This window comes from Calliopsis andreniformis, chromosome 5, assembly GCF_051401765.1.
Source record: "Calliopsis andreniformis isolate RMS-2024a chromosome 5, iyCalAndr_principal, whole genome shotgun sequence".
NCBI classification, from domain to species: domain Eukaryota; kingdom Metazoa; phylum Arthropoda; class Insecta; order Hymenoptera; family Andrenidae; genus Calliopsis; species Calliopsis andreniformis.
This window is the reverse complement of record NC_135066.1, coordinates 23,942,658-24,482,565: the sequence shown is the minus strand read 5'-3', so window position 1 is coordinate 24,482,565 and position 539,908 is coordinate 23,942,658. Positions and strand designations below refer to the sequence as shown.

At 35.7% G+C, this 539,908-nt stretch overlaps 7 protein-coding genes, 2 long non-coding RNA genes and 2 pseudogenes across 31 annotated transcripts; 7 read left to right on the top strand and 4 right to left on the bottom strand.

Moving 5' to 3' along the window:
• The first annotated feature begins 29,546 nt into the window (after positions 1–29,546).
• On the top strand, positions 29,547–33,878 carry LOC143179686 (uncharacterized). The gene has a single exon (XM_076378999.1). The coding sequence runs from the start codon at positions 29,547–29,549 to the stop codon at positions 30,534–30,536; it is 990 nt and encodes a 329-aa protein (XP_076235114.1). The 3' UTR covers positions 30,537–33,878.
• On the top strand, positions 31,054–35,170 carry LOC143179685 (uncharacterized). The gene is made up of 3 exons (XM_076378998.1): positions 31,054–31,104; positions 34,549–34,938; positions 35,036–35,170. Exons 1-2 carry the CDS (start codon positions 31,054–31,056, stop codon positions 34,807–34,809), a joined length of 312 nt encoding a protein of 103 aa, XP_076235113.1. The 3' UTR covers positions 34,810–34,938; positions 35,036–35,170.
• A 1,847-nt stretch (positions 35,171–37,017) lies between these two features.
• LOC143179589 (uncharacterized) lies at positions 37,018–58,831 on the top strand. 21 transcript variants are annotated; one of them, XM_076378895.1, is made up of 14 exons: positions 39,203–39,796; positions 39,903–40,125; positions 40,215–40,433; positions 41,292–41,478; positions 41,587–41,729; positions 41,822–41,855; positions 41,950–42,079; positions 42,157–42,196; positions 42,301–42,403; positions 42,489–42,655; positions 47,416–47,832; positions 57,693–57,908; positions 58,119–58,318; positions 58,413–58,831. In XM_076378895.1, exons 11-13 carry the CDS (start codon positions 47,634–47,636, stop codon positions 58,142–58,144), a joined length of 441 nt encoding a protein of 146 aa, XP_076235010.1. In that variant the 5' UTR covers positions 39,203–39,796; positions 39,903–40,125; positions 40,215–40,433; positions 41,292–41,478; positions 41,587–41,729; positions 41,822–41,855; positions 41,950–42,079; positions 42,157–42,196; positions 42,301–42,403; positions 42,489–42,655; positions 47,416–47,633; the 3' UTR covers positions 58,145–58,318; positions 58,413–58,831. The 21 variants fall into 21 exon arrangements, with proteins under 21 accessions (XP_076235002.1, XP_076235001.1, XP_076235013.1 ...); XM_076378884.1 differs by adding an exon at positions 40,569–40,721 and having other exon boundaries at positions 41,822–42,079; XM_076378887.1 differs by lacking the exon at positions 39,203–39,796 and adding an exon at positions 37,018–37,227 and having other exon boundaries at positions 40,007–40,125; positions 41,822–42,079.
• Positions 38,607–39,133, bottom strand: LOC143179684 (histone-lysine N-methyltransferase SETMAR-like). Its single transcript, XM_076378997.1, has 2 exons — positions 38,879–39,133; positions 38,607–38,831 (listed from the first exon to the last, which is right to left on the bottom strand). The coding sequence occupies exons 1-2, from the start codon at positions 39,131–39,133 to the stop codon at positions 38,607–38,609; spliced, it is 480 nt and encodes a 159-aa protein (XP_076235112.1).
• Positions 58,832–63,948: 5,117 nt separating the features above from the next.
• LOC143179181 (uncharacterized) lies at positions 63,949–64,726 on the top strand. Of its 2 annotated transcripts, XR_013001908.1 has the most exons (3): positions 63,949–64,077; positions 64,175–64,479; positions 64,541–64,726. It is a non-coding gene; the product is annotated as an uncharacterized LOC143179181 (long non-coding RNA). The 2 variants fall into 2 exon arrangements; XR_013001909.1 differs by having other exon boundaries at positions 63,981–64,479.
• Positions 64,727–65,744: 1,018 nt separating this feature from the next.
• On the top strand, positions 65,745–67,743 carry LOC143179683 (uncharacterized; annotated as a pseudogene).
• A 4,465-nt stretch (positions 67,744–72,208) lies between these two features.
• On the top strand, positions 72,209–78,511 carry LOC143179588 (uncharacterized). Of its 2 annotated transcripts, XM_076378882.1 has the most exons (8): positions 72,209–72,464; positions 72,542–72,608; positions 74,999–75,201; positions 75,266–75,463; positions 77,527–77,610; positions 77,679–77,953; positions 78,048–78,207; positions 78,297–78,511. In XM_076378882.1, the coding sequence occupies exons 3-8, from the start codon at positions 75,000–75,002 to the stop codon at positions 78,407–78,409; spliced, it is 1,032 nt and encodes a 343-aa protein (XP_076234997.1). In that variant the 5' UTR covers positions 72,209–72,464; positions 72,542–72,608; position 74,999; the 3' UTR covers positions 78,410–78,511. The 2 variants fall into 2 exon arrangements, with proteins under 2 accessions (XP_076234997.1, XP_076234998.1); XM_076378883.1 differs by lacking the exon at positions 77,527–77,610.
• Positions 78,512–116,101: 37,590 nt separating this feature from the next.
• On the bottom strand, positions 116,102–117,013 carry LOC143179682 (uncharacterized). Its single transcript, XM_076378995.1, has one exon. The coding sequence runs from the start codon at positions 117,011–117,013 to the stop codon at positions 116,102–116,104; it is 912 nt and encodes a 303-aa protein (XP_076235110.1).
• Positions 117,014–169,046: 52,033 nt separating this feature from the next.
• Irsp53 (Insulin receptor substrate 53 kDa) lies at positions 169,047–539,167 on the top strand. Its single transcript, XM_076377827.1, has 14 exons — positions 169,047–169,209; positions 230,031–230,226; positions 323,000–323,075; positions 384,831–384,923; positions 489,515–489,576; positions 518,422–518,493; positions 518,567–518,770; positions 519,373–519,564; positions 520,149–520,383; positions 523,553–523,750; positions 529,195–529,297; positions 534,491–534,761; positions 535,461–535,639; positions 536,576–539,167. The coding sequence occupies exons 2-14, from the start codon at positions 230,182–230,184 to the stop codon at positions 538,725–538,727; spliced, it is 3,882 nt and encodes a 1,293-aa protein (XP_076233942.1). The 5' UTR covers positions 169,047–169,209; positions 230,031–230,181; the 3' UTR covers positions 538,728–539,167.
• LOC143179680 (uncharacterized) lies at positions 200,748–203,237 on the bottom strand (annotated as a pseudogene).
• On the bottom strand, positions 435,838–437,196 carry LOC143179727 (uncharacterized). The gene is made up of 3 exons (XR_013002000.1): positions 437,052–437,196; positions 435,946–435,978; positions 435,838–435,869 (listed from the first exon to the last, which is right to left on the bottom strand). It is a non-coding gene; the product is annotated as an uncharacterized LOC143179727 (long non-coding RNA).
• Positions 539,168–539,908: the final 741 nt, after the last annotated feature.

Sequence of the window (539,908 nt, the reverse complement as noted above, 5' to 3'; positions counted from 1 at the left end):
AAGGGCTCGATTCAAGGCTCCTTCCGTTGACCTTTGACTTTGCCTGGAAGTCACCATGTAAGGGCCGGATAGGCATTTCCGTTGCACCCAATTAATAGATTTTCTTCGAAATTAATATCTTTCAATTTTCTCGGAAACTCTGCGATGCAACCGAGTCCCCACCATTTTTCCCATGGATTTTTGAGTATAAAAAGGCTAAGAAACTTGGTCTAGCGGGCTCACTCGTAATCCGGTTTTGAAGTTAGTACGTGGCTTAGACTGGAAAGCAAGATCGAGCATTAGTTCTCCTTCAAGCAAAAATCTTTGAGTACAGTACGTAAAACCTCACTGTAACGTAGTCTTAACGACGCGTCCCCCGCATACCTCTATGCGTAATCGAGAGAGAGAGGACTTAGTTCCGCGACACGTAAAATCATAAACACTTGTATTCCTTTGAGTCAACTCAAACGTGTAATTATATACAGTTTTATAAGGTTTGTTAAATCGGATTTAGTTCAATCAAAACCTCTCCTAAATCCAATAAGAAGCGAACGCGTAAACGATCCCACAAATAATATATCTTTACCGCTCGAGATACATATTGTAAATTTAAAAGTTACGAGGTTATATTAACATCTTCGCAATCCTTGCGAAGGTCCTTTTCCTAACCTACAAGTGGCTCCCGGTGTTGGCAGTTGCGCACTAGTTCGTCCACGTCCCATGGCTCCTGGCGAGTGCAAAGTTACTCGCTGGTTCGTCCACAGTCTTTATTCCATCCTAGTGGCTCCCGATACTTGCCAAGTTGAGTGTCGGTTCGTACACGAAAACCTACCCAAATCCTAAGGTGGCTCCCGGTGTTGGCAGTTGCGCACTGGTTCGTCCACATCCGTGAGGTGGCTCCCAACGAGTGCAAAGTTACCCGTTGGTTCGTCCACGAAAAAATAACAATATTCCGAAAACCCTGACCCTCGGTCAGACCATCTAGCCCTCGGCTCGTAACAAATCCTTCAATTGCTGAAGACTCCTGGCCGAAGTGATCACTGAGCACAGGTTACTTTTTCTTGTAGTGTGGATTTATGAGTGTACCGATCCATTACACTGTGTACAATTATTACTATTTTAAGGGGGCAGACTCTTCCGGGGCCTACTGAATCGATCGAAGCGCTGTTGCAAAGAAACGGGTTGTAGTGAAAACGTACAGGGTGTCCCAGAATAAGTGTAGGTCCCGAGAAGGGGTGATTCTTGGAGTAATTCTAAGCAACTTTTTCCTTAGTGAAAATTTCCTCCGGGCTTTCGTTAACGAGTTATAAACGAAAAACATCAACCAATCAGAGAGTGCCTATAGCGGACGGACGGTCGTCCAGTGATAGGGCACAAGCTACGCGTAGCGTTCACTACTTTTGCTCAAACTCAAGATCTTTACGTTATTGTCCAATTTCTCTTAATCTATTACATGGAAAATTATGAAAAAAATTAGGAACACGTTAGCTATCGCGACACACATAGAATTTTTTCAGATTTTTAAATTGATTATCCAAGTTGAAAAAAATAAAATTCGAGGAAAGAGAATTTAAAAATGCCGATGTAGTACTGTAGCAAAACCGGATTTATGATCATATTAATTAAGTACATAAATATCATTAATACCATTGAGTAACACTTTTTCCGCACTTTTTAACTTGGTATGCCATAGTACAAAAATGGAAAGCAATAATTTCGTAGCTACTACGGATTGTACATTATTTTACTGTGTATCGATATACTGAAAATTGTACAAAAATATTTAATATTTTAAGGAATAAACGAAAATTGGACGTATGAGTTGCTGTAATCGGTAAAAACTACGGAAACACCAGTTTCTATTTTTTAATTATGACGGACTAAAGCAAAAAATGTTTAAATAAATTGAAGTTAATAATATGACTCCCCCATTCGAAAGTAAAAGTAAAATTTACCCATTCGGAGAGAAATTCACCTGCTATTTGAACACTTGCTCCACTGAGTCACTGTGCCGATCCCGGTTGGGGGATGATGTCCGGTAGCGTACAGCACAGGGTCTGCTGATCGCAGGTATACTACACCACAGGAAGTCACCTTGCGTTTGTGGCACTTCGCGATCACTAACACTGATCACTTAACCAAACGAGCACTTGACATTTTAACGATCGACAATGGCGGAACGTACCGAATTAAAAACCCCACGGTCGTGGATTATTTTGAAACGTTTTGCGGCACGATGTTCGCAGTGCCGTGGCATTCCATAAATAAAAACAAGATGTTACACATTTCGGTGACAAAATTGCGATCGATACTGACGATTTTTTCCGAAGTCTCTTTCCTCGTGTCCTCGCATCCCTCCAGCGCGACTTCTTGATCTACATATAGCTTCGTCGAAATACTCGAATTTAATTTGTTAGTTGACACCAACGAGGTTGTTTTCTTCCAAGGTTACTTTTTTTAGTGCAGGTGGTAGTCTCTTCTTCGGGTCGAAAAAGTCGCAAGCAAATTCGTGGGGAAAAGCAAAGGCATATCGGATTAGTGTAGGAGACCGTAACGAGTGACTGAAGTCCGCAAGGGTTGCGTCGCGCTTAGCGTTAAAGTCCTTTCGATACATTCCGACGGATGAAATATGGAATTGCCCGATCTTAAAAATCGAGTTCGGGAAACCTTTTGCCCTTAAACATTTGGTCAACGAATGTCTGGCAGAGACGAACTCGTTGCTGCACCGAGGGATAAACACATCAATTGTATTCTTATCCTGTTACGTCCCTGCTTTGCGGAGCGCACGCGCGCAGCACGGCAGGGGAAAGTACAGTGAATATTTAAATTTTTAAATATAATTTTGTTTGGGTTCGGAGACACTCTAGTCCCATACGGGCCCCATTCACAGGATTACTTAAAGAAAGTGGTAACAAAATAAGAGCTTGAGATTAATTTTAACTGGAAAAGATATAATGTGTAATTGCCAATTCTCAATGATTACAACAAAGTTATTCAATGAATATAAACATATAAAAGAGAAAATTTATAAAATACGACATACGCGTACACACACACAATCGACCGAGTTGTTACAAAATTTTTATTATAAAGGAGTAACGGAAAAGTACTCACCAAATTTTATTTGGTCAATTTACTTTATAATTTTGCTTTTGGTATTTGGCTTTAACTGTGTTATTTCCTGTTGGGAGAAGAAGTACACACACACTGTTATTAGCACTACAGTTACGTATGATTATAATTATAATAATAAGAAAATTAAAATTGAATATATATATATATATATATATATATATATATATAATATGGAAAAAGAAATAAAGAAAAAGAAAAACGAAGTTAAAGAGAATACTAATTAGGATAACTAATTTTCGAGAGGCTGAGTCCTTTTTGTTAATAACAAAAACTATGTCTCAAACCACCCCACGGACTCACGACACGCACCTCGCGATTGTACGTCGACAAGTGACGCAGCTTCACGCTCCCGGAGGAGACCAAAGTGGGCCTCGTCCGAAATTGTTTATTCTGCGCCCCGTATCTTAACGAATTAGGTCGCGAGTTCGATACATGGTGAGCCGTGATTCGTCAATCTGTTGCATCGAGAGCATGTGAAGAGTGTGTGTATGCTCCTTCCTTTCTTCTTTCTATATTCTACTATACTCTTTTTTTTTTTTTTAAAGGGTTTTATAATGAATTTTGAATTTGGAGTAAAAGAGAATTTTCCAGACGATGCGTGACGCTAATGAAAAGGAAAGGCATTCGTAAAATTAGTACCAATATCCACTATGGTCAGGGAAAGCCCACAATGCTATGCAATACCACAGTGTTCTAGTACCATATAGTTCTATTAAGTAATGCCCATCCTTACATTGAAACGCATTCAATCAACTCACTCAATCGCATACACGTACATAGGTGCAACTAAACAAATTGAAGGCTGACTAGCGCGCAACGGTAACAGTGTCTTATAGTTATAAAAATTATTTAACGTGGGAAAGGAATGTTCTAGAGCGGCAAGCGAGCGCTATCACCCTCACAGGATGTTTACGGTCCTTATACGCAACCTGATCTATTGCGCGTTAAGAATCGGAGCATAGGACCACGCTGATTCCAAGGAAGGAATGTCTAATTTCAACAGCTGTTCGGCGTCACCAATGCGATAATGAATAAACATAGATCGTTTATTCTCTTAATGAGGGAGTTCCCAGTACACCATAGCGTAATTCATACCATAAGCGTATTCGGAACGTAACAATCCCTTTAACTACACTCATTGTCAGTAAAAAAATCAAGGGATCACCCCTACGAAGCCGAAAAATAGACATAACTGTGGCAAAAATGGTCGAATTGATAATATCAAAAAGTCGTTTGAAAACGTGAAATCTCTACTTTTGCGTACTGTTTTCAGATTTTAGTTTTGTTGTTTTGTGACAAAGTTATAACGATATAAACGGCAGTTTAAACTTTTTTTCAAATTTCGACCAACTTTCTAATACTCCATGGGGCGCAAAAAATTTTTTAGACACATTGCATTTATACCAGTCGAAAGCGATTTCTTTCCCGTGTAAAATAAGTGTTTGCTGAATGTTGTATGATTTTTTTCAATAAAGTTATTCAACTTTAAAGCAGAAACCGTCTCTTTGACTTTAATTGCTGCTCAAAGGCGATAGAATCATCGTAGAACGTAGATAAAAGAAAACAGTAAAAAGTTTGAACTTTCCTCCTGAGGATGTATTGTTTACATTAGCAATTTAATTAACATTTCGGTGCACTAGATCTTTTCGAAAATATGGTTAAAAATGCTACAATTTCCATTTTTTCTTTAGCTCGTTGTATCTCGACAACGGCTGATCGCAGCATCAAGCTCATTTTAAAGTAGAGGGTTTGCCGATTCGCGATTGAGCCCTGAATGAACCTGCTGTGACCATTTTTTCCTTATAGAAGTAGAGGAGGTAGAGGTGATCCCTTAATTCTTTTGTTGAGCGTATTACTTTTTATCATGCTGCACATGTGGAGACCCTACATTTATTCTTGTATTATTAGTAGATAAATTCTCCAATTTATTATTTCTGTTTACCCTGCTACCTTTCAAAATATTTTCATGAAACAAAATCGAAAAAATAAACCGATATTCGTTGAAATATTCCGAAGGAAAAAAATATGAATCAAATTTTCTTATAGGAAGGATAGGAAAATGATACGGAAAAATAACTTATCTTATATTTTGTATTAGACGGCAAAACCAGATAAACGGTTTGCTATTGTATTGAATTTAATTTCCAAGTGGTTTATAAAGGAGATTATAATTTTATATGTACCTAAATACATTTACGTGCATGTAAAAGGTCCGTCAAATTTTTAATACACAGTTAAGCCTCCCCTATAGGCCGAAAAGGTTTACGAAAATTGGGGAACAGAGAAACAACCATCGGCTGATCACTGTATGTGTACCGTAATAAAATTCATATCGGTCGCAGGACTCTGATATTGAAGTAACTAAAGAATGAGAATACAATTGCCGTATTTTCCCCTCATCGACGAGTTTGTCTGTATGTGCAAGACATCCGTTGACCAAACGTTTAATGTTCAGAAGCTTTCCTTAACTTGAGTTTCAATAACGTGTAATTCCATATGTCAACGGTAAGCGCGACGCAACCCTTGCGGCTTTCAGTCTCGGATACGGATGGTTCCTTCGAACTTGCAGGACAATATCTGCGATCATAAACGGCCACATCTGCGAGACACTCGTTACTGTCTCTTACATTAATCCGATATGCCTTTGTTTTCTCCCATGAATTTGTTTGCCACTTTTTACCGAAATTCGGGTATCAATCGTAATTTTGCCGCGGAACTGTGTAACATCTTGTTTTTATTTATGAAATACTACGGTATTGCAGACGTCGCGTCGCAGAACGTTTCAAAATAATCGGTTGTCGGCCATTAAGAGTTCAAGTGCTCGTTTGGTGAAGTAATCAGTGTTAGTGACGGCAAAGTGTTATAAAGGCAAGGTGGCTTCTTGTGGTGTTGTATACTTGCGATTAGCAGGACTTGTGATGTGCGCTACCTGTGCATCATCCCCCAACGACCGGAATCGGCACAGTGACCCAGTGGAGCAAGTGTTCAAAGCAGCAGGTGAATTCCTCTCCAAATGGGTGAGTTTTATCGCTACTAATTACATGCCTATTTACTCACCATACAATAAAGGGTACAATCGAATTTGGGAGTTATATTATTAACCTCAATTTATGTAAACATTTTTTGTTTTGGTCCATCATGGTTCAAAAAATAAAAACCGATGTTTCCGAACTTTTTACCGAATACAGCAACTAATACTTCCAATTTTCGTTCATTTCTTAGGAAATAATTAGATTTGTATAATTTCCAATGTTTTGGTATTCAGTAAAATAATGTACAATCTGTTGGAACTACGAAAATATTGCTTTTTATTTTTTTTACTATGGCATTACTTTATTAAATCGGCATTTTTAAATTGTTTTTTTTCATTTTTTGTATTTTACAACTTGGATAATTAATTTAAAAATCTGAAAAAATTCCATAATATGTGGCGCGATAGCTAACGTGTCCCTGATTTTTTTCGTAATTTTTCATCTAATAGTTTAAGAGAAATTGGATAATAACGTAGAGATTTTGAGTTCCTTGTACAAGATTCGAGCATAGTGAAAGCAAACACAACGCGTAGCTTGTGCACCGCCACTGATCGACCGAGCACTTGCTATCCGCACTCTCTGATTGGTCGATGTTTTTTGTTAATAATTCGTTAACAAAGCTTCAGGGAACATTTTTGCGAAGGAAACGGTAGTTTAGAATCACCCCAGAAATCTGCCCTTAACGGCTCCACCACCTTGTGTGGGACACCCTCTATATCCGTACACAAAAACTCTAGATTGTAAACACATACATTTACCATAAAGAAGGATAAAAACAAAAGTAATACTTCATATGAACATGGTAAATTTCAAAGCAAGTATCAGTACATACATTTTACATTCATATTTTGTATTACTCCCTTTTTATGTTTTGCGCAGAAAGCGCATTTTTTTCTTGTCAAATTGCCTGCTTGACTTAAAATTTTTGATGGAAAATGCCTGTCCGTTAGACCAGCAATACTCAAGTATCTCCGAGGCGAGCGCGAGCGGCTATCAATGCTCGAAAACCCTCGCGAGCAGTTTCAAGGCTGACTTCAGTAACAGAGTAGAAAGCCATCGAAATTATTCTAAGACCGTTGCTCAAGAAGTGGGAGAGCCGCTCGCGAGAATTTTCGAACATTACTGGCCGTTTGCAAGCATTTTTTCTAACAAGGGAACTACCCGAAGTGATAATCTCCGATTTTGATGCAACTTTGTAGGTTGGTAGAGAAACCAAAAATATTCGGCACGTATTTTTTTATTTCGGCTATATTCGATGTTAAAGGGGTGAAAACAGCGCCCAAAGTCGGGGGTGGAAAACATATTTGATCTCCTATCTCGAAAACTATTAGCTATAGAAAAAAAGCGTAAATTGGGCGATTACGTATTTTTTAGCAACGAATCCATTTGCATAAATAGTTTTTCAAAATACCTATTTGTTTAAACAATATATTGAAAAATGTCATATTTTTGTTAATTTTTCAGGTAAAATGTTAATCGATTTTCTCGCAAATTTATGTGTAGATACTATATATCAAAATGCAAGATACGGATATTTTGGAATTTTGAATTTTTGCCTTATAAACAAAATAATTACATTCACAGTTTATCCGTGTTTTCTGTGGAAACGAGCCCTGAAACGAATTATTCCGGGAAAATTACATATTTGTATGATGTTTTCACCATTATGTAGTAATATATGTTGTAAATATTTCATTAAAACGTTAGAAACCAATGCACAGCTGATGATGATCGACGCGAGCGCGGCGAAAAACTGTTGGCTGAAGCAAAAATTATAAACTTATTTGCACTGCTGTTTACGTTAGCTTGAAAGGTTCCTATTATTTCTTGAATTGTTCAGATTTCTATCGCCGCTGAACTAATCAGGGGGGCGGAGCAAGTAACTGTCATAAAAAGGATAGAAGGCTTGAAGCGTCAGTTATCTGTAACAGGCTCAAAACCTTAAACCTACAAGTATGAGAGCAATTGGACCATAATCAAAGGCTAAATTTGTTTGGGCCTAATATCGTTTACGTTTGCAAAAATCTCTGAGGAGGACTGATTTCATTTTGGGATTTCTCAGTATGACCGATGTTATTTCCTAGCTTGTTTATTTCTCATTTATGAAGGTGGAATGCCCAAATTACTCACTACGCCCTCCCTACTTCAACCATTTTTGACGTATAAAAGTATACACTATGAATCCCTTTTTCACATTTCCTTGTTGGACTTCTTTTAATGAACTATTTACAACATATATTACTACATAATGGTGAAAACATCATGCAAATATATAATTTTCCTGGAATAATTCGTTTCAGGGCTCGTTTCCACAGAAAACACGGATAAACTGCGAATGTAATTATTTTGTTTATAAGGCAAAAATTCAAAATTCCAAAATATCCGTATCTTGCATTTTGATATATAGGATCTACACATAAATTTGCGAGAAAATCGATTAACATTTTACCTGAAAAATTAACAAAAATATGACATTTTTCAATATATTGTTTAAACAAATAGGTATTTTGAAAAACTATTTATGCAAATGGATTCGTTGCTAAAAAAATACGTAATCACCCAATTTACACTTTTTTTCTATAGCTAATAGTTTTCGAGATAGGAGATCAAATATGTTTTCCACCCCTGACTTTGGGGGCTGTTTTCACCCCTTTAACATCGAATATAGCCGATATAAAAAAATATGTGTCGCATATTTTTGGCTTCTCTACCAACCTACAAAGTTGTATCAAAATCAGAGATTATCACTTCGGGTAGTTCCCTTGTAAGTATTACAGCATTAAAGGAAAGAGTAATTGTCAACATTTCTTTTTTCGGGTGGAAATCGTTATATCTTTGTTTCTTACCAGTGATATTTTAGACATTTTCTTGATGAATTAATTGTGCTTAAAACTTCATCGATACGATCTACAGAACTCATCTTGTTATACTCGATAACATATTCTAGTTCTATTTTAGGCAATTGTGTGGGGTAACTTCTTCGTCCAGTTTCTACCATTTTAACTTCATATGCACTAAAAAATATCTACACATCTTTTCTGTCTCGCGATCTCAATGCCAATAAACTATTTGTACATTGGTACTCAAATTCTCCTTTCTTTAAGTTTTTCTCCATACGGAGAATCCCTCTTCGATCCTTCTGGCTGCATTTTTTGATAGTTTAAAGTGCCAATAGGCCATTCCGGTCGTTACGAAACCAGCCACGAGTGTTTCTTTGCTTTATTTACGTAACAAATATAGTCCTGGGTAAAAAAAAAATAGAATTCACCAATGGAAGAAAGTTGAATTTTCATGAGTTTCTTTCTATTAAAATTTTTCACGCACATAGAAAAAAATATCTGATTGGGCTGAAATTTTTTATACGTTTTATAGGGTCGAGTAGGTAACTTTTCCGCATTATTAGAATTTGATCATGGAAAAAATTTTTTTTCGCTCCACCCTAGTACACAGTATGCGTTTAGTGTTCGTGAAAATAGGACATATTTCAAAGTGTTCGTTAATTTAGCTACATCATCATAAAGCTCGAAGAAAGGTTCAGTTATATTGACAATAAAATTGTCAAGACAACAGGAAGTATAAAAATGTTGTGCAAAGAGAGAACTTTGTGTGGCAACAGTTTGAAAAGATAAATCAAGAAAAATCTATACACCCATTGCAAATTTACAGCAAAATATATAATAACAAACGGATTACTGGAATTCTTAAAATCTGAACACCAAAATGAAAAATTTGAATATTTTCGGGAAATCTGGAAATCATCGGGAATCTCGGACATCTTCGAGAATCCCGAATCTTTTTGAGAATCTCCGACATTTTCGGGAATCCCGAAATCTTTGGGATCCTGACCCGTCCCGAGTATCCCGTACACCCATGATATTTATGTAGTAGACTGTATAAATGAGAACAACGTCTACCAATTATCAGCTATCAGAGTATAACCCTTTCCAAGATATAGACGTACATGTTTCATGACAACATTTGGCAATCCAACGCGTGTATGGTTGCGAAGAATATACATATTACTTCCAGTTTACATTATAAAATCTAATACATAGTTCATTGTACAAACAGAAAGTACAAATAATTTGATACCAAATTTGCTTCTTTTGGAAGGGATTAATTATTTAAAGTAACATTGGTCTTTGAATAATAGATGAGTCTGTCAGCGTACAAATCTTCGCATGCAGAATACTTGTGAGAAAGAGATCTTGAGTGAATTAATTACTAGTCGTATTTTTGTTATTGGGTCGATATTTCTTACATTATTATTCCTATTAAAATGTAGCATTTGCAATAATATCATATACGAGGCGCGGCAATTAAATAACAAGACTGGTGTGAGAAATGTGATTTATTGCAAATAAAGTTACATTTAACTTTTATACCCTCCCCTATCTATACACCGCTGCATACGTGTCTTCCATTGTTGAAAACAATGCTGTAACTTATCAGTTGTGAGCCTCTTCAACAACTCTGCCGTTTTTGTTTTTACGTCTTCAACAGACTGAAAATGTATTCCCTTCAATGCACTTTTGGCTTTTGGAAACAGGTAGAAGTCACACGGTGCTACATCTGACGAATACGGCGGATGATCAAGCACAGGAATGTGCTTGTTCACTAGAAACTGCCTCACAGATAGGGCAGTGTGGACTGGTGCGTTGTCCTGGTGCAGAATCGATGAGTTGTTTTTCCACAAATCCGGTCTTTTCTTCCTTAATCTTTCCCTCAGCTTGATTAGGACTTCTTTGTAGTATTTCTGATTAACGCTTTGACCGAAAAAGACGATCAGCATTGCCTTCAGTTTTCATTCTTGGCGACCCGAGGATCTTCCAGTGTATTGATTGACGCTTTGTTTCTGGATCATACTGGAACATCCAAGTTTTATCACATGTAATGACTTTTCTGAGCAAGCTTGGTTGTTCTGTGAGTCGTTCCATGATGTAAAAACAACTGTTCATCCGATTGTCTTTTTGTTCCTGAGTGAGGTTTTTTGGGACCATTTTTGCACAAACTTTTGTCATGTTTAATTCATCATGCAAAGTATGTCTTACTGTGTCTTTGTTAGTGTTTACCATATCGACAATCATTCGAATGCTCAAATGTCGGTCTTTCCGCACAATTTCATTAATTTTCTGAACATTTCCTTCAGTTTTTACAGTCACAGATCGACCGGGACGTTCATCATCTTCGACCACTTCCCGACCTTCAGAAAATCGTTTGTGCCATTCAAAAACTCGCGCACGTTACATTACATTATCATCGTACACCTCCTCTAAGAATTGCAAATATTCTGTTGGTGATCTTTTTAATTTCACAAGGAATTACAAATTAATTTGCTGCTCAACTTTTACGTCAACCATGATCGCGGCATTGCAACGTAACAGTGACTCCTATAATTCACGTTAGAAAAGAAACAAAAGCAGACAGAGAGACAAAACTACGAATTGTTAGTCCGGAAGTATCAAATTCAATGACCTATTAATGACAACATCACCCGATGCTGTTGTCTGTTAAAAAGTAAGCACTTTCGTTATTTAATTGCCGCACCTCGTACTTATCTCTTGCCATTAATTTCCGAAAAATGTTTGTTATCATTTCATCAGTCGACTAATATTCACTCAGTGTCAGTTTCTTCATCTGCGGCATTAACATTATGATGATTACAAATCTACACGTCTCACGTGCGAATGTGTCTGTCCAAGAATTTATGTGCAAATACATTTTCTATGCAGTATTTTACTCCACAAATTTGAAATAATTGTCCGCTTCTTCTATAATCTGTGAAACCAACTCTTCTAAAAAAGTTGAAATGCGTCTAAAGGTATGGATTCGACAGTTCAATTTCCTTTCACATCGTAATTTTGATTGTCAAATACATGCTTTATGGGGTTGAAATTGCTCTTGGAGCACAACTTTGAAAGTATTTCACCCAAATGGAAATTCTCTACATTCGGATTAGGGTCTAAATTATCCTTGTCCGTAGATGAACTAGCAGCCATTGTACATTTCTACTTTACTACCTAACTATCTCGTTATTGATGCTGTTCTCCATATCTTCGGAATCAGATGATAATAAAACACATCGGTGCTTTCTTTGTACTTCATCGTTACAATCCTCACGCAAACCATATATTTCATCTGATGCCTCTTATAATAAATTCTTCAAAAATACTGGACATTGTTAAGATACCACAATAATAAATAATGAAATGGAAATTACTATCTGTCACACACTTGAATGAATCCGGAAGAAGTGCGCAGAACGTGATGAGGCACGCCTCATCTCATACATATTTCGTCTCTAGTGTAGTATTGTCTGCCGTAGTCATGCACATGGTTGTTAGCTTGCTCCTTCGACTATGTATTATGATAAAGTGAAAAAGCTCGCCAAAAAAAGTTTAGCTCAATTTATTAGCCTACATGTGGAAAAATTGTCACCTATAAGTGTAATCATGTGTATGAAATTTGAACTTCCTACGACATAATCTTTGGCTGCACAATTTACCATAGAAATCTCTATAAAATTTTAAGATTTATGAATTTTTCATGCAGCTCTTAGCTTCCTGTCTCTCTGAAGATAACCCAGAACTCACCACGTGGAGATGGTTGCATATTGAGTTCCACTACCCTCCCACCCTTTGTCTTTAAATATTTAGATTAATTGTCTCATAGAATTTTGCGATATTGATTTTTGGTTTCAAATATGGGTAAATCAATTCTAGATGCTGTCCTTGATCTTATAAATCCGTCACGTGCGTCGTTGCCACATACAGCTGCTGATGCTTCAGTAACTAATTTAACATAGCGCTCTGCTGCTTGCGAATGGCACGGATATCTTAAAATATGAATTTCATCGGGAACGTCCAAAATCATCAGATTCAGTTCATTATCGGAAATAGATGCCGTAAGTGGTGGCTCAGTAAGTGTAACTGAATTCCAGTCAATTAAATCCATATAGTTTTCTGCCTTGAAATTTAACATAGGAATCTTGAATTCTCGAACATTTTTATCGACTTTAGTCATTTTTCTACATTTTAAAACCTTTTGATGTGTTTTCAGTTGTCGACCAACATTGACAGTAGAATGTTTTCTGGATGACCAAAATACGCATTTCTCTGTAATGTTCGATCTACTACTATGTTTTTTAGCTCTTCCGGCAGAAATCGAGATTTCTTTATTATGTTCAAAAAGTGCTGACTGCCAAACCACGCGCATGCGTATACTCTATTAACATACTCTGTTAAAACTTTCAAGTTCTCTAATGGATATTTTGTTGAAACATATAATCGCAAAATTCTATTTGCTGTCGTTAACCACCTGGAATGGCTCATTTTTCCTAGATCCCTTCGTGCCAAGCTCACTGAAATATTTCCGTTTGAAATTTCAACACACATTTCGTAGAGATACCGTTGATCTGTACTAAGTTCATCATCGGTAACCTCAGGCAAAATTATTTCTATTTTTTGACTCTAGCTTTTTCCCATTTTTTCCAGAAAATCCTTTTGAACCAGTAGTTTTTTCGTCAAAATATTGTAGTATATAGTATATATTGTAGGCATAATGGTAATTCATTTGTATGTAATAAACAAACAAACCATTGCAAAGGACGTCCAATAGAAAGCTCAAGTTGTCTTATGATACTATTTTTAGAACCTGTATTCACCACTATTCCGTCAAAACCATGTGCATGTAACTTAGAAATATCAACATTTTTCTCTAAAAAAGATAATATACTTGTTTCAATGTTATGAGAACTGCCAGATATAGGAGTGACATGGCCAATATATTTTTATCCAGGTTCTGAAAATAGAACAATATGCTCTTCTGTTATTGTCTTTTCGACCGTCAAAGTATATCGTATATTCCGATGTAGAGTATTTTTCCTCATTTTTCCTTTTCAAGTCATTGCGGGCTTTTATTCTTTCCTTTCTGATTTTGCTACGATCGACTACTTTAGAAGAATCGTCCTTGATAATTATTCCCATATCTTTAGAAGCTACATTTATAAGAATTGATGCCGATCTATCGGACACACTAGTTCTGTCACAAATCTGTGCTACATTTGGAAGTTTAGTTCTCATTTGCGAAGTTGAAGGATAATCTTGATTTATAATTATTTTTCGTTTCACGTTGTTTATATTCATATTCAGAAACAGTATCTTCGTCTTCATTTTCATTACAAGAATTTGAAGAATCCAAAATGTGTCCCATAACAGAAGAAGAAAGTCTATTAATTGTATTTTTCTCACTATCTTGCAATTGACCATTTTTACTTCTTTCTGCTGCCTTTTCTTTCTGGTGCAGTTCCTTTTCAAGAATTCTGCTTGCTTTAATATCAACATATCCAATTACCATTCTTCGAAATGTTCTTTGATCCGTTAAAAAAACTCTTTCAGCTACAGGTACTTTAATTTTACAATTACAGATTAGAAAGTCCTTGCAATTGCAAAATGAAACATTGAACAGATTTTCTGCTGATTCTGCAAAGGACACAATATTTTTCGAAAAATTTAGTTCACCTTCTCTTCTTCAAGGCTTCTTAATATTACGATATTTTTATGGTATTCTCTTATCTTATGTCTTATTTGTTGGTCCGATACAATAGGAATTGAACTTTTTTCCCATAAGTATTTGAGATTTTTTATTAATTGGGAACACACATCAGCCAAAGCAGGTTCCTGTTTGTTTTCTCTTAATAGTTCTTGTCGTATGTATAAGTAATATCTTATAACATCCACATATGTTGGTAGCATATTATCTTTAAAGGTATCAGGTGCACCAAACACTGGGCATAAGTCTTCTGATTGAGTTCGAGGCATTCTGGAATGCTCTAAGTAATACGTGATAACTAGAGTGATAACTAGAAATACACCGAACGTGAACAAAAGTAACATAAAATAAAATATGGGAATCACGTAACGCAAGCTAAATGAAATACGTTCTAATAATAGAAAGACAACCAACTGGAAAAAAGAAAACAGTCGATACTGACGTTAGCAAGAAAAAAAGCATCAGCCAGAGTCGGAGGAGCATGTGAACATTGCACGCGCGTGCGCATTATACACTTAAAGGCCAAATTCCCTCGATTGTCAAGATCATTGAATTATTCATTCAGTATTATACATTTCTGTGACAGCTTATTCGCAATCATTTGTGGTTTCAAATCAGAGTTATTATATTTTATAAATCCGTTTTTGCCAGATTTGTGACAAATTAGGCGAAATACTTGAAATTTAAAGTTATTTTGGCAGTCAAAGATATAATTTGATTTAACTGAGATTTTGTATTATAAATAGGTATTGTATTAGGCAACTTTTCCACATATAGGCGTTTCAAATTTGTGATTTTAATTTTTTCACTCCACCCTACTATGTACACTTATAGACATGGCTTCAGATAACTTCTTTTAGGCAAAGGTAAAATTATCTACGTGACGTTACACACGGGCAAGATGTACATATAAGTTATGCTAGTATGACATATCTACAATTTCGAAAGAGTGGGACACCGATGTTCCAAACATGTTAAGCTGTTTTACTATTCGACATTAATGAGAATATGAGAATGTTTAACTCTCAGACAACATATTGAACTGATTAAATATGAAATATGCATATTTTGAGAATTATAATTTCGCATGGTTCCCACCCTTATTAATAATTATTTTAAAACTAGATTCACACGTATGTTACGTGACACTTGGGCAGTTATCTTTGCTTATCTGAGCTCGTGGATTTTTTATGCACGCATTATATCCATGCCGTGTCTAGTAGTATACATAGTCTACGCCTGGACTCTACAAGTACAGATGAGTGGGTGACATTACTCACCTCTACGCGAGGAATTAGCAATCATGGTCACGCATACTAACTGGAGTAAATGACAAAGAAAGTGGGCAAGATATGTCGAAAACAAGTGAGATAGTGTGAACAGAGTCATGCGACGCGTAACTCATTGGCGTAGATATATATTTAGATATATAAATATTAACGCATTTGCCTTATAAGGAAAAACACGTAATAATGAACTGAAGATGGCAGTGGCTATACGTGATGCAGCCAGTCGTACCACTCAAATGACCAGAGTTCGAATTTCGCGTCTATTTCATTCCGTTTTTCATTCCACAAATACCCACGTATTTATCAAATATGTGTTGTTTATTATATCTAAGTTCTAGTAATATTGATCAGAAAAACTGCATGCATATTTGTATTGCGACGTGATCGTCCCGCGAAGCCGTATTCAGGTTAGAACGAGCGTGCAGGATCTGGCCACTACGCATCCTATGCCTTGATTTTTACCGCGAGTGCCAGGTATCTTGCAATACCAGCGTGGAACACGTCTTCCGTTTTCCGAATCGCGATCTTGGGTTCTTACGGCGAGAACGCTAGTTAAAACACGGTTTTCTGGTAGAATGTAAAATGTATTTTAGCGAAAAACGTACAAGCTTTTAGCGAGGTGTTTACATGCGATCGCCCGCGACACGTGGTCGCAGGGATGTACCAGTTTCTCGTTAAAGCGAACGCGCTACAATGGTTTACGAGCGGGCGACGAGGCTGAAACGCACGTTTCAGCATGCGTAAGATACCCGTCCGTGTGGCTGCGGTTACGATGACTCGAAACCAGCAGGCCGAAAATATTTCCGCACGTAACAACCGTTCGCTTTTACGTCGGAGACTCGCCGTTCGTTTGAGCCCGCAAGCTCAGGTGAACCCTTTCGCGAAGGCTTTCTTCCTACCACACGACGTATACAACCACCAGAAGTCGGCTCTCTCGTAATTTCACGTTCGAACCTGGATATTCCGAGTCAACCGGGAGAATAATGAGGAAAGACTTACCATCTGCGACCTAGTCGGCGTCCCGTACAAGAAGAAGGCCGAGATCGCTGCATATGGCAGGATGCTTCCCCACCGTGTCCCAATTGGCTCGTTCGTATCGCGCGACCTCGCGAGCAATAATTATTGAGGCAGTTAGAATAAACATAGGTGATTGGCAGGCACCCATTGAGTCCCCCTGGAACTCTTGCGGCGATGATCCGAGGCGCAATATTAGACGCTTTACTTTCGGGGCTCGCTGCCATCGTCTCCCACGAGATGGCTTCCGTAGCAGCGTCCTTACGCTTCTCCGTGGAGGACTTCTTCCCGGAACGCGGAGCGAGATGGCCAATCTCGCGCGCGTCGGCTGGTTCCCATTCTTCAGTGCATCCTTGTGCATCCGTGGTACAGCCCTTCCATCGTGCGTCCTCCTTGAGTCAGCTCGTTGGGTCATGACAGCCTCCCAGTTTAGGCATCGCTTCACTCGCCGAGCGGAGTGATCCTGAAGCGGCTGGTACTCTGGTCGCTTTCCGATTCCGAAGATCCGCTGCAAGAGACCGCTCTGATGGCTTCGATGTTGTTTAGTCCCTGTCTCCTACCAATGCTCTCATCTCGGCCACCGATATAACCGAGGTAGCTTGGGCGTAAAATAGATATTAGTAACGTGTTAGACTTTCGATAGTGCTCACTAAAGGCCCCTCTTGCTCTAGGAATGATTCGGCTTTTTAACTGACACTGGTACCACATCACAGTATGTATACGCGCCGATATGACGTAAATGAATGAAGAATGTATGTACTCGCGCTTTGATGATACTCACCTGGAAAATGCGTGCAATTTTCGAAGATTCTACTTACTATGTAAAATGCATATACATATATGCATATGCATATACAAATGTATATGACATGTCAAGCCTAAAGGTGAACGTTTATAAGTACCAAAGATTGGAATTAGCGGAACGAATGTTGAGCCCTTCTCGCTCCTGTGCCGTCCTGAATGCGTTCAAGTGTATCGCGGACAGTACGTACACCACAAATATAATTGATGATATGCTACTACACAATCATTGGCGGACGAAATGGCCGTTTCGGAGGAAATCAATACTTAAATAGCCAATATAAATGTTAAACATTGATGAGGTGTGTAAGATAACAGTAATTGTGAAGTGCACACGTGTAAACATAGTCCACATCCATAGCGTTTCGCTGGAGACACATGTGCATCTATACATAGTTGACACTGAAAATCTTCTCCAGGCGTAGGGTAGGGCGGGGCTTAAAGGTTCAATTTGACTATTTCGACTTATACTGTGAAAACCGAGCCTACTATATCAAAATATACAATACTAATCAAACAAACAGTTACCTGACCATGTTTAACTCAATTTTTGGTTGAATTATCATAATAGAAATATGTCATTTTACAATTTTTTTAGACCTTGTCGTCTGTCTCTCTTTGCCCCATAGTAGGGGTAAAAAGAGACAGCCAGGAGGCAAAAAGGTCCAGTATTTAATTTTAATTTTAAAAAGGTTTTATGAAATAATAACAATATTTGATTTAATGAAATTCAGAAGTTTATTTTTATTCCAAAAACAAAAAGTCAAAAGTACTGTAATTATCACTATTCGACAAATTTTAACTTTTTTTCAAATTTGTAAACGTAAATAAACATTTCTTATAGATTTCGACGTGCTGATTACGAATCTGCAAACCGTTTTTTTCCAGAACGTACAGTTTTTGAAAAAATTATTTTTGAAAAAAATGACAAATTCTCAACTTTGGGATTTTTTTGTGCTTTTACCGTAGTAGTTATTTAGTTGCTTTTTGCACGAAATGATTCTGCGGACTCTCCTGAATAAAATAGTATAAATCGTTATTAGATTATAAACATCGAAATAGGTTTAAATAACAATTAAAGTGGAAAGGATACCCAAAACGCACCCATTTTTGCTGATATTTTTCACTTTATTTCAAAAAGTAAGGGTCTAGGAGAAAATTTGACTATACCACGCGATAGAGCAAACCTTTCTACTAAGGAAAGTATCAGGCGAATGTCCAAAATTATTTTTGTTTTCAATATAGGAATAAAATAGTTTGGCGAAACGCGCGGCGGCGACAGTGGTACTCAATGACGCCGGCGCGCGTGGAGGACGCCTCGCCTGTCGCCTTTCGTTCAGCGGTCCCTATATGCGCACGGCACTCGTATCTTCTGGCAATATTGTACTTAATTGACGTATTTATATAAAAAATATTATTTAATTATTTATAAATTATTTTTTCACAAATGCAGAAACAGTGAAAATTAATATACGTTACCTAAAAGCAGTTTCTTCCCGACTGACGTTTGTTTAATTCTTCTGATTCTCTTTGTAACTGCCAACAGTAATCTGCCAGTATTGCAGTACTATTTTTGCCGGTATAAGGTTTTTCAAGCACACTAATGTCCTGATGAAATCGATCATCGTGCTCGTCACTTACATCTCCAAGATTTTCAGGAAGGACGTCCATATGCGAGTGTAGGAAATGCATTTTTAGAGATATATTACATCCCAATTCTCTGCCAGCCTGGAGTAATTCTTCGACAATTTTTTCATAATCTGGTGATCGATATGAGTCAAGAAAGTTTTTACAGGTATTTTTGTACGCTGTCCACACTTTTTTTTCTGCAGGTAACATTTTTTTAGTAAATTCTTCATCTAGCATTAATGTTCGAATTTGTGGCCCTATAAAAATGCCTTCTTTTATTTTTGGTTCGGACAAAGCTGTGAATTTCAGTTTTAAATATTTGAACGCTGTTCCGTTTTTGTCCATACCTTTTACAAAATTTTTCATAATTCCCAGATTAATATAAAGCGGCGGCAAATAAATATTCTTTTTGTTGACTAAATTAATATTCTGTACATTTTTTTTTCCGGGACGGAAACTTTTTCTTGTTGGCCATTTTCTAACGACATAGTGGTCTGACCTTGCTCGACTATCCCAATCACACAAGAAACAGCAGTATTTTGTGTACCCACTTTGTAAGCCCATTAATATGCCTATAACTTTTAAATCTCCACATATATGCCAATTATACTTTTTGTAATTAATTTTATGTAGAACTGTTTTAAAAGTATCATACGTTTCTTTTATTTTCGCACCATATGCAATTGGTACAGAAGGATATAAATTGCCATTGTGCAATAATACTGCCTTTAAAGTTGTTTTTGAAGAATCTATGAAGAGTCTCCATTCTTTAGGTTGTTGTACGTAACCTAGTTTGGCATATACAATTTCGACATGAGGACAGTCACATATATTGTCGTGTGTAAGAAAACATTCTTTAAAATCTTCGTTCTTTTTTCGGAAGTGAGTAATGGACGTTTCTGATGTGAGAAGATTCCATTGCTGCAATCTGGAGGCTAAAAGCTCTGCTTTACTTTTTGGTAGATTTAAATCACGTACCAAGTCATTTAAATCCGTTTGATTAATTAAATGAATACGACGGTTAACCATTAAAAGTTCATGATCGGCTTCATCAGCCGTGTTTTCACCAGAATTCGAAGATGAAATGGCAGTTGTGGCTTCTGGAAGTGTTGAAGGTGCGTTATCTTCTGCAGACATTGGTCGTATAGCCGATGATACAGTCGGATATGAAATTCTTCCTCTGTTTTTAAAAGTGTGTCCACGTATGTCTGTGAGACAGAAATAACAATCTGTGGCATGGTCTGTTGGTTCCATCCAAACCATCGGTGTATCAAAAGGCATGGTTTATTTCCCCTTTTTTTTATAGGCTAATAGTGCTGTAGCGCATCTGGAGCAGCTTGCTTGAGATGCCCATTCTTTATCTTGATCACCAAATTTGCAATTAAAATATTTTTCGTAAGCTTCTTTGATGGAGTTCGTAATAGTTCTTCGCGAGTTCTTAAAAATTACTTCGCCACACACATAACAAAAGTTATCTGCTATGTTTACACACGCACGAGACATTGTCACTATGCCTAATTGCACTTAAGTTAATACTACCACTAAATTATAAAATACCTAACACTACAAATGTTCGGAATAAAATCTACACACCCCAAATCCTAATTGTATAATAATAATAATAATAAAAATAATAATAATAATAATAATAATAATAATAATAATAATAAAACACTATACAATTTACAAGACACACGTATTCCGATATAACTTCGTGGTGACACTCCGGCAGGGGCTATTTTCATACTACGGAAAAATGCTAAGCGAAGGTAGGTAAAGGTCGTTCAGGACTATATATCTTATAGATGCTTGGTAATAACGCTAAATTGTCCAGATATCTAATATAAATAGTTAAAAATCTTTATGACATTGTTAGTTTAAGAAACCATACACATCTAAAAATATTAAAGCCAGTCCAATCTTTGTAAACGTCGTAAGAAAGTAATACACTTTCATATTCTCTTTTCGCTGTAGTAAAAAGTAGATTTAGATACGTACATTAATTGTCAATGTTTTTGTATTTGTGAGACAATAATTTATAAATAATTAAATAATACATTTATATAAATACGTCAATTAATTATAATATTGCCAGAGAATAAGAGTGCCGTGCGCGTATAGGAACCACTGAACGGCAGACGGTAGGCGAGGCGTCCTCCGCGCGCGACGCCGTCATTGAGTACCACTGTCGCCGCCGCGCGTTTCGTCAAACTATTTTATTTCTATATTGAAAACAAAAATAATTTTGGACATTCGCTTGATGTTTTTCTTAGTAAAAAGGTTTGCTCTATCGCGTGGTATAGTCAAATGTTCTCCTAGACCCTTACTTTTTAAAATAAAGTGAAAAATATCAGCAAAAATGGGTGCGTTTTGGGTGTCCTTTCCACTTTAATTGTTATTTAAACCTATTTCGATGTTTATAATCTAATAACTATTTATATTATTTTATTCAGGAGAGTCCGCAGAATCATTTCGTGCAAAAAGCAACTAAATAACTACTACGGTAAAAGCACAAAAAAATCCCAAAGTTGAGAATTTGTCATTTTTTTCAAAAATAATTTGTTCAAAAACTGTACGTTCTGGAAAAAAACGGTTTGCATATTCGTAATCAGCACGTCGACTATAAGAAACGGAAATCTATAAGAAATGTTTATTTCCGCTTACAAAATTAGACCCGTGTTAAACAGTGTTATTAACAAAAAAAATCTTTTTCATATTTCAAAAAGCAACAGATATTTTTTTAAACGTAACACAAAAATAAAATTCTTCTTTCATTATAACTACAGTATAGTATAACATGTACATAAGTAACATTTTTTGGTATCTCTATTTTATCTTAATCAGACTCATCGTTTCCTGAATCACAATTATTACAAACAAAGTAAATGCAACCTCTGTTTAAAATATATTTTTCATGGGCCCATTTTTTGCAAAAATAGCATTGAATCCAACCTTCACCTGGAACACTGTGACTGTACTTCTCGCAGCAAATCAAACAGAAGTATTCATCATCAGAACTGGTTAACTAATCACTGGTAACCTCTTGTAAAATAGCTTTTTTTTACTTGCTTAACTTTTTCATTTGCTTTGCTTTTCTCGTTTACACTTTTAGCCTTTTTCTTATTCGCGATTTCTTGGTCTTTACGTAGATTTTCTTTTTCGGGTGTATCCGTTAAAATAGTAGTTTTACGGCGTTTTCTATTAATAGTTGACTTTCGTGGTCCGGCTTTAGGTAGCGGTCGTACGATTTCGGGCAAAAAACTCCCTGTGGATCAATTAATGTTGATATCTGTGCATCATACGATGTTAATGACTGTGAGTCCAACGACGTTGGAGGCTGTGGATTAGACAACACTGTTGGCAAAGGAGTAGACGATGTCGATGGCTGGGGCTTATTACTGTCAGTTTCCATGGGGCGATCCGTTACGTAACTAGGTGCAAAATCAGCGTCGTTAAATTTATCTTGGTTGAAGGGAAATATGCCCGTTTTTTCAAATCCACTCATTATGTTACTCGGTGTCAAAGCTAAAGGTAAAGAAGTGCGGACGATTCCAGGGATATCATATATAGTCATTGTTTTTCCAGCATTATTCTGCATCCATGCATCTTGAGCTGAAGACAGATATCTTTTAAAAGGTCCATATACCGACACGTCAAGTGGCTGTAATTTGTGGGAACAATGTGGTGGGAAAGAGAGTATCACCACTCCATTTTCTTTAGCCAGATCTAGTGTTGGTACAGATAAGTGTGAAGAATGGTTGTCTAAAACCAACAGAACAGGTGATTCTTTACTAGGCCTAACGTGCTTGATAAAATGCTGCACAAATATGAGAAACTCGTCATTAGTAATCCAACCGCTAGAATTTCCAGCACCAATGCAATCAGTAGGACCATCCCGAATGAAATGGTCTTGAAACTTTTTGCGAGGGAACATGAACATAAGTGGAATTGACGAACTTGTAGCTGAAACCGCTACTAATGGGGTTACATTGGTTCCACGTTCACCTGATGTTACTGAACCAACATTTCGCTTTCCTTTAGCAGCAACTATTTTTGATGGTTTGGTGACAGTCGATACGCCAGTTTCATCGGCATTCCATATGGAAGAAGCTGTAAATTTAACTCGGTCCATAACTTCTGCTAATTTCGTATAAAACTCTTGCACATTAGATTTGTTGAACGCCGTAGCTCTGCTGAGACTTGTTGCTTCAGGTTTTCTAATGGAGAGACTTGTATTTCGTTTAAGAAAAGCAGACATCTAATCTCTACCAGCCATTTTGTTGGTATGACATTTTTCCGGTACACTTATTTCATATTTAATGGCACAGTCATGAGCCATGCGACGAACTTCTTTAGGACCTATACCGTGGAAAATTTGTGCACGTTTAAGCAAATATTCTGTGAAACTGGCTTCTTATTCTTTATTAAATATCTGCCTTGGAGTACTATAGCCAAATCTCAAGTTGACAGGATCATTCTTCATTCTTTTAATAAATCTTGACAATGAAGTTTTACTTAATTCAAAGTCACGACATACCTGCCTCAATGATTTATTTTCATTGATAACTAAATCTGCTGCACGTTGCATCAACTCTACAGATTTAGTTCCACGATCAGATTTTCTTTTATAGTTGCGTATACTAACACAAAAAAAGTTTTTAATAACCAATATATTAATAATGGGGTGAAAACTTTTTTCACTCCAACTACGTGTAAGTGTTTTTACAAGTTATAAAAAAAATTACCGTTCAAACTAACTAAAAACTAATAATAAATCGTGAAAAACAAATACATCACGTATACAAATAAACTATGTTTAGGCATGGTAACCGAAATAACACTGCTCGAAACTAAAAAGAATAATAATGAAAAAATTTACTTACGTTAAAATTTTGAGACGCGGTCTTGTATCTCCTGCTAGCGGCGTCGCTTGACTGCCAGCGATGCCTCATTAGGCCTCCCGCACCCCCTTCTCTCCCCTCGTATAGTTAGAAAGAACGATACGTCACTAGTTTTTCAGATTATTTATGGTGGACTTTTATACCCGTGGACTTTTAAGCCCTGTCCTACCCTATACAGAGTGTAACAAAAATGTCGCAGTTCCTTAAAAGGGGTGATTCAGGGGGTGATTTGAAACAATTTTTTCCTTAGCGAAAATGTAAGATGAGGCTTCGTTAACGAGTTATTAACGAAAAACACCGCCCAATGAGAGCGCGAGTTTGCCGCCCGAGCGACCGCGGTAGCGTTGGATACGCGCGCTAGATGCTACGGTTGTACTCCGAACAAGAAAGTCGTCATACATCGAAGAAAATAGCATAAGTATGAAAACTGAAAGCGACATAATAAATAATACCGAGTCCTTTTTTTGTTTATCACTTGAAGTGAATAATTACTTAAAATCAAGGAAAACTACGTGCAACGTAAGAATACGAATATGTAAATCTCTTATTCGCATAACATACAAACGAAAAAGCAATACAACAAAAAATAAAGGAAGAGGAGAACAAACTTCACCTGTAGTTTCTAAACCTATGTCACTGGGTCACTGTACCGATCCTGGTTATCGACCGTCGAAATGGTTTATGCTAGGGCACGCGTTTAGGTAATTTATGGCTTTATTGCTTTGGTTTCGAAGGAGACATGATCTCGGAGTGTCCGAACAAGGAAGGTCTGAGGTGCTTAAACTACGTGGGGGGTACAAGGAGCTTCTTTGAAAAAATTCTACCCTACCATAAACCATTTCGACGGTCAGTGACCAGGATCGGTACAGTGACTCAGTGACACAGATTTACAAACTACAGATGAATTGCATTTAATTCATTAATGATTATTATTTTTTAAATCTAACGCAGACTACTTTCAACGTTTCTATCTTCAACGTTAATTCTCCAATTCTCCGTTCATTTCTTTTGTTGCATTGCTTTTTCGTTTATACGTTATGCAAATATTTTCATACTAATGCTATTTCCGTCGACACATGCCGACTTCTTGTTCGGAGTACAACCGTGGCGCCCAGCGCGTACCCAACGCTATCACGGTCGCTCGGGCGGCAAACGTGTGCTCTCATTGGCCGGTGTTTCTCGTTAATAACTGGTTAACGAAGCCTCATCTTACATCTTTGCTAAGGAAAAAGTTGCTTCAAATCACCCCTTGAATCACCCCTTTTAAGGAACTGCGACATTCTTGTTACACTCTGTATAGATTAGGGGAGACACCTCCGATTTCAATGACCTTGGAATATGTTGTCAAGGTCATCATTCTGAACAACTTTTCCCTATACATATACCCGGCGGTCTCTTTTAGTTTTCGAGATATTCGCAAAGAAAGTTTTCAATATTGAAAAGAGTGATCGAAATGGGTCTGGGTTAGATTCGTTAGCGAGAGCTTCTGTTTAGCTTTCTCGTTGAAACCTATATTGTTAATATTTCTTATGATGTCGAAAGAACTCGAGGAAAGACGGTTCATTATTATCAGTTTCGAAAAAATCGTTATAACGTAAAGTGGTGCATTAATTATTGTAAAAATCGATGAAGCCAAATTTGGACGTCAAAAGTATAGTCGTGCACGACTTATTACGGGACAATGGATTTTCGGTGGTATAGCCCGTGACACAAAAAAGATATTTGTAGTACCAATTCTGTCCCGTAGAGCAGATGTATTACTGCCTCTTATATTAAAAAAGATTGATCCTGGCACAATAATTCATAGTGATTGTTGGAAAGCATATGAACAAATTGATAAAAATATATATCAACATTTTGTAGTGAATCGTTCAAAAAATTTCGTTGATCCAATCACAGGTATCCATACCCAGAATATTGAAAGACTATGGAGAAATATTCGTGGCAATATTCCTAGATATAGTCGTAGAGGATATCATTTCAACTACTATCTGGCAGAATTTGTATTTAAAAGAACATTCGATTTTGACGAACGACTGAATGCTTTTTTTCAAGTAATGGCACATACATAGAAAATAACTGTAGATATAAATAAATAAACAAGTAGGAATGTGTCTATTATTTTGGGGAGTGGCTGCCGCACCTCCCCAAACCCTTCCCCGCTAATGAACCTAACCCGGACCAACTGCGATCACATTTTTTAATATTGAAAACATTTTTGCGAATATCTCGAAAACTAAAAGAGACCGCCGAGTATATGTATAGGGAAAAGTTGTTCAGAATGATGACATTGACAATATATTCCAAGGTTATTGAAATCGCATGTGGCTCCCCTAATCTGTATATTTATCTTTTTAAGTACCGAGTACGAATTGAAAAATTTGAAAATATCACTAAATATCGTTAAAGTCAAATATCATTAAATAACATTAAAGACTACAGCGTGTTCAAATTTCCACAAAATTCGAAATGGTAATCCGAAAAGTGTCCGATTACCTGTAGAATGACCCAATATTGATTGTCGGGAAAATGAAAAAGATTGTTTAGAAATAGAACAATTGAGTTAGCCAAGTGTCAACTTGGGAATGAATTGAGGGAGAAATATATTGTGTTACGAATTTTCTCATTTTAGCCTAAAATGGTTTAGGTTACCTTTGTACACTGAGTGAACTTAGACTTAATGGGATATTATAAGGTGTTGGGGGTATGTTTTATATTGTTTCCTTCCGATCTGTGGAATCTCCCAGCATGGTACACATCAACATGATCAACAGCTTCTCCGCGGGGCTCCTCGGTTGACACTAATTTTGGCGGAGTTTTACTCTTTTCAAGGTCATTAGAAACCTAAAAAGTTCACCCGTCATATACACTGCTTCCTGACCGTCACAACGTGTTTATAGAAACATTAGATGAGCGGCATCCACCGACTCACGCATATCCTGCTGCGAATGTGCACGTAAAGGTAGAATTCAAAATAGTAGCAGCAACAGTTTTTCCTCAATAACTCGAAATCTAAAGCCGACCGCCAATTTTCTCACAGAAAAAAACTGTTAAAAATATCGTCCTTTATAGCATACTTAAAAATCGTCCAAATCGGTGAGGGTGTAACACTTTGATAGGTTCACCTGAATTTGTAATATGGGTGATGATGGTGCGTGTGCTGCTCTTGCACCCAAATAATAATAACACAATTTAGAGTATAAGTCGTTTATTTTTATATTTACTTCCCAGTTCTGAGTACATTGACTGAATGTCCTGCTTGGTCTAGGTGCTAGGTATAAATGTACTTCCTTCCCCACTTCTGCCGAACCCCACTAACTCTCCTCGGATAGCGCGCGCTCCAACAATACGCATGCGCAGAAAATTGAATCAAGTTGATATGCTGCGAAGGACTGGGTACGCGGAAGAATACGTTTTCACGACAAAGATTTCGCCGATTAACATTTGCGAAATTTTATGGCGATGTTTCTGCTAAAAAAGTGACACTGATTTAACGTGACTTTAATGGTTGCAATTAAACGAAATGATATTTTTAGAAAATAATGAAAATTGTGAATATAATTTATTTTTTAATCTATGCCGTCAAAATGACATATTACGAAAAACATAAGTTCCTTTGCCGACTTAATCCCACGGACATTGAACAGAGCCAGTATAGCACTAAATAAGCCGTATAATATGCATCTTTAAATACGTATAACTTTTGATACTATGAATTCTTAAAGTTAAAATTGATATTTTTTAATTCTACTTGAGAAATACTATCGATAAATACGAAAAGAGATTATCAGTTTTTTGGCCTCCTATGATGAAGTTTAACCCCTGCTTGTTTATGTTAATTGGAATTACAATCAGAATTTAATTTAGCAAATAAATTACACATATTTTTTATTATATTTCACTATATTAAGTCTTGGCCGGCGAACTCGACGTCAAAATGACTCGGCGTACGCCGTTAGTGCACACGAGTTCGCCTTCCGAGGGTTAAACATGAATGAATGCCAAACCTCTTTTCGCGTAAGAATGTGGACTGGATTTTTGACTACTACACTACAATTTAACAGTGTATCCGACGCGAAAACCAGGAACAGTCAGATCAACTCCTCCACCGAGGTCTTCTTCCAGTGGGTTTGGAGGAAGAATTAGCGGTAACGCTGGATCAAGGAATACTATCGGCGATGGTTCTATTTTTTCTAGGTTGTTTGGAAATGACATTCATGGATCACGTGTTGTAACTACACCTAAGAGCCTTAGTCACCTAAGTAATGGAAATTATTATAATACTCATACTTCTGTTGATAATCAAGGAAACAGAATCTGGAGATTTTCTGGCTAATCAGTAAAAAATTACTTACAAAATGTTGTATCTTACATGTAAACTTTGGGCTTAGAGTTTGTTTTGTAAATCGGAAACTACAGTTATCATAAAATACGACAAACTGTATTGTTCTTTCGTAAACAGATATAATATTGAATATGGTAGAATTGATGGTTTCTATTTTATAATGTTGTTCGAAAGTAGTGTCAATAGATGCATTGACATCATTCATAAATGATAACTGTGGATTCTTCCTTTTTAGTGCCATATTACTGTTGTATGTCGTACTTATATAATTATACACATATCTTATAGATCCCTAAAGTACTCAAGAAGTAGTTAAAATATATAATCACATGTAGTAAATAAAGAAGTGGAATATACTATATAGCATCAACATTTTCACCGTATTTCTGATTCTTTGCTACATTCAGACGAAATACTCATTTCATAAAACAACATTTATGTTACAAGTTATTAAGTAAATAAGCCAAAATATATTACTAATAGTGGATACTGAATGTGTAGAGTCACTTTGAAGCAATGGACATTTAACAATTAATTATTAACGAAAACGGCACATTGTCGAATGGCACTGACATTAGCAGATATAGAAATAAAAACATGAAGTTGCATGACTAACTTGCTATACAGCCTGCCTGTCAAGATACAAGGAAGGTAATGACTATAATATTTAAACAAAATTCCATAATATCTGTAACACTAACAATGTTAATACATAAAAGACAAATGATGAAAATTAACTTGAGTACAGCATGGCATGGGGATATGCTTAGAAAGAAATTTTCTAAATGATTAGGAAGTAGATAACGAATTGTTCACAGAATTCAACAACGGAGATAACAGAATAATCACAAGACGACAAAGCAATAATGGAATGGCCTCCTCGGCATCCGATTCACAATCGACTAAGTCCGGATATCCATTTGGAAGTGAATATCCTAGTGCTGATGCTACCAAAAGTTCTTATCCACCCTCAAGGAATCCATCAGACAACTCATCGGGTTATGTATCCAATTTGGGTTACCCTTCCAGAAGTAGTTTGTTTAATTATTCATCCAGGTCTGGTTCCTATCCATCTGAATATTCCTCAAGAAGCTCTGGGTACCCATCGGAGTCTAGAAGCCCCTCTAGCTCTTCTAGTTATCTATCAGAAGTTGGAAGTTCATCTAGAAACAACTTCGGATATCCATCGAGGACTAGTTCTGGGTATCCATCAGCATCTGGATATTCTTCGGGAAGTTCGAGTTACCCAACACAGCCAAAATATTTTCTACGAAATTCTTCTGGATATCCGTCACAATCTGGTTACCCACTGAACAGTAATTCTGGTTACTCGGGACATCCTGAAAGATATCCTCATGGACACTCTCAAGAATATCCACAAGGACATTCACAAGGATATCCACGTGGATATCCACAAGGAAATTCACAAGGATATCCACAAGGAAATTCACAAGGATATCCACAAGGAAATTCACAAGGATATCCACAAGGATATCCACAAGGAAATTCACAAGGATATCCACAAGGGAATTCACAAGGATATCCACAAGGAAATTCACAAGGATATCCACAAGGATATCCACAAGGAAATTCACAAGGATATCCACAAGGATATTCACAAGGATATCCACAAGGAAATTCACAAGGATATTCACAAGGAAATTCACAAGGATATCCGCAAGGAAATTCACAAGGATATCCACAGGGAGGATACCAGGGAGGATATCAGGGAGGTTACAGTGTTAAATCTTCATCAACTAGAAAACCAAATTTCAGTGATCAGTTAACCAACATAGCTAAAGATCTTGCGGGAAGAATTCTGACTCAAACGATCATAGATAGAGTCAGTGGAAGACATTAACCGGATATGCAATTACAGTATTCTCTCGATAGCAGGCTTCTGGAGCCACGCGTTAGTGATACCGAATCTGTCTCTACTCCTATCGGGGGAACCCGTTCAATCGGGTAGGATTTTGGTGTTGATTTGCCTGTGCTAGTGTATCCGGGTTCTGTATAGATGAGACAATACTAATGTACCATTGAAATTTAATTTTTAATTTTTAGTTTTTTATCAATGAAACTTTCACAATGAAACTTTAATTGGTAGTTAATTGGTACTTTCACAAATTAATTTTTGATTAAAATGGTACCAAACACGATATAATACGAGAGCATTTTCGGAACACACGGAATGAATTTATCAATGTGAGTAGAATACATAAGGAAATCAAAAGCGCAAAAACGTTTCCGCCTACACGTTATGGGTTTTATAAACCGATTTATCGAAGCGACGCTGTTACTTAAAGGTTCATTAGCTCAGATGTTACAGCAAGTGAAAATGAAACCAAGCATCACATAATTTGGACCATTTGTAAATTATGAAGAGCGATATGTACGTAATGAAAGAAATATCAACATTTGTTGAACCGGTAAATATAATTCAAATCGTATCGTGTTTAATATCATTTTAATCAGAAAATTCACCCCACTATAACGGTGATATTTTTATTAACAAAAAATCAAAAATAAAAAAGTTTATACTTTCTAATGACGTTACATTAGTGTTGTCTCTCTCTTTCAATCACTATTCTTTTCTGCATGAACACCAAACCGCCGACCCTTATTCCGAAGTAATCTGACGCCGAAATTCGTAGTACCTCCTCGATAGTGAGATAGGACCAGTTCCAAAGGTAGTACAACTATCGCGAGAATATTGTCTTACGATCAGTTAAACAAGTTGAGGATGATTCAGCGTTCAACATAAGATATTTATCTAATTAAATATTGCTTTCTTATAGTGTAACTCTTTATAGATGCATGTTCTTTTACCGTATAATCCTAAAATCGGTAAGTATTTAGAATTTTTCTATTCTCACCAATTTTCATGATTTTGAAATATGTTATAGAGCATAAAATTTTGTACAATTTTTTTCTATACATATAATCACCACTCGGTGATTATTTTCGAAATATTCGCAAAATATTATTGCAACTATTACATTGAATTCTGCATTTACATACACATTCGTTGCAATGTACAATTCAGCATAGGACTACTAATTGTCTATTGTTTCTCTAAATACATCGCGGTAGATGGTAACCAATATTTATAACTGGTAAACTCATCGAGAAAGTACCTCGTGAATTCAAACAGGATGCTTACAAGATGGCAATATGCGTTTAATCTATCGTTGGATAAAATGTAGGAACGTTATGTTTGGATTAAGTTTTATTGGGGTGGGAATACAAGAGAGTACCGGATCCTGAACAACTTTTTTATATATAATCACAGCTGGATCTTAGTTTTCGAATTATACGGAAAAGTATGTTTGGTAGTATATACCGTATTTCTAATGTTTAGGATAGATTTGACTGCATAATCATGCAAATAATAGATTGCAATGGATGTACAGGACTATATTTTGGTATACGTTATCATTGCGGAAGTTCGTTGATCCAATCACAGGTGTCCATACCAGAATATTGAAAGACTATGGAGAAATATTCGTGGCAATATTCCTAGGTATGGTCGTAGAGGATATCATTATATCATTTCAACCACTATCTGGCAGAATTTGTATTTAAAAGAACATTCGATTTTGACGAACAACTGGATGCTTTTTTCAAGTAATGGCAGATACATATAAAATAAATGAAGATATAAAGGAATAAACAAGTAGGAACGTGGCTATTATTTATACATTTTTGCAAACCCCTCCCCGCTAATGAACCTAACCCGGACCAACTCCGATCACATTTTTTAATATTGAAAACATTTTTGCGAATATCTCGATAACTAAGAGACCGCCGGGTATATGTATAAGGAAAAGTTGTTCAGAATGATGACCTTGACAACATATTCCAAGGTCATTGAAATCGGATGTGGCTCCCCTAATCTGTATATTTACCCATTTTTTGAATAAACTCTACAATTTCGATATTTAATTAGAAAAATTTTGATAATGAATAGAGGTGTATTTACCAAATTGTCTCATTTTTCAAATTGTGTCACTTTTGGAATACATGTGGAGTATTTGAATTAGTTATTAAAAACTGCAGTCGAGGAGAGTGAAATATTATATGGTATGTAATAAAGCGGCATATAGTATAAATACATAACTAAATTTGTTGAAACCATGTATTAGGAAACACCGTAATTTTTGTAGAACATTGTTTTTTTACAGTCTTTTCTGTTTCGTTTTTTTATGTAAGATACATTGTAACATGTAAACATTACCTTTTCGGTCATGTATCAGTTATTTGTTGCATTCTACACCATTCATCGTGCTATGAATTACTTTTTGTTCTATTACAATTTGTGCAAAATCATCATAATTATTACATAAATTCACAAATTCATGAATTTCATTATCAATGCATCTTTAGTTCTGTAATGGTCCTAGAGAAATGGAACGGTATTATTTTATTTGGTTCATACGTTTATCTGCCAAAGGATCGTAGATTGCTAAAGTCTGCTTTCTACGGTGCGCGTGATTCGGGGAAGTTTGGAATGACTTGCGCATAATATGGCTCAGTTTGTACTGAAGACATTTATAAAGAAGGTAGATATAATAAAAACGAATCGCAAACAATGTCGAATAGTGGAGACAAAGCCCTTTTTTTCGAATGACACAGACTTGGCGGTCTGTTTGTATCTATCAGTTAAAGATCAAAAACTCTGCATTATATTTCATCGATGTTATATGTATTGGCTGACGATCACAAGATGTTTTCATGGTAACAATAGATAAGCGGTGGCCCTATGATATTGCTGACGGTGCGACGGACTCGTACGTATAGACAGAATTCAATGTGATAATAGCAGCAGTTTTTTACAAATATCTAGAGAGTTGAAGCCGAATGACGGATGTATGTATAGGAAAAAATTATTCAAAATTTTGTGGTGTATTACATATTTCAAAACCACCGAAATCGGTGAGGATAGACAACTTCTAAATAATTACCGTACAGCTTTAACTGTTACATTAATCAAAACTAATTTTTAATTGGCGAAACGATCATTTGTGATACTATATTATTATTTGTTACTGTGAACACCACACAAAACGCAATTTATGATTCAATTCATTCAATAGTTTTGTATATCTCGATATAATTACAAAATGATATCAGTTGTAGTTAGGGAATTTTGTAATTCCATCAGGTTTTAAATTTTGAGTAATACAGGTTTCTGGTATGCGTATCATTTATTGAACATTATTTATTGACCATATTCGGACTATATGACATATTGAAGTGAGATACTTATTAAAATTACATACATACTCTTTTTAATTTTTCCGTAATGAATAAAAATTGAAATAAGTAATAACATAAGTAACTTGTTTGTAATTGAAACAAATATACCTGTAAATATTGTAAACATATATACATCGAACCATTTTATTAAGTAAGATAATAACTTTGTTTTAGCTTATTTTTATTTCAATTGGCTTGATTTTTTATAACATTTCATTTCCAATCACGAAAATCAATTTTACGAGTATCATCATACATAAATACTATCAGGTTACTTATTTTCTCGATGGGGTGGAAAACTTTTCCTGCGTCGAATTGCCGTGAGTTCGAGGCAGGGAGGCCTAATAAACTTCGCCGTATCCGCCCTGCAAGTCACTCGCCAAACGACATTCAACTGTATGGGCACCAGGCACTTTCGTGCCAAATACTGTGAAATTCGACAATTATACGCAACCCTTGCAGTACAGGTATGGCGGAACACCTCGGTTAGCTCGGAGAGGAAGAGGAAAAGTCGTGGACCAAACGCACGGAATCTAGCCTTCACGGCAAGGCGATGACGAAACGTCGAGTATCTTACATAGGTGTTTATTGTACAATTGATCTGGACTGTGCAGACCTCACGGCAACGGAAGATCTTACAGGTGTTCGGTAATAACAGAAAACGGACACGCATCCTAAGAAAATCAGCACACACGGACTCGCCCGTGTGTTACAGAGTTTGTGAAAGGGAAAAGGGGAAAGAATCCATCAATAAGGTTTTCATCCAGGTCTTACCAACAGATGGTAAACAGGCAATTCTAGTAGCTGAATTGTTGATAAGGTTAAAATCAATGCTCATCCAAACTGTTTTACCGACGAAAAGAATTGATCGATAAAAATGCAAATGTGGGAGTGGGAAGGTAAATGTGATTCAGTACATGAAATTAGCTATGGAGAAAAGTAGTGGAGAAAAAGAAGACAAAATAATGATCAGTGTTGTCAAATTTTAACATTTTGCATACTTGGTATGTATAAATATTCACATCTTTTTCAAATTGTGGGAGAACTTATATGATGAGGATGAAATGCTTTTAATAATCTTTTTTATTTTTAATCTTACAGAAGAAGCTGTATCCCCCAATTACAGGCTACATAAATTTAAATTATCGAAGAGCTGTTAGTAGATATCGATGGAGATGGCAGCAGGATTTAATTTTCCTTTTGTTGTGGATTGAGGGGGAAGATACAGACGTTTGGGGGCTAAGAAGATTATTCGGAATGGATTTTAGGATGAGTTGCAATGACACAAAACCGTTAAAAAGGTGATCATATAATATATTTTAATCCCTCCAATGTCATGAACCAGCTAAGACTGAACTCGCGCTCAAACGTGTCGCCCCGGAAAATCACGCTCTCCAGTTAATATATACAAAACACAGACTCCTCGGAGCCTCGCCCGATCAACCATCGACATATCATGTTACGTATATTCGTTAACGCTTACAGGATCATTATTATATCGATTGGGGAGAAGAAGAAGAATGATAGTGCGTGTAAAATTATTCAATTTTTTCAATAAAAGGGTTTAAAATATGTGTATTACAAAACATTTTGTTTAAACAAATGGCGCTGAAACTGAGACAGCACGACTTCTCGGGGTGTAGCTTCGTCAAAATACTCGAATTTGATTTGCTAGCTGACACCAATAAGGTTGGATCTTCCTCGGTTACTTTTTTTAGTAGAGGTGGTAGTTTCTCCTTCGAGTCGAAAAAGTCACAAGCAAATTCATGGGGAAAAGCAAAGGCATATCGGATTAGCGTAGGAGACCGTAACGAGTGTCTTGCAGATGTGGCCGTTTATGATCACAGGTATTGCCTTGCCTAGTTCGAAGGATCCATCCGTACCCGAGACCGAAGGCCGCGAGGGTCACGTCGCGCTTACCATGGAAGTCCTTTCGATGCATTCGGACGGCTGACATATGGAATTGCCTGTTGTTAAAAACCGAGTTGGGGAAACTCTTTTGCCCTTAAACATTTGGTCAACGAATGTCTGGCAGAGACTAATTCGATGTTGCATCGGAGGTTAAATACATCAATTGTATTCGAATCCCTTTAACAATTTCGATGTCTGCGTCTTGCGACCGAGGCTTGCTTTTTATCACGCTGCACATGTAGTGACCGTACATTTTATTCCTATTGTTTGCCCTGTTATCTTCCAAAATATTTTTATGAAACAAAATTGAAAAAATAAACAGATATTCGTTGAAATATTCCGAAGGAAAAAAAGTATTGCCATTGTATTGAATTTAACTTCCAAGTGGTTTATAAAGGACGTCCTGATTTTACATGTACCTAAATGCATTTACGTGCATGTAAAAGATCCGTTAAATCTTTAATACATGGGTAAGCCTCCCCTATAGGTCGAAAAGGTTTACGAAAACTGGGGAAGAGAGAAACAAACATCGGATGATCACTGTATGTGTGTGCCGTAATAAAATATATGCCGGTTATAGGACTCTGATATTGAAGTAACTAAAGAATGAGAATACAATTGCCGTATTTTCTTCTCATCGACGAGGTTGTCTGTCTATGCGAGACATCCGTTGACCAAATGTTTAACGTTCAGAAGCTTTCCCCAACTGGCGCTTTAACAACGGGCAATTCAATATTTCATCCGTCCAAATGCATCGAAAGGACTTCCATGGTAAACGTGACGCGACCCTTGCGGTCTTCAGTCTCGGGTACCGATGGCTCCTTCGAACTTGCAGGACAATACCTGTGATCATAAACGGCCACATCTGCGAGACACTCGTTATGCCCTTCGTTTTTCCCCATGAATTTGCTTGCGACTTTTTCGACCCGAAGAAGAGACTACCACCTCCACTAAAAAAAGTAACCCAGGAAGATCCAACCTCGTTGGTGTCAACTAACAAATCAAATTCGAGTATTTCGACGAAGCTACACCCCGAGAAGTCGCGCTGGAGGGATGCGAAAGCACGAGGAAAGAGCCTTCGGAAAAAATCGCCAGTATCGATCGTCATTTCGTCGCCGAACTGTGTAACATCTTGGTTTTATTTACGAAATGCCGCAGAACGTTTCAAAATAGTCGATTGTCGGTCATTAAAAGGTCAAGTGCTTGTTTAGTGAAGTGATCAGTGTTAGTGGCCGCGAAATGTTATAAATGCAAAGTGTCTTCTTTTGGTCTTGGATACCTGCGATCAGCGCTACCTGGGCATCATACCCCAATGATCGGGATCGGCACAACGACCTAATGGAGCAAGTGTTCAAGCAGCAAGTGAATTCTTCTTCGAATGGGTGAGTTTTACAGTGAGTTTTCATTGTTTTGATACACAGTAAAATAACGTACAATTCGTAGGATCTACGAAAACATTGCTTTTTATTTTTTTTTTACTATAGCATTACTTTACTAAATCGGCATTTTGAAACTCTTCTTCCTCGTTTTTTATGTTTTACAACTTTGTTAATTATTTTAAAAATCTGAAAAAATTCCAAAATATTTGTCGCGGTAGCTAACATGTTGCAGCATTTTTTGTTATAGTTTTTCCACCAATAGTTTTAACATAATTGGTCAATATCCTTCTTGTCTCTCGTTTTTTATGTTTTACAATTTTGTCAATTAATTTAAAAATCTAAGAAAATTCCACAACATTTGTCGCGATAGCTAAGATGTTCCTAATTTTTTGTCCAATAGTTTATGAGAAATCAACACTAACATTGTCTATTTTTTTCTACAACTTGGCTAATAATTTAAAAATCTGAAAAAATTCCACAATATGTATCGCGATAGTTGGCGTGTTCCTAATTTTTTTCATAATTTTTCATGCAATAGTTTAGGCGAAATTGAGCATTGACGTAAACATTTTGAGTTTCTTGTACAAGCCTCGAGCACGGTGAGTAGCAGACGCTCCGGGTAGCTTGTGACCTGTCGCTGGTCGGCCGAGCGCTCGCTATTCGTGCTCTCTGATTGGTCGGGGTTTTTCGTTAATAACTTGTTAACAATGCTTCGGAGGACATTTTTGCAAAGGAAAATGTTGTTTAGAATCACCCCAGGAATCTCCCATTTCCGGCTCCCACACTTAGTTTGAGACACCCCGTATATGTCTTGTTTTTGCCTAATGCACCTCTTTTCTACATTAATTACTCCACCAGTATATAACCTTCTTCATTAGATTCAAAATTATTAGGTCATTATAACACATCGATCAATAAGTCCCGGAACTAACTACTAAAACAACATGTTTTTGGCAATATTCTTCTTTATTCATTAACATAGTCTCCTTCAAGTGCGATACATTCATTCCAACGCGTTTCTTATTTTTGTCTGCCAGCCTTGTAGAACGATTTATCTTTGGCCTCTAAATAGGTGTTAGTTTCGGCAATTACTTCTTCGTTGGAAGCAAATCTCTTTCCCTGAAGCATATTTTTGAGGTCTGCGAACAGTCAATAGTCACTAGGGGCCAAATCTGAAGAATACGGTGGTTGCGGAAGCAATTCGAAATCCAATTCGTGCACTTTAGCCATCGTAACCAACGACTAGTGATACGGTGCATTGTCTTGGTGAATGAGCACTTTTTTCTTCTTCATATGCAGTCGTTTTTTTGCAATTTCTGCTTTTAAACGCTCCAATAACTCTATGTAATATACGTTATTGATGCTGTTCTCCACTCAGCTGACTACCATTTTGATTCCGGCGTATAGTGGTGGATCGACGTTTCATCCATTATCACACATCGACGCAAAAACTCCTTTTTGTTTCTTGTAAACAGTGCCAAACAGCGTTCTGAACCATCGATGCGTTGTTGTTTTTGCTCCATTGTGAGGAAACGCGGCACCCATTTGGAAGAAAGCTTCTTCATACCCAAATGCTGATGCAAAATAGTTATGATGCAAAATAAACACTACCAAATCATAACTTCAGGATGTCAACTATCTCACACAACTTCACTTTGCGATTGTCCACCACGATTTTGAGGGTTGTTTTAATGTTTTCTGGAGTACCAGCCTCATTTGTACGACCAGAGCGTTCAGCATCATTTGTGTCTGTACGACCATGCTTAAAATCAGCATACCACCGACAAATGATTGTTTTCGACGGAGCAGAGCCTGGATAATATTTTTCAAGCCATTGCTGAGCTTGAACGGTATTTTTCCCCATTAAAAAGCAATGTTTTATCAACACACGAAACTCAGTTTTATCCATTGTTTGGAAAATTACAAAAGTAGCGTCATTTAAACCACTCTAGTTTGACAACAAATGGTCGGAATGTCATGAAATCTTGACACGTATCGTTTGAAGGTTGGAACTAACTAAAGATGGTATGGATATGTAGCGATTCTTTTATATTAAAAACTACAATATTTATGAAATAAATGTATATATTAAATTTCTCACAAAATACACGACTGTTCCTCACAATCTCAAAACCAATTCTCTTTTCTCGTTACTATAAACAAATTAAACAGTTGAATTAACAAACAAATAAACATAACGCGCGTAAATTGAATTTTTGATGACGTTCGCTTCCTGTTTCCGCTTATTCTTTTATGAGGTAGGCTCCACAGTACTCCCCTCCTAGTAACCTACGCAAATGAGAGTTTCTTCTTCCCAGGGTATGTTTTCGTTGCATACCGCGAGGATGAAGGTTGATGATCATTTTCTGCTGTAGGTATTTCAACGACTTCTGTGGGAATTTCTTCAAAATAAGCCGGTTTAAGCCTTTCAGTGGAAACTGTAACTAAATTATCATTACATTTAACGGTATAAACTAAATCTGAATTCCTATTTATAACTTCAAAAGGTCCTTCATAAGGTGCGTCTAAAGATCCTCTTGTAGCATCAACTCGTACAAATACGTGAGAACAGGTATTTAATCCGTTAAATCTGAAAGGTTTTCTTTTAGAATGATGTGAGGTAGGAACAGGTCGGACTTCTTGCATATATTCCTTGAATTTGTTTATGAATATTTCAGATGGAGGATGGAAATCAGAATCGTAGAAGAAATCACCAGGAATTCTTAATGATTTTCCATAAACAAGTTCTGCTGTTGAAATCCTTAAATCCTCTTTGATGCAGGTCCGTAAACCTAATAAAACGGTTGGAAGAACGTCCGTCCATTTAGTATTTGCATGACAAATTATGGCGTTTTTAAGAGATCTGTGCCAGCGTTCAATTAAACCATTGGCAGCAGGATGGTAAGCCGTAGTCCGAATTCTATTTGCTCCAATAAGTTTACACAAGCTTTGGAAAAGTTGTGATTCAAATTGACTTCCTCGATCTGTAGAAATTGTGGCTGGAGAACCAAATCTGCATATCCAATTATTAAAAAATGCAGTAGCTACAGTGTCAGCAGAAATGTCAATGATTGGAATAGCTTCTGGCCATCGAGTAAATCTATCGATGATAGTTAAACAATATTTAAAACCATGGGAAATAGGAAGAGGTCCAACAATATCCATGTGAATATGTTCGAAACGAGAGTTTGGAACTGGAAATTGTGTTGGTACGTTTTTCACATGTCTATGAATTTTACTTCTTTGACATGGAAGACAGGAACGTGTCCAATCTTTTATGTTTTTCCTCATAAGTGGCCAAACAAATCTTTGTGAGATTAATTTTAATGTAACTCTTCCACTAGGATGTGAAAGATTATGTACTTGTGTATAAATCTGTTTCCGTAAAGAGATGGGTACGTAAGGTCTAATGTCTTCTCCGGATGTGTCACAATACAATAGAGAATCCGAATTATCTACGCGTAGACCGCAAAGCTTCAGTGAAGAGTTTGTTGCTTGTAAGATATTTTGTAACTCCTGATCCTTCTGTTGTTCCTTTAGTAATTCATCAATAGTAACAACAGTAGGCATATTTATTGATTCTACTCGCGAAAGAGTATCAGCAATAATATTAGATTGACCGGCAATATGAAGAATGTTCGTGGAAAATTGGCATATGTAATCGAGTTGTCTTACTTGCCGTGGAGAAGCTTTTGAAGACTTTTGAGAAAAAGCAAAAGTTAAAGGTCTGTGGTCAGTGCGTATCGTCAATTGTCGACCTTCTATTTGATGTTTAAAAAATTTAATGCTGCTGTAAATAGCTAGTAATTCTCTGTCATAGGTGCTATAATTTTTCTGAGTGTCATTTAATTTTTTAGAGAAAAATGCTAAAGGAAGCCAATTACCTTCATGGAATTGTTGAAGAACGGCACCAATGGCGATATCCGATGCATCTGTACGAATTTCTAAAGGAACATCAGCAATAGGATGAGCCAATAAAGTAGCGTCGGCTAACTGATTTTTGCAATAGTTAAAGGCTTGGAGTAACTCAGGCGTCCAGGAAATTAATCTTTTGTCCTTTCTTTTAGCATTACCCAGCAGAGCGTTGAGTGGAGCTTGAGCAGTCGCAGCATTCTTGATGAATCTCCTGTAAAAGTTGATCATTCCGAGAAAACGACGGAGTTCAGAAATATTCTTCGGAGTGGGGAAAGTTTTAATGGCTTCAACTTTGTCAGGAAGAGGTTTAAGTCCCTGTTCAGATACTGTATATCCGAGGTAAGTGACTTTCGATTCGCCGAAAACGCATTTTGCAATATTTATGCTTATACCAAAATCTTTAAGCCTTTGAAAAACTTTTCTTAGATGAATTTTGTGTTCGACAAGGTCTTTCGAAGCGATGAGGATGTCGTCAATATAACAGTAGCAAAAATCCAGTCCACGTAGAACTGTGTCCATGAATCTTTGGAATGATTGTGCGGCATTACAGAGACCAAAAGTCATGACTTTGAATTCGAAAAGGCCAAAAGGTGTGATGACTGCAGTTTTTGGTTGATCTTCTGTGGCAATTGGGATCTGATAATATGCGCGTGTAAGATCTAACGTTGTAAAAATTTTACAGTCGTGTAGTCGGTGTGTGAAATCGTGGAGATGAGGTATGGGGTATTTGTCCGGGATGGTAGCTTTGTTTAACCTTCTATAGTCACCACATGTACGCCAATCTCCCGTCTTCTTCTTAACCATGTGCAGTGGACTCGCCCAAGAACTGGAAGAGGGAACGCAGATGCCTTCTTTCATCATCTTTTCAAATTCCTTCTTCGCGATTTGTAACTTCTCTGGTGTGAGTCTGCGAGCTGGTTCATAAATTGGAGGTCCAGTAGTAAGAATGTGATGTGTAACATGATGTTTACATCCACGTTTTCCTAAAGGTTTCGTAATGTCAATAAATTCTTTCAGGAGAGATGAAAATTTTCCGGCTTCGTTAACTGTCGATAAGGTAACGTAAGATTTGGATGTGGTGTAAGCTGGGGAACTTAAAAATGTGATCCCATCCAGTAACCTTTTCCGTTTCAAATCAACAAGAAGATTATAATGTTTTAGGAAATCAGCTCCTAAAATAGCCTTGGAAGTATCTGCGATTATGAATTCCCATGTGAATTCTCGGTGTAGACCGAAATCGATGGATAGAAGTTTATGACCGAAAGTATTTATGACTGTACCATTTGCGGCATATAATTTTAAGTCGTCTTGTTTACGCGTTCCTTTAAAACCCTTTACTGGAATTACAGAAATATCAGCTCCGGTATCAACTAGAAAACGTGTTTTCGTTTTCCTATCTACAATAATGAGGCGATTCTTTGAATAGTCATCCGGAACTGCCTCTGATACCGATGACTTTACTAGTTTTCCGTATGCGTCGATGCTGCCTGATTTGGAGCTTGTCTCCAAGAACAAGGTGGGGTGCATTTCCTTGCTTTCTCGGCGAAATTTTGGTGATAAAAACAGTATTTACTATTTCGGGAATTAGATCTAGCTCTGTGTCTAAATCGATTTTGTTTCTGTTTTGAACGACGTGTGTAAATATTTTCCGCTAATGCTTCTATCATTGTTTTGAGCTCTTTGTAACGGACATCGGATAACGAAGGTGTGCCCGTATTTGTCGAAGAAGAAATTGCCGAGATATGTGATTTTGACATTTCATATATCTTATCCGCTTGTAAGGCTAGTTTCTGCAAGTCAGAAACTTCACTGATGGCTAATATACTTCGAATATTGTCTGGTAATCTTTCTAAGAATAACGAACGTAGTATTGAATCGTTACATTGGCCGTTTGATAAATTTCTTAATTTTTGTAGGAAATTAGAGGGTTTTTCCTCAGAAATTTCTAAACCATGCATTAATTTTCGTAATTTGGATTCATTGGTCTCTTCGAAAGCGTTAATGATTCTACTTTTTATCGTTTGGTATTTATTCTGTTGAGGTGGATCGATAAGGATGTCTGACACCATTGGAAGGATGCTCTGGTCTAAATGTACGACCACGTACCTGTACTTCGAGTCATCACTGGAAATGCGTGCAATGCTTAACGCTGCCTCGACTTGAGCGAACCAAAGTCCTGGACTTTCTTTCCAAAACGGGGGAAGTCTGACGGAACTGGTTGCGTTGATTGCACCGGAATTTTGTTGCTGACCGCTTTCTTGAGTTCCCGGATCATTTTGAGCTTGATCCTGTATTGGATCTTCCGTTCTCGAGTTAGATGGTGAAAATTCCGGCTGCCGTAATGGACAACGATCAAGAGGCATTTTCTTGTTAAATTTGTAAAAATTATTTAATTATCTATTTGTATCCGATCACGTCGTCGGTCACCAATTAAATATTGTAGCGATTCTTTTATATTAAAAACTACAATATTTATGAAATAAATGTATATATTAAATTTCTCACAAAATACACGACTGTTCCTCACAATCTCAAAACCAATTCTCTTTTCTCGTTACTATAAACAAATTAAACAGTTGAATTAACAAACAAATAAACATAACGCGCGTAAATTGAATTTTTGATGACGTTCGCTTCCTGTTTCCGCTTATTCTTTTATGAGGTAGGCTCCACAGATAAGTAATTAGAGGTGTCATCTGTTGGTTAGACCTAGGACTTATTGATCGAAGTGTTAATTACCTTCAGCTATTAGTTTTATATATTTTTGTCATTACACTTATTGTAGTATTTTAAGATACACAAGCGCATTTTCATACCTTTTTCTAATATTTTATATTCACCGTTAATTTAAGCTATTATTGTAAATATTACAATAGGATACTAAGACCCAACTTACTGCGCATGCACGTGCTCCAATTTTCGGGTATAGAAACAGGTGCTCCGTCCGCATATCTCAAAGAGAACAGATTTTGACATCAAGAACAACGCTGTCACTATCTCGGAGGCAGCTGATACACTCCCAGTGGTTATTAGAGACCGTTCCGTTCGAGACAAGGTTCCGGCGGTTATAGTGACAGAACTCCATACAAACTAGAAGTAGCTTAAAGATACTTAACGTGTGTAATTGATAATCTTTCTTGTTCTGGAGAGATCCGGAAATGATTCCTGCGTTATCTTCATAAGTACGGCAACGACTCTGACTCTGTCAGATCATGATCGATGTTCGACATAACCTTTCCAAATCTTGCGCTTCCTATATTACCGACACCGGTAGAACACGTCGCGCTATTCACACATTGTACACACTCGCGCATATAATTATAACCTTAGTACTTATTATACAATTATTATTATAAGTTAGCAGTGTTAATTAATTACTCTTATATATTAATTCATTTGACCATTCCGTAGAATGAACCGTTCAATAAGCGTTTGGGTTAAGAATCGCTTAAAAAAATTATATCGATACTCGATGTTTAGTTACGTCACGCAGTACTATGCTCAAGTTTAGTTTAATTATATCAATTATACCGTTTGTTTTTTCTTAATGTTCAATTAGTTAATTAATAAGTTTTGAATAGATTGTTAACGTTAAACAGATCCAAGTCTTAGATTTCTCACTCTTTTACCGCACGCCACACAAACTCCCACTATTTTCAATTTGTGAAGTAGCCGCTCTCCTCTCGAAACCTGTTTCTTTCTTTTCGCCTAGTGCATTGCGACATTAGACTAGTTTAGTAATTTTGTTTTAACAACATCAAACGTACTTCTGAATTAATTATTCTATTTACGTTCAATGTGTCGTGGAGAAACTCATGATTTATCGTATATAGTAAAAGTCGATTTTTCGTCGAAAGGGTAAACTTGAGGACCTTTGCTGATTAAACATTTCTTATTCCTCTCTGTAAATACTATGAGCGCTTAAAGTATTGAATCTTTTTCTTAACATTCTATGCGTTGCTCTTTATATGACGTATCACCGGTGCATGTCACAATGTCGAACCTCTCCTGGGGCAGGAACGATTTTTAGTGCGCATAATCATCAGTACTATTCCGAACTAACATCTATTGTACATGCCGATTACGAATCGTTTTTGCCTGGAAAAACCCAGTCCCTCTTCGCAATTAGTAGCTAATCCGTGCAGCAGTAGAATAACGAGAGGCACGCTTCTGCACTGGTATCGAAAGATACAGGGTGTCCCAAACAAAGTGTGGGAGTCGTTAAGGGGTGATTCCTGAGGTGATTATAACCAATTTTTTTCTTTGCAAAAATGTCCTCTGAAGCTTTGTTAACGAGTTATTAACGAAAAACTTCGATCAGTCAGAGAGCGCGGACAGTGAGCACTCAGCCGACTACTGACTGTGCACAACCTACGCGTAGCGTTTGCTCTCGCCGTACTCGAGCTTTGTACAAGTAATTTAAGATCTCTACGTTATTGCACAATTTCTCTTAAAGTATTGGATGAAACAATATGAAAAAAATCAGAGACACGTTAACTATTGCGACACAAATTACAGAATTTTTTCAGATTTTTAAATTAATTATCCAATTTGTAAAAAATAAAAAACAAGAGAAAAAATTGAAAACTGTCGATTTTGTACTGTGGCAATACCGGAATAATAATCATACTAATTCAGCAGATAAATATCACTAATACTGTTGTTCTCAATATTTTTCACCCTTTTCAATTTCATACACCGCAGTAAAAGAATAAAAAGCAATGTTTCCGTAGTTTCTACGGATTCTACACTATTATTATGCGCATTAAAACGTTGGAAATCGTGTCAAAATGTTTGTTTCCTAAGACATGTAAAACTAACCCGTAAATGCCATTTGTTGCAAACTGTAACCCGTAAAAGCTACGTAACTAGCGATTGTTATTTCTTTAACTATGGCGCACTAAACTAAAAAATGGCGAAGAAAATCTAGATAAGAGAATAAGTAGACATGCAATTGTTACCGTTAGAACTTTCCCATTCGAAGAAGAATTCGCCTGCTGCTTGAACACTTGCTCCACTCGGTTACGTTGCAAATCCCGGTCGTTAACGGATAAAGCAGTGGTAACGTAGGACCTGCCGCTCACAGATTTACGGCGCCACAGAAATACACCTTACGTTTATAACACTTCAGGGTCATCAATACTGATACTGATCATTTCATTCAAGGAGTACTTGACCTCCTAACCACTGACAACCGCGGAACGTACCGAATTAAAAACCCTATGGTTGTGGATTATTTTGGAATGAGATTGTTCCTGCGTTTCAAAACAACGTTGCCCTGAAATGTGACGGTTGGTTCGGATACTTTTCGCGGTACATGAGTTCCGACGCTTCCGCGTTGCCTCGGCACTCCACGGCAGAAAGAAAGGAAACGTTGTGTACCCCCCGGCGTCGGAAATCATGATCGATACTGACGATTTTTTCCGAAGTCTCTTTCCTCCTGCCCTTGCATCGTTGTAGATGTGACTTCTTAAGGGTGGCACTTCGTCAAAATACTCAAATTCGATTTTTCAGTTGGTATGACCGAGGGAGAGTCTTTATCAGTCAGAATTTTTTCGTGGAAGTGGTAGTTTCTTCTTCAGGTTGAAAAAGTTACAGACAGATTCATTGGGAAAAGCAAAGGCATATCCGATTTGTGTAGGAGACGGTAACGAGTGTCTCGCACATGTAGCTGCTTAGGGTAGTGTCGTCATCACTTCTACAGACATTTCTTTGCATTCGAATAGCGGAAATATGGAAGTTTTCATCATAAAAATACGAATTAGGGAAAGTTTTTCAACGTTAAACATTTTGTTAACGGATGTCTCGCACAGACAAACTCGTCGATGAGGGAAAATACATCAATTGTATTCTCATTCTTTAGTTACTGCAATGTCAGAGTCCTGTCTGCATTTTATTACGGTACACACGTAGTGACCATCTGATGTCCGTTTAAACCATCACACGAATTTCGTTACGTTTTTGATCCTTTGCACTCGGTTGTCCCTTTTAAGCGGACAAAATGTATGGAAAATAAAAACCTCCGAGTGCAAATGGTTAAATATTTTAATGTAATAAATTTGAAAAAATAGGTATCTATTAGTTGTAATATTTGGTCGTAATCGAAAATTTGACATATTAGTTGCTGCTGTGATGTTGCGCACAGCGCCGTCCCCGTTTTGGCGAATTACGCGAAGTTAGTGAAAACAAGGACCGTATGGCCACCTTGCGGAACGTATGCCGAGACACGCTTCCTGGAGGAAAATATCGTGAATTTGGAATCGCCGCTAATTTCAGGTGCCTCCGGTGCCGAGCGCGCACGGTGTTTCAGGGCCGTAGAGAAAAACTGAGGGACCCTAAGGCCGTCCCTGTCTCCTGGCCGTGCAGTTTCCAGATTCAGGCGCCGTATCTACACCGGATGGTACAGGGGCCCTTCACCCTCGAAGTTAAGGGACTTGCCGCCTCCGTAGAGGGCCAGAGAATCGAAGGAAAATCTGCCCACAGCGAGTTGAGGGATGGTTGCGCGATGCTGCCCTTCTACAATGGCTCAAAAGGAAGGCGAGGATCGAGGCGAGCCCGCAGTACGTTTCTCAGGCGGCAGGAGCCACAGGAAGTCCTGGGCAAGTCTTCGCAATGCGATTGAATACGGATCGTCACCGGAGAGGAGCGGTCTGCGCGCGGGGCCCCGCTCCTCGCATACGCGCTTGAACCATGGTGAGTACGGCGAGGGACTGTCGCGCTCGTGTTGTGGAGGGACGTGCCACGAATCAGGGGGGTCGTATGCGTGCGTGCCGAGCGTCATCACTCGTTGTTAATACTTGACTGACGACGCCAGCGACTAGCGAAATTAGGGTAAGCTGTATAGATTTCCTTGATCTAATTACACTGTCCAACAAATTCAAACTTTTTTTCGGATCTGTAATATCCAGTAGGTGATCCTTGTAGAATTCCCCATCCTAAATACGAATCCGAAAGTGGAATTGCTCTATCACCCTCAGTTTTCGAAAAACACGCATTTTTGTGAAATAGCACAATTTTGGGTAAAAATGAGATATTACATAAAATCTAGGAATGCTAGAAAGTTCGGACTGGTCTTAAAAACTAGAAGAGAGTTTCCTAAACAGACTAGTGTAGGTAGATTTAATTTTCCTTATTTCAAGTGATTGTAAATAGCCATCAAAGTTCAAAAAAAAGTCATCGCGCGCACTTTCTTCGCTGTATTTTCGTAATTTTACAGAAAATTCGGCGTCTAATACGAATTTACTACACAGCATCAGATTCTATGGACATTTCCGAAGAGAAAACCGTCCATTAAACGTGTCGAAACAGAATTAGATTCGAACAAATCGAGAAAATATCAATCGGTAACGAGTGCACGATGCTTCGTCTCGGCAGTGCCGTAGCTACGCGGAATCCGAATCGATAGTATCGTCCAATTGGGCCCCCATTTTTTGTATGTATGATCTTTCAATTCTTTCACATATCTTTGCATACGAATCACTGAATTGGAAAGCACCTTTCCCATCATCATACTTATTCTTAGTTATAAACAATTTCAATATTTATTACCCGAATACGAATTTTTTGTTAAAATGGAACTGTTAAAGGCTGTTGCATTCGTGCATAAATTTCAAGATTTTTCTACGGTAGAAAGTAAATATGTAAAATAAGGAATTACCTGATTCATCGTCCATACTAACAAACTTAAAAGTGCTTTCTTGCTGACTGTCGTTTATGTTGTGTGTCCTTGTTTTCCTTTATAAGGGTCCAACAGTAGTCTGCCAGCATTGCAGATATGTCTTTTCCTTGATATCTTTTCTCTATTCTGGATATATCTTGATGAAAACGTTCACCATGTTCATCGCTGACATCACCGAGGTTTGGGGGGAAAAAGTCCAGATGTGAACGTAAAAAGTGAATTTTGAGGGACATGTTGCAGCCAAGGTCTTTACATGCGTTGAGTAGTTCATTTACTATGGAAACATAATTTTTGGACTTATGCTTTCCCAGGAAATTCTGAGTGGTTTTTATAAAACACAGCCATACTTTTTTTCTAAGTTGTTTAATTGTTTTGGAAAGTGGCTATCTGCCATCAATTCTTTAATTTGGGGGCCGACAAATATACCTTCTTTTATTTTGGCTTCAGACATCGATGGAAATTTTGTCTTTAAATATGCAAATCCCGATCCGGATTTATCCATTGCCTTTACAAAGTTTTTCATGATGCCAAGCTGTATATGTAATGGTGGCAAATACACTTTTTGAGGATCAATGAGGTTTTTGTATTTAATATTTTTGTGTCCGGGGATTAAGTGTTGGCGTGGTGTCCATTCTTTTTTTATGTAATGTTGATTCCTTGCTCTGCTATCCCATTCGCAAAGGAAGCAACAATATTTCGTGTATCCTGCTTGGAGCCCAAGTAATATTGCGATTACCTTTAGGTCACCGCAAACATTCCAATTATGTTTTTGGTATTGTAGCTTCTCTAAAATGATTTTTAGAGAATCATAACACTCCTTCATTTGTGTCGTGTACGCAACTGGTATAGATGGATATACATTCCCGATGTGTAACAACACAGCTTTCAAACTAAGTTTTGACGAATCCACAAATAGTCGCCATTCCATCGGATTATGTTCAAAACCCAAAGCTTTCATTAATGCGTCCACATCTATGCACACACAGAGGTCTTGAAACATGCAAAAATATTGTTGTAATTTGTATTGTCGTGTTCTGAAATATGTAATTTTTGTTTCACGTTGTAGTAAATTCCACTCTTGCAATCGAGATCCTAATAATTCAGCTTGATCTTTTGATAACTGTAAATCTTGTACAAGATCATTAAGGTCGGTTTGGGAAATAAGATGCGGCTGTTTCGATGTCGAGGGAATTTCCGTATCATAATTTTGGTTTTCATCACATTCGATTTTTTCAAGTGTAATGTCTTGGTATGTACTCGGTACATTTGACGGTTGTTGTGAATAGGTATAAGTGCGTTATTTTTGTTGCGGACAGGTAAGAGTGTGTGGAGTGTGATTGACTCACTCGCATCGTGGTACGGATTATGTTTAGATCAAAGTGGACTAAAAGAGACTCGCCAAGGAACACCGTTTCCAAATTATCCGAGAAGCTCTGAATGGAGTGAATGCTTCCGCGTCCAATGTGGGTGCGTTGACGTGATCAAAACATTGTAAGATGATTAAATCTGACGAATGTGTAAGATTAAGGGTGAAATTGTATGAGGATGAGAGTATACGCGGCTAGGAAGGTCCCAAAAAGAGAGCCATAGCGCGCGGGGGGGGGGGGGGGGGGGGGGGGAGTGAAAATTGATGTCCCGACATGTATGCATCTGCGGATGCATTGGCTTCAAACGCGCGGGTTTACCCTAAAAAATGCGCGAATTCTCGCTGACAAAAACACTCGACTACGCAGCAGCGTTTAGTCGTGGTTCAAGCCGAGCGTGCAAAGGTAGACGTGAAAACGTCGACCTTAGGCCGCCATAAACCTCAAGAGGGAGGCCATCTCTCTGAGTGTGAAGGTTAAAAAGCGTGCACGGTGAAATCAAAAATGGTCAATCCGGGGCCGCCAGGCTACAGAAAGAGTCACGAGAATCGCTAATGGGGTTAACAGAAAATATTTATGTTTAATGACAAGTTTGGGTCACGACGGGTCGACCGCTCTGGCTCTCCGGTTACCTGCGAAACAATGGCGCTAAGGAGATATAAACTGTGCGGATCAGTATGAAAGAATCAATCGATCAGCAATAAGCCCTGTGTGTGGACAAATAAAGAGAAGAGAGGCAATTCCTTTCCTGTACAACGGTGGTATTGGTACCGGTAGTTCGTTTGAATGTGAAATAGGGCGAATTGCGGAGGGTACATTTGGGTACTCGATGCTTTTCTTTCCCTTTCTGTTGCAGCCGGAGATTTTGCACAAACAAAAATAACAGTCTGTGGTATGGTTACTTGGTTCTCTCCATACCATCGGAACTGCAAATGGCATCACTTTCCGATTTCCTCTCAACCAAGCTAAGAGGGTCAAAGCACAACGCTGGCAACACACATGAGGAGCCCAATACTGTTCTTGATCCCCAAGTTTGCACCCAAAATATTGTTCATAAGCAAACTGTATTGGTGGAGTTATACTTCGACGCTGTGATTTCAAAACCACTTCCCCGCAAACGTAACAAAAAGAGTCTGGCTGATTCACGCAGTTACGCGACATTATGGTACACGACACAAAATACAATAGTACAATATATACAGACACTTAACACTAATGTAATATATGTCTATAGAATAGAAGGAATATTGAAGCACACACAAAACTATATATAACTATAACATAAACACACACTTAACACTAATACATATGTCAATACAGTAAAAAAATTCAAGTTCACTACAAAATTCTATATAATTCACAGCACACGGTTATGTGATGCAACGAGTTTTGTATACTGCTTAGCACTACCGACTGAAACAGTTTCTGAAGCAAGACTGAGCTCTACTTAAAACAACGAAAAGCGAACCATAGCATTTTAAGAGATGTTTATTTTTCCTCTGATTGTATCAAACGATTGAGAGAAACATCGAGCGATGTTTAGATTTCATAAGGGTGCGCGTGGCAAGAACTGCTTCTTCTCCGTCTTCACGAAATCTCAGAACCTCGATTAAGTGAACTAGATTTTCCATGATTTTTGTTATTTAGGATTTTGAATATTCGATATACTACCGATGAAACTACAGAAGAACCCCGTTCAAACTTCGATCTCTTATTTAGTATTAGTTCATCAAAAATAAGTTTCACTTTAATGTCATTAGTTCATCTAAAACCAGAGTTAATTTGAATAAAATAAAAAGTCTACTGTATTACTTTTCTATTTGAAACTGCATTTCATAAGTGTCCAACAATGGATTTATTAAAAAAAGACGATTAAATGAACAACTATATAACTGACGATTCAATAGACTTTACATTGCTTTCAAATCCCGTTTAATAAGTGCATTGGATATTGAATTTTTTAAAATTAACAACAAATTCAGTGATGGGAAAGGTGCTTTCCAATTCAGTGATTCGTATGCAAAGATATGGGAAAGAATTGAAAGATCATACATACAAAAAATGGGGGCCCAATTGGACGATACTATCGGTTCGGATTCCGCGTAGCTACGGCACTGCCGAGACGAGGCAGACGAGCGATGGCCGCGTGGCGGCGAAGCATCGTGCACGCGTTACCGATTGATATTTTCTCGATTTGTTCGAATCTAATTCTGTTTCGACACGTTTAATGGACAGTTTTCTCTTCGGAAATGTCCATAGAATCTGATGCTGTGTAGTAAATTCGTACTAGACGCCGAATTTTCTGTAAAATTACGAAAATACAGCGAAGAAAGTGCGCGCGATGGCTTTTTTTTGAACTTTGATGGCTATTTACAATCACTTGAAATAAGGAAAATTAAATCTACCTACACTAGTCTGTTTAGGAAACTCTCTTCTAGTTTTTAAGACCAGTCCGAACTTTCTAGCATTCCTAGATTTTATGTAATATCTCATTTTTACCCAAAATTGTGCTATTTCACAAAAATGCGTGTTTTTCGAAAACTGAGGGTGATAGAGCAATTCCACTTTCGGATTCGTATTTAGGATGGGGAACTCTACAAGGATCATCCACTGGATATTACAGATCAAAAATCGTGTTGGACAGTGTTACCGGGCACGGAGTGCCGTTGATGCTAGGTGCGGTTCGGGTTTCCTCCAAGGCGTCTCGGATCTCGCGGTATTGTATATTTTGTCTAATGTATCGCTTATTCCGGTGTCACTACGCTGACACGACTTTTGTAACGGGTGAGTCAGCGCGTGCCGAGATTGTTAGAACGCGTGTTTGTTACTATGACCGACTACCTGTGTATTTTTCCGTTACCGTGCCGTTTGCACGATCCAGTCTTTTGTACAATAAACACTTGTGGAAGACACTCGCCGTTTCATCTTTGCTGGCGCCCCATAAAAATTCACGGTGTGAGGAGTGTGTGGAAGGAGTTGGCCGGATCGTCGGCTGTGGACATGGCTCACACTAGGCTATCACGTCGCAGTACATCTTTGATCGTACCACCGACCAGATAATGATAGACCTAACATTCAATGGGGTTTTGTGTCTCAGGTCAAACTGCCTTACCGATGCATAGTTTGTAGACTGAATTAGGCGACCTCTACTCACGAATAACGTTTACGTGGAGAACTATTTCAACCTGTGGTGAAATATCGAATAGTGTGTGTGCTTACATACGTGTGACTTCTCAGAATAGAGTCGAATTTGACAGTTCATTCAATATAGAAAAGGAGCTTTGCCCACCCACGCTTTAGCTCACATACTATGTGTTACGAATTAAAACATTGTAAAAAAATGTTATTTTGCATAGTTATACATATAGTCATGTCGTTACTTTTGTCTCTTCATGATATATAAATATAAACATATATATGAAAATATAATATGTTCTTTTACATAAAAATAATAAACTAACTAATTAAGAAGACCATGAAAAACAAATTCCAACTTAAATAATTAAATATGCTAGCGTTAAGGTATTTTGAGAGAGAGTTTGGGACGGTTAGCCGAACGAGAATGTGTCTTTGAGGGATTTATGATAGGGTAATAGGGTCTTAGTCTGCCTGTGGCTGATTGAAGGTGCATGAGATTAAACAGTCCCGTTGGCGCCTGATGGCTGATGGCTACGTTTGGCCTTCCAGTTATTGGGTGTTGTGTGACTGTTTCAAAGAAGAGCGAGTGTTTAAGGAAGGCAAGCGGTCCGACACCGTATTGCTAAAGAATGGGAATATTGTTCCTAAAGGATCTGACCACGGAGTGGGGAAGGCTATGCCTTTCGGTAACAGGACTGTGATGAACCCCACAGCACTTACCCCAACCATTGTCTAAGGAACAGATTTCTTATTCTTCGTATTTTTCTGACAAATAAATTTCAATACAATTTCTTACAAATTTATCCAAACAAATTGAATCAGAGAACCATATCTAAATTTTAAAATTGTTTATTATTATAAACAATAATTTAACGGATTTTTTCCAGTTCCATTTAAAAGATCAGAGCGTTATTTATAGCAAGTCATCTTGCGAAATAATAATTGAAACGTTACGAGTATTAAGAAAGTTAAATATATTCTTATAGATATCCTCCAGAAGAATATAGAAAAAAATATAGAATCTCGTTTCAAAAATATCAGTGACCTTGAAATCTCGTAAAAAGAATGACTGGGAAAAATTCTTTCCATTGTTAAATTACATTGTGTAATAATAAACAGGACAAGTATGTAGGTGCTCTCATTTAGCTTGTTTATATACTATAATTATTATGTTTATTTATTATTACTATTTACTTTGAAATACTTTGAAACTTTGAAACTTTACTACTTTATACTTTGAAACTTTACAAAGATTGCAAGTTAAAGTAAGTTATTATACAACTATTACAACATATAACAAATATTGTTTCTTAGTACCATGATTTTTTTTAGTTATATACATTAATATATATACATTAAGAAGTTTTTATAGTTTAATAGTTCAAATCGTTAGAAAATTGTACTGTTTAATAGCTTAATACATTACAAAATGTTAAACTTTAATATCTCAATGGCTGATACGTAGAGTATAGTTATTATTTATGTAAGTAGTATGTCTTATTTTCTAAATATTGCAACTTGATTTATATTCTTCATATTTTCTATATTTTGGCAGAAATGAATGAAATTCGCAATATAGTTATTAACTATTACTCTTACATAAACATTCAAAACTTGCGGGCTTAATATAACCTGCCTACTCTATTTTAATTGTAATTCCGAAAATTCGTAGCGTTACAATCTACTTTGAGACTTCGCCGGTAATATTGGCGGTGACACTAAAATGATAATGGGGTGCTAGCACCCCAAAAATCAGGGACAGAAAAATACATAGGATGTTAGGTCTATTATTACCTAGTCGGTGATCGTACAGCCAGCTCACTGCATTCTGGTCGCACCGATACTTACGCACATAGAAGAGTTTACCGTCACCGCGGAATTCGGCAGTCTGTGCCATCTGGCGACATTTAAAATAACTACTCTCAATATCCTGTGTCATTCTCTGGCGGTAAGTACTATGGGACGACATAAGCTGTGCGCCCACGAGCGCACAAACTACGTGCGTAGCTATGCGCGTCAGTAGCAGTATATTGTAGCATATGGAGGTCCGCACACGAGGTAAGTTGTAACACGCGTTAGCTTTTTCTCGGCGCATGTATGCTAGATACGCGCGTTGAAACTCGTCGCCGACCCGAGGCGGACCTCCCGTGATCCTTGTGTTCAAGCATTCGAGCCAAGGGTTAGGTGCAGCCGCTCAACGGCGTGGTTTATGGCATCAATAAAATTTTCAATATCTCTTAATACGCATTGTATTGTTATGAAAGTAGAGCTAATCATCTCCCATTTAAAATAGTACCAAATTTCATGTAAATCGGCTTGTTTTCAACGGAGTAGTATCGTGTAGTGTATATGAAATTAGGGGAGAGCGGGCGAATGGGTTTGACTCATTTAGGATTTCCTCATATTTGTGTCTTCCAGTCTAATATCTTCCTCTATGCAAGTCAGGAGTTCGTCAAATGATTTCATTGACATGCAGAAATAATTGAACCACTTCTCGGGGTCTGCACGCAATTTTGGCAAAGGGGTGAAATAATGCCCATGTTGCTGCCGCTCACGATTTATCGAGTGTAGCCCGGGTCTAACAATCGTTTTTCTCGCTTTTCTTGCAAATACAAAAAGCTGTCGCTGAAATCCATTCTTTTCGCACTTTTTTCACCAACTTACGCTGCAGTCCCAAACGGCGGGTAGGTGTGCAGGTACGATCATAAAAATTAACATCTGTCGCAACGGACGACGTCAATTTTAACGCACGCTTCATTAGGCGGCTATGTCAAAAGGTGACTTTGCAAATTTTTTAGTTATTGCTACGGCGTCTGTAAAATTGGCACCTCCACGTGAGAATTTTCATAAGAAACAAATCATATTCGTTTGTTCATGATTCATCAACATTTGTCCACCCAAAATTATTGTTTGTCCACCCACAAAAAAAAAAAAAATTACGGAGGAATCAGAAACATGAGATGTTAGTACCCCTTGAACGTTTTTCATTATTTTCCAAATGAAATATGATTGTCCATGAATTTTTTACATTTGTTCAACAGAAATTTTCAAATTCGAAATTCAGAGTTTAACATTAACACCCATCAACAGTCTCCAAAATCTAAAGTCGGATTTTCTAAATATTTTTATAACATTTTTCTGTAGAAAGGAAAAACGAAAAAGCGAAACCAATTAATGCAGGTCAGTTACGGATAATTGCATCATACTTAAATATTAACGAAAAATGTTAATGACTGTTAATGCCAAATTTTATAATTTAGTCATCACTTTTTTGAGGGGACAGACAAACGAGAATTTTCAGTGGATCAATGTCGATAAATCACGGACAATCATATTCCATTTGAAAAAAAAAAAAAAAAAAAAAATGAATAACGTTTATGGAGGTGCTTACGTCTCAAGTTCTTGATTTCTGCATAACTTTTTTCTCCATAACTTTGGGATGGACAAACGGAACCTTTTATTGGACAAATGTAGACAAATCGTGGACAAACGAATGTGACTTGTCTTCTATAAAAATTCTCGCGTGGCAAATGCAAAACGTGGGTCGCCCTGCCATATGCGAATGCGCGTATTCTGGCATAAATGCATCGAGGAAAATTCAACGCAAGCGTCAAGATTCTGCAACGTCCGTAGAAACTAACACACGTACCTCGTGTGCGGACTCCCATATACTCCAATGTATTTCAAAAACGCACGTGGCACCGGTCGCAACGCTCGACTTCTACGCGCATCGCCTAACCCTCGTGGGCGGCCAGCGAAGGCCCTACGTCTGTCGAAATTGACGCGCGTAGCTGCGCACGTATTTTGTGCGCTCGTGGGCGCCTAGCCATAATCATGCCAAAATCCGGCTGCGTTAACAGACAAATACTTTTGTCGCAATAATATAAACATGCTACGTTCATCATTTATAAAAGGTTTTCCTTTGATACATTTCTCATTTTTGTATCGAACTAAATTTGTCAATTTATGTGCTAATATAAAAAATAAGAAATTTCAAAATCGTTTATTAATACAGTAAAAAATTAAATATTGCTCATATGCGAGTAAAGTCAGACGACACGGAAAACATGAATTACAAATTGTAATCATAAAGTAGTCTAATATAAGGTATATTTTGGTAAATGTATTCTTCGGAGTTTTCTCCAATTCAGCCACTTTTTTCGCATATGAGCGATGTCTAATATTTGCTACATAACTGAAATCATAGGTTGTTTCAGTAATATTGTTATTGTTATTTCATCCCACTTAAGAAAATGATTTATTCTGTCAACATCGTTCTTTTCTAAAATACTATAAAAAGCAATGAAGGTTACATTGATAGCCATAACCTGGACATACCTAGTAACATGGTACGATTGCAATGAATTTTTCAGTTTCATGTTCTGAAAATCTATCCCTGTCAACAACTTCCGTAAAAGCAGTAGCCAGGGAATTGTCGGCACCTACAATTTCCATCGACAGACTCTCCACGGAAGATTTTAAATTTTTTATTCCAAAACTTTCAATTAATGCAATAGAAGCCGGACTGGCATCAGTAAGGATTGCTGGATTTCGAGACAAAGCGTCAGCGTTGGAATTTTGTTTTCCAGGTTTGTACATAACGTTATAATCATATTCGTTCAATTTTATTCTCCATCTCATAAGTTTAGACGTTGGATCTTTCACACTGTGTAATCAAACTAGCGATCGATAATCTGTTATTAACGTAAAATGATGACCATACAAATAAGGTCTGAAATGTTCCACAGCGAAAAGAATAGCTAACAATTCTTTCTCTATAGTTGCATATTTTATTTCAGAGTCATTCAGAGTCCTCGACGCATAAGCTATAGGAAGGTCTTGTCCAACCGTTCCCTGACTTAACACTGCTCCTAAAGCATAATCAGAAGCGCCAGTTGTAACCAAGAACGTTTGTTCGAAATCTGGATACTAAAGTAATGATTCTGTATATATAATTTCTGTACTCCAAACGAAGGGAACATCTTTTTTTAACAATTGTGTAAGCGGTTTAGAAATTTTTGCCATATTAGGAATAAAACGCCTATAATAACCAACGAGACCTAAAAATTGCTTAATATGTTTCTTGTTTCCAGAAACAGGAAAGTTCCTTACAGCACTGGTTTTTTGAAGATCAGGTCTAACTCCTTTCGAAGAAATTACATGTCCAAGGTATATTACTTCTTTTTTAAGAAATTTACATTTTTCAGGCTGAAGAGTTTGTAATCTGGCCAACAAATTTTTAACTTACGACTATGTTCTTTCAAGGAATCAGCATATAACACTATATCGTCCATATAAATAAATAACTCTACTCCTTGTAATCCCGATAACACTAAGTGCATACACCTCTGAAAAGTCACAGGAGCATTTTTAAGTCTAAAAGGCATCCTATTAAACTCATAGTGGCTATTAAGTGTTGAAAATGCAGTTTTAGCTTTTGATTCTGAATCTATAGAAATTTGGTGAAAGCCTGATGCTAAACCTAATATACTGAAGTATTTGGCTGCTCCAAGTTGATCTAAAATATCCGTTATATTCGGCAAAGGATAAGCGTCACTAATTGTCTTTTCATTCAACTGTCTGTAATCAATACTTCCAGAATACTAACTTTCTCATCTTCATTAAGCTCCTGCAGTCAAGAATTCTACATAATTGGATAATTCTAGAAGTATCTGCTTGTGAACGTTCTACATCAGGATCTTCTGTACGAGCTGACCGCGATGAGGGTAACTTTTCATTAAATTCCTCTAATTCGACCGGTGGTATAGTAAGTGTAACATTGTCAGGTGTAGTGTTTATAGCAAAAATTTTGGCAAAACCGTTTTGTTGAGTAGCAATTACTTCACCTACACAAACTTCTGTGTTTGAACTAAACCTTCTTATATAACCTGTCTTAGTTCGTGAACCTTTTATTGGAATAGTTATTGTTTAAAAAGCGGTTATATAACGGGCATTTGGCTCGTCCGCGAGATTCGTGATCTATTGGTATACTCGGATCTAGTATACAACGGAATCGGAGATTCCGTTGTATATTTGCTGTCCTAGCAGCAAAACACGGTCAGTTGTCGTATGACTCGTTTTATCGTTAAAATTGAAGTTCAAACAAAGTAAGCATTGTCGAGCAACGGTTTTGAACTCCAGGCCCGATGTCGAGTGGGAACATCGGAGCCTGAAGGAGAGAGAGAGTACATCGTATTACAATAGAAAGAAACAAAAGATAATTGGTGAGCGCCGCGTAGTGGTAAAATTTAGCACGTCTTCCGCTTCGCGGAGACACGCGCGGCTCTCGCCCCAGTCGTCTTACGACAACCAAGCTTGCAACAGTCAGTGCGACCGTTCGTCAAGCGTATCTCAGCTAGCCAGTCTTCAGATTTCAGGTAGTTTGGTTGCCAGACACTTGAAATCTCACTAGCTTTCAACAGTTGAAACATTGTCTCCTGCAACCAGGAATCTGCTCTGCTCGATTCATACGTATAATACGTACGACAGAGCACCTAGTTCGTCCAAGGGGACAACTTAGCGAGATTTGCGCTCTTGGAATCGGGCCCTGCCCTGATTCTCTGAGTTTCGTCTTCGTCTAGGAGCAACAAAGGCCGCTGCCTGTTGGATCTCTGAGAGACGGGTTACAACGGAGAGAGATAACGTACGTACCCATCACCTCTGCGTTACTCGCGCTCTGCCACCCCGTTTAGCAGCAACCCCCGTGTGACGAATAGAAGCACATGGTGAGGTGAACGGAGTCGCGGAGCCTCTGGCCGTCCTCAGCCTCCAGGACTAGCAATCGCTAGTTATAGCGTGTTCCCCCGCTCGCGAATCCCCAAGTTATCGGGATTCGTACGAAACGAGCCTTTCTATAAGGTGCAAGGTGAAGAGAAGAGGTCCCCCCTCCTCTCCAGCCACTCGCTCATCGACTTCTTCTTCGCACCAGAAGAAGAGTCTATAATACAGTCCACTGCATTACCTTCGTGTTACAGGCAAGGTATTGCTATCCCCTCCACATAGGCTCGTAATCGAAGCCTGGGGTCGGGAATCTTCGGTACAGCTTGATTTACACTCTCGCTTACCGCCGCGGTTCCGCCGCTATTTCTCTTTTTCAGACGCCAACGTCGCTGAAGAGTTTGAGCCGGCGTCGCTACCACACCAAGGGCCCTCCGATCCACCGCCGACCACAGGAGCCGCCGAGGACCGGAACAGGCCCCAGTCCCCCATAGACACACCAAACTCTAATGAAGGTCGTTACTAAGTCCTTTTAAGGGCCGACTTAAAATTGAATTTGTGTACCCGTTTCTTTCTTATACCCTCATTCTCACCTTATCCGGACCTCCGTTAGATCACTTATTTTAAGCGACTCTAACAGTTATCAAGGTTCTTGTACGAGGTGATAAAGTTACAGATGAACGGAGTGTAAAGTCCCTATTCCCAAATTGAAGGCGATTTGCCTTCTTGTCTTTAAACATCAATATAGCTTCATGTTTTTCCAAAAATAATATGCCTAAAATTCTAGCTTCTCTGATTGGAAAATCATCATCAACAATTTGAAATTTCACATCAATTTTATAAATATTAATTATTATTTCACCGCAGGTACGAACAACTCCTGAATCTATACCAGAAAAATCATAAATTATATTTGTATTTATAATCACACTGGAAATTACATTTTCTTTCTTAATTACATTTAATTGTGAACCTGTGTCAATTAAGAAATTAATCGCTTTATCATTGAAACAATCATGTTTCAATTAAACAACTGGTAAATGGCCAACTTCTTTTATATTTAATTTTAAGCAAATTTGTTTTATTTGGCTCTCGGGATTAATGGATCGCTCCGCAGAGTGCCCCCCTGCGAAGCTTCTTTCGAGTTTAAATTTTGTCTCTCTTCAAAGCTGGTATTGCTATTTTGAACAAAGCGATCTTTTTGATATCATTTTTTATAACAATATGATTCTTTATGGCCTATTTTTTTACAGAATCTACATCTAACTCCGTCATAATTTGTGATCTTTTCACTATAATTTCTTTCATTTTTACCTAAAGGGCACTCGCGACGTAAAAGACCCGATTTCCCACATTCAAAACCTTTCCGTTCATCCGTATTTACTTTAAGAATTTTGTGTTCTTCTATCCGTTAATTCTAACTGACATGCTAGATTTATCGCCGTTTCAAGATCTTTAATTAGTTCTTTTACTAAGAAAAGTTGTAAGACTTGATTTCGAAGCCCATGAATAGATTCTCTTACTGCTATTCGATTTAATAAGGCCATGGTTCCTATTATTTGTTCAGAATCGAATTTTTCTTTTACAACTTCTATTCTTTGATTTAATAAATGACTGACACCATAAAGCTCTATTGCTTCATTTACATCCTGTCGTAATCCTTTTACTCCATCAATAATTAGGTCTATATTGAAAGATTGTTCAAAAACTCTCTTTAAAAAACTAATTAGTTCGCTTAAATTAGTCGGTTCACGTCTGGCTGCTATTATTTGATCCGCATTTCCTACAATTTTATTTCGTATTATGACTAACAAATTAGTACGATCTGCTGGTTTTACTCGTGAATTTGCTACTTGAGATAATTTAATAAACTTGAATAGAGAGTTTGAATTTCCGTCAAAACTTGGTACTAATTCAGCAGCTAATTTTAAAGGAAGGTAAGAAATTTTTTCTGATGATTTCTAATTTGAATTTTCACAATTAGGATTCTTAACGTCAGAAATATTATAACAGGTTGTGTCCTTATTTAAACTGGGCATATTAGACTCCCACATATTAGTAGCTTGCATAGAGTTATGTTTAGTTAATCGCGGCGTTACAACTAGACTTTCTACTGATCCTATTTAATTTGAATCTATAGATCCATTTCCGATATCTGGACTTGGACTCGACTCTATGGTTTGATTTTGGTTTTCCACATCCTTGACACTAAAGTCCTGAATCATACATGAATTTAATTTTCACTTCTCAAGTCTTCTGAAAATTTCGGTCTTATGTAACAATTTACGCGACAGTTTAAAGACAAATATTTATATTTAATTTTGTGACTTAAGATTTTGTTCTTCCAAATTTTTAGAATGTTGCAACTTGATTCCGCTTGGACCTCAGATTTTCGCTCAGTTAGACTCCAGACTCTCGGCTCCGCAGACTTCAGATTCTCGACTCTGTAGACTTCAGATTTTCGGCTCCGCAAGATCTTGACCCTCAGGATTCGGCTTCACTGAATCCAGGATTCGGATCATCTGCTTCCGGATTGTACCATGTGATTTCGTGGATAGCTTGCACGGCTACTTCAATCACTCTTCCCCGACATTCGTCCGTAGCCCACAGGAAAACCGTGCCAAAAACCCGTGGAAGAGAAATTCGTCCGAGATTGAGTAAATGAAATCAATAATTTCCACCAAAAATTTTAACGGATCTCACCGCTGTCACTAAATTTGTTGCGTGATTATTTAGTAAATTGTTCTATTAATTTAAAACTGAATGAAACTTATTGGATCGGAAGAGAGAATCTGTTATTTAATTATACGTCTTGTCAGTTTAAGTTACAATTCTGGAATGAATTGATCTTCTTTTCAATCGTTGCTAACAACTAATATTCCTCTTGTTTTTCTACTGGGTGAAATTTAAACCCAAATGTACAATCATTTAAAATACAACATTATGATTTACATTCATAACTTATAATAATCGATTCATTTAAATCTCCTTCCAAACTATCTTCGTGATGGCGCAGCTTGAGACTTCTATCTAAGTTCACATAATTTAGAGATACAAGAACGCGACAACATTCATGATAAAGTAATGATAATAATATATACAGGGTGTAACAAAAATGTCGCAGTTCCTTAAAAGGGGTGATTCAGGGGGTGATTTGAAACAACTTTTTCCTTAGCGAAAATGTAAGATGAGGCTTCGTTAACGAGTTATTAATGAAAAACACCGGCCAATGAGAGCGCGAGTTTGCCGTCCGAGCGACTGCGGTAGCGTTGGGTACGCGCTGGGCGCTACGGTTGTACTCCGAACAAGAAAGTCGTTCGTTATATATATATATATATATATATATATATATATATATATAAGTAATATATATATATATAAATATAAATATATATATAAATATATATATAAATATATATATATATAAATATATAAATATATATATATATATATATATATATATATATATATATATATATATTACTTATATTTACATTTACGTTTACGTTTACGTTTTACGTTTACGTCTTACGTTTACACCTTACATTTGCGTTTACGTTTCCGTTTTACGTTTACGTTTACGTTTACGTTTACGTTTTACGTTTACGTTTACGTTGATATTTATATTTATATATAAAACTGTCAAATGCGACTCTATTCTGAGAAGTCACACGTACATAAGCATACACACTATTCGATATTTCACCACAGGTTGGAGTAGTTCTCCAAGTGAACGTTATTCATGAGTAGAGGTCGCCTAATTCAGTCCGCAAATTGTGCATCGTTAAGGCAGTTTGACCTGAGACACAAAATTCCATTGAATGATAGGTCTATTATTATCTGGTCGGTGGCAATATCTCGCTGCCTAGCGTAAGGTAGAGCAGTTGACTATATTACCAGTCGGCTGGGGAGCGTACAGAAGCAAGGTGGACTCTTCTCTGCACTGGATGCATTTTATAGCGGATTGCCTCGAACGAAGCATAGTCATAGCTGTGGTTCATGAGCATAGAATAACAATCGCACGGAATTAATTAACTTAAGGTGAGATTCCCGATTCCAAAAGTACAATAATTCGCCAAAATGTCACTCTTATTGCGAGCTACTTCGACTGCCGCACGTACAATACAGTACTTTCTAGATATAGGCTCGCCAGATCTCCCGGCATAAACGCTCGTCGCTATCCCCACCACCGGGGGAATAGAACACCCCTTGGAATTAATGAAGCATGAAATGTGACACGATTCGGCTCGCGCGATGCTGCTTTGTAAACAGTCGAAGACTGGTATTTGGAAGATTAAAGAGATATTTAATAACCAGGGCTAAAAATGAAAAGTTAAAGTTATTAATTGCTGGTTTTATTTTTATGAAAATATTTGTATTGTATTGCTGTGATTTTTCCGATGAAAATATGACAAAGCACGACAGGATTCGAATAATTTTCAAGTAAGTATTTTAACAAGTTTCATTTTATTTCATTATTGATTCTAATAAAACACAAAAGTAGTTTTCTGGTCATGCAAGTAACTACTATATCAATAAACCAATGCTAAACGTACCCGGATCGGGATTCAAGCCACGAGTCTATGTCATCAGAAAGAGTGAAAGCGAATAAGAAAGAAAGAATAAAGCCGATGCTAAATGCACGCGATTCGAGACCCGAGTAACGAGCTTATGCTATGAGAAAAAGTGAGAGGAAATGAGAAAGAAAGAATAAACCAATGCTAAAAGCATGCGGTCTGAGGCCCGAGCAACGAGCTTGTGCTGTAAGAAATAATAAAAGCAAATGCGAAAGAAAGAATAAACCAATACTAAACATACGCGGTCCGAGGCCGGGCTCGATCTTATACTATAGGAAAAAGTGAACGAGTCAAAGGGAATGAAGAGGTACCTAAGAGGTTAGGTTAAGAGCCTAAGAGGTTAATGAACATAAGTATACCATGTGAGTTGCACACTATAAAAAGACCGTTTTTTGTAGAGCATAAAGCAGAGACTAAAAATTATATAGAAGGAACATTAACAAAATACAGTCTTCCAGATAGCTCATCCACAGTGACACCCTTAGTACAAATACAAATGTACTCTTAAGCAGGCCCTACGATGACACATACTCTTGGTCTCACGTGAAAAAAAGAAAATGTTAAAACGATACATTACTGCAATTATTGAGACAAATAATTCCACAAACCTGTTGGATGATATGTAAAATTTAATTAAACGAGTCTTTGCTAGGAAGTAATAACTTCCTTATATTTATCTCTATTTATTGAACATCTCCTAATATTCTATTTTTATTAAGTTTTATTGATTGACCGTTATCACATTATGATTTATTAATTACTTTTTCGGTTAGCTGCCGCTCATCTGATTATAGAAGGTTGCCAACTATTTTTTCTAGTAATACTAAAATATAAATAATATAATTTTCATTTCTATAGAAGATCTCGAAAGTCTTGGAAACTCTTCTACATCGATTATATCTTGATTCTAAAGTAAATACAAATTATTAAATTTTTCCTCGAATGAATGATTCCCTTCCAAATTCACGTTCATTTATTCGCATTTTTATTGCGATATAGATGAACTCGTTTCACTCGAATTCATCGAAATCGATATAAACAAAATTTTTGGTAGAAACAAAATCAGTAAAAACAAAAACATTTTAAAAACATTTCAAGAAAAACATCTTAAGTGCAACAAGTAAAGAAATCATGAGTCTGGAAGGCAGTTGTACATTTTGGGTAGAATTTATTGCACTATATAAGGATTTTAAGTGTTTGTGAGATGAAAAATCTAAAGCATACATGGACAAAAATGCTGTAATGGAAGTATTAATTGAAAAGTGTAAGGAAATAAATCCTTTAGCAAATAAGGATTTCGTGACAAAAAAAAATTCATAATATGCGGTGCAGCTTCTGAAGAGAGCTGAAGAAAATTAAAGGGTCCAAATCTACAAGAACTTCGGCTGATTGTGTTTACGTACCAACTCTCTGATACTTTGAATTGCTAAGCTTTATTTCAGATGTGAAACGCCGAGAAGAGGTATAGACAATGTCGCATCTAATTAGGATGATATGTCAGAAATTTTATGCAATATGAATAGAGAAGAGGTGAATAGATATTTCTTAATATTTTTCAAATAAGTTATACATTATACTATGTAACTACATTATATTATTTTTCCATCATTCTCAGTTTCTCAGCAAAGCAAATTTGCTGATATGCACAATTCATCATTCTTTCTTGAAAATCCACTGTTCCTATATCATTGAAATAATTTTTAAAATTTTCTCGAGCTTCTCGTAAAGCTAGAGTCGAAGTACATGGTGTTTGCTGTGTGGGTACTTGAATAAGTAGAGATTTTTACTAAACTCACGTACCAATTTATTCGAGTGTGAGCACGTACAAAGTTTCTCGTGAAGCGAACGGTTGTCAAGCAAGTCAGTCAATGGCCTAGTCGCCACGTTTCGCAGGCTATTTATTCGCCCTTAGTCCATGGACTCCAAAACTTCTCCACGCGCAGGAAACACTTTTCAGGTAACCAGCGGAAAAACCCTCGTTGACTTCGTCCAAGTCTGGCTACCAGATGTGGGGTACGAAATATTGGGGAAAACCCGCTTTACCTGCCTAATAGCTACGCCAAAATACTGCAGGGAGTAGCAACGGCAAAGCCGCTACAGCTGCAAAGATATTAACTCTCCTGTAGCTCTCTAATGACCTGGTATTATTTCTCCACAATTTGTGTTCTCTCTATCCGCATTTATTATGGGAGCCATATACCTATTTGGTGCGTGTCGCCTTAAAAAATTATGTAGGGTACAACATGCTAATATTATTGCATCTACATGCTTTACATCAATGCCTATTACAGAGTGAAAAATTCTAAATACGGATGTCATTATTCTGAAAGCATTCTCTACAATTCTCCATGGCTCTGCTTAATCTGTAATTAAAGATTTTTCCTTCTCGTGTCAAATTTTTGTCGGGATACGGCTTCATTAAGTTCTCCATTAATGGAAAAGCTTGATCTCCCACAAGTGGATACGGTAATTGTAAATTTGTTCCTTCAGGCATTGTTGGGTTAGGAATATTCAACTTCTTCCCTATTAATTTTTTATAAAACGCAGTCTCTTACAAAACTCCTCCATCGGAAATTCTTTTATTCGTACCCCTATAGACCATTACAAATTCATAATTGGCATTAACAATAGCTAACATAACAACACTAAATGTACCCTTATAATTATAAAAGCAGGAACCGCTATTGGCTGGTTTTACAATTTGTACATGTTTGCCGTTGATTGCTCCGAGGCAATTATTAAATTGCCGAAGAGTTTGAAAATCATTTGCAATTGATTGCCATTTTTCCTCTGTGTCTGGAAACTGAAAAGAAAAATAATTTTTATTTTTTTTAGAATCAGGATAATATTGAAGTAGAAGATTTTTCAAATCTTTCCGAGTCATCTAGTACTACATCTACAATTTGTTCAAGAGTATCAGAAAAAAGAAAACCAGGGCACAATCAAAACGAGATAGATTAATAAAACTTGCTTGCCAAACACTATCGGGAAATAAGAAAGACGATCCATTTACTGTTACCAGAAAAAAATAGCTTGCGATCTCAAGCAATTAGATCAGCGACAGCGAATAATACTCAAAAAAATAATTAATGACGTCATATATTACAGGAAAATAGGAAAACTTAATTGAATGATTAAACGAACTTACCTGTAAGTGAAGTTCTATTATAATTGTGTTTCTCGCCTCTTCCTCGAGATCACTTGTAGTAGCCCTTTCCACGTAGACTAGTGCCACATGTTTAAAGTTGCAGGTTTTTTGTTTTCCTAGCCTACTCCACCCATGAGAACATCCCGCTTCCACGTAATTTCTTCACAGTTGTGCCATAATTAATGGGTTCATGTATTATGAATATGAGACTAGGGTGGAATTGATTTCTTCGGAAGAGGCGCTGCATACAATTATGATAGAATTTCACTTACAGGTAAGTTTGTTTAATCATTCAATTGTATTTCGCGCCTCTTCCTCAAGATCACTTGTTGATGTTTAAAGAGTTTATGGCACCTTTCAATTATTTTTGTCTTTTTAATATAGAGTTTGCAAATACAACATTATCATTTATTAAGTTAAGATTGTAAACACTTTTTAACACAATTTATTTAAAACAGAAATAGAATCACTTAAACAAACACTGTACACTAGGTGGTACACAAATCACTATATCTATGGGTTCTAGTCGGAATAGAATATCGTTAGTCTTTCTCTTTTCCCGGTAAAAAGAAACGTCTGCGACGCGACAAGGATGCTCCCGTGGAAGTTGGGGATAGGTCGTGGAAGGAAAATCGCATAAGAGCCGTCTCTACGTCTGCTTGAACGAGGTTTGGGGTGCCGAAACCTAGAGGTGCCGTGCGTTCGGACGTCTTCCTCTAGGGGGATTGGTTTCTTCCTATGTTTTAGTTGACCGGAGTGCCGTGCTCTACGTCTGCTCCGTTAAGACTCTGTTTTTGCCTTAATCGCCGCCTTTTATACTTATTTTCGCACCTAGCGTCAACCAATGAGGGTGCAGCGCGCTACCTTTGTACGCGAGCGGATCCTTTTTACCTGCATTGTCCCATCGTCGTGTCGCATCGCCGCGCGACTTTACGCTAATTCACTCATTACACGCTAATTCACTTATTACACGCTAATTCGCTATTTACACGATAATACTGTCTCGTTACAAGATTATAACAGTTTGCAAACATTTTTGATTTTTCTGTCCAATCTGCAGTCTTTCTTATCAAATCAATGTTGATTCCGCTTCTATTTGCCGCCGACGTAGCTGCATGGCGTGTACTATACGCTGTAAAGACGTTTGTATTTATGCCGCTCTTTTCCAGAATATTCTTAATCCATCGACTAAGAGATTGATACGAAACGAAAGTCCTGTCGCAATTGATGCTTACCTCAGCAAAATCTACAGAGGTTACCATCTATAATTTTTATTAATTTTGGACTACGGTATTCCTTAAGTAATGTATACTAACGAGGTCGCAGTTTCTAATCTTCTTGCTATCTATTTCCTATCTTATTCTAACGCGACTTATACTAAGTCAGTCGCCGGCTCACATTTGACACCTTCCCAGGTTATTGCACTGCTGAGGTTGTCAAAATACCAGGTTACCGGGGCATTCGAGTTCAGCCCGTTTTTGTTTCGAAATGATTTACCCGAAATATAACACGAATTTTTGATTGAAGCTATAGCTTCTTCAATTGAATCTATAGGTATTTCTCTCATTTTAAACGCTTGTTTGATGATATTCCTGCCACCAGGGAAAGTTGACGCCATAATGGATGAGGTTCTTTATTTGTGGAACGCAATAAATTAAAGTTCGGACTTAAAACGATCGGTTTTGATTCGAACATGGCCATACATAAGAGCAACCACACTTGTGATGGCCAGTAAGGTATGACAATTATTCCTCTAGCATTTTCCGATCTAATTTTCCTAGAAACGTTTAAAATTATCGCAAACGGCGGGAATGCATAAAAGAACCAAGGTAACCATTCTATAGTAAATGCATTTACTGCGATTGATTCCGGATCTTTTCGCCATGATACATATTTGTAGCATCTTGTATTGGAACGACTAGCAAATAAATCACCCAGATAGCACACGACATCTTAAAGACGCCTATTTTATGTCTATTTTAGATCTGAACGTCTTACGACCTAATTTGGACGTTTTCAAGACGTCTCATTGTGGTCGCCTCAAAGACATCTGGAATTTATGTCATAAAAACCTGTTAAAGATGTTGTAGCGGCTAGCTGTATACGAAGAAATGTTTTCTTGTCGTACAAATGTTCAGAAAGTTTTATGACGCCCGCGCCAGAGAAGCTATTTTTGAGTAAGCTGTCTGCATCGGTTTTAGCCGTTTGGGTCGAACAATTAAGTGTTCTTTAGGAATTTTCTACGACAGCCTCAATAGCGTTCGTAAGTGTCATAAATCTTGGGTCTCGGACGAACCAAAGCCTGGATTGCCGAGGGCCTGCGAAGCATCACGTGGTGACACGTAACTTCCAGGGCCTGACGGGTTGTTTAGGTTTGACCCTGATGAGACCCTGCTGTATCACCAATATTTACGTTAGGAAATTGGCCTTCGACAGTTCGCCCCACTCTGATGAAGCGCGCCAAGGGCACAAAGAGTGGGCGGATTGTCAGAGGACATTTTCATTGGTTAAGAAATGATTTGTCTTGACCAATGAAAATTAGCGGAACAGCTCCTCCAAGGAACCGAGTCTAGAAGGAAGACGAATGTAGAGTTGAAATACACAGAGTCTCGCACCACCAAGAGTAAAAAGTCAACTCGCAAATAAAGCCTGGAATCGTCACGCATAGTGAAAATAGTATTATTTCACTTAACAACCATTCCGTCAATGTAAATTTCAGACATTTGTAAGACGTAAATTTTAGACGTTTTAAAGACGTAAATTTCAGACGTCTTGAAGACGTTTATTCTAGACATCTGTAAGACATCTGAAATTTGCATATTAAAGACGAAGTAAACGTCGTACATATATTGGAAATTTATATCAAAATAAATGTTGGAATGACACCTGAAACTTAACATATTTTAAATAGGTTCTACAGGTTATTAAAACGCATTCTCAGAACATAAAATAAACAAACGCGTCTTCATAATTTCCTAAGTTTTTGTAATTCCCATTATTTAGTTGCTACACATAAAGATTTTGATCTCAAAAGTATGTAATATTATAATTATATAATAATACAATTTAATCGCAAAAGATCACATGCATATAGTGTTCTTTTATACAAAATAAGATAAAAAGGAACAGATTTTTATTTTCAAGCAAAATCATTTATTAATACTGTACCTGATTGATATTAGTACTGTACCTGCTTCTAATGTGACATCAACAAAGGAAATACTGTTGAATCTGAATCAAGTTGCTTTCCCGAAAAATATAAAAACTAAAGAATGTCATTGCAACAAACAAGCCTTCATTATGTGTTCCTGGTGTTGATCGTTTTTATGTACGATAATTATCATTTTGCATCGTATATAATGTCATCATAATAATATTAATGACGTAAAAGAAAGAAAAAAGAAAGAAAAGAATTTATTCATCGACCGAGATTCCATCTCGGACCCACCCGATTACAAGCCGCGCACCGTGTCATGTACCTATTCTATATTACACGAATCGATGCCTACATTACAATAGATAGAGATGGTATATGTATCTTTAATTTAATTATATCGTTAAAACTATCGAGTATCTAAGACTAATATTTTACACATATCATTAGGTAAATGTATTCTACGAAAATCAACCAACATCTACCAAATCTACCAAAATCAACCTACGAAAAATCGTTAAAATCGAAGAAATTTATCCTTCCCTTTGAAGAAATTTGTCCTTCCCTTTTAGAAAATATTTCTTGTAAATCTATGTCAGTAGTATCATACAGAGTGTATCACGTAATTCTGTCCCCACATTTTTTCAGGTATTTTCAACAATATTACAAAAAATATTAATCGGCTTCAAGTCAAAAATATATAAAATTTTCCAAAAGTTTTTTGTTCGGTAAAAGATCAATATTGCTTTCGGCAATATTTTATATCGCAACTTGTAACCGATTAAAAATGTAAAATATATCCTAAGCGTAACCAGCAGACGTGATCAGCACGCGCAGCTGCTGGACTACCAGTAGGCTGCCAGCGACGACGCGCCCGCCACAGCAGTGGGACTCGACGCAGCGTCAACTTTCGGCAATTTTCACAGGGCCAATTTTAGAATGTCCATCTTTTTGAAAGTTTGTCCATCAAGGGGAAGGATCAAACTATATTCTCCTTTTTTTTCAGATTTTTAAAATCGCGCATCATCTTAAAAACCTGCATTTGTTTAAAATAATTGCAAAAAAGATGATTAAAAAACAAGTTTTTTTAAATGAAATAATTTTTTTTACAAACTTCAATGTTTTCTCTATAAGCACCGTAAAGCTCATCTCCATCCGCTTACTAGTTCAATAGCTATAATTTTTTAAAGAAAAAGGTAGCACTTAACTTCAAACAGCTGTAAAATCGACAATTTTCAAAATTTTGAAAAATCCTTTAGGGTACGTTTAAATATCGTTAAAGACTACAACATATTCAAATTTGAGCAAATTACAAGAACTTGCTCCGAAACGTGCCCGATTTCACGTGGAATGACCCGTATACCTACTCAAAACATTTATTTTTTTAGATTATCAGAAATATTTACAAAATCGTGAAGACAATTACGTGGTACGCCCTTCAAAATTTAATGCATATTATATATTATGTGAGATATTAGTAGATCTTATTGCAAATAAATTTTTTGCTGTAATACAAATTTTTCGATGTGAAAATGTGCAATTACATTAGGTAAGTTTTTACTTTATATTTATTTCTGTTTATTTAAATATGTCTTTCATATTAGTGGTAAATTTCCTTTATTTTAGCGTGTTGTGAAAATCCCCAAAGATATTAGTTGTTGTTGGTGGTGGTACTATACTAAGCTACATTTGTGTAAGTTTCTATTTTATAATTTTATTGTTATTTGATATTTTTGTTGTATAATTTTATTTTATTATCAAAGTTTTTATTTCCTTTTAATTTAAGAATGGCAAAAAGAAAACGAAATATGCAGAAATATTATATGCGTGGTAAAAGATCTTTGCTTACATCGTACAAATCTTTGCATCAGGAAGCTTCCACATCATGTAATACAGGATCTTCAAATATCATTCAATTAAATGTTTCCTCAGAAAATTCTTATTCTGGTCTAAATAATAGTAATGAAAGTAGCTTTGCTTCTTTAGATTTGATACATAATACTGAAAATGATTCTGCAGAAACTCAAGAGACTGAAGAAAATGCCAATATGCTAAATCGAAATACAGGTCCCGTGGAGGAATTAGATGAAAGTTTTCATGCTTTGCTAATACAATTGTCTTTAAAACACAATATTTCGCATTGTGCAATTAATGATTTGCTGAATTTGTTAAAAAAGCCTATTCCGAATAACTTACCTTCAGATGCAAGGACTCTTTTAAGAACATGTAGATCAGTAGAAACGAAACGTGTAGACCCAGGAAATTATTATCATTTCGGCTTAAAAAATAGTGTTCTAAAGCTAACTAAATTTATAGATATTGGTTCTATTAATGATAACACCATTCAAGTTAATCTTAATATCGATGGTTTACCATTATGCAAAAGCTCAAAGAGTCAAGTATACCCAATTTTATGTAGCATTACGGGACACAATAAAAGAGTTAACATGATTGGTATATATCATGGTCATGAGAAACCCAAAAATGTCAATGAATTTTTAAATAATTTTGTGCATGAGACTATAGATGTTATTAATAATGGGATTTTAATTAATGAGCAATTATATCGTATACAGATTAAAGCGTTTGCATGTGATGCCCCGGCCAAATCGTTCATTAAATGCGTAAAAGGACATACAGGGTATCATTCGTATACTAAGTGTTATTCGGAAGGAGATTTTATACACAATAAAATGTGCTTTCCCGATGTAGAGAATATCCGTTTAAGATCTGATACTGATTTTAGATTAAAAATTGAAGAAGAGCATCATACTGAATTTTCAATCCTAGAAAATATCCCAGGAATCGATATGATCGACTCCTTCCCCCTTGACTATATGCACCTCATTTGCTTGGGTGTGGTAAAGAAATTACTTTGTCTATGGTGTATTGGTAAACCTTCAACAAAAATATCAAATTCAAAATTGTCAAATATATCCAATTCACTAATTCATTTGGCAAAAAGTATTCCGGTAGAATTTAATAGGAAACCTAGAGTCTTGGATGAAGTAAAAAGATGGAAAGCTACAGAATTTCGGCAATTTCTATTTTATACGGGTCCAATAGTCCTGATAAAAAATATAAGTAATGATAGATACTTAAATTTTTTATCGTTACATGCAGGATTGATTATTTTGTCAAATGCCAGGTATTTTAATTGTATTGATTATACATCTGAATTGTTAAAATATTTTGTAGTAACTTTTAGAATGCTATATGGTTTGGAAAACATATCTCACAATGTGCATAATTTGTTACATATAACTCAAGATGTTAAAAATCACGGGCCACTGGATAATTTTAGTGCTTTCCCTTTTGAAAATTTTTTACAGAATATTTTAAGATCTATTAGAAAAAGTGATAAACATTTGGAACAAATTGTAAAACGATATATAGAGACATCCACTTTTCTTGAAAAAAAACCTGACACTATGAAATATCCTTCTTTTAGAAAAGAACATTCCGAAGGTCCATTAACAGAGCATATTACAGCGTTAAAACAATTTAAAGTTGTTGATTTTAATAATTTTATTCTAAAAGTTACTGATCCTGATAACTGTTACTGTCCCAGTGATGGTACTATTATTGTTGTGAAAAATTTAATATTGTCAGATGATGATTATAAAATACTTGGCAGAAAATTTTTAGTCTTAAAGGATTTTTATGAGAAACCTTGCAAATCCTCAAAATTAAGTATCTTTTTAGTAGAACCGTCTAATTTAGGGCCTTTAGAAATTTTTAATATTAAGTACATCGCCTATAAATGTGTAAAATTAGAAATTGCCGAAAAACTTGTTATCTTTCCACTGATGCATTCTGCTTATTGCTAAGTTCAAACGCTTATTTTTATTAATCGCTTCTTCCATAATATAAATAGTATAAATTGTAAATGCCAATCACCATTGACAAGAATTTTTTGTTCTATTCATAAATTTAACGTGTTTTCATACAGTAATTACTATTACTATTTATCTACAATTCAATATTAACTTACCACGCATATAATGACTGTATTATTCTGGTATGCCAAACATACATTTAGTAGCACAAATAAACACATTCTAAATATTTCTAAAATTAAAGAATGGAGAGAGAAATGTGGACCATTGTTGAATTTGTGGACGATGGTAGTGTCGAAGCAGTACCATCAACATGGATACAGAACGATGTATGTCATTGGCCACCTTTACCACAAAATCGGCTGATAAATGCCATCAAAAAGTGTGAACCATTACAATTATCCTGGCCAAGACATAAAATTAAAGTTTTCAGAAATGACACTTTCAGTAAGTTAACATTATTATTCAAAACAAATATACAATTAATGTAATTACTATTTAATACTTGTAGATGATTATTTCAAAGCCAGATTGAAAGCTAAAACTGCTGAAGAGACAAGCGATTTGCAGTCTGAAAACGATAATTTGCTAAAAACAGGGAAGCAGAAAGAAAAGTGGGTATCATCAGTATCAGTATCATCGGATAGTGATGAAACAGTTATTGGCAGTTTACCATTACCTCCAACAATTAAAAAAAAGAAAACAATAAGTATGTACACAACAGTTTATAAACATTATTAGAACACTTACAGTACATAATGTTTATTCAACTCAAACAAGGCTTGTAAACAACACCTAAATCTTTTTCTTATAACACTGTTCGACAAATTTGGACTTTTTTTTGAGTTTGTAAATATGAATCTGCAAACCTTTTGTGGTAATATTTATTATATTATAAAGATAAACGTATAAAATTATACATAGTATAACTTTTATGATACAATCACACGACGTCACGCGGTAAACTTAAATCCTACACCTTCTTTACAGAACGTACAGTTTTTGAAAAAATCAATTTCTTAAAAAATGACAATTTTTCAACTTTGGAAGTATTTTGTATTTTTACCGTAATAGTTATTTAGTTGCTCTTGACACGAAATAATCCTGTTTGAATAATATACAGGGTGTAACAAAAATGTCGCAGTTCCTTAAAAGGGGTGATTCAGGAGGTGATTTGAAACAACTTTTTCCTTAACGAAAATGTAAGATGAGGCTTCGTTAACGAGTTATTAATGAAACCCACCGGCCAATGAGAGCACGAGTTTGCCGTCCGAGCGACTGCGGTAGCGTTGGGTACGCGCTGGGCGCTACGGTTGTACTCCGAACAAGAAAGTCGGCATGCGTCGAAGGAAATAGCATTTATATGAAAATATTTGCATAACGTATAAACGAAAAAGCAATGCAACAAAAGAAATGGACGGAGACTTGGAGAATTAACGTTGAAGATAGAAACGTTGAAAGTAGTCTGCGTTAGATTTAAAAAATAATAATCATTAATGAATTAAATGCAATTCATCTGTAGTTTGTAAATCTGTGTCACTGGGTCACTGTACCGATACTGGTCAGCGACCGTTGAAATGGTTTATGGTAGGGTAGAATTTTTCCAAAGAAGCTCCTTGTACCCTCCACGTAGTTTAAGCACCTCAGACCTTCCTTATTCGAACACTCCGAGATCATGTCTCCTTCGAAACCAAAGCAATAAAGCCATAAATTACCTAAACGCGTGCCCTAGCATAAACCATTTCGGCGGTCGATGACCAGGATCGGTACAGTGAACCAGTGACACAGGTTTACAAACTACAGGTGAAGTTTGTCCTCTTCTTCCTTTATTTTTCGTTGTATTGCTTTTTCGTTTATACGTTATGCGAATAAGAAATTTACATATTCGTGTTTTTACGTTGCACGTAGTTTTCCTCGATTTTAAGTAATTATTCACTTCAAGTGATACACAAAAAAAGGACTCGGTATTATTTATTATGTCGCTTTCAGTTTTCATACTAATGCTATTTTCTTCGATGTATGACGACTTTCTTGTTTGGAGTACAACCGTAGCATGTAGCGCGCGTACCCAACGCTACCGCGGTCGCTCGGGCGGCAAACTCGCGCTCTCATTGGCCGGTGTTTTTCGTTAATAACTCGTTAACGAAGCCTCATCTTACATTTTCGCTAAGGAAAAAGTTGTTTCAAATCACCCCCTGAATCACCCCTTTTAAGGAACTGCGACATTTTTGTTACACCCTGTATATATATTATTTCGTATAGAAACTATTTCGTTCCTATATTGAAAACAAAAATAATTTTGTGAATTCGCCTCCTGATATGCTTTCCGTAGTAGAAAGCTTGCTCTACCGCGTGGTATAGGCAGATTTTTCTCTAAATCCTCGTTTTTTTAAATAAAGTGAAAAACATCAACAAAACTGGGTGCATTGTGGCTGTCCTTTTTACGTTCATCATTATTTAAACATATTTCGATGTTTATAATCTAATAACTACTATATCCTTTTTTTCGAGAGAGTCCACAGAATTATTTTGTGTCAAGAGCAACTAAATAAGTATTACGGTAAAAACACAAAATATTTCCAAAGTCCAAAATTTGTCATTTTTTTCAAAAACTATACGTTCTGGAAAAAAATCTGTTTGTCGATTCGTATTCAGCATGTCAAAATGTATGAGAAATGTTCATTCAAGTTTAAAAAATTAGATACTTGTTGAACAGTGTAATTAAATCATTCAATTGTTTATTATAATTAGAAAAAATATTCCGTTTTTTAGCTATTGCTGAGTGCCCTATTCAGGGTGCAAGTTTCAATCATGAAATTACTAATAATAACAGCTCCACCCAACCTTGTGTCATTGGTAAATTCATTTATTTGACTAATTAAATACTAATTCATATAGAAAATATAACGCCTTAAAATTTATAGGAAATGGAGAAACAAATAATTGCCAAAATTATGCTGGCAAGAATTCAAATTATAAGGTTCTTCTTGAGCAGAACCATTTAATACGGGGATTGCTAACGGATGTACTGCATGAAATTGGAGAAATAAAAAATATGTTGAAAGAAACAGGAAATAAATCTCAGGATAAACCTACCTTTTTTACAAAATATTCTGAGTTAGGATTTCCCTTAAACACAAAAGAGGCTCTTTTACGTTTGGAAATTATTTTAAATGATGTAGCTGATTTTGAAGATGCAGTATGAACATATATAAAATTAAATTTAATTTGTGTTTCAGTGACTAATCTATTTTCATTCTGTTAGCAGAATATAAGTCATTTTTTAATTTTAGGTGCAAGAATTAGCAAAAATAGGGGGAAACAATAATTATGAATTTGTGAAGCGGGTATTCAACTGTTTAATGACAAACGACCTTGCATTGGAATACAGCTGGTTGGGAAGGAAAGGCAAGAAAGAGTTTCATAGTCTAAAAACATCAAATCTCATGTTATGTAATTATCACCCTTAGAATATATTCTTATTAATGTTATAATTTTTATAGAGTTCATTCTAAAATATTCTATCGAAATTTGTATTTAAGGTGCTGCAGAAAAAGCAAATGTGGCACGAAACAGACGCCAAACCGAGGTGTCGATTCAAACATGGCTACGAAGAGTTTCGGACAGGAGAGCAACAGTATCAAAGAAGTTCTAATGTTCATGTTATTACAATAACGTGTATTGTAATAATGTTTGTAATAATATAATATTGTATTGTTATGTTGCATATGTATAATACTTTAAATAAACATTTTAATTCTGATTAAAAGTTTTGATTTACCTTTATTAATTGAACTTTTTATTTTTATTAATATGATTTATTTTTTCTTAAAACAAACGTCTGGAAAACGTCTTTAATAGTGTCTTAAAGATGTCTTGAAAACGTCTTATAAATATCTTAAAATCGTCTGAATAATGTCTTTATAATATCTTATAAAATGTCTAAAACATGCCCTGAAAATGTTTGAAAGGTGCCTATAAGATGTCTTGAAAGTGTCTTAAAGACGTACATAAGATATGTTAAAGACATTTGGAAGACGTACGGTTTTGTAACATACGACATTCGGAGGATGTTTCTAAGACATTTATAGGACATCACCGACGTCTATACGATGTCATCAATATAGGGAACGGACGTCTTTAAGACGTCCATTAGACATCTTTGTGCTATCTGGGCAATTTCCCAAATAGCACAGAGACATCTTAAAAACGTCTTAAAAACATCCAGTAAAGTCCTAAAAATGTCCAAAAGACGTCTCTGAGACGTCCGATGTTACAAATCAGTATGTCTTTAAGACGTCTTAAGAAACATTTAGAAGACGTTTTAAGGACGTTCAAATTACGTATATAAGACGTTCAGATAAAAATTAGACGTTTCTAAGACGTCCAAAAGCGTAAGTCTTTAGGACGTCCATGTAGTGTGTCCTTAAGACGGTTTGTAGACCTAAACTTTGCAAGTCTTTGAGATGTACGCTCTTGGATGTTTTTAAGACGTCTGAATTATGTCGTAAAACGTTCAGGCATAAAATGAACATAAAATAGACGTCTTCAAGACGTCGCGTGTTATCTAGGTTCAGGAAATTCCAAATACTTTATATATTTTATGAAAGGCGTTGTCAGACAATTCGAATTCTGTTTCGGGTTCCAGTCTTCTTGATTCGATATCCGCAATTACGTTTTCTCTGGAACGTACATAAATTTAAAAGATATTAAATCTTTTTTTGTTTCTTTCTAAATTTTCATTTGTGCTTCAAAATTATTATCACTCTGTAATGCCAAAAAATTATCTCTCTCTACGTTTTTTAAATACACCCAGCCATATCTTAAGGCTTGACAACTAGCTCCTAGTGTGCCTATAAGCGAAGCTAATTCGCGAATTTTGTACTCTTCTTTATTAATGAATGTATCTGTGTATTCTAATAAAGAATTTTCTTTATCTTGGGGGAGGCGTATTGTCATTCTCTCTGAGTCTAATGTAAATCCAAGCAATTTACAAACCTTAACCGGCTTTACTTGGTTTTTGTTAACATTTACAATAAAGCCTAAGTATTGCAGCAGCCAATAAGTTTCATTTACAAATTTTACACAATTGACATATCTCCTATTAACCAAATATCGTCTAAATAAAGTTATGCCCTGTTTTTTTTTGTTACGTCCTAACTAGACGGGCGGTCGTCTCGAATGGCGGAGATCAACCTTTGGGGTTCTTGCTCTTTTAAAGTGCTAAAGCACACCTTAATTAAACCTTCTCTTACATGCAATGGAAGGAGAGAGACGAAAGAATGTCACCGTCGCTAGTGTAGCCGGTCGCTGGTCACTCGAGGTCGCTTCGTGCCGCGATTCCTTTATTTCACGCACTTCTCTACTTCGTACTTCGCGGAGTTTCTTTACGCGGTATAAGGAGGCGGATACGAACTTTGCGGAATTACTAGCTGTTTCCTTCGACTCTGTACGCGATATCCCGTTATTACGCGATATGCCCTCATTGTTACAGTATTACAGCTCTCGCGTCGCGACGATGGTCAGAAATTCGCTCTAATCCCGAATTAACTAACCCTGGCTGAAAGACCAACTAACTGATTGACTCGCCTCCTCTTTATAATATTCCTTTTGGGTCATTATTCGTAATACCCAAAAGGAAAACGTTTACGCGTTGTTTTGTTGAATCAGCTCGGCGGTGTCGGTTATAATCGCTCGCATAACAATGTTATGAAATGCATCAGCATTTCGCGCTTATTGACAGCGAAATAGGAGACCAGGTGAAGGCCGTATAACTGGTCTCATTATTTTTGTGAAAGTGTAAGGTGCTGTATTTAAACCAAAGGGGAGACAGTTAAATTCAAACAGTTTTCCTTGGAAATTAAACCTTAGGAATTTCTTACTAGACTCAGCTATTGGTATCAGATAGTATTCTTCTTTCAAGTCTAAAGTGGCCATAAAACAGTTTTGAAACATTAGATCCCTAGTTGTTCTTAGATCTTCCAGTTTAAAGTGATTAGTCTTTATGAATTTATTTAATTGTTTGAGGTTCAAAATTAATCGACTGGCACTGTCTGGGTTTGAGATAAGGATAATCCCTGAAATAAATTGATTTACCGAAGGTTTGCACCTTCTAACTACTCCCTTTAAAAGCAACAGATTTAGACACTCTGAAACTTGTTCCAGTTCCCTACTGAACCATGAACAAACGAAATTTTATATCCTAAAATCCATTACAGAACTACATTATTGTTTGTAATTTTTTGCCAGTTGTTGAAAAAATATTTTAGTCTCCCTGCTGATTGACTATTTTTAAATTAAAAATATTGAAATATTTTTAGCGTCTCCTCGCTGTCCTTTTCCCTTGCCTCTGAACTCGTGCTCGGTTGTGATATGCCATCGTCCTATAACTGAAGCGTTTCTTGTGCCCGCCCGTCGTTCTGAGTTGAGTTCTCGATGTTGCAGGACCGATTGGGCCCTTCCTATTTTTTGGAAAACTTGATGAGGGGTTTAAGGGCTGTTTTAAATCTTTACTGGAACGTTCTAACGACTTTGTAGTTTTAATGTGACCTTCTAATTCTTGTCCCAAAAGATACTCATTTATGGTAGTTGCATTTAGAGCTTCTCTTATGCTTATATTTATGTTTGGTAGAATTAGTGATTTTCTCGTTTGGGATTCCTCGCGCTGAAGATCTACTAGTAGTCTACCAACATCACATAGTGTTTCTAGTAATGGTCGATTGTCTGACCCTTCTGAATTTAATAACCCTGAATTATTTTTCGCAATAATTGCGGTGATATCGCACAAGAGAATTTCAGATCTTCATAATTTTGACTTATAACTAAATATCTAAGTGTAGCTACTAAACGTTCTTCTGCAGATACAGCTTCTCGCATTACTCTATTCTTTTTCTTTTTTCAATGAAAGGTCGAACTAAATTTAAAATAATATTAAATTCTTCTTCATCCATACGAATGTAATTTATGAAGTCTTTTGATCGCAATTCTTTTAATAAATATATATACGAAAACATTTTTTTGCATTAGCCAATTTTTGACCACTTTTTTTTTTACGGGCAACTTCTTTTTCGGTACACATAGCTAATGCCATAATCAGCGCAGCACGTTTATTCGCAGACAAATTTTCTAACGCCATTTCACGTTGCAAATTGTATGAGTACTGAATGTGATTAGGTTTCATGAGACCCAGAGACTGTCCTGCCGTCTCATGTGAGACCCTAAGACCTATACTGCGTTCACTGAGAGAACGCAGTCGTTTCACGCAGATGGCTTCCATTGCCCCGACTGACTTTTCCACTGAGATTGGTGAAGGATTCAAGAGCCTAAAAGGACACGCCTTGCTTCTTTCTACTCTGTATACCTAGTGTCCAAATGAAACAAATGTTTCTATCTATTAAGAAACAATATTTATTGAGATATCAATGTATAAGAATCCACAGCTTATTTGATTATAAAGAAACAGCAACGGTGGAACTGTTTCCTGGATTTCCTACAAAATGTTCGATGCGACCAGGTAGTTTATGACACGGGAAATCTAGGGTCGTTTATGGTATTGCAACGCAGTAAGAATTCTGACTAGTACCAGTACGTTTTCGGTCGACAGAGACGATATTCAAGAAGATTTTTATTTGCTAACAGAGCCGCATTAATACTTTCGGAGAAAACTAAAATCTAAAAGAATATCGTTTGCTTGCTCAAAATTTCTTTCACACCGTTTATGCGCTAACACTTGAAGAAGTGACTTTCTTTAGAAATGGTAGGACCTCCAAGGGCCCAACAAGGGGTTCATGGGTAGGGATGTGCTCGGGAGTGACAGAGCCAATAACTAATGAGCGTAGGCGTGAACTGCGCAAAGGGTACGAAAACTCGTCAACCGACAACTGCGTTCTCCCAATGAACGAAGTATAGAGTAAGCCTCCCGAGACCTTGTCTCGAGGCATGTCACGATATATCTTACCATGCGAGCGCCGCCGTATCAATTATACAGTACTGGCAGAATGGAGTTCATACGCATGCGCATCTTACGCGGAGTCATGAGACGTGCATGAGTGCTAGTGAAAAGGCCTAGCCGAATAAGGAGGTCAAAAGTGCCCGCAAACCAAATTAGATTTGGGATGGGCCATTCGATAGCTTATCACAAAAAAACTAGTTCGTGCCAATTTTCAACCCTGTATCTCAAACTGGGGGGGGGGGGGGGGGGGGGTAGTGATGGGGGTAACTTTTGAATTTTCTGCATTATTTCCATGTTGGTTTAACATGTATAATATCTACTTTACTAATTTGCAATATAAAGATCGCACATAAATTTGTATATTTAGAAAGCAGGGGTTGCGGTCAAATTATTTCTTTTTATTTTCAGGAGCAAAGAAATTAGTACTTATATGTTTATTTAAGAAATAATTGCTTTATAGATATTTCAAAACACGTGGTGAAGTTAAACCAAATACTTATTTTTATGTTAATTACACTATTCGACAAATTTTGACTTTTTTTTCAATTTTGTAAGCGTGAATAAACATTTCTTATAAATGTCGACGTGCTGATTACGAATCTGCAAACCATTTTTTCCCAGAACGTAGAGTTTTTGAAAAAATCAATTTTCAAAAAAATGACAAATTTTCAACTCTGGGATTTTTTTCTGCTTTTACCGTAGTAATTATTTAGTTGCTCTTTGCACGAAATGATTCTGTGGACTCTCCTGAACTAAATAATATAAATAGTTATTAGATTATAAACATAGAAATAGTTTTAAATAACAATTAAATTGAAAAGGACACCCAAAACGCACCCATTTTTGCTGATATTTTTCACTTTATTTTAAAAAGTAAGGGTCTAGGAGAAAATTTGACTATACCACGCGATAGAGCAAACCTTTCTACTAAGGAAAGCATCAGGCGAATGTCCAAAATTATTTTTTTTTTCAATGTAGAAATAAAATAGTTTGGCGAAACGTGCGGCGGCGACAGTGGTACTCAATGACAGCGGCGCGCGTGTAACGTGCCTCTTCGCTCTCAGATAGCACATTATTGATTGAATACCTTGTGCTTCGAATGACATCTTCCCACCGAACTATTGGACACTTTCCCACATGAAGCGTGCATCGGATGACATCTCACCTGAACAATAGAATACCTTTGCACACGTTCCTACATAGACACCTTTGCACACGGTCTTACTGAAAACACAATCCCGTTAGTATAAATATCTCTCGAAGTCGCCCTCCTGAGTTAGTGATTGTTTAACTCTCAATATATTGAGAATATAAGCTCTTGTTAATAAATCAAAGTTATTCATATTCCGGTGTTACGATTATTACGGCCTCCAATCACTCTCTTCAAAAAGACTTTTCCACTAAAACTTTCCGCATCGTGTTTAACGTGACATTTTGGCGATCCTGCCAGAATACCTCAACTGTTCGTCTGGAAAACCAACGACCACTCTAATCTACGGATAGTGCTACTTGGGACTACGGTCATCCAGGACGACAACAAGGCTCTACGGACCAAGGTAAAAACTGGCTTTTTATAAATATTGTACACGGAAGAATAGCTTTGAATCTAACTCCTCTAACGAAATGACTCAACCAACACCAAATAACGAAACTACTATGCTTCGGCAAGTGCTCAATCGTATGCAGCAACTCGAAGAGGCTATGCGTAACCAATTCATAGTTGTTAATAACGAAAATAAGAAGCGCGCCGATGAAATTCAACAATTAAGCAAAACTTTACAACTAACTATGCTGACAGAAACTGGATCTAGTAGACGCTCAGACCTCACTGTACGCAGTGTTAGAGTAGAAGACTGTGACGAAGAAGAAGACTCAGTATTCTTACACACTGCACGAGAAGGCAGTCAAAAACCTTCTATTAAACGACAACAAGGAATCATTTTACGAAAAACGACTGAAAACGAACTAAAAGCCAACGAAGCCATTGAACTAGTCGAAATCTTACGTGGAAAAGACGATGTCGGTGTCGAAGATTTCATCAAAGACGTAAAATTTGCCCGAAGTCAATGCTATCAAAAAGCATTACTCCTCAAACTCATCACGAACAGTGCCAAACGAAACATTCGCTTCCTAAATATCGAAACTTACGTAGATCATTACGATGCATTACGACAAAACATCTCATTACCAAGCACAGTATCGAACTGCCGTGGAAGACTCCGCAACACAAAACAAGGTAACACTGAAAGCGTACAGTCATATAACCTACGTTTCAGACAATAACTTAACGAACTAACATACGCGTTGCAAAATAAACACACTAAACCAATTAGCAGACGCATAGCAATAGAAGAAGAAATGGAAGATGCAGTCAAAATTTATACGTTTAACCTACAGGATGATATAGGACAATACGTAATTCCTAACCAACCTCTTACGTTACTCAAAGCACAAAATCTAGCTTCCGAAATGGAGATGCATCTACGCGAACGACAAGCGAGACGATCAACGACACGAACTGTCACCCAACAACAACAGCCTCGTCACATTACAACTACGCCGCGATACGCCGCGCTCCGATCACAGTCAATGCCAATCGAACAAAAATTCGAAAAGATGGAGATTCATCCGCTCAGTGAACGCGCTTTACTTAAGTGTACCAAATGTGGACGACTTGGCCACACCAGTGACAAGTGCTACGCTCGAAATTTTCCGTTGGCCAGCCAACGTAATCTTCCACCACCGCAACGAGTAAACCAAACCACGGTCAACACAGACGAGACCGACTGGAACGTAATCATGGAAACGGAAGAACGAGAAAAGACATCAGAATCAACTGCACCACTCGAAGAAACTTACTCACCATCGGATTACAAGAACCAAGCACTGGAACCATCCGACGAATGCTCGTGGATACCGGAGCAGGAATAAATTTAATCAAAGAAACACAGGTTAATTCTGCTAAAATTAAGTACGACAAATCAATATCTTTTTATATGGGAAATAACAAACATACGACGGACAGAGTCACTATGATAAAAATACTTAACAAAGACAATACCTTCCACATAGTTCCTGATAACTTCCCTCTCATTGAAGACGGACTAATAGGACTTCCATTACTCCAAAATTATCAATACCAAATTACAAACGACAAAATCATACTTGATAACCATCCAATATATTTCCAGAAACCAACACACCAGCCAATTAACCCTGGCGAAACAGAAATCCATACAGTATATTTACAAGGCAAACCGACACCAGTATGCTTCTTCAACAATGGTAAGCGTATCCATCATACTTCTAACGAAATTTATACCGACAAAAAACCAATTGATCAACTCTCGAAATTCAAGCAAATAGAACAGATCATATCGAAAGTGCTTTACGAGAACCTATAGAAAAAATTCTTGTCTCCTACCTAGACGTGTTCAACTTAGAAACTGACATACTCCCTTGCAGTAGACTAACACAGCATATCATAACTCTCAAATCCGAAAAACCAGTTAATGTCAAAAGTTATAGACCTCCCGAATGTCATAAGAAAGAAATAGAACGCTAAGTAAACGACATGCTTCAGAAAAACATTATAGAAAAATCGGACAGTCCATATAATGCACCTGTCTGGGTCGTGCCAAAGAAATTAGACGCTTCCGGTAAACAGAAATGGAGAATTGTAATAGATTTTAGAAAATTGAATGAACTAACAGACCAAGACGCATATCCTCTACCCAACGTCGATGAAATTCTCGATCAACTCGGAAACGCAAAATTCTTTTCTGCACTCGATCTATCTTCAGGCTTTCATCAGATCCCCATGCACCCTGACTCAAAGAAATACACTGCATTTAGTACACCTCAAGGACACTTTCATTATAACAGAATGCCATTTGGACTTAAAAACGCTCCCGCGACATTCCAACGAATGATGGACACAGCGCTTAGAGGTCTAGTCAACAAACATTGTTTCGTATACTTAGACGACATCATAATATTCGGTTCCACTATTCAAGAACACAATCAAAATTTAGCGATCGTACTTCAACGACTTAGAGAATTAGGACTTAAAATACAGCCAGATAAGTGTGAATTTCTCAAACCAAAACTTGAATACCTCGGAAACCTAGTTACCGCAGAAGGAATCAAACCCAATCCTAAAAAGTTAGACGCTGTTAGAAATTTCAAAACACCAAAGACCCCTTCGCAAATAAAATCATTTCTCGGACTAGCAGGCTACTACCGGAAATTCGTAAAGAACTTCAGCAAAATCGCGAAACCCTTGACAGAACTTACAAAGAAAGACATACCGTTCCATTGGACAGACGCTCAACAAAACAGTTTCGATACACTAAAACAAAAATTATGTGAAGCCCCTGTACTCAAATATCCTGACTTTAAGAAAACTTTCACTCTAACTACAGACGCAAGTAAGGAAGGCATAGGCGCGATACTTTCACAAGAAGGACACCCCTGCTGTTACATTTCACGAACGCTCAATGCACCCGAAAAGAATTATAGCACTATGGAAAAAGAACTCCTCGCAATAGTATTGGCAATTAAAAGACTTAGACAATATCTCCTCGGACGTAAATTCATTATCCAGACTGACCATCAAGCTCTTAAATGGTTAAAAGATTGTAAAGACCCTTCATCTAGGCTCATGAAATAGAGACTTAGATTAGAAGAATACGAATACGAAATCGCATACAAGAAAGGTAAAGAAAACAAAGCCGCAGACGCACTCTCGCGAATATTCCCTATTAACACTCTAGAGCCAGATGAACTTCTAAATTCATATTACGAATGGAAAGAAAACCCCACATCTCGAGTTCCCGCGATAATCAAACCCAATAAACATAATTTCGCTCAACTAACCAAACAGTATCTCGGAACATTTGATGAAAGAGCATGGCTATACAAGCTTAATCAAATCATATCACAAAATCCCGATGACGCCAAACTTGGTATAAACGACGACAATATTACGACTCGCGAAATTCTTCACCTACAACTCATGCTACAATTCTTAGCTCAAATCACACCTAATAAACAGATCACCTTTGCAAAAGAAAAACCACTAGAACTAACTCGCGAACAGAGAGACCAAACCTTAAGAGAAAATCATAACGACATTGTAAGACACTTAGGTATTCAACGAACTTACAAACGCATACAAGAAAAATACTCTTGGCCCCATATGCTAAAAGACATTGAAAGTTATATTGAAAAATGTGAAACTTGTCAAGCCGAAAAATTAGTACGAATCCGACCTAAAGAATTACCAACCATCCCAGATACTCCAACAAATCCCAATGATAAAATTGCTATGGACATATTCGGACCACTAACCAAAACCAAGAAAGGCAACCAATTCATCCTTTCCATACAAGATCAACTAACCAAATACCTTGTACTCATTCCTTTGAAAGATCAGCAAGCTCATTCGATAATCGATCAACTTCTAGAACACTATATCTATATCTTCTCCGCACCCCGAACTATTCTAACTGATCAAGGTGCCAATTTCGTTAGTAAGCTTATGGAAACGTTCGAACAAGCATTTAGAATCAAACACATCAAAACCACCAGCTTCCACCCTCAATCCAACGGATCCCTTGAACGAACACATGCTACAATCAACGACCTCTTGAAAACCTGCACTAAAGACAGACACAACGAATGGGGCGAAAATCTAAAACTCGTTTGCATTGGATATAATACTTCAGTACACGAAACGACTGGACATACTCCTTTTGAACTGACTTTTGAGGGACAAGCTATCATGCCTTCCACAATTTCAACTACTCCTAATATCACATACGACCAACTATTCAAACTCTGGAAAGAACGACATGACGCATATATTAGAGATGCACAAAGAATAGTCAAACAAAATAAAGAACGCTACGCCCGCGATCAGAAACGTAAAATTATCAAATTACAAACCGTATTTAACAAAAACGACTTAGTCTGGGTACACAACAATCACAAGAAACACAAACTAGATCATGAATGGTTAGGTCCTTACCAAATCCTAGAATCTCGACCTCCCACATATACCCTAAATATAAAAGATGAACCAACAAAAATACATGGTAACCGATTAAAACCATATATTTCAGGACAACAATCATCTTCATCATAACCATCTACTTCACAACTTGTATAAAAGTAATACCACTCAACAATAATAACATCTTTATAGAGAATATAGAAACAGACTACTTGTACTCTGAAGAAATCCAGATCACTATTGGATTCGATATGGACGATCTATATAAAACGCTCAGTCAACTGAAGGTACACTCTAAAATGATTACTGAACACTGTACTACACCTTGCTTATTCGAGCGCGGCCGCATAGCGCGTAGCCTACTCTACCGCGGGCGCTCCACCGGCATACTCGCGCTCTGATTGGTCAGGGTTTTCTATTAATATCTCGTTAACGAAGCCTCGAAGAACATTTTCGCTAAGGAAAAACTTGTTTCAAATCAGCCCCCGAATCACCCCTTTTAAGGAACTCCAACATTTTTGGGACACCCTGTATACATATGTAAACACAACCAACCCGTACACAGTAGATTAGGCATTCACGACTGTACCACTGAACTTATTAACCATGATAACCAAATTAAGATTTGTCAATTTGTAGTATTCAAAATCGACGAACTAACTTTTATATCACTTACACAAGAAAACTATTATATTGTAATACCTCACAAATCTATAATAATACACACACTATGCGACAAAGAATCAGGTCAACAAATTACCATTGACAAACCTAATCTCATATACTCTGAGAACCCGTGCAGTTTAGTTTACAATTCAAATTTTATGAAAATTGGCGGAACAGCGAAATCTGTAACGTACGATATTCGAATTAAGAGTATTCCACTTTCAAACGAAACAGACCTCAGTGTATTGTTAACCAAATTGGAAACCGCTCCCAAAATAATTAACAACGTTAATGGTTTTAAAACTACATTAAATAATATTGATCAGCAAATAGATAAATTACAATTCGAACATCGTATGACTTCGCTAAAGAACTATGGATTAACAGTACTCCAACTTGCAGGATACTTAGCGTTAGTGATAGGACTATTATATACTTTATACAAGATAGGCGTTTTCGAATATATCAAAAATTGTTTTCCATCTACACTTTGTATTAACATACTCTGCTGTAAAAACACCACCGAACAACACATAGACATTCCGGCACCTCAACCATCAACACCCAACAGGTACAAAGATCTTCTGGTAAGTCTTCCACCACTAGAAGACAATGTAACTATCATCCCTAAAAGGAAGGTCGTACGTTTCGAGAGACCAAAACGAATCTAAGGAGGGGGGAATGTAACGTGCCTCTTCGCTCTCAGATAGCACATTATTGATTGAATACCTTGTGCTTCGAATGACATCTTCCCACCGAACTATTGGACACTTTCCCACATGAAGCGTGCATCGGATGACATCTCACCTGAACAATAGAATACCTTTGCACACGTTCCTACATAGACACCTTTGCACACGGTCTTACTGAAAACACAATCCCCTTAGTATAAATATCTCTCGAAGTCGCCCTCCTGAGTTAGTGATTGTTTAACTCTCAATATATTGAGAATATAAGCTCTTGTTAATAAATCAAAGTTATTCATATTCCGGTGTTACGATTATTACGGCCTCCAATCACTCTCTTCAAAAAGACTTTTCCACTAAAACTTTCCGCATCGTGTTTTACGTGACACGCGCAGAGGACGCCTCGCCTACCGCCTGCCGTTCAGCGGTCCCTATACGCATTGACGTCATTGAGTACCACTGTCTCCGGCGCGCGTTTCGCCGAACTATTTTATTTCTATATTGAAAACAAAAATAATTTTGGACATTCGCTTGATGCTTTCCTTAGTAGAAGGGTTTGCTCTATCAGGTGGTATACTCAAATTTTCTCCTAGACCCTTACTTTTTGAAATAAAGTGAAAAATACCAGCAAAAATGGGTGTGTTTTGGGTGTCCTTTTCACTTTAATTGTTATTTAAACCTATTTCGATGTTTATAATCTAATAACTATTTATATTATTTTATTCGGGAGAGTTCACAGAATCATTTCGTGCAAAGAGCAACTAAATAACTACTACGATAAAAGCAGAAAAAAATCCCAAATTTGAAAATTTGTAATTTTTTTCAAAATTGATTTTTTCAAAAACTGTACGTTCTGGGGTAAAACGGTTTGCAGATTCGTAATCAGCACGTCGAAATCTATAAGAGATGTTTATTCACGCTTACAAAATCAGACCTGTATTGAACAGTGTTATTGTGGCTTTGAAACGAGCCGTTTTTTAACAATCAATATCATTTGTTTATGTTCAGGGATATGTATCCCACTGTAAGTGAAACATTCTCTTATGGAACACTGAATAGAAATACATGCGCTTCCGCTATTTCATATCGCCTTCTTGTCGTGTAGTTCTCTTGTAAGGTAAATTGTAACACCTCATGCAGGACGTCTTTGGCAACTCCATTTATGTAACAGAAATGTACAATGATCATTCTGTTGTAATCATTGAGATTTCTGTTCCAAAATGTTTGCCGAATAAAAAAAGGCCATTCACTTGCAATTCCAATTAAATCTTGAAGCAATAGCCAAGGGTTATTCATCTGAGTCACCGAATATTCTGCCATTGCGGTAAATTATTTTGCTAGATTTTTAGCAGAAGCAGATATGCGCGTTCCATAACTATGCAGAACTCGCGCATGTGCATGGGCTCCATTCTGTCAGTACTGTATATCTGATAATAATAATGGCGGCGCCCGCACCGTAATATAAGCTTTTATATCTCAAAAGCGAGAAGCGAGCGGCAGTTTTTCTAAACAATTACCTGTGTCGCTTGCCGGGAACTTTAACAGTTGAATCTTAACGTTTCAAGAGTGAGAGAGTAAGGGTCACATCTGCCTTCTCTCTCGACTTTTCGTAACTGTCAGAAGTGCCAAACTCACGTACACGTGACTGGTATAGTAATATATGTAGTGAAGAGGAAAGTTTTCTAAGTCACGTTTCTAATTTGGAACCATAGAGAGACTCTATCTCGCCTTTATTAGACAGCTGCGTGTCTGTAGGTAATACTATTACTATAACGTAAACTGTAATAGCAGATACCGCCCCGGTTTAAATCAGTTTACAAAGTCATTGATTGTGACGAGGAGATCCCTACAGTATTGTTTACAATAAATGCAGCAGGAAACTTAACACCACCTATGATTTTGTGTTAGTGTAAATGTATGCTAACTTGTATAACTAAAAACATTCCTTCTGGTTGAAGTGTTGGTACAACAGAACGAGGATGGATGATCGCCGAATCATTATATGAATACATTCCAAATGTTTCTCATCCTTGGTTTCAGACCAATAATATTCAGCGGCATGTCATTTTATTTCTCAACGGATATTCGTCATATCTTCCTCTATCATTAAGCATTTTCTGCCATACAAATAAGATTGAACTCATCGTATTGTACCATATAGATCGATTCGCACATATCTCTTGCCGTCCAGTCCGTCCCGTTGGAAAAAATATATTTCCCTTGTTTTCAAATGGAACGGTTCATACTCAACGTTCAGCAGAAATATTGTTGCCTTGGTCTTAAATGGAGCACTTGGTACGTTCTGTTCCGTACCCGTACAGAAAGGCTAAATATCGTTAGCAACGGTACTTTTGCTTTTTGCCGTAGACCGATAGAAGACCTCTTGAAATCGGGTGAAGCAGACCCTTTCTTATTATATAATACTTATGTATATTTCACATTAGATCGTTATAAAAGTTTTACTACTAGTGTTCAAAAAGCGATTATATAACGGGCATTTGGCTCGTCCCCGAGATTCGTGGTCTGTTGGTATACGTGACCGACTGAAGGTCGCCTTCGGTTGGAAATTCCGTTGTCCTAACAGCAAAACACGGTCAATTGTCATATGACTCGGTTTTATCGTTAAAATGAAGTTCAAACAAGGTGAGCATTGTCGAGCAACGGTTTTGAACTCCAGGCCCGATGTCGAGTGGCGACATCAGAGCCTGAAGGGGAGAGAGAGTCAATCGTATCACATTAGAACGATACAGAAGATAATTGGCGAGCGCCGCGTAGCGGCAAAATTAGCGTGTTTCGCGTTTTGCCGAGACACACGTGGCTCTCGCAGCAGTCGTCTTTCGGCAGTGAGTCTTGCGCCAGTCCTTTAGACAGGTCGTCAAGCCATTATCAGCATAACCAGTTATACGATTTTAAGCAGTTTGGTAGCCAGACACTTGAAATCCTACTTGCTTCATAGCTGAACCGTTGTCTCCTGCGACTGGGGAGTTGCTCTAGTTCGTCAAAAGGTGACAATTCAGCGAGATTTGCGCCCTTGGAATCAGGGTCTACCCTGATTCTCTGAGTTTCGTCTTCGTCAATGACCATCAAAGGCCGCTGCCTGGTTGATCCCTGAGCGACGGGCTACAACAGAGAGAGTTAACGTACGTGCCTATCACCTCTGCGTTACTCGCACTCTGCCACCCCGTTTAGAAGCAACCCCCGTGTGTCGAATAGAAGCACACGGTGAGGTGAACAGAGTCGTGGAGTCTCTGGCCGTTCTCAGCCACCAGGACTAGCAATTGCTGGCTATAGCGTGTCCCCCCGCTCGCGAATCCCCACTTTCATCGGGATTCGTACGAAGCGAGCCTTCCTATGAGGTGCAAAAGCGAAGAGAAGAGGCCCTCTCCTCTCTATCCACTCGCTCATCAACAACTTCTTCGCTAGAGAAAAAGAGTTGATAATACAGTCCACTCCATTACCTTGTGTTACGGCAAGGCATTGCTCTCCCCTCCACACAGACTCGTGATCGAAGCCTGGAGTCGGGAAGAATAGGTACAGCGTGATCGCCATATTCTCGCTTACCGGTGCGGTTCCACCGCATTTCTTTTTTTCAGACGCCAACGTTGCTGACAAGGTGGCATCCGACGTCCAGACCACCGCGGACCCCCGCTCCACCGCCAGCCACAGAACTCCGCCATGGACCACGGAGTCCCCGCCCTGCCGTACACGTCACACCTCGAAATCGTTAAATAAAGGTCGTACAAAAGCCTTTATCAAGGCCAACTCAAATTTAATCGAGTGTACTTATTTTCTTGCAATACCCTCAATCTCACTTTATCCGGAACCTAGTTAGATCCCTTACTATAAGCAATTCTAACAACTAGTGTAACAACCGATGACGAATACGATAGCATTAAATTCTGAAAATTAATCGTATCATTAATTCTTTTCAATAATAGCAATATCTTCAATATACTCAGTAAAATAATTAAGGGATCACCTCTACGAAGCCAAAAAATGTGGCCAAGTTCAAATAGACATAACTTTGGCAAAAATGTTGGAACTGATAATATCAAACAGTCGTTTCAAAGCGCGAAATCTCTACTTTTGCGTACTGTTTTCATATTTTAGCTTTGTTGTTTTTTTGGTAAAGTTATAGTGATATAAACGGCAGTTTAAACTTTTTGTCAAATTTCGACCAACTTTCTAATACTCCATGGGGCGTAACAAATTTTTTAGGCACATTGCATTTGTACCAGTCGAAAGCAACTTCTTTTCCGTGTAAAATAAGTGCTTGCTGAATGTTGTACGATTTTTTTTAATAAAGTTATTCAACTTTAAAGCAGAAACCGTCTCTTTGACTTTAATTGCTGCTCAAAGGCGATAGAATCATCGTAGAACGTAGATAAAAACAGCAGTAGAAAGTTTGAACTTACGTCTTGAAGATGCATTGTTTACTTTAGCAATTTAATTAATATTTCGGTACTCTTGATCTTTTCGAAAATATGCTTAAAAATGCTACAATTTCCATTTTTTCTTTAACTCGTTGTATTTTAACAACGGCTGATCGCAGCATCATGATCTTAATTCTTTTGCTGAGTGTAGCATTAAAATAAAATAAGTACAGATTTGCATAATTAGCAGTAACCCTAATCTCAAGGCTGTCCTATCCTCGGTTCCCTAATTGAGACGATCGCGCCAGTGACGTGCTACACGCATGCGCATAAGCTGTACGACTCTTCCGCTTCCACGCATGCGTACATTAGAACCTTATGCAAGCGACATCCTATTGCGTGCTTCTTAGCATGTACTGACAGCACGATAATAACAGGACAACATAATAACTGTACAAGCTCTACCACACGTATGCGCCAGACATCGGAACCTATCAGCGGCAAATATCGTGTGACGGTTCCCGAGCAATCATGCATAACACAACAATTCCCCTCCGATGAAAGGAGTTACTGGTTCCGAAGGAGAAATGCAATTCCTGAGTATGAATGCGGCATCGCTAATAGCAGCAGTAGTGTGGGGCTTGCACCCACTAAAACTCCACGGCGGCCATAGTCGGCGCATGAGAGGGACTCCGGGAACTCTGGCGAATACTTCTGGAGCCTGCCGCGCCACCTTCGCCGCAAACTGCGCGGCGGAGTGTCTGCTTGGGTGGGGAGCTTGTCGTCCCCACTGGGCCACGGACAACGCGTGCTACGCGCCCAGCGCCCGCGACCCCTTCTTTTTCCCTTTTTCGGACTGGCGCCGCCGAGGGGGCCACACCCTCGACGACGCCCCTTCTGGGCCTTTCGAACGGAGGCCACCGGGTCCCCAACCCGATGACCCCAGGCCCTGGCGGCCCCGCGCACGACCGGCGGGCTCAATGGCCGAGCCCGCGGCCGGGAGTCTTAGCGCGGGTACCGCCAGTTTCTGCCGAGCGGATTATGTTCCCGCCCGGCCGAGGGACGGGCGAGCAGTTCAGGGGCGACCAGCCCGACCTGTGACTGAAGCGGCACGAATCCGCCGCCCCGCAGCTCGCTGCGCCCCTCTCCTTTCTGCGCGGGCGGGGTCCGCCACCTTCCGTCCGCGCTCGTCCGCCTCCTTCTGGGATATAATATCCTCGCAGAAGGAGGCGAACGTCTGCCAGGCGCCGCGATCGCTGGCGAGGGAGGGAGAGGTCGAAACCAATCTCCCTCCGAACGCCCCATCTTTGAGCCGCAAAGGAGGGGCACTCCTCCAGTACGTGATGCACGGAGTTTAGCTCCGCGCCGCACTGGTGGCACCCGGTCGTCGCTTCAGCACCAATCTTCTCCAGGTACTTCCCGAAAAATGTATGTCCGAATAGCACCTGGGTCATCCGGTAGGTGAGCCCGCCATGCTCACGGTCCAGCCAGCTATCGAAGCTGGACAGGACCACTCCTACCGCCCGCTGACGGTCGGCGCCGCTCCGCAGGAGCTGACGCCGCTATATTTCGGGGACGGATCTTCGGGACTGACGCCTCATTTCAGACTCGACCGCCATGTCTGGCGGGGCGACCGAGCCAGGCGGAGGGCTTGCAGATGCCGATATACATCGGCGCTTGCCTCCGCCTGGATATCGCAGGAGACGACACCCGCCAGGACCGCCGCCGTTACGTGGGATAGGGTGCGGTAGCCACGGACGACTCGGCCATAAGCCTCTGCACGCGGCGCAACATGCTCCGCGCTCTGTGGCTGACTACCGGTCCGCGGGCCCAAACGGGGCACCTGTATAGGGCCATGGCCCCCACCACTCCCACATATAGGCGGCGTACCTTCTGTTTCGGTCCCACGAGGTTGGGCAAAGGTCGACCAACCATGGTCCACACGGCCACAACCCGGGGGACAAGGCGGTCGAAGTGTCCTTCGAAGCGGCAGCGGCTATCGATGTCCAGGCCGAGGTACTTGAACCTTCCTCCGGCCTGGAAGCAGGCATCACCCACCCAGACCCGAGCCTGGGGGACACGCCGCGACAGAGGCAACCCTTGACACCAGACTGCCTCCGTGTTTTGCGGCGAGATCGGAAGCCCCAAGGCTCGGATTCTGGCGACGACCAGGGTCACGGCCATCTCGGTCAGACGGACAGTCCTCGTCCATTCCCTCCCCACCACTACTCTCGCTCCGGTGAGGAGGGGTTCACGCAGCACGGAGTTGTACCCCATGTCCGAAAGGAATGGTTGTGATACAGAATCCTGAGGCACGCCGCGGCTGAGCACCCTCCGCTGGGTGCCATCCCGGCCCGGGAATTCGATTTCCCTGTCCCGCAGGTAATCCGACACCACAGCTTGTAGGTAGGTATGATCTATCTATCATTAGATAGATGTCTAAACTTATCGCCAACGCAACCCCGCCCTGGGAGACAGCCGTGTCTGTGAGGGATTTGACGCGATCGATCGCATCTACCGTCGATCTTCTCCCACGGAAGCCGAACTGGCAGTCGGCTATGCTGGGACCGTCACGGGACACTGCCTCTTCGAATCGGTGGGCGAGCACTCGCTCCAACAACTTGCCGACTTCATCGAGGAGGCATATGGGCCGGTACGCGGAGGGCAAATCCGCGAGCTTACCATGCTTCGGGATAAGGACCATGCGTCCTCGCTTCCAAAGAAGCGGGACCCGCGCCGACCGCATGCAGCCATTAAATAGGCTTAGCAGTCGGGGCCTGAGGACGCGCAGAGCCTTCTTTAAGGCTCGTCCGGGCACTTCGTCCGGGCCGGGGGCGGTGTTGGACACCCCCAAGCGACGAACGGCGGCAACAAGCTCCTCGTGGCTGACCCCCATATCGGCGGACCAGGTGGTCGGGTCCGCAGGCTCCGGCAGCCGCGGCTCCTCCGAATCTACCGGAAAGAGTGTGTGCATGACACGCCGAAGAATAGGGGGGTCGAGACTCGCCGTGATCGGGGGCGCCGCAGGGCGTAATCACCCTAAGACGATCCTGTACAGTCGCCCCCAAGGGTCACGGTCTAGCGAGTTTAGGAGCTCGCGCCACGCCTCGGACTTAGCCTTCGTGATGGCCGCATGGAGGGCTACCGTTGCCTGCTGGTAACCCTCAGATAGGGTTTCTTCCCTCGCAGCGTCGCGGTTGGCACGTCGACGGGCCCTGGTGTAGCGGCGTCGGGTGGCCACCCTTGCGTCGCGCAGTGCGGCGATTTCGCCCAACCACCAGTACACGGCTCGCTTGCGAGGCTTTCCGGTCAGGGGCATGGCGGCGTCGCAGACCGCCGCCAGAGACTCACGGAACCATTCTGCCTCGCTGTCGACGTCCGCGACGGACCCAGCCGGCGGCCCCGGCCAGGCCATCGTGAGGGAGGCGGCCATCAGCGCGTCCTCGTCCATCTTCTTGGCGGCCCATCTGCGGGGTGGCTGAACACCCCTAGGACGACGGGCTGGGTGGGGGTCTTGCTGTTCTGCGGAGACGTGCATCAGCACGTAGAGGTGGTCGCTAAGCGATTCCACCTCCTCCGCGACCCTCCACCCGATTACACAACGCGCGGCACAGGGCGTCGCCCACGAAAGATCGACGATAGATTCGTCCTGCCACCGCACGTATGTGCTTGCGGAGCCCCGATTTAGTAGCAGAAGCACCACGCCCGTCGCCCATTCCAGCACTGTTTCGCCGCTCGCGTTAGTCCCGGGACAACCCCACGCCGTTGACTTGCATTGAAGTCGCCCAGGACCAATGTTCGGACTTCTGGAGAGCGGGACACAGCATCCCTGACCTCGTCCAGGAGCCTTTCGAACGACGCGAGGGCACTGGGCGGGGCGTATACGCCTACCACGACTGTGCGCAAAAGCGCAAAGGGCTTCGGAGCCGTCTGCGATTATCGCGACGGAGCCAAGGTCATCTCCCGCCCAATTGAGGCGGTCGAGCACCCTGTATGGCGACGGCCAACCCCACATCAAGCTTGATCAGCGTCTGTTGCAGTAGGTCCTGTGACGCGGCCGAGTGGTTGAGGTTGGCCTGCAGGATTTTGGCCGTGGGGGTGAATTTTAAGCAGTTTCCATGGCCTCCCCACGGCCGGATCCTCCTTACTTCGTTGTGGGCGTTGGCGCCCGAGTCTTCTCCGCTTTTTGCGGTTACGAATCCCTCGTTGCCGAGGCGGCCGGCCCGGCTTGGCCGGACGCCCCGGTTGAAGGGCGGGAGTTTCTCCCCCGTGGCGGTGGCAGCGCGCAAGCCTTAGCGCCCAGTCTGTGGTTGGTTGGACGGCCCAGGTCAGCGCACAGTTCGGCGGGGCCGAGCATTGCCATGTGCTCGGTGCTACCACATGTGTAGAACCTGGCACGGCGGTCTGTTTCTGTAGGGCTCTTCTAGCCCTCGTGCCCCATTGTTGTGCCATTGATCCTAACCTAACCTTGGCAGCTTTAACTAGCACCTCGACCTATTGTTAATCCTTATCCACCCTAATCTACTACTGTCATTGGTGTAAATCAGAACACTTAAAGTGATCTCAAAACTAAAAGTATATTGTCGGTAAGTAAATCTTATAATTACCAACTCAATTCAGTGTACTGACAGTTAGACCATTGTTTTCTTTCTTTTTACCAAAAGCACTGAATTAATTGTAACCTGAGAAGTAATTGCGTATAGCACAATTTAGATATTAATTGTATTGTGCTTAGTTCCAATAAATTTTGTTATATATGTAGGATTTCTCCTAATATCCGGGATAGAAATGGTGAGGTTGGATATTAATAAGCATCAGTTACTAGAAAAATAATGTAATATAATGATGCATAGATACAACGACGGTTTTCCGTCGCTTGCCATATTCTTTCATACTCTCTCGACGTTCTTTTTTTCGTCTCGGGCGTTTTCGCGTTGCCGCGATGGGCCCCGACGCACGCGTGACGTCACGCTTCGACGTTACGGCTCTCCGGTGTCCCACATATATTTGTTAGAATCGCTTAAAATAAGGAATCTAACTAGGTTCCGAATAAGGTGATAGTGAGGGATTTTAAAGAAAACAAGTACATTCGATCAAGTTTAAGTCGGCCCTGATGAGGGCATATTCTACGACGTTTATTGATGAGTTTTTATGTGTACGTCGGTGCAAGGGGGTCCTCTGGTCCGCGGCAGGCTCCTTGGACTATCGGTATAGCGGTGGCTCCTCGGTGTAGCGGACGACGCCTGTCAACGACGCTGGCGTCTCAAAAAAAGAAATGCTGTGGAACCGCACCGGTAAGCGAGAGTATGGCGATCACGCTATACCTATTCTTCCCGACTCCAGGCTTCGATCACGAGCCTATGTGGAGGGGGGAGCAATGCCTTGCCGTAACACAAGGTAATACAGTGAACTGTAATATCAACTCTTTTTCTCTAGCGAAGAAGTTGTCGATGAGCGACTGGATAGAGAGGAGGGGGCCTCTTCTCTTCGCTTTTGCACCTCATAGGATGGCTCGCTTCGTACGAATCCCGATGAAAGTGGGGATTCGCGACCGGGGGACACGCTATAGCCAGCAATTGCTAGTCCTGGTGGCTGAGGACGGCCAGAGGCTCCACGACTCTGTTCACCTCACCGTGTGCTTCTATTCGACACACGGGGGTTGCTTCTAAACGGGGTGGCAGAGTGCGAGTAACGCAGAGGTGATAGGCACGTACGTTAACTCTCTCTGTTGTAGCCCGTCGCTCACGGATCAACCAGGAAGCGGCCTCTGTTGATCTTTGATGAAGACGAAACTCAGAGAATCAGGGCAGACCCCGATTCCAAGAGCGCAAATCTCGCTGAACTGTCACCTTTTGACAAACTAGGTGCTCTGTCGTACATATAATACGTATTAACTCGAGCAGTGCAACTCCCTAGTCAGGAGACAGATGTTCAACTGTTAAGCAAGTAGAATTCCAAGCGTCTGGCCACCAAACTGCTTGAAATCGTGAGGACTGGCTACGCTGAGGTTGCTTGACGACCTGTTGAACTGACTGGAGCAAGACTGACTGCCGAAAGACGACTGCTGCGATAGCCGCATGTGTCTCCGCAAAACGCAAAACACGCTAATTTTGCAGCTACGCGGCGCTCGCCAATTATCTTTTGTATCGTTCTAATGTGATACGATTTACTCTTTCTCTCCTTCAGGCTCCGATGTCGCCACTCGACATCGGGCCTGGAGTTCAAAACTGTTGCTCGACAATGCTCACCTTGTTTGAGCTTCAATTTTAACGATGAACACGAGTCAGACAACAATTGACCGTGTTTTGCTGTTAGGACAACGGAATCTCCAACTCAAGGCGACCTTCGGTCGGTCACGTATACCAACAGACCACGAATCCCGCGGACGAAACACATGCCCGTCATATAACCATTTTTTAAACAATATTAATAGATCAGAAATCCTAGTCTATGAAATTCATTTCCAACTGCACGTCGTATAAATCCTACTCCCTGTTTCCACACTAGCTGTTTTATTTGTGAACATTTTACATATGGCAGACAGGTTGTTATACTGGATTATTTTTGTTTTCTTGATGAAATGGATACCAAACATGACATAATACGGATTATTTTTAGTAATTGTAATGAGGAACATAGGTGCATAGATCCTTCAATTCCATTCGATACCAATGCGACTCACTGTGAACACTTTTACATAATAAAATTGTGGGCTTTTTCACGCCAACTCAATTACTTTTGCTCTTCAATATTAATAATTTTGATAATATTAAAATACGTTGTAGTGCACCTGTAATTAAGTAAGTAATTTTATTATTTTGTAAATCATTTAATAAATACTAATCCTTAAAATTTTGCAGTTTTCATTAATATTTCTAGGCTATTTACCTTTATCAGGGTGGTTATTTTCCGGATGAATGGGGAAAGCTTTTCCTGTGTCGAACTGCCGTGAATTCGAGGCAGGAAAAGCGCTGCAAGTCGCTCGACAAAGGACAGTCATCTGGATGGGCACCAGGCACTTTCTTGCCAAATACAGTGAAATTCGGCAGCGATATGCGACCCTTGCAGCGCAGGTACGGCGGTAAACCTCGGCTAGCTCGGAGGGAGACAGCAAAAGTCGTGGGCTGGACGCGTGGAGAAACCTAGCCTTCACGGCAAGCCAATAGCGGAACGTCAAGTGTCTTCCACAGGTGTTTATTGTACAATTATTTAGAACATGCAGACGGCACGGTAACGGAAGATTTGACAGGTGGTCGCCAGTAGAGAACCAAGACGCATCCTAAGAAAGTGGGTACGCGCGGACTCGCCTGTTACAAAATTTATGTCGGTCGTAGTGACACCGAAATAAAGCGAGAACAATTGAGACGAATTACACGATACCGCGATTTAGAAGACACCCTGGATTAAACCCGAATCGCGCCTAAGTAACATATATATGGGGTTTCTAGACAGGCTTTCGAGGGGGCTGACGTTACAGGGGGGGACGGGCAGGGGTGACATCACGCTTGATATCGTCACACCTGATGACGTCACGACTGATGACGCCACATCTGCTGATGTCACGCCTTGATGACGTCACGTCTGCAATAGGTTAAAATCAATGCAAAACTGTTTTACCGACAGAAAATTGATCGATAAAAATGCAAAACCGTTTTAACGACGGAAAATTGACCGATAAAAATGTAAATCTGTTTTACCGACTGAAAATTGATCTATAAAAATGCAAAACGGTTTTACCGACGGAAAAGCGACCGATAAAAGTGTAAATCTGTTTTACCGACGGAAAATCGATCGACAAACATGCGAATCTGTTTCGACCGACGGAAAATTGATTGATAAAAATGTAAATATGTGTGTGGGAAGGTATTGTTTTACCAATGAAAAGAATTGATTAATAAAAATGCAAATGGTTACTGGGTGAGGACATCGTCACCATTTTACATTTTGTTTTTATCAATCAATATTATATAAGTTCTTGGGGAATAGAACGGTTGTAAAATCTGGTCTAGGTCTGGGTTAAGTTTGAGTTGTGCTTCATAGTTCAACTTATTGCTTCATAATTAAACTGGATCCAGACCTAGACCAAACCTTACAACCGTTCTTCTTGTCCCCAAGAACTTATATAATATTGATATATTATTGCAATATTTATATTAAAAAATTAAAAATTAAAAATATTATATATTTTTTTTGGAGGGGGTAGAAGAAGAATGATTGTAAGACCTGGTCTAGGACTGGGTTAAGTTTGGGTTGTGCTTCAATTCGTGCTGCGCGGGCCCCTCCCCACCGGAGCGAGCGTTGTCTGTTACGCCGACGACATGCCCCTCGTAGTGGTGGGGAGGGATTGGACGAGAACTGTCCGTCTGGTCGAGATGGCCGTAGCCCTGGTCGTCGCCAGGATCCGGGCCTTGGGGCTTAGGATCCCGCCGCAAAAGACGGAAGTAGTCTGGTTTCACGGGCTGCCTCTGTCGCGGCGTGTCCCCCAGGCTCCGGTCTGGGTGGATGATGCCCGCATCCAGGTCAAGGGAAGGTTTAAGTACCTCGGCCTGGACATTGATAGCCGCTGGCGCTTCGATGGACATTTCGACCGCCTTGTCCCCCGGGTTGTGGCCGTGTGGACCATGGTTGATCGACTTTTGCCCAACCTCGGGGGACCCAGTCAGAAGGTACGCCGCCTATATGTGCGAGTGCTGCGGGCCATGGCCCTCTGTGGGTGTCCCGTTTGGGCCCACGGGCCGGTGGTCAGTCGGAGCGCGCGGCGCATGTTACGCCGCGTGCAGAGGCTTATGGCCATCCAGGTCGTCCGTGGTTACCGCACCCTAGCCCACGAAACGGTGGCGGTCCTGGCGGGTGTCGTCCTCTTCAACATCCAGGCGGAGGGTGGGAGGATGGGAGATCGCAGACCCCGCCCGCGCGGAAAGAAGACGGGCGCGGCGGGCAGCGGGCCGGCGAATTCGTGCCGCCCCAGTCACGGGTGGGGCTGGTCCCCCCTGAACTGTTCGCCCGTCACTCGGCGGGGTGGAACCGTAATCCGCCCGACAGAAACCGGCGGTTCCCGCGCTCACTACGACGGTGGGCTCGCGCGCGGGGCCGCCAGGGCCTCCTCTCAAAAGGCACAAAAGGGACGTCGTCGAGAGTGTGGCCCCCTCGGCGGCGCCAATCCCATAAGGGAAACGAAGGGGTCGCGGGCGCTGGGTGCGTAGCGCGAGGCGTCCGCGGCCCGGTGGAGAGGTCAAACTCCCCACCCAGAAGGCACTCCGTCGCGCTGGTTGTGGCGGAGGTGGCGCGGGGGGCTCCGGAAGTATTCGCAGGAGTTCCTCGAGTCCCCCCTTATGCGCCGATGACGGCCACCGTGGAATTTTAGTGGGTGCAAGCCCCACACTACCCTGGGACTCCCACCCCAGCGGTGTGTGTTAGGCATTTCTCCACGTTAAAAAAAAAAAAAAAAAAGATGGGTTGTGCTTCAATTATGAAGGGGAAGTGCTACAGGGTAATTAAAGTAACCAAGGTATAAAATGAAAAAATATTATTTTATTAAAAAATACAAAAAAATAAAAATAAAAATAAAAAAGAATGAAAGATAAAAAATAAAAAATAAAAAAAATTGTATCGTCCACTTGTTAGTTATCTGAAACATGTAAAGAATATTATATAAGTTTTTAATTTATTAACATATTTAATTATTAAACAATCATTATAATATTCATACTAACCAAATAAATAATCTAGCGATATATCGTTCCATTCTCAAATTTTTTCATTCTGTTTGCGACGGCGATGGCGCTCATCACGACGCCTTATAAACATTAAGTTTATATGCTGTAAGCTAGCGAAAAAATACAGAAAATTAATAAATATGAAATGGAATAAGTATTTTATTAAAATGTATTATTCAGAATGATACTTACGATGTGATATGCCTGGTGCTCTTCGCCGATGTTATGCTGTCGCCGCCGCCGATGTTGCACAGCGTGAAATCTCATAAACCAATGGTTTATGAGTCGAAAAATACAGAAAAAATTAATTGTATAAATTTAGGGTGCACGGACACTTGAGAAAGTGAAAACTATCACGAGCTACTCTTGGGAGTACTCTCAAACAATATCTTTTCAATTACTCTCAATGCAATGTCACTATCTGAAAGTACTCCCGAGAGTAGCTCGTTACAGCTTAATTAAAGTATGATTAAGGTGAAAGTAGTACTTACAATATTCAGCGCCGCCGACTCCAACTTTTTTGCAACACTTTCCATTATTATATACACAAAATATGATTTCATTTATTCTGATCTACGACAATGTTTTAGCAGATCATACGTTATATGTAGCTGTCCCCACTAACTTTGCCCCCACTAGATCATTTTTCTTATCATTCACCTACATGGCAAGATTCTACAGTCTTACAGCGTTAGCTACAAAGACAATGTAGTGATGTGTTATATAATATATGTATATTCAGGAGCCAAGATCATGTTCCTAATCATAACTGCATCTTATTAATACTATATTAAGTAATTGCATCATTATTGGTCTACAAATCAATCATCAGTCGTATCATGTTGAACAATAATCAATCTATATCGACCTATGATTGAAGCGTAACGAACCACAATTGAACCACATTGAACCATGATCAATCCATATCAAACCATAATGGACCTATAATTGAACAATGATCGATCTACATCAAACCATCATTGCGCCACATCGAACCACAATTGAACCATGATTGTACCACATCGAACCTCAATTGAACCATGATTGTACCACATCGAACCTCAATTGAACCATGATTGTACCACATTGAACCTCAATTGAACCATGATTGTACCACATCGAACTACATCAAACCATGATTGAACCGTATACCAAATAGCAATTAAATCACATCATGCAATGATTTATTATGATTAATGTTATACTTCAAATTGTTATTAAATAACAATTGAATTCTATCGAACAGCAATTAAATTATTACATTAAAGTAATTAAATCATTATTACTATTACCTTAAAGCAAATGGGGGAGGGAAAGAAGAACAAACATATGCTTTGATAAAATGAATACATATATATTATGCAATTTCTCTTAAACATTAAAAATTAATAATTGAATAGTTTAAAATACATGTTTTTGTTCTTATTTTATTAGTTCATTTTGCGTATAATATTTCTGAATGGATTGTATTCGATTACACGATCATGTAGAATAAGACAATAAGCTGTAGTATTTGTTGGAATATTTTCACCACAATCAAATTCTATACGCACATCTACAGTACTGTTCTTGATTGAATTATTTTGATACGAACAATCAATCACCACGAGACGCCGAGTTAGCATACGGATTATATGTATGAGTTTCAAGCTTGACGATACGATCGTCGAACATGGGTTGTTCAGCAATATTTAAAACATCCATTTTTTCTTTTTAGTAATTATGTACAATGAATCCTAATGATTTTCAAAATGCAATATTCACTGCACTTAGATTATCTCTTTTTTTCTTTTCAATGTATTTAGGGGAGGCCTTAATGTTGTATGCAGTTTTATTTATAAGGGAAAACGTTCTTTGATGCTGTGTTTCGTTGAATACAAGCATCTCATTTACATGCAATACATGTATTATATAACCTTACAGTAATTTCTTCTCCACGAAAATCAATTAATTATCCAGTCTGATCTATGATGCGTATTGTTAGGTCCGTAATGTTCCGTGCAATGACTGAAAGGTAAATGACTTGAGCAGGCGTTTCTGATATTTTATATCCTGGTGGTACATTTGGGGAGAGTTCATGTATCGTATGTGCGCACTTATCATTGTTGTATGCGCCAGCAGTTATATTGCATTCTACTCGAATAATGTTTACATTCATGATATTAATTGGGCTATCCGATTCATGCCACTGATGTGGTTTCAAAACGCGAGTGGATGAGAATCCTAACAATGAACCAATGTTGTTAGGTTTGGTAAAATTTATTCGATAAGCACACTTTATTTCACTCTTCATGGTATTGTTATTAGCCCGAATTAATAAATTATCATAGACATTGTTATCATCATCATCATCATTACTGTCAGAGTTGATATTCATTTTAGATACATCTGTTTTTACATAATTATTAGAATGAGGAGTAGTCTGCATAATTGCGCGATTTAGATACTTTCTTATTGCATACAACTCATATGATCCATCGGGAATCACTATTGCTTTGTCATGTTAGACCAAGCTCATAAGTATCATCACTCAAATCTATAGGCGGAAAATAGCTTACCGCCAGAATGCTACTCTTACCACTTAATGTAAATGTTATCGACATGTTTCAAGAAACAGCCCAATTCATGCTGAATTACGATTGTAAGGATTCAACATTTAAATTTGCTATCAACCGTTTGTAGAAATTGTAGACACAATTGTCCACAATTTTGTTGATTGTAGTGTTAATAAGGTGTGTAATTGTATTCAATTTTCACGACATCTTTCTGAAGATAGTCTATTAATTCTTTAGGTGGTCGAAGGTTGCCAAAACTATCAAAATATATAGCTCGATGTGCTCTCTTTGCGTAAGCTACCCAATGTGTGCCAGGTCCTTCGGCATTGTCCAAATTTATGATACCACTCCCATTTCAATGTACGCCATTTGATGGTAAAGCATTGCGTATATAAACACCTCTAAAGAATGGAATATACATACATTTGGCGAGTTCCCTTAATTGTGTATCAGTTGTTACGCCTATGGGCATACTTAGCGCCTTTTTGACTTTTTTTTTTTTCTTATTCAGCATGCCTCGTCCACACCTATATGGAGCGAGATAAACTCCTTGCCCTTCCATAGCTCGATTGTAACGTTGCATTTTTTCCAGTTGACGTTGCGTTGCCTTTTTATCATTTATCGCCTTAGCTACCCCCGCTGCCCCACCAACTAATGAGCCCAGAACACCTAACAATGGTAAAATAGGTAAAATACCACCACGTTTTGCAATTGGAAGTATCCGCTTTCTTTTTGTTCCAGTCTTATTTTTACATTTATTTTTTGTTTTCATTCCCATTCCAAGTTTCGTCTTAGTTTTCATAGCAGCCCAAACTGCTGCAGCTGCAGCTGTTTCACTCAGGGTTGAATCTTTTGCAGTGATAGGTTTTTGCGCTTTGCCAGCGAGTATATCGTCAGTTGTATGTCTCTCACCTACATTGTTGCGAATATGCAATATCGTGCTCACGACATGCAGTATCCAAGGGATTGATGCCTGAATCACTTCTTGATAATCGTTTCGAAAGACGAGTTCCTGGACCACAAAATTGATATCCAGGAATATGCAATTCAATGGGAAGAGCGTTTATTGCTCGATTCAAAAACCCACTACCAGCTTTTACTTTTGCCGAAGACATTCACTACAGTTTTTAATCAGTGGTGCTGGACCATCAATATGTGTTTGTTGCCAAGGACGATTGTAGTGTTCCAAATACCGGCGATATTGTTGAATCTCCTTACTAGCTTTTATATATTCCGGAAGCTTGTCCCAGAAATTGTCAATATATGTATCAAACTTGTGCAATAAAATACTCTTTGGTATATATTTCAACTGTTCAGAGGTTAAATCATGAATGTTATCATCTGATATGATGAGAAACATTTGTACTACTGAACAAATTTTAAATTGGTGCATGCATAGATACGAGCGACATGGATGCCTATGTATCAGAATCTTGAAAACATGCGGTTCGTGAGACAACCAATGATTATATGTGTAAAAAATTTCGACAATAGAATTCAAATAATTGGCAAAAACATGGAATGCAGACATGGTAATATGTTACCAAACACTATACGTGGAATTATTTGTGGTCCATCCAATTGTGGGAAGACCAACGTATTAATAAGTTTATTAGAGAGCCATTATGGTGTACGATTTGAGAATGTCTATGTGTATTCAAAGTCCCTGCAGCAGCCGAAGTATCAGTATTTGGAGAATTTATTGGCATCGATAGATGAAATTGGTTATTTTAAATTTTCAAACAATTGCGATGTTATTTCGCCAGAGGAATCGCTTCCAAATTCAATTTTCATTTTTGATGACGTAGCATGTGATAAACAAGATACGATAAGAGAGTATTTTGCAATGGGGAGACATTCAAAGGTAGACTGTTTCTATCTCTGTCAAACGTATGCAAAAATTCCCAAACTTCTTATACGCGATAATGCGAATCTATTGATTTTGTTTAACACTAGAAAGACGGGAGCTTAGTATATACCTATATTGCCTGAAAGCAGTCAAAATGACTGCATTGTGAAAAAATAACTAATGCGCAAACAAATTTGTTTAACAGTAATTTTTAATATATTTTATATCACTTACAGTCATATAACAAGTTATTAATAAGTATTAACAATAAAAAAAATGTATTTTAGTTCGAAAAAAAACTCAGAGATCCTCCTTCCCATCTGAATGACGTTACAGCGCGTTCAAAGGGAACAAAGCGCGTGGCCAGGCCTGGCATAAAGATTCGAATAACAAGTACGAATAACAATAACAATAACAATAACTTTAGTTATTGAACAACTGCAACTTATCAAGAATATGTCGAAATCGACAATTTATCATGAACTTGTATGTTATCATGTTATTCCAATCCAGAGCCGAACTGGTCTTTTCCAAGCAGTCAAAATGACTGCTTTTCGGCAATATAGGTATAACACATATATATTCCGGAAGTGAAGGACGGGGGGGGGGGGGGGGGGGGGGGGGGGGGCAACAACAATGATTAATTAACCCATTTATATGTTGTAGAAAAAGTCACAAAATTATAAGAAGCTGTGTCATTATTTAAATCATTATTTTCTTAATTGAAATTCAAAAGCAGTCAAAATGACTTGCTTAGGCAATCTAGCGTTAAACAGGGTAGTACTAACTTAAAACATGTATATAATGATCATGTAAATACGGACATGTCTTTTGATGATTTTAAAGCATTGTGTCGTAGTTGTTGGCAGCACAAGTATGGCTTTGTTGTGATCGATAAGGATAGCTCGATGTCTAATGGACGTTACAGGAGAGGATTTAATGAATTTGCAATACCATAATACAATCAATTGTTAATTGTCGCGCCGTGTGAGAACAACGTTTCTGTTCAAACAATGATTGATAGTCAAGATATTAAGGACCGTGAGAGAATTGCAAAGGAAATTGTGAACACAAGAGCTGATGAACAGATTGTGAAAAATGTCTCTGCAATGGAAGCTGATGAATCATTATTACCAAGTTCAAATACTAAATTGTGTAAGAGGTGTCAGGATGGTGAATACAATGCGTACAACACGTCATCCGGTGAGGAACTGTCGCTTCACCTCACGTCGGCATGCGTCCGATTCTCATTTGTTCGACACGCACTATCGTAGGTACTACCCCATGAGCGTGGCGCTTACGTTACAATTGGAGGATACATTAACACCTGTACAATTAAAAGTGAATAATATAAAACGGAAACATTCATCTGATAAATCATTCATGACCTCTACGCCAATTCAGTCGAAACGAAAAAATGTTGTACAAACCAAGTCATCGATTTCTTCTATATCAGTGGATCCGGTGGTACAATCGCCGACTATCGATGATGAAGTTTTTGAAACTGCTAATGAATCGATTATAACATCTGCTAGACAGCAGCTACAGACATCCGAAGGTCAAGAAACACTTCATAGCTGTTTTGGCCCATTAGGTATCAAATACATGGGTGCACTTTTAAGTAGTGATAAAAATACGACCATAGATTATGTATATGGTGTACATTTCTAAGATAATGATGCAATGCTTGGTGACAAAAAATTCAATATAGACAAGGACGATAATATATTCAGAGATGGTGTAAAATACATTGGAACACCAGGTTTATATAAATTAATTTTTATGAGAATTCCTGACGATGCAGTGTACACTGATACTGATAAGCAAAAATACAAGAGCATATTGATGGCAACCAATGCACACAAGCGTGATCATAACTCTCAAGGCCCCATAATGGGTAACAAAGGCTACAAATATAAACATATAATTGCTCCCCTACTTGCTCGTACAATTAAGAGCCGAACAGGTACAGGATTTGAACTTGCTACGTCAAATGTCATAACAGCTAACAAGCAGATACCAAATGCTATGACGGTAAACAATAACCAAATAGATTATATACATTGGGATGATCCAATTGAATTAGTAGATCGTTTGCGTTTGTTAGAAGCATCGCGTCAAGCTGGTAACAATGCACACGACAACGAGTTTCTATCGATTATCGAAGAACTTCGCGAAGCATGTCTCATTATAAATTAAACTACAAGCTGATAATTAATTTATTCAGAACGAAATCTCAATCAATAAGTTTGGGGTATCACTTGGAAAGCATAAGACCTCACCAGTACAGTACTATAAATGGAGTGGCATGTTTGGAAGTTATATGCGTGATAACACGCTCTGCATGATGGATCCAATTGTGATGCAAAATACTGCAAAATTCGAAATGTTGCACAGCCAGAGGTCAACACAGATGCAGTCAATAAACAGTACCTGGAAGAATGCATATCAATCTTGAAGGTTTAACAGCAGGAATTTGAGAAAAAGTTGATCACATTTCAAAGCAATGTGATAACAATACAAAATAATATTCAACAAATACAGCAGGAATTTGAACATAGATTGGGCACATTTCAGAACAACTTAATAATACTGCAAAATGATGTTCGATAAGTATTGCAAGTATTGAACCCTCTTTCTCAAGAGGAAGATTGTATAACAAACAACAATAGCAACAGCAATGCACAAATCAATGAAATCTAAGGAAAAGCATAGCCTCGAAAAGCAACAGCTTGTAAAGGAGTTGCATGCGCCAGCTCGAAGAAATTTCTCCCGCAGACGTGTTATCGTACATGGATATGATGATCTGTGGCAAGCTGATATGGTTAAGATGCGTCCACACTCGCGATTCAATGAAGGTCATCATTACATAGTCACAGTTATAGATGCATTAAGCAAATATGCATGGGTTGTACCACTCAAAACTAAAAATGGTTTCGAAGTAGCCAAAGCATACGCAAAAATAATTCAACATCGATGTCCAAAAAATTTACAAATCGATCAAGGACAAGAATTTTAAATACTGATGTACAGAGATTCTTAAAAAAACAATATTAATCACTACTCAACATATTCAGTGATGAAGACTCCCATCGTGGAACGTTTTAATCGTACTTTAAGACATCATATTGTTGTGCCCCGCGTGGTGACTTCGCAGGACGAGGGATGGGATATGGCCTTAGGGTTCGCGAGCGGTTAAAGGATTAGAAACCACCGGGTGATTTCAACAAAACTCCGTTTATTGAGCAGAAGTACTGAACAGTTCGGAAGGTTACAGTGATCGCTTCGACCAGCTCTCAGCCGTGGCTTTTCTCGAACTCCTCGATTTCCGACTCTCTCGAGTTCTGTTCGGCGTTTTTTGGTGAGGTCGCACATTACCATATATGGTTCTGTTAGTAACAATGTTGAGGTGTCGATGCTGAGTTAGCGGAACGTGCTTAGCGGAACGCGTGTCTTTCTAGAGCGTTCTCGGGTGACGCAATTATGTTACTTAGATGGGCGTTGTCTGGCACAACAATATGTGGAAACTGTTTACACTCAATGGAACATATAAATGGATCGATGCATTACCAAGTCTTGTGGCTGAATACAACATGCGAAAACATATAACTATTGGAATGCGACCATGTGATGTTACCCCTACAATTGCTGATAAGCTTTTGAACACAGTATATAGCAATATAAAGATTGCTGCTCCACCGAGATTCAAGGTTGGTGACTCCGTACGCGTCAGCAAATACAAAACCGTTTTCGACAAAGGATATACGCCAAATTGGACTGCTGAAGTGTTCAAGATAATCAAAGTACAGAAATACAGCGCGGTATCAACCCCAATGTGTATTTAGTGGAAAAAGTATAGGGTAAGAAGGACAATAAAGTATATGTTAAATGGTTAGGATTTGATAATTCACACAACTCATGGATACAGAAAAATAATGTATTATAAACATAAAAAAGATGTTTTTACTACTTTGGTGAGGATGTGAATGATAATGGTAGTGACGGAAAGTAATAAACTGGGTGAAATTTGGTGCCGTTTATTCGAGCTGTAACAAGACTAGCGATGCCCGCGTGTCCGCTCGTTACGCCTCTCAAAATCAGACTAACTTTTTTCTTTCATTCACGCACTGACGCATTCTTCACAGTCATTCTCTTCTCTTTCTCATTGATTCGCTTGCACTCTAAACTCTACGCGACACTCGATACACACTTCCAAACATCCCCTCGAACCTTATACACTCCGCTAACATTCAATCGTTCATTCCAAATCTTAATCTAAACATTTGACGGCAACGTGGCGTCGGTCTGTCGCCGCCACAATACTCCCCCGCCAGTGATTGAGAAATCACGACACCAAACTGTAAACATATATCACTATAAATTACAATACCATACATAATACATCTTATACTATACGATAAATACTGGAAATGCTGAAGTATACGTTATTAAAAATATCCGGAAATCTAACTCGTCTTCCGGAGCGTGTGGTTCTAAATTCCTGTTGCGGAACAGGTACTGTCGCGGGTTCCTGCGGTGATGGGATCGTTTCCCTTACAATAGTATCCGCCATTACATACGCTGGCTTTAATCTATCGATCGTCACTGTTACAAATTTGCCCTTAATATCTATGACAAAATTCTTTGGACCTCACGAGACGACTTTAAACGGCCCATCGTATGGTGGTTGTAATATCCTCTTTACGGTATCGTTCCTGACGAAAACCTCGTCGGTGACCGCTAAATCTTTAAATATAAAAATCCGCTCTACCCCATGCTGGAACCCTGCAACTGGTGTAACCCCACGGAAAAGCCGACGCAGTTCCTTAACGAATTCAGCCGCCTCGTGATCGGTCTCGGCTGGTCGTGGCGCTAGAAATTCGCCAGGTAACCGTAGCGTCTCGCCATACACTAGTTCTGCTGCTGTCGACTTAGTATCTTCCCTCCAGGCTGCGCGTATGCCTAGCAATATGGTGGGAAGAACCTTTGTCCACTGGAGCTCTTGGTGGCAACGAATGGCAGCCTTTAACTGGCGGTGAAACCATTCCACCATACCGTTCGCTGCTGGGTGATACGCCGTTGTCCTTAAATGTGATGTACCTGTTAACTCACTTAAATGCCTAAACAGGTAGGACTCAAATTGCCTCCCCTGGTCCGTTGTCACTCGCAAAGGGGTCCCAAAACGCGCGATCCAACCATCGTAAAACGCGCGCGCCACCGTCGGTGCCTCCTGGTCCTTTAGCGGAAAGGCTTCCGGCCACCGCGTGAAGCGGTCAACACAGGTGAGGCAATATCTGTATCCCTCCGATACAGGTAATACTACAATGTCTATATGAATATGTTCAAATCTTCCTGAGGAAGAAAATTGTCCAAGCGGCGAGTGCACATGTTTAGATATTTTCGAACGTTGACACGGTATGCACGCCCGCGCCCAGCGTCTACAGTCTGATTTCATTGACGGCCACACATACCGATCCGACATTAATTTCACCGTTGCATTGATGCCTGGATGCGCAAGTCTATGGACTGTGTCAAAAGCGGCGCGGCGAAATGTTTTCGTAACAAACGGTCTCACCGAACCCGTCGACACATTACAAAAAACCAAACTGCTTGCACCAGGAATCCTAACTTTCTTCAAACGTAGTGTGCTAGATCCATCTTCGCGCAGTACGTTTGGAGTTCCTCGTCTGTCTCCTGCGCCTTCGCCAGCTCTTCATATTTTAGGAGTTCTTCCATCTCGTCAATCCTGGATAAAACATCTGCCACCACGTTGTCCTTACCGGCCACATGTTTGATATCGGTTGAAAATTGTCCAATGAAATCGAGATACCTAAATTGCCTTGGAGAGCATTTCTCTGGTTTCTGTTGGAAGGCGAAAGTGATCGGCTTGTGGTCCGTAAAAATGGTAAATTTACGACCTTCTACCATATGCTTAAAATACCTAATTGCTAAATATATCGCTAAAAGTTCTCTATCATAAGCACCATAGTTCGCTTCCATAGCGGTCAGCTTCTTCGAAAAAAAAACCTAGCAGCTCCCATCCATTGGCCGTGTGTTGCTGTAGAACAGTCCCGACGGAGAAATCCGAAGCATAGCACGTAAGTGCAAGCGGGGCGCCGATCCGTGGATGCGCCAATAGAGTAGCCTGCGCTAGCGTCCGCTTCGACTCTTCAAATGCTGCCGTCGCTTCCGGTGTCCAGGCAATTGGTGCGCGACCCTTCAGATTTTCCCGCAGCAGGTTATTTAGTGGGGCCTGAATCTGTGCAGCCCTAGGTATGAACCGTCTATAAAAGTTCATCATACCTAGGAACTGCCTGAGCTGCTTCGCTGTAGCCGGTTGCGGATAGTCTAAAATTGCCCGCACTTTATTGTCTAGAGGTTGCGTACCGTTTTCATTCACTAAGTAGCCCAGAAACTGCACCTTCTCTTTGCCAAACACGCACTTCCCGGAATTCACAACTACACCGTACCGTTTAAGTCTATCGAATAATGCCTTTAAATGTTCAAGGTGCTCTTCTTCCGATTCTGATGCCATAATAATATCGTCTATGTAAGCATATACGAAGTCCAATCCGCGTATCACCTCATCAATAAATCGTTGGAATGTTTGTGCTACATTACGTAAACCAAAGGGCATCACTGGAAACTCAAACAATCCGAACGGGGTTGTTAAAGCTGTTTTACACACGTCCTCGGGGGCCACGGGTATCTGATTATACGCGCGCACTAAATCAATCGTGGAAAACACTTTCTTTCCCGACAAAGATTGTGCGAAATCTTCGATGTGTCTCACGGGGTATCTATCCGGCAATGTTCGCGCATTAAGTGCCCGATAGTCACCGCACGGTCTCCATTCCCCCGGTTCCTTTTTCGGCACTACGTGCAAAGGTGACGACCAGCTGCTTTCCGACGGTCTGACAATTCCTAACTTGATCATGGTGTCGAACTCCTGTTTTGCAGCCTTCAGTCGATCAGGTGCTAAACGCCGTGGCTTACAGGTGACCGGCTGACCTGGCGTCGTCCTGATGTAATGCATCGTCGAATGCTTCGCCGGTGCCGGAATTCCCTCTGGCTTTGTAATTTCTGGATATTTCTGTAGGACTTTCAGGAACACAGAACCGCCCGCAACCGTTTTTACGCACGGAATCGACTCCGCACTCTGACCTGCCAGCTGCCTCGGTACCGACAGAGACGTCACATTGTCCAACAATCGACGGTTACGTATATCCACTAAAAGTCCGTAGTGGTATAGGAAATCCACCCCGATTATGGGTTTCGATACGTCGGCCACCACGAATCGCCACGTAAACGCCCGACGCAGTCCCAGATCCAACCTTAACGTAACCGCACCATACGTCGATATTACTGATCCATTCGCCGCGTACAGAACATCCCTTAATTTTTGGCGTGGATCATGGGTCATCGATCTCGGATAAACACAAAGGTCGGCTCCTATGTCGACCAAAATTGCGTTTTTGTTTCCTTATCGGACACGAAAAGACGGCGTGGCATCGGGCAAGACCCGTCAGCCGTCATTAACGACCGCCCGACTCGTTTCCCGCCGTGTCATTCCAGTTGCATGGTGGAACACACCTGTGTGCACCAGCTCCCCAACGCCAATGGTAGAAGTACCTTCCTTGCCTCTCTTCTGCACGTCGTCGGGAAACCGAACGCTGACGCGTACGTTGACGAGAGGGTGATCTCTGTCGATAAGTCCTCTCAAATCGTGAAAATCGTCCTTCACTTAACAGTTCTTGCCGCATCGCTGCAATTTCCTGTCGGAACGACACGGCGAGCTGGGCCATTTTTAAATTTAATAAGGCCTCCAAATCCTGCGTCAAATTGTGTTGACCCGTTGCCTTAAGAGCTCCCACCGGTGCAGCTGACTCGGCTATGTGGACTCGTGGACCCGTTGTCTCTGCTATAGCGTCCGCCAAATCTGCCACCTTGTCGAGGTCGACATCCTTCTGGGTTGCCAGAATAATTTGCATATTCGTGGGTAACCTTCCCATCCACAGAGTGCGTAAGACACTGTCAGAAACGGTGGTTCCTGCCAATCCTGGCAAATGCCGAAGAAATTGCGATGGTTTCCTGTCCCCAATCACTTCCGACTCGAGGAGGCGACGAGTCTTCTGTTCCTGTGTCGAACTGAGCCTTCGAATCAACTCTGCCTTTAATTTTTGATAGGGCCCGGCCGTCGGCGGGTTCATAATTATGTCACGCACTTCCGCGGCATATACCGGGCTCAATGCACCCAGGACGTAACCGAATTTTGTGCCTTCCGTGGTCACCCCTGAAGCTTCAAAGCTTCTTTCCACCATAGCGAACCACATTTCCGGGTCTGTAGCGCAAAACTCCGGAATTCGAACTGAAACTCGCGCTACCGTCGCGGACGCCTCCCCGGATGGGCCCGGTATAACTGGCACACTGTCATTATCGACCGACATTGTCTTTCACTAAGTCTCCTTGTATTAAAGTCTAACCGTTAAAAACTACACTTAACTACGAATAACTATAGTGTCTTGGCACTTTCTGCGAATCACCCGCCAAAGTCTATTATGTCCGGTATACCCGATATCGCACTCACGATCACGATCACGTCACACTCCCGTCAAATCACGTCGGGGTCACCAATTTGGTGAGGATGTGAATGATAATGGTAGTGACGGAAAGTAATAAACTGAGTGAAATTTGGTGCCGTTTATTCGAGCTGTAACAAGACTAGCGATGCCCGCGTGTCCGCTCGTTACGCCTCTCAAAATCAGACTAACTTTTTTCTTTCATTCATGCACTGACGCATTCTCCACAGTCATTCTCTTCTCTTTCTCATTGATTCGCTTGCACTCTAAACTCTACGCGACACTCGATACACACTTCCAAACATCCTCTCGAACCTTATATACTCCGCTAACATTCAATCGTTCATTCCAAATCTTAATCTAAACATTCGACGGCAACGTGGCGTCGGTCTGTCGCCGCCACACTACAATGTTAATATAAAAATGTAAATAAATCTATTTTCGTAAAATAATTTCAATCCATTATTGTACAACTTCTACCCTTTACAATGTTATTTTATAATGCTCCCAAGGTAGTGTATCATTTGAATCAGATATAAAAATCGCTTATCATCATATGGACTGAGAGTAATTTTCAATTCTGTTACAGTATACAGGGTGTCCCAGAATAAGTGTAAGTCCCGAGAAGGGGTCATTCCTGGGGTAATTCTAAGTAACTTTCTCCTTAGCCAAAATTTCCTTCCAGCCTTCATCAACCAATTATTAATGAAAAACATAGACCAATCAGAGAGCGCCTATAGCGGACGGACGGCTGTCTGATGACAGGGCACAAGCTACGCGTAGCGTTCACTACTTTCAGAAACTCAAGATATCTATGTTATTGCTCAATTTCTCTTAAACTAATGGATGGAAAATTATGAAAAAAAAATGAGGAATACGTTAGCTATCGCAACACATATCATAGAATTTGTTCATATTTTTAAATTAATTATCCAAGTTGTCAAAAATAAAAAACGAGGAAAAAGAATTTAGAAATGCTGATTTAGTAAAGTAATGCCATAGTAAAAGAAATAAAAAGTAATGCTTTCGTAGTTCCTACGGATTGTACGTTATATTACTGTGTATCAAAACATTGAAAACTGTACAATAATACTTATTTCATAATAGATGAATGAAAATTGGGCGTATTAGTTGCTGTAATCGGTAAAAAGTACGGAAACATTGATTTTTATTCTTTTAACTATGACGGACCAAAGCAAAAAATGTTTAAATAAATTGAGATTACTAATATAACTCTAGTAATATGACTAATTACTATCGGTAAAACTGAACCATTCGGACAGGAATTGATCTACTGCCTGAACACTTCCTCCATTGGGTCGTTGTGCCGATCCCGATCATTGGGGAATGATGGCCAGATAGCACTGATCGCAGGTATCCAAGATCACAAGAAGACACCTTGCATTTACAACACTTCGCGGTCACTAACACTGATCACTTCACTAAACGAGTACTTGACCTTTTAATGACCGACAACCGACTATTTTGAAATGTTCTGCGCCATTTCGTAAATAAAAAAACGTTACACAGTTCGGCGGCGAAATTAAGATCGATACTAGTGATTTTTTCCGAAGTCTCCTTCCTCATGCCCTTGCATCCCTCCAGCACGACTTCTCGGGGTGTAGCTTCGTCAGAATATCCGAACTTCATTTGCTAGTTGAGACCAACAAGGTTACTTTTTGTAGTGGAGGTGGTAGTCTCTCCTTCAAGTCGAAAAAGTCACAAGCAAATTCATGGGGAAAAGCAAAGGCATATCGGATTAGGATAGGAGACCGTAACGAGTGTCTTGCAGATGTGGCCGTTTATGATCACAGGTATTGCCTTGCCTAGTTCGAAGGATCGATCCGTATCCGAGACCGAAGGCCGCGAGGGTCGCGTCGCGCTTACCATGGAAGTCCTTTCGATGCATTCGGACGGATGAAATATGGAATTGCCTGTTGTTAAAAACCGTGTTGGGGAAACTCTTTTGCCCTTAAACATTTGGTAAACGAATGTCTGGCAGAGACTAATTCGTCGCCGCAGCAGGGGTTAAATACATCAATTGTATTCGAATACCTATAACTATTTCAATGGCTGCGTCCTGCGACCGATCTTTGCTTTTTATCACGCTGTACATGTAGAGACCGTACATTTATTCTTATTGTTTGCCCTGCTACCTTACAAAATGTTTTTATGAAACAAAATCGAAGAAAGAAACAGTTATTCGTAGAAATATTTCGAAGGGAAAAGTATGGATCAAATTTTCTTGTGGGAAGGACAGGAAAATGATACGGAAAAGTATATTATCTTATATTTTCTATTTAAATGACAAAACCAGATAAACGGTTTGCCATTGTATTGAATTTAATTTCCAAGTGGTTTATAAAGGAGATCCTGATTTTCCATGTACCTAAATGCATTTACGTGCACGTAAAAGATTCAACAAATCTTTAATACATAGGTAAGCCTCTCCTATAGGTCGAAAAGGTTTACAAAAATTGGGGAAGACAGAAACAAACATCGGATGATCACTGTGTGTGTGTCGTAATAAAATGCATACCGGTTGCAAGACTCTGATATTGAAGTAACTAAAGAATGAGAAAGCAATTGCCGTATTTTCCCCTCATCGATGAGTAACCGAGGTAGATCCAACCTCGTTGGTGTCAACTAATAAATCAAATTCGAGTATTTCGATGAAACTACACCCTGAGAAGTCGCGCTGGAGTGTTGCGAGGGCACCAGGAAAGAGACTTCGGAAAAAATCGTCAGTATGGATTGCAATTTCGCCGCCGAACTGTATAACATCTTGTTTTTATTTACGGAATGCCGCAGAGCGTTTCAAAATAATCGGTTGTTGGTCAATAAAAGGTCAAGCGCTCGTTTAGTGGAGTGATACAGTGTTAGTGACCGCGAAGTGTTGTAAATGATAGGTGGCTCCTTGTGCTGTTGTACCTGCGATCATCGCTACCTGGGCATCATCACCCAATGACCGGGATCGGCATAGTGACCCAATGGAGGAAGTGTTCAGGCAGTAGGTGAATTTCTCTCCGAATTGTTCAGTTTTACCGATAGTAATTACTCATATTACTAGAGTCATATTAGTAATCTCAATTTAATTAAACATTTTTTGCTTTGGTCCGTCATAATTAAAAAAATAAAAATCAATGTTTCCGTACTTTTTACCAATTACAGCAACTAATATGTCCAATTTTCGTTCATGCATTATGAAATAAGTATTCTTGTACAGTTTTCAATGTTTTAATACACAGTAAAATAACGTACAATCCGTAGGAACTACGAAAACATTGTTTTTTATCTTTTTTACTATGGCATTACTTTACTAAATCGGCATTTTTAAATTCTTTCTTCTCGTTTTTTATTTTTTACGGCTTGGATAATTAATTTAAAAATCTGAAAAAATTCTATAATATATGTCTCAATAGTTAACGTGGTCCTAATTTATTTCATAATTTTTCATCAAATAGTTTAGAAGAAATTGAGCATTGACGTAAATATTTTGAGTTTCTTGTACAAGCCTCGAGCACGGTGAATAGCAGATGCTCCGCGTAGCTTGTGCCCTGTCGCTGGTCGGCCGAGCGCTCGCTATTCACGCTCTCTGATTGGTCGGGTTTTTTTCGATAATAACTCGTTAACAAAGCTTCGGAGGACATTTTTGCAAAGGATTTTTGCAAATGTTTAGAATCACCCCAGGAATCTCCCATTTCCTGCTCCCGCACTTAATTTGAGACACATTGTATATCTGATACGTCGGCGCACGCACTATGACGTAAACATTTATATATCAAAAACGAGAAGCGAACGATAATTGTTTCTTCCAGATTCTTAATCTACAGATCAAAATCTACAATGTAACAAAGGTGCAAAAAAATTGGCGAGGAGGCCCTAATCCTAAACAATTACCTTAATTGTTTTCTTTATAAATAAGTACTTTATTTATAAAAATTAATAAATAAGTATAAGTATATAGGAAGAGTTTTAAAAATTTATTCTTAGATTAAATATTTTATTAATTTTTTAAAATAATTTCATTATAAATTCGTAGTATTTCATTTATTCAAACTATGTAATAAATGTTACTATAAAATAGGAAGAATTAAAGGATTTGTTACAAATATAGTAAAACGTAACAAAAGTACTATGTGAATCCCTCGGAAGAAGTTTATGTAAGCTCATATTTGAAAATAATTCATTTCTGAAGAAAGTTTTCAGATAGAAAATTGTAACAATTCGAAAAACAGGGGTTTTAGGTCTTGACTCCCTAAATATGCTATCTATATCATTGACAATATATACTTTATATCTCGTCGGTGGTTGTATATCAATTATTAATAACTGATAATCTAACTCTAGCTAACCTTTAGCGCACCTTGTATTCAATTTCAGATCGATATTATAATTGCAATTCTTACTGTCCACAGTGCTGCATTCTTATTTCATACGCAGCCACTAACGTTGGGCGCGACACAAAAATGATAATGGAGCTCTAGAGCTCCAAAGATGTAAGACAGGAGAAGTATTGCATGTCCAGTCTATCCTGTATACTCGTTTGTGGTGTGTATTATACGGCTCATTTTAATGTCATATTGTCTTTGTTCGTGGGACTTAATTGGTAAAAGAACTCATGTTTTTGCTATTCATAGTGTACCATTTTGACGGTATAGACTAAGGTTTAAATTTTATTTATAATTTTCTTTATTATCTAAAAATATAACTCCATTTAATTACATCCATTAGAGTGACATTAAATCGATGTTATTTTTCTAAGCAGAGATTTGTTAATCCTTTGCATTTTATAGTAAAATTTGCAAAGCCACAGACGAGTATACAGGATATATATGACATATAATGGATGTTCGCGTCTTACGACCTGAATTCTGAAATATCGACTTCTCGAAAAGCCACTGATTTCGAGCGTCTACTGCGATTTTCGAGCGGTGGATGTAGGAAACAAATGTACAACACTGGCACTGATATTCTTACCATACCACCCAATATACAAAGTGTACTACTAAAACTAAACTATCACCTATATTGATCCCTATAACTTCAAGCAATAAACGAAAATGCTATTTACAAAAGATGTATTGTTTTAAAACTCATATACCAGAGTGGCAATATACTTATTCTAAATGAGATGTCTGATTTTGTATGACTACATTCAGTGGAATAAGGTATTTTATATAAAAGTAATAAGGAACATTTATTCTGAAATTCATCGCTTCTGAAATATTTGCTTGTATTTATGCTATGTTAATAAAAATATACTTCGGATAAGTTAATTCATCCCAGCAATGCGTGACAAATACATACATAATAAGTATCTTAGAAGACGTTTTCTTCGCCGAAATTGATTAATTATAACTCTATGAACCTTCCTTGACGTATTAATACAAGTATTTGCGAAACTCGTATATGTATTTTCGAAAAAACGGCGTATTAAAAGCGCCCATGTGTCGGCAGGTGTTTCGCAACATATCTGTTCACTAATTATTCAAGCAAGATAATTTACATTAAAAAAATATTTTCTATGTTAATATTATGGATTTAGTAAATAATTTTCTCCTAAACTGATAAACAGTTTTTTGCTTTCCTTCAAAAACACACTTTTTTTAATTGCAGCACTTAAATTTAATATAAACTTAAGGGGGTAGACCCGGATATGTCAGAAGGCTGACATTACCGACAAAATAAAGCAAAAACAGAGGTTTACGGGAATAGAACTGTTTAGTACGGATTGACTCGAGGAAATGGCTTAAAAATAAAAGTCTTTATTTCGCCCAACGGGTTCGTTAACGCACGATCAACGGTACAAAAAACTTAAACGTTGTAATCAAAACAATGGTTCTGTACGAGGAGTGTTAATAAAACAATTCGTGTGAGTTGAATTGTTCTCGCGAATATTTACTCACTTAATTGAATTACGTGTTTCGCAATCGAGAATCAGTTTAATGTCGCCACCAGTCAAAAGACGCACGACGTCGCAAGAAAAAGGATCCGATACGGCTGAGCGAGCGCGCACAAGAGAGCGATTCCGCGAGCGTTGCCGTCCGTTCGCCGAGCGAGCGACAATAACACCGATCGAGACGTTTCGATTAGCTAATAGTAGTTGGCTAATCCAGAATCGATAATCGATGCCCAAATCACCGCCAGACGGTGCTGACATCTGACTCAGCGATTGGCTAACGGCTAACCGATTCGAGAGCTCACTCGCCATCGAACGTTGCCGGTCGCGTGGTTGCGCAATGGCTCAGTGCGCATCCGCCGCCGACCCACGTAGCCAATCCGCAACAACTTTTGTCCTTATATTAGAAGATTTTAAACTGGGAAAGGACAAATTCGATAGAGGACGGTTAATCTAGAACGTTCTGATCACAATTTAGCCAGATTCTGTTGATACTCAGTAATACGAGTATTCATAGTACAGGAAAAATCGACAATTCACAGCCATAAAATCAAAACATTTTTAGGTAACTTACAAATTGTTTAAAGCGCTTTCGATTGAACATTTCTCTATCGAATGAGTCTTTTCCTAGCTTGTAATCTTCTAATGTAAGGACAAAAAGTGTATTCCTATGTGAACAGTGCATTTTACGAGGTTAGGAATGAACAGAATAAAAAAGTGACAAGTTTAGTTCGGCTGGTGTACATCAGGTGGTGCCTAGTCAGACGGTTTGTAATATCCAGATTTGGCACGCGAGTTATTGAGAACATCCCCCTCCACTACTCATACTACTGCACGAGACGCGTGTATCGATCATGTCCAACAGAAGCCCTACGAAATATCATTCCGAGCGACATTGTGGGGCTTGAACAGTAGGTCAGCTTGGTGGTTCAGGTTGCTTCGAACAGCTTCTGAAAGTAACTTGAAACGCTTAGGTTTAAGGTCCAAGCCAACGGCAAGTGGCACGAGCTACACGCAGTCTTTTTGATACTACAGATATTTTCACTTTCTGGCTCGGAAAGAAATTTTTCGGTGAGACTTCCAAAAATTTTCATGAAATTTTGAGAAATGAATCTAAAGATCAAACGATGACATTCTGGGAATTGTTGGGAACCCAGAGGTTTTGGAATAATACACGTTCAAAACGTTAACAAATATATTTCCAAATGGGTACAACAATTAAACTTAGAAGCTATGTTCGCAATCTGACTTCAGGAGAGTGCTCTGAATACTAGTCTGCCCTGTAGGTTTTCATGGGAGTATATATAACTGTCGGGTATTAGGTGGGGAAGTGATCATTTCAGCCCTTAACACTTAGCTGTAGCGTGAGTAAGCCGATCTTTAGTTTTTGGACTTTCAGTCTTACTCATCTATTTTGTCGTGCTTACCGATCTCCGAAAACACGCTTATCTGAGCAAACTCCGTGCGTCACAGCTAAAGCAGGGATAGTTTCCCAACAGAATATCCCGTGCCAATGCTTAGTTTTGATGAACAATTAAATTGAAACAAGTTTATGTACAAGATGATACAACCGAGAAGGGACGATTCTACATGTTATAATAAATCGAAAATAAAGAATACAAATTTTTTATAGGATACTCAGTTTCTGAGAAAATTGAATGTAAAAATTTTTTCGATATGCGTACAGAAAAATGAGCAATGCCAATGTCATGATAAGTACTAATAATACATTTATTAATCATTGTATTACTTTACATTTACCATTTTCATTACAAACTGTATGGTTAAAACTGCCATGCTTGTTGATACAAATCCTTTGAATCAGAGAATCGCGTGCTGATATTATTAGGGTGCTCTGCTATTTTAATTTTTATAAAGCCTGTATTAATCTAACTGCAGACGAGTTAGAACATTTTCACGTATACTAAGTTTTTCGTATGACTCGATAAACAGCTTAGCATTCGAGAAATTAAAGCATCATAATACGGTAACATCATTCTATAACACTATGATTCGAAGAACAAGGATTTGTATATATCAATAAGTATGACACTCAGTCGCAAACGTACCTTCACAGGAGTCAGACGTGTTTACGTTTCTCGGTAACCAGTTTCGCGAGTGCCTATATAGACATAAATATATCAACACAACTAGAATACAAGTTCAAGCCTATCACCTGTGTTACGCGTTCCTTTTGAGACCCACTAAGGGTTTCTGCACTATCTACAACGTATGAAATGACTTCTGATCAAGAAGTTCATTTCCGTGTTAATATGTCAACGTCTAATCAAAATGTAAGTAATATACACACAACTAGTTACGCCACCATAGCTCAAAAGGACAATTTCCCGACTAAAGAGCAAGCCATAGCGATCGACTCAATTGAAGGGATCCCTCTAAAAGATTACACCCAAGCGGCTGGTAAATTAGTAAACCCAAACAACATACGATTTGTCTCAAGAATTTCTATAAACCGAATATGTCTATACCTGGCAAACAAAGAAATTGTAAATAATTTAACCGTTAACAAATCAACATAACTATTGGTAACACTACACTCGAAATCCGTCCCTTATTAACAAAATTCAAAAGGATTATACTGTCTAATGTCTGCCCTATAATTCCTCATAACGTTTTGGAAAATGAATTTAAGAAACTGAATATAAGATTGGGATCCGAAATAACCTTTCTGAGAGTAGGTATGTCAGAACCTGGCTTCACCCATATACTAAGTTTTCGGCGACAAGTCTACATTCACCCCGAGGATTTAGAGAAAATTTCAGCTTCAATTAAGATAAATTTTGAAGACACTAACTATTGGGTTTATCCTTCATCTGGAGTAATGTCGTACTTCCTCTGTAAACAACAAGGTCACGTAGCTAAAAATTGCCAAGAAACCGATACAAATACATTACCAAATGAAAATCAATCAATAATCAACACGTTATCAAAACAAAACAACATGAATGAAGATTTTCCTGAAATCACACCGTTGCAAAAGACTTTCTATTCTCCACAAATGGTTCCTCTACAAAAACCATCAAAACGTCCTCTATCAGTATCCTCAAACAATTTAACGGTACATAATGACAAAACAGAATATCCCTCGAACAGCGATGAAAACGTCTTAAATAAATTAACTGCAATAGAGACACAGAAGACTGATGAAAAAGCAAAACAAAAAAGAATGAAAACCGCCAAAACTGATCCTGAAGAAGAAGATTTCGTTCTCAAAAAACAGCTCCTACCAATCAAAGAAATTCTGCCTAATCCAGACAACTCTTACCCCCTAAATTATTTACAATTCAAAAGTTTACTAGAAAAAACGAAAGGCAACCCTAACATTTTAGAAATCACATCAGAATATACGACAGATTTTGAGTCCTTAATTGCTATGCTAGAAAACACTCGAAAATTTCTTATCGACAAAAACATCAAAAGAAGATTTACAATATTAAAAAAAAACTAAATAAACAAAACCCCTCCGATAAAGACTCCATTACTCTATCCGAGAATAGTGACGACGATTTTAAAACATTCTAGCGAGTAACGAAACAATTATGAGCTATATCCTGCAATGGAATATCAACGGCTATCGACCTCAAAAAGAAAATCTCCATATTCTAATTAACAAATATAGTCCAGACGTGATATGTCTGCAAGAAACGAATTTCACCAATACTTACTATGCATATTTAAAATGTTATTCCCAAGTCTTTAAGCATAGAGAAAATCCAGACCATGCTAGCGGAGGTATAGCTATCTACACAAAAAAGAATTACAAAACAACCAGAATTATATTAAACGCATCACTGGAATGTGTCACAACCTCTGTTCTCTTTGCTAAAGGACCAATTACCATCTGTAATATATACCTCCCCAACAGTCGCTCTCTGTCCCATTATGAAATAACAAACCTAATCAAACAACTCCCAAAACCTTTCATACTAATGAGTGACTTAAATAGCCTCAGCTACACTTGGGGATCGTATAAATTAGATGACAGAGGAAAAATAATAGAACAAATTATAAGTGATTTAAATCTAATACTACTAAATAACATTCAACCAACGCATTTCAATAATTCCTACAGTAAATTCAGTTCAATTCACCTTTCAATAGCTAGCCCTTCAATAGCTCATACTATAAACTGGATAACTACTCAAGATTTATATGGAAGTGATCACTACCCTATACTTTTACAACATAACCTAAATCCAAACCAAAACAACAGTAAATATAAACCAAAATGGAAATTTAACAAAGGTGATTTCACAAAATATCAAGAAATAATATCCAACAAAATTGATGATCTTAAACCACGATCAGAACAAACAGAAACGAACATTCATGAAAAAGTAGAAGCTCTGACTATCATAATGCTTGATGCTGCTAAAATTTCGATCCCTAGGTCATCAGGTAAACCACAAAAAAAAAGATTGCCATGGTGGAACGAAGAATGCAGCAAAGTAACTAAAACATATAAACATGCCTTCCATAGATATAAACGGCACCCAACCTACGATAATTTATGTGATTTTAAACGCTCCAGAGCTTACTCACGTAAAATACTAAAGCAACAAAAAAAAAATCTTGGGAAAGATACATCTCATCCATGAATTCCTCTACTCCCACCTCCATAGTATGGGATAAGATAAAGGAGATTAACGGAATAGAAAAGTATCCATCCCTCCCCAATATAATACTAACTGCAGAAGGTACTATTGTAATCAAACCTGAAGATATGGCTAAAATATTAGCACGCACATTTGCAAAAGAACTCAAATGATTCCAACTACTAACCAGAATTTCAAACCTACAAAAATAGTTCAGACGTAATCATTGAAAAAATCCTCGAATCCAATACCCAATCAAATGAAGATATTAATTTACCTATTCAACTATCAGAAATCGAAGTAGTTCTCTCAAATACAAACAATTCAAGCCCTAGACCGGATGGAATCTTCAACATTTTCCTCAAGAAACTTCCAAAAAAAGCTTTAAAATATATCACAAACTTGTACAATGATATTCTGATATCCGGACATTTTCCAAACCAATGGAAAGAAGCAACAGTTATCCCAATTCCTAAACCCAACAAAGACCACACTAATCCAGAAAATGACAGACCGATCTCACTCACTTCAACATTATGCAAACTACTAGAAAAAATTATTAACAAGAGAATAACCTGATACTTAAACAGTATAAATTTCTTTTTTCCTTACCAAAGTGGATTTCGTCAACACTGTTGTACACTGGATCACCTGATAAATATTGAAAGTAATATTTGCGATGCTTTTATTACTAATCAACATCTAGTAGCTGTAAACTTAGATTTGGAAAAAGCCTACGATATGGTGTGGCGAGACAGAATTGTTAAAATACTACTGAATGTCGGAATCAATGGAAAAATACTCATATTTATTGCAAATTTCCTACAAGACAGAACAATAAGAGTCAAATTCAAAAATGATCTATCTGACAAATTTACAATACAAAACGGAGTTCCCCAAGGATCGGTGATAAGCGTAACACTCTTCCTAATAGCTATTAATGAACTATTCTACATTATTCCCCGCTCAATTAAAATATATATCTTCGCAGACGATATCACAATTCTAAACAGTGGAAATAAATCAAAACTACCCAAAAACAACTCCAAGAATTGTTAGATAAAATTCAAATATGGACGCAGAAACAGGATTTAAAATCTCCAAAACAAAATCCGAATTCATAGTCTTCTCCAAATCCAAAAATCTAGACAACCAAATCCATTTGTTACTGGGAGTACATAAACTAAAAATTTATATTACAACAAAAATCCTTGGACTAACCTTTGACAATAAATTAACATGGAAACCACAAATTAATAACTTGAAAGCAGAATGCAACCGACAAATGATTATAATTAAATCGATTTCATCGTGCAACTGGGGCGCAGATAAAAAAATAATCATGAACACATACAACAATTTAATCCGTTCTAAACTAGACTATGGAGCTATCGTCTACGACTCAGCTAAGCCCCATACATCTAATATGTTAAACCCAGTCCATTCATCAGGAATGAGATACGCAATAGGAGCATATAGAACGAGTCCTATTATGAGCATCCTTGCAGAAGCAAATGAAGAACCACTATACGTAAGAAGATGAAAACTATGTTTTTCCTATGCAGCAAAGATATCCCTCTCTCCGTACAACTCGGCCTACCATAATGTCTTTTCAAACAGATATACCGAGCTATACAACAAAAGACAAACATTTCCCAAACCGTTTTATTTGCGACTAAACACCTGCCTGAGTGACATAAATACTACCTTTCCGGAAGTAATAACCAGGCAAACATCAAAATACTATCCATGGCAAATTCCACCTATTAGAACAGACATCTCCCTCCATAAATTCGAAAAAAAGTGTACAAATCCCATAATATACCAACAATTGTTCAACAGTATAAAAGATAAATATTCCAACTAAACAAGAATTTTTACAGACGGATCATGTACTAATAAAGGAAAAGGATGCGCTATAACTATCTCAGATAATAAAAGACTATACAGACTACATGACTGCTCTTCTATCTTCTTTTGTGAAGCTTTTGCCATAAAACAAGCCCTGGAAGCAATCAAATCATCTCATAACTCCAAATGTGTCCTATTTACGTAGAAAATCTCAACAACATTAAACCATATTCAGTACAAGATCTAATAATTGAATCCATAATAAATCTAAACTATGAAATTTCCGTTATGAATAAAGAAGTTGTTTATGCATGGATCCCATCACATGTTGGAATAAGCGAAAACGACCACGTAGATGAAGCTGCTAAAGAAGCTACGAAATATCTCTACTATAACCTGCCATGCACCCATAACGACATAAAGAGATACCTACATAAAAAGAACAAGGAATATTGGAACAACAAATGGATCCAATCGAGTCCAGCAAAAATCACCGAAATTAGGAAACATATATTTGAAAACCCTCAACCCCACCTCAAAAGTAGAAGATGTCAAGTAATCCTCACCCGTTTACGTATAGGCCACTGTAGATTGACCCACGAACACCTGATGACAAAAAACCAACCCGAGATATATTCGCACTGTAATATTCCCATCACGGTGAAACACCTTTTGATTGACTGCCCTTCGTACCAATCAAGCCGAGTTAAATTTAATATTCTCGACAACCTAAAACAAGCATTGTGTGACGAACAAAAAGCAAACGACACAATTAATTTCATAACCGATATAAATTTAAGAAATAAAATATGATCGTTATAAACTACAAAAATTCACATTCAGAATTAATTTTAGAATTAAGTAAAGATGAACAAACAATGTATACTTCCCAATTTATGTAATTATAGTAAGATAAGATACAGATAGAATTAAGTAGAAATACGCTAACAATGTAAACTCATACAAATCATAGTGGTCGCTAATAACCTATGATGTTGATGCGACCTAAAATAAATAAATTATAAAAAAAAAAAGTATGACACTTTCAACAATTTATATTGTAGTAGAAATGTAAAACAATACAATTATGTTGTGCCCAGCGTGGTAGCTTCGCAGGACGAGGGACGAGATATGGCCTTTGGGTCCGTGAGCAGTTAAAGGATTAGAATCCACCGAGTGATTTCAACAAAACTCCGTTTATTGAGCAAAGAGCTGAACAGTTCAGGAGGTTACAGTGGTCGCTTCGACCTGTTCTCGGCCGTGGTTTACTTCGAACTCCTCGCTTTCCAAATCTCTCGAGTTCTGTTCGGCGTTTTTTGGTGAGGTTGTACATTACCATATATGGTTCTATTAGCAACAACGTTAACATGTCGATGCTGAATTAGCGGAACGTGCTTAGCGGAATGCATGTCTTTCTAGAGCATTCTCGGCTGACGCAACTATGTTACACGTGTAATAAGTTGAACTTTTTGCTGGTCAAAGTGCACGCTTCACGACCACGTGTCGTTCTTGTCGTAAAACCCATGTCGTGCGTCCGGCTTTTGTTTTCAAGCTTGCCAACCCAGAGACACACACACACCCACACACTATCACCAACTTAAATATAAATTACTGATTCTTACACACTGTTGCGAAAATGTTCGATGTAGGAATATAGAGGGAGGTGGGTGCCCGTGGAGCGCTAAACTGCTCTGCTCGTGTGATTTGTGCGGGTAGCAAAATAATAAACTAAAGAACGTTAAGTTAGAGTTCCAGATCTATTAATAAATCAGAGTGACTGATAATTTTCCATTTACACCCAATGAGAGAAAAAATCTATTTATCGCTCCGAGATTTTTCTGAGTCGAAGAAAACTCTCACGCGAGATCATCCGCCTCCAAAATCCTCCTCTTTGGACCCAAAGGCCCAATCGTGGAAAAGCTCATCCCTCGTCGGTAATGATCCTTCCTACTCTGCACTCCACCCCCGAGTCGCTGGAGGTGGAAGACGCATGCCGTAACGTTTACGCAACGAAGAATCCCACGCAGGAAAAGAGAAAGTGAAAAGGAGCCCGAGTCGAGCGAGCAACCCTTAAGATAATTTATGGCCTTCTTGAAGAGTAAGCTAGCTACGATCGAGCGTCGTGAGAAATAATGAAGTCCTCAAGGACTGTACGTGACTTGGACGAGATTGTCAATTCGTTAAGGTCTGTTAACATAAAGATTTTCTAAAGAAGTGTTTCCTGTCGTTTAAGAATTAGCTTTCTCTTATTCGGCCACCTACATTGAGTGTTTTAAAAACGTTACGTATGAACATACACAGATTATCTTAAAGCGATGTATACGTGATAATATAACGACAAAATACATTTTAATAATACTATTTCCTATTAGGGGAACTTTGAATTTCGCTCTACATTGAACCTCGGTATTTCGATAGCTATAGCTACCTTCAGTCTATAAGATACAATTCATGCGATCGAGAATCGTAACAACACGGATGGGTGTTGTCTGACACAACAATTATCAATAAAAAATAATCAAGAACACATATACTGTAGTATAATGTATAATAATAATATTTATTAAGATTAAGAATTATATTAGGTGACAATACTGTTCACGTTAAAATACAAGTCTTTTCTCTCTCGACGGCACTCTCGACTTTCCTTACAACACTGCCTGCTTTTTCGCCAGGAAAAACCCTTAATGCCCTTTTCTCCCCTCCCACCGCGCTCTTAGCACTATCGGCGACACATCGGACCATCGCGCAGCCGTTGGGTCTGTTTTCTGTTCATCGACACTTTTTCTTTTACGACCCTCTTCCTGTTCTTAAAACTAAGTTCTTTTAAAACTATGATACTACAATACTGTTATAATAGATGTTATTATTATTTTTTTAATAAGAATTTATTTAAAACTACGTGTACAAGCTTTTCTGTCTGAAAACGCACCTATGTGTCTCCCATAACACGTGCCTTCCTTAAGTTTTACAAATACTCTTAGTTTCTCATGTTATACATAGTGTAACGACCCACGGTCTTCCCTCTCACTCTATCTATTACTATCTCCCTCTATCTATTACTATCTCTCTCTATCTATTGCTATCTCTCTCTATCTATCACCATCTGTCTCTATATTTGTATCTTTCTAATACATTATTATTATATTACTGCGTAATCTATTATCCTAACACTAATTAGTATTTTTGTACCTTATCTTTATACCATATATTATAAGTTTCAATTATATGTTAATATAAAAATAACGTATATCGTCCGATTTCATTCACGATTAGAATAAGACCGCCATTAGAAAGTAAGACATTACGCATGCGCGAACTCCGACTAACGAGTATACAGGGTGTTTCTAAATTCGTGGGAAAACTCGGAGATGTAGGTAGAAAACAAGAAAATAAACCGAAAACTTCCTATGCAATATTCTCGAAAACGCTTAGTTTGTTAGTTATACGCGATTTTATATTTCGTAAAATACCGATGTAACAGTAACGCATCCCCTTTAAGGTCAGTGCCCGGGCTTTGACGAGGCCTCGAGTTTTTAAAGATCTAAGCATTTCTGGGCCTAAGTGAGCCTCTAGCGATTCGCAACGCGTGTCGAGAGATACTTCATCGAATGGGAAAGCATACTTTCTAATTGAAAATACTGTAGGATGTTAGACACGTTTAGTTTTAAGCTTATTGTTAGGTATGATAATTTACGACTGGGTCGCGTCGCACGTTAAAGGACTGCAGGCCCGGCGAAGCGAACGGCGCAAGGCATTTTTCCTCGACCAGATGGGGAAATGTCGTTAGGTTTGGAAAACCCACTCAAGAGGCCAAAAAGAACGCAAAGCGTGGGGCAGTTGACCGAAAACCTCGAAAGGAGGAACAACCACGTTGTATTGGGCGAAAGGCCATTTTTGTCGCGTTGTTGGTAGATTACCATTAGGTTATAAGTACGATTGCGGGTGTGTTACATTTCAAATATATTTAATTAACTCTAATTTTGATCGCACTGACATTTGTTTCCTATCATACCATCTAAAAGAATCCCACAATACTATTGATATTTATCTACGATTAAGGGGTTGCTTTGGCATTCTTAGAAAGGCGAAAATTTTGCTTTCTCATAAAGGGATAGCTTGAACCTTTTTAAATAACGTGGAAAAGATTTCGTACTAGAATATTAAAAATGAAATTCTGTTTGAATTCCTTTATATCTTCAGTTATTTTATATGTATCTGCCTTTCTATCGTATAGAATCTATATCTATATAAGTCTCTGCTCTTTTATATGTATTACTTGAAAAAGGCATCCAGTCGTTCGTCAAGATCTAATGTTCTTTTAAATACAAATTCTGCTAAATAGTGGTTGAAATGATATTCTCTACGACCATACCTAGGAGTATTGCCACGAATGTCTCTCCACACTCTTTCAATATTCTGGATATTGACACCTGTGATTGGATCAACGACACTTTTGGAATGATTCACTACAAAATGTTGATATACATTTTTATCAATTTGTTCATATGCTTTCCAACAATCACTATGGATTATTGTTCCAGGAGCAATCTTTTTTAAAGTAAAAGGCAGTAATACTTCTGCTCTACGGGACAGAATTGGTACTACAAATATCTTTTTTGTGTCACGGTCTATACCCCCGAAAATCCATTGTCCCGTAAAGGTCGCTTCCCATTGCTGTAACGAGCTCGTTCGGTCATAAATTGTGCGTGCTCGGCGAATTTTGTTCGAAAAGACGTTTCCACTAGGCGAGCATAGGTCGCCTATACGACGCTTCGAGCCACTCGAAAGGGTCGATTTTTACGAGCGTCCGAGCATGAGAGGCGTTCGGCGCTAGCAGCCACGGCTATATTCCACGCGAGCATCCGAGCATCCGAGCACCCGAGCACGCGAACACAGTGAACAGAGTGAAATTTGTAATTTTCAGCCTCATTTTGTATGCTATTTCTACAGATTACTTGCATATGCGCACTTATTGCGTATCAGTACGAGTTCATACATTAAAAGGAGACAAAAACATGTTAATTATTGTTGAAAGCTGCAATTTCAACAATAATCAGGGTTACCTCAATTTTCTTAATGAAAATTAATATTTTTTTAATACGTCAATCGATACATCTTTGTATTCTCTTTAGAAAAGTATTGGATGTCTTAGTTCGAAAGTTGATTAAATTAGGAGCAATGAGTTTTGTTCCAAATTTCCACAATAGGCGACACACTGTGGGACGGAAGACCCTACCCCTTGTTGACCGCCTGCGGCGGCGACAGCGATCGGGGTGCATGGTCGCTTTGGATATGCCGGGCTCGTTTGATGATTAAACAGATCACGGTGCAGGCTCGCTGGGTACTTCAGACCCTCCTGCTCGTAGAGTTGACACTTTCAAGCGGACCGCGAACGCGCTCGCGGCCCGAACTTACAGCAATGGGAAGCGACCTTAATAAGTCGTCAACGATTATACTTTCGACGTTCAAATTTAGCTTCATCGACTTCTACAATAATTAATGCACGACGTTACGTTACAACGATTTGTTCGAAACTGATAATAATAAACCGTCTTCCCTCGAGTTCTTTCAACATCATAAGAAATATCAACAATATAGGTTTCAGCGAGGAAGGTAAACAGAAGCTCTCGTTAGCGAATCTAACCCAGACCTATTTCGATCACTCTTTTCAATATTGAAAACTTTCTTTGCGAATATCTCGAAAACTAAAAGAGGCCGCCGGGTATATGTATAGGGAAAAGTTGTTCAGAATGATGACCCTGACAACATATTCCAACGTCATTGAAATCGGTGGTAGCTCCCCTAATCTATATATTTACCCTTTTTTATTTTTGTTTTACTTGACTCTCCTCTTTAATGTTCTTTTAAAATGTGTTTATCGTCAGAATTGTTACGTACGGAGAATATTTTCCGTCTACTCTCCAAAATATTCAAGTCTCTGCCTGTTAAGAGAAAACGCCCTAGCACACTGGTTTTTTTCGTTATTTTAATGTAAGCGCGACTCCGAGCAGCTGGGTAGCAACTACGACGCTGTACCAACCGTGAGAAATTTCCTTATATGGAAATTTCTAACGAACCCCCACTCATTTTTCGGCCTATATAAACTCAGAGATTTTAGCCCTAACGGGTTCAGAACAGTACCGTCACGTTGATAGTCAAGTTCGTCAAAGTGGGTTGCTATCCAGTTAGATCGGGCTAAAGTTCCCTTTCGAGTCTACAGTTAACCTCATAGAATCCGCGAGTCGGCATAAATTCTATCTGATAATTCCTACGACCACTCTGTAAGTCCCCGCATCGCCAGTGCGTTAACACCGTGCATTAAAATCGTACACTTTACGCGACAACACTACACCGTACACTTGTACGTAAAGACTGATTTTAGAATATATTTAAGTATTCATTGTAATTTTGCGTAGATTGCTTACAAACCTATAACTACCTTAAGCGATCCCATTCGAAGTTGACAGATCCACCACGATACAGCTTAACCGCTCAAGTTGTATCAATTAATAATTTTAAAAGTTACGAGGCTCACTAACATCTCCTGCGGCTCTCTGATCTTACATCAGTTTCGTCCGCATACCCTTACTTCCAAAGAAACTGCACTCAACCTAGTGGCTCCTCGATTTATTCGAGTTTGTCCACGAAAGCTAACCTATCCTGTAGCTAACCGATTTTTACATCAGTTTCGTCTACTTCCTACAGCCACCTGATACCAGGTTCGTCTGTACATTATCCAACTTCCTTACAGCACCCTGATTTCGCATCAGGCTCGTCTGTTCGAATTCGCCAACCTCCTTAACAGCACCTTAATTTAATTTGAGTTCGTCTGTAAAACTGATCCTAGTGACTCCCTGATTTCGCATCAGGTACGTTCACACAAACTCACTCTCCTGCGGCTCACGGATCACCGATCAGTTTCGTCCGCAAGCACACCTATCCTCAGAGGCTCCCTGATTTCACATCAGGTTCGTCCTCGTCTACAATAATCCCAACGGCTCACTGATCTCGCATCAGTTTCGTCCGTGTACCAACCAATACATCAACCACTATATTCTTTGGAAATATACCTATCATCGACGGTCTCTCGCACTGCTCGCCTCCCATCTCGTAACAGAATATATTCACCTATCTTAATATTGCAAACACAATACAGTATATTTAATAATCAGACCTTTGAACAAGTCTCCACCCTCCCTCGAACAAGCATCCACTGCGGAGCCTGTATAGGACTAGACAAAAACGAATCCACAATAATTAATCTATCATCGAGGGTGAAGTAACTGCTCTACTTCATTGTCGGAAGTACTGTTAACTCGCGTAGCGTTTGAGCAGAAAACATTCTGCCGACCAACGCGACCGCGCTACGCACGTTACAGACAATATACCTATACATAAGTAATTCACTACTTTAGGTATATTATCCTTAATAAAATATTATAAAAGTTTAAACAAATGCAACAAATACTATAGTTACGAACAAACGTAGAATAATAACTAATGAAATTATATTATTTCTTATTAAGGGCTGCTCTGTTGGCTTTTCGAACACAATGATTTCAAAAAGGATTGTACATTTTACAGAACTCATGTAACCAAGCTAAACATGATGTACATTGTATCCAGTCTTCTGTTGATTTAGTATAATAATAGTATTCAGTACACTCTACGCATTTATTAGTGTCTTCATCGAAAATTTCTTCTTTTGAAGTATACGTATTCATTTCGATCTCATTGCTACTTTCAGAAGATGTTCTATTCTTACTTTGTTTTGTCTTTGGTTTAGTATTTTTATACCATTTTTGTGTCTTTGGTTTCTGTTCAGGATGCTTTTTCTTTGTTTTAATATGATCCGGTGATGTAAGTATGACAGCTTTTTGTTTGTTTTTCGAAGTCACAGGTGATAACTTAGGCACTAGATATACTTCTGTTAAAACTTCGGAAGGTGATATCTTCATTCGAGACGTTCCTGGTTGTGGTTCAACAGATGTATGGGAAGTTTCTTCAATCGAATCCATCGCTGAAATTGTTAGTGCAGTATTCGTTGGAGTAACATTCTGTCTGTTACCTGGAACATTTTCTTAGCCATGTTCTATAAAATTTTGCTCATGTAAGGTATCACATAGTGCAAAGAAATAGTCTGGGATGGCATTTGGGTCATATGGATATATTCCTGTTGATTTCAAAGCTGAAATGCTATTAAATATAGAAGCAGCTTTGCTCTAAGCCTTGCCAATCAATTTTGACACATCATAGCGAGTTATCTTTTTATCCTTGTTGTTTACCATCCATGATTTTGCTTCTTAGCCGAAATATGTTTTTAATGGCCTAAAAAAAGTTCTGTCGAGTGGTTGTAGTGCGCGCGTGGTACGGCTAGGGAAGCACAGTAGTATGACATCATCTTGTTCAGCCAATTCTAACAAACGTACGTTATTGCTATGAGAACTATGACCATCTTATACATATATGACCATGTATAATCAAGGCTTTTCCTTAGCCTTTTTTAGGCAAAAATATTTAAGCAGTTATGATGACGATTTCTTGTTCACATAGACGTCAGAACCTGGTGGTAGTAGTCCTTCTATCAGTTAAGGTTTTATGTAGGTACCTTTAAAAATCAAAATTGATGGCAAAAAATTTCCTTCGGCATTACAACAGGATATTATAGTAACATTTTCTCCCTTTTCACAACTAGTCAGGGTCTATACATCTTTAGCTCCTTTTGAGGCCAAAAGTTTGCCTGATTTGTTATTAATTTGGATTCCTGTTTCATCCATATTAAATATATTACCAGGATTATTTAACAAATCATTTCTTCATATATTTTCAAAAGTATATTAAAAAAATCTTAAACGTCATTTCTATTCATACCATGGGCACTGGTAAGCTAGAGTCTTTCAGATTTACGAATACTTAATTCAGGATTACGTCTCAAAAACCCACTTAACCAAACATTACCAGCTGAGATAGAGGTATTACAGAACTAATGTTTCATTTCGAGTTTCTCAGCAAATTGGTAGGCTAATTTTTTAACATCCTTACGATCCAGTGCAAATCCAACTTTTTCTAACTTCCTTATATGGGCAACCAATCTTTTCTCATGTTCTTTGCTAAAAACTGTTGAACAATCTAGAGGAACTTTAGATTTTCCTGTACTAATATGCCTTTTTAGAAATCTTGAAGGTATGTTGAACATTCTAGAAGCTTCGTTAATTCCCATTTGTTTGGTTTTTACTTTTTCCATTGCCTCATTGAGATCTTTTTTAGGCCCTTAATGTAGTCCTTACATATTTTCGCGGAAAAAAATGCGTCATAACGTATAAGCAATATGATTTTGAAGGTGGAATGTATTATTCAATAATGGTTGGGGCGTTTTGCAAGTACTTGTATACAAAACGCCTCGGTCTAAATTTGGCAATAAAGCATTGGCAAGAGGCGTGGGTAACATTGATTTAAAGAGGTTAATTTTTCTAGTTTTGAAACATATACGTTAATTTATCATACAAGCAATAGTGACTTAAAAAGCTAAATTTGTTTAGTACTCACCATAAATTGTTCAGAAGCCAAAAATCAAGAGTTTTGTATATTTTTTGATAAAATTATTAAATTACGCTTGTACCTTACCAATGTCTGTGGGCGACTGAGGCAGGTTCGAACGTGTTGTTTGCAACGGAGTCTCCTTACTTACATGCGCAATACAACAGTGAGGCGTTTTGCCAACCGGGGCGTATTGTATAGTTTTACCCTATTTCGAATTACTACTTGATCACCTTACTTAAACTTATTACGCTCCCTTGCAGTACGATCATAATACGATATTGTTTATCACGCAACGTAGTTGTTACTGTATGTACCTTTGGTTTCAGTAATTGTTTAACAATTGATAATTTAGTGCGTAGTCTTCTTAACATTAGAAATTCTGCTGGTGAAATGCTTAATCCTGTCAGTTTTTTTAAGTATTGCTTTTACTATCCCTACCGCTTTCTCCGCTAGACTATATGACTTTGAATATACAGGACTAGACAATATCAAAGCACCATTCTTTGGCAGACTGGTGAACTTCAAAGCTATTAAAAGGCATGTTATCACATATCATTATCCTAGGTATTCCATACACATTGAAAATGCGTTTTAATATTTTAATAGTTTCTTTTCTCGTTTTACTTTTTGTTTTTATTATTTCTAATTACTTAGAAATAATAGTAATTTCTAATTACTTAGAAAGAATAGTAATCTATTAACGCAATGTAATCTTTTCCAACGTAGTTGAAATATTCTACTGCTATTTTCTCAGACGGAAGTGAAGGAACTGTGTGAGGTATTAATGGTTCTTTTACATTACTCTACTGTATTTCTCATATATACGACAGTTGCATACGTAATTTCTTACATCCTGAACTAATTTAGAATGATAGAATATTTGCTTTAATGCTTTTTTTTTTTTTTAAATACCAAAATGAAGCTTATGGGCTAGTTTTAACATTTCTAGTCCTAATGCCTTAGGAGCTAATAATTTATCATTATTTGAAAATAACATACCATTATAATCTATAACATCATTTCTTAATGCCCAAAATTTATCGGGTATTAACTTACGGCTACATCTACATCGTAACCAAACCATTTAGAGTATAGTTAATTATTTCTTCTAACTCTGTATCATTAGCTGAGACCTTTTAAAATTCCTCAACCCTCGGCTGACTCATTATTACGTAAGTGTTTATTGAATGAACGACTTTATTATTACAATTATCTGTAACATCAGTTTTAGTTGGATAAAATCTGGAAAGTAGATCTGCAATTAGTATTTGACTGCCCGGTAAGTATTCCAAGTTGATTTTATATTTTGCTATCCTAAACTACTCTTTGCAATCTTGCGGTTACTTTGTGCATATTCTTACTTATTATAAAAGCTAATGATTTATGATTTATACACACTTTAACTTAATTCCCCTACACAAACTGATGGAATCTTACAACTGCAAAACAAATTGCTGGACACTCTTTTTCTATTTGTATGTATCTTTGCTTAGTCTCTGTCAAGTTTCTGGATATAAAAGATGCGTGTTGTCCTTCTTGCACGCTCCCAGTCCATACTGAGAACCATCTGCTTGTATCACTATGGATAATTTACATATTATCAAACACTACAATTTTACTTTTAATTTGTTATAATGCTGTAACATGTTCTGGTCGTCAACGCCATTCTACGTTTTTCTTGTTAGTTCTCTAAGACAGCTTATTAATTTAGCCACATTAAGAATAAATTTTGATAAAAAATTAACCATCCCCAAAATTTGTAATAACTCCTTTTTATTAATGGGTTCCTTGAGTTTGACTATTGCTTCTACGTGTGTCTGATCAGATCTTAACTCTTCTTTGTCAAATTCGAATCCTAAGTACTTGAGTTCGCGCATTTTATATTGAAGCTGATTCTTATTAAATTTTACATTGTATTTATTAGCCCTATCCAACACTAACTACATGATTTTGTCATGTTCTTTCTTTTCTCTAACGGCAATAATGAAGTCACCAAAGTAGATACCCACACTGTCAATGTCACCAAATATTGCCGAGTTTAGCCTTTTGTAACGTCCCTAATGCTATGCTACGTTATCCATGGAAGAGCGGCTTTGTAATGGACGAAAAGGTGGGGGTTCATGTGGCGTGCGGTTGAGGATTTGAAATCCAAGGCTTATATCTTTTTTAACAATAATTTATTCAATCAAAAAACTTATTCTAATCCTAACGTTAATACAATGTTGATATCTATTCTAATCTGGTTAAATATTAATAAAATCATAAGAGAATATGAGGTTATATTATATGTGATTATACAGGGTGTCCCAAAACTATGGGACAAGCCGAGACATGCATATTTTTCATGCAAATAGAAATCGAAAAGTCCTGTACCGTTTTGCAATCTAGAGCTTCATCTTCGAGATATCGGTGATTGAAATTCAGGTATTGGACTTCCGGGGCGCGCTGTTCAAATCCCGGTCAGCCGAACGTGTGACCACACACGCGCGAGTTCGAACGCGAGAAGCACGCGTCGGTGAACATACACACGCGTATACTGCTGATGTTACAGATGTTAATGCACTTCCATGGTATGAACTGAACAGTTACTTAACTTTTTCACTAATTGTAAGTCATAATAAATGTTCCAAGAGCAAAGGCAGCTCATTTTGTAAAAACTCCAAGTACGTCCTGGCTGGCTGTAGAAGTGTGAAGAACCGATATCCTGCTGTTTTACCGAAATCGCTGTATCTGGCTGCCGACTGTACACGCGCCTATTGTCCCTCGGCAGTGGACAGGGGTAACATAAGAATCTGGTCACTACGTGTACTAGCCGCCGACGCGCCGGAGTAACGTACAGATTAAAAAAAAATAGCTTATTGTTCAGAACGAAGACGTCTGAACTCTTAAAAGGTGTCCTATTGGGGTGCTTTTCCAAATGAAGCAAGCTGATATTTTCCAGACACTCCTCGAGAAGAAATAACTGCATGTCGTGAGACAAGTGGGTCTTTACCTCGCTCGTACCCTTCTTAGATTCTATGAACCAAGACACTTGGCACCGTCGTAAATTTTCCACACAAACAGCTAATACTTTCTATGCTGTATTTTTACCATTTCTCTGCCTGCTCTTTTCAAGTTTCTCAACCAATCTTCGTTCATTTTCCAGCTTTCTTAAGTGTTAAAGGAACCAATAATGTTCTTTCGAGGTATCCCCTTGACTTGATCTGTTAACATGCGGATTCTAACAGTCAGAATCATTCTTTGAGCGAAACCGAGAGCATCGTAAAAAGATTTCTGAGGACAGACATTATTGGTGTCCAACTAACTATTAGCTTAGTTATTATCTAGTTTTTACCCTTAATTATTGTTTAGACTTTAGTTTAAAGTAGTGCGTGGATTTTAGTGTGTGTCATTGTGTAGGTTTTAGTGCGTTATTTTCTAAGTTGTAGTGTACTAAGATTAGTGTTTTGAACTTACGTCGAATTAAAAACTGGAACGTTAAACAATGTTCTCCAACGAAGAGTACTACGATATGATGCTTGCATTAGGTGAATTATGACCTACAATTAGTGAAAAAGTTAAGTAACTGTTCAGTTCATACCATGGAAATGCATCAACATCTGTAATATCAGCAGTATACGCGTGTATATGTTCACCGACGCGTGCTTCTCGCGTTTGAACTCGCGTGTGTGTGGTCACACGTTCGGCTAACTGGGATTTGAACAGCGCGCCCCGGAAGTCCAATACCTGAATTTCAATCAGCGATATCTCGAAGATGAAGCTCCAGATTGCAAAACGGTACAGGACTTTTCGATTTCTATTTGCATGAAGAATATGCATGTCTCGGCTTGTCCCATAGTTTTGGGACACCCTGTATAAATGTGAGGTTATATTGACCGTGATTATCATCTAATATATAATTATCAATCATTTATTTCAATAACGTAAGGGTTATGCAACTACGCCATTCATCGTTTGAACGAGAGTTAGGTTATGTGACTATGCATTTATATTATTCGCGGTAGAGGATCCTCTATACGAGGCGCAGTGTGTGTTGTGTGTATGTGATAATAGATTCTGTCTCGTATGCCCTGGTCGCTGCCAAAGTTATAGGTGGCCATAAACTCAGAGCGGTCTCAAGTTTTCATGAAACATGTAATTTTTGCTTATTTGCTTAAGCATCTATAAGCCCTTCGTTATCTTTTCTACATCAATCGCTACCCTGGAGAAAAGACTCTTGAGGAGCGGTCTTAGAAATGTGCCCGACTAGGAATGGCTTCTAGCGCTTGTTGGCAGGCGATTCGTCTGCTTCAGGCGAGCACGAACTCTATATTAAAGAAGCATCAACTATTATTTGCTAGAACGGTCGCTACCTCTAAAGGAGCGGCCTCGATCTCACTAAACGAGTATATCAGCTTTCTCCCAGATCTTCGTCTATTCGAAACCTGATGCCAGGGAGAAGCTGCTGCCTTTTTTTTTATTTTTTTTTTTTATTCCTTGTTTCGCTGAGTGGAGGTGTACCGTCCCTGGGAGCTGCTGCGCCCCCTTACCGGAAATTCTTGATAGGTTGTGGCGCTGGGGAAACCTTTCTGAATTTGAGTTGTAGATTGGGATGATGATTAGTGTTTGGGGAAAATTTTCAAAAAACCCCAATTGAAAGAAGGCGACATGCCAGATCAGATCAATAGTTCAGCCATAGCGTGCATTAGCATGCATTGGGGGGAAATCAGTAGGCAGTGCACCGAGTAATGACGAGTGTGAAGAGAGTGAAGAGATAATGAAGGTCATATGGGGAGGGGAAAATATAAAAGAAGTGAAGAGATGATGGTCAGGCTGACGGAGAGGAACAGGGTAGCGAGGGATGAAAGGGGAGGGTCTTGAGGCAAGCATGAGGCTAGTGCCGCCCAAGTGGCGGAAGACTCAGTGTTTAGGAGGCTTTCCAAGTATAAGACGTGCAATGATGAGTTTTAACACTATGACGTCCGGCGACGTCACAGTGGTGAGCTTCACAAAGTATCGCTCGGCGGCCGGCGACACCACAGTGGTGGCCTTCGCAAAGTATCGCTCAGCCGGCCGACGCCAAGCGAAGAAATGTTTAAAAATAGTGCGGCCGGCAAAGTGTTAAGAATGATTTGGGTTTCTTTTCCTGAGAGCTGACACGCAATGCAAAGGATTAAGAGGAAACAGCGCTTTGGCGCGGTACGGGATCTTGTTTTTGTCGAACAATCCGGTGAGTTTCACGAGCGGGTTAGGGTGTTCCGAGACATCGTAATTTGCGGCCATTCTCATAATGTAGTGTAAGATCTTGTCCGAGTTGAGTTCATCATGAAGTGTTTTAGTGGGATAGTCTAGACTTTTGTTGGCTAGTATGTGTAGCAACCTGTTTTCGGTTTGTTGCAGCCTGATTAGTGAGGTCTGGAGTGCAACCATCCAGACGTGAGAACCGTATACAAGGACTGGTCTAATACATGACTTATATAGGATGAATCTTGGACGTTTGGTTAAGCAAGACTGGGAGCTGAGCATGCGGTGGAGAGCTTCAGCCGCAGCTCTGATCTTTGAAATGCGATCACGTACAGCAGGGGACCAGTTCAGCTTGGAGTCGAGGATTACTCCAAGGTATTTGACCTCGTTGGACCAGGGAATGAGGGAGTCGCGGAGCTGTAGTAAGTTGGTTGGGGAGGAGTCGTGTCGTCTCGTGAAGAGAATGGCCTGGGTTTTTTTGGGTTAACAGTGAGTTTCCAGTTGTGAAAGTAGTTTGCAACTAAGTTAAGGTGAGATTGTAGTTTTCGAATAGCTGGGGCTTTGGACTAGGATGACGTAAGGAGGGCAGTGTCATCTGCGTATGGTGCTAATTGGATGTTAGGATTATTTGGAATGTCGTTTATGTACAGGTTGAAAAGGCAAGGACCAAGGATGTAACCTTGTGGTACGCCGACGCCGATGAAAATCGGTGGCGCCTGACGGTTGTTGACTGTGGCTGCGATACGCCTGGTTGTGAGGTAAGATTTGATTAATAGGATGATCTGTGGGTGAAAACCAAATTTAAAGAGTTTGTATAGGAGTGCAGAGTGCCATACACTATCGAACGCCTGAGTTAGATTAAGTACGACCATAGCAGAGAATCGGTTAACATTTATCTCATGCGAGATAATCTGTGAGATTCTGATAAGTTGTTGGGTAGTGGAATGACCCTGTCGAAAGCCAAACTGTGCGTTGATTATATTGTGATCTTTTAGATGTTGGTTTATGTGTGCAAGTATGACCTTTTCAAAGAGCTTAGCTAGGATTGAGAATAGACTTATCGGGCGGTAGCTAGAGGGGTTATTTTTTGGCTTCCCAGGCTTAGGGATTGGGATCACATTGGCCAGTTTCTATGAGTTTGGGAAGTAGTAGTTCAAAGAACATGCTCTAAATATGTAGTATATCTGGGTGATTATCTTTTTGGCTGCTTTCTTTTAGCATAAGGGCAGAGATTTTGTCTGGTCCAGGGGACTTTTTGTTGCGAAGTTGTGTAATGTGATGAGCAATTTGCCTGGGAGAACACTCGTGGATTAGAAATTGCGATGGTTGATACGTGTTGAGTTGTTCAAGGAAGTCATTAACCTCAGAGGTGCATATTGATGGTCGGGTTTGAACGTCATTGTCTATGTTGGCAAAGTGGGACGTAAAGGTAGTAGCTTTAAGATTTTGTAATTTGCCCAGGTGAGGTCAGCCTTTCGGATGCTTAATAGTCGGTTTTTGTATTCATCCATTTTGATTCCTTTGAGTCTGTGCTGGATGGCACTGGATAGGTACTTAGACAGCTCTTTGTAGTAAGGAACACCCGATCTCTGGTAGTATTTCCGGACTCGTCTTCTCCAGGCAATGAGTGATAGGAGCATAGGATTTCTTGTAAGTCGGGATGCTGAGTCAGATTGGACGTGTGACGTGGATTTTTTCAAAGATAAGTGTAAGAATTTTTCTAATGCGTGGATTTCTTTGTCAATTTCAATTGGGTTACCCAGCGAGGAGTTTAGCTGATAGGTTGCAGTGTGTTTGTGGTAGATTCCCCAGTCAATCACGGGAGTGGAGTTTGGGGATCTGAGTGGTTCAGAAGAAGGAGAGAGAAGTACTAATTGATGCTGAGTGTCCCTATCATCTATGATGGAGCAGTTGGAGTCAGAATTAGATTGAATGAGGAATAGGTCTAGAGTGGAGGGACGTTCGGGTGGGGGAGGGTGAAAGATGTAGGAAGGCGGGTTATATATACGGTAGGTATTAGCTAAGGAGTGGTTATAGAGAGCTCTTCCGGATGTGTTTGATCTGTAATTGTTCCAGGAGGAGTGCTTTGCATTGAAATCGCTCCTTATTATGTATGGTGGGGGGGGGGGGGGGGGGGGGGGGGGGGGTCTAATGAGGCTGTTGAAAGTCTCACAGGAAAACGAGGGATTTGGAGGTGGAGGAGCGTAAACCGCAGGCAGTGTGATTGCTCGTGAGGACAAGCGAATCGCCACTATTTCTACGCCGTTTATGGGTGGAACTGTGACTTGATTGTACCTGAGAGAGCGGTGGCAGATTATGGCTACTCCGCCCCCAGATTGTCCATTAGATTTGTCACGTCTGATGATGTCATAGCCAGGAATGGCTAAGAGAGTGTGAGGAATGAGCGAGTTTCTGCAAGGAGGCAGATGTGAGCATTATGTTTGTTTAGGAAGAGACTGAGTTCTCCTATTTTGTTGGATATGAAACCGGGGTTCCACAACAGGATGTTGGGTAGTTCGATCATGTTGAAGGTTAAGGTTGATCAAGAAGGATAAGAGATTGAATTAGCGCTTGGAATTGATCCGCTTTTGTCCTGCAGCGTTTCAGCTTTTCAAGAAGAGATTTGGCAGCGTTTAGGAGTTGGTCCAGATCGTAAAGTTGGCCAATCTGCGAGAAAATGTCTTGGATTTCATTGAACTTGTTGAGCTCTTTAAGCTCAGATTCGAAGGTCCGAGAGTTGGGTTGTGGAGTAGCAGAGGGATGGGAGGGAGACCTCCCATCTTCCTCCCGTCTTCAGGGGACCCCGAAGTGCATCTCTGTAGGAGGAGGGTCTGAATGAGTTGTTAGGTGGTGCCTGGAATTTGAGGTTAGGGTTTAGCTTGTCTATGTGTGGTGTTTCAGGCATTACTTGAAGTGTGGAGAGATTTTGGACCTCTTCTTGAGGTACCTGAGGAGGGAGGGGCATTTAGAATAGTTGGCAGTGTGTGGGCCACTGCAATTTGTACATTTAGGAGTTTCGTCTAGGGTTTTACGGCACTCATGAGTGTAATGGGCTTGTTCACATTTGACACAGCGAGGAGCAATGTTGCAGTTGGAAGACGAGAGGCCAAATGCTTGGCATCTGAAGCACTGTGTGTAGGGTTTCTGTGAGAGGTATTTTTCCCAGTAGACTCTGGTGTAGAAAATGTGGTTTATCCTCCTTACGTCTGAGAGTTAGGTACCATAAGGGAGAGTATTTGTGTATGAGCAGAAACTGCGAGAAGACGTAGATGCGCTAGCTTTTTTAGTGAGTGGAATGATGACAGTAAGGAGGAGGCCATGGGAGGATAGTTCACTGATCAGCTCTTGTATGTCCATTAGTGGTAGACCTTTTAGAACTACAGAGAATATTTTTTCATCGTTTGGGGTGTAGGTATGGAATTATTTGTTGCCCTGAATGAGTTTAGATTTCAACTCTTGATGGCATGCGATATTTTCAAATTGGATACGTACTTCGGTAGCACAAAATTTTAGTTTGAAAGTTTTGCCATAAGTTTCAGTGAGGTTTTATGTTAACCTTGGGATGTTCCCATCGAAGTTGTGTATGTAGATGGGCGGTGGTTTAGAAACTCGTAGGGCAGGGTTGTTATCAGGATCCCCTGTGTGGGAGTTAGAATTTTTAATAGAAGGTTCTGGGTGTTTAGTAGATTTGGCAGGATGGTTACCTTTAGGAGTGAGGGAGGGAGAGTTCTCAGGAAAAGATTCAAGAAGCTGAAATCTGTTTTTAGTGGTGACAGAGTGATGCAGCTCAACCTCCATCGGGTCAGTAGGATCTAAGGATGGAGGGAGGGGGAAGGTTTAGGAATGCCGGGATTTTATCTGATCGTAAAGAAGTGTCTGGAGTAGATTTGGGTGTGTGGAGGTTGCTTCTCCCTGCTGGTAGGCTGGGAGATGGGTTACTTGAAAGAGCAAGGTGTTTAACATTAAGTAACGAAGCTGAGTTTGAGCGCACCGGAGGTTTGGTTTTCTTTTTTTGGTTGGTCACCGTCTCAGACGCCATTACAGACGCTATTACAGGAACGATCGTGGCGTTCGCTTCGCCACGTATCGGGGACGAGTTTTTCCAACACTAAGAAGAATTTAGTATATGATTCTGCGTCACTCACCGGAAAGTAATCTGTTAGATTAATGTTTGTTAGTTGAGGGAACAGTATGTGGTCCTCCTTTATGATCGGAGAGGCTGACTGTGTGAAAGAGACTGAAGGTGAGTCATGGCTGATCTCGCGCTGAAGCACTTTGAGGGTCCGTGCTGTAGTTTGGGTTGTAATTTTCGGGGAAATTTCTACAGTTTAGACGTCATCAGGAACGTTTTTAGTGAGAGTATCACGATCATAAGGGGTTTTTCCCTTGTGAGTTCTTGGCTGCCCAGGCGGCATGTGCCGCCTAAGGTATAGCGATCACGTGCACGAGAGAAATGAAGGCGGAGACAGCGGTGCCAAGCGGGAGGAAAAGAATGAAAAGTTGGAATGAACAAGCACTCCGATGAAGGAATTTGGAGAAAGAAATACTATGTACCCTTAATACGCATCTTCACCGACTGGATGACCTGACTCGCACGAAGTCTGAGAAACGAATGAATAATTAATGGAGAAGCTCCTGCTGCTTTCGCAATTCCTTATATACCTGCCAGTCGGAGTTCGCGCATGCCTAATGTCTTAATTCTAATGACGGTCTTATTCTAATCGTAAATGAAAACGCACGACATACGTTATGTTTATATTAAAATATAATTGAAACCTATAGTATATGATATAAAGTACAAAAATATTAATCAGTATTAAAATAATAGAATATGCGGTAATATATAATAATAAGGTATTAGTAGAAAGAGAAGGAAATAAATAGAATGAGATAGAGACAGATGGTAATAGAAAGAGTAAGATGGCGATAGATAGAGAGAGATAGTAATAGATAGAGTGAGAGGGAAGCCGTGGGGCGTTACACTTTAAAACACTTCCAGGGCAGCTGATAGACCAAAAGGTAACCTTTTATATTTATACTTACCAAATAGCGTTATGAATGTGCACAATTCTGCACTCTTTTTTGTTAACTCTACTTGATGAAATCCATCCTTCACATCTAATACTGAATATATTTCCTTACCAGCTAGTTAGCTACAGTGAGTTTGCTGCACAACTCATCAGTCGTAGGTATTGGAAAATTTTCTTGTTTTATTTCTTCTTTCCTTTCTTCCATATTGTTTACATATCTTGTCAAACGCTGGACATTCGTTCGTTTATGCTGCTTTCAACATTTCTTGCATAGATCTGTTGTTGATCTTTTTTTCCCTGGTATCCTTTTGTATTTCCAGGTCCTCCTTGCGTGGTGTTATGCTTAACGCGGTAAATGCGTTAAACCTTATTTGTTTTTTAGATGTCTGTTCTGTATTTGTAATAACATACAATCCATCGAGAAGCTAGTCCTTGTTATTTCATATTATTATAACTTTTTAATAAAACATTTAAGGAGGTATTTTAGTCTAAACCGCAATTTTGTAAATGTTCTTTGGGGTTCTTTTTCTAAACGTATTTTTGTATCGGATTTTTTTCTATAAATACTTTTCGCCTATATTTAAGGAGTATGCACAATTTTTTCATATAAAGATATTTAAAATTATAGGAGATCGGCTACTTTAGTACAACGCCCTCTGTTGAAAGTGCCTTCACGGTTGCCATGATTCCAACCCTTCTGCTTATATAACAAAAATACTGCAAAATATCGGACTTTCAAAATTTTAGTTCGGATGATAAAGACAAATGTATTGAGGATTCCCTCCAAATTTGATGCCAAGCGGACAGTTAGAACTCGCGATCATGACAACCATTTGGAAAAATATAGTTTCGAAAAAATCGCATATAATGTGTATCTAGTACCATAGAACGCTGCGTCGCAAGTTCTGAACAAATGGTCATAACTTCATCAATTTTCCGAACCTGCAATACCCATTGCAGAAATATTTTCGGAGACAAATACTTTCAGAAAATTAAACTCAAAAAAGGTCGATTTTTTAAAGTTTCTAGAATAAAATATCTCCTTAACATTTTTTTCATTTTGCTTATAAAATATACTGGCAATGTTATACGGAAAAAAATTGGTACTCCCTGTATATTTGTATTTATAGTAGTTTCAATATACAGTATTTTAAAAATTATTTTCATGACAAATTATTATATACATATACAAGTTCAAATATTTAAAATATACATATTACTTTTTGTAAAGAAATTAGATAGCTAAACGAAAAATGTGTAAATGTAAATTTCACATAACGCAGATGAAAAAAAAACATACATCAAAGTAGCTTTAATATACCAGTACAATAGTAGTAGAGTACAGTAATGTTCACAGTTAAATAATGTTCTAATTATATGTGAATGACTCTGTGAATTATTGTAAATCAAACCTTAACGTTGGTGTCAAAGCTTAATTCGAATTTAACAGATGAATGAATCCAAATAGAGTAATAAGGTGTTGTTGCTGCTGCTACCATGCTACGAAAAGACACAAAATATTTTACAAACTTTTTTCAATAGCACAAATACATACATTTAATCAAAGAACAGATTATAGAAGTGTACTCTGCAACAAAGAAAAAAACAAATTTGTTATATGTACATATAGCAATCCTTTGTTACAGAGTATAGGTCTTTTTTTAACTAATGCATTATTTGAAAATGGAACACCTTTGTAGGCAGTTTGAAATGAATCATTAAGTTTTAACATTCAATCTATTAGAATTAGGAAGTTTCGCTTCCTGATACATAATAAAATTTATAAAAGATTTTTTTCATTATAAAATATAATATTGCCTCAAAATTCAAGTCTTAATACATTTATTAAAACAAAATGCAGTATGACCGTGTTATCATTATTTAAGTACAAATATTGCCATTCCCGTTATTTCATTAAATTTCACAAACGTAATGCCATTATTTAACTGGCAACGACGATCCTTAACTTCCAGATTCTGTTGGTCGAAGATATTCTTAAGTTTATACGATCACATCGAAATGAGGACTGGAATTCACAGCACTCGTCGGAATATAGTAAAGGCCGGAATGAAGGTCGAATGAACCTTGTAACCGGTTGTCACATTCTCATACCCATGTTTTCCAATTCAATGGAGTCAGTGAACATATTCTAAATTTTTACATTTGTACATTCTTGAACGACGACGAATCTGAAATAAAAGTAGTAGATATACAGTAAATAAAAGTAAAACAAGAAAAAATAGAAATGTATTTCTTGAAATTAACGAAATTAATTACTTCTATTGAAGTTTATCTCAAATGAGAAGGGACGTCGCATAATTGTCAAATGTCGATTTCGATAAAACTTATAAAGTAGAAGTACCGATGCTATAAATGCCAGAAATACGAAAAATGCCATATATATAAAATACCATGAATAAGTATTGGAACACTTTCACATTCTTGTAAATGCATTAAATACATTTTTTTTCATTTATATTAATTTCATATCAAATATTCTCATCGGTATTTGTAAATCGTATACAATAGTCATATGAGAGAAGGTCTGTAATCAAAACTATATTAGAGAATTTTGCCTAAAGTATACATTATGTATTTACAAAAATGTAAAACTGTCCAAATACTTATACACAGTAATATACGGCCGGTTGAAAAGTAATACACACTTATGTGTGCACATATCACGAGAAGGAAAAGAGGCGTTGAAGAAAATCGAAATAAAAACGAAAGAATAACTCACTGATTTCGAAATAGTACACTTGCTTTTTAGCATAATCCCCATTTAAGGATACTTTTTAATAATATATATATATTATTGTTAATATATATTATTGTTAACAAATTTTCGAAGTCATACTTCTTTACAAATGTATAATATCATTATAAAAATTATAATTTTGTTATACCAACGTTTCTCTTATAGAATATTGTATTATTTTCGGACAAATTCGTGTATATAAATATACTTCAGTGACTTATCTTGTAAGTTGTGGTAAATACATATTGACTTTTCTTCAAGATTTATCAATTAATGCTCAGACCTGGTTACGGTATTGAGAATCTGTTTAGTAAAGGTTATTACAAGTTCAGACGAAAGTTACTCCGCAAGTACCACTGAAATGCTGGAATCGAGGACATTCTGTACCAGTATTGACCCACTTTTACTTTATGATTATCGATTGCACTTAAACTTTATTTTCAACAGTTCAAGCAGGTCTTCTTTCAAAAAGATATTTGTATCTATGACACAAAATTCTAGACTCATTTAGACCCAAACAGTTTGATTCTGAACCTTATTCAAAATCTGCAAAATGAAACTTCTCAGAAATTTCTCAGAAATAAAAATATGTTTGGTTGTGAAACACTATTCTGTATTATAACCACACATTTATCCCGCATTTGACTTCACATATCTATCGTAAACAGATTAATAATAATAGTAATAATAATTAACAATAAACAACTCATTAAAAAAATTCGTTTGATTGCTCAAAATTAAATGAAATGATTATCGTCGAAAGAGGTGGAAATTGAGAACCAGAATACATAATAATTGATAATTAGCATAGATCGTTCCTTAAAAAATTAATTTCAGTCATTTTGTTATGCAAATGAGTGCGGACTCTGCAGGGTCACTTCCCTTGTGAATCGGCATGAAAACACTTCGCTAGATACAACGAACTGTCAAGCGAGGCACGTATGTTCCCTAATTACACGCACGGGACGTGTGCGTACACCATTTCGAACAGGTCCGAAGCTCGTACTATCGATTTGCTACGCATTGGATCGCGGCTACAATTTACGTAGTCATTCAACGTAACCCAACACGCTCGTGCGTGTTAATCGTACCTTATTCCAATTCTTCAATTGTCCACACGTAAACGCTTGCAAATTTGTTTAATTCCTCTTCGTCCTTTCAAACTTTTTTGCTCATAACTATAAATTTCTTTTTCAAAAAAGTTTAATAAATGCTATATCACTCATGAATTTACACATTTTGTTCAAAATCGCTTTATATACTGAAGTCCCATTCTTCACTTATCACATTATGATTATTTGTGTTCGAAGCTGGATCGAAAGCAAAAGATATTAACAAATCAATGTTAGAATATTTATTGAAAAAGTATAGTGATTCACTAAGTCATTCACGAAGGTCACTACAAGAACTGAATTATGAAGCAGAAAAACATGAATGAAGGCCACTACAAGAACTGAATTGTAAAGCAGAAAAAAACTGAATCATAATATAAAAAATTTGGAAATGAAGCAAACGAAACAAAAATATACCGAAATTTTTATCTGTTAGTCACTGACTGTATATTTATAAATAGACATTTATAGCATGGGAAATTTTAGTATGCGAAAAAGTACAGTATTCAAAATTATACAAAATACTGAAAGTGACATACAAAAATAATTCATAATGTTTGTAGGGTAAAATAAAGTTTTAATTAGTTGCTACTTGTCTAGTTGTGGTAATGAAAGTAGTAATTTGCAGTTATAGGACTAACAAAGTGTACATTATTAAATGATTCTTTACATTTCAACTTAAAATTTTATTTAAAAAATATTTTGTAATATTCTTTAAAAATTACTTGAAACAGCATCTAGTGGTTTTAAAGTGTTAGATATAGTACCGCTCATACTTTTAAATATTTTCATCTTTCATCACAAACACTGCATGTTGAATTCATATACAACTTCACCAGGGTACAATTGAATAAACTTCCAATTAAATTTTTAAAGTATTATACTCTGCACGACCCGGAATCTAACGCAGGTTTTCCGTAGTTTGGAATTACACTGATTTCTAATTGACGAGCATTCCGTGTTACATCGAATAGAAGAAAGTAAGATTAAACTGAAGAAAGTTGCTGCGTAGAATTGTGGTTTCTAGTGCATTAAGAAACGCTCATTTCACCGTGACTACTTTCTTCTATTTAATTCTAATTAAACACCATGTAGTTCAATTGAACACATTTTTTCGCCGACCGTTGATCATCGAAATTTTGAATGTCTTAAGAGTATTAGAAAATCGATACGCAACGTGAACTAATAACTCTTTGATGTGTATAATCAAACATAGACTATAGACTAAGTAATGGCGTCTCGCCTTTAATTAGAATAATGTAGGAAGTCATTTAATGCAATGAGTTTGTTACATACCGAACTAAATTTTTGTACTGATATGTCTTGCTAATCCCTAGCATTAAGTAATTCGGGTCGCTTCTTTGCTTAATATTTTATATAATATTTTAAGGACGAGATGTGTGAAGCCGGATCAAGATGGAGACGAAGAAAAAACTCATACGTGTATACATATGTGTAATCACACGAATAGCAGGGCTCCAGCGGGCGCGCCTCGCAGCAGATTCGCTTCTAATTGAACGAAACAAAAAAAAAAATGCACTATAAATAATTTTGGAGTAGACCGCTTTTGTACGCCTTCAAAAGCGTGAAACTGCGATACTCAATGCCGAGAAATAGCGAAGTATGTCATAAATCCGCAAAATGAAAATAAATTTTTCAAGGAAAGGACTTTGATTTTCTGCGACAGTTCATAGTTATTATTATTCATTTTTTTTATAGCTTGTATAACTTTCATTATAACAATTTGTGCAAATTCTAAGTTCTTATAATTATTGTATTAGTTTTATTATCATTGAAAAATTTTAAACAAATTTTTTAAATTTCAATTTTTGTTAATCGTGGTAATTTATTTTCCCACAAGTATACCAAGTTAAAAGAGAAAAAAACAGAGAGAAGGAAATAGAGAAGTACCAAAATTTGTAAAATTATATAAACCAAAATTTGAGATTACATTGGTGAGTACGAAATATTTACTTTTCGTTTAAATAAGAAATTTATATTGTACGTTACGTCACCATATCACTGTATTATAATTCCGTTTAAAGGATTGTAGAAACTCACTCTAAACTCAGTCTAGATAGCCGTAAAGTAAGTCTAGGTTTAGACATTTAAAATGGCATAAACAAAACAACAAAATACGTTAAAAATAAAATTTGCTAAATGATAAATATCTAGCGAATGACAACTTTAACGTAACAAATTATGCTAATATCGACTGCGGGATGGAAACCGATAAACAGTCAAGTACTGTATTCTGCCCTGTTATTAACAAAAAACGTAATCCGGCAGACTAATACAACTAATAGAAGCTATGCCCAAACATTACTACCATAAACACAAATACAATCCTACCTTCCAAACCAAAACAATGACTCAAACAATGAAACTTCGAAAATTAAAAAATTACTAATACGATGAAGTAAAAACACGAAACTTATAAAAACATGCTTCATGAATAAACCAAACTACTACAACAACAGACTCAACAAATAAACACTATGCTACAATTACTAGTTAACATGCTAGCAAATAACAAATAAAAATGGCTAACGAACTAAAGATTCCAATATGAAATACAGAATATAACAAAGGATTCAGGAACTAAGATTCTTCCTTCAAACCAATAATATCGACGCAGTTCTTATCTCTGAAACACATCTAACAGACAAACACTACACAAAAATTCTGTATTATACGATTTACGATACTAAACACCCGTCTCGTAAAAGCTATGGCGGATCTGCGGTAGTCATCAAAAACACTACTAAACATTAACTCCATAGCAACTCTAGCCACGCATACTTAGAAGCAACTACGGTAAACTTTGAAACTACTAATGGCTCATTCAAAATATCCACTGTCTATTTTCCTCCTAAATACAAGCTAACAGTAAAACACTACTTCGAATTCTTCAAATCGCTAGGAAACAGATTTCATGTTGGTGGAGACTATAACGCCAAACACGGGCTGAAAACTATACCTCAACGTTCTTTTGACAGGCGAGCCAACTTATTGGCCAGCAGCACGTGATAAAATTCCCGACCTAACAGACTTCACTATAATTAAAGGCCTAAATCAGTCATTCTTCAAAGTCAAATCAAGCGTTGACTTCAGCTCCGACCATACCTTGATTGTTCTAAATTGCACAGGCAAACCCGTGAATATTGCAAAAACACCGTCTCTCTGCAACAGTACCACCGACTGGTTACTCTTTAAACACTATATCGATGAAAACATAGATTGCCATGTAAATTTAAAAAACTCTATTGAAATAAAATCAGCTGTAAACAAATTTACTACTCTCATTCAAGAAGCAGGATAGTACGCTACTGGACATAATATAACCAAATACTACACAAACTGCTATCCGGAATATATTTTACTGAAAATTAAACAAAAATATAAACTAAAATACATCTGGTAGAAGCAGAAAACTCCTTTCAATAAGAAAAAATTAAACTCAATCACCAAAGAAGTTAAACAATTAATACAATATTATTGTAACGACAAATTCCATTTGTACATATCTAGACTCTCACCCTACGAAGACACTAACTACTCATTGTAGAAAGCCACTAAAGATTTAAAAAACCCATACTGCTACTAGTACCTATAAAAAAAAAACTGATGGTATTTAGACAAAAACTGTGATGGTATTTTTCAAATTAATGATACAAACAACTCTCCCTCAAATAAAAGATGTATCCTGAAGATACACAAGACATATTATATACCACAGAAAACTAAAAAGACCTCAGACTTCGATTTAATTAATGGTAAAATAGTAAAGGAACTTCCCTCAAAAGCCATTGGAATGCTAACAATTATATTCAATGTCATAATCAAAATTAAATATTTCCCTATTACATGGAAATTGGTACAAATAATTATGCTACATAAGCCTGAAAGGGATACTCACTTTGCCATATCTTACAGACCAATTTCATTACTTCAAATAATGTCCAAAATACTAGAGATAATAATATTAAATAGGTTACTGGACATCGTCGCACAAAAAAAAATCTTATCCCGCCACATCAATTTGGCTTTCGGAAAAAATACGCTACAATTGCGCAAGTGCAACTCTCATAATATAATCACATTACCTTTAGGTTACGAAAAGGTAATACACCTCCTATCGCACTCCTATCACACTAAACCACTACATCATACCGCAAACCAAAACAGTGAAATATCTTGGACTACATCTAAACTTACCTGAAAACAATACATCACCAGTAAACACTCTAACCTATCATCGGAAAATAAACTACTACTATAAAAAACAATTATAAAGCCTATTTGGACACATGGAACTCAACTTTGAGGTATGGCCATCAAAAGTTACATTACGAAGCTTAAATCATTACAATCAATAATAATTACAACAGTTGTTAATGGTACATTAGACACGATGAAATTCATAAGGACTTAAACATGATACCAGTCTCTGAAGGAATAAAGAGGCTATGTAGAAACTACAAAACCAGATTAGATCATTATTCCAATACTATAGCCAAGGGACTTTACACAACTGACCAACTCAGAAGACTACAAAGAAAACACTCGATTTATCTTCTGTATTAATTATCGGTAAAGTACACACAACTTCCATAACACACAAATAACACAACCGCAACTATGCAATTATTAGCGACGTTTCTACAATAAGACAAACTTCTACATGCTACAGTCACACCATCGATGAATCAATTTACCAAATGTTCACATCTGGCCAAATTGTAAAGACTCGAGGATAATAATAAAAAAAAAGTATGATCCGTTTTCTGTCCATATTTTTTTTTGTTATAATACCCAAAATTTAAGTGCTCAGAATGAGTTATTTCATGGGAAATCGGACACTTTTTGGAATACCACATTGGATTTTGTTCAAATTTGGATATGTTGTTATTTTTAGTGATATTTAAACGTATGTCAAAGGGTTTTAAAAAATTTTGAAAATTGTCGATTTTAAAGATACTCAACACTTTTCTTGTAATTGTTGTAATGTAATTGTACAAAAGATTTTAATTGGACCCGTAGCTCAAATCTAAAATTAAATGACATTATCGCAATATAATGTTGGTACGATTTTTTTATTAAACCTAGTCTCATAAAAATTGGTGCATCTGCTGCTGAGATTTCATAATGCGATTATGAAAAGTGTAACTTTTAATATCATTTTTCAAGATTTTCCTCTCTATACAGTAATGTTGCGGACGAGAGCCGTTTCGTCTACACGGACGAGAGCTGTGGTTTATCCCCACTACCTCGTTTGATATGTGCCGCCGAGAAACCAATTCTTGGAACCATCGCGTTCGAGCTCGACGCCCGAGAACAAGGACGTCATAAAAAACAACGATAGCATTAGGGATTTAAATAGGAAAAATTGAAGTTTCTTATTCGCAAACGGATTTTCACGCAAGTAACACCAATCGATTCCTTGTGCTCTCCCGATTAAAATGATGTCAAACACGACATGATTCCGATTATTTCTAACAAAGATACATAAAACTTGGTTTGTAGAACGAAAGGTCATGCTCATCGCGTTATGTAAACAGACCCGGGCGCGGCTCTTGTCCGTAAGTGGTACAGTAATGTTGCGGACGAGAGCCGCTCTCGGGTCTGGTCGCGACTCTCGTCCGCGACTGGTAGTCGATTCGGCTTCCTTTGCTCTCGGTCGCCGAGATAATTGGTACACGACCGGAGAAGCAAAAAAAAGGGTCTCGCTCGAGCTCGATGCCCGAAATCAATGACGTCAGAAAAGACAAGGATAGCATTAGGGTTTTAATAGGAAAAATTGAAGTTCCTTATTTGCAAATAGATTCTCACGCAAGTAACACCAATCGATTCCTTGTGCTCTCCCGATAAAAATGATATCAAATACGACATGATTCCTATTATTTATAATAAAGATATTTAAATAATATAGGTTGGAACCCTGCGACGGTTACGGAGAATCGTCAAAGTTATTTTTCTATCAGTTCTTTACGAGCTAAAAATGACATAAACAGAATTTATGTATATTATATTTAATCGATGTCGGAAAAAAGATATTAAAAATAAAAAAATAAAAATTTCTAAACATTTAAAACGGAACTTATATACATACTTTTTGTATTACGCTTTCATTTTCTTAATAATTTCAGTCATTAAATAATTAAACACAAAAATATGAGGGAATAATAGGGAGTTAGCCCTACGACGAGAGCCGCGCTCGTCGAATCGACTACCACTCACAGACGAGAGTCGCGCTCGGATCTAGTCGTGCCTTAGAATCGACTACCATTCACGGACGAGAGCAGCGCTCGGGAATAGTCGTGCTTAAAATCGACTACCACTCACGGACGAGAGTCGCGCCCGGGTCTGTTTACAAGCATGACCTTTCGTTCTACAAACCAAGTTTTATGTACCTTTGTTAGAAATAATCGGAATCATGTCGTGTTTGACATCATTTTAATCGGGAGAGCACAAGGAATCGATTGGTGTTACTTGCGTGAAAATCCGTTTGCGAATAAGAAATTTCAATTTTTCCTATTTAAATCCCTAATGCTATCGTTGTTTTTTATGACATCCTTGTCCTCGGGCGTCGAGCTCGAACGCGATGGTTCCAAGAATTGGTTTCTCGGCGGCACGTATCAAACGAGGTAGTGGGGATAAACCGCGGCTTTCGTCCGTGTAGACGAAACGGTTCTCGTCCGCAACATTACTGTAGTCGATTTTAAGCACGACCAGTCCCGAGCGCTGCTCTCGTCCGTGAGTGGTAGTCGATTCGACGAGCGCGGCTCTCGTCGTAGAGCTAACTCCGTATTATTTCCTTATATTTTTGTGTTTAATTATTTAATGACTGAAATTATTAAGAAAATGAAAGCGTAACACAAAAAGTATATAAGTTCAGTTTTAAATGTTTAGAAATTTTTATTTTTTTATTTTCAATATCTTCTTTCCGACATCGATTAAATATAATATACATAAATTCTGTTAGCCAAATCTTCATTTACTGTCATTTTTAGCTCGTAAAGAACTGATAGAAAAGTAACTTTGACGATTCTCCGAAACCGTCGCAGGGTTCCAACCTATATTATTTAAATATCTTTATTATAAATAATAGGAATCATGTCGTATTTGATATCATTTTTATCGGGAGAGCACAAGGAATCGATTGGTGTTACTTGCGTGAGAATCTATTTGCAAATAAGGAACTTCAATTTTTCCTATTAAATCCCTAATGCTATCCTTGTCTTTTTTGACGTCATTGATTTCGGGCATCGAGCTCGAGCATCGACGGTCGAGCGAGACCTTTTTTTTTGCTTCTCCGGTCTTATACCAATTACCTCGGCGACCGAGAGCAAAGGAAGCCGAATCGACTACCAGTCGCGGACGAGAGTCGCGACCAGACACAAGAGCGGCCCTCGTCCGCAACATTACTGTAATACGTCTAATTTTCATTCATTCCTTATGAAATAAGTATTTTTGTACAATTTTTAATGTTTCAATACACAGTAAAATAATGTACAATCCGTAGGAACTACGAAGTCATAGATTTTTATTTTTTACTATGGCGTATCAAGTAGCAAAATGTGAAAAAAGTGTTATACAATATTTATGTATTGATTTAATATTTATGTACTGAATTAACATGATCGTAAAGCCGGTTTTGCCACAATACTACATCACCATTTTTAAATTCTTTTTCCTCATTTTTTATTTTTTACAACTTGGATAATTAATTTAAAAATCTGTAATAATTCCAGAATATGCGTCGCGATAGCTAACGTGTTCCGGATTTGTTTCATAACTTTCTATCGAATAGTTTAAGGGAAATTGGACAATAACGTAGAGATCTTGAGTTTCTTGTACAAGGCTCGAGCACAGCAAGTAGTGAACGCTACGCGTAGCTTGTGCCCTGACACTGGACGGCCGTCCGGGTCATTCCACGCGAAATCGGGCACGTTTCGGAGCAAGTTCTTGTAATTTGCTCAAATTTGAATATGTTGTAGTCTTTAACGATATTTAAACGTGCCCTAAAGGATTTTTCAAAATTTTGAAAATTGTCGATTTTACAGCTGTTTGAAGTTAAGTGCTACCTTTTTTTTAAAAAATTATAGCTATTGAACTAGTAAGCGGATGGAGATGAGCTTTACGGTGCTTATAGAGAAAACATTGAAGTTTGTAAAAAAAATTATTTCATTTAAAAAAACTTGTTTTTTAATCATCTTTTTTGCAATTATTTTAAACAAATGCAGGTTTTTAAGATGATGCGCGATTTTAAAAATCTGAAAAAAAAGGAGAATATAGTTTGATCCTTCCCCTTGATGGACAAACTTTCAAAAAGATGGACATTTTAAAATTGGCCCTGTGAAAATTGCCGAAAGTTGACGCTGCGTCGAGTCGCACTGCTGTGGCGGGCGCGTTGTCGCTAGCAGCCTACTCGACACCAGCGGGCGAACGTGCGTTATTATTTGGAATCAAGGCGACTTCACCCAACATTACTCTACATTATCTCCGAGTATTTGCAAGGTTTAATGCAATCAATAAATATTGGTAACTCAATCTTCGTCTTATTCTTGAAAACATAAATATAATCTCTTAAATCCTAGCTTTCATTTCGAAGATTTTGGTATTAATGCAGAATGGCACTTTTTTGCAACTTCACATGGCAAAAATGAATGTGAACTTGTCAATAAGTATCATTGACAAAGAGTGAGTTACCAATATTTGCCGCCTTGATCGCAAATAACGCACGTTCGTCCGCTGGACACGAGTAGGCTGCCAGCGACGACGCGCCCGCCACAGCAGTGCGACTCGACGCAGCGTCAACTTTCAGCAATTTTCACAGGGCCAATTTTAAAATGTCCATCTTTTTGAAAGTTTGTCCATCAAGGGGAAGGATCAAACTATATTCTCCTTTTTTTTCAGATTTTTAAAATCGCGCATCATCTTAAAAACCTGCATTTATTTAAAATAATTGCAAAAAAGATGATTAAAAACAAGTTTTTTTAAATGAAATAATTTTTTTTACAAACTTCAATGTTTTCTCTATAAGCACCGTAAAGCTCATCTCCATCTGCTTACTAGTTCAATAGCTATAATTTTTTAAAAAAAAGGTAGCACTTAACTTCAAACAGTTGTAAAATCGACAATTTTCAAAATTTTGAAAAATCCTTTAGGGTACGTTTAAATATCGTTAAAGACTACAACATATTCAAATTTGAGCAAATTACAAGAACTTGCTCCGAAACGTGCCCGATTTCGCGTGGAATGACCCGTCCGTCTGCTGTAGGCGCTCTCTGATTGGTCAATGTTTTTCGTTAATAACTCGTCAACAATGCTTCAGAGAACACTTTTGTACAGGTAAAAGTTGTTTACAATTACCTCTAGAATCTCCGCTTTACGGCCCCGCCACCCTGTGTGGGACACCCTGTATATGTCGATGCGCCCAGAATGCAGTGACCTCTGTGTACAATCGTATATGTATACCTGTATGTATATGTAGGTTTTACGGAGAATTGGAATTACATACAGGTGTTGGAAGTTAACAATAAACAATTTAAGCGTATACAATAATACACGTAACAACATCTTCGTAATAATTAGTACAGCTTAATTTTTAGATGTTTCTTGTAGTTCAAATATAGTAAGTTCAAATATATCAGTTACATATGGATTTATAAATAAAAATTGGTTTAAAAAATTATAAAATTTGTGCAAAAGCATGCAATCTAAATATTTAAAAAAATGTTCTTTCCGTTTAGCGTATCGAACCTAGGATCTGTCATTAGAAATTAACTATTATGTGTAGATATTCAACCGCCATCCTTCAAGATACATACTATGAAATTCTAACTGTAACGAGACAGAATTAGGCATATTTTGTTTAAAATAAGAGATAAAACATAACGAATAAATTCAGACAGTGTATTCCCGAGTAACGGATGACATTACAAATTTATTCGTAACTAACGAATAATTTTTCATCAAATAAAACTGTTAAAACAATTCGCCAATAAATTTTTGAACTTTATTTGTTAATAGTTCCGCGGTGTATAACTTTCCAGACTAAGCAGTTTTGGCACATGTAAATATCATTGCAAAATGTTTAATAATTTATTTGAGAAATTACTCGAATAAGTTTTTTTCGAATAAAAAATCATCCGTCATTTTCATACAATTTCATTCTATTAGTAATTCTCATTCGAAGATCCTACGATTAAAAATTTCTTCGAAATGTTAATTCGAATAATGTCCAACTCTGATACAACATGTAGGAGGACGCATGATACATACAACCGGGAAGGAGGTGATTCTATTATCTGTAGCCATATGTAAACCGAAAATAAGGAATACAATTTTTTTATAAAACGATTAGTTTTCGGGAAAATTTAACTTATGTGCGCACTTGATTATTTTTTAATCTATTATTCTATATTATTGATCATTTATTAATAATTGTATTGTTTTACATTTACATTACAGAATAAACAATTGAAAGTGCCATCCTTGTTGTTATACAATACAAATCCTTGTTCACTGATCATAGAATCATGAAATAATGTTACCGTATTATGATGCGTTAATTTCGCAAATGCTAAACTATTTATCCAGTCACACAAAAGAATTAGTATACGCAAACAACGCTTTAAATCTTCTGCAGTTAGAAGAATTAATACAGGCTTTATAGAAATTAAAACAACAGAGCACCGAAATATTAATACATGATTCTCTGATTCAAAGAACAAGGATTTGTATGTATCAACAAGGATGGTAGTTTTAACCATTGATGTTGTAATGAAAATGGTAAATGTAAACCAATACAATTATTAATAAATTTATTATCAGTGCTTATCATAACATTGGCACTATTTATTTTTCTGTACGCATACTAGACAAACCTTTAAATTCAATTTCCTTAGAGACTAAGTATATTATTAAAAAATTGCATTGTTTATTTTCGGTTTATTATTACACGTACAATCGCCCTTTTTCGGTTGTATCATGTTGTAATAAACTTGTTTTAATTTAAGTGTTCATAAAAATAAATAGATATTTTTATGAGATATTCCACAGAATGTCATCATTTGATCTTTAGGCTCATCCATAAAAATTTTATAAAACGTTTTGGGGATCTCGCTAAAAAGTCTCCTTTCGAGTTGAAAAGTGAAAATACCTGTAATACCAAAAAGATTACGTGTGGCTCGTAGCGCTGACTGATGACTTGGACCTAAGCGTTTCAAGTTTCGTTCCGAAACTGTGCGAAGCTGCCCGAACCGCCGAGCTCACCTTCTGTTCGAGCCTTACAATGAGGTCGGAACGATATTTGACAGGACTTCTTATGGGACATGAACGAGACACACAACTCGTACGATAGTATGTGTAGTAGAAGAGAAAATTTTCAATAACTCGCGTGCCAAATCTGGGTATCACGAGCCTCTTGATAAAGCGCCGCCGTGTGTGTACCAGCCGAACTAAAGTTATTACTTTTTTACTGTTTTATCCCTAATCCAGCAAAAAGCTCTGCCGAAACACCATTACATTTTTTGTCCTTATATTAGAAGATTATGAGCTAGGAAGGGGTTCATTTGATAAAAGAAGGTTCACTCGAATGCGCTCTGGTCATGATTTTGCTCAGAACAATCTCTAAATTACCTAAAAATGCTTTGATTTTATAACTGTGAATTTGTTGATTTTTGCTTTACTTTGAACACTTAGATTAGTGAATATCAGCAGAATCTGGCTAAATCTTCACCAGAGCACACTCAATTGAACCTTCTTGTATCAAATGAGCTCTTTGTGAGTTCAAAATCTTCATGTGTAAGGACGAACAGTGTAACGACGTAAACCTCTGTGTTTGCCTAATTTTGTCGGTAATGTCACCGCCCTGACATATCCGGGTCTACACCCTTAAGATGTACGATTAGGTATGTCAGAGCGGTGACATTACCGACCAAACTACGTAAAAACATGGGTTAACGCCCTGTAACTTTTCGTTCTTATGTGAGAATAGTTTGAGCTGGAAATGGGTTCATTCGAGTGAAAAAAATTTCAACGCAGCGCAGTCAACTCATGATTTAACGAAATTTTGCTAATATTTAGTAATACAAGTGCTACAAAGTAGAGCAAGAGTCTACCATTCGCAGCCATGGAATTCAAACATTTTGACCGCTATACATATATGAAGCCCGGAAATAATGAGGTAACATATACTAGTCGAATCTTTAAACTTAGTTTTCCCGAAAACTAAGTACCTTATAAAAAGAATCGTATGGTTTGTTTCCGGTTTAGTTTTATATGGATGTAGAATCATCCTCTTCCCGATTGTATCGCACGCCCTATCACATCGTACATGTTCAAAAATTAGTAACATCCTCAAAACAAGCGGTTGGGTAGCTATGGATCATAGTTTCATTATAAGTAACACGTCCCAGGTTCGATATCCAGTACGGAAAGAACTATTTCTTTTTAATATTTACATTGCATGTAACAGTATTTTGCAAATATTGTAACTGTTTTGTACAAATTTTCATTTATAAATACATATCTAGGGCATAAATACATACATTTGAACGTTTCTCTGCTTTTTTCTGTATATTTTATGGAGGAATTTCCGCTACCTAGGGCCTAGATCAGCTCTATCCAGCGTAGAGGCCCCTCACTCGCCTGCTTTTCCTTCCTATTGTTTTGTTGCTACACCAACACATACGTTATACGTAGTTTTTGAGCTTTCTTATAAGCAGGGACACTAACATATCATGTCGGTCTTCTTAGCGTTGCGTAATTTTTCTGATGATGAAATGAGGAGTGCAAGAGCTAGCAGGGTTCGCGAGCCCTCGCTTGGACAGCTCTGCCATAAATACAGCGACGAAACACGCATAACGTTTCCGTGTGTACATGATCTATTGCAATTGTTTCTTATTTGTTGTGTGAGATTATGTGCATTAGAGGGAGCGGCTGGCTGCGACGTCAGCCACGTTATTTTAATTCTCTGTAAATACATGCACATGATACGTGTACATATGTATATACTCAATACATATGTATTTAACGTAGAAAAAAGTTCAAACATAGATACTAGATATATATTGACAAATGAAAATTTGTATACCAAAATTGCAATATTTGTGAAGTAATATTACATACAATTTAAATATTTAAAAAAAAAAAAAACAGAAGAATCCTTTCTATACTGGGTATCGATCATAGAATCTGAAATTTAGAAAGAAATCGACACCCGCAGCTACCCAAAAGCCTTCATGTAGCCTTCATATATATGTGGAGACATATAATATGGAGTTGTTTTAATTGTTCATAAAAAAATTCATATAGAGATATTCCTCAGAATATTATCGTTTGATCTTAAGACTCATCCCTCAAAATTCTATAATAATCTCTGATAACCGCATCAGTAACGAATTTACATACAAGCACTAAGTGGTTGCCTCGTGATCCATAAGACAGGGGCTTCCCATACAACAATAAGAATATACATCATTTAACCAGAAATTCTATACGTGTAAACGAACAGAATAGTATTAGCAACCACTGCCAAAAACTTTAACCAAATCGAATGAAAGTTTAGGCCATTTTACGAAATTGTTGTTAGCTTTTAACACCTAAAATGTGAATAGTATAGCTACATTATTATCGCGATAAATGTGAAACAGATGTCTTTTCAAATGTTTGATCTAAATATTCTTAATTTTACGTGTATTTAATTGTACATAAAAATAAAAGAACATATATTCTGCATAATTTATTTGTTTTAATGGGGTTCCAGAAATTTGGAATGCTCTCTTTTACAAATTGAAAAAAAAATATTTGAGCAAATGAAAAGATTGTGCTTGGCTCGTGTCGCTTATTGACAACTTGAACAATTGAATTTCAATGTTTTATGAGCGAAAGAGTAAGAATCACATCTGCCTTCTTTCTCAACTTTCTAAAGCGTCGGATTCACATACACATGGCTCGTATAAGAATGTGTGTGTAGTGGAAGAGGAAATTTTCTAAGCCGCGTCCCAAATTCGAAATCATAGAATAGCTTCATTTTTGGTACATAAGAGGCTGGAAATCAGGCTTCCGGGGTTGAGTTTTCGAGTGGCACTAGCACGTTACGCTGTCTCTCGTCATAAGCAAGTTCAGGTTTAAGTCCCTTACGAATCAAATAGAAAAACCATACAGTACGTATTAGTTACTGTTATGCATTATTTTACTCTGAAACCCTCGCATTTCTCGGTTCATCAAAACTGAGAGTGCCTTAGCATCGCAACAATTTCATACAACTACCAATTATAAAAGTCCTATTGTTTGTGTAACAATATAGTTATTAAGTTATAAATGTGAATTACGATTAGTTCATTTAAAAGCCAAGAGTCAAATATAAATCCTCTTATATCAAACCGAAAGCAATATACTCTAGCCGCTCAGAGTGTGTTGTTTGAAATGTAAGTTACGTGCTTTTATTAATAATCTGAGATGTACTTCTCTGTTTAATACATAGGCCTTCCTTAGTGACACCGCCGTGTTTCTGATACGGGCCTATCCACGCTTCCAAACTCCTCAGAGGTACCACCGTGTCTAAGACGCGGGCCTATCTGTTAATAGCATCTACTAGAAAAAACCAATCCACGACAACGCGGTCGAACTCCACTCCCTCTTGGCTCGTAACACACGTAGTTTCAATAATAATCTTTATTGAAATGTATTATACATATGTTATATGTACAGATGTATCAAACAGTATTTATTAGATACATGGTTACAGGAAGTCTGCAAGTCTGCAAGCTTCAACATCACACGGAAATCAGTGATCTGAATAATGAACTTCAGAACGATGAAAACATTTGAGGTTAATATTATAATTTGTATGAATTGTAAAGTTTTGCATTATTTTTAATTTTCAATTTATTTCTTTTACGATAAAAAATTGTATTATTAATAATAAGTACCCAAAAAATCTTAAAAAGGTTAAAAAAACCACGCCAAGTATATTTTAGTCGTTTTCTCAATAATTAATAATTTTGAAACGAAATCTGAAACGCAATTTCGTCTATCTTTATTTTCGTTTTATTTTAGCATGTAGAATCACCTTCTCAAATTTCTGACACTTGTCGTTGAACAGCTTATAAAGCTAGAACTTTTTTTTAATACGTTTGTTTTATAAAAATGGTATAAATATGGTATCTCAAATTTTTTGAGATACCATACAAAAATTATTTTTATTGATTTGATTAACTTCTTTTTATTTCATTTTTCTGATTTTATACAAGTTTATGGTCTATCTTCTAAGGTCACTTCAAGTTGTAATAGCATTTTATCACATGACACAATCACTGTACAGAGTAAAATGTAAAGATGGAGAAAGATAATAAATATAGAATATTAATGTGCAAAAGATTTTAACTGTCTTTATACATGAATTCCATTTCAAAACGAAACATGAAGAATCATTTTTAACTTCAATAGTATAAATAGATTAGGAGATAGAACAGTTGTAAAATTATATTCAAAGAAAGAAAAGATTAAAATATGTGGATCTCACCTGTACCTCAAACATTGTCTTAACAGAACTTTCTGGCTTAAACAAGCTTCATCTGAAAGACAAATTGTTTTACTACCAGGAAAAAGTCAGACAATTTCAATTTTTTCGTTCCACCTTATTGACTATACATCATCACTATCATTTCTCCTGCAAAGCACAATTTCACAACGTGTTCGTGTTGAATCGTTACGATCTTGCACGAAGACTTTCGGCCGCGGTCGGCTGGCTCCCAGCAACTCCACTTCCGAGCAGTGGTTCAGTCGCTACGCGCGCGTCATACTGAATGCGTTGGCTTTTCTCGTGTCCCTCTGCCTCAGTGTCTCATTTGTGCTAAGAGCAACTCGATTCGCTACGTGTGTCGATCCTTGATCGAACATCCCTTGTTCACGTGTTTTCCGTTTGAAGCCTAATAAAAAACGTGCGTTTTTGAATCAGTGCCAGATTGAGTTAACAGAAGTGAATTTCGAATACCTGCGTTTGAATTGGCGGCTGAGGTGAGTACACGCTAAAAGCGCGCGCTCTACTTTTCAAATTTCGCCGCGACTCTGAGCACTAGACAGTAAGTGCATATCAATGATGTGTTGCGTCGCGTCGCAATTCTTACTTCTTCCATGAATATTTGAGTTCATCGTGGTTAGTCTAATACAGTTATTAGTAGGATAATAGGCGATAGATTCATGACAGCATTGCGTGGTAAATTGTCTTTTTTTTATATTTTGGACGGATGAAACACTGTAGATACGCAAACTCACAATTTCTTTCTATTAACGTTTTCAGTTTTTGTGCAGCTGTCGAGTTGTATTATGTATACCCAGTGACAATTTTTTTGATATTCGGGAATTACAGTGACGGCAGACAATACGAAGTATATCTTTTTTTATGTGCGGTTCTAATTCAGAAGAAGGTCATTCGTGGAATTTAAATTTTCTTTTCACTTCGAAAGCTAAATTTGTAGTGAAACTCAAAGGTTATGCATGGAAGGTTTAAAATTGGCACTACTGACTATTAACATTTATATATTTTGATTATTAATTAATACAATAGTAATTATTTATTTTATTCTAAACTGACAAATTAATAATATACTTTTTAAAAGTTTGAGAAAGAAATCTTCCTACCAATTAATTTTAGTATGTTTGCAAAACATAACCAAAAGTTATGTATGAATTTCTGATCTTTCTAGGACTACAATAAGTTACTTGATATTTAATACCTATAGTTCTTGATTATTAAATAGAAGCGTAATTAATGACTGTAGGTTGTCTAATCATTTAAATGAATAACGTACATATTTATTTAATGTTTAGGGGATCTTTCTATTAATCAATTTTAATGTTAATTATTTATATTAATATACTTGTACAATATAAAAAATCAGAAGTCGTTTACAAGGTTGCGATCCTTCATTTCTTGCTTTATTATTTGGAGAATTTATTTCACTGTATTTCAAAGGAAAATTAAAAGCCAGTATTAAACCATCTGTGTTCGATTCAGAACTTTAAGAATAAAACATTAACCTCGAAAAATGTGTTTGCGTAGATACATTCTTCTGCTTTATTCGTTAAAAAGTAGTATCGTTAAAAAGTAATTTTCAGTATAATCTACGAAGAAATAAGAACTAATTACCAGATTATTTTCGTACGTAGTTCATGAATTTCGATCCAATAAAATCTACCACCAATTTTAAATTACAATAGCTCGTAGATTCATCTTCTGCATTTAACCACGTATTCTGGACTTAATAGAAGTACGATTTTTTCGCAATGGAACCACACAGGCCATGAATTATTTGTCATCTCGGAGGGATATAAATTCTGTTTTGGAACTGACGTTTAGTAGCGTTCAATATGCGTTCGGTCAGTGAGTTTTCTCCTTGTGCCAATAATTTGGGGCTACGCGACGTGTCTGAGGGAAAAACTGAACAGCCATTTTCACGAAACCGCTCGAGAATTTTTATCAATCTGTCGCTATATTAGCATTAGTAATTTTTTAAATGACGTGCGTAAAAGCATGAGAAAATTAAATTTAGAGCTATTTTGTACAGGTTAACCTAACGATTACTTATGTTGGTCGACACATAAGTACTGGAGATGTTTCTTCAGTTACGTGTATTTAATATTTAATCCATATTCATTATAATAATTGTATAAATCGTTATATAGCTTTTTACATACATTTTCTCTTGCAATTAGAACCTATAACAATTAATCAATTGCAGATACCTTGGATTTTAAATTCAGTGAATTTTTAATTAAAATTAATTCCAATCTCTACTACCTACATTTAATCGATAAATTTATTGCGTAAACATGTATATACTACTACTTATATTTTCTAAATTCTTTGAAAAATATGAGTGTAGTGTATATAACGGTACCAAGTAATTTTTTATATGTTACTGATATGTTACATAATAAAAATTAGAAGTGTGCGGGTACTTGGAATTTTAGGTTCGGGCAGACTCGAAAAAATAAGACGCAAAATCAGGCTCGGGCAAATAGCCCGATTGTTTCAGATAGACTGATTCTTTCTCTAACTTTCTTGACTCTTTGCTTTGGGCTACCCGAAAATTTAAATGTATCGGGTACCCGTTCGAGTCCGTCCGGCTTTAAAAATGCCTGACGAGACTAATTGAGTACCCGCACTCCCCTAATATAAATGTGATTAAAGAAAAAGAATTGATGAAAAATAAGTCGTCCCAATTTATACAGGATATCTCACGCAATGGAGACAAGTTATGTTTTAAAACTCTTGTAGATAGAAAAAAATGTCATATAACAGAGTCAAATGGTTTAGAATTAAATATGTTCTCATATTAATTGTATGCACTAATGCTGCTTAAAATGCACTTACTTTTTATATCGAACACCATACTTTTCAATGCACTAATTGATGCACTCTTTTCTTCTCTACAAGAAAGTATCAAGAGACTCATGCCTTAAAAGTACTAGTTTAGAAGTTATTGTAATTGAAAAATATTTTAAACTTACCAAAAATAATTTTGATATCGTTGACTTATAACAAATATTTAAATTAACTTTCTTCACACTTCGAACTATGGAGTCGAGACCAAAAGAATTATGGTTACGGTCATGGTCATGTCAGTGAGTCGACCAAAATGACACGTCGTGTCACTCTCGAGGTTATTGAGAGGTTTGAGTGGTTGCGGGTTTCCTTTCAACTGTATGTCCTGACCAGAAGAAGCGGTCAGGATTTTTATTCTAGTCAATCGAAATCTGTAAGCGGTTATAAATGGTCAGAAGTCAGGTCAGAACTCCCTGTTTCAAACACTTTCTCCACTTGTTTTGCACATTATTTAAGACACGAATCAAGACTTCGTCAGTAATTCTCAATGTTTTTTCCAAAATACGTTGCTTAATATCTTCAATATTCTTAACAGAGCGAGAGTAAACTTTATTTTTTAAATATTCCCATAAAGATAAATCTAATGACGTTGTCTGGTGATCGCGGTTGTCACAAAATTGGACCCCATATCTTTTCTTTGAAATAAATATATAGTCTTATCACTCTGAGGTCTCGTTCGTTGCCAACGCGTTACAGTGTTCCCCTACTTTTAGAGGATTTTCCTCCTTAAACACATCGGTTATAAAATTCAATTAGACGTAAGAAGTTCTAATATCAGTTTCAATACTGGGTCATGGAAAGCCCTGCTTTTGAACGTGTACAGCATAACATCATTGTTTTGTAGCTGTGTAAAATACAAGAACACTTGGACAATAAGAAGTAGGTCATCTGGGTTTGTAAAAAAGTATTTGTATTTTTGAATTTAGTTTCAAGTTAACTCTTCTCTGTGATCTGAAGAAGAAACATTATGTACTGTTGCATCTGTTTATATTATTTGTTGACTTTTAAAAGTACAAGCAGCGTTTAATGCTATAATTATTTTTCTCAGCCTGTTTTATAGCAATTCATTACGCGATACTTACATAAGAATTATTAATCTTAGTCATAATTAAAGTTTTGTGTTCATACGTAGCACAGTAACAGTGTGATTATATCACGAATGAAGTTGTCTAAAGTTAAATGATGAATTAAGATCTTAACGAGGAATACGTAGCGTAACAGTATCTTCGTAAATCTCGCGTTTACGAGTATGAAACTTTGGGAAGTTAGATTCACCGCTTTGGAAGTAAATGTTTAGTTTTCATCTTTCTTTGTGTCCGTGGAGAAAACACGTGACACATAAGTTTACCAGGAATGATTGATGATCCAAGATAAAACGAAACAACGCTGTGGATTTTTGCGCGAACTCTTCGTGTTGAATTCACGTGAAAACGTCATAGCGTGCAGACGTGTTTTCTTTTGTTTTACTTCGAACGTTTACACTGCGTGAATATCTGAAATCTATCAGTGAACATAAAGTATAAGTACCATATTCAAAAATATCTAATTGTTCGTTTCTTGGTGATTCTGTGATTCTGTGATTCTGTGACAGCACAAAATGACTTCTCATGCAATCCAAAGTCCAGTCCTATCTACTGTTAACAAAACGTACGCAAAGGTTGCAGCACACAGCTTTAGCCCAAAAAAGGATCAAGCAATTATAATCGAATCAACTGAAGGTAATACCATTGATGATTGCATCGACGGTCTAGAAAAAATAACGGATACCAGCAATATTTTGTTTATATCCAAAATCTCAGGAGGAAGAGTTTGCATATTCCTGTCAAACAAATCACTAGTAGAAAAACTAAGTAACAAAACCGTACAAATAAAAGATCAAGTACTACCTATTAGACCTTTAATGGAAAAAGCAAGAGAGTAGTTATTTCTAATGTTTGTCCAGTGATACCAAATGAAATATTAATAGAAGCTTTACAAAATAAAAGTGTAACTCCACTTTCACAAATCAATTATATTAGAGCTGAATTAAACAAATCAAGCCGTACCTATATTCTTTCGTTTCGAAGACAAATGTATATTAAGGAAGAAGATGAAAATATTCTTCCAGAATCGCTACAGATAAGTTATGACGGCACACAATATTGGGTATATCTGAGTACAAACTCTACGTGCTGTTTCATTTGTAAACAGACTGGGCATTTAGCGAAAGTATGTTCGAAAAGGATCTATGAAATATCGATAATACTTCCTGTAAATCAAAACAATGATGAAAGGCGACCTATAGATGATACTTCGATAATTACTGAAGACTCGCCAAAAGTAAACAATAAAGGGATAAAAAGACATCTTACAATCATTTTCTTCTAACAATTCTCTGACAACTAGAGATGATATAATCGAACAAACAAGCTCACACGTACATAAAACAAATGATGATGAAAATAAAATTTTTAAAAAGCCTAAAGCAAAAAAAACAAAACTTTCAGATGATTCAACTTTATTGGATAATAAGGAAATAGAAGCAATTCTACTACCAGCAAAACACGTATTTGAAAAAGATCCAACTAAACACTGTTTAAAATTATGACCAATTATAAGTCGTTTTTAGAAAAAACTCATGGTCGTTCCGATATAGTAGACACTGCCTTAGAATTCACAAACGACATAGTTGGTTTAATCGAAACAATCGTGGAAACTTATCCACACATAATCGATCGCACCCTAAAAGAAAGATGCTCACGAATTAAAAAGTGACTCATAAAAAGGCACCTTCGTGTAAGGACTTCCACTTTACTGGTTTTAAAACATTTAGAAAGGATCGTCAACCGTGCGGACTAATACGAAATAACTTAGCATTTATAGAGCTAACTAATGTAAAATGTACAGGCGCTTCTGTAGAATTGGCTGGCATCAAAATTACCAATGTAAAACCCGTAATCGATCTTATTATATGTTACAGAACCCCAGGTGTGATCCTTCCAGAATTACAATAGAATGAAATTTTTGAAAGTATTAATTTAAATAACCACACTGTTCTAATGGGTGATTTTAATGCACACCATAACAATTGGAACTGTAGCGAAACCGATACTAATGGTATTAGATTACTAAATAGCTTTAATAGTTCGAATTTATTTCTTCATAATCCTATATCAATCACATACGCTCATAACAATAATCGTAAAATGTCTAATCTCGACTTAATATTTTCATCAGTAAACATAGCTGATAAAATAAATGTTAAAATCAATGATGACACATGGGATTCTGATCATATCATTTCTCTATATTTATCAAAATATATGCAGAAAAAAATATCTACCGTAAAAAAACCTTTAATATAAAATCAATAAGAACTAACTGGGTTGCGGTAAATAACAACTTAGAAGAAAATTACTACAAATTACTGTCATTGGAATATGATCGATTAACAGAGCTAGTGAAAAGCTAGTGAAAAAAACAGCTAGTGAAAAGTATTCTGTCTTTATAGATATAACCAATGCTATAAAGTCACATACACCTAGAAAAAAAATTGTTAATAATAAAATCCATTGCAACCCGGTTCCATGCTGGGATTCTGAGTGAGAAAAAGTCAAAAGAATTAGAAAAGCAGCTTTCAAAAATGGTAATTCACGAAAAACCTCGATGATTTTATAATATATAAAAAGTGTCAAGTTTTAGCTAGAAAAACCTTCAAAAAAGAAGAGAAACAACTTTAAAGAATTCGCAAAAAGCCTTGACTTCAAGGCTAACATAGGATACGTTTGCAACTGCCGTAAAATTTTCAAAAACAAATGGACGAAAATAATTCCGGCCCATGTACCAGAAAATCTTCAAATAGATGAGAATATTAATATAGCATTAGATAGAATTAGTCCCCCTTGGGTCCCCACTAATCCAAATTGGATACCTGTATGCAAAAAAAATGATATTTTAAACTCGCCCTTCAGTTTCACAGAATTTAACTTTGCCCTTAGCAATAGAAATAGGCGATCATCTCCTGGCATCGATGGCATTGATTACATAATTCTAAATAAGCTACCAATTAAATACAAATTAATTCTCGTAGACATATTTAATGAAATTTTCAGTACGAATAGCTACACAACATAATTGAAGAAATCATTTATCTACTTTATTAAGAAATCTGATGGTAAAATGTAGGCCTATTTTTTTATCATTGTGTGTATGCAAATTATTCGAATCTTTAATAAAAAGTAGAATGGAATGGTGGTTGGAGGGCAACAACTGTCTTCCCAAGAGCCAGGCAGGTTTCAGAAGAGGACAATCCACTATTGACAATGTAACTAACCTAACTCTAAATATTGAAGAAGCCTTTACTAGAAAAAAAGATCTTATAGCTGCTTTTCTAGACGCGAGCAATGCATTTGACAATGTAAATTCAGATATCCTTTTACAGAAATTATCAGAGATAAGATACCCAATAAATATAATCAAATTCATAAAATTTATTAGTTACGAAAGATTAATTTTTACTGATATCAAGTCAACCCGCAAGTCAACCCAGAAAAGTTTGCTCTCATGTATAACCTATATGTTTCCAAAATAACAGAAGGCGTGCCTAGAAACATTACGGTTTTGCAATTTGTAGACGATATCGCTCTTTACTGTAAAGGGATTAGGAACGACAGAAATAGAACGCTTTCTTATCTAGACAATCCAAATGTTATAACAGACTCATTAATTAGGGAAGAAAATTCATGCACCATCTTCACAGATGAGAGTAAATCCAAAAGTGCGATGTCAGTTGGTAGTGCTTATCTATGTAAAGATTTAGATATAACAATAACAAGATGTGTAACTAAAGACTCATCCGTCTTTACCGCTGAATGTATAGCCTTAAATGATGCGACAAACATTGCCTTAAGCCATCCTAATCAAACTTTCTATATTTTCACGGACTCCTTGAGTGCTCTAATGTCTCTTAATCAAATCAATCTTAGTATAAAAACCGACCCATATATTCTAGAAATAAGGAAAAATGTGTTTGAATTCTCCAAGCAAACCTTGAATATTTACAAAATTAAATTTTTTTGGATTTCAGCACATATTGGCATTTTTGGCAATGAATAGGTTGATAAGTTAGCGAAATTAATAACTAGCACAATAGCTGTAAATTCTCCTAAAATCTCATACACAGATCTTAAAGAAATAGTAAAATCTACTGCCTTCAAAAATACATATAAATTCATAGAGAATGAAGATCTATACAAAGGTGTTGATTATTTTAAACACTTTCATAATAGGAATCCAACACCATGGCATTATCAAAAGAATCTCAAACGAGAAATAATAGCTATAATAAACAGATGTAGATTCGACCACTATAGCCTTTCATTCTCACTTACCCGAATAGGTATAATTAACAACTCTAGATGTCAATGCGGACATGATATACAGGACATAAACCATGTATTATGGCAATGTTCTATATGCAATAAACAAAGATTACAATTTATAAAATAATTGCAGAAGATGAACTACTCCCTGCCAATGTCGTGTTACACATTGCTCTTTAAGCCTACTGTAAGATTATGTAAAGTTATACACTCGTTCTTCAAAGCATGTAAACTAGACATTTAAGAAAAGAAAACATTGTGACGTACACGCAAGTCAAAGCGAATAGATATTATAAGTATTGGAAAATAATTTGTTCGCGGAAATTAAAATTGCTTAAATAATAAAAAAAGAGACTTCGTGTATCGGGTTAATCGAAAGGAGTTTCTTATCCGGGAACGCAACGGTGGAAATAATTTTTATTGATAATGAAGGTGGGAGATATTAACACTTTTTGCATTTCTGTCTATTGAACTTTGCACATGCCTAAGATAATATAAAAACAAAGTCTGACAAGTGCATGCGGATATCTAGTTTTCTTGAAATTTTGAATTTCGAGATTTACAATATCAGATATATAGTTAAGAATGAAAAAATTCATCAATTTATGATTAGTGTTTTAAAATATGAGGAATTGAGTAATTCCCATTTTTGCGAAAATCGGATAAAATGAATATCGCAGAAAATGTCAACTGAAAAATATTTGTAGTCACAAAGTATATTCGAAATTTCAGTTTCGAGAATAAGTATTTCAAATTAATTATACACAATTAAAAGAATTATATTTGAAAAGAAGAAATAAAATAATGACGATTATTGAGTAATAATAAATAAATTATATTTCTTTGCGCGAGAATACCTACTGAAAGTAAACACGTTTTCACTGCTTTAGCGTAATACGGAAATTGTACAGTTCAATATATCATTATTTCGTACAACATATATTTCCAATTTGTGTATAACTAATTTTGTATTCCATTTCCGTGAAAGTACAATACTGAATTTAAAAACAGCAACTAAATATGGTCGAAATGCAGCTTCTATTTGGATGATCAACAAAATATGTTGAAGTGTAATTTAAGTGACACTATATGCTTTGAGCAAGAGGTTTCACAGTCGAGATCCAAAATTCTAGATTTATTTACCAGGTAAATACCGAAGCACATGTAAAAGTCCTGTCCCATGAGCACCAATGCAACGGACGTTACAACAGACGTATGTAAAACGTATAAAAATTTCTCATTAAATGAGAACTTTAATTGAAGATAGCATAACTTAGTAATTTCAAACTAACCTATATTCTTTTGTTCAATTTTTATTTTAATACTTAAAAAAATAAATTGAAAATTTCTATATTAAATACTTAAAATGTTGAGCATTTCAATATTAAGAAATTTCAAAATTAGAATATTTAAATATTGCTGTATTTAAAAATTTCTATATTTAATTGTAAATAGGAGAAATTGCTTTACTTTGCAGTAAGATGGTCTGTGTTAGTTTTTGTTTCTGTTGGTAATACAGGTCGACTTTCTTTAATGTGTCATTTATGTATTTATGTATTTGGCATAATAATGACATAATAATGACATAATAATCTATTTATATATAATTTGGCATGATAAAGTAAACAGAAGATGATGCAATGGAAAGTTGTAACGAAATCACCGTTTGATGAATGTGACTTATAAGAATATAAAATCATAAATTTATCTATAGATTAGTTATTATTACAGCCTGTATGAGGTAAGATGGTGCACTTATCATTTTATCATTCGTTTTATAGTTTTTGTAGTTTACAGTTATCCACTACAATACCACGAAATTATATTAATATAATATTTGTTGAGTGTGACCCGTAGTGTGTTAAAAAATCAAGCAGACATTAAAGTCCAACGTTCCATGAACTATATCGTCTTGTACGAAATATTGAAAGATGAGCTCATTCATGTACTATGTAGGATTGTAATCGTTAAATCAATAGAACGATTTTACTCCAACATGTGAACAATTTTACCCAACACTCAGATAAGATGGCTACTTTAAAAGTTATACTTATTTTCGTTTAGTATGGCCATCTTACCCCGATCTCCCGTATAAATTAATCAGTAATTTAATTGTAAGTGTAAATCAAAGTTGATAGCATATTTTTATATGCTAGAATATTTGGAATATTGAGAAATGCTTGTATGAATGCAGTTACACATCGTGTCCGTCAAATTATACATTCGTCTATTACAATGTCTGTAGCTTCACCGTTCGTGTGAGCGAGTTTTGAATCTTTAGATGTTGTGTAGCAAACTGTAAGACGTTACGTTAATAACGTAGCTTCAGAGGTAACCCACTGGAGATTGTTTTCTCTATTTAGGAACATCCTCTGAAGGTTTCCTTTATCGCGTATTTTTTGATTATGCAAATAAACCGTCTTACGAATATTACATTTTACTGCAAGTAGCGATGTTTTAACCGATGACGTTTTAACCGTGTATTATCCCATAGCCACCTCTGAAGTGCTTTTAAATTAAAACTGTAGGTACACCTGTGAACTTCTCAGTCAAAGTTGAATACTCGCTCCAGAATCTTATGGATTCTTCTTGTTTTCAAAATATACCATACCAACTTTATTGCTAATTCAACAAAGGAAGCATATTTTAAAACACAGAAAGATATTTTCAACTGAATTTCAGTTAAAGTTTATGAAAACGTTTACTCAAGTGAATCAAAATAAATTTGTTTTTAGTTTTACCAATGATTAACTTTAGAAGCGTTAAATATCAGTAAAAGAATATTATGATCGATAGATTTGTTTTGAAGTTTAATTTCAAATACTGTGGAACTTTTGTTAAAATTCTTTTTTAAAGTACTTTTATCGAAGCATTATTGAAGACAGTTTGAAATTTTCAAAGAAAATGCCGTTTATTTGGGCGAAAGAGGTCAATTTCCTCGAGTTCAGAGAATGATGGAAACTTCACAGAGATGAGGAAACCAGAATGATACTTTAGCGGAATCTTGCCGGCAATTAGAAAGCATTAATTAACAGAAAGAGGAAAGGCAGTCACAACGATCTAATGGTATAACGCAGGGGCTCGTTTTTATTTGAAGCACTATGCTTTTGTCGTTAAAATGAGGGTTATGTTCCGAATGACCGATCAAGAAGCAATGTGAATAGTGTGGATTGTTTCATCTTCATAGCCTATGTATCCTTTTGGAATTCATTGTTGACGTGTGTTAGGATTCAAACTTTCTACCAAGAAAAACAAAATTTATGCGCTTCATTTTAATACCAAGGATAATTTATGTAGATCTCGGATGAGATTATGTTAGGGCAAAAGTCGTTACAGTGCAACAAATGCATATTGCATTTGTATTAAGCTTCGTCTAGAATTGTAAATACAATTGTAGTAATTAATTGTTAAGAGAACTTGACGTCTACAATTCGTACTGCAAATTTATATCTGTTAATATTTTGGATTTTGTTTCTGAAATATTTCATTTCTTGTGCAGGTATTTTTTTATCCCATACGTAATATTAACATACGTAATTTTATGGATGCAACTTTCTGACAAAAAAGATAATCAAAATGTAAATGTAAAGAGTATAAGAAACACGATCAAAATAAATAGAATCATTATGTGTATATTATATTATTCAGTTTAGTATTTAGAGTTTGAAATTACAAATCGATGAACGTATTCAGTCAGAGCGATAGAACTTTAATACGTAATTAATTATCTATTAAAATGATCGATTACTGTTTTCCATGCAACAATACACAATGAGCAGAAGGAAATTGTATTTCACACGAATACATACATTTTCGGGCCCATGCTATTCAAACACCTTTTGTAATTTTCCTTTCTGATTACCTTTCCTTTCTTAGACCTTTCAAGTTTTGAGCCTTGATTTGGCATCCAAAAATCGCGAATTAATTTGATTGATTATATTGTAAATTGCGTTTAAACAACAAAACATGATCTTTCAAAATAACGGACGTTGCATTCCAAACAGCGGGGAAGAATTTCTTTGGTAGTTGCTTTCGTTCTCACCCTGGCGTATTTTATTCTTGCGCGATTGTAACTCTAGAATAGATTCGGGAGTATGTAATTAACATACACTTCTATGTGTAACAAAAATAGAATTTATTGCAACTTAACACTTATTGATAATTACTCCGTACATGTGTACGATACGAATTGTAGCGTTGTCTGAGAATCATTCGCATAGACGATCAGGATTTTTCTGAGGTCTCTAGAACGTCTACACAAAGGGTCATCGTAAAACAACACGTGTTGGTTTTTCCTGAACGTTACAAGGAAAAAGAGAAAGTATCCCTTGCAACGCTCGGGACAACGACGTGTTGCCACGCAAGATCTTGCTAACTAACATCTGGTTAGCATCGCCAGCATTTGCCAGTAGAAACGAAACTAAAACCGTTCGAGTCACCACATAACGTTTTCCTTAATCAGGGTAAATATTCGTTTTCATATGATCTTTTATCGTTTTAAAACTATAATTTTTCCTTTCAAAACATTTTTCTCTACTTCCAATAAACGAATAATAATAGATACTGTTTCACCTTAACTTTCAGTCTACAAGGTGTAAACAATATAAGTGGTAATATTTTAAAGGATGATAATATTTTAGAGGAAATTAAATGGAATACAAAATGTCCTATGACATGTGTCCGATATAAACCAACAATCGGATAATTCTGTAATTTTGCAGATACATTGAGGGCAGAAGTAGATTAAAAAAGTCTGAATATATCTTATTCTGTCTCTCATGGTTTAACTTTTATAACACTTTAAAAATCCAAGATGTTGGCAGGAAGAAGATCTCAGATTTTTAAAACTTCATAAAAGTTAAACCATAAGAGATACAACAGAATGTATTAATGTAATTTAATATTAAAAAATAATAAGGAGGCAAATTAGATATTATCTTATAAGGCATTCTGTGTTCTACTTGAACTCCGCTACCACCCTTTAAAATATTCTACGTACATTGTTTATATCCTGTATATATTTTCACTGATTTGAATATTGAATCGAAGGTTGTATTGCACGTTATGTAATCTACGTATTCGTATCATTTACTTCATCTGTAGAATGAATTGATAATTCTTTATTATGAGTTAGACAACTATTGCTAGTTTAATAGCAATTCCATTATCATAGATTGATTGTAGAACCTAAAGCCTGTATCCTCAAATTCTTTCAATTACTGTTAATCTCGAATCATTGTTTGCATATATATATAATATATATAACTAGTCATTTGGTAACACGTAAAACAGCAATTGAAAAGATTTCATAAAGCGCTAATCGAATGTTCCTCTTTTAAATAGCTATGTATTGACTGGACGTTTTCTGCTGGCACTCAGATCTGTCGTGGATTTATTTTGCAACTTCACGTGTATAAATCAAATCGCGTCTGCAGTTATGCTCGTGTTAGAATAACTTGTTTACAACTAGATATGTATATCGTATCGCTGGAAAATCTGTAGCTGTGTGGAAAAATTTATGTCAACCTAAGCCGATTAAACATTCTGATCGATCGCTGAGAAAACTATCGTTTCGGTTGGTTTCGGTCAAGGCATTGTGAAAGCGCAAAAACAGTCAATTCCTAGAGAGAAATTGAGTAACAGCTTCGGTAAAAATACATAACATCTTTATGATCGGTTTCATGACTTATTTCTAAGAAATATTCAATTCTTCTCATTCAGCCAATCGTTTTTATCCACAAATTCCTTTCACCATGTTACGTACAATACCTTAGTACAAATAGTGACAAATTTTGAAAAGGTATTTCTCTTTAAAGTATTAGTATTTTTCTCGTTTCGCTGCTGCATATTGAAGATATCGTAACGGAAAATAAAAACTGAGGAAAAGACATTCGTTGCTATGTTACTTAATTCAAGTTTTGTGTCATGAAATTTAGATGCCTCATTTAGATAGTGTGTCTTAAATTACTTTCCAAGTGGAAGCATTGCTGAATCACAAAATGATGCGGAACATTCAAGTAGAAGATATGAATAATTCATGTCATAATTGCATTCATATCTGAAATTATCTCAAAGCAGTTTCATTCCTGTTGAGCTGTTCAGCTGGTATAATTGAAATAGCTGTTCGCGCTCTCTGCAGATCGTGCGGACTCAAGATAACGTGTAATCCTAATTAAAAGCTTTTGCGAGACTTTACAGCTCTCGCTACTTACCGCCGGTTTCTTTATTTCATTACGACATAGTGGCAAGGAAATTCATGTGACTGGTGAATGGCACGTAGTGTGAAAACGTGTCGGGACACACGAAAAAGCCATCTTCAAGATAATTGTCAGTATTTTTGTTCATTCTATGACACTGTTTGTATTTATGCATCACAGCGTTTGTTGGAGTCGTTCTTAATTTTTAACTACTATAGTATTATAAATCATAATTAGATCACTGCGACTCGCAGGTATGTAATGACTAATAATTTTTTCTCTTTCGTTTGAAGAATAATGATAATTATGCAGAGATGCCACCTCACCGATTTCAATGATCTTGAAGTCCTATATCTACATGTTACTGTCGCTCAGCTTTACTATCTTAAATACTTGCGAAAAACCTTACTTAAATGTAAATGCGAAATTTTTAGTGAAAGACGAAAAATGGTGCATAATTTGAAATATACGGTTGAGATACGAAAATAAAATATCTACCAAAACATTGCCAATATTGTAGTCCCAACAAATATAACTTTTAATCTTATTTCTGCCGCTACGGTGTATCTCTCATTAAAAATACATATTTTTGACACGAAAATCATGTTTCACCCTATGAAGTCTGCCTTCATTTTTATGACAACAAATCAACTTATAAAAATCATTGTTTATGCTACAGTTAGTAACTTCCTTGATTGAGAAATTCAATCCTTTTCGTAAAGAAATTCAGTTGTTATGAACACAAGGTTACTATAGAAGAAGTAGACACTTAATATTTTATACAAACCAAACTATTATAGGTATAAACGAATAGATATTTTACGTAGTTTTGTAGTTAATGTCTTTACGTTTATATTAACCTGTTATAAATGCTCTCTGTGTGAACCGAGGATGCAAATGTCGATGCGATAGTTCATTTTGACAGGAGTGACGGCCTGGCAGCCCGTGGTACTGCCGGTGGAGAAGAAATTCGTCGCCCCTGACTATCATTACTGTTACAAGAGGATTGTGTTGTCATTATTATAACTGAACTTCCTTACAAAAGGGCCTACCAAGTATTTTTGAGTCCAGTAAGCTACTAACTGTAACATAAACAGTGAGTTTTGTAAGTTCATTTCCTGTCATAAAAATGAAGGCATCCTTCATAAGGTGAAACATGATTTTCGTGTAGCATCTACATCTAAAATATTTTTAATGGGAGGCACACTGTAGCAGCATAAATAACATTAAAAGTGATATTTGTTGGGACTACAATTGGCAATATTGTGGTAGAAGATTAAATTCTTGTGCTTGGCGTTTTCCAATGATTTCAATGGATTTGTTTGCTCTAATATCTCAAATTGGTGTTTTCAAATGATTGATGCTTTAAAAGCACTTAGCGTGCTTTTGTTTATATTTTGAACTTTTTTGGGGGCAATTTCAGGCCTTTTGGAGACATTGAATAAAGGTTTGAATAAAGGAGAAATGCTACACACCTTTTTGAATTAAAGCAATATTATTTAATAAGGTAAGGAATTGTTTAATTTGATTCGTGAACTTTTGTAGTATATTCTTCGATGAGAAAAGCATCCAATATTGCTAATGGGAATTGAAGAGTTGTTACAACGTACACAATTGTCAATAACATTCGTTTTGTAAAAAGCTGCAAAATAAGTACATTTTTTTCCTTATGTGTATATAGATAACAAAAAACTACAAAAAAGTAAAAAAGTTACGCCAAGTACATGAAAAGGTCGGTACTGTGACACAAAAAGATGTGAAATCGAAATGAGCTGCAAGTACATAAAGGTGCTTTTCAGTAATGTGCAAAGGCGACACTATGTAACGTAATGTTATATTCGGTGCTTTCCAAGTATACTTAAGATGACACAACTATGCACAGCTCAAATGCTGTGTTCAAGTTGGCGTGGCCAGGCAAGGCTAAGGTGTCGATGAATAAGAATTATTTAGAAATTGCAAACTAATGAAAGTGTACGCAATGTGTTGAAACTTTATTTAAATTGCTGAGTTAGTTGCACGTCTGTGAAAGGCAAGGTATTGATGTCGATAAATGACCTCAGAAATATTTTAAAATGCAACATAATGAAAATCTATTCATATTGTCAGAGTTTTAAATTCACGAATTATCTGAAAGCCTGCGAGAGGAAGTATGGTACTAATGATCAGAGAATACATTGCCTGGCCACGCTAAGTTGAACACAGCATTTTAGCTGTGCATAGTCGTGTCATCTTAAGTATAGTTGGAAAGCATCGAATCTTACATTACGTTACATAATCTCGCCTTTGCATATTACTGGAAAGCACCTTTATGTACTTGCAGCTCATTTCGATTTCACATCTTTTTGTGACACAGTACTGACCTTTCCATATACCTGGCGTAACTTCTTTACTTTTTTGAAGTTTTTTGTTAGGATCTCACTTCTTTTTACAAAGATAATTTGTATGGGGAATGACCTCAGATAATTTTTAATATTATACTTTATAGAGTAAAATATAAAAAAGTAGAAGAGCTTGCTTTCCTACTCGTAAATCATCAACGGATACCCACGTTGTGCCCTTACCCTTTACCATTCTCGTGTAATGACCATCGGCAATACTTTTACCATGGTGAAAAATCGCTGCCTTAAATTTATAACAGCGATTTCCCATTTATATTTTAGTAGTAGGTATTGCTTTGACATAAAAATTTTCCACTTTTGTTGTTCCACTACTATTGTGATCGAACACGAGTAATTTTGCAATAAGAATTTGCTTGGAAGCAGTTATATTGACTTTCTTCATTATGTTTGTATTTGAACTATCACAATTATTGTAAGGATCTGTCAAATTTATCCATTCTGTGAAATTATGTTTTATTATGTCTTGAAATTCAAATGATTTCTTTAACATCTTGGGCAGTGCAAGGTGTACCACACAATGTATACTGATAGTAGTACTTGTATAATTATATTTGTTGTAATAAACATACATTTCTATCGTAATTTTTCTTCGACTATTTATTTTATCAATATTTGAAATTTCTGTTCCATTATAGAAGAGAAATTTATCAACTAGTTAATTACAAACTGAAAGCAGTTAAAACAATGAAATGATAATGTTTTAAATGATAATTCTGGCTGCAATTTGTTAGAACATATTTCGCACAAGCACGGCACAAATTTTCAAAAACTTGTGCGAATGAAGATTCTTCTCCGTTCTGTAACCTTTTACTACAGATAACCTCCCTGCCGGTGTGTCCGAAATGTCATTCGACACTTGGCAGATTCTCTTTCCAATGACCGCCGAGCCCTGCCGAATGATCCCGAGAGTCGACGAACGAAACATGTGTTACTTCCTTTTGGTTGAATGTATGCGTGTAACGCGTATACGTATTATGTTGATGAAAATTTGCCTGAAAAATAAGAATCATAAGAAGAATCAGAAGAAAAATCATACTATTTTCGACTGATCCATGACATGATATTACGATATTTGTGTCATAGATTGACCGATTTTATTGAATTTGGTCTTATTGGAAAGCTCAGATGCGGTTTACATAAGAAAAATGCTTTTAAATTTAGAAAATATTGCCCGTGTAATGAGATATTAATGAAATAAGTTTCAGGTAAGGTTGGCATTACCAATTCTCAAGTAAAGATACACGGCAGCGACAGTCGACATATATACATGTATACAGGGTGTTCTTCTTCGTGTACTTGGCGTCGAAACGCTATCGCGTCTCTAGATTAAGCATACGAGATAATCGATGATCTAGATAAGCAGGTATGTGTGAAAGTAATACATACGCTGAAACACTGAAAGTATATGACTGGTTGCACATGAAAAAGTGATTATTGTTTCCATGAAAGTAATACATAATAAGTTTAATATCATTGTTCTCTTTAAACCTGCACACAAGTAAAAAAGAAAGCGATTCTTACTTTGTACAGAGACTTGCGCAGAATAAATAATATCATCAGTATCAAAAATTATTGACATTATTGATCGATATTAAAGAAATGTGAATTAAATATTGATGAAATTTTGATTTTTAAAATACAAACATCGAGTACTTGTAATCTACCACGCCAGGCACCCCTCGCATAATGTACGTTTGCGCCTGCGCCTATACGCAACGGACATCCGGACATCCGTGCATACTATGGAGAAGAAAATCTCGAAAAATGATGTTAAAAATTACACTTTCTAGAATCGCATTTAGAGATCTCAGCAACAGATGTATCGATTTTTATGAGACTAGGCTTAATCTAAAGATCGTACCCATGTTATATTGCGATAATACCACTGAATTTTAGATTTGAGCTACATATCCAATTACACGATTAAAGTTTTTCATATGCAAATCGCCAAACATTGTATATGTATGGTAGTGTCACCTACGCCCCGCATGTACTTGGTATTAAAGCATTCCTTGAACGACCGAAGTTAGAATAATAGTAATATCAGCCTTTATTATTATAACCTATGTCATTGTGATATCTGTTGCTCATGGAATGTTTTATATTTCGTTTTTGCATGCCTAGTATGTTTAAAATTATGCACCATTTTTTTGCTTTCTACGTTCGTTTTTTGGTCATCGCTCAGAAACTGAAGCCGTGCTGTAGTTATATGTAGAGGAAAAAAGTTGTCTCAAATATTGAGCTTTAAAACATATTTTAATCCCACCAAAATTGGTAAAGTGACTCCTTCCCTGTATAATTACCAAAATAATTATAACTTTAATGGGTACGTAATTAACCCCTTAACGCGGGAGCATTTTTGTCTAGAAAAGTACTGTGCAAACGGAAATGAAAATTACACCATTCGAAAGCTTGTGTTATCTAAATTAAATGATTCATAAATATTCTACAATCAAAAAAGAATTATATAGGCGAACTTTCCTGAATGGGCCGTTAGTATGATGCATATTACATGTATTTGAAACTGATGTAAGAAAAAATGGGAATCTGTGTGACATTAAGTCGTGACAAGAGGTTGTCGCTAAGGGGTTTACAATTAAAAAATTATTTGGATATGGAGTAAATTTTGTTTCGAAATAAAAAGATACAGTATTTAAGCTCGTTGATTTAGGTAAACACGCTGTATGTTTAGTGAACGTAAGACGGAATAATACTCTCGGCATTTCCTTTCACGAATTAAATATATCGTATGACGCATTGTTCCATTACGCGGAATTCAAATCGAGAAATTGATGAAAAGTTCAGAGTACGCGTTATTGAGGCGTGCATACATACGCATTTCATTTTCGGATTGTATGCAGAAATTTGAGAGGTGTTATTATTGTATTATGCGCTGTGAATAATGTGCATACGTTATTTGGACTGTACGCTTGAAAAAGTGGATTTATGTTCCCTATTTTCAATGGACAAATTTTGTTTCAATGTGTATAGTGCAATTTGTAATACAATTTTATGATCTTGAAGCTTTCATTTACACGCAGTAGCATATGTAAAGGTTATTTGGTTACAGCTGGGAAAAATTTAAAAGGTGACTCCAGACATTAAAATAAGATAAAATGAAGAATAACAAAACTACTTTTAAAACATTATTGTGTTAATTATAAGCGTTTAAAAATTGGTAAAATACACTGGTAGTTCCAAATACCTACAATCAAAAGAACAGTTATTATTATAGCCATTGCTTTTTTTAACACTAGAACTATCGAAGGAGTTACGATTGTTTTCTATACATATTTAATTCTTTACAAATGTTATTCTTGTTCAGTTAAAATACTAAACGGAGAAAATATATGTACAAGTTCTTGTTATTTTCGTAACTTTTTAAAAAACTTGTAATATTGGCCAGGAGTGGGTTGATTTCCGAGATTTCGAATTCAGGTTGAGTCGGGTATTTTTTGAGTTCGGATCAGAACTCCAAACTTTTTGATACTCGGATACCCGAATTTTATGTCGTAGATCGAGTGATTTTTCAATCAGATTTTATTCTTATTCATGTCAGTAAATGCTTACGTATTCTATGTACGTAAAATCAGATTGTGAAAATCCACAAATAAATAAAACAATTTATAATATATTGTGTGAAAATTATTTTATTTTAAATTTCTGTGAAGGAAACAATTGTACAATTTTTTGGGTATTAGTTTGGTTCGCATGACTGTTTCAACGTTGCCAGCATCGGAAAAGAGGAGTTTACTGGATGCTTGTGTAGCAGGAATAGCAAGGTATGTTCTAGATTCTAGCTAATTACTGCCAGTATGTATTGGGAAACTCTTGAAATTACATTTCCACCAATCAGTTATAGATAACGTAAGATTCGAATACCCGAATGTTACAAATTTTCGAATTTCCGATCTGACCTGAGCAGTACTTGACCAGACTTCGGTTTCGGGTATTCGAGTATCACAAACTATCGAGTCCCGAACCTTTCACCGCTTACATTCTTTCTCGCTTACATTGGAACACTCTGTACATATATTGAACGACTTTATAGGAATTTAATGTACTCTAGCATGTTCTATTGAAAATATGTACCCTAAAAAAAACAAGTTTGCTTAATAATATACAGTATGTCCCACGAAATCCTGGACAGTCGATTATTTGCTAACCTATTAAAGATACGAAAAAAGTTTTCATATGAAATTGAATGGCAAGAGGGGGCTGATTTATTGGCCGTAACAATTTTTTTTGTCATTATTGTTTACAGAGATATGAAAGTTAAGTTTGGTTTTTTAAATGGGATTATATATATATTTTTTTGATCAATAGATAGTACGTTTCAAGACGAATTCAGCAAACATTAATGTATACACCTTCTTTCAAATAGTTTTTAAGATATTACGCGTAAAAGTTTACTGATTTTCGGTGGAAGAAACTCTGCGAGACCAGGAAGCACAGTAGGGAGTCTCGACTCTCGACCACACTTAAGATGCTACGGGTTAACACGTTGCGTGCGGGGGTAAAAAAATGGTCGAAAAAGGTTTGTCCGACTGTATGCTAGCGCGCGGCAGCACCGCCGGGTCAATAATTCTCCGGGGAAACGGGCTCAACTCGATAGATCTACCCTGTCGCGCGTCGAATGTGTTAAACCGTGCCTCTTGAAACTAATACGAAGAGACTGTGGTAGGAACGGCAGGCCTAAATCTTCCACCGAAAATCAGTAAACTTTTACGCGTAATATCTTAAAAACTATTTGAAAGAAGGTGTATACATTAATGTTTGCTGAATTCGTCTTGAAACGTACTATCTATTGATCAAAAAAATATATATATAATCCCATTTAAAAAACCAAACTTAACTTTCATATCTCTGTAAACAATAATGATAAAAAAAAATTGTTACGGCCAATAAATCAGCCCCCTCTTGCCATTCAATTTCATATAAAAACTTTTTTCGTATCTTTAATAGGTTAGCAAATATTCGACTGTCCAGGATTTCGTGGGACATACTGTATATTTAAGCACATGCGTGAAAAATTATTTGCAAATTTACAAATAATGAGTCATTTAACTAATAAATGAAACTAGATAAATTGATAAATGTTATAAATACACGCATATGTTTTAGATACTTCGATTGTTATTATTTCAGACCAGAATGGGAATATCATAAACGAAACTCCTAATTGAAACTCATGAAAATTGGAATTCTATTAAAAGCGAAATTTCAGTTAAAATCTAAATTATGAAACGATGCTTGTTATTGAAACCATACTAGTTTCCATTACTTAAACTCAGCTATAAGTATTAGAAATCATAGTTAACTAATTGTTTATAAGTTTTATAGTTGCATATGTACGTAACAATGGAAATAATAACCAAAATTCTGGGCTATTAGAAAATGTAGCATGTAATGCGTATAATCAAATAAATGTTGTTATAACACTATGTACAGTAGAACTTTAAGTATTCGAACTAATTGGGGGAGGGTATTCGAATAATGGAATTTTCGGATAATAGAACACATACTTTCCTGATGTTGCTTTTCATGTATGTATTTTGGAAAAAATATTACAATTATTATTTCTATATAATAATAGCAAACATAAATGATAAATTTAAGCCTGATTTAGTTAATTTATGAGCGCCAAACTTTCTTAGTTATTAAGTTGCAACTTTTCTAATATTTCCATTCAGTTTTGTATTGAAATCAAGAGCCCTTTAACATATAATAGGTCCAGATATTTAAATTATGTATTGTGTACATTTTGTAAACTTTCTAAAGAATGTAGTGTCTAAGGTTTTGTTTTTTGGGTCTTTCAAAGTTTTGCGATTAGTAGAAGCCTGTTGTAGATGATTCTTGATATCATGCTTTCATTTTCTTAATGATCATAGTTGCTGATTTGTTAATACCGTAGTTTTTCGCTAATGTAGTTGCTTTTTTATCAGCTCAAGTTTTTTAATTAGATTGTGTTTTGCTTTTGTAGTTATCTCTACGTATTTTCGTCGCGGTGATATTATGCTTATGCTGTAATCGGTACTAGACTAAATTATTACATACTGATCTCTAAAATAAATTGTGCCGTGTATAAACTGTTTGAAATTTAAACGTTTACATATCAAATGTGTTGGTACAACAGACAATACGGACAACAAAGTATTCGGATTGTCGAGAATTCGGATAATGGGTGTTCGAACTATATTTTCTAGCATATGATTATTTAATTTGATTAGATTTATTAGCAGTTTACTGATTTTAGTCTATAAATAGAATCATCGAAACCATTATAAAATTTGCCATTCGCTTTTAGGCTTCATTTTTAGAACATGAAAATCATTTTTTCAAATGTAAGCAAATTAAGTAAAAAACTTTAAATTAGACATGTCGCATTTATTACACAAATTCAAAGTGAGCAAAATCCTAATTTAATTCCTACTCAATTTTATGTAAATTACACAGTGTTTAAATTCCTGTAAAATTCTTGGCGTTAAATAACTGGCTGTAAATAGCTCTGATCACATTTGTTACTTTTTTGTTCGGGATATATAGTTTACTACAAATGAAAAATTTACAATTTATATAAAAGTCAACTCAAATCAGTGTGTTATTAAACTGGAAAGGAAACTTTCTGGAATTAATAACACGTTTTAGACAATCAGATACTTATTTTATTATTTTTTTTTACATAAAAAAATGTTCAGTATCAAAGGCAAAACCGCATGTCCATTTAATAAGTATACAGTTTATTTTAAAGTAAAGCTTTGGCACAAGTTTCGAATGACCAGTTAAACTTAAGTATTGTATAATTGCGAAAATAACTTGCATTTTTAATGAATTAGAAAGCTAGTGAATGTCGTAAATGTAAATGTAGATACAACTGTATGTACCTTTGACGACGCGACATTGCGAAAACCCATTTTCCTTTGCTTTCTCTTTCTCTAAGATTGAAGCAGACACAATAAATGAATAAACGGGGAACTTTGGACAAAAATCATGTAACTTATTGCTTAACTGTGGACTTTACCTTATCATTTACTTTTTTCCTTGCTTTCTTTTGCAATGTTTTCCGCCGATTTTGCTTTCCTCTTTCACTCCTCCTGATGTTTCCCCCTCAGTGAAAGGACATTCCCAGTGCTTTTTTGCTTCACAGAGTGACTGATAATACACCCTTTAAATGAAACCAAGTTATCGATCTTTGTTCGTGACCAGAGACTGTAGAGACAGGACATTGATTGTAGCGGACAACATTCTTTTGTGCCACATGTCACGAACTTTTGTCCGTAGAGAACTGTTTCCATCTTGTACTTGTACTGCCGAACTTTCAAATTTATTCCAGACAGAAAACTTCGTTTTTATACGTTAATGATTTTTCATCAACGACTTTGTTTTAGAAGTGATCCAATTATCTATGCCTAGTTTATTAATTCTATGTTGGAATTATTTATTTGCATTTGTTCTGTTTGAAAACAAAATTTTTGGCTTGGAAGAGAAAAGGGGGGGGGGGGGGGCTAGGGAGAAAGGGGGAGGGAGACAATCGATACAGAATCGTTTGAATTCGTCATATACAAAGGTATATGTAAAAGGTATACTAGGTATAAGTTTAGTAAATTACAATTTAGAAGGAGTATAATTAAAACACAAGTTGTAGACAATGAATTCTGTATTTGTAGTAGTTATACGCGTCTTTTTAAATTTGAAACGATGGTTTTTTATTTGTCGGGTTATTTTAAGTAAAATACGTAAAAATATTTGTCAAGTAAAGTACAGGTTAGAAGTAATATAATTAATTCCATAAAATATAAGAGCAACAACGGAAGAAGAAATAACAAATAGTTAAAGCAATTACATTTCAGAACATTGTCACTGTTTCTTTATTATTAGACATTAATGCGTATCTATCATTACCTAAAAAGTGAATTGTACATTTATGCAGGTATGATCAGTACGTGAAAGAGTTGAATTAAGTAATATAATAACGGATGTATCTAATCCATGTTCTATTTAGTAAGTACTTTTTATAATTTACAAGACATAAGTGTACAGAGCGCAAAAATATGAATCACTATTAACAAAAATTAATCAATAGTTTAACTATGAGGATTGATTGCACGAAACTTCAACCTAATTAAAGCATTACGTTTTCACACACAGTTAATCAGAATGACGTCATAGATGTAGCAATAGATAACTATTTAAAAATGTCAATGTTTCTAAGTTTTTATTTGCAAGGTGTTGTATCTACAGGTATAAGGCAAAATGACCTAAGTCATATATTTGTGTTTTCGAGATATTGATATTTAAAGTTTTCAAATTCTATACTAATTCTATGTGTGTCTCCTTGAACCCCCATTTTTGAACTTCTTTCTACAAATATAAATTAAGTTGAATTTTTTGAAGATATGACATTGATTGCTTTGCCTTACAGTCACAGATATTATACTGCTAATGCCACTAATTCGTTTTGTTATTTGTCTCTAAAATTCAGAGAGCTACATATGTATGTATAATTCTGTCTCTATTCAATTTTTTCTTAGGTGGCTAAATTAGAGTGGTTAATTATTAGGAGAGTGCGGAATCCCGAAAATGTTTGGAATTCCCTAAAAATTTAAATAATATATGTTATATTCACTATTTTTTTGATATGCTACTTTTATTTTATCCTCTAACTTTTACAATTTATAATCTTATAATAATTTTCTTCCGTTACATGTATAAGCAAACTAGATAAATGAATAGGTAAACTTTGTGAGTTGATGCTTGAAAACGTGTTAAAATTAAGAAGTTCGGAATTAATGACATGCGAAAATGAAAAACTCCCGACATCTCGATGTTCGAAATGAGATATGAAAAATTTTCTTGATACGGCTCGAGACATGATTGTGTCTATCCATTCGAGAATATGTACCGGGATTCTTAAAATTTTTCAGAATTCTCGAAATTGGCAACACTTTCTAGAATATTACTAATACAAATATTTCCGAGTATCAAGATCGGTACATATAATTAGGAAGATGACTTGATATTAAAAAAATTTCTCTCATTTCGTCTGGATTTTATATTTTCGGACTTTCCCTCCTCTCTGAAAATCATGAAAGTATTCAACAAAATGAATATGGAAATGGCTTTCGAATTTTCGAAATCCTCGGAAATATTGAGAAATCTGAAAAATGTCGGAAATCCCAGAAATTTTTGGAAACCTCGGATATTTTCGAGAATCCCGAATATTTTCGAGAATCTTGAAACTTTCTTCGAAATTCTCTAAAATATTCCCTAAACATTGTCGTGAATCCTGAACATCCCAATTCCAGCAAAAAATTTCCGTACCAACCGGGATCATGGGAACCCGTGTTAATTATTCATTTTTCTGCTCTTTTTATATACTGATGTGAACGTGAAAAATTGGTATAATAATCAGGTAGTATTATAATCTATTTACCTAAATGTGGGAAATAATAATCTTAAAATATAGATCGAAAAATTGGACCTCCTTGTATAAACATTTAACTTTTTAGGCTATTCCCAGGTTTTATAAGTTAATTAACAGTATTTCCACTGTGTTAAAAAACATTTTATTTGACAAGACTTTATTATATTTCTTCATTTATGATATACAATTTTTAATTCTCTATACATATACGTACATAGATTTACTACTTCAGGTCTCTATAAAAGTTAATTAGGTAAGCGTATTGCAATCTTCAAAGAATTTTGGCAGAAATTTTGCAAAAATGAGAAAATACTAGGTTGAGATTCATATTATTTTTAAAATCGAAAATTCAATCAGACAGTAGCAATTTTCTATCTCCGACAAGCTGTTTAATTTTCAGTATATGTAATTAACTATATCTGAAAAAAGATACAAACATTAATCGTAAATTTCATCATTTATCGACATACTTTACAGACAAAAACTCCATTCCGATCATTTAGACTTCCGCAAGCACTTTTGCATTCTCGTCGTAATATTCTTAATAGTCGAACAGGTTTTTCACGTATAAGAATCTCTCAGTTATTCAAAAACCGTCCAGTTATCCAAATTTGAAATGTTCTTCGATCAGATCGAGCATCTTGATCGAATATCTTTTATGAATACCTTACGCCCACACAGTGGCCACTGCAGGTGCAGGAATGTCTGTGAACACCTTATACATTTGTGACTTGCTGCCTGCAGGATATCAGAACCGTTTTATAACTGTTACGACAAAAGAGGCAGGACTGCATTCCATCGTCGTCGGCTCGATTTGAATGCGGCCTCACGAACAAATTCCGATAGTTCTCCGTGGGCACACCTTTCATGTTTTTTGCTTAACTTATTCTTTTAATTCGTGAAAAAGTTACTGATCATCCTAATGAATTTGTTTTGTATTTATATACAGGGTGTTTCCCTTAATTAGAAACAGTGAAATATTTCGTGAACAACTAGTATGATAAAAAAATCTACTTATAAAATTTTATAGCATAAAGGAGCACACCATGATTTCAAAACCAAATCATTTTTTTTAAACGGAATCCTACATTTTTTACTTATTACACTACGGCATTTGATGAAATGAATTCAACAAGGTACCATATGTGGTCATTTTTTGTAGTACAGGTCTAAAAACGCATAAATTCTTACGAAATCAGATAAACGCGAATTTTTACTAGAAATGTCATTCAAAACAGTATAAATGGACAAAGTAACATAGGATTTATCTTTTATAATTAAAATAATAACAGAACTTCGACGATTCTTAATGATGTCCACCATCATGCATTTTTTTTATTCTTTTTAAGAATTCCTTTTCAACATTCAGAGTACGTAGTAACGCTAGTATAAGTAGAGTTAAGGAGTTTGATCTTTGTTCACAGTGAATAAATTAATGGGTGTCAACGGGCGATTTGTGTTTATCTGACTCCAAAAGGATTTACGCATTTCTAGATCTGTACTGCGAGAAGTTACCACATATATTGATTTCGTTGAATTTGTTTCAACAAATGGCATCGTGTAATAAATAAAACAATGTAGAGTTCCATTTTTAATAAATGATCTGATTTTGAAATCTTCCCCACTATTCCTTCTACTAAAAAATTGTATAATGTCCCCCTTTATACCAAACAATTTTTTTAAGAACATTTTTTTGTCACACCAGTTGTTCACAAGATCTTTCACCGTTCCCAATTAAAGAAAACACCCTACATATACCTACTATTAATATTTATTACTAGACATCGGATCTTTATACATATGTAGAAAATTTCAATGGACAAGAATAGAATGTACATCATGCGTAAAAATGCATAAAATATTGAAAACAAAGTATGCGTTATAATATTTGAAAGGTGAAATAAATCTTTAGTTTGGGATCTATTTCGTTAGTTATGTTTATGAAGATTGACATATAAATATGCATAAATATCGACAATCTACTTGTATGAAAATTGGGTTTGCAAATATGTAATTTTCTGACTTACCGTACGCAAGAGAAGACACACAGCTGCACGCGACCAGGAATCTGTCCTTAATTCCATGAGTCTGTACGCCTTTCTCACGGAATGTGTTTTATCGGGTTTCTCGCAGAAAGTATCACCTCGCCGTGCGCACTGATACGGAAATCGCTTTTCCTTGCTGGAAAATTTATTGGACGTTCCTCCGTATGTCCTCGATTTTCCTCCAGCCTCCCAAATTGCTACTGCTATTTATTAATGCGATCATTCTTTTTCCGGACAAGCGAAAAGTTTAGCGAAATTCCTTTAGAATGTTTCGTTCCAAGCTGGACTATTTTTTCTGTTCGTTTTATGGAGATCGTTCGTCTAGATTTCTCCTAGATTCGTTCGGAATAATAGATTCAAGTTAAAGGCATTCCTACGAACCGTTCCTGGATTTTAGATTTTAACAGAATTCTTCGTCCAGTGAAAAATAGCTTTTTTCATGAATATCGGTGTTGCACAATTCATATGGAGAAAGTTACGCAAAGTTCGAGGGGTACTTTCCCTCGAATACATTTATAATCAAGTGGCACGGTAGTGCCACGGTAGTGCCAGGTATATGCAGGGCGTAATCAGTAGTACTTTGTACATTGTTTGGAGTTTTGGGTAGGAAAAACTTTAATTATGTATATCATTGAATCCGTAGCTGAAATCTAAAATTCAATGGTATTATAGCCATATAATGTTGATACAATCTTTCGATTTAGTCTACTCTCATCAAAATTGGTGCATCTGTTGATAAAATCTCCTAATGCGAGTGTAACTTTTAACACATTACAGACAGGGTATTTAAATAATTGAAATGCCTTTTCCCAGAGATTTATAGCCTTTTAACCTATCTTCTGCATTGATATATTTGGCGCATGAGAGAAGTGTATAGCGCGTGGAAACAAAACACATGTTGAAAACACAAAATTTCGTTGCCCGACTTTCACAATTACATTGTTTTGACGCAAGTGTGCGTCACCCGTCTGCAATGTGTTAACATCATTTTTCAAGATTTTCTTCTCTATAGTATGTACAGACAGTGATGTGAATTTACATCATTCCAGAGTGGGGGTAAGGTGTAGTGGGGAATTGTGACTAGAGAGGGGAAATCGCTTGTCGTTGTAATGGAAAGATTCGCGCCCCTTGGTAACGTAACGCAATGATACGGCGCTACTTCGTGTTATGTATCAATAAACACGTAACTTTATCCATATAAGACATATTGTAAATATAATGCAAAATAAAATAAAAAGTTAAAATGAATTAAAATATACAGGGTGTCCCAGGTTTTTTCGACCAGAAAATAAAGAAAAGGTAAAGAAAAAAATAAACAATAAATAAAGAAAATATGTCATATAAACATAGTCTCGAAAATATTTTATTAAAAAATTATAAGAAAAATATGAAATAATAACGGACTGATCTTCGTTTAATGTAGAAATGTTAGTGGTGTTTCTCTTGGTAATTATACCTTTTTCTTATCTATGTTTACTTAGGCAAACTATGTTTACTAATTTAAATCGTCTTAGCATGCATAGTAATAGTATTAATATCGCTTAGTAAGTTGTACGATATCGTAGTAGTAACATACCGCGAAGATTTTCGTATCGAGAATATGTTGGAATTCACTTTATTTATGGTTTCACAAATGAAAATTTATTTATCAAAAAATGCAAGGAAACGAAGAAAAAATTCGCAACGTATTACGTTCAATTTTTCATAGATGTCAATACTGTATTTTCAAAAACGGGTCACACATTACAATGGAACTAACGTAGATAAATATTTTCAATCAGACTGTTGTTATTTCGTATTTTTCTTCTGATTTTTTAATATAGCATTTTTTAACCTATGTTTATATGACATTTTTTTCTTATTTTCGCCCACACAATATACTGCCATCGTTTGGCTGGAAAACCTGCGACATGCTGTATAACTGCTTGTTTTATTCTTCATGATGATGTGTACACTGCTGTGTCATCTGCGTAAAGGGCTATACTTGTTTCGTCGTGTTTGAGGATGTCGTTGATGTAAATGTTGAGTAATGTCGGGCCTAGAATAGAGCCTTGGGCTACTCCAAAAATTAATATTTTGTTTTCGGATTTGGCGCTTTCTATTCTAGAGTTCGGTTCTGACCATCAAGCGAGTCAGTCGTGTCGAGCCAATCGAACGTGTTTGTAAGCTCAGCAATAAGTTGAATGGTATAATCTGGATATTATTCCACAAGATACTATGTATATAATATTATGTTCCGATTAAAGGTGCCCCCTGCTAATCAAGGGGCTTCATCTGAGTTTGAGACTAACAAGTTTATAAACATAAGTACTTCTAACTGCAGAAATCCTCAGTCAAATAAATCAACATTGACAGAAGTAATAGCATCAAATAAACTTCTAATGTATATAGCTGTAACGTAAAACATTGTATTTTCTATTAAAGATCAGGTGATCATCATGGACCTAATGGATGGCGTTTCTATTAAGGAATACCTGCTGGCAATAGTTAAAATTCCTTTAGTTTTAGTTTCCCCGGTGAATATTAGATTTGCTTCAAAAATTTTCAACAGCAGAATTCGTATATACCTCGCTAACCAACAACTTGTAGAAAAACTCATGGACAATAACGTAAATATCAAAATTGGCTTTCACCTTCTCTAAATTCGTCCGCTGATATCTAAGGCAAAACTAAGATTTATCAGAGCTGGTATGAGTGAACCAGAGTTTGCACACATATTAAGTTTTCATCGTCAAATCTTCATAGAACCAAGCGACATGGTCAACTTGCCCGGTAATATACAAATAGAATATTACGGCGTATTTCACTGGTTTTACATGCCAGCAGACAACTCGAAGTGCTTTATCTGCAAAAAAGATGATCATCTAGCTAAAAAATGCCCAAACACTTATACTAACATACAAATCCCACTTTTGTAGGAGTCGTCGAATCATTAAATAAAAGGCATGTTACACGAAGAGGATATTGAAATGAATAGGAGTTACCAAATTGCTGAAACTATCAGCAATAAGCAAAGTAAAAATTTCAAAAGATCCTTATCAAGTACTGAGTCTTGTACTACCGTTCCAAAGCCTTCACGCAATGGTAACTATTCATCTGATGATTCTGACACTAAAATAAACAATGAACGAGCTTTGCAAAGAGAAGAAGAAAAAAGGGACAAAGAACCTACGAATGGACTCAACCAGTAGTAACCAAGAAGCTGGTGTAGAGACGGTAACTGCTCTAGTCAAAGATATTATCAGACTTGATATAAATTTAATTTGTGGCATACCTGGGTGGGTGAGTAATGTCCTTATTGCCAGTCACCTTTATCACAGGGTAAACTATCCCTAGTCGTTAAAATGCACATTTAAGACTTGAAACCTGCAAGAACATTCTTAAAATCTTTAAGAAATCTTGGATTATATGGTAATAAATTATTACAGGATAACAAATTACTGGTTCTATTACCTCCGACTGTTACTAAGGGATTCACCACCCCTAATTAGTGAACTCAATTTGTCTTACTAAGAACCGATCAAACTCAAGTAAAGATTTTTTCTTGAAAATTAAATTTCAAATGATACCGATTGTTAGATGCAATCTTGCTTATTGAGAAAATAATCTGCAAGAACATAGTTATATAACTGTAAACAATAAACACTAATAAGTTTTCTATTATATGTTTTATTCTGAATTGTTTGCAGGATGTACATATACAATTCACGAAATGATTCATTTTAAGTGTATACTGGAAATCTCATGGTTCATATTTGTCACAGAAGTGATATTCATGATTAAAATGTTTAAAACAAACTGCTTTTTTACACCAGGAACATCTAATTATCAGTGTATTGTCACACTTCATTTGCGTATTCTGTTCGAAAGCGAAATCTACAGGATTCTCAAAATTTCCTAATTTGTTTTCTATGTATCCACTTTTATACCAAACACACTGCAATAGATTTTTATATCTTGGTGAAGACAACTGATTGTGTACAAGTGATTGTAGTTTAATAATATTGTTTCTTAAATGAAGATTAATGTCGTAGTCATGTAACAGTACATTGTCAGAGAACGGGCTAACATAATCCTTCCACACCCTAAATCTGTAAACATCTAAAGGCTAGATTTATCCAGTGATGCCTTTTGGAATTGTCTTAATTATTATTTCTTTGCCGACTGATTTTGCATCATATATGTCTTGTTCACAGTGTCCACTCCAAGAGTCTAATAACAAAACAATTGTTCCAGTTTTAGGAAAAAATGCCTCTTCCAATCAGACTTTGAAATGAGCTGCAATATTAAAATAACATCCGCAATAACTATGTATATATTAATTATCAATAAAAGATATCTTAATTAAAATAATTTCAAAATACTTTATTACCTGAAGTGAGTTTCCCAGATTTTGATGCAGTCACGTACATGTTGATCGGCTTAAAAAATGTTTTCTGAACTGCTGATCCAAATTGTGCGTTTACTTCCTGTAAGACCATAAAGAGCGGCGACAACAAACTTCCATCAGCAGTTACTATTGGTTGTATTGTATAACTATGTGACGTTGAAAATATAGATTATACGATACATTCTACTTCTTTTACGACTTCCAGTTGTAAGGTTTGTCTAGAATGTACTTCTAATTGAAATCCACTCTGGTTTGACCTGTATACATTTTTTGATCCATTTGTGTGATCAGAACCTTTACCAGTAGCGGATTAACGCATAGGCAGTATATACGACCATCTAGGACCCCGTAAGGACAGAGACCCCCAGATGATAATAACGACGTATATTATTAAACTTAACAGAATAGTGTTATTAGCTTATGAGACAATTCTTATTTGGCGCTCTAATTCGGATTATTATGCATCTAATATGTTAAAGGTTTTGGCGAGCGTTGATACACTATATCTAATACAATTTTTGCAATTTTGTTATTTTTACCAATTTTATTGTAATATTTGACGGGAGATCAGACCTGTAAACTATAACGAGCCGCTTGGCAGAGCGGTATATAAACATTTTGGGAATTAAAATGTGTAGATTCATCGATATACTACTTTGACGAGCTACTTGGACAAACGGCTTGCTGATATAAGATAATGTATGGGGCCTTTTAGAACGATAATACAATGTTACATTTTAAAGGGCCTCCGTCATCGCGAATGTGACGCAGGAACGTTTAATTCGTGATTTGTCTTGAAGGAGAACACGAAACAGTAATTGTCAATACAGTATTCTCTCGATAAGTGTAAAAAAACTCAATGCGATAAATGTGAAAGTTTCATCCCCGCATCTAAGATAATTAACTATGAAACCAGTGAAGCGATTAATGCGGCAGCAGTGGTGACACAAAGGTTCGATTATTGAACAGTGTAAATAGGGTCCGGGATCGAACATCTGTGGGAGACAGTGCTATTGCAACGGCAAAATATTTTTTATTTTAACATATTCCTCATATTTGTCTGATTCGGATTTTATTTACTTATAAAATCATAACTTATTATCTTTTACTGTGAGCAGGAGAGCTGTGAGAGAGCAAACATATCAAGGGTATCCGTACGATATCGAGAAGAGCGTATATACCGTCAGTAACATATAGAGTCAATCTACAATCTATTGTACGATCTCAAACAGCTACTTTTTGTACCATTATATGGTGATCCGAAATTAATTACACATTCAATGAAAATAGTAATAAGAATCAGAAATTATTGACTGTGTCAAAATGGATGATAAGGTCTAAAGAATCAAGAAAAGTATTGGACAATGCGATTCAAAGTGCGCGGTCAAACATTGCGTGCAGGGGCCTTGCGGCCGGTGTTTTGTTATTCCTACGTTCCTTCCGGTGTAGTTTTCTCGTCCGAGTCACATGACTCTTATTACCGCCGAAACCTCCCACAATCTCAATAAGAACCACTGTGGATATATATAGTTATTCTATCACGTTCTCATACGTATAAATACTATAAACAACTTCAATAAAAGGCATAGACTTCTGTTTTTGAAGAATCTGTGGCGACGCTTTCGAAGTGCCTAGAGAAAGTTTTGAGTTAACTGTGACGTCGAGTTGGCCCTTTAGGTCCTTGAGTATGCCATGCAATAAAGCGTTGCTGACCCCCAGTTTTTCTCTGTGGAAAATTAAAGGTCTCCATATGTACATAGCAAGTAAAAAGTTTTTGGCAAAACGCTAACAATAATAAGTGCTCTTGTGAAACAACGTGTCGAGTCGTTCTTGTAATGTCATTGTTTCCGTAAAGGCTACACACTTTTCTGAATGAACACTATTTTATTGTGTATACATAGAAACACATTGTTTTCCACGTATATCATCTCACATCTGATTATGACATGTGGAAGCTATACGTGAAACGAATGGTTTCCTAGAATTATATATATAACATAAGTAAATATAACCCAAATTATGTCGTGTTTGGTATTATTTTAATAAGAAGAAACAAGAACAAGTAAAAACTTTTTGCTCGTGCATTAGTATTGTCTCACCAATAATCAATCTTTAATCTTCGTCAAACTACCTCGACTCTTGGTCCCTCTTTTTCCGTGACTAACTGTCTCTTTCTACATTTGGCAAATTATAAATAATGTAATACCTATGCGATAAATGTGACTATTGTGCCTATCGCTATGCCGAACAACCTAATATTTGCATGATACGAGAAAAGGATTATATTACATTATATTTTCATTGATATGTATAATAGTGCGTTTAGCTACAGTGCTTTAATTTAATATTTTGCACGCAAAACTTTTGGTGGAGTAATCTGCAGCATTAAGCCAACAATGATTTACTTTCGTTTCACAAAAGTTTAGTTTTCCATCGCAACAGTAAGTAAATATTAATACAGTACGATTATATAATACTCATTACAAAATTGTAAATATACATGTGTTGATTCTTTTGTAACGGATCGTGAGTCGTACATAAAACGTTCACGGATAGAGCGGCTTACCCGCGAACTAGGGGGTAGGATTCGTGTGGCGTGCGGTTAAGAAATGAGTTTCATAGACTATGATTTCTTTTGAAATATAACAAGAAACTATTTATTAACTAAATGTTCTACAATAATAGGTTTCTTAAATTTATTCTTATAATGGTACTACCTTTAGTCCATTGCGTGGTAGATTCTTATCACTATGCAATGAATGCTTATCGCTAGATTTGAATAGAAATAAAATACTAATTAATCTTAATTTGAGCAGATGGCGGTGATAGAATGCGTCAAGGAAAGACTAAGGAGCTGGTTGAAGCTGTCTCAGTCGGTAATGGAGAAGCTAATCGAAACTGCTTCAATTCAGAGGATCAAGGAGCTAGATAAAGCTGCTTTAGTGAGGTTCGGAGTTTTGGGGAGGACTAGGATTTTTAACACTTATTATTTTAACACTGATTAAATTTTAGCACTTAGTAATTTCGAAGAAGACTCCCCGCTGGGGCTGGCGCTGCCCTACTTATACAGGGAAATTGCCTCCCTCTTTTGGGCCCAATGACTGACCTCGGTGTAGGGGTAGCGTCGTGTTGCGCTTGCGCGTGTAGGAGTCGTCGCAGGATATGCGTCCTCTATTGGTTCCGGGTTTTCAGCGCATGCGTCTGGTGGTGTTTGCGCCGGCGTACAGAGAGCGTTGTTTGTTGATTGGTTTGTACTGTCATCATTCGGTCGTCATCCTGTCGTCAGCGTGTGTTCCATCGCATGCCATAGGATGTCGCCCTGATGACGTACCGATCCTGTACGCACGCGCGCCGCGTGTCACTGGCGCGAGGATTCGATTGAGGATTCGATTGAGGATTCGATTGAGGATTCGAGGTTAGGGTTTTTCTTCCACTGCCACTGTTCGAATTTTGATTATCGCTTATTATTTATTAATTACTAAGGGGAAATGTCTTGCGACACCGGACTTCCTCACAAATGAGGTCGCGACTGGTTGTTACACTTTTAATCTTAGTATTCTAATAGTATATGTTTATAAATAAAAGTATCTTCAGAAGAAACTTTCAATGTCTTAGTTATGAAGCGAATATACGTGTCTGGAGCTAAAGAATGAAGAAGACGAAAAGAAAGAGAACAAATGTCACACAGACAAAAAGATTATTTGAAAACATTTCTAACTACACTCCATAATAAAATAGAAGATATGAATACAGAGAAGGAAAAAAATAAACAACAAAATCCATCGGGTAATATGCATCGGAAAGAATTTGCTGAACGAGATGAAGAAGAAACAAAACAATATGCAAAAAATGAAAAAAAATTGACAAAAAAACCCTGAAATTATAGAATGTACCGAAAATCAGTATTAGTAAGAACAGTGACGAAAATAAATCCTGAGATTATCCTAAAGATATTGCTTTATAGCCATTAAAGATGTCGGGGAAAATGATAGATTATTATTTAATTAATAAACCGTGTAATATCGGAGATGTAACGTCCTGAAAGGTCGAGTGCAAGAATAGAAATAAGACCTATTACAGAAATATTTTTAACATTCAGTTTTATTGTGTCAAAGCTCTAACGGTATCAAAAAATATTGCGAATGGTTAATTTAGTCTGAGACTAGTAAATGCGATTACTGTTGTTTGCAAACTCTGTATAAATTCTAATACAAAATTTATAATCGGTTACAATGACTGAAAAAATTTTAGTCGCTTATTGAAAGAACATTTTTCATCAATGTTAACATTAAAGAAAAGATTAGCAATAATCGGACGCGTTCATTCACAGTTAATTCAACAAATTGACGCTGAAGCAAGATATTGGCAGGAAGTTTTAAAAAAAATTGTGGCTGCAGTAAAATTATTAGCTAGTTTGGATTTGACATTTTGGGGACACTGAGAAAACGTTGATTCACCTAGAAAAGGAAATTTTATAACATGTATATAATATATAACTCAATTTGATCCATTTCTTAAAAATTATTTAGAGAAATACAGCAATGTGAGATGTGGTAAAGTTAATTATTTATTTAATACGACATGTGATAAATTTATTAATTTAATGGGAACTGTAGTGAAAGAGCAATTAATTTTAGAGGTGCGAGCCGCTCTATAATATTCATTAATTCTTGAGTCCACACCAGACGTAATTCATACTGATCAGCTGACATTTATATTAAGATATGTAAACAGGCAGGAAGATATTAAAGAAAGATATTTGGAAAAAATGATTTTAATACAAATTAATGATTTGTAATTAGATATTAAAAACTGCCGCGACCAAACTTACGACAATGCAGCTAATATGCAGTTAAGTACGCTTAATTTAATTGGAAATTGTGCTGCAGAGGCTTGTTCAGCAGCTGTATATTATTTAGTTTTCTTCAAAATATTTATATATTTTATTCTACATTTACGCGTCGATGAAATTTATTTATTCATAATTTTAATGATCCAAAATCGAAACATCTAAAGAGAATTAGTGATACTAGATGGTCAACAAGAGCTGATGGAGTTTCTGCTTTCTGACTGAATTATAAAAATATTAAAAGCACTTTTTGTCAAATTAGTGAAAATATGAATGAGAAACTTGTTGGATGTTTAGCAGGTTTGGCTTCCAAAAGATAAGTATTTATTAAGAAAAAAATAGAGAAGAAAATAGTGTACAAGAGTACGGTCCATTCAGTGACCTAACGTTTCGAGTGTTCATACTGAACTGCTTGCACGGAGCGTAAAATACAATACTCCCTGTACGGAGGGAAGAAATTCACTCTTACCGTTTTTGGGAAAAACCCAGCAAGGTAACGGTAAACGACAGCAGTGACTCGGGATGCTAAACTGACCGTTTTTTATGTTGCATTGTCAGGCCGATGCTTCGCCGAACGTACATCAAGGCTATACCTTCTCAGGTAGTTGGAAAAATAAAATTACATCTAAAACTGTAGATTCAAAATACACTGAGTCGATTTATGAAAAATCTAACAAAACTAACTGCTAAATTAGAAACAAAGAAACTGTCTACTTACATATGGATGAATACGAAGTTGTATTATTAACTGTCCTATGGGATAGGCTTTTACAAAGAAGCAACAATACAAGTCATTCACTACAGCAAATTCGAGCAAATTTTCTGGAAGACATAAACCTTTGAAATTCTTTGTCTGAGTTCATACTGAACGTCAGGAGTGATATTGAGAGCGTACAGCAGGAAGCGAAATTGTTAACGGATAATATAAATGATAAAGAAACGAAAAACACAATTCGACGAATTAATTATAGAAAAAACGTGGCACAGTGTAATTTGCAATAAACTTATAACAGAAATTTGCATTAGAAGTAATACATATAGGAGTGTATTAAATAAGTTATCAGTTATTCTTCAATCATAATATGACGAATGACGAAATAAATGAATGTATATTGTAATTATAAAATCAATATAAAAATGATATTGGTGTTTGTTATTTTAACGATGAAGTTCATCAGTTTGTAGAATATATCAAAGGAGAAAATACTACGTGTCCATTCAAAATGTATAAAACAATAATTGATGGTTTATAATCAACATTACCCAACGTGGAAACGATTTTAAAAATTTGTCTAACTTTACCAACATACAATGCCTCTGGACAACGATCCTTTACTGTTTTTAAACGGATAAAAAATTATTTAAGAAATAGTATTGGACAGAAAAATTTGCAAAATTTATCGATAATGTTTATTGAAAATGATATTATGGAAAACATAAATTTTGAAAACAACATTGATAAATTTGCTGCATGTAAAAGCAGAAAAGTGCCGTTGTAAAGACCGACTATAAAATAAATTTAGTGTTTACCTTGTTAGTAACCCAAGTTTCTCAAATAAGAGTTATTTCTATTTTGTTGTCCTCTAGGAATGCTTGTAATTTTTGTATTTTGTGTACTATGCCTGTAGCAGTCCATGTGATTATACATGTTGGAATAGTTATGAATGCTGACCAAGTACTCTTGATACTGCTGTTACATACTTGCTGCACTGTGGTTTTGCAGATTCTTAATTCATCTTTTAGTTGGATAATTATGTTTAATATATGTTCAAGGTTGTGCATTGCATTGGTTTCTTGAAAGAATGTTTCCAATGACTTTATTGTGTCAAGGTTTGTGTCGTTCTGGTGTTTTCTTACTGTTTGAGCACATGTAGGGTTATGTGGGTTTGGGTTATTGGTTGTTTGGTAGTTCCTTTGTACTGTCCTGCTGAGTGTGAGAGAGTTATTTCCTATCTGTTGAGTTGTTTGTTGTAGTATTAGGATTTGTGTTTTGTTTCTTTTAGTTAGGTAGTTTAGTACGAAGCGGCACTGGAAGTAATTTGCTAGATGGTCTTCCTGACAGATGTAGAATTTAGCCGTTTGGAGATTTCTGACAGTCTTTGGAGTTATGATTTACTACACATTTCATGCAGATGGGTGACTTGTTACAATTACTGGTGTGTGTCTAAACGCTTATAATTTATACTTTCTTTGGGATTAATATTTTTGCACAGTAAATTCTGATGTAGAAAATATGGCTTATTTTTCTGACTTGCTGGAATGAGGTTCCTGGTATAAAGTTTATCTTGTATACTGGGTTTAGGGATTGTGGGGTTTTCTGTATTTCATCGCAGCTAATGGGATCTAGCCAATAAACTTCGCCCTATTGGACCTGCAAGCCGCTCCACACAAGAGCTTTCGGCTGAATGGGCGCCAGATACTTTTCGTACTAATTAAACAATACGTTTGGAAAATCTACAGCAAGTTGCAGTTGTGTGATCGCAAATGGAAAGGTTAGAATCCACGGCAAGGCAAGGACGACACGCCACGTATCCTCCACAGAAGTTTATTACAAAGTTAGTTGACCGTACGGCACGGTACGGCAATGGAAGATCTAAATGCGGTTACTCAGCCAGTTACAGGTGGTCAGCAACGATGTTCCCGCATGCGTCCATGACAATCGGCACACGTGGTTGACTGATCCGTTCGCGATACAATTCAATACGTTTCAGAGATTTGAGGCTTTCACGGCCCGGCATCATATATTTCTCATTGCTGAAGGTTTCGGGTGTGAGCTGTGTCCTGTAGAAAGAGATTTTCCAACTATTCGCGAGCATTGCAGCTGGCTTCTTCAGGGGGTCGAAAAACACACTGAAACTGAAGTGTCCAATGGTATTGTTTTTAATTGCACAGCTGGACAATCGTGAATATCTTTGAATTATTCAATTTTTTGAAAGTTATATAACGTTTATATAACAATTTCAACGGATCAATTTGCCTTCTGTGCAGTTCGGATATATTACTGTATAAAAATTTAATATTAAAATATTAAAAAAATATTAAAAATGTATTTTTTACTGTGTGGGTCAATATAATTAAAGCTTCAAATAATTCAATTAGCCTTTTATTACTGTAAAATTAACAAACTAATGTTTACACTTTTTATATTTCTATCTGAAACAATAAATTATAAGAATGTGTGATTACGTTGGACGCGGTCACCGGGAAATGGGGAAGGAGATGCCGACTCAGTCGGATGCCGGGTTCAACAGGCGAATGAGAGAAGCCTAGGGCATAGTGACAAACAAGTTTAGAGGTTCGTGAAAGACGTAACGCGAGGTAGAGGCCGGACAGCTCTATCCGGAATATGGAACACGAGGCAGAAGCTGCTGCTCCTACTGGGTGGTTTCGATCAGATGGGAGCCGCTACTCCTTGATTACGGCGATGAGGCAGATGCCCTTCAGTCGGCGGATGTCGGAACCGTTATTCCGTGGTTTGTGTAGTTCGTAGAGGAGGATCGCCAGGATTGGTCGGTAATGGCATTGCAAAAGTCCGCGACGGTTACACCACCCATTTGGCCTTGGCTGAGGAGCCCATCGCCCGTCGCCCGTAACCCCCCGAAATATTCCACGTGGATAATCACGGAGGCTCAGGAATGATCAACGTGGAGATTACTGTCCCGTTTGGACCAGCAGTTGAATGAGTATTCTCCATCACTGAACAGTGAACAACACTTCAACGAGCTCCGTAGTGGAAAATCGGAGATTTTACAAAATGAGAGGCCCAACTTACAACGCTTGTTTTTCTTATTGCTCATTATCTCGTTTACTAACAGCGACGGGCACACTTTTCTTTCTGGCCCTCTCGCGGTGGGTTATATAGACGCGCTGTTGCGAGTTGTCTTGCAAGAACACGGGTTTCGCGGTGGTCGTCTCGCGACCGTGGTGATGACTAACCGCGTTCGTTGCAGTGCGCAAGTGGGGAGTTTGCGGCCTCCTTATATCTTATAAATGAAATTCTATCATTTTTAAAGTATATTTTTTAGTCTGTATCAGCAAACTACTTCCAATTGCATGTTTATTTTACATATTCTGAAACTTAAATTTTTTAAAGAGGAAGTATTTATATACACTTGTACCAAATAAGTAAGGAAAATTATATTTATTCATAAAAACTTAGCTAAAAATATTACAAACCTACTGATTTTACAACAGTTAAGTTACAAAATTAAAGTAAAACTTAAGTTAAAATAGAATATCGTTATGTCACTTTATACTTCAAATAAGTGACCCCGCCAGCTGCAGATTTAAACACTGACGACGCCTTAACGAGGTTTCCGGAACTAAGTTTCTAGCAAATCGATATAAGTTTATTAAAAATTCCCTGCATCCTCTAAATCTAGTTCTGACAGAATCAATGGAACTGTGTGTACTTAGTTTACGCGAAAATTAAAAATTTAAAGATCCGTCTAGTACATCTGTACCTTATTTCCGGGCTTTATATATGTATGGCGATCATTGTTTTCGGTTCATTCTTACATTCTTCAAAATTTTGAAAAATATTTTGGGGTACGTTTAAATATCGTTAAAGACTACAACATATTCAAATTTGAGTAATCTACAAAAACTTAGTCCAAAACATGCCCGATTTCGCGTGGAATGACTCATCACAACCTGTATATAGATTAGTTTTAATTGTTAACACGTTAGGTGCAGGAGTTTTAGCATAAGTAAAATTTCCGAAAAAGTTTTGTCTGGCCGTGTACTAACGCTTCGAGCGGCGCAATTACTTGATACGGCGGTCCTTCGACCCAAACCGGAGCCAGGGGGGGGGGGGGCTATCCAGCGGCAATGAGCTGCAGCCGTAAATTTCAACGAATTTTCATAGAGTTAGTTGTAAAATGTTTGTAGTTTTGAAAATCTGTTCATAAAGAAGACAAATAGGACTATAATCTCATTTTTTTCAAATTTTTAAGTATGTGCCCACTACAAAAAACCGCATTTATTTAAAATAATTACAAAACAAATAGTTAAAATCAGTTATTTTTTAATTAAATAACTTTTGTTTACTACTTCAGTGTCTTCACTATAAGCAAGCACAAGCTTGAGTCTCATGCATTTATTAGTTCAGAAGTTATGAATCTTTTAAAAACAGTTTGCACTCTATTTCAAGCAACTGTAAAATTCAGAGTTTTTTAAATCTTGAAAAACCCCTTACGATATGTTTAAATATTGCTAAAGACTGCAACATATTACAATGTAAACAAGATTCGCGATGGTATTTCGAAAAGTGTACGATTTGACGAGCTGACTAAAGTGACATTATTACAATCTATTTATGTCGATAGATCCTAGTTTCAAAACATGCATGGTTTGGTTTTTTATGGTTTTTCTTCTATAATATTTTCGCGACAATATTGTCATTTGGGTCCTCCAGCGGTCATCTGTAATTATTTGCACCTGAAATGTCCCTACTATTACATAGACTCGTTGACTGTGGAGCAAGTACCGACTACTGTAAATGTTAACAATATAACTTTATATTGACTATAACTACTGCTTCAATTGCTCTACTTAATAGCGAAGTTATATATAGAATTACGATTTCAAAAAATTTTAATGAAAAATTTGAACTTTGTCTTACGTAACAACACAGAGACGGGTCATTCCACGCGAAATCGGGCACGTTTCGGAGCAAGTTCTTGTAATTTGCTCAAATTTGAATATGTTGTAGTCTTTAACGATATTTAAACGTACCCTAAAGGATTTTTCAAAATTTTGAAAATTGTCGATTTTACAGCTGTTTGAAGTTAAGTGCTACCTTTTTTTTAAAAAATTATAGCTATTGAACTAGTAAGCGGATGGAGATGAGCTTTACGGTGCTTATAGAGAAAACATTGAAGTTTGTAAAAAAAATTATTTCGTTTAAAAAAACTTGTTTTTTAATCATCTTTTTTGCAATTATTTTAAATAAATGCAGGTTTTTAAGATGATGCGCGATTTTAAAAATCTGAAAAAAAAGGAGAATATAGTTTGATCCTTCCCCTTGATGGACAAACTTTCAAAAAGATGGACATTTTAAAATTGGCCCTGTGAAAATTGCCGAAAGTTGACGCTGCGTCGAGTCGCACTGCTGTGGCGGGCGTGTCATCGCTGGCAGCCTACTCGACTCCAGCGGGCGAACGTGCGTTATTATTTAGAATCAAGTCGACTTCACCCAACATTACTCTACATTATCTCCGAGCATTTGCAAGGTTTAATGCAATCAATAAATATTGGTAACTCAATCTTCGTCTTATTCTTGAAAACATAAATATAATCTCTTAAATCCTAGCTTTCATTTCGAAGATTTTGGTATTAATGCAGAATGGCACTTTTTTGCAACTTCACATGGCAAAAATGAATGTGAACTTGTCAATAAGAATCATTGACAAAGAGTGAGTTACCAATATTTGCCGCCTTGATCGCAAATAATAACGCACGTTCGTCCGCTGGACACGAGTAGGCTGCCAGCGACGACGCGCCCGCCACAGCAGTGCGACTCGACGCAGCGTCAACTTTCGGCAATTTTCACAGGGCCAATTTTAAAATGTCCATCTTTTTGAAAGTTTGTCCATCAAGGGGAAGGATCAAACTATATTCTCCTTTTTTTTCAGATTTTTAAAATCGCGCATCATCTTAAAAACCTGCATTTGTTTAAAATAATTGCAAAAAAGATGATTAAAAAACAAGTTTTTTTAAACGAAATAATTTTTTTTACAAACTTCAATGTTTTCTCTATAAGCACCGTAAAGCTCATCTCCATCCGCTTACTAGTTCAATAGCTATAATTTTTTAAAAAAAAGGTAGCACTTAATTTCAAACAGCTGTAAAATCGACAATTTTCAAAATTTTGAAAAATCCTTTAGGGTACGTTTAAATATCGTTAAAGACTACAATATATTCAAATTTGAGCAAATTACAAGAACTTGCTCCGAAACGTGCCCGATTTCGCGTGGAATGACCCAGACATTACATATATGTTTATATTTATGTTTAGAAATTAATATTAGAAAGTAAATGTACTGTTTGAGTATCAGAAACGCGACTGACTTAAGTAAAAAGTAAGGAATAAGTCATAATGCAAAAGAGCAGGAATGTTACTATTCGTCTTATATCCGTTCCACAAAATGAATTTCTAATATACATATATAAGAATGATTCGAATATTGCAACAAACAAACGAGTGATTTTTGTCTGTTATCTTATAATAATTAACGATGATAACAATGGGGATGATAGTTTTGCATTTGTCCATATTATTGTTGTCAGTCGTCAGTGCAATATACCTGTCATGCATGGTTGTTTACGCACTACTGCCACGTGCAATACTTACCTTCATCTGCCTTTACCTAAAGTTTGGGTTGGCAATTTTTGTATTTTATAAGTAGCATTTTATAACTACCTAGTTCTTGTGCTCGTAAGTTTTCCAGAGTTATTAATTGTTTTTGTGAATTAATATTTACTTACTTATAATAGAGATTGTTTATAATTGGCTCTGCTTGTGAATAGTAGGGGCTGTCCGTCATGGGGTCATAGTCAGTGGGACTGACAGTTACTGGGTGGCACGACGATTTTTCAATTGACAATAATAAGGACTTTGTACGTTTTTATACATTTTCAATTAATTCATTATTAATACATTAAATTTAATATATATACAAATTTTCTTTTATTAAAGAGATACTAAGTAATATTATGCGTCAAACTGTAATGATTTATGCGTTAAACAACTCCTAAAATGATTAAATAGAATTACGCGGTAAGCTTGACGTGGCAGTAATTGGGATATCTATCCTAGGCCTTTAGTCCACGCTGACCGAAGACTCAAACTTTAGTCTCCCGCTGTGATACCAACCGAGTGAATACTTTTCCGAGGTCCCAGTCATCCTGTCGACGTATACGTCGACTCCTTCACGAACGTGTTAATAAAGAATGCGCACGTACACATGGTATTTCACAAAATGTCATCATTTAATTTCTAGATTCATCCCTTAATATTTCATACAACTCTCTGAGGGTCATACTAAAGAGTTCTCTTTTATCTATAAATTGGAAAGTGAAAATATTTGGGCAGTCGAGAAGATCGTACATGATGCAGCTTCCCTGCAACCTGGACAATGTTTCAGTTTCAAGAGCGAGAGAGTAAGGTTCACTTTACAGTCTCCTTTTCCTTTGACTTTCTGAAGTTGTCCGAAGTGGTCTAAAGCTCATGTACAAGATGTAAAAAAATGAATGGTCATGACTTTCAGGGACAAATCTACACTTCTGGGTCGGTGAACATTTATAAGAAAACTCGATCGCGAAATTGTTTATAACATTGAACATTAATGTTAATTTTTTATTATGTAATTGTATTCAGATCTGTTAGTAGAGAAAATCTTTGAAAGGAACTATATGCTGCAAACGAACCGTATAGTCACGAAAAGTTGTTAAAGATGTGGCATCGGTATTACTGTATAAAGTCACACATAGGAGCATGGATCTACCATTGCTCTAGCCGCGGCAACGTCTATCCTGAATGTGAGGCTCAACATAGTGGTATGCGTATGCTAGTACAGGAGGCCTAGCAAAATGTATTAACCTAATAGGTCCAATTCGAGTAACGTTTCTTTCTTGTCAATACTTTCAATATGATATAACAAAATTAACAATCGTGAACTATAGAATTATATACATATAATGGTAGTATATTTCCTTACTAATTCGATATTTAAACCTTCTATATCCTGGTTGTTTCATCCTATTTTTTGGAACACATTCCATTGAGCGTTAATTTAGTCTTAATTATTGCTAATTCACTAACAATGAAACTACTTTTAATGACACTGATAATCAAACACTAACGATAAAGCACTGAAACACTAATAACAAATACTACTGCTCCACTGTAGTAGACTAAAGAATAAAAACTTCAATTACAATTACAATTACAATTACAATTACAATTACAATTGCAGTGGCATTCGCATTTGCAGTCGCATTCGCATTCGCAGTCGCAGTCGCAGTCGCAGTCGCAGTCGCAGTCGCAGTTTCTTTGTTTATATGCGTATATTGTTGGGTTACGCAAGATTTTTGAAAAAAGTAAATATTTCTTATCTAATCATTATTTTGATCTAGATTTTATGGTTTAGATGTTATGGCCCTTTTTTTGGTGTGGACTTTTTCATGTACTTGGCGTAAATATACATTATGTGTATATGTGACCTGGTCTATGAAAAGGGGGCTTAGGTGTAAAAAAATCATTTTCCACTTTTTTGTCGATTCGGATAGAGTTTAAGATGCTCTGTCATATGGTGAAAGCCAGAAAATCATAATTTGTTAAAAAGGATTCAAGTGCCTAAATTAAGTATTGTGTACATCGGTTTATAAGATAAAAAAACATTATTATTTAGAAATCTAGTTTTAAAAAAGTTTAAAAATCCGAAACTAGCAACTTAACGCGATTAACTACGATAATATTCCGAGCAGAAACAACACTTGACGTCCTTAAATATAGTTAGACACCAGGCAACGCGGAGAAAAGGGAACAACTAACGAGAAACTTACGAAACGAATTGTTTGCCTTTAACAGCTGTTTTCTCGATAACTTGATTTCGCACGTAAATCCCCTTTTCATAAATCAGGTCACATATATTGTTATATAAATATAACAAGAGTTTATATGCAGGCCACATAAGATTTATTTTATTTTTTCCACGTGGATAATCTAATTTGGACTACAAGAAATTCATGTGCAAAATATGAAATTCTGCAGACACTGTTTACGTCTGGAGTAGAAAAAATAAATTCAAGAACGTTATCTGAATTGGAAAGAAGTTATATTAAAATGTTATAAGGCGAATGTATTAATTTCAATAATACTGTCTATGTAGTTTTTTCGTAATTTATTAATGAAGAAAAAGATTTGTCTAAAAGTTGTTTGTCGATTGCAATGAAACTAGTCAATTGTAGCTAAACACTAGTCAATTGAATATCCTATTTTCGTATTGCAATCATTATATTAAAGTTTGATTTTTTTCAGTAAATCTAAATAGTGCTAAAAATTAGTACTACAATTTACATAGTATTGTAACAATTTTATGTTCATTAGTTAGTAACGAACTCCTATTTGACCATTATAGTTAGCTAAGAACTACCTTAAAGGACATTAAGTGACGTGAAATAATTTCTACTGTTGCATACTTCCTTTTATTAACATCAATCGAATCGTAATGTCTATGGACAATTATTTATAATTTAAATATTCAGTAATATAACTGATACTTAATGCTTAGATGTGGAATTAAAAATGAGAACAAAAATTGTAGTTGTATCAGACGAAAGATATTAAAACAACGAGAAATTAGAAAAATTGATATTATTTTTGTATTTATAAATATTAACTCATCTATCACAATAAGTTCAGTATACTGGATGTTGCATACAAATTTGAATACAATAAACAATTAGCATACAATTAAACTATGGAATTTTTAATAATGATTCGTTAACATACTCATACTTAGTTGAACTGTTTTCTTAAGTACAAATTTGTTTCGTATTTCAAACATAGTAAGGAATATATTACTCCGGATAAATTTGTATATCTATTAGTGCATACGTGTAGATTATTCAGTTCTTACCATTCAAGTTTTCATGTGTGCACTAAATCTTTTTGGAAGAATTATTCCACCGTTTCGCTAGCATTTCTGCTAACTTCATCAGGGATTAGGAGACATATTGATATTAATCATTTAAGATAATTCTTCTAGAAGGAAACGCTTTATGCCGAGAAACTTCAGCAGTAAGAACAGTATGACATCGTACCGTAAAAGTCCCAAATCTCTGATTCTGTAGGTTATATTTTTTTGTACACTTTAATTTTTCTTATATTTTTTACATTTTCTTACAAGGATCAGCGAATACTGTTCTTTATCAAATTGTTTGTTTCCTCTTATAAGAAGGAACACTGAATAAGTTAATAAACCGTAAAAGAATGTCGCCATGGCATAGGTAATTTGTTAGAAAGTCGAATGATATACTGATTTAAATAGTATACACTAAAGGATAATAAGGTTTGATTCACTCATAAAGTGTCGCTTTCTACATTCATTGCGCCTTTTTCTAGCAACTGTTTTGCTCGATCAAGTAGATATGATAATTCTTATCGTATTAGATTGTTGAAGCAGACTTTTCTCTGGGAATATTCTTGCGTTTGCCTGTGCGAGAAGAAGATATCGGTTATTTAACATTATGAAACGCCTAGAAGAGAAATTCATCGAAGCTGGCGAGACGAGTGGGGAGAGCCTCTGGAAAAGTGAGAGCAGAATGCAGATTGTTGATTTGAGACGACACGGGTTATCGACCGCTTCGAGAAATATATTCACTCGTACTGCTGACGCAACACTAACACATTTCGTAAGGATAAGAGTATTATTTCAAATTTTATATTATTATATTTCTGCTAGAAATTGCACTACTTGTATGTCTGAAAAATATAAGTATTTCTGAGGAATAACCTTTATTTTGGACACCCAAAGTTATTGGCTGTTTTGTTACCTATTAAAAGTATTCGAAGAATAGTAATACAATCCAAAAACAGGTTACTTTCACACTGTATTGGTTTCTGTTTGTAAAATTATTGGTTAATATTACTTTTGCCTAAGGGGTGAGGGACCAATCTTTTGGAAATTAACTGCCGGCAATATTTTTTAAACAAAAAGCAAACAATTTTTTTCGAAGAAATCATCGAAGCATGAAATCCATACATTTATTTCTTCAGTACCTTGAGCATAGACAGCAAACAAATTTCAGCGTGAAAAGTTTATTTTTGTGAAAGTTATAACATTTTTATATTACTGTATTACCTAAAATGCTTCTGTGGCGGATCCGGACATAAAAAGATTTTACAGGAAGAATAAGATATGAATTTCTAACAAAACTATTGCCTACATGTAATAGGTTAGATAATGAAAACTTTCTTCATCATTGTACACGATGTCTAACTCAAAATGCGAATGAAAACTTGCACAGCAAGTGTCCAAAAGATTTACTTCCTTCAAAACATCATATTGAATCTTCAGTTGCACAAGCTATCATTGAATATAAAATGAAGGATACACCGAAGCAATATTAGACTCATTCCAAGATGAGTCAAAGAAAATAAATGAATAATCATTGAAAATTATACAAAATTGCAATAGAAAACGAACATGCAAGTATGAAAATAAAACTTCAGAACGTTATTAATGTGCCAGAAAAATTATTCGAATAGCACAATTGTCAAGGAAACAGGCTTTACAGGAAGAACAGGGTCAATCCTACGTCGCAGGAACATTTTAGATAATATAGCAATATAAAAAATGTTATAACTTTCACAAAAATTAAGTTTTTACGTTGAAATTTTTTTGCAGTATATGCTAACAAATACTGAAGAAATATGGGTACAGATTTCACGTTTCAATGATTTTTTTTTAACAAAATTTTTCGTTTTTAGTTTAAAAAATTTATTTAAGAAATTCAGTTCAACGTACTTGAATTGAGTGTAAAAAATGTTATAAAAATACGTAATTTCAAAATTTTATTTTAAAAATGACCGGCAGTAGATTTCCGAAGGATTGCTGCACCTTAACGAAATGCGTATAGGTACATAATTATTTAGAATCGAGAATCGTATTTATCCAATTAATAATGTAAGGATTTAAATTTTGTCTCTGTGGCCACAGAGCATTTTTATAGAGGCGAAACTTCTGTCGGAACCTTTAATGTTCATGACCCCGAAATCCGTAGAGATCGTGTACACCAGTGCTGAACAAGAGAGTGCTCGCGAGCCCTGTGGACTCTACCACTCCCGTTTCTGTAGTCAGGGAAACCACACAACGTTATGAAGGCCTGCATAATATGTTAGTGTCTTTATTTATAAGAAAGTTCAAAACTACGATCAACGTATGTGTTACTGAAACAACAAAACGATAGGAAGGAGAAGCAGGCGAGTGAGGGGCCCCTACTCTGGACAGCGCTGGTGTACACCGTAGGAACAGCGTTGCCAGTTCTCTAAAAAAAATGTGTTTCTGTCGCTTCCTATGCGGCAGTAGGTAAAACAAGAAAGACAGATATCGAAGAAGCAGTGGGAAACGCGGAATATTTCAAATGTAATATGACAGCCTCTGTGGTAATGTCATACTAAGCAATTATTTTCTAATAATTTGTTAACAAATAATGTTTTAATTAAAGATTAAGCCAGAAATAAGTATTTGAGAAGTGCATATACAACTCTATTAGGGAGATATGTATCATTTTAATAATTTTGTTTCATTTAATAATTATTTTTGACATTACTATTTTCCACATAGAATTATAAATACTTTCACAAATTTAGAAAGATTCTGATATTAAAAGAGAATATTACAATATAATATAAATAGGGACATGTATAGTAAAAATATAATTGGTATAATTACACATATATTATTTCATAACTTTGTTTTACGTATAAACATATGAATTATAATCAAAAATAAAATTTTATAATATTTTGTTAATTTAAATGACAACTATTTTACATTGGTAGTAGTTGATACTCGAAGGGATAAACTGTATTTTTACTTGAATGTACAGAAAACCTTGGCATATACCTGCAATCCACAACCTGCAAATAAAAATATTGAAGAAAGGGTGAAATATTAAATTGCATACTTGCTTGCATCGAATGTTATTATACAGAGTGGAAATTATAAAGTGTTACAGACGAATATCTCCAAAAATATTGGTTATACGCAAAAATGTATCAGATGAAAGTCTTCCTATAAGTTTGACCTGGAATGATCTTTTGTAGATAGTTTTCAAATTCGTCTTAAAATAAGCTACAATACTAGCAAAAAATAAAGGTATGGTTCCATTTGAAAAAATGGTCGTACCTTCACCTCACCTTTGCGCGTCCACCGGGAAAAATAAAAGTCCCATCATATGATATTCTCCTCGGTGCTGAACAACTTTCATCTGAAACATTTTTGCGTATAATCAATATTTTTGGAGATATTCGTCCGTAACGCTTTATAATTTCCACCCTGTATATTGGTAGTAGATGAAGCTTGCAAGCGGGATCTGTGTATTTCTGATTCGATTAACAGGAAACCGTGGTTTATATACCCCTGTAAGCCACACTCTGTATCTAAAACATCTATATTGTTCAAACACAGACTTCATATTTCAATAAGGAGGAAAGATTTAGGAATACTAGTGAACTTGTAATTAAAATTCGTTTATAATTTTTACAACGTGAAAGTAATTTGAAGGTCATAACACAAGCTTGGAGACAAATATTATTCTGTTTCAATTACATTTACAGTAACAAAAATAATAGCTTCTTTAATTTCACACACTTTCATTTCATTACAGTCTTTGATATAGTTTGCACACTGTAACAATTTTAAATGATGAATCCTACGCCAAATCGTATTTACGTAGCTATATTCGTGGTTATACATCATAGCTCCTATAGCTGCTTTAATAATACACCATAGCTCCGCAATCTAAAGCTAATTCCTTAATTTACTGCAGCTATATTCAGGTTTATACACAACAGCCACGCATGCGCATTGACAATTGGGACCTCGGAAACGCCGGAGTTTCACCTCTGTAAAAATCCTTTGTTATGTGACTATTAAAATAAATAATGTTATAATAGAGAGAATATTGTAGAATTAGAAATATTTATAAGCAGATAATTATTTAGAATAGGAATAAGTGCTTGAACCCCTCTAACCGAGGCTCTACAAGAAAAGATATTACCTAACCTAGACTCACTTTGACTGATGTATCTTACTTTCCCGACTAGGAAAAGGTTGAACTATTAAACGTCTGTAGCACATTAGAAAAATTGAACCATAGAATTCATAAAATTATTCATTTAAAGTAATTTTAAACCAAAAATATGTCCGTAGAAATTGTCCCATTCATCAAAATTAAAATTGGACAGTCTATGGCTAGGAGCAAATGTAGCGATAAGATAGTATGTCAAATATGCTAAAAACGCTAAGTTTTACATAGGTATAACTTTTTAACCGGTAAATTTCTGAAGATTGGAGCATATATTTTGAATTTTATCCGTCAAATAGTATGACAATATGCAGGGTGAAACGTAATAAGTACGTAACACTTCATGGGCTTATTCATCACCTAAAAACAATGAAAATAGTTCATATAAATATTTGTCCTATTTCAACTTGTTTACGAGATGTGGCGAGTTTTGTGTTCTGTTATTTCGTATTTGACTATTTTCACAAATGCTCAAAATGAATATCTTGCATTTCAGTGTATGATTGGAGATGTCTTGCTATGGACGTGAGACGTAATTACTCTTCTAACACTCCCTAATGTGCTATTTTATTGCAACTCTTGTTTAATTCTGTATCAAAGTATTTCAAGACTTTCAATTATGGTTTTCAAATATCTTCACAAATGAACTCATTATGTCTTGTAAACAAGGTGAAATAACACATATGTTTATATGAACTTTTTTCATTGTTTTTAGGTGTTGAATCAGTCTCTGGAATATTACCCATTTATTACGTTACATCCTGTACAAAAAAGGGCATAATTTTGGGTTCCTCGAATAAAAGTTTCTGGGTTTCTTTATAATTATAAACAATGAGATTAATAATATTTGACTGTCAATTTAAAATTGAGATAAGTTTTTAATTTTATTCAGAATCTTATATTTCGCGGTATTGCGATAGATTTTATTAATATTGTGTATAGTAATAATAAGTACGCTGAAGGTTCAATCAACGGATACACAGTGAACTAGTTTCCAGTGAAGCTGATTTCGGTCAAATTCTTCAAAATTATGTATTGGATTTTAATAAGAGAAGTGTCAACATGTCGGAATTTTTGTGGTGTATTACTACTTCTCGTCGAAACGTTACTATATGTAATAAAAAAACTGAAGTTTTTTTCAAGAATGTAAACTTTGTTTCGGTACAAAAATTGTAGATTTATCATTTCTTTGTACAGGTGTGTCTAAAAAAGTATAGAATTACAAAGCTTACGTTGTCCGAACCTTTATAGGGCTTGTATGTATCTGTTGTGCATTTTTATTGCCATAGGTATTCCTCCTGTTTGTCTTTTTCCACGCGTGACTTCCATATCGTTTAACCGATAAGGAAACATATTCCTGGCAAAGAAATTCAGCAAAACTAATTCAATTTCTTGAACCTCACTTTCTGTCTACACTCTGTCATACTTTCAATTTTTATTCGCTATGTACATAAATAAATTTGTGCAACATTGTTTATACTTAATATCACGTAGACAGATCAATATTTATCATATAGTAGTAAATTTTTATGGTTCTCAATTTGAACAGAGAGCAAATGTAACTACAGACCTTTTAAAGTAATCAAATGGGAATAACAAAAATTATATTATCGATTCCGATTGGCTAAATTTATACTATCGATTCGTTAAAAAGATATGAGTTAAATGAAATGTATTTTTTTCATAGATAGTAATATATTTTGTTTATAGATGGTAACGTAGATTTTATTAGGTAAAGATAATTTGCTCCGAAAAGCGAAAAAGGATATTTTGTTCTTACCGGAGTGAAATGTTTGAAGCATATTGGGTATTGACTACAACGACTGCAGTGAATGAAATTCTCAATGTTTGTATCATGCGTGGAACAAGCCTAGCACATGTGATTAGAGAGATTAAAGGGAAAATCGTAAACGTTTGGAGAGAATTTAATTCAGCTGAAAGCTTTCAAAGGGTATCCCCAGGTTTGGAAAGTTACTGTAAAATTCACTTTGCCACGGGTAGTCATGCAACTGCAATACATGTATATTCGATAGAATGATTGAGTTTTCATCCATTCATCCTAGCCGAAATATAATCGAATCTTTCGCTTCGTTTTTCAAAAATAATCTAATTATTTACGCCGTGCTCAACATCAACGATAAAATTTGTCCTCTTCCGTCCATATTTTCTACTTGTTTCTTCAACAATTTTTTGTTTTGTTTTGTGTGACACTATGAGCCTTAAGCCCATTCCACACACATCGAGAATATTCCTGAATACGATTATACTCGAGTAGAATCGATAACGCATCGAATTTCCCATACTACTCGCTCATATTTAGTCTCAGCTAGCCTAGTACTCGTGCGTCTTAATGGGTGTTTCAAGTTCCGCGAAACCATTTCTTTTTCTAGCAAATCAAGAAGTTCAGAAGCTTGCTGATTAGATACTTCCATTCCTTACTTTATTTCTTTAATTTACGTATACATGTCAAAGTTACTGTTCGTTGACTGTTCGTGAACACATGCAAATAATGACAAGGATTTCCAACTAACTCCGCTCTCTCCCAGTCTAGAAGTGTGTTCATGGGTATGATGACGAGTAAAGACTCTAATAGATCAATGCGATTTTGCGCAGCGGTAGTGAACCCACGAAAAATTTGCGGCAATTTGAAAGAAAAACAGTCGAACGAATTGATATTTGTGCGAAGAGGATGCCGCGAAAGAATTGCTGCTATTGTGAAAAAATGACTGGAAAATGGGCGAATACGAGTACGAATATTCACCAATGATGATACTCCCGGCTTTCGGAGCGCCAGTACGGGGTACAAATAATGAAAATTCCGAGTGTTCAGACCCACACTACTTGCTACTGCCATCTCTTGTTAATATTCGTGACGTGTGCGGAAAAAACTAGCTGTAGTCTGATTTTACTGTAAAGTAGCAGAACGTTGCTCATTAATTACGTTTAAATCAAATTTCTAAATAATTATTGTCTCTTGTCAGCTGTATCACACATTTTCTATAAAATTGAAGATAGCAGCTTTAGTAGATTATTCAAAAAACGAAAAACAGAATAATAGTGCTTTAGTTTCAAGGAAAATGGAATTCTCGCATAGAACACATCGTTATATTTTTATAATTATATTTTTATAATTATGTTACGTTTATCGTTCGATCTCGACACGGAAGTGTTAATGCAGTTTTCCAATCTTCCGTCAGTGATCTTTTCCACATCTTGCGAAGTCACGCAGCCATGAGGCGATTTAGGGTAGGAGAGGTGCGCAAAAACGGGAAAGAGATCGTTGAATCGCCATCGACTACGGTGCTTTCACGATTTCTCGATCCCAACACTCTCAAATCAGGTTGAAAACTGAGCGACTCTCGATCGTCGATCCGTGACACCTTAACCGTGCCTACGTGGATGCTTAACATACATCCAATGAAAAATAAAACGGCAAAGTTGTGCCGCCTTTCCGCTCTACTCTCCCTCTACGCCTTTATAGTAAATATACTGGGTGTCCTTGCGGAATGAAAGTGCCCAGATGGAAAACGTGACCTCTCGTTCCAGCTAAACGACTAGAATACTGACCAGCTATGTTAAGAGTGAGGTTCGACAGATAGAGGCTGATGTGAATTCCCTGCTTTCTTGAAGAGGACAATTTTAAAATATTCTTCGAATATGATGTAAACCCGACCAAGTGGTATACTTGAACTTAGTTGAGACAGGATGATTAAGCTAGATCACCTGTAAGAGTTAATACTGTGTTGAAGTTGCCCTATTGAATATGGGTAATACAGTATCCTGTACTGTTATTACACGAAAATTTGAAAAAATGTTTTTCTCGTACTGTTACAACAAAATTCGTGACTAAATTTGTTACGGGTTGTGGAAACTAGCGTTAGGTAGGTTCAGGATAGCTAGAATTTAAAGTGACAGAAAAGAAAAAAAAACGAAAAGGTATGCAAGATGTAAAACGATGATTAAATACTAGATGTGCCAAAATCAGCGAATGTTACCAATATGAAATAAAATATCTAATATTGAAACTGATTGATGAGGCATGCACAAATGATAATTTAAAATTTTCTTCTGTTACGAGCGGAGTTTGTAACCCCACCCATTATTTATGATTTTTGTTACGGGATGACGAGATATATTTTATAGATTAATATACTCACACTCTTCGTAAGTAACTAACTGAGCAACTATTCTGTTTATCTATTACTAATAACGAGATTATGTGAAATAGTAGTGTGGTCAGAATAGCAGAGCGGTTTTTAGATAGAAGGAAAGCTCGGTTACAATACACGAGTATATCTACTATACTTATCCAGAAGGATAATGATAAATGGGTTATGAAATCATCTAATCTCATACGGGCACCGCTACACCTGATTACTTTCTGAGAGGTGGAGGCTTAGGTTTATACTGTACTTGGAAAAATAAATTAATGAACTCAATACACCCTGGTGCAAAAGATTAAGTGTTCACTAAAATTTTGCGAAAAATTTGGTCATTTTCAAGTGGCTGTATCTCCGTGAAGAATAGGTACAAAAAGTATTGAAAGCAGCCATTTTTTAGCTTGAAGTTTCTAGTTTTGAAATCATGTACTCAGCTAATTTTTTGTGCAGTATAATGCCATTTTGTTCGAGATAAAGCGGAACTAAAGAATTGTTAAAAATTTTTGTCAACTTTGAAGTGATGCATGGGATGAAAGAAATTTTTCTTCGCGAATCCATTTAAATGCTTTTAAGACGCCAACTTTCCCCTTTCATTTTCTTTTTTTAGATTTGTTCTGCAATTTTTTGTTATCACGTTATTTATTGTTGTATGAAAAATGACACTTTTAAGGTTGAACACCTATAATTTACGACTCAGTAATCGTAGGAAAATTGCAAAGGGTGTTTTGGAAAGCTGAAAAGTTTCCCTTTAAGGGCATTTCTTCGGAAATTTAGTGTGAATTTTTTTTCATCGTATACAAGTCATTTCAGAATGACCTAGAAAATAAAGTAATTACTACTTTTCACAAAACATGATACCACTTTTAGAAAAATCGTGGAAACATTCAAGTGTCCACGTTTTTTTTACTTTAAAAAACGTAGGATGCTTCTTCTAAATTCTTCCTTTGGTTCTCACAGCGCGTGAGCGGCAATCTCATCTTTTTTTCTTGGTTCCACTTTATTTTAACAAAAACAAAAAAAAATTTACGAAATTTAGGAAAAACATTTCCATGCAACTTTTTCACAGTGATAGAATTTACGCAACACCACCGGCAGTATAATTACCCAAAGCGTAAAACGAAGAGGTTACATGGTTGGATTTGAGCTTTATTGTTTGTCCAAACACAAACAATAAAAAAAGGAAATGAAAGGGAAATGTTGCCGCCTTAAAAGCATTTAAATGGATTCGCGAAGAAAAATTTCTTTCATCCCATACATTACTTCAAAGTTGACAAAAATTTTTAACAATTTTTTTGTTGCGCTTTATCTTGAACAAAATGGCATTATACTGCACAAAAAATTAGCTGGGTACATGATTTCAAAATTGGGAACTTCAAGCTAAAAATGGCTGCTTTCAATATTTTTTATACCTATTCTGCACGAAGATACAGCCACTTGAAAATGACCAAATTTTTCGCAAAATTTTAATGGACCCTTAATTTTGTGCACTAGGTATATACATAAGTAACAAATATAATAGAATGTATATTCTCAAAGTTTGGTAAATATAAGAATTAGTTCATTGAACATACACAGTATAAAAGAAATCGCAGTATCCGAAAGATGAACGAATGAAAGGAAAATACAATGTCCGATAAAAAAAACAAAAGAAAACGAATATGTTAAATAGTATCACGTACTTCTATGCACCTTTATTGGCTACAAATGCACTCAGGAAGACCCAAAATGTCTTTGCGGCATTAATACCCTTCCAGCCACGTGAATCAATAGACTGGTAATATTATAACAAAATCAACCAGAATACCAAATCAAAATCAATATCATTACATAAACAGAATCAACATTAGTTGAAGTAGTCTGTGCAACTTACGCAGTTGAAGAAATCAATATACAAACAATGCCAAATCAGATACAGAGCCCAAATCGAAAGCCAAAAAAAAATTGCCAAGTCTATGCCAGGTCGTCGTTATGTAAAAAGGTATGTTCCATATGCTGCTAATTCTGGAAAAAAGAAAGAGAACACACCCACACGCGGAGACTTTAGATTTATTTACAGGGTGTCCCACACAAGGTAGCGGAGTCGTTAAAGGGAGATTCCTGGGGTGTTTCTAAACAATCTTTCCTTTGCAAAAATGTTCTCTGAAGCTTTGTTAACAAGTTATTAACGAAAAACATCGACCAATCAGAGATCGCCTATAGCGGACGGACGGTAGTCCAGTGACAGGGCACAAGCCACGCGTAGCGTTCACTACTTGTTGTGCTCGAGTCTTGTACAAGAAACTCAAGATCTCTACGTTGTTGCCCAATTTTTCTTAAACTATTACATGGAAAATTATGAAAAAAATCGGGAACACGTTAGCTATGGCGGCACATGTTATGGAATTTTTTCAGATTTTTAAATTATTTATCTAAATTGTGAAAAATAAAAAACGAGGAAAAAGAATTTAAAAATGCCGATTTAGTAAAATAATGCCATATTAAAAAAATAAAAAGCGGTGTTTTCGTAATTCCTACGGAGTGTACATTATTTTACTGTGTATCGAAGCATTTAAAATTGTACCAAAATACTTATTTCATAAGCAATGAACGAAAATTGGACGTATTAGTTGCTGTAATCGGTAAAAACTACGAAAACACCGGTTTCCATCTTTTAATTATGTCAGAACAAAGCAAAAAATGTTTAAATAAATTGAGGTTAATAATATGACTCCCTCATTCGAAAGTAAAAGTAAAACTTACCCATTCGGAAAGGAATTCATCTGCTGCTTGAACACTTGCTCCACTGAGTCAGTGTGCCGATCCCGGTCGTTGGGAGACGATGGCCGGTAGCGTACAGCACAGGATCTGCTGATGACAGGTATACCTCACCACAGGTGCCACCTTGCATTTATGACACTTGCGATTACTAACACTGATCACTTCACTAAACGAGCACTTGACCTTTTAATGACCGACAACCGATTACTTTGAAACGTTCTACGGCATTCCGTAAATAAAAACAAGATTTACAATTATTACACAGTAATTACACAGTTCGGCGGCGAAATTACGATCGATACTGCCGATTTTTTCCGAAGCCTCTTTCCTCGTGCCCTCGCATCTCTCCAGCACGATTTCTCGGGGTGTAGCTTCGTCAAAATACTCGAATTTGATTTGCTAGTTGACACCAACAAGGTTGGATCTTCCTCGGTTACTTTTTTTAGTGGAGGTAGTAATCTCTCCTTCGAGTCGAAAAAGTCACAAGGCAAATTCATGGGGAAAAGCAAAGGCATATCGGATCAGCGTAGGAGACCGTAACGAGTGTCTTCGGCCTTCGGTCTCAGGTACGGATGGCTCCTTCGAACTAGGCAAGGCAATACCTGTGATCATAAACGGCCACATCTGTGAGACACTCGTTACGGTCTCCTACACTAATTCGATATGCCTTTGCTTTTCCCCATGAATTTGCCTTATGACTTTTTCGACTCGAAGGAGAGACTACCACCTCCACTAAAAAAAGTAACCGAGGAAGATCCAACCTTGTTGGTGTCAACTAGCAAATCAAATTCGAGTATTTTGATGAAGCTACACACCGAGAAGTTGTGCTGGAGGGATACGAGGGCACGAGGAAAGAGGCTTCGGAAAAAATCGTCAGTATCGATCGTAATTTCGCCGCCGAAGTGTGTAACATCTTGTTTTTATTTACGGAATGCCGCAGAACGTTTTAAAATAATCGGTTGACGGTCAATAAAAAGTCAAGTGCTCGTTTAGTGAAGTGATCAGTGTTAGTGACCGCGATTGTTGTAAATGCAAGGTGGCTTCTTGTGGTGTCGTTTACCTGTGATCTGCGCTACCTGGGCATCATCCCCCAATGACTGGGATCGGCACAGTGATTCAATAGCAAGTGTTCAGGCAGCAGATGAATTCCTCTCCGAATGGGTGAGTTTTACCAATAGTGATTACTCATATTACTAGAGTCATATTATTAATGTCAATTCATTTAAGCATTTTTTGTTCTGGTCCGTCATAAATAAAAATATAAAAATCAATGTTTCCGTACTTTTTAAATCTGAAAAATTTCTATAATATGTGTCTCAATAGTTAACATGGTCCTAACTTTTTTCATAATTTTTCATCCAATAGTTTAAGAGACATTGAGCATTTACATAAACATTTTGAGTTTCTTGTACAACCCTCGAGCACGGTGAATAGCAGACGCTCCGCGTAGCTTGTGCCCTGTCGCTGGTCGGCCAAGTGCTCGCTATTCTGATTGGTCGGTGTTTTTCGTTAATAACTTATTAACAAAGCTTCGGAGGATATTTTTGCAAAGGAAAATGTTGTTTAGAATCACCTCAGGAATCTCCCATTTCCGGCTCCCGCATTTAGTTTAAGACACCCTATATACTCTGCGCCGGGGAGTGTTTACACATTTTGAAGACAACCGCCTGGCCTTGTGACGCACAGTATCGCGAGCGTGCAGATATACGCAGAGTATGATTGTATTATGCTGAAAGTTTTTTTACAATTATTCTGAAAACTCAAGTCGACCGTCAATTTGTTCAAAGGAAAAAGTTGATCAAAACAGCGCCCCTTGTAACAAAAAGGATCATCGAAGTCGGTGAAGAAGCCCGTATTCGACGGCTTGACCAAATATTATAATAAAACTATAAAAAAGAAAGCTTGTTTACAATGTTTTGTTTCCTTAATGTCTAAAGCTGTAACATTAATTGAAGGTTAAGATCGTTCTAAAATTTTGATTATAGAATAGGTCAACAATCGCCAAAGACGATGAAAGTACGTCATTAAACAAGTGTTCTAAATTGGTTGCAGGTCGAAAATCCTTATTGGTTTCCGTTCTAAGAAGATCCGACTTCGCGAAAGTGGAGCGGTTACAGGAGATCCGGTTTCGGAAAGGCAAAAAGATATGAGCATCTCGTAAAGTCAGGTAAAGTGCAGCTCTCAGACACCGTAGGAGTACACCATGGAAACCGAGGAACTTACTAGACTCGTAGATGAGATCTACAAGGTAAGCACCGAATCGTATCGATCTTAAGATCGCTTCATCTAATACTATTACTCACGATCGCTTGTTTCGGTTCCATGGAGACTGAAATAAAACGCAGAAAGCTTTTCTTCTACACATTTTCAATTAAATTAATCGATTGAACGAAAGTACAATAAACTATACATTTGTGTTACTTCTGGCTCTAGCATTGATAAATAGTCTTGATTGAAATAAGGGAATTAAGAATATGAACACATAAACGAGTCTACAATAAGTATTCCAACTAATAATAGCTAAATAGGTTTATTTTAATGCTGATTGTTAGTCTCTACATTTATTTTGATTGAACTTTAAAACAGTACAAAGCTGACTGACAATAAGTATAAAAGTTAAATTCATATTTAAGGTATTGGAAATAGGACGAAAAGGAATGACCAATTAATTGTGTTCAAAGTTATTGGTCCCTAGTTATTGTATCTGTCCGTGTATATCAACATTCTATTATACTTAATATTATAAACTTCTGTATGTTCGTTTCCTGTATTCTAATAACTTTGTGTCGTGCTTTCTTTTATCGCACAGAGAAATGCTAATTGCTTTGATACACGTTTTATTCCGTTTCCACGCGATTATTCTCTTGCCTCGAGTTAATGAATTTTCGGTCGAAACGAGAAAATGCCAGTGTAAGCACCAAAATACCTTCATCACGTATCAGTATATACAGGATAAGACACCTAACGTTTGCAGCATAAATATCTTTGTTGCTTTTTAAAATATGTCAAATGTCTTAAAGAGAAAGTTCAATGGTTTAATGGAGTTCATACAATACCAAAAGAATTTTTATATTTTTTGTCATTTTTGTTAGAAATGTCAAGGTCAGCTCCATTTCTATAAATGGAACCACTCCTTTTTGAAAACTTACTATTAATAAAATAAAAAATCAGCTAAAATCAGCAGTAGTTGTTGTCCTGTTTATGCACTCTGCGCTAAAGCTTGTTAATTAGGAAACCACCTAAAACACGAGTCCCAATTTGAAAAAAAAGTACTGAAATCAAAGGTAATTAACCTATTTATACAGGGTACGAATATAAAGTAGGAACAAGCAGCACACTTCATTGTCGGCCAAATAGCTCCCTCCGTTACTAAAATGTTGAGGCTTCAAAATAGTTTACAAGTGACGAGAGCTCAGAGTTTTAGATAGATGTGTATTAACTCAGCACGCGGCAGTAGCTGTCTGCTTACCGCTGAGCTCAGTTGAGCATGAACTACTTGGTGGGCCTTTTTGTAAAGTATCTACTTCTAATAACAAGTTCCACTTCTTAAAATATTTTTATTTAGGTAGTAATTACTAGTAGTTGTAATAAGTAGTAATTCTTTGACGAAAGAATGATACAAAATAAAATGAGCAACGTTATATTGTACATTCTTTGCATCTGTTATGTTACAATTTTTCACAACATATAAACAGTGTAACCAAATTTTTATCTCCACTACATATGTTGCTATTACTATTATAGGGGATTATGTTATTATTATTATTATTGCAAGAACGAGCTAACGTGTGAGAATCGTTATTATATGACAACTGAATTTCTTTATACAAAGGCCCACCAAGTATTTCATACTCAAGTAAGCTCATCAGTAAGCAGACAGCTGTTGCCGCGTGTTGAGTTCATACGCATGTATTTCAAACTGTGAACACTCTTCACTGGAAAACTATTTACGCTTATACTTACGCTTTTCATGAGTGACTAACCGAGGAATTACTCTGTTTTGTCTATCGCTAATAATGAGATTATGTGAAATGGTAGTATGGTCGTAATAGCAGAGCGGTCTTTAAATAGAAGGAAAGCTCGGTTAACATATATGAATACATCTACTATACTTATTGATTAATTATTTAGAAGGATAATGATAAATGAGTTAAGAAATCATCTACTCCCATATTGCTCCCGCTACACGTGATTACTTCTTGAGAGGTGGAGGCTTAAGATTGTATTGTACTTGGAAAAATAAATGAATCAACTTAATGTAGTTGTAAAAAAAAGAGGAAAAACAATATATTCGGAGAGATTTGTAAATTTCCTTGGAACAAAATTACTTCGTCATTACCTAATCGGAGTTAACAGTGATGTAGAATAATAAAAAAAACATAATAACAGTATTGGAGCAGAAGGAAAACGTGTTATTCAAATTAAACAAGTAATTATATAATAACACAGATGATATAAACAAAAAGAAAAGCATATGGTACAAAAAAATAATATAATAATGATAAAAAAAATAACGAATTTTATATTGCGCCGCTTCACGTGGTTTTACCTGCCACGGTGGCCGCAAGGACACCAAGTATATCCCCGATATCGATCAGCGATATCAACGTCCTTCAACCAGGCGAAGTATGCGAATAACAATACCACGTGGTTAATAAATTGCAGATCAAAATTGACACAAAGTAACGCCAAATACATATCAATACCATAATTATAGAAAATAAAGTCAAAATTAAATTAGGTAATCTATGCAGTTTACATAATTGAGGAAATGAATAAGAAGGAAACCAAATTAATGTCCAAAATCGTGTCCGAATCAATGTGTAGATTATGCCGCGTCGTAATACGGAATGCCTGGTTTATACTCTGAATGCTGTTAGTACTGAAAAAGAACCCAGAACATACAGGCGGTTCTTTAGAACGATTAAACGAACTATTTACGCTATTCAACGTGGAACTATGAGTCCATTCACTTCCGAACGCACTGCACCCTTAAGTGAATCTCTGCTCGAAAAGAACTATTAGAAAGAAACTGTTAAATTAGAGATTGAGAGAATAAAGGAAAGAATAATTAGTCCACGGCCTCCCGTCTCGTACTTCACGACTTGTCGATGAAGAGGGTTCGATTACGGAAATCAGAATAGGTAGGATCCTTCGCGGATCACCAATACATTGAACTCTTGTCGAATTAGTGAGAAGTCCTAGCGAATCAAGTGAGGTAGCGCCATGAGAACCGTCGTACGATTCGTCAGTTCGTACTTCGATATATCGCTTGTGATCTCTTTCCGGTTTCCTCTACAATTTACCAGTTGCTTAATTTTTGTACACATACAACATTCTCTATTGCTCTTTTGAATTATTAACGGTCAATGATTATTAACCTCGCTGTAACAATTCAAATAGGTTTTCGAACCTTTACGGGATACGTCCAGCATTTTCGTCGCATGGTATCGCTCATTTCGATTTTCAAAAAGCCGTCGCGTTACAGCTCTTTCTTACAATCACTGGTAACCGTCCAAATTTGTGCGAGATGCAAATGCACTGAAGTCTTATGATTCGAACAGACATCGCAAACAACAAAATCTTTAATTCGTGATACAATGTATTAATCGCGCGTTTAGATTACATTCATTTGTCATATGAAATAATAATAGTAATAATATAATAATACATAATAAAGTGAAATAATTTTAATATACTTATGATTTCATGAAATCTTTTTATTTATGGAATGCACGAATTAATGGAATTGTTGATATAACAGTCACGATATTATAGTTATGACTGTGACAATTGCCGTATTCAACATGCGATGATTCTAAAAGTCATAATTGCTTCATAATGCTAGTCAAATCTTTTTCAAATATTATTAGTAGAACATATTTTCCAATTATGTAGTAGTATTCCAATGTTACTGCAATTTTGGGATTTTCATGCACGATTCCTGCAATAAAATGTTGCGTTAGTTAGGAAAGTTTGACATAGAAAAAAAAATAACTGAATTTCTGTTTCATTTATTGATTTAACGTGTTATACATTCTAAAAGATATGTAAGTAAATATATGCTACAAATATATATTATTATTAATTTTACAAATGTTCTGGTCCTTTACAAAAAACAACGCTACCTAAATTAATGTAAGCTAGCTGGCAGTTATTATATCGATTTTAAGTAATGCATTTCGGATATACATGCAATGAAGCAAATTTTGCATACTTGTGTTGACATAACAAGAAACATGATCGTTATTAATAAATTCTTTTATATTTTGTAGGATTGGTTGCAGTAAGAAAAAACAGTTTAAATATTTAACAGTATATTTCGGTCTTTTCTAAGTTGGGGACGAGCTAAAACAATCTTAGCTCTCCAGCTAAAATATACAAATATTTTCATTTGTCATTTAAAGTTGAAAATGGTGGAGATATGTCATCCACAAAGAGGGTATTCGAAATAGAAAGTTGTAGTAAAAATTTTTTTATATACTAGACGGAAACATATTGGACAGTAATGGCAAATGTAATTAATTGATGCATCTTTCTGTCCTCGTTTAAATCAACTTCCCCTTCATTACACGTCAGAAGATTTGCCTGTGCCTGCACAACTTGTGTAATTTCTACTAATTTTTCTACATCACAGGTTTCGAGTGCATTGTCCGATGCGTCTAATTTTTTCTTATCATACATTCAGGAATTGATTAATCTACGCATGCGTCTGACGGGTGGAAATTGAAGAAACTACTTTGAAATTAAACAAACTATTAAGTGTAAGAAAAAGTGGACGATAAATTTCAGGTTTACTATAACAAGCATGCGAATGATCGTGTAAAATATCAGAGTGACGAGCCCTGCACGGTCCGAAATGTTTTATTACGTTTTCTAGATTTGTCAGAGATTTGCACTGAATGATAGTTCTTAGTAATCGTTAATATTGAACAAGCATAACGCAGTCGTTTTTGCCAAATCGTTACAAACCTATGGCTCCGTTGATTTCCCTCCATTGCAGTTTTCTATTAATGGCAAAATATTTACAGCTTGGCCATTTTCGTTCATTATAACAGAATCTTTAACCATTAAAATGTTGTAAGAAATGTCCGCAGAATAGGCTTCCGATTTAAATGTATGTTTAAATTCGCCGCAGAGAATATTCCATCTATGTACTATCAACGTTCATATTCGCAAGGATAGATACTTGAGTAATGTAAAGTTCTGCTGTCTACCTTAATAAGTTGAGGATTTTGCTAATATCATACAAACATTTATTTCTAATATGAAGACGCAATTTAAACAGCTTCTCTGCCTCAATCCAGCATAAATGTTTATGGTAATCTTTTTTATATAATTCTCAGCAGTATTCCACATATGAATAATATGTTGGAAACCGTCATAGATTAAGCAAACATTTTTAGATTTTCTATTTAGGTTAAGATAAGTTAACTCCAAATTCTGTTTCTAGACGTGCTATCTTCTATACACAATTACGCATACAACCCTTGAAACCTTTAGTCATCAACCCTGAATTATACGCTTCGAACTTCAGTAATATCTAAGAATTCCTATTGGTCCTTATCCTTATTCTCATTACCTTCAAAACCAGACTTCCGACCTTTTAAAAATGGTACAAGACTTCTTTTAAAACAGAATAAGGTTTCAATTTGTAAGCAAAAAAGGATCGCTAGCTTTAGAAACTACGTATAAGTATTCTTTTGTAAGATCTCCGAGAATAAAGTTTAATTAATAATAAAGTATTTATTAAACATAGGAATGGAACAAATATTTGCGCAATTAAAATAAGCTTTAAAATCTTTAGAAACTTTCCCACGATTGAATGAAACTTTACATTTTACTACAAGCTTGTGCGCATAACGTATTCTGCTTTTAACGTTTAACGAAACTGCATTACTTTTATAATAATAACGATTAGCAATCTGTTCTTTCTCGCTATGATTTATGTAATAATTTTTAATACGTTGTATTATTAAGGAACGTTTTTGATCATAACGCATTCTTCTCCTTTCTTGTACAATTTGCTTGTTACGTTCATGATATTTTTGTGCTATGCCCATAACAAGATATCTTGTTCATCTTTTCCTTATTCCATTCGCGATACTTTTTTTTCTCTCTGCTATATCTTTTCCTTATTACATTCACGCTACATGTGATATCTCTTTCGTATATTATCTCTATTACAAAATAAGAGAATCGCCTGAAATCTATTTGATGTCGCAAATTGTTGACTGTGTGTCGCTTAGGATAGATTTGGTGTCGCAACTTTGGTGTCGTTACTTATAGCAGATTTTATCTTCATTTCATTACAATCTATTTTACAATTTATTTTATTTTGTATGAACTTCTGCATTTCTTGATTTTGTATATCGGAAACCATATCAAATTTTCTACTGCTGTACTGAATGCATTCCTCTGCAGCTTTTATGTCATGCCCGTATTACCTATAAGGGAAGAATTTTTAGTTAAGGACTATGTGCAATATTTTGGGGGAAGTGTAGAATAATATGAGATTTGAACATATTAAACAAATGGTAAAGCATTTTGTTATGATCGTAATTCACCCTGTCTGGATGTATACCAAACAACGAAGAGGTGGCAAAGGCTATATAGCTATATAGCAGATACACCACAATCGAAAGAATTTAATTACTATTGAACAGTTGGAAATTGAACAGTTTTCTTTTCAATATTGTAAAATGTATATAATTTTTTTAAAAACGTTTCAAGATCATTATTCAGTGTTTTTGTGTTTAATGAATCATAAGTAAAATGGTTTTTCCATTATAATAGCGACAAACCCAGTATCCATCCACGTCAGAAGTCCTACTAAATATTTGTATATGATTCTCATGTGATGACACAATGGGTTCAGTTATTTCTGGAACCTGCATCTTCCACGTATCACGTGATACATAATTGGTAAAACTTTTAACGATATAAAAACAAATTTCCACATGATCAGAGTGCAATCGATCACTTCCACTTATGATTCTTTCTTTATCTTTTGTCAGTACTCCAATTTTTGGTACATTCGTAGCAGAGTGACGGGACGCGAAATTTAATATATTATACACTAATCGATTCGTCTTGACGAGTATACTACGAAAATGTAACACTCTTTTAGCAGAAATTAATTGTAAGTGAGTTTTATTGTAAGTCTTCATATTATTATGAATATTTTCAGCGTGGTAGCCATCTTTTTTTATTAGATATAACATGTACGTGTACGTGGTAGCCACCTTTCTAGCATACTAAAGTGTAGCATCCATATATCTGTAAGATTATATGGGGCATCGGGATTGCGTGTTAAAACCAAGATGGAAGGATGGAGATACATATATAGCAAATATATAGCTCCATCTCTTTTACGTTCCTTGGAGTGTAATGCGCATGCGTCAGCGAGGTGACGAAAAGAGACAGAGAAATCTGTACTCTGATGTTGGCTTCATTGGCCTCTCATTGGAAGTATATCCAATGCCCGATATAATCTTATTCATTATGATAGCATCCGACAAATGGTCAATTCCACTTGAATGGCAGTATTTGATGAGTACATTTAGAAAGTCATAATTGTTTTACGTTATTTTTGTCTATTGAGTCAACTTGAACCCACTGGGCCCTTACAAGGTGTGTACAGCAGTCCTGAATAAAAATATTTCAAATAAGAAATGCAAATATTTATAAATACTTATTTTTTTAATTGCGGTATGTAAGATTTATTTGAAATAATAATTTTTTTCTACACTAATTGAAATACTATCTGAATTTTCTATTTAATTTTACAAATGTGTATCAAGTATTTAAATTACATATTTTTTAATATGGATATGAAATAAGTAATTCAAAATAATATTTGCTTCATTTTACATGCAATGAAATATTTTAACTTTATTTTCATTATATTTTATCTATTAAGCAATTGCGACTGTGTCTTAACATTCATGTGTACATATCGTAGAGTGAGTGAGAGGTAAATATTTACAATAATAGATCAGCGGTTTGCGTATAGCGACTCTTTATAACTTGTTTCGCATTCTGTTTAGTAGTAGAATGTACTCACAAGTACTGAGCTATATCGCTTCAATTTAATACTAGATCATTATGTCATGGATACTGAAAATGTTAACGTCTGTAGTGTAAATTTCAATAGTATCAAACGAAGATGACGATAGAAAAGTGTCAGCAAAATACGTCAAGTGTATGAATATAAAGAGAAGACGATGAGTATAAAGATCTCATGCATTTGTCTTTAATGAAAAGATTGCAAAATGTGGAGTCAATAATCATGTCTAATACTGCAGTTTCCTGGAAACGTAGAAAAATTTCCGACCAAGAAGAAGCTAATTATTTAATAGTAAAATATATTACAGCAACAGGGAAATCACCCTCTACGGTTGAAAAAAAAAGAATTTATTGAGTTCGTTTTAGGTCTCAATAAATTAAAAAGTATAATGAAAACTATGACAAGAAAAACTCTACAAAAGGGAATTAGACATGAATACAAGGAAATGATAAACTGTGTAAAAAAGAAAATATTAACATATGCACAACTACCGATATTTGGACATCTTATAGTCGAAGTTATCTTGGGATGACAGTACACGAGATTCGTAATGATTTTGTGAGATTTTTAAAAGCTATAGCTCGTTGCCGGTTTAAAGGATCACATAATTATTTCTCTGTAACAAAATTAATAAATGAAATTTACGATTGGTTTACTTTAAATGCGAATAAAGTGGTATACACAGTAACAGACGAGTGCAGTAATTTCATTAAAGCCTATAAGAATTCAGTTTTCACTTTTATATTGATTATTAAGATGATAATCAAACAAAACTGATTTAGAAATGACAACATTCATTGATATGCATCAAACGAATCTTAATATGGAATCTTCTGAATTTTCATTAGAAGAGAAGTATTATTCACTACCGAAACATTGGATGCTTCAGTCATATATCGAGTCTCATTAGTAGTAGTAATTAAAAAAGAGCTGCTAAAGACAGTCTCTTATATGGAAAACTATCTCAAGCAGCCTTGATAAAATGTTGCAATATGTAACCGTTAGGCGCGGTCAGCTGTAAGCGCTACACTTGAAGTCTGTCGCTCATTTGGGTCCTCTATAGTTGTGTTATCTCACTCTTGTTACGGTAGGTAGCAGCAATGACAATTCAAAGTCACCATCCTCAATTTCAAGGCCTCTCATTTACCCATCATACCAGCACCTATTTTGTGAATTTAAGTATAAGAGCTTCCTGCGCTGTCAGAATATTTCAGGACAGAACTAACAGTGCACCAGTTATAATACAGACACCACAGTGTATCGTTTAAGGATTTAAGGGGTTACATTTACCTAGATAAATTAAAAAATCGATTTTTTGTTTTTTACATGTTTAGAAAACTTCAGGTTTCCTGAATGTATCCTAAAAATTTCATATTGATGTCTCAAAAATTGATAAAGTTTGAACGACACAGGATCGCGCGGTCGAGTACTGCTACTTACATACAAGAAACTACATATCTAAAATTTTAAACGCGATTTTCTTGAAATACGATTTTCAAATGCAGTGGACATTATACCTCGAGAACCACTCAATCGATTCACTTCAAATTTACAAGAGATATTCTTACTGTCAGGTGGTTTGGAGAGAGAGGGGTAGAGAGTTTCAGAGTCCCGATGAAGACAACTAAACACTTTATTTGGTTTTACACAGATACTCCGCGGTACTTGACGATCTCTGCCACACTCTCTCTCACACACTCCACAATGATCGTGAATTCTCTCATATTTATACGGATCGCGGATCTCGCGTATTTATATCAGTTGCGGACGAAGATCCCCGCCGCTATCGATGTGGCCAATCAATCTCAATTGATTTCTGATTCGTCACTCGATTATAGATGGGAGGCCACATTTCGGCAATTTCGCAATGGCGAGATACCGCGAGAGTCTCGCCGCGTTCTCGTAAACGCACCAAAATTAGGAACCTTACATTGTCCACGACGATCTAAGTTTTTAATATTTTATTTCCAATTTTTCAGTAATAAAAAAAAGGACGATTTTCCGTCGAAATTCCAAATCATTACTTTACAATATGGCTGCCATATCCTAATAAAATACAAAAATTAAAATTTAGACATCGTCAAGGAAGATTCTAAATTTCACTTATTCTTAATATCAATTTGGTCTCTTGCTTTCAGATGCATTACTTAGCTTTTGCCACTAGCAAATACTTAAAAACAAAACACGTCTTCTATCGATAACAATATGTCTTTTAGTTAACAACATTTCTTTATGAAAATTTAGGATAATCCAACAGAAAGATGTATCTTTTAGAAGAAAAGCTTTTGCATTATTTCCATTCACAGTTAAAAAAAGCAAATTTCCGAACTTATGTAGCTTTTCCGGGCTTCGAAGCAAATGTAATCTCTTAAATAAATTTCGCTGTAATAAAATCAACGTGTTGACATAATACGTGCAAAAGTTTCAGCGCTACCTTATCTCCCAATCCGGGGAATCGTGGTCTTAACAGGGTGTTGGGTCGCTTAGGGGACGTTTTACATTTTATTCCGTATTTCGGAATGCCAAAGCGTGGTACACATCACATGGTAGTTTACGCAACCCGTACAATAAAACATTTTTAAACATTTAAACACTTTTGATCTTATGCATCCTTAAGTTATTATTGTGAGTTTCAGAATTTACTCATCAAATTTTATCACATTCTATAATAAAATGTTAAATATTTTTTGTAAAGTTTAACCTTAATTTCAACGCTGCTTGCTTTACAAATGCATAAATTAATATTCTTTTTTCACGATACTAATTAATATAAGAGTTGTTTTACTAATTAAAAATGTGTTTGTAATAACAAATATGTATACGCGTACAGATGTAAAAATATCAATGGTCATGGCGTCAATCTACACCTCTGAATCGGTGGACATTTATAAAAAAGCCCATCCGTAAACTTGTTTGATATTGAAAATGAATATTAATTTTTTGTATTACAAAATCGTAATAATAGTTTCTTGTACTTAATTACAGTATCGAAACGCTTTTTGTGTAAACTACAAAAATATGTATGTATAGTTATTCCAAATGGAAACATTCCGGACAATACTGTCACTAGGCTCTTCACACCATTCTCCAAGCTTAGAAAATTTTTAATATACTCTTAAACAGAAACCCTGAATTATTAAGATATTACGAAATTTTTTCGAAATTTATCGATAATTATGAAAGTGATCTAAGTCAGATATTTAAAAAAGCTAAGGTTATCACCTATTTTGCAATACAAATGTATGCAACGCTAAATAAGTGATAAATTCAACTGTTTTAGATTTTTTATCTAGGTAGATTAATTTAGAAGTACTCACAGTACAAAACGGAACGCAGCTTTAGACAACTTTTATAATTATCGGTACATTTAATTTAATTTCAATCATGAAATACGAGAATTATTTTATAAAATAATTTACAATATCAGCTCGGATTTTGAAACTTAAACAAAAGATTTTTCATTCTAAACGTTTTGTATATTTGTGCATATTATATGTTTTGGTATTTTCTTTTGTATACCTACTCAAATTATCTCTGAATATACAGGGCCCACAGTTTATTAATTACAGTTTACAGATGTAAATGAAAGGACTATTTTAACATTCAGAGAATATTGAAAATACCATCGTGCTAAACTTTAAACGCATAGGATCTTAAAGCCACTGAATTGTATTGTTAGTAAACAATGTTTGGGTGATCAAACGTTCGGTTAATCGAAGTTCCACTTTGCGACAGAAACACACGCAGCGGAGTGTACAACACTTGTCGCAGTTTATGCATCTATTTACTCTTCCGGCTATCAGCTTGGCTGTCCCTGTAACACACGTTTACGCGAAAGTACGCATATGCGTTACCATAGAGTTGTCTGATAATAGGTGTTTTGGAAAATTATCCGTCACGAGTCCAACCGAGAAAGCAGGGGTGGTGGGATAACGAGAGAGAGCAGCAAGTGGGGGATGTCGCTCACAGGAGCGAGAATAATTAGGTGGAAGGTTTATCTTATTAGTCGTTCGGCACTTAAGGTTTCCTTTAAACTCCAAAATACTCTCGTGATCTTTTGCAACAGAGAACTTGTCTCCCATTATTCTCCTAGACCAATATTTCCTAATTGTTTCCAAGTCACCCCTGCCTCTAATTGCTAAATTCTATGAATTACCTCACATTTTTATGAAAATATATTTCTAAAAAGGCTTTTAATACTTTTCTAGCATTAGCTATGGTGAAACTTAAGTCATATCCTCTTATTTATCAAAGATCAGCGTTATAACGATTAACAACACATTGCAATATGATCGTATTACAATTAAGTGCTTAAAATTTTACTTTGTAATGAAATTTTTTATAAAAATGATTGTAACTAGAAACACAACTTGGGGGCTTCCAAAACAATATGATCCTCTTTACAATACCCTGCTACGGAATAGAAATTTTGTGCAAATTGCAAACGGAACAGCAACATGACAAAATATTATACTTCGACTACTAGAAGTAAAGTAAGTATGTTCAGTTTTACCATGCTAATCTTCAGAGTGTTATATCTATCATCTTTTAATTGTAAATATTCATTAGTGAACAAATGAACTTTTCAAAAATTTTTTTCATTGGAATTTGTTTTATATTAAAGTGCTTCTTTTTTCAGTTTAACAAACTACCCAATTAAATGAGACTGGAGAAATTATGACCCTGAATGGCTTCGTTAAGACATGCACCCGCTCGAATTAGTGACGTCATCGACGTCACTTTCCGCTTTCCACCTTTTTCATCCCTTTCACGACGGAGACAGGAGTTAGCCCCACCTTTGCCCATAAATTCCGCGGTCGCTGAGGTTATTAACGTAATTACCAAGGAACAGCTTATTGGATAGCCTAGTTGCACTCTCACTTCATGGTCCGGTAATCGATCCAACGTTCATCGAGAAAACAGAGGTTCCAGATCAGTTTTTTTCTCGAGACCTTTGCAATATAGCGTGTTTCGATCTGTTGAAATTAAATTGCAGCTCGAGAATCACACGTCGTTGGTCGCGACACTGTCGCCGCACGTAATCCTGAATAATCCTTTAATTTTTGTGGATTCGATTTCATGGGGCTGCGTGGCTATACATACAAACCAGCTCAAACTTCTACACATTGCGCCGTGTAAAGAGTGATATTTGTATCTGCCTGCGCATATATTAAATCAAACACGAGGCGTGTTTATACAACTACGAGCTTGCACGTATTGGCGTGTAAATCGATATGGATCGTTTATTGTGCAGTTCGTGAAATTAAATCGATTTTGCAAATTTGCTGCTGCGTACTTTTATGCGTAACCCAGCTTCAATGTATTTCTGCGAAATGAAATTTGCAATATAGACTTGTTGTATAGTGTTAGGACAATTTAGCTGTGAAATACTTAGACAGAAAAATGTAAATAGGCAAAGATAGTAGACTTCCATCCCATATAGATACACACACGCACGAGCACGCACGCACGCACGCACACAAAGCAAAGCAAAGCTGTGATCGTTCCTATGATGTGTGCAAACACTTCGACTATTTCGATGTATTTCGCTTTAGTACTCATTCGTCATTGTTTTCTTTCAGAATTTCCATGACATATTTATAATTAGTGACACCTTTAATTCATTTGTTTAAGTGATTTTCAGGAATTTAACTAATAAAAACTTCTATAATGCCCGACTATCTGTCGGAAGACGTAATGGATATGGCCGCTTGCTTGGAAGCAAGTGGAGGTGTTTTTATAAAAGCAGTACATCTTTATACACAATGTTATGTAGACAGCAGACATCCAGATCGAAAAACGATTAAGCCTAGTGTTAAAAGAACAAAGGGACATTCGAAATGTCGTCGTTGTCGATGTCGAAGTCCAAATGTTCGTGAGACTGCTGTTTTAGGACTTGTTAATTTAAATCCTAACATAAGTTTGAGGCAGATAGAAAATTTTCATAACGTACCACGTTCAACAGTCTCACAATACCATATTGTAGGATGATAGGCGAAACACAGCGTAGAGGCCGAGGTTCCGAAAGAAATCTCCCAATCAGGAGCTAGTCCGAGCGGAAGCGGGTATGTGCGCGCGCGTATGGAGTGATTCATTCTCAGGAAAAGAGAGAGAGCGGTGATAGTGTGGCCGGTGTGTGTCAGAGTGAGTACAGTCATTCAATCATTATTACTCAACATATTCACCAAATATCCTACAAAATGGAGGGCTCAGCCGGGATATTTCGAAAAACAAGCGGACAACGAAGAAGCGACGAAGAAACAACGAAAAAAAGACGAAGAAACGACAAGAAAACGAAGATATTAACGACGAGGTTGACTATGCAACAAGTCACACACGACGGAACGGGACGGTACGCCGAAATTAGAAAAAACGAACGACGAAAAGAAATATTAAGACGATAAATACAATGTATGCATAAAAGTGCAGTGCAGTGAAAACGGGTTTAAAGTAATTTTGTGATTGAGTGACAGTATACGCGACAGTTATTATTACGCAGTAGTATGCGATGGAGAAATTATAACAGAATTTTGTCATTAAAAACTAAATCAGATTAACCTCTCGGGCAGCAATAGTGGCATTCCATAAGATGGTGTTCGAAAAAGAGGGTGACAGAAATAGTAGAAAACATGTGCGCGATTTCAGTGGATTCGTGTTCGCAAACGGATCCGAGGAATATTTAAGAAAGCTGGAATACACGAGTGGATTATCGTTTGGCGATTTAACATCCAAATGTAACATTCTCGGCCTTGATTATTCAGGAACCAGAGAAGAATTGTTAACACGAATAATGCAAGGCTTGATGGACCTGAATTCACTAAACAAACGAAAAACAAACGACGATGACGTAGAAGATGCGGAGAACGAGGACAACGCGGGAAATGACGAATACAAAGATACAGATAGCGATATCGATCAAGTTACCGACAATGATCAAGATGACACCAGCGACTCAACTGATAGCAGTCGAAATTCACGCAAGACTAGATAATAAAAGCACCAAAATCGAAATGATCGATCAAGAATTCAAGCAGAGAATAAGCTGAAGTTTACCTTAGATTATAAAGACATAGAGAATATGATCAGACCGTTCGATGGAAGTGAGGCTTATGCAATTGAACAATGGATAATAGATTTTGGAGAAGCAGCTGGTATGTTCGAATGGAATGACCTACAAAAGGTGGTATTTGCCAAAAAATCCTTACACGGGTTAGCGAAACTATTTGTACAAAGTGAAGGAGTGATAAAAACATGAAGAAAATTAAAGTCGGCACTTCTAGAGGACTTTTCACAAACGGTGTCCAGTGCCGAAATACACCGAAAACTTAAACAGCGAAAAATTAAAAGACATGAAACTGTTCAGGAATATTTTCTGGCCATGAAAGAATTAGCAGCAATAGGATCTGTCGAGCATGAAGCTTTATTTGAATATATTATTGATGGCCTGAGAGACGAAGCCAGCAATAAAGCGATATTATATGACGCTAAAAACATGCGTGAATTTAAAAAACGTTTAAAAATGTACGAAAAAATAAAGTTAAGAAACCAGGAAAAATTAAACAAACACGCGAAGACTGGAAAGCACATGACAGCAAGAAAAGAACTCTTGAAAAAGACCATCCAAAGAAGATTCATCGAGAAAAAGTGACGTGATATATAATAAACAAGAAGTACGTTGTCTCAATTGCGGTAAATTGGGATACCAATTTAGAGACTGTGATAAGAAATCTCTGGGTAGGAAATGTTTTAATTGTAACGAATTTGGACACGAGTCAGTACAATGCAACGAACCTAAAAAATGTAAGGTGTCTGAAAATATCGGTTATTCAGTCAATACAATACAATTTGCCGCGGAAAATAGTGCTATTAAAGAAATCACGATCAAAAATATTAAATTAGAATATTATAGATACAGGTAGTCCGCTCAGTTTGATTCATGAAGATATATTTTTAAAGTTAGGATCCTAACGTATTAATAATCATAGTCGAACGCTAACTGGATTCGGAAAAGGCAAATCTATTACACTAGGTTGTTTTTCGGCAAAAATTCAAGTAGATAGTAAATATTATTCATCAACGTTTCATATAGTGCCGTTTGGAGCTATGAATACGAGCGCGATTATTAGTAGAGATATTCTATAGTTCGCTGAATTAAAATTTGATAAAAACAACGTTACAGTTACCGGAAACGTAGATCCCATTTTGTTAATACAAATTGATCTGGCTGAAGAGACACCGATTGATATTGATTTCGAATCAAAGCCAGAAACTCGTAAAAAAATTAACGAACTGATTGCAACCTATGTACCAAAGAAATGCAAAACGACTGATATCAAATTAAGTATCACACTAAAAGAAAACAAAGTAGTATGTCAAAGACCAAGACGATTGCCAAATGTAGAGAAAGACATTGTCGACAAGCAAGTGACAAAGTGGATGGAAAATGCAATTGTTGAATCTAGTTCCTCTGAGTTTGCTAGTCCGGTGGTAGTGGTCAAAAAGAAAGATGGAACTCCGCCAGTCTGTATAGACTATCGTCAATTGAATAATAGAAAGAGACCACTTACTGAAGACTTCATTGATAGATTAAAAAACGTATCCATTTACAGCACTATTGATTTAAAAGACGGATTTTTTCATGTCGAAATAGAAGGAAAAAGTCGTAAATACACGACATTTGTAACACACGGCGGGCAGTTTCAATTTCTTAAAGCTCCATTTGGATTGTGTTCGTCACCAGTATTTCAAAAATATATTAATAGCATCTTTCGTCCTTTGATTATCAAAGAAATAGTATTGGTATATATGGATGACTTAATTATTTTAACTACGAATGAACAGGAAGCTGTTGAACGTTTAAAGTTAGTTTTACGCGTTGCGAGTGAATACGGATGAATTAAATAAAAAAAAATGTCAATTTATAAAGCGACGTATCGAATTTTTGGGTCAAGTTATCGAAAATGGAACAGTAAACCCTTCCCCTACGAAAGTAAAAGCTATTGAGAACTATCCAGAACCAAAAAATGTTAAATATGTATAACGTTTTGTTGGCTTGACTGGTTATTTTAGAAAATTCGTTAATTTATACTCTTTCATTGCGAAACCGTTAAGCGACTTATTACAAAAAGATAAACCGTTTCAAAAAAGATTTAAGGCTTAAAACCGTAATAGATGAGGAATTTCGTCTACAATTTCAGGAAGTTCGAGGTGAACTTCGCAATAAAGCAAAGAAGCACTACTTAAAACATAAGCTGAAAATCGAAAAACTTATAATTTAAGACGTCGCGAATCTCTTAAATACAAAGAAAGAGATTTAGTCGCCATAAAACGCACTCAATTAGGACCAGGACGTAAATGATACGTATGATGTTGAAAGAATGTACGAAGGTGAAGGACCAATTTAAAGTAGTTACCTGCACGGAGTGTATGAAACCTTGGGTATTCCATAGTCGATCATCCGGGACGGATGATGGTCAGGATAGTCGAGTGTAGGATGATAGGCGATACACAGCCTAGAGGCCGAGGTTCCGAAAGGAACCTCCCAATCGGGAGCGAATCCGAGCGGAAACGGTGTGTGTGCGCGCGTGTGGAGTGAATCGTAAGGAGAGGAGAGAGAGCGGCGAGAGTGTGACCGGTGTGTGCCACAGTGAGTACAGTCATTCAATCATTATTATTCAAGATGTTCACCAAATATCCTACAATGTTGTACTGCATCAACAATTGATGATTATTGACGTAGGTTACATTTCTGTCAATGGGCTCGCCAAAAGATGAGAGTGGACGCTATTTTTTTTTCTTACGTACTATTATCCAATGAAGCTAATTTTAATAATAATTTAAATCGTCATAATTCTCATTGCTTACCAAATCAGAACCTACACTGACATAGGCAAGCACCTTATCAGAATAAATGGTCTTTTAATGTCTGGTGCGGACTAGCAAACGAATATGTTATCTGGCCTTACTTTAATAATCATTTGACAGCTAATTGTTATGATAGATTTCTTTACAATTAATTACCAGAACTTTTAGAAAATGTTGATTTACAAACAAGGCAACGCCTATGGTTTCAACAGAACGGAGCTCCTACACACAGCGCCCGCATTGTTCATGGGACTTTGGATAAATTGTTCTGTAATGGTTCGTTTGGCAAGGGCGGAACTGTTGAACTTCCAGTACATTCTCCAGATCTGACTCCTTTCGATTTTTTTATGTGGTGTATTTGAAAAATATTGTGTATCAGATTGAGCCAGCAACACTTCAAGAAATACAACCTCCTCGTGGTGTACATTGGGTGACGCTAATGTCTTGTAATTTAGAGGGCTCTAATTTAGAAATTCGAAGTTAACTTTAGGCTTTCCAGGATCAATGGTAGCGCGTTCTGCCCCCCCCCCCCCCCCCCCCCCCCCCCCCCAAACAGGTATTATTCATATTTTTGGAGATACATGCCTTGGGAGATTAAAATGGGACACCCTGTAGATTGCCTAAAATTAGAACATATAAAATTTTGTTCCCGTGAATTCAATACTGTAAAATGCAAATTTGTTAGCGTTTCTGATACATGTTTTTAAAGAATATTATACAAAATACTGTGTGCAAATATTAAAAATAGTTCGTACATGCATGATTATACAGGGTGTACAACAACATGTGTCAGAGATTTTAAGGGGTGAGTTTGCATACTAAAATAAGACGACAATACAAATAAACGTAATTGCGTATGTAACTTCATTTCCGAGCTACTGGTTGTTAAAAAAACATCCGAAATTTGTGTGAAATGAGTCTGACTTGGGATTTATTCTACTAACTTCTATGTACCTGATCCAGCTAGTCTACATCGACAGTAGACTAACAAGATCTAAGGCAAACAATTTTAACGAACTTTAGGTGTTTTCTTAAGAATTAATAACTCTGAAACGAAGCCTTAGGTCCGCTGTAGACAAACGTGTTTTTGCCGTCGCCATGACGATCTGCCACCGCGTTTTCGCGTTCACAAGTATTTTGAGCATTATGTTTTTCGTAATACGTATTTATTTCACTTTTAACCATGGAGGCGAGACGACGTCAAGATAAAAGGAAGCAAATGATTTTTTTAAATATGTGTGATTCCACATTATATTGGACCGTTTATTTTGAAAGTGGTGTAAGTCCATTTTTTAAAAAACATGAGATATCATGTAATTTATGCTTTATTCAGTGTAAATTTTTCATTTATAACTAGTTAGTATTTAATTTCTTAAAAAATGCCCATGCTTTGTCCAATTTAAAATTGGCCGGCAAAAGAAATTGCGTAATCATTGATTATGAAAGTGGTGTAAGTCCAATTTCCATAGACAGGTGTCAGGGTCAGTAGGCTACTGTTTTACATTTGTTTTATTTCACGTGTCGAGAATTACTATTTTAGGTTACTTATTTTATTTTCCTCCTAAAATGGATAATTTCATATTAACATCAGATAGTGATGTAGGTAAGAAGAAATGGTAAATCAATATTATTTTATAACAATATTATCTTATGATAATTGAAAATATTTATTTTATTTAATTTTAAACAAATTCACGCAGAAATAAAACCCATGAATATAAACAAAGGAATAATCTTAGAATCGGAGGATGAAGATAATTCCACTATGAAAAACAACTTAATGAAACGTAAAAAGAGAAAAAGAATTATAGAGGTAGAATCTTCATCAGATGAGGATATTATTACTGAGAACTTAGATTCTGTAGAAGAAAATAAAGGAAAATATATACAACGAGTAAACAAAATTAAGCAAAATTCCGGACAAGATCACTATACAAAAAGAGGAAAATTCATTCCAGCAAAAAAATTTGAATCCAAAAATTGTAACTGCTCGAAGAAATGTATAGAGCGTATTAATGAATCAAAGCGTAAAGCAATTTTTGATAAGTTCTGGAATATAAGTGATTTTAATAAGCAAAACATATTTCTCTATTGTAATGTTCAACGTGAAACTGTAAATAGAAGAAGGCCAAGAAATGATTCGGGCAGTCTGAGGTCATATGCTTATAAATTTTACCTGATCACTTCTAGTGGAAACATTTTAATATGTAAGAAGTTTTCCATTGATACTTTCAAAATATCTACTGGACGAATTGATCGTATCTTAAAAGCGCATGAGAATATTTCGAAAGACATGCCTAGAAAAATGAGTGGCTCTTGCAGAAGAACTAGTGAACTATTGACAAATACAGTGATAGAACACATGAAAAGCTTTCCGGCATTTGAAAGTCATTATACTCGATCCCAAAATCCAGAACGGATGTTTATGAATCCTGAAGTAAACATAAGAAAAATGTATAATTTGTACTTGGAAAAATGTAAGGAAAATAACTTGAGTTCAGTTAATGAATGGACATACAAGAAAATCTTTAAACGAGATTTCAAGTTACATTTCCATTTGCCACGTAAAGATACCTGTACAAGATGCGATTTCTTGGACATGAAAATTAAGACAACAACTGATGACGAAGAAAAAACGATTCTTGTATAAAGACGTGATGCTCACTTGAAAGATTCTGAATTAGCCAGAAAAGCATTACAAAAACATAAAATTCTGGCATCAAAAAATCTCGATAAATACTTTACCTTTTCTTTTGATTTACAAAAAGCCTTACCCTACCCTAAATTATCTGTCTCAATCACATATTATAAGCGAAATATATATATTTTAAACGAGGGATTTCATAATTTCCACAGTGTACTATTCTATACCTACATGTATACGTATATGTATACGTGCTATTCCACAATTATATTATCAGAACACTAGAAATAGGTTTTGGATACATCCCTTTACTAGCGAGAAATGCAGTAAAGGAACATTCATTTCTACATTTATTGATTTGAGAGAAGATAAGCAAAAATTTATAAATTATTTTCGAATGAGTACAACATTTTTTGATGAATTGAGTGCAAAAATTTGAGAAAAATTGAAAAAGCAAGACAGTGTAATGAGACCTTCTATACTGCCACTAGAAATGATTGTTATGACATTGACGTAAATAAAACATCTATTTAATTTTTATAAATGTAAATTCAGTAAATACACCAATAAATAAGCAAATGAACAAATAAAGATTTATCTATGTAATTTATCTATGTACAAAACATTACCACTGTAACATTAAGTTATGATATATGTCGGAGTAAATTCCATTGGGTCTTCTCCCGGTTCACCTCGAGGAGCTGACACCTTGGAACATTGTCCTTGAGTAGGTTCCATTATTATAAAGACAAAACAGACTCAATACTTTATAATTTGACCCAACAAATTTAATAATTAATAACAAATAAGTTTAATGACGAATTAGAAAAAGAAACACAACTATTGGAAGAAAACACGAAAAACACAAAATAATCCTAAACACTAATCGTTGTTAACCCAGCGCACTAGATGCCTCTCTACGTCCCGTTCGCTTCGGTGTACGATGCGTTACTGCCCTTCTGGTAGATTATATGTAAATGATTCGTTTATATTTACATCATGGCTTGTGGATGAGTCTTTTGATAAAGATAGATTATATACAAATGATTCGTTTATATTCATATCATGGCTTGTGGATGAATGTTGATGGGGATGATTATATCTGGTTGGTAATGATGGGTTGACGTAGGAGTATGGGATAGACAGATGGGGACATTGTAAGAATAGACATATATTGTTTATTTCGAGTATAATTCAATGAGTATAACACTCCTACTCTGAATTCAATTTTTTGGCTAGGTTCGAAAGTTTTTAAAATTGGTAGTTACAATTGGAAAAAGAGCCATATCTTTATCTATTTCTGCGGGTCCTTGATTCACATTTGTATGTTAAGCATAGCTTCTTCTATTAAACGTTTTCTTTTACTTGCAGATCTCGGAACATTTCTTTCCTCCAAAACTTTGCTCGTATATAGGGTATTTTCTGTCCCGCCATCAATTATGTCTCTCGTTATATTTTCATTGTTTATATTACTGTGTGTAGTTAGTGTACTGTGAGTCAAATTTAAAAACGAAAGTAAAGATGTGTAACGAACCGTGCGTCGTAGTACATAAAATAGAGCGGCTTACCTGTGAACAGGGAGTAGGATTCGTGTGGCGTGCGGTTAAGAAATAAGTTTCATAGACTACGATTTCTTTTTTAAAATAAAACATGAAATGATTTATTAACCTAAATGTTTTACACTATTAAAGCACTTAATTCTATTCTTATGATTATACAAACTTCAGTCTTTGATGAGATAGATCCTTATTAATCTATGAATCGATAATTGTCGCGAGGTTCTATATCGACGGAATATTAATTACTTATAATCTGACCAGACGGCAGGGATGATCAATGTCAATGCGGATCAAGGAAAGGCCAAGGAGCTGGTTAAAGCTGCCTCGGTTGGTAATAAAGGAGCTGGTCAAAGCTGCCTCAATTCGGAGGATCCAAGGAGCTGGTTAAAGCTTCCTCGGAGTGATAATCAAGGAGCTGGTTAAAGCTGCCTCTGTTAGGACTGATCCAGGAGCTGGCTAAAGCTGCCTAGATCGAAGGAACCAAGGAGCTGGTTATAGCTTCCTCGGTATGGATTTGGAAGTTCGAAGAAAACTGCACTTCTGACTCTTGCTATCTTCGTCTCCTTGCTGGTGCTGGCGCTGCCCTATTTATACGGGAAAATTGCCTCCCTCTTTTGGGCCCAATGACTGTCCTCGCTGTAGGGGTAACGTCGTGTTGCGCCTGTGCGTTCAGGAGTCATTGCAGGATACGTGCTCCCAATTGGTTCCGAGGTTTTGGCGCATGCATCTGGTAGTGTTTGCGCCGGCGTATAGAGAGCGTTGCTTGTTCATTGGCTCCTACTGTCATCATCCGGTCGTCATCCTGTCGTCACATGTGTTCCATCGCACGCCATAGGATGTCGCTCTGGTGACGTACTGATTTTGTGCGCACGCGTAATGGGAAGCGTTCCGTTGTGTGTGCGCACGGGCGTTGCGTGTCACTGGCGCGAGGATTCGATTAAGGATTTGAGGTTAGCGTTATGAAGTAGGGGTTTATATCACTGCCACTGTTCAGCTCTAATTATCACTTATTATTTATTGATTGTAAAAAGAAAATTGTCTGTTAAAACTTAATTTCTTCATAGTCGAAATCGCAGCTGGTTATTACAGATGTATAAATATATCTTCTAGTTGTTGCTGTATTTCCGAATTTTGTTTGTCTTTTTTGGGGACTTTGCATAATCGTCTTTTAAATTGTACTATTTTTTCATTATAGATTCATCTCGGACGATTATGTAAGGCTTAGAAATATCAATGATACTAATATCTGATATAATTTAATATAAATAAAAAAATTTAGGTATTTCATGCATTTCCAATAATCTCAAAGTGTCTAGATATTTATGCACAGTAGTGTATATGTAGTGGCATGTACATATTAATACTAATAAATACAGAACAGCACTCTCTTAATTATAATACCTACAAGTGATAGTAAAGTAGGTCCTCGATTAACTGATAACAGGGGATTCAAACTTGAAGTACCATTCTGATAGTTATTTTATTATTTTCGTCAGGCTACTGTTAACTTACAGTTCAAGTCTCAGAATACACGTAACTCTCAACAAAATGGATTAAAAATATTTGGAGTTTAATCATGGTATTACTGGAACTCAAAATCCATAACAAAACTTCAAGTAATTAGTATCATTAAATTTTATTTAAAAATAAGTAAATATACTTGATTTCTTTTATCTTTATTGTTTAGACCCATTTCGTCTATTCACAATCAGTCATTCAGTAATGCATAGAAATTTAATCACGTGCATCGAATTGGATTATTGCATTTACGAGATAAATTACTTGTGTATTTAACCACATTGACAGATGACCAAACTCACGTACACACACCGAAATACGTATACATCTGACGCTTGGCGGGCACCTGTTACGAGGGGTGTCTCGATGGTGGTCTCGATGTAGATCGGAAGCCAATTAATATCCACTGCTATCCTCGCACTTCCCTATGACGAACCACTGGAATATACGCCATTGTAACATAACTGCATAGCTGATGATATATTCGTGCCATGAGGCTCGCTTGTCGGCGATAGAACCTTCATAAACTCCGTCATGCGATAACGGTGTTAATTTGTAATTACCTCAATATTTTCTAACGGCCTGCATCCCAAAATCAAGCTTATAACAAGGCGATCGGTCTCTTTTTCCTTTCTTTTTGCAACCTCTTGCTCGATCTACTGACTTGACTCATCGCGTTGATTTCTAGGGAAATTTGTTAATGCCTACGAGCATATTGAAATTGCTTAGTTTGCTTTATCAGTATGATTCTGACGTATAGGACACCAAGTGAGTCACTTGTCAAACTTACTAAATGGACTTCTTTTGAAAAATCGATCTTCGATTTTTTGACAAAAGTACTATATTTCAGAATAACCTAGGTAAGCATTACTGCGTCTGCAATATCTTTCAAACTTAAACTATTGACACTCATTTTTTAAGAGCAAATACGGACATAATCAACTATGACGTAGGAATGGAACATAATACGTATGAAAAGTATTTATCAGGAAATATTTCAGAATTATGAAAAGCAATTTGTTATAGTGTAATCGAAAATAAGAAAGTACGAAGTCTGCGAAAGTTCTCGACAGTAATTAAAAGTTAATTAAAACGGTTGTTAATTTTATAAAGGCAGAGCTTGCAATTTTGTTGAACTTTCGACTTTGGCTGGCTTGATATTAATTGAGTAGTTTCGTCACTTTTTACATTAATATTTTGTCTGTAATATAAGAGTGTAATGTCATGCCGCTCACACTAAATCACTCACTGGCCTCAATCTTGAGTGATATTACTCAAGGAGAGTTATTTGCACTCTCCTGCTTCTTACTCTCAATTAAAAGCCGCTACGATTAGCGGGGTTCCCCAATACAGAAGGTCTGAAACAGCCAGAACCCCATTAATAATCTTTAAACAGACGAACAAGTGGTGAGTGTGGTTGGTAAGCAGACTAACGCGGTTTAGTTAGCTAAGTAAGCACAACACGTGTCCTAATGAAGGTCTACTCATTGTGCATATTCATTGGGACGTTCGTTATGGCCACTTGTCCATGACGCCCCTTGTCCTAATGGTTTACAGGGCTTGTTTTTAATATTCTCTGTGGCGATAATGTAATAGAAAGTTGCCTTGCGGTGATCTTGTTTTACCAGGTCAACGTTTCACTTTCAGGTGATTATTTAATTCCCATTTGTTCTTGATAGTTGGATTTCTTGTTTCTTGGAAAAAAAGAAATACTTTTTGACTGAAATATTTAGAATTATAGGATCCTTCGTAGGAACAGGAAGGATTTTCCTATTTTTTATTCTTAATAGAACTAACTGCAAATTCCATTATCTCCAGTTCCTCAGTGGTAAGAAATATTCAAGGGAACCCTTTGGGTGTACACCTTTTAAAACTAAGAATAAACTCAAGCTACGAACGATATTGAATCCTTGATGATACAGATCTTTTAGGTATGTGTGCTGTTACTGGCAATAGATCAACCCCTTGCTACGCACATATATACAGTCGTTTCACTATTTGATAACCGTAAATAGCTCCGAGCTACAAATAATTCTAGTTTCGTCCCCAGAGTCACAAAGAGGCCAGGTAACGATTCAGTCAGCTCAGCAAATTCCCTGTGACGAATTTTGAACAGACCATTGGGTAAAGTGTTTAGTAACCGACACTGATGCAGTCATCAATATTTTCATAGGGGTTTTAGTTTGAAATTTTTTTAATCATCCATTATAGTGATGATACTAATACTATACTTTACTATGAATTTTTAATGTACAAATAGTTTACTAGGTTTTGCCCAAGGTAGCAATTAGTACTTTTCCTTATTTATTAATAACAATATATCCGTTTGTTCACCATTATTCTAAAACCATCATGTCTATAAATATTTAAAAACGCTCAGCTCTTACGTATCTACTACTATTTCATTTTAGAAAATACTGTTGGAAAAAGTTGTTTGCAAAATCCTCCACGCAGCTTTTATTCCTGTTATTCGAATAGGAAAACTTTCTGCATAATATTTATTCTAGTTAAAATTTTCATTGTCATAGGGAAGTGAAAAGCATACTGTGTCCATTAACGGCGGTAAGAATAACATTTTAAATTACTACACTTGTAGAAATTGCTACATACGATTAGGTGATCGAAATGCACTGTTTAAAGGAGGGCAGCCAAGTAGGCAAAAATAAGTGTTAAAATGGAGTCTATTGGAAAAACAGGTTGTGCATCATAAAATCTGTATACAAGGAAGGGTGGACGTATATTCATTCCCACCTGGGGAATAGTTAATACTGAAATCTCGATGTAATTTCGATAAAATATCGCTCTTGTGCCAGCAGGTAGGAGAGAACCCGTGTCGTTTTTGTCGCTGGTTAATATCGTGGATAATTTCGCTCGTTATTGCGTTTTAATTTGATTCAGCGACGATTGAACTCAGACGGATTCAATTAATGAGATGTGCGAAGAAAGCAGACACCAAACGAGTCTGTTGTCTCACTATTTCCTACCGTTAACCAGACAGCAATTTTAATAGTAATAAGCACTGGAGAATGTACTTAGCAAATGAAAATACAAAACTTTCTGTTCGCCTAATTCTATTTTTGTTCGGTATGAGTCTAGCTTAAGCAGTCGTACTGACAAGACGACGTGTTTACGCGAAGTGATTAATTACCAGTGTGTGCGAATACTCGCTATTGTACCTAACATGTGTCTGTGAGTATATGTGAATCGTTACGGTTGCCGTTTGGCAAGCTTAGCAACTTCATCTAAAAGGCAGAAAGCAAAAGATTACAAGTTACAATTGTTAAAAATAATAGTGGTTATTCTATTGACAACAAAGATACTAACGATACTATAATGGAAATCGATAAATCAAGAAACAGCAACCATGAGGAAACTGCCAACGAAAGGCGGAAAATTTATGCGTTCAAAGTATCAAATACAGACAGCACTTGTACACAGCAAGTTAAATGGCTAACGGACATGTTCATCTCTAATTCATTTAACGCACTAGCAGTAGACATAAATACAACAGGAAATACGACTGAAAATATTACATCAAAACCCACCGAGCAGAAACCTGTCTTCCAATCGAAGACTCCCGAGTCTTCCAATAATTCACATTAAAGCCCAAATCATGGAATCATTATTAAAATTTCTAGAAGAAACAGCAAGTAACAATTTCACACTAAAACAATTAAATAATAATCACGTCAAAGTTTAAGCTAATACTCGTCCTGAAAGCAAAGAATGCCAACGTTTATATGTATCAACTAAAAAAATATAGAAGCTACAGGGCGATACTGAGAGGGATGTAAAAATAAAAACGGCCAGTTGCTCCACTGCCAGCCATTATGAAATCAGAGGGTAATTGGGCTAGGAACATATTCGAGAAAACGAACATCTTCGCTAAACACTTACATCGCACCTTTCAACCCAACAATTTAACCAGCGTATTAACAACATCAAATGCAGCTCCAAGTACTTCGTATACCTAACCACAAGACTTTCCGAGAATCGCCTTAAAAAACTTATCGCTAACATCAACACTAATAAAACATCTGACTTCGATCAAATAAACGGTAAAATAATTAAAGAACTCCCACTGAAAACTGTTAGAACGCTCACTATTATTTATAATGCAACACTAAGAATTAGATGTATCCTCATTAACTGGAAGAAGTCACAGATTATTATGCTGCTTAAACCTGGTAAAGACTCGCATTTATCAATATCGTACAGACTCATCTCCCTGTTACCCATATTAACAAAACTTCTGGAAAAAAACATCTCAGATAAAACGAAAGAAATAAATACCGAGCGAAAATGAATTCCATCACACCCATTTAGGATTAGAAAGAAGCACGCAATGATCGAGCAAATACACAGATTAATAAACAAAATCACATCGGCTGTCAAGTATAAACAATATTGTACAGCTTTGCTTCTAGACACGGAAAAAGCATTCGATAAAGTTTGGCACGAAGGGCTCCTACAAAAAATAGAATAAATTTTTCCAAATCCATTCCACCAGGTCATCAAATCATATCTCGAAAATCGAATATTCATCGTTAAATACCAGGATAAAATCTAAAAAAAAGCGCATGGAATTGTAATTTAATCAAATTTTATTTCAAAGTAAAATGTTTCTCATCAAATTCTATTTTATAATTTCTAACAATGTACAAATAGCGTTCTCTTTTGACAAAGTATTTCTTTCTTTTGCAAGTCTAAAATTTAATTTTTTCTGTGTGGAAAATATACCTAATATTTCTGATAGATTTCTATGATTCCGTTGTTTTCTCAAAGACTTATTCAATATTATTTTTGTAATTAAGGAAATTAATGCAACAGTATTGCAGTAGTTAAGCATGTATGTAATTAGTCATACTTATCATACAGTGTTACTTGGAATTTCTCTGCATTATGACTATTGAATTTCAACTATAATGTGGAGTATTTGGAGTAGCATACAGATAACAATGTGATAATTTATTAGTAGCATGATAAAACAAAGAGCACTGAATAATAAAGAGCTTATGAATGTAATACGATAACGCGATGGAGTCAAATCCTTCGTAATCCAGCCTATGTAGAATTTGAAATGTAAAGTTTCTGCAACTGTTAATGCCAATTCTAGTTAAACAGTTCAACAGAAAGGGATAAACAATATCACACATGTATTTAAAAAATGACACAACTGAAAAATGTCTGTTTTTGAAAGAAAGCAAAAATCTATGTATTTATGAGTGTCGAAAAAAATTATTTATTAAATACATAATATTGACAGAAAAAGTAGCATCAAGTAGTTTTACTTGATAAAAGTTACCTTACTTGAATAATTAGTCTAAAAAATAGTTATGTGTTACTAACATTAAATGATTTTGTTGTAATTATTGAAATAATTTATAATTTGAAGTATTCTTTAAATAAATTTTATAATTTTGATCTTTAATTAGTAAATTTTTTATAACGAATAGGAGCGCATTCACTAAACTGATTTACAGTTGTAATTAAAAAATTACGTTTTTTGAGTTGTGTCACTTTTAAAGTACATATGCAATATCAAAGATTGCAAAAGGGAAAATTAAAAAAGGTAAAAAAAAAAAAAGAATTTTAAGTTTCGTAAGTACTGTACTATTCAAATCATACTTTACGAGATTTTTCTAGATTCAGATTAGAAATTTACTTATAATTTTCGGTTCACATTTTCACATAGTCACTAAATATTCTATACAAATGAAGAAAGATTTAGAATATCTAAATAACTTATTTTATTACGGTTTATCGTGTTTTTGTTTATATAGCTCTTTTTTTATATAAGTAGGTATGTACTTTTATATACTTCCTTTCATTCCGTTCATTCAAGTGTGCTAAAAGCACCATTCAGAGAACACTTTGGAAGTCCCATTGTTGAGGCTTTCGAGTGTACGTTGTGTTCTTGTGGAATATTTTATAAACATTGATACACTTTTTAGAGAATACTACTTATTGAATTATATCATATCTTTTCTTGAGTGAATATGAATCGTTCTCTGTTTCTGCAAATTGTACAAGTTCTTAACATCATCTTTTGGTATCATAGATATTCCAAGACCTGCTATTCCACAGGTAATGGTTGTTTCAGAGACGAGGAAGTAGCATTGGTACGAATTGCACTAGGCGTTATCATATCCAGGCACATTGTCGTCATTTGAGAGGGATATAGACGGAGAAGGGAACTAGAAACAGACAATTAAGAGCGAGGATACCGAGTTCTGTCACTGCATATTGCACCGAGTACACATACATGATACAATGCCGATAAATTCCTGGACAATAGTCATTTTGTTTTTATTTTATCGTTGCATCAGTAATTCTTGCAAATTAGCTGTGTTTATAAGACGCATGGGTAACAAATATGTATGTGCTGTACTGAATTCCATTTTCTTAGTCAAAAACGTACTTAAAGAAATAGACACAAATTAATTTCAGCTTTAATTAAAACAAAAATTTATTACTTAATTTCAGTTTTAAGTAATAATTTTGTTTACACCGTCATATACATGGTGAGTATTTGCAAACATACAAATATTTGTTAGTTTACTGGATGTATGTTAAATTCCAAGAAATGGAAGTTTGCACATGTTTAATGTTCTTTGTAAGTACTAATTACTATTACTCCCTACCAGCACATTTCGAATGACTAATGTCTAACATATGTCAAAGACAATAGTATATCTTTTGTATGGTGACTATTATGCTACTTTATATAGAAAATAACAATCACACAATGACCATTGACAAGTAATGGATCGAGTGAATTTAGGATTGCATTGATTTCTGTTTGCCTTAAATTTTCAGACTACGTATCACATGTCAAATTAAAATTTTAGTCAATTTATATCAGAAGAATTCCTAATATCTAAAGGGAAAAATATTTTGAAGAACTATTAGTAGTTAATTCATTATAAATAATCAGATCATAGGAAGAAAGGCTAAAATTAAACTCTACAGTAGTTACTTCTACTAGTTAATAATTTGCTTATTATCTTGTAAGCGCATTAAATTCCACATCTCTTGCTTAACAGTTGCGCCTTACACAGTATAATGCAACTACAGTTGCATTGTATCAGATAAGTATCTTTAGCAGCAACAGGAAAGTGGAACGATAAGCTATGGCCAGAATAAGATAAGATCCCCACAAAAAACTTCACAAAAGTAAAAAAATTACGCCAAGTACACGAAAACAACAAAAAAATAGAAGACTACACAAAAAAATAGGAAATTACAATACAAAAAAAATATGTGAAATCAACGTGAGCTGCAAGTACATATCCCCACAAAAAAATAGAAGATTGCAGCATACCTCCACAAAAAAATAGAAGATTGCAGCATACCTCCACAAAAAAATAGAAGATTACTATATAAAAAAAATATGTGAAATCAACATGTGCTGCAAGTACATAAAGGTGCTTTCCAGCAATGTGCAAAGGCGACACTATGAAATGTAATGTAAGATTCGGTGCTTTCCAACTATACTTAAGATGACACAACTATGCACAGCTAAAGTGCTGTGTTTAACTTGGCGTGACCAGGCAAGATATTCTCAGATCATTAATACCATACCTTCTCTTGCAGACTTTCAACTCTGACAATATGAGTAGATTTTCATTATGTTACATTTTAAAATATTTCTAAAGTCATTTATCAATATCAATATCTTGCCTTTCACAGACGTGCAACTAACTCATCAATTTACGTAAAGTCTTAACACATTGCGCACACTTTCATTAGTTTGCAATTTCTAAATAATTCTTATTCATCGACACCTTAACCTTGCCTGGCCACGCCAAGTTGAACACAGCATTTTAGCTGTGCATAGTTGTGTCAATAGTTGGAAAGTACCGAATCTTATATTACATTACATAGTGTCGCCTTTGCACTTTGCTGGAAAGCACCTTTATGTACTTGCAGCACATGTTGATTTAACATATTTTTTTTATATTGTAATCTTCTATTTTTTTGTGGAGGTATGCTGCAATCTTCTATTTTTTGTGGGGATATGTACTTGCAGCTCACGTTGATTTCACATATTTTTTTTTGTATTGTAATTTCCTATTTTTTGGTGGGGTCTTCTATTTTTTTTTTGTTTTCATGTACTTGGCGTAATTTTGTTACTTTTGTGAAGTTTTTTGTGGGGATTTCTCTTCTTTTTACAAGGATCATCAACAGCTATGAACTGTCTTATCACGGGACGGAATTAAGGATACATTCTTACATTAGTAAAAATCATACATTTTTATTGTAATTTTTCATTGAATATTTATTATATCAATATTTGAAATTTCTGTTACATCACAGAAAATAAATTTATCAACTAATTAATTACAAACTGAAAGCAGTTAAACAACCAAATGATAATGTTTTAAATGAGAATACGCATGTCACCACGTGCGAATGAAAACGATTCTCTGTTCTATAACCTTCTACTGCAGATAACCTCCATGCCAAGCCAGTGATGTTATATGATAAGGACCAATTAGGAAAACTGCAAATAACTTCTCTGAGCAAACCATTATTATTTTTTTACTTTATTTGAAAGCTGAAATAAAAAATGAGAAATTTGTAATAAACACTAATAAATAATAGAAGTACAAACAAACGTTACTTTAAATTTACGTACTGTAAAATTTAAACGTGTGAAAAGCCTTCGTACCGTATAATATACGACAACAAACATAGTGAAAAAACACAAAAGAATAAATTTACAAACTGAAATTAAATTCTCCGTTCTATAACCTACTACAGATAATCTCCATGCCGGTTGCGTCCGAAATGTCACTCGACAGGTTCTCTATCCAATGACGGCCGCCGAGCCCTGCCGAATGATCCCGAAAGTCGACGAACGAAACATGTGTTAGTTCCTTTTGGCTGAATGTGTGCGTGTAACGCGTATACGTATTATGTTAATGAAAATTTGCCTGAACAATAAGAATCATAAGAAGATTCAGAAGAAAATCATACAATTTTCGACTGATCCATGATATGATATTACGATATCTCTGTCACAAGTTGACCGATTTTATTGAATTTGGTTTTATTGGAAAGCTCAGATGCTGTTTGCGTAAGAAAAATGCTTCTAAATTTAGAAAATATTGCCCGTGTGATGAGATATTAACGAAATAAGTTTCAGGTAAGGTTGGAATTGCCGATTCTCCTGTAAAGATACACGGCAGCGACAGTCGACATATACATACATATACAGGGTGTAACAAAAATGTCGCAGTTCCTTAAAAGGGGTGATTCAGGGGGTGATTTGAAACAACTTTTTCCTTAGCGAAAATGTAAGATGAGGCTTCGTTAACGAGTTATTAATGAAAAACACCGGCCAATGAGAGCGCGAGTTTGCCGTCCGAGCGACTGCGGTAGCGTTGGGTACGCGCTGGGTGCTACGGTTGTACTCCGAACAAGAAAATCGGCATGCGTCGAAGGAAATAGCATTAGTATGAAAATATTTGCATAACGTATAAACGAAAAAGCAATGCAACAAAAGAAATGAACGGAGAATTGGAGAATTAACGTTGAAGATAGAAACGTTGAAAGTAGTCTGCGTTAGATTTAAAAAATAATAATCATTAATGAATTAAATGCAATTCATCTGTAGTTTGTAAATCTGTGTCACTGGGTCACTGTACCGATACTGGTCATCGACCGTCGGAATGGTTTGGGTTAGGTTTGGGTAGAATTTTTCCAAAGAAGCTCCTTGTACCCCCCACGTAGTTTTAGCACCTCAGACCTTCTTTGTTCGGACAGTCCGAGATCATGTCTCCTTCGAAACCAAAGCAATAAAGCCATAAATTACCTAAACGCGTGCCCTAGCATAAACCATTTCGACGGTCGATGACCAGGATCGGTACAGTGACCCAGTGACACAGGTTTACAAACTACAGGTGAAGTTTGTCCTCTTCTTCCTTTATTTTTCGTTGTATTGCTTTTTCGTTTATACGTTATGCGAATAAGAAATTTACATATTCGTGTTTTTACGTTGCACGTAGTTTTCCTCGATTTTAAGTAATTATTCACTTCAAGTGATACACAAAAAAAGAACTCGGTATTATTTATTATGTCGCTTTCAGTTTTCATACTAATGCTATTTTCTTCGATGTATGACGACTTTCTTGTTCGAAGTACAACCGTAGCATCTAGCGCGCGTACCCAACGCTACCGCGGTCGCTCGGGCGGCAAACTCGCGCTCTCATTGGCCGGTGTTTTTCGTTAATAACTCGTTAACGAAGCCTCATCTTACATTTTCGCTAAGGAAAAAGTTGTTTCAAATCACTCCCTGAATCACCCCTTTTAAGGAACTGCGACATTTTTGTTACACCCTGTATACATAACTTGTTTTCATTTAACAATACAAAGTAATTTTTCAAATAAATATTACTTCATATTGTAAATCAAAATGTATAGAAGATATAAAAGTCAGCTTTCTTTGTTTAAATGGAATTACATTGCATAGACTAGGAATTACTAGGAATAGACTAGAAATGTACTGCGTTACAATCAGATTTTTTGTAATTTTTTGTATTATCAAAGTGAATCGTTTACTCCTAGTTGAAGTTGTCACGGGAACTTTCATCCCAGTGCAAGATATAGGCTAGAAACGTTGGCCCTTAATTCTCAAATGCATAATTTTTTCAAAAATAAAAAACATTTAGATGATTAGATTATATTAACAATGTCGACTTTTTGTTACAATAACCAATATTAAAATTATTCATTACTTCTACTCTTTGCAATATCAGTCATATGTGTTACCATCAATAAAGTCATTGATAACGATTTGTGTGCGAGGCCTGTCGATTGAAATAAAAATTCGGGGGAATGAATGTCGTAAAAGTTGGCCCACCGCCAATTAGAAATTTTCCCTTATGTAAAAGATTGTCGTATATGTGAATGCCGCCACTTCATGCAAATTCCTAGCCATAATGTCCAACTGTGCCTGGAGAAATCGTTATCTAGTTACACTCAAACAGAAACGAACAAAAATACACAAAGATAAATGCAGCAAAAATACAAAATTGGTACTGCTTCTTTCGCGAAATACTTGTATTCAATATATACATATTCAGAAGTTTTGTTTCGATTAGGTCATTTGAATTCTGGTTTTATTGCATACTATTTGTTTCTCTGCTTCTTTTCCCCTAGGGACTTGTGAATTTTTCTCATTCTTTTTTATCTATACTGACGCCGGGATGTATTTTCCTTGAAATTTCAAAGCGAATAGAACTCTCTTCATCGAGAACAAACGAAAGAATACGACGAATGAGTGTGTAAATATGGAAGATATGATATTTGCTTTATTTTCTGCACCGCGACATCCCGTTTTGCATATATTGAAGCTCTTAATCAAAATGATAAGATTGATCATCTTATTTCTGGAAAAAGAGTATCAAAAGTTATTTTTCTGAATTCAAAAATACTATAATGTAAGCTCACAGTAGAAAATGAACAGTTTTTGAAATACTTTCCATGCGTTAATAACAGGGAAAGTAAAAATATAATTGTAATTAACAATTTGATGTTCTAATTTTGTGTTTATGCATTTTTGTGTCAAGTATGTTATTGCAGAAGGGAGTGGAGAAGACATCTAGGTAAAAGACGGCAGAAGCGGGTGCCTAATGTATTTTAGTATTTCTCCTGCTAGTAAAAATTCAGATGTTCTTCTTCCTGTTCGATCATACACCATACATCCAACGGACATCCGTTTCATGTTCGATTCACGTCCAAACGTCCTACGTCCATTTTGAACATCCTTACAACGTTCGCAAGACTTAAATTTCGGATATACTAAATTCTAAAACATCCATTCTGTAGACTAGTTTTGAATATGGGTAATTATGTATGTTATTAATATAAATACAACATCGCATGCGCGATATATTAATGCGATATATTATAGATTATAAAATATTGTGTTTACTGAAACTGTTATGTTATTAAAAAGACAAGTAATAAACGATAGGGAAAATAAATTCCAGTAAGAATTGGAGTAGTTCCGTAGTTAGGAGGCTGGCTACACCACTAACAGAAGGACCCACGTTCGAATCTTGATTGCGCTCTATACGTTTCCCATTTGTCGCTAGAAAAATCTTTATAATAAAATTAATTATTATATATAGTGTGCTAGTATTTATTAGCATAAAAAATTGCATAAAATATAACTGCGCGTAATTATTCCACAGTTGAGTTTAAAATGAATTGCGTGCGCAGTGTGTTTTTTGTGTGAATATTATATTATAATGAATTTTGAATAAAGATATTTTCCGTTATAAAGTGTACAACTTTTTTTAATAAAAAATTTATTTTATAAATTTACTTTTATTAAAAATCCTAATATGTAAGTAATTTATCCGAAATGAAACAGTTATGCGATATTCATTGGGTTAATTAGATTAATTTCAATTTTGCTAGAAGACAAATTTGATGCTATGTGGACATTCGCAAAAAGTACACAGATTGTTCCTTTCGAACATTCGAAAAATGTTCTGAGAATGTTGGCACAGCACGTTCTTAAGACACCTCATTTTGTAAGTTCAACATTCCTAGGACATTCGGAGAACCTAATGAGAACGTGTAGAGGACCTCTAAACCTTGTCGGAAGGTCCATCGAACGTCCGAATGTCCGTTTTGGACATTTCCTAAATGTACATAAGGTGTCCGGGATTCTCTTTTATTGAACATATAAAGTGTATCTTATATCTATTGATTAAAATTAAAGTATAAACTCAATTTTATTATGCCTTTTTGACATACAACCACAGGTTTACCTTCTCTTAGTTTAATAGTTACCCTTAAATTCGATGTTTGCTAGATGGCTGACATAAATTCTCTTAAATTTGTAAAAGGATCGATTTTCTACCGATGACATTACAAGTAATCAGGAATTGGTCTATGGTAATTTTCCTCGTTTCTCTTCATCGTTGGAATAAAGCCGGGCCAAAGCTAGAGCTGCACTTTTTTATTTTTCGTTCACGAAATTGCCGAATGTGCGGTAGCACACGAGCGCCCTTGCAAAAGTGGATGTTTTCCTGGCTTCAGGAATTCCGTATGAATATTTATGAACGACCATCTCAACTTGGGTGCGGTCGATGGAATTTGTGTACCTCTGCTTCTACCGTTCCTCCTTTCCTTTCTATTCAAATACATCTATTCCTCTGACTCTATAGTTTTGTATCTTTTTCTCTTTCTTCCTGCAGTAGTTATCTCTACTTTTTAACCGTTACAGGATTATGATGCATTTTTCTAAATGTCATTCAAACTAAAATTGGAGTATACGCTCATTCCTGAAAAAAAAGGACAAACTCAAATTCATAACTTCTCTTAATCAAAGCTAGTTCTACCGTTTCTTTGGAAATTAGGTGCTTTGTTGTCAGTTTTATTTTGTCTCCCCTGCATATTAAAGCCGCTATCCAGGTTTCCATGTTTCATTGAATTATTTATAATTATACTGTAAATGTATTCTGTGATGTTCTTAATTGTCGATTGATAATGTATGTGATTGTAGACAAATATCTAATGAATTCTATCAATGCGCCCAATGAATCAAATTAATGTATCTAAAGATGGGATCACACAAGTGGTTTTTTGACGGACTATTGTATGGTATTCTTTGTTTCCCAATTGAAAATAACAGACAAATGTACAATTGTTTTTCAAAGAACCGCTCGTGTGATCCTACAATAAATGATACTTAAGCGATATACAGGGTTTCTCAGTAACTTTATGTTACGTCCCAGGTACGCTATCGGGGACTAAATACAGTATTTACGAGGTTTAGGCTATGTATGCCTTCCTCGGGATCGTCGGAATTTTCGGGAATCGGGAATTGGTCAGGCTGTTGTCACTTAACCCCTTATGTATATGTGTACCAATAGTTCAATTTATTATATCTCGTTTCGGAGATAAAAATGATACGTTATTACAAATATCATTTACAATAATAGATTTACCTTATAACTATGACGGTAACTAGTGACGAAGACCTAGTGTCTCGGCGTTAGGAGACTTACAAAGGTTTTCACTCGCGGTTTTACGTCGCGTGACACTGACTACGGGCGGGCGAAATATTCCTTATTTGAATTTTGGTAAATGAATCGGCGCGAGACAAAGGCTATGGCAGGTTTTAAAGAAGTTGATTGAAATTTTGTTCAAATGGTGGGGCCGAATAACCTGCCGCAATTGATGCTTACTCTGGTGAAGTCTATTCTTAAAACGCGAATTATATACTAAGTCGGTCATCGATACACGTTTGACACCTGCACGGTTGGTGTAATGCTAAGGTTGTCAAAATACCAGGTTACAGGGGCACTCGGTTTGAAGCAATACTTCTGTTGAAATGTTATACCATATTAAGGTATGATTTAACCGGAACGTAACACTCTGTTACAAGGCGGTATCCCCCTTACCGTTAGCGATAGGCGGAAATGTTTAAGGAACCGTTATGTTTAAGGAACCTTAATTAGACCGTTTAGGGATATGGTATCCTTAAATATCCTTATTTTTAAAAAATTGTATACCTACTACATTTTTGTACACTAATGTTCATTAAATTTACAATCTACTTCTGCAATTAGAAATCTGATGTCACTATTTTTTAAAAATCGAGATATTGTACTCTCTAATGTGCATCTAGATGAGCTCTATCAACTTACAAAAGATAATACCTGTATATCATATAGTTCAATGAAAAAGGAAGGTGGCAATTCATCGTATGTAGATTTACCTATTGATTTATCTAACTTTAAAACTTTTTAACTTAAAATCGATGTACTGAAACATTAAAAAACTTGGCACATCAGATTTTGTCATCTGGCTATAGTTTTAAACAATTGTAGTTCTGTTACATTTGTTAAAACTAATATTCCATTCAATAATGCAGACCACTAAATATTCCATTCAATAATACAGACCACTAACAAAGAAAGAATGCTGTAAATTGGTAGATAAGGACTCCTCAGAACAGCCTGCAAGTTCTGAGTTCCTTCCATTTCAGAAAAATTGTGCAGTAAGAGGGGGAGGGTGAGCTATTAGGACTCATCACGGGTCACCTCGAATCCTGTGAAATTTTATATCATCGCCTGCTTTTAAATGCTGCCACTCTTTGAAGGAGAAATTCTTTTGAGGGAAAGGGAAACATTCCACTTTAATAGGAAATAAGAGATGTGGTCGTCTCCTCGATTACTAGTGTTTCAAGAGAAATGCAGAACCGTACACAGCTCATTAGGTACTCTAAATTATTATTGTTTAAATACAGAATTTTTGATCAGTAATGGAATTTTGAACGTAGGTTAAACAAATTGTCTATTTTGCAAGAGCTGAAATACAGTGAAGACAGAAAATAGGTTCCAAACTGTTAGACTTGGTTAAGAAGGATATTAGCGTTTTCTCAATGTAAGCTCATTACTCATTCGCAGTTTATAACGTAGTCATCCACTGGGATCATTTACTTTAAATACTTTCAAATTATAGCGAATGTAACAGCTTGTTACTAACAAGTACTTATAGGTTATAATGAGAAAATATCTTACTATATCGTGTAAAGGGGTCCATTGCATCATAGTATTGTAGTTATATGAGGTATATTACACGTTCGAATTTTCCTATTATTTTCAGAATTAAGATAATTGATAAATTGACTACGGATTTTGATGTATTTAAAGAGAAATTCGACACGTAAAGACATACTGAGTCCATATTATGTGGACTACAATAATATTTTAAGGGTGAAACTAATCTCTAAGTAAGTTCCATTTCTTGAATTTTATTTATGAAAATAGGAATTTGCATAAATATATACAACCTATTGATAAAAATATTCCTAAGTTAGGAAAGGATTACTTTTCTAAGGACTATAGTTTCTTACATATTTCAACATAATCTAATTTTCTAATATATTTTCTTTTGATTGGAACCTTTTTTGACACTTTTTACCCAGCAAAAATTTTAACCGCACTTGTTATACCTTGAATTTGATTTACGTGGAACATAAAAATATAGGATAAAATTGGCTATTTTTAATCAGTGAAATTATTTTTACAGTAAAAAATGACAGTTTTACATTAAAATTTCGAGACACATATTTTGTGTCTTAAGGTCCTTCTCTTCAAATATAAATCATTCTCACTTATTCTCGCTTGTTTCTGTTTGGTCCAATTTGTAAACTTCCTAATGTTCAGTTCAAACGACTCTGCTTCTTTCCTACTTTTTATACCGCACAACACGATAAATCTCAGTACAATACGCCTTATCAGGGGCAAATCTCTGCCTTCCATTTTCTTTTATTGTGCCGTAAAGTCCGATTGACTGTTTGCTACGGATCCCAGCCGTAAAATGGAGAACTCATCGCTCTATTGGCAACTATAAGCTTCGAACCTTGTTGAGCATTATCTGTTCTCTACTCGAATGGACAAGAGAAATGTTAACGAAATTTTGTTATTAACTTGTAATACCAGACTTAATTACGGCTCTGGAATTACGGTACACCGCATTATAATGTTCACGTAAAGTGGACAATGTGCTCTCGAAAAGTCAAGCGAAAGTAACTTTCTCATCGTCTGATCTTTCGCTTCACGACGTTCCTACGTAAACACAACTCATGACGATTTTCCATTCCACAAATACGTATTTTGAGGTAGCGTAAAAATGTCTTTGGAATTAGCAAACAATGCCAAACGAGCGTTTTTAATCGGAGGACATCACATGACCATTGTGTTAACTAATGTAGTGAACGCTAAATATTTTAGTCGTGAATATAATTGGAGTATGGTTCATATTACTTTGGTACAGGACTTAAGACAGGTGAAATTCAGAAGGATGAATTTCGTGAGTAAGTCGTGTAGAATTTAAAAATTAGAACTAAACAGAAGATAAAGTTAGTCAAGTGACGCTAGTTCCGACACTAATTCCGCCAGTTCGAATTCGACCGGAAAATGTGATAGTTTTGAGAGTGAATCGTAAACAAATCAGATTGCGTATGACGCACGTGTGTCGTTAGTATTTTCAAATGTTTGAAAATTTTGCTTTCTCACGAATTTTTACTACTGTTTAAATATTTACACGCAGTAAAAGCTCAAGTATTACGTCAGTATTTTTTAAAACGGCGCGGTGTAAAGAAACCGTGATCAAACTATATACTGTTGTACAAATTGGAGGTAGCACAAAAGAAAAGTTACATGAACTTAAACGACCTAGTTTGCAAATGGTGCGCGGTGTCAGCAAAAATCAAGATATCCAGAAATGAAAACAAATATATAAAAAGACTTCAATAGCTTGTATGTATTTAATCTCAAATTGAGATTTCAGTTTAATATTTTTCTATTAGAAATTTATAAAAATGTACTACAGTGACGATTTTGCTATACATATTATGCTTACTATACCTATCCATACTATACCTGTGCAATTTCTCGCCGATCAAATATTACAGTGTACTATGTTTTGTTTGAATTGTCGATTACTAGGAACTTTATCTTATTTAAAAGATTGGATGTTCAAAATTAGAGCATTTAATAGATTGAGGATTTGTATTTTGAGTATTCAAAAATTTGAAGATTTGTATGTTAAACATTTGAAACTTTCAAAGCTTCAAATATTTGAGAATTCAAACTTTCAAAATTGAATATTCGGAAATTAGAAAAATTTGGAAATTTAAAATTGTTCGTGTTGAAGAAAGAGTATAATGATCCTTGAATGACTTCACCTGGATATGCTAAATGTTAAAACATAATACAGTTCAAGTTGAATGGTCTTGAAGTTATCTATATCAATAAAGGTGAATGTACTAACAACTTACATTCTATAGAAATATGTATATATGTATATTATTTTCGCATTAAGGAATTTAGGAATTTATGTTACTTTCACCGGAAGAAGCAGAGTGGAGGTGGTGTTGTCGATAGTCTCCTCAGGTCTATTGATTAACTTGTGCAATCATGAGTCATAACTCTCGGAGAAAGGTTGAAGGTGCCTCCAGGTAGGTCAGTCGACCATCGCATTTCCAGCACTATGATTTTCACGGAAGTAACTGAAGAGTTTCAATAACGATTGCTTTTAAAAGAAAAAAAGAGGGAGACTTTTCCCAGTGCCAGATGGCACCTAAAGTTGATCAGTAGTTATATCTTTAAAAAATAAAACGCGGTCATGTTACCAAACTGCAAAAGTGATAAAAGAGAATCTCCTCTTTACTTTGACATTTTAGCCAGTTTGTCGCATTTCATTTTTAAAAGATATAGCTAATGTCCGGTATTAGGTGCCGTCCAACGCAGTGCTAAAGGAACTCTCCATAATAGTACCTTAAACTATCAGTAGAATTTGTTTGTTCGTCAAATGAATAGTAAATTCTTTGCCTTTGTATTTACCAAACATTTGCTTTTATATTTGTAACTTCCTTATACTTAATATTTGTTTTAACATGGAGGAAGCCAAACGAGGAAGCTGTTTCTATGCTAGTGGTTCATGATTGACGAACTACATCTCTTGTTATCCTTAACGATTAAGTGTCAAAAAGTCTTACAATTCCGTGCTACATTTATTCGTGTAAGCATATCATATTATTTGTATTGCTAAAATGTATTTATATCCAAATATATCCTGTAGAGATTACCTACATCCCATGAAAGTAGAGCTTCTATGGAACCCGGAATGTATTCCTGATGTGTCTGACTCTCAGACAATGTTGCAGTTTGGTCGAGAAACACGGCAGTTCCAAAGGTTCGTAGAGCTCGTGGTCTCGCTACGGGCAAATGCAATTAAGGATTACGCGGGCGAGCGTAATCGTTCGAACAATGCTGGACTTTACTCCTGATATTATCATACTATTGTATTATTGTATCCTGTACGATACTAAATCGAGAGATACAGAAGGTAAAGGTTGAATAATAAAGGGGAGCGAGGTTAGGCGGCGGATGTAGGAGTTTAAAACACGCTTTATGGTGTTTCTATTGATCCGTTGAAAGAGAATTAAAAAACAGTCAAAGTACAAGTTTGATTGGCTAAAATTTTTGTTTCTCCTAAAGTGTTTGATCGACGGTTGGTGATAAAGGAAGGAGGCGGAGGAGTTTGATTGAGTTTCCTTCTGTAATTCCATTGTAAAGCTTTCGTAGCACGTGATTGTGCAGTACAATTTGAATTATCCAAATTATGTATTTAGTGATAGTTTCTTTTGAATCGCTATTTGTTTTCGCCATTGATAAATCGTGGATTTAAAATTTAAATTAAAATTGTGAGTTTCTATGTACCGTATGTATGTAACTTAGGTCCATGTTTCTAAGTTTTCCTTGTGAATATAATTAATATCATGACAGAATTAGAATGGATCAAGGATTTTATTGTTAGTTGGAGCCCACGGTTACACAAACTATCAAACTATCAGCGATAAAGTGAGTGAATAAGTTACAACCAGGGGGGAAGTAGAAAAGGAATTATAGAACGCTTCTGAGTCAGGCGCAAGAACAAAGAATGAGAGAAGAAGAGGAGAGAAGCAGACTCAAAAGGGAAGGGTATATACCTTTCTCCAGTGATAGTAAAGTCCAGTTGCTCCAAGGTACTGAGTTGATTGTGTAATTCTGACAGAGCATTCTGCTAGTCCACTGTTAGCAGTCTGTCTAACTATCTGATCGACGGATTGGCAAATACGGTAGACACTGGCTACTATTTACTGTGTATCTTCGGTCTGTCAAAGATTTTCTTATTAAAGGTGAAAAGTAGATGAAACGTGTTTTGCATTAGACCGAGAATTTTGCTATGCTTGCATTATATACAAGGTGTTTTTGAGCAGAGTGTTCTAGACACCCAAATAAGTCGAAAATCAAGAATAACGACTTTACGTTTGAGACTTCCTTTATTAATTGTAAGCTTTTAAATATTGCTTAGAAATCACCCGAAATGAGCCCGCACGGAGTCTTCTAGCAGTGGTTGTCCGCGCGGCACTGTATCTCTGACGTGAGGGAGGCCACTGCTCGAGGCCTCCGCGCGGGCTTATTTTTAGTAATTTCGCTCAAACGCGAAATTGTTATACTTCATTTTCGTCTCATTTTGGTGTCTAGAATCACCCCTTAAAGTTATGCCGTGCTGTTCAAAAACACCCTCTATTGGCGCACGGTGAACAAGGCTGAAAGTTCGTAGGCTTTGTAAAATATCTAAATATTAAACGTTTGCTTATGTAGCTTTGTTATAAAGTATCGGAATCATGTTGTCTTTAGTATCATTTTCAATGATAATTTGCAAATGAGAAACTTCAATTTTTGCTATTGTTAATCCGTAATGCTATCCTTGTTTTTATGGCCTCCGTGTTCTCGGTCGTCAAGCTCGAGCGCGATGGTTCCAACAATTGGTTTTTCCGCGGCACTGTACTGCGAGTTATGAATTCTTATTATTAAGTTTCATGAAAGTATTTTTTCTTTCTTCATTAACTTCCATTTATACTTCAATTTTCTTTCTTTTAAATTTAAATTCTGTGAACTGCAGTCCAGGACGTGACTAAAAAACTTAGAGCAATCGGTACTGGATGCCTCTTCTCTGTCTGTTTCCTTTGTAGGATAAGTGTGCAAGATGATTTTCAATTCTTGTACATGTATAATTCTTTTGCATATTAGCTTAGGATAAAAATATTTAAGCAACAAAGAATTTTGTGTAAACTGGATAACATGTGATATTAAAATACTTGATTTATTCTTAAAGTAGGTGATCGATTATTTTAGGGATGTTGGATTAGTTACGACGATGTAGTAAATTGGTTGGCTCATACTCTGGATCATACTTCATTGGACTTTTTTGGTAGAGTACGTTGAAAAACCAAGTGTCCAAAATGTTTTAATAATAGCGGAGAATATGTAGCAGTAATGCATATTTGACATTAAATCTAATGTGACTGGTTTGTCTATACATCCACTTATTTGTTGTCTACACAAGTGCATACAAACTGGTCATTGTGAATTTAGATTATACTAGGTTAACCTGCCGAATAAGGGCTTACTCACCGATTTCGATCACCTGGAAATATGTTATAATGGGCAATAGTTTTAACAGTTCCTTCCTTTGAAAAAATTAGCGGTCGGCTCTTATTTTTATTTTATATGGTGTGAATGCGTATGTCTAAGGAAATTATAACTCTATCGATGTACTCATCATTGCATTAGTAGTCTCATAAAATATTTGTTGAAATGTAATAATTTCTTTAAAGAATATATCAATTCTTTCGGATGGTGTATAGAATCTTTTAAGTAAATATTCAACAACATAAAATGCCAAAATTTCTTCCTTGCTATCAGACTTTGCAATTTTTTTCCGTATACAGTAATGTTGCGGACGAGAGCCGCTCTCGAGTCTGGTCGCGACTCTCGTCCGCGACTGGTAGTCAATTCGGCTTCCTTTGCTCTCGGTCGCCGAGGTAATTGGTACACGACCGGAGAAGCAAAAAAAAGGGTCTCGCTCGACCGTCGATGCTCGAGCTCGATGCCCGAAATCAATGACGTCAGAAAAGACAATTTAATAGGAAAAATTGAAGTTCCTTATTTGCAAACAGATTTTCACGCAAGTAACACCAATCGATTCCTTTCTCTCCCGATAAATATGATATCAAATACGACATGATTCCTATTATTTATAATAAAGATATTTAAATAATAAAGGTTGGAACCCTGCGACGGTTACGGAGAATCGTCGAAGTTACTTTTCTATCAGTTCTTTACGAGCTAAAAATGACAGTAAATGAAGATTTGGCTAACAGAATTTACGTATATTATATTTAATCGATGTCGGAAAGAAGATATTGAAAATAAAAACATAAAAATTTCTAAACATTTAAAACGGAACTTATATACTTTTTGTGTTACGCTTTCATTTTCTTAATAATTTCAGTCATTAAATAATTAAACACAAAAATATAAGGAAATAATACGGAGTTAGCCCTACGACGAGAGCCGCGCTCGTCGAATCGACTACCACTCACGGACGAGAGTCGCGCTCGGGTCTAGTCGTGCCTTAGAATCGACTACCATTCACGGACGAGAGCAGCGCTCGGGACTGGTCGTGCTTTAAAATCGACTACCACTTACGGACGAGAGCCGCGCCCGGGTCTGTTTACATAACGCGATGAGCATGACCTTTCGTTCTACAAACCAAGTTTTATGTATCTTTGTTAGAAATAATCGGAATCATGTCGTGTTTGACATCATTTTAATCGGGAGAGCACAAGGAATCGATTAGTGTTACTTGCGTGAAAATCCGTTTGCGAATAAGAAACTTCAATTTTTCCTATTTAAATCCCTAATGTTATCGTTGTTTTTTATGACGTCCTTGTTCTCGGGCGTCGAGCTCGAACGCGATGGTTCCAAGAATTGGTTTTTCGGCGGCACGTATCAAACGAGGTAGTGGGGATAAACCACAGCTCTCGTCCGTGTAGACGAAACGGCTCTCGTCCGCAACATTACTGTATCAGTCAGGTCTGGGTTAAGTTCAATGTATTTTACTACTACATTCAATGTGGTAGTAGTAATGTCTTTTTACTTCCATTTTTATAGAAATTATTCTAATTTTTAAAATGATAGAACTTTTTTAGTTACCTAAAACTTTTCAGAGAAAAACTTTTAACGAAATGGAGCAGACAATTTCCGTCGCTTTTAACAAAATAAACGTACAAAACTTGTAAATAAGGTATATTATGATCTTTATGGATAAAGAGGTAAACAAAATATGCCAAGTATATGCGTCCCCTTCAAAAACCAATCTAAAAAGTTATATTGTCTACAAAAAATGCATTATTCACAAAAACCAATTTAAGATAGTAAGACAAACAACTCTATTGAAATCATTAAGAAATTCTGTATAACAATAATTTAAATAAACTTTTACCAAAGCTTTGGCAATATTGGAATTCTAACAGATGTCACCTTTAATCCTCTTTCAACTATTGTGACCTTGTGATCACATTCAGCGTGGTCACCGGAGGACGAGGAAGAACGTGCGAACTCATAAGGAAAGGTTTTCAGGTGTCCGCCTCCGATTGTTTTGGTTTTCAGATATGTTGTAGAGGACCAAAAAAAAGAAATACGTGTTTTTCTGTATTAGTCTGTTTGCATATTTATGGGATGAAACTACCACTTGAAGTTAATAAGATGAAATATGAGAAATAATTTAAGTTAGTTAAAAAATTATTATCAGACTTGATATAAATTTAATCTATGGCATATCTGGGTGGGTGAATAGTGTTCTTATTGTCAGTCATCTTTATCATGGGGCAAACTATTCCTGCAAGAAGATACTTAAAATCTTTAAGAAACCTTGGATTTTATACTAATAAATTGATAAAAAATTACTGGTTTTATTACCTCCGACCCTTACTGAGAGTGCACTATCCTGGATTGGTGAACTACATTTGTCTTACTAGGAACCGATCAAATTCAAGTAACGATTATGTCTTAAAAATTTAATTCTAAATGATAACGAGTGTTAGATTCAATCTTGCTTATGGACAAAATAACCCTCAAGAGCACAATTAGAAAACTGTGAAAAATAAACACCAATAAGTTTTCTATTATTTGTTTTATTCTGAATTGTTTGCAGGATGGACATATACAGTTCACGAAATGATTCATTTTAAGTGTATACTGGAAATCTTATGGTTCATATTTATCACAGAAGTGGTATTCATGATAAAAATGTTTAAAACAAAATGCTTTTTTACACCAGGAGCATTGAACTATCGACGTATTAACACATAGTGCACACTTCATTTGCGTATTCTGTTCAAAAGCAAAATCTACAGGATTCTCAAAATCTCCTAATTTATTTTCTATGTATCCTCTATTTTATGCTACGCATACTGAAATAGATTTTTATATCTTGATAAAGACAACTGATTGTCTACAAGCGATTGTAATTTAATAATATTGTTTCTTAAATGAAGATTAATGTCGTTGTAATATAACAGTACATCGTCGGAGAACCGCCTAACATAATTCTTCCATACGCCAAATCCGTAAACACCTAAAGGCTGGATTTATCCATAACATTTTGAAATTGTCTTAATTCTAATTTCTTTGCCGGCTGGTTTTGCGTTATATACATCTTGTTAGGACTCCAAGAGTTAAGTAACAACACACTTGTGGTTCCAGATTTAAGCAAAAATACTTCTTCCAATCAGATGTTGAAATGAACAGCAATATTAAAATAACATCCGCATTAACTATGTATATATTAGCTACCAATACAAGATATCCTAATTAAGATAATTTCAAAATACTTCATTACCTGAAGTGAGTTTCCTAGATTTTGATGCAGTCACGTACACGTTCATCGGCTTAAATAATGTTTTCTGAACTGTTGGTCTAAATTGTCCGCTTACTTCCTGTAAGATCATAAAGAGGAGCGACAACAATCTTCCATCAGCAGTTACCATTGGTTGTATTGTATAACTATGTGATGTTGAAGATACAGGTTGCATGACACATTCTACTTTTTTTACGTCTTTCGGTTGTAAGGTTCGTTCAGAATGTACTTCTAACTGAAATCCACTCTGATCTGAATTGTATACATTTTTTGATCCACATGTTGCGAGCAGAGCCTTTACCACATTAACAAAGTCTGCAGACTTAGTCTTCAAAACTTCGTCGTTTTCTGTTGCCTTTCTTTACTTTAGTAATAAATTGAAGTACATTTCGTGAAACTATGCGATAAGTTTTTTTAAAATTGTATAAACATGTTCTGAAAACTACAAACTCCATATTATTATTATTCTGCTCCGCATATGCTTTCAATGCCCATAGTCGAATATCTCTGTAGTGCAAGATATAATCGGCATCAACAGCCTGCTTGAAACTTTTCGTTACGTACTCGGAAACTTTTGCTAATTTTCCTTGTTTGGTTATCTAGTTAGCCTTTCGGCGCAATTGTCGTTTGGAAAAAACAAGTTTAAAATTATGTTGAACTGTATTAAGTTTACGCCATTTTTCTCCATTTTTCCAGAATGCAACAGCTCTCCGCTTATAATCAATATCTACATCTTCATTACGCTGTGAACAAACTCCAGTTTATGTTTCTTCAGACGAATTTTCATCGTTATCATTTTCATTAGCAGCTTCAACTTCACACTCCTTAAATTTATCCAGAAAATCCAATGAAAACTCTTTCGAAATTTCAGTTGCATTAAATTCAAATATGTTATCAAGCAAAATTTTCTCTACTCTTTCAATTGAATTTGTTCCCATGTTATGGGAGTTTTTGTTAAGTACATTATTTTGAATGTTGCTAATAACAAATTCAACACGTTTATCGGATTAATAATCATTTTTAATCATTGAAAAAGCAGAATTACTTCGGTTAACACGTCAAGTACTCGGCTGTGACTAGAGAACGCGTTTTCGAGAAAGAGAATAACAACATCTTGCTAGAAACAATGCGTAATTTGATAATGTTCCAAAAATAAAAAATATCCAGCTGACTATATGTATTCCATACGAACGGAAACAAGTGTCACTTCACAGATAGATACTTGATTTCTTCACATTTTTTTTATTTTTTACAGTATTTTAATCTCAACTTGTATTTTTAACAATAAGTTAATATATTTTTGTAAAAATAATATTATTTTTATTAATGAAGTATTTACACAGAACTCGATTTTCAAGAAAAAATCTTTATTTGAATTTGATCGGCTCCTAGTAAGACAAATGTAGTTCACCAATCAAGGGTGGTGCACCCCTCAGTAAAGGTCGTAGGTAAAGGAACTAGTAATTGGTTATCATGAAATAATTTATTAACATAAAATTCAAGGCTTCTTAAAGATTTTAAGAATCTTCTTGCAGGTTTCAAGTCTTAAATGTGCATTTAAACGACTAAGGGTAGTTTACCCGTGATAAAGATGACTGACAACAAGAACATTATTCACCCACCGAGATATTACACGTATTAAGGGGGCAGACTCCTTGTGTGTTGAGCTGTGTACGTGCGTTCACACAAGCAGAGAAAGTCATACACGTATACGCGATGAGGGAGAGAGACAAACGGTTTCGCAAATTACACCACGTCTCGACACTTGCATAAATGAATTTTTCGCGGGTATAGAACCTACGGGTAGACTTCACTACAGAGTGGTTTGGTCCGTTAAAACTCCAATAAACACTATACGTTGAGAAAACTGTAAAATTACAAACTGTAAGCATGAAACAGACGCTGTTGTAAACTAGCAAAATGACTGCGGAAGTGACATTTTTGCAAATATCTCACGATTTAATAGTTTCTTCACTCATAGCACACCAGACCACCTTTCCTTGAATTAGCACAATATCGTGGAAATGCGATTTTCCTCAATTTAACACTTCTTGAAGGCGTAAAGCGTAATATTCGTTGTGCAGCCGTTTTGACAGAAAAATAGTTCAACGATTTGCCATTAGAAGTAATATCATTAGTACGAAAATTATTAATATTATTGATCATTTAAAGTGGATATTAAAGAAATATGGATTAAATATTGACGAAATTTTGGTTTTTAAGACCCAAGCAACGTATATTCGGACGTCTGTATATATTATGGAGAAGAAAATCTTGAAAAATGAAAAAATGTACTTTACCGGTTCTACAAGTTATAAATTTTAGTAATTACAGAATCAAATACTCTGCCCAAGATTCTTGTCCATGTATTAAGCAATACATGCTTTCATATTTTAAGACGGAAAGAAGATAAGTAGAATATTCAATGTTTTAACATTTAATTATTCTTTTGTGATTTAATTGTTAGGAGTAATTGGCTAAAAAGCATTGGCTTAGCGGTGACTTGACGTGTTCATACAGTCAGAGATGCCCTAGCTATGTGAGTTTTGATCCTTCTCCAAACAATAGGCATAGGACTACCTGTATGGATATGTAAACCGTCAGTATTGCAAGGGTTAAGAACCTTCAGAAACATAGACATATTTTGTTAAACAGGTGGAAGACTCAGGTTAACAACCTATGGTTGATGTCTATTTTGCTTTATGAAATTTTATATGATGGCTTCTGTATATGGATCATTGATGATATTAAAATTTCAAGAAATTTGATTAAGGGGGAAGGGGGAGTGTGTGAGTATGGAGTATCATACATCAAAGGCGATTAAAGTTACAGATAAATTTAATTGTATCGAGTTTTTGGCACATTACGAAAAAAATACTATTGGTAAAAAAGATGCTATTAAATTCCCAACAAGACTAAAAAATGTTGAATTCCCAAAATAAATTACTTATTCAGTATCGGGAAAGTATTGAAACCGCGTTGCGAATTTTTTTAAATACCTCATTATGTTCCGTCGAGGAAAAGATTGCTCGACGCAGCAATCGTTTGTTTTATTGTTGCCAGATGCGAAAGTCAGAATCCGTTTGAAATTCTGTCTTTGGATTTCAATAGCTAAGGGTCACGCATCTGGTGACTAGAATAAAACAATTTCTAGCTTTCGTCGAGCGGCTGAAAACAAGCAATAAAACGTGCGAGACACTCCTGCGGACTCGGCTTGCTAATCCGGAGTCCGGTTATTCCTCCTCAACCATGGCCTTCTACCGGGGAGGAAGCAGGCTACCTCCACCACCGTCACCGGGCCACGGGGCCGTCACCACCGTCCCGGGACCAAGGAAGTAGGGGTGCCTTCCGCCCTTCCAAGGTGACTGAGGTGGATGCTACTGCCCGGATCGATAGCCAATCGATTCGACTGATCAACGCCCGAAATCGAGTTGACACCCCTATTCGCGTATCTCGGAGGGGATGAAACCAGAGGAGGAAGCTGACTCCGGAAGCAAACAGTCGTTAACTCAAAGTCGTCGTCTAAAAAAGCATCGAAGAGAGTCGTCTCAAGGTCGTCTTAAGACAGTCGTCTAAAAATCATCGAACCACAGTTGTCGAAACGTCGAAATAACTAGTGATTTTCGAACCGTCAATGTACAACTAATTCCTCAAATTTAATTAGGCGAGTAATCTCTGGATCGCGAACACGGCTTACAACCGTGAAGATTTATATCAATTTGCGACGCGACACATTACAAATACTATTTTATTTGTTTTAAAATAGAAGTAAATCTATGCTGCATAATTAATAATATGGAAAGTACAAATGGAAATAAGTACAGGTAAGCACTAACTATAACGGAATATTTGTCTTATTTGCTTTATTTTCTTTCAAAATTATTTAAATTTGTTTTTAATGTGGCCCTTTTTTTGTAACATGCTATCTGAGAGTCTGTTACATTTAGGTGAGTTTGTCATGGTTTCATGTGAAAATAACCGTTTGAGAGGCACCAATAAAGATAAAGGAGTATTATATTTCAGAAAAATGGATTTAATTTCCTTGTATTTATATAAGATACTTCACTCTAAATTTGGCTCTTGCATATAGTGTAAAATATATATTTATTAATTTCAATGCTTTAAACTCGAGCTGTAAAATAGGCGCTTTTACCTATTCTGTGTTTATTTCATACATGCATGTGTACGTATACTGCGTTCACTGAGAGAACGCAGTCGTTTCACGCAGATGGCTTCCATTGCCCCGACTGACTTTTCCACTGAGATTGGTGAAGGATTCAAGAGCCTAAAAGGACACGCCTTGCTTCTTTCTACTCTGTATACCTAGTGTCCAAATGAAACAAATGTTTCTATCTATTAAGAAACAATATTTATTGAGATATCAATGTATAAGAATCCACAGCTTATTTGATTATAAAGAAACAGCAACGGTAGAACTGTTTCCTGGATTTCCTACAAAATGTTCGATGCGACCAGGTAGTTTATGACGCGGGAAATCTAGGGTCGTTTATGGTATTGCAACGCAGTAAGAATTCTGACTAGTACCAGTACGTTTTCGGTCGACAGAGACGATATTCAAGAAGATTTTTATTTGCTAACAGAGCCGCATTAATACTTTCGGAGAAAACTAAAATCTAAAAGAATATCGTTTGCTTGCTCAAAATTTCTTTCACACCGTTTATGCGCTAACACTTGAAGAAGTGACTTTCTTTAGAAATGGTAGGACCTCCAAGGGCCCAACAAGGGGTTCATGGGTAGGGATGTGCTCGGGAGTGACAGAGCCAATAACTAATGAGCGTAGGCGTGAACTGCGCAAAGGGTACGAAAACTCGTCAACCGACAACTGCGTTCTCCCAGTGAACGAAGTATAGATAAGAAGTTCAGTCTCGGGTCTCGGTCCTCACCACAGGAGGTCCTCAACGGCACTCAACACTCGACATTTCGCCCCTCGCCAGTTCCAATAAACACGCTGTCCAAAAGTTATTCGAAGCTTTCGAATAACCTTCCAATAAAGATAAAGATACAGATGAAAACGTTATTCGACGCTTCGTATGAAACGCGCTTCGAATAAAGATACAGTGGGTGTAAAACGTATTCGTATAGCAAGTAAATTCAACGAAACTTTGTACAACTAAGTTTATTTGTAAAATTTTATGAAATGAACAGTTAGTTCAATAATTTTACAAATGTCTGGAATCAATTTCATAAAAGAACTGTATCGATATTCAAATAATTTTCGAAAAATGTCGACAAAATTCCATTCTAGGCAAAAATAGTCGCGTAAAAAGTATTCGTACAGGTCTTGTTTAGCACTACAATGTACATTGTGAATAAAAGTCGATCACCTCAGTACAGTATTTAACCATGGCAGTATGTTTGAAATCATTATTACGATCAGTAGCGTTTAAAATCTGACAGTATTAACGACTATAAGAGCATATAATGGGCCGAAAAAAGTGTAGAAACGGCTATTGAAAAGAGGAAAATAATTATAAATTTACATAATCAGTGTAAACCTCTTTCAGGAATCTGTCGTACCATTAATAGACCTCGATCTACGATTTAAGACATAATTAATCAATACGGATTACGCGAAACAATGAAAAATAATTTCAGAAGTGGGCGCCCACGAAAAATTAGTGAACACGTCGAACGGATTATTCTTTGTATGATTAACAAAAGTTCTAAACTAAGTACACGTAGAATTGAGGATGATTCTAATAATTTCCTAGATGGCAACATTTCATAGGTGAAATGATACTAGGGTATCATTAGAAATTTTTTACAAACACAAGGATATCATGGCAGAGTAGCACGTAGGAAATGTTTTGTCAGTGACCAAAAGTGTTTTATCGACATTAGCCAGACATGAGCCACAGTGGCCCACTCGCGTAGCTTCATGGCACAAATTTTTTTCTCTCTGTGAGCTCAAGAGAAGGTAGTCAATAATGCACTTAAAGATCGAATTCCCCTGATTTACTTAAAATTTTGATATTTGTAACAACTTAGATGTATTTAGTTATCCGGATTATAAGTATTTTCATATTCACCAAATCTTATTTTTAACAAGTATGGAAATTCTATTAGGCGCTACAGTACGTTGAAATTATTTTAAGGCTATGTTAGCTTTATTCGGTAACTCGCGTGACTCAGTCACTAAAGAAGGTCAAATTTTTACCGTTCATAACCCAGAATAGAGGTTCGTGTTAGGTCTGAGCTAGGTTTTCTACGGGATATTTATTTAACGAGGTTATATGTTTAAGAACACAACCCACGCATTATAGTCTTAAACTTCTCAATTGAAAAAAAGACATTATAATTTTGGTGTTTGGAGGAAAGTGAAAAACAACTGTTGAAAATGTTTGTTTCTACAACATATTTAAATAACATCGGAGTCGGTGAGGTGTATATAATTACTAAATTTTATGATTAACCCTTTTTTTTGTTTGTATTTATTTATTTATAAAGGCCACATCCACCATGAGGTTATTAGTGACCACAATACAAACACAAATACAACAATTCGATATTACCCATACAGTATAGAATACAAGTGTAAGAGAATCTTTGTACAGTGTAAATATATCTACATAATAACTTAAGGATTTTAATTATGCTTATAGTGCTTTTGGTTTTTGGGATTCCTTCCTGGTGTTGTTGTCAAATTCTGTTGTATAGATTTACGTCCTTCAAGGACAATAGAAATTGTTTCGATAATTTTTCGTCAATCAGAATTTTTTCCTGGATCCGTTGAAAGACGAAGTTTGGATCTTGTGGGTTCGTAGTTTGTGCAGGTAAATAAGTGGTTGACTGGCATGGTATAGTTGCAGTTGTAACACATTGTTGGTTCGCTTTTGGTTATTAAATGTGAATGGCTAATATTTGTATGTCCGATTCTTAATCTTGTTAAAATGACTTGATTTCGCCTATTGAATTTGAGTGTTGGGCTTTTTTCGAACAAGCTATTACGTATTTTGCGTATATTTGCCGAAGTTGTGTTCTTCCAAGTTTCGTCTTCTTTGGTTTTAAGAATATGTCTGAGGTAAGTTTGGAAATCTTTGTGGAAGATTTGAGGTTGTTCCCACATTTGGTTATGAGTTCCTTCTTCGTCATCAGAATTGAGGATCTCAAATTGTAAATGTGTTGGGATCTTGGTAATGATGATTTCTTTGATTAACTTTTGTTAAAGATAAAAGAAGTGAAATTCTGCAGGCGAAAATATAATGACGACAGCAGGGAGGAAGGGTACCGGGCCATAGCGGATACATTATCTAAAGACTGCCGAATGATTGTTGTGGAAAATGGAGAAGGTTCTGGCGACATTATTGCTAAGAAAGCTAACACTCACTTAATGTCATTCTTAATGGAGTGATACTGACAAAGCCAATACAGCATTAAAATACGTCGTACGCATTTTGAAAGACGTATAACTATTGATACTATATATTTTTAAAGTTAAAGTTAGTATCTTTGATCTCTACTTGTTAAATACTATCGATAGATACAAAAAGAAGTAAAAAAATGTATGGTCTCCGAAGACGAAGTTTAACCAAGATGACTACTTCTTGCGTTGCAGTTACATTAAAAATGGTGACACTTTTTAAGGTGATACAATTTTAAAAATGGTGACATTATAATTCAAATGATCATTACTGTATACCTACTTGGCGTCGCGACACTACCGTACCACTTGAGTTTTAAAATCAGATTCATAATAATATGGGGTGCAAAACATAGAATTACGAAAGAAAACTCCATTTTGAAATACAGTAGAACATTGACTATTGGAACACCGATTAACAGAACGAATGATTATCCCACCGACGGTTATTAGTAAATTTGATTATCAGAACATTAATTAATGGAATATACCGTTCGGATAATCGAATATTGTTATGTAAGTAAGGAAAAGAAAAATATTCGACGTGTTTATATACTACAGTGTTTGTATTTTGACAATGTTTTCTCTTGTTTTCAGGTAACAACTCTTTACTGTACATACATTTTTAAATTATCGATTACTTAGTGTTTACAGACCACATTCTGTTAACCAATTCTGTGTTGCCTATACCGAAATGTCGGTAAAGCGGAACCGATAAATTAAAAATATTAAGAAGTATCGCTTAGTTAGCAACTAAAAAAGATTGAGAAACAAGAATAGGGACCGAAGAAAATTGTTGACTTTCTATTTAAAAGTTTATATTTCTGTTTAGTTCTGTTAACATAAATGTATTGCACAATAGTTGAAAATAAACGATCTCCTTTCTTGGGAAAACTGAATTATTTGATTGTCTCAAAGATTTGATTATCTGAACAGCGTGTGCCTCAGTCGGTTCGGATAATCAAGATTCTACTGTATGTTTAAGGGACCATACACTTTTAAGAGCCGTATATAAATATTACCTATATGATAAAGTGGAAGAATTTAGAAAAGTAGAAGTAACTCCTTCCGATTTGTGATTATAAATTACAGTTTTCGATTTTACTTAAATGTTCACTTGTTTGAAATAAAAAATTCTTTTCGACGAAGCGTTTACGGATAAATTCCCTCAATTTTTCTTGTTCCTAATGTATATAAATTTGTGCAGAAGTAAAGAAACGCTGGCACAAGGTCGTTGGAACGGTTTCATAATAACTTGTTACCGCAGTCTTGCCACAATTTATCGCAAGGACAGAAAATTGTCGCATATTTTCAGTTGTTGGCGTACAAATGTACATAACTCTTTTAAACTTACGCAGCAATGCGCCTGCTCTTTCATAATGTCTCGCTTCCTGGGGAAAATTTATATCACTTCGTTGATTCGAAACAAGGCTTTTATCTTACTCATAATCAGTCAGTTCTTCCATTCGATACTTTATTTGCGAAAATAATGAAGCAAACAATGATCTCACAGAAAGTTATTTTGTTGCGAATTTTATCTGCGTTTGCGAAACTGCGGAAATGCTGCAGCATATTTTTCATACTTAATGAAATTTTATCTACTCAAATATATGGTTTCCTTAAGGCACAAAATATGATAGCAGTATAATTTTTTCTGACTTTCAAAATATCGAGCATCATATTTCTCCTAAAATTAGATACCAGGTAATGCTTTTAAAAAATGTTTTTGTTGCTGTATTCTTGACTCAGAGAAAATGAAATCTGGTTACGTATAAAGTGTAGGTTCGTAGTTTAATTTTTAGTGTAATAAAATTACATTATAAGACTGTAGTAATTTGGTGTACATCAGATTTCTATACTGTAGTCTGTTTTCTGAATTTGAAATTAATCTTCAGCGATGGTTCTTGTTGCATTAGTCGCAAGAATGTTTACGATTAAATTTCGCAGTTCATTTATCAAAGAAGTTTTCCTGCACCTAACTTTCTATTCGTACACGCCTTGCAATTCAGTATTAAAGTTCGCAACTTTTTCAATGCCTCGTCATTTGTTTACCGTGGTTATTAATTAATACGTTGAAATCTTGTTAACAAACTTTTACTAAACTACCGATGTCTAAAGAGCTCAGAGGTCGAGGAGCACTACAGTTTGACCTTTATCCTGGAATCGAGAGAATTGTTAAGTAATGTATGATCCTTCAGAACTCCTATTAATCGATTACAAAATAACATTTAAATTCAAGAAAAGTTACAGGCTAAAGGTTAAAATACAAAGTTAACTAAAAATAAGAAAGAAATAATTTAATAGTGCAAAAATCAGTCAATATGTTTTAATTATAAAAATTTACAGTTTTGTTTGATCCTTGCAAGAAACACAGTGTCATGTTCAATTATTATAGTCTACGTTAGTAAAATCTACTTTAAACGCAAAATATGTTGCGTCAACGTTTTCAGTACACCAAATGATTACCTAAATTTTTAACAGTAAAATTTTGATTTATTTTAGGCGTAAGTGGTTGGCCTTGAAACATGCAAAAAAGATAAAGAAATAATGGAGGACTGTGAATTGTATTTAGTTATTACTTTATTCGATTACCATGGCTTTAATTAATAATTTTCTTTATGACTTCTTGTCGTTTAGTGTTGTAATAATAAAGGAAAGTGGGTATGGGATTAAATTATACCCTAGATTCTAGATATTACTGCTCAATTTTTTACTGTTCACCAATTCTTTGTTACCAGCTGTAAATACATACTATTATGAATGATGAAAATGTAGACATGTACATTATTAGTTTTCATATATAATACATGTATAGTAAAGCATAAATTAAACAGAGAATAAAAGATCAAATCTGGCTTAGAGAAAAATCTTTTCGTAAAAGATACATTTCTGAAAGAAATGTAACAATTAATTCCTCAGAATTAAGAAGCGAACGACTAAAAGAAGCAAAACTAGGAAAATACCGTGATAAGATGATATCGACACGCAGAGATTTTTTGAGAGCTTTTTCGCGGTCTACGCGAAAGGTCTACGCAAGAATAAAATACTCTTATTTCGTTTCTGTTTGTTGTTAGACAAATGCTCATTTTCTCTGTAGTTTTCAGTAGTTTTCAATCCTAGTTTCAACGTGGAAGATAACACAAAGCAAACCGTGTGGATAAACATGCTCACGTTCCATTTTACTTGGATTAGAAAACTTGTCTTTCGGTAAAATATTCTAGATATTTCCTTGGTCTTCTTTCTTTTGCTCTTCTTGTTGCCTCAATAACGCTAAAAAATAACGCTGTAAAATAGTACTAGATTACTACTACGTTCGATATAGATATCGAACTTTTTCAAACATCTTTACAATAAAACGAATTATAAACAGCTAAAAAGTTTCCAGATGCTACAAAACTGACGTAGTAATTATTCTAAAGCGTCTGCTTCAAATAAACGTCGCTTAAGAAGGTTGGTTACACTTCTAAGCAGGTTAGAAAAAGAAAGCTGAGAAACAGGGAAATTTATTTTGCTTATGCGCCTGAGATTATTTTAGCTGATATAGCGTCGGCACTTGTGCGTTCAGTTACCGTAAACTTGTTCCCCAAAAAATGAACCGGTTCTGCTCTTTGGCTTTTCTTGCGCCTAACGGTATAGCGACTCCTATCACCTGTATTTTTCCTTCTCTACACATCGATCGTTTCCAGCTATATACACAGAAACACGTGAGCAGTACTTCCTTATTTCTGATGTAATCGTTCTCTTTATTGACGCATTATTTTAAGCAATTACGAACAACACTTGCGTATTATAATGACACATAAAATTGTATAAATAGTTTCTAGAAATCCATTTTCTTTAATCGTACCCTGAATGGTGTTTATGATTTTATCTTTGCAAATTGTTGAATATCGTATATTGTTGAAGTTATGGTATAAAGTGACAAAATGATGTCGTTTGATGTTAACTAATATTATGGCGAGAGCGAGTGACTGGAAGTTTCTTCAAGTTTGCCTAAATCGAAGGTAGATGTTTCAAGATCTGCACAGGGCTGTTGCACCGTTGTCTACGTTTCGCCAAGAACTAAATTCTACAAGCTTAGTTTAAGCGGCAAACGGAATTTAGCCGTGAAGTCTTTACGGCATTAAGCGAAATTTAACTGCGAGGTCCTTAGAACCGATCGGGTGAGTTGTCAGTTAAACTCCATTTAATACTTAAATCAAAGTATAGAAAACTGTATTAGAGCGGGTTAAACGTAACTTACGCGAATTTTAGGTTGAAATTGATGAGGCACTTGAAAAATATTGTCGAGGTATATCGATTCGAATCTCAATCTATGCTTTAGCAAAATTTTTTGAAATAGTCTTGATTAATTTCATAGTTTTATTATTGTTGTTCTATGGATAGCAACTCTTCGTTAAAGAAATGTAAATAATGATTAAATGATATGTTGTGATATCCAGTCACTATTATTATAAAATCTATATAAATCATTGTTTCCGATTTATTTTTCATGTGAAATCACTACTCTGACATTATTCTTCTCATATCAAAATAGGGCCACTCAGAGCTCAAATACATATCTCCAAGAATTCGACTTTAGGGAACTGAAAGATAGATGAAGAATGACTTTGAATATACAAATTTAAATATTCGAATATTTGAAGAGTTACAAATTGGAAAATTTAAAAACTTAAATTTATTCGTATTGTAAATGTAGTGCTAGACTTCCTGAATAATACTATCTCATTGTTAAGGGTTAACATGTTAACATGCAAATATTATTCTTTCTATATGAGAGTATAAGTATGTAGATGTATCAGGCTTCGGCACATTATATTTGAAATAAAATAAACAATAATTATTTGACGTAGTGAACAATTTCAAATACTATTTCAAAATATTATTTTTATTTTGCAAATAATTTAAAAAGTTTAACTTAAAATAAATTATTTTCAAATACTTTTTTATTTGAGTTAGTTTACTCAAATAAAATACCAAATAATTTGATATAAAAAGTTGTTAAACTAAATTTACTATTAAACTTAAAATCCGAGAATGTTTACAATATAATCATATTTGCTTTAAAATGGTTCACACAAAAAAACAATATAATTGTTTTCCGCTTTAAATGGTTCGTCAGATAGACATTCATATTGAGTATTTTAAGAGTTATTTAAATAAATATTTGATCAAATAAGAAGTAAAATAAAAAGTTATTTCATTTAGAGGATCAAGTAACCAAAAAATTATCTAAAGAAAAATCATTTGTCCGTACGTTTGTATGTACGTACGTTTTGCAGCGCAGTATTATCAGTTTGATTATATCACGTATGTAACTCTAAGGAGTAAAAAAGCTGTTACTGTATTAAGACAGGATTCCATTGTTGCTATTGTATAGCTTCGTTGGCCATTCGAAAGGGTCGATTTTTATGACCAGCTTCGGAAAAAGTACCAAACGCGCGGCCAAGACGCGCACGCGAATGCTGGCGCACACATTGAAGCCATAGAGAGAGGTCTATGTATTTCCTAAACGTCTATCTCTGTGTTAGTTGGAAGTGGGTGAGGAATAGAAGGTGGATAAAGTAGCCGAAATAAAGCTTTCACAGTTCATAATACTTGAGACACCCCCATAGTAATTTTCTATCGTTCTTGCCAACTGCATGAATGTAATATTTAGTTGTGGGGTGACTTTCATCGATCGAAATTGCGATTCCTGCTTCTGAAGCTTTTCAAATACTCCTATACAGCGGTAAAAAGAAAACACGGGAAATAATAAGTTTCCATGTAACTCTTTTTGGATATTCGAACGTGTGTACATAATTAAGAGATAAGGCATTGGTCACATACTGGAAGTGGGGCTACTATAGGCGGGTGCATGTGGAACCAGTATTGTTGATTCTTCTCCATACTTCAGGTATGAGTGATGTATGAACCCCAAATTTCGATATACACTCTGCCGGTGGCATAAATGCCGTTGTTTATTCTATGTTCAAGAGCCTATTTTTGAAGGACAACTGGTAGAAATGGTTTTCATGTCCTAAAGCAGCAAAAAGTTGTCTGTATCCATCAAAGCAGAGTTTTGAAAAGGTGCCTTCCAAATTGGAAAATTCTCATCCTCACTGAGTAATTATCGTGTAAACTGCAGGGGTAAATATGTTCGTATATTGTACTGCAATTATGCATGTGGTTAACATAATTATTGCTCTTTATTAGCAATAAATATCATATGGTTGCTTACAGTAGTATTAATAGTACTAAACAATAAATACAAATACAAGTAATATATAAAAATAATCAACAACTTTGGTCTGAAAACAATAATATGACAATGTGCATCTACATTCGCCTATGCGCTGAATGGCACGTTATTCTTGGTATAGCACACATACGACGCGGTGCGCGCAGCGCGGTTGTAGCAGTGGGACCTTGCTTAACATACATTATTAGTCAGCGCAAAGTTCCTACTGGCTACGAGAAAGTAACCACCATCAACGATGGTCAACTAATGTGTGGTGTGGAATAATAGACCAACAAATAGTTGGGCCTTATTTCATTGACATTGCTGTAACTGCCGAAAAATATGATACAGTCATGAAAGATACATTACTAAATTTATTGGAAAACGTACCAATAAGCATTAGTCAGACAATATGGTATCAACACGATGGATGCCCAACACACTATGTTCGGAAGGTAAGAAGTGTGCTAAATGAATTTTTCTCAAATCAATGAAATAGGATGCGGAGGCACTATACTTGCCAGCACGAAGTCTAGATTTAACACCTCTAAATTTTGTTACGAGGAACATTGAAAAATATTGCGTATTGTGATGCACCGACAACTCTGAAAAATATGAAACAACAAATTGTTGCATCGTCTGCTACAATAAACACTACAATAATAAGATATGCAAAGGACGCAAGAGTTTAAAGATTACAACGGTGCATCAATGTAGATGACAGACATTTCGAGTATGCTTCATGAAGAAAATCAAATATCTCAAAAATGGGCAATTTTAGGATAAGTGTACCTTAGTAGTTCTATACTCAGAGTACGTTATTCTATCAAAACCGAATATAAGAAATTGGTCATTCCATTAAAAAAAAAAAAAAGAAAAAAAAGTTGACCTTCATGTCTCCTGCATGAGTAAAACTGTAAAAATAATGAAAAATTTTATATTGAAAACTACAAATTCTTGGCGCAGCGTGGAAACGAATATCTTTAAGTGCGGGTAGTAGCAAATTTTGACCCTGTTTCAACCCCCCATCAAGAGGTCCAAAAGACTGCACAATGCACAATTACACCAATGGGAATGTATTTTCCCGCAAACGGGCTATCTATTCTAAAAATAGAACTACAGGACGGGGTTGCAGTACTGAGCTCCCGTCTTTAGAATACATTGTACTCTAAAGGGGTACTACCTGTTAATTAATAATAATAATAGATGAATATTCGATATTCTAAAACACATCAACTAACATAACTGTTTTCCATTTTAGGAATGTTATTCGTCATGAATGTTATTAGTGTGTGGAATCCCGAAAATTCCCGGGACGGGAATTTCTTTCGGAAGTGGGACGAAATCCTGAAAATGTCTGAGATTCTCAAAACAGTCCTGAATCTTTTCAGGATCCCGAATCTGTCCGAGGTTCCTGAAGAGATTCGGAATCCTAAAAATGTCCGAGATTTCTGAAGAGGTTCGGAATTCCCGAGAATGCTCAACTCAACGTACTGTCGATTGACGAGATAATCATGGGATTCGAAGTTGTTTTAAATAAATTCTTCTTGATTCATCTTAACTCGGAGTCAAGTAACATTTTTGGGAGTCCCGAAATCTTCGGGATCCCATGCTGTCTCGAGTTTTGGGATCCCGCACAGTCGTGGTAGTCACTTATGTCAACATTTCCTTTATTTAATGTAATTGAATTTATTTATCTAAATATTACTTTCATATTTACATGTATTAAATAAGTGAAATATGTATTTTACCTTTCTGAGAAACTTCTTACAATTAGCTGTGTTGAAAATTGAAATAATACTTGCAATTAAAAAGTTTGCTGGTTTCAATCAAACACACTAAAACGTTAGAATGTCTATCACTGCTAATAGTCTGCAGCAAGTTGGTCACATTGTGCAATGATTGCTAGATAAGTTTTTACAGCTAGTTGTAAAGTTTTTCTAAGTATAGCCAGTTCTGGTAACTGTAAAGCAGTAAATTATGAGCCTGGAGAACTTGCGAAGATTTATCTTATGTTCAAGATGCACATGACAATCAGATCTTCCCAAGTTGCAGGGGTCAGGAGGTCGAGCTCAAGAGACCCACATTTCTCTCTTCACCTCTTTACTAATAGTCTTCCTACCGTCTTTCTTCCGCTATCACCTTATATTTCCCCTTATCATATCCGCACCCGCAGATTTTATAGATCCAGTTTTGCTTTACGCTTTCTGAATCTGCTTAGTTTATCTTCTTTTAACTTTTAAACTGCTGTATATAGGTTTGCTCGAATTTGAATATTAAGAGTGATATGGTGATTAGTAATAGAGATTTGAAATGTTGCGCTACTTTGAGAAACGTTTTGCTTTAGGTTCTAAACATTTTGAATAACGAAGGTTGACTTTGGAATTATGAAATCTGAATACAAGAGTAACGGGTAGATGCTCAAATATATCTGCTAAATTTCAATGCTGAGAATTAAGGTATAGGACATTTTTGGATATAGCGTATTAAAGCTAATATAGAATTAGTATCCAAAAAGATAATGGTTTCAATTTAATGTCTTAATAATTTATTGAAGAATTTGAAAAATCTTGTAACTTTACGACCTTTCTACGAATTATTTGTTGTTACAATTTTCATTACAGGACTATAGTATTATTGACTAAGTATATGAATAGTTGTATAGTAATTCCAGGCATGACAAGTATTTAACAATTTCCTTATACATATTTAATAGAGTTATCTTTTCTTTTAATTATTGGGTTTATAATAATATAATAATGGTTTTAGCTTCTACGATATTAAATTAATAAAATTGATTGTAAAAAGAGTAAACATTTCGTATTATCCTTTCAAATGTTGAAGGGAACATGAAAGACTCAGACGTTTGGCTGAAACAGAATCTGCTCATAATTTGGTATTTACAGCTTAACATGATAAATGTAACCTTACATTTGAATAAATAAAATTGGCCTTTAATTCTTTGACTGCTCAAGACTCCCTTGGCAAATAATCCGCATGGGCGACCATACGGTTCGCAGTTGCGATCGCTGAGGACGCATTATTTTAAGTTTTTGTCTATTGCACGTTGAAAGAAAACATCTTCATTTTTGACAAAGACATACTGTTTATTTGCAAATATTAAAGGCTTTAAAATCATTTTTTAATTATAATAAATTTAAGTATTTAAAATTGAAAGAATAAAACAAAACGTATTGACAATTACATTACAGGCACTGTAATATAAATGTACATACACAAAAACTATAGATTTCAAATACATATATTTCCTATAAAAAAGAACAAGAACAAAATTAATAGTGCATTTAAAGCAACTATTAATCCATAATGCGATGTTATTATTTTCTACATTCATATCTTGTATCCTTCCTTTCTTTATATTTTGCGTAGACAACGCATTTTCTTCTTGCCAAATTGTCTGTGTTTAGACCAGCGGTTGATCAATAGATCTTTCTCGTTTTGTTGAATTTTGGACGTGGTGTGCCGACTAGGGTTTAGTTCGAAGGACCAGAGATACCGATGAATTCTAAGTTGCATCTAATCTTTATTTTGATAAATCTTACTTTATATAGAAATGAGTTTGGAGGGCAGAAAAAATATTTACAAATAGGAACCCTCGTTACTCCTTCGAGGGAGGCCTCTCTGGGGTAGGTTATGCCCAAAAACTCCCACCACAGACATGGGAGAGAAGCCTTTGTCGACAGCGCGTGGGGGTAGTGACTAGGCTTCGTAGGGTGACATCACCCCGGAAAGGCCCAAGGGGCGACGGACCCCGAGGGTAGCGCGCTAACGGAAGATGCTCGGGTTTTATGTTTACGATACGTCAATTGCTATTGAGCAGAGACTCAGGACCCCAAAGTGCACGTGTTCTTCAGAATCGTAAAACGATGAAGCGACTTCTAGAGTCTTTAATCCTCAATGCAAATTAATAAATAATTACCAATAAACTAACAGTGTATTTCCTCAAAAATAGTAGGCCCAATTCGTCCGTATCGTGAACCTAGTCTACCAGATGTCACACAATTATGATCGTCTTAACAGTCTGTTTGACTTAAAATTTTCGATAGAAAATACGTATCGGTTAGACAAATGGGTAAATTTTCAATATTCCTTTTTCCGCCACCTATTTGTTTTCTATTTGACGTTTCTATAGTTCATGGTACAAATGTAAAGTATAAATGATTTGATAACAAATCTGCTTCTTTTGGGAAGTATAAGTTGTTTAAAGTAACATCGGCTTTTGAACAATAGAAGAGTTTCGTCAATGTACAAATCTTCATATAGAGAATACTTATGAATAGAATACTTGTGAGAAAGAGGTCCTGAGTGAATTAATTATTGCTCGTATTTTTGTAAATGGTTCGATATTTCTTATATTATTATTATTATTAAAATGTAGCATTTGCAATAATATCATATATCTGTCTCTTGCCATTAATTTTAAAAAAATATTTGTTTTAATCCTTTCATCAGTTGACGAGTACTCATTCAGAGTCAGTGTTTTCATCCGCGACATTAACATTGTGATGGTTAAAAATGCATACATCTTAAATGTGAATGTGCCCGTCCAGCAGTCTATGTGCAAATGTATTCTATATGCAGTATTTTTCTCTACAAATTTGAAATAATTGTTCGCCTCTTTTGTAATATGTGAAACCAACTGTTTTGAAAAGAAAAGTTAAAAACATCCAAAGGTGTGGATTCGGCAGTTAAAATTCCTTTTGCACCGGAATTTTGATTGTCAAATATACATATGCTTTATGGGTTTGAAATTACTCTTGGACCACGACAACTTTGAAACTATTTCATCCGAATTGAAATTCTCTACATTCGGATTCAAGTTTAAATTATCCTCGTCCGTAGATGAACTCAATATACTCTGAGCTATTGTACATTTTTGCTTTCTCACCAAACTATCTCATTATTGACATTGTTCTCCACATCTTCGGAATCAAATCACAATGAGATACATCGGCGCTTTTTTGTACTTCATCATTACAATCCTCATTCGAATCGTATATTACACCTAATTCGCTATCGTCTCTTGTAACAAGTTCTTGAAAAATACTAGACATTTTTAAGGTATCACAATAATAAATAATGAAATAAACATTATTCTCCGTCACACACTTAAATGCATCCGGAAGGAATGCGCTGAACGTGATAAGGAACGCTGCATCTCACGCCTCAGCTTTCGACTCTAGTGTACTATTGGCCGCTGTAGTCACGCACATGATTGCTAGTTGAACCCTACGCGTACAGATGAGTGAGTGATGTTACTCGCCTCTACGCATAAAATCCAGCTAGCAACCATGGTTACGCCCACTAACTGGAGTGAATGACTGGAGTGAAGATATATCGAGAACAAGTGAGATAGTGCGAAGAGAGTAATGCCATGCATAAGGTATTAGCGTAGATACATATTTAGATATATAAATATTAATCCATTTGCCTTATAAGGAAAAATACGTAGTAATAATAAACCAAGGATGGCAATGGCTAAACGTGAACGCAGTCAACATGCCACTCAGACGACCAAAGTTTAAATCTCGCTTCTGTTCTATTCCGTTTTTCATTCTACAAATATTTTTGGGAAATTTTTCATTCCCCGTATATACCAAATATGTGCTGTTTATTATATCGAAGCTTTGGTAACACTGAGAAGAAAATTTCATGGATATTTGTATATACGCCGCTTTGAAGTAAATGAATTAAGAATGCATATATGCGCGCTCTGATGATATTAAGCAGAAAATTGCACGCAATTTTCGAGGATCCTACTACAGTACTGTCCCATAAAACGGTCGAGCTTCAGGCCTCGCAGAAGGCTCGTGACTGTCCCCACCACTCAGTAGGAATACCTTTGTCGAGCGATCGAGAGGGTCCTTACAGCCATGAGCCATACATTTTCTGTGTGTTACCGAAGTATCACATGGCAGAAAAAAGACAGAATTGGGATATTTTTTCTCACTTTGACCTTTAAGTACCTATGCATGTACGCAGCCCACGCAAAGTACATTTACAAATTATGCTCCAATTTGAATTGCTGCCATACACCTTTTATTCATTCTAAGACATTAATTGTAGTTGCAAATAATAATTATTTTAACATGAAGGATAATATACATATACATATGTACAACGTTTATATACACTCCCAGACAAAAAGATAGCACACGCGTGCTATCTTTAATTTCTCGTGGTAGGATTATGCTAGCGTGGAAACTTTGAGTTATGCTTAAAACGTACCTTCTACGAATATGTAAACATAACATAGATCGACTTTACTTTAATGAGTTATCTTAGTTGGAAGAGAAACACATAATCCGACGCAGACAAAATGATAGCACACTTGAAAAATAAAGATATATATTTCATATAACACCACTACATGTTTCAGATAACACAAGTATACTTATTTCTTATAACAATATATATACAAAACTATATTTTTCTAATAATGCGTAGAACCTCCTTTGTTTTCTATGACTTCCACCATCCTTTTAGGTAAAGAATCATATAGTTCTTTAATTTTTGTTTGTGCTAAATTTTCCCATTCGGTCGTAATGCAAGTTTTTAAGTCATTTATATTTGAAAATTGTCGGCCTTCAGCATACACTGCTTGCGAAAGCATTGCCCAGCAATTTTCGATGATATTAAGGTCGGGTGAGCACGTCGGCCATTGAAGAGTGGAAATATTCTCCTTTAAAAAATATTCCTTAACAATTTTAGCAGTATGTACTGCAGCATTATCTTGCTGGAATACGTATGGTGTAACAGCAATGCGTTCTGCATATGTATAAATTTGATTTTTTATTAAATCCAGACAACGGACACTATTCATTGTGCCCTGAATAAACTTAATTTCTGTTTTTCCTTTATATCCGATACCAGCCCAGAACATTACTCTACCTCCACGCATTGGACGTCGAATTTTTGTTAGTGGTTGTTTACGAACATCATGATAATAATACGTACATACGTCTGGGCCATCAAGATTGAACCTCTTCTCATCTGTAAAGATTACTTTTCTCCAAGTTTTTTTCCAATGTACATGTGCTTTTGCAAATAACAAACGTGCTTCCTTATGTTTTGCGTTTAGTGATGGTTTTGCCATTAATCTAGTCCGATTTACAATGTTGCTAATTTGGAGTACACGACGAACATTTTGTATATTTGTTTCCACTCCAGCTTTCTTAGCGATCTCCCTCGCAGTAGCACAAGAATTGGAAGCAGCACGTATTATTGCTCGTGTATCGCGTTCAGATAATGCTGCCGGCCTTTCTGTACTCTTCTTCTTTCCGTATGCACTTGTATCTTTTAGCAAATTATATATAACTTTTCGACTGCGACTAACTTCTTTTGCAATTTCAGTAATAGACAACTTTTGTTTCCTCAGAGCTAAAATTGTACTAATTTCGCTTTCACTAAGCTTTTTGCCACGGTCCATTATAAGGATAGCGATATAACAAAGCTCTATGTACAAATTGAACGTAATACTCCGTGCAAGTTCACGAAACACTGAAGAATATGTAAACATAGTTCAAGTGTGCTATCATTTTGTCTACGTCAGATTCGGTGTTTATTTTCCAGCTAAGAGAACTCATTGAGGTAAAGTCAATCTATGTTATGTTTACATATTCGTAGAAGGTACGTTTTAAGCATAACTCAAAGTTTTCACGCTAGCATAATCCTATCACGAGAAATTAAAGATAGCACGCGTGTGCTATCTTTTTGTCTGGGAGTGTAGTTACCTATATGTAATGTATACAAGGTGTAACAGATAATGTAGCCTACGATATTTTAAGAGATGATAGGAGATCAAAATTGAAGCGTAAAATGTACTATAACATAGTGCCCAGTTTTCCTTAATTTTGCAATAGCAATGCCTTAAAATAACACCAATATGCTAAACTAATAATTGGAGAATTCTGCAATTTTACAGATGCATTGAAAGCCAGACATAGAGTAAAATGTTTTTATACATTTTGTTGTATCCGTTACGACTTACCTTTATAAAGCCTTAAGAATCTGAGATGTTTATCGAAAATAGATCGGGAATTTAAAAAATAGAGAAAGACCTTACCAAGACGAAACAATTTCTAACGTTTTAACTCGAGAATCAGATTGCAAAATTGCAAAATCATAGCACGGGAAATGACCTTAAAGTATGCGATCTTGTGGTTTTGAACAAAAGAAGCCTGTATTAAAATCCCATTTGGTGTGAGGGTTCGAGACTTCACGCCCAAGAAAAAGCCGAGAAAAATCAGATTATTTATAGTAAAGATATCTAAAACTTGGTTTGTAGAAAGGTTTGGGGTAAGACGAGTAAGAACTTCACTTCTACTAATCAAGTTTTATGTATCCTTGTTATAAATAATCGCAATCATGTGTTTCGTACCATTTTCATGGGGAAAACACAAGGGATCGATTGGTATTTCTTGCGTGACAATCTGATTTGGAACAATCACAATTTGCGATTGCGAAAGAAATGGCTTTTTCGGAGGAAATTAAGAGTAAAAATACCCAACACAAACAGACTTTCATTTTCTCCTGTTGCTATGCAACTAAAAATGCGTCTTAAATACTAAACCTACGTGTACACGAGAGACAAAAAATGGGAAAGTTTAGAGAAAAATCTCGGTAGAGACGTGTAGAGATGAGTAAACACCATGTAAAGATGCACCGTCGAGCTCTACACTATCTCTACACGACAGTCTTTTTTAAGAGATTTCTCTACCGTGTAAACACCTTTCAGTAGAGAAATTTTTATTTCTACATCGGCTCTACGAATTATGCATCGAGATGTATAATACGGTAGAGCTCTAATTTGTTTTACGTGTTTTTTTTCTCGACAGCACTGCTGCTGTTTCTCAGTAGTTCTGTTAATTAATCAAAAAGAATGTCTTTAAAAAGAGGTCGGGGATGCAGTGAATATGTTTAGTCGAAGGATCAGATATCCAAATTGATTGAGTTACTTGAATCACAACCAGAGATATGGGATGTATCTGTGTTAAATCGAAATGTGACATAAGCAAAAAGTTTTTATAAGTCTTCGAATCCTCAACCTTCAATTCGTTCAATAATTGTTTATAAAACCCATAATGTTCTCGTCTCTGAATCCATTCGCAAACGCAACACTTTCGACTTCGCTTCTCCTCCTCGTCTTCGCTTAACAAGTACACAATAGTTGCAGCTGCAACTTCCATTTGTTGGGAACTTATTTTAAACGGCTCTTTACTCAAGAAAGACTGACATTAAACCGATTTATTATATAAATCAATAAATGAATGTCGTTTATCGCTCTACCATATATCTACCAGACAAGAAAATAGGGTAGGTTGTGTAAACAACTGGTAGAGTGCTAATGTAGAGCTCTACCAAAAAATTCTCTACAGACTCTCACGTAGAGCGAATTTATGGTAGAGATACAGTCCCATGTAAACGCGTGTGGTAGAGCAAATCTCTCTTTCCTGTAGAACTCTACCATTTTTTGTCTGTCGTGTACATGCAGCTTTATGATTATTATATGTATAGGTGTATAAGACAACAACAATTGTCAAGAGCACGTATGCGTCCATAGTCTACATCGATAGCCTTTTGCTGGACGCATATGTGTATCCATAGTCCACATCGATAGTCTTTCTCTGAATGCACATGTGCGCCCATAGTCCACACTGAAAGCCTTCACCGGACATATTTATGCGTCCATAGCAATCGAAAGGTGAAGACTATGAAGCACTATTGTTATTTTTGTTTTTATAATTAGCGTATTTAAAACTCTCGGTGCGAGTCGTTCAAAAAGTTCAACCTGAGTTACCAATAACCTGTGTTTAGGTTCATAAAAAAGGATCCCCTTCAGGAGTGATCCCCTGATTTCAGGAGTGTTTCCGTAAAGAAGCAAAATATGGTAGCCAAAAAAGTTTAATTTTCACTGTACGGATACAAATCGGACGTTGAAGGAAAAAGGTGGACAAGCATGAATTACTCTATTCCAAACTGAGGGAATGATACGTTTTAATATTAACACTGACGGTGCTGATCCGTCATGGAAGTGTATGTACATATATGAGCTTAAGTTAACCCTTCTGATGTCGTACCTAACGCAGTTAATACTACTACCGTGCTGTTCTCATGTATGACCACATTTCTGTACACCCTCTATGGCGAACCCGAAAGTGCCAAATGTTATTTTATGCTGTTATCATTTTATCTTTAATTTTTGTAATATGTAAAAATAAAAAGCGTGAGACCAGCTGGAAATAGCTAAGTGAGTATGAATAGGTACAGTACTGTCCCTCAAAAGCGTTGCACATGAGGACTGTCTGCACCCGTTTCACAGGACTGCTATACTACTACTTTCCTTTCATCCTCGGCACGACACAGCGAGGAACAGGGGCGAATCATAAATTTCGTTCGACATTGACAAGGTACATGTGCAACAGGAAAAGACGGAATTAGGATACTCTAGCAGATTGAGTCGTATTCGACCTACCCTTATCTTGTAATTGTTGTATCGCCAAACGTGCTTTCCAAGACATAATTTAGCATATTGGTATGTTAATTTCAGGGCATTACTATTACAAAATTAAGTCAAACTGGGCATTATGTTATAGGACATATTGCGCTTCAATTTAGATCTCCTATCGCCCCTTAAAATATCGAAAACTGTATTACTTATTACACCTTGTATAAATATATTTCTCTGTACGCATAATACAACTTTTTAGAAAACTATTTAGGTATGTCTGTAGGTATAGTAAAAATCATTTTTAAGGAGGAATGATTAGATATACTGGGGCAGTGACATTACCGGTAGAATTAAGCAAAAACATAGATTTACGAGAATTGACTTTTCGTCCTTCTATGAGAAGACTTTAAGGTAGGAAAGGTTTCATTCGGAAGAAAAAAGTTCAATGCAGAGCGGTCTGGTCGTGATTTAAGGAAATACTGCTGATATTTAGTAATATGAGCGTTACAAAGTAGAGTAAAAATTTACCATTCACAACCACAGAATTCAAACATTTTGATGTAATTCAGAGAATGTTTTGAACAAAATCACGAGATGATTGCGCTGCCTTGACCTTTCTTCTTTCGAATGAACACTTTCCCAGCTCAAAATCTTGTCGTATAAAAATGAAAAGTCGTAGAGTGTAAATCCATTCCACGGTATTGTTTTTTGCTGGATCATCAATAAAATAGAATAAAAATGTGACAAATTTAGTTAGACTTTTGCGAACAATTAAAACCAATCTATACAAGAAGGGTGAACGATTGTTGTACAACCGACTAGGGGGTAATTCTACATTTAAAAAAAAAAGAAAAGAAAAAAAAATGAAAAGAAGTGGTATACAATTTTTCATTCAAGGCTTCCTTTTTGCAAATCGTTTTAGAAAATCGAATTTGAAGTTTGCTCAATTGCGCAATGCGATTTACTTATCGGGTATTCTCTTACCGGTTGCCTGTGTCCTTGATAGTATTTATAAACATTGATAATGATAGGATACTGTAGGAAATACCCAAATAATTTGATATAGAGTTTTTACGTGATACGTTGTCTTCATTGTTAGTTGAAGTACTTCTACGGTGCCTTGCCACATTTCACAAGACCAATTTTTCTTAAATGAAAAGTATTCATGCTCGATAGGTCTTCGCGGTAAGATACACTGGCTTCCAAGGTCTCCGTACATTATACTTCTAGACTTTTACTTATGGGGACATGTTAAAGAAAAAGTAGATAAAGAAAATATTCACAAAATTTTAAAGCTAAAGCAAAAAATTCCTTAAGTGTTTGAAAAACTAAACAATGAGAATACAACAATACTCGTGAAGTAATAAACTAAAATGAAAGTGATGGACTTCAAATTCTATTTTCTCGAAAACAAAGCCTCGGATGAAAAAATTGAATAGCAAAGATTTTCCTTATATTTTTACGTAGAATTATCCCCTGACCGGTTGTACTACAATTTCCTATCCAGTCTGTATACTAAATTCAACTACTGATAATTAAGACAACTAAATCCATTGAAATCATTGGAAAATGCCAAGCACAATAGTTTAATTAACTTTTTACAAGAACTTTAACAATATTTTAGTCTCAACAAATATTATTTTGATCCTATTTCCGCTGTTACAATGTATCTCTTACATTACTTACAGCCAGCCGCATAAGTGATCGTCCACTATATAGATTCATGCGGCGTATATACGCCTATATATACAGGGTGTTCCAAAACTATGGGACAAGCCGAGACATGCATATTCTTCATGCAAATAGAAATCGAAAAGTCCTGTACCGTTTTGCAATCTGGAGCTTCATCTTCGAGATATCGGTGATTGAAATTCAGGTACTGGACTTCCGGGGCGCGCTGTTCAAATCCCAGTCAGCCGAACGTGTGACCACACACACGCGAGTTCGAACGCGAGAAGCACGCGTAGGTGAACATACACACGCGTATACTGCTGATGTTACAGATGTTAATGCACTTCCATGGTATGAACTGAACAGTTACTTAAGTTTTTCACTAATTGTAAGTCATAATAAATGTTCGAACACATCTCCTTGTCTATCAACACACTTTTGAAGTCTTCTTAATAATGAGTCCTGTACACTAGCACACACTCCGTCCAGTTGAATTTCCTCAAACGCATTTTGGATCCTGTCAAGCAGCATGTCGACACTTTCAATCTCGACCCCGTAAACTTTTTGTTTCACGTACCCCCACAAAAAATAGTTTAAGGGAGTGAGGTCGGGAGACCGTGGTGGCCATGCCACTGGACCTAATCGTCCGATCCAACGATCTTCGTATGTATCATTTAAAAATTCACGAACACTTCGTCCAAAATGAGCTGGTGCTCCATCCTGTTGGAAAAGCATAGTATTCCTTACAGCTAATGGAATATTTTCCAAGAGCAAAGGCAGCTCATTTTGTAAAAACTCCAAGTATGTCCTGGCTGTTAATGTCTCCGGGAGAAAAACTGGACCCACAATGTCATTACTTACTATTCCTGCCCAGACGTTAAGTTTCCATCGATATTGGAAATTAGTGGACCTTGTCTCATGTGGATTTTCATAACTCCAAACATGAGTATTGCGTGTATTAAAAGCACCAGATCTCGTAAAAGTGCTTTCGTCTGTCCATAGTATTCTTTGCAAGATATTCTCATCTTCTTCGTGTTTCTGCAGTAACCATCTGCAGAAAATCATTCTCGCCGGTAGATCAGCAGGTTGTAGAGACTGCACACGGTACATGTGGTATGGATATTGTCCTTCGTCTTGTAAAATTCGATGTACAGTCAAGCGTGGTATCCCAATTAATCTTTCCATCTGTCGTACACTCGTTTGGGGGTTTTTTTCTGTGTATTGAAAGACACGTTCCTCGTTTGCATTACAACGTGTACTCCTTGGTCTTCCTGTTTCCGAACGGTCACGCGAATATGGGCCATTCTGCCGGAAGTTCCACATGACCCGCGTTAACACTTTTCGCGTTGTAGGTTGTCTATTTACAAATCTTTCATTGTACAACCGTACTGCTTCACAAATGTTGCCTCTGCATTCACCTAATACAAGCATCATATCGTAGTACTCTTCGTTGGAGAACATTGTTTAACGTTCGAGTTTTTAATTCGACGTAAGTTCAAAACACTAATCTTAGTACACTACAAACTTAGAAAATAACGCACTAAAATCTACACAATGACACACACTAAAATCCACACACTAATTTAAACTAAAGTCTAAACAATAATTAAATATAGGAAAAAGAAGGAAACGGTGCACGTAAAATTTAAATAAAAAAAGCAGCAAGTAAGCTTTATTAGTAAAAAATAAAATAACATTTTTTGAAATTCGTAATAGCTGCACATAGTGAAAAAGTTAAACAAAATATCCTTATTTAGCGAAAAATCAGAACGCAATATTTGTTTACATACAAACTAATCAATTTGTTGTTACATAAGACTAAAATTACTATATTTCATATCTAGTAGGATATCCCTTAGATGTAATTATGGTTTGCAGATGTTTGGGCTTTGATTTTACCAATTTTTCTGTAAACTCTGACTGTATGGCTTCTCATTCTTCTATAAATCGTTTCAATTCTTAATAACTTTTTGGCGGTGTTTACAAATACTTTTTTAAATTTCTGCTCATAAATGTTCAATTGATTCATCCTTTATGATTGTTATATGTATGTTATATGTAGGATCCATTCTTTAACTATATTACGGCTTTATATTTTCGATCGTTATTCTGCTGGAACATGAAGTTACTTCTCATTCCTAGTTTCTCAGAACTTTGTGATAAATGCCAGTTTAATATATTTAAATATATTTAACGATCCATGATACCATCTATAATGTGATAATCACCAACTCCAACCGACGACATGCAACCCCATACCATGAGTGACGCTCCCCCATGTTTCATAGTTGGTATTAAATCTTGTTTTTGGTACTCCGTATTTAGTTTCCTCGAAACTTTTGTCTTAGTGGTATCGAAAACACAAAAATCTTCTGACTGCGAAACGTAGTTTTGTGCAAACTGTAATCTCTTCCGATTAATTGCATTAATAAACGATTTTTTGCGACTACTGCACAAAAAAACTCCCTAAATTGTTTCTATGAAGTATAGGTCGGATAGTATCTAGACTTACTGTTTTTTCTAACGAGAACAAAACTTTTGCCCGTATTTGAGGTGTGGAGATATGTGGATCGTGCATTGCATTGTATGTATTCTAGTGCGCGGTATGTCCATTAATTTTGGTATTTCTCTTTCTAATTTTTCTTCTTTCCAAAATTTTACAATAATTTCTTGTTGAAACAGAGATGGTTCACACCTCTTATGAGGCATTTTGTATACTTTCTTCTCAAGTATTTTCTATTCCAAATCTAACGGTTTTATGTAACATAAACATTCACGGACGAATACTTTTGTGTTGAAATTTTTCGCTATATTGTAATATTTTATTTAATTTTTCACTATGTACTGGAATTATAAATTGCAAAGGATGTCATCGTATTTTGTACTGATAAAGCTCATTTTCTGTATTTTCTATTTGAATATTATGCGTACCGTTTTTTTCTTTTTCCTATATATACGCTGGCTAAACAAAGTGGACGAACACTTATGCGGCCGACTGTATATGCCCCTCAAAACTCATGTTTGACCCAATGGTGTACACCTTGATTTTTATGATAAGAAATGAACTTATAAAAACTTGCTTATACCGAGGTTAACTATTTCATTAAAAAATACGTGGTGGCCCTTTCGTAAAGAAATTCTGTCCGGGGTTGTTACACGGATAGAAGAATATTTGTCAATTCCGTTTCTGAAATTTAAGACAGCTTGAAATATTTTTTTAACAAGATTAATTGTTTTTATTACAAAACAATTTTAGTCGATGGGAAGTTACGTAAAAATGAGAATTATTTATAATAAAGATTGAAAAAAAGGAATAAAAAGCTATCGAGAAATTCGAACCTGGAACCTACATTTTATGAGTCAGTACATAAACCACATTTACTGGAGAAAATCTAATTGGCTGTATATGGTAAATAAATTTGTAAAAAGATCGGTCAACATTTAGTCAGCGAAAACAACAAAAATATACTATTTCTAAATACATTTTTTAAATATGTTGATATTTGCAAAGAATCTCTACATGGCTAGATTCATCATTCAAAAATATGCAATCGTCCTTTTCACACCATTTCATTACACGCAATAGTTTTCGAAATATGAACTCAAATATACTTTCCATCTCTAAAATTGGGTTGGTTTTCATCCCGTTAGCATCAATGAGGACCAATAAAAAAATACATGTTAAATATTTTCAGTTATTCTACAACCCTGTCAAGTTTCATAAAAATCGGAAATTTCCACTTCGCAATGTTAATTACCTTGTCAGTCACCCAATAGGGGCACGTTGTCTCAACAGTGAACAAAACATTATGTACAAATGTGGCATTTGTATTCTGTATTTGTCGCAAAAACCTGTTAAAAAAATATTTTGTAAAATAACTATATGTGTAGTTACATGAGCAGTGAGTGGTTTTATGCAAAACTCCTCATGTCGATGGTCCTTTTCAGTAACTCGTTGAATGCATGACCTGTCCTTGTTATTACTGAATTTAATTCTCAATTAGAGTTATTTGGCAAAGGGTCAGCCCAAAGTAGACGATGAGAAATTTCGTAAACGTTGCTTCTCTGAAACCCATGATATTTCATGCGGAGCGGTGGATTGGTAAAATTGAAGAGGATAATTAGCCGCTTCAGGCCCTCTCGTCTACCACTGCAAACTGCCGTATATCTGGAATTTATTTTCTCCTGGAAATTAAATTCTGCATGCTTTTCTTGAAAGTATACATCTCCACCTCATCCATATGCATTTGCAATAATAATATTTTCCATCACTTTGTAAAAGCTTACTGCGAAATGCATAGGGTTATTTTTTTTGTATTTTATACATTGGCGTTTTAATTTCACCCTCAATTTCGAAGAATAAGAATAATTTGGAATTAATATCTTTCTTCTCCATAGTTTATTTTACATCATAGCTATAGAAGAAGGATACATAGGGTTTCTTCTCGTGTGTCCGTTCCTTCGATTTTATTTCTTCACTGAAAGCTTTCGTCCGTTTCATCCAAGCGAAGTCATTGTGTTATGAAACGTGCTTGTCGTGAAAATGATGAAAAGGGTGAGATATCAAACCTGAGACTTCCTAAGCAATCGCTGCTTCAAATTTTGTCGTCCATTCGCTTTTATAACATTAACCATGGTATTTAAAAATGGATAAAAAGTGGATAATAAATTATCGTATGAGCCATTAAATGAGGTAACTGTAGATTCAATCATGAAACTAATTTTGCAGACTGTCTGTAAATAAGTGGTATCTGAATGTTCCACTTCGAAAATATAAACATATCAAAATGCGTACTCTTTCAATAAAAATTCGATCGTAGGTAAAATAGAAATTAAGTTTCCAGTCTCGAAGTAGTATAACAGATAGGTATATTTCAGTATCACTATTTTATTCAATAGGAAAAGGCGAATTTAATAACGTTTTCATTGCTTGCACTTAGTTATCATATCATTTCGAAGCAGTATAGCAATAAGAAACTGTAACAACTCACAATCAGTTATACCTTGGGACAATGTAAAACGTAAATAAATCAAAAAGTTGATTCGATTAGAAGCTCTTTTATATACAATGATTTTTTATTTTTTCTGTAGATTACTAGTTAAGATATTTAAACAGAAATACTCGTAATCGCTTACTAATAATAATCGTAACAAAATAGCGTCAAATTAGGTTTCTATAACTTATTTACTTTTAGAAAATTTAGTTAGTATTCTACTACTAATGTTTTCTCTGTTAACGCATACTAATTACATTTCTACAAACTCATTTTTAGGGTAGTTGATATTTCATATATTTCTTCAATTAAAACTCCTGATTATGTAAACAACATCCCAGTTGTTCAATAACAAAATTGAAATATTGTTCGCACTTTATCACTATGTTTTGTATACCTAATTGTCGTTGCTAATTAAGAATCTCGGCTGCTCAGAACGTTAGACTATAAATTAATGTATAAAACGTTTCTTGCGTTATAAATGAAAAATATTTATACTATTTGGCGCATCGTACATTGGATAGAAGACTTCTTGGTGACTGAATTAAATTTTACGATCCTGTTCATCGCAAGAGAAGTTAATCTCTGGAAGTCTCTTCCTACCACAAAGACGAGATCTGGCAACTTGAATACATCTGTATGTATTATAATTATTGATCAATACTCGAAAAGTTAGATTTGTTGTAACCGCTATGCTGTCAGATCATACGTTCCTAACTCGAACATTACTTACGGAGTATGATCCGGGGAATCTGCAATTCGAATCAGTCAATTGTGTTCTCAGATAATCAGGATGAATTCACAGCTAAACAAGCACAGAATCGAAGAGTTAGAACGAATGAACGGGAGAGAGAACTAGGGAAAGATAGCTAAATATATCTACGATTCGTATGTACAGGATCGGTTTATTCATATTCCCTTTAAACTTGAAGCCAACAGGAGAAAAAAGAATTCTGGTGAAATGCAAATTCGTATTGGTGAGAAAAAACATTGACTACTGTTTCCATGCTAAGAGGATATGTCTTTAGTTTAATGCTAACTACTTGCTTGCCTCGAATATTTTCGAAAACCTATTTTTTCCTACTCTATTCATTTTACTTTATATTTATTCGGGGAATGATCTGCTAAGAATACGTGTCTATCTGAGAGTGCAACTATTGCAAGTTGCTGTCATAAATAAAATTTACTATTATTCAATCTATAAATGAATCTTTCCTTTCAATATAAAATTAGTATTGTTAAGCTATATGTATACTGCCCATGAAACAATGACATAACTAAAAAATTTTCTTAAAATTATAATTTTGAAATAATATTGTCATTTAGTGCACAATTCTTTCTATAATAACTGAAAAACAGTAACTTCTTTAGTTATGTAATCGCAAATAAGGAGGTGTCTTCCAGATCTATATTTAATCAAATTAGCGATACATTTTCGTTAAAACGCACTACGAATTTTTAAAACTCTGAAGTAAACAGAGAGGTACCTATACAACAAATTGGTATTGATACAAAGGTTATCAAAGCCATTGTGATTCCCCAATATCTGCCACATAATAACAGTGTTTCTAAATGTGTCTCTACAGGGCTTGTTTCCTCGTTTTGAAATTTTCTTCAATCTGAGGCAGATTCATTGCAAAAACTAGCAGTGAAAAAATTCGATACAGTTCTAAAATATCCCAGTATCGATGGTTGAATTCTGTTTCTACCTGCACACGTATCGAATGGTATTTACAAGAGCTATATGTTCGACACACGAAATTCATGCATCACGTTCCGTTAGTTGACATTCATTGGCTTCATCTTTATCCAAGCTTTACTATCCTCTACCTCAGTTACTTTCTTCTGCTTCGCTGTCTTTCCTTGTACACCATATCCTTTTCAATTCGCTTCTCTCCCGCTTTTGGTCCATTTCTTTTTGTCTGTTTGCTAAGGAAACCAACTGGTTACCAATAAGAGAAACCTTCCTACTCCTCGTGCTGCTTCTATTTCCTTGCTCAGCGTCAGTTAACTGACGCGCTCGGTTATGTGGACTATAACGGAATCGGTACCGGGTTGAATTTAACCTTGTTTTCGCTCGGTACGGTATTCACCTTGTTTCCATCCCTGCACCCTTTCTGGAATTCTTGTAGGATATTTTACTAGAGACAAAAAGACTGATAACGATTTTAGAAATCACTGTAGCGTTTTGTAAATAAGATCCTTATCAACCTTCAATTGATGACATGAGATTCAATTGTCAATTATGACAGTAAATCTATATCACGAATGTCATTATATTAATGCCATAGAATTATATGTATGACATACTTAAAGTGGATCGAGTACTTACAATTAGTTTTGACGAATAAAATCATTTTGACATCATGTCTTCGAGTAAGGGGTACTTCAGCGCGTTTATTGCCGTAGCGGTTATCAGTAACCGATACATGTACATATTTGAACTTGCAATATTTGCTTAAAACAATTACAGTGAAAATTCTTTAATATTATTACGTACGGAGAATATTTTTCGCTACTCTCCCACATATTCAAGTCTCTGCCTGGTAAAAAAAGACACCATAGCACTCACGTTTATTTTTCGTTTATTTTAAGGGAAGCGTGACTTCGAGCAATTAGATAGCAATTATGACGCTAATTTCCTTATACGGAAATTTCTAACGAATCCCCACTCACTTTTCGGCCTATATAAACTCCGAGATTTTAGCTCTAACGGTGTTTAGAACAGTACCGTCACGTTAACAGACAAGTTCGTCAGAGTTGGTTGCTATTCAGTTAGATCGGGCTAAAGTTCCTTTTCAAGTCTACAGTTTAACCCTATAAAATCCACAAGTTGGGATAAATTCTATCTAGTAATTTCTACGACCACTCTGTAAGTCCTCGTATCGCCAGTGCGTTAACACCGAGCATTAAAATAATACATTTTACGCGACAACACTACACTATACATCTGTACGTAAAGACTGATTTTAGAATATACTACAGTATTCATTGCAATTTGACTAGATTGCTTTCAAACCTATACTTACCATAAGCGATCCCATTCGAGCTTGACAGATCCCCCACGATACAGCTTAGCTGCTCGAATTGTATCAATAACTAATTAACAAAGCTGCGAGGCTTACTAAGCTGCGTCCGCATGACCTTACTTCCAAAGAAAACTGTATTCAACCTACTGGTTTCTCGATTTATTCGAATTCGTTCACGAAAGTTAACCTATCTAGCAGTTATCTGATTTTACATCAGATTCATCTGCATCCTACAGCTACCTGTAACACCAGGTTCGTCTGTACATTATCCATCCAATTATTTTGAATTCATCTGTGAAACTGACCCGAGTGACTGTCTGACTTCGCATCAGGTGCGTTCACGAAACTTACCCTCCTGCGGCTCACTGATCACGTATCAGTTTCGTTTGCAAGTACATCCATCCTCAGAGACTCTTTCGTTTTAGGTCAGGTTGGTCCTAGCCTACAATAATCCCAACGGCTTATTGATCTCGCATCAGCTTCGTCGATGTACCAACCAACATCTCAATTACTATATTCTTTGAAAATATATCTATCCTTATTGGTCTTTTGCGCTGCCTGCGTCCCGTCTTGTAACAATATGTATGAAAAGTTAGGTAACATATAATTAGAAATTTACGTAAAAGTGTGGACACGCGTGTGATTAGATCGTGATGTATTCTTGTTTTTAATGTTATCTATTTGAATAAGTGAGAGTACATAAAAAGTTAGAAAAATTATTTGACATCGAGCGTGGTTCTGGAGTACATATACATCACGGACTTCTGTATAATGCACTAGAGTGTTAGCTTCTGTTTGTCCCAGTATTTGTGTACAAATTTGGTATATAGACTAAACCGCATGCGATGCGAAAAGGTGCAAAAGAAGCGCCAAAGTTTGAAAGTCCATTCAAATATGTATTTATGCTAAAAGTCAATTTTCTATAGTCTGGTAAAATAGTGGATGAAAATTAACATAAAACAATTTTAAATATCATTAAATAATACTCATTATTAATAATATTATTTTTATAGTAAAGGAAATAAATTGGTTCTTATTCAAGTGTAAGTAGCAATGCATGTATATACATTACGTTTATTATTCTTTAATTAATATTTTATTATTATTGTTTAATTACTATGCTTGTGCTTATTTGTACGTTCATTAATATTTACTATGCGTTTCTCAATCGATTTCAAAATTTCGTGTATATAAATTATAGTACATAATATTGTTACGAGACGAGAGGCGAGCAGCGCGAGAGACCGTCGAGGATAGGTATATTTCCAAAGAATATAGTGGTTGATGTGTTGGTTGGTACACGGACGAAACTGATGCGAGATCAGTGAGCCGTTAGGATTATTGTAGACGAGGACGGACCTGATGTAAAATCAGGGAGCCTCTGAGGATAGGTGTGCTTGCGGACGAAACTGATCGGTGATCAGTGAGCCGCAGGAGAGTGAGTTTGTGAACGTACCTGATGCGAAATCAGGGAGTCACTAGGATCAGTTTTACAGACGAACTCAAATTAAATTGAGGTGCTGTTAAGGAGGTTGGCGAATTCGAACAGACGAGCCTGATGCGAAATCAGGGTGCTGTAAGGAAGTTGGATAATGTACAGACGAACCTGGTATCAGGTGGCTGTAGGAAGTAAACGAAACTGATGTAAAAATCGGTTAGCTACAGGATAGGTTAGCTTTCGTGGACAAACTCGAATAAATCGAGGAGCCACTAGGTTGAGTGCAGTTTCTTTGGAAGTAAGGGTATGCGAACGAAACTGATGTAAGATCAGAGAGCCGCAGGAGATGTTAGTGAGCCTCGTAACTTTTAAAATTATTAATTGATACAACTTGAGCGGTTAAGCTGTATCGTGGTGGATCTGTCAACTTCGAATGGGATCGCTTAAGGTAGTTATAGGTTTGTAAGCAATCTACGCAAAATTACAATGAATACTTAAATATATTCTAAAATCAGTCTTTACGTACAAGTGTACAGTGTAGTGTTGTCGCGTAAAGTGTACGATTTTAATGCACGGTGTTAACGCACTTATATATATAGAATAAATAATTCATTAAATTCATGCTATTCATTCATTCATTCATTCATACTTTTTAAGAAATAAACAAACGAAATTATTTTAATTTTTTTTTATTTAAAAATAAAAATGTTATGAGTGGTATAATTGTAATCTGTGAAAAGGTATACAAAAATTAGAATTATTTAAAATAAAAATTGAAAACAAAAAGAACTAAAAGCTACCACGAGATTCGAACCAGGCACCTACAGCTTATGAGGGAATCCCTAATTCACACTCAACTAAGATACTTTCGTGTAAAAATAGAGGATTAAACTATAACTTCTGGAACAATTCCAATTGTTTGTTTATAGTAAATAATAACTATTGAAGAATAATGATTTGTAAATCACCTTTACTTGCTACATTTTCATCGATGGAAGGGTAACTCACACTGAACCTTTCGTACTGTTTGCAACGAGTGCAAGACGTTGCGAGTATTCATTAGCAATGTTATAATTTATACATTTAGTGCACAATAAACAACATGTATCATAATATAATGACAAAAACATTATAGGGGTATATATTTTTCGTAAAACCACTCGTTTCAGGACCCAATTTCGCACAAAATGCAGTTTAACTAGGAATGTTATTATTTTGTTTATAACGTAAAAATTCAGAATTCTATTTTAGCCGTGTTTTATGTTTTGGTTCATAGTATTTGCATACAAATTTGCAAAACGATCGATCAGCATGTTGTCAGTGAAAACAACGACAATATACTATTTTTTAATATATTTTTTAAATAATTGATATTTTTAAAAACATTTTTACATAGGTGGATTCGTCGTTCAAAAATACACAATCGCCCCATTTATATCATTTTGCTATACGCACTAGTTTTGGAGATATTAAACGAAATATGTTTTCCACCCCCAACTTTGGGGGTGGTTTTCACACCCTTTAGATGAATTCGAAGCAATAAAAAAAAATACGTGTCGAATATTTTCGGCTATTCTACAATCCTACAAAGTTTCATCAAAATCGGAGACTTTCACTTCGCGATGTTCCCTTATTAGTAAGAATCAAAATCTCGGCTGGAGTTGGTTTCGTTCGAGTTTTCCTGATGGGCAGAATTGTAATATGTACATACATATATGTGGCAACAGCGTGACCAGACTTTCAATACGTTTTGGCAACTAAGCCTTTCTTGCGTCTGTATTCGTGTATTCGATGAATACGCCATTCAGCTGTCAAATTCTAGATTACTTTACCGACTGATCTGTATTTTCATCGATGCTGATGGTAATATGACCAAATTGATTGAGATATACCATCAACGCTTCTAACGGCAAATCGTTGAACTATTTTTGTGTCAAAACGGGTGCACAACGAAAATTACACTTTACGCCTTCAAGAAGTGTTAAATTGAGGAAAATCGCATTTCCACGATATTGTGCTAATTCAAGGAAGGGTGCTCTGGTGTGCTATGAGTGAAAAAACCATTAAATCGTGAGATATTTGCAAAAATGTCACTTCGGCAGCCATCTTGCTAGTTTACAACAGCGTCTGTTTCATGCTTACAGTTTGTAATTTTACAGTTTTCTCAACGTATAGTGTTTATTGGAGTTTAAACGGACCAGAGCACCCTGTAGTGAAGTCTACTCGTGGGTTCTGTACCCGCGAAAAATTCATTTATGCAAGTGTCGAGACGTAAAGTGTAATTTGCGAAACCGATTGTCTCTCTCGCTCATCGCGTATACGTGTATGACTTTCTCTGCTTGTGTGAACGCACGCACACAGCTCAAAACACAAGGAGTCTGCCCCCTTATGGATTTGAGATTAGGGTTATGAGTTGGGGGTTTAGATCACTGCCACTGTTCAGATCTATACTGCGTTCACTGAGAGAACGCAGTCGTTTCACGCAGATGGCTTCCATTGCCCCGACTGACTTTTCCACTGAGATTGGTGAAGGATTCAAGAGCCTAAAAGGACACGCCTTGGTTCTTTCTACTCTGTATACCTAGTGTCCAAATGAAACAAATGTTTCTATCTATTAAGAAACAATATTTATTGAGATATCAATGTATAAGAATCCACAGCTTATTTGATTATAAAGAAACAGCAACGGTAGAACTGTTTCCTGGATTTCCTACAAAATGTTCGATGCGACCAGGTAGTTTATGACGCGGGAAATCTAGGGTCGTTTATGGTATTGCAACGCAGTAAGAATTCTGACTAGTACCAGTACGTTTTCGGTCGACAGAGACGATATTCAAGAAGATTTTTATTTGCTAACAGAGCCGTATTAATACTTTCGGAGAAAACTAAAATCTAAAAGAATATCGTTTGCTTGCTCAAAATTTCTTTCACACCGTTTATGCGCTAACACTTGAAGAAGTGACTTTCTTTAGAAATGGTAGGACCTCCAAGGGCCCAACAAGGGGTTCATGGGTAGGGATGTGCTCGGGAGTGACAAAGCCAATAACTAATGAGCGTAGGCGTGAACTGCGCAAAGGGTACGAAAACTCGTCAACCGACGACTGCGTTCTCCCAGTGAACGAAGTATAGTTATCACTTGGTATTTATTAAATGTAAAAGGAAAATTGTCTTTTAAAACTCGATTTCTTCGTAGTCGAAATTGCACCAGGTTGTTACAGTATTTTTCTAATGTTGTCATTTTGAATGTACTATGGTGGGTTTAATATTGATCTTAGTGTGATAGATTGAAGGTTTTACATTTTTTTATATTTGATTTGCTTGCCATTTCCCAGATTTGGATTTCGTAGGTCCATATTGATTTAATAATAGTTTTGTATATTTGAATTTTGCTATTTAGAATTAGTTTGGAGTTACTCTTTATGAGCCAATTCATCGATCTTTTGATCATTTTTATTTGTTTGATTTTTTCCTTTATACATTTATTCCAGTTCTAATCTATTTACATCCTAAGCTCATATATGCGCGGAATTTTCCTGGCCATTATCACCAAAGCGTAGATATATGCGCTAGTTTTTTATATATCATAACCACAGCATATATGCACACAGTTAGTGAAGAGTGATGATTGCAAACGGATTAAAGTATTTCTCTGGGTAAAGGCAGAAAATTTTGATAAAAATGGAGGGTTGGGATTCCAATAGTAGTGAAGAAATAATTAGCCCTATAAAATGTAAACGTATTATTGTGATACCTTCTGAAAATGACGATCGTGATAGTGATCAAAATGTAAATGATTTTGTATGGGAAGAAAAAATGATGAACCTAAACTACATAAATTTATATCTGTTAGTGGCGTAAATAAGGATGTTACAACTCTACTAGAGAGAACGTTTACGGGTTATTTTTTACAGAAATTTTTTTGTACACATTGTAATGGAATCGATTTGATAAAAGCGATCCGAGTTTCCCAGAAATTTCTGTAGAGGAATTGAAAGTTTATTTTGCACTGATGATATTGATATCTCTGGTCCAAAAACCTGCATTAGAAAGTTATTGGAGCATGGATAAGAGTATTGAAATACCGTACATCAAAACAGTGATGTCCCGAAATAGGTTGGTTTATGTCAATTTCAAGAAATTTGCACTTTGCAAATAATGAATTCTTGCAACAGAATGATCCATTACGTAAAATAAGACCGGTGATTAACACGATCGCAAAATTATTCAAAGACGTATACACGCTTGGCAAAGATGTTTCTTTAGATGAGTTGCTTATGAAATATAGAAGCAGATTTTCTTATATTCAACATAATAAATCAAAAAGAGCCAGATTGAGAATAAAATTTTACAAATTATCCGACTCCCGAACAAACTATATACACATAATTTTAGGATATACATATATAGGAAGGGATAAGAGTAAAGGAGGGCCAACGAGCACGAAAACTGTTCTATATATGATGGCAGAAAACAAATTGTTATGAAAGTGTCATTGTTTATGTATTGACCGTTGGTTCAATTCCCCTGATTTATATATTATATAAATTGGAAACAAATGTTTGTGGCCCGGTGAGAATAAATAAGAAAGAATACCTAAAGTTCTAGAAAATATAAAATTGGAACGGGGTAAAACTACTATTCTCCAACGCAAATATATTTCCGCCATACAATGGAAAGATAAAAAAAGACCATTTTATGTTATCAACAATGCATAACTTGGAGTTTGCTGATACAGGAAAACAAAATTACAAAACTAATGAAAACGATGTAAAGCCAACAGTTATGTTGTAGTACATTATTGTGAAAAAGTTATCAATACTTCAGCTGCTAAATTACATGACATATTGAAGAAAAAACCTTATAGGAAGAAATAAGAGTTGCATACCCTTTTTTTAAATTCAAAGTTTAGGTATCTTTCCAATGCTCAATTTTTAACTTCGCCTATTTTTTTGAATATCTAAACTGGTTTTTCCCCTTAACATATTATGTTTGAATTTCTATGCAGCATTATTCTGTTGGTCCTTAAAAACAAATTAGCTCAGAGAATTTTCCAAATCTGCGTTATAAATTATTTTCCAATTTTCTGTATTGTTCGTTTTCTCATGAATTTGATCGATATACGAAGTTTATACATTAGCCACAATGGATTTTGTAAAATATTCCTCTGTCTTTCGAGTGGACTTTCTCCACAGTGATATATAATCCGTTTGCTAGGAATCAAAGGGTCTAAAAAGGAACACCAGGAAGTTGGAAAGTCACTTTTATCGAGAGCAAAACGTTTTCAGTGCGCATGCATGCATGTTTTCTGCATGCTTTGTAACTGTTGCGTACTTGTAACGGTACTGCTTTAAATTGAAGCATTTCAATTCTGTTTCATTTCATTTCATAACAATTCGTTTTTTACGTAAAACAAAAGAGCTCTGCGATCGATTCTTGAAACAAATCTGAAATCGATGTTTCTGATACTAATTTTACACAAAGTACAAACTTACAAAAAACATTTGGAAAAGAAGTACTACTAAACTAATTTTGTATAATTAATTCTCTGGTGCATGTTGTAATGTTAAAACAAAGCTAAACTGCGAGTTACATTTTCGTGTGAATAGCATAAGGGTAACATGTAATATACTTTCCTCATAATACAAAATTGTGTCTAATATTTACGTTGGCAAAAATAAGACACAGTATTCAGATTAGTCAATGAAGTATTGCATCATTACTGTCCCTTGACATTTATTGTAGGTACGTGATACAACGTGACATAAGCTGACCCATTTTTCATGAAAAATTAATTTTGTAAAAAATTTTTAATATTCCAACATACCTTCGCATTCGCTTGTGTTTAGGTTAAATGACAAGAGGCTTTAATAAAGTGTAAGTACTTTGCGTTCTATAACAACTTTCTTCTTCCTGAAACACAATTCACACCAACATTCCTTCGAGATTGTTGTATATTGTACTTTACTATTTGAGAAATACTATAGAAATACTGTGAATCATTAAAAAATTAAAGAACGAAGTATTTTTTCGTTTTAAATGGCGAATAAGTATCTAGCATTTTCAAAATGTCGTATGAAAATTTCTAGCAACTCTAACAAATTCTTTCTACATCTTTTAACTATCGTAAACGTCCACTCAACCTTTTTATGGGAGATGTTGTTGAAGAAAAATAGTGCCATAAATTGAAATTGCCAAAGCACATGTGCGTCGAACATAAGAGTCGACGCTTAAAATCGACGTACGGTACTTGGAGACATTTTTTCAGTGCCCAAGAGGTCAAGGATGACACGTTTCCCGCAGGAACCGGTTTTATGAAAGGACTGTGAGTAAATCTTTCGATTCGTATAGCAATTGACGCTTCAACAGCTAATATCCTGAAATTGTTTGCAATTCGTTGCATGATGTTAGCAATTCACGTACATTTGATTATTCAAATATGGAAAATATTTATTTTTTAGCATTTTACAGAAAACTGTGAAATTACAATAGCTGGTAATACCAAAACTGTGCAACATTTGACAAATTCATCTATGTTATTACGTAGAAGAAAATAAAAGACTAAATATTCACACGAACTAATTTAGGTTTATTAAAGCTTTTTTGTTTGTTCTAATTTCTGTCGACCAACACAAAAATTCCCGATTTCAAAAATTTTAGTTCACGGTTTAATTAAAGTCTACCATAGACGTGAAATTTGAATTTTTAATAAAGAACAAATCACACTAACAACATTTTCCTTAAACAAACACAAATCTTGTATATATGAGGATCACACAAAAGCAAAAGTTAATTCGAAATATTTTGATATTATAGACCTCATTATTCGAGTTCCATCCACGTGGAAGGAACGAAATCCGCAGTGGAAGATAGTGACACGATATAATGAACGTAATTGTGTGAATTCTAGAGAAATTTAGTTACTACGTGTTTCCGTTACGATCATTGACAAGATTGGAATTTCGAATTCAAGTCAGTAACAATGAGCCCGAGGTACCTGTCGTGTGAGTGCACTTACATAGTCCTTTGCCCAATGCATTAGCTGTGTTATCATGTATCTAATGAAATTATAGAACATTGGTAAACCAAAATACTTCTTATTCCACAATCCTGACGCAGAATTGTTAGTTCAGTGTATAAAGATACGCGCTATTATCTGACTCATGCACATTCGCCATGTTCTTCGAAGTGGTATCCTCTCCGACTCTGGAATCTGATCTCAACTTGGAACATCGCAGTCGTAGTTCTACTAGGCGTCTTTATGATAAGCTTTAGTTTCTGTCGTTTCATTTTTGGCCAAGTATTATTTCTCTGCATTGCATTATTTTAGGAAAAACGGTGTTTAAATATCTTGAATTTATTCTGCAACAATTTCATTCGTTATATTTATTGTTAAATATGCATTTTAGCTGCTTACTTGCCAAATCGATTAACTCCACAAAACAAAAACGTTTATATTTATTTTCACTATAAAAAGTTAAGCATTAATTAAGGATTTTGGCATTAAAATTTCTAAAACTTCAAAAAGAAGCACATATACATATGTACATGTTTGGTATGTGCCATATAGGGTGTTTGATTATACGTAAAGGAAAATTCAAGAGGAAATTGTACACATGAAAATAAGACCAAAATCAAGAATAACGAAATTCCATTCGAACCGGATTTCAGTCTAATGGTACTCTCGTCTTACATATCCATGATTGGATTCTATAACTCTCGACTTGAACAATGGTTATAATATTCACTGTTTTCCACTATGAGCTTCGTGCTGACAATAGCGCTATTTAATTTGTAGAATTTCAGGTTGATTTGATCTATTTTGAGATGCTTTTAAATGACAGTCGAAATCCAAATTGTAATTTCGATAATCTTGATTTTCGTCTTGTATTAATATCCAGAATTGTTCCTTGAATTTTCCCGCACTTACAGTTTCTGAATACTTAAGATTATCGAAGACCAAGTTTACTTGCTTCCGTTCTATTTATTGAAAATTACCTGGATAGAAACTGTAGAAGGAACTGGAGAGTAAAGAACTACTGTAGAATTTTACTTGTAATGTATGTCATTGTCAGACACAAAAGTGTCTGTGTTTACCGAAGAATTGTATCCCTCCAAAAAACTTTAAAAAGGTAAAAAGAAGCACGCCAAGGCTCACCAACTATTTCTTAGTCAAGTAAATCACTAATTGTAGCATAAAAGCAATGATTTTTGTAAGTTGATTTCTTATTATAGGAATTAAGGCGTACTCCATAAGGTGACACATGTTTTTCGCGTAGCGTGTACAAGTCATCAAAAATATTTTTGGTGAGTGACACACTGCAGCGGTAGAAATGAGATTACAAGTGATATTTGTCGGGACTACAATATTGGCAATGTTTTGGTAGAAAATTAAATTATTACGCTTGGTGTTTTCCAATGATTTCACTGGATTTGTTTACCCATTTTGCTTGGATTTATTTGCCAACCATTTTAAATTGTTTTTTCTTTTTTTCTTTTTTTTAAATGATTGATGTTTTGTGAGAAATTGATTTTTGTACGGCAGATTTTTCAAGGGAACGCATATACTTGGCGTGCTTTTTTTCTGGTTTTAAAGTTTTTTGGAGGGTTTCAGGTTTTTTTGTGAAATTGAATAAAGGTTTGATTATTGTTAATAAAGCTAATTTTAGCTTCTATTTAATAATTTAATGAATTGTTTAATTTGATTTATGATGTTCCGTTTGTATGTAACATATTTTTTAGAGAAACGAAGCTATCTGGGTCTACTGTAAAATTGTACTTGTAAGATTTTGGAAAGAAACAAAGGTATAAGCATCCATTTTTCCTGAGATTTCCAATAGTTCCTCGTCTTACTCGACATATTATATTTCCACTCGGTAGAGAAAATCAACAAGGACAATCGCTGAATGATCTAGTGGCAAATTGTGCACGCTCTTATTAGCCGTCGCTAGAATTTCGACGTTTTTGGAGCATTAATCGCTCGTCGTGACTGGCTATCTCCTTTCTCGCAAAACAACGCGTTGTCCTGGAGTCCTCAGATACCAAGGGGTTTCTAGAAGACTGTTGGCAGCTAAAGGCGTCGCCTTGAGAGTCAAGTGAAAGGAGCACGGGTAAGAGAGAGAAAGAGGGAAGCTGCAGGAAGAGATAGACGCAGGAAGACGACTAAGTTCGTACTCAAAGGTGAAATGCCAGAGGCGTTTGTACACGTTCTCCTGATATCTCGTAACGGCGTGCTGGCTCTCGTTATTCGTCTCTTGCTATGCTTCGAGAGAATCCTGTTTGTTCGACTGTCTGCTCAGTATCAACTAGCCGCAAGTTCCCTATGATATTGTTTCGCTTCACTTTTCAGCTTTATCTGCCTATCAGCTTTGGATGTTCAGGCCGACTGACATGGTAAAAGAAACCCCAAGACTATTGTACTATGTATTTTAAAGTGAACTAAAATTGAATGGAATTTAAAGGCACTAGCTTAGACTTTTTATTTCTCGTATTGGTATCAAGAACTTTTTTTAAATGCAATTATATGAGTTGTTTTCATTTATAGAATAATTTATTTAATTACTCATACGATCAGGATTCTGTAGTAACAATTGTTTGACAAAATAAGAAGTAGGTACTTCTTAATTTTGTCTACTGTAATGGAATAATAACAATTTGTAAGTAAAACATTCTATTGCAAGTAAAATATCGTCTCAAATGATATAAAATACGATATTAATGAATTCATTACGCTCTGTCAGTAGACACTGTCTTTAGCTAATTATGACTCTAACTTTTATAGGGTTTAAATGTTATTGTACTAATCGATTTAATAAATAATCCAAGATAAAAGAAATCAAAATTTATCCAATTTCCATAGCATGATATTTTTGTGATTGCAGAATATTCTGGACAAGTTTAATCCAGGGGCAAGACAGCTGATCAACGCTGGGAAAGCATATTTGAAGGCTCTTCATGGTAAGTGAATGAAATTAGATTTTTAAGACATAGATACGAAGCGAGACAAATATCGAAAAATGGACGATCATAAAATATGAGGAGAAGGAGAATGTGTACGATGAATTAGGATCAGTTAAAACGAAGAAAAAAAGGATAAACGAGCCTAGAGCGAGCTTTATGCCGTCTCTTGGGTTCTGCTTAAGGATCAAATTATCAGCTCGTCAGAATTGTACACTGGAGGAGTGTCAAGCTTTTGTTTTGTTCTTTCTCTCTTGTTTTCGGCGTGTCTGTCATCGGATATATTCATTTTATTTGTTTACTTTTAATTGTAATCGATCGATCTTTTTGACACGCGGCTTTTGTATAAACAAAATTATCAGCACTGTTCACTTAATGCTCTTCTAGCTCTACTATCTTCTCTTATGAGTGCAGCGAAATTATCAGCTCTACATATGTGCATTCATGTATGACGTTCAAGCCCACTACATTGTTCTGTTCACGGGTAGATATCAGATACATTGATTATGATTTAGCTATGATCAAACCGTTGGTTGACTTCTGAACAAAGTAGCTTGTAATTAATTTAACTATGCTCAGGTTCATTAACAATTAGTGCCCAATACCGAGTATCGTACGAAGTTTCCATATTAAATTAACTATCAAAGAGAAATTAGAGATATTTGAGACGAAATATACAGGGTGACCTAGAACTGGTGGTTTAAGCAGGAAGAAAGTGGTTCTACATGAAAATATAAGACGAAAATGTTAAGTAAACTTGTTTGATATCATTTTTCGTTTTCGAGAAAATTGATTTTGAATTTTGACCGAGTAGAAATGCACTAAAGTACAGTTTGTAACACTTGAGTGGTAAACGGGGAAAAGGGAATCCTTCTAGCTTGCCATAAATACATTCAATGGTTAGACCGAAAGTATTCCCCTTATCCCGTATATTCTTCAAGCACCCAAAACTGTACTTTTATACGTTTGTACCCGATCATAATTTAAACTCAATTTTCTCAAAAACCAGGCACGATATCAAAAAAGTTTATTTTATATTTTCGAGACACCCTGTCTTCTGCTTCATAAAGCTGAAATAGTTTATGTAAGTAATTAGTAGTAAGATTATCTTCTAGTTTAACAATTTCAAAACGTAGAGCATTTAATTTTTTATTTATTTGTGATTGAGCTCTACACTTAAGCGTTTGCATTGTTCTTTTTTGTATTGTTATAAAATAATTTTAGCATGTAGTATAACATTGACTAAATTAATCGACTTAACACGGGACTCTAATCTGAAAACCCCTTTTTGATAACTGATTTTCTTTGAATTATTTGATTATTGATTACTATTAAACCTCAATTATTAATATTCAGTTTTTGGTCACTAATACAGACACGAACTCAGCTAAAATCTGATCAAAGCACATTGTGATTAAATGTATATTATATGAAGCTAATACAACACCAACTATTAAAAAAAATATGTCACAGTTACGTAAGTAGAATAAGTTGTAGAAGAGATGAGCAAGAATGAGTTTGTGACTCTCTACCTCAATATCTAAGTATTAAATCATAGTTTAAGTCTTAATTGTTATTCTACTGCACTAAATAAAAACAGGCTGTGGATAATTTGCACCCAATTAATCGAGGTTCTAATCTATTATGAGATACAAGAGAGCTTAGACATTCTCTTTTTACTCGATACTCACGATTGAGGACCCAATGTCTTTGTAACTCACGTTCATCTAACTTACACAGGAGCATACTCTGTTATGGCTGATAACAAAATGTGACGAGTAGGAAAATCGCTATAAAGGAGCATGTAGCATAGACCCTGGTGAATTTGAACCAGCTGGAAAGTTCCGACTTGTAAGCGAAGCTTAAATCTGGCTTTGTCACGGTGAAAGCGCACACATGGAATCACGCTCCGGTCGAGGTGATGCTTGCACTTTGGCCGAGGAGGATCAATGATGCGACGGGGTTGGGAATGTCTATGGCGTTTGCGAGCAGTTGCATAGACAGAGAGCGAGAAGGCGAACGAATGGGTAAAGAAAGACAGATAGTGGAAGAATACATAGAAAGTACGAGGGCAAGATTAGCGCGCAATTTTGCGCAGAGGTAGACAGACATAAACAGGCAGAAATACGAAAACAAAGAAAAGTATGATTGGAGATAAAGGGAGACAGATGGAGATAGCAGAAGAAAATTTACGTAAGATAGGAAAGACGAAAAATATGAAATGTAAAATAATCAGAGAAGAAAAGATTACATGATGTGATTGAATTACTATGAATCTATGAGTTAGTAGACAACGTGAATGGTACGACTTACTTATAGTAGACTGAAAAAATACTGTAATAAGCTGATCTCTTTTCTTGTAAAATGCACGCTTCACGACCACGTGTCGTTGTTACCGAAAAAACTCACGCAGTGCGTACGGCGTTTATTTTCACGCTTGCCAACACAGAGACACACACATACCCTACCTACACACTATCCCCAACTTAAAAGAAATATAAATTACTGATTCCTACAATACTTAGATCATCGATCTAAGCATCTAAGACCTCGATCATCTGTATGTACATGTATAACTTCAAAACTTCATTAAGTATTTGAAAAATCATTTAATAGTTAATGACACACTGCATAACGTAAGTAGTTCATGAAACAGTATTTGTTCCCTTAGTTTACCGTACGCAAATACTCCCAACATTCATAGAATATTTAACAAGGCAGATTGTTTTCTACCGATTATTCTATTACGTATCTACCAGTGACTGTCACGTTGTCTACATTTTTAATGAAAGTTAATAAAATGAAGGAGGAGCTATCTTGAAGGTCCCTTATCTCATTAGTTGGGTTTTTCTAGTGCTTTCTTTTAATGAGTACATATAGCATTAATAAAATGAAGTAAAGTTACCAAAATAAGAGTACGAAAAATCACAGCACGTCATATAATGCCGTGAATGAAGGAAATTTGGAGTGAAAAATAAAATTTCGTGTTTTTGCGATTCATTTCTACATCTGTATTTCAACAGACTAACGCAATTTTTATGTTTGGGTAACGGAAATCGTAAATCAAAACACAGAATTTTGTTTTAAAATAATTTAAAATCTTCAATTGTACTTCTTCCATTGAAAAAAGATTTAATTAAAATTAAAAATCTGGTTTTCTTTTATATATCTCATTTGAAGTTCACTTCACAAAATATGAAATCCACCCAAAATATTTCTATTAGTGATGAATTTGTACTAGATATGTGCTTACATATTAAAAAGTTAGAGGCTGCTGGACACAACAAATTTTTCTGTGATTTTTTGCAGAATATATCTAAATGCATTTCCTGCTTAAAATCACAGAATTTTTGAAAGATATTTTAGTAAAACTTGATTAAGGTTAGTAAAGAATAGGCTACTTTAACTTATACAGGGTGTTTGCAAAAATGTGAGACATTTTTCGAAACATTTTTCGAGAGTAGGTTCTAAATACAAAAATAATGAAAAAAGTTCAATTGCACATATCTCCGAAAAAGTATAGTTCTTTAGTTACATGATATTTTATATGTATTGCATAAAATGCTGGCCCATTTCTTGTCTGCACGGTGTGCTATCCCCTTTAAGATTCTATTAGGCTCAGGAGTGTTCCGACCCTTTCTATGAGTTGAGGCAAATAATATAAAAGAACTCCAACTAATTCCGCTCTCAATTATTTTATTGTAACATTCAGATAATAGCTACAGGAATCTTTAAACGTTCCGACTCGGATGCTCCGGACTAAGTGTCCTGCGCTTAGAATATTTTGCACTTAAATACTACCCGAAAAAGAAGATAGCGATAGTAGAAAAAACGAAGAAGGAAAACAAAAAGGACAGAAAACCGGAGAGAAAGTTGAAGGAAAAGAAACAGTCCTTAAGGTCGCCCTGGTCTGGTCGCCAAATGTGCTTGATGATGACCAGGCCCGCGGGAACCCTTGAGAGCGAAGAAGTCGAAAGGAAAAACAGGAAATTGTAAATAACTAAGGAAAACTAGGAAAGAGAAAGCTAAGAAAACTAAAGACAAATATACACTAACAACGAATTCATCGAAGCAAGGGCGAGTTGGCTATTACACACGCCACAGAGTGAATTGCTCGCAATACAAAATGACATATAACTAAAAAATTAAACGTATCAGACATATGTGTACAGAATGTAAAAATATTAATGATCACGATTGATGGAGGTGAATCTACACTTCTAGATTAGAGGACTTTCGTCCTCTAATAAGAGGAAAGAAACTCGTCCGCAAAATTGTTTATAACATTGAAAATTAATACTATTTTTTTAATAAAGGGACCATATGCTGCAAACGAACCGGTTAGTAAGCAAAAATTGTTAGAGGTTTAGCATCGGTTTAATTCTATAGAACCATACATAGGAGCATGGGCCTGCTATTATTCTGCTATGCGGCAACGTCTGCCTTGAATTTGGGGCCCGGCATAGTGGTGTGTGTACTTCAGCGTAGGAAGCTTAACAAGGTACACTGACCTAATAAGGTTAACTCGAGTAGCTTTTTCTTTATCTATTTACCTATTCGATGTTTAAACCTTCTATCTCCTGTTGTTTTATCCATTTTTTTAAATACGTTTTATTCAGCACAAAGAGCCTAGCCAGATAAGGTCAAAAGTGTCCCTAAACCAAATTCGACTGGTGATGCCATTCGATAGCTTATCATAAAAAACTACTTCGTAACAATTTTCAACCCTCAATCTCAACCTAGGGAGTAATAATGGGGATAAATATAAAATGACGTTTCTTCGAAATTACTCGTACTATATTGGTTAAAGAATTCGACAAAAAAATCAGAAACATTTCAGACATCAAGATACATGTTGTAGCATTTTTTGAGATTTTGAAACGCAAGAATGTCAGAAAAAGCGGATTTCGCATTGTAGCAATTACATAACTACAATCATATTTCATGATAACAAACTTATTCGGCTAGGCCCTTTAGTTACAAATTCACTAATAATGAACACCCTCTCAATAACACTGATAGTAAAACATTAACGATCAAGCACTAAAACACTGATAACAGATAACACAATATACACCTATAATACTAATAAAGTAAATTTTAACTAATTTAATAGACCAAAAACTAAAAACTTTAAATAAGACAAGGAAATTAACGGTCGCTTAGACATGCTTTCGATGTCGTTGTTAAAATGGAGCTCTTCGCACAATTTTCCGAAAATTCCGAACTCAGAGTTGATAATAACCAGTTATCAATTTTGTGCGTGCTTCCGAAGACATTCTTAAGAAAAGAAGAGAACAGAGAAAATAACCACCCTGGCTTTAACTGGACATCTACGTTTACAAAGATTCGGAACTTACGATGGGCTTATTTTTTAGTCTACTATACTGGAGATGTGGTGTTTATTATTAGTGTTTCAGTACTTGATCATTAGCGTCTGTGCTATTATGATCACTAAAGTTGTTCTGAATGGAACGTGTTAAAAAAAAATAGGATAAAACAATAAGAGATAGAAGGTTTAAACATCAAATGGGTAAGTAAATATGTCATAATTACCTATAATATTGTAGTCTACGATTGTTGATTTTGCCATATCATATTGGAAGTATTGAAAAGAAAGAAAAGTTACTCGAATTAGACTTATCAGGACAATGCACCTTCCTAAGACCTATGGTATTGGGGTACGTACACTACTATGCTGAGCCTCATGTTCAGAGTAGACGTTGCCGCGTAGCAGAGCAGGCCTATGCTCCTATATGTGACTATACATAGTCAAACTGACGCTAAATCTTTAATAATTTTTCTTGACTAAACGGTTCATTTATGGCATATGATTCCTTTGAAATATTTTTTCTGCTAAACGATATGAATACAATTACAATATTTTACATAATTTTGCAGGAGGCTTTCTTTACAAATGTCCATCGATCCAGAGGTGTAGATTCAACCCCTTCAGCCATAATCATTAATATTTTTACATTGTCTACATGAACTTTTTTCATTGCTTCTAAAATATACCCTCTAAAATATACCCTCCAAAAATAGCCCACATAGTCAGATACACCCTATATAAGTACTAATACAATTTTAAGAAAATATAAACAGAAAAACCAAGATCAAAATTAAGAGTGATTACTCAGAATAATATGCTATATTGAAAACCTACATTGACATTTCTTACTGAATACAAAAATTACATAAAAGTCGGATTTTAATTAATATAACAAGTCTATTTTTTAGACACTGGTATAATGTACAATATTGTAGTTTTTTGACTTTATCAGGTAGTCATTGTACCGTACATCGTTCTTTAAATATTTTTTTCTCAACTTCTTAACGTTACCTTCTTCAAAAGTACCTATAAATCTCGCGATGTTTTACTGGACATTTTATCTTTATTGTACTTCCACTTCTCTCTTCAAACTTACTCAAACGAGTAACTATACTACAGTTTTCAGTCCTGTTTTTCTGCTTCCTAATCATAATTTCCGAAATTCCGTGTATGTGAAAAGAAAAGATGTAAAAGTGCCCATTCGTCAAGACATCGCAGCGGCGCGGCGCGACAATCGATCTCTCAAATCCAATTAAGTCTTTTAAACCGTGACTTTTCTTTTTATTTTCGGAGAGCGAATTCGATTTGTTCCTTTTTTTCCAACCTGCAATCAAGGAAATCATTAGACATTTCTTGTGACCGAAGATATTCCAATAAGGAGCTTCAATTAGGTAGCATTTTGTCGAAAGTGATTTATGCAGATAACGATCTTTCGGAGAAGAATACGAAAAAAACTGAGTATCTGCTTTATTACTTTTCTCCGTGGTTTGAGAACAGAAAAAAATAGCAAAATTAATGTACAAGTAATATGGTGAATAAATTTTCACGATACAATGGGTATTCTTGATATTAACACTCTGCAAAAGGTATAAAATGTCATTAAAAAGTGTGAGAAAGCAAATTCAACTTAAAGTGAAGAACTTAATCAGTTAAACCAGTTTTCTGTGCGCCTACATAAACGAATTCAATTATTGTAACTTCCAACAAAGAAAAATTTCGTAGCAACATCATTCCACGTGAATGGACTAACAGAGATGAACGGTAGATTCAAGTTCAGAAAGATTCATGTAGCGTCGAAGCAAGGTTTTCAAAGTTGCTTGAAGGCAGATTGTTCTCGACTGCTCCATCTTGGATTCTGCAGAAACGCGACAGAATAGAGGAAAGGATCAACGAAGCCTCCTTCTACCGCCAAGTTCCTTTCGACTGGCAAAGGAAGGAACAGAACGAATTAATTCTGTAAAGCCGAAAACTCGGGGACAAAGACGAGACGCTGAATTCAAAGGGCGCAATTGAATTCGAGAGTTCAATGCAAGGTGGGGACGCTTACACGGGGCTATTTCTGTCACTGCGCTGATACAATGAAGAAGAACGGCCCTCTGCTCCCCCTTTTCTACCTTATCGCAGTTGTGAAGTGACAAGAATGCTTGTGAAAAATCTCATTGTCAGTACATACATTCTAAAATGCTAGAAAGCTTGAAAATCATGGTACAACAATGGAAACACGTAAAAGAGAAGAAACAATAGAAGCCTTAAAGAAATAGAAGTCTCTAAGAGATTCGAAAAATCATATCAAATTAGGTTTACTCAGAGTTAAAATAAATTTCTCAGATTTGAAATTCTGTAATTTGAAATAAATATATAAAAGATCTTTAAAAAATAGTTGTAAACTAAAAACTTAAGTATTTAAAAATTTGAAAAATTTGAATTTGATTGTGTTAGAGATGTGTAGTATTGGAATCTCTGAAATGACTGCTTTTTTGTGCTGAGGGTTAAATGTAGAAGAATTATATCTTGGGACATAAATCACTTTGCAGGACTGTTATAGATCCTTGTTATGAACGGAGTCACAATCTCGTTCGTTACATACACAACCACCCCACTAGCTTCTACTACGGGATGGATTTTCTTTATAAATTAGTACACTCCTATAAGTGCTCGGCCCGAGCCACTCCTCTGTCTATGAATTGACTATGCTGAGACAGCGCGAAATGGTAGTGTGGTCGTGACAACAAAGCGGTTTTGAAAGAGAAGCTCGGCTACGATACACGAGTATATCTAAATTTATATTAATTAATTATCTAAGAAGGATAATGGTAAATGGGTTAGGAAATCATCTAGTTCCATACGGGTCCCGCTACGCGCGACTAGTTTTCCCAGAGAGGTAGAGGCTTATACTAGTATTGCATTTGTAAAAGTAAAATAAACAACTCAATATAGATGTTTATAACAAAATAACAAAGGGATATATTCTGAAATTTCAGCTAATATAAAGATTCAGTATTTAGAGTAATAGAACTGTATAATGGTTTCGTAACATCAAACAGATGAGCAAGAAACAAAAGCAAAAATAATACAATCTTCGGAACGTTAATATAAATAATAAAAAAGAAGAATATAAAAAGAAGAAAATTTAATTAAGTCCAATATATCTCACTCTTGCGAAATTCTATACTGTAGCGTGACCATAGGGCATTTAGGAAACTCCAAAACGCCTCGCGACATTAATGCCCCTCTGGCTACGTGAGCGCACAAGGTGAGCACATGTTAATGAATCAGAAAACAATCAGAATACGAAGCAATCAATAACAAGAATCAATAAAATCGAATTCAAATGAAATAATCTGTGCAACTTACGCAATTGAAGAAATCAATGTAAGTGCGAGTCTGCGGTCAATCGCCGAATATTAAGAAACAAAAATCCAAATGAAGCCCAATCGAGTCCAAGAAAGAGAAATTGCCAAATCAATGCCAGGTCGTCGTATATTAAATGCTCCGGGTTATCGAATGATGCTGCTAGTACTGAAAAGAAAGAGAACACACACACACGAATTTTGTTTAGAGGTTTAAATTTTAAATTGAACTATGCTTTTACGCGAACGGATTATCACATTAATTCTGGCTCATGAGAACCCGCAATTTTGAATGTCGGTGCACGACGCTTCTCGTTCTAACAAAAGGTTTGCGTATACATTCCCGAGGCTTCAGAAGAACGCACACACTGTTACGCACGCTCTCACACACGCGCTCACGCGCGTCATCGACGGCCGACGACGACTCCGAGGAGAGAGCGAGCAGAAACAATAATAAAATTCTTAATTTTTTTGAACATCAAAGGCCCGGAGTATGTCCGATCAGGAATTTCCAAAATGCAAAACATTATCGTGACATATTCAAACCGACGTAATGGCCGAAAAAAAGAAATACTAAAACTTTTCCTGTTTGGAACGTAACATCCTCATTGTACATACGTAAGAAAATAAAAGCAAATGTTACATGGAATTTGAAGCTGAATTTTAATCTCTTGCCGAAGATTATCTATACGGGCCATTCCACGCCACTCGATTACTTCTGTACCTCGATGTTAGGGATCTTGATGATATTGAAATATATTGTAACCTATATGCATTTAAGGGCTTAGGGTAGTCACGTGACTTTACGAGATTTCCTGGCCGGTATCTGCCGTTACAGTTTTCTTTACAGAAATAAAATTATCCACAGACATGTGGCTGCCTAATGAATGCGAGATGGAGCCACACTATGATTCCCTCTCCACTATACACACTACTATACGAGCCGTATGTACGTGAATTCGGCCCTTCGGATCACTTCGGATAGCTTCGGAAAGACGAGAGAGAAGGCAAATGTCAAATCTTACTCTCGCGTTTCTAAAACGCTATTGTGGTTTGGCCCAAGTCGCCCGCAAGCGACATTGAGCGGCACGAGTCATTCGTAAAATATTTCGAGTGGAAACTCTGGTTTATCTGCAAAACTAAATCAGTTTAATAAAAATTACTTTTCGAGTTTATGTAACTTGAATGTAAAAGATGATATATGTCGAGTATATTAAATAAGACAACGTCTGTATGGTTCTAATTACTCTTTTTATAATATTGCCTTTTCGTGACTACACGACTTTATCATACAGATCACAGCATTCTGATCTTGTCTTGTTCCCTTGGCTCCATTGAACTTCACGCTCGATAACAATAAAAACAATAACATCTAGTTCTTATATATGGTGTCCTAATTGAATAACATCAAGCGCCGACATATACTTACAAGTTTTACACTTTCTACGTTCTTGATACCAGCCTTTAAAAAACAATTAAAACAAGTTCATGATGTTTCATATTAATTTACTTACAAACAATAACAGTAAACGAATTTTAGTTATCTCTTTGTATATGTGGCGAATTATTTCCTATTCGTTTTTCCTTCCGGTTTGGTCTGGGTTAGGTCAGGGTTAGCTCTGGGTATATACAAAATAAGAGGAGACGTTGCTAAAAATACATTAATTTAATATATTTATAATCATCAGAATCACGGTTGCCGCTGCGACCCCGACCGCGGCTTCTCCCATACTTTCATTTACGGACTTTCTTTTTAAAATCCCAGAACTGTAATATGAAAAATAGACACATGTTATTCACGAAATTTACTTCGTTCTTGAACAAAAAATGAATAGATAAATTACTTAGCGCTTTAGCATAAGATCGCCTATGATCTACGTACGTTTTGTCGTCATGCCTCCTCTAAAGCTAGCGCCAACGCCGACGCCGACGCCGACACCCACACCAACGCCGACTCCGACGCCGACGCCGGAGTCGGTGCAAGCTTTAGAGGAGGCATGACGACAAAAGATACGTAGATCATAGGCGATCTTATGCTAAAGCGCTCAGTAATTTATCTATTCATTTTTTGTTCAAGAACGAAGTAAATTTCGTGAATAACATGTGTCTATTTTTCATATTACAGTTCTGGGATTTTAAAAAGAAAGTCCGTAAATGAAAGTATGGGAGAAGCCGCGGTCGGGGTCGCAGCGGCAACCGTGATTCTGATGATTATAAATATATTAAATTAATGTATTTTTAGCAACGTCTCCTCTTATTTTGTATATACCCAGAGCTAACCCTGACCTAACCCAGACCAAACCGGACGGAAAAACGAATAGGAAATAATTCGCCACATATACAGAGAGATAACTAAAATTCGTTTACTGTTATTGTTTGTAAGTAAATTAATATGAAATCATCATGAACTTGTTTTAATTGTTTTTTAAAGGCTGGTATCAAGAACGTAGAAAGTGTAAAACTTGTAAGTATATCATCTTTTACATTCAAGTTACATAAACTCGAAAAGTAATTTTTATTAAACTGATTTAGTTTTGCAGATAAACCAGAGTTTCCACTCGAAATATTTTACGAATGACTCGTGCCGCTCAATGTCGCTTGCGGACGACTTGGGCCAAACCACAATAGCGTTTTAGAAACGCGAGAGTAAGATTTGACATTTGCCTTCTCTCTCGTCTTTCCGAAGCTATCCGAAGTGATCCGAAGGGCCGAATTCACGTACATACGGCTCGTATAGTAGTGTGTATAGTGGAGGGGGAATCATAGTGTGGCTCCATCTCGCATTCATTAGGCAGCCACATGTCTGTGGATAATTTTATTTCTGTAAAGAAAACTGTAACGGCAGATACCGACCAGGAAATCTCGTAAAGTCACGTGACTACCCTAAGCCCTTAAAGTACGGTGCAGTTTGCTGCGAGACTGAAGTAAAAGACGAAAAGAGAAACTAGGGTATCAACCATCCTGTGTCGTGCCATTTGTGGTGCACTCTATAGACCAGTATAATTACTAATAAAGCGTTTTTTTGGTGCCGTAGCGTTCTGTTGGGTCTGTACGTTTAAATCTGCTTACAAAAAATGGTTAATACATAATGAAGTCAAGTGCATAGATACAGGAAATTGCACACTTTTAAATGATATTCCAATCCTATATTATAGTTTGACAAAATCTCACGAAATTGTTAACGCTTCAATAATAGGGAATATTAATACAAATAATTTAGACACTATTCACACAAAAATGAGGAAATGAATAAGCTAAATAATATAGTAAATATTCATGTACCATATTAATCATAAATTCCCATGCATTTTCTTTATTTTCTGATCGAATTATTGTACATATTGCCAGATGGGTAGTGAAAAAATTATGCACAAAAGTACAGTGCACAGTATGCATAAGTAGTTTAAAAGCAATTAAGTATAGTGCACAATACAATCTAATTACAGCGAAAAATCGGAAAAATTTAGTATATCCCGTAAAGTGTAGAGGATGTTACATTACGAACAGAAAAATGTTTGGATGTTTCCTAATCAGAGATTTGATTGACCCGAAAGCTTCAACAATGAGAATTGGATTTTTCCTCTTTTGGCCACTACGTCGGCTGAGATGTATCACGATAATGCTTTGCATTTTGGAAATTCCTGATTGAGTATATTCCGAGCCTTTGATGTACAAAATTCAAAATTTGATTACTATCTTTCTAGAGCTGTTTTATGAAATAATTGAACACTCGGGTACTCGTGAGGTAAACAAAAATTACCCAGGTAACAATAAGATACTCGGTTATTCCACTACTACTCGGGTAGATAACATAGTTGAGAATCTCGATTCGGAATCGGAAACTGATTTTTTTTCGGTCATTTTTCCAACAATCAGCAATGAATAGAATGTACTGCAAGCAATTAAGTGTGATATTGTCTAACTATTTTACGTTATAATTAATTGTAATCGATTAAATGTAATCATTTTTTAAATGTCTTTTGATAAGAGTGAGGAAAACGCAAATTATCAGTGTTTTTATTATTTTATATAAAAGTAAATCTGAAATATATAGAGGAATTTATAGTTGTAAATGCGAACATCTATTTTTGCGTTTTTTTTCATTTTTATTAAAAATTAAAATACATTCTTGCCCTACGAGTCGTAATATTTCAGCAAAGCAATACGATATTGTATTTCGTAGGTTTTTTTAATTAATTTCATAGTTAGGTGAAAATTCTCAAAAAACAGTCGACTCTTAAATTGAGATATTCAACTACTATCAGATATCTCGTAGTTACTCGGGTACCCGTGTAATTTCTACTACTCGGGTATCTTTCTGATATCTCGGGTACTCGGTACAAATCAGTAGCTCTAAGTCTTTACCCGCTCTCTCCTTGGAGTCGTTGAAAGTCGACACCGCATATGCACGTGTGTGTGTATATATATGAATGTATCTTCTGAAGCCTCGAAAATGTAAACGCTATATCGTTATACACCGACATTCGAAATGTGCCGGTCTCGTGAGCCAGAATAAATGTAGCCAAGACGCGTGCAATTATCGACCTTATCGGAAGCCATACGTGTTGCCTGCAATGTTCCGTAATATCTAACTAAATGTACCTGTATCTTGTATTAATAGAAATAGCTATAGCTGATTTCGGGAAATTAATTGTAGCGCGATGATGTGTTGGGAAGATCGAGGTGAGAATCTTTCGGCGTTCAAATTTGGAATTCACGCAAAAATTGTAAACAGTACGCGACACAACGACTGCGTGAGCGGCGATTCCTCATGCCGTGTATAATATCCAATGTTTTCGAAAATGGCGAAATCCTACATGGTTTATTATATCAACTGTAAAAGCGATTATTTACCGAAAATTCTAATAAGCAATGGTAAATGCGAAATCCGTAGACAGATAGATAATTGTAAAATCAGGAGCTGAGATACAGAGAGAACACACGCGACACATTAGATACAAATTAACGAATAGCGTAACGGCTCTTGTGACATTAGCTCGCGCGATTCACTAGGACCTCACGTCGATACGGTAGGTGATCTATTTATTGGTGATTCGCGAAGGATCTTGCCGGTCCTAGCTTCCATTGTCAAGCACTCTTCGTCAACAAGTGGTGAAGTGCGTGTCAAGAGCCCGTGGGTTAATTTAACTTAGTTTTTCTTTCTTTTCTCTCTTTCTCTCTTACTTCATTCGTATCGTTATTTTTATTATTTCGATCGTAGATTCACGGGGGCACATGGACTCAATAACTCACACAAAGCCTATAAAACACGTTAATTAGGTTTACAGTGTAACATAATTTGTAATAGTTCCAAAATCGTAACGTGAGTTTCTCTTTCTCTTTTCCAGCGTTACTTTAGGTGAAATCAGGCTATTTATCTATCTATTGATGACCATGCTTTGTATTTATATGGATTTTGTTTGGATTTTGGACTCTGATTTGGCCATTTTTCTGTATTAATTTCTTTAATTACATAAGTTGCACGAACTACCTTATTTGATGTCGATCTTGCGTATGTACTGATATTAATTTTGATTTAGTATTCTGGTTTATTTTCTTACAATATTACCAATCTGTTGAGCACGTGCTTGCCTTGTATATTCACGTGATAGGATGGGCATTAATGTCACAAAGGCATTCTGGAGCTTCCTGAATGCCCTAGTAGCCACTAAAGGGGCACAGAAGCACTTGATAGTTATTCTACGTATCTACAGGGTTTTTCAGCGAACACTGTACAGAGCGTTAATTCCTAAAGCATTAGAGATAAAAAAAAATTGTTCATATAGAATTGCATGGTTCGATGGGGCCAATTTGTTATCGAAGGCGAATTTTTTATAACATTATTGTTACATGAGTCATTATGGTTAAGTTTGGTTTTTAAAACGGAACTATATATTTTTTACAGATCAGTTGATAGTGTGTTTCAAGACGAATTCAGCGGCGTCTAATTTATGTACCTTTTTTCATTCATTTTCGAAATATTGCGCTTACAAGTTTAACGATTTTCGTCGGAAGAGACCCTTTCTGACCAACAGGTATTGCGGGCGGTCTATTGTTCCCTGCCGATGGCGCGTGTTAGGCATTACCCCTTGAAACCAATACTAAGGCTCTCTTTCGACGAAAATCACTAAATTTGTAGGCATAATATCTCGAAAATTAATTAAAAAAAAGTATATAAGGTAGACCTCGCTGGATTCGTTTTGAAACACACTATCAACTGATCTATAAAAAAATATATGGTTCCATTTAAAAGACTAAACTTGACCATTATATCTCATGTCATAATAATGTTACAAAAACTTCGCCTCTATTAATAAATTGGCGTCTACGAACCATGCAGTCCTTTATAAACAATATTTTTTATCTCTAGTACTTTAGGAAGTAACATACTGTACAGTGTTCGCTAGGACACCCTGTATGCAGGGTGTCCCAGAATAAGTGTAAGTTCCAAGTTCCAAGAAGGTGTGATTTCTGGGGTTATTCTAACTTTTTCCTTAGCGAAAATTTCCTCCGAGCCTTCGTTAACGAGTTATTAACGAAAAACGTCGAACAATCAGAGAGTGCCTATAGTGGATGGACGGCCGTCCAGTGACACGTCACAAGCTATGCGTAGCGTTCACTAGTTGCTGTGTCCGAATCTCTGCGTTATTCCTCAATTTCTCATAGAACTATTAGAACTAAACTATTAGATGGAAAACTATGAAAAAAATCAGGAACACGTTAGCTATCGCGAAACATATTATAGAATTTTTTCAGACTTTTAAATCAATTATCCAAGTTGTAAAACATAAAAAACGAAGAAAAAGAATTTACAAATGCCGATTTAATAAAGTAATGCCTTAGTAAAAAAAATGAAAAGTATTATTTTCGTAGTTCCTACGGATTATACGTGATTCCTTTGTGTATTAAAACATTAATAACTGTACAAGAATACTTATTTCATAATCAATAAACGAAAATTGTTGCTGTAATCGGTAAAAACTACGGAAACATTGGTTTTTATTTTTTTAATTATGACCGATCAAAGCAAAAAATGTTGAAATGAATTGAGATTAATAATATGACCCTAGTAATATGAATAATTACTATCGGTAAAACTCACCCATTCGGAGAGGAATTCACCTGCTGCTTGAACACTTGCTCCATTGGGTCACTGTGTCCATCCCGGTCATTGGGGGATGATGCCCATGTAGCGCCGATCACAGGTATATGACACCACAAGAAGCCACCTTGCATTTACAACACTACGCGGTCACTAACACTGATCACTTCACTAAACGAGCACTTGACCTTTCAATGACCGACCACCGATTACTTTGAAACGTTCTGCGGCATTCCGTAAATAAAAACAAGATGTTACACAGTTCCGCGGCGAAATTACGATCGTTACTGACGATATTTTCCGAAGTCTCTTTCCTTGTGCCCTCGCATCCCTCCAGCGCGACTTTTCGGGGTGTAACTTCGTCAAAATACTCGAATTTGATTTGCTAGTTGACACCAACGAGGTTGGATCTTCCTCGGTTACTTTTCTTAGTGGAGGTGGTAGTCTCTTCTTCGGGTCGAAAAAGTCACAATCAAATTTATGAGGAAAGGCAAAGACATAGCGGATTAGTGTAGGAGATTGTAACGAGTGTCTCGCAGATGAGCCGAGACTAACTCCTCGCCGCATCGAGAGTTAAATACATAAATTGTATTCGAATCCCTTTAATTATTTCGATGTCTGCGTCCTGCGACCGAGCCTTGCTTTCTTTCACGCTGTACATGTAGTGATCGTACATTTATTCCTGTATTATTACTAGATAGACCCTCCAATTTGTTACTTCCGTTTGCCCTGCTACCTTTTAAAATATTTTTACGAAACAAAATCGAAAAAATAAACAGGTATTCGTTGAAGTATTTCGAAGGAAAAGAGATATGGATCAAATTTTCTTGTGGGAAGGACAGCAAATGATACGGAAAAGTATATTATCTTATATTTTCTATTTAAATGACAAAACCAGATAAACGGTTTGCCATTGTATTGAATTTAATTTCCAAGTGGTTGATAAATGAGATCCTGATTTTATATGTACCTAAATGCATTTACGTGCATGTAAAAGATCCGTCAAATCTTTAATATATAGGTAAGCCTCCCCTATAGGTCGAAAAGGTTTACGAAAATTGGGAGAGAGAGAAATAAACATCGGATGATGACTATGTGTGTACCGTAATAGAATGCATGTCGGTCGCAGGACTCTGATATTGAAGTAACTAAAGAATGAGAATACAATTGATGTATTTTTCCTTCATCGACGAGTTTGTCTGTCTGTGCGAGATATCCGTTGATCAAATGTTTAACGTCCAGAAACTTTTCCCAGTTACTACTTTTACGACGAGCAGTTCCATATTTCATCCGTCCGAAGGCATCGAAAGGACTTGAACGGTAAGCGCGACAAAACACTCGCGACCTTCGGCTTCGGGGTACCGTTGAACTTGCAGGCCAATACCTGTAATCATAAACGGCCACACCTGCGAGACACTCGTTGCCGTCTCCTACTCTAATCCGATATGCCTTTGCTTTTCCCCATGAATTTGCTCGTGACTGTTTCGACCCGAAGAGGAGACTACCACCTCAACTAAAAAAAAGTAACCGAGGAAGATCCAATCTCGTTAGTGTCAACTAACAAATCAAATTCGAGTATTTCGACGAAGCTACACCCCGAGAAGTCGCGCTGGAAGGATGCGAGGGCACGAGGAAAGAGACTTCGGAAAAAATCGCCAGTATCGATCGTAATTTCGCCGCTGAAGTGTGTAACATCTTGTTTTTATTTACGGAATGCCGCAGAACGTTTCAAAGTAATCGGTGGTCGGTCATTAAAAGGTCAAGTGCTCGTTTAGTGAAGTGATCAGTGTTAGTGACCGCGTAGTGTTGTAAATGCAAGGTGTCTTCTTGTGGTCTGGGATACTTGCGATCAGCGCTACCTGGGCATCATCCCCCAACGACTGGGATCAGTGCAGTGACCCGGTGGAACAAGTGTACAATTAGCAAGTGAATTCTTCTCTGAATGGGTAAGTTTTACCGATAATAATTATTGTTATTATTAATTATTATTCGGTGCGTCATAATTAAAAAAATGAAAACTGATGTGTCCGTACTTTTTACCGATTGCAGCAACTAATACGTCCAACTTTCGTTCATTCCTTATGGAATAAGTATTTTTGTACAATTTTCAATGTTTTGATATCCAGTAAAATAATGTACACTCTGTAGGAACTACGGAAACATTGTTTTTTATTATTTTACTATAGCATTACTTTACTAAATCGGCATTTTTATATTCTTCTTCCTCGTTTTTTATTTTTTACAACTTGGATAATTAATTTAAAAATTTTAAAAAGTTCCATAATATGTGTCGGAATAGCTGACGTGTCCCTGATTGTTTTCATAATTTTGCATCTAATAGTTTAAGAGAAATTGGGCAATAACATAGAGATCTTGAGTTTCTTGTACAAGATTCGAGCACGAGTAGGAAACACTAGGCCGTAGCTTGTGCCCTGTCACTGAACGGCCGAGTGCTCGCTATCCGCGCTTTCTGATTGGTCGATGTTTTTCGTTAATAACTCGTTAATAAAGCTTCAGGGAACATTTGTGCAAAGTCAAAAGGTGTTTAGAATCACCTCAGGAATCTCCCCTTTTCGGCTTCACAACCTTATGTGGGACACCCTTATACAGGATGTTTCTGAACAGCACGACATAATTTTACGGGGTGATTCTAGACACCAAAGTAAGACGAAAATCAAGAATAGCGATTTTGTGCTTGAGGCTTCGTTTGTTAGTTATAAGCGTCTAAAGATCTGCTGGTAATCATAAGAAAGGAACCCGCGCGGAGTCCTCGATCAGTGGTTGTCGGTACAGCAATGTTGTCTTGACACAAGGTAGGAGAGTGAGAGACCACTCACCATCGAACAACTGATTTATCACAAATAATATGAAAAACTCGTTGAAAAACTTGCTTGTTATTAATTAAGCTATTATGGATTATTTCTGCAAATGTACTCGGCGAACATTTTTACATTAGCAATATTTTTATTGGGACGTGCCTACATTGCCAATAAAATTGTTCTTCCAATATTTAATAACAGTTGGTAATAAAAAAAATCGTGGATGTAGTCAGTAGCAATTTGTACAAAAAGTCAATTGGAACTAAATATATCTTCGATTTTCTTAAAAATAGTGAAGATTTTAAGTATTCATTATCAAAGGCGATATTGGACCGGCAGCACAAGTGAAGAGCGTTTCACCCTCCACAGTAAAAGTCTACTATGCTGTCGATGTGACTCTGGTACAAGTCGCATGAGTGCGTCGTTAAAACCGCTAATTGCAATCCAACGCGTATACCGCTTTTATGCAACGCTATTTCGACCTCTTAACGGCGTTTCTCTACTATGTGATAATGGCGACACGAGTGGTGAGAAGAGTTTAATGTGTTTTTGGGAAAATTTTACGGGGCTATTCTGTTGCGTTATTATTCACCTCCTTTTCTTTCTATGCGTGATACGAGTATTTTTTTAATTATGCAAAATATACAGGGTATCTGTTGTATATTTTAAAACGATTACGGGGAAAGTGAAAAATCTGAAACAAAACAGTGTTTCATGATATGGGATGTTAAACGGCCTGAGACATGTACATGTTATCATTAAAATCTACGTAATCTTCATCGATCAGTTTTTGTATTCTTGGTTTAAAAATAATTTATATGTAAATTATACATTCTACACTATTATTATATTAAGTATTATACATTTGAAAATTGCATGTTTCACAGTCTTAATATTGGGTTAATGTATAAGTTTGTACCGCATCACTTCTCCCTTCTTCTCCGAATTGTTGATATTCATCGAAATATGTTATAATTACAAGTAGAAATAAGAAACTATGTATAACTATTTTATAGTATAAAGGAGCATATCTTTGATGTGTGAAAAAATAAAAGAAGTGACACGACATGAATTTATGAATCGATCTAATAATCTTTAATAATTTATTCATATAATCAGTTTTAATTCACATATACGCAGTAATGTATTATTAAATATTTTAATACTCTTAATGAATATGAACCAATTACGTTACTTATTAATACAAGAACAAATAATGAATTTTAATGCAAATATTATTTAAATTGTTGCGTTTAATGTTTGAGAACCAATTAAGAAAGTAATTAGTGAGACAACGATTGTGAGATAATCATTAGTAAGCGTAGATGAATACACGAAAAGTTATTTCGAAGGTATCGATATTTCACAGTTCTTTTACATATAAACAACGTCTGTAACTTAATTTTTATGTTATTTCAGAAACTTTTTTAAAGTTATTTATTTAAATTCGCACGTATCTCTACGTATTGTTAGTGCCACTAATAATTGACTACAATTCAACGGATTATACAATGCTTGATATATTAATTTGTTAACGATTAAGAAAATATAAAATACTCACAATATTTATATTGTTATACTACAGTTAGATTAGTTGCAAAAGATTAGTGTTTCTTAAGAACCATAAGAAGCGGTAAATAACTTCCTCTTTTATTAAGGGATGCAGTCAGGTTGTTTAGAATGTTGTACTGTTTCCTATCTTTCTTATATTTTTCCACAGTTATTTAAAAAATTGTTATGCTATTTTCCTTACTTTTCCTCCTAAACAAAATAGAGGAACGTACATTAGAGTACAGAAAGACAGAGACAGACCACATTTGGGCTACACGGGTAAGCGTTATTCCTGAATCGGATAATTGCATCGGATCTAGAAGACCTCAGGAAGGGTAGAAAATAGAGGGTCGTGTAGATGTCAAGGCCAGATACAATTGTTAGCACTGAAAAACTTCGCAACGTAATTACCAGAACGCGTAAAACAGTGAGATCGAGCGTTCGGTCTTACTCCTGGTTTTTCTTGATTCTTTTTTCTCACTGTTCATCCCCTTTCTCCCTCCTTCGCAGTAATACTGTGCAACTCGGCTAGTTCCCCGCTTCTGTACACGTATTATAGATTGCTACCCTTCTATGTTACGATTTTCCGACTCAATGTTTTATATGTACGTCCTACACGCTCTATTCTAAGTTGAAAATTTGGTCTGGTGAAGTAAATAGTTTCGTACTTTGACTTCCATGCCGCGAAGATAAATGAATTCTTCCGTGCATTTGATTCCTTCGAAAAGGTCATGGATCATAATATAAACGGTTCAGTGACAAAGATTTCAATGGCTGATTGTCACTATTAACTGATGTGACTCACAGTGAATTCATATGTGGTCTAAAAATGAATCAATTGTGAAAACTATTGTAGGGTATTCTTTTATTTGAGTTATTTTTAAGGTTTACTTTCAATTTCAATGCAGGTTCTTTAGTCTTAGTTTGAAAAGTAAAGTCGTTAATACTTGAAGTTGAAGATTCAAAAGAGTTTATGAAAAATTGTTTTTAGTCATCATTGCTACTGTACCTTTATATCTAATACGATCTACCTATTTATCTACCACATCACTACTACTTCTACTTCTGAACGTTCAATTGTAGTTAACATTAAGGGAAAGTTATTCATTATTTGATTTTCATATTTTTGAATTGTGACTCATGCAATAAAAGCAGAAGCAAAATACAGCGTGGACCAAAAAATAAAAAATAACAAAATTTCGATGGAGGCTTCGTTTTTGAGAAAAGTGAATTTCAAAATTATTTTAGTATACGTATAACTGAAACCTGGTGGTACGAATTTTAATACAGACCACATTATTTGTGTACGGGATACAATGTCCGTCAATTTTTAAATGAACATTTTGAATGCTGGAACGGCCGTGGTGGAAAAATAGCGTCGCCACGGTCACCAGATATTTCGCTTCTGGATGTTTTTCTGTGGGAACACATAAAAGAAATATATTCCGAAATCATAATGATCCTTGAGCACTTAAAATAGAGAATTACCCTGCCATTTGAAAAAATAAAAATGCAGAATATGCTGCAAATAATTCCCCGTAATTTAATTCGCAGAATACAGCTTTGTATACGGAAGAATGGTCAACATATCGAACAGTATCTAATTTAAAATGTATGTAAACTGGACTAATAAGTAATAAATTAAATTTGATTGAAGCTCAAATGTTTAATTTATTAGTACCACTTATTACAACTATATGTGTTCGTTTGCAAACCTTAATAACTTAATAACTATTCAGTGTACTAAATTGATTTTCAAATTTACTTTTCTCAAAAACGTAGCCTCCATCGAAATTTTGTTATCGATTATTTTCGTCTTATTTTTAGCTGTACCATCTCCCTGACTTCGTGAAAAAAATATAACATGTTTGGTTATTATTAGTCACAACTACAAATAACATTTTCTATTTTCATGCTTACGAGGTTTGACAAATGCAATAAGTAAAAAGGCTCTGCATTTTGGGGTTATTAAGGGGTTTCTTAACTCCTTATTTACATTTTTCTAAATTGTCCTCATTAGAGTTAATCTATACAAAACAAAAATAATAAATATAAATTAGTAGACGAATCATCACCATAAGATAAATAAACAAGCCATTAGCTACTGACCCTCATCTCCTGTGTTAATTGTAAGTTTGACAAAGTAACAATATCTTGTGCTCCAAAATTTTAAATATAATTTGAATTGGCTGATTCAGTATTGTTAATCAAAGGTTTAATCTAGTTACTGGTGCATTTTATGAATATTTTTATATTCACCTTGATAGCCGTGACTAAACCACAGTTATAGATTAAACATGCTTTTTTGAACTCTGATGCCTGGCATACAGAGAACTGTGGCAACTGTCACTGTCTTCTTTTTCCATCTGCATAATGAAAACCCAAAAACGTGTACGCAGGTAATAACTAAACGACAGAGTTTGTTGTTATTCTATTTTGCAGCAGTGAATCAGTAATACGACACTCGCCGATATTTTTCTGTAGTCGAGTGGACATCGATCGCGCGAGGGGTTGCATAGCATAGCGATTGCAGGAGCAGCGTGGAGGGCGTTGAGTGAGTTCGATTGAAATTGTAGGACTAGGTGGGACGAAGGAAAGGGAAGCCAAAGGCAGCGAAACGACGAGAAAATTGAGCGTTTTACCTGCGCGGATTCCATAATTAAAATCAGTCGGTACGCTTGTCATTGTCCTCGACGCTAGTCGTCCACTTTGCCTCTGTCAATGGACGCTCGGCATCCCGTAGTTTCCACGTACCGCACGCGCTTCACGCAATTTAACGAGAAAACTTTTCAAATTACATTCTACGACTGTCATTCTCTTCCAACCACCAACTTTTTTTCTTCTACCGCGTTTTTCTTACCTTCTTTCATCTCCTACCTGTTCCTTACTTCAGGCGTCAAGATTTATTTACGAACTTGCCAACTTATAATAAATCTCAATTGTTTGTGGTATAGGGGTGTAATAAAGAAAATTCTGCACTAGTATTTTGGAGAGTTTCTTCTGGAGAATTTTTTTTAATAGGGAAACAGCAAGAAACGATTGTGCGAGAGAGGAAAATTTATACTAATCGATTATTAATGTAATTTGTTTGCATCGTAAAGTTTTGCAATTTTGAGAACTTTCGTGTAGGTTATGTATATCCTAAATATAATACTTTATAAAGAAACGTATAAAATCCGTATTCGTTGAATGACCAATATTTCTGACAACGACTAGCATAATTATTCAGAATAACATTCGGGACTTGTGTAGGTTTCACTTTGTAGCGATATATCAGGTGAATAATGAGGCGGTTGCGTTAGCAATCCTTTTATGGAACATGATTTATTATACTATAACGATATTGCATACTATTCGTTTAATACGTTCGTTAAAACAATTTAAACAATAATTTTTAACGATATTTCCATCACACGTTCTGCGTGCTTTAAAAAAAAAAGATATTTAGATCTTGTTGATCGTAGCATACTCCCTTCAACTTTTTCATTCGGCACTTTTCATAATTTTATAAAACTTATATTCTTTTCTTAAAAGTTTCTCATTCAATTGTGATTTGACTAATTGCAAGTGTTCGAGTACAGTTGAACAAACTTTATTTTTCTTCCATTCATCCTGTTCAACAATTCCTTTCAATATTATTTGTGTATTGAATTTCTTTTTAAAAAGGCCTTTTGTGTCGTTTTTCTTTCGACCGTACTACAGGAGATTTCCGTTCATCGTAACATAACAAGGAAAGCAATCTCCCTATCCTTTGTTCATTCAATGACACAGAAATTTGTTTAACTCGAGTAATTGCTGCTGCTCTTCCGTTTCGTCACCGTGTCACTCTTATTAAATCAGTACTGTAATCGTGATGTCTTTTGTCACGTACTACTAAATAACATTAAGTAAATAGAACGCTGTGCATGTCGTTTAGGTGACGTTAATTCAACTTTCACGCGAACATTCCTAGGAGTTGACAAACGGGAATCCTACTCACGGAAACGCTAATTGGTAGAAACTACAGAGTGTCCCACTTAAATTGAATATCTAAATTATTGCTATTATTGTTAAAACTAGGGAAAAATGTCAAAGACGTGCATAAATAGTTCCAAGGCATGCATTTATTAACAATAAAAGTAGTTCTCCTTAGATCATATTAACAGTTTTTTCAAAATCATCAACATCTTTTTTGCACAGTAACCTGTGTTTCTTATAATGCGATATTATAGACGGAACCAAGACGAGTTCAACGACTATAATACTTTGACCTTGAAGAAACCTTAAAGGCAAAAAATGAGTTGAAATTACAGTGCAAAAAGAGAGTAACTCACCTTATTTTATTAGATGTTCAAAGTGCTAAATGACATTTTCATGGCATTTCCACGGTTTGTACTGTAACATGCATTCTGTATTCGTTTTTTCATGTCATGTGGCATTGTGAGAGTTTCATTACAAAGGACTTTTAATGCTCCATCACATCATATCCTATCCATTGGTTCCTAAAGCGATTTGCCAACATTTTGAACTTCTAATAAAACAAGGTGAACTACTCTGTTTTTATATTTTCCTCATTTTCAGTTATTTTTTTTTTGCCTTTAAAATCACTTCAAAATCAAAGTATTATAGTTGTTGAACTAGTCTTGATGCTATCAACAACATCGTATTATAAGAAACACATGTTATTGTGCAAATAAATATTGATGTGCTTGAAAAGCTGTTAATGACTTAAGGAGAATTGTTTCTTACCGCAGTTAGATGCACGCCTTGAATTAAAATCATTCATACCCATCTTTGTAATTTTCCCCTATCTTTAACAGTAACGGAAATAATTTAGATGTCCGATTTAACTGAAACACCTTGTATATAAGTATATTATAACAGCGATTACAATACTCTTCCGTAAAACGGCCGAGTTTCAGGTCCCGGAAAGGGCTCAGGACTATTCCCACCACTCAGCGGGGGTCCTCTTGACAAGAAACCGGGAGAATGTTCACAGCGACAAGCCATAAACATTTCTGGACACTAGTGGAGTATGGCCAAAAAATACATAGTTTCTCTTACTTTGGCCCTTGAGGGGCATGATTGGATATGTCAGAGCGGCGACATTACCGACAAAATTAAGCGAAAACATGGGTTTACGCCCTGCGACTATTCGCAGTTCAACAATAAAAAGTTCAACACAACGCAATCAATTCGTAATTTAACCAAATTTTGCTCATATTTAGTAATACGAGTGTTAAAAGTAGAGCAAAAGTCTATCATTCACAGTCATACAGTTCAAGTATTTTGCTGTAATTTAGAGTGTTTTGAACGAAATTACCAGTTGACTGCACTGCATTAAACTTTTTTCTTTCGAATGGACCCTTTCCCAAGTCAAAATCTTCTCATATAAGGACGAAAAATGGCAGGGCGTAAACCTATGCCATAGTATTGCTTTTTGCTGGATTATCGATAAAATAAAATAAAAAATGTGACAAATTTAGTTGGACTTTTACGAACCAGGCGGCGTTTAATTTGGAAGGCTGCCGATGTGGAATCGGAATCTGATATCTAAATTGGCGATGCGAGTTACTGAAAATTTCCCCTTCCACTATATATACACTATATATATACCACGGCAGTAATCGCGTGTGCATAAGCTCGGCCCTGCGGACCACTTCAGACAACTTCGGAAAGTCAAAAGAAAAGACGAATGTAAAGTGAACCTTACTCTTTCCCTCCTGAAACTAAAACATTGTCCAAGTCGCGGGTAAGCGGTACGAGCCATGCGCAATCTTCTTGATTGTCCAAATATTTTCACTTTCGAATTTACAATTAGAAGAGGACTCTTCGGTGCGATACTTAGAGGGTTGTATGAAATTTTAAGGGATGAATCTAGAATTTAAACATTTTGTGAAATACCTCGTGTCAATGCGTATTTCTTACTAATAATTAACACCAATCTATATACAGGTTGTAGTAGGACGCGTGGTACAACAACGGAAGGCGTCTACATATAAAAATAAACCGAAAATAATGATCACTATACATATATGAATCCCGGAAATAGTGAGGTGCACATATACTAAACGAATATTTAAATTCAATTTTCCCAAAAGCTAGCCATCTTATAAGAAACTTTATTTCTTATTTTCAGTTCAAAATATTTCTACAGAATACAGAATAATAGAATCACCCCCTTCCCGATTGTATGTATCACGCGTCCTCTCACATCTTGTATCAGAGTTGGACATTATTTAAATTAACATTTCGAATAAATTTGTATTTGTAGGATCATTGAATGAAAATTACTAATAACATGAAATTATGTATATGAAAATAACGTATAATTTCATATTCGAATTTATTCAAATAATTTCTCAAATAAATTATTAAACATTTTGCAATATGTACATGTACTAATACTGCTTAGTTCGGAAACTTATTCGCCACAGAGTTATTAATGAATAAAGTTTAAAAATTTATTCGCAAATTATGAATAACAGTTTTATTAGATAAAACATTTGTTAGTTATGAATAAATCTGTACTGTAATCCGGTATTCGTGAATAAATTTTATGAATTTACTCGTTATTTTGTATTCCTTAGTCTAAATAAAATATGCCCAACTTTGACTTGCTATAGTTAGAAGTTTTTAGTATCCTCAAGGATGGCGGTTAAATATTTGCGGGTGATGGTTATTTTCTTATAGTAACAGATTCTAAGTACGATGCACAGTATGGAAAGAACTTTTTTTTAATATGTAAATTGCATGTGACATTATTTCACAAATATTACAAGTTTTATTTATAAATCTGTACGTAACTGATATATTTGAACTTTTACAAGCAATTTCACAAAATAGTACCGTATTAACTGCTGTGAAGATGTTGTTAGGTGTATGACTTTTACATGGTTAAATTATTTATTGTTAATTTTAAACATTGATAGTTTGTAATGATAAATGTGTATTGAAAATTACTTTTTATTGGATGTTATACAAAAAGAAAACGGAAAATACGCATGCCACGAATGCGTCAGACACAGAGAGGGAGCTCGCCGCTGCGCAGCGTCCATAGAAAATAAAGAACGGAAGAAGGCCGCGAATTTTTTTGGAAACGCGCGTTATTTGAAAATTCTAACAAACTCCTATACGTAATTCTAATTCTCCGTAAAACCTACATACACATACATGCATATATGCATCTACATATACACGTGATACGTACTCATTGTGGAGAAGAGTTTAAATATATTTATTAGGTACGTATCTATAAATGAAAATTCGTATAAAAATTACAGTATGTATGAAATAACTTTACGTGCAATAAATATTTTAGAAAAGAGAAATAAAAATTGATTTTCCATGTTGTATATCGAACCCGGGATCTTCTACTTAGAAGAAAATTATCATCTGTGGTTATCCAACTGCCTTGGTAAATCTGTTATTTTCTAAATATACGTATGTCTATAGACTTGTTTTAATTGTTTATAAAAAATGCGTATACTGAATTATTTCTTATTTCAATATATTATTCTTGACAGTTTGGAGATCTAAACCGTTCCTTCCTGGATTCCCGTCTACCTTCATGAAATAACATTCTCCTCGTTATTTTTCATTACGCCAGCCGCTTGAACAATTAAGCTTACTAGAAAAATCGAGTGATTTGACATGGGGTATCGTCAAAAATTTGATAGAAAGACGATTTTGATTCTTCGCTTTCTTCCTAAATTTAAACGACTTTCAATTACATCCGATTAGACAGACTGCCTCCCTTCGCAGACACGATTACTCGGTCCAATAAGATCACTACATCAAATTTACGAGCATACAAATTAGATGTAATACGGTTAACTGAAATATTTATCAGTAATAAAATTCAACTTGATTTGTAATCGAATGTTGAAAGAAATTAGATGTGAACCAACTTTAATAGTCTTTACATATATTTCCTCAGAGATGTGTCAGTAAAACCTAAAGCTACAGCAAATGTTTTACCTAACTCATTATGAAAACAACGTTCGATATTATTCAATATTATAATGGTTTTTTCTGCTTTAAATCGCTGAGAAAATTCACATTTATAGAGATTTTACCTACAAGAACCTGCTCAACAAAAACCCTTAGAATACAGGTTCTACTTCTTTAACGCCCAGAGGGTGTCTCATAATCCATCGAATCCGTTAAACTGATTTGTCGATCGCGATTCTCTTCGAGACACAACGACACTAGAAGAGGGACAGATTGCGCCTTCCTGATAAAACGATGGAGACTTTGGCGGGTAACTAACGAAATTAAAAGCGTCTGCTGTGACAGCTAGGACGAGGGCGAAGTCTGATGGTGGAATAAAAATAATAGAATAGTATACCAACAGACAGCATTGTCTAGGATAAAGTTTACGGTTTCGTCCTCGTCCTTTCACGTCACTTTCCCCTTCCTAGCTTTTCGAAGTCTGAGTCAATCCAGAGCCTCTATTTCATATTTTCATTTTCGTCGCAATGTTCCCTTGCCATCTCTTTTCTCTACATCACGCCAATTGGAAGGCTCTCTTTCCTCAGGAGTCGCGAGAACCTGCGTAACTCCAACTAACATGCTGCTTCACAGAATAATAAAGGAATGATCTTAAAGCAGAAGCGAACGAAGTGCCTCGCTTTAATTCCTCAGCAAACCGATTAGATCTGTTCTCTCGATTAAGGGAGGAACGTCAACACAAAAACATCACTCTGCTAGTATTGGATTTCGCTCGGTGAATTGTTTTTTCTTTCACTTTCGAGGTAGGCCAAAGATGTAGCAGCTAGGCATGGTTTACACAGCTCTGATATTTGTGTGGTTGTTTATTTAGTGTAATAACAAGATGAGTTTTCTATTTGATGTGAGGTCTACTTTAGTAGGATTTGTACTTTAGTAGAAGTAGTAGTACTGTACTGTAGTAGAACTATCTATGTCGTTCATGTGGTCAAATGACACTTTGTTTCATGTGATAGAGAAGAGATTCTATTATTTGATGTGATATCTACTTTAATAGGACTTCTACTTTAGGAGAATCATTAAAACTGCCGTTCAGTACGGTGGTGCTTCGTGTAATAGGAAACGGTTTATTTTATTTAATGTGAGGTCTACTCTAATAAAACAAAGAGATAATGTTAATCCAATAGTGTGATCTTCTATACTTAAAATTGCTCAGAAAATTCGCAAATGCGAGACTTCTAAAGCGAAGAAAATTATCTGTACATTAAGATCGACGATACAAATTATAAGTGTCTTCCTCATTTCTAATAATGAACAAATTTGTCCATTAATCTCCCAAATGAAGCTTACAAAAGTTAAGTTTTATCGAAATAGTTTCAGATTTCGCATGGGCCCTAAAATTTGAATCTTTTTCTTCTTTAAAGATTCTTTAAAGATAAAACCATTCTCAAAGTTGGTGTTGAAAACGTATGTGACTTAATATCTCGAAAACTATTGCGTGTAATGAAATGGTGTAAATGAGGCGATTGTACATTTTTAAACGATGAATCCATCCATCTAAACATTTTTTGAAAATATTAACATGTTTAAAAAATATGTTAAGAAATAGTATATTTTTGTTATTTTCGCTGACTAAATGTTAATCGATGTTTTCACAAATTTGCATGTGAATACTATGAATCAAAACACAAAATACAGAGAAAACAGAATTTTCAACTTTTATGTTATAAACAAAATAATGGCAAACCTGGTTAGATTATATTTAGATTACATTCGATTACATTTGTGCGAAAGTGAACCCTGAAACGAATGACTTTATGAAAAACATATATCCTTATAATATTTTCATCATTATATTGATATATGTTGTTTATCATTCACTAAATGTATAGATAATAACACCATTAATGAATACTCTCAACGTTTCACACTCGTTGCAAAGAGTTCGAGAGGTTCGGTATCGGTGAACCTCGTACAGATGAAAATATAACAAGTGAAGATGGCTTATAAATAATTTCTCATGAATAATTATTATTTATGATATGCAACCAATTAGAGTTTCTCCAGTAAAGGTGGTTTAATTAAACAAATTTCGTACAGTATCCTCTCAATAAATATGAAATCCTCGGGACCAAAGAGTCACATTTATAGCATAGGTACTATATTCTTTATAGTTTGTCACTTAAATTAGACCATGCATTAGGAACCGAGTGAAGCAAAGGTAACGTGGAATGTGTGACGTCATATGTGAGCAAAAGATGATTCAAAATGGTTGACACGGGCATTAACTTACATTATAAATTATTAAAAATGGTACAAACATGCTGTGTTGAAGGTTGCAAGGAAAAACACAACAATATATAGGCAACAATCTAGTTTAAGATAAGAATACAATACGCAGTAGGCTGAATAAAACTATTATATTTTATAATTTACAATTAGAAATAATTTTTCTCCAAACATTTGTATACTATTCGTATTTTTATTACTTATTTAGGCTAAAATAAAATTTAAGAAAATAATTAGTTAGACACCTTTTACAGCATACTATTATGTATCTCAATATCGAATTTAAACAAATTTTGCAAAATTATAATCTCCAAAATCTGTTATAATGAGCACTATTTAAAATTGTAAAACTAGAGTAAAAATTAATGACTAAAATATAAACTTATAAAAAATATTATCTTGTACATATTAAAAAGAATATATGTATACATTTATTTATTTATTTCTTACAAAAATTAACAACATAGACAAGTCAAACGTTAAAATGGTTTTACATGTTTCAACCATTGGTATATCGTTCTTTTGAAACTGCGTAGGTAGTATACATCATAATAGCATAGTTTATACATATTGACCATATGTGACGACACATACATGTTTAATCTTTGCTTCAGGAACATTCTTTGACGCTGTGTCAATAAGCATATGTGGTCTAAGGGTTGTCAAACGTAGAAAGAGGTAGCTAATTAGCAACAAAGAGGGACTGAGTGTCGAGGTAGTTCGGAAAAGATTAAAGGTCACATATCGGTGAGACAATACTAATGCAAGGATAAAACTTTTTTATATACCAAAGACGATATAATTTGGGTTACATTTACATTATAATTCTACTAAATCATACATTACACATACGCCTTATTCATTCCATAACCATATGTGAGGTAATATACAGGGTGTTCGACAACAGGTGTCCGATAATTTAAGGGGTGATTCTTGGGGTGATTTTAAACAACTTTTTTCTTGGCGAAAATGTTTGCTGCGGCTTTGTTAACAAGTTATTAACAAAAAACGTCGACTAATCAAAGAGCGTCTTTAGCCAGCGTTCGGCCACCCAGACGGGGCGCAAGTTACGCGTAGCGTTTATTCTCGTCATGCTCGAGGCTTGTACAAGAAACTCAACATGCATCAAGTTATTGCTGAATTTCTTTTGAACTATTGGATGAAAAATTTTGAAAAAAATCCGGAGAGCTTTCCTACAAATTTAGTCCTTTTTTCACGATATTCCCGTTATGTATGCGGAGTTCCTCCAAATTCTACGCTTAGATTTCTAGTAGTGTGTACAGTTTTCTCGTATGTGGATTTGGACCAGAAGATTAATGGGAGGGTGGACACATTAACCTTTCATAAGGCACATTTTGACTTACCCTCTGGGTTGTAAAGAGTGAACAGGTTTAGTGTTATTCAACGATACCCTCGTATGGTGTTTCAATATTGGCGGATAAGAGAATCGTGATATATGGATGTGTGAAATGAACAGACAATTTACATGAAGGTGGACATATCAATCCTTTCTATCTCATAGTGAGTGTTTTGAGTTGGCCTATGGATTGTAACGAATAGACAAGATTATTCTTATTCAATGATGTTCGTCACTTTTGACTGAATTTTGGTTCATGTAGCTTCGTCGAGTGTTAAAATTTCCAATCAGTTGTTCGATTGTAAGTGATTTCTCCTCTCTCTCATGTCAGTGCGATAGTGTTGTTCGGACAACCACTACGCGAGGTCTTCGCGCGGTTTCATTTCTGGTGCTTTCCGCCAGAACTTTAGACGATTATTACTAACAAACGAAGCCTCAAACGTGAAATCACTATTCATGATTTTCGTCTTATTTTGGTCTCTAGAATCACCTTTTAAATTTATTCCATGCTGTTCAGAAACACCCAGTATAGACTTGCTTTAATTGTTCATAAGAAATACGCGTAGAGATATTTCACGTTCTGTGGAATCTGTGGAATAAATCACTTCTAAACTCATCGTTTAAAATTTCATAAAAAATGGATTTTGAAGACTACATCTGCCACTGCCCCCTTTTAATAATTCGAAAAATGAAAATATTTGAGCAATTGAAATCATCAGTCATTGCTTGTGTTGCTTGCCAGCAACTTAACAAATATTGTAACAGCAGATACCAATCTGTCAATCTCAAAAAGTCACGTGACTACTGTACCCCCTTAATGAAGTAAATTGAGTATGGGGGGTCTGCTTTGTTTAACAGTTGTTCAATTATTCAATTTCGTCAATATTACACGTATTAAGTTTGTTTTGGTAAGTTGGTATAGGTTCCACTGTAGTGTAAGTTTCGCTTTTGTCCAGTACCTCGAATGAATTCTTCTAACAAAGAAGTTCCAAAATTTGATAAAAATTCCTTGAAATACATGAATGCCTTTCGATTGTATTGTACTGTTGTATGACAATTACTTGCACAGTGCACAAGAATTAACGAAGCCCGAAGGGAAACGATTAAGAGACAAATTCCGAGGCCATTTCATTCATAGAAAGAAAAGGATAAGAGTATCGTATGATTCGTTGGAAGAGGAGGACAAGCAACTTGCGAGACGAATACGAATGTTAAGGATATTATCAAGTACTCAACAGTTACGGTATTGTTAAACGTTCGAGGTTCAATGAGTAGAGGCGCGCAAATAATAGGGGACGAGCGCTTATCTGGTGACGCATGTATGAACTAGAGTCTATAGAAACCAAACAAGAGTGGAAAACCGAAAGTACGATTTGTGCTAGACATCCGAAGCCGTGACGGAAAATCAGGGGTACAAAGTGATTCAAAATTTCAAAATGAGGAAAGAATGACAGACATTCCAGGGGTTCCGATACGCGTGATATTAATGGCGTTAGATGAAGCTTTTTGTTGAGCTTTAAAGGCTGCACAACTAGCAAAAGGAACTTGCATGAACCGTAGCTAAGAAATTCATTCTCGTAAAGCTGAATAATAATCTCTCTCGCTTTTGTGAAGCGAATAATAACTATTTTGTTATATCTTGACAAATGTGGCAATCCAAAATTAAAGGGGTAAATCCAATAATCATTTTCTAAGAAATTCGAAGGTACAATATCAATTTTCAATTCAATTTTATCTTACTGAGCTGTGGAATGAGCTCGAAAATTAATTGAACTATACTCACTACAGCCATTTTTTCGCTGATCCAAGAACCAATAAACACTCAAAATAGTAATGCTATCAGTTCACTTATCAGTATGCTCTTACATTTTGATTAAACCTTATATGATAAAAATTCGAACCATGTGAATACGTACGTACTTAGCCTAATTTATTCATATCTAAGTTGCAGTCGTTACGACGTAGGCAAAAAAGTAGCATTCTGGCAGAAATGGTAGTTGCCAGAAGTGTTGGTGTTGAACGTCGAGTACGAGCCTCGAATATTAATTGGTCTTAATTATGCGTGGTAGAGGGCTCGTTTTAATACTGGTAAAGTTTTTCATCGTGCCCAATCCCCGATACACCTTTTCTCCTTATTTTATGGACCCTCATCTAATGCGAAGGTACAAGGAGACTTTAAAAGGAAGTTACGTGGCGCGGAACGAAAATGGTCCTTTGACGAGGTTTACCATTGTGGTTTATCGAATTTTCTCTTATTTCATGAGAAGTTTTGAGTGCTAGGCTGCGGCTATGCTCAGGGTGGACAAATTTCAATAAACCATTCGATTCCTTCAGCGATTTACGAATAAGTTCCACGAACGTTGATTAATGAAGAACGATAAGAAGTGAAGGAACAATCAAGGAAAAATAATTTCTTTGAAGTCTTCTTTTATTTAGCTTCTTTTTTTAAGCTGTTTAAACTATACAAATTTCTTTTTCTTTCATTCTAAGAATTTGTAAAACATTTATTATTTTTGAATCTCTTTTATGTGCTAAATCAGTCCCTAAAGTATTGTCCACTTTATTACGTAACACACTCTATATTGATCTCGTGAAATAGATCGCTATTTCCTGTAGTTAATTTTTTTGTCGAATCTATGTTTCGTAATAGTTCTCATTGTCAGTGAAAATCTCATACTCATAAAGTGGCTTTTTCCAGAGAAAAGCCTGTTTAGTTTGCACGAGTAAAGGATGTAAATGCTTCGAGTTACTGCACGGCCCCTAAAAGTTCCAATATCCCGAGGCAAGAAGGAACGCGATTAAGCGTTGATGGCTTCCTAAATGCAAACAACTCCCGAAACAGTAATCACCGGAGACAATCACGCCACGACAAAGAGTAGACGATGTTTTCCCAAAGAAGAATAAACGACAGAGACAGTTACGGAGGATGTCAGTTTAGGGGTATTCTTCAGTTCGTAGTTCTTCTAGAAACACTATGTTCTTAATGAATTATAATACTTTCTCGATCTATGATACAAAGTCAAATGATGTATTTTATAAATGACTTTTTCAATAGTTCAAGTGTACAAGTTGAATCTGAAAATGTTCGAAGCAATCAATATATCAATAGACACCTATAGTATTCTGTTATTTGTGAAGGTATGGGTACCGAAAGAAGTGAGTTTTTATGAAAAAGTAAATTAAGCATAGAAATCAAGTTTTAGAGAATACGATTTCAGTATTCGAAGCCTTGGAAATCAGCTTTTTGACTTATAAAACTTTTCTGAGCCTTAATTGCTCAAACTATTTAACACAGCATATATTATTATTTATAGAAGGTGAATTACGTAAAATTGCTTTCTACAGATCTTTTCTATTTTTCCGTGTTAGTGATTACGTGAACAGACTATCTCAATAAATGATCATTTAGAAATGACAAAATTTAACACTAAACAGCTTAAACTTACTGTACGTTGATAATTATTATCCGAAATTACTACTGTTTGCAGACGATATTATGTAGGTCATTAACACCTCTTTATTTAATTTGAGAATCACGCCATCGCTATTTACACAAGAATCTAAGCTTTCCTTAAATTGTTAACCTCTGACATAGGCTATAACTGGAGATCATAATTTATAGTGTAGATAGAAATATTTGAAGAAGTTTATACTACATTAATTAACTTGAGGTTACTACTTCTTTTCCGTGTAAGTATAAAACGAAAAGAAGAATGGAGGAAATCGGAAGCCAGCACTTGGTTTTTGGTTTTTCGAGTATCCAAACGATTAACCGTCTTCTCGTGTGTGAATAAATGGATTTCGCCGCAATATCGAGTTCCAGATGTGGGAAGCAAAGGTAAATGTACCGCGTGCGTTATTGGTTTATGTACGATTGCTTGACGGTGTAGTCGTGATTTATCGTCAGTTTATAGAAAGGTAGCTGGGGTTCGTGGTTGTTTGGTCCCTTTCTTCAACGTCGTAGCATTTTCTGACGACATTCGACGAGGTCTTCGTACTGATAGTTGTCTTTTAGCTATGGCATCGTGACCCTTACATTAACATCATTCCTCAGGGATGAATCATATTCAAGTCACGTCTGTTTTTCGGGCTTCCAGTTGATTAGCAATGAGTTATGCATTGATAAACGACTTCTGGAGAAATCGGACGAGAAAAATGAATCTGCACTACTCACAGAGATTTTACGATTGCACTTCTCCAGGGTGAGCAATACTTTTTAAGTCCAGTTGAGTTATCGAGGCACAGTAGTCTTTGGGTAACAATTCTTCGTTTGTAATTTAAAGAACGTATTAAAACGAGAGAAGTTTGAATAGGCTTTTTTTATAGGAAGCAAAGTTATGATGTTTAATTTGGGGATGGACAGGGATTATTTTTCCTGATAGTGGAGAAAATAAAATAGGAACGTCACCCAAGGACTTAGGCATAAAATAAGATCAACATATCACTACGTGACTTCAAAGTAATACGGTGTTATGGAGGATGGAAAGATTAGTACTGTACAGAGCTGGTAAGATTGTATCTGGAAAAAATGAAGATATATATGGTCATTGTAGATAGAGCCGCCTGATTTCACATATATTTTCAGACCCAACACATTATTGGCCAAAGTGGTCATAAGTACTAATTGAATTGTATATATTCCCTATGTACGAAAAAATACTACTATACCAACATGTATTTCAGGTGAAACTTTACCAGCTCTGTGCAGTATGTACTTATGTTCAATTATATTAGACTTAAACTAAATTGTTCAATTTTGTGTTTGAAATGTTTTAAACCTCATTAAAATTTGAGTAACAGCTATAATAAATTATTTTTGTCAATATTAGCAAACTATAATCTCTTACCATTTATATAGAATTCTATTATTATTTATCTTAAAAATACTGTTCAAACCATCAAGGAAAAAATACTGTTTTAGAAAAGTAGTGTGAAGTTTCACACAATGCCTTTTCTTTCTTAAGAAACTTTCCTTAAAAGGAAGAGCCTTTTCTCTTTTTTCGGGCGCTTTATTTCGCCCTACGTATTTTAAGAAGACTTCCCGTCATTTGTTGTTTTCGAACGAGGAGCAAAGTTTATAAAATTCCATTTGTCCCGCGTAGCCGAAATGTGTCACAGGTTTTACAAAAATTTCTTTATAAGTCAAACTATTCTTGGATCAAGTATATATTATGCGCGCGTATTTCATCTCTGGTATTTTACAATTTTGATTTTTGCGACATCGACGCTGCCTTGTAGCAGCTGTTACCTTCTGCGTGTTGAGCGTGCCTCACGAATCTCCATCGACTCTATATTAAATCATGAAAAATAGTTTCTTTCAACCCAGGTTCGACAGCCTGCTAGAACTCGTTCAGTCTTCCTTTTAACGGAAGTCTCGTGATTTATTGGATTTGCATATCGAGTATTTTGTGGGGGATACAATATCGCTTTATGTAGAATTTATATCGGTTGTGAGGTGTTCAAGATACGAGAAGTATAAGGTATTGTAAGTTCTGTCAAATCCTACAGAAACATATACAGGGTGTTTCACAATATGTGAGACCCACTTCGGAAGTTGATTTAATGCCTAAAAACAATGAAAAAATGTCATATAAATACATGTCCTATCTGTCTTCGTTTATGAAATATAATCAATTTTATAAACAAAACAAACTCTCTATTCGGCTTCTCTTTTCATAGCCGCGATAGTTCATAAACAGAATTTTTCATTGGAGCTTTTTTCATAATGGGAAACTAATAGCCGCGAAGTTCGTTGGTTTCTTCAGTACGGGTTTACAGGAAATATTAGAGGAAGTTCCAGTCTATATTAGACTTCATGTGTGGTTTATACATGAGTGGCGCTCCGCCGCACTTTAGCCAAATTATTAGACAATTTTTAAATGAACATTTTGCGAATAAATGTATTTCATTTCAATCAAAAGTTGATATTTATGAGTATGAATGTAACACAACTTGATGTACTTAATTATTATTACTTTAAATATTATCTATTTGTTCCGTTCGAAGAGGCAATCACGTTTATTGCTGCCAGATGTGGGAATCCGAGTTTCTTTTAAATACCTTGTGTATTCATCCGTACTTTAAAAAATTCCACATCTGGCAGAATAAAATAATTTCGTGCTTTCTTCGAGCGGAGTGTTCCTCCCTAAAAGCCATCGAGGGCCGTATTGCCCCGCAATCGGTGCCTTCGCTAGCTCATCCTCTTCGGACTCAAAGGGTTGACGCTGACTCGCGGGACAATATGGCCATAAAAACATTCGGAAAATACGCGCGTGGGCCCGCTCGAGCCACGCTATTCCGAGGTTCGTTCTTCTTCCCCGATTTTCGCGGCCTTCGACCTAAAGGAGAGGTCTCCTCCACCTTCGTCGCGAGGAAATCAGGGCGGTTCCTTTGCCCCCGTCAGGGTGACTGGGAGGATCTTCCTTCTTTGGGTCAAAGGCCAATCAATGCCGATTTGTTTTCGTCGTACAAAATCGGTGACGCCCTTAAAGTCGCGCGTTTTAGGGGATGTAAGGTGATGAAGAACGGACTCCGAAAAAACGAAAGAAATGCATTCGAGTCTTGGATAAGAACGCAAGGAAAGAAGTCAGAGCCGTCTGAATTTCACCGCATCTAGAGTCGTCGTGCGGACTCACTGTTTTTCACTATAACATTTCACTGTCGAGGTCCATCCGGAATTTGAAACAGCTACTCAAGATTAATTTGGCGAGTGGCAAGACGAGTGTCGCGAGTATAACGATTAACCGCGAACCGAACACTGTTCATTGTAAACATAAAGAAATATTAAACAATCTTAACAGTATTACTTGTTACCAAGAAATATGGTTAGTCACATGTTTTGTTTATCTCAACTATTGCTTTACAGTTATTTAATATTAGCAGAATATTATATTGAGAAGTAAATCGTAAAACCTCTGTTGGATTATTAACAGACATAATATAACAGACCAAATTAATGTCATCAGACCCACAGGCCTATAATTGTTTACCCTTAAAGGCCTGGGTAATAAACACTGTGAAGTCCTGATCTCCTTCTTCACTCAAGTGAAAAACAGATATTCTCTCCTGTTCTTACGGGTTTCTTCTTCACTTCAAGTGCAACTTGCAAAGCGTATAGACATCCTTCTGCGCCAAGGAATAAAACAAATAGTAAAAGAATTCACGGCGTTACAATTTAATATAACCCATCTTCAATAGGTTATGGGCCCAGTGAACAATTTTCTTATTAACATTGTGTTCTAAAAACTATAGTGACTAAATATAGTGATAAGGCCTTTTATTATTAAACATTGTATATAACTCTATATTTAGTGGGATTTTGTGTATTTTTGGTTATACGCGTGAATTTCGTGCTAGTTTATTACAAGACAAGAACTATAGAAAATTATAAAAGAAATAGTAAACCTATCGATGGTAAGCGGTATAGTGTCTGGAAACTGAGAGTGCGTGTTCTAATGAGCGAATTAGACGTAATTAGTGATCGACGAATAAGTTCCAGACATGTGAATTCCTTCCTCGAGTTCGCGAGTACAGAAAGTACAGCGAAAAAAATTCTGACCAGTTTGGACGCAATATACGAACCAAAGAGTTTGACAACTCAATTGGCTATTAGGAAACAATTATTAAGTCTTAAATTGCAATGTGATATACCTCTTGTACGATATTTTACTATCTTTGAGAATCTCATCACAGAATCATCAACAGCAGGAACGAAATTGGAAGAAACGAATAAGGTGTTTCATTTACTTCTGGCACTTCCATCGGCATATGATGGTGTTATAACAGCAATTGAGACACTGTCAAAAGGCAACCTAACATTTGCTTTTGTAAAGACTAGATGTGACCACGAGGTGAAGTTAAGAACTGAAAGTACGTGTACTAGCCCCAAAGTATTGTACTTCAGGCTCACCAGTGTATACATAAGAGAAAATTAAACAACGTCGAAAATAAAAAGCAAAATAAGAAAAGATATGTTAATAAACAAAGAGATCAACCTTTCAACTCAGGCAAGATTGGATCATAAATAAAATATCACCACTGTGGAAGAAAGGAACACAAGATAAGGGATTGTTTTTATCATAAGAGAAGCCTCCACCACAATGAAGAAAAAACAAAATCAGTGCAAACCGTTCAAACAGTGCACATGAATGAACCTTCGGAAACCCAAGAAAGTACTTTTGGATTTGCTTTCATGGCAGAAGATCATCAGATGCGAGCAACAAACGCTTTAACATTTCTGTTAGGCTCAGCGGCGTTAGATTACATAATCAAAAGGGATGATATATTTTCTAACTTTATCGAACTGCAACTGCCATTAAGGATTTCTGTTGCCAAACATGGCACATACATCAGTGCAACCAAAAGAGGGCACATCGATGCGATTAGCAATATCGAAGTCCATGGAATCTTAGAAGATGTTCTGTACTGCTCAGAAGTACCTTACAACCTTTTGTCCGTGCGAAGGACGCAGCAGGCTGGTATGAACATTGTCTTCGATGCAAATGGTGTAACCACTGCAGAGAACGGTAAAACCATCATGACTAGGAAGCACTTAAACAATTTAATCGCAGTGGATTTAAAAATTAACACAAAAAAGGGTAAGTAGTACCAATTTCCAAATAAATAATATAATGAAAAATAATTATGAATTGTGGCATAATCATTTGGGGAACATGGGAAGATCTAAATTCGTAGAGTTAAAGAATAAACAAATAGTCGATGATATAGAGTATATCGATAAAATTGTACCTACTGGTAACTTATTCGAAGCTTGTATAAACGGTAAACAAACACGATTATCATTTGACAAAATGATAATTAAATGAATATTTAACTGACTATAACGAAAAATTCGCACCAGTTGCTAGAATTTCAAGGTTTAGATGTACAACAGTAGCGCCCAGCGCGTATCCAACGCTACCGCAGTCGCTCGGACGGCAAACTCGCGTTCTCATTGGCCGGTGTTTTTCATTAATAACTCGTTAACGAAGCCTCATCTTACATTTTCGCTAAGGAAAAAGTTGTTTCAAATCACCCCCTGAATCACCCCTTTTAAGGAACTGCGACATTTTTTTTACACCCTGTATAATCATATGTATAAGATCTGACCTGAGTGTAGCAGTAAATATTTTAAGCAGGTCTAGTAATACAATTAATAAGGAACTTAGGCAAAATTTAACAAGAATGATGAGATACCTCAAAGGCTCAAGTAATATTAAATTAAATGATATAAGAGGTAATTATAACGATATTGTAAGTAGTTATGTTGATGCTGATTGGGGAGGATATGATGAAAACGATAGAAAAAGTACAATCGGGTACTTATTTCAATTATTTGAACACTGTACAATAAGCTGGTCGACGAAAAAACAGCCATCAGTGGCTGTTACATCAATTGAAGCAGAGGCAATTATGATTGATACTGATGATTTTTTCCGAAGTTTCTTTCCTCGTGCACTCGCATTCCTCCAGTGCGGCTTCTCAGAGTGTATCTTCGTCGAAATACTCGAATTTGATTTGTTAGTTTACACTAACGAGGTTGGATCTTCCTCGGTTACTTTTTTCAGTGGAGGTGGTACTCTCTTCTCCGGGTCGAAAAGTCGCAAGCAAATTCATGGGGAAAAACAAAGGCATATCGGATTAGTGTAGGAGACCGTAGCGAGTGTCTTGCAGATGTGACCGTTTATGATCACAGGTATTGCTCTGCAAGTTCGAAGGAGCCATCGGTACCCAAGACCGAAGGCTGCGAGCTTTCGGAAGTGGGACATTTCTTTACAAAAAGGCCCACCAAGTATTATTTAGTCAAATAAGCTACTGACTGTGGCATAAGCAATGACTTTTTTAAGTTGATTTGTTGTCATAAAAATGAAGGCATACTTCATTACGATATATGATATATAGCATGATTTTCCTATACCGTGTGCAATTAACGTCACAAATACTTTTAATGGAAGACACATTGCAGCGGCAGAAATAAAATTAAAAGTGATATTTGTTGGGACTACAATATTGGCAATGTTTTGGTAGAAGATTAGATTTTTGCGCTTGGCGTTTCCATGGATTTGTTTGTCCTAATACCTTAAATTGTTTTTTTCAAATGATTGGTGCTTTGTGGAAGATGGGTTTCTGTAGGGTAAATTTTTCAAGGGAACACATATACTTGGCGTGATTTTGTTTACCTTTTTAAGGTTTCTTGGCGGGAATTGCACGCCATTTTGAGACATTGAATAAAGATTTAATTATTGTTAATCAAGCTGATTTTAGTCTGAAAGAGAAATGCTACGTATTTTTCTGAATTAAAGCAACTTATTTAGTAATGTAAAGGATTTCTTAATTTGATTCAGTTCTGTAATATAATAGTTTTGAAGAAGTTCTATAGAAGTTCTGGAATATATTCTTGAATGAGAAAAGGATACAATGTTGCTAGTCATTGAAAGAACAGAAATTAAGAAGTTGCGTAGTACGCAGTTGTTAATATCTTTTTACTTCGTAGATGGCTACAAAATAAGTAGATACATTTTTCTTACTCCTTATGTATAAATGGATTAAGCATTGATTTGTGTTAAAGTAATACATATGCTAAAACATTGAAAGTATACGACTGGTTTATAACGGAAAAGGAATTATTATTGCCATGGATACAAATATTGAATCTGACACTTTTTTGGATCGCATCACCAGATCTCAACAACAGATGCACCGATTTTGATAAGACTAAGCTTAATCGAAAGATCTTCCCCACATTATATTGCGATAATACCATTGAATTTTAGATCTGGGCTACGTATCCAATTGTATACACGAGTAAAGTTTATTATACGCAAAACTCCAAACAATGTATACGGTAGTGCCGTTTGATTCCTGTAACAATGGAAACCGACATGTCAATCTCAAAAAGTTACGTGACCCTACCTTTTAAGTCACAATTGGTTGAAAACCGTTTGGAACATGCAGCAACAAGAAGAGAAGAAATGTTACTCGTTGCCTTAATGTTTTAATAAACATTAAAAAAATGTTACGTTGTTGCCTTAATGGAACCGCACCTCAATAAGCACCAAGAGACTAGAACAATCAATCACTTGCTTAGAGATCCTACAATTAGAGGTTCTCTCTTAATCTCTTAAATTTTCCATAACTAATTTGATGTTATATAAAAACATAACCACACACTCCATGAATATATCCGATTTTCATCATTGTTCTATTGACTTGTTGAACCAATTACAGTGGAAAGAGTATAACATATCAAGTAATACTGTGTATAAAATGATTACACTTGCTTTATCTATTTACCAATCATTGAATATTCACGATTATTAATGCAATCATTAATATTTATTCATTATTGTAGTCCCAAAGTAATTACCTGCCTGATAAATTAAAATCTAATTTCTATCAGGGAGTACAATAATCTTATCGTTTAAAATACAAAAGAAAGCACTGTTTTGCAACTAGAACTATTGATGTACCAACCCATTGTAATCACAATTAATTTAATATGCCGTATTCCAAGTAATTTTCATATCAAATCACAGTCACACTTAACAAACGCCTGTAGGTTATTCCATGTAACAAGTACACTGAAAACGTTGTAACCAGTCTTGTAGTAAACCCGAATATTTATTGTTATCCAGGATAATATCGCGTTTCGCTGTGTGGAAACTCACGAAATCCTGTTGTTTCTAAAACAAGGCTTTGTATATTTTGTTTTCCACATTTATTCGTCGCTTTAGTTTTATATTATTCAAGATTGCCTGTTACTTCACTCGTTTTTCTCACTTCACTTGCTTTTCACATAACCAGCTTGCTTGGGCCATGAAATAATATACATATCACAGGTGTATATTAATGCTATCGAAATGATGAAAGATACTGTTACATAAGATTCAGGATGGTCTTCAGTATACAAAACACCTAATAATTTAACGATGAGTGAAATTTACAGTTTGCCTCTAACGTATACGTTGAAGTATTTGAAAAGGTAATAAGAAGGTTCAAATGGACCACAAAGTCTCTTCTGAGTAGATATTATACATACATCTATGATATGCATGAGTGATTAATATATTATATACATATTTACATATGATTTGTTTCTGTTTTGCAGTAATAAATGAAAATATTTTAAAGATAGTATTTCTGTACTCTATACTTGCAGGACTGCTCAGATTTTACCACTTAAAAGCTAGCAGTCGAACAATAGTATACACTTACTGTATGTTCTACAGTTTTAATTCTATGAAATTAAAGAGTCGTTACTATTCGTTCGGAATAAAGCATACTAAAAAGTATTGGAAAAGTGCTCTCAAGATATTTCCAACGGAAAGAAAATATGGAGATACTATGAAATATTAATATTGCTGACTTTCTTGTATTTCCTGCATAGTAATACACTTATTTGTATTGTATTATGAATTTTGCTCGATTATTATGTACTTGATTGGCTTGTAACAATATCGTGAAATCTTTAACTTGTTTGCATAAAATGATCTGTTCCCTATTCTGTTCAGTTTATTTTTCAGTGTGTTGTTTATCTTTTGAATCATTATAAAATAATTTTTATATAAATAAATATTGGACATGTGACTTGCTTTTAAAAGAATCAACAGAATGTATGCATTATCAGTAAAAAAGTCTGACATTACTTGGCACCTTGTTATCTTTTCAGAATATTAGAGTTCCTACGTAAATTTTATGCAAATTGTATCTATGATTCAAAAATTTTTTTCAATAAGAAAGAAATAATTCTATGATTATTAAAATATATTCTGCCTTTCGTTGGTGCGTTTACGAGAACGTGGCGAGACCCTCGCGGTATCTCGTCGTCACGAGACTGCCTAAATATGGCGCCCTTACCTATGATCGAGTGACGAATCAGAAATCAATTAAGATTGATTGGTCACATCGACAGCGGCGGGGATCTTGGCCTGCGACTGATATAAATACGCGAGATCCGCGATCCATATAAATATAAGGTAATTCGCGATCATTGCAGAGTCGAATCGTAGTCCGTAGTCCGTAGTCCGTAGTCCGAGCAGAGTCGGAATCAGAGTCGAATCGGAATCGGAATCGAGTCGGAGTCGGAGTATGGGAGTGTGAGAGAGAGAGTGTGGCAGAGATTGTCAATACGCGGAGTATTAAGAGAAACCGTGTGAAACCAAATAAAGTGTTTAGTTGTCTTCATCGGGACTCTGAAACTCTCTACCCCTCTGTCTTCTCTCCCGAAAAACCTCTTACACTTTCAAAGAACGTAAGATTAAAGTATGCATCCCTTCATGTACTTACATTGTTTCGTCGCTACATGCTCACTCATGAAATCATATAGCGTAGGACCACTTATAATTAACAAGTACTTTAAAATATTTCTTACGTTGATAGCCCACTTTGCTTTAACCCAAGAATCACACATGAACGCAAAGAAAACCTGTATCTTCCATTAGTTTTCAAGGTACATGCAGAAATTAATGAAATATCACATATTGATATATGTGATTGATTACTGTATCTATCTAAATATTCTTTTTTAGATTGGGCTTTACAATTGCATTAATCCTTAACATGCTAAAGTGAGATTACTTATGAATACCAACACTCTTTTGACTTGAGCAAATATTCAAATTTTCCAATATTTCAAACAAATATTTTCAATTTCTTAAATGATCCAATTTTGATCTTTCAAACTTTCAAATATTCAAAAGCTTCAATATATCAAATTTTGAAAATCCTTTTACGTTGGTATAATTAGTAGCTCTTTATCATAATAAAGGTTAACTATTTTACTTATGAACAACTACAGATTGTACTACATTATTTTGACCAGTTTAATGTTTTTCAGAAACTTTATGAGGATGTCCATTCCAAGTCTATCTTACTTTGTGGAATTTGTCTTTTACTGATGGGTCAATCTTGTAACTTGTAGTGTACTCAATGCATTTCATGTTTCCAACACTGTACATAGTCTACCATGAGTATTGAGTTACAGTTTTAAATATTCTATCATTAAAACCCAAGAAAATTGAACCACGTTTCTAATATTGTTACGACCGTTCCGCGTATGAACAGGATTAAAGTTGCCTCACTTAAGGATGCCTATATCTACCGTTATCCGAGTTAATACCGACGCCTACAGACTGCGAAAAAATAATACACGAAAAGCAAGCCAACGTTACCTCCGTTTTCGTCTCCTGCTCTTTGTCTTTTTCTTCTTCTTTGTCTTTTCATTTCTCTCCCCGCGTACACGGATGTTCGTGTTATTAAGCGGTCGGACTTCCTATTCCTGAGAGGAAAGAAAGGATAAAAAGGAGAAAAGGCGCGGCTGAATTTATGCTTCATTCGTACATGTTAGGTATACACGAGGAGAAAACAAGTGGAACGTAAATTATGGTACTCTTGAATGCGAACTCACGCGCACTCCGATCTTCTATACCTTACCTCTGTGTTCTTATCGGGAAGGGGTGCGCATCTTTTATTTATTGTTCCAGGACAGGCTGTGTGAGATCAGCCTTTCACCTCTCCGATGGCGCAAGAAATTTAATTTTAAAAAATGACGCTGTCCATCTTTCCTTCCCTTTCTTGGTCTTTTTACCTCTCTCGCTCGCCAATGAACACTTATTACTTTCGCAAAAGATAAAGATTCAAGTATACTTTCGCAAAAGAGAGACCCACTCGCGGTAATTCCCGTCAATGAAGTTATTTTTTCTTCCGTTACTTTAGTTACTGCTCTTAGTCTTTTAAACTCACTTTTGGAGCATCTCGCTAGTTATTAAACAAGCGAGCCGACCTGTAAATTGGAATGCTCAGTGAAAAGTGGTGACACAGAGTTACACATGTGCGTCCTGGAGCGCGATATAACGCTCCCGCACCTTGTATCGAATTAATGCCTGTAGCTCTTTTACTCTACTGATAAAAGCTGTCGTTATTCGAACACTAAGCTTCCTAAATGACTTGAATCTTCAACGGAATCTTTTTGGATAATATTCAACTGTAAAATATCGTGGATATATGCAGTTTGAAGCAAAAGACTACTTTTATCTACTAATAAAAGTCATAGATGATCTTCTTATTTTCGCCTTTCAGTCTTGAAAAATGATAAATAATTCTTTTTTATGTTAGGCTTTTAGTCTTAGAAAGTCATAAATAATTCTTTTTTATTTTGCGTTTTAAGTATTGATCCCTAGGTAATTAGGGTTAACTCTAACCCAGATCAGTTTGGTTTAGTTTCTTTTAGTCCTTGCGACAATTATATTTCTTCTTGCATTTACTTCCTCTTGAAAATTTTAAGGTGTAATATCTGTTACATAATCCTATGACGTCAAAGCACTTACTAGAATATATTTCTGTCTCTGTTTTTAAATTTTATATTCGAACAAAACATGGATAGGTAATCTACGTGGTTACAGACGTTAAAGAAAGTGGTTCTATGTTCTTTTATTAAATTTATAAATAATGAGAAATACTTCTCATCGTAAATACATTTCGAAATATACATATGTTTAGTTCTCTAGTGTGCGTACATCCAACCGTTTCTGTGCATTTAATGAACCAGCCCACTTCGGAACGATGTGATACATTTGCTTTACGTGGTTCTACTTGTTAAGAAAAATGTTAACTCAAACAATCTTACATATGTTACGAGTCCAGACGGGTTACGTAAAGCAACTATGAAAGGGCTCGATTCAAAGCTCCTTCTGAGACCTTTGACTTTGCCTGGAAATCATCATGCAAGGGCCGATAGGCATTTCCGTTGTACCGAATTAATAGAATTCTCTGAAACTAATATCATCGAACTTTTCTCAGAAACTCTGCGATGCGGTCAAGTCACCACCATTTTTCCCATAGATTTCTGAGTATGAAAGGGCCAAGAAATTCGGTCTAGCGGACTCATTTCTACTCCAGTTCGAGTTTAGTACGCGGTATAGACTGGGAGGCAAGATCGAGCATTAGTTCTCCTTCGAGCAGAATCTTAAAGTACAGTACGTAAAGTAAAGTCACTGTAACGTAGTCTTACATACATACCTCTGTGCGTAATTTAGATAGAAAGGACTTACATTAGTTCCGCAGCACTTGAATTCATAAACACTTGTATTCCTTTCAGTCAAACTTAAACTCGTAATAATACACATTTTTATAAGGTTTGTTAAATTGGACTTAGTTCACTCAAAACTTTTCCTAAATCCAAGAAGAAGCGAACATGTAACGATCCCACAATATTATATCTTTGCCGCTCGAGACATATTATAAATTTGAAAGTTACAAGGTTAAACTAACAGCTTCGTAATCCTTGTGAAGGTTCCCCTTCCTAACCTACAAGTGGCTCCCGGTGTTAGCCGTTGCGCACTCGGTTCGTCCACATCCGTGAAGTGGCTCGCAACGAGTGCAAAGTTATTCGTTGGTTCGTCCACGAAACAATAACAAAATTCCAAAAACTCTGACCCTCGGTCAAACTATCTAGCTCTCGGCTCGTAACACATAAAATGAGGTTCAATATTTACCGAATTGTCTCAGTCGAAAGAATCTTTTTAATTTCAAGGAATTCAAGAATGTGGTATTTAATATTCTGTTACGAGTGGAATTCGTCCCTCGTTCGTTACTTCCAGTTTGTGACGGGCTGGTCAGGCCAGGCCTGAGATGTATCTAATGTTTTGATACGTAAGTATTAGTAATATTTTACTTATCCTGAGATGATAAGGGTAAATGGGTTAGAAAATCATCTAGTACTATATGGGCCCTGGTACACGTGATTATTTCCTGAGAAGTGGAGGATTAGAATCGTATTATAATTGGAAAAATATGTAACGATTGTTTACTATTGTATAACTTATATAGTTAAGATTCGCCAGAAATAGAAAACTGAGGAATACAAGCTGACAAAACTCTAATCAATATAATCATAAGTATGCATGATCATACCTTAAATATGGAGATTCACGTTATTATCTTCTCGCCGATGTGATATTATTTACAGTTGGAAAATCGAAGGAATAAAGCGTCCTGTATTTCCGAAATCTTTTTGGGAGCGGTCATCCTTCTTTTTTTTTTTTTGGTATTCCTCCGTTCTTTTTTGATTGAATTTCAATGGGATGCTCAAACGTGTAACTACTCAAGTAGCCTGTCCTCTTTAACGTTCGATGCTCTTCTCGTCATCGATCGTAGGGCCGAAGGTAATCGTTTTTATTCGCGACACATGTCAGCGTGCATACGCGTTAACGTGTCGCCAATGTCGCTGTATAGCGGGGAATTGGACTTATTGAATCCTCCAAAACAATCACCTAACTGAGTAGTGATGAGTAAGCATAGTAAACATTGAGTAAAAACATAGTAGTAATGAAAATAATAAAAAAGGAAACGAATTGTATCAGAAATGCATAAATCTCAAAAGAACCAGTTCTCATCAAAATATACCAATGGAACAATATCCAAGGGAAATGAAAATACAGAAATAAAAGAAATTATGTTATTTAAAAGAGGAGCATACAATTGCAAAATTACGTATCTATATATGTATAAATTTTGATTGTATTTTGTATAATTTTGATATTGAGATTAAGTGTAAAGTCCAAACTGTTGAGCCATTTGTATGCTCCGTGTGGCTTGAATGACATCGTGCTACCTTGGTGCCCTTGCGGCCACCCCCAAGCACAGGCATAAGAGGAGCGTGCTCTCCCTTCCTCCCTCCCTCCCTCTCTCCCTCCCTCTTCCACCCTCCATCTCCTCCATCGTTTGTTAGTTATACATGGTTTTATATTTCGTAAAATACCGATGTAACAGTGGCTTGTCCCCTTTAAGGTCAGTGTCCGGGCTTTACGAGGCCTCGAGCTTTTAAAGGACTAGGCATCTCTGGACCCAAATGAGCCTCTGGCAACTCGCAACACGTTGATATTTGTATATATATATATTGATATATATATATTTGTTACACCCTTTGTATATATTCATTTATTCCTTTGTTCATCTGCTCATCTGCTCATCTGTTCATTTATTTATTTATATATTTATTTAGTAAAGACACTCATTATGGTCTCTTACACTAATCCGATATCGTTTTGCTTTCTCCCATGAATTTGCTTGCAACTTTTTCGACCTGAAGAAGAGACTATCACCTCCACTAAAACAAGTCACCGAGGAAGACCCAACCTCGTTGGTGTCAACTAACAAATCAAATTCGAGTGTTTCGACGAAGTTACACCCCGAGGAGTCGCGCTGGAGGGATGCGAGGGCACGAGAAAGGAGACTTTGGAAATAATCGTCAGCATCGATTGTAATTTCATCACCGAACTGTGTAACATCTTGTTTTTATTTACGGAATGCCGCAGAGCGTTTCAAAATAATCGCTTGTCGGTCATTAAAAGGTCAAGTGCTTGTTTGGTGAAGTGATCAATGTTAGTGACCGCGAAGTGTTGTAAATACAAGGTGGCTTCTTGTGGTATTGTATACCTGCGATCAACGGTCTCTGGCCATCATCCCCCAATGATCGGGATCGGCTCAGTGACTCAATGAAACAAGTGTTCGAACAGCAGGTCAATTCTTTCAGGATTACTTGTGTGTCCACTTTGCCATGCAGACCTTTCAAAATATATATGTTCTTCTTTGTTCGTTCGTTGTTGTGTACGTGTGGAATGGAACACTGACAGTCACTATCAATACATATCTAAGTCTAACTAGGAATATCATTATTTTGTTTATAACGTAAGAACTCAAAATTCAGTTTTATCCGTATTTTGTGTTTTAGACCATTGTATTTGTATATAAATTTGCGGAACAATCGATCAACATTTAGTCAGTGAAGAGAACGAAAATATACTACTGTTAATATATTTTTAAATAAATTGATATTTTTAGAAACTGTTTACTTATTATTCGATGGATTCGCCTTTCAAAAATATATAATCGTCCCACTTACACCATTTTGCTACACGCAATAGTTTTTGAGATATTAGACGAAATATATTTTCCACCCCCAACTTTGGGGGTGGTTTTCAATCTCGAATGGTTTTCACTCTACAATCCTGCGAAGTTCATAAAAATCGGAGATTTGTACCTCGCGATGTTCTCTTGTTAGTATCGTCGGAACGGAACGGAACGGAACGGAACGGGACGGAAAGGAATAGACTTCATGTGTCTACGAAACCATCTGACATTTCATCAGACGGACACTGAACGTTCAGTGTAAACTGCTCTATTTGAAAACAAGGGAAAGATACTTTTGTTGTCAGCACAGTTTAAAGCGGAACGGAATGGACTTGTATAAATCCAGCTTAATGCGTTCATTCACTACGCCTGGGGGATTACCTTGAATTCTCAATGACTTAACAAAAAGTCTTCGCTCATTCTCATTACATTCCCCCATCATCTATTCATGAACACGATAACGAGGCGTAGGTCTGAAAAACGCAGTTTCGTCACCGATGAAGATGAGATAGGGAGGAGACGCGGTAGAAGGGTCTGAAAGGATGCAACTGAATCAAATTCCCCGTCAACTAATTTGTTTCAAAACCCGGAGGTGACAAAGCCAATCAATTAGCGTTTTCCGCTCGCTATTCCGCCAAGTGACGCGGAAGGAACTTTCTTCGCTACCTTCTCAATTAAAGGGTGTTTCGGAAACGTAGGTATCTCTGACAAACCATTTAAAGACGCTAAAGATTCTTAATGTAGACAAGTCCAAATTTCAAAGCGTTTGTGACAATTCAACAATAATTGTTTCAACAAAATTGTTTTGAATAAAAATTTATTTCGATGATTTTCAATTTTGATTTGAAAGAGTAAAACTAAATTTTCACATCAGTTAAATAATTTTTATTTTTCTTGTTTCATCTTTTAGACTAATTATACATATGTATGGAATAGTTATACATTATGAAATAACTAAAACCAGATAATTCTATTTTCTTTAATCCCTAGATTCTCCCAATAATAATACGCCATTTTGTGCATACGAATTTGTAGACTAGAAAACTGGAGAAAAATAAGTAGAAAATAAAATTATGGCTACTGCTCAGCTTATCTTAATCATTGTCCATAATATATGAAACTATTTCAGAGACACAAATCTGATCTCAAATATATGTATGTATAACGATTGTCGAAGTCAATTCTCCTATTATGTATTCAGTGATGTCGAAAGCATACAAAAATATAGAGAGAAGAAAGGTATAGGTATTCGGTAAGAGTTGAGAATCTTCTTTCGTATAAAAGTCGTACGCGATACCTACCAATGATTATAGCGAGAGTTATTACTAACATTCCGAAAATCTGTCCTTCGCATTACATTTGAAAGCTCTGATATTGAAGAAGCCCCCTTCCAAATTTCATGTCGATATTTCCGCTTCATTTCCGAAGTAGGGCCTGTCTTATCGTTAAAATATTTTTTTTATAAACACTGGAATTTTCAACTTTGCGGTTGATGCCTAAACGATTCTGCTTAAACAACGCGGTCTTAAAGGAATCGATTCCAAAATGCAAATCTGAACCTTCCGTGAGAAATTCCATTATTGATATTTATGTATGTTCTTTATTTTACTTTAAAAATTCCTTGCACTTACTCCTGCTCTCTGTTAACAAAACCAAATAGGTTGAATTAAGTTACAAGTACTGTTCTTATTTATCGTGTTATACATGTTGTGTTTTTGATGCTATAAGTTCTAGTTATATTCATTTATTAATCAAGAGACGCGACAGCGCCTCGACGTCAAGTACATAAACCGTCTGAACTCTGATCCTGAATTCTGGTTGAGTCAATTTCTATCTTTGAAAAATATCAGCTATCCAAATCAACTCGATGCTGGTAGAAAGAAAACTCCTAACCTAACCGTTTCTTCCACTCATGAAAGACAGTTTAGACCGGAGTTTTAACCGCAGTTTTGACCGGCAAACCGCTTTAACCTTTCAATAACCCCGAGAGCGACAAATCGTATTATTTTGGTTGATTCACTGACCTCACCGTGACCGTAACCATAATTCTTACGGTCTTGACTCCCTGAATATTTCAGCATTTTCAATCGATGTTGCATATACAATAGTATACAATCTTTTTGGCATTACAGATATTTTCACTTTCCGACTCGGAAAAAGTCTCTTCGATGAGGTCCCCAAAAATTTTTATGAAATTCTGTAGGGTGAGACTAAAGGTTAAACGATGACATTTTGTGGAATATTTCGCGCCAATGCGTATTTTTTATGAACAATTAAATTAAAACAAGTTTATAAGCAAGATGATACAATCGAGAAGGAATAATCCTATATGTAACAATACACCGAAAATGAGGAATGCAATTTTTTCATAAGATTTGTTTCTGAAAAAATTGAATTTAAAGATTTGTCTGATATGCATACGGAAAAATAAGCAGTGTCAACGTCATGGTAAGTACTGACAATACATTTATTAATAATTGTATTGTTGAAAGTGCCACCTTTGTTGATATATACAAATCTTTGTTCTTCGAATCAGAGAATCGCGTATGTATGTTACGATGCTCTGATGTTGTAATTTCTATAAAGCCTGTATTATTTCTTCTGATTGCAGAAGATTTAGAGTTCTTTCTGCGTACACTAGTTCTTTCGTATGACTCGATAAATGGCTTAGTATTCGACAAATTAAACCATCATAATACGGTAATATCATTCTATGACTCTGTGGTTTGAAGAACAAGGATTTGTATACATCAATAAGGATAGCACTTACCATAATTTATTGTGTAATGTAAATGTAAAAAAATACAATTATTAACAAAAATATAGTCAAGTACACCTGTAGTAGACGAATCTTTAAATTCAATTTTCTCGAAAAATGAGCGTCTTATAAAAAAATTGTATTCCTTATTTTCTGTTTGCATATTTCTACTGGTAGTAGAGTCAGTACTAATCAAATTTTTATTCGTAGGATCATCGAATGAGAATTACCAATAAAATGAAATTATATGAAAGTAACGTATAATTTTTTATTCGAATACAAATTTATTTAAATAACGTCTTAAATAAATTATTAAATATTTTACAATGATATTTATACATGCCAATACTGCTTAATCCGGAAAGTTATTCGCCGCAAAGTTATTAACAACTAAAGTTCAAAGATTTATTCACGAATCATGAATAACAGTTTTATTCGATAAAAAATTATTCGTTAGTTACGAAATTTGTACTGTCATCCGTTATTTGGAAATAAATTTTATGAATTTATTTCCTCATTTTTTATCGCATATCCTAAATAAAATATGCCCAACTCTGCTTTATTATAGTTAAAATTTTATAGTATCTTGAAGGAAGACGGTTGAATATCTGCGGATTCCAGGTTCGATGCATAGTATGGAAAGAACGTTTTTTAAATGTTTAAATTGCATGAAACATATTTCACGAATCTTATAATTTTTTTATACAAATTTTTATTCATATTGTACATCCATACGTAACTGATATATTTGAACTTTTACAAGCAACTGTTAGGAAATCGAGGCAAACAAATGGTTAAGACAGGCCATGTGCTTTTTGTCAATGCGCTCGTCACCATCGGCAGTCAAGTAGGGTATCTCTAGGGATACCATAAACATAGAAAGGGGCGATACTGACGAAGGTTTCCTCACAGTTAAGAGACGATCAAAAAGACCATTCTTATACCGACTTTTGCCGTGTGCAGTAAACGTGCAGTCTTAAAAACGTTTTGAGTTTTATTCCAAGAAATTCCCTGATTTCATCTTACACAACCCCAGAAAATAGAACTATATTAACCATTATGAAGAGGTTGTTACGCGCATTACTTGTACATGGTTAAATTGTTTACTGTTAATTTCAAGCATCTACATAAATGGTAGCGTCAACGTTGAGAGTTTATGACTGGAGTTGAGGGTGAATGGTTCCATGCCGTCTTACCTTCGAAGATTTTATGATTGGGACTTCAGCTATGGAGCCTTGAATGAGGGTGCGTGAAACCAAACAGTCCCGACACCAGGTGATGACCACGTTGGATCTTCCAACTATCGGGTGTTGAAGGATTGAATGTTTACCTGAAGAGATAGAGAGTTTGGGAATGGTAAGCGGCCCGATGCCGTGCAATTAAAGAACAGGGACTTTGTTCCTGGAGGATCTGGCCACAGAGTCAAAAGACACGGCACTTACCCCAGAACTGCTATAGGAATCATTCTTGGTAATTTTTTCTAACATTAGAAGTGGGATTCGGTATCAAAATTTTACTTTGTTAAATCCACGTACACCATGGATAACACATTATCTGTATATTTTTTCTTTTTTTTTTATTTATTAAAGTATGTAAGCCTTTAAAAGGGCTTATTTGTGTGAACGTTACAAAGGAGAGTATAAACAAATTGTATAACGCATACAATAGACAGTAACAAAATATCATGTATGGAAGAGCAAATTCAAATTTGTAGTTTATAATTTTTAAGAAAAGAAAGTATACAACCACAAACGGGGGTACAAGGCTTAAAAAGAAAAATTTCAATGCATAGAGGTAGAGCAAAACCCAGTCTCCTTAGTGAAGCAATTAGTTTGGTTCTTTGAGTGTCATACAAAGGACATTTCCATAAAATATAATTTAGGGTTTCGATGGGGAGGTTACATTTACACTTGGCTTCCTTAATTGTACCAATACAACGGGCTAAGGACAAGGACAGTGACAATGAAGTCTCTTTGGAGATTTTTGTGAGTAAATCAAGGACTATGGAAATTCTGAAAGAACTTTTTGTCCTTGAATAAACCCTGCTTTTTCAAAAATTTGTTAGTATCATCCCTCATAATTTTTCTAAATGAGGCATAAAGATCTGTAAAAGGAATGTAGATAATGTCTAGAAAGTTACAAAGCTTAGTCTCCTTGGCGACCCGATCAGCCCTCTCGCTTCCCTAAATTCTCGCGTGTGATGGAACCCAGAAAAATTCGATGAATCTGTTGTTGGAAGTAGAATGAAATAGGGAGAATGTTCTTTTACAAGAAGCATTGCGATTAATAGCTCGCTTTATGCATATTTTGAGTTCAGGGCATATACAAGCCGAACCAACACCAACAGGGTCAGAAATCTTGCTGCCGTCCGTAAAGATGCATACGGCGTTGAGATTATTGATGCGAGACAGAAAAGTAAAGTTGGCATCGTGAGAAAAATATGCATCATGTCCTGGACTGACATCAAAGGGAATAGAAGTGGTAAATGTGTCAAAACTATGGCGATAAATACACCCATCTCTGTGGGATTGTCGAGTGCTGAGTTGATACACTGTGTCAGTATCAATAATCTAGGCCTGAATTTACTTATGGATTTATAAGTAAAGCTGTTGTAGTTAGATATCGCTTTAATAAGAAAGCAGTTACATTCAAACCTGGCTCTGCTCTCCAGAAGCCGGACTCCGCCATAATAATATTGGTGGGGGTGGAGATACGATAGCCGAAGGCATATCTTATTGCGGAAACTTGTATGCGTTCAATTCTTTCCAACTAACGTTTAGTATTAGGAAAGTAGATGAAAAGACCGCATTCAACAACAAAACAAATGAAACCCTTATATAATGTGAGAAGGGCCTCCGGATCGGAACCCCATCAGGTTCCTCGGAGATACTTAACAATGTTTAGGGATCTGAAACATCTTTTCGACATAATGTCGATATGAGATTTAATGAATAAATCGCGATCAAATGTAATACCGAGAAAACGAGCTGAGGGGCAATCCTTTATGATTGCTGGTTTAAAATCGGCAGTTGCTGATTTTAATTTCTAGGGATCCAGGAGGAATTCGTTTTCTTGTGAAACAGATAAATTTGATTTTTTCAGGTAATAAATTTAAGCCAAGTTCGCACAGATTGAAGTTAATCTACTCGATGGCATTTTCAATCGAAGATTGACCATAATCTAAAAACGAGGACTTCGTACATACGGCTATGTCGTCAGCAAACTGTAAAGTATACATATTACGGAAGACATGTTTAGTAATGTCGCTAACATATACAATATAAGAGAGAACTGAGAACTCCCCCCTGCGCCACTCCCTTGCAGACGATCCTGAGCTCATTATTAAATGCGGAGATAATAAATCTCTCATGAGTAAGAAACTTGGTGAAATGAAAAAGCGACAAAGGACAGCCCAGGAGAGCCAATGTGGAGATGAGGACGTCAGCATTGACGTTGTCGAACGCTCCACTCACATCTAGGAAGGTGACGAGTTGGAGTTTATTTTCAGAAAAGGCTTCAGCAACTTTTAGCGGGAGGCAGAGTAAATTGTCAATACAAGATTTGCCCTTTCTGAAACCATGTTGACTAGGAGGAATATAGTTATTGGTTTCAATCCACTATTCCAGTCTATTTTTGACCATAGTTTCAAACAATCTGCAACTGCAAGAGGTTAAGGAGAGAGGTCTGAGACTACAACCGTCAGCCTTCTTGATAAAATGGATAATGGAGTGCTTCCAACTTTGCGGGAATTCGTGAGCAGCATATATTAAATTGAAAATATCAAGTAACAGGAGTTTGAATTTGGCAGGTAAATCTTTTAAAATCTTCCCGGTACAGAAGTGGATGTCTTTGAATACAGGGCAATAGTAAATTCTATAGAGGGGGCTCAAGTAATTTGTTTTTCTGGTGAGGTGGGAAACGAGATGGATTAGTTAGAACCCAAGCCGGACTGATTTTATTTCAGGCAGTTTCATAATTCTGTTTGGAACACAAATTGCTACTGCTACTTTGGGGAGTAATATTAATCCATCTGTTCTTAAATATTTTACATGTATTTCAGACATACGAGGGATTGGTATGAATGTTGATGGATTCAGTAAATTTTCTGAAGCAAGCCTTCTTTTTGTTTTTAAAAGTTTTCCTGGCAAGGGCGACATTTTTTTTACAATTGGTTAAGTCCCCTAACTTATTAAAGTATTCCCATTTTTTGCGAGATGCGCGACGGAGTCCTTTAGCCTTTTCACAGTCTGAGTCCCACTTTTCACAGTCTGAACGAGTTACGCCCCTGTTAGAGACAGAAGCAGACTGGATTGCTTTTGTGACAGATTTGATGAAGAATTCATATTTATGACTAGGAGGTAGAAGATCATAATCTGGTGACAGGAAAGAATGATAAGAACCCTTCATGTAATATTTGAACGTATCCCAATTTGTTTTCTTAGATTTCAGCTTGAAAGTCTTTTTTTCGTATAGATGTCTGTCAGTATCAACCCACATTAGAACAGGAAAATGATCAGAGCTGAGGGTATCATCGTAAAGACCTGTACTGATTTTATCAGAGATAGATATAAGAGAGAAAACTAAATCAAGGTTAGACCTTTTATTTCTGTGAAGATCTAGGTGAGAAAGGGTATCGGCGTTGTGTAAAAAAAGGTCAAAAGAGTCTATGGCACGTTCCAGTCTGATCCCCTCAGGACTTGTGTACTCACAGTTCCACAGAATATTATGAGCATTGAAGTCCCCCATGATAATACAGTTCTCGAGCCTACCAGTATTAAAAAGAATAGAGTCCCATTGGTTTTGAGAAAGTGAAGCCCGGGGCTGTATAGCAAGCCAAAAGACTAAGCAGAGGACTAACATTACTTATAGATATGCTCAATAATTGGACAGACTCTGCTGGAGACACTAAGTTTGATATCTTGCTGTAGGCTAGGTTTTTACGAATAAAAGAGATGATACAACATCCTCTTCCAATTCTCAACCAAGAGGAGGGTACAGATTCTTGTCCGGGGAGAGCCAAGATTCGACGCGGACCAAGATGTCAACGTTGTCTAAAATTCAAGAAGCAGATGTTTAAAGATCTGTTTATTGCCATAGTATGCACAGGGATACTAAGCGTCAGAATCTTCACGAGTACTGCAGCTGAGGCTACTGGAACCGGCATCGATCGGATTAGTCAGATGTTTATTAATTCTGAGTATACGGGCCTTTAGAGTTCTGTTGATGATACAAGGGATGATCTCGGATAGTATATTGACGAGAGCTGGAATATCAGGTGTGTAATTCTGGGCTTCTTTTAAAAGTTCAAACCGGTTGAAAGAGCCATGGAGAAAACCAGTGAGTGTTTCCATGTCTAGTGGATACTTCCCTGCGCTTGAAGAAATTAAGTCTTCCGCCGGGAGAAATAGATTCGCGATGTCGTTAAGGGAGTTTTCAGCACCAAATATTTTGGGCTTTTTAGATTTTCTCACATATGTAGAAGTCGTCTTAACACAGCTGTCGCGGGGATGCAGGCCTTGATTAGCGTTGGAGGAAGACCGTTTGGCAAGGGGATGGAAGGGAGGAGTCAGTGAAGGCTGCGCATCCTCCCTTTTGTCCGGAATAGAGTTGAGGTTTGTGTCATTTGCGTTAGTAACAGAAACAGTAGGAGTAGATATCAGATAGGTTGAGATATCTTGAACGGCTGGAGTTAGTTGGTGTAACGGAGTTTTTGCAGAATTTGACCAGGTGACCTTCCTCTTTGCACAGGAAACAGGATAGCTCTTCTGCAGATAAGTAGATTCAGTAGTCGGTGGAGTCATAATTGATCTAGAGAGACTCAGGTATCTTTGTGACGTCATCAGGTTGGATATACATTTGTCGACGGAAACTAAGTACATGAGCAAAGCCTGGTTGGTTCATACCTGCTCTAATAAAAGTGACTGGAGATACAGGTTGTATGTTCAGTTTGACAAGTTCTTCTAATATGGCCTGATGTGGTATGATAGGGCAAACGTTGGATAAAATAATACGTTTGGTTTTGGAAATTAGAGGTCTAATTCCTAGGACGTGAGATCCAATGTTGACTTTGGTTTGATTCTCAGTAAGTTTAGCCACGAGTTCCTCACTACTCAAATACAAACAGACGCGACCCTGAGAGATACAGGAAACGAATCTTATGTTGATCGGCTCAATGATTTTCGAATTCATTATGCAGCCACGTATCTGTAGGTAATACTATTTCTGTAACGAAAACTATAACAGCAGATACCGACCTGGCAATTTGGGAAAGTCACGTGACTACCTTACCCCCGTAAGTAATTAGTGCGATACTCTGCTAAGTCTCCTCATCGAGTTCCTAAATAGAGAGGTGAATATTAGTATCCTTTTAAAAGATTGTGAATATCTTAATACTAAAAAATTTATTTTTAAACTTTTGGGAAGGCCCAAGATTTTCGAAAATGTTTAAAAACTTGGCTTGTGACGAAGAATCCAGAAGTAATACTATTTTTCGTTCCCAATGAGAAGAATTAAAGAAGAAAGCACAACTTCAATTGGAGACATTTTTAGTTACTGAGTGGTTTTTGGTATTGGTATTCGGTCGAGATGACCGTTTAATACCCTGCTTTTATCCTATCAGAGGTGATTGAGAAGGGCAGAGGAGAATGTAATAAGTATACAGGATCAGCCTGTCTGTCTTTTCTGTTTTTGTCCTCCGTCGTCACGAAAAGTCCTTCAAGGAGTTTGAAGATGAAACAAGATAGATGATTCGCCCTATTTTTGAGATATATAGAATTAACTCTTAAAATGATAGAAACAACGCATTTCTTTTACTAAACTTTATTCTGTAGTTTTTTCCAAAATTTCTTATTGCATTTGCATATATTCTCACATAATTTTACAGAATTTGAGTTAAACTAATTGTAAGCACAAGTCAATATGAGGTACATTTATTTGTGTGTCATTCTTTTCAAGAAATAGAATCATGCACCAATTGGACTGTGAATCAGTTCACCATTAGTTCTGTTTACGTTCCCATATTTTTTCAGCTCCTTCGTAGATCTATTACAGTTTTCCTACATCATAGCTTATAACAAGTTTTCACGATAAGTGCTTGTTCCTTATTGACAACCAGGACATTCGTCGCAGCGTTTTTATTTGAGGAAGTCTTTAAGTTTATACAAAATAAGTGCACTCTGTGTTTAATATCCCCCCCCCCCCCCCCCCCCCCCCCACACACACACACACACACACACACGCGCGCGCGCATGCACACACAACGCGAAAGGCTTGTTATCCTTAATGATGTAGGAGAAAGTAATAAAGTTTATTGCAGACTTTATTTGGTCTTCTATGTTTTTTTTTCTTGTTTTTCGCGGAAATACCGAAAAGAAGATGTTACGAAATACCTGGAAAACTTGAGTCAAGTCAAAGGCAGAGATTTCTTATAATCGTTTTTGTACAATCTAAAGAATTCGTTTCTAAGATCAGTCGATATGCCAATAAAAGAAAACTTCGAAAAGTAAAAAAATTAAGCCAAGTACATGAAAAAGTACAAAAAGAAAATATTCCAACAGTAGTCCAGGCGATGTCCGCCACTTGAAAGATAAATCCTTGGCGTGGCCAGGCAAAGTAGTGTTCTAGGATCATTCATAGACACTCATACCTTGCCCCTACATGTTATCAGATAATTTCTTAATTAAATAATTAAAACTATTCATCGACAGTATGCCCTTGCCTGGCCATGCCAAGGATTTAACTTCCAAGTAACGGACATCGCTTTTCATGTACTCCGCGTATCTTGTTTACCTTTTTGAAGTTTTTTTATTGGGATCGAGATATTACTGAAATAACTTTTAGATGAGGTAGAAATATTTGGTTTTCGAGAAAAAGATATGCGACAGCAATTGATTCATATATTTGGTGTCAACAAAATACGCGACAGCGACAGCGACAGTTCATAGACTCGGCGTCGGAAACTTACCGCGTCAATGTCAAATAATAATCTGAATTGAATGGGTGAGTTGAAGAACAGTACAAAATTAAAAATCACATTTTGTGATATTTGATCTCAACATGTAATTCTGTGCATTTTATGTATCTGGTCTCCAGAGCCAGCGTGTATTGGCTCTGAAGAAGTAAGAAGGTATAAAATATACAACTATAAAGAACATTGACAAAAACAAGGCAAAATATTTGCTAAAATTTGAATACTTCCTCCATCGTCGATCTAGCAAACCATGTATTTTTACTATCTATATTTTATTGTCCTTCGTTTAAAGAAGGTGCAAGTTGAACTGTCGCAATAGAAAAAGGAAAACTATAGAAAATCATGATATAGCTGCTCTTTAGCAATTATATTCTCTGTTTCATTATTTTCTAGGTGCTGCAGCCGCATCCCGCGTTTACGTCGATGCATTATCTCGATTAGCACGGCAAGCGCAACTGGGGACATGGGGTGGTTCCAAAGATGTCGGTGAGTTTCGTAGATTTCTCACTATCCCGTCAAAAGAAACTCCCTCTTTACTGCTGTTTCTTCTTTCATATCTCTCCGCTTATTGAGAACGGGAGCAAGATAACTCGTGAAATAGGCAACGCGTATCGTGTTGCTGATAATGAGTGTTAGATCCTTCCTTCAGAATTTCTAATAAATTGAGTAATAGCCGTATGTATTAAAGTCAGAGTTTTCTAAATGAAGTTGAAGGTAAATAGACAATGTTATTTCGATAGAGGGTTAATTGTTAATAAAGATTTAAGGTGAAAGATGACTTCGTAGTGTCCTTGAGACAGAGTTGAGCGAAATGTAATCTAATGACAGATTATAAATAAGAATTAAAATGTAATTGTTAATTCAGTTACAAATTACATTGTAATTGTAATTGTATTGTACAAATTACAATGTAATTGTAATTGTAATTACTTTGTACAATTAAATTCTAATTGTAATAATAATTGTTTTGCAGTAATTGTTTTGTTTTGAATTGAATTAACAATTACATTGTAATTGTTATAATAATTACAATTACTTTTCACAAAAAGGATGTTAGGATGTTTAAAAAAAGAAAAAACGGAAACAAAATTGTACAATACATTTATGTACTTATTTCTTTATTTTTAAAACTTAAATTGCCTTTTATACTACTCTTTTTTTCGAACGTCGCATCTGACATTCTGTTAGCTTTCGGAGTATTGATCATAGTGACATACGAAAAAAGTTGTTTAACTGGCGCCGAGGAAGGTAGTGGCGTGTTATATTTAAAAAAAACATTTTTTATTTCTGGGTATCTTTTTAATAACTGTAATTCGCAACTTTCCTCGGCAAAATAACGAGCAATTGAAAGATCGGCTGTCGATCTTGGCTAGTTGTAGTTGTAACCATCCGAGTCCGAATCAAAATTATAAAATTCATCGTCAAGTGATTTACTTTGGGTTATATCCATATTGATTGTTTCTGTATTAAATTCGTTGGAAACAACTATGGATTTAAATCGTGGATACGACAATGCTGTTATTACTGCATTTTCTGCTTTATGGCTTGACACATTAAAATAATGGTTAAATCGTTTTTCTACACTTTTTATGAAAAGTTCATGAAGGTTTTAGCAATACACGAAATTCTTTTTGTTCAATCTTTGCAAATTTTTTCTAAGAGCTAATAAAGTTGGTATCAGAATACCATAATATGTATTATTTTCTCCTTGAAAAATGTCTAACGCGTGAGCTAGAGGTTTGGCACAGGACAAATATTCTTCAGTGTTGTCAAATTCTTGTTTCTTAATATAACTTTTTAGGCCTAAGGCTTTGTGCAGTGCAACAAATTTATCTTTGATAAGCAGAATTGCTTTTAAAGCATCGTACAGACTATTCCAGCGAGTCTCACTGGGCTTACTAAGTGCATGTCCCAGTACATCTTGAATTATTTCTGCAGATTTTGGTCGACTTCCTTTTTTCCATAAAATATTGCATTTTTTCAAAACCTATCAATGAATATTATATAATAGTGCATCTTTAACTTGTAACACTTTGTTCGCGTCTATAGTTGCAAGTAAACTTAATGTATGCGAACAGCATCGCTAATGCAAGGGTAACCTTGCCTCCTGAAAATTAGGAACTATCATCTCTTCGTCACTATCAGTATTTAAATATTCTTGGTCCAGTTCATTGTCGGAGTTGTCGGCGATACTATTACTACAGTCAATGCAATCTTCTTCCTGAATGCAATCAGGATGAACACCAAATCTCTTAAAGGCTTTAACGAAATTGCTTCCATTATCAGTTGTGGTAGCAACTATTTTAGAGGGATTTGCAATATGTTGGGTATGTATTTCCTGCAACCAGGAATCTAAAGTAATGGTTATTTTAAACATCTTTTAGAAAACAGTTATTCAGTAAAAATTTATTTTTAGTTAAGAAGAAAACAAGTTTAACAAATTTATATATATATATATATATACAACACCCGAAAATCAGAATAAAAAATGTAATAATTGAATATTTACTTCAATTCACCGTACCAATAACGGCGAATATTACGCTACGCAGAAATGATGCAGCGTTTTTGTATACAAGAAATAGAATAATTGTATATTGCTATACAATGTTGAATTCACAAGAAAAAGCTCTTTATTTATCCGAAATGAAAACATTTTTTGTTAGAAAAAAAGGGGGGGGGGGGGGGGGATTGAATTTTTATATTAAAATAAAATTTTCAAAATTTTTTAAAGCCATTTTATAGGTGTTGAAAACCAGTAAAACTTTTGTATGAAACATTTTTTATAGCGCTTATACTTTGCGAGCTATAAACACCGAAAGGAAAAGGGCGATTTGGATTAAAGGGGTAGTTTCTGCCTTAAAAGTGCGTATGGGCAACTACTTTGTACGGCAAAATTCTTAGGTAGGACTATAGAATAATTGTACAAAGTTCCATTAAAATCGGCGATTAACGCTTTCCAAATTTCCCTTTAAATGCGGGAGCCGGAAATGAGAGATTCCTGGGGTGATTCTAAACAACATTCTCCTTTGGAAAAATGTCCTCCGAAGCTTTGTTAACAAGTTATTAACGAAAAACCTCGACTAATCAGAGAGCGCGAATTGCGTGCGCTCGGCCGACCACTGATAGGTTACAAACTACGCGGAGCGTCTGCTATTCACCGTGCTCGGGGCTTGTACAAGAAACTCAAAACCTTTTCACGTTATTGCCAAATTTCTCCTAAAGTATTGGATAAAAAATTGTGAAAACAATTAGGGACACGCTAACTATTGCGACACATATTGTGGAATTTTTTCAGATTTTTGAATTATTAGCCAAGTCGTAAAAAGAAAAGACAATGTTAGTGTTGATTTCTCATAAACTATTGGACAAAAAATTATGAAAAAAATCAGGAACATCTTAGCTGTCGCGACAAATGTCGTGGAATTTTCTCAGATTTTTAAATCAATTAACAAAATTGTAAAACATAAAAAGCGAGAGACAAAAAGGTTATTGACCAATTTTGTTAAAACTATTGGTGGAAAAATTATGACAAAAAATGCAATAACCTGTTAGATATCGCCACAAATATTTTTGAATTTTTTCAGATTTTTAAAATAATTAACAAAGTTGTAAAACGTAAAAACGAGGAAAGAGAGTTCTAAAATGCCGATTTAGTAAAGTGATGCCATAGTCAAAAAAATAAAAAGCAACGTTTTCGTAGTTCCTACGGACTGAACGGTTTTTTACTGTGTATCAAAATATTGAAAACTGTACAAGAATACTTATTTCATATTGAATGACCGAAAATTGGACGTATTAGTTGCTGTAATCGGTCAAAAGTACGGAAACTTTGATTTTTATTTTTTTAATTATGACGGTCCAAAGCAAAAAATGTTCAAATAAATTGAGATTAATAGTATGACTTTAGTAATACGATTAATTACTATCGGTAAAACTCACCCATTCGAAGACGAATTCACCTGCTGCTTGAACACTTGCTCCATTGGGTCACTGTGCCGATTCCGATTATTTGGGGTGTTACGAGTCCACACGAGTTACGTAAAGTAACTATGAAAGGGCTCGATTCAAAGCTCCTTCTGTTGACCTTTGACTTTGCCTGGAAGTCACCATGTAAGGGCCGATAGGCATTTCCGTTGCACCCAATTAATAGATTTCTTCGAAACTAATATCTTTCAACTTTTCTCGGAAACTCTGCGATGCAGTCGAGTCCCCACCATTTTTCCCATAGATTTTTGACTATAAAAAGGCTAAGAAACTCGGTCTAGCGGGTTCATTCGTAATCCAGTTCGAGTTTAGTACGCGGCTTAGACTGGAAAGCAAGATCGAGCATTAGTTCTTCACGCAAAATCATAGAGTACAGTACGTAAAGTAAATTTACTGAAACATAGTCTTAACGACGCGTCCCCCGCATACCTCTGTGCGTAATCTAGAGAGAGAGTACTTAGTTCCGCGACACATTAAACTCATAAACACTTGTATTCCTTCAAGTCAACTTAAACTCGTAATAATATACATTTTTATAAGGTTTGTTAAATTGGACTTAGTTCAATCAAAACCTTTCCTAAATCCAATAAGAAGGGAACGCATACCGATCCCATAAATGATATATTTTTACCGCTCGAGATATACTATAAATTTGAAAGTTACGAGGCTATACTAACACATTCGCAATCCTTGCGAAGATACTTTTTCCTAACCTACAAGTGGCTCCCGGTGTTGGCCTTTGCGCACTGGTTCGTCCACATCCGTGAGGTGGCTCCCAACGAGTGCAAAGTTACCCGTTGGATCGTCCACGAAAAAATAACAATATCCCAGAACCCTGACCCTCGGTCAGACTATCTAGCCCTCGGCTCTTAACAGGGGATGACGCCCAGATAGCGTTAACCACAGGTATACGACACCACAAGAAGCCACCTTGCATTTACAACACTTCGCGGTCACTAACACTGATCACTTCACCAAACGAGCACTTGACCATTTAGTGACCGACAACCGATTATTTTGAAACGTTCTGCGATATTCCGTAACTAAAAACAAAATGTTACATAGTTCGGCGGCGAAATTACGATTGATACTGATGATTTTTTCCGAAGTCTCTTTCCTGGTGCCCTCGCATCCCTTCCAGCACGACTCCTCGGCGTGTAGCTTCGTTAAAATACTCGAATTTGATTTGCTAATTGACACCAACAAGGTTGGATCTTCCTCGGTTACTTTTTTTAGTGGAGGTGGTAGTCTCTCCTTCGAATCGAAAAAGACACAAGCAAATTCATGGAGAAAAGCAAAGGCATATTGGATTAGCGTAGGAGACCGTAATCAGTGTCTCGCAGATGTGGCCGTTTATGATCATAGGTATTGCCCTGCAAGTTCGAAGGAGCCATCAGTACCCGAGACCGAATTCTGCAAGGGTTACGTCGCGCTTACCGTTGAAGACTTTCGATGCATTCGTACGGATGAAGTATGGAATTAGCCGTTGTTAAAAAGCGAATTGGGGGAACTCTTTTGCCCTGAAACATTTGGTCGGCGAATGTCTGGCAGAGACTAATTCGTCGCTGCATCGGGGGTTTAATACATCAATTGTATTCGAATCCCTTTAACTATTTCGATGTCTGCGTCTTGCGAATGAGCCTTGCCTTTTATCACGCAGCGCATGTAGTAACCGTACATTTATTCTTACTGTTTGCCCTGTTCCCTTTCAAAATATTTTTATGAAACAAAATTGAAAAAATAAACAGATATTCGTTGAAATATTCCGAAGGAAAAAAAGTATGCATCAAATTTGCTTATGGGAAGGATAGGAAAATAATACGGAAAAGTTACTTATCTTATATTTTCTATTTAAACGGCAAAACCACATAAACGGTTTGCCACTGCATTGAATTGAATTTCCAAGTAGTTTGTAAAGGAGATCCTGATTTTGCATGTACCTAAATGCACTTACGTGCAGGTAAAAGATCCGTCAAATCTTTAATTCATAGTTAAGCCTGCCCCTATAGGTCGGAAAGGTTTACGAAAATTGGAGAAGAGAAACACAAACATCGGATGATCACTGTGTGTGTGCCGAAATAAAATGCATGCCGATCGCAGGATTCTGATATTGAAGTAACTAAAGAATGAGAAAACAATTGCTGCATTTGCCCCTCATCGATGAGTTTGTCTGTCTATCCGAGACATCCGTTGACCAAATGTTTAACGTTCAGAAGCTTTCCCCAACTGGCGTTTTAACAACGGGCAATTCCATATTTTATCCGTCCGAATGCATCGGAAGGACTTCCATGGTAAGCACGATGCGAACCTCGCGGCCTTCAGTCTCGGGTACGAATGGCTCCTTCGAACTTGCAGAGCGATACCAATGATCATAAACGGCCACATCTGCGAGACACTGGTTACGGTCTCCTACACTAATCCAACATGCCTTTGCTTTTCCCCATGAATTTGCTTGTGATTTTTTCGATTCGAAGGAGAGAGTACCACCTCCGCTAAAAAAAAGTAACCGAGGAAGATCCAGCCTTGTTGGTGTCAATTAGCAAATTAAATTCGATTATTTTGACGAAGCTACACGCCGAGGAGTCGTGCTGGAGGGATGCGAGGGCACGAGGAAGGAGACTTCGGAAGAAATCGTTAGTATCTATCGTAATTTCGCCGCCCAACTATGTAACATCTTGTTTTTATTTACGGAATACCGCAGAACGTTTCAAAATAATCGGTTGTCAGTCAATAAAAGGTCAAGTGCTCGTTTGGTGAAGTGATCTGTGTTAGTGACCGCGAAGTGTTGTAAATGCAAGGTGGCTTCTTGTGTGTCGTATACCTGTGGTCAACGCTATCTGAGCGTCATCCCCAAATGATCGGGATCGACACAGTGACCCAATAGAGCAAGTGTTCAAGCAGCAGGTGAATTCCTCTTCGAATGGGTGAGTTTTACCGATAGTAATTACTCGTATTACTAGAGTCATATAATTAATCTCAATTTATTTAAACTTTTTTTGCCTTGGTTCGTCATAATTAAAAAAATGAAGATCAATGTTTCCGTACTTTTTACCGATTACAGTAACTAATACGTCCAATTTTTGTTCATTCATTATGAAATAAGTATTCTTGTACAGTTTTCAATGTTTTAGTACACAGTAGAATAACGTACAATCCGTAGGAACTACGAAAACATTGCTTTTTATTTTTTTTACTATGGCATTACTTTACTAAATCGGCATTTTAAAATTCTTTCTCCTCGTTTTTTATTTTTTAGAACTTGGACAATTAATTTAAAAATCTGAAAAAATTCTGTAATATGTGTCTCAGTAGTTAACACGACCCTGATTTTTTTCATAATTTTTCATCTAATAGTTTAGGAGAAATCGAACATTGACATAAACATTTTGAGTTTCTTGTACAATCCTCGAGCACGGTGAATAGCAGACGCTCCACATAGCTTGTGCCCTGTCGTTGGTCGGCCGAGCGCTCGCTATTCGCGCTCTCTGATTGGTCGGAGTTTTTCGTTAATAACTCGTTAACGAAGTTTCGGAGGATATTTTTGCAAAGGAAAATGTTGTTTAGAATCACCCCAGGAATCTCCCATTTCCGGCTCCCGCACTTAGTTTGGGACACCCTGTATATGTGATGACGAGGAGTGATTCGAAGAACAGTCACTTCGAAGAGAATTATTCGTACTACAAGATTACTATAATAAAGATGAGTATATAACCAGGAGAGAGGATTAACTCTTACGTTAATAACCGAGTACCTGGGTAGTCGAGTACCCTTAACCCCATATTGTTCATATGGTGATAATTTTCGTTATTGACATAAGGGTTAGCAGAACTATCACGTAAATAAAATTGACAACTGACTGAAATTTTGTAGTGGTTGTTGCTTTTACTTAAGATGATTTAATACTAAAAACTTTGTTGAGAAAATCAATCAATGAACGCTACGGTTTAATTTGATGAGTATTTAAAGACTAACGAAGGAAGAAAATTAATATTAGGAAGCAGAGGGAGGTGGTAAGGATTTCCAGAAATAGGGTTAAAGTAAAAATATTCAAAGTAATCCACTGATCAGGATTCTCTAGGACCCAGTAAGATTCAATGTCAAGGTCACCCACAAGGTCCCTTTAGAATATGCATACTCTTTGTGAGTAAAACACAGGAATCGATATACCTTGTTTGTCAAGGATATGTATTTAAGATATTAGGACAAATAAATCATTAAAAAACGCCAAGTGCAATAATTTAATCTTCTATGAAAACATTGCCAATATTATAGTTCCAAGAAATACTACTTTTAATATTATTTCTACCGCTACTCTGTGTCTCCCATTAAAAATATTTTTGACGCTACTTGCACATGCTACACGAAAATCATGTTTCACCGTATGGAATACACCTTCATTTTTATGATAACAAATCAACTTACAAAAATCATTATTTTCGCTACAGTTAGTAGCTTAATTGACTAAGAAATATTTGGTGGGCCCTTGTATAAAGAAATTCAATAATAACAATGACAATACAATCTGCATGTAACGGTAATGAGAGTCAGGGGCAGCGAATTTCTTTCCCAACACAGGTCGCTCTTCTACGGTCTACGGGTAACAAACGGGCCCGGCGACTGCTAGTCGGTCACGCTTGTCAAGGTGAACTATCGCATTGACATTATTACCCTTACTGCACACATAGAGTATTTATAACTGGTTAATATAAACTTAAAGACATTGACTAAAAAACCACGTAAAATATCTGTTCGTTTGTTTATACCTATAATAGTATGGTTTGTATAAAATATTAAAAGTGTTTACTTCTATTATAATAATCTTGTGTTTATAACAATTGAGTTTCTTTACATAAGAGCCTAATAAGTATTTCTTAGCCAAGTAAGTTACTAACAGTAGCAGAGACAATGATTTTTGTAAGTTGATATCTTGTCATAAAAATAGGGGTGTACTCTATACGGTGAAACATGATTTTTATGTAGCATGTGCAAATGGTGTCAAAAATATGTTTAGTGGGAGACGCACTGTCGCGACAGAAATGAGATTAAAAGTGATATTTGTTGGGATTACAATATTGACACTGTTTTGCGCTCGGCGTTTTCCCATGATTTCAATGAATTTGTTTGTCCGAATATCTTGAATTGGTTTTTCCAAATGATTGATGCTTTGTGGGAGATTGGTTTCCGTAGAGTAGATTTTTCAAGAGAACGTATATACTTGGTGTACGTACACCACAAGGGTGTGCTTTTTTTACCCTTTTAAGGTGTTTAGGGTGTGTATAACGACTCCCTGTTGACAAATCTCTTGTTCGGTCCGAAGTCTTTGGAGTAAAGGGTGCAAATCATCGCTGGCGATCCTTGCCCCTCCTCTGCTCCTCTTTAATTAATGTCAGTTTTATCTCTGCATTGGCCTTTAGGTACGCATCAAAATAAAAGTTCGCATTTACCGATAGTTTTTATTAAAACAATTTCTAATTTTCTTTACTATTAGTTGCCTTATTGTCAATTTACTAATTGAACAATATTACACAATCTAAATAAATCCTACATGAATTAGGACTTCTAAAACTAATACGTATGTCAGAATATGTCGTATAGTACAATAAAGTAGAAATTACAGTGTGTTCTGAATAGCAAAATAACGTGCCATGACAAACTATGCCAAATTAATTAAAATTTATTATGAAATTGTCGATGAATAAATTTACCAGTTTGTAGATTAATTCTTAAACGGTGGTAGCATAACCGAGGTAAATTAATTAACGCTCTACACATCATTAGATACGCAGAAATTAATCATCTTGCTGTGGACACAGCTGTTAGCAGAAAATTTGTTTCCCTTGATCGCTTGTGTTCCAATAAATTGAATTTAAAACGCAGCATTTCGGTTTAGTTCGCCTCTGCGATCGAACCCGATGACTTTGTCTTCATCCCGATGCATCCCTTAATTAACAAATCGCACTCGTCATGCAGTAATTATTTTAATTTCATGGCGCAGCAATATTCCCTATAAATTAACACATGCGCGCCGAGGCAGTTTTAATGGTATGTCGCTACTGGTGACGGGCAAATTTTCGGAACCTTATAAAAAAGATATAAGATGGTGTATTGAAACAAATCCTGAGGTAGGATTAGACATTTGCTTCTGCATGGTACACTGCCGAAAAAAATGCGATGCACTTGCAAGCGCGCACATATGCGTGCTCCGTCATATAAATGAGGAAAGAAAGCGCGCATATGTGCCTGCACCGGCGTTTATATGTTAATAGAGGACTCCGCGTAATTGAGACCGACTCATCTCGATAAAAATATGTGTATGTATATTTTTCACATTGCTTTCGATACCTTGTGGGGAGTCTTAAATATGATAGACTAGGGGTGATTATATTTTAAACAACTGACTTTTTAATAAAATTGGATGAACGTTTTCAATTTTCTAGTGCAGAATAAAGTGTTACGAGACGGGAGGCGAGCAGCGCGAGAGACCGTCGAAGATAGGTATAATTCCAAAGAATATAGTGGTTGATGTGTTGGTTGGTACACGGACGAAACTGATGCGAGATCAGTGAGCCGTTAGGATTATTGTAGACGAGGACGGACCTGATGTAAAATCAGGTAGCCTCTGAGGATAGGTGTGCTTGCGGACGAAACTGACCGATGATCAGTGAGCCGCAGGAGAGTGAGTTTGTGAACGTACCTGATGCGAAATCAGGGAGTCACTAGGATCAGTTTTACAGACGAACTCAAATTAAATTGAGGTGCTGTTAAGGAGGTTGGCGAATTCGAACAGACGAGCCTGATGCGAAATCAGGGTGCTGTAAGGAATTTGGATAATGTACAGACGAACCTGGTATCAGGTGGCTGTAGGAAGTAGACGAAACTGATGTAAAAATCGGTTAGCTACAGGATAGGTTAGCTTTCGTGGACAAACTCGAATAAATCGAGGAGCCACTAGGTTGAGTGCAGTTTCTTTGGAAGTAAGGGTATGCGGACAAAACTGATGTAAGATCAGAGAGCCGCAGGAGATGTTAGTGAGCCTCGTAACTTTTTAAATTATTAATTGATACAACTTGAGCGGTTAAGCTGTATCGTGGTGGATCTGTCAACTTCGAATGAGATCGCTTAAGGTAGTTATAGGTTTGTAAGCAATCTACGCAAAATTACAATGAATACTTGAATATATTCTAAATCAGTCTTTACGTACAAGTGTACAGTGTAGTGTTGTCGCGTAAAGTGTATGATTTTAATGCACGGTGTTAACGCACTGGCGATGCGGGGACTTACAGAGTGGTCATAGGAATTGCCAGATAGAATTTATGCCGACTCGCGGATTCTATGAGGTTAACTGTAGACTCGAAAGGGAACTTTAGCCCGATCTAACTGGATAGCAACCAACTCTGACGAACTTAACTATCAACGTGACGGTACTGTTCTGAACCCGTTAGGGCTAAAATCTCTGAGTTTATATAGGCCGAAAAATGAGTGGGGGTTCGTTAGAAATTTCCATATAAGGAAATTTCTCACGGTTGGTACAGCGTCGTGGTTGCTACCCAGCTGCTCGGAGTCGCGCTTATATTAAGATAACGGAAAAAAAAACGAGAGTGCTAGGGCGTTTTCTCTTAACAGGCAGAGACTTGAATATTTGGGAGAGTAGACGGAAAATATTCTCCGTACGTAACAAAAGTGAGGAATTATTGAATTGATGATTGCCTACTTTTAGTTTCGATTATTTCTATTGACTTCGTATATGAAGTCCTCTTTTATGTAAAAAAGTATTCTGTTTTATCTAATATACAATATTTAAATTAATTTTCAAAATTTGTGTTTTGTCTAAGTAGTAGTTAGGAAAACACAAGTTATACTAATTTCATTTTTTATTTTGGAATTAATTAGTATCTTTTCCTTCTCTACCTTTTCTCGCTTCTAAGAAGACGAATAGTACTTTAATAGTACTTTATTTTGTTATAATATTATTTAGTGGCTGAGTTTTTTCAACCTTGTTTCCGTTTCCATGTGATTTTACGTTATCTATTCGAATTCCTTAATCAAACTTAATGTTTCAAGACACCTTTAGCCTAGAAATAAGATAAATAGTGGTATTGGTAAATTCATGTACCCAATCTTGAACAGCACTTTTCCTCTAGATCTTTTTATCGATAACAATTTGCAAATGGAATTCCATTTAGGCCCTCAACGCAAATATTATATATAACTTCTTTTGTGTTCCCATATCCTTCACATTATAATTCCGCATATTGTGGTCTGCTCCAATATATTGCTTCACTACGTCAAATATGTTACAAAGTCACATGTTCTCGATACATAGTCTCAGTGAAAATTTACTTTACGATAATCCAATAACAATATACCCAATTCATTAAAACAACATTGCTCACTCTCACTTGTCACAATAGCAATCTTAACTTATTGTCAGTATTTTAATAAATCACTATTCTTTTTAAAAAATTAACAAACACAAGGCCCGTCGAATATAAATCACTGGTTCTCTTCACACAGCAAATGCTCGTGTTTTTTTTCATCCACATTCGATGGAGTTTAACTAACATCACCTATAATACCTATATAACCAAGCCAAACAACTTCGTCGTGACGTCATCGCAGAGAGGCGTTCCAACACCACCTTGCTGAGCGTTCGCGATTAATTTGCAATAACATAAAAACATAGAATACACAGTCTGTGATAAGAAGGATAACATAAAGGAAAACTTCAGTATTAAAGTAATATAAATTTTTAGTTTCGGTCGTTTTTATATTATGATCGTTTATTTAGTTTTTCACTTACAGTAGTGAGTTTTCTATTTCTCCTTCTAACCGCTTTCTTTTGCAAATTTGCAGCGGTATTATTATTAGTATTTTTGCAGTAATTGTTTAGACAATATTAATACGAATTTTAATAATTTCTTTCCATAAATCATCAGAAGCATGCTGATAACAAGTATGAGTAACAGTTTGTAATATATCTGTGCAACTTATTCTTTAAAAAATTAGTTCAGATGCTGTAGATATTTGATTATTTAATCTAAAAATACATCACAGTGTATACATCACAGTAAAGAAAGGTAGCTGTTGTGGAAATTGAAAACCTGCTCTATCCATTTTCACAATTAATCTCTCTGATAATTTAGCAATTTTTAAATCTTCGTCAATAATTAAAAAATTCTTACAATCATCATACTTTAACTTTTTTATCAAGGAATGATAACAATAACCAGCTATGTATGTTAATATAGGATGATCTTCCTCAGCAGCTTTAAAATCATTAGCGGAAACACAAAAATCTTCCAAAATTTGGGGATTAGTATTACTATTATTATTGTCATCAACAAAAGGTTCAGTGCATTCGTAATTACTATCTAAATTGACGATTATTATTTCACATATTTTAAATGTAAATCTAAAATGCTTAATAACCTTAATTTTTTCTCTGACTCTAAAATCAGTCTGAGTGATACATAGTATTGTGATCCTGATAGTTGTCTATACTTTCCAAACCTAGCTTCTAAACAGCCTGTTTGATTTTTACCTGGTAATTAGTAGGACATACACTGGTGGACAAAATGATAAGGCACCTCAAAATTTTTGGGAATGTACATCTATTTGTACATATACGTGGAAAATAAATACACAACCAAATAAGGTACTAGTTCTGACGTAATATATGAAAATATTAAATAAATCGTTCAATCCATTTATTATTTATACAAACAAAATGGAATTGAGTGTGGACAAAATGATAAGGTACTTTGAATATAAAATAACAAAAGTATTAAAATGAAATAAGATTACATAGTTTTTTAAAGTTTTAGTAATGTGTCGACTGTCCTTGACGTTGTACCACTTCAATCATTCTTCTTGGTAAACTTCTGTACAGATTCTTTATATAATTTTGATCCAAGTTTTCCCAAGCTACTAAAATTGCAGATTTTAATTCGGACACTGTATTATACTGCTTTCCACTTTCATATAATGTTCGGCTGAGTTTTCCCCAAAACTCGAGGCGTAAGTCCAGAATTCGATGCTTTTCTCAAAATTAATTTTTTTTCCCTTGAAGAAAGGGCTGCAGGTCTTCCCTTCGACTTCTGTTTCTCATATTTTTCGGGGTTTTGTACAAAATTCTGTATAACACACCGATTTCTTTTTAGTTTTTTTGCAATCTGTACTTGATTTTCTCCATTGGTCTTTAACTGGAGTATTTTAATATTCTCATCTTCACTTAACGCTTTTCCTCGTCCCATAATTTAATTTTGGATTAAAAAGTATTTAAACACTTATAAACTAACTATTAATAAGTAGTTCCTATAAGATAAACGTGCACAGAACTGCACACTTCAACGTTGTCCAACAGACTACTTCAAGTGCCTTATCATTTTGTCCACCAGTGTATTTAATTCTTTAATACAATAATCTTTTAATTCCAGCAAACCATAGGTGAATAATGTCAATGCAAGATGAGTTTCTTGAATTAGTTTACATTGTAAATTTAGAGATTTCTAATTATCTAACCAAGATAAAGATTTATTTAAATAAGCACATCGTATGTCAAATAGATCATTTGTTAAAGACTGTTGCATTTGTTTTTTGAATCTTAGTCCTTTAGGTAGTGTTTTAACAGTTACTATTTTCCACCATATGTACTTATAATTTTTACAAATATGGCTGTATCTTTAGAATTAATAATATTATGAGCAGGTCTTAACTCAAGCAAACTCAAAACCTGGTCCTAACTCAAAATCTGGAAAATAAAATGTCAAATCCTTATTTTTTAAATTAAGCCAGTTGTGTCTGATACATTTTAAAATATGTACAGAATCATTTGTAACAAATAATAGTCGATTTTTTTCTGAAGGATTTGGATATACGATACTTGCTTGAGAAGGATCAGCAAAATAAGAAATTGCTTTTCTATTAATAGAGCTATTATCTGTGACATTGGTGATAACTTTAAAACCTATGGTTTCCAATTCTAATAAAACTTTTTTAATAATACCAAACAGATCTTTCGCATTCATTTCATGTACTGGTAAAATATAAACAACATGCTTAAAATCAGACAATAAACTTTGTATCAGGAATACATGGGCTGTAGTAGTAACATCAGTACTATCATATGCAATCTCAACTTCCTTCTTTGTAATCTACATAAGGTTTTATATGACTTTCATCTAACATTAATGATACAAAGCATTGATAAGGTTTTAAAGATGCTTTTTTTTCTTTAATATATTCCAAAAAATTACTGTTATTGGGCATCATATTTGAACTCATATTTGAACAAAGATCTTTTAAAGTATTTGCATGAGGTAAAATAATAATTCCTGTCATTCTTAAAAATCTGTATGCATGTGAAGATATAAAGAAAAGCATTGAGAAAATTACTATTATTTTAGGTTGATAATGATATCTTTGTTTAAATTGTGTACAATGATGAATTTGTGATCTACAGAATGATATGATTTTGTTATTTTCCTCATTATTTATTTTTAGTGAATCTAATAAATTTAAAACTATATCCACTGCTGTATTTTCATCACCTGCACTAAGATTTTCTAAAACATCTATTATTTTTTCAATATCCATCACACTATTTACACATTTGGGAATTTCTTTAACTGGTATTTCCGTCTTTCACAAAAACAATAACACTTAACTTTGAATCGATTAAAATGTACATTATTTCGTGCGGATTTGTTTTTAAGTTTAAGCGGAGGTAAATAATATACTCTTTTTTAATAATAATATTCCATTTTTCACTCATATTAACAAACTTGGCTGCACTCCGAAATTCTTCAAACGTTTTAAAGAAGAAACGTTCAGTATGTTCTGCAGCACTTTTTTCACTTTCAATAATGGTACGTTAGATAGCTGAAGCATCTCGTCCAGTCTTCTTCTCAAGTGGAGATTCCCTATAATTTCTCTTCTTGCTTAAATACGAAGCATATTGTGGAAAGATACACGGCAATGCACCTCTTTTTAACCTAGGTTTTTCCAGACAAAACTGCGACTGTTTGTCCTATTTTCCAATCTACTGCTGATGTAAATTCAATGTCTGATTCCGCAAAATGTCTATCACAAACTATTAAATGTTCTGATATACGGAAATTTTTCCGGTAAATAGCGTTTAGCCATTTCTGCCTAACCTCTTCATCACGTGGAAATTTAAAAAAAAGTACTTTTGACTTATCGTCTACCAAATGACTGCTACTACACTTTGGTACACAACACTTATTAACCATTGTTAATTAAACATTATATTAAACAAATAATCATTAATATCATAATGTGATTGAGCGTTAAACAATGTACATATAATCTACGATTTTACACTGGTTAACGAAACTGGTGCTGTTCTATGCCTCTTGAGCGTTACGTCACAGGCTCGCGTATTCAGAGCAGTTTGGCTTTACTATATAGGTGGTGTTGGTTTAACCAGTCGTTGGACGAACACTTTCGTGACTTCCAAAGCCAATAAAAACCTTGTCCGTTTAGCTGTCTATGTTTCTCTCTTACTATTTCTCTCTCACTTGTTCACTACTTATGTTACCTTCAGTATAGTGGACAGAAAGGGGTGCAGAAAGTTGCTAACAGGATCATTGCAGCGTGATAAGCGTACGTATTAAGCTCAGGTCGGTAAGCTTCATGACCGAGAAAGTTTCGAAATAAAGAAGGAACACTGGGCTCAAGACGGAGGAGCTTTAAGAAGTCGTCCAAGTGCGACGGAAGTTTTATTTGTTTTTCGAGCGGAAAGGAAAATCCCATTTGCTTTGAAACGAGTTGCACATTGTGTTTCCTTCGGGAATTTTTCTTGTAAAGACTGCTCGTTTTGCGTTTACATAGAACTTTTAGCGTGGAATCTTCTTTTCTTCATTTCACGATTTCAATTATTCTTACTTGGTCTGCGTATGAAACAACGATATCGAAATGCAGTTTATATTATTCGATGTTAGCGATTTAAAGTAAATAGGTATAGTAGTGGAAAAAGCTCTAAGACAGTAGGATGTGATATTGTGCTGAACGACAGTCATTATGATCAATGGTAGTCAGGCATCTTCTTTTCTTTTTTTTCATAATTCGTTACGTTCATTGTGCAGAATGTGAAGGTTTACTGCGGCCTCTGTTTGTCTACTTTTTTAGAGCCTTTCACCGTACTGTATATGTTAGCATAAATTTCAGTACTCTAAATTGTGGGACGTCCATATATGAAAATCGAAGATTTATTATATTATAAAATAGAATTATCTAAATCTAAACGATTTTACCATAATATTATTTTAGAGAACAAGTACTTAGCTATATTTCTGAATAATTTTAGAGAATTATCGTGAAACACAATCGAAAGCTCGAACATAATATCTAGTACATGGATCATTCTATTAGAAACTGGATACTTCTTGAAATAGAGTAGAACATGCGATTGTTATCGTGCTAACTCTTACAAACATCACAACATTAATACGTGTTACTTGTTTGAACGCTTGTTTTACTCTAATCAAAGAGAAATGATAGTCTTAAATTTTACGAAACTAAAGATGTTTAAGTATTAATGACACAAGTACATCCTACAACGCAACTAGTGACATAGAAATACTGTCGTTAATTAGTGCCACCAACAAAGAGGTAAGATCCCTATATCTACCATCTAATCGTATTATACCTCGCAATGGTCGCATATCGTCTATATTAATGGCTGATATACGACCAAGCTGTGCAAACTATGCTCAGAAGCTACCCAGATAGCACTCGACATCTTGACGACGTCCATTTCATGTCTATTTTATGTCTGAACGTCTTACGACATAGTTTGAACGTTTTAGAAACATCCGTCAGCGTACCTGTTAACGACATTCGGAATTTACGTCCGTAAGACATATTATAAGACGTACCACATAGATGTCTACAAGACGTTCAAAGTTTACGTCCATAAGACGTATCATAAGATGTACCTTAAAAACGTTCGAAATTTACGTTCAGAAGACGTGTCATAAGATGATAACGTCTTACGTTACAAACCGTGACATTTTAAAGACGGCTTCAGAACGTCATATACATGTCTTAAGAACAACTTAAAGACGTTTGTTCTAAACATTCAGAACGCCTTACAAATATCGGTAATGTCTCAGACAGCACGTAGACATCTTATGTACGTTTTGAAAATGTCCCAGACGGACATTCATACGTACGATGGACGTAAGTACATTTATAAAATAAATTTTTTACTTAAAAAAAAAAAGAAAAACTATAAACCTTATGATGGAAAATATTCTTATTGAAAATTCATTATCATATTATTTATTAATACTTGTACAAAAAAGCATACATCGCGTATGCAATTCACTTTCAACTCAATTATGAAATAAATAATATAATGTACAGTTATATTTTATTTTATGCAATTTTTCAGGATAATAACCACTGCACCACACTATGGATATGATAGTAATTAACCTTACTATAAAAACTTTTCCTAGCGACGGACGACGAAAGTGTATTCTATTCCAATAGGGGTCCGTCCAGTCGAAATTCGAACTTGGGTCCATCGGAGTGGTAGTAGCCAACCTCCCAAGCACAGATCTACTGTAATTCCGACGTAAATTTATTTTGCCTATCACATATTACTTGTCCCTTTATAGTGTACTATATACTATACGCTATACACTATACACTATACACTATACACTATACACTATACACTATACACTATACACTATACACTATACACTATACTCTATACTCTATACTCTATAGAAGGTATCCCAGAATAGGTGTAACTCCCGAGAAGGGGTGATTCCTGGGGTAATTCTAAGCAACTTATTCCTTAGCAAAAATTTCCTCCGAGCCTTCATTAACGAGTTATTAATGAAAAACATCGACCAATCAGAGAGCGCCTATAGCGGACGGACGGCTGTTCGGTAACAGGGCACAAGCTACACGTAGCGTTTACTACTCGCCGTGCTCGAGCCTTGTACCAGAAACTCATGATCATCACGTTATTGCCCAATTTCTCTTAAACTATTGAAACAAAAACCGAAAAAAAAATCAGGGACACGTTAGCTATCACGACACATATTACAGAATTTTTTCAGATCTTTAAATTAATTATCAGAGTAATGAAAAATAAAAAACGAAGAAACAGAACTTAAAAATGCCGATTTAGTAACGTAATGCCATAGTAAAAAAAATAAAAATCAATGTTTTCGTAGTTCCTACGGATTGTACATTATTCTACTGTGTATCAAAACATTGAAAACTGTACAAGAATACTTATTTCATAATGAATGAACGAAAATTGGAAGTATTAGTTGCTGTAATCGGTAAAAAGTATGGAAACATTGATTTTTATTTTTTTAGTTATGACGAACCAAAGCAAAAAAAGTTTAAATAAATTGAGATTAATAATATGACTCTAGTAATACGAGTAATTACTATTGGTAAAACTCACCCATTCGGAGAGGAATTCACCTGCTGCTTGAACACTTGCTCCATTGAGTCACTGTGCCGATCCTGATCATTGTGAGATGATGCCCATGTAGTGCTGATCGTAGGTATACGAGACCACAAGAAGACACCTTGCATTTATAACACTTTGCAGTCACTAACACTGATCACTTCACCAAACAAGCACTTGACGTTTTATTGACCGACAACGGATTATTTTGAAACGTTCTGCGGCATTGCGTAAATAAAAACAAGTTGTTACATAGTTCGGCGGTGAAATAACGGTCGATACTGACGATTTCTTCCAAAGTCTTTCCTCGTGCCCTCGCATCCCTCCAGCACGACTCCTCGGCGTGTAGCTTCGTCAAAATACTTGAATTTGATTTGCTAGTTGACACCAACGAGGTTGGATCTTCCTCGGCTACTTTTTTTAGTGGAGGTGGTAGTCTCTTCTTAGGGTCGAAACAGTCGCGAGCCATCGGTACGCGATATTAAAGGCCGCAAGGGTCGCGTCACGTTTACCATGCAAGTTCCTTCGATATATCCGGACGGATGAAATATGGAATTGCCCGTTGTTAAAACGCCAGTTGGGGAAAGTTTCTGAGCGTTAAGCATTTGATCAGCGGATGTCTCGCACAGACAGACAAACTCGTCAATGAAGAGAAAATACAGCAATTGTATTCTCATTCTTTAGTTACTTCAATATCAGAGTCCTGTGACCGGCATGCATTCTATTACGGTACACACATAGTCATCATCCAATGTTTATTTCTCTCTTTCCCAATTTTCGTAAACCTTTTCGACCTATAGGGGAGGCTTACCTGTGTATTAAAGATTTGACGGATCTTTTACGTTCACATAAATGCATTTATCCTTTCGAACTTGCAGGGTAATGCCTGTGGTCATAGACGGCCACAACTGTGAGACACTCGTTACAGTCTCCTACACTAATCCGATATGCCTTTGCTTTTCCTCATGAATTCGCTTGCGACTTTTCCGACCCGAAGAAGAGACTACCACCCCCACTAAAAAAAGTAACTGAGGAAGATCCAACCTCGTTGGTGTCAACTGACAAATCAAATTCGAGTATTTCGACGAAGCTACAAGCCGAGAAGTCGCACTGGGGGGATGCGAGGGCACGAGCAAGGAGACTTCGAAAAAAATCGCCAGTGTCGATCGTAATTTCGCTGCCGAACTGTGTAACATCTTGTTTTTATTTACGGAATGGCGCAGAACGTTTCAAAATAATCGATTGTCGATTAATCATACAATAATATCGAATTGAAATTCTGAAATAAGAATATACATTTAACACGAAAAGAAGATGAAGATTATATTTGGAAAACTCTCCTTATGACAGGTGCGCTGTGAATGAAGTATAACAATCACATTTTGAATATCATCTTGTCTCTTTTAGTATACTGTCAGATATGTAAAAACTCCTTCCGTGCTTCTTCCTGCCTGTTCAACGCTGCTATGAGCTGCAGGTATCAATGACATTCATTGTATCAAAATATTAACAGACACTTGTAAAATTTGGATGATTCTCATTAAAATATCCATCTATTTGCGAATAAAGGAAAATATTCTTCGAGCATACCTATAGGACATCTTACCTCTCTCCTCTTTGGATAGCAGCCGAAGTTAACTACAATCAGTGCTTGGATGGAGTATCCAAAGCCTTAGGTATAGCTCCTGATAACTGCGTGTGAGACGCCCCAGGGTACCTTCCAATTTAAACTCTGCCTTGCGCTATCTCGAAATAGGATTACCGTATGATTATTTGTCATTCTAACTGGTTACAGCGAAAAATATAGCAGATAACTATCGTTCTGGAAGAATTCCTCGCTACTTCACGCGACATGTAATTAGTATATTCTCTCTGAGACACGCTCCTTTTTCGTTTAGTAGTCATTCGAGGATTACCTTTCAATAATTAGAAATTGGGTGATACTATCGGTGAAGCTAGGATTCAGTAGCTTAGTAACTAAATGATTCTCGATATTCTACATTATTATTGGGTAATTGCTTGTTATAAGAGTTTCACCTCCGATTTTGATGATTTTGAAATATTTTATAAAGTGCATCATTCTGAACAACTTCCTCATTCAAAAAAATTTGCGGATGGTTTTAATTTTCGAGATACTTGCAAAAAACTGTTGTTATTGCCGCAGAAATTTCTGCCTGCACGTGCATGTTTGCGGCAGCGACTGCTTGAGCTGGATGCCACCGCTTATCTATTGTTTCTATGAACATGTCATAGCAACCAGCGGGCAGCTTATATAACGAATAAACTAAAAGATTAAACTTGGCCAATTCCAATATTAAATTTCAACGAAATGTTCATTCCATATTTTCCATAATGTTTTCGTACATTTCAGTATTCTACTAATAGGAAAAGAAAGACAGATCAGAGTTGGTCTGAATCAGGTTCTTTTACGCAGTGGGAATGCAAGGGGCACTGTCCCTCCTCCGCCCACGCGTCGAAATGTTGAACTTCCCCAAAGGCAATGCGCTTGGTGAATGCATGTATAAACATAATACAATGTAGTAGTAGTATTGTAGTGATTAGATTGCAGTTAGCAAATTAGTACACAAGAAGACAGTGTCAAAATGTTTCATTTATTCAGAACGGCAGTACTTGCCACAAACAACTCGAAGAGCGTGCTGTGTGTTACGGTTTCGACGTTCGACGACTTTCTCCTGTTTGTGATCGGCGACGTCCCCCGATCGCCTTATTCACGCGCGGGCAGGGTGACCATCTAATTAACTTGTATACACTTCGCGGCGCCATTCTGCCCCAGCGAGATAATTTTGTATACTTCGGCGGCTCGGTTTTCTACGCCGAAAACGGGCCTGGTGGTCGCTACAGTAGCAATAGTTTTTTGCAAATATCATGGAAATTAAAGCTACTTGTAAATTGTTTCAAAAGAAAAAGTTGTTTAATATAACGTCTTTTATAACGTATTTGCAAATCATCAAAATCGGAGGTGGAGCTCTTATAACAGATAATTACCTTATTATTGTAATAATAACTACTGTAGCAGTTATCTTTATTTATTATTTGATTTCGCAAATTGCAGTGAATATACTGAGGAATTAGAATATTTCAATTTCGATTGAAAAGATCAGTCACTGGCATGTTGATACCCATTTACATATTGTTGATACAATACTTTTTTAACTCCTGTGCTGATTGATTACTAGGAATCTTTTCAATTTCATTCGATACTAAATATATATCGTCTATAAATCATATATGAGGATTTTACTTAATATGCTATTATATTCGGTGTTAGTGGTGTTGGATTCCGAGTTTATGGAATTGAGTACAACACTTTTTAAAATCTAACAAGAGTTTATTCAACTAAGGTTGCGATGTCTTACAAATGTGAGCGTAGAAGTTTTGTACAAGAAAATCTCTCTCTGTCTAACGTTGCGTTTTCGGAGTCGATATATATAGGCTGTGATAATGACGTGAAAGAGAGTGGGGAAAGGACAACGTGGAAGGAACTAGGAAAAGGGACAAAGGTACATGGTGACTAAGGTTGCTGTGCAAAATATTTGGAGAGGAATGACTAATGATGCGCTGGCGTTTACGTGCGATTATGTTTGATTGACGAGTACACAACAGTGGCTGTCAGTTCGATAGTATGGTTAAGTAGGTAGTTTTATAGTTAACGACAAGGGTTTACGTTTTCGAAAATAGAGAAAAATGATTTCTCACGAAAAAGGTATTACACTAGGAGAATACTTGGAATACAACAATCGATGGGTGACGGAGTGGAATATCTTATCACTTCCGTTCGATCGTTTGGCAGTTTTCCAGTGTACTCCAATTTACACTCGTTAAAGAAACACCTTCGGAACTTTTCCAACTGAGATGTACTGACTAAATGTTTCCTTGTTCACTATACTTCATTTTCATTATGAAGACATGGCTTTGTGTCAGCAGTTTGCATATTTTATTCAGAGTTCAAGTTCTTCTACACTTCGTCAAATAGATATTTATTGTATTCGAATGAACACCAGAAGGTTGTTTTATTGGTCGCTCGAGTTTTTACCACAAAGTAATTACCAGAAAAAGGGGTTTAATAAATGCAATTAGAGATCTTCATTATTTCATTACAACAGATCAACTTGATTAGAGGAATTAAATGTATTAAAGTCTGTTTTGAAGGAATCGATTCGCCAAAAGCTAGAATTATCGTTTGTTACTACTGTTGTTAATGCCCTAGAAAGAACTGAACCAATTGTTCTAACTCCCATTAACTACCATTATATGTTCTGCAAGGAACCTTTTGAACTTGCTCACTGAAAGAATCCAACAACTCAAGTTTAAATTGACATACTTTTGTAAACTGCGAAACGACACACGTTCCTAGACAGACAAATTCATTCAATTTAGACATGCTATCCGCAACCACAATTCCCACGCTTATCGGAACTAAATTAAACTTTTAATTATTTCTAGAAATGGAAAAAGTGCATGTCGTATATGAAGCAACGCGTTCGTAGTAGATATACACGGTTAAAAAAATGTTTTGTCTTGTCTATCTTGGACAGTATTAACATATGCTGAAACAAAAATAGAAGATTAGGAGTATCGCAGGTAATGCAGTAATGTAATAGGCAATATTCCCACTCTTCTACTTTTATGCCGGCATAGTGCAATACTGATCATGGGCGTATTCTATATTTTCGGATTGGTGAAGATCTATTAAAAAAACTTCCTGCATAATTGACCTTGACCATATTTTTCAAAGTCAACTTTTTTTTGTTTTTATCGTATTCTATTCATTAGAATCAGAAGAAACAAAAGCCACAATGAACCATTTGTAATAACTCAACTGATTTCTTGGAAAATAGTATCGAAGTATTTTAATACGTTCGCTGCCGATCACGAGCGGGCACATGAGGAGGCTCGCATTAGAAGTAACCGTTCATGTGCTATAGCATGAAACAGCTGTGTTCAGTTAACGGCGAACTGTGCACATGGCAGTTTTGAGATGGTAATGTTATTTTAGATAGTCAGCGAAAATGTTAACTGACCACCGTGCCACGTCGTGTCGCGTCGGTCCGCACTGACATTATTAGTTGCCAATTCGATCGTTATTGTTTTATTTGCCATTATTTCAATAGTCTAGCAAGTTATTGACATCACACATACTTGTACATGCATACATTTATATCAAATATAATTGACCTTTGCAATCCGTAAGTATTTTCATAGTGTATTCTGACAGGTTCATAATTAAGGACAGATTCCGATTTATATCATTCAAAAAATTCTATTTTTTATAGATTTTTCACTTCCCTGCTATTTGAAGAATATGTAGTTAAATAGAAACTTTCAAATTCTGTATATTACCAAAGTTATAGGCTTTTAAGTAGCAACTATCGCATACAGATTTTGCTGAAATTTGCAGCATGGATAGTGTAGATACTAGTATGAGTGTATGTTAAATTTGAGTACGATTCACCGTATAGTTTGCTAGGTATTTCATTTAAAATTGACTGTTTTTCTCATTATGCTTACGGTTGGAAAAACTGACACTCGTCTACATATTTATCAATAATAAAGAGCCTTCTATAGAGATCGAAATCAAAATTCAGGCAAAATTAATTGCAATTTCGTACGGTATTGTTATGAGGCGGGATGCGAGCAGCGTGAGAGACAGGTGAAAATAGATATATTTCCAAAGAATATAGTGGTTTAGGTGTTAGTTGGTACAACGAACGAAACTGATGCGAGATCAGTGAGTTGTTAGGATTATAGTAGATTAGGACGAATTGATGTGAAGTCAGAGAGCCTCTGAGAATGGATGTGCTTGCGGACGAAACTGATATGTGATCAGTGAGCCGCAGGAGTGTAAGTTTCCTGAACGCACCTACTGCGAAATTAGGGAGACACTAGAATCAATTTCACAAATGAACTCAAAATAAATGGAAATGCTGTTGAGGAGAATGGCGAGTTCAAAGAGACGAATTTGATGCAAAATCAGGGTGCTGTAGGAGGTTAGATAACGTACAGACGAAACTGACCTACCTTACAGATATCAGTAAAATGCAGTCGAGTCTGATATGAAATCAGATAGTTGCTGGATAGATTAACTTTCGTGGATGAACTCGAATAAATCGAGGAGCCCCTTGGCTATATGCAGTTGTTTTTGGAAGTAATGGCATGTGGCGAATCCGATGTGGAAGCAGAGAGCCGCAGGAAAAGTTAGTAAGCCTCGTAACTTGTTAATTATTAATTTATACAACTTGAGCAGCTAAGCTGTATCGTGGGGGATCTGTCAACTTCGAGTGAGATCGCTTATGGTAATTATAGGTTTGAAAGCAATCTAGTCAAATTGCAATGAATACTGTAGTATATTCTAAATTCAGTCTTTACGTACAGATGTATAGTGTAGTGTTGTCGCGTAAAGTGTATGATAACGCACTGGCGATACGGGGACTTACAAAGTAGTTGCAGAAATTGCCAAATAGAATTTGTGCCGACTCGCGGATTTTATGAGGTTAAATTGTAGACTCGAAAGGGAACTTTAGCCCGATCTAACTAAATAGCAATCAACTCTGACAAACTTGTCTGTTAATGTGACGATACAGTTCTGAATTTCTGAACCCGTTAGGACTAAACTCTCGGGGTTTATATAGACTGAAAAATAAGGGGGTATTCATTAGAAATTTCCATGTAAGAAAATTTCTTACGGTTGATACAGCGTCGTGGTTGCTATCCAGTTGCTTGGAGTCACGTATCCATTAAGAGGGCAGACTCTTCTTGTTTTGAGTTGTGTGCGTGCGCTCACACGAGCAAAGAAAGTCATACACGTATACGCGATGAGCGAGAGAGACAAACGGTTTTGCAAATTATGCTTTACGTCCCGACACTTACATAAATGAATTTTTCGGGGGTATAGAACCTACGGGTACTTCACCAGCGGGTGGTCTGGTCCGTTTAAACTTCAATAAACACTATACCTTGAGAAAAATGTAAAATTACAAACTGTAAGCATGAAACAGACGCTGTTGTAAACTAGCAAGATGGCTGCCGAAGTGACATTCTTGCAAATATCCCACGATTTAATGGTTTTTTCATTCATAGCACACCAGACCACCCTTCCTTGAATTAGCACAATATCGTGGAAATGCGATTTTCCTCAATTTAACCCTCCTTGAAGGCGTAAAGCGTAATATTCGTTGTGCACCTGTTTTGACAGAAAAATAGTTCAACGATTTGCCGTTAGAAGCGTTGATGTTATATCTCAACCAATTTGGTCATATTACCATCAGCATCCATGAAAATACAGATCAGTCGATAAATGTAATCTAGAAATTGACACCTGAATGGCGTATTCATCAAATACACGAATATAGATGCAAGAAAGGCTTAGTTGCCAGAACGTATTGAAAGGTTGGTCACGCAGTTGCCACATATATGTATGTACATATTACAATTCTGCCCATCAGGAAACTCAAACTAATCCAGCTCCAGCCGAGATTCTGATTCTTACTAATAAGGTAACATCGCAAGGTGAAAATCTTCGATTTTGATGAAATTTTGCAGGATTGTAGAATAGTGGAAAATATTCGACACGTATTGTTTTATCGTCTCTAATTTCTGTTAAAGGACTGAAAACCATCCCCAAAGGTGAGGTTGTAAAATATATTTCTCCTAATATCTCGAAAACTATTGTGTGTAGCAAAGTGGTGTACATAGAGCGATTGTGTATTTTTTGAACGACGAATCCACCTATGTAAACAGTGATGAAATATATCAATTTATTTGAAAAATATATTAAAAAGTAGTGTATTGTCGTTGCTTTCACTGACTACATGCTGATCGATCGTTTTGCAAATTTGTATGCAAATACTATGAACCAAACACACAAAATACGGCTAAAATAGAATTTTGAATTTTTACGTTATAAACTAAATAATAACATTCCTAGTTAGACTACGTTTTGTGCGAAATTGGGCCCTGGAACGAGTGGTTTTACGAAAAACATATATCCCCATAATGTCTATAATGTTTATTGTTCACTAAATGTATAAATAATAATATTGCTAATGAATACTCGCAACGACTTGCACTCGTTGCAAACACTACGAAAGGTTCAGTGTGAGTGACCCTTGCATCGATGAAAATGTAGCAAGTACAGATGGTTTACAAATCATTATCCTTCAATAGTTATTATCTACTATATACAAACAATTGGAATTGTTTCATAAATTGTAGTTTAATCCACTAGTTTTACATGAAAGTACCTTAGCTGAATGAGGCATTCACTCAATCTGCAGGTGTCGGGTTCGAATATCTTGGTAGATTTTTATTTATTTTTTTCTTCAATTTTTATTTGAAATAATTCTAATTTTCGTATACCTTTTCACAGACTACAATTGGACCACTCATCTCAATTCGCCAATTTATTATTGGTACCAATTTTGTCACTTCGAAGGTCATTTACTACCATGTAGTATACTATGAGTAAAAGCATTATTCAAATTTGGAGCAGATCAGATCCAAAAAGTTGTAAATGGAGTCGACATTATACAAAACATTATAAGCACATATGTTTTTCGTAAAGCCACTCGTTTAAGGACCCAATTTCACATAAATTGTAGTCTAACTAGGGATGTTATTATTTTGTTTATAACGTAAAAATTCAAAATTCTATTTTAGCCGTATCTTGTGTTTTGGTTCATAGTATTTGCATACAAATTTGCAAAACGATCGATCAGCATGTAGTTAACCCTTAAATGCGCAACATCTCCAGTTTAAACAAAAAATCATATACATAATTTAGACACTAAAAATAATTGGCTTGCATAATTGGTTTAAAGGTTCGATTAGAAGTTTAAACTGATTAATTTTAATAAGGTATTTTTAGTCTACAATTCATTTTGCAACGGTCTTGATTTTAGAAGGCATTTTATGGGTGATTCATATGTGCAACAATTTACATTAAAGGGTTAAAACGTATGAGTGAATGAATAAATAGTATGAATTTAATGAATTGTTTATTCTATATATAAAAGTTTTACGATTTAACGCATTAGTATGTATGTGCCCATAATTATGAAAGTGATCTTAGTCGTATATTTCTTATTTTGAGATATTGAAAGGATTATATTTGAATAAATTGGAAAATGTTTCTATATTACGTAACATTGTAATTTAGAATTTTATTAGTCTTGATTACTGAAAATTTATTATGAATGTGAAATTTTGTGTGAATCTCATACGACAATGTTGTTTTTAAAGTTTGAATTATCTTACAATTAGACCACTTTCATAATTAAGGGCACATATGTATTGTCTCATTCGTAATACTCTTTCTTTCTCGCTTGCACCGTCCTTTTCTATATTCCGTATGAAGCAAAATATCGGCTCAAGGCGTATTCAGTAAAGGTTTATTGATGGATAAAATTGCAATTGGTGTGGCAACGGCGTAACTGAACTTTCCTACGATGCGATTTGACAATTATACTTTCGCACTTCTCATTTGTAATTCAACAAGATAATGCTAGGTGCCCCATTATCAAATGTCTCATGAATAAATTATATGTTTTCACTAATGCCCGTTTCTTCGCAACAGCGCTTCGATCGATTCGGAGTAGGCCCTGAAGGAGTCTGCCCCCTTAAGATAATGAAAAACGAAAGTAGTAGAGTGTTTTCTTCTAATAGGCAGAATATTTCGGAGAGTAACGGAAAATATTCTCCGTATGTAACAGTATCAGAGTATAGCGAATTTAAAAATGAAGTTTCTGTGTTTTTTTCGCATATGTCATTATGTATTACTGCTCTTGTTGAATATAGCAACGTTGCATTTATTTGACATTACGTACGGCCATACAATGACATATGTGTAAGTAATTGTGAAAGTGATGTAATTGAAGACGTTCCACAATCTACAGCTTCAATTCTATGCAATACTATACAAAATTCAAGTTTTATTCTGAAACTTTCATTAATTTTATCAATTTTTTAATATTTCAGTTGAAGTAACAATGTTACAAAATCAGTTTAACGATCTATATTTATTCTCAATAAAAAAATACAATTCTTATACTAAACTCTAATTTTCCACTAATTTTCTGAACTGGTTGAAAAATATCTTAAAATCTAATTGATGAACATAAATGAATTTTTTTTTAAATTAAAGAATATACTTTTTCGTAGGTAGTTAACTTATAATATTTTCAGTTTTTTTCACATTTACTAATTTTTAAAATCTGTAGACTTGTAAAAAAATTTGTAAAAAATTTTGATCGATTTTAAGGTGTTAGAAAATGATGAAACAGTATTACATAGGTTTCCTACCTCGAGGATTATTATGGTACATGACACAGACGTTCTTAAATATTTGAATAAAACAGAAAAGTATACAAGTTTTTCTATGCTTAAAAGATATATAATAAGATGCCGAAAGCACAAATTCCCATTTTATTTATTTTGTTATTAAAAAAAATTCTTGAAAATGACCTATTTGTAGACATCTAGACCGGAACCTTCTCTTAAATCGAAGAAACTGAAAAAAAAATAAAAATGTTTTATTTTGTAATAAAAATAAAAAAATAAACATAATAAAACGAATTGTTAATAAAAATTAGAGTTTAGTTTGGTTATAGTGGGTCTTCTTATGTATGAAGTTCGCCCGTTACAATTTGAAATTTTTCGTAGTATTTAACACTTTGAAAACGAGATGTTATTAGAAAATATACTGTTGGTATATAGTCTAAACATAAGAGTTGCTGAAATACAATTGTTGTCCAGTCACGCTGGACAGTAGACCTACTAGAAGGAAATCGATATCCAATCATAGTGGACATAGAATCGCAAAGAGTTAATTTGTTTGCAGTCAGGATATTAAGAACGACTATTGGAGTAGAAGAAAAGATATTATTTCATGCAGGTAGAAGTTTAACGACGATTCATTTCTTCTCTATATTTTTTTCTTTTTGTAGCCAGAAATGAATTACAACCATTTCAATTAGAAAGACTTTTCTCTCAAATTTGGATAAAAATGAATTTTAAGAGCTATTTGCTATACTAATTTATAGTAACAATAAAAATATTTCACAGAAATTGTAGAAACACGATTTAATGTGTAAAAGCATTTTTCATTTATAAGTTAAATGAGTCACATATTATTTAAAGATATTCTTGAAATACATATAATTAGAATTGTTGATCCTTTATATTCCCCAAAACAGTGTTATTATATTGGTCCTTCAACGAAACAGAATCTGTAAAAAAAATTGATAAAGAAAGAAATAAATGATATATGCATAGATATACAGGGTGAGTCGCATAATTATATCACCTGAGTTTTCTTGTAAACTATTTGTTGTATAAAAAAATGTTTCAAACGAAAGTTGATTGGTATAGAGAGGAGCATACCAAGGAGGAACATAGTCTCGTTACCAAACAACTTTCGTTTGAAACGTTTTATTGTGCAACAAATAGTTTACAAGAAAATTCATCAAATGCTGATACAATTGCGTGACTCATCTTGTATGTAAATATTATATCGAAATTAATTGAAAACAAATATTACATAAGTGAAGACAAATGATGTTCAACGTAGAAACCCCTCGACTGGTGGACCGATTCTAGAGTGCACTGGTAATATTCTTCTAAGTTTCCCATAAAATGTTCAACATTTCTTCTACTGATCATAACAGACAGTACTGGAAGCGAAGCAAATGGATTTTCTTACTTCCCAGTATTGCCATTACGAGTATAATCTCATAAAGTGATACATTTATAGTTCCTTAAAATTAATACGCTTCCAAGGAGTTTGTTGCTCTCTTTACACACTATCCATACATTATATAACTAGAGTTTTTAAGTGTGCCGCTGAAATCTAAAGAAGTTGAATTTATCATTTATTTTGTAAAGTAAATCAAAGCAACGCCAAATAAGTGATAATCTTAATTTTTTTAGAATTTTGTCTTACAATTAGACTCTTTTCATAATTATTGGCACAAATGTTGGATAGTGTTTAATTCTTCATCTATTATTTCTAGAAAGATTGTCAATTTTATGAATTTAATAATTTGAGTAACATTTTTCTATTTTAGATCTAATTTACCCGAAATTTAATTTTATTATTAGAGTAACATTTCCACGAAACTTGCACTCAGAATTCTTCGCTTCTCAAATGAGTTCGCTCGCTAAAGAGTCGCAACAGAAATTCGAAGCGGAGTCGGAGATTAGACTGACAATGAGCTTTTCGGCAAATTGAATTGCTATAATACGTAGTTCGATTTCAAGAAACTTCGTATTCGGTTGTATGTACCGGCCTCCGCGTACCATGTCAGACAATATTGATCACTTGAATCCGTAATTTAGCTGACATAGCTTGTTCAGCTGCAAATTTCCAAACTCAACGTATTCTAATAACGCAGTCTTATCCCCGTTCACTGGTGTAAGCTAAATGTACGTGATTACGCAAATGAGTAACTTTATTTAAACAAAATTTCTCTTGACTCTTATGTAGATTTATGATATAGCATTCCTAAAACACTGCTAAATACTGAATGAAAGAACTAACTTTAATTAATACTTACAGTAATTACTATTTTTTTATTTTACATAACATGTGCACGAATTACCTACTACTATACGTATAGAAGGAAAGAAAAATTAGTTATGAATCAAACAATATATTTTAAAAATACTTAGAGGTACTTTAGCAATGTACAATTGATGAATAACTAGTTAGCTAATTAGCTTAAACAAACTCATTAACAGAATGCTAATGTTTATACATTTATAGAAAATTTCAGTATACGAAAATATACAGAAAAGTATCAGAAGTAAACGTATATGTTCTAAGGGGCCTCACACGGTCAATAGTATTGACAATAATATTGTTAATTCGAATTGTCAATCCGCTAAAATTTTTTTGAGATCACACATGATTAATATTATTGACTATGTTACATTCCGAACAAAATTTTAACTTTTTTTTATTGCTCTGCAATAAAGTGCCTTGATAATACATGCATGTATTGTGGGTTTATCCCTAAATCAAGTGCTGTTGCAGATTAATTGGCTAGGAATTAGATGAAATCAAAACCCCTTTTCTTTTGGGATCGTCGTCGTAATATGAATAGCCTTACGAGGCGCCAGTCAGTCGCGTAAATTTCTGTAAAAATATACAATAGCCTTGCAACGGTCGGAGTAGACGAAGCGTATAGATTAAATTTTCGTATGCGCAGTGTCTCCTAATAACGCTAACCGTGTGGGAATGTCCCTCGTTAGGAGCGCTACAAAAATTGCCAATACTATATGCAAGCCATAGAGTTCGGTTTCAAGCACGGATTGTAGGAGAGCGAGAGTGTAAGAACGTGAGAGAGAGGGAGAGAGAGAGAGAGAGAGAGAGAGAGAGAGAGAGAGAGAGAGAGAGAGAGAGAGATGAAAGGAATGAGATAGGGAAATTAGCACATAGATTTACACACACTACTGCCTTATTTAGAAGATTCAACAGTAAAGCCGGAGCGGACCCCCTCTGGGCGCTTTCGAAGACGCGAAGCTACGACACCCAACGACGAAAAGTCGCGAGGTGCGTATCTAGGGTCCACGGAATTATATTAGAGCCAGAGTTTTTCTAGACTTTGTGTTAAAATTAGGAAAAGGCCTTGATTCCGTTGTAAAAGAATTGCTGCTAATATCATTAATTTTATTTCCTTTATCTTTGTGTTAATTCTTTGCATCGCATACATATATATTTTTACGTATTAAAATTTATTTTAATTATTCATTGTAGTGTACTAAATTAGTGTACTAAATGTAGTTATAAAAATAAACATAACAATTTATAATGTATAACTAAAATTATTGTAGAAAATAATTTTATTTACTACGTATACAAGACAAAGAAAACGCCAACAGAAATAAAAAAATAAAATCTGTTAACTAAATATAATAAGCATTATAAATGAAAATTTTCAAGTGACTGTTGAAATAGGTTTCATTTACGAATTTTTTAGCCTCACAACTGTAAGTTACAGTCAGTTCCATCTATTTAATTTTGAAAAAAAGATGGTGTGTTTGTTATTAGACATGTTTATATTAAAAATATAGTCTATGTAAGATGTAAGGAGAAAGTGCACTATTAGAGAAAAACAAGAACTGCTACGCATTCATCCTTATTTTACTCCTTGAATTTTATTGAAATGGTTAATGTTTCACCAACTGATTTTGTTTGCTTTTTCTTGCTTTAACAGTAATACTATTTAACATTCATTTTTAAAGAAATTTCATAAACATGTATAGTTCAACAATATGATTAGTATTACTATTATATTTTATAATATTAGAAAACAGAAAAATAGTCACATTTTTTTATTTATTTTCTAAGTAAAATATCTTTTTGTAACATTATTCTATTGTTTTATTATTTATTTTATTCCATATTTACTTGATTATTAAAATCGATCATATCGTCTGTGTTAACAAATGTTTCATTTTGAGGCAGTAAATATATTTTAATATATTTATTCAGAGAGTAATGATGGATGAATAATGTGAATACACGAGTACGAAAGAGTTAAATATACGTTGCTATTGACAACAATTTTGGGTAGTGCGTGCGAATAGAAAGCAGCGTTTAGCCGACCTATGCTAGATTCACACTATCCGTTTAGGCAGCAGCACGCCAGCTTTTGCGCCAGCGCAGTACGACTACCAGCGAGCGGTCTATCTAAGACTTATATGAAAGTAATTTGACGGAGGTTAGCCTGCCGCTGGCTAGACGGTTAGTGTGAGAGGCTCTTAACGGTCGGAACGGATGGATTGGACTCAATTGGACTCGTAACAAAAACAATCCTATCAACCTTTATCTTTTCCCAAGTTAGCAAACAAATATTCTAAGATTTTTAATTCTTGTTTAATACATTAAAACTCTTCAGCAAAATATTCGTCGTATCATATATATTACGTTTTTGATTATACAGGTTCCATAATGTTCTACTAGTGTTCTCATAAAAAAATCGCAATTATTATCTGATCCCAGTCGTCTTTCAATTAATATTGAATCGCAAACCTTTTCACAGGTAGAAAGACATGTTTACATATTTTTTCAAAGTTAAAAATTGAAAATCGGACTAATAATTTAAATATTTAATGAAGTAATATTTAAAATTTAAAGGTTTGAAAGATTTTAACATTTGAGAGTTCGAAAACATCTAAAGTTCACGTAAAGTGTGTCTGATTCGAGACTTATTCTACTGATAGTTAATTGAACTGCGAATTTAACAGCGATAAAAATCGATTCGATATCAGTAAATAATGAATCGTATCAATGCAGAAGCAGAAAACACATAACACGTTAGTTGCCAGCGTTTACAAACCAACGCTGATATCAGAAGGAACAAGTGATCGAAAATGAGAAGTATGTATTAATGTAAGGGCAACAATTTTTTATTTTTGGTTCTTTTTGCACGCAGTTTTTGTTACCATATTCCTCATATTTTTCTGATTGAAATGATATCAAATATGATATGATTCGGATTATATTTACGTTTAAAATCATAACTTATTATCTTTTACTATTGTTGTAAATGAATTAGAAACACAGAAATTGTTAATAAAGTTTAAAATAATATTACGTCTAGACTGTATGTAATGTGACGTAGAATTCGTCTCTTCTACACGATAAATATAAATCTAAACGAGAAATTTATAGTTTTTTCACCAACAATCGTATCATGAGTTTTACAATGCGACAAAAACAAAGAGCTTAATAATATACATTGGTCTTCCAATATCTGTGGTAACGCTTCCAATGCGAGTGGAGAAAATTTTGGACTAGTTGCAGCGTTGAGTTGGCTCTCAGGCCCTTAAGCAGGCCATGCAATAAAGCGTTGCTAACCCCTGAGTTTTTCTCTGTGTTGTGTCACACCCCCCCTCGGAAAATTAAAAGTCCTAGTATGTATATACCGGACAAAAAACGTTTTTGGCAAAACGCTAACAATAATAAGTGCTCTTGTGAAACGATGTGTCGAATCGTGCTTGTACTGTCATTGCTTCCATAGAGGCTTCAGAGCTTTCTGAATGAAAACTATTTTATTCTGTACATATAGAAACACATTATCCCCCACGTATATCACCTCGCATTTGGTTATGAAATAGCGAAGGAGTACGCGAAACGTATAGTTTCCTAGAATTATATGTATAACATGAGTAACTATAACCAAAATTATATTGTGTTTGGTATCATTTGAATCAGAAAAATGTCATGAATAGGATAAAAAATTACATAAAAAAGAACCGCAAATAAAAAATGTTTGCTCATGTTTTAGTATTGTCGCACCGATACGCGACCTTTATTATTCCCCGAACTACTTTGACTATCAGTACCTCTCTCTTGCCAACTATCTCTTTGTAGTATCTATGCAATAAGTGTGACTCTCCGAAACCGAGAATTTCGTGTTTATCCAGATAATACTGTATTGTCTCATACAAATAGTCGCATCCGAACTGGCAGTGACTTGTGCCGCCACTGTCGCCACATTAATCGCTTCATTGGATTCAAAGTTCCAAAGTGGTGGGAATAAAAATTTCACATTTAACGTATAGGTCTTTTTCATATTTGTCGAGAGAATACTGTACCAGCGTTCTATGTGTTTCTACCATAATGATAGTTAGAACATGGACACGTAAATATTATTTGTTTGTTTATTGTTGTATTAATTGGTCAGATGGATTTTGCTGTCCAAGTAGGATATAGGCCTATACTGCTATTTTACTGCGGTTAGGAATATAGGACAAGTCAGATATTTGACGCATGATATGTAAAACGGAAATTAATCCTCAAACACGATTTAGTTATTCAGAATTTTCATGTTACTTTAGCATATAAAATTAAGCTATAAGTTTCTTGACACCTCTCATTACAGTATAAGTAGCAAAAAGTTAAAATCTCTCTACAGTCATACCACCCGTATAATGCCCTTACAGCAAGTGGTTAAATACGTGCGGAGGGTGATGTTGAATACCGGAACCATCGTCGAATCATCGTTATTTTTCCAGACACGTGAGAAAGTTCGCAAACAGATCAGGGTTTTTCCATAATTCACTCCAGTTGAGCGTATGTCGTGGGGAGAATCCAGCGAACCGTCTTGCGCGCTGTTACCATAGCATAACGCATTCAAGACTGCATGCAGCAAGCAGAGACGATGATAGCGAGGCAAATTCGTTCCGCCTTCTCCTTTCGACTTGACGCGAGGTGTAAAGCGAAAAGTCGATGTTCACGGTGTTAACGCAGGGTGGAGCCGAAATGAAAGCGTGGTAGCGAAATTGGCAATATCGCGACTTTTCCTCCCCCCCCCCCCCCCCCCCCCCCCCTTCCTCAGAATCGATTTGGTACACTTCTCCCCTGTCAGCGGCAACGAGTTTCCTACCTTGGAATATCCGTTCGTTACCCTTCGGAAGCTTAACGAGATTGTCGTCACAGATTCGATATTAATTTTTAGGACGACTGAAGATTCCTCAACGTCCACTAAAAAATTATTGGTCTTATATCTTGTAGAAGGGAGAGACAGGTGAATACCAGCTGCACACTGTAATAGGGAGAAGAATGTTAAATACAAAATAAAGTAGTAATTCATTGTAAAATCTGTAAAAGTGTATATTTGACACAGAATTTTGAAATGTGAATATGTATAAATTTTCTAAAGCCTTAATGATTTTGATTAACTTGAAAATATTATGAGCTTCTTTTCGTAAACAATTGTCGTGTGAATCGTTATTACACTTGAAAGTTATTTACATGATAATTGTAATGCGTATCCTGATTAAATTTTTAATTTCTCCAAAAAGGGTAGTAAAACTCGTCCCAAATTTGTTTCTTTTTCACCATCTTATCTGTTCTCTTCACTGTCGCTATTCTATTCTCGATTTATGAATAATGTTTATTGACGACAAACAAACCGCTCCAACAACAGAACATTCAATGATTATTTGAAAGTTCATGTCGGTCTCATTTGCTTGCTTTTCTCTACAATTAGTCCAACGCGAATTGTCGGTGCAACAAGGGGACAAACAATCGCGCGTTTGCTGAGTAATTTCATTAATAGCAAATTATTGTAAATTTGTTCCCTGCGATACGCTTAACGAGCTACCAAAAATTCATTAAAAATTCACCTGGTCTACGTACATTACGATCAGTTAAAGAAACCACCGATGATAATAAAATGAAATGAAAATAATAAAATGAATGAAAATTAATACGCAACTAGTATTTCTATAATTCACGAATGTCCGGTGCATCCAGTCGGTGCATTTGTCGGTGTGTATTTATGAAACCGATTCAGCTGTTCGTGTATACGGGGTGTTCGGTTACAAGTGGTAGAAATTTTAAGATGCGATTCTACAGGTTAAAATAAGACGAAAATTAAAAATGATGATTTGATATTTCGGGCTTCGTTAATGTAGTATTATGTATAACAATAATAATATTTATTAAGATTAATTATTAGGTGATTAGGTGACAATACTGTACACGTTAAACTACAAGTCTTTTCTCTCGCTACGGCACTCTCGACTTTCCTTACAACACTGCCTGCTTTTTCGCCAGGAAAAACCCTTAATGCCCTTTTCTCCCCTCCCAGCACGCTCTTAGCATCATCGGCGACGCATCGGCCCATCGCCTAGCTGTTGGGTCTGCTTTCTGTCCATCGACACTTTCTCTTTTACGATCCTCTTTCTGTTCTTAAAACTAACGTTCTTTAAAACTATGATACTACATTAATTACACAGTACAACAAATTTTAACCTTTTTTCGGACTTGTAACATTCAATATTCATTTCTTATAGATTTTTATGCGCTGAATACAAATCTGCAATCCGTTAGTCGCTATCACCTTCAGTTTTCGAAAAAATCGATTTTGAAAATAAACGCAATTTTTAAACTTTGAACAATTATTGTGTTTAAACGATAACACTTATTCAGTTGATTTTTGTGTCAGATTATTTTATAAACATTCCCGAATAAAATGATATACTTTATTACTGGGTTATAAACATTTAAATATGTTTAAACAAAGATCAAAGGCAAAAGGACACTCGAAATGCACCAATTTTGGCAGATATTTTTCAATTTATTTAAAAAACTAAGGGTCTAAGAGAAAATCTGACCCCACCACGCGATGCAGCAGACATTTTTCCCTCGGAAAGCATCGACAGAAGTTGTAAGTCCCGTTTTGTTTTCAATACAGAAACGAAATAGTTTGGTAAAACGTACGGCGCCGTCAGCGGTACTCAACTACGTGGCGCAGTAGGCCCGCATGTCCACTGCACTGCCGCTCAATATCAAGAGAGAGAATCGCTTAACGCGCTTGACTTTTACCATGCTCCGGAATTGTATTATGCATTTACGGCAATGTTAAGTATACAAAGAAGTTACGAAACGGTTAACACATGCCGCAATATATAAAATATCAACAGCATTATTCAAATTAAAATGTTTGGAACATTAAATATACTGTTTTTCAAATTCCAATTCCTTATTTATGCTTGTAATAGTTAATAATTGTATATTAAATATCTTATAAATAATAAATACAACATGGATTAAGGTGATAGTCGCGCGTGATACTCTGACGCTGAGCGGCAAGTGCAGTGGACACGCGGTCTACTACACCGCACAGTTGAGTACCGCTGACGACGCCGTACGTTTTACCAAACTATTTCGTTTCTGTATTAAATATAAAACGAGACTTACAACTTCTGTCGATATTTTCCGAAGGAAAAATGTCTGCTGCATCGCGTGGTGGGGTCAGATTTTCTCCTAGACCCCTAGTTTTTTAAATACATTGAAAAATATCTGCCAAAATTGGTGCATTTCGGGAGTCCTTTTGCCTTTGATCTTTGTTTAAGCATATTTAAATGTTTATAACCCAGTAATAAAGTATATCATTTTATTGGGGAATGTTCATAGAATAATCTGACATAAAAATCAACTGAATAAGTATTATCGTTTAAACACAATATTTGTTCAAAGTTTAAAAATTGCGTTTATTTTCAAAATCGATTTTTTCGAAAACTGAAGGTGATAGCGACTAACGGATTGCAGATTCGCATTCAGCGCATAAAAATCTATAAGCAACGAGTATTGAATGTTACAAGTCCAGACGGCTGTTGTATAGTGTTATTTATAAGCAATTAAAAATTGGATGTAACCCGCCTGTAATCAGGCAAACTGTCTTACAATATTGATCGCATTGGGTGCGCGACGAAAATGACAGCTCGAAATAGGTATTTAAATATTCGACAAGCAGTCTGTGAGTACTATTGATTGGTGAAGTTATGTTTTTGTACGAAGTAATTAAGAATATGAGTGTTACAAATCCGGAATTAAGTGTTCTTTTTATGTGTGATTCTTCCGAAATATTCGTTTAAACTTCCTATAGTTCTCTTCTACGCTTCCAGCGCGTGTGGATTGGACAGAAAATTAATGAGAAGATGAACACATTAATCCTTTGTATTTCAAAATCTAATAGGGAATGCCTTATGGATAGTTGGGAGTAGGCAGGTTTATTGTTATTCAACAATAGCGCCGGATTTTTCGCAAAGCGCGATGCAGAATCATCTAACCGAAACAAGTATCGTCGAATTGTGCTGTCTCTCTGTCAGGCAGGTCATTTGTTATTTCATTGGTAATAATCACCATTACGATTCGATCAGCTGTCATTTGCTGCGCACCCGATGCGATCGATATTATAAGACAGTTTGCCCGATTACAAGCGGATTACATCAATTTTTTAATTACTTGTAAATAATTAACGAAGCCCTAAACATCACATTATCATTCTTAATTTTCGTCTTATTTTGACCTCTAGAATCGCCTCTTAAAATGTCTCCCATCTGTAGTCGAACATTCTGTATACAGGAGAAAATAAGATTTAACTGATTGATAATTATTATATTATATTAGTACATGATAATACCTAGGTCGCACTAAAAACTGCTAATTCGTTCTGAATTTTATGCTTCTGAAGTCGATTTCCGCGGCTCTAATTGTCTGATCTAGTTGAACAACGTCTCAAATTGAAGCCAAGGTGGTCCGGAATATAAATATAACCAACATTTTACCTTCCATGTCATCTGAACCTCTCATATGATCGAAAAACTGCTAATTCGCTCTGAATTTTTTTACTTCTGAAGTCGATGAAGTTATTATTCTTCTGTACACCTATTCTTAAATACTTAGAAAAGGAAATTTGAACAGTATAATTTTTGGGCTCTGAATACTGGAATTATAAGTCGTAAACTCAACTCACGAAAATTAGTACTGTGTGATGTGTCCTTAAGCTACAAAGGAAAAAGATTTTACAAATGTTAAGTATAATATAAGATGAATATCAAGGAGATATAAGGTTTAAACATAAAATTAGTAAATATGTACATAGATATTACGTATAATATAGTACATACAAATATAGTCAAATTAATTTCAACCGCAATTTGTGTAAATTGTATTTTCATATAAGCGTATATACCTTTAATAATATTATTAAAAATTAACAAATTTTATGTAAACTAAACTCTTATTGAAAAATCATTAAAGATAGACAGCTGATAAATTGACAATGAACTAAACAGAGCTCAAGAGGTAAATCCTATTTTTGTATTGTCAAAACGAAAGAAGACACTTGTGTGTTCACTTCGCCTATCTTCAACTAAGGCCCTAGGTATTTCTTCCTCTGATTACGCTTCACAAGATGAGAGTGATACAATCGTCGCTCGCTCAAAGCATTCGATAATTTGTCGAGCGTAATTTTATGCAATTATGCGTGTTACCCTTTCTCAGGTTTCTACGCTTATGCGTGCACAGACGTTGAGGGTGAAACGCAACCGGAATTCAGGGGGAATATTTCGGTGTCCGTGTCCGTGACTCTCTGTGGATCCCCTCCCCGTGAACATAGTCGCCCTTACGCTAAATATGCCACGTCGCCCCGTTTCACGGTAAAGTGACCGCGCGTTAACTCCCATTCGTTACGCATTTACATTATTATTAAAGCGCATTTACACGGCTGTTGGCGCGAGCACTGCGTGGAATTTTAATTTCTAGGTATGTGCAATTGCGTCGACTATCTCCGCTTATCTTCCATCTCTGTAGATAGTGGAATTAAAGGTTGCTGTGAATAAAATTCTATGAAAATCATATTGTGAGTGTGACCACTCCTTTATTACATCTGTAGCTCTTTGGGTCTTATTTTAAAGAGATCTAAAAACGTTCAGACTTTTCTTGGGTTTGAATTTGGAGTGCAGACTGTGGAGTTTGTAATTAGTACTTCGTAATTTATTTCATCTTTTTTAGTAAATTGTGTAGTTTTGCTAGTAATTAGATTGTTAAAACTTAAATTTAAACTAGAGTCAATAACGTGGATCTTTAAAGTATTCCAGAGTATTCTTACTTCCTTCGTGTCTTTGTTTTTTTTTCCTATGTATACGAATTATCGGTGACCGCCACTTGTTAATCAGTCATTCGTTATACCGAAAAATTAAATAATGTAGCCAAATAGTTGAGTTGTAAATTGTAATGATAATAAAGAATTTTCTCTAAGATAAAGTGCAGGTTTACTCCATATAGTTCCAATAGGGATGGTGATGGATTTTGTAATACATGTTTAATTTAAATTTCTATAAAACCTTCATGTGTATTAATGTTTACAATATGTAACCAATATTTAACTCAGTACTAACACGTCAGTTTAACTACAGCTAATGAGCTTTTAGTATGTATCATTAAGAACACTACGATAAGTGAAAACAGTCCTGAAGATCGTAGTAGAATTATGTTACTTCAATAGGACAGAAAAAAACTGTATATATGAAAAGTTAAACATGATATAGCTGCTTTTATTTTTTATATTTCTAAGTCCATATCTATCAAATATTACACTTTCTGAGCTTCAGAACATTAAGATTTCCAACTGTACAGTAACGAAATTAATTTTTTTTTTTTTGTTTAATTAGTATTATTTAAATTTCCATCGGGAAATCCAAGTTTGAAGTGTTTAGAGTGAGTACAATACATTAACGGAAATGTAAGATAAATGGAACTTAATAAACATAGGTATATTAAATTTATCTATGTGTTTAATTTTCTAAAGGAGACAAAAAGCTACAAACGAAGATATCAAATTTTTCTGCATATGTGATGCTGGTCAAAGTGTCAAATAAGGATATATTTACTTTTAACATTTATTACGTCCGATCCGATTATTTAATCTTACAAGAAACTACTAGAAAACTTTTAGAATTTCTATCTCGTAATGTGACTTTATTTCTTTCAAATCGCACAAGGTTTAGAAATATTCGACGATGAAAATATAGTTGAAAATTAACATAATAAGAATAACTTCTCCAATATTACCAGTGCCAAGGATGATTATGATAGCAAAAATTTTAATTAGAACTAATATTTTTTTTATTTCCTTACTTATTTCAATGCACAAAAATCCAGTTGCATAAAGAAAGTGGAATTGTAATAGGTACGTACATGTACATGGATAACATGTAACAAAAATAAAAGCAAAGGGAATGATTGCAACCAAAAAAGATTTACGAAAACAAGAATAATATGTATAATACAAAGCAATGCAGCGGGTCATTAGCACAGAGAGTAGTAGTAAAAAATAATAAATATAAATCATTGTTGGTTATAATAGTTGACTTTTTATTAATGGGGCTTATAAATCCTGAAAACTGTTTGCCTGCATTTGTTGATAGAGCCGGAAAAAAATTCAACTTTGTTTGATGATCATAATTGCTTTACTACACATTTTGAAATCAGGTTGATGGATCTAAGATTACTCCTGAATATATCAACATGAAGGACAAGGGTGTTACGAAGTCTATGAGAAGGAGCATTGAAATTAACATGATTGAGTAGCGGAGGACAGTCAATGTGGCTATTAATAATTTTGTATAAGAGCACCACGGCTGTAATGGACCTCCTGCTTTTCAATGTGTGCATATCCAGGCGGTGTAACAATGTCCAATAGTTATATGTAATCGTATCTCGACACAGGGGATCCAAGTAGTTGAGACACAAACCGAAAAAACTTGTGCTGTGCCTCTCAACTACATCTATATATCTGACCTGATCCGATAATGCTCGCGCATTCAAATTGAAATTGAATAAGCGTAAAAGTACAAGGTTTTCAGTGTAGTAATATTTCTGAAATCCTTACAGAAGCGAAATATAAAGCCTAGGAATCCATTTGCTAAATTCACGATGTTGATGATATCATTAGCAAACGACAGACAGTCTTCACAATGCACCACAAGATCTTTGACACTATGCATGTTACTAATTGTAAGAGGAAGAAGTAGGTTATTAATCGTATAATTGGATAGAACAATATTTTACTTACGCAAGATCCGCATGAAATGACATTTTCAGATATAAGTAGGATTCTATTCGCGGTATTACGTAAAACACATAATATAACACAAAAAGTAATCCTGTATCGCACATTTAATATACAGGGTGTCCCACGTAACACTTTTCACGATTTTTAAAGTACTTTCGATAATCTGACAAAAAAATATTTTAAACAAAAGTTGATCAGTTTTCAATTGGCTATACATTGCAATAAAAATGTTCGAAAATTTTTTTTATTATTGTCAAGGCCACTTTTATTTTTTTAAATGGCATTTTGTATTTTTAACTTAACATTATTACAGCCCGTATCAAGACGAATTTAACGACCTAGTATACCATGACCTTCGGATGACTTTGAAGGCAAAGAAATGAAAATTTCAACAAAAACTGACAATCTGCTTGAATGAGTGATAATAACTTGTGTTTATTATTAAGATTTGAAATTACGTTAAATTCAGGATCCTTGATTAAATAAACGCAAACGATTTCATGAAAAGGTCACATCAAATATTCGAATTGAAGTCCATTTTCTTGTAGACACAATTCCGCTCTACGCAGTAAATTTGCATTGGTTGCTCTTACGAACTGTCGACAATTCACAACAAAGAAACAATGTCAACATGTGATGGCTTAGCTATTAAGATAGTGGTGACTCGAACTTAAGACAGTTCCTCTGTTTGGTCTTGACTTGTTACGAAAGCAAATCGTAGTTTAACATTAACTTGTAAAAAATGTATTCTAACAGTGAAAAGGTTAATATGCTGCTATTACTTGACGAATATAAAAGAAATCACACTTGCGTTTATTTAGTTTGCAAAAGTTTGTCAACTTTTCTAAATTTCTGGACCATCATGCATAATCAGCAGGAAGATCGTGATAGAGATGAATAAATAAAGAGTAATGATTATCATTGTCAGTGTGTAAATTGAGGGTCATAAAATTTCACTGCAGTTTGTGACAAGTAACTTCTTATGTCAGTGGCTATGATACTTGTAATTACTAAAGATAGGGGAGACCAGGAACAAACGTAAGATGGGATGAATGTAACATACGTTATAAAAGAAATACCAATCGATCAATAATCTGGTGCTTCCATGTTTGCATATCATTACCATCTCTCCTGCAGCTTACTTTTTGGCAACACGTAATAATAAACGGTATCCTTTTGTTCTAGCTTCATAAAGTCTTTTGACTTTTTTGTATTGTATTCAATAGATATTAATCTCAAAAGTAGATATAAATTGTTATGATTATAAGGTAGATTAGCATATAGAACATATTCATGAGAAATACCTCTATTAGGGATACCAATAACAAGTTGTTTCTTTTGACCCGATTGTAACCTGTGATTTTCTTCTATACTCTTTGCTCCATCGGATGTCATTTTAATAAAATTTAGAAAGGAAAGAACTTATTAAGTCACATTTCCTAATGATGAAATGATTTTGAAGTTTGAAACAGAACACTAGAGAATAACAAAAACGAGTGATGTAGTCAGCGCAGTCGACATTTTTTTCAATACAATTATTAGAAATTACATAACAACTTTAAATTTCTCGTTAATTTGTCAAATTATTTTTCTATTTCACATGGACTTGTCAAGTTATTTTCCTGTGTACACATTATGAAAATAGTTACTCATATCTTGGAACTTCTCAAAATTTTTAGTTGTTCAATGTTGACATACAATAAATGTATTCTTTTTTGATTATCATACATAAAAGAAAAAACGGAAGATCGACAATAATGGATTTATCAAGTTTTTAAACCTAATCTTGAAATACGGGATTATTGTGTACAGAATGTCCAATATTCATAAAAGAAAAACAGATTGTGCGCTTACTTCGTAAACCTCTATGTTAAGTTTGTGATGATATTTATACTTATTTTTACCTTCAGACTAAGTAGAAATACCTTTCAAAAGTATACTTAATTGAATTTTTAAACCTAAATAAGTAGGGACATACAAATGACATGTTTTAAAGAAAGGTTTAATATATTGCTAGTTGTAACATATTGCTAGATGTAATATATTGCTAGTTTTTGGTTTGATTATGTTGTTTAATAATGTAGGTTTACTGTCTTGTACGACCTTTCTAAAAATTTTATTAAATTTAGAAGTTACAAAGCCAAAAACTCAAATTGTTACGTTTGTCCCTAGTCTCCCCTACTTATAAATAAAGATATTAATATGGATACTTATAAACGCTTACTTATAATTAACAAATAAAGACTTACAAGCAGTGTCGTTATTTCTGTTCAGCGTCTTACTTTGACGTCTAGAGCAGTGATAAGCTACCCATGGGCCACATATCACCCTTCAACTACTTACCTATAGTTCGCTGAAACCTTGCACTTCATTTAACTAGAGTGTAAAAATGCACAATCTATTGTCAATGTGAAACACGCAGTAAGTGGTAACTTGAAACACATTCACTCGTGACGATACAGCGAAAATAAAGGAAAACCAGCAAAAATATGTGCCAGCAAGTCGTAATAAGCAATGTTGTTCCCATGATTGTGTCATTCAGCATTTCAGTTGCGTATGAGCAATCGCACTTTAATCAAATTAAGAAAAAGTTTTCACACTAAATTAAAGTCTTCTTATTAATGTATTTAGATACTTAATATTGCATTCGCTACCAACCATATGAAATATCGAGTTTCCAATTTTGGCACACTGCAAAACAAAGATTACTCATCACTAGTCAGTTTTAATTATCCTAACAAAGTTTTCCTAAAAATTTTCTTCCACCTTTTATACACTCAAAATCGTTCTTAACATATTATGGATGGATGACGAGATATCTCGCAGCTTCTATGGTGTAATTAGGAGTTTTTGGCAAGATATCTCGCATTTCCCAGTTATCTTCCAAAGGTAATTATAACGCAGTGGCAAGTGGTAACAGTTACGAGTTTTTGATAATTTGTAATGTGAATTACTTTTTAATCGTTAAAATACGAATAGTGACAAAGCAATTGAGGATATTACAGAAATATTTGTGGAGAATTTATCGGATATAGCAAGTGATGACAAAAATATGGATGTTTGTGAGGATGATCATGACTTTCAAAGTTTACAAGATAATACTAAGACTATAATTCCTGCGAAAAGGCGGAAAAGTGTTTCAAACAAAATAGACAATGTTTCAAGTGACACTGGTGATTTCAGTTCAGACAGTGAAATTATTATACGAACAAAAAAAAGAGGATTAATTTCAAGTGACTTGGAGTCAGAGATAAACTGCCATTTAATAAATAGTGTAGCTGATAGATGGGCGTTAAATTTTGAAAACAAAAATTGGTCAACGGAAGATTTTCAACTGAACTTCGAAGATTTTGAAGGTGAGTGAGGCGTTAAAGTTGAGCCATCAAAACCAAATAGTATCCAGGAAGTAGTGAAAATAATACTGGACAAAGATTTATTTGAAATGTTATGCTATCAGTCGTCTATATATTATAGTCAAGCATCAAAAAGTATAAAATTATTAAATCTTTAAAATAGTCTCCTGTCGATCCCACAGAATTTAAAAAATTTGTAGCTCTTATAATTTTAATGGGACGTACTCAAAAGAGGAACTGGAAAGAATATTAGTCAACAGATCCACTTTTAGCAGTTCCAATTTTTCCTCGGACAATGAGTCGAAATAGATTTGAACAAATATGACCATTTTGGCACTTGAATGATAATGAGAAGATAAACCAGTCTCCATCCAGACTTTTTAAAATTCAACCAATATTTAAATACTCTGTGCATAAATTCAATATAGTGTACAAACCCAAGCAACAGTTGTCATTAGACGAGTGCATGATTCCATGGAAAGGATGTTTGAACTTTCGGACGTATAATCATGGAAAAATTGTTAAATATTGTGTACTTGTAACAATTTTATCTGAAAATGATACTGGACACATTTGTAATTTGGAAATTTATACTGCTGAGGGAAAAAAGCAAAACGAAACTATTTTATACGTACTTGATCGATACTTTAGGTTGTGGCGCTAGTTTATCAGGATAATTATTATAATAATATCTTCATTGCAAATATATTGCTGGAAGGTAAAACTAGAATACGTACAATAATTAGAGCAAACCGAGGCTTACCACAATGTCTGAAAGATGAAGAACATGGACTGAAAAAAAGGTGAAATAACCATTGGAAGTAATAGTGACGTTCTCCTTTTAATTTGGAAAGATAAAAGAGAAGTGAGAGTAATATCAACTATTTAGGGATACTGGAAAAGTAATAATGAAGCCGATTTGTGTCCACCAATACAACGCGTTTATGAAAGGCGTCGACCTTACTGACCAGTCTTTCCAACAATAGTATTCTCAAAAAAACAGTTAAGTGGACTAAAAAGGCAGCACTTTATCTGATTAACTGTGGTCTCTTCAATTTATACAGAATATACCAAACACTGAATCCTCAAAGTAATATAAGATATAAAGATTTTCTTCTCGATGTTACAAGAAATTGGTTTACTCTTGAAGGAACAGAAGAGTCAAAAGATTTAGAGAGTGACTTACCAGGCCTTTCAAATATTGCTTTAAAAACTCCATGAAAAGATCACCTGCAAAGGTTGTCAAGTGATATAACACAACACATTCCAATACAAATTCCGCCTTCGAAAAAAAAAAGAAGGAATTTCCCACAAAACGTTGCAAAATATGCATTATGAACAGGAAAATAAGAGAAACTCGCTGCATTTATATACTTTGTGGTGTTCCATTTCATTTACCTTCGATGTTTTACTAACAAGGAAACATCGCGAGGTGTAAATCTCCGATTTGGATGAAACTTTGCAGGATTGTAGAGTAGCGGAAAATATTCGACACGTATTGTTTTATCGGCTCTAATTTCAGTTAAAGGACTGAAAACCATCCCCAAAGGTGGGGGTGTAAAACATATTTCTCCTAATATCTCGAAAACTATTGCGTGTAGCAAAGTGGTGTACATAGAGCGATTGTGTATTTTTGAACGACGAATTCACCTATAGAAACAGTTTCTGAAAATATTAATTTGTGTAAAAAATATATTTAAAAATAGTATATTTTCGTCGTTTTCACTGACTAAATGCTGTATCTTACATTAAAAACAACTTTTTTCAAAACTACCATATTTTCTTAAACGTAGAACACATATTGTTCAACTTATAACATAATTGTTCAACACAATTGTTGCATTTCGAGATTTACATTTCGCGATGTTACCTTCCAAGTATCATACTTTGAGAAAGTTTTAGTGCGTAAAAACATTCTTAATTAAGATTCATATTGAGAAATCATGTTATTTTAAAGAATTTGTGAAAAATTAATATTTTGCACGATAATGATTTTTAATTACTAACAAATCATAAATAGTTTCACACTGTTTAACGAAAAGAAATAGGTGTCCATGAGGTAAGGTTAGCAATTAAATGTATGGTCCGCAACGTGTTAAAATTAAATTTGTTCTACAGTTGACAGCAATTAGTATGGAATCGTTAGAAAAGCTAAAATAAAAACATTTAGGTTCCATATTTTCCCGATACAAATCAGTCGAATACAGAGTCTTTGATTTACTCAAAGCCATCGATTGAGTGGATAGCTAGTGTTCGCTTTTGCATGAAAGCGGACTACATGGCTTGAAATAAAATTGGGAGGCACGGGCTCCCTTAATGTCCTTAGTGCTCAGCTTTCACGAGGCGTTGAATAGTCATGCTGCAATTAACTTGCATTCAACACTTTGATGTTGCATTCCCCAACATTATATGCACCATCTCAATTGTACCAGATGATCCAAGCCGATGAAAGGATCGCTGGCTGTAGTCAACCTGCAGACATAGCAGTGTTTATCAAACGCGTCAGAGAGATGGCTCTGTTCGGATAGAACATTGCCTCTTGGCCCGTAAAATCAATGCTGGTATCTCACAATTTCCGTTTCTCTTATTTGGTAGTCGATACGAATCATGTGGATAATCTGTGGTTATAAACTCCAGTCTAATAAAATTCACGTGCATGTAATTATCTTCGTTGAACTGCCCTTTATAATCAAAGCCAAACTCAGTATGCATTCATGCATTCCTTTTAGAATCATTCCACAGGGAATCGGACAATTTTCGAAATAGCATTTCGGGTTTTATTAAAATTTAGGTTAATCATGCAGTTTAGAGGATTCAGCTCCGATGACCTTGACCTTGACACATGTTGGCAAGGCCATACTTCTGAATAATCTCAAGGAGGTTTTAGCTGTCACTTATGGTTTATTAAGAGACTGTCGAAAAAGAATGTTCCAAAAATATGGCATTTATTTTTACTAGTATTTGTCTTTATTGAATGAATATAGTAGCAAATTATAATTTCTTTAAAAGTTTGACACGTAGGCGGAGGAGTTGATCTGCCCTATTGGTGGATTAACCCCTTTGAATTCCCTTAACCCGGTGACGGTGTGCTATGAAAATGTAACATGGTAGATGTGGTGAGGTATTACATACCTCAATCAGTTTTTTTCAGCAAAATGTTTAAAAAATAAATTTAACGAACAAATTTATAATTCAAGTAATACTCTTGTTAATAATATTACAAAAAATATAGGGATGTACACTATTTAATATTATTGTTAAGCTCATTTTTTTCACAGCAGGTTTTGCAAGTGAAACTACTATATTCTAGACATGTGAGTTTCTCATAGTTCATGCAGTTGTAAAAAATCTTTCTATCTTTATTTCGTAGACAGTCTTGACACCGCGTTGAAAATGTTTATTGTTTAGAAAACAGTGTAGTTGCCACTGTCTGTGTTGGAGTTGACAATTTTTTTTTCAAATGCGGCGGAAAATTTTAAATTTCACTTCGTTCATTTATGTTGTTGGAGAGATGGATGAACGGGTGTATTTATACTAACTAAACTCAACGCATAGATATATTATAACCTGTTCCCATTGTTCAGGAGGGCTTCGCACACACCCGCGCGCGCGTGCTCGCGCACAATTGCTCGCGCTGATGCATACACGTACAAATTAATTGTGTGCGGATTATATACACTGTGACGTAGTACCAGTGCATGTCGCAAAGCCGAACCTTTCCTAGGGCAGAGGAAGCTTTTAGTGATCACCATCAGAAGTCTAAGACGACACTAACGCCCACTTTTGCATACAAGCGCTAGTCAAGTGACAACTGATATCTCAGCGACACGATGACGATATTGGCAGCAGACAGTTGGTTGCCCAGCATCGAAGCCAGCAGAGGTTGCCTTAAGGGCTTAGGGTAGTCACGTGACTTTACGAGATTTCCTGGTCGGTATCTGCCGTTACAGTTTTCTTTACAGAAATAAAATTATCCACAGACATGTGGCTGCCTAATGAATGCGAGATGGAGCCACACTATGATTCCCCCTCCACTATACACACTACTATACGAGCCGTATGTACGTGAATTCGGCCCTTCGGATCACTTCGGATAGCTTCGGAAAGACGAGAGAGAAGGCAAATGTCAAATCTTACTCTCGCGTTTCTAAAACGCTATTGTGGTTTGGCCCAAGTCGTCCGCAAGCGACATTGAGCGGCACGAGTCATTCGTAAAATATTTCGAGTGGAAACTCTGGTTTATCTGCAAAACTAAATCAGTTTAATAAAAATTACTTTTCGAGTTTATGTAACTTGAATGTAAAAGATGATATACTTACAAGTTTTACACTTTCTACGTTCTTGATACCAGCCTTTAAAAAACAATTAAAACAAGTTCATGATGATTTCATATTAATTTACTTACAAACAATAACAGTAAACGAATTTTAGTTATCTCTTTGTATATGTGGCGAATTATTTCCTATTCGTTTTTCCGTCCGGTTTGGTCTGGGTTAGGTCAGGGTTAGCTCTGGGTATATACAAAATAAGAGGAGACGTTGCTAAAAATACATTAATTTAATATATTTATAATCATCAGAATCACGGTTGCCGCTGCGACCCCGACCGCGGCTTCTCCCATACTTTCATTTACGGACTTTCTTTTTAAAATCCCAGAACTGTAATATGAAAAATAGACACATGTTATTCACGAAATTTACTTCGTTCTTGAACAAAAAATGAATAGATAAATTACTGAGCGCTTTAGCATAAGATCGCCTATGATCTACGTATCTTTTGTCGTCATGCCTCCTCTAAAGCTAGCGCCAACGCCGACGCCGACGCCGACACCCACACCAACGCCGACTCCGACGCCGACGCCGGAGTCGGTGCAAGCTTTAGAGGAGGCATGACGACAAAAGATACGTAGATCATAGGCGATCTTATGCTAAAGCGCTCAGTAATTTATCTATTCATTTTTTGTTCAAGAACGAAGTAAATTTCGTGAATAACATGTGTCTATTTTTCATATTATAATTTTGGGACTTTAAAAAGAAAATCCGCAAGTGGAAGTATGGGAGAAGCCGCAGTCGGGGTCGCGACAGCAACTGCGAACCTGGCCTGGGGGGAAGAGGCGGGAACGGGGGGGAAATTTAATTATAAATTATTATAACTAAAAAGTAAACATATTAAATTAATGTATTTTTAGCAATGTCTCCTTTTATTTTGTATATTTCAAGACCTAACCCAGACCAAACCCAGACCTAAGAACATATAAATATTATAAACAATTTATATTCTTTATTTTTAGTTTATTATTGCATGTAGAATCGCTCTTTCTCGATTGTATCAGCTTGTACATAAACTTGTTTTAATTTAATTTTTCATACAAAATACACTTTAAACTCATCCCTCAAAATTTCATAAAAATTTTTGAAGATCTCACCGAATAATCTCCTTCCGAGTCGAAACGTGAAAATATCTATAATATCAAAAAGGCTGCTTGTGCCGTGTTGCGCTTGCCGAAGCGTTTCAAGCTTCTTTCCGAATCTTTCCGAAGCCGTCCGAAGCAGTCCGAACCGCCGAGCTCACTTTCTGTTCGAACCTTACAATGGCACTCGGAATGACTTTTCATGGGACTTCTTGTGGGACATGAACGAAACACGCAGCTCGTATAGTTGCATGTGTAGTAATGCGTCAAATTCTCGAAACTCGCGTGCCAACTCAGGGCAGCGCGGGCCTCCTGATTAGGCGCTGCCTGGTGTGTTCAAGCGGAACTAAACTTGTCAGTTTTTTACTCTGTTTTATCTCTAACCTGGCAAAAAGCACTGTCAAATCGCGCTGACGCTTTACGTCCTTATATTGGAAGGTTTTGAGCTGGAAAAGGGCTCATTTGATAGAGGAAGGATCAATCTAGCCCGCGCTGGTCATGATTTCGCTGAGAACAATCTCTAAATTAGCTAAAAATGCTTAGATTTCATGGCTGTGAATTTGTCGATTTTTGCTTTACTTTGAACACTCATATTACTGAACATCAGCAGAATCTGATTAAATAATGACCAGCGCGGGCTAGATTGAACCTTCCTCTATCGAATGAGTCCTTTTCCATCTCAAAATCTTTCAATATAAGGACGTAAAGCGTCAGCGCGTAAACCTATGTTTTTGCCTAATTTTGTCGGTAGGCCCTTAAGGCAGATCTGTGGCTTTAGGGAGCGGCTCAGGTACCAGCAGCTTTAGAATCACTCCGACTAGGCGAGTGAAGCGATGCTTCGAAGATGGAAGAGGCTGTCGTAGCCCATAGAGCCGATTCAGGAGAACGCTCAGTGGGAGGGCTGCACTACGATTCCACAGGGACGCACCGATTCATAGGAATCAGTCGGCGTCACGCGAGGAATGCCACCTCGTTCCGCCTTCTGGGAGAGAAGTCTCTAATGGAGAGGCGTAAGAGCGCATGCAACCGGCACCGTATCGTTGGCATATGGCGACGAAAAGAGGCTTTGGAGGCTCTGCGTTTCGGAGTCATCGCCGTAAGAAGAGCCCCGGGGGGGCTCATCGGGTGGGTTCCTGCCAATCATCGTGGGATGTCGATCTGTGGCCATAACTAACATAATTATTTGTACCACCGATTAAGTTTTCACGTGAAAAACTAATTTTATTAAAAGTTATCAACATTTTTGTTTATAACTTTTTTCTAATTGTTCAAACAATTGATTACTATTTAACCATTTAGTAGATATAATCGAAAGAAATAACTTTTGTTTCAAAAGCTTTTTCCTATCTCGCATAGTTCACGAGTTGTAAAATAAAATCGAAAAATAGCCAAATTTTCGAAGGGTAGTTTCAACCCCTTAGAGTGAATTTGGGCAGCAAAAAAATTGCGTAATAGATAGTTACACATGCTCTACATATACCCGAAGTTGCATGATTTTTTTAATTTCCGGGTTTGGGATGTTTCCTTATTAGTCTTTTTTTAACAGATCGCGCTTATAGCGTTTTGGGTTCTTTTCTATCGATCGGAATTACTATTTATTTCCAACACTAATTAAATTAGTATATTTATTATTGAATTTTACTATTTGAAATCTACCTGTTATGAAGCTTGAAATCAGATCAAAGAAGGAACCATTAAAGATGATAGCAGACAGTTTAGATAGTAGTATGAAGCCTTTCTGAAACTAGTGTAATTGACTTGATGTCCCACCGCAATGTCATGTATCATGTAACGACTGTAATTTAATAAATTGGTACAAAACCATGTTACTCTTCAGTTAAATAACTTTTTTAATAAAAATGATAATTGATCCAAAACTATGTTCTTCAATATTTTCAACATTAGGTTTCGTGTACTTGTCAGCCTATAACTGAAAACAAAAAGCTTGTCTTCACCCTTGAATACAGGAGTAACAAGAATTTAACCTGCAAAGTATCAGGTTGAGTAACTTCTCCTTCTATTCTTCACAATTAAATAATATGGTGCTTCATCATATCATTGCTACGCTAGTGGGTCAATAAATTATAATTTTATCAAACTGCCATGCTTAAACGATTATTAATTACGCACATTAACCCTTGTGCATTGTCCAACCAATTATTATTGTATTCATATTCTTTGAATAACATGAAGTGAGAAACTGAAGTTAAACGAAGCAAATATTTTACAAACTAAAAATTTTGTACGTTAACAATGCAAATAATTGTTAGGAACGAATCGATTCATTCGCACTTATTTAGTCTACAGAATTTAACAGTTCCATAATAGGCTGGAACGATTGTTTAAAAATTACCTAGAACGGGGACAAGACGTTTGTACTTCTACTTCAAGCCGATAGGGACGATGGATTATAGGATTTCCGATTAAATTGGATAGCCTGTATACTAAATTTTAACGTCCCTAAACCGATGCTACGTTGTCCATGGAAGAGCGGCTTTCCAATGGACGAAAAGGTGGGGGTTCGTGTGGCGTGCGATTAAGGAGTTAAAATCCAAGGCTTATATCTTTCTTAACAATAATTTATTCGATAATACTTATTCTAATCCTAACGTTAATACAACTATTCTAATCTGGTTAAATAAAATCATAAGATGATATGAGGTTATATTATATGTGATTATCTATATGTGAGGTTATATTATAATTATCTATCAATTATCTCGATAACGCAAGAGTATTATGCAAATACGATATATATGTAGTTGAACGAGAGTTAGGTTATGTGATTATTTATATTATTCGCGGTAGAGGATCCTCTATACAAAGTGAAGTGTATTGTGTGTGTGTGTCTGCAATAGATCTTGTCTCGTATGGCCTGGTCGCTGCCAAAGTTATAGGTGGCTATAACCTCAGAGCGGTCTCAAGGTTCCATGAAACATATAATCTTTGCCTTAATTGTCTAAGCATCCGTAAGCCCTTCGTTGTCTTTCCTACATCAGTCGCTACCTTGGAGAAAAGACTCTTCAGGAGCGGTCTTAGAAATGTGCCCGACTAGGAATGGCTTCTAGCGCTTGTTGGCGGGCGATTCGTCTGCTTCTGGCGAACACGAACTCTATATTAAAGGAGCATCAACTACTATTTGCTAGAACGGTCGCTACCCCTAAAGAAGCGGTCTCGATATTATTATATAAGCTTCCTCCAAGATGTCGCCAGTACTGCTCTTCACAGGAATCGTCGTAGTGCACCTATCATAAGGTTACTTCAGACTGAACCTGTAAAGGAGCATCAAATACCCTTGATGGCTAGAAAACGGTCGCTACCTCTAGAGGAGCGGTCTCGATCTCACTGGACGAGTATATCAGCTGCCTTCAAGATCTTCGTCTGTTCGGAACCTGATGCCAGAGATAAGTGTGTCTCCTGCTGCTTTCGCAGCTCCTTATATACTCGCTAGTCGGAGTTCGCGCATGCGTAATGTCTTACTTTCTAATGGCGGTCTTATTCTAATCGTGAATGAAATCGGACGATATACGTTGTTTTTATGTTAACATATAATTGAAACTTATAATATATGGTATAAAAATAAGGTACAAAAATATTAATTAGTGTTAGGACAATAGAATACGCAGTAATATAATAATAAAGTATTAGAAAGATACAAATATAGAGAGAGATGGTAATAGATAGAGAGAGATAGCAATAGGTAGAGAGAGATAGAAATGAATAGAGTGAGAGGGAAGACCGTGGGTCGTTACAATACCCAGCAGTCACTGAGAACTAGAAGCACAGACCATGCTCGAAAAGAAAATACTGTTAATTTCAAAATTGATGGGGTATGTCATACTCCAGGTACGACGCCTGGTTAATGTCTACGTCTTTATTCACGCTGCGATGTGATGACCCCTTCGATCTGCTGAAGGTTTGTGAAAATCACAAGAGCATTAAATTCTTTCGCAACTCAAAAAATACAATTGAAAAAACCAACCTGCAAGCCGGGACTTGACCTTAAAAATTTTCGGTAAAGTACGCATAACATCAAATATTGCGTGTATACGATGCTGATTAAATAAAGTTGAAGTACGTTTTAAATAAACGCGATCCTATAATAGTAGCGACGAATTAAAATTAGTTTCTGGAAAAGACTAAAATATAATTCTATTTATTCTTTCTATAGGCAAATTTCAAAAAGTACGAACATTTTTTAACTGACTATTTAAAAAGTGATTAAAATCAGCGTTGCGCTGAAGCGCAGCGTTTATGGCCCGGTTGTGCGGCAGCAATGACTACAGTATTGTTCCGTAAAGCAACCGAGTTTTAGGCCCTGGAAAAGGCTCACTACTATCCCCACCACTCAGCGGGAGGCCTCTCGTCGAACGACCGAGAGGGTCCTTATAGCGACGAGCCATCAAGTTTTCTGTGTGCTGCCGAAGGATCATATGTCAGGAAAAAGACAAAATTAGTACATTTTTTTCACTTTGATGTACACAGTCCGCGCGGAGAAGTCATTCAAAAATCACGCTCCGATTTAAATCGCTGCCATGCACCTTTTGTTTATTCTAAAACATTAATTGTAGTTACAAATAGTAATTATTTTAACATTAAAAATAATATACATATACAGATCTACGACGTTTATGTAGTTACCTATACCTAACTTATTAAAGATGTAACAGATAATATAGCCTTCGATATTTTAAGGGGTGATAGGAAATCCAAATTGAAGTGTAAAATATATTATAACATTGTGCCTAGTTTGCCTTAATTTTGCAATAGTAGTGCCTTAAAATAACATCAATATGCTAAACTAATAATCAGAGAATTCTGTCATTTTACAGATGCATTGAAAGGTAGAGATAGAGTAAAATGTTTTTATACACTTTATTGTATCTGTTAAGGTTTACTTTCATAAAGCTTTAAAAATCTGAGATGTTTGTTGAAAATAGATCGGGAATTTGAAAAATAGAGAAAGATCTTGCCAAGACGAAACAGTTTCTAACGTTTTAACTCGAAAATCAGATTGTGAGATTGCAAAATCATAGCACGAGAAATAACCTTAAAGTATGCGATCGTGTGTTTTTAAACAAAAGAACTTGTAGTAACATCCCATTTGGTGCAAAGGTTCGAAGCTTCACACCCGAGAAAAATTCGGAGATGTAAGCGATATTCTAACAGGTTGAATCGCCAAATGTCTTGAGAAACACATTTGCACAACCTATTACAGTACCCTAATTTTGTGTTTTCCTGTCGCACGTGTATTTTGACAGTGACGAATGAAATTTATGGCTTATTCTTATCTTTTGTTATGCCGAGAATGAAAGACAAAAAAAAGTAGTATACCAATCTCGTAAAAGAACCGCACATCGGGACTGTCCGTGGCTCTTATGTACTGTACGTAGACAGCTGCAGTTACAATGCGAAATGTTTGTAGTATGTGGAAACCGCTTCAGCAATACATTCTACGCCTCAAAACAATTGCGAAAAGTCACATAAATATATGTTCTATTTGACCTTGTCTTCGAATTATAGCGAATTTTGTGTTACAATAATTTTTTCGAAACATACAAATAGTTAAACTAATTTCACCCAACTAATTTCACCTAATTAATTTCTGAATTGGTGAAGCTGATTTGCACATATCCGCTGCCGTACGGTCCATTCCGTTTCGTCCCGTACAGGTACCCGTCTGGAAAAGTTAAACATCGGTGGCAACGATACTTTTGCTTTCTGCCGCAGACTCACGGAACGCCTCTTGAAATTGGGCAAAGCAGATTCTTTTTTTATGACTCTAATGGGATCTCGAGTCGAATTTCTTGAAAAACGCACCACGGGAGACCGTCATAAAAAGAAGCAGTGAACTATTTTCTAATAGCTTTGCAAATATCTAGTATATCTCTCATTAGTTCTTTACGAAAGTGTCGCTATTAGATTTTTTGTATTTCCCGATAAAAATCGAGCCAAACGTGATATAATTCGGAATATTTTTAAGTACTGTAACGAAAAACGTAGGTACGTATGTATTTCACTTTCGTAGAATACCAATTGCGACCGATTGCAAACGTTTATACATAATATAATTATGGACCTTTTCATACTAATTCAATTACTTTTGCTCTTAACATGAAAGAATGTTAGTGGTTTTTACAACATTAACAATATTAAAATAGGTTGTAGTGCAGGTGTAATTAGGGAAGGGGAGTTACAGCATCAGTTGTTTAATTTGGAAATTATTTAAAAAATACAAACCCTTAATACTGTCCAGCTTTCATTAATATTTATGCAAACTGCATTTACAAATGAACTATGTTCAAAACCATTAAAAAACTCGACTTCGGCCTTTTTCTATCACGTAGGTTTCTGGAATTATTCTTAATTTATTCTGAGAATAAATTTTTTGTGAATTACAAATGAGATTTTCATAACATAAATACAATAATAAAAATGCAGTGACTCACGAAATTTATCAAGTTCTAAACTAGAACATTGTCCATTTTTTAATTACTCTCAATTCTTGAGCAAAAGTCGTACATTAACCGTCCTAAAGTCATTTTAAAGAGCGAATCCTGTACTTTCACATTTGTTAGTTAAGTTCTTACGAAGATGTTTCTATACTAATAAACAGATAGGATTAAACATAACTTTTGTCTAATAAATTGTAAAAATTCAAACGGTTCCTGCGTTTTTAAAAAGTACAATTTTATACAGAAGCTTTTCCATATTCTTTTCACAATCGAAACATCTTCGTGGAAACTTAACTTACAATTAAAGATTTGAAAATACGACATTTACCGTTTAAAATAACACCAAGAACGTTAATGTAAGACTTCTTTTCACAAAGTAACAGTAATTTAAAAATGGACAATGTTTCTAATATTGGTCTAGGATTTGATCAAATAGAAAAATATGAAAAAATTATGTCATTCTGTAATTTTGCTCCTTTCTATTAAACTTATTTAATTGATGGACATTTATTAAACAATTATAATCAGTACGGAATATAGGTTGCGATGTGCATCCAATTTAAGCCTGACGCAGACATTACGTACGAAGAATATTTTCCGTTACTCTCTCAAATATTTGAGTCTGTTTGGTAAAAGAGAGCGCTCTAGCACTTTTGTTTTTTTCGTTTATCTTAATGGGAGCGTGACTCCGAGCAGGGGGGTAGCAACCACGACGTTGTACCAACCGTAAGAAATGTCCTTATATGGAAATTTCTAGCGAATCCGCACTCATATTTCGGCCTATGTGAACCCTGAGATTTTAGATCTGTCGAGTTCTGAACAGTATCATCACATTGACAGTTAAGTTTGTCAGAGTTGGTTGTTATTTTGTAAGATCGGACTAAAATTCCCTTTCCAGTTTACAGTTTAACCTCATAGAATCCGGAAGATGGCCTAAATTCTATTTGGTAGTTTTTGACGATCACTCTGTAAGTCCCCGTATCGCCAGTGCGCTAACACCGAGCAGTAGAATCGCATACTTTACGCGACAACACTGTACTGTACATTTGTATCGTAAAGACTAATTTTAAAGTGCACGAAAGGATCAATTTGACTAAATTGTTTTCAAGCCCACAATTTCCTTAAGCGACGCCATTCAAAGTAGGCAGATCTCCTATAATACAGCACAGCCGCTCGAGTTGTATCAATTGATAATTAATATGTTACGTGGCTTACTAACACTTCCTGCGGCTCTCTGATTTTACTTCACATTCGTCTACATCCTACAACTACCTGATAACATCACATACGCCTGTACAGAGTACAAAAATAGTAATGGTCGCGGCTTTAGGGGCTGGATCTATGCTTCTGGATCGGTGGATATTTGTAAAAAAACGTCCACCCATAAAATTGTTTATAAGACTAAAAATTAATATTAATTTTCGCCAAATATTTAACTTCCGGCGGACATCGAAGCAAATCTCTAGATGTTACATCTACGTAAACTTCACACTAAAATATTTGCAATATGAGTAAATTGTATGGTAAACATAGCCATTAATGTAACAACGATAGCTTGTAGACATGATTTTAATCTTTTTGTACATAGGGTGTCCCAGTAAAAATTATCACCTTGATTATCTTTTAAAACTGTAAGAGTGATAGAAAAAATTTTGAAACAAAAATTGTTTCATATTAAAAGGATCGTCATATGGTCATCTCTACTTCTTTGTAGGTGGAGTCGCTGAAAACATGTGAAGGTTACGTCTGTTTTTCGAAATGGCATCCTACATTTTCCTATTTTTTTAAAATTTTTTTTTTAAATGGTATCTTACATTTTTCTGTTTAGTATCTAATAATAGCTCTCAAGACGAATACAAATACCTATAAAACAAAGTCATTCAAGGTCATTCAAGAGAGATTATGAATAATAAGTAAACTCAATATGTAAACTTTCTTCCTACTGTCGTTCTATTCTATTTTTTTCGAATACTTTCCACTCAGAACAAATTTGGTGATCACAATAGCAGAAACACTAATGATCAAGCACTGAAACACTAACAAATACCATTGCTTCGTTGTAGTAGGCTACAAAATAAAAACTTCAAATAAGGCATGAAGGAAATCAACGATCGCTTAGACGTACTTTCGATGTCGGTGTTAAAAGTCAGAATTTCTTTCTATTGTCCTGCCCTTTCCTGAAGAGTATTTCCAAAAGAACACGCAAAATTGGTAACTGGTTACTGTCAACTCCGAGTTCGGAATTTTCGAAGAAAGAGCTCTGAAAGATTAGAACCGTTTGGTTTCCTTAACGTCTTATTCAGAGTTTTTGATTTTTTGTGTATTAAATTATTTTAAATTGACTTTATTAGTATTATATACGTATGTGCAGTATACAATATTTCTGGTTTAAATGTTTACACGCGATTAATGCTCTAAATATTAAAAATATAAAAAAATGTTTTAGGCAAATGTTGTATGACATTAAGGGGTAAATATAATGATGAAAATGATTCCACTATTATATACTACAACATTTAAAACTAACTGTTTATCAGAGACACTCATTATTTTGAATACCAAATTACTACAGAACAGTGGTGTATGTTCTGAATTATTCGATTGCAATGTTTATGTAAATTTAAAGATTTACAAACTGAACTCAAGGGATAAAGGCTATTATTGAAGATTTATTATTTTATCCTCCGAATATTACAACAGTGGGTGGTTAAATTATTGTGAACAGATGGAAATGTTATGTATATTGTACATTTTTGGTATTACGGTTTCCCTAGAAATATACGATTTTTGTTTTTACCATATATGTAATTAGACAATTTACATCTACATCACAGTTATCTTATAGCATACCTAATGCTTCTAATATAGTGCGAAAGTTAATAAATATGAAGAGCTAAAGTGATCACAGTGATGGCTAATGTAGTCTGCAGGATCTTCACTGATTCCGAGTCCTAAATTTATATCTAGACAATACTCTTATAATAAACTAGAACTAACATATTAGAATTGATACAAGATCTGTGAGTGGCTAAAAGTGAATGATTCGTACAAAATATTTCAAAATAAAGATACTGTTTGCACTATAAACAAGGAAGAATGAACAAGAGAAGGGAACACGAAGGTTCAACCCTGAGAAGATAAAGGTACAAGAATCTATAATCAGTCTGTAATCGAGTATTCAGCTGAACTAACAAGCACTGCCACAGAGTGTCTAATTCACAAGAATACGAAAGAGAATAATGGTGGAAAGAAACGAACTCAGCAAAGAAGGAACAAATCCCATTTTTTCGCATGGTTGGCCATTCTGGCAGCCTTATCTGCCAAGGCAGCCGACCCATACTTCTTACAGTTGGCCCCTTATACGTACAGTGCCGGCCAGACGTAATTAAATAGGTCTCGCGTTATTACCAGATAACATTCTCGTCGTGTTCCAGGGAAGGATCTCACCTGGCTTCTGAAGGAACGTGCCAGTAGGAAGGATATGGCCGATATCCTTTACGGTCCGTATATGTTTCATCTACCCCCGTAACTGTTCTATTCCTGACGTGTGAACCGGATTCTCCTACCGTCTGACTGAATACTACAACCAGGATCAACGTTAGCTTGGCTGACTTACGTAAACCGATACTAATGTACATTCCTAAATTGATTTATGTACACTTTGCGTTAGCTTTGTTCTTGGTAGTTTGATATTGAGAAAATACATGGTCACAAAGAAAGTTCTGTCGCTTTATAAATTTCAATAAGCATAACCTGTATTGCAATAAAAATAATTTTATAGGAAAGGAATTTTAAACTATCTTCTCTTTGGAAAAATGGATATATTAGGAGACGCGGTAGTGTTTCGCGCCATATAGTTGAGTGGCGCGCGACTCTGACGCGTATATATTCTTTTCTTCAACCAAAATGTCAAAAAACCTTTTCGTTCATTTATTTATTTTCTGTATGCAATGCGTAATTGATTTTAATCGAATACCATACGCTCTTACCATACCATAGCCACTTGTTAAATGCCTCCGTGTAGGTAAAATGAACCCCCACGTTTTTAGATCCGTCAATTTTTTGACCCATTTTTTAAGTCCTCAAGGTTGATGTGTAGAAGTGTTTGTATTATCCCAGTTACGTTTGACCGAGCGTAGATTTTCTGGGTTTTCTATTTTTACCGCTGGATGGCTTTAGTTACGAAGTTGTCATGAGGAGACGCTACCGCGTTCTTTACTTATTTGCTTTACTACTTTTTATTTACTTATTTATTTACTTATTTATATATAATATACATATTATATGTATATGTATAATATAATGTACATATTATATGTATATGTATAATATAATATACATATTATATGTATATGTATAATATAATATACATATTATATGTATATGTATAATATAATATACATATTATATGTATATCATATATCATATATATATTATACATATTATATATATATATAAAGTATAACACGTTAAATTAATAAATAAAAGAGAAATTTAGTTATTCCCTATCAACGTCAAGTTGCCGTAACTCATACGGCACATGTTATTGCAGGAATCGTGTTTAAAAATCCCAAAATTGCAGTACTCTTGCAATATTACTACATATTTACAAAATATGTTCTATCAATAATGTTTACAAAATATTTGACTAACGCTATGTTGCAATTATGACTTTTAGTATCTTTGATTGTTGAATATGGTAATTGACAGTCATAGGTATAACGTCATGATTGCTGTATAAACTTCCATTAATTCGTATATACTATGAGTAAAAAGATTTCATGAAACCATTAATATATTAGAATTATTTCATAATTTCATTTTATTATGTATTATTATGTATAGTGCATAACAAATTTATGAAAATTTACCTGTTATTCCTGTAATTCAACTTTCCATTCAAAGCAATTCAAATTTCAATTCAAATTTTCTATATATTATATTATATGTACAATAACGAAAGGGCATGTCAACAAGTTAAACCAATATATAATAAAGAAATTCAGTTATTTTTCTTCTACGTTAATCTCTCCTAATGTACCTTAAACTGAATGTGACAAATATTTCAGTCATGTATGGAAATATTGAAATGAAATTAAGTGTTTGTCTACAATCTATGTATTACTAGCAATAATAAGTGATAGCACCCCAAAAGGACACTTAAAATGTTAAAACACCAAGTAGTTAACATTCAAAGTCTAATATCACGCCTCCCCTTCCTCCGAAAAAGGTCTCAAACAGCATTAAACCAATAAAAAATATCCTCAGAAGCATGAGTCCATTCGACTTGAAGAAAATACTGAAGAAAGTCTTGGATTATCAAGCACTCACGTACTTAAAGATAGTCTATACTGCGTTCACTGAGAGAACGCAGTCGTTTCACGCAGATGGCTTCCATTGCCCCGACTGACTTTTCCACTGAGATTGGTGAAGGATTCAAGAGCCTAAAAGGACACGCCTTGCTTCTTTCTACTCTGTATACCTAGTGTCCAAATGAAACAAATGTTTCTATCTATTAAGAAACAATATTTATTGAGATATCAATGTATAAGAATCCACAGCTTATTTGATTATAAAGAAACAGCAACGGTAGAACTGTTTCCTGGATTTCCTACAAAATGTTCGATGCGACCAGGTAGTTTATGACACGGGAAATCTAGGGTCGTTTATGGTATTGCAACGCAGTAAGAATTCTGACTAGTACCAGTACGTTTTCGGTCGACAGAGACGATATTCAAGAAGATTTTTATTTGCTAACAGAGCCGCATTAATACTTTCGGAGAAAACTAAAATCTAAAAGAATATCGTTTGCTTGCTCAAAATTTCTTTCACACCGTTTATGCGCTAACACTTGAAGAAGTGACTTTCTTTAGAAATGGTAGGACCTCCAAGGGCCCAACAAGGGGTTCATGGGTAGGGATGTGCTCGGGAGTGACAGAGCCAATAACTAATGAGCGTAGGCGTGAACTGCGCAAAGGGTACGAAAACTCGTCAACCGACAACTGCGTTCTCCCAGTGAACGAAGTATATACAGGGTGCTCCAAAAGTCGCGGAATACAAAGTAAGAGCAAGCAGCACACTTCGTTATCGGTCAAGTGGATTCCTCCGTTACTAAAATGTGGAGGCTTCAAAATAATTTTCAAGTGAAAAATTCTCACAGTTGTACATAGTACATGCGTACTAACTCAATATGCGGCAGCAACTACGTCTGGTTACCGGTAAACTTACTTGAGTGTAAAATGGTGGGCCTTTTTGTAAAGCACCTACTACTAATAAAATGTTTCACTTCTTAAAATATTTTTATTCGGATAACAGCTACTAGTAGTTACAAGCAATAAAGTCAATTTTGACAAAAGAATAATGCAATAAAATTATACATTCTGTTGCAGATAGGTAAAAGAGCGTTATTTTTGTTGCGGATAGGTATAAGTGTGTGGATTGTGATGGACTCACTCACAGCGTTGTACGGATTGTGTTTAAATCAAAGCTGAGTAAAAGACTCGTCAAAGAACGCCATTTCCAAATTATTCAAGAAGCTCTGAATGAGCGAATGCGTTCGCGTCCGATGTGAATGGGTTGATGTGATCAAAACATTGTAAGGTGATTGAATCCAGCGAACGTGTAAAGATTAAGGGCGAAATTGTATGAGGGTGAGAGTGTACGCGGCTAGGAAGGTCCCAAAGGGACAGCCACAGCGGGGGGTCCGGAGTGAAAATTGATGTCCCGACATGCATGCATTCACGAATGCATTGGCTTCAAACACGCGGGTTTACCCCTAAAAACGCGCGAATACTCGCTAACCGAAACACTCGACTACGCAGCAGCGTTTAGTCGCGGTTCAAGCCAAGCGTGCAAAGGTAGACGTAATAACGTCAACCTTAGGTCGCCATAAACCTCAAAAGAGAGGCCATCTCCTTGAGTGTGAAGGTTAAAAAGCGGTGAGATAAAAAAATGATCAATCTGGGGTCGCCAGGCTACAGGAAGAGTCACAAGATTCGTTAATGGGGTTAATTGAGAATGTTCATGTTTAATGACAAGTTTGGGTCACAACGTGTCGACCGCTCTGGCTTTCGGGGATACCTTTGGCGACCGGCGAGGGTCGCACGGGATGGTTATCTGCGAAACAATGACGCTAAACTATGCGGATCGGTATGAGCAATCAATCAGTACTAAGCATGGCGTGCGGACAGATCAAAGTTAAAACGGAAAAATAGGCGATTTCTTTTCTGTACACATTCAGTATAACAACGTCAACGTCAATACTTGAAACATAGTTTGTACAAGTATGACTCGTTATGTTGAGGTAAGGGAACAAGCACTGACACTGTAAGAACTTAAAGTTATAACAGTTATCAAAATGGTGTCCTAAACTTGGAAACCTAACATAATATTTGAATACCTAACAATAAATTTCATAATCGGAAAAGCTACTTCATGTTATCCAAGTGAAATTACTTGTCGTCTGACTATGCATGGATTTATACTATTGTGCAAAAATATAGTTCTGTAGAATCAAAGCACAAGTATACCTCCGAGCTTGTACTATTATGAAAGAACATAATAAGTCGTATGACATATAGAATCGCAGATTACACAACTGATCATCTCATTATCTCCAAGGGAAAAGTCCATCTTTAAATTCACATCATTTATACGTTTGTTAAATTTCTACTAAATGCGCATACTATATCATTAGTCAAAGAAACAAATAATCAACACAGTCTTTTACGTACCTATTCAAATTTCTAAATCTTCAGATTTACGAATATTTAAAATAGAAATTTTTAGTTTCTTACAATCTCTTAAATTCTCAAACACTGTTATTTACTAGGTCTGTCAGAAACGAAAAAAGAAATTGGTCAAGCATATGACCGGATTGTGGCCAAAGCCCCAAACATCCCTGCTGCAGCGCGCATCCCTCACGGCTGCTTTTAATCTATGTAAATGACTGACCTCTCTCACTATTGTGAATGTTGTTTAAATCTCCGATTTAACATTGTTGGATTCATTCACACGCGTCCTGTGAAAGAACAAACATGTCTACTCATTCTCCACAATGTCACTTCACCACATTCTTGAACATCTAAAGTTTACAATTTCCCTCTGTTTTTCATCTGCGTTTGAAACATAACAACGCAAGGGGAAAGGAAGCTTTAGCAACAAAGTAACCCGAGAACTTAGTCCTATTATATATGTATCATTATTTTCCATGAGTACTAAACTGTTAGGGATGCGATTATTGTTTCTTGTATCCATTTTTCGAGTATAGACCTCGAGTAACCAACTTAACTTCAAACATAAAATTAAGAGTCGATGCAGACAAACGACTTTTGTTGTTGCGATCTCACAGTGTTAGCGGCTGTGTGATTCGGCAGGATCTCATTTTTTATTGTACGTACAATTTACCGATGCGTTATCGCTGTAACTTCACACTGATGACACTATGTGATTAAAATTCTCGATAACCGCTTTTCTTATTTTTTGCGAACTATGATACTGTTCAACCTTTTAATATAATGTGTATTATAGTGAGCATCTGTTGTACTCTTATAATTACTATTTTCCATGACTAAAATCCTGAATAATACAGGTCGCAAATAATTGAGGTTCGATTAATCGAGGTCTGTATTATAAACTGGAGTACCAAATAGCCTAAAATCATTCAAATTTTTTTAATTAAAAAGTCTTTTTTTAGAATACAATTTTTTTGTACAAGAGTTAGAAAAAGCAATTTGTTTTAACAACTTCATATTTTTTAATATAAGCCGCTCATTGTCTAATTGGTTAACTCCACAAAACAAAAATAGTTAGAATTATTTTAAATATAAAAAGTCAAGCATCAAACAGGTGCTTTGAATTAAAAAACTTTTTAAATTCAAAAAATGGAGTTAATCACTTCGGCCTGTATCAAAATCAAATATTATTTTATTCTTCACTTTACTGTGTATCATTTTAAATTTTAATATGTAACACATTAAATTCGTTAAAATTGACATATACTTTTCCTTCCTTTGAATTCTTCAATTACAATTTTCTTCAGGACTGATTTCTCAAAAAAAGAAAGTTAGGAATAACCGCCGAAAACGGCATTAATAAAAGTACTTACTAATATGATTAAGGTGCGGTAGAATGTAGCAGAAAGCTACTGCTACGCGGGCGCTGCTACGAGCTTTATTAATTGCTACACTCGAGCAATTTGTCTCCCCCACGCGGTGGATAGATGGAGACTTCCTCAGATGGTTTACTGCCGAGTTAGCCTGACAGATTTCACCGTTTGTCTTTGCGACTGTATCCCAAACTTTCAAACATTTTGTACATGCATCGTAAGCAGGGCTTAAAAAGTATTGTAATATCGATTTCGGTTTTTGAAACAGTTATGAAGAACTTTTATTCTGAATAACTATTATGAAAAACCGAAATTTTGGACTATATCTATTTCAATTACGGTTTTACGTCAGCTCTTGGTTCTATAATCGTTATTTTATCGGATCTATAACGGTTTTAAAACAGTTGTATAACCGATTTTCGTATCAATTTCATTACGCTAAATGAAAGCTTAACATGTCAGGGGTTACGACTTTAGATATAGATTAATCTACATGTATACAAATATATCTTTTAGAAAATTATAAAAAATAGGTACATGCATATATATATAGGGTGAGTCACCTAACGTTTGCACCTCACAAATATCTTTGCTGTTTTTTAAAGTATATCAAATGTTTCAAGGAGAAAGTTCAATGGTCCACTGAAGCTCATACAGTACCAAAAGAATTTTTATTTTTTTTTCTTATTTTTTTTTACAGATATCAAGGTCAGCTCCATGTTTTTCAATGGAAACATCCCCTTTCTAAATACCTATAATGATAGTTCCTGTCATTAAGAATTCAGTGACTATTATTATTCAAGGTCAATCAAGGTCACGGACAGAAAAAACGTATAAGATTTAAAATATGAAAACGGAATATCTGTGTTTCATAAATGTTCGAAATGATGGCCGTTTACGTCGATACATTGCTGTAAACAGGCTCTGAAGGAATGTTGAACTTTGACAAGTATATCCGAGGTGATATTTTCACTTGCCGTGATGATGCGCTGATGCATATCTTGAACTGTTGTTGGAGCATTCATGTACGCGGATTCTTTTAGCAGATTCCACAAAACGAAATCTAGTGAATTTAAATCAGGCGAACGTGATGGCCAAGAAATAGTTCCATCTCCTTGAAACCTAGAATCCAATGTTTCTTTTGCTACACGTACATAATGAGCAGGACAGCCTTCATGTTGGTACCACATATCATGATGGTTTTGTAAAGAGACATCTTCCAACAAAATTGAGAGATTTTCTTGCAAAAATTGAAAACATTTTTGTCCTATCATTGTTCCGGTAATGAAGTATGGCCCGATTACTTTGTCGTTCAAAATACCACCCACACATTTACGCTCTATTGGCTTCGGCGGTCAATTTCTCGAACCCAGTGACGATTATCAATAGACCAATAATGGACTTTTGGTAGATTAATTGAGCTAGATGGTATTTGAAAATATTCAATAACATTGAATATGACCTTAATATATTTATAAGTCTTATTCGCGATAAACGTATTTTGCTTTCATATTTTAAATCTTGTACGTTTTTTTTGTCCGTGACCTTGAATAGTTATAGTCACTGAATTCCTAATGAAAAAGGCTATCATTGTAGGTGTTTAAAAAGAGGTGGTTCCATTTAATGAAATGGAGCTGACCTTGAAATCTCTAAAAAAATGACGAAAAAAATTCTTTTTGCATTTTATAAGCTCCATTCAACTATTGAACTTCTCCTTGAGATATTTGACGTATTTTAAAAAACATCAAAAACATTTGAGTTGCAAATGTTAGGTGAGTCACATCGTATATGAACCTATTTTTTATAATTTTCTAAAGAATATACTTATATACATGTAGATTGTTACGAGCCGGGACCGAGTGCAACGCTTGAGGCCGGCGAGAGTGGTCTGTAATTTTCAAACAGGAATACGGGGTCAGTTTGTTAGTAAGGTGCGCAGACAAACCTGACGCGAAGTCAGGGACCTGCTAGGATTATTAACAGCCAGGACGAACCTGATGCGAAATCAGGGAGCCGCAGGAGGTTGAAACTGCGTGAACGAACCCGATGCGAAACCGAGAAGTCACTAGAATTGAAATTCGCAGACGAACTCAATGCAAAGTTGAGGAGCAACGAGGAAGTTGGTAAAAACGCAGACGAACCTGGCACGAAGTCAGGGAGCTGCTAGGAAGTTGCTAAACGAAAACACAGACGAATCTGATGCGAAATCAGGGAGCTGTTAGGATGCGAACGAACCTAATGCGAAATTAGGGAATCGCAGGATGGGTGAGTTTCTGTGGACGAACCTGATGCGAAATCAGGGAGCCACCAGGCAGTAAGACTACTTTGGATATTTGGTGATGCGGACGAACCTAATGCGAAATTAGGGAGCCGCAGGATTGTTAATTTGGCCTCATAATTTTGAATAATAGTAGAATAGAAATATAACTCGAACGGTAAAGTTATATTTTGTGTGGGAACGTTCGATTATTACTAAGGATTGTGGAATTAGAATGCGGATTCAAATTTTAACTCAAATTCAAACGTTAGAATCTATAATATATTGTAACTAAATCTTTTGTTTACAACTCTGTTGTGTAATTTTTGTAACGTGTAAAAATATTTAGAAATTACCAAATAGTTAATGCTCAGTTTTAACGTATTGGCAATGCGGAGGTAGAGTGATTGAAAATAATGCTTGAATAGAATTTATGCCGACTCGCGGATCCTATGAGGTTTGCTCCGATTCGAAAGGGAACTCCCGATCTCACAATATAATCGACTCCGGAGAATATGACACGACGTTGACTCTGAACGTGACCATACAATTGTGATCCCCTAATGGTTAAAATCAACGGGTTTATATAGGCCGGAAAATGAGTGGGGATGCCTAAAATTTCCTGAATAAGGAAAGTTCTAAATAACAAGGTTCGGAAGTTGCATCATACTCCCCGGAATTACGATTACAGTGCAGTTATGATGTACGATAAGCGAGTAGACAAGATTAAGAGGTTTGTTCATTGCCAGATAAAAGCCTCATGGAAAAATCTTGGGAAATAGTGCGTATGAGATGCATTCGTAACAAGATTAATCTACATCTAGAGTCATAACCTCTGATATGTTACGATTTCATTTATCGTAATGAAATTAATACGAGAATCAGTTGTATAACTATTTTGGAACCGATATAGAACGGACGAAATTACGGTTATAGAACCGCTATCAGAACTGACGTAGAACCGTAATTCTAGCAAATATAGTCCGAAATTTCGGTTCTTCATAACAATTACTCAGAATAAGGATTCTTCGTAACTGTTTCAGTCAATACACGTATATAACATTTTGAAACAGTTATTTTCGAAAACTTTTCAAGGCCTGATCGTAAGATGTCAGGGGTAAATATTTACTTTATCTATCAATGCAGAATTCTTCGTAGTGCCATTCTACCACCATTTTGTTTCTTTAATCCTTATCATAGTAAGGGGTTACTTCGAGCTAAAATACCGCGTTCCAAAAATTAGAGTAAACATAGATTATAGGTTTGAAGGGATTCTACATTACAGCGTTTGAGAAATTTTTAATTGCTGTTACTAGAGAAGTATAGGGATCTCCAACTAACCTTAATACTTGGTAATGCTCATGATGTTAATCCGCAGGGAAAAATGAAGATATTAGGTTTGCAATCATAACAGTACATATAGACTCACTATCTTGCAATAATCTGTTAGTTTTTTCTAAAGACAGTATAAACAGATGGAAAAATCTATTGTTGCAGGCGAATATCCTTAAAAATGAGTTTCTTTTCTAGAAATATAGCACATTGATATTTGACTCATGCTGTATACTACGTCCTACTTGATTCTGTGATGAAGATTTTACCACGTAAACCAATTACAGGTTTACAGGAGAAAACGCTAGATCCAATTGTAGGCTGAACTATGAAAAATGTACTTATCTTCGACTATAATTATTATACAATAATCACAATGACTTTAATCTGAAAAATGTTTTCCTATCCTATTCTTTTTCCACGGTTCTCTCGATATGTCGACTAAAGATCACAGTGATACAACTTCGCTGCATCCACTACAGAGACAGTCCCGATTACCAATCAAATTAACTTTCTTGTTGCATTCGACTACAGAGAATGAAAAAAAAAATGGGTGACCGCGAGGAACAAAAGCGAGGCGATTCCAAAGAGTAAAAAGTTGGTGAAAGCACATTTACGGTAGCTTGATTCGCACATAATTAATTCGGAATAATTTTTTTCTTTTCCACGTTTCCTTTTCCATCGCGCATTCCTTTGATCCTAACACGCTGGATAGGTCTGCCATTCTGGCTCATTCGAAGGGTTGTTGCTCGGTCGACGCCGAGAAAATCTAAGAAACGGTCTCACTACGCATTCAGATCGACGCGTAAAGATTCCATTCGAATTTCCGACGGGGTGTGTGTGCGTGCGAACACGTTGAGCGGTTCATCCTGACGGCACAAATTCCACGAATCGAAACTTGCGTCTACGCAAGCATCGGCACTCCTTCTGTCTCTGTTCCGCGCTAGTGGTTTTACCTCGTGATTTTTATCGGCCCTGTTTCGGATTGAAATTCAGGAGTTGCAGAAGGTCTACCAATAAAAAGTATTTTACTTGAGGTAATCATAGTAAACAATTGAATCGGTAAGTTGAGGAACAATACAAGTCGAAAATTAGCCATTTTCCAATAATCCTGAAACTATATCTGGACTCGAGAACCAAAATGTATTGAATTATACAAAAAGCAAATGTGGGACTCATGTGTAATGTTTCTTTTATTTTATCAATCAGAGCTGAGTAGTAACACGAATTGCAAGTGGTTGAACTAAATTTGTCTTTAGATCATCCAGATAAGTTTCTATCTTTTTGATATTTTTTTTGTTAATATTCATAAATAAACTATAAATATTGAGTCAAGCATTTACCAGAGCATTCTTCGAAAACGTTTTTATAAATTCCTGTATCTGTTTTTAATACGTCTTCTGTAGTTTATAGGATATAACATTTTCATTCTGGAAAACGTGAGTGGAGACAAAAGTAACACGTCACTATAGGGATGAAAATAACATGTTACATTTCACAGCATCGATTAATATTTGATACGGAAAGTCAACAAAGACATGTTATTTTTCAATATATTTTCTAAACAAATAGGAATTTTCAAAAACTGTTTTGCAAGCTGATCTGTCGTTTGAAAACACGTAATCGTCCAATATACACTTTTCGCCTATGATGGATAGTTTCTCAGATATAAACAAAATATGCTTTCCATCCTTAATTTCAGGGTGGTTTTCACCCCTTCAGCATCGTTAACAGCAGGTAAGAAAAAGAAAACAAACATTCTAATATTTTATAATATTTTTGGCTAATTTACAAAGCTGACAAGTTTCATTAAACTCAGTTGTTTACACCTGAGGATGTTCTTTTATTATTATCGCTTAGAAGGCAAAAAAGCTCCGTTATTTTTTAACTGTAGTTACTTTTAATTGTAATATTAGTAATTGTACTTAGGCAAACAAGATTGCCCTAAAATATGAAATCGCTTCGTGTTCAATAGCAATGAGCCGTACCAGAAATCGTAGGCGTTCTGAGTAAATGCGGTACTATGATACGGGGTTTACGCTTTTCCATATTGAGGACCAACAATGTAAGCTAAATAGCCAAATAGGAACAAGGTTTGGGTTACGACAATCAGAAGCGTCCTTATACTTTATTGGCTGGAAGTCTTTTAGCGAAAATTAATATATTAATTTAGGAAAAATGGACGTGACGACAGATGGCGCAAGCAGGTTATATTAAAATTAAACAATATTCACACAACAGAATACCTATACAAAATAATTGTAAATAGAACTCCATCCTTGTCTCACAAAATCAAAGGAGGAGTACCTCAAGGATCCTTACTTGACCCTATCCTCTTCCTGATGTACATCAACGACTTCCCAAAAAACGTCCACATTGAAACAGTCTTATATGCCGATGACAATATTATTTGTTAATCTTCCGTTAAAAGGCGTATTTCAAATAAACTTCGTGTTACAAAGAAGAAGAAAGTTTCATTCTCGAGAGAATCCCATTCTTCCTTCTTCACGGTATAACAGTACGTAAGAAAAAGTGATCTAGTCGTTTTTCAGATCGTATCGCGCATTCAACTGATAAAGGCACAAAGTAGAAAAAATCTGATCGGTTCGGCCTTTGGCACAGGTGTTATGGATACTTTAAAGTAAAAAAAAAACGTGGACACTTGAATGTTTCCATGATTTTTCTAAAAGTGGCATCATGTTTTGTGAAAAGTGGTAATTACCTCACTGTCTAGGTCATTTTGAAATGACTTGTATACGATGAAAAAAAATTCTCACTAACTTTCCGAGGAAATGCCCTTAAAGGGAAACTTTTTAGCTTTCCAAAATACCCTTTACAATTTTCCTACGAGTACTGAGTCGTAAATTATAGATGCTCAACGTTGAAGGTGTCATTTTTCATACAACAGTAAATAACGTGGTAATAAAAAATGGTAGAACATACGTAAAAAAAGGAAATTAAAGGGGATAGTTGGCGTCTTAAAAACATTTAAATGGGTTCGCGAAGAAAATTTCTTTCATCCCATGCATCACTTCAAAGTAGACCAAAATTTTTAACAATTTTTTTGTTGCTCTTTATCTTGAAAAAAATAGCATTATACTGCACAAAAAATTAGCTGAGTACATGATTTCAAAACTAGAAACTTCAAGCTAAAAAATGGCTGCTTTCGATATTTTTTATACCAATTTTTCACAGAGCTACAGCCACTTGAAAATGACCAAATTTTTCGCAAAATTTTAGTGGACTGTTAATTTTGTACACCAGTGTATTCAACCACGTGCAAGCGAATGTACCTGTCCCACATTAATTAGTTCCAGGCGGTCGGCTCAGTGAGAACTAATTGTCTTACTCTTCTTTCTGTGCGCAGGACTGTCCAACAGGACTGACTTGTATACAACTGTTGTTTTATCGTTGTTCCACCTGAATAATTTCTTGCATCCTTTCCACTTTCACATTCGAATAAATAGGCCCGTACCAACAGACAGTAATAGTTCTTGTCTGCACCGTGTTTGCAGATACGTAATATAGACTACTTACTTACTTAATTGGAGGAGTAGCAACTCTCAAAGATTTTGAAAATTGATCATTTTCTCTCTTTGCATGGAAGGAGGGGTTCTTATCCGTCCTTAATCGAGGGTTGAAGAGGATACTACAAGAATTCAAATAAGTAGCTGTGAAGTAAATTGATGTTAGAAGTTGCTTAGATTTGTGATTAATGCTTGTTAATGGCCCTTCATCGGATTTGAAGTAGCTTATTTAGTGCTTAAGTGGAGACATGAGTAGAAAAGATTAAATGTAAATTTTCGTGAGTGGGTTCTTTAGCAGAATTTTTCTTTTGTATTTAGATTTCTTAATTTTCAGATAATCTTTTATTTCATTATGTCTTCTTTTCGTGGTTAATTTCAATGTTGTGTGAAAATATGTTATCAAGGTCAATATTCTGAACAACTTTTCCCTATACATGTAGCTGGCGTTCGAATTTAGTTTCCAAGATAATCGCGGAAAACTTTAGTTAAATTTATATTACGATTACATTTATGTAATGTAAACTGTAGGATACGCCAGAGTAATAACGTTCATATCGTAATAAGTAATATATTAAATATATTTTCAATTATATTTGAAATATATTTTCGCGAATATCTCGGAAATTAAGGTTGAACGGCGGTTACATGTTCAGGGAAAAGTTGTACAGTATGTTGATCTTGCCAACATATTTCAAAGTCATCGAAATCGGTGAGGTCACCTCTAATGTAAATAATTACTGACGAAACTTCTGTTGGTACTTTCAAAGTATTGTAAGAGCTGTTATACGTGCTCTTTGAAACGTACCCCTTGTTTATGTCTTGATTATGTAGCGTAAAATGGGTATGCATATGAGCGTCAGCATGTGTGGATCCCGAGCGGTACATAAACCATAAATGAAGAATCGCACGATGAGCTCAAACGAAATACGAGTCACTTGTTGTTCATCAAAATACGACGAAATACATATCGAGAAATTGTAAAATGGTTAAATACAGGGTGTTTCTGAACAGCACGCGAATTTAAGGAATGATTCTGGAAACCAAAATAAGACGAAGAACAAGAATAACGATTTCGCGTTTGAGGCTTCGTTTGTTAATTATAAGCGTCTAAATGTCTGGTGGAAAGCACCAACAATGAGCCCAAGCGGAGGCCTCAAGCAGTAGTTGACCGAACAGCAGTATCGCAGTGACGTAAGGGAGGGCAAAGGTCACTCACCATCGAACAGCTGATCGAAAATTTTACGACACTCGACACGGCTGCAGGATCCAAAATTCAATTAAAGCTAATGAATATTATAGCTAAGGACTATTCTAATACTAGTGGATTCAGGAGCGACTCTTTTGTTATTAAAACGGACAATAACGGTCTTACTGGAAGAAAGATCTAATCACAAGACATAATGATTATGTTTAATTGTTCTGATAGCTTCTTCGACAACATTTAATCCCCTTTTTATGGATATCGATTTATGGAGGACAACAATACCGTTTGCAAATTGAGAAATAGAAATTGAGTTTTGGACATTATCAGAAATATTATATCTTCAGACAGAGCAGTGAAACGAATTTTTCGCGAGTTAACCATTTTATGAACTTCAATGTTTTTTGAACAACCAATGGACGCTAGATTTCCGAGTAGTATATCTATACAAACATTATCAAATGCGCCTTGTACATCTAGAAATGCAGCCAACACCTCCCTCTTCTCAACAAATGCCTCTCCTATTTTAAGAGATAGATTTGCCAGGCTATCAAGGCAAGATCTGCCACATCTAAGTCCGTGCTGGCTGCGAGGAAGAATATTGTTACTTTCTACCCACCACTGAAGTCTGTGTTTTATTAAGGTCTGGAAAAGCTTGGTCAAAGATGAGGAAAGAGCAATCGGACGAAGACTCACACCATCAGGTTTACTGATAAAATGGAGAAAAGAATACTTCCAATTGTCTGGGAACTCATTACACAGGAGCATATCATTAAATATGTTAGCAGTATATCTCTATACTTGTCAAGAAGTCTTTTCAAGATTTCAAAGTCTATCCCATCCATCCCAGGGGCAGATGTTACTTTTTTAGGGGCAATCGCAGCGTTGAATTCAACTAGGTTGAACCGAGAATCAAAAAATGAGTTCAATTGACAAGAGGGTAGCCAATGAGGATCAGTCTGAAAACAAGGCGGATCTATTTTATCTAAGGTAGTTTGAACCTTCTTAGCAAATTCTAATCCATCGAATGTGTTACGGGAAGATACTTTAACCCACTTATTATTAAGAACTTTACACCTATTCCAAACAAATTTAGGATCCGTCTCTACATTTATACTCTCAGCAAAACGTGTAAAGCAGTCCCACTTCTTGCGTTTAAAGGTCTTAGTAGCGACAGCATACACCTTTTTATAATTAATGAGGTCCTCCAAGCTGAGTGTATGTTCCCACTTTTTGAAAGACGCTGTTCTAAGTCTTTTGACTCTATCACATTCAGCGTCCCACCAAGGGACCGGGTTACCTCTAATGAAGTGAGGAACAAGTTTTTTGGAAGGAAAACTGCATTTGACTGCTTCAGATACTGTCTGAACAAAATAGTCATATTTAGAGTTAACTGGGAGCTGATCAAAATTTGTAGAACAAAAATTAGAGAGGGAATTATCAAGAATTTCACTAAGTCTGACCCAATCTGTACAAACCGATTTGATTTTAAAGGATCTTTTGTTGTATGAATATCTTTTGCCCACATTAACTTTAATATATATATATAGGAAAATGGCCTGAACCCCAGGTTTCATTACATACATTGACATTTATTTTATCTGAAAGATTGAAGGAGGAAAAAACAAGATCTAAATTTGATTTTTGAGACCGACCAAAATCAATATGGGTGATGCGTTGTCATTGTTTAGGAATAACTCGTGGGATTCAGCATAATTCTCAAGTCCTGTACCGTTACAATCAGAAATACGGCAATTCCAAATTTGATTATGCGCATTAAAATCGTCTACCAGTATACAATGGCTGTTTTTATCAACATTTTCGACAATAAAATCCCATTGAGCTTGCGACAGGGTAGAACCTGGAGTTCCATAACAAGTAAGTAAGTCTATAGGAGTCTTAAAATTAGTACCCCTAATTCCATACATTTCAACCGATAAATTTGGGGTCTTCATGTTGTCTATAGTTGAGCAAATAAAACAATTGCGTATCGCTACTAAAATATCACCTCCTTTAGAATAAGTTCTATCTCGTCTATATATTGAGAAACAAGGAAAGGAAATATTTTCAGAAGGAGCTAACCATGTCTCTACACATATGAAAATGTCAATATCACTAAGCCTGGCACTAATATCTGCGACTCTTCTTTTGATGCTTCTGGCGTTCCAGAACAAGATGTTGAATAGTCTATTATCCATATTAAAGCACAGGGGTTTCAAAGTTTTTGAACTTCCATTGAAGAAGAATCAGTACTGGACCCATCTTCCAAATCAAAGTCGGTACTGTCATTGGAGACAACAAGTTTTTTGATGATCCTGGCGATGCGATTCTTCAAGCAGCGTTCAGTAATTAAGTTCTTAATGTCCGTTATCATGGTAATAAAGGTAGGAATGTCATTTGTATACTTTAGAATATTGTTCATGACTTTAGAGTTATCATAAGAAGAATACAAAAATTCAACGATATTTTCATAGCTCATCGAATATTTGCGACTGTTAGCTAAGATCGACGCTTTAGCAGGTTGTAACTGGCGCGATAGTTCCTGAGATGAAATTTCAGTTCTCTTAATCTTTTTGTTAGTTTGTTTAATTTTGACAATACTCCCATTTGATTGAGCATCTTCTGAAGGTCTATCAGCGGTTTGACTGGTAGAGGAATGGCTAGATAATGGTCTTTTCGAAGCAGGAGGAGGCATACTGTGTAGGGCTGGTTGTAGTGAGGTGTCCTTGTCCTGGACTTCGGCTGGAGGTAATCTTATGCTAGAGGTGTTAGCCACCCATCTTGTTGGGTTTATTGTACCAGTATTTTTATGTTCGTTGGTAGTATTAGCTGCTTCAGTAGGAAGACATGATGTAGAGTCGATATTCTTACAAAACTTAGCCAGATGGCCTTCTTCTTTACAGAGAAAGCAGGAAAGCTTCTTTGTAGAAAGGTAAATCCAATACATGGTATTGTCATAGTTTAGCTGGAGGATCTCTGGTACATTAGAAACATCTTCGGGATGAACGTATACTTGCCTTCTGAAATTGGCAAGTTGAACATTACTGAATTCGCACTCGGTGTTTATGACAAGATGTACAAGCTGTGCTAGTATGATATGTCTGCAATTTCGAAACAGTGATACACCGGTGTTCCGAACGTGTCAAACTGTTTTACTGTTCGACATTAATGAGAATGTGAAAATGTTTAACTTTCAGAAAACATACAAATTGAATCGATTAAATATGTAATATGCATATATTCGCACCACTCTTTTGCTTCTCTTTGCAGAGTTCAACATATTCACGTTGGCACTAAAGCGTTAGTTTTAAAATGCAAAGGTTGTTACTTCGAATCCTCGGTCTAGAACAATCTTATTATTTCTTTTTTCAAATTCATTTTTAATTTTTATGTATTTTTCTCTTCATTCATGGAATCATAGATAAATATATAAGATTTATGAAATATAAAATACCAGACATAATATTAATGAAGCTCATATTTGAATGTGTAATTTTCACACACAGAGTGAAAAGACAAAGTGTGTCACTCTTTTGAAGTTGCAGATATGTCATACTAGCATAGCTTATACATCTTGCCCGTATCTACCGTTACGTAGGTGATTTTATTTTTACCTAAAGGAAGATATCAGAAGCCGTGTCTATGAATATGTGGGATATTTCATGCAAATAGGCCAGGCTATAGCTCTTAAACAGTAAGAAATAGAAAAAATTTTCATTAGGCAAACTTAAACAATATTAGATGATGCGTGTTTTGGCGTGTATTGGCGACATAACATACACATACGCCAAAGCATGCATCTAATACTATTTAAATTTATCTAATAACATTTTTTTCTGTCTCTTATCGCTTAAGAATTATAGTCTGGCGCATTTGTGTGAAACTCCCTGCATGTGGTCTAAGTCTAGATCAACGGACTCTTTCAATGTGTTTGTCTCAACGATATACACAAGTTACTCTTCGTTTCAGAACATAGTGCTAACTTTAATGCATTATTAATGTAAAACGAAAGCAGTTTGAACATTATGTTACAAGATATTTTGTGACCCAATTGAGGTGTCCTACTACCCCTTAGAATATTGAAACGTATACATACTTAGCACTTTATCGACCGGTCGTGGTTGAGGCTGCCACTCAGTAAGGACCGGCTTAGCCGCGCGCGCATTTGCTCCCAGTACTGGCTAAATTTTCGCTATTCATTTCAAGCTGATTAGTAGGCTAGTGGTCGATAAGCGTTGGCAATCGAAAAGCCGATTAACAGGCTAGTGGTCGATAAAGTGTTAATATATATTGTAGACTGTATTAAAACCACATATAGGATGTCCCACATAAGGTGGCGGAGCCGAAAAAGGGAACATTCCTGGCGTGATTCTGAACAACCTTTTCCTTTGCAAAAATGTTCTCTGAAGCTTTGTTAACGAGTTATTAACAAAAAATATCGACCAATCAGGGAGCGCCTATAGCGGACGGACGGCCGTCCGGTAACATGGTACAAGTTAAGCGTAGCGTTTACTACTCGCCGTGCTCAAGCCTTGTTCAAGAAACTCAAGATCTTTACGTTATTGCCCAATTTCTCTTAAACTATTGGAATAAAAATTATGAAAAAAATCAGAGTCACGTTAGCTATCGCGACACAAATTATGGAATTTTTTCAGATTTTTAAATTAATTATCCAAGTTGTAAAAAATAAAGAACAAGAGAAAAGAAATTGAAAAATGCCGATTTTGTATTGTGGCAATACCGGAACAATAATCATTAATTCAGCAGATAAATATCGCTAATACTATTGTTCTTGATTTTTTTCACACTTTTCAGGTTTACGATACGTCACAGTAGAAAAATAAAATGCAATTTTTCCGTGGCTTCTACGGATTCTACACTACTGTTACACGTATTAAAACATTGGAAATCGTCTCAAAATGTTTGTTTTCTAAGAAATGTAAAACTAACCCGTAAATGCCATATATTGCAAAATGTAATCCGTTAAAACTATGTAACCAGCAATTTTTATTTCTTTAACTATGCCGCACTAAATCACGAAATAGCCAAAAAATTCTAGATAAGAGAATAAGTAGACATGTGATTGTGTTATCGTTGAAACTCAACCATTCAGAGAAGAATTCACCTGCTGCTTGAACACTTGCTCCACTAGATCACTCTGCCGATCCCGTCGTTGGGGGATAAAGCAGTGGTAGCGTAGGACCTGCTGATCGCAAGTGTACAACGCTACAGAAATACACCTTACGTTCATAACACTCCGCGATCACCAGTACTGGTTACTTCATTAAAAGAGTACTTTTAATCTTCTCATTAAAGAGAGCCGTGGAACACACTGAATTAAAAACTTTACGGTCGTGGATTATTTTGTAATCAGATCGTTCCTACGTTTGAAAACAATGTGGTCCCGAAATGTGGCAGTGAAGTCGGATACTTTTTGCAGTACATCCGTTTCGCGGCTTCCGCCTTGTTTCGACACTCCACGGCAAAATAAAAGAAAAGGTTATATCTTTCGGCAGTGGAAATCGTGATCGATACTGACGATTTTTTTTTTTGAAGTCTCGTTCCTCCAGCCGTCGTATGGTTCTAGGTGCGATTTCTTAGGGGTATCACTTCTTTGAGATAGTCAAATTTGATTTGTGGGTTTAGGAAACCCCAGGTGACCTTGATTTCGCCATGAAAACAAACTGTTTTCGAAATTTTTTACTGATATCTATTGTACCCTGCAACTTTTGCTTTAAACTTTTTTTTGTCAGCTGGGTGGCTGCAAGTGAGTAAAAGATCGTGCTTTTGCATTAGAGGTAACATCCTGTATATAGAGATATAATATTCTAAATTCTACATTATAAAGGAGTAGCTTTTAGGATAAAGCTCTGTCCTATAGCTGACTCTCGATAGATGTTCTTCCCGTATTTTCTTCGTACCGTATTTGGCCATGCTGCTGCCCTCATTCTTCAACAATTGGTTGCTCATTGATGACCCATATGTGACCTTTGACTATTTTCGAAATTCGGAGTAAATATTGGAGTCAAAAGTACAATTTATAAAGATTTTTATCACTAACGAAGCTGTGTTTGGATTTGAACTTCACGTATATTCAAGAATTTGTTTTAACAAATGACTGCTGTGATATTGACGGCAAACATTTATAACGATAAAGTTAAACATTGTTGTCAATAAAACTATTAACAAGTTCTTATGTCGATTTGAATATGATATGCTGTACATTTCCTTATCTTCGTCCAACGTGAGTTTTTCTAGTTCTTGTAGTCTTTGTTTGCAAATGTAACGTCTGCAAAATCCAAGTCTGTTAACTTTATATTTTTTAATAGTGCTAATTTTACCTTCTTCTGCTTCATTGTTCTTGAACAACAATCGTCGTCATATATAATTAGCGGAATATGATATCTTAGATTCTTTTTAGTTATTCGTGTAGATACCAGTGAAAAGAGATTTGTATAACCTTTACATTGTTCTCTTAACTGTATAATTCCAATATTCTGTAGAATCACATTTTTTACATGATTTTGATTTTCTCCACATATAATTAATAAGGTAGTTGGGCTTGAAACAACATAAATCCATTGATTGTTGTATACATTCTTCCAAGATTCAATAAATTCTCTCAAGGTTTTGATTCTGCAACTCTCTGGAATCTGACTGGATTTTGAAGTGAAAAACTTAACTTCGCAAATGCGTTGTTCCATGAACTGCCTCAAGTGTACATTATTACACATGTGCCTCCTGTCCAGGTATTCAACACAATCGCTTACATCTTGTAGGAGGCAACACTGGGTTTTGAATTGAAAGATGAATAAAAATTTATGATCGTGTTCAATATAATAATATTTAGAGAAATTGGTATGTGAAAAAGGAAGAGGTCTGTACATCTCGGTCACATTGCCGGCGATAAATAACAATATAATATATGAGATTTAGGCTACTATTGCCTTCCTTGAGATCGTCGGAGTATTCGTGATTAGGAATTAGTTGGACTGGTCGTCACTTAAAAACGTGAATATGAGGGTAGAGGTAGTTTATTTAATTATATCTCTTTTCGGAGATAAGAACCATAGCTTACAATAGTTGACAACGTTTGGTTACCTTTAAAACTAGTTTACAAGGGAGGAGGAGCTTAATGGCCCGGCATTAGGTGACTTACAAGTTGTCTCTTCTTTTCGTTCCACGGTTTTCTTGTCGCATAGAGCATTAACTAACAATTGTGCACTCGATGAGTTTAGTATTCAATAGTTGAGTTCAAAAAACGACCAAAGACAAAAGTTACAATAGTTTATAAAGTATTCGATTGGAATTTACCTGAATAATGGGGTCAAATGATCTCTTGCAATTGATACTATCATATACAATTTTAGTTAATTTGGAAAACAATAGTCCTCAAGTAAAATACCAGCAAGGGCACAGTCTACTCTTCGTACTTCCTCGTATTCTATCTATTCTATAAACGCGAGGTATATACTAGGTCAGTCATCAGCACATATTTGACACCTGCTAGTGAATAACCTGCTGACTCTGACAAAATACCAAATTACGGGGTTACTCGGATTCAAAGCAACGCTCGGAATAGAATGTTGCATATCATATCGAAATACACCGGGGCATAACACTATATGATATTTGTTTAAACTAAAGGCTTTTATTAAGGATATTGAAACACCTGTGTCTACTAGAAATTTTAAAACTCTATCATCTGAATTTGAGCAATCTAATTGAAATGAAATATGTGTAAGATCAGCTGTACTAGAATAGGTATTTGAAATTGTTATAGAAGGAAGTTGCTGAATTGCTAGGTCATTTCTTCTATGGAAGGTTGACTAAATTATATTCGATGATGTTGCGATTGGTAGATTGGGTGCATGCTGAACTTTTCGAAAATTCTGCTGTTGGCAATTTGCATGTGCTGAGATATTCTGTGATCGTCCATTGAAATTAGTATTAGAATTTGAAGCTATCTGACTAACTTGTCTTGCATTAATAAATTGTCGTTTCCTACATTCATCAATGATATGACCAATATTTTTGCAATAATTAGATTGTTTATAAAGTGAACTTTGTTGTGAAGCTGTCCGAATAGAAGTTAAATTGTGAGTACTATAGTGTACAGGCTTAGAAGCTAGTCACGGCTGTGTTCTTTGTTTATTAAGGAAACATTCATTTATAAAATGATTACTTTTATGACAGATTTTACAACGCAAAGGTTAATGTTCATATGTAAGTCGACGTGATTTTTCTTCAGCTAAAGCCGCAGTGAAAGCATTATTAATATTATTGAAATCACGATACCTCAACATTTGGGAAATTTATGGATGAGAATGATGTATAAATCAATTAAGAGTCATATCATTCACCATCGCTAATCGACCTGTCAATGCTCTTTCATTATCATCATTAGTATGAATAATTTTAAGTATTCTAGTGGAATGCTCTTCTAGTCTTTGATAAAATTCCGACACGTTTTCATTTCGCTCTTGTCGGATATAATTAATTCTTCCAATAATTGGTCTAATGATTTTTGCATATGAGGTACTTTTGCAGGTGAAAATATTCCGTCCTTGAAGGGTTTAAAATCGTTAAATACTAGTTCCAATTTTAGGGTAGATATACTGGTTTTGGCCATTTTAAGAATTTGGATAATCTCGAATGCATTTATTTCTAATACCGTATATAGAATAAGGAAATTATGGTACAATAACTTGTTTAATATCTTCAGTTTCAACATCCGACTCGCTTTCAGGTAAAAAAAAGTTATTAAACAGTCAACAAGTTCACAAATAGTAACAAATCTATCTTCGCTGTTTATGGCCACATGCCCACTGTTTCTGGCTATGTTTTTTACCAGTTATGGCCACTTCAAAGATTTAGTATAATAAATGTAAATTTGAAATAAGGAGGAAGTACAAATAGTACAAATATATAATGTTTAGATTTCATGCTATAATATACCTATATTTTTAGTATACGTGTTTACGTATCCTTGGCTCAAGAACGACTCTGCTGAACAATATAATACAATAATGCATACAAGTCGAATACATGGTGTTGTCGATTTTCGAAGGTGGCATCGTTGTCTCTAATTACGTTATGTGCTTATGCGAGTGTTTTCCAACAATTTTTAAAGCTTATGTTTTAGATTTTACGCTTCGCTAGTTTTTCTTACACCTTTGTGACCTTAATCAATTTTTTGCATCTTTTCTTTTCAGTTTTATTTTTTTGTTATTAATCTAATTTGATTTATCGTTTCTCTTTTCCTGAATTTTATTTTCCTTTTTTTCAATATTATCCTTTTTCCTTCTTCGTTCCTTTCGAATTCTTGTTCTTGTTCTTTTTTCCATGTGAATAGTTTGTGTTATAAATTAAATAAATTAATATGTAAGTAATTACTTTTATATGTTTATATCTTTTAGATATACATAGCAGCCAAAACTACAGCTATATCATAATTAGTTTTAGTCACCTCATAGCCGGAAATAGAAAATTCACAAAGAAAAACTATTTTTGTCCATCCTATTTTTTCACAAATTATATAATTTGCAATTTTTTCACAGTTATATAATTTGTCATTTCTAAATTACATTTAAAATTTCATTTAATCTACATATATCATAATTCTATTAAGCGTGTATCCTTCGTATATACAGGGTGTTTCTAAATTCGTGGGAAAACTCGGAGATGTAGGTAGAAAAAAAGAAAATAAACCGAAAACTTCGTATGCAATATTCTCGGAAACGCTTAGTTTGTTAGTTATACGCGGTTTTTTACTTCGAAAAAAATTAATATTTTAATATTTTAGTATGAAATCTTTTCCACGTTATTTAAAAAGGTTCAAGCTATCCTTTTATGAGTAAGCAAAATTTTCGACTTTTTAAAAATGTCAAAGCAGCACCTTAATCGTAGATAAATATCAATAGTATTTTCTAGTAGAAAGTATGCTTTCCTATTCAATGAAGTATCTCTCGACACGCGTTGCAAGTCGCCAGAGGCTCACTTAAGCCTAGAGATGCCTAGTCCCTTAAAAGCTCGAGGCCTCGCCGAAGCTCGGACACTGACCTTGAAGAGGATGAGCCACTGCTACATCGGTATTTTACGATATATAAGTTTTCGGTTTATTTTCTTGTCTTCTAATTACATCTCCGAGTTTTCCCACGAATTTAGAAACACCCTGTATATATCACAAGAAAACCAGGCGCTAAACTTATTTCTTGCAAAATAACATTTTTTCACCATATAAAAGTACATATACCTAAAACTTCCTGGTCATGTAACAACAAAAATGTTCATTGAATGAAGTTCTCCCGTTTCTTATGCAGTACAGCTAACTTTACACTGAAAAAATCATGATAATCGTAACGTGATCACAACTGATGCAATGGCCACGATCTGTACATTTACCCTACATTATTTCTTCACAGTATTCTGAAAAATATTAAAAAGTGTGCTATTATTTTATTATTATGTATTTCAACAGTACATAAAATTTGTAAGATAATGCCTTACTAGAATACCTTATTTTCTAAAGCTCAGAACTGTTGCCTTTATGCACTGCATGAGTGCCGTCTAAAGCCACAATATTTTTATCTGAAATGCAGTCAGTAGAAGTAGCTGCATCAGTTAATTATACCGCTGAATTCCCAAATTTAGACTCGAGGCATCGAGACAAGCGCAAAATTCGCTGCCTCAATTGTTTCGTTGTTTTTTCTCGAATACCCCCCCCCCCCCCCCCCCCCCCCCCCAAAACAGCACTAGCCCGAAGCGAGAGGATCAAAGGTAAGCGGTTCTTCGTTTTGCAGAATCCTCTATTCCACCGGTACTTCCAGTGCTCTGTGAACCAAGATCATAAACATATTCATCTCCGAGCCAACGTTTACACTCAGCTATACCACCATCGTTCTGCAGGATTTTACGAAATGGTCACGTAAAACATAGCATTGCGTGTGGCTTGGCGTCTTGTAAAAAATCGTAAGAGGATTTTAAGATGCCGCGTCGTAAAAGAAGGAATGAAGGGTCTATAAAAGAGAGGAGCGTGGCTGAATATTTGATGTCACACAACCTTTGTCTCTAGCCATGGATGGAGTAACAGTCGAACTATATCGGTCCTACTTCATTCACTAGATATGTGACAAAGAGTCATCTTTAGGCTGTTTCTTTGGGAACTTTACCGTTATTCAAGAAGCTAATTTATTAAACAGAAAGCTCTGGTCTGGTTGAATGGTGATTCTTACTGTCACTACGATTAGGAAAATTGATCATACTGCGCTACTATTGCTATGTCAATAAAAGTTATTACAAGAATTATATTCAAATTATGTATTTGGGCTTACACTGTGTTTACGTAGAACAGTGACGTTTTTTTCAACTGAACAATGTAGTAGATATTTTCTAAAGGATATTGGTCTACCTGGATGAAGACTCTAATCTTTATTAACATTGAGAAAAAAGGTCATATTTAATTATTATTTGCGAGATTGTATGCCATATAAAGTACTTTTAATTTTATTCTAAACCTCAGGTTATTCAACGTCTTAAAATTCTCTTTAAACATTGAAATGTGTCAGGTTTCCAGCCATCGGATAATCGGAAAAGTATCTTAATTTCTTTTTGAACACTTCAAGCATCATTCTGTCGGAGACCTAGGGTGAGGATTCAACTACTTACAAACATTTTTTCAAGTGAAAGTTCTGTACTGTTCTGAATATTGGGTAATAGTATAGATAGAATCCCCCCCAAAAAGCTTAAAAAGATAAAAAAAGCACTCCAAGTATATGGATTCTATTGAAAAATCTACCCTAGAGAAAGTAATTTCCTGCAAAGCATCAATCATTTGAAAAAACCAATTTACGATATTAGGACAAACAAATCCATTGAAATCATTCCGATATCCCAAGCGCAATACTTTAATCTTCTATCAAAACATTGCCAATATTGTAGTTTCAACAAATATCGCTTTTAATTTTATTTCTACTGCTACAGCGTGTCGCCTGTTAAAAATATTTTTGACGCCACTTGCATATTATTACAAGAAAAATTATTGCTTCTGCTACAGTTAGTAGCTCACATGACTAAGAAATACTTAGTGGACCCTTTCGTAATGACACTCAATTGTTATAAAGATAGTTTAGTACAAAACAAGTAGGCACATTCAATATTTTACACAAATCAAACTATTATAGGTATAAACAATCATCTATTTTACGTGGCTTTGTGGTCAATGTCTTTAAGTTTATATTAACCGGTTAGATATACTCTATGTACAGTCTATATCAGGACTCAAAAATGAATGACAAAGGACTCAAAATGAGCGTTAGAGATGCAGCAAAATATTTGCATGAGTCTCGCGAATTTGTAAATAAATGGATGTAACGGTATAAGGAATCAAAGTATGTCAATGATCTCCCTGTGCTATGCGCCGAGCGGGTTGATATGCCAGAACGCTAACATTTATAATATTTTTGATTTCTGATGCATGGAAGAGAGCATGAGAAGGATTTAAATTTAGAAGCAAATAAAATTTGAAAAGTTATTTCGAGTAGTTAAAGGGATCAGTGGTGCTACAGTCCCATACGGGTCCTTGATCAGACGTATTCCAAATCTGAATAGGGTAAAGGCCGAAAAAAATTAAGAAAAAAGAATCTAAAATATGTAAGTTGAATTTATTGATATATCTAGCTAAAGGTCAAATAACATAATGCTCCAATCAGAAAGTATATAAAAATGAGTAAATAAAAATGTGTAGATAGATAATACAATATACAAGGTGTCCCAAACTAAGTGCGGGAGCCGGAAATGGGAGATTCCTGGGGTGATTCTAAACAACATTTTCTTTTGCAAAAATATCCTCCGAAGCTTTGTTAACGAGTTATTAACGAAAAACTCCGACCAATCAGAGAGCGCAAATAGCGAGCGCTCGGCCGACCAGCGACAGGGCACTAGCTACGCGGAGCGTCTGCTATTAAGCTCGAGGCTTGTACAAGAAACTCAAAATGTTTACGTCAATGCTCAATTTCTCCTAAACTATTGGATAAAAAATTATGAAAATATTAGGACCACGTTAACTAATGAGACATGTATTATAGAATTTCTTCAGATTTTTAAATTTATTATCCAAGTTGTAAAAAATAACAAACGAGAAGAAAGAATTTTAAAATGCCAATTTAGTAAAGTAATGCCATAGTAAAAAAAATAAAAAGCTATGTTTTCGTAGTTCCTACGGATTGTACGTTATTTTACTGTGTATTAAAACATTGAAAACTGTACAAGAATACTTATTTCATAATGAATGAACAAAAATTGGACGTATTAGTTACTGTAATCGGTAAAAAGTACGGAAACATTGATTTTTATTTTTTTAATTACGACGGACCAAAGCAAAAAATGTTTAAATGAATTGAGATTAATAATATGACTATAGTAACATGAGTAATTACTATCGGTAAAACTCACCCATTTAGAGAAGAATTCTCCTGCTGCCTGAACACTTGCTCCACTGGGTCACTCTCCTGATCCCGATCACTGAGGGATGATGCTCAGGTAGCGTTGATCGTAGGTACAACAGCACAAGAGGCCACTTTGCATTTACAACACTTCGCGGTCACTAAAACTGATCATTTCACCAAACAAGCACTTGACCTTTTATTGACCCACAACCGCCTATTTTGAAACGTTCTGCGGCATTCCGTAAATAAAAACAAGATGCTACACAGTTCGGCGGCGAAATTGCGATCGATTCTGACGATTTTTTCCGAAGTCTCTTTCCTGGTGCCCTCGCATCCCTCCAGCGCGACTTCTCGGAGTGTAGCTTCGTCGAAATACTCGAATTTGATTTGCTAGTTGATACGAACAGGGTTGGATCTTCCTCGGTTACTTTTTTTAGTGGAGGTGGTTGTCTCTTCATCGGGTCGAAAAAGTCACAAACAAATTCATGGGGAAAAGCAAAGGCATATCGGATTACCGTAGGAGACCGTAACGAGTGTCTCGCAGATATGGCTGTTTATGATCACAAGTATTGCCCTGCAAGTTCGAAGGAGCCATCGGTACCCGAGACTAAAGGCCGCATGGGTCGCGTCGCGTTTACCATGGAAGTCCTTTCGATGCATTCGGACGGATGAAATACTGAATTAACCGTTGTTAAAACGCCAGTTGGGGAAAGCTTCTGAATGAAACATTTAGTCAACGGATGTCGCGCACAAACAGACAAACTCATCAATGAGGGGAAATACGGCAATTGTTTTCTCATTCTTTACTTACTTCAATATCAGAGTTCTGCGACCGGTATGCATTTTATTACGCCACACACACACAGTGATCATCCGATGTTTGTTTCTCTTTTCTCCAACTTTCGTGAACCTGTTCGACCTACAGGAGTGGCTTACCTACGTATTAAAGATTTGACGGATCTTTTACGTGTACGTAAATGTATTTAGGTACATGTAAAAATCAGGATCTCCTTTATAAACCACTTGGAAATTAAATTCAATACAATGGGAAACCGTTTATCTGGTTTTGCCGTTTAAATACAAAATATAAGATAAGTTACTTTTCTTTATCATTTTCCTACCCTTCCCATAAAAAAATTTGATCAATACTTTTTTTCCTTTGGAATATTTCTACGAATACCTGTTCATCTTTTCGATTTTGTTTCATACAAATATTTTGTAAGGTAGCAGAGCAAACAATAAGAATAAATGTACAGTCACTACATGTACAGCGTGATAAAAAGCAAGGCTCGGTCGCAGGACGCAGACATTGAAATAGTTGAAGGGATTCGAATACAATCGATGCATTTAACCCCCGATGCGCCGACGACTTAGTCTCTGCTAGACATTGGTTGACCAAATGTTTAAGGGCAAAAGAGTTTCTCCAACTCGCTTTTTAACAACGGCCAATTCCATATTTCCTCCGTCCGAATGCATCGGAAGGACTTCAACGGTAAGCGCGACGCGACCCTTGCGGGCTTCGGTCTCGGGTACCGATGACTCCTTCGAACCTGCAGGGTAATACCTGTGATCATAAACGACCACATCTGCGAGACACTCGTTACGGTCTCCTACGGTAATCCGATATGCCTTTGCTTTTCCCCATGAATTTGATAGTGACTTTTTCGACCCGAAGAAGAAACTACCACCTCCACTAAAAAAAGTAACCGAGGAAGATCCAACCCTGTTCGTATCAACTAGCAAATCAAATTCGAGTATTTCGACGAAGCTACACTCCGAGAAGTCGCGCTGGAGGGATGCGAGTGCACCAGGAAAGAGACTTCGGAAAAAATCGTCAGAATCGATCGCAATTTCGCCGCCGAACTGTGTAGCATCTTGTTTTTATTTACGGAATGCCGCAGAACGTTTCAAAATAGGCGGTTGTGGGTCAATAAAAGGTCAAGTGCTTGTTTGGTGAAATGATCAGTTTTAGTGACCGCGAAGTGTTGTAAATGCAAAGTGGCCTCTTGTGCTGTTGTACCTACGATCAACGCTACCTGAGCATCATCTCTCAGTGATCGGGATCAGGAGAGTGACCCAGTGGAGCAAGTGTTCAGGCAGCAGGAGAATTCTTCTCCAAATGGGTGAGTTTTACCGATAGTAATTACTCATGTTACTATAGTCATATTATTAATCTCAATTCATTTAAACATTTTTTGCTTTGGTCCGTCGTAATTAAAAAAATAAAAATCAATGTTTCCGTACTTTCTACCGATTACAGTAACTAATACGTCCAATTTTTGTTCATTCATTATGAAATAATATTCTTGCATAGTTTTCAATGTTTTGATACACAGTAAAATAACGTACAAACCGTAGGAACTACGAAAATTTGCTTTTTATTTTTTTACTGTGGTATTACTTTACTAAATCGGCATTTGTAAAGTCTTTTTCCTCGTTTTTATTTCTTACAACTTTGATAATTAATTTAAAGGTCTGAAAAAATTTCACAATATGTGTTGCAACAGCTAGCGTGTCCCTGATTTTTTTCATAATTTTTCATAGAAACTGATACGGGAGGGCCTGCTGTAAGAACAGTAGGCCCAAATTCTGGAAATGGTTTTCCTGTGAACCTGACTATCATATGTTTGAAAATAATGATCTAAAAGATAATTTGTCATAGCCAATAAATTTTCCCCTGTATATATATAGATACATGTACACGCACACATATGCGTGATCTTCATATTAACATAAAACCGATATTTGGAAAAAAGGTCTATCTCGAGAAAGGTATCGATATGGGCAAACAATGAATAATGTGAATGTAGTGGCATTTAGTATGTGACACGTGTAAGAGTTATACACATACAAATAACATGTGTCCTTTTATAAATACCACTACTTTCACACAATTCAGTACGATATTGAATCCCTGAAAATATAATATCTCAGCAATCGGAAACATCGCGCGTGGCTCGTGCCGCTTGCAGGGATTTGAACAGTTAAATATGGCGTTTCAAAAGTAACAGAGTAAGACTTATATTCGCACTCTCTCTACTTTCCGCAAATGTCCGAAGTCGGTCGCGAAGCGTCGAGTTCACATACACATAGCTCGTATAGCAGTGTGTGCAGTACAGAGGGAAATTTTCTAAGCTGCGTCCCGAATTCGAAATCATAGAATGGCGCCATCTTGCGTCCATCAGGCAGTCACGTGTCTGTGGATAATATTATTCCTGTAACGAAAACTGTAATAGCAAATACCGATCTGGCAATCTCGGAAAGTCACGTAACTACCGTACACCCTTAGGCCTTGATGTCTGATACTAAAATTGTCACAAAAAGGGACAAACAAGTTCGTAAGTGATCCCACCTACACCAGTTGTATGATTGGGAGTGTGAAGGCTTCGCATTTCAGTTCGAATGACAGTTCGGGGGTCTCCGTTCTGGACGAACGGGACGCACTTTGATACTAATGATTCTGAATGTCGAACGGAACTAACTGTTGCCAGAAGAAGCACACGTAATTCTGTTTTCTTTCAGAAGGATGATAGCAGTGATACCGATTATATATGTATACATACACACGCACGCACGCTGGAGTTCTATATTGTTGTTTACAATTAAATAAACTAGTCTTATATTTTTTTATTTAATGATATTTGAATGTTAATTTTGCAAGTGTATCGAATTATTAAGTTAAAGTATCCTTATATTGTAATATTAGTAGTATTTGTAATAGTGTAATATTTGTAATATTTGTAATATTTGTAATAATGTAATATCTTTTTAGTGGAAATAAGAGGCTGAATTGAAATTCTTCATTTCCACCAAAAAAAATATAATATTACTTATGAAAAATGTACTACTTTAGGAGATGTCTTTTAATAATTAAAAAATTGCAATATTGACACTGATAAATCTCATAAAATCTTTCTTTAATGACCTGTACGTATCCGTCTACAGGAAATTTAATTTTACTATCTTATATCTCGCTTGAAACTGAGGTGGTAATTCAGGAGACACATACACGTGTTTAACTAAAAACTGGTTTATTAACAAGGTGAAGTGTAAACTACACAAGTTCGACTCCGACTGTCCGCGCGCCCCAACATCATCCTTTCTTATACCTTACAAACTAGAGATAGTAACAGGAAAAGAGAAGGACGGAAAGAGGGCTGGAAAACGAAGAAGAACGCGGACAGAACAGAGAGAAAAGTAAAGAAAGTAAAAAGGGGAAAATTGTCCTGAGCCTCGCACGGATCTGGCCGCCACATGTGACTGACAATGACCAGACCCGTGCCAATCCTTGGGATAGGATGTAGAAAAAATAGGCTGGAAATTGTAAAGTATTAGAAGAAAAGGTTAAGAACAGTGAAAGTCGAAGAGAAAGTCAGAACAGAAAACGGAAATGGAAATTGAGAAAAAACGACAAGGTCGTGGTGGCAATGCCGAACTGCCACAAAACCATTTAATTCTTGTCTAAATAATTTTCTTATGCAGTAAATTAACGAATAATTTTCATTTATTGATTAAAATATAATACCCTGTATATTCATAAATTTTTCTTTATGGTATATAAGCGGCAAACTGTGGCTAATACTTTGTAGTGTGAATGACAGGATTTAACCCTCGTTGAGCAATCCCTACTACCGTACACACCTATTCCAATCTTTAAAATAATTCGAAATCAAATAATCACTACGAGGCTGAATGCTATTCTGCGTCTCTTTAATATTTTTTATAGAGTACGGGGCATTCAGAGGGTGAGGACATTTGTCACGAGTTTAAACTTCACCTCAAGTATTGACAGTCGTCCTACTTTAACGATCCGAGATTGTTAGAATCAACATGGTTTGATACGAACTGAACGGAGTCTACGGAACATTGTCTCGAAATTCGACACGTATACTATTGTCATCGTCGTCGACGATGTTTTCCGTTCTAACTCAATAGAATATTCCGTGACGATCTCGTTCCAGAAACCAAGACTTTAGCCAGATCAGACGTAATACATACTCATTGTCAGTGGTCTGAGTTAATAGAATATCAAATTAAGCATTCCCCATCCCATGTGTATTCTAAGCATTTCTTTAACAATAACAATTTAATATGTTAAGAATATGTTAATAAAATAAGGCACCTTTATACTTGATTGGAAACTTAAACTTTAATATAAACTGTGAAAGAATATATACATGTATATAAAAATACGCTGAGGTGACCATTGCCTTAGCCCAGAATCTGTCAAGCGCTTCGCTTCTTTAATAGCGTACGCGTCTTATCTAACAATGATCGATTCATTCGCTCCACTACTCCATTGCTTTATGAATTATACGCGATCGTCCTTTGATGAACTATTCTAGTGTTATTAAACAATTTGTCGAAATATTTGTTAAGAAATTCTCGTCCGTTATCTGAACTTACTTTCTTAAGTTTTCTGCCAAACTGTCTTTCCCATTTCTGCATATAGTCCACAAAGCATTAGAAACACTCGTCGCTGCTTTTTATCGTGTACACGCATGTATACCTCGGACAATCGTCCACCAGCATGAATATGTATTTACCACACGGATCTATATACACTAATTCTAAAACGTCTCATGCACCCCTTTTCCCTATTAAACTATGTTCCAATGGTTTTTTAACGAACTCTAAATCCCTTACCATACCTTTTCTTTTCATTAGATTTAAATATGCTTTACATACATGGCTGAACCTCCTATGCCACATTTTGTCAAATTTGCCACCCATAATATCTGCTATCGCCGCACTATTACACATTTTACTTCTAAAATCGCAATTTTATCGATCTATGCATGCGTTTTTATCGCAATGTCTGTCAGTTCCGTATCAATTAAAAAGATACCCGCATGCTCGTCCCCCTCTGCAACTATTTCTCCTTTAGGTCCTAATAATAATGCCTCGCTATTCTCAAACATCACTCTAAAACCATTTTTTATCAACTGGACATTAACGAACATTAAATTGACACGGAAGCTTGGAATATAGAAAATATTTCTTATACAAATCTTTGACTCTCCCTGCGACGTTAGCACTACAACTTTCATGTCGTCGCAAGCTTCCACTTCTGTATACATTTGACTTTCTGCAATATCCATTTTTAAACTAACTGGCCTTAAATTCCCCAAGGTTGACAGATCATGCATCATACGATTAGAAGCACCTGAGTCTAATGTCCATACCTTTCTATTATGTCCCATCTTGTTTTCCAAACTACTATTGTGCTCAACAACCTAGAAGTTGTAGTGTTTTCTATCGGTGGTTGCTAAGTTGTTCTGTTCCTTTCTAATCATACATGTTCTCCTTCCTTGTTCTCATTTATTACCGTATCTGCTTCTGTATCTAACATTATAATTATTATTATTATTGGTATAATTTCTGTTACTATAATCTAATAATAATTTCCTACTACTACTTACATTGCTTAGATAATTATGTATTTTTAGCCTTATGGCTCTTTTTACCGCACACAAAGCAGCCACTATATGGACCCCTGCTCACATACGCCTCCTTCCCATGCCAAGCCTCTTGATGAGGTGATCCTTGTTCTATCCGGCTGTCTTCCTCTAGCAATACTTGTTGAACTTCCTCTAATCCAATGGCACTCTGAGCTCTAAGCACAGTCGCAACTTTTTCCACTTTCGCATGTACGCCACTAACTACGTGGTAACATACCTCTCTGAATTCTATAGGATAACCTAACACTGCTCTTCTCAACGCCATATTTTTGGCTCTGGCAATATATTGTATGACAGATTCGTTCATTCCCATTCTTACATTCTTTAGTTCAAAACCTATATTTATTTGTTTATCCTGTGTAAGCTTTTCCCATCTTTATTTCCCTTGTCTTTATTTCTGTCAAAAATAGTCCCGCATGTTCGTCTGACAAATTCGTAATAATGGAACCGAATGTCTCATCATTTTTCGTTTCCCTGTTACGAGTCCAAACGAGTTACGTAAAGTAACTATGAAAGGGCTCGATTCAAAGCGCCTTCCGTTGACCTTTGACTTTGCCTGGAAATCACCATGTAAGAGCCGATAGGCATTTCCGTTGCACCCAATTAATAGATTTTCTTCGAAATTAATACCTTTCAATTTTCTCGGAAACTCTGCGATGCAACCGAGTCCCCACCATTTTTCCCATGGATTTTTGACTATAAAAAGGCTAAGAAACTCAGTCTAGCAGGCTCACTCGTAATCCAGTTTTGAAGTTAGTACGTGGCTTAGACTGGTAAGCAAGATCGAGCATTAGTTCTCCTTCAAGTAAAAATCTTTGAGTACAGTATGTAAAACCTCACTGTAACGTAGTCTTAACGACGCGTCCCCCGCATACCTCTGTGCGTAATCGAGAGAGAGAGGACTTAGTTCCGCGACACGTAAAATCATAAACACTTGTATTCCTTTGAGTCAACTCAAACGTGTAATTATATACAGTTTTATAAGGTTTGTTAAATCGGATTTAGTTCAATCAAAACCTCTCCTACATCCAATAAGAAGCGAACGCGTAAACGATCCCACAAATAATATATCTTTACCGCTCGAGATACATATTGTAAATTTAAAAGTTACGAGGCTATATTAACATCTTCGCAATCCTTGCGAAGGTCCTTTTCCTAACCTACAAGTGGCTCCCGGTGTTGGCAGTTGCGCACTGGTTCGTCCACGTCCCGGTGGCTCCTGGCGAGTGCAAAGTTACTCGCTGGTTCGTCCAGTCTTTATTCCATCCTAGTGGCTCCCGATACTCGCCAAGCTGAGTGTCGGTTCGTCCACGAAAACCTACCCAAACCCTAACGTGGCTCCCGGTGTTGGCAGTTGCGCACTGGTTCGTCCACATCCGTGAGGTGGCTCCCAACGAGTGCAAAGTTACCCGTTGGTACGTCCACGAAAAAATAACAATATTCCGAAAACCCTAACCCTCGGTCAGACCATCTAGCCCTCGGCTCGTAACATCCCATATTACGCAATATGCTTTACTTTCCTGCGTTTCGGCTGGTGTCATCAGCGGTGGTGCCCCCTCCTCCATTACTTCGCAGAATAACTCCTTAGCTCTAAGAAATGCATTAACCTTTAATGCCCAAACATAATAATTTTTACCCGTTAGTGACTCCATTGTACTCATTGGAACGGTTATTTCATCTCCCATTTGCGATTTGTAATTTTTTGTAGTATTATGCCATATGCAAACTTAAACTAGAAGAACCGAACCACACACTGCTACCAATTGTTAGGAAAATAAGACACGATTATACTTAATTGGAATCTTAGACTTTAATATAAACTATCGAAGAATATATATACACACACACACATATATATATATCTTTACCGCTCGAGATACATATTGTAAATTTAAAAGTTACGAGGCTATATTAACATCTTCGCAATCCTTGCGAAGGTCCTTTTCCTAACCTACAAGTGGCATATATATATATGTATGTATGTATGTAACAATAGGTACAATAACTAACATCGCATGCAGTTTCACTTACTTCTAACTTTAAGACAGCCAGCACGTCAGAGAGCGTAACGCTGCGATAGGTCCTCCTGTAACAAGCATGGTAACGCTGTATGCGTATAAAGGGCGGCCCCTCAGAAATGTATCATGTATAACTAACACACTAACACAGTAACACTAAAACAATAACTAATCAAATGAACACATCACAGAACCTAATAAAGAATCAGATACTAATTAATATATGTCCAACGGGCAATTTCTGTAATATTAATCGGTATCTTCTACACGTCTATCCACAATAATATTTTACATACTTACATGTCTTATTTTTCAAAGCAACCCTGAACGAGGAACCTGTATCATAGTTACTTAGCAGACTGAACTTTCAACAGAACTTACGAAAGATTCAGAGACCAATTAATATGGACGAACACACTATTTTTGCACTGTAGTGTATTCTATGCGTGTAGTGGACTGCATGTAGTATTGTTGCTGTATACTGCACTTCTCCCCAATTGCAATTGCGCTCATATTTTAAATACCAGGTACACGGCGCATCTAATCCAATGAACCCTGTTCCCTGCAGAAATGACGCATTTTCTCTACAATTAACCTTCAGTGATCCTTCTTTGCCTCAATAGTACGAAACCGAGCAACGCTCGCCGTTGCCATGAGTTCTTAGCGAATACAATCCGTTGTTCCTGTTTACATTGCGTATAAACCTTTCGTGGGGAGCATTAAACTGAGTATCGTCATGCTGCGTTACATTTGTCCCTATCCCCAACTGCTACCATTACTGATACCTACATACGTGCTCAACCTCCCCTTCGAAAATTTATATGGATTGTAACAGCATAGAATACTCATTTGCGATCTGAGGTAATAAGCGTGAAGCTACTCATTCAATAATGATCCATGTTTTTTTTCTCAAGGTCTTTTTCTATTTTTTCTATGTGCATTATAGTCCACATTAACAAACTAACTGTTATTTCAACGAACTAGGACATTATGATCTTTAAATCCTTTAGAATAAAAAAATCACATTACAACACCAGGAAACATAAAAAAACAATTTCATATGCTTGCAATACCATTCCTTTGATAATGATAGACCATCCAAGCAAAAGTTTTTCTGTACCCGAAAATGTTTCGAAGCCGATGGACACCATTTTGAATATTTATTCTAGAGTAAATTTAAAATAATTGAAATAATAATGAACAAAGTTTATTACTTACAGAAAACCAAAAATCTAGAATTCTTCAATCGCCTTTAAATTAGTATAATTTTTTCATTCAAGGTCAGTTACAGGCCATAGTGTCACAATTTGTTGAATTTCTCTTGATGTGCACTACCCAGATAGCATACGATGTCTTCAAGGCGTCCATTTTATGTCCATTTTATGTCTTAAATATGTCCAAAATTCACGTCCTTAAGACTCACCGTAGGATATACCACATGGATGTCTTAAAAACGTCTGAAATTAATATCATCATCATAAAAAATACATTTTAATGTACAAAGAAGTTATGATGACCTTCAAAATTCGAAAAAAATGACCTTGAGAGGAAAAACATGGACCATAATATTCTTAGCTTCGAAGCAAACTAATTTGTTCTGGCATACCTTTTGGTATTAGCAGAAATAACGAAGATATTAAGATGTGCAAGATAAAGAATCATCCTGTATACATGTACCGAATCATGAATGTTCGCTAAATGAATAGCTTGTTAGGTTTTGCTGAAGGTGTTGATTATTGAGTACTTTTTATTTAATTGAAGTCCATTTCATATTAATCCAACCCAAAGCAAAATTGACCATTGAGCCATGACGATCAAGTGAAGTATCATATATTTATCCCAATGATTTCGGTATGGAATAAGGGCTAATTGGCTGCCTGGTTGTAGTTAGACCTTCCTGAGACCTTTGGACTGGAACAACGCCATGTATAGTAATAAAATAGGTACATGATGTAATTTTTACATGAGGAATTAGCGATTTCGGGCTTAAGCGAATTGATCCACCAGTACTAGTTTGCGTATAGCGTGCACATTTGCGTAAGGTTGACTAAGGCTGAGATTATTATTAAAATTAACAGTCACGCCGCGAGAAGGGGGGCCGGTTATGTGATCCCTTGGAGATTAACCGCGCCACGGGCGTTCCTCGAAGCAGATCAGGAATATTCGCATTGCGACTTTGTGCGGGGTTCGTGGTCTTTCCGCAATTGACTTTGAATTTTTCCTGGTAAGGATGCATCCCATTTCGTGCGCTAAATCGATAATTACGAGTGAATAATTTAAAATGCAACACGTTGATCGAGCGTATATCGATCTCCATTGTTTCTATATTGGTGGGAAGAATTTTCTTGTAGTTTCCGCTATAAGCACAATCTACGAAATGGGGTCTTGTGCCGTCTTGTTACATTAATTATAGTATTAATATCAATCTGAGTGCTTCGAAAGTTCTACTAAAAAAATACTGAAGCTACATACATGTACATAATTACATAAAAGAAAATACAAAAAGTATTTTCTAATCTTGATTCCTAGACAAAAGAACTTAGCTGGTAAACAGGCTGTAAGTACACACCAAGTATTCATTTTATACATTCAGTTTTACTATCTTATAGATTTTTAGTATTTCATAAATGGTAAATGATCAACGTTTATTTTTCTGTTAAATAGAGAAAGGTTTAATATTATCGAACAAAATGCTATTTACATTATTATTTACTATTTGTAAGAACAACTTTTAATCCAGAAAATGCATCGCCATAAGTCTAATCCTCCCTTCATGCCATTCATAGAGGGAAAACGTCCACAGAAAGGGCCTTAGGTCCAATAGAAGAATACGTCGGTTTCCTGTGTTCTCATTCCATACATACGTATAATCTACAGCTCCCTAGCTTCCCATGCAGCTCAACGTATGCAGGCAGTTAAGCGTGTACAATCAGGTGAAATATCTATGCAGATATACACGTGAACGAGATTTGCAGAGCTTTACGTATGGCAAGGGATTACGATATTGTGCGGCAGAGATACAATGGCGGGACGCTTAGATAGCTTGACTTCCCTTTGTCTGCACGATTCCATTCAGTTTCCGCTCCGCCAACATCCCCCGCAAGTCTTTCTTCTGACCCTCTCTATGTCGCTACTCCTTTCCATGACGCTACTGATATTTAGTTCCCTTTCGTATCTGTTTGTATCAAGCTGGGACTTGATTCACCACTTTCCCTCACTCACTTTTCAAGCTGAGAGTTAATTCGTGGTGCAATGTGTAATTCGACTAGAGTGTGGGTTAGGTCTGGGTAGAAAACGAAAAGTAGTTGTCGTCGAATCAATGTGTACGTTAATACAGGCGCACCTACGGTCTCACGATTTTGGTACGGCCTCTGATCCCAGAATTCTACATCGTTGCTTCAGTTTGGCCAATAATTCGCTACATTTAAAAAAGCGTGTGAATTCAAGCGATTCTATCTACTGTAACCATATAAATCCATATTTTTGATAGATGCAACCTTATTAACTCTATACAGTGTAGTATTTAGGAATTGCTATACTAATAATGAGTTAGGATCGCCGGTAGCTCAGATACAGAGCTCCAGGAATTAGAACCTTCAAAATTGAAAGAAATATATAGAACGACTTTTAAATATTTGACTATTTACTTTTTAAAGTTTCCATGTCTTTTTATACATCCGTTTGAATTCTATGGATCTCAATTTTTTTTCAAATGTTGGAGTAACTTAAAATACAAATTTTAAAGTTAGTCAATTTTATAGTTTTGAACTTTCAAATTTTCAAATTTATAAACTAGTTATTTAAATCTTTACGTTCAAAATTTTCAAAATTAGAATGACTGAATTTTTGGAAATGTAACAGTTTAAAATTTGAAAGTTGAAGATTTGTGCTTTAATTATTCGAAAATTTGAGAATTTATAAATTTGAAAACATGAATTCGTTCATGCTGAAGGTATGGTAGAAATCATAAAAATAATAGAATAGTCTTCTAATGTTTAAAACAGAATACCTGCTTGGTTTGTCTACGTATGAAACTATAAGAATAATAAACAAAATTTATTCAATGTCGAAGAGAATATAATACAATATTCATAATTTTGTTATTTATGAAACTTGACTTACAATTACAATAATTTCTTTCTATTGGAATTCTGGAATCTTGAATGTGTTAAAATTCTGTGTTCTATTTTAAAACGCGTGAAAATAAATGAAAATAAATGAAGTTCACATAGTGACATGCTATTTTAAAGCACACTTATCTTAAAATAATGTACTTCAAAAAGCAGAAAATATAAACCTAAATTGTTCAGAACTATCGTACTCTAGAAGCGTTAACTCCGCAAACAAGAATGGGTCAAATTGTACCATAAAAAAATTGATAGCATATGATACGGACCATTTACACAGTAGTAATTCCTTAGTTACAATGTTACATGAAGTTTGATTAGATGCGTTCATTATAAAAGCGAAAATCTTCATGATTTATATGGGGTTAGACATAAAGAGGAGAGGAAATTCCATACATCGAGAAGTGCCGCAAGTTAACCTTTGTTCCACATATATTAAGTCAGAAAACGAAGGGGATTGAAAAGACAAGTCTTTAACAATATTTTCATTTTACTGTTATGCCGTGGAGAAGGAGGATGATATTCCCGCAAGAAGTAATCACTCTTCTTCTTAAGAACTCGAAGTGTATTGGAAATAGGTCGCCAACAGACTTTACAAGAAATTGTATCGCAAGGATTGTTACACTTATTTATAGTACTGTGATATTTTTGAATCTTACATAGATAATCATACGTTTTTAGATTGCTCACTAGCCGCGTAGACCTACTGTTCATGTCGTAGTCAAATATCCGACTCAGCTTTTAGGCAAAGGGCGGAGATAGAGCTGAGTCAGACTCGATTGCTTATATCTTATCCTAATAAATAATGCAGCATAACAGTACCTTTATAATCTTACTAAAAATAATTTATTCTTGATGAAATAAAAAAAGTAACGAAGAGTGAAAAAAAAAGTATAGTTAAATAATAATAAACATTCGTGGAAGAACATGCAAAAGTTGACTGCGGAATTGTGAAACTTTCCTACCGAACAAGTAGCTTAATATTAAAACTCAGAATTTTTTTATTTTTAGGGATAGGGACGGAAATATTTGAGAAAAATCGTTTTTGCACATTTCACCATAATGTGTTAAAAGCTTAATATAATACAATTTTCTGCAACTTCAACCTCTTTGGTATATGATATCACACACCACCACATCTCCACTTCCCCATGACTAGATTTGTTGGAACTTTAAAATGTAGGAAGAACTGACAAAAGTCATTAATTTAATTTGTATGCTCACTAAGTTATCGATTCTACGTAATTTTCGCTTAAAAACTTTTGTAGTTAGAAATTCGAATATTTTGTTTAGAAAAAGAAGTTCAAGAACATATCTATTACAGAGTGTAACTGAATTAAGAATAGAAATTTTAATATTTTACTGTCTAAACTATATGTACATGTATGTAAATCAACATTTCTTCTAATTCTATTGTATTAGGAGAAATCATTCGCATCGAATGATTTCACACTTATGTTTTTGTAGCATTTGACTGAAAATAAGCCAACGTGAATGTATTAACAAATGGGTACTTTAGCAACGTAAACTCAAATTATGCCTTAATTAACTACACGTCTATTTCGTGGAAATATATGTCTACGTATATTTAAACTCGTATTTTCTTAACGAGGATTGTTTCAGATATAAATATTTTAACTTTACTTTTCATATCGCATCGCCACCAGAAATCTACTATAAATCCAAAAATTTGTTTTTGACTTACGAGTAAATTTTGGTAATTTACATTTCATAACGTTCTAACCAAGAAATTTTATTAATAGAAACTTTCTTTTTGCTCCTTTCATGATATCTGTTTCTTGACTTGCGATAGTTTCCACATAGAGGATACAAAAGAGCGATATAATCTTGTTACCAGAAAAAAATTATTTCACCAATGTATTTCCCTTAGTATTTAACTGTTTTGATAACCAGTCATTTATTTCAATGAAGTTTGTATGTAAATCAATAAGGTTTCTGTAAAATTAGGTTTATGTAGAGTTACTGAACAGAATCCTGTAGTTCTATCGAGGTTTGCCTCAACAGTTATTTTCACCCTAAAACTTCTAACTACGTTTCCCTTCGTATTCGTAATGCATCGAACAAATATCGTGTCAATATGTTTCTTTGACGGTTAAGGAAGATCTTAGTTGGTAGTATTACGGCAAGGTGCAGCCAGGAAGTGGCAAAAAACTTTCCGTGGAAACGACTAAGAACACGAAAGTTTTGTCAAACTTTACGATTTCCACGATCATGGTCCCCGCTTTTTCCTTTTTTCCTTTTTGTCACGCGCTTTCGGAGGCTTTTGGGAGCTTTTCTCTGGAGGAAAGTCACTCGAAAATCAGCCGCAACCGCCGGAACCAACTACACACTTTCCTGCTCTTCCCTTTCCTCTTCTTTCTCTAACCCACCGGCCTTGGATTAAAGTATCGACGACACCGGCCGCTTTTGAATAATTCAAGACGAAAGTTTTAACCGCGAAAGCTCTCCGGGGTTCGACGTGAATCCCCTTTTCATGCAGTGTTGCGCGGCAGCGTTTGAAAACGATCGAAATTCGCTTTGTGTTGCAGGATTGGCGCTGATGAAGATCGTCGAGGTTTATAAAGAGATCCAGGAACAAGAGATGAATATTGTGAGTATATTCAGGAATACTGTAAGTATTTCATATTTAATTTCAACAAATATGGTTAGCTATATACAAAATTTTTATTATTAGTTTATTGAAATCAGAATACGAAAAGTACATGCTATAATATTATTATAATGTTATTATTTGGAAATTAAACAAAATCTAGGTTTAAGTTCATTGTCTTTAATCATTTTAGCGAACATTGAATCTAAATAAACTACGATAAATTTTCTGCTTTGTAACGAAGCTTCCATATACTTCAGTGTCTTCATTCACGTAAACCTTCGATAAATTTCACCAAATACATATTGCAATCCCGGGAAATCAAGCTTAAATACTTTATATGAATGATTCACAAGGGGAGGCCAGATATACGTAACTAGCTAAGGCAACCGATCCCAAGGAAGATATCGTGGAGAAGCCACGAATGGGTGGTCTCTGGTTGTTGGTGTTCGAATTATTTGAATAAATTGCCAAGCCTGACGCAATTAAAAGTGGCGATGTTTTATGCGGGCGACACGAGAAGAGGAAATGCACGGTACGCTAAATTTTAGATAGGGGCAAAGTTCCAACACTGCTGGAATATTAATTGGAAAGTTAAAAGAGAGTTTTGATCATTTAGCCCATCTCTTCCTTTTCGCTCCCTTTTCTCTAATCACTGACTTTGTTCTGTCCTCTATCTCGCATTTTTGCTTTTGCCTTCCTCTCGACGAGTTCTCAGCGTTCTTCGACCCCTTTTTCTATCCGTCATCTAGAAACAGATGAAATCTCTTTGATCCTCGCGCGACCCCTGGTTCGCCTCAGGGTTGAAATTATACACCTGCAAATGTCTCTTTTAAGGGTGAATATTCATTCCAACCGTAACGACATATTATTATGATTTCGCCCCGCGGTGAATAGTGATACAGTGGCTACTATGTTTTGAAAATCCCGTTTCGCAAGAAGTTTATATCAGTTCTGACAAAGTATGAGAGGCCTCAGTTATGAGGGTGTCGCGAGAGAAAAACAAAACTATGTTTAATTGAGAAATTATGTTCTCTGAGTCGTTTCTTTGAACTTTTATACTGGTTCTACGCTACTAGCTACTTTATTATTTAAACACTCTCATTTGTTTTCATGAAGTTATGTTGTGGTGTTATTAAAATAATATAGGTCCGTTGGAAGAAGGTGGAAGAACTTTTCAACTAACACAAACACGTCTTTATGAAAAATGTATTGTTTTCGTTGAAAAATATATTACGTATCATTCATAAGTATTTAGAGATTTGGTGGAACATAAAAACATAATGTGGTAGTTACTTTAACATTTCTTCCTAAATCTTCTTCCAGATATCTTGTAAATAAGTTCATGGCTTTTTCGAGTTTTGACTTCTTTCACATTTAACAATTCATCTCATAGTACTGCCTCAGTTGAGCTGGTATATGTAGGACAATAGTAGTGACAACTATATAATTTTTTATTTTTAATTGCCTATTTATTAATAAAATCTTTGGCATAGAATTAGCAATAGAAAGACTTTCATTCTACTGTCGATGTGCATTAGGTAGATCAGCCATGGCGAAGTCAGTAAAATAATACCTAAATCAAATATATTTCGCGTGCATTTTAGGAGTCTCGTTAACAATTAAAAAATGATTCCTACATAATCGTACCATGACGGCATAGTGTCCATGTGTAATTTCACTGACGACCATTTAGATCTACCCGTACTGTGCCCGTGCCGTGCCTTTCTGACGACCACATTTCCCACCTGCATCAGCGTTGTCGGAACAAGGTCGCGCGCCCTTCGTGGGTTTTCCCACTCCCGTTTTCATCGTCAGGAGAACCCAATTAGAATATTAGTGAACATATAAGGTGTTTCAGTTAAATAAACTCATCTAAATATCTCTTAAATTTAGGTATTATAATATAGGTATTCACAGCGAGTGTTAATAGTTTTTAAAAGCGGTATGAAAAAATCATTGAATGTTCGAATGCTTTAACTGCCGCCGCACGTAGACATTATCAATCCTTCAACTTTCAAACATCTCTGTTGCTCCGTCTACTGACTTACCGTTAGAAACGTAAGTATTTTATTGAGGGAACATATTCTTTTTTCAAGCGATAAACGCATTTGTCTGTAGATATAATACAACTTTTTAAAAAACTGTTTAGATATATCTGTAGGTACAGTAAAACTGATTTTTAAAAGGAGTAATAATGTTTTAGAGGGAAGCTCAGACATAATAAGTTACAAATATTTCTTGTATTATGAATTTTTAAGCCAACTAAAGCTACTACATTTATAATGACCGTTTCATACTTAGCTTAACATGAAATTTGTTTAACATGCAATTTAATATGGGAAATGCAACATTCAATTTGAGTTCAATTTGAATTCAAATGAATTGATTTAAAATTTAGGACCCTGGGGACATTTTTTCCGTTATCCGATCGAACACATCTTTTAAATACGTTACGTGATTATGCATTTATACCATTTTAGGGGGTGAAAACAAAAAAAAATTGGGCAAAACATTTTCATCATCTATAGCTGAGAGTCACCCTAGCGAACATAAATGTATCGTGCAAAATTCGAACACTCTTTCCATGATAAGTATTACAAATAATCAGAATTATATCATGTTTCGTATCATTTTAATAAAAAAAAAAAAAAAAAAAAAACAGCAAAAATGAATCGATGATATTTCTATAGAGATTTTAGCAAGAAACATAGAAACAAAAATTTGCACCACTAGATGATCTATTACTGTTCTTGTCTTTAGGGTTGAAATGTTTTGGGAGTGAAGCTCCTCGCTGTAAGGCGTTCGACCAGCGTACTCGAAGGGTTATAAAAAAGGTCACCTTTAACTGAATTTGAGAGGTCTTCAGGGGAGAAATAAATATTGCTTGCCAAGAATATGTAGCTTTCACGGTACGAATACGATTCGAGCACGGCCGGCAAAATACGGCCTAGTATGAACTATTCCATTACAAAACAAGGTAATGATATTTTTACCACTGGTATTGAGGGCACGACACTGGCATGTGTGAACACGATTTCACGATAGGGGCACTGATCGTGCCGTCACGGTATGGTTATGTGTGATTAGACCTTAATAATTCAGGCACAAAGACCTGAACGCAATTTTGCCTATCTTCTTCGTCTGGTTGGAGCATGTAGAATCACCTATTCAAATTTCTAACATTTATTGTAGAATACCCTGTATACTGGTACAGAACAACTTTCATAATGAATGTAGACGTTATTCTTAACACAATTATAAAATAAACATCTTAAAAGTTATTATTTTGTAATGTACTTATCTTTGTGTAGATATACTTTATTTCTCTACATCAGTTTGTTAATTATCTTTAATTCATGCGTAAATATGTTATAAAAATACCTACGTACCCCTATAACCTTACAATTGTTTATTCAGTAGTGAATTCTTTTTACTTAATTTTGTTTATCGATTTTCATAAATTACTTTGTTAAAAAAGATAATGTGTCAAAAGAAGCAAAAAATGTTTTTAATGGAAAACAATCTTTCTAAAAACAGTGAAATTGCCTGTGTTTCATATTATAACCATATAATGAAGTGTTGAAATCGGGGCACTAAGTTATTTAAATATCGGATCATTTTACGGATGTGAATTTTCAAATGTCTCTTGTAAGACAGACAATACAGTTTCTTATGAAACTGCAAAATCGTTGAATAATAATCCGACTTAGACTGTTGGAAAAATTGTATGTTTTCTTTGTATCTACCTTAAATGTTCAAGAATTGATTCTTCTACCTTACCTACATTACTGCAAACTTTCTTCATGAAAAAAATAACTTTCATATCTTTCAACTTTCTCTAGTTCTCGTTTATTTGCTTTTATCCGTCAAATTCCGAATTTTTTAGCTACTAATTTAGAATAATTTTCAAACTTTATACGTAAGTTACCAAGCAAAAGCAGAGTAAGCAAAATGAGAGCATAAAATTTATAATTCTCTAAAGAAAGCGAGTGTATAAAATCTGAAGGAAGCTGCACTACACAATTTTATAAGGAATACCGAAATAACTCCACACGTTTTTATCCAATATTAATTTATTTTATGCCGCCAATACAATCGATAATGTATTATCAATAAGGATCAACTATCTTGTGCGTATCGCGAGTTGCGAGTGCGAGGATGTCACAGGATAACGCGACACGGTGGCCCTGACAGCGGTTCAAATATAAAGTATTTTATAATCTAGTAAAACGACAGCATCGGTAAAATGAAATTCTCGTCATCAATCTCTTCCTTCCAGCCTCTCGTATTCGCTATTTAAGGACCTTTCAATCTTCTTCATTCGTCTGATCCTATACACATTCACAGAGAACACTCCTAACAATGATCTTAGGCACTTATAAGCAATGTTATATTATGGTGGATAGCAGAGTCGTCTTCCTGCGAACGTTAAAGCTCAAAAATCGAGTAGCCTTGACTTTCTGTAGGTTATAACGTGAAGGAAGTCTTCCGAAGCGAACGAAGAACGATGTTTCTGGCAATAACGAGACGCCGTTCTTGCACAAGAGTTCCCGCGGCATTGCGGTCACAACAACGACTAAATCCGACAATTTCATCCAACTACCGGTCACAGACGTCGAAACTACCCAATTGGGAGTAGAGTCCGCCATGATTCAAGCGAACTAATTATTTCTTACGTGGCCGTAGTCGATAACTTCCGTACTAAAAGTAATTGTTTGTTTTAGCGGTCTCTGAGCGGTTCTATCGTATTTTATTGCTTCTAGGAGCTTTAACGATCTTGTGATACGATGGCATCGAATTGATTCGAGATTTCTTTTTAAAAAGACGTTAGTTTAATGCCGTACATTTTTGATTAGTTATGTGAGAAATGTCTTTAAAGTGTTAAAGAGATTGAAATTTTGAGACTAACGCCTACTTAAACTTATGTCCAAAATATAAAATCCACCTTGCTAATTCCTAAAATAAATAACACAGACAAGGACACAAGTAGCTTGTGAATTATCTACCTCTCTTGCTCCTTTATTTTCAGTTCTGCACAGTATTTTATCCCTTAAATAGTGTGGTATTGATTATAGTATTTATGCTAATTTTCAATATCTGACGCGAAAAATATTTATAGCTAATTTATAGAAACTAACAAACTGAAAAGTTTGATATGCTATTATTAATTATTTTTTAACATACATTCCACTACAATTTATTCTGAATTAAATCTATGGAGTTGCTAGTCGTAGATCAACCGACAGGATTCATTAAGATTTTTTTCATATTTCCTCCATGGTGTAATGGACATTAATTGGAAGCAGCATTTTTATAAGAAATACGTTTCCCAGAGGAACTTTCTGTCAATAGTCTGTTACGTACCGGGACGTAACAAGTCAATCATTGCCTATGAAAAATGACTGTCGAAAGACAGGAAAAATACAAATTGAAATGGCACTACTGATAGAACGTTAGAAAGGGTTCTTCAAGTCCTCGTGTTCTACGTTATCGAAAATTCGCATTGCATCCAAAAACCTCGCTGCTTCAAGAAAAAATCTTTCATTTTATTATTTAACAAATGTTTCAATTATTTTTAGCGTTTTTGAAATGCAGGCTGCAATGGTAAATTTTTCATAGAAATTTAATGAGAATAAATATAAAAAGATTTTTTTTTATTAGACAGCACGTCGATTTCTTAGCAAACTCTACTCAGAAATGAATAACAGTCGCTTTAACCATTTTCTCTACTATATCTACGCAAAGTAATACTTGTAACCCAAATAAAGTAAGTCTAGAATTTAACGTGTTACAGATTAGCATTTTAAGTAATACAGATGTTTAATGTGTATCTATGTATGCTCTTTTTTCGGTATCTGCATCTAAAATGTATTATGTTTTGATATCAATATGAAGAATAATCTAGACGGCTGAGTCAGTCATTCTTATTCATCATGCATTTTAAGTTTAAGATACCTTTCTTTTCAAAATATTTGCAAAAGGTCCATGCATTCGGATGATATCTTAGCTCTATTAGTAGAGTACTTACACTTAATCCAAATTTGATTGAAATTGCTTTAGTATTCTAGTAGAAAATATATCATGAAGTTGGAAAATTTTCCACATACTTGTAGATTGCCAACATATCATTTACTGACATACAATGTAACATAGTCTCATAAATTTATATCAAGTAATTTCATCTAATACATTCAGGAAATCCAGTCCCTCTGAGGAAGGAATATATCTCATCCATTTCCCTTTACCCTTTCATTCTTGCCACATACCAAAATTTTATGAGGGAAGATTTCCCTTCTTTATCTCTTTTCTCAGAAGGTGAAAGCAGAAACACTTTTTAAGACGAACATGAAAATGCAGCATAAAAAGCTAGCGAAGTCACGAATCTTTTGAGCCGACAAGGGTACTGCCTGGGGAAAACATTTCTGTCTGTCTCGTTCTCGTTCCTCACCCTTCATGTGTAAATTTGAACGGCTGAAAACTCACGTCACTGCCCTCTAGAGTATAGCCTCTCCAGCGCCGTGCTCGACATATAGCGCAAATCCAGATGGTTCGCTTCTATCAAACCGAATCCTGACCACTTCCGGCTACCGGGCATCAATAGAACATCTAACGTTACAAAGCTTCACATTTGCGTTTCAATATTCATTAGAGAGTGTACAGGAAAATTTTACCTTGCGCGTTTTCCATGGATCCTTTTTCTACTCGGCTACCAAAGTAATATTGTGTAAGTAAATAGCGGCGAGGCTGATTTAACCCTCAGTTTGCAAGAAGTAGATGAAAAAATTTGGTTAGTCTCTTCTTAGACGTTCCACTTATTTTCTATTTTTATTACATTATTTAGATACTTTTAAAATATAGAAATGAGGATGTTAATACTCAGAGAAAAGGAGAATAGTAAAAAAATGAAATTCATGCTCTTCGAACACTTACACTTTCAATAAGGTGTCATCTTATAAAAGAGAGCTGGTGGTACAAGCGGAAAGGTAGTAATTTCACATGAAAGAATAAGTCGAAAATATAGAATATGATATTGTGTTGCGTTTTCGAAAAAAATTGTATTTGAATAATAATCGGGTACACGTGTACATACAGCTATTTGAAGGGTACACAGGGTAAAGGTATGTACTCACAGTGTGATCACCTAAAACTACTTTGAGTCTGTTGTCCTTGGCTAAAATTTACGGTCAATTTTCTCCAAAATAAAGCATGATATCAATACAATTTGTTCTATGGTTTTGACTTACTTTTTCATCTTGAATCACCACCTTCTCATTTATAACGATAGTCTTGGAACACTCCTGTATAATTTCTAAGGTATCATAAAAAATATACAATTATTTATGGCAAATATGATGGGAAGATACTAACAAATGTAAATGAAATTGACGATATAGTGAAAGACTAATTGTATTACAACTTAATTATGTTACAACTTCTAATATAAAGTGGAATATACCGATTACGCAGAAATATTATTTTGCATCCTTCTCTTTTTCGGATAAAAATTTTGCCATAAGATCTCCGTGAACGGCAGATGTGCAATGTACGTTGTTGCACGAATGAGTGTGCGGCTTAGAGTCATTTTTCAGATGATTCTGTAACTTCAGATACTGCGGAAAATATTTATTACCTACTTCCGTAGGTTCACCTGCTAATTTTATCAACCCATACTGTATTGAACAAATATCATCCAAAAAAACGAAGAATTACAAACATTATATCTCCGTGTTCAAAACATGCTACAGTCAACCCTTCTATAATGCGATTAATTCGAACCGTGTTACATGAAAACTGCGTTAAATGAACCATAAAATAAAGATATAATCCAAAGTATTGTCTAATATTTTCCAATTACAATTACACAAATTAAACAAACAAAAACTACTTCATTAAACAAATCTTAATACGTCTGAAGTCATTTAAAACAAATCGGTTACTGAATTACATTTAAAGCAGATTGAACAGCCAGTGATAGCCACAGCGGCGCATTTGAATAAAGAATGTTACATGAGCACACGTGAGCATCGTCGCGCGTCGTAATTTTTGCTCCGTGTTATATGGAAACCGCGTTATAAGAGTACTACTTTATAGGAGGGTTTACTGTAGTTTATTCTAGAAGTAAATTATAACACAATTAGAAACACATCTTATGAAATATTTAATTCGTTACGTTTCATAGTTAATAATTAACATTTTGTAGAAAGTTTTTTATATGTTGGGTAAGTATCGACTTTCCTTTACAAAATAGCGTTTGAATTTTTATATATCATTCATTCCTTTCAAAGTTATTATCATTTGAAGTCAACAAGTATTCAATTCGTCTTTCGGTACACCATTAACTTTATCTAAGTTGTTGTAATTTTCCCACTGCATTTCCCATAAGTATCATAATTATATTTTTATAATATCCTATGACTTATAAAATGATGCTTTATAAAAATTCTAGTTACCTTAGGAACCATAAATTTAGTAATTTTTCTCCTTTAAGTTGTGATCCTATATGTACAACACAATAAGAGAAATTGTTTCTTGGCTACGATAAATGAGAAGGTTCATACACCTATTTCCTATATTCATTATTTTCTTTGGATAGTGTTAAGATACTGATGGAAAGCGGTTAATATTTCAGTATCTAGAAAAACGACATCTGTAATCTGAACTAGTGTTTTAAGTTTCATGTAGATGTAGCTTTTATGTCAATTTTGTGTACTGAGTTAACTGAAAAAATTTATTTGAAAGTTCAGATTTTAAAGTCGATAGATAAGATCTTAAGCTAAAAATGAAGGAAATTTAAACGTCGAAATAAAGTACTTCTTTATTTAGTTGCGAGGAGTAAGAGAATTCAAACATTTATTTTCTTATAATTTTTTCTGAATAACTTTGAGATATAAAAAGAATATCTACATTTAATTTCACAGAATTTTAAATAAATAATTAAAGAAAAATCCCAATAGAAAACTTTAAAAAAGTAAAAAAGTTACGCCAAGTACATGAAAAAGTCTAAAACGAAAATATCCCAACAGTAACCCAAAAATATACGTAACAAAATATGAAATTAGAATGTGCTACAAGTACATTTAAACCTACGTCAAAAATTTTTAAGCTTTTATACAAGCTGTTTTATAACATGTGGTGTTCACTTCGGGAGTAGACTAAATAGCTATGCAATTTGTAAATCAACATTTTGCAAATAAATAGTTTGGTCGGTGGAGGTCCTATTGCATAGTTTGCTCGTTCTTCGGATTTAAATCTACTATATTTTCATTTGTAGGGACATTTAAAATCTATTGTATACACGATATCGATTGAAATTATTGAAATACTGCTATATAAAGTACAGAAAGGCTTCTAACAATTTCGAGAAACACCAGAAATGATAGAGAGAGAAACCAGATCGATGATAAAACGAGTATAGGCTTGTCTTCAAATTCAAGATGGTGATTTTGCGCATCTTTTGTAAATATAATTAAAACAGAAAATTCATTATATCTCATAAACGAAGACAAATAGGTCATGTGTTTATGAATTTCTTTTTCATTGTTTGTAAACGTACAATCTACTTCTGAAATGGGTTACACATGTTATGAAACACCTTGTATAGAAAAAGATTAATATGTTAACATCATGTCTTCATAATATCATTGTTACATCAATCGCTATATTTACTATGCAATCTAGATATATCACAAACATCTTAGTGTAAAGTTTATATAGGTGTAACATCTATACTGCGTTCACTGAGAGAACGCAGTCGTTTCACGCAGATGCCTTCCATTGCCCCGACTGACTTTTCCACTGAGATTGGTGAAGGATTCAAGAGCCTAAAAGGACATGCCTTGCTTCTTTCTACTCTGTATACCTAGTATCCAAATGAAACAAATGTTTCTATCTATTAAGAAACAATATTTATTAAGATATCAATGTATAAGAATCCACAGCTTATTTGATTATAAAGAAACAGCAACGGTAGAACTGTTTCCTGGATTTCCTACAAAATGTTCGATGCGACCAGGTAGTTTATGACACGGGAAATCTAGGGTCGTTTATGGTATTGCAACGCAGTAAGAATTCTGACTAGTACCAGTACGTTTTCGGTCGACAGAGACGATATTCAAGAAGATTTTTATTTGCTAACAGAGCCGCATTAATACTTTCGGAGAAAACTAAAATCTAAAAGAATATCGTTTGCTTGCTCAAAATTTCTTTCACACCGTTTATGCGCTAACACTTGAAGAAGTGACTTTCTTTAGAAATGGTAGGACCTCCAAGGGCCCAACAAGGGGTTCATGGGTAGGGATGTGCTCGGGAGTGATAGAGCCAATAACTAATGAGCGTAGGCGTGAACTGCGCAAAGGGTACGAAAACTCGTCAACCGACAACTGCGTTCTCCCAGTGAACGAAGTATAGACATTTGTTTCGATGTTCGCCGCTTGGAAGTTAAATGCTTCGTTTCTCACTTCTTGCTCACTTCTTTTTACAAAGGCGGTTTACATGGAGAACTCTCTCATATAATTTTGCTATTATAAATTACAAGGAGTCGCCATCACTACAATTTAAAATGCGCATATTTTGACTTTTCTCAAGAAATTAACCAATACTAAATACCACTGGAGAAGTACAAGATGGAAGAAAAAGAAGAAACAGGAGGAAAATAATCATAAAAAAAATCAAATTTACATTCTTATAAACTGTAAATAAAAGAATTTATAGCAAAGTTTCTTTCCTGTTTGTTTGTACGTAATATAAAATATAACTATCTGTTTTTTAATTCAATATAATCCTGTATACAGGTTGAATGATAAGGGTAGTTGTCCGAATTATTGTGTTATTCTTTCTACAACAAGAAATATTTATAATGTAATGGTGTAAAATCACGGGATATTTCAAATTCTGATAACTTACCTTATTTGACACATGGAAGGTTATGATTCAGTAAGCAGACTGATTGATTCTTTGCCTTTCAATTGAGTTCGCTTTTCTATAAATTCATAAAACATCCAATTTGGTTATAAGTCAGAAATAATTTGATGGTATAAAAACACGTGGCAATTCAAATTTTGTTAACTTATTTTCTGACTGAGATTGCCTTGGTTGCAGTTCAACAGTACATACAGTGGTATGTACTGATTTAATGTTTGACATTTCGGCTCTTAAATGACAAGGAAAATTATTAACTGGATTTCCGCTTTTTGGGCTAAATCATGGTCAGATTATAGGCATAGGTATTAAAAATATGCATAATACTAGAGGTTTCTCGTCAGCCGTTTTTATAAAAAAATGACTTTAAACATTCACTCATTGGTTGAAGTACTAAGGGAACGAAAGGTCAAATATGAAACAGTGTAACCGAAAGTGGAAGGCTCTAGATTCAAAATCCGAAGGTCGTCAGTTCGAAATTCCGTGTAGAACAATTTTTGTATTTCTTTTCTCAAACTCATTATTATGTTTTTTTCTCATTATTCATCGATTCATGAATAAATATATAAGATTTATAAACTATAAAATACCAAATATAATATTTAATGAAACCCATGTTTCTTATTAATTAGTACATCTCTTTATTAATAATAAATGGAATAAAAGCATTGTTAAAACAAAATTAATTTTTCTATATATGTATATGTATATCTCAATGATACATGAAAGCAGAAACTGGAAACAATACAAGATAAATATATAATTTATATACATATGTGCACAGTATGCAAAATGTCAACTGTACAAGTCAAGATACAAATGTTTTGGGTTCGAAATATCTTGTAATGCAATAAAACGTGAATAATACAGCATATAAGTACAAATAATGCAGTATAGAACATAGCTGGTACAGCGTAAGCATAATAATGTGCTAACTAATAGAAAACATAGGTTTCATTAAATATTATGTTTGGTACTTTATATTTCATTTTTAGATATTTATCTAGGCATCGATGAATAAAGAGCAGAAAAACCTAAAATGAGTTTGAAAACAGATAAATGAAAAACTGCTCTAGACGGAGATTCGAATTGTCAGACCTCTCGAATTATGAAACTGATGCCTTACACTCTTGGCTACACCGCTTTATGTTCGATATCTCGTTCTCTTGATTTCAAGCAATGACTAAATGTTTAACCTCATTTTTTATAAAAACGGTTGACGGGTAACCCTGAGTATTTTGCATATTATTAATACTCACCTGTTGCTATAATCTGACTGCGACTTAGCCAAAAAAACGGGGGTCCAAGTCCGGGGGTATATGACGGACAACGAGCCGCACCGAATGACTCCGAGAGTCAATGAACGAAACATGTGTTAGTTCCTTTTGTCGAAATGTGTACGTATAACGTGTATATACATATATTACGTCGAAAAATTGAACGAATTTTCAAGGTGGAAGAAGAAAAATAAGAATCTTAAAATTTGCATGTGACCCATCAGGCAATATTACGATATCTCTGTTATATACGGACCAATTTGATTGAAATTAGTCTTATTCAAAAGCTGATATTTGACTTAAATAACAAAAGGGCCTTTAAATTTAGAGAATATTGCTTTGTCGAGATATCAATAAAATAAGTTTCAGCCAAGGTTTGGAATGCCCGGTTTTTTGGGAAAAAAGTACGCGACTGCGATCGACTCATACACTTGGTGTCAAAAAAATATGCGGCAGCATCGATTCACGTACTTGACGTCAAGACACTGTCGCGTCTTTTAATTGTCCAATAAATTTTTGCTCAGATACGGAAACATTTATACTTACAAAGTATACCTATTTTGTTACTATTAATTTACAAAATATACCTACTTAATTTATAGTATTTACAAGGTATACCTATTTTGTAAATTATACCTACTTTTTAAAGTATACCTACTTTGTGAATTATAAGTGTGAATCTTGAAATTTGCGTTCGTCGAGCTTTCTTTTACTGCATTTATTATAATTAGTTTTCTATCTTGTCTTATTAAAAATAAGATCCTTTTTTAGAATCTATTATGGTAATATATTCTTAATATCGAATGAACAAATAATCAAAATAGCTTGAAAGTGAAGGACGATTCGATGTAAAATCTGCAGTAGATTATGTTACATAATAATCACAAAACAGCATGAAAGGCATCTGTATTGCGACCTTTCACCGTGGCCTATTAGACTCTTCGCTAATCTGCACGAAAGGGTCCTTTGGTCCTTCCCCTCTTTTGCCGGCGATCGTTTCAACAAAACGCAATGGCTTCAAAAGGTTCAAAAGGTAATGCAAGCTGCTCGAATTCTAGCCAGACTACTCGAAGGATTCATCTTCACCTCCTCTATCCCTTTCGTCGTTTTCATGAAACCCTTCTTCCCTTATTCCTTCAGCAATCCGCTTAAAACCATAAAGCTATTCAACCTATAGGTGTTTTTTTCTCCTGGTACAGTTTTTCAAATCAAAAATTTAAAGTAAAGGGTCTCGTTTATTGGACAAAGAGTCATCTTAAAGCACCAACTATTAAATTTCTCAGCTGACACTGAGTTTTATCATTGACTTCAAATATTTATCTAGAATCTAAAGGCTGCATAAGAAAAACAGGCAATTTTAACAAATTTTAAGTTTGACAATTTTTCATATGCTTTTGTGTATGCTTATTATCACTGGCTATGTCACATTGCAAACTAACATTTGACAACTACAAGAAATTGAGTGTATAGTGAAAAAATTAGAAATGTTAAAGAAAAACAATGTAAGAAAAGGGAATATTTCGGATGTCGCCGATAGTTCGAACGCCTACAAGTTTTAAACGTATTCTGTGGAGAAAAAGCTTAAAAATTTCATTTCGAGTTTCCGAAGATGACGTATGTACCAAAAGCTAAGAAACGAAAACATAAAGACGTCAATCGAAATGATGATACCGCATTTTCGATGAAGATTTGAAAACAAAAAAAATTACAAGAGAAACTGATAATAAAATAAATTTTTATCTGACATTTCCTTTTTGCATACAATATTAATGGAATAGTTTCCATTTTGTAGAGTTTACTGTATACGTACATTACTTAAGATTAAGAATAACAGTTGAAATTGATGCAGATTAAAATGTTGTTTTATTTTTATATATGAGAAAATATAGAATTCCGACATTATAATGAAAAATAAATTTTTGTTTTCTGAGAAATGCTAAAATTTGGCATTACTCTTTTTTTCCCTGGACCTTTTATCTGAAACGTTTTAATATTGTATGAACCAAACTTCCATTATTCTACATATCTTTCGCGGAGATTGGAGTATTGTGAAATATAATCTTCATTTATTATGCAGAACTGGAAAGAATTCACAACGGATGGCATTATTATAAAATAAAAGAAGTACTTTGCAGATTCAGCGTGGTCCCATCTATGTCACGCTGACCACTCCGATTAAAAAAAAAATAGTTTATAGGAAGGAGATTATACTATGTAACTGTAAAACCAGTCGGACCTGCATGTCTTCCAAATGACATCTTCTAGTTCTGCACAGTAAATAAGCAATATTTTCTAAGAGTGGAGCATATACAACAGAGAATACATTTCCAGGAAGGAAAAGTTTTCAAAATTACAATAAGTGAGAATGTAACAATTATTGGAGGTTGCAACTTGGAAAATTCAAAGAAACATTTACGTTTCACACATAAAAATACAGTATGTTCAAGTTCAAAATTATTATATTACATGTCATCCATTTGAAAAAAAACTTGTTTTTAGTTGGATTTGCCTCGCTATCTGCTAACTGGTTGATAAAAAACGATCTAAAGTTATATATAAAAAAATTGTAGGTGACCTTAAAACTTACATGAAAAAAGGAGATACAATAAATGAAATATCGTGAGGAGGAGGAATGAGGAACTTAAAGTTTCTTCCTCGATATTGTATTATTCATAATAAAAGAAATTTTAATTTGTTCACCAGTGATAAAAAAAATTGTATTGGCTAACTTAGGTGAGATATTTTGTATAAAATCTTTAAAAATTCAAACGTAGCAGTGCAGAATATTTAATATTTTATTCTTTTCCCATTTGTTGATTTTATGCTCTTAGAAGTCAGTCGACTAGATCGAAATTTACGTAACTCCTCAGAAGGGAAGGAAATATGCTCCAGTTGTTTGCTGATTAGGTAAAAAGAATTTCATACATCAGCGATATATAAGCTTACAGTAGTACATTATATCCTACTTTCTTTATGTTACCCCATAGATAACAAAAATGAACCGAAATGAACTATATAACTTACATATATCTGTTTACAATGCTTAACTTTATAAATTTCATATTTTTTCATGAAGACAAAACTACATTTAGCCATTTATAAAAGATTGGACTTTTTCTTGCAGTGTTTGACAGGTAACTTACTTTTTCCTTTTTCTTTTCTCTCTTAACGACAATCCTATTTACTACTCACTCGTGTATCAACAAACTATTCTCAATTTACTAAAACTAAACTTTACTTTACTAAAAGTTCTTTTGAACAAACACTATACATCGCAAAAAGTATAGTCCTTGCGTTATGAATGAGATGCTTACAAATTCTTTTCACTAAAATTCAATAAAAAAGAGACAATCGAAGCTCGAACTTCAAGGGAAACGATAGAATACTCACAAGTGACAAGTCTGTCTTATTAGTCGGCGCAAAGTAATTTGCAAATAATCCAGTAACCAGTATCATAGTTCTCGCTGACGGAATTATGTCGACAGCGTGACTGGAAAAAGGCTCGACAAGACTGGGTGAAAGTTTTCATCGCGAGGAGACTTTTCCCCAGGGACGTCGCTTGTCCGTTCTGACGGTAACTACATATTGAGTCAGGTTTTCGCCCTTTTCCACTTCTTTCCTCCTTTTTCCACCGCTACCTCGTCGTTGATCGTGGCTACGAATTACACGTCATGGGGACTATATCTCAAAAGCTACTCTTTTTCCTTGCACGTACAAAGCGTCCCGGACAAATAAATGGTGCCATTTAACTTGACAACACCTGATCCATCGATAAAGGCTAGTCTTTTGCGACAATGATACATATAAAAGAAGATAGAATATTCATCAATTTTTTTTTTCTACATATTTTTGCGGTTCAACCATAGAGTCTCTACATTATGCTCGATGGATCAAGTTTGGAATGAATTTCTTAGGATGGGTCAGGTTACTTATCAACACTTATCGAATAAATAAGTTAATTTGTAAGTATTTAGACATATTAAATTACGAACGTACGAAGACGAACCGCGTGCATAGGTCGAAAATACAACTTTCGGTCAAGTTGTCGTCAGAATTCTCTACACAGATGAAATGCGTCAATCACGTGTGCTAACAAAATTTATGAAGAAATTGTATTTGGAAAAATGTAGAGTTACAAGTTGCCTTACAATTAGTTAAGCATTTAGAGAGAGCAGCAAACTTGTCTTTGAAATTATTTGTAACATTAGTAATTTGAAATTACTTCCTTATAAACTAGGATCAGATAGTAGAGAACTTTTTGGAACTCACAACTTGGACATAGAATTTAGAAATCGTGAGAAACTCATTTATAGCCATAAGATCAATTAAGGGAATATTCTTCTTTGAAGGTGTCGTTTTAGGCTATTTTTAGGATACAGAATTATTGGGTTATTATTGTAAGGGCAAGCGCAAGACTTCACTCACCGAACAATTGATTTTGAATCAAGTATTTAATCAAAATTTTAATTAAATAAACAAAGCTACATCTTTCTTCTCAAACGAATATAAATCAATTATAAACTAAAGACCGTATGTCTAGAAGATACCCGTAAGGCAGAGTGTAAGCCGTAAGCTAATCTCCGCATGGTTTTGTGCATTCGTACACACCCGAGTTGTAACGTGCTCTCCTTTAATTTTTGGACCGCTGTCACGTCGCTGCTTCTAAATCTAGCGCCAACTATATACAGTTGTTCTGAACGATCAGTATTGTCACATTTTAGGCTCTTACATTATAGACTAAAGAACTTATTGTTTGTATTTCGGAAAAAGATCCCTGAGGCGTGCCGAGCAACCGGCGTGGCGCTTGGCTCGAAAGGGATTCAACGCCAGATGCGCATTGCCCACAACGTTGTCAGATTGTGCAGGCAGTCGGATCTCTCTTTCTGTTTCTAAAAGCAGGTTTGTCTCTCTTACAGACCCGATAAAGCAGATTTCTCTATCTGCAGATAACTCAGTGTAATGGTGTCCGTATGAAATCAACTATTTCACTTTTGAAATTAGGTCAATTTGTAAAACACGATATTTTGTTTAAAATTTTGCAAGATGACCCACTTTTCTTTAGTGTGTCAGTACATAATAACTATAATTATTACTTATTACAAATACAAAAATGTTTTTTTTTAACGAAAAATACAGGTAGAACCAGAATGTGCATGAATAAATAAAAACTAATTTTTGGGTTAAGGAAAAAATAAAGAAGCTGTAATATATGCAGAAGGTCATCTCACCCGGACTGTTCTCAGATAGAAAATACATATTTTGAAAATAATAAAAAGAAAACCTTTTTCCGTTCCGACAAAACTTTTTCACAAGTATTACAGAAATTTAAAAACTTGAAATGTCCTTCATGGAATTATTTTTTACATTTCTGTTACGAACAGAGTTCGTAACCCTACTTGTTGTTTACAATCTTTTTTACGCGATGGCTAGGCCACCCGAGATATATTTTATAAACTCATATACTCACGGTCTCAAAATCGTGTCCGAATCTAAGTCTAAAGTCTAAATAATACAGAGTCGTAATACGAAATGCCTGGTTTATACTCTGAATGCTACTAGTACTGAAAAAGAAAGAGAGCTCACACGCGGATCTTTAGAACGATTAAATGCACTATTTACGCAATTTAACGTGGAACTATAAGTCTATTCACTACTGATGCACTACATCCTTGAGTGAATCTCTGCTCGAAACAAACTATTAGAAAGAACTGTTAAATTAAAGAGATTGAGAGAATGAAGAAAAAAATAGTTAGTCCACGGTCTCCTGTCATATACTTCACGACTTGTCGACGAAGAGTGATCAATTACGGAAATCAGGATAGGTAGTATCCTTCGCGGATCACCACTACATTTAACTCGTGCCGAATCAGTGAGAAGTCCTGGCAAATTAGGTGAGGTAGCACCACGGGAGCCGTCTCGCGATTCGTCAATTCATACTTCGATATATCACTTGTGCACTCTTTCTGAGTTCTTCTACAATTTACCAATTTCTTAATTTTTGCACACATACAACATTCTCCTTTGAATTATTAATGATCAGTGATTATTAAACCTGCTGTAACAATTTATATAGGTTTTCAAACCTTTACGGGAAACGCTCAGTGGCTTCATCGCATGGTATCATTGCTGGTGTACGGTTTTTATGAATTCCAAAACTGAATATCGAAGGTTCTTATTTCGATTTTCGAAATGCCGTCGCATTACAGACTCTTTCCTGTAATCACTTGTAACAGTCCTAATTTGTACGAAATACAAATGCACTGGAGATTTATGAGTAATTCGCAAATGATTCTAACAGACATCGTAGACAACAAGATCTTCGATTCGCAATATGGGGTGTTAATTGCGCGTTCAGACCACACTTATTCGGACATATGAAAACCCGCAACTTCAAGCATCGAAATGTAACGATAGTTCGTACGACAAAGGTGGTCGCGTTTACCTTCTCGAGGCTTCAGAAGAACACACACGCACGACGCACGCACGCCCACATCCGCGGCGTCGACTTTCGACGACGATTCCAAGGAGAGAGTGGATAATACAATAATTATGATTTAGAATTTTGAACGTTAAAGGCCAGAATATGCCAGGCTAGGAAAATCCATAATGACAAAGCATTGTCATGACGCATTCCGACCGACGTAATGGCCGAAAGTAGAGGAGAGTCAATTTCTGTTCAGAACGATACTAATTTCTGTTCAGAAGATATTAAAATTAGAACACATTTTTTTTGGATTTTCTACTTTGCTGAAAATCCGATGGAAATTGAATTAATTCTATCGAGCAGCACGTCTGGCGTGTTTATTGTTGGAATCGTTTTAACGATTATATTTGAATAACTGGGTAAGATAGGGGTTAGTTCTTTATCTTCCTTTATCAATAAGAGAACAAACACTTACTAATTATCACAGAACAAAGACATTTACTAATCATCATGCGCAATTTTAATGGAAGGTCAACTATCCTCTGAAAAAGTGAGTCATCTATCTTAACCGTACGGAATAGATGATTTACTTGTTTATTGCATAATGATGTCAACAATATCTCATCGTAATAATTAAAACATAATCTCTAAACATTGTATTAACACATTGTACAGAAATGAAGTTATTATTTGTTTTAGTCAAACGTTACTAATTGAAAACTTACAGAACATGTATAATCAAGTATTGTATTAATACTTAATACAATAATTAGAAATAACATACCAAATTTCTCAGTTTTTATAGGTTTGTACCAAACAAATGGAATGATTCTTGTGTCTTGTAATCAATATTAATTAAGATCACAATAAATGGCGTAAAATTCGAATATATTGATAAAATATAAGATCGACTCATCTCACACACAGAACCATCTCTTCCGGAATTACCCTACATATGTAGAAAGGAAAATGTTAAGTCTCTAAGTCCGAGATATACGACAAAGAATTATTGATGCATACTTAACTATCAGTGCAGACGTTATAGAAAGAATTAAGCAATCACTTCTTAACCGTTTAATCTAGGCTTAAGAATTAACTGCTCTTTTCGGCCTATTGTCGAAACCAACGCCTTCTTCCTCCCACCGCGCTTTATCTCTCTCCGTGGCAACCGTAGTCTTCGGAATGTCACAGGAATGACACGAACGCATTGGGACGACGCCACTTGTATCAACATATTTCCATATCATCTATGAAGTACGATTATTGATGTGTTTTTCTGTTTATTTTTTTGCGATTTTCCGAACTATTAACGCCAGAAAAAAAACACATTAACAATAGTACCTCATTGGTGATATGAAAATCTATTGATACAAGTGTTCTCGCCCCAATGCGCCACGCGCGATTCTTGTGGCACGCGCCTGTGCCTTCCGAGCACTATGATTGCTGCGGAGAGAGGTAACGTGCGGTGGGAGGAAGGAGGCGTCGGTTTCGACAATCGGCCGAAAAGAGCAGTTAATTCCCAAGCCTACGGCAAATCGTTGAACTATTTTTCTGTCGAAACGTGTGCCCAACGAATATTACGCTTTACGCCTTCAAGAAGTGTTAAATTGAGGAAAATCGCATTTGCACCATATTGTAGTAATTCAAGGAAGGGTGGTCTGGTGTGCTATGAGTGAAAAAACCATTAAATCGTAAAATATTTGCAAAAATGTCACTTCGATAGCCATCATGCTAGTTTACAACAGCGTCTGTTTCATGCTTACAGTTTGTAATTTTACATTTTTCTCAACGTATAGTGTTTATTAGAGTTTAAACGGACCAGACCACCCTGTGGTGAAGTCTACCCGTAGGTTCTGTACCCGCGAAAAATTCATTTATGCAAGTGTCGAGACGTAAAGTGTAATTTGCGAAACCGTTTGTCTCTCTTCATCGCGTATACGTGTATGACTTTCTTTGCTTGCGTTAGCGTACGCACACAGCTCACGACACAAGGAGTCTGCTATCTTAAGAAAGTTGTGTTTGTTTTGAAAGGCTTTGAACATATGCGAAGACCCTCATAAACACAAGTCCTTCAATGCGATTCCTATTGTAAACGGTCCCTATTCTGTCGATCACTGAGCCAATATTGATCAGCTGACTACCGGCAGTCATTTTGAGAAATGACAGGACAGTCAAACTGAATTTCATTTTTAATATTGTAGTGTGAAATCTTTTCCATATTATTTAAAAAGGTTCAAGCTATCCCTTTATAAGAAAGCAAAATTTTCGACTTTCTAAAAATGCCAAAGCAACCCCTTCATCGTAGATAAATTAATATCAATAGTATTTTCAATTAGAAAGTATGCTTTCCTATTCGATGAAGTATCTCTCGACGCGCGTTACGAGTCGCCAGAGGCTCACTTGGGTCCAGAGATGCCTAGTCCCTTAAAAGCTCGAGGCCTCGTCGAAGCCCGGACACTGACCTTGAAGAAGATGAGCCACGGTTACATCGGTATTTTACGATAGATAAGTTTTCGGTTTATTTTCTTGTCTTCCACCTACATCTCCGAGTTTTCCCACGAATTTAGAAACACTCTGTATATTATTACCTCCTCGAACAACTAGCGGTTGCACACTACGCGGCTACGTGTTGCAGGACCTAAGGCCGACTGTACGAATAATGGTACATGACGCTGAAAACATGCACGATCCCAAATACAAACATATTTTTATTACTTTTATGTTGCAAAAATTTCTTTTATAATACACGAAAAATTTATTCTCAGAAATCTAACTCGCATGATTAAAACAGAAAAAAGGTCGAAGTCCGCTTTTTTAAATATGAGATAAAAATTTATTTGCGAAGACACTGTGTAAAATTTATATTTATGCTGTAAATATCAATGAAAGTTGCAAATTTTGTGGTTTTGCTTGTTTTAAATAATTTCCAAAAAATTAATGCTTTAATCTTCTTTAAATTAGAGGCACGGTACAGAAGGCCTATAATAATAGTATGTATAAACGTTCACGATCGACCGCATTAGTATCGTATGAAATTGAAATCAAGTACGTAGTGGCTTGTATCCGAATCACAGCTTTGTACCGAATTTGGCCAATTTGCAAGGGCGGATCTATACCATAAATTTTGTCTCGGTGTAAAATGAAGAGAGAAATAGAACGAGACAGTGATACGTAATAATTGAGGTTACGTTTGATTGCATTAAGTAGGTGTCGCCGAACCTACATTTGTCACCACTTGAGAAGGCAATTCGAAGAAGTGACAAAGGTAACAACAACCAACTTGCAAGGCAAAATACTATTCAGTATGTAAGGCAGTACTGTATCTATTCTTTTTATTCCACTTATTAAAAATATTCAAAATTATATCATGTTTGGTATCATTTTCATCAGGAAAACGCAAAGAATCTATTACTGACACTTTCATGAAGATCTGGTTAGAAACATACATAAATACTTGCATGTTTATTAGAAGATAACCTACTGCTTCTTTCTATGACAGTCCCCCGTGGTGCGTCCTTTAAAACGTTCGACTCGAAAACCCATCACAGTCATAAAAAAGGATCTACTTCGACCAATTTCAAGAGGTCTTCCATGGAGCTCCGACACAAAGCGGAAGTATCGTTGTCAACGATATTTAGCTTCCCGGGGTAGAAACGGTCCTGATCGGATTGTACAGAACAGACCAAGTATACATTGCTTCATTCAAAAACAAGGGCAGGTATAGCCGCCTAGCCATACGACCAGGCTGCACATAGTACGCTTCAATGCGACGCAGCGTCACCTTCAATTAATTTTCATTTGGTCAATTTTCAAATGTCCATATTTTTGAAAAAAAATATCCGAAAAAAGAATGAATGGGACTATATTCTTAATTTTTTTTCAAATTTTTAAATGTGTGTCTAGTCCTAAAAAATTTCATTTGCTTAAAACAATTATAAAAAAAGTCTTTAAAAAAATGTTGCCTATATTGAAACAATTTTTTTAGCACTCTTATATGTTCACTATAACTTCACGGAAGCCAATTCTTGTGCGTATAGTGATTCAAAAGTTATTACTTTTTTTTGAAAAAGTTAACACTATACTTTGCGTACCTGTAAAATCAATCATTTTCAAAATTATGAAAAATCCTTCGGCATAGATTTAAATATCTCTAAGAACTACAACGTATCGAAATTTGAACAAAATCCGAGATGTTACTTTAAAAAGTGTCCGACTTCCGGTGACATGTGACCCGAATGTGATAAGCGCTTCAGCAATGCATTGCTTTCTTAAAATCGCTGTAACTTTGTTATTTCGTTAAATTCAGGTTTAAAATCTATAAATACATTTTTGAAACGTTATACTATAAGGAAATGCAATTTTAAAAAATCTACTTTTTGACCCTTGTAAAAAAATACCCACTTAATACTCTAGGAACTTAAATTTGTTTTTTCAAAGGAGAGGATCAGTTTAAGTGAAAAAATAGCTCATAATGAGATAATATTGTAAACAGCTTTATTATAGACGGCAGAGGGGGAACATTTTGAAGTTAAAAATATTTGAAAACTACTTTTAATTATTATTTCTAGTGAGTTGTAGTTTTTTATCGACATCTCTTAGAGTAGATTACTAAACATCAATGAATTATGGATTCGTGAACAGGGACTGTTTTTACTAAGAATAAGTTTAATAAATAAAAACCACAACAGTGTAAATAAAGGTTTGTACAGTTGAACGAGTTGCGAGATTTAAATTTTCACATATTTGAAGAGCTTCAATAAAAAATCCTGTTACGGATTCGTTTAAAAATCTTCGGTAAAGGCAAGTAATTAAATATGATGGAGTCGAATTTAATTACTGTGAGATCGTTACGCGTTCGTTTCTTACTGGATTTAGGAAAGGTTTTGATTGAACTAAGTCCAATTTAACAAACCTTATAAAAATATGTATTATTACGAGTTTAAATTTGACTCAAAGGAATACAAGTGTTTATGAACTCAAGTGCCGCGGAACTAACATAAGTCCTTTCTATCTAGATTACGCACAGAGGTATGCGCGGGACGCGTCGTTAAGACTACATTACAGTGACTTTTCTTTACGTACTGTACTTTAAGATTCTGCTTGAAGGAGAACTAATGCTCGATCTTGCCTCCCAGTCTATACCGCGTACTAAACTCGAACTGGAGTAGAAATGAGTCCGCTACACCGAATTTCTTTCGGTCTAACCTTTTATATTCAAAAATCTATGGGAAGACTGGTAGGGACTTGGCTGCATCGCAGAGTTCGAGAAAAGTTCGATGATATTAGTTTCAGAGAATTCTATTAATTGGGTGCATCGGAATTGGGTCCTATCAGCCCGTGCATGGTGACTTCCAGGCAAAGTCAAAGGTCTCGGAAGGAGCTTTGAATCCAGCCCTTTCATAGTTACTTCATAGTTACTAATTCATTTTTGCCATGTGAAGTTGCAAAAAAGTGCCATTCTGCATTAATACCAAAATCTTCGAAATGAAAGCTAGGATATAAGAGATTATATTTATGTTTTCAAGAATAAGACGAAGATTGAGTTACCAATATTTATTGATTGCATTGAACCTTGCAAATGCTCGGAGATAATGTAGAGTAATGTTGGGTGAAGTCGCCTTGATTCCAAATAATAACGCACGTTCGTCCGCTGGAGTCGAGTAGGCTCCTAGCGACGACGCGCCCGCCACAGCAGTGCGACTCGACGCAGCGTCAACTTTCGGCAATTTTCACAGGGCCAATTTTAAAATGTCCATCTTTTTGAAAGTTTGTCCATCAAGGGGAAGGATCAAACTATATTCTCCTTTTTTTTTCAGATTTTTAAAATCGCGCATCATCTTAAAAACCTGCATTTGTTTAAAATAATTGCAAAAAAGATGATCAAAAAACAAGTTTTTTTAAATGAAATAATTTTTTTTACAAACTTCAATGTTTTCTCTATAAGCACCGTAAAGCTCATCTCCATCCGCTTACTAGTTCAATAGCTATAATTTTTTTAAAAAAAGGTAGCACTTAACTTCAAACAGCTGTAAAATCGACAATTTTCAAAATTTTGAAAAATACTTTAGGGCACGTTTAAATGTCGTTAAAGACTACAACATATTCAAATTTGAGCAAATTACAAGAACTTGCTCCGAAACGTGCCCGATTTCGCGTGGAATGACCCGTACAAAAGCCAAGGTGCAGATAAAATTGTAATTTTGCTAGCATACAAAGCAATAATCAGATCTAAATTAGATTACGCATGTGTAGTATACAATTCAGCTAAATCCGTCATCCTAAAAAAACTTGACCCAATCCACAACACTAGCCTAAGAATGGCAGTGGGAGCCTTCCATACCACCTCAATTGGCAGTATTCTAATCGAAGCCAGAGAACCATCCTTAGCACATAGAAGAAAATATTTATCCCTAAAATATGCAACAAAAGCTCTTAGTTCAACAAATCCTATTATTTCCTCCGACGTACACCTCAAATTCTACAGCTCATATGCACTAAGAGACCATATTAACACCTTTTACCAAAGAATAAATAAATATAGTAACGAAATAAAATACAAGATAACAAATATGGAAAAAAACAGAACCCACAAAGTTCCACCATGGACACTAATTAAACCAAATATTGATACGTCACTCACATCCAACAATAAAAAAGAAGTATCCTCGGAAGCGTGGAGAAGTCTTTTTAAAAAATTAACGCAGAAATATGATCATTTTTCTCAGATCTTCATCGATGGCTCAAAAAATCAATATGGAACAGGAGCTAGTGTTATCACAAACAGCAAACACATTAAACATACACTTGACCCTATAAATAGTAGTAAAACTGCTGAAACCTTTTCGCTTATATTAGCACTTCAACATATACGCAACTCTAACGAAACCAAATTCTTAATCCTTTCCAACTCTCTTGTTACAATTAATAAAACTCAGGACACAAATACCAGCTCTGAAATGAACACATACGTTCAAGAATTATACCACAACCTATCAAGATCTGGAAAAGAAATTGTGATAGCATGGATCCCGTCTCACAAAAATATCTATGGAAATAAAATAGCTGACCTTACTGCAAAATTTGCAACTACAGATAAACCAGAAAATCAACCTATATGTAACACACCAGCTGATGTAAACAAATACATCCAACAATTACTCAAGGAAAGCTGGAACACAGCATGGAAAACCTTTAATATCAGTACTCTTCACAAGACAATACCAAATTTTTACGACTTGAAAACCAACCCAGACTTCAAACGCACCGAGCAAATTATAATTACCAGAATTAGATCTGGACATACAAAGTTAACACATGTACACCTACTTGAAAACAAATCTCCTCCTATATGCGATATTTGCAACACAAGGTTAACAATAAACCATATAATCACAGAATGTCCCCACTACAACGAAGAACGAAGAAAACACGGTCTAAGTGACAACATAAACAATATTCATACATCACTACCCTTTCAACGAAGCATACTCAACTTCTGCAATGACATCAAGATATCCAATAGATTATAAACAGATTATTTACTGACAATTGATATAGTCGCTAATAACCTTGTAGTTGATGCGACTCTAAATACTATATAAAAAAAAAAAAAAAAAAAAATAAACAAGAGAATAAACTATCATTATAAAGGACAGAATATCGATTTCAAGAGTTAGTTCAATTGTATTATGTATGTATATACATATAGTACTATGTATGTATAGCTTCGAATAACAGTTCCCCTGTGAAAGCTTCGCGTTGCAGTGTTTCAGTATAATAATTTTGATCCAGATCTTCTTCTAGTTTTCAACAATTCCTAGCAAATTCTATCAGTCAGTGCTGCTGTCGCTCGGTCTCGGTAGCATTTTGAAGCAAATAAATTACCGTAATGATTTTTTAACGATCCGGCGTTCCATACGCGACAGTATGTCCGCTTTCAAAAGCCAACAAAATAAAGAAAACTTTACTTTCAAATATCGAAACACCATTACATTTGAAATGTCCATTACCACTAAAGGATTGTTGATACTTTAAATTTAAATGAAGTAAAAGTAAAAGGGAGGAAGTCCAAGAAATCATATTTTTGTATCATAAATATAATGTAATGTAAAAAATAAATATAATGTAGAAGTACATTACAGTACAAGCGAATTACAATTTTTCAATTTCCAAATTTTCAGATTTCCAAATATGCATTTTAAACAGGAATCTTCAGTTTCTCAAATTTTTAGTTACTAAATTTTCAAATATTTGAAACTTCTACATTTTTTAATTTTTCAAATCTTGTTCTTTATTTATTCTAATTTTTAGAGTTAAATTAATTTCTCGAAATTATAAATTTATACTCTGAGCACCTGCAAGGTTTTTGTACGAAAAATATGCGGATTATACTGATTCGATAAACCAGAAATATATATTTACATGTATTTCGACAAATCAGAAGTTTCGAATATTTTCATTGGCGAATATGTAGATGCAGAATATTCACCCACTCCACTAACCAGGAGTGAGTAAATTACGCAGCGACGAAAAACCTTGAAATCGATATTTAGAGATGACAAACTACCAATGGACTTTGAGAAGTCACTAAAAACATATTTCGATTTAAAATGTACAGTTGGACGAGAAATACATATAGAGTGGAAGTGCCACGTCATATAAACAGATAATAACCACAAATCATGATCCTGCAAAAAGCTGAAGCCCTCATCATCCAATATTCCTGTCATTTCACTTGTTTAGTGCACCAGACATGTTCATTTGACCGTTTGACCAATTTTACGATCTCGCTATATTTCTAGAATACCTGTACTTGTTAGAAGTTGTGTTACTGGACAATTCAAGGAAGCGACTTCATGATTTTGTGTTATAAATCTGAGTGTTAAAAATATCTATTTTTGTAACGTCTGTTAAAATCTTAACAATGGTCGCTTGCTGTTTTAAAAATTAAATTAACGTTTGTTTAACGTCATCTAGTTTCCTCCTAGGGACTACTGACCCCAATATTATATCAACAAAGAAAAGGCCTATCAGTAATTAATTTTGCATATAAAATTCTTTCTACTTGTCATAGATCACAGTTCCACATTATTATCTACCCTAAGCATTCTACTTTCGTTCGGCTTCGAACATAGAAAACTTTTCCAGCATATTTCCACGCGATTAAGTTCAGGCAAGGAAGAATACAAAAGAATAGCAAAACATCGATCGCAGAGCGGTGCAAAAGAGACATTTTCACGAGCATTACAGACGAGACCGAAGTCTGACGTAATTTCTGAAAATGGGGGCCGTTGAGGGGTTCGCTCCGCGTCGCGACGCCACGCCGGGGCGAAGAAAGCGAGAAAACGGGGATGGAGAAATACTGTGTGCACGTTGAACTGAGACAAGGACCTTCCCTGCATGAATAGCTTTGGATATGCGTATCCTATAACGCACGCACGTCGCGCAGTTGCGTGGTAGAAACGGTCCCGAGGGTCACTAGAGAATTGGATGAACAGAAGATGCGAGACGGATGTGGGAAACGTGTTACGGAAATAGAACGGAGGAAAGTATGCATGAAATATAGGAGTGTAGGAGGAGCGGAGAGTTCCATTATGTCTGTGGAAACGATTAATTAAAACTGAACTTGAGAGTAACTCAAGGCCAGACAGGTTTTACAATTAAAGTATAGGTGCCAAAACTGCTTTCAAATCTGAATTCAACTCTAAATTAGTTACACTCAAGATAATACATAAAAATATTGTTCATCAATTCCAATTTAAAGTACGTGGAACAGATTCTGTTTCGACCATCTACCCTGTTAAATACTTAATATTGTCTGATTTAACTAACAATTTCACCTCGTTTGTAATAGTTACGAATACTGTTAATTCCCTTTCACGTACAACTTACCTCGGCAAATTGTATTCTAAAGGGTCCTTAAAGGCTCAAACGAGAATACCAGCGCAACAAGAATCGCAATCCATGGCGTTAAATTTGATGAGGGCTGATTCGAGTAATCAGAACATATCTACAGCGTGAAATCCAGTTTAAAAGCAAGTCGGCAGACAACAAGCTCGTAAGCTTGCTAGCAACGTAACGAAGAAGCCCGTTGGCACTCTTGCACCTGGCTGGGAAACGCTGAAAGTCCCTCATTATCTAAGCTCGCTTCGAATTCACTTTCCGTGCATTAAAATTTTCCAGCGTCTTAAGCTTCCCTTACATCTTGGCTCTGCTTGCTTTCAGCTAAAGGCGTTCTACGTGGACCTACTAGTTCCCCTGGAGACGAATCTGGAGAAAGACACCAAGGTCGTCCAGGTAAGTGGTTCCCGGAATCCCCCCCATCAACCATCCTCATCTCCCTTGAATAATGCAATAATGCTTATCTTAGAGCGAACAGAAGAAGTTCCTGCAGCAGCACAAGACCAGGTCCGAAACGTATAGCAAAGCGGCTGCGACAATGAAAAAGCAGAGAAAAAAGTCGAGGGGCGCCAGCAAGAGTGGACTTGCCATGGACAAAGAGTTGAAGAATATGCAGATCCTCGAGGAAGAAAAGTCTAAGCTAGACGCTTTTTGTGAGCAGAGCTTGAAGAATGTAGGTATATGCAGAGCGAGAAACAGAGTTGTCGAGGTTAAGAAATTGCGTAAAAATAACTTCATGATTAGTCTAAGTCTAAGATCTAAGGTTCTACATTTTGTAAACAAAAATATTCCCAATTTTGTCCTAAGAATGGCATGTTTTGGTAGTCATGGAGCACCATAGTCCAACAGAAGTCCTTATACAATTTCAATCCGATAGTTCATTATTCAAATACAATTGATCTCAGTTGCCACTTTTAAAAATTGTTGCTTATTGTTTTTCCCGTATTCTGTATATTTATTCTAAAATAATTCTAAAGTACACTTAAAAGTATTGCATTAACTGTATCAGCTTTAATTGATTGAATTAGTACGTATAAAATTGAAATATAGACAAATTCTAACAATAAAATTTGAACTCTATTTCAATACCTACTGTGCCTAAATAAATAATATCTTATTATTGATTTTTTAACGCCAACTACTATTATTCCTATTTACGATTGTTGAAATTTGTGGATTACAAATCTTATTCAAAAAATTAATTAGGGGTAAGGGAAATAACTATGCATCACTACAACATCACTAGAGTTGAATCTTCTTTATCCCTTTTTCCAGGCGATGACACAAGAACGAAGGAGGTATGGCTTTGTACTGGAGCGACAATGCTCGTTGGCGAAACATTATGCAAGTTTTCATGAGGTTGCTTTAGCTGCTCTCCATCCATCGGTTGATAAATGGCGTGAGGTAGCTGCTACCAGGGAATATTTGCCCCAAACTGTAGAAGACATGTTCGCTTCTAGACTTAGAGTAAGTGATATCACGACTCTTCTTCGTCTTCTTTAAAATTTATGTACAATTCTTGTTATGAATGATGCCAATGAGATCAACCTTTGAAGGTACATCAGTGAAATTATGTTCGAGGCTGTGGGTAATGAAGGATGATGGTATTAATAATAACTTTCGATAGATACATAGCAATATTCATTATTCTGTGTTGGAATACGGTCTTTACACATGTACAACTATAATAATAATACTAAAGATACTACAATTTTTTTACGATGTGTTTCATAATGGATACTTCGCTACAAAGGGTGGGATAAAAATGATTTCAGACTTCAAAACAAGTAAAATATCTAAAATAACCAAATAACCAAACAAATAATTGTAATTAAGCTTTCGCTAAACAGTTCAAAAAAATCATATTCGCACGGTAAAATCTAAAAACATTCCTAGAAAGCACTTCTGAAAAAGTTCAAATGAATTCAATATTCAATATTGGTATCGCAACGCTCAGAAACCAATATTATAGTTAATATCATCAATATAGAGTTAAGCTTATTTTTGAAGAGCTTTAGACTATTTTCCCTTATATTTTTTCTTTTTTGTAGCAAGTCTCATTTTGGCCAGAAGATGAAGAGAATGGCGGATCAGAGCTAACAATGAGTTCACAATTGAGGAAAACAAGAAGTATGGATAGCTCTTGCTTGGAACTTCGACCTGGACCACCATCTGGAAATGTATCGAACACCACTTATCAAGGTCTTTCGTCGCATCCACCAACTGCTTTATCCAGAGCAAGATCAGAAGCCAATCTTCATGCATCAACGTTATCCCTGGATCCAGGTAAGCCCTATCGTTTCACAAAATAGTTTATGAAATCTTATTACATAGTATTATATCGTTTTACTATGCTTCGTAACATTTTTTCTTAATTTTTGCCTTAAATGCCTAATAATAACAAGTAGTTTATCATTAAATGTATTATGTTACAACCACAAATATATATTCCACACATGTTAAAGGCACAGATATAGAATGAAGAATAGACGTAAAAAATAGAGTGCAAAATACAGAAATTTAAAATAAAAAGTTTTTTATTTTTGAAAGCGCTGAACTATAAATAATGAACAGTATAAACGAAATATTCTCTTATGTTGTTATTAATGTTAAATATTCATTAGAATGGATATTCTGTTATAACGGAATTTATCATTGCGATGGACGTATCGCAAGTTATGGAGGATTGCATAGCACAGCAACGAAATATAATAAAGTCTGTCAATATGCAAGAGAAAAAACGGACTCTATAGAGATCAAATTTTTCACTACATTGTGCCATTCTCTGTACAGAGTGCAAGCAAACGCGTCATAGAAAAGTCATTCTTTACAGAATATGTCGAAAATGAAAAATGAAATTGTTTCATACGAAACTTTGTTCCAGAAAATATCAATTTCAACAATTTCTAGAACGATTATGCCATTTTAAAATCCACTACATGTATCTGCACTCGTTACTAATATTAAAATACTTTTACTTCTAGAAATTAGACTATTTTTCATATCGGATCGAATTTTTGATTCCCATGTATTGAAATGGAATTTTGTAAAATTTGTTCAGAAAATAATTCACAATTTATCACGAATTTTTAACAAGAAAAGGTAGACTTTCAACCACAGCGTAGCTGTGAGAAACAAAACACTATAGCCGTTTTTATTGTAGTCAAACTCAACCGAGGAATACGTTTTAAGAGAGTCGATATCAGAGCATCTAATAAATGAGTGCAACACGACTCGGCGGAGAAGTACTCGCAAAACAATTGGAGAGTATCAAGAGAGTTTATTGTATCGAATATCAAATTTCACTTGTCGTCTGTTTCACCTAGCTTCTAGAATTTTGTAATTTTCTTGTTATCATCAAACGAACAAATAGCATTGGTTAAGATCTCTATCAATTTTTGCAATAACCATGTGGAATTGTGATATTTTAGGAAACGATATTAAACCATTAAGTACGTAGGTGTATTAAAAAGACTATTTGGAATAAGAAATGAATATAAGGTGCACTCGGTTGTCTGCATGTATTTTTTAAAAGATACACATACATACATACATACACATTTCATTTGTTCTTTAGCAAACTTAAAATTCTTTATAATTCTTTATAAATCCACAGTGCACTGTGGATTTAATCCTCATTGGTTCAGATTATTTTTGCTTTGAAATCAATCGTTTATGCAAAATTTTATAATACAAAATAGTCTTTGAATAATATCGAAATAAATAGATTAGGATACTTGTCTCTACAGGATTTAAACAAAATATCTGTACATTGATTTTGAATACTTGTTATTAAGTTTGTTAAAAGCTGTTGGAATTAAAAAGATGTATCGTTTTACCGAAGAAAATGAAAAGGTGCGGTTTTCCTTCTAACAGTCATTTCAAATATCTTTTTGTACATCAAATATTTGCCAGTAGACTTAAAAAAAGAGTTGAATTTGATATTCACACCGGTTTCAAAGAAAATAACTTTTAATATCTCGCGTAACTCATCCTGTGCAATGTGTGTATTTACATACTTTACGAGAAAGTAAAAACCATAAGTGTACAAACTCTATAACACGAGTTTATTAATTTCTTTTCACAAACAAGTTTTGTTTTGTTTGTAGTGCTCGTAGCAAAGACACACCTAACATTTCACGTGGTTCAATAAACTTGGTTTATTTTCCTGAACAGACATTTAAATGATACGAAGCTGCGGCACAAAAGTTTTCTAAAGCCACACTCTTGCATGTATGCCAAGTGCATAAATTCGTTGGTAATAGTGCGAGAGTAAAGTAGGTAGATTGAGTAAAATAAAGGAGAGGGGAGAACAAAACCCTGGAAAGTTCGCAAAAATATTCAAATAAGTGTACCATTTCGAATGGCGCGGTTTTTGGCCAGTAGCCATTCTTCTGGCAGAGTGAGTACGTGCGGTAAAACGACAGGAATCTGCAGCAGGTGCAACGAACTCATAAACGAGTGTAACCAAGTAAACGGAGATACGGTAATTTGGAGCGCAGTAGAGAAAGCGCAACAATTCAGGTGGAACTACTTGTGCATTCTAAATCGTATTGAAGTTCCACAGAATAATTATCTGAAGTTTCTCCTTTTTTCAGAGGAATAACAAGTAATTTTGAGAATATAAATTTATTCTTATAATAAATACACTTGGAACAAGAAAAAAGTTATACTGAAAAAATGAACACATTCACAGTCCACCAAAAGGTTCTTAATTAACCTGTATATTTAAAAATACAAATTTCAAAATTCTGTTTTGAAAAATTAAAAATTAGGAATAATAAAAGTATTGTGAGAAATCATAAGTCATACGATTGTGAACGTAGTAGACACGAATTACAGGCTACTGCATCATTGTATAGAGCACTGAGTTATATTCATGAATTATTTTGAACTATTTTCTCAATATTAATATCAATTACCTTCAGTTATAAGTGAAATTGGACATGTTCGAACTTTATTAAGAACTATACATATATCATAAATTAATTCAAACTAATGATCGACAGTTCATTTGCAAATTTATACATGTGTATTTATGTCTATTAGCTTAAAGGAGACGAAGTATCGTTAGTATACAAGAGAAAGAGAAGAAAAACAGTTTAGAGAGTATGGTAGGCAATTAATTACATTAAGTTCGTACTATGTTACACAAGCTGTAAAAAGTTCTGAAGTGCCTTATTAAAAGAGTAAATGGATTCCATAAAAAATTTAATGATTTTTTATGTCAGGAAACGTTAAATTTCAGTTCTATAGGACAGAATAAGAAGTCTGCAGTACCGTAAAATATAGAGAGATCAAAATTTATTTCTTCTAATAGTTGAGAACAACGTATATAGTGTTACAGTTATCGTATTGATCAATTTAAAGATAAAGAGACAAAAAATAATTGGTTGGATTTTCGCTAGATTCAATTAGATGGGTCGAATTAATTTGTTTTTTCACATTTTCGCAGAGATTCCGGAAACACCTCCGAGGCCAAGATCCATGGCGCCTCCTGCATTGCGCAATAGTGGCAGCGGGGGTGGGGTTGGCACAGGGGTAAATTCTGGTGCTTGGGGGGACGCACCCCTCGCGAGAGCTCTCTTCGCTTATTTGAGCTCCGGGGAAAATCAGCTGAGTTTCCTCGAGGGTGATCTCATCGCATTGATGGGTGAGTGCTGAGTTGCTGAGTATCTGAACCTCCGTTTGTTAACCCATTGAGTTAGCTATATTTGTTTAACTGCATCCTTCCTATCGAACTATCGAGCTATGTTTGAGGATTCCTTCACGTAATAAAGTTTATTAGTATTAGCATCTGTTTAATGTAAAAATCCTCTAATTTAAAGTTGATTGAATGAAGATAGAGGTGCTTTCCAGTTACGGTACACTGTGGTACACTATGCTGTACTGTGTCAAGTATTTGTTGGAACGCAGTTTAGTTCCTTAGGATAATACCAGAATGCATTATACTCCTCTGAATCTATACACGAATATTTAGCGTATCTAATTAAGTTATTATCTTAATCTTTCAAGAAATGACCAAATTTTCAACTATTTATGATATAATCAAGAAAATAAATTATGTAAACTAAAAGCTAAATTTTATTGAAAACATTTCTGTTTTGTAAACGTTAACAGTCTTTTAATTTAGATGCTATTGAAATTATAAAAAACGAAACGTAAACTTATATTTCACTTAATAGAATAACTAATATAATGAATTCATCACGCCCTTAGTACAAAGTGCGAAGGTTTACCACGACCGCTTTTTGCGTATGAAGAATGGAATCATGGTTACTAAACCAAAATTTTGTATTGTTGGTAGCAAACATGCATTGCACGCCATACAGTATTTTCTTGATAAATATGAAACTCTCGCATCCGGAGAGTCACATTTGTCGTGTAGTTACTACATTATTTATAATTTGTTGAAGGTAGAAAGAGACAATTAGTCGACGAAAGAGAGAATCTGAGAGTCGAGATAGTTCGGCGAAGATTAAAAATCGCGTGTCGATAAGACAATACTAATGCATAAGCACACATTTTTTATTTGTGGTTCTTTTTCTACGCAATTTTTGTATCATATTTTTGACATTTGTCTAATTAAAATGATATCAAACACGATATAATTTGGATTACATCTAGTTCCGTTATACGCGTAATTCTAGGAAACCATACGTTTCAGGTACGCCTTTTCCATTCCATAACCAGATGTAAAGTGATATACGTGGGGAATAATGCGTTTGTATAATGCAACAGAGCCGTTAAGGGGATATTCCTTTATGATTTTAAATTTATGATTTTAAACAACCTTTTCCTTTGCAAAAATGTTCTCTGAAGCTTTGTTAACAAGTTATTAATGAAAAACGTTGACCAATCAAAGGGCGCCTATAGCGGACGGACGATCGTCCAGTGACAGGGCACAAGCTACGCGTAGCGTTTACTACTTGCTGTGCTCGAGTCTTATACAAGAAATGCAAGATCTCTACACATTATTGCCCAACTTCTCTTAAACTATTAGATGGAAAATTATGAAAAAACTCAGGGACACTTTAGCTATCGCGACACATATTTTGAAATTTTTTCAGATTTTTAAATTAATTATCCACGTTGTAAAAAATAAAAACCGAGGAAAAAGAATTTAAAAATGCCGATATAGTATTATAGCAGAACCGGATTTGTGATCACATTAATTTAGTACGTAAATATCACTAATACCATTGTGTAATATTTGTTTCACATTTTTTAACTTGATACGCCATAGTAAAAAATAAAAAGCAATGTTTTTGTAGTTCCTACTAATTGTACATTATTTTACTGTGTATCAAAACATTAAAAATTGTGCAAAAATGCTTATTTCATAAGGAATATACGAAAATTGGACGTATTAGTTGCAATAATCGGCAAAAAGTACGGAAACATCAGTTTTTATTTGTTTAATTATGACGGCAAAGCAAAAAATGTTGAAATAAAATGAAGTTAATAATATGATTCCCTCATTCGATTGTACCCTTTATTGAATGGTGAATAAGTAGACATGCAATTACTATCGATAAAACTCACCCATTCGGAAAGGAATTCACCTGCTGCTTGAGAACTTGCTCCACTGGGTCACTGTGCCGATCTCGGACGTTGAGGCGTGATACACAGGTAGCGTACAGCACAGAGTCTGCTGATCGCAGGTATACAACACTATAGAAAGCTATCTTGCATTTATAACAGTTCACGGTCACTAACATTGATTACTTCACCAAACGAACACTTAATTTTTTAGCGACTAACAATCGCGGAACGCACCGAACTAAAAACCCCACGGTCGTGGATTATTTTGAAACGTTTTGCAGTGTGAAGTCCGTAATGACGTGGCATTCCGTAAATAAAAACAAGATGTTACACAGTTTGGCAGCGAAATTACGATCGATACTAACGATTGTTTCTGAAGTCTCTTTTCTGGTGCCCACGCATCCTTCCAGCGCGACTTCTCAGGGTATAGCTTCGTCGAAATATGCGAATTTGATTTGTTAGTTGACATCAACGAGGTTGGGTCTTCCTCGATTACTTTTTTTAGTGGACGCGGTAGTTTCTTCTTCAGGTCGAAAAAGTCGCAAACAAATTCATGGAAGAAAGCAGAGGCATATCGGATTACATAGTGTAGGAGACCGTAACGAGTGTCTCGCAGGTATGACCGTTTATGATCATTGGTATTGCCTTGCAAGTTCGAAGGAATCATTGGTTCCTGAGACTGAAGAGAATAACATAGTTTGTATTCAGAAAGGTCTGTAGCTTTTACAGAAATAATTCTTGTACAAGAACGTCTCGAAACATTGTTTCACAAAAGCACTTATTATTGTTAGCGTTTTGCCAAAAGTTTTTTTGCCCGGTATGTACATATTGGGACTTTTAATTTTCTGAGGGGAAGTGTGACACAGCATAACGAAAAATAGGGGGTCAGCATCGCTTTATTGCATGGTCTGTTCAAGGGTTTAAAGGTGAACTCGACGTTGCAACTAGCCAAACATTTTTTCTACGCACATCGAAAGCGTCGCCACAGATATTTCAAGAACAGAGATCTATACATGCTAGTAAGATTAAGCTCTCTGTTTGTGTCGCATTTCACAACTTACGGTACAATTGTTGGTGAGAAAGCTATTAATTTCCTGTTTATATTTATATTTATCATGTAGGAAACATGAATTATATGTCATTGCATACATTCCAGGCGTAATATTATAGTAAACTTTCTTAACAACTTTTGTGTTTCTAATTTATTAACAGCAATAGTAAAAGATAATAAATTATAATTTTATACGTAAATACAGTACTGCTTAGATACAAGTAATTGTCCTCACTGCCTCGATTGCAGTTTGTCGCGGCAGCACCATTGTAATAGGAGACAAATTAGGATACTTGTCTCTCACTCTACGGCGCCTATGGTCCTTGTCTTTACGATTTAAATGGCCGAAATACGCTTCTCTTTCATTTTTCTTACTCATTCAATTCATTTACTTACCTCTTTCGATTTATATCTAACAACATAATAATTATTTATGTTCTTATACAAATATTTACTACTATAAATATAAATTAATAATTATTCTAGTTTTTAAAGGTAATAATGAGATAAGTATTGAAAAAGAAATGTAATGCTATTTAGAATGTTTATCACAATATTGATTTAATGAAGAAATAGTACAGGAGAAATGTATACTGTTCCGAAAGTAGGCTTAATGGGATATAAATTAAATATTTACTTTTCCTATTCTCCAATTTTATTTAAATTCGGTAATTTTTATGAATTAAACTATGCATACATTTTTAAATCAATATTTTTTGTCGTGAAAGAGAAATTCAACAATATCTTACGATGTAACTTTAGAGATACTTAGATAATATTAAATATTAAAGTATGTATTGAAGTATTAACTAAAAGTTTTTGCCCATATTGACTAATTCACACATATAGATCTTTTATATTCTACAAATTTCAATAATAATAATAATAATAATAATATTTGGAAATTCTCAATTATTCATTTTGTGATCTCCGTATATACATATGTATCTATCTATACCACTGATTCTTATTAACAGTTAGATAGTTTATCCGCAGTTCTGAAGAGGATACACGGAGTCGTAATTATGTAATATAAGGATCAGACTGTTCCAGAACTAGTGGTACGAGTAGAAAGTGGGTGATGGTACATGAAAAATTAAGTATTAACTTTATTTGAGATTTAGATCTTTTTATAGATATTTTTGTATTGATCTTTCATAACAAAAGTGTGCTGCTTAATTTGTAAAGTATATACTAGATTTGAATGCATAAATATTAAAATGAAAAAAAAAGAAGTACTTAATTTATACTTGAAATCTTCTTTAAAAATTACTTTTTTTGCGAGTAAGGGAAAATGAATGAAATCAGAACGTGTTTCTTCAACTGAATTCACGGATAGAGTACATAAGATGTAGTGTGAGAAAAATACATTTATTCCATCTTTTACCACACAAGCCATGCCGAACTAAATTTACAGCTAGTATCTGTCACCTGTGTTCGGCGCCTCGCTCTTACCGCAGCCAACAAGGCGACAAAACAAAGGCGGGTCGAATAGTATCTATCTCTCGATACAGTAACACGCCTTGCCCCCCAAGCAGTTTACTTGTAATCGAGATAATACTGTATAATCCGAATTGTATCAGATTTTAAATCATTTTAATCAGAAAAGTATTGGGACTATGTTAACAAACATTGTGTGCAAAAAGAACCAAAAGTAAAAAATTTTTACATCGTTCGGCGGTCGAAAATTTCTGCCGCCATTATCACCACATTAATCTCTTCGCTGGCCCCCTAAGTTAATTATCTTAGTAGTGGGGATAAAACATTCACATTTAATGCATAGGACTTTTCCATATTTATCAAGAGAATACTGTAATTTAGATTTTTCTTGTATCGAGTAGTGTAACGCTGTGTCCTTGTTGGAACATTCTGTCTGGAACACAGTGTTAGATTGTATCGTCTGTGTCTCTAGCTGGAAAGCACACTATAAAGGGTCGATATTGATATACTTTATTAATAGAGTTATGTATATTATAAGAAACTATTGTACCTCTATAAATATGATACAAAATTTAATAGGAGTACGAATATTTCGATAATGGTGACTTTTTGTTTTTGCTGATTCTTCAACTATTTAGCAATATAGATTTTTAGCCCTCAACTTTGAAAGATAATATCATTCTTTGAACTTTAGATTCTGTAGCAAAGAAGAGTATGTATACATTTATTATTTTTTATTGCTCTATGACTCTGCAAAACTTCATCCCCATTACAACTAAATCTTTTCTTGTTAACGACATTTTATTAACCTTTATCATATCAACGTACGATCACTCAGAGTTTCAATACAGATATCCACAAATTGGAGTTTAAAAGGTTGGAACAGATACATATAAAGAGATGAAAACTTAGTAGTTGGAACTTCAAGGCCTTAAAAATTTTAAAAGTTAAATCCGGTCGTGTTTGTTAAGGCTTAAACTTATACCTATCGGAAACTACCTCTATCTCCTTAATAGATAAACACCATGGGTTATGATTATTTTACGAAATTGCATTTTTAGGAGATCGTCAGAAAGGCTGGCAGTTTGGAGAAAATCTGCGCACACACAGCTCCGGATGGTTTCCTCTAGCATACACAGAAATTATTATTGACGATATACTCGGGTAAGTAGACAAAGAGTAATTCATGTTTTCATTGGCCTGTATAACTTCAGAACAAAATATGTAATGCTACTTGATACTAACAATGCAACACGGAACCAAACGTAATTACCGTAATCTAGAACGATAACGGACAATAGCTGGTATCAATGCGCCTATTTCAAACTGTTTGCAGACTTTTGAACGATAGTCCTTCAAGATGATCTAACGTGTTTAATTCTCTTTATTTTCGACGACATAAAAATCTTTCCTTTCCAGTCATTTAGTCCATCATCTGGGACCTATTTCTAAGCTCTTCAAACTGCTACAGTGACAAAAAATAATGCAAATATTTAATGTAACATCTTTGATTAAAATAATGGACAACAGTAAAATAATAACGTATTGCTAATATAATGGAAATATTTAATTTAATATGTAATAATAGAAATATTTAATTTAATATGTAATAATGGAAATATTTAATTTAATACGTGGTAATGGAAATATTTAATTTAATTTATAGTCAAAGAAATATAATCTTACGATTAAGGACACTATACAAAAGACATGTTAAGTAATGTAATTAGATAACATTTCAATTTTATATATGTACAATAAGGCAGATTTATATAAATGATAAGGTTATACAATGGATACATAATGTTCTTAAGGGGGCAGACTCCTTGTGTTTTGAGCTGTGTGCGTGCGCTCACACAAGCAAAGAAACTCATACACGTATACGCGATGAGCGAGAGAGACAAACGGTTTCGCAAATTACGCTTTACGTCTCGATACTTGCATAAATGAATTTTTCGCGGGTACAGAACCCACGAGTAGACTTCATTACAGGGTGCTCTGGTCCCTTTAAACTCCAATAGACACTATACGTTGAGTTTACTGTAAAATTACAAACTGTAAGCATGAAACAGACGCTGTTGTAAACTAGCAAGATGGCTGCCGAAGTGACATTTTCGCAAATATCTCACAATTTAATGGTTTTTTCACTCATAGCACACCAGAGCACCCTTCCTTGAATTAGCACAATATCGTGGAAATGCGATTTTCCTCAATTTAACACTTCTTGAAGGCGTAAAGCGTAATTTTCGTTGTGCACCCGTTTTGACACAAAAATAGTTCAACGATTTGCCGTTAGAAGCGTTAATGGTATATCTCAATCAATTGGGTCATATTACCATCAGCATCGATAAAAATACAGATCAGTCGGTAAATGTAATCTAGAATTTGACATCTGAATGGCGTGTTCATCAAATACACGAATGCAGACGCAAGAAAGGCTTAGTTGCCAAAACGTATTGAAAGTTTCGTCACGCTGTTGCCACATATATGTATGTACATATTACAATTCTGCCCATTAGGAAAACTTGAACGAATCCAACTCCAGCCGAGATTTTGATTCTTACTAATAAGGGAACATCGCGAGGTGAAAGTCTCCGATTTTGATGAAACTGTGTAGGATTGTAGAATAGCCGAAAATATTCGACACGTATTTTTTTTTATTGCTTCTAATTCATCTAAAGGGTGTTAAAACCACCCCCAAAGTTGGGGGTGGAAAACATATTTCGTTTAATATCTCCAAACTAGTGCGTATAGCAAAATGATATAAATGGGGCGATTGCGTATTTTTGAACGACGAATCCATTTATTTAAAAAATATATTAAAAAGTAGTATTTTGTCGTTGTTTTCACTGACAACATGCTGATCGATCGTTTTGCAAATTTGTATGCAAATACTATGAACCAAAACACAAAATACGGCTAAAATAGAATTTTGAATTTTTACGTTATAAACAAAATAATAACATTCCTAGTTAAACTGCATTTTGTGCGAAATTGGGCCCTGAAACGAGTGATTTTACGAAAAATATATACCCCTATAATGTTTTTGTCATTATATTATGATACATGTTGTTTATTGTTCACTAAATATATAAATTATAACATTGCTAATGAATACTCGCAACGTCTTGCACTCGTTGCAAACAGTACGAGAGGTTCAGTGTGAGTGACTCATGATCGATGAAAATGTAGCAAGTACAGGTGATTTACAAATCATTATTCTTCAATAATTATTATTTACTATAAACAAACAATTGGAACTGTTACACAAGGTATAGTTTAATCCACTAATTTTACAAGAAAGTACCGTAGTTGAGTGTGAATTAGGCATTCCCTCATAATCTGTAGGTGCCTGGTTCGAATCTCGTAGTAGCTTTTAATTTTTTTGTTTTCAATTTTTATTTTAAATAATTCTAATTTTTGTATACCTTTTCACAGATTACAATTATACCACTCATAACATTTTTATTTTTAAATAAAAAAAAATTAAAATAATTTCGGTTGTTTATTTCTTAAAAAGTATGAATGAATGATTGAATGAATAGCATGAATTTAATGAATTATTTATTCTATATATATAAGTTTTAGGATTTCACATATTAGTATATATATATGCCCATAATTATGAAAGTGGTCTAAATTGTATATTTCTTATTTTGGGATATTGAAAGGATTACATTTAAATAAATTAGAAAATATTTTTATATTACGTAACATTATAATTAGTCTTGATTAATGAACATTTATTATAAATGTGAAATTTTGTGTGAATCTCATACGAAAATGTTGTTTCTTAGACCACTTTCATAATTTTGGGCACATATGTATTGTTTCATTCGTGATACTCTTTCTTTCTCGTTCGCACCGTCCTTTTCTATATTCCGTATGAAGCAAAATATCGGCTCAATGCGTATTCAGTAGAGATTTACTCATGGATAAAATTGTAATTGATGTAGCAACAACGTGACAGAACTTTCCTACGATGCGATTTGGCAATTATACCTTGGCACTTCTCATTTGTAATTCAACAGGATAACGCTAGATGCCACATTATCAAATGTCGCATGTATAAATTATATGTTTTCACTAATGCCCGTTTTTTCGCAACAGCGCTTCGATCGATTCGGAGTAGGCCCCGAAGGGGACTCCTTCGGGAATATAGAAAATATTCCATATGCTTTATATGGAATATAGAAAAGGACGGTGCGAGCGAGAAAGAAAGAGCATCACGAATGAAACAATACATATGTACCCATAATTATGAAAGTCATCTAAGTTAATTCAAACTTTAAAAACATTTTCGTATGATTACGAAACTTTCTTGTTAGATTACAATTTGTGTGAAATTGGGCCCTGAAACGAGTGGCTTTACGAAAAACATATGTGCTTATAATGTTTTGTATAATGTCAACTCCATTTACAACTTTTTGGATCCGATCTGACCCAAATTTGAATAATGCTTTTACTCATAATATACTACATGGTAGTAAATGACCTTTGAACTGACAAAATTGATACCAATAATAAATTGGCGAATTGAGTTGAGTGGTCCAATTGTAATCTGTGAAAAGGTATACGAAAATTAGAATTACTTGAAATAAAAATTAAAAAAAAAAATAAAAATCTACCAAGATATTCGAACCCGACACCTGCAGATTATGAGCGAATGCCTCATTCAGCTAAGGTACTTTCATGTAAAACTAGTGGATTAAACTACAATTTATGAAACAATTCCAATTGTTTGTATATAGTAAATAAAAACTATTGAAGGATGATGATTTGTAAACCATCTTTACTTGCTACATTTCCATCGAAGCAAGGGTCACTCACACTGAACCTCTCGTACTGTTTGCAACGAGTGCAAGACGTTGCGAGTATTCATTAGCAATGTTATTATTTATACATTTAGTGAACAGTGAACAACATGTTTCATAATATAATGACAAATACATTATAGGGATATATGTTTTTCGTAAAACCACTCGTTTCAATGCCCAATTTTGAGCAAAATGTAGTCTAACTAGGAATGTTATTATTTTGTTTATAACGTAAAAATTCAAAATTCTATTTTAGCCGTATTTTGTATTTTGGTTCATAGTATTTGCATACAAATTTGCAAAACAATCGATCAGCATGTAGTCAGTGAAAACAACGACAATATACTACTTTTTAACATATTTTTTAAAAACTGTTTACATAGGTGTACTCCTCATTCAAAAATACACAATTACAATTTCTATCATTTTGCTACACGCACTAGTTTTCGAGATATTAAACGAAATATGTTTCTCAGTCCCGACTTTGGGGGTGCTTTTCACACCCTTTACATGAATTAGAACCGATAAAAAAAATACGTGTCAAATATTTTCGGCTGTTCTACAATCCTGCAAAGTTTCATCAAAATCGGAGATTTTCACCTCGCGATGTTGCCTTATTAGCAAGAATCAGAATCTCAGCCGGAGTTGGATTCATTCGAGTTTTTCTGATGGGCAGAATTGTAATATGTACATTCATACATAAATGTGGCAACAGTCTGTCCAAACTTTCAATACGTTTTGGCAACTAAGCCTTTCTTGCGTCTGTATTCGTGGATTTGATGAATACGGCATTCAGATGTCAAATTCTAGATTACATTTACCGACTGATCTGTATTTTCATCGATGCTGATGGTAATATGACCAAATTGGTTAAAATATACTATCAACGCTTCGAACGGCAAATCGTTGAAATATTTTTCTGTCAAAGCAGGTACACAACAAATATTACGCTTTACGCCTTCAAGAAGTGTTAAATTGAGGAAAATCGCATTTGCACCATATTGTGGTAATTCAAGGAAGGGTGGTCTGGTGTGCTATGAGTGAAAAAACCATTAAATCATGAGATATTTGCAAGAATGTCACTTCGGCAGCCATCTTGCTAGTTTACAACAGCGTCTGTTTCATGCTTACAGTTTGTAATTTTACATTTTTCTCAACGTATAGTGTTTATTGGTGTTTAAACGGACCAGACCACCCTGTGATGAAGTCTACCCGTAGGTTCTGTACGCTCGAAAAATTCATTTATGCAATTGCGAAACCGTTTGGCTTTCTCGCTCATCGCGTATAAGTGCATGACTTTCTTTGCTTGTGTGAGCGCACGCACACAGTTCACAACACAAGGAGTCTGTCCCCTTAAGTAGTTCATAAAAATTGTGGAGAAAAGAACAGAACATAGTCACAGAGAGTGAACTGATAATATTGTATATTAAAATATTCTACCAAGTGTTCTTTGAAACTTTGTTGTTTTTCTTTAGTACTGTTTAGGAAATAGATAGGATCTTTATGATCGCTGTCTGTAATAAGTTATTTCACTTAAAAGAAAGAATGTTGTGCGAAGGTCGCCGAGCCACGGAAGCAATGGTGGTCGAGCATCGGAACCACAAGCAGTTCCACCTTGTAAACCTCCACCCTCAAGGCCACCAGTAACACCAAGTAGCATGGATGAAGTGTCGAGTGGTTTCCATGGAGTCGGAAACAACAGTGTTAATACCAACAACAATAATAACAACAGCAGCGGTACCCCGACCAATGTACCGAATAGCAACAACTCTCATAATCTTGCAACACCTACTGCACGTCAATCTAAACCGGTATATGTACTGTATCTCAAACTAATGAATCTGAACATTTACTCCATGTTTTTTAAGAAACAAGCGATATGGTTTCTAATTTTATTCATAAAGCTATAGCAAATAAAGGTTTAGGCCAGAACATCCACCGGCACAAGATAGTGTCATTTTTATGAAAGAAAAGACTAAAGTCGGACCGTTCTCAGACAGGGAACGGATATTCCCTTTCCTTCAGTCTGTCGTTTCTTCCCACATCCACCACCACTCCTTCAGGCCAGGTACCATTTGGTGTTGCAGGCCCTCCTTCCTATATTCTTACCAGTCGGACATTGATTGTCTATTCAACACCAGCCACAAAAAATTTACCCAAAAGATGGCTGAAAAAGTAGAGGATGCTTGGTATACGTGCGTATATATACCAAGGAGGGGCTGTAGCACTAAAGGGTGCTGGGCCTGAAGAAGTGGTGGTAGGTGTGGAGGAAACGGCAGACCGAAAAAAGGAGAAAATTCGTTTCCTGTTTCAGAGCGGCCCGACTTTAGTAGTAAGACGTTTTCTAAGTTCAACGGATCCGTTTCTCAAAATATTATAGCAAGACACATAGAAACTTTGGAGACTATAAATGGTTTTAAAAATATAAAGCATTTCATGTTTCCATTCTCATGGCATTTCTCCAAAGATGGGGAAATATAAAGGTTATAAAATTTTATGTTTTGCTTCAGATCCGTTCATCCGGTACCTTGCCTACAGTTTTGGTAGGTAGTCGTAGGATACAGCCACCTGCTCCTCCAGTTCCACCACCTCAAATGGTAACGTCTCTTCACAGTAGCAACGATAGTGGCTTCTCAAACGAACCCCCAGTTCAACCTGACGTTGACTACAGTGACGACGAGGCCATGAGGTAAGCCAAATCGATACTTAGAAACTCTGAACTTCAGCTAAGGCAGCTGACGATTCTATGCCACATCTGTAGAAACGCTTGGGCCTGACAAAACTCCGACCTCTCGAGCTTTTTATTGGATTGCTACTCTCAATAATTTGCTATTCTGATTCTTCGTCTTTCTAAAATTATACCATTGAACCTGTATTTTTAGTTTAATGATCTTTTCTTAATTCCTCTAGGTATACTATAAATTTGTATATATATATGGTTTACAAAATTTCTTAGTGTCTTTTTCATTGTCAGTTGTTCCTTTGCATTCAAAGTATATTTTTATAATCTTCCTAAATTGTTTTGAATTTGAAGAATTCATTTATTGATGTTTAAAACTTGGTGTAATTTTAGTTACTTCATGTGCCTTATATAGAAGTATTGGCAAAAATTAGTAAATTGAATAAAAAAGTAGTTTCAATGGGATATCTAGATATTTAATGTTCCAATAAATAGCCATAAATATTAACCATAAGTTCTAATAGATAAGAGTTTTACTTTCATTTGGTTCCGTTTTCCCTAGTTCAATGAGACAGCACATAACGCGATTATACCCAATATCCACCGATATTCTACTAGTAGTATCGTAATTAGAGTCACGATATTGTTTTCTCTCCTAATTTGTAGATTCCGCATGCGTTATCATGGTCGATGGAAATAAAATAGGACGTGGTGGTGGCTGATTCACATCTTCAGGCTCCTGTGATATCAACTGCTATATTTCCCATCTCTGCATATTACAAATTCCGCTAGAAAGCTAAACAGTCGCCTAACTAATTATATCCGAGTATTTGGCTCTTGGTTCTATCTCCCTTCCCCGGCATTTTCCTTTTTTGGCTTTTTTCTCCTCTTTCTCTCTTTTGTTTCTCTTTGGTTTACTCATCTCGAGCTCAAACGAAAATGCAGACAACGCAGAAGAAAGCCACGTGCCAATAGAATAACCGAGGCCATGAAGCGGCAGCAGGACGAGAAACCCAGTAAGGATTGGGCGAACGACTCCTGGAAAACAATAACCAGAGACGAGAAGAGCTGGCATCTTTACAGAACAGCGATGGACCTTTGGGCGGAGTCTAATGCAAATCAGACCAATGAGAACGATGACAGGTACACCTTAAATCGACTCTACGATCAGGATCGTAAGAGTGGTAAGGACTTCTCCGACCGTGGCGCCATGGAGAATGGGTTAACAAGGAAATCCGAGAAGAAGACACAAGAGAAGCTACAAAAGAATGAGTATAATCGCAGTCGTAATTCTAATCATAAGAACAAGGTTGAGGAATCCAAGAACTCATCGAGAAGGAACGAACGCGCTGAGGATAGTCATGAAACGAAAAGAACAAAAGATCAAGAAGAGACTGAGGAAGATGAACTTGAACTTGAAGAAGAAGAAGACACTTACAGTTCTAGAATTGAGTACCAGAAAAAGTACTATGGCGACAAAGAAAATAGCCAAGCACAGAATTCTCGACGTAACTACCGCACGGTAGACCAAGAAGAATCCAAGTACGAGAACAAGAAAACTTCGTCAGCTTCCTCCTCAGGCACCGATGATGAAAGCACCATCACGATTCCGGAAACTGGTAGAAAGGTGGAGCATATTGCACAAAAGCTGGAGCAGACTGCACAGAAGTACGCTAGGGAACACAGTCCACCAAAGTTCATCGAACGGAGAAGGGACTACAGAAGCCTAGAACGGAGAGATGAGAAACACGCACCTCCACCCTATGAGAGATACAATGACTGCGACAGGGAACGAGGACCGCAGAGATTTGAACGCGAGAGAGAGCATTACTGTGAGAAATCACCACCCGCTCCGCAGAAGATTTCGACTTATGAGAGAGAGAGAACTTTTGAAAAGAACCCTGATAGAAATAGGAACATCGAGCGAGCCTCGAGTCGTCGCTTCGAAAGACCTAGACCACCATCTGAGGAAGCGCCAGAAAGACCGACAGAACCTAGAAACTTCTACCGAGAACGCAGGTATTCTGATAAAGAGGAAGCTATCTATGGAGAGACTAGATATGTTCATGAAGTATGTGTAGACAAAGAACGTGGCTACGAGTCAAATTTTGAAACGAAGCTGGAAAGAACAAAGGTGATAGAAAGGCACGGGTATCAAAATGTGATAGGGCAAAGTAATCTCCAGAAGTTTCAGAGCAACGAAGCTCATACTCTAGAGAAGAATGATACTAATAATAATACATTAAAGGATAAAGATAGGAAACCGTTACTTCCTAGGCAAACGACTGCAGTTGGTCACCTGATACAAACAGGTAGAGCTTTCGACGTTGAGTCCAAGAGTCCGAAACTGGTGAAAAGAACCAAGTCCTTTTGGAGGTTCAGGAGAGATTCTGATGTATTAGAAGGCATGGCACTTTGGCAGCATAGATCTCTTGTTGATATTCCAAAAATGATTAAGAAGGAGACGAAAGAAAGCAGCATAAATCCCGAAGAAAGCAAGAAGCACACGCCAGAAGGTAGTCCCAGCCCTCGTCAGAGTCTGGAAAAGAGAAATAGTGACGTAACTATCACAAATGACACACGTACAGAAGATCCCAAACCCGCGGAAAGAATTCACGTGCCTGAGAAGTCTGATTACTTCGAAGACTTCCCTACGCCAGCCGAGAGACCCAAAGCTGTTGAGAGGTCTGAGTATCGGATGCACCAAGAAGAGAGGTCCTATTTTATGGGCAATGTTTCCAGGAAGGCTATTATTGAAAAGGAACGTAAGCGTAGTCTAGAGGCTAAACGGAACATGATCGTAGCTGAATTAAAGGAGAATAACGAGGCCAAGAGGAATGAGAGGAGGAAAAAGTACATAGATGATGAAGAAGGCTTGACTCAAAATTTTAGCGAAACTGAGGCATCTGATGAGGAATCTACTTATAGCTGCATCGTGGTTAAGGATCAAACAGTTGCAGAGAAGACTCTGTTGCCTAGAACTAAACTCAGAAGGGATTCCGATCGAGAGAGAGATAAAAACACTTGTGGACCATGGTACGACCTTTGGGGCATGGACGCTTCGGTGAATAAGAAGAAGAAAAAGAAGCAACAGTGAATTGAAATTTTTATATTTTCAATTTATCTTATATCGTTGCCTAATATTGAAATCTGTTCTATTATTTCTTCTTTAAGATTTTAATTCGTTTTCATTTCATCGTTACGTTTTACTGTAAGTTTTATTGCTAGCCTTGCCTTTATGTGTCCCAAATTTACATTACGAATAACCGTATTAGTCTTCCATATATTGTTTTTTATTGCTTCTCAGAATATTAGTGTCTCACTTGCCAGTATAGTGATTGTTTTGTATTTTTGATCGCTTTATACACTACCGAATCGACGTATTGTGAGAGCATGAAGTGTATCGAAAGTTCGTGTTTCGGTACAGGTTGATGAGATATTTATTGTCACCGTAGAAAGAACACCGTTATGACTGGTGTTCCAATCATAACTCTTGTTGAGTCTGTTGATACAGTAACTACTACGTGACAAACATTCTTCGCGGAATAATATAGTCTATTGATATAGTAAGTCATCTCATCAATGATATTATCTTTTATTCCACATTTAGCCTTAAAAAAGGATAAATCTGTTTAATCTTTAGCATACCAAGGGAGAGTTACTTAGGAACCACAGTAGTATTTATACAACACGATCGAATTCAAATTCTTTAATTCTTGAAATCACAACCCTTGAACTTTTCGAATATTCAAACGTTAATTTACAAAATTTCAGTCTTTTTATATAGGATGTTTAACTACAGATAGGTGAAACCAAACAGATGGGAAAATCAAAATTTATTAATTATGAATATGTAAAGAAAGCAGAGATTATATTAACCCTTTGCACTCGAAGTTTATTTTGAGTCATATTACCAGCAACTCGAAGCCATTTGAGTGAAAAGATCATATTCACATGTAAGTTCATGATATACGCATTGAAAGAAAAGTCATCGTTGTATGTTATTATTTTTTTTAATTGTTTATGGATACAAATGTTAGGATATATAAAAAAAATTATAAAATTATTACATTTTGTAATTTTCCAAAGTGTGATACCTCTCGAAGCAATTGCCAATATGTAATCTTGGCTTCTCTAGACAGGTATCACAAAAATAATGGGTCTGCCGTCTTTCGCCTGGAATTTTTCTATTCGAACACACTACACAATCTTTCTTGGTTCCAGAACGTATAATATGTAGGTGGTTGTTGAGTCTGGCCTCCGTATTTGGTGTGTAAC

Bases quoted from the DNA above. Each gene is read 5' to 3' on its own strand.
- LOC143179685 (XM_076378998.1), top strand. From the start codon at position 31,054: ATGAAGAGCGATATGTACGTAATGAAAGAAATATCAACATTTGTTGAA. The intron at 31,105-34,548 runs GTAAATATAATT...TGGACTGTGCAG, and splicing joins TATCAACATTTGTTGAACCG to ACCTCACGGCAACGGAAGAT.
- Irsp53 (XM_076377827.1), top strand. From the start codon at position 230,182: ATGGAAACCGAGGAACTTACTAGACTCGTAGATGAGATCTACAAG. The intron at 519,565-520,148 runs GTAAGTGATATC...TCTTTTTTGTAG, and splicing joins TGTTCGCTTCTAGACTTAGA to CAAGTCTCATTTTGGCCAGA. The intron at 520,384-523,552 runs GTAAGCCCTATC...ACATTTTCGCAG, and splicing joins AACGTTATCCCTGGATCCAG to AGATTCCGGAAACACCTCCG.
- LOC143179686 (XM_076378999.1), top strand. From the start codon at position 29,547: ATGGCCTCCTCGGCATCCGATTCACAATCGACTAAGTCCGGATATCCA.
- LOC143179588 (XM_076378882.1), top strand. From the start codon at position 75,000: ATGGAGAGAGAAATGTGGACCATTGTTGAATTTGTGGACGATGGTAGT. The intron at 75,202-75,265 runs GTAAGTTAACAT...TAATACTTGTAG, and splicing joins TTTCAGAAATGACACTTTCA to ATGATTATTTCAAAGCCAGA. The intron at 77,954-78,047 runs GTATGAACATAT...TTTTAATTTTAG, and splicing joins TAGCTGATTTTGAAGATGCA to GTGCAAGAATTAGCAAAAAT.
- LOC143179589 (XM_076378898.1), top strand. From the start codon at position 47,634: ATGGTTGCGCGATGCTGCCCTTCTACAATGGCTCAAAAGGAAGGCGAG. The intron at 47,833-57,692 runs GTGAGTACGGCG...TGAATTTTTCAG, and splicing joins GCATACGCGCTTGAACCATG to TTTCATGTTCTGAAAATCTA. The intron at 57,909-58,118 runs GTTTGTACATAA...ATTTTATTTCAG, and splicing joins GTTGGAATTTTGTTTTCCAG to AGTCATTCAGAGTCCTCGAC.
- LOC143179682 (XM_076378995.1), bottom strand. From the start codon at position 117,013: ATGTCGGTCGATAATGACAGTGTGCCAGTTATACCGGGCCCATCCGGG.
- LOC143179684 (XM_076378997.1), bottom strand. From the start codon at position 39,133: ATGGATAAAACTGAGTTTCGTGTGTTGATAAAACATTGCTTTTTAATG. The intron at 38,832-38,878 runs GTGAAGTTGTGT...ATGATTTGGTAG, and splicing joins TCGTGGTGGACAATCGCAAA to TGTTTATTTTGCATCATAAC.